Source organism: Geotrypetes seraphini, chromosome 15 (assembly GCF_902459505.1).
Source record: "Geotrypetes seraphini chromosome 15, aGeoSer1.1, whole genome shotgun sequence".
Taxonomy (NCBI): Eukaryota; Metazoa; Chordata; class Amphibia; order Gymnophiona; family Dermophiidae; genus Geotrypetes; species Geotrypetes seraphini.
Window position 1 is genome coordinate 27,171,294 of NC_047098.1, and position 433,545 is coordinate 27,604,838.

Below are 433,545 nucleotides of genomic sequence, written 5' to 3' on the forward strand. Positions count from 1 at the left end.
TCTTGCCTCTAGACCGTTCCATGCGTGGTACCCTGAACACCCGAAGTATCGATCTAAATTGAACACAATTTTGCTGGCAGCTAGAGACAATCGGACATTACAGGGGTTATGATCCAACAGTCTACTTCTCGGAACTTCAGTTGGAAGAAAGATGGGAGCAGCGATTTCCTCTGTGCAACGCCGGGAGCAGTGACATAAATTTGGGGGGGAACAAAAAATTGCGAATAATCAAAACCACGGTTAACGAAACCGCGAATACTGAGGGGGAAGTGTATTATCTTGAGCTCATTTGCGTTGTATTTGAGTTACCCATTTTGTTATGTCTCAAACCCTATGAAAAGAGATCCAGAACGATAGGCTTTGAGAAGTTTTGAACGTTTAGCAGAGTTTTGTTTTCAAAGTTTACCCTGTTGATTAGACTTTAAGTTGGATGTTCACTCTTAAGTTTCCAAGGGTCATAAAATAAAGACCCTTGCAAGGGGGAAAAACAGATCTGTTTTCTAGAATCCTCTGCTTGGTTACTGAAGCTAAGTTTTTTCCTGCCTTCCAAGGAGAGATCACCACCACCACCACCACCGTATCCAAGTTCCCTCTCCCCAACCCAGCAAACTGGCTAAATTACTAACCTTGACTAACATTGATTTTTGAATATTTATAATTGAGATGGATGTGAAGATATCATTATTCAAAATAGATAGGATATTAATGATAATATATGTTGATAATTTTTTGGGTGAAGGGGTGGGTGGGGAAAAGGAAAATGGATGATTATGAACATGAGAAAGATGAATGTGCTTTTATTGTTTTACTAAGAGTTGCATTGGTTGTATTGCACTGTTGTAGTTTTGAAAATTATTAAAGAATTAAAAAATAAATAAATAAATTACTAACCTTGACCACATTCCCTGGTAGCAAATTCCATGGTTTATGTAATCAATTGATTGAGAAGTTCCTAGAAATTAAGTCTAATAATTGTCAAGAGGTTTCTTGTAACTACAAATGAAAAGAGTTAACAGAAAACACCAGCAGCTAAATACCCTATAGCAGTGGTCTCAAACTCAAACCCTTTGCAGGGCCACATTTTGGATTTGTAGGTACTTGGAGAAAATAGTTAATGTCTTATTTAAAAAATAACAATTTTGAATGAGGTAAAACTCTTTATAGTTTATAAATCTTTCCTTTTGGCTAACTCTTAATAATAATACTGTAATTTATAGCTAGAGAGACATATGATCAAGAAACTATTTTATGTTACTTTTGTGATTATGATAAACACACCGAGGGCCTCAAAATACTACCTGATGGGCCGCATGTTTGAGACCACTGCCCTATAGCCTACTCAGGTTGTCTAGCTGCCCGTACACATCAACTGCTAAGCTCTACTATCCCTTCCTCTCCCTCAGAACTTCATAGATTTATACATTGAGATATTTGCAGATAAAGTCACTAGAAACGTGGAAAACTTTTGCTGAAAGGCTATATAAGTTGTTTCTTTCTTTTTATTGTGGTTAATGTTTTTTTCATTATTATTGTTGCAATTTTGTTGTTTTGACCTAGTTCCAATTAGTCTTTAATTAATTTGATTGATCCTTTGTTTGCCCATTTATTCTATATTTTTCATTTTTTGTGTTGGGCAGGATTTTTCTAAAACCCATTTGATATACAGTGTATCTTTAGAGACAGAATCTCCTGCCCACTGTCTGATCCACAGCATCCACTGAGTGGAGATCGCATAAGCTGACACCTTGCTCATAACTTTGGATGTGATCATACAGAGCATCCGCTATATAATACATCCCAGCTAGGAGCATTTGGTGATCCTTGTCGTCCTCCGGGACTGATGCTCGAGGCAGACCTGTATAGCAAACCCGTGCCACAAAGGAAATCGCTGCCTTAATCCCTAAGGCTAAAGCTTCAAATTGTCGCTTGAGGAGCAAGTCCACTTTACAGTCCTGCGAATCCTTTATCATACCACCCTCCCTAGGCAGGGAGGTGTGTTTGGTGACCTACACCACCAGCGAATCCACCTTCGGCTCAACAAATAGCTGCTGGAAATCCGAAGCCACTGGTTAAAGCTTGGCTATTGCCTTAGCTACCCACATGAACCCCTGTGGAGACTCTTAGTGGTCCATGACCAGCTTAGTGATACCTGGATGCGAGTGAAAGCAAGCTGACTAAGCAACAGAGCTGCTCATAACTGAGCCCTGAGACAAAGGAGCTGGAGGAACTTCCATCTTCAGTTCTGTCAGCAAGGCAGAAATAATGCTGGCAGTGAAACTTTATACTGGGATAATAGTGGCATGGAATTGGACTTTCCATCCTCCCAGTCTGTGTCAGACTGAACCTCCTGGTCCAAGCCTGCATCCTCGACTGGATGGGGTGCCCACTGAGTGGGGGAGCCTGTAACACCGCCTCTGGTGCAGATGCTGAGGACCCTCAGCAGCTCAAATAGGTTTCCCACATGAGGCTCACAAAATCCAGGGTGAAGCCTTGTACTGGGGGTCTTGAGGACCCTGGCAGGGACCCCCTCCATTCCTCCTGGGTTTTGCAGCCCCCATGCATCTGTGCTAGGCCAAAACACCTTTGAAGGGCTCTGGAAAAGGGTTTCTTCCCCTGGGAAAGCACCTCCTGCAGATCCCCAGCCATGGTAGACTTAGAGGAGGCTGAGCCCGAGGCTCCTTGCCCTCACCTGCACACTGCTTTGTACGCAAGACATGGACGCTCCTCGGCTAGCAAGCCTTCGCAAACCTAGCATGATATAGGGAAAAAAAAGACCTGAGGAGTCCATCCCTGTTGATTTTAAGCAAAATCGAGGGGTTTTGAGGCAGATGGAGGATTTAGAAAAAAAGATTGTTTAAATTTCAAGATGGCGGCCACCAGGAAAATCACACCAAAAACAGCCCGTGGAGACCTTCCTGATGGACATAAACAAAGTGGAAGGGGATTTAGAGGAGGGGGACATAAGCTCTGGTTGCAGAAATCTTTAAAATCAACTCCTGGAGACCCTCCTGATTTTCCCCATAGGCTATAATAGCCCTATTCACTGTGCCATGTGGTGCCTGCCTGCTTCAGCATAGGAACTCAACTGGAACAAATGGAGAAGAGATCTGCCTCACAGATTCACTGGACGAACCTGGTCTTTGGGCTGTCAGTTCGACCGAGGTCTGAATGAGTCTCAACCCCCAATAAATCTCATCAAACAGGGGGGAGGACCACAAAGCCAGCCCACTATTAATCTTAGCCAAGTTGAGAAGGAGCCCAAACTAGCGCTCAAGTTCCTGACTAAATCAGGGATGCAAACAGGCATTCAAGGGATGGCCCCTGAGCTATAAACTCCCTCCCCCCAAAAAAAAAAACCCAACAACCAGCAGGCAGGCTAGCTCGGTGTCCCCAAGAGGCTGACCCTGCTAGCAGCGTGAGTATGCATCTTCTCCCAGGCAGGTTCCAACAAGTGGAAATCTCTGGGCACTGAAGTTCCAAACAAATACTGAGAAAAAATACCCTATAATAATAAAACCGCGGAACAGATCAGAAATACTTCTGAGCAACTTGCTTGCAGAAAACAAACTGAGGGGCAGGATCAGCAACCAGGGAAGGAAGTGGCATTGAAAACATGATTGACAGTTTTCTGCAAGTAACTTGAGGGTTCGGATACAAGACCCTACAGTTCAGGACCACTAGACACATTGCACTAGAAACCTCTCTGTTGTAGGCAAGAGTTTTCGAGTTGCTCAGATGAGTAATCTGGTGAGGTAGAAGGGGGCAGCAAAGATAGGTAAGAAAAAAATTGTCACTTCTAGCATTTGTTTCAAACCATTTCACAGTGTGTTTGGTGAAGTGCTCACTTGCGACAGTCACAGAATCTAGACAGACTACCAATTAACTGCATGGAGAACTCTGGAGCCCCATATCCCTTGAAATGGGAACTAAAGAAAACTCCAAAAGCACTTCTGATGATGCAGAGATTATGAATAAAAAGTGGGGAAAAAATGTCTACCTCAAACAAACAGATCACGGGTAGAGGCAGCACATTAATAAGAGACTCCTTTTTAACCTAATGGTTTCCTGCTGCTAATAGAAACTGGCAAATTCTGATGAGGGATTGAGAAACTACATATATTTTAATTTCTTACATGCCTTTTCTGTCACATTTAGGGTACTGGGCAAGACAGATTAGTTTAGCTGTTCAAATTATCTCCCTTCTCATCTATTCAGAGAAAGGTTTGGACAAGTTCCTGGAGGAAAAGTCCATAGTCTGTTATTGAGAAAGACATGGGGGAAGCCACTGCTTGCCCTGGATCGGTAGCATGGAATATTGCTACTCCTTGGGTTTTGGCCAGATACTAGTGATATGGAAAGGCCACCGTGAGAACAGGCTACTGGGCTCGATGGACCATTGGTCTGATCCAGTAAGGCTATTCTTATATTCTTAACTGCTAAAAGAAATGGAATCATAAACAAAGAACTCCTAGAAACTAAGAGTGAGCTATGGAGGATTTTTATACTCTTATATGACACTTTTCCTGATAGAGGAACAAGAGAAGTCTGACATTCTGCCCAAGGCAGGCATACATTAAAATGTACTGTATTACACAACCCCAGTCTTATCCCCATACTAAGAGTTGGGTTCTGGTTTGTCTAAAATTAGAACTTCAGTGATTACATCTGTGAGCTTTTTAGTCCAGACCTGAGAATCCAGACTCATCCAGTGCCTATGACCAGAGTTAACATACACAAAGGCAGCCTCATCCTCCACAATCAGGAAGGAAATGAAACCCAAGCACACTCTCAGCAATTCCTATCACCATAAAACCCAGCTGATCATTCTTGACACCCAACTGGCTAGAATCATTGCCACTTAAAACTGATTCCTTGTATTACAAGAATGAAACGCATCTCACCTCTTTAAACCCAGGGTAGGGTGTGTGTGAAATATATCACGGGGGGGAGAAAAAATATTCGTACTGTCATTTCCAGAGCAGCTACAGTATCCCAACATGCAACATCTCCAAATGAGACTCGTGCATTTCAGAAACAAAAATAACTGGCATAAAGTTAGGGGCATAAAACCTGCAAGTAGTCACCTCTCGCTTCCCTTGCTCAAGCTTGACCGTTGACGATCCTCTGCATCAGAGCTGGTATTCCCTCTAGGCTACAGAAGCAGGTAAGATATAAATCCAATCTGGTAAAAAAATGTTTTTTGGGAGGTAGATGAAAGAGAAAGATGCACTCTTGGTCCTAAGAAGGCTTTTATAATTTCTAACCCATGCCCGACCCCCTCTCAATTTCTTGCCATTCTCCATGCCTAGCCTTCTCTTTGCCTTTGTTGGCAGACGAAGGGTTAAGTTCCATGCCACTGGATTTCGGCTGAAAGGTCACATTGCACTGTCAGAGGCACTGAAGGTCCAATGGAAAGAAATCGGGTTTTTCAGTACATCATACATCACTGAGGACCTGCAAAGAGCAAGAAGAACATGAAAGGCAAGCACTGACCCAAAGTGTCCCAAACCCCTGCCAGACGCACAATTTTTAAATAATGTTGGGAGAATCCCACAGAAAATGCAGTCTTACTTTCTCAACCACCGGCATTTGAAATTTTGGACAATGCATAGTGGGAGATATTCCAGAATCAACTGGGCTTTTCTCTTCCTCATAAAGCTTTCGCCAGAGTCAAGATGGAGAAGCAGATTTCACATGACAGAGCAAAGGGAGAGAGAAAGCAGCAACTTTGTGGCTCTAGCGGAGGTTAAAGGATGCCCACGAGCTAAACCATAAGCCACTGATCTACTAACCAAAAGTGGTGCGCAACAGTAGCTCCCAAATCTGCCCCAACGATCCCATGATTAATGAGATTATAGGATATTTACTGGGTCTCCTCTGTATGCAAACAAATCAAATTCATATTCATGGCAGGGGTTTCTGTGGTTTAGCAGGTCGTTTGGTTATTGTTATAGCTACTCTCTGCTGTTAGTTGTCAGCGTCCGACATAATGTGCTTGTTTTCCTTTTGCATGCTACATGGCAGCACAGAGTGTTAAATGCTGGGTTGGGGGGGGGGTTGCTCATCATGCTTCTATGTGAATTATGTCTAAAACTTTAATAAAGCTTTAAATCAGGGGTGTCCAACCTTTTGGCTCAAAAAAATGTTTCTGGGGCCGCGCAAACACTGCAGCAAGACAGAGGAGGGAGCTGGCAAGACGGTAAACACCAGGGGGCAGCAGAGGAATACACTGCATTGCCCTCGACCGGGGCCGCACAAAATACTTCACTGGGCCGCAGGTTGGACACCCCTGCTTTAAATTAAAAAAAAAAAAATTATATTCATTGTAGCTATCCTGAAAACCTGCGACATGGGAGGACAGGTGCAAGAACAAGTGGCGTCATATACTGATGCTGCTGGCTCCCTTTTATCCTCTGAAAAGAAGATGTATGCAAAATGACAGCATGTACACACTGTGTTAACAGGAAGGGATGTGCAGACTCACTTTGCGTGCAAATTCTGGCAGTACAAATGCTGCTCGGTGAATGTTGGAATTGTAATATTTAAGTTTCATTTTATCCACTTGCTCTTGTGACAGCTCTTGCACTGGCTCATGGAAATTTGTAGTCTGGAAACATAAAACCAAACCAAAAGTTTCAGTTTTCTGGAAGCTCCTAAATAGTAAGCTGCATCCATGCCTGCCCCTGAGGGCTCATGCAGGTGGTACAACCTCAGGCTCCTAGTGAGAATACCACTGTGTTAAAATTGAAGCTGTTTGTTCTAAGGTAAAAAAAAAAAAAAAACACACAACTGCATGCCATCATTTAAGAAAAGCATAAATAAAGTTAGGAATGGATATGTTATTCAGATCAGGGTATCTTAAATCCTTGTTTAAAAATAATCTGAATCTGTCCAACTATTGAATAGGCACTGAATGGCTTCAGCTCAATTCTTCAATTTAGCCTCTTGAAGAGGGGTGCAACCAAGAGAAGAATGCAATCTATTTAATCCCCCCTCCCCAGTCCCACCTATTACCATTTTTTATTTTATAAAAAAGGGCACCTTTTAGCCAGTAAGACACAAAAATTCTGTAAAGGTTCTGCTATACAAAAGCCATCATCTGAAGAGGCATATAGGTATATTATCAGATTGATATTATAAACTATTCAGTTTTCTCCAGTATCAATACAACTATTACAGCTCTGATTATCTGATACTCACTGGGGTCTTGCTGCACAACATGAAGCCAATCTGGCCACTGGGGTAGGTGGGGATCGTGCAATAAGCATATTCCACCACTGGGAACAGAGACTTGCAAAACCGCCTCATCTCTTTAATTAGCTGTAGGTGCAGCCACTGACATTCACCTGTTCAGGAAAGGAGCAAGAAAACACAAGAGTATAAAAAGTTACGCAAGTGTCACACTGTACACTGATGTCTGCAGGAAACAGGGAAGAAATGCAAGCTCTCTCAGGGTCTCCCTCAGTAAGCTTTTCCCCCAAGGTAGAGAATAAAAATGCCTTAACGATGCGAGTTCCTTTATGCGCCGTGTTTGTGACGCGTCACTGAGTACACCGTTAAAAGCGTGGCGGACAAAGCTGCGCTGACAAAAACACGCCGGACATATGCACGTCGCTGGTTCACCCTATTTAAAACCTTATCTTTTACACTCTGAGGGGGGTTGAGTGTGGGGGGGAACCCGACTATAGTTAGAAGTGCTGGCACTCCCGTTGGGGGGGGGGGGAACCATCTCAACTACACTGAAAACTTCTGTTTTTCCCTGTTCGGGAGTTTTCAGTGTAGTTGGGGGGGAGTGTAGTTGGGTGGGGTCCCCCCACACTCCCTCCCAACGGGAGCGCCAGGACTTCTAACATAAAAGATAAGGCTTTAAATAGAGTGAATTGGCGACGTGCATATATCCTGCACATTTTGTCGGCGCGGCTTTGTCCGCCACGCTTTTGATGCGTCACCGAGTTCCTTAAACTCTCTATGCTTCTACAGGAGTAGTAAAACTAAGCTCACTGCATTCACAGTGCATTGTAAAAGTCCACACCCTTAAAATGTTCTTCACTCATTGCTGTCAAAAAATACATTCCATGTTGAAAATGTAATGTTATATAGATAATGAAACCAACTCCTATTTTATGTATTTTGAATAGTATTTTGGACAGCAGAACGTGAAAAACTTACAAAGATTTTGCATTCCACCACTGCTCAATGGGGTGGAATTACCTCAAGCTCCAACTATGTAGAGTTTGGGGGTTGCTGGAGGTGACTGACTGGAAGCTCAAAATTCTGTAACTTCCAGAAATACTTCTCTTCAAATTTAAATATATCACATTCAAAAGTCTTTAACACACAATCTGCTTGGACCTTGACAAGTCGTGTTTTTGTAATTTCCAGACTACACCAGCTCTTACAATGGTTCACCCCATAGGAGACACAGGCATAATTAGTCCAAAATACAGCTGCTCTTGCTCCGTCTTTAGAGATCTTATATTTACATTGGCTTTCAATTGCAGATTATTCCTTTTAGTTTTTAAACCATTACGTAATTTGACCCTATTTAAAAGATTATTTTATCTACATACACCTTGCTCAACTTAAAATCTGTCCAGGAGGCATTTTTTTTAATATGCGGTCATTAAATTGATTAATTGGGATGAGTAATCAGACTCTTATGCTGTTCCATATCTCTGGAACTTAGTCTCCACCTAAAGCTGGTTGTCTTGCTTTTGATCACTTGCAATTTCTGATATGTATGTTAATAAATTTAAAAGCTTTTCCGTACAGTTAATGCTAGGAAAGTGTTTTAATCGCAGTAAGAACTTGCATGACAGCCTATTTTTAGCTGCTACGTGTTTTGATTATGGGGGGGTTTTTTTCGTTTTAAACCTGCGATAACTGTTTGTTTGATTTTTGCCTTTAAAACCTTTTGGTTAAAATGCAGCCCATTTTCCTTTTCTTGCTTGTTGTTAATGCTTATTTTATTCCTGCTCCTGATGATGAGGTTTCTCTTGTGCTTTTAGATGTTATCGTTTATTTTAAATCTGATTGCCTTGATTTGTTTTTCCATTTCACTTAATTATTACAGTCTTGAGTTTATTTGTAAATGTGGCTCTAAAAGTTGGCCAAACATGTAGCATTTAGCCCTCTATACATCTTCCTTCTAGTTTAGACAGTGGGAAGGCTGTTCTAGTCCCAGGAAGAGGGTAGGGAGATCTGCAAATGTTATGTTGGGAGAGTGAGCTCTATATGAGGCAGGGCCACTGTTTTTGAGAAGGGTTTGCTGCCGAAAACTGAGAAAAAATACAGCAGGCAGAAAATGCAAAAGTTTTCCATGATGGAGGGTACAGTTGTTTGGGGAGGGGAGGGGGAAAGAGCGCTGACTGAATGAGCACACAGGCAGTAGCACATATGCCAAAAGAGAGACCATGTATGTGTCTGTCTGCAGAGTGAATGAATGCATGTATGTATCTGAAAAGCAAGATTGTGGGCGAGTGGGTGTGTGAGTGCACAGATGCATGTGTGTGTGTCTTTAGAGAAGTGCATGCATTTCAAGTGAGTAATGAAGAGTGAGAAGGCACACACTGTGTCTCTGATGGGGTCAATCTTGGTTTCCCTTTAAAGTTATGGGTTGGAGTGGAGAAGTCAACTGGTGCAAATGTACTTGGGTGCATACTAAGCGAAGGAAATTTCTCAGCCCAGCTAAACTAGGTTACCTAGATAAATTCCTTTGAAAGCTGTCCTAATATCTTCTTTTGCTTCTTCCATTTGTGAAGCTCTTGCATGTAAAACTTTGTAAATGTAAACCTCAGACATATTGCCCATGGATCTCATTCATTGGGGCAGTTCACTGTGGACTCTCTAGTTTATAGATGCAAAAAAGGGAGTAAATTAAAAAGAAAAAAAAAGAAGAGAGAGAGTACTTATATTGTGATAGTAAATTATGTTGCATATTACACTTAAAAATATTTTTAAAAAGTGATACGATGTGCTCAAAGTGTGTACCAGAGAGATAATGGAAAGTAAAAAGACTTGCCCAGCTTCCCTGGCTCTCAGATCACTGTTCCAGAGCTGCCCAGTTCCGGGAGGGATATTTACATCCCAATTTGGGACGTAGTTAGCAACAAGGGCTACAATTAAGACAGGTTCTTTTACTACTAACTCATGCTATTTTAGCCCCCTCTCCTCCTGTCTTATCCTTCTCCGTTCTCTTTTTCTTAATCTAATTGTAGTTCACCACTCTCCCTCTTGTATCTCGTTAGTCTGTCCTGTCTTTGTAATAAGTTGCTTTGCTGTCATTGCCCCCATCTCCCCCCACCCCCGATTTTATTATATTATGTACAATCGCTTAGAATTAAGATAGGCAATATGTTTCAAGTTTAATGAACATTTGATATAAGTCCCATTTATGCAATGAAACCTAGTTACTAATAACAAGGCTCAATGTCTACAGTAGCCCACATTGATAACTTCCATTCTTAAGGCGTAATCTGTAGTCCCTTTTTCTACCCATTGAAGTAGCACTGCAGCTCCCATAATACATCAGAACAAAGTCAGAAATCCAGAACTGCCCTATAATCTCACTCCTGCAACTGTCAGCTCTCCTGCCTTAACCATTAAGCCATTCCGTTGAAGTATGTGCTTACTCATACCCACAGCTAGGCTCTGAACATTTTCCTGTTACTTCTGAAAAAGTGAAATGGGAAGGGTGTAGGCCAGGGTATGCAGGGAAAGTGAATATGTGTGTGGGAGGGGGGCAAGAAAGGTGTAGGGGAGGGGGATAGATTAGTACAGGACTCTATGGAAATCATCTCCCAAAACACTTTGTGCTTTATCATATCACAAATTTCATGAGACAAAAATGATCCCTTTTCTAAAAGGTTCATGTACCGAGAAACACTAAGGCCCTTATTCTATAAAAGACATAGAAACATGATAGCAGATAAAGGCCAAATAGCCCATCCAGTCTGCCCATAAGCAGTAATCATTATCTTTTCCTCTCTAAGAGATACCACATACCTATCCCAGGCTTTCTTGAATTCAGACAGTCTCTGTCTCCACCACCTCTTCTGGGAGACTGTTCCATGCATCTATCACCCTTTCTGTAAAAAGGTATTTTCTTAGATTACTCCTGAGCCCATCACCTCTTAACCTCATCCTATGTCCTCTCATTCCAGAGCTTCCTTTCAAATGAAAAGCTCGACTCGTGTACATTTACATCACATAGGTATATAAACATCTCTATCATATCTCCCCTCTCCCGTCTTTCCCCCAAAGTATACAGATTGAGATCTTTAAGTCTGTCCCCACACGCCTTATGCCGAAGACCACGCAAGTTTCAAGTTTATTAAAATTTTTGATTAATCGCTTTGTCTTATTTTCAAAGCGATGAACATACATATATATAAATTGAAATAGTTAATATTACCATTTTAGTAGCCTTCCTCTGGACCGACTCCATCCTTTTTATATCTTTTTGAAAGTACGGCCACCAGAATTGTACACAATATTCTAAATGAGGTCTCACCAAAGTCTTATACAGGGTCATCAATACCTCCTTTTTCCTATTGGTCATATCTAACCCTATGCACCCTAGCATTGCCATCACCTTTTCAACCAGTTTGGCCAGCTTAAGATCATCACATACAATCACACCCAAGTCCCACTCTTCTGTTGTGCATAAGAACATAAGAGATTAGAGAAACTAGGCCTCTTCTCCCTTGAAAAGAGAAGATTGAGAGGGGACATGATCGAAACATTCAAGATAATGAAGGGAATAGACTTAGTAAACATAGAAACATAGAATTTGACTGCAGAAAAGGGCCGAAGGCCCAACAAGTCTGCCCAATCATGATCCCTTCTACCCTCGAGAAACTATCCCCTATCATACCTCTGTAGCAACCCCACATGTTTGTCCCATTGTCTCTTGAAGTCGAGCGTGCTACTAGCCTCGACTACCTGACGTGGAAGACCATTCCATCTATCAATCACCCTCTCAGTAAAGAAGTATTTCCTGGTGTCCCCATGAAATCTACCTCCCCTAAGTTTTAGCGGATGTCCTCTTGTCACCGTGGGACCCGTAAGAGTGAAGGTTTCCTCCTCCTCCTCGATGCGGCCCGTTATGTATTTGAAAGTTTCTATTATGTCCCCCCTTTCTCTGCGCTCCTCGAGTGAGTATAAGCGCAGACTGCTCAGACGATCTTCATATGAAAGATCTTTAAGTCCTGAGATCATCCTTGTGGCCATTCTCTGAACTGACTCAATTCTCTTCACATCCTTGTGGTAATGTGGCCTCCAAAACTGGACACAGTATTCCAGATGCGGTCTCACCATAGATCTGTATAATGGCATTATAACTTCGGGTTTTCGGCTGCTAAAGCTTCTTCTGATGCAGCCAAGCATTTGTCTAGCCTTTTTTGAGGCTTTCTCCACCTGATTTGCAGCCTTCATGTCTTCACGGATGATTACTCCCAAGTCTCTTTCTACTTCAGTTTTTGTTAAGTTTTCTCCATTTAAGGTATATGTAGTGCAAGGATTCCCGCTGCCAAGATGCATCACCTTACATTTTTTGGCATTAAAGTTTAGTTGCCAAGTACTGGACCATTGTTCAAGCAAAAGTAGGTCTTGTTCCATAGTGTTTTGCGCGGTTGCACTGTTGGGTTTAGTTGCCCTGCCCACAACGTTGCATAGTTTAGCATCGTCGGCAAATAACGACAGGTTGTTCACCCTCTCCAAGGTAGAGAGAACGAGACAGCATGCTCTAAGGTTAAAAGGGGATAGATTCCGTATAAAAGTAAGGAAGTTCTTCTTCACCCAGAGAGTGGTAGAAAACTGGAACGCTCTTCTGGAGACTGTTATAGGGGAAAACACCCTCCAGGAATTTAAGACAAAGTTAGACAAGTTCCTGCTGAACCAGAACGTACCCAGGTAAAGCTAGTCTCAGTATTTATCTCTTATTCTTTATTTTCTTTGTTAAACAGAAAATGAATAAAAAATATATATATATTTCTTTCTTTCATTGCCGTCTGCAGGTTTTGGCCGGTGGGGCCTTTGGTTCAGTCTCAGCCATCGAATTTAATTTGGCTGAGGCAGTGTTCCTGTTGATGTCACGCCCGCTGATGGGATTTAAAAAGTGCGGTCGGTGTTCTCGCACTATTTCATTAACGGACCTTCATAGCTGGTGCCTGCAGTGTTTGAGTCCCAAACACAGTGTTCAAATTTGAAGACGCTGCTCTTCCTTACAAAAACGTACCATCAAGAATCGTATTCTTCAACAGGAGAAACTCTTCGGTGTCAGCATGGAGGGAGATGCACTTTCCTCTTATATCACGCAAATTAACAACATATAAAAATGCATATTCCCAAAGTTGATATATTCCAAATCACTTAACTGATAATAAAATGCACTTGTCTACCTTTGTTGTCCAGACATTTTAAATTTTATGTACTTATTCAGCTTTACATACTTTCTAAATCTTCACTCTTCTGATTAATGCTTCAGTGCCTGCTTGCATCCCCTTATTACATTACATTACATTACATTAGTGATTTCTATTCCGCTTGTGCCTTGCGGTTCTAAGCGGATTACATTTGAAGATGGCTGGTCATTTCCAGGCGATGACAATACAATTATATGTATAACTTTACAAACTTTGCATATCTAACTTTACATAACTTTTCTTACATAACTTTACATAACTTTGCGTGGAGTTACTTTGTGTTACTTTACATTATCCTTACCGTGCTTGCTTAATTTGCATTAAGTTTACATAATTTATCTTACAAAATTTATCTTACATAACTTTACACGACTTTACTTAGAGTTAATTTATGTTATTTTACCTTATTATTCCAGTACATTGCATAACTTACATTACATGATATTACAAAGCATAGCCTTATGTTATATTACAACGCATAACCTTATGTTACATTACATAATATTACAAAGCCTAATCTTATGTTACCAAAAAAATCGTCTGTTCCTAGGTTGTAATATCTGATTTTTCGGTATTTGGGGAAACTGTGTTTCTAGGTATGATTTGGCATTTCGCCCGATGCAACTAGATTGGATGTTGCCTATGGGGACGAAATTGCAGTTGGTTGTGAGTTGCAGGAGGTTATGAAGGGAGAGAAGATGTTGGTAGATTATAATATTGGGATGTGTTTTTTGAATAGTATGGTTTTTATATCTTTTCGAAACGCTTTGTAGTCCGTAGTTGTGGTCAGCAGCTTGGATATGATGGGGTCAATTTTCGCAGCCTGTGTAGCAAGTAGGTTGTCATATAGCTTTTTGCGTTTTGTGCCTTTGAGTGAGGGGTATGTGAATGGGGTCTGGGTTCTCCTTACTCTAGTTGAGAGGTTTCGGGTTAGGCGGCTGTTTAGGTAGAGTGGTGCTGTTCCGTTTAGTGCTTTGAATAATAGACAGTATAGTTTGAATTGAGTTCTTGCTTGTATCGGTAGCCAGTGTGAGTCGAGATAGGCATTAGTGATGTGATCGTATTTTCCTAGCGAGTAGATAAGTCTGAGAGCTGTGTTCTGTACTGTCTGTAATTGTTTGGTCATGTAAGCGGGGCAGGGTAGATAAAGGCTGTTGCAGTAGTCTACAAGTCCTAGTACAAGTGATTGGACTAAGATCCTGTATTGTATTTTGTCAAAGAATTTTCTTATTTTTCGCAGGTTGCGCATGGTGTAGAAGGCTTTTTGGATGGTTTTGTTAGTATGGGTCTGCATTGTGCATCTCCTGTCTATTGTTACTCCCAGGATTTTGAGTGCTGGCTGTATTGGGTATGTGATTGTATTTGTCATCAGATCAGTTAAGGTAGGTTCTTTGTTTTTTTCTAGCAGCAGGAATTTGGTTTTATCCGTGTTCAGTTTCAGTTTGTGGTTGGTCATCCATGTTTCTACCGTTTCCAGAGTTTTATTCAGTCGTCCTGATGAGTTGGGGTCTTGGGTATTGAAGGGGAGAAGGATTGTTATATCGTCTGCGTAGCTGAATGAGACTATATTTAGGGAGTCTAGAGTGGTGCCCAATGAGGATACGTAGAGGTTGAAAAGTATGGGTGATAATGGAGATCCTTGTGGTACTCCACAGGGGTTTGACCAAGGGTCAGATATGTGGTCTTTTGTCTTTACTTTATAAGTTCTAGTTTTAAGGAAACCTTGGAACCAGTTGAGTACCAAACCTGTGATCCCTATGGCGTCTAGTATCTGGAGTAGTATGTTGTGATCCACTAGGTCGAAGGCTGCTGAAAGATCTAGTTGGATAAGTAGTATCCTGTTTCCTTTGCTGAGGTGTTGGTGGGCTATATCCATTAGAGATACAAGTAGTGTCTCTGTGCTGTGGTTTTTTCTGAATCCTGATTGTGATGGGTGTAGTATGTTGTGGTCTTCTAAGTAGTTGGTGAGGTATTGTGCTACAAGTCCTTCTTGTAGTTTGATATATAATGGGATTGAAGCGATGGGTCTGTGGTTGGCTGGATTATTGTTTGGAGCTTTGGGATCTTTCGGTATGGGGGTGATAATAATCTCTCCTAGTTCTGGTGGGAAGTGACCATCTGTGAGCGTGGATTGTAGCCAGTTCATGAGGTTAGCTTTGAACTTGATGGATGCGTTTGTTAGCAGGTACGATGGGCAGCTGTTTAGGTCACAAGAAGTTTTACTATATTTGTTGTATAGTCGAGTCATGTCGTTCCATTGTACTTTGGGGAAGTTAGTCCACGTTCTGTCAGCTACTAAGGCTTCATCTGTTGTTGGTGTTGTTATAATCTCATCGAGAAGGGTTAATGAATTGTTGAATGTGGATCTGATATTGGTGATTTTGTGCTTGAAGTAGTCTGCTAATTGGTGGGCTGAAGGAGATTGGTTTCCTTGAGTAGCTAGGAAAGGTTTGGTGTCCGTGAGTTTTCTTACAATATTGAAGAGTATTTTTGAGTCTGGGTTTTCAGTGCCTATTAGTTTGGAGTAGTATGCTTTCCTTTTTTCTTTTAGTTTGATGTTATATTGTTTGATTTGGGTTCTCCATGCTACTTTTGTTTGGTCTTGTTTCTGTTTTTTCCATATTCTTTCGAGGTGTCTGCATTGTCTTTTTAAATGGAGAAGTTCAGCGTCGAACCATTTGTCTGAAGGTCTACAGATTTTGTTTTTTGTTTTTATTGGTGCTAGCTCGTTCAAAGTAGCTTCGCTAAGGGTACGCCAGTGAGTTACAAATTCTTTGGGGTTGATGTGGTCGAATGCTGGATCTACCTTCTCCCAAAATGTAGTTGGATTAATTTTCTGTCGTGTGTTGATGTGGATTTTTTGGGGTGCGGGTTTGTGGTTGTTTTGAGCCCAATTTATAGTGAAAGTGTATTTGTAGTGGTCTGACCAGAGGGAGGGGTGCCATGTACCGTTGGATGTGTGTATGTTTTGAGTGTCAAGGTTATAAGACGTGAATGCTGCAATGTCCAGTTGGTGGCCTTTTTCGTGTGTGGGTTCGGGGTTGAGTATCTGATAGGATAGGGTATCGAGATATGAAAGTATTCCCTCTACTTGTTTGGAGGAGTGGTCTTCTAGATGGAGATTTAAGTCTCCGAGGAGTAAGTTGTGGGTGGAAGTTAGTGAATTCTGGAGAATGAATTCTTCGAGTTCTTGTTTTGATGTGGACCATTTCCCTGGTGTGACATAGCATAGAATGCAGGTCAGGTTTCCGGAGAGAGTGTTATCGGAGAGTTGACAGGCTAGAAGGTCCAGGTGAGGGGATGTGTTCTTGGCTAGGACTTTTAAGTTAAAGTTGTTTTTTACTATGATGGCTAACCCTCCCCCTCGTTTGTTTTCTCGACAGACAAGCTCTAATTTATATCCTTTTGGGCAGAGATCTATTATGCTTGGGTCGGAATCTGAAGTGATCCAGGTTTCAGCTAGGAATAGGCATCCTAGATGATCTTTGATTAGCCAATCTTTGATTAATTCCACCTTTGGATTGATTGATCTTATGTTCATGTAAGCACATTTTATTGGTGTGAAATTTGTGAAGGAGAATTGTGAACTGATTGAGTTGAGGAAGATTCTTGGGGGTGACAAGTGTTTATGGCTGTTTGTCTTGGGTTTTGGCGGGGGTCGTTTACCCCAGAATGTTGGGATGCTTTCTAGGCTGGAGTTGGGACATGGTGTCAGAGTTCTGAAGGAGTGGAGTTTCCTGGTTGGTGGAGTTTGCCTGAGGTCTGTTGTAATGATTGGGATGGAGTAAGTATGGTAGCCTGCTGTTTTCCAGTTGGATATGAGGAGGGCGAGCAACAGAAGGACAAGCAGGGTTTTAGGAAGGCGGGTTGCCATTGCTAGGGCGTTAGTTGCTAAATGTACGATGTGAGTGATCTGACTGATAGGATTATCTCTTAGCTGTTGCTTTATCCTATTTTGGGGAGCTGGTGAGCTGCTTGTTTCTAGTTTGCTTCACTACTGCCGCTTCACGAAGGCGCTCACTAAGGTGCATGTGCCTTTGTCGTGCGCCTTCGTCAGCGCGCCGAACGGCTGCTCGCCGTGGGCAGTCCAAATTTCAACCGATCTGTCCCTCGCTGGTCACGGGTGATGGGCGGAGCGGAGCTCGCACGCTCTCCTCTCCTCGAATCTCCGGGGCTCTGCTGGTGGCTGAGACGGTCCTGCAAACTGCTGCGCGCCGTGGGCAGTCCAAATTTCAACCGATCTGTCCCTCGCTGGTCACGGGAGAGGGGCGGAGCGGAGCTCGCACGCTCTCCTCTCCTCGAATCTCCGGGGCTCTGCTGGTGGCTGAGACAGTCCTGCAAATGGCTGCGCGCCGTGGGCAGTCCAAATTTCAACCGATCTGTCCCTCGCTGGTCACGGGAGAGGGGCGGAGCGGAGCTCGCACGCTCTCCTCTCCTCGAATCTCCGGGGCTCTGCTGGTGGCTGTGACGGCTCAAGAAGAAAGTAAAATAAAGGAAAAAAAAAAGAAAAAGTTTTCTCTCCCGGCTGGCAATGGGAGGAGGCGGATCGGGGCTTGAATGGCCTGTGTGCAGGTCCTACGGTCTCCTACTCTGGCGGCGTGGGCTGGTTCCTGCCGCTGGAGCTCAAGCAGAAAGTAAAATAAAGGAAAAAAAAAAGAAAAAGTTTTCTCTCCCGGCTGGCAATGGGAGGAGGCGGATCGGGGCTTGAATGGCCTGTGTGCAGGTCCTACGGTCTCCTACTCTGGCGGCGTGGGCTGGTTCCTGCCGCTGGAGCTCAAGCAGAAAGTAAAATAAAGGAAAAAAAAAGAAAAAGTTTTCTCTCCCGGCTGGCAATGGGAGGAGGCGGATCGGGGCTTGAATGGCCTGTGTGCAGGTCCGACGGTCTCCTACTCTGGCGGCGTGGGCTGGTTCCTGCCGCTGGAGCTCAAGCAGAAAGTAAAATAAAGGAAAAAAAAAGAAAAAGTTTTCTCTCCCGGCTGGCAATGGGAGGAGCTCTTTTTCCACCCAATTTCTTACTTTTTCACTACCTCCCTTTAGTCCATTCTTGATCTTGTCCCATCAACCAAATCCTTTTCCCAGGCATCTATATTCCCATCCTCAAGCCCTGCTTTCTCCTCCCCACCTGGGCCATTTCCCCCTCCCATAATCTTCCTAGTCTCTCTCCCCTGCAACAGTTCTTACTGTTTCTTATTCCACACTTCTTTCCAAAATTCCAAAGATCACAAGGAGCAGCACTCCTCCTTGCTAAAACAACCCTTTCCCAGCATTTAGTTCCCGATATCCTTCACTCCCTATAGTTTATCCCTAGATCCTGAGTTTCCCTGTTCCTTACTCCCCACTTCCTAACCAATCCTCTATTCCTCTCCCCATTACCTGGTAAGATGCAAAAAGCTCCTTTCTGATCATTTTTCTAAATGCAGTGCAGGTCTTACCACACATCTGCACTTGCAACACTTTTTCTTTCCTGGATTCCTCGCACCTTTGCTTAGTCTCTTCTACTTTACGTGCTTAAAGCAAGCAAGGCTGTTTTTTACCTAGGCCCCCTTCCCCATTAAGCATCTGCACTTTTTGTCCATGAGTAAAAAGCTGCCCTGCAGTAGTCAAAGAGAAACAGAGCAAAGAAAATTCTTCTTACAAATTCTTCTTTATTCATTATCACTAAATAAATCAAACCCCCAGCCTTTTACACAAATAGGAACCGTGACTGTATCCTGCCCCTTTCCCTGACCTGCTAAACCCACAATGGATTCTCATGAGCACAACTTCCTCACCTCTCATTCATTAGGAAAGAAAGTTATTTTGGAAAACTGCCTGTCCTGGTTCCTGAGGTCCTCACCTTGACAGCAAAGGATTCCATTCTCCCGTAGTGCTGCCTTCATGAGTTGGTAGTAAGATTCCTTGAACAAACTCTCTGCAGGACCTGCAAAGGAGCCACAGATTGCTCTAAGCATTACAAGGTATCTAGAGAGAGAAGGGTTCTGAATGAATGTAAGATGCACACACTATTCCAACATTGTGATAGATAAGGAGAGATTTCAAAATACAGTCAAAACAGTCTGAAATATGAGGCTGAAGGAGATCAATGAGCAACAAAGTTATGAAGCAGGAAAGGCAAAAATGTCACGTGATGAGATAGGTGGTTGTATCTGGAATACATTTTGTCTAAGGGACAGTTCTAAAGTAAAATACTTGCACTATTCAGTGGGTGACTTTTTAAGAAAATTTCCATAAAAACAAATCAACACACAGGAAAATAATAGTAAGAAAAAATAAATAAATAAAAAAAATTATAAGATATAGATAGATAAAAGCATTTCCCTTTCCAAGATCAGCAGATGATATCCCTCTTCCAGAGCGATGGGCGTCTCCCCTATACCCAGTCTATGGGAGCCTCCTCTCCTTCAGGCCTGCAAGCATCCAAGAGCAGTCTACAGGCACCTGGCTTGCCAGTACCCTCTGCTGTTAATCTAATCTTGTAACAAAACGGAGGGAAATATCAGCACAAGAGTATATGAACAGCAGGATTTTGGCTGGTATTTTGGCAAATGAATGCCTGCCTCAGGGGTTAAATAGTAGCCTCTCATTCAGAAAACTGTAGATCATCATAATTAGCCCAATTCAAAAATTGTCTGCATTTGTCTCTTTCAGACGTTAAAAAAAAAAAAAAAAAATCCCACAAAAAACTTACACCAGCCTCAGGTTCTACTTTATCTCCTGCGCTTCATTCCTGCTGTTAATCTGCTTTTGACAGCAGCATTTCTCAAAGGTGCCATTTCTTACCTACGGGGTCTGAGGAGTCGGTAATGATCACATCAAAAGCTTCCTGGTTCTGTTTCATGAACTCAAACCCATCCCCAACATGGAGAGTGAGCTTGGGGCTGGAGTATCCCACAGCCATGCTCGGGAGGAACTTCTTGGATACACTGATCACCTCCTAGAATGTACAGACATCATGTGAATTGGTCTCTCTCTCTGCTGGTACCTTCTTCTGATCTACTTACCATCGGAAGCATCCCAAGCTGGAATTGAACATATACAACACATCCCATAATGCTCTCACACTGCCCAATGCATCGTGACTAAGCAGGGATGAGGTGACGAATTTTGGTGCCCCTGCCTCCATTTGTGGCATATGGCTTAGCACAATTTTCTAATTAGTTTCACTAAGGACACCAATAACAGATTAGTGCTTTCAAGACGGTTCACAGGTCTTGGCAGTGTGAGTTTCCTATGTTCTAGCACCAAATATTCTCTTCTCAACCCAATTCTTAACCCCAGCATATCCCCGATTCATCACATCTTAACTTATGACACAGCACAATCCTCCATCTTTTTAGTAATTGCACCTCAACACCAATCCATATAAGTGAAGAATCCCAATTAGACTGCTTCAAATCAATGTTAAAAACTTTCTTATTCAGAGATGTTTTTTGACATATGAACATCATTTTCAAAGCTCCTTCACAAACAGGACTGCCTTTGCCTTTTGTACTAGCCTTAAATATTTTATTTTTTTTAAATACTTAATGGAGTTCTCTCTCTCCTAACCTCCTGTTTCATGTACATCAGTCAAGGTCAACAAGTATGTATTACCCCAAATTTTTAAATCTATGTACTCCGCTTAGAATTAAAACAGACGGAATAACAAATTTTAAATAAACTTGGATATTACCTCATCAATTTCACACTGCACCACAGACTCTACAGATTGGTGTTTCACTACTTCTCTCAATACTCCTCCATCACCACCACCAATGATCAGCACCTGGTAGAACACAAGAAAAAAGAAAGCTTCAGAGATTCAGATTACAGCTTTATTAAAAACTTAATATACTGCCTAATAGCCAAGGTGGCAAAACCAGCGATGTACAATAAAAACCAATATAAAATCTAATTCTGATGATCACAGGCCCATACAGGCTGTGTAGACTCTGTGGGGGTTTGATAACACCACAGGGGCTCTATTTGTTACAAAGAGTGGTGACCCTTTGGATCGCAGATTTTGGATATTATGATATTGAAAAAATTTGAGTAGTTTATATATGGTGTGACAGTTGGCAGAAATTATGTTGTTGCAGGAACTCCACTATAAATTCTTGTAGCATATATATATATATATATATATATTCACCCCTCCAGGGTAAAAAAGATGGGTCTACCTTCAGATAGGGCCTGTCTGAAATGTGGTGTAATAGAAGTGTCTTACAAACATTACATATGGAACTGCAAACATATTGAACAGCTCTGGACTGCTGTATGGGTTTGAGTGGTCTGTATAGTACAGCTTGGACTCCAAATCCTAATATTTGTCTATTGGATGATACTACCAATATCTATGACAGCACCAGGGCCTCTGACTTTTTCTTGCGTAAAGCTGCTCTTATTGCAACAGTGGATATATATTATCTCACCATATTAACTCAGTGGAAGAATCGTATACATGAACATTTATGTATGAAGAAGCAATCAGTAATGTTTCAGGCATGACTAGTGCAGCATAGATTTCTGAAATTATGGTCACCTTTTGCTAATGCACTGTTGAGACTTCGATCTGCAATACTAAATGATTTAGAGGTATAACTCTTAATATTATCATTCACCATCTATGTATATTATAAAAGTAGATTTAATTTGGTCAGGAAATCGAGGGTGGGGAGGGTCTGATTGAGAAGTGAAACAATGTTAGGAATTAATAAGAAAAGAATGGAAAACAAAGATGAAAACGTTATAATGCCCTTGTATCGCTCTATGATAAGGCCGCAACTTGAATACTGTGCACAGTTCTGGTCTTAAAAAAGATATAGAGGAATTAGAAAAGATACAGAGAAGGGCAACAAAAATGATAAAATGTTTGGGACGATTTCCCTATGAGGAAAGGCTAAAGCAGCTAGGGCTCTTCAGCTTGGAGAAGAGATGACTCAGGGGTGATATGATAAGAGTTCTATAAAATACTGAGTGGAGTGGAAAGGGTAGACGTGAAACACTTGTTCACTCTTTCCAAAAATACTAGGACTAGGAGGCATGCGATGAAGCTACTAAGTAGAAGACTTTTTACCAACCAGAGAAGATATTTCTTCCCATAGCATGCAATGAAACTTTGAATTTGTTGACGGAGAATGTGGTGAAATCAGTTAGCTTAGCAGGGTTTTTAAAAAAAGGCTTGGATAATTTCCTAAAAGAGAAGTCCATAGGCCATTATTTTTTTTATTATTAGGTGGTTATCTAATCGGTTTTACAATCAGGTACTCAAGTATCTTCCCTATCTGTCCTGTTGGGCTCACAATCTATCTAACATACCTGGGGCTATGGAGGACTGAGTGACTTGCCCAGGGTCACAAGGAGCAGTGTGGGGTTTGAACCCACAACCCCAGGATGCTAGGGCTATAACTCCAACCAGTGCGCCACACACTCCTCCAATGGCTATGGAAATCCACTGCTTATTCCTAGGATAAGCAGCATAAAATCTGTTTTACTACTTGGGACCTAGGTTGACCACTGCTGGAAACAGCAGGATACTGGGCTTGATGGACCTTCGGTCTGTCCCAGTATGGCAATTCTTATTTATTTATTTTTATGCGGGTAGGGGTTCTGATTGGGGGGGGAGGGTGGAATTGGATTAAGATTGCAGCACATGTTCTAGATGCTTTGTTGTTGATATGGATAAAGTATCCTTCAAATACTATATGCTGAAGTCAAAATCAATAGATACTTTCAAATAAAACTAAAAGTAAAAGCAGAAAAGAACTACACTGTCAATAGGATAGGCCCCCAAAAAGTACCTGTCCAGAAAACAAATCTCAAATTTATTACAATTTACTTATACATTCTCTGTACTCCATAGCATCCCAGATCTTACCGTCCACCCTCAGGCAATAAAACTCCAAATGCTTGCTAAAAAAGTGAGCTTTCAAGGATTTCCTAAAACACACCAAAGATGGTTCTCTAAGCTTTTTCAGTGCATGAAAATCAATTTGGTTTATCAAGGAACTGCATTTTACTGAACAGTTTGCTCTGTGTATGTCTTCAAAATGCTGATGTTACATAGCTCAAGCAGAGTTTGGGCAGCCCTGGGCTCAGACCTTCAGGTGCAGAATCCAAGATGTCATGTGCGTTTGCCTTGCATGGGTCTGGATGTCTGCAAGAGCCTATATTATGAACTTGGGCTTTTGGATACCTTACCTTGCGTGGATTTGGATGACAGCAGAGTGGTAGGTGAGCAATCATCTCTTGGTAAGAGAATTCATCTCTCTCAGTGCACTGGATAACACCATCAAGCACCAACACATTTCCATAAGTCTTACTGCAAATGTCAGAAACACAAAAACATTACACCGATCAAGGACAAAAGCTAAGAGTTACAGTTCAGAATCTGAGAATGTTACCCAGGAAGTGTATGTATATATATAAACATAACTTTGAAGCAGGGATTCCAAAATTCACTACCTTGAACAGTATGGATTTTGAAGGTTAATGAAGAGACCTAGATGGGGCCCAGAGGAAACAGGAAGAGAGAGTGAAGTTACTTACCTGCAACAGGGGTTCTTTGTGGACAGCAGGATAAATCAGGCACCACCATTCATGGAGCTGTCTAACGACATCACCCATGTGTGGCTGACTCATCCTGCTTGTCCATAATAAAAAGAAAAACAGAAGGTTGCACTAGAGTGAGTGGGAGAAGATTATGAGAGAGGACCACCTATGGGCAAATGGGCAAGAGTTAATGAGGCAATATACATAATTAGATTTTGTGGGTGAGGAGAGCAAGGGAGAGGAGGAGTAGAGAAACATAACAAGTACATTTCATCCTAGCAAGTAGGGATATATTTCAAGCAAGTTATTAAATTTTTAATTAAAGATTCTTTTACGCATGCCTTTCTGTGGTACAATTGCATATACTGTATATGGGTACCGTCTCTGTCCCTAGTGGACTCACAATCTAAGTTTTGTATCTGGGGCAAGAGGGTTAGGCAACATGCCCAGGGACCCACCTCAGTAATCAAAACCACTTGCCCAGGTTCCCAGCCTCCTGCACTAAGCATTAACCTAGGAACACAGTGAATCTGTATTTTGGTCTAACCTCACTCTGCCTATGCTCGATTAACAATGAGAAACCAATTCAAATGCTGTTTACTGTACAAGAGTTCTCACCCAGTGAAAGATTCATAATCATAACCCTAAAAGAGAGATGCACAGTGGGGACCCGGGAGGTGCACCAATTACATAGGAACAGCATACTTACTGCTTGAATAAGAGGCCTTGAATGAGGTATACAAGGGCGACATAATTACTTCTTAATTAAGAGGTCCTAGCTAGAAGAAAATATAGGGATTGTATAGTCATCTCTTAGCAAGAAACCCGAGATGGCATGCATGGGTTTGATAATTACCTCTTAAATAATAAGATATCCTGGAAGGCAGACTTCTTCTGGTACAGAATCTCCTCCACCTGCAAAGACATAGCCTGTCCTGGCCACAAGCTGCATGTCTCCCGGAACCAGCCCTCCTGGATCAGAGAGTCCATAGCTGCTTGGGCCCGGAACCGGAACCGGTGGCGACAAAGCGCTGCCGACAGCTGGATTTGCTTTTGCTGCTCACCCTAACCGAATACGTATGCACGCTGACTGACAGTCTTTCAACCAACGAGGCGCAAGAGCCACACAAATGTAACTAATGAGAACGTCCTGCCGGGGGGAGGCGGGCACAGCAGAAACCTTCATGGTTGATGTGTATGAAGCACAGGACGAACTCACACGTGGGCTGAAAGTGAGAAAAATCCGAGGGAGGTGACAAGGGGGAGGAGAGCCCACAGGGAGAAATAGGGGAGGAAACGGGGATAAAGTGGGTGGAAGACGCCGAGACTAGCCTGCAGGGGAGCACAAGATGTGCCTTGCTTGAGCAGTCAGAGATTGGCAGCATGGTGGTTTCATAAAAATCATCCCTCCCTCTCTTGCTGCTCAGAAATTATTATTTATGTGAGCAATATTTTCTTAATTTTTGCAGATTCAGAGTGAGAGCATGTTTTTAAATCCTTGCATTTCTTAACAGAGGAGTATCTCAAAATCTCAAGAAATTTTGAGTTTGGGTTCTTATAATAACCTCCTGGCAATGCAGTTAAAGATGGTTAAAGTATCCTGAAACAATGTGTCCGGCAAAAGAGAGAGAAAAAAAAAGTGTTATTTAAAGAGAAAGCTCATCTATTCTATACAGACACAAATCTTGATCGGGATTAACCATCGAGTGCGCCCAGAACAAGCAAGAATGTTGCTTGCCTTTGTCCTATGACACCATCGTCGTAAGTTAAGTCTTAAATCTCCCCAAAATAGGGTCTTGTCAAACGGTGATTGCAGAGGAAAACAACTTTGACCTAGAGATCTTTGATTGAAAACAAATATATATATATTATCCCTAGGGATGTCACATATACTGTATATAGTGCAAAGTGTTTGATGTTTTGTGGCCTATAATATTTTTTACTTTTGGCAGTTTTGGAAGGACAGACCTCTAGGATGTAGAGTGGCTCTGGTTTATCTTCCTGTAAGGAGCTGATTCATAAAAGCAAAAAAATTAAAAAAAATCTGCCTTATGAATTTTTGCAATAATACTGATACATCTGAGAGAATACCCTCAAACGTTTGGGTCCGGGACGTGTGCCTGGTTCACTTGTGTCTTATTCCTGCTCTGAGCTCGACAGTATCTGCCATCATTGTTTACACTTTCACTTTACCAGGAAAACTAAGATTTCTGAGTTGCACTATACCCGAGTAGATTCAAATCGACTTACAATGCAATTTAAATAGATACAATTTAGTATATAGTACAGGATGTTCTTAGTGGTACATTATAATACAGTTTTGAGGGGGGCACAATATAACAGAGGAGAGCTAGGAAAGCACGGGATAGAAAACAAAATAAATAAATCTGTTTGAGAGGGATGTTATGAGGTAGAGGTTTTCTTACAGTGCTATTCAAGGATGCTAAAAGAGGCACATTGAATGATACCATGAGGTAGAGATTGTTTAGTGGTTGAACTGCACATATGGTTCAGTAGAGGTTATAGGATGATTTGTGGGCACATTGGTCAGTTTTCTTGGGTGAGGATGGTGTCTTCAGCTTCTTTTGCAATTTGAAGTAGTTTGGTTTGGATCTGATGGTTGTAAGGCGGTTGGTTGTTCCAAATCTTTGTGCCCATATATGTGAACATGGTGTTGTAGGTACATTTGTGTTTAAGGCATTTTGTTGAGAGAGTTCAATTGAAATTTACTAAGATTTCTGTTCCAGGTGGGTCATGAGGGACAGAGTTTTCATGAAAGATGCGGAAGAATAGACATGATATCTTGAAGTTTATTCATGACCCTACACTAGTATTAACGGGTAGCCAATGTAGATGAGTGATATATTGCCAACTATTACAAAAAGGTTCCAGTTCCAGGATACCAAGTCTTCTTCATAAGAATTATGTCATACTCAGTTGAAGATTTTCATACACTGCCAGTGTTGGATACAGGAAAGTCCAGTCTAGAGATGGAGAAAGGGCTCCAAGATCTACCTGCAGTCTATGCAACCATCAGTAGGCATGAATGCCCAGGACAATAGTGAGGAGAAGCAAAGGGCCAAAGAGTGCTATAACCAAAATGTTTTTCAAAAAATATAAATAAATACAATAATTATTATTATGTAGGGAGAATCCTCAGTCTTCACAACTTATACCCGGTTACACCTAAAAGGCACAGTTGTCACTCTGTATACCCAAAGTGCAAATTCAAGTGAAAAATATAATGTGCAATAATGTCCCCAAAATAAGGATCTCAAAACCTATACTTTATACACATTTTAGCAGCTACCATTCCACACAAACAGCATTCTAAATTCAATGTTCAAGCCTTTGAAATGCTTTTGATAGTAAACAGCTAGAAACAGGCAAAGAGCTACCACAGTACTTATCTTCGTATTCTGTAGACCAAGAACTTTGCCAAGTACTCCGCATGCTTCTCTGCATTCAACAGACTCCTTTTTGGAGGAAAAAATCCCTTCCTCGGGAATTATAGCACTGCTTGTAGTGACTCCAAAAATGCCAATCCAGCAGTCTGTAGACATCTGCTATCATGTTTCTATGGTTTGGGTGGCCTAGTGGTAGAGTGAATCCCAGCACTGCTCCTTGTGACCCTGGTAAAGTCAATCCTCCATTGCCCCAGCGTTCAAAATAAGTACCCACTTTGAATGTGTAACCATAAGGCTTTTGAAAGACACTTTGGTATTTAAGACAGCTTTAAGGAGAAATTAGGTCCTTACCTGCTAATTTTCTTTCTTTCAGTCCCTCCAGACCGGCACAGAAATGGATGGGTTTATGCTCCTCTGCCATCAGGTGGAGTCTGAGACATTGACTTTTGGCAATAATACAAGTAGGCTGTGCAGTCCTATTACACTCAGTCTTAATGAATAGCCAAGCAGAAAACCGCTGAAAACAATAACATCCCAACTCCACATGTACATGGAGAAGACAAAGGAAAACACTTGGATACTAATCAGAACAGGAACCTTTCAGAAACGTCCCCCAGTTCACCAGCTAAACCAGCCGAACCAAATACTCTTTAAACTCCCCAAAACAACCAACAAATCTTCTGATTTTTCAGTTGCCAGAGGTAGTAGAATGAGGTGGAGATATGATCAGAGAGTGATATTGGAATTGAGGGTCACTCCTAGGCTACGTAACCTTATATTTTGCAGTTAAAGTGGTGGATTTCTAGGAGATTGAAGGATGGGTGAATGTGGGGTTATCTTTCCGCAAATCCCGCAGGAAAAAACCTGAACCCTTCGCAAAAACACCAAACAAAATGACAGGGTGTTTGTGCCAGTCTGGAGGGACTAAAAGAAAAAATTAGCACAGAAATGGATGGGATGTACCAAAGCAAGACCCATCATGGGTGGGAACCCTGAAGGGCTGCCACAATACCATGCTCACCGAACACTGCATTCCGATGCATCCCTCCTGCCCGTAATGTAGTGCGGGGTGGGGGTAGGGGGTCGCCGTGGTCAGGAGGGTTTGGGCTCCCTCCTGGCCCAATATTGTCGGGGGGTTGGGGAATCGGCGGGGCAAGAGGGCTTGGGCTCCTTTTTGCCCCGATCGTGTTGGCGTGTTGGGGAATCGGCGGGGCAAGAGGGCTTGGGCTCCTTTTTGCCCCGATCGTGTTGGGAGTCGGGGAGTCGGCGGTCCTTCGGGGTGGGGGTGCAGGTGCGTGCGAGCGGTCCTGCTTGGGGTGAATCGGACGTCGGGGGGGGGGGGGGGGGGGAAACTATGTAAAAAAAAATGCACAGCAGAAGCTGCCAGTTCCTGGCATAAAGTGTAGGCATAAAAATCGCAACAGAATCTGCTATCTGTACCCAGCCAGGCATTTATTGACTGACTTTTTCATTCTAACGCAGATTTCCAATAAACTACATCTTTTACTGCCAATATTGATCCCAAAATGTCCAGGAAAAGAAAAGTTGACGGTGAAGGCAGACAATTTAATGACAAATGGGAAAATGAATACATTTTTGTGCTTAGTGAGGGCAAACCAGTGTGTATATTGTGTTATGAGACAGTGTCGGTGATGAAAGAGTACAATATATGTTGTCATTTTGACACCAAACATAATGTTAAGTATGGCAAATATACTTTGGAAGAAAAGCATAAAATTGTTAAAGAACTAAAAGGCAAACTACAATCACAGCAGCAAATGTTTACAAAGGCTACAGCGAAAAATGATGCTGCAGTGAAAGCAAGCTTTATAGTGGCTGAAGAAATTGCCCGTACTTCAAGGTGTTTTTCAGAGGGTGACTTTTTGAAGCAATGCATGCTAAAAGTGTGTGAGAAAGTATGCCCAGACCAGATACAGAGTTTTCAAACTGTCAATTTGTCAAGAAACACCATTGCAGACAGAGTTCAAGAACTCTCAGGAAATCTATCATCACAGCTGGCCGAACAGGCATGCAGTTATCTCGCTTTTTCACTTGCTATCGATGAAAGCACAGACAACACTGATACAGCGCAGCTGTCCATCTTTATACGTGCTACGAAGACAGACCTCTCTGTCACTGAGGAACTTTTGGATGTAGCTGCCATGCATGGGACGACGACTGGTAGAGATATATTTGAGGCTGTGGAGAAATCTATAAATAATTTTAAATTACCCTGGGAAAAGTTGGTGGGGCTAACTACCGATGGCGCACCTTCAATGTGCGGAGAAAAGAAAGGCTTGGTTGGACTAATGAAGGAAAGAATGCAAAAAAGTCACTGCCACACACCCTTGATTACTTATCATTGCATTATCCACCAAGAGGCTATGTGTGGAAAAGTTCTGGACATGAATGACATAATGACCACAGTCATTAAAACTATTAACTTTATAAGGGCACGTGGCCTGAATCATCGCCAGTTCCAGCAGTTTTTACAGGAGGTGGGTGCAGAGCATGGAGACGTGCCATACCACACAGAAGTAAGATGGATGATCAAGAGCGCAGTCCTCAAAAGATTTTTTGAGCTCAGAGAACAAATTGCTCTTTTCATGGAAAGTAAAGGAAAGCCCTTGCCTGAACTGTCGGATCCCGCCTGGCTATGTGATTTTGCTATGATGTGTGACATATGCGAGCATCTCGCCCAACTGAATCTGAAGCTGCAGAGACGCAAACAAGTCATCACGAAGATGTCTGACATGATCACAGCATTCCAGCGTAAACTTCAACTATGGAAGTCCCAACTGGAACAGGACAATCTTGCCCACTTCCCCGTTTGTTTGAGTATCTCAACCACTATTTCTGGTACTTTTCCTTGCAGTCGGCTGGCTACCAAAGTTAGCCGTTTACTAAGTGAATTTGAGCGGCGCTTCTCTGACTTTAGAACACAGCACTCAGGCTTTGACATCTTTGCCAATCCTTTTACAGTTGATATCAACAATGTGCCCCATCACCTTCAGATGGAGATAATCGAGCTTCAGTCTTTGACATCTTTGCCAATCCTTTTACAGTTGATGTCAACAATGTGCCCCATCACCTTCAGATGGAGATAATCGAGCTTCAGTCTGACAGTGGCCTGAAATCAAGGTTTCAGGATGTTGAAATTGAGGACTTCTACCCTCTACTGCCCCCTGACTCAATGCCAGAGCTCCGACTTCATGCTGCCCGTATTCTATCCATGTTCGGGAGCACCTATCTTTGTGAACAGATGTTTTCAATAATGAATCTGAACAAAAACAAGCACAGATCACGCATTACCGATGACAACCTCCATGCTGTTTTGCGGGTTGCTACAGCCCAAGAAATAAAACCGAACATTGACTCATTGATACGGGGAAAACGGTGTCAAACATCTAGCCAGAAAACAAAACAATGAGCATTTTAGGTACATTCCAATATTACTGTTTTGCTTGATAGCATGTGAGTTGGTTAACAGCACTGTTAAGGAAAAGATTGTTCCACTCATTTTAAATTCACATTTCTGGTTAACATTGTCAGTTTATGACTGTTCAGTAAACCATTCGGCCCGCGATTTAGGCTGGATTTTAGATTTTGGCCCCTTCTCTGATTGAGTTCGACACCCCTGTTCTAAACTGTAGTCAGTGCCGATATAGGTGGCAAGGCTCCTCTAAAGCCAGAAAACCTGGGGAGGTGGGGGAAATGGGGGGAGGGACTCAACCCTTCCGAGTGTGATACCCCCGAGGTCAGTAGGACTCTCAAGAGGGACCCCCAAGCTCAGTCCGGACAGCAAAAGGGACAAGAAAGATTCACTAACCAGATCCAACAGGCCCAAAGAAACCTCAGCATAGACTGCACAACTTACCACTCCACCTGCTGGAGACTGAGAAAAGTCTGAGTGTAATAGGGACACCACAGCCTACTTGTACTATAGCCAAAAGTCAATGTCTCAGTCTCCACCTGCTGGCAGAGAAGTGCAAACCCATCCATATCTGTGTCAGTCTGGAGGGACGCTAAATGTCATTTGTTTAAAGCAGCATATGGGGGCAACACTTGTACAGGACCTAAATTTTGAGGTAGTTTGCTCTAATTGGACAATTTCCTTGGAGTTTCTTTTGCTGTATATTTGTATTTAGTTTGTGCATTGTTTTTGCATGTTTTATTGTACCTTAGCTTTGGTAAAGGTGGGCTATAAGTAATAAATCTTTAAAATTCCCTTACATATTTCATCTCCCCCTTGTCCAGGGCTGTGTGACCATGGTCTTTGAGGGCCACATCCCAGTTGGGTATTCAAGATTTCCACAATGAATATGCATGAAATCTATTTGCATATAATGGAAGCAGTACATGCAAATACATAATCTCTCTTACCTACATCTGAAAGTACATATGCTGTAGAACATGTATACTTTTAGCACTGAATAGAGGATAGATAGTTTTCATCCAAGGAAATTTACCCAGCTAACTGCTTAGTTGCCTGGGCATATTCCTTAGAAAACTGGCCTAATGCCGCTCCACTGTCTGTATTCTTTTAAAGAAATCAAGGAGGGAACCAGACAGGCCTGCTTTTTGAGACCTATTTTATATTGCTTCTTTCATTGTGAGAAATGGTGTGGCAACTGTGCTAGTCCATTCTTAAAGATAATATGTAGAAATAAAAAGAAATAAAGGAAAACAAAAAGAATCCAAGTGATACCCTTTTTATTGGACTAACTAGAGTATGGTTACCTTCAAAAGCTAATCTAACTATGCTCTAGTTAGTCCAATTAAAAAAAAAGATATCACTTGGATTCTTTTTGCTTTGTATCTTTTTATTTCTTTCATTGGCAAATGACCTTCTTTGGGACAATCTACTTGTGGCATCAATGAAATCCTGCTAAGAAAGAATTGGACTTCCTTCAAATAATTATCATCTGCCATAACTAAGTTCAGCAGAATGTCAAGTTATCACTAAAGTTGTTGACAGAATGTGTTTAGACAGACTTACAAACTGTAAACTGAAATGTACTCAGTTGCTCACTGACAGGTCACTAGATGACACCCACTCCCTATGTGTTTATTAGCGATTGACCAGGTGAGATCCTTCTCTCCAAGTACTCATCCACAGGGTACCAGGTGAGAATTCTTCTCCCTCCTCGTTTTTCTTATTGGCAGGTCATCAGATATGAATTTCCCCCACAACCCAATGTGCTATCATAAGAGAAAAAAACTTCCTTCCATATGCTTGTCAATGAATCACCAGGCAGTTCTATGCCTGTACTATGTCCACATTAAATTTTGAGAACAGAACTAGAAAGTTTTCATGTAGTCTGAAAATTGACAAAGTACTTGAAATAAGGAAAGTTCCTTCTCTTAAGGTGCAATACTTATCTGTAACTGGAATCTGGAAATGCCAGAAGTGTCTGAATTTTTGCTTTGACCTAGTGTTACACAGACTATCAGAGTAGGAGATGCAGTTGGGTTTCTTGGACCCTTATCAACAAACAAAAAAGGAGGAGTCAAGGTTTCCTTAAACAAGCGTTTAATTAAAAACAAAATTCTGTACAAAATTGAAGCATCACATGATCTAATGCTGTTCTGACAAGAGTCATGTGGTGGTAGCATACTGTAATGTTTATCACTGCTATTGCCTTCATGTTAGCTTCCAGACCTTCATCTCTTTGGCCAGCTATGCTTAAAACCCCTGCAAAAAAAGAGAACAAATAAGAAGACTCAGAGAAGGCATCAGGTTTTGGATTCTTCTAAGCTACTCAGAAACGAGAGAGAGAGAGATTTAGAAATGCTTAGCTCATTAGAATTTCCTGTCATGGTACCTGCTGCTTTCCAGCTCCAGAGGAGAGAGAGTTCTTAACTTTTCCACAAAACAAAAATCAATAGAGAATTTTCACCCCCCAGGAAGGACCAAAGACCTCAGGAGAGACTGCACAGGCTTGTCAAGTTTTCCATTTACTAAGACTGAGAACAGACTGGCTTCCAGGGAATTGCACAGCCCACTTATAAGTTAAGACAAAGTAGAGAATGACACTGGGACAAATTTTTCCCTGTCCCCATGAGTTCTTTTCCTGTCCCATTCCTGCAAGCTATCCTCATCTGCACATGCCTCAAACACTTTAAAATCAAGTGTTCGAGGTTTGTGTGATTAAGGCAGAGCATACAGGAATGGGGCAGGATGGGGAAATTGAGTTCCTGTGGGGAAGGGGACAAATTTGTCCCAGTGTCATTCTCTAAGTCAAAGCTCAGTGTTTCTCGGTCTCCATCTGCTGGTAGGAGTGCATCTGTGCCGGTCTAGAGGGACGCTATGGAACTGTCCTTACCTGCTAGATTTCTCAGTGAGAAATGACATGCTTTTATTCCCAGTTGAAGGGTGCAGTTTTTTGGCAGATGAGATTTTCTGCAGAAGAAAAGAACCAAGAATAAGCGTCCTAGCACTTATAAATTCTAACACATAGATGATTTAATCAATTACCCACTGTTCTGTGCTAAAAGCTTATGCAACAAGCTTCAAACCTGGCACAAATTTTACAGACTACCTGCTTATATCCTCCTGTTCCCATATGGATTTGTTAATGGTCACTTCTGGGGAAAAGGAACTTTGTCTTTGTGATGGGAACCTGTTTGGAGATCAAACCCATTGATAGATATTACACACCCAACAGAAAGCTGAGGGCAAAATTTCAACTTTCTTCTCCCAGGTCACAAAATCCTTTGCAGGCCTGTGATGAAGTAAGAGGTCTCTATCACCTAGTGTCTTTGTTGGAAGAGGAGTCAGTTAAGATTGATTGTCCACCTTTACGAAGAATTTCACTCAAGATGGTGTACAACAGATATAGCTTGGCAAACAACATTGTAGTAACTAGTAACAACAGAACAGAAAAAGGCAAGAGAGATGTCCTAATCAACTAATATATAACTTTATTGTTAAAAAGTCCCAACAAAGATCCTAGTTTCGGCATTAAGAAGAGGATAAGCACTGTAAAAATGCTAGAGCAAGCTTGGTCCCTTTTTAAGGACACAGTCACCAAGGCGCAAAATCTATATATACCATGTATCAAGTTTCAAGTTTATTTAAATTTGATAATTCGCTTATTACAATCTAAGCGAGTAACATTAAAAGAAAAAAAATATAAAACTTACAACATTAAAATATATATTGTACTACATTAAAAGGGGGTATTCGACAGACTGACATTACGGACTGACTAAGATACGTTGGGAAAGAACAAAAGGGGATAAAAGTTACAAAGTGTTGTTTCCAGGAGGGAAGAGAAAAAGTATCAGGAGGGGGGGAAAAACATTTGGATTAGGGTTTGATAAATAAAAAGAACTGTTTTTGGATGTTAAAAGTAAAAGAATAGTAAATAAAAGAGGTATTTTAGAGATTAAAATGGGTTTTAAAAAGAAAAGTTTTTAGATTGGTTTTAAATAAATTAAGGTCTTTAATTTCTCTAATATATAAGGGAAGAGTATTCCAGGTGAGGGGGGCCATGACTGAAAAGATGTCATGACGTCTGGTCCCTATAATTTTTAGAGAAGGGACCATTAGCAGCCCTTGTGTATCCGACCGCAGGGAACGATTCGAAGTATATGGAACTAGAAGCCGATCTATGAATTGTGGTTCATTGGTAATTAATGTTTTAAATACTAATAGTGCTATTTTATATGTTATTCGTTGGTTAATGGGCAGCCAGTGTGATTCTATTAAAAAAGGTGTTACATGATCATATTTCTTTCCATTATGAATTATTTTAATTGCAATATTTTGGATTATTTGTAGACTTTTTTTTCCTTTTGAGTGATATTTAACAGAAGTGAATTGCAATAGTCTAGTTTGGATATAACGAGGGAGTGTATTAAGATATTTAAGGATTGCGGTTCTAAGTACTTAGACATTGAACGGATTAGACGTAGACGATAAAAACAGCATTTAACTAAGTTGCTGACGTGTTCTTGGTAAGAAAATTTGTCGTCGATAATTACTCCTAATAACTTAAGTGAAGTAACTAATTCAATAATTGTATTGTCTATTAAAAAAGGAGTTGATAATTTTAATCCCTGTTTTGATGGGAAGAGTAGAGCCTTAGTCTTTGATATATTTAAAGCTAATTTGTTTTGTGTGAGCCAGTTTTTGATTTTTTCTAATTTTTGATTGATTTGAATTATTTCGTTAGGGATCCAAGAGGAAAAAGAACAAAGAACCGGCGTGGCTCACTCTAGAGGTGAAGGAAGCGATCAGAGACAAGAAAACTTCATTTAAGGAATGGAAAAGGTCAAAAACGGATGAAAACTGGAACAAGCACAAACATCAACGCAGGTGCCATAAGGTGGTAAAAGGGGCCAAAAGAGACTACGAGGAAAAAATAGCCAAGGAGGCGAAGAACTTCAAGCCTTTCTTTCGATATATTAAGGGGAAACGACCCGCAAAGGAAGTGGTGGGACCGTTGGATGACCATGGAATGAAGGGAGCGCTAAAGGAGGACAAAGCAATCGCTGACAAACTGAACACATTTTTTGCATCTGTATTTACCGAAGAAGATGTACACAGCATACCGGAACCCATCAGGCTATATGCTGGAAACGAAGACGGAAAGCTGACAGGATTGACAGTCAGTCTAGAGGAGGTATGTAGGCAGATTGATAGGCTTAAGAGTGATAAATCCCCGGGACCGAATGGCATCCATCCGAGGGTCATCAAGGAACTGAAAGGGACCATAGATGAACTGCTTCAACTAATAGCCAATCTGTCGATCAAATCGGGAAAGATTCCGGAAGACTGGAAGGTGGCGAATGTTACACCGATGTTCAAGAAAGGTTTGAGGGGAGATCCGGGGAACTACAGACCGGCGAGTCTGACCTCGGTAACGGGAAAGATGGTAGAGTCACTGATAAAGGACAGCATCATTGATCACCTTGACGGACACGGGCTGATGAGGACCATTCAGCACGGTTTTAGCAAAGGCAGATCGTGTTTGACGAACTTGCTACACTTCTTTGAGGAAGTAAACAGACAGATAGATCTGGTCAACATTGTATATCTGGATTTTCAGAAGGCGTTCGACAAGGTTCCGCATGAACGACTACTTCAGAAAATTGCAAGCCATGGAATTGAAGGTGAAATACTCACGTGGATTAAAAACTAGCTGGAGCACAGGAAACAGAGAGTGGGGGTAAATGGACAATACTCGGACTGGAAGAGCATCACCAGTGGGGTGCCGCAGGGCTCGGTGCTTGGACCCGTGCTTTTTAACATCTTTATAAATGATCTGGACATAGGTACGATAAGCGAGGTGATTAAATTTACGGATGATACGAAGTTATTCAGAGTAGTAAAGACGCAGGGGGATTGCGAAGATCTGCAACGTGGCATAATCAAGCTCGAGGAATGATGAGGTTCAACGTGGATAAGTGTAAAGTGATGCATGTCAGTAATAAAATTCTCATGCACGAATACAGGATATCCGGGATGATATTTGGAGAGACCTCCCAGGAAAGGGACTTGGGAGTTCTGATCGACAAGTCGATGAAGCCGTCCACGCAATGTGCGGCAGTGGTGAAAAGGGCAAACAGAATGCTAGGAATGTTAAAGAAGGGGATCACGAACAGATCAGAGAAGGTTATCATGCCGCTGTACTGGGCCATGGTACACCCTCACCTGGAGTACTGCGTCCAGCACTGGTCTCCGTACATGAAGAAGGACACGATACTACTCGAAAGGGTCCAGAGAACAGCTAAGATGGTTAAGGGGCTGGAGGAGCTGCCGTACAGCGAAAGATTAGAGAAACTGGGCCTCTTCTCCCTCGAACAGAGGAGATTGAGAGGGGACATGATCGAAATATTCAAGGTACTGAAGGGGATAGACTTAGTAGATAAGGACAGGTTGTTCACCCCCTCCAAGGTAGGGAGAACAAGAGGGCACTCTCTAAAGTTGAAAGGGGATAGATTCCGTGCAAACGTAAGGAAGTTCTTCTTCACCCAGAGAGTGGTAGAAAGCTGGAACGCTCTTCCAGAGAAGGATTCAAGACAAAGTTAAACAAGTTTCTGCTGAACAGGAACGCGCGCTGGTAGGGCTAGTCTCAGTTAGGGTGCTGGTCTTGGACCAGAGGGCTGCCGCGTGAGCGGACTACTGGGCATGATGGACCACTGGTCTGACTCAGCAGTGGCAATTCTTATGTTCTTTCATCAGGGGATACTAAAAACATAAAATAAATAAACATATGTATCTGAATATATCTATCTATCTAAATAGGACACAAAGGATAAAATATAAAAATTGTATGAATATATAAAAATCCATACATATACAAATATGTTAAACAACATAACATAATAAAACATAACATAATAAAGAATATAAAAAACATATCATAATAAAAATCTAAAACAATGGTCCATGAGTATGTGCAAACATAAAGAAAGATTATCAAAGCAGGGTGTGAAGACATCTTGAATTATGGATACATGTCAAATAGGCTTGCATGTTTTAAAAAAAATAAACCCAAAACACCCAGAGGCAAGTTGCCTACATCGTAGGTGTCTTCGCAAGACTAGGAAGGCACGTAGGGCTACCTAAGCTCGCCCAAATAACAAGAGGGAGGGGAAAACACTGGGACTCACTGGAATGCGAGTCTAAAATGATTGTAAGACATCCTTAAAAGGACTATCATACACCATAGGCATCCTCAAACAAGAAAGTTTTTAATTTGGATTTGAATTTATTTAGAGATGTTTCCTTTCTCAAATGTTTTGATGCTGAATTCCAAAGTGTGGGGAGCGGTGACTGAGAAAATATTTGTCCACACAGTATTGATATATCTTAAGGAAGTAATCGAAAGTAAATTCTAAGCAAATCTATATTATATGAGGTGGGTAAGGTAAAGCTTTTGATATACCGGCTCTCTGTGGAACAACCAAAGCATTATGAATGAGGTGTGTTTTAACTGTGTTTGTTCTAAACAGTGCATGGAGTAGAAGACCGGAAGTGCCTGGGGACAAATGTGTGACAGGTAATAACTGCTCGGCCCGATCACAGCCAACTCTTTTACCTTTATTTTCTCCACCACTAGTTTGGAGAACATATTGGTTTCCCTTTTCTTTTGTTTTATTTTCCTCACATTAAAGTCTGAAGCCTTTTTTATTGGTCCTTTCAGCTTAGACCACTGTTTTTCCATTTCCCTTATCCCTCCCATCCTATTAGCTCTTTCTTCAGATATTCCCCATGCTACTAAAGTCTGCACGTTTGAAATCCAGGACTTTGAATTTTGTATGGCCGCCCTCTACTTTAGCCGTTATATCATGATCACTACCACACAGGTGGGCACCCACTTGGACATTAGAGACACTTTCCCCATTTGTGAGCACCAGATGCAGTATCACTTTTTCCCTCATCAGTTCCATCACCATTTGTCTGAGCACAGCCCCTGAGAAGGGCATTCGCCATTTCTCTACTTCTTTCCGATTCAGCAGACAGAAGTTTCCAATCCACATCCAGCATGTTGAAATCACCCAGCAACAGGACATAAGAATATAAGAACTTTTCCTTTCTTCTCTAGCTTTCGGATATCTGCAACAAGATCTTTATCGAATTGCTGCTTTGGTTTTTCCACAGACATCCAGTATATCAAAAGCTTTATCCTTACCCCACCTCATATAATATAGATATGCTTAGGGTTACCAGATGTCTGGGAAAACCTGGACATGTCCTCTTTTTAGAGGACTGTCCAGGTGCCCTGTCGGACTTTCCAAAACCTGGCAGTTTGTCTGCATTTTGGAAAGCCCCAATGAGCTCTGGCTGCATCTAGAGGGCCTCCTGAGCATGTGCAGATGATATCACACACATCTGTGCATGCTCCAGGTCCTCCAGACACGGTCAGAGCTCATCGGGGAAGAAGAGAGGTGGCTTTGTGGGGGCGGGGCCCAAAATATGGTAACCCTAGATATGCTGCTACAGTGTCACACAAAGCATTTAAACCTTTTAAATAGGCAGCACAGAGGACAAGTGCAGTTGGGACAAACTGACAGACAAGACTCTGGGTAAATTATATATACAGCTGAATAAGGTATGTGTGAGGTATTTTCACTCTTCAGGCTCTGCTTACCTTGTTAGTGGCAGTTTGTTGACTGGGATCAAATTGGGACTGCTGTTTGGTCTTAATATCCCCTGAGAAACAGACAGACCAAAAATTATGCAATGCCTGGGATCTTATACTACTAAAGCAAGACTAGCACACTATATTACAACAGTATCTGGTTCTTGTACTGCAATGTATGTGCTACACTGCCACAGCCTGCCAATATGACTATATCCATCTATATACCATGTGCTCTCTATAATGCTTATAAAACTAAAGCCTGCTAATAATAAAGTGTATCTTTTTTATTTTAAATGTATTAATAGGTTTTAAATATAAAAAGTATAGCATAACAGGTGCATCATATGAGCAATATATAACAAACAATATGGAGAGGTATATGTCATTACAAATACATACATCTATAATTGAAAAGGTAATAGAAATTAACATATTTGTTAAGGATTAAGAAATAAGGTGAAACGTCAGTGATGGGATTAAATCTGTTTGATAGGAGACCATATTCTATCAATAGTTTTTTATCTATTGGAAAATTAATGAATCATTGATATGGTAGAGTGCCAAAATATAATGTTGAGATATGAAGCAGATTTCCAATTTGCTAGAATAAGGAGAAATTAGGTTCTTACCTGCTAATTTACTTTCTTTTAGCTTCTCCAGACCAGTAGAGGTTAACTTTACGATTGGGTATATATCTAATCATGACCAGCAGGTGGAGACTGAAAACAAAACTTTGGGACAGTATATCCTAGCCCCTCCTCTCTATTTCCCTCAGTCTGCCGAATAGCCAAGCAGAACCAAGAACTGGAAACAACAGAGAGAAAAAACAATACTCCGAAAGGAGTAACCAATAACATACCCAAAAAATGCTGTTGGAAAATGCAGAGGAGAAATTCCCGAAGGAAGAAGGTCCCCACAGCTCGCCAGCTAAGCCAGCCGAGCCACAGCCGCTGTTCTTCAATTCTCCCCGGCCCTAGAAAAATACTAGAACCCGCAGCAAAAAACAAAAACTGCCCGCGCAACAGCCCCAACAACAACAACAACAGACAGGGTGGGGACCTCTACTGGTCTGGAGAAGCTAAAAGAAAGTAAATTAGCAGGTAAGAACCTAATTTCTCCTTCTTTAGCACTCTCCAGACCAGTAGAGGTTAACTTTACGATTGGGACGTACCAAAGCAGTCCCTCTCACGGGCGGGACCCCCGAAGGGCCGATACCAGAACACGCTCACCGAACACCGCGTCCCGACGCGCCTGAACATCTACCCGATAATGCCGAACAAATGAATGCAAGGAGGACCAAACCGCAGCCTTACAAATATCCACCGGAGGCACGAGCGACGACTCAGCCCAAGAAGCCGCCTGACCCCTAGTGGAATGAGCCCTGAGAAACTCCGGAACCGGCTTCTGACTCAGAAGATAAGCGGAAGCGATCGTCTCCTTGATCCAGCGCGCAATAGTAGCCTTAGAAGCGCCAGCCCCCCGACGAGGACCCGCCAGAAGCACAAAGAGATGATCGGAGCTCCGAAAATCCCGGGTCCGCTGCACATAAGCATGGAGGACCCGACCGACATCCAACTTGCGCAGCTGTCGTTGCTCAGAAGAACCCTCCCGACTACCCAAGACCGGGAGGACCACCGATTGATTGACATGAAAAGGAGAAACTACCTTCGGCAGAAAGGAAGGAACAGGCCGCAAAACAACCCGCTCCTTTGAAAACTCCAGGAAGGGAGCCCTACAAGAGAAAGCCTGTAGCTCCGACACCCGTCTAGCGGAAGTAATGGCCACCAAAAAGACCGACTTCAGCGTAAGGTCCTTCAACGAACAGCCATCCAACGGCTCGAAAGGAGGGCGCACTAGAACAGAGAGAACCAGATTGAGATCCCAAGAGGGAATCGAGGGCCTTATGGGAGGCCTGAGCAACTTGGCCGCCCTAAGAAAGCGAATCACATCAGGAATGGCTGACAAACGCTGACCTGTCACCAGCCCCCGAAAAGCCGACAGGGCCGCCAGATGAACCCGAAGAGAAGACCAGGCCAGGCCCCTATCCAGGCCATCCTGCAAAAACTCTAGAATGTTAGGCAGAGAAGCGCGAAAGGAGACCACTCCCCGCGCTCGGCACCATTCCTCAAACAGACGCCAAACCCGTACATAAGCCCGAGAGGTAGAAAGCCTCCGGGACCCCAAAAGTGTAGAGATCACCTTGTCGGAATATCCCTTCTTACTCAGGCGGCCCCTTTCAAGAGCCAAGCCGTAAGACAAAAGGGAGACGGGTCGAACATGGGAATGGGACCCTGCGTCAGAAGATCGCACTCGAGAGGCAGAGGAAGAGGATCCGCCACCAGATGCCTCACCAGATCCGCATACCACGGACGACGAGGCCAATCCGGAGCCACCAAGACCACCAGCCCCGGATGGCGAACAATGCGAAGCAGTACTCTGCCTACTAATGGCCAAGGAGGGAACACATACAACAGCCCCTCCGTTGGCCACGGTTGGACCAGAGCATCCAGACCCTCGGCCAGACCGTCCCTGCGACGACTGAAGAAGCGGGGTACTTTGGCGTTGCCACTTGTAGCCATCAGATCCATCAGGGGCTGCCCCCAAGCACGCACTAGCAACTGAAACGCCTCGGCGCCGAGACACCACTCTCCCGGATCCAAGAAGTGACGACTGAGGAAGTCCGCCTGAACGTTTTCTACCCCGGCAATGTGAGAGGCCGAGAGGTCCAGAAGATGCGACTCCGCCCAAACCATGAGCCGAGCCGCCTCCTGCGCCACCAGAGTGCTCTTGGTGCCCCCCTGACGATTGACATAAGCCACTGCCGTGGCATTGTCCGACAGGACTCTGACCGACTTGCCCAACAAAAGGGAGTGGAAAGCCAACAGCGCCAGCCGGACCGCCCTGGTCTCCAACACGTTGATCGACCAGGAGGCCTCCTCCGTGGACCAGGTTCCCTGAGCAGAGTGACCCAGACACTGGGCCCCCCAACCCAGGAGACTCGCATCCGTAAGGAGCACCGTCCACTGCGGAAGATCCAGACCCACCCCCTGAACTAGGTGAGGGGTCCGGAGCCACCAACGCAGACTGCAGCGCGCCAAGCCTCGCAGGGGAACCGGAACATCCATCCCGTGCCTCTGGGGAGACCACCTCCGGAGCAGAGCATACTGAAGAGGACGCATGTGGGCCCGCGCCCACCTCACCACGTCCAGGGACGCCGCCATCGACCCCAGGACCTGGAGGAAATCTCGCGCCCGAGGACACCGGGACGCCAAAAGCAGGCGAATCTGAGACTGCAATTTGCTCACCCGGGCCTCTGGGAGGAAGACCTTCCCCAAGGAGGTGTCGAACAGCACCCCGAGGTACTCCAGACGCTGAGCCGGAACCAACCGACTCTTGGAAAGGTTGACCACCCAGCCCAGCGACCGGAGAAACTCCACCACCCGAGCCGTAACCCGGTAGCTTTCCTGCAACGACTTGGCCCGAATTAACCAGTCGTCCAGGTAGGGGTGTACCAGAATGCCCTCCGACCGCAAGGCTGCCGCGACGACCACCATCACCTTGGTGAACGTCCGGGGAGCCGTGGCCAGCCCAAAGGGAAGCGCACAGAACTGATAGTGCCGACCCAAGATCGCAAAGCGCAGGAAACGCTGATGAGAGGTCCGAATAGGAACATGCAAGTAGGCCTCCGTCAGATCGAGAGAAGTGAGAAACTCCCCCGGCTGAACCGCCAGAATGACCGACCGCAGCGTTTCCATACGGAAAGAGGGAACCTTGAGAGCCCTGTTGACCCCTTTCAAATCGAGGATGGGCCGAAAAGTCCCCTCCTTCTTGGGCACCACAAAGTAAATGGAGTACCTGCCCGTGCCCCACTCCGGGGGGGGCACCGGAACTACTGCCCTGAGATCTAGCAAGCGCTGAAGGGTCTGGCGAAAAGCCTGCTTCTTCCCCGGAGTCTGACACGGAGAAGCGAGGAAAAAATCCGGCAGAGAGCGGGCGAACTCCAGGGCATAACCGTCCCGCACCACCTCGAGGACCCACTGATCGGACGTGATCTCGGCCCATTTGGGAAAAAAGTCGCGCAGCCGGGCCCCCACCGGAACCAAGGGGGGCGCCGGCAAGGCGTCATTGTGCAGGACGGGAAGCGGGGGAACCGGCGGAGGGGTTCCCTGCCCCCCGACGGGCCCCCCGAAAGGGCTGCATGCGCTGGAAGAACCGACCCCGGGAAAACCCCGGAGACTGGAAAGAAGCAGCCCCACGCCCAGGGCGATACTTGCGAAATTCCCGCAAACGCCCCCGGGCCGCACCCCCCCGAGACGCCAGGCGGGCACGGTCCTCCGGCAAACGGGGAACTTTCGAGTCCGACAGAGTCTGAATTAACTTATCCAAGTCCTCTCCAAATAAAAACGACCCCCGAAAGGGAAATTTAGTAAGCTTAGCTTTGGACGCAGCATCCGCCGCCCAAGCGCGCAGCCACAACACACGCCTTGCGGCCACGCCAAAAGCCATGGACTTAGCCGAGATCCGCACCAAGTCATACAGAGCATCCGAGAGGAATGAGGCAGCCATCTCAATCTTTGCTACCTCCTGATCCACCAGAGACCAGTCGTCAGACTCTCGATCCAAGACCCGCTCCGCCCACCGAAACACGGCGCGAGCGACCAGTCCCCCACAAATAGCCGCCTGGACCCCAAAAGCAGAGACTTGAAAATTTTGCTTAAGGATGTTCTCCAATTTGCGCTCCTCAGAGTCCCGCAAGGCAGAACCGCCCTCAACAGGCACGGTATGCCGCTTGGAAATAGCCGAGACCACCGCATCCACGACTGGCGAAGCTAACGTAGCCCGATCCCCTTCAGGAATGGGATACAGGCGAGCCATGCTGCGCGCCAGCCGAAACGGCGTCTCCGGCGTTTTCCACTGCTCAAGAATAATATCCCGAATATCCTGATGCATAGGAAAAGAGCGGGAAACGGAACGGATCCCTCGTAACAGAGGGTCCCCCACACGCGGAGTCTCCGGCGGCGCGTCCTCAAAACGCAAAGCCGAAGAAACCTGTTGAATAAGGTCAGGCAGCTCATCTCTCTGAAAAAGGCGCACCACGGACGCCTCGTCACTGGAGAACGGGAAACCCGACAACCCGCCGCCAGCTTCCGTCCCCTCCAGAGGGTCCTGGAATTCCTCAGAAGGGTCCAGGTCCTCCTCCATACCGACACGTTCCTCCGACCACAAATCCTCGTCCCACGACACCCGCGGACGCTTGGACAAGAGAGGCGGCGGAGGGGACGTCACGTCAGACGAGAGAGGCAAAGCCGCAGGGAGCGCGGAGGAAACCCCACCCCCCGAGACCCCCTGGGCGCAACCGGGACCCCCAGCCGCCTGAAAATAGGCTTTGCATAATGAAAAGAAAAAATCAGGGGAAAAACCCCCCGAGGGTCCCAAGGGACTCCCTGCCACAGCAGGGGACCCAGCAGAAACCTGCCCCTGCTTAGACAAAACAGGGGGAAGGTCACCTGAGGTGGAAGACAAAATGGAGGGGCCAGACAGAGAAGATGGCGTCTTTCCCGCCAAAACAGCTCCCTCCACAGCCTGAAGCGGCTGAGAGACCTGAATAGTCTCAGCCGCTAAAACAGGCAAGCCGGCATCAGCTGTCAAAATATCAGCTGAGAGGGAATCCTCTAAAACCCGACCGTCGGCGGCTCGGGGAATCCCTCCGTGGGCGGACGGAGAAGACCGGGCTTCTCCACCGTTCCCTGCCGACTCGCGAGGCACCATCGGCGGGGAGCTCTGGGCGCCTGCAGCCGCTGCCGACGGAGCTCCTCCACCGCACCGGCCTGATCACCGCTTGCACAGGCCGGCCGCGAGTGCCTCGCGTCTGGAGCACAATGAGCACTTTTTCCCTTTAGAAGTGCTCATTGCTCCATACGCGACCTAGCTGTAAAAAAGTGCCGGTTAGTTGAAAAAATACAGTAAAATACAGTTTTCTTAAAGGGATACAACCCTCCAGACCAGCACTACCTCAGGATTTTTTTTTTTTTTTTTTTTTTTTACAGAACAGACTCCACAGGCTCTCGAAGCAATATGCCTTGCTTGATTTAGGGGGCAAGGCTTACTGCTGAGGCTCCTCTAAAAAAATATGGGGAGGTGGAGGAAGTGGGGGGAGGGACCCCGCTCGTGACCCGCCGGGTTTGACACCCCCGAGGTCGGACGAACCCCCAAACAGAGTCCGTCCAAGCTCCGTCCGGCTAAAAACAGGGACAATAAACCTCTAAACAAATTCCAACAGCCCTACCAAGGGAGATGGGTACAGATCACTCAACACCTGCTGGAGACTGAAAGAAGACTGAGGGAAATAGAGAGGAGGGGCTAGGATATACTGTCCCAAAGTTTTGTTTTCAGTCTCCACCTGCTGGTCATGATTAGATATATACCCAATCGTAAAGTTAACCTCTACTGGTCTGGAGAGTGCTAAAGAATGTAATTTTTGCTGCCATTGGTCAAGTGAGTCAATAATAGCCATTATCTTTATTATATCACAGTCTATGAATCTTGCCAGGATACAGACCGTAGAAATCTGCTTGGCACTGGTCCTACTTCCTTCAGTAGCTAGGATGTAGGACCAGTTCCAGGCCAGTGCACAGGAGTGGGGAATATGTAGCATCCATAATACTACATGAATTCCAAGTTAAACTAAAACAGGCTACATCATTTTGAAGGGAAGTCGCTCATACCAGCAAACATTTTGTAGTCAGATTTGTTGTAGTCATAGGGAGTAAACTGTTTTTGTGTTGCCTGTCCTTCTAGCTGCTGCTTGCTGGTTCGTTTCTTCCCAAGTTTTGGAGTTTCTCCCCTGAGATTGCTAGTCATTCGCCTCTTGGCAGATTCCTCCTGTAAGGGTGAATGATCCAAAATTAGATGCACAGATTGAACTGTGACAATGTCAGTTTGTGCTCTGCCCACAAAAGGTATCATCTGAATATTGAGACAAGAGCATAAAGCATATGCACACATATAAAACATCTCTATCACTAACAGTATACACTAAGCATTAAACTACAAAAACCTGTCAAATCAAAAACAATTCTAAACAAGATAAAAAAAAGAGATTTGTAAAAAAACCCTTAAGTCTACAAAGTATTTATTTTTACCAGAACAGAAATTAACCCATGATAATTAATCCATGATAAACTGTATGAAATGATAGTATTAGTCAATAATTTTTGGTTGACAAATTCCTAAAACAGTCACATTCAATGGGCGTTGCTTTTGCAACCTAATAAAAGGGAATGGCATTCGTAAGCTATTCACTTGGACAAAAAGGGTCCTCTGAATACTACCCACTCTTTCCACAAAATGTTTACTGTTGGCTGTAATAGGAGATGGCGCTTCTGGAGGCATGTTTAGCTTAGGTGAGAAAACAACAGGTACTGTATTTTCAAAGCTACACAAGGTTTTTCAAAGAAAAAGCATCCAAAGAAAAGCAGATGCAAACTTTGAAAACTACTGCGTAGCCTATGAGTAAAATGTACATATGAACAATGAACACTACAACACATGGTTTGATTATTGTCTTTCAAGTGTAATAAAACAGGAATGGACCGTCTCTAGTTAAAACTACTTGAGTCAAACAAAGGTGACTCTTATAACTTATTTGTTACTTAATCTTCCCTTGAGACTTACCAGCCCAGACAAGTTGGTTATGCTCCTCCTCCCATCAGCAGATGGAGATGAAGATAAAGATAGAAAGCGGTCTCTCCCACCCTATAATGCTGGTGCCTTAACTCACCCTATTCATTGCAGTCTAAGCAAGCCCCTTCATACAGAGCTTTGGACTTTCAGGCAATAGTAATAGCAAGAATACAAAAATATGCATTTGCCCACCCTGAACCCAGTGCTCAGGCTGGCTAGTAGACTATGAGAACCAAGCAAACCAAAAACTAAAACCCAGAATGCTGTCTCTTCTGAATCTTCAGAACCCCATACACATTACATCATGCAGAAGCTTCATTTTACTGAGCTAGGTACCACCCAGAAAGGGAGGGCCCTGAACCAGTTTAGGAAAACTCAAGAAACTGAAATTAACAGGTTAGTTTAAATTTTACCATACTTGTCATCTTTACTAGATTAGTCCAGACCAATGGGATGTACCTAAGCCCTTCATTACAGCAAGGGTGGCTCTGATAACAAAGTTGCTTTCCAGTAATGTGGGTTCTCAGTAAACAGCAAGGGAATGTAGCCACACTTATTGTTGAAGTCCTCGACTGATCCTGTGTGTCAGTGCTCTCCCCTAGTTACAGTAAGCTTTTCGCTTACTGAGCATGTGCAGAGACTCGTCTCCATAGCCCCACCCTGTTAGTTTTGTCTCTAACTGAAGGTGGTTTAACCTTGTCAGTATGTCTGAGGTTGGGATGGTGGGAGGGTAAATGTGTCTGCATTCCCCTGCTGTCTACAGAGAACCTGCGTTACAGGTAAGCAATTCTCAGGAGACAAGCACACTTGTTGATGAGTCCCAAGCTCCAATATGTATGAGGGTGGTGGTGGTGGAAGATTAAGAAGCAAACAAGTTTTGAAGTTGAAGAACAGACTGTCCAAAACAAATGTCTTGTGCTGTGCTAAGGTCTAAACCAGGGGTGTCCAACTTTTTGGCTTCCCTGGGCCGCATTGGCCGAAAAAAATGTTTCTGGGGCCGCGCAAACGCTGCAGCAAGACAGAGGAAGGAGGCGGTAAACACCCGGGGGCAGCAGAGGAAAACACTGCATTGCCCTCGACCAGGGCCACACAAAATAATTCACTGGGCCACAGGTTGGACACCCCTGGCCTAAACAGTAATGCTTAGAAAAGGTATGACCTGACAATTAAGTGGTAGTTCAGCAAATGTCCTGTATCAGAATTGATCGAGATCTTGCCACCGAAGAAGCTGTTGCACTTTACCTGTGGGCTCCAATCCTTCCAGGATTCGGTTGACATGCTTTAGTGAAGCAGAAATCGATGCAAAGGGAAATCCACATAGTAATAGTATGTTTAGAAGCTGTTTGACCCAGATTGGCTGGGTTGTAGGTAATGAACAGCTGATTAGTTTTGTGTTACTGGCCTGTAATTCCCCACTTCTTCCTTACTTCCACTTTTGTTTTACCATCAGCTATTTTTTTCTTCCATTTGTATCTTTTCTTTCCTGTATACTCAATCAGCCTCTCTTAACTTTTACAGATATTTTTGCCCGTCTTCCTCTTTCTGCTATATTTTGTGGTTTATGAAAGCTAACGTTTTATTCCTTACCCTCTCAGCTACTACTTTTGAGAACCAAAGAGGCCTTCTTTTCCTCTTACTATGCAGTGCCTAACCCATTATTAACCCCCCAAATTACAGAACCTGGAATTGTAAGTGTGAAAACCCCTTTTTTTACTTGCATCTCAGAAGCACAGAGTAGTAATCTAAGCTGGCACCCATGGGCTTTCATTGCCCAACCCATTAGACAAACCAGTAACTGTCAGCACCTTAGGATACTTTTAGTTATGGACCAACATTTACATTTTTTTTCATCGTGCCATTCACAAAACAAGGTATCTCTCACAGCTCTAAAAATTTCTTGAGCTTTCTAAAATCTAGGTCCTGTAGTTTGAGACAAGTCAGGGCCTGACTGCAGAATGTGCATATTTGAGCTCAGTGGATGTAGGAGAAAGGCATCTCAACAGGTTGGGATTAGTGCTTACTGCAGCCTGCTGACGAATTGTGGTGACAGTGTCTGTTGTAGCTCTAAGCTTCTCCCAGGCCTGCTTCCGAGCAACTGAAACAAGCAAAGAGATGTGACAAGTCATGATGCAGAGAATCATAAGGTAAACTAGCATTCATGCAAACGAGCGAGTGCATACACATACCTATATGGAACATGTGCAGTTAATTTATTCAGATTTATAAACAAAACTGTCTAAACAGTGTTAAGTAAATATCACTGAATACATAATATACTGAAAATCTGATAGCCAGGGAGGCAAGCCAAAGGGCAATGGCTTGGCTTTAGGAACTAAACATAAGCTGAGCCAATTTAACGAGCACAGAAAAGGTTTGGAAGTTCTAGTCCTAGAGACTATGCACAAAGTCAGCAGTAAGGGAAGCTCTACATTCTTTTCTGTAGCAACTTTCTGAAGGCACTGTAGCTCCTAGACACCAATAAGATCTGAGAACACATCAGTTCCATTGGCTGCCAAAGGAGGCCCTGCAAGTTCTGATCAGTGCAAGGACTATGCCAGTTGCAATGCTTGACTGTTTCCACTATGCTTACTATAGTTAAAGCATTACAAAATCAGGCTCTGCAAAAAACATAGTCCTGATGATAACTGGCGTTCACAGTGCCCTATTTGGCATCCTACTGTTGTTCGTTAATTGCTGACTGTTCAATGTTTTAAGATGACCTTAGGTTAGAGAGTTGTGATAGGCGAACCACAAATATTCTTATATAAATAAATAAAACCGCTGAGATGGCTGTGAACTTATCATGAGGCTTATTTTTCTTCTCAGAAATAAATGCTTAAAAATCATATAAACTCTCCTCTATGGACAAGCATGGTATCAGTGTCTAGAAGTGTCCCGATGAACGTGAGGGAGCGAGTTGGAGTCAGCTTGGACTTTTGGTAGTTGATGATAAATCCCAGAGACTGTAGTGTCAGGACTGTAGTTTGAATGGTCAGAAGTAACTGGTCTTTGGAATGGGCTACTAGAAGCCAGTTGTCTAGGTAGGGAAAAATCATATGATGCTGTTTTCACAGGTGCACTACTACTATAGCCAGGCACTTTGTGAAAATCCTTGGTGCTGATGAAAGGCCAAATGGTAGTACCTTGTATTGGAAATGCTGACTCAGGAATGTGAAGTGAAGGAAATGCCAGTGGGAAGGATGAATTAGAATGTGAGTATATGCATCCTTGAGGTCCAGGGTGGCTAACCAATCATATTGCTTCAGCAACAGCAAAATTGTCAGAAGGGAGCCATTCTGAATTTTTCCTTCTTGAGGCAAGCATTGAGTGGTCTGAGGTTGAGAATGGGACGGAGACACACATTGTGTGTTCATGGGGATGAGGAAGAACTTGGTTCGCCTGAGTATGAGAAACCTCCTTGATGGCATTGTTGCGAAGTAGAAGGGAGACTTCTGCTGCAAGTTGTGGAATGTGATGATGTGGAATCATAGAAGGAGGCAGAAGTTGGGAGGGTGTGAAATTGAGAAGGAAATTAAGGAAATATCCTTGAGAAACTATGCAGAGGACCCAATGGTCCATAGTGATAGCCTGCCACGGTGGAAGGAAGTGTGTTAGCTGCCCCCCCCCTACATGCAAATGGTCAAAAACTAGAAGTAGATTTAAGTGCAGACATTGAGATGTAGATGGTTGCTTCATGTCTCTAGTACATTGCTTTGGGTTGAAAGTGAGATAGATGACAGGAGCCTATGGGAGACTTTTACAGGTTGTGAGACCTATTCCTGCATTTTGCTGGAGTTGCTGAAGTCACGGGCTTATACAAACTGGTTTCAGTTCAGATGCTGAGATGCTAATGTGTTTAGATTCTTGCTGTCAAGTTTCTTAAGGACACAAACCAGTACTAGAAAGACAATGAGCTATTTGACAGTGCTGAAAGCAAATGCAAGTCAGCAGGACACTCCATCCGGGAACCTAAGAACTGATAAAGTGATGCCAGGCTAATGCACTGGTATTGATGTACCCGTGTGAAGAATGGAAACTACAAGAAGAAGAAGAAAGTTCCAGAAGCTATGCCTGTCCAGGGCCCCCCAGGGAAGAATGGAGGCGTGGACTAGGAGAGGGTTAGATAGGCAGCTTGTCTGCTCCAATAAGGTGATACATATTCACAGCCAGGGGAATGGTATAAAACCCCCATGCTTTGGCAGAGTTTCTTTAGAGAAGCTGCGCCATACTTACAGAAATATGCTGGCACTGTTTGTATGAGGGATTTTTTTCCTCTCCATTGTATACGTCCAAACTGATTTATTTCTGATTTGCCAAATTCTGCTATAATACTTATTACTAGAATAAAAAGTTATTTGCTTTGGAATATACAATGCAATCTTGTGGGTTTTATTTTTGTTTTTTCCTTCATGACGCAGCCTTTTAATTCAAAAGGAAGACTGTGATCTTTGTAGGGAAGGACGACTGTACAGAGTAAATCTTCACCGTGAATAATATTGCTGAAAAAATTGTTGATGATAAGCTTTTCTATAAGAGAAAGGGCATTGAAATTGTTGAGATTGCTCAGAAGTGTGTGCTGATAGTTCTTTAATGGTCGAGGAATCCTCCTTCAGCTGAGAGACTATAGCTTGTACTTTTTCACCAAAGAGTCTGTCTCCGAAGCAGGGAGTACCGCCAGTCTGACATACAAGTCTTCTCTAAGATCAGACACCCTAAGCCAAGCTGAATGCCTAGCAGCTATGGCCACTACTGCTGTGTGAGACGTTATGTCTTAGGCATCAAAATTGGTCTTAATAAGATGGTAGGTAGATTTCTGAAAAGCCACAAGAAGGTTAGGAATGGATTCTGGAGAAGTTGCTTCTAGCTTTTGCAGAACCAAATGTTGAAAATGGAGAATTTGAAGCTGATGAGCAATGATTTTGAATGAACCATAGCACCTTGATAAACCTTGCGACTCATGGAATCAAGAAGACAATGTTCCTCTCCAGGGGGTGCACAACGAAGATTTTGTAGTCTTTGCCTTTTTAATAGTAGACTACGAAACCATTGATTGGTGAGGTAGCTGTTGAAGGTCGTGACCAGGCACTTTTTGGATTTTATATTTCATTTCTAAGCTCTTAGAAGCTGTGGACACTGATAGGGGTTTTTGCCAATTAGTTAACTGGAGGTCCTGGAGAACTTGATGTACTGGAAGAGCAACCAGTTCCTTCAAAGGGGCCTTGGAAATCCTTACTACCTGTAGGTGCTGCCCCTTGACTAAGATTAAGTAGGGACAAAACCTTCTGTAAAAATTTTGGATAAGAATACTCTTCTGTTGGAACCAGCTGCATAGAAAGAGACAACTGAGGAGGTTGATCCAGTTCCAGATTAGGAACTGCCTCTGGTTGTGACCAATCTGGGAGGGAAGAAGCACCCTGAGTTGGAGAGGAACAGATAGGAGTGCAGGGACCTCAGTTGGTGGCACTAAAGGACCTGCATGAATAAGGTCCTCTGCAGGATTTTGTTCTGAACAACCTGAACACTGCTGGGTCTCTAGGAGTGGAAGAGTAGATGGAGGATGTTGAAGCAAAGCAGCACTGTCCTAAAAAAAATGTAAAAGGATGAAAAAATTTGAAACTGATTGAATCGGCTCTGAACCTGGAAAAGTAGGGGCTGACTGAGGACCTTGGGGGAGGGGGAGGGGGAGAGAGAGAGAGAGGTTTAGAAGGAACAATAACTTATATGGGAGAAGCTGCTCTTTTTTATTTTGAATTCACTTTAGCTTGGTTTTTACTTGAAGAAGTATTAGTCTTCTGAATGAGGTCAGGAGAGGACCACGAGGGCGAGACTAAGCCCACGAGAGCCTTTGCTGAAACCTCTGTCGCTTCCACTTCAAAAATGCTCCATCGCGATGAAGGAGTGCTATAGCTATCAATTACAGGAGCTTTCTTCCATTGGGCTGCTGAGTCTGCTGGCTTTTTATTTTCTGATAGCTTCAGCAATACTTTGCTTCCCTCCCCTTACAGGGAGGGCCCTATGGGGAGGGAGCTAGCGGCATATTAGGTGGTTTCGTTCTGGTGCGAAGAACCGCTGTTTTCTTACCACTGTCCATCGCCATACTTCTGCTAGTGAAGTAGGCGTCCTCCAGGTCCTAGCGCCAGTTATATAAAAAAATACTGGCGCCACTACTGAGCAGAGATTGTTGGTTAAAAGGTCCAACTGTGAAAAACATGCACTGTCTCCTCTCTGGTCTTTTTTACCCCTTTTCTTTTTTTGGGAGGAAAAATAACTGCTGGTTAGTAATCTTATTTTCCTTTTTACTAAGGAGAAAAAACTAAATTTTTTTTAAATCTCTATCCTTTTTTTTCTGTGAGGAAGAGAGGGAAGAGCTGCGACCTGTCAGGAGCAGCCGAAGAAAAAACTGACAGGCTGAGGGGAGGGGCTATAAATATAGGGACTCTTGCATATGCTCAGTAAGCTCAAAAGATTACCTAGTTAGGGAAGAGCACCAGCAGTCAGGCTCAGTCAGAGGACTTCACCTTCAAGTGTGCCTGCATATATCCTGCTCGTCTCTGGAGAACTGATAATGCCTTCCCAAAATCGTAAAGCAAAGGACCTGATGATGAGATTTCCGAATAATGATGTGAAATTACGCCTCTGTCAGGTCAAAGGACGTGAGAAACTCCCCAGGTTGAACTGCTAGGATCACAGACTTTAGGGTCTCCATATGAAAGGAACGAACCCGAAGCACCTGGTTCACCTCCTTGAGATCCAAAATGGGACGAAAAGATCTCTCTTCCTTGGGAAGCATGACATAAATTGAGTACCTCCCAGTGCAGATTTCATGGGGGACGAGATCCATCAACTTCTGGATTGTCTTACGAAATGTCCATTTCTTCTAGGCTGACCGACAAGGAGAGGTGAGAAAAAGATCTAGCAAGGGCTGATCAAATTCAAGAGCATACCCGTCATGGATCACCTCCAGGACCCACTGATCTGCTGTAATCCTTGTTCACTCCCAGTAAACGTTCCACAATCTGGTTCCTACCAGAACAAGGGGAAGGATCCGAACACCATCATTGCACTGGACGAGAAGAGGAAGAGACCCCGGAAGAGTCTCTACTTCCCCAGAATGCGCCCCAAAAGGACTGCATCCACTGGAAAAAACCAACCTTTGGAGGAAGAAGACACTCTGCCAGGGTGATACCGACAGAACTCATGAAGACGTCCTTGGCCCAAACCTCCTTTACCAGACTGCTGAGGTTTGTACTCCGGTAACCGAGGGACCTTGGAGTCCCCTAAACTCGGAACCAACTTATCCAATTTCTCTCCAAAGAGAAAAGATCCCTTAAAAGGAAACAGACTGAGTTTGGACTTAGAGGCCGAGTCTACCGACCAACCACAGAGCCACAAAGTCTGTCTAGTAGAAACCCCCAAGGCCATAATCTTAGCCGAAGTTTGCCACAAATCAAATGGCGTCTGAAAGATAAGATCCTATCTTCATCTTCGTCACTTACTGATTCACAAGCAACCAATCATCGAACTCCCTATCCAACACATGTTCAGCCCAACAGAAGCAGGCTCTGGCCACCAGATTGTCACACATCATAGCTTGGACCACCAAGGCTACCACATCAAAACTTTGCTTCAGAAGAGACTTCATCCACCGGTCCTGGGGGTCCCTCAGTGCCGAACCCCTCTCCACTGGACCCATGTGCTGTTTAAGCAATAGCTGAAAATACCTCATTCACCTATGGTGAATGCAAGAAGTCACTATCGGCATTCAGAACAGGATACAGCCGGGTCATATAACGAGCCAGCCGAAAGGGTCTTTCATTGTTCGTACACAATATCATGGATATCCTGATGCATGGGAAAAGAACGCGAGGCCTCACAAATCCCTCTAACAAGGGGATCAACCACCTGAGGAGGCCTCCTTAGAATCTTCCTCAAAATGCAGAACCGAGGAAACCTGCTCCTGTCGCTCTTCTCAGTGAAAAATATGCACTGTCAAAGTGTCCTCACCCAAGGGCAGCTCCGACACCCAGTCACCCACATCATCCGTCACCACCCCCCCCACCCCCCCCCCGGAGAGACCCAGATCCTCATCAGGAGACAAATCAAGAAATGCAGTCTCTTAGGTGAAAGGGGGGGGGGGAAGCAAAGGAATATGAGACTACCAGAGAATGTGCATGGACGCCAGCCGAGAACATGCAGTAAACTTAGTACATGGCAAGAACAAAATCCGGGGGGAACCCCACAGCTGGAAGGCAGCTCAGCAGCTCACCAGAGGACTCAGTCAAGGTGGTGGAGTTTCCTGCCAAAGAATAAAGAACTGCCAAAAAGGTCACGAGCACTGAAGAGGCCTGAAAACTCAAAGCTGTGGTAAGGGAATCGCCAGCAAGCCCCAAAGTAATGGCTGGGGAATCCCAATGCACTTGTTCATCATGACTTGACCTTTAGCCATTTCAGTTTGATTTTTCCTTTCATTTTTATAAATGCATATGTACAATGAGATTTCTGTTTACTGTTTTAAGTTTGAATTTCACCAAAAAATTTTGTTTCCTAACACATATTTCATTATTTCCTGTCTACTCATGTTTAATTAATATGTCTACATATGCATTATGAACAGCCCATGGTTCCCATGCTTTTAGTTCAAATTTTATTGGTTTGGGTTTCAACAAAATTATTGTGCCTTCATTATGTTGTTTTTACCATGTTGCTTCTATCATGCATTCTTTTATTTATTAACCGTTCTTATTATGTTGTTTTTATTGGTGGTTTTATCATGTTGCCCTTATTTACTTATTCAGTGTATAGTCTATTGTCATTTTTAAATTTATTTTTGTTTGCAATATAGTTCATTTTGATCTTAATAGCATGGTTTTGGTTTTAACAATGCAATACTCATTATGTATATTTATGGTTTTAACGCGTCCACTTGCTTATATCGTGTTGTCTACCAATAAAGAACATTTTGTATAAGTCCATTGCGACTCCTTCATTTTGTTTGTTCGCTTTTGAATCCATCCTTGTCTTAACATCACCCAGAATGGTTCCTCCATTACTTGGATTGGTTTCTGAACTGTTTTTCAACTTTTATCCCCTCCTGATGATCCTCAATTCTTCCTTGTTCATTTTCTTCTTTAGGTCCCCACCAAAATTGAGTTTCCCAACATAGAACATGATACATTTTGCTTTGCTGTAGTTCCTCATCACTGTGCTCCCTCTCACATACATGGCACTGGTCGCCTGCTGAAATGCTGGATTGGTGGCTACTACAGGGCATACAGCACTGACCATGTTTGCCTACTCTTAGCATGCTGCAAGACATATGTGTCTAACATTCCCAACTCTTCTTGCCTGGAGGCTCACCACACTACCTAAGGCTGCTGTAGCTTTACAATCAATCTTTTTGTATAACATTGTGTCTTTATGTCCTGCTCTCAGTCCATCTACTCAAGGATCCTCTTCCAATAATAAGGGAGGAAAAAGTAGCAAGAAAAACTCCATAAGAAGCATTTCCAATAGGAAGAGAGGGGAGTACCTAAATGAAGGCTCTAACTTACATAATTTCCCCTAGTACTTACATTATCTTTAACACTGGTTGGCCAAACAATAATGGGACCCAAACTAATGAAGAGATTCAAACTGAACATTCAACTAGAATCATTTATACAGAAAAAAATTAGTGATGGCTGAGATACAATTTCATACAGTCAAAAATCTAGCTTTGCTAACAAGATAAAAGACCTTAATGATTTGCCACCTAGATTTTGATGGGCAATTTCTAAATTTCTGCAAAGCAACTTAACTCAGACATCACTTCTAGACTGAATTGAAATTAGCACAAAATACACTGACCTCTCTGTTGGTGTTTCAACTGTTTTGCCTCTTCTTTTTCCTTCACATTCTTCTGCACCTGTACTTGGTTCTGCAATTTCCATCGATTACTGATCTAAGTTACGAGATATAAGAAAAGATCAGTTGTCTCTCTGCCATATACACGAGATCTACCACTTATGGCCTACAGTACTAGGGACTGATACAGAATACAGGCCTGACAGAACACTGAGATCCTGTGTGTAATTCTGAAAGTGAAAGAAATATTCTTTCAACACTGAAGAAAGCTAGATTTCTACCAAAAAATGCAATAAAGAAGGGAACAATTTAAAATAATTATAATATATAAACAAAAATAAACAGAATATACCGTACTCCATTCCAAAGCCTCAACAGTCTCATCTTTAATAAGATCAACAGATTTATACATCCAAAAACCAAGCTTCATCCCATCATTGTGCTAGTGATCTAGGAACATAGGGCACATCAGAAAGGCTTTAAATCTGTATGGGAGGAAGGAGTCAGGCTACTACTTCATTGTTTCCTGTTTGAAGGTCTGCCTTTCAATCAGCATCCGGATTAGGAGAGATTTATTTATTTAAAATATTTATATCCCGCACAGATCTATGCGGGTTACAATAAAACATGCACAATAATCCAGCTAAATAATATAGAACAAATATTAACATACTAAAATATACAGCAGAAGAAACAAACAAAAAAAAATCCCACTACTCTCTCCTACTACCTTAACAAAAAGCCCTCTAAAACAGACATGTCTTTAAACTTCTGAAAAAGTGTACAAGGGAGGAAGACTGCCGAATTGATAAAGGAAGGTCATTCCACTTCTGTGGACCTGCAACCAAGAACACTCGCAATTGAATCTGTGCCTTATAGACTGGCCGCACTGACAACACAGTCAACAACTGCTGAATTTGTGAGATAACGGAAGACAAATCTTGCAGCAAGGACACAGCCCTATGTAGCTGTTGGGCTGACATGATGCCCGAAATCTGTTATTTTGGATTTCTGCACCAATCTACAAAATCTGGTCAGAAAACACCTCCCATTCAAGCACCTGGACAAGCAAGCAAGATCCCAAATTCTTAGCCGATTGTACCATTATCAATCGTTGCACCCAGAAAACTACAGTCCAGTAAAACAAGACAGGTACAACAAGGCCATGCTGACCTATCAAACCACCTTTATTTTTTCTAGTAGTTGGCCAAATTTGAAAGTTACAGATATCGCAAAGTATTAACAGAAATGTGGGCACATTTTTGATCAGCCACAGAGGCAATGGTAGCAAGCATCCTCATGTACAGAAAAGTAACTACAAAAGGTTTCAATATGCTATGTTTCAATGCCTTTCATGGTCTCTGTTTCTAACAATAATTTCTGCTACTAAGATCTTTCTAGAATTATTTTTTTATTAGCTCAAATTTCTTTTTCAGGTATGTAACAAATACTACTGTACAAACAAAATGAAACAGCAAATATAATGAAGCTGAGCATTACAACGGTTGGATGACAATATGCATTTTATACTAGGCTATAGTGTTAGAGGTAAAATTGTCCATAGGTAGTCAGATCCTCTATTGTTGGGTCAATAATATAGAAACATAATGACAGATAAAGGACAAATGGTCCTTCCAGTCTGCCCATCCGCAGTAACCATTATTTCTCCATAGACAAACAGGGGAAATGCAGGCACACTCGTAGGTGAAATCTGTCGACTGAGCCTACGTGCTGGAGTTCTCCCCTAGCTAATAAAGCTTTAAAAAACTTACTGAGCATTAGCAGGAGTCCCTATACTCTCAGATCCTCCCCCCTTAGCCTGTCAGTTTTTTTTCTTACCACTCCTAACAGGTCATGAGCTCTCCCCTCTCTTCTCACAGAGATATTTCTCTCAGGGAACTTCTATTTCAAGGCTTTAAATTTTTTTTGTTAAAAAAAAAAGAAAGTGACACGGAGAACTCAGTCTACAAGACAATGGAGCTTCCATATGTTAAAGTTTACTAGTGCTACAATTTTCTCTCTGGAGCGCTTTTTCTGCAAAGGTAGGCGCTTGGACCGGGAAGTAACTTTTTCAGCACTGCCAAAAAAAAGCCATGATGGATGGTGATTCCCACGCTGGCACTTCTCAGCCGTAGTGCTAAAGAAAACTACAAAGCACTCAATGTCGCTTGCTCCCTCCCCCAGGGCCCAGTTTCAGCACCCGCAAGGGGAGGGAAGCCAACTGCCCCTGATGCCGCGTGATAATAAGAAAACGGCAGATTCTGGAGGCCACTGTAAAAAAGCCCCAGCAATATAAAAGTGTTCTACTCCCTCGTCGTCACTGATACTGGGGCAAGAAGTGAAATTTCATTCAGTGGCTGCAGTGATGGCTCCTGCGGGCTCAGTCTCGGCCTCACAGTCCTCTCCTGGTCACAAGTAGAAGATTATATTTCTTCAAGTAATTCTTCCAAAACTGGGAATTCTTCTGCAAAGTCCAAACGGGAGGCTTCTCTACCATCTCCTCAAGAAAATCCTTCTGCCAAGCGTCCATCTCCACAGGATATTCAGCAGGACCATAATTCTGGTCCAGAGGTTTTAAATTTTTTCCTTCTTCTGCAGTGTCTGGTGCAAGACAGTTCAACCTTGTTGCAGTTTCTTCCTCATTATCCTCCTGTTCTGCAACCTCAGTAGTGCTACGCCTGTGTGGACCAATTTTTTTTAAAGAGAATCCTTTTCCACAGTCTCCACATCTGGCCTGGGGGCCTTATACCCCTATCTATTCTTCACCAACACAGGAAGCACCTTCCCCTCCTGACTGATCAGCTCCAGATGTCCTGCCTGTTTCAGATTCTAATCAGCCACTCCATCCAGACCAGCCTCCACTTCCAACTGAAGAATACTCCTATCACAAGTTTCTAAGAAGGTGTCCTCACTACTAAGTCTTAATCAAGCAGCGCTGCCCACAAGCAGTAAGGATTTTCAAGCTATTCTCCAATGCTGTAAAGGACCTGATTGCTTTACCAGTACATCAGATTTTACTAGACCTCCAGTTAGCTGATTGGCAAAAACTTTTATCCATCTCTACGTCTTTCAAGCATTTGGAATTGAAGTATAAGGTCCAGAAGGCACCTGGTCTCAATCTTTAAGAGCTACTTCATCACTCAATGGTATCGGAATTGGCTAAGAAGGCTAGGATGTCTAAATCTCTGTTAAGTGCTTCTCCTGAGAAGGATCACCGTTTCCTAGACTCCATAGGTTGCAAAGTATATCAAGGATCTATGCTTTTGGCTCGGATTATCAAACACCAGTTACATTCTATTCTGCAACAGATGGAAACCGCTTCTCCAGAAACTATGACTGCCCTTCTCATTGCTCTTTAGGAATCCACTTATCTTATTAAGACAAACTATGATGCTTATGACATGACATCTCACACAGCAGGAGTGGCTACATTTCTTGCAGCTAGACATTCGTCTACTAGAAAGTCTCACCAATCCAAATGGAAACGTTTTTCTATCTGGTCTCAGAAGCTCCAGCAGAATCCTCTTATTTGTCCAATCGATTATGTTTTATCATATCGTCTCCATTTGTCGGACTCTGGTCTAAAATCTAACTCAGTTCTCTTTCATCTAGCAGCTATCTCAGCGTTCCAGACCTATTTGTATAGTAAACCAATTTTGCATCATCCACTGGTGACTCGTTTTATCAGAGGGCTCAATAATCTTCGTCCTCCAGTGCAAACTCCTTCACCAGCATGGGACATGAACTTAGTCCTGGATGTTTTGATGTACGACCCTTTTGAACCACTGGGATCTGCTTCACTTTTTTCCTTTCTTGGAAAACAGTTTTTCTTACAGCTCTAACATCAGCTAGAAGAGTTTGTGAACTCTCAGTACTGGTCACATATTATCCGTATCTCTAGTTCTTCCTAATAGAATACAGTTACAAACTCATCCAAAATTTCCCCCTAAAGTTGTCACAGATTTTCATCTCAATCAGGCAATTACTTTACCTTCGTTTTTCCCTCCTCCACATTCCTCTTCAGCAGAGCAAGCAATTCATATCTTGGACTGCAGGAGAGCTTTACTTTTTTTTATCTTAAGGCAACTGCTCCCTTGTGTGTCATACAAATCAACTATTTCATATAACTCAGCTACTCAAGGAAAACCAGCATCTAAAAGAGCTCTATCCTCTTGGATTGCAAAGTGCATCCAATTTTGCTACACAAAAGCACATCTTCAATCGCCTGGTGCTATTGGAGCTCATAGGTTCAAGGCAACAGCTTCTTCAATAGCCAACTTGAAATCCATTCCTATTCAAGATATTTGCAAAGTTGCAACTTGGTACTCAGTACATACATTTACAAAACATTACTGTCTGGATCAGAGTTTTGCTCAAGATGTGCGCTTTGGCCAATCAGTCTTAAGAAACCTATTCGCACTGGAAAATTATTTTCCTCCACCCAGAATCTAATTTCAGCTTGGGACTCACCTACAAATGTGCCTGCATTTTCCTTGTTTGTCTACAGAGAAAGCAAAGTTGCTTATAAGTAACAGGCATTCTCCATACAGAGCATGGGAATTCAGCCACACTTCCGGCCCTCCTTCCCCTCGTTTTTCTTTTCCTTCAAGGCTAGAGACAAAAATGACAGGCTAAGGGGAGGGGCTGAAAGTGTAGGGACTCCTACACATGCCCAGTAAGTTTTTTAAAGCTTTATAAGCTAGGGGAGAGCTCCAGCACCTAGACTCAGTTGGTGGACTTCATCTACAAGTGTGGCTGCATTCCCTTGCTGTCTACGGAGAACACCTGTTACAGGTAAGCAACCTTGCTCTCTTCCTCTAAGAGATCCCACGTGCCTATTCCAGGCTTTCTTGAATTCAGACACAGTTTCTGTTTCCACCACCTCTACTGGGAGACTGTTCCATGTATCTACCATCCTTTCTGTAAAAAAGTATTTCCTTAGATTACTCCTGAGCCTATCACCTCTTAACTTCATCCTATGCTCTCTTATTCCAGAGTTTCCTTTCAAATGAAAGAGACTTGACTCATGCGCATTTACATGACATAAGTATTTAAATGTCTCTATCATATCTTCCCTCTCCTTCCTTTCCTCCAAAGTATACAGATTGAGATCTTTAAGTCTGCTCCATAAACCTTATGAAGAAGGCTATGCACCATTTTAGTAGCCTTCCTCTGGACCAACTACATCCTTTTCATATCTTTTGAAGGTGCGGCCTCCAGAAATGTACACAATATTCTAAATGAGGTCTATAGCTCCAAGACTCTTCTCGCTAAGGTAATAGCCACAAGAAAAACCATCTTGAGTGTCAAATCTATTAAGAATGCTTTACGCTCTTGAGTCCTAAAACAAGAGATACCTGCCACTTGGACTCTGAGAGATGCCAAAGTAAGACCCTTCTCAAGGCCAGCCTGGAGGAAAGCTACCACCACTGATATTGGAGCAGAGAATGACTCCTCGTTCTCCTTAATGCACCAGAGCTGAAATGTTTCCCATGCTTTAAGAGTAAGCAGGCTTTTTGACTCTGAGAAGAGTAGCAATGACTACCTCTGAATATGCCATGCGCAGTAATGCCATGTGCTAAGAGCCATGCCATAAGACCAAAGCGATCCGGATCTTCTTTGACCACTGGTCTCATTTTTCTCAATGGAGGAGGGCAAATAGTGGAGTGCTGTAGGGATCACTAGGACTGGTGCTATTTAACTTATTTATAAATGATCTGTAATTGGAACGAGTGGGGTGATTAAATTTGCAGATAACACTGAACTGTTCAAAGTAGTAAAAATGCATGCAGATTGTGAAAAATTACAGGGAGACCTTAGGAAATTGGAAAACTGGGCATCCAAGTGGCAGATGAAATCTAATGTGGACAAATGCAAAGTGATGCACATTGGGAAGAACAACCCAAATCATGGTTACCAGATGCTAGAGTCCACCTTTGGGGTTAGCACCCAAGAAAAAGATCTGGGTATCATTGTAGACAATACGATGAAACCTTTCGCCCAATCTGCAGTGATAGCCATAAAAGCAAACAAGATGCTAGGAATTATTAAAAAAGGGATTGTTAACAAGACTAAGAATGTTATAATTCTTCTGTATCACTCCATGGTGCAATCTCATCAAGAGTATTACATTTAATACTGGTCGCCTTATCTCAAGAAAGATATAGCAGAACTAGAAAAGGTTCAAAGAAGAGTGACTAAAATGATAAAGAGGATGGAACATCTCTTGTATGAGGAAAGACTAAAAAGGTTATGGCTCTTCAGCTTGGAAAAGAGAAGGCTGAGAGGAGATATGATTGAAGTCTACTAAATCCTGAGTGATGTAGAATGGGTACAAGTGGATTGATTTTTTTTCTCTGTAAAAATTACAAAGACTAGGGAACACTTGATGAAGTTACAGGGAAATACTCTTAAAACCAATAGGAGGAAATATGTTTTCACTCAGAGAATAGTTAATTTCCAGAGGCTGTAGTAAGAGTAGTTAATGTAGCTGGTTTTAAGAAAAGTTTGGAAAATTTTCTGTAGGAGAAGTCCATAGTTTGTTATTGAGATAGATATGGGGGAAGCCACTGATCGCTCTGGATCAGTAGCATGGAATGTTGTTACTTTTTGGTGTTTTGCCAGGTACTAGTTACCTGGATTGGCCACCATGAGGGTAGGGAACTGGACATAAGAACATAAGAATTGCCGCTGCTGGGTCAGACCGGTGGTCCATCGTGCCCAGCTGTCCGCTCATGCGGCAGTCCTCTGGTCAAAGACCAGCGCCCTAACTGAGTCTAGCCCTACCTGCGTACGTTCTGATTCAGCATAAACTTGTCTAACTTTGTCTTGAATCCCTGGAGGGTGTTTTCCCCTATGACAGACTCCGGAAGAGCGTTCCAGTTTTCTACCACTCTCTGGGTGAAGAAGAACTTCCTTACCTTTGTACAGAATCTATCCCCTTTCAACTTTAGAGAGTGCCCTCTCGTTCTCCCTACCTTGGAGAGGGTGAACAACCTGTCCTTATCTACCAAGTCTATTCCCTTCAGTACCTTGAATGTTTCGATCATGTCCCCTCTCAATCTCCTCTGTTCGAGGGAGAAAAGGGCAACTCCTCCAGTCCCTTAACCATCTTAGTCGCTCTTCTCTGGACCCTTTCGAGTAGTACCGTGTCCTTCTTCATGTACGGCGACCAGTGCTGGACGCAGTACTCCAGATGAGAACGCACCATAGCCCAGTATAGCAGCATGATAACCTTCTCCAATCTGTTCATGATCCCCTTCTTTATCATTCCTAGCATTCTGTTCGCCCTTTTCGCCGCCGCCACCGCACATTGCGTGAACGGCTTCATCGACTTGTCGATCAGAACTCCCAAGTCTCGTTCCTGGGAGGTCTCTCCAAGTACCGCCATGGACATCCTGTATTCGTGCATGAGATTTTTGTTACCTACATGCATCACTTTACACTTATCCACTTTGAACCTCATCTGCCATGTCGATGCCCATTCCTCGAGCCTGATTATGTCATGTTGCAGATCTTCACAATCCCCCTACGTCTTCACTACTCTGAATAATTTCTTATCGTCTGCAAATTTAATCACCTCACTCGTCGTACCAATGTCTAGATCATTTATAAAGATTTTGAAGAGCACGGATCCAAGCACCAAGCCCTGCAGCACCCCACTGGTGACGCTCCTCCAGTCCGAGTATTGTCCATTTACTCCCACTTTGTTTCCTATGATTCAGCCAGTTTTTAATCCATGTGAGTATTTCACCCTTGATTCCATGGCTCACAATTTTCCGAAGTAGTCGTTCATGCGGAACCTTGTCAAACGCCTTCTGAAAATCCAGATATACGTCGACCGGGTCGCCTTTGTCTATCTGCCTGTTTACTCCTTCAAAGAAGTGCAGCAAGTTCGTCAAACACAATCTGCCTTTGTTAAAACCGTGTTGACTGGTCCTCATCAGCTGTTAGGTGATTACTTTTATAAATTATAGAGACAACAGCTGTGCACATCCAATGAAACCTATACATAATTGGGTAATTATTAAAAGTGGTTATTAAACCTTGGAAATAAATGCTCACATGGTAACATTCCAAACGTGGAGTTCAAAAAAATCTAACTGTCCACGTTAGTGTGGTTACGCTCACTGACCTTCAAATGTTACTATAAACATTCTCCATCAACATTCAAGAAATGTTGTGCATACATAGCCTATACAGTCCTCTCCATACATATAGCAGTTTGCTTATCTCCTTGTGTGTAATATATTCTGCCCTTGCCCAATAGCCCCATGTCCAGCTTTCAGGCGCTATCAGTTCTCTTGAACTGTATACCACATATCATCATGCAATCACTCCAAAGCCATGCCCAAAATTTCACCCCATGTTTTAACTACTACACTATTATATTTACTGATTAACATATTGTGCTACCCATTTCTTCTGTGCATGCGCAGATGTGTCAGTCTCACCCATCTGACTTGCCACCATTCAGTTCCATAGTTATTTTATTGGGTCTCAAAGAAATATGCGCAAAGCACTCAGAGAAATTGAAAGGGGACAGGTTTAGAACAAACGCTAGGAAGTTCTTTTTCACCCAGAGGGTGGTGGATACATGGACCGCGCTTCCGGAGACTGTGATAAGCAGGAGCACGTTACAGGGCTTCAAAGAAGGTTTGGATAGGTTCCTAGAGGACAAAGGGATTGAGGGGTACAGGTAGAGGTAGGTTATAGGGATAGGAGTAGAGGTAGGTTATAGAAATAGTCGGGGACCACTGCTCAGGCAATAGGCCTGATGGGCCGCCGTGGGAGCAGACCGCTGGGCGAGATGGACCTCTAGTCTGACTCAGCAGAGGCAACTTCTTATGTTCTTAACAATTGTGAATATTGATAGTCAACCCTTCTACACATGCACGCTTCACATTCATATATATGCGATTCACATTAGTATCATAAGGAGCAATAAGCCAGCGCATGCATACTTTGGACATCATCTGCGCATGCGCAGTTCGGTCCCCCTGCGTTGACACCTATGTATTCCGAGTTCTCAGTAAACTATGTTTTTGGAAGACAAACAAAGAAATTGCACGCATTTGATGTTTAACCCGTCAATTGGGAAAATCTGTCAATTGCGCGCAAAACAACGATAACTTTAAAATGAGGACAGATGTCATCACTATGCACAATGGTTGCATGGTGATGTCATCACGCGATTCATAGTCAAGACGTATGCGCGCCACGCTGATGCAAATTCTGTTTTGCTAAAGTAAGACAAAACAATATATGCTTCACAATTCACACATGCTCAATTAACATGCCCATTTCACTATTCGAATGCGTGCTTTCAACATAATATAATCTGTGCTTGACCTTTCAAATCAATGTTTGACGATTAACCATATAACATGTGTTATAGATAACCAATAGCAGTGCAGGAAGGGGAACTCTCACGATATTCACTCCCAGTCATGTGAGTGGTATATAAGCTGCGCAAAAATGTCATATATGCACAGTGAATATAATATAATAATAATAATAACTTTATTTTTCTATACCGCCATAGTCAGGCGACTTCTAGGCGGTTTACAATGTAAGAAGGCTGGACATTCAGCGAATAACAAAGGTCTTAGTACAGTACAATGCTAATACAATACAATAAGTCCACATATAATACAATACAGTAAGTCTAAATACAATACTATACAATAAGTTTAAATACAGTACCGAACAAAGAGTCTAGATGCCGTACAATAGTCTAAATGGTAAACTTACATATTAATTGGAGATCTAAGGGTAATGAGTGTCTGAAAGATTTAGAACATCCATGAGGGGGGTCTTAGTGGGGGAGGGGACCGTTTTAGTCAATGAATTTAGCGAATAGGGTGGTTTTGATCGATTTGCGGAATGTATTATAAGTCATATTTGGTTCGTTTATGTGGTTTTTCAGCCAGGTTTGCTGTCTGTTCGCTTGGAACTTAAAGGTTCTGTCCAAGAAGGATTTGTATCTGCAGCCTGTGGTCTTTGGGTATGCAAAGATGTTTTTGTTTCTGGTCGTTCTTGTGGGGTTGTGTAGGGTGAAGTGAGTTTGTAGGTATGAAGGTGCTAGTCCCCAGGCTTGTTTGAAACAGGTGCAAGCGAATTTGAATAGAATTCGCGCTTCTATTGGAAGCCAGTGCAGCTTTTTGTAGTAGGGGCTGATGTGGTCGTTTTTTCTAAGTCCGAAAATTAGGCGAACGGCGGTGTTTTGTATTAATCTTAGTTTTTTTATTGTTTTTTGTGGGATGCCTAGGTAGATGATGTTGCAGTAGTCAAGAAGGGATAGGATCAGTGCCTGTACCAGCAACCTGAATGATGAAGGGTCAAAGAATTTTTTTATGGTTCTTAGTTTCCATAGCGTATAAAAGCATTTTTTCACAAGTGAGTTTGTGTGGTCAGTCATAGTTAGGTGAGTGTCAAGAGTGATACCCAGTATTTTTATGTTTTTGGAAATTGGGTATTCGTGGTTGTTTATTTTTATCGATGTTTTCGTAATTTTGTCATTGGGACTAGCCAGAAAGACTTTTGTTTTCTCTGCGTTTAGTTTTAGTTTGAAATTAGTGGTCCATTTATCGATTGCGGTCATTGTGTTTGAGAGATTATCTACAGTTTCTTTTGTGATTTCGTTTAAGGGTATAAGGATGGATATGTCGTCCGCATAGATGTAGTATATTAAATTTAGTTTTTGTAGTAGTAGTATGGCTTCTGAAGCACGAGAGTGAAAGCCCGATTTCACTGAGAAGAAAGTACTCCGTTTAATGGAGTACTTCTCTCGAAATGAGAAACACTTTTGTTTTCCATAAGGGGCAAGCACAGGAACATCGTGCAAATGGACAGGGTGTGAAGGAAACTTCACTGCCTGTTCAACATCAGTGCCCTGACACCGCGCTCTGTAAGTACCTATTAAATACATACGCGGTTTATATATATTTATAATCAGCATTTTTTTTGCGCAGAAGCCAATAATATGTATGCATATTTCATCCACATTCCATGAAATCGCGCACTGCATATTCATCTACCCGCAGGAAAATTGCGCAGTTCATAATTGTGCACCAACATTTCACTTGCGCGCAAAATATCATAAACAGCTCAAATAAAATTTTATTATGAAAATACAATGTTGTAAAATAGTTTATGCGCATGTGTAATGTGACACTACTGTGAAACATGTGATGCACACCTTATGTCCTCCACGCACAACGGCAGATCGGGAGGAAGTTCAGTGAGGTTAGGAGAGGGTGTGTGTCCCTGTATGTCTTACTTCTGTGACTTTAATATAATTTTCAACATATCCCATATATATATATCATGCCTCACTCATTTCTGTCCATTATATAATAGTGGAGGATTTGAAAAAAAAGGCGAGGAAGCTCAGGCTCCATCACCCAGCCTGGGTGCGGTCCGTCTGGATGAATCTAGATAACACTCCAGGTATGTTATAGTAACCTAAAGGTGGGGTGTAAGGTGTGTAGTCATAATATCTCTGTGTGGACTAATAATTTTTTTTAAGCATTAACAGTTCTTGATTCCATACATATATTTCAGATACTACATGCATTTATTTATTTCTCCAGATGACAGTGAGAAGGAAGCTGCTGCCCCTACCCCTGAGCGCCCTTTCATTCTCTCCCGAAGACGCCCCACTTCCCAACCCCCTTCCACCTCCGCCCAGTCCCATCCCTCTTCCCAACCCCCTTCCACCTCCACCCAGTCCCATCCCTCTTCCCAACCACCTTCCACCTCCACCCAGTCCCGTCCCTTTTCCCATCCCAGTACCTCCACCCTTAGTCCAATCCACCGACACCCTTGCCCACCCTCATCCAAGATCCCCCTACAAAAATGCCCCAAACCCAGCCCTGCCCCTTCATTCCCAATGCCCGGTTCTCCCTCCTTCACACGCCCTACCCCCCATTTTACCATAGAAAATTTCCCCCACAACACTCCTTCCTCTATTAGCCCTCCCTCATCCCCAATTCTGCAGCGCTTCAGAGACCTCTCTGTGGAGAGTGGCAAGTGTTCAGATATTTTGACTATGTAATTGTATTTTCAATTTCAAACTGCTTATAATGAATGCTCTTTGTCATTGCAGCAAATCTATTGCCATCCACCTCCTCTCCCACCCTACCCTGTTTCAAACCCCCCCTCCCCATTCAAAGCCCCACCCGGTGTCCAACATGTTCTTCCCCCCTCCGCCGCTCCACCCTTGACTTTGGGACCAACCCCTCACCACCAACTACCCCTGTTGCAGTGACCACTATTGTGGCTCATGCTGCCACAAACACAGATCCTCTGCCCATTTCAGTAACAGCGGAGGACATTCATAGGGTGGTGGGAATCCTGAATACGGGTGTGGGAAGCATTCAGGACCTGTCCCAGGAGGCGGTCCGAACCATCACAGGGGCACTACAGACCATCATGCACAAACTTGGTGGTGCCCCAACCACCCCTTGAATGTCTCCCGCTGTTACCGAGGGAACTGCACCCTCTTCCCCCTTCCTAGAAAAAATACAAAAAAAAGAGAAAAAAAAAACCAAAACCCACCCCTCCTCTCCTGCCCTTACCCCTCCTAGAAAAAATACAAAAAAAAAGAAAAAAACTCCCACCCCTCCCCTTCCACACTCCCTCCCCTCCTGCCCTTCCCCCTCCTAGAAAAAATACAAAAAAACCCCAACTCCCACCCTTCCTCCCCTTTCACACTCCCCCCTCCTGCCCTTACCCCTCCTAGAAAAAATACAAAAAAAGAAAAAAAAAACAAACCAACTCCCATCCCTCCTCCCTTCCCCTTCCACACTCTCCCCTCTTCACCCACCCCCTCCACATCCGTTCCCCACTTACCCATCCTTTCACACATAAAGCCATCTGGTCTCCAGCCTCCAGCATCAGGACTCGCCTGCGTCCCACCATCTCATCTGGACTCCAATCCTCCTTTGAGTGGCTCTCTTGCTTTTCCTGTTCTTGCGCCTCTCTCTCTCTCGGTCCCAGACTGGTGCTTCCTAGCCCTCACAACTGTGCTTTTTTCCCCCTACAGCCTCCTGTGTTGCAGCAGCACTCAAGCCGCCACTCACTACTAACTGCAGCAGCCATCTGCCCTCCAGCATCAGGACTCGCCTGCGTCCCACCGTCTCATTTCCCATATCTGGACTCCACATGTCAGCTCTCCTTTGATTATCAGAAAAATTGACATCATGTCTATGATACTTTTAAAAAGACATTTTAATATAGTTTTTTTTAAAAAAAAAGGAGCCACAACTGTGTACAGGATAAATGCAAAACCTTATCAAACATAAGTGTTAAGTTTACATGGCTGTGTCATGCCCAGAGACAACAGCACAGCTCCCGTGTACAGAACTAGGTAGTGAGCAATGCTGTTACAAGTGTTGAAATATAAACGTGGCGTCTTTCTAAAGCCGTTTCACGGTTCACTGCCGCTTCTTCAGGGCTTGCTGACACCCCGCTTCTTCACACTGTTTACGCTACTTGCCACCGCGACAGGACGCGGAGGAGATCGCGTAGCAAGTAACACATTTGTCCGCGCGCTGTCTTGCGCGCATCTGACTATGAACCGTGACTAGAGCAAAAAAACGCAAAACTATTACAAAATAAACAAAGAAATAAGCTGAGCAGATCAGAAGATACATTTCATGCTCATTTGCACAAAGAGAAATTGAAGGGAGCAGCAGACCTCTGGGAGAAGGAGGAGGTTTCAAAAGCTGTGATTGACATCTTTCTGCAGTTTGCTCGTGAGAATCAACAGAGTACCCTAAGGTTCAGCATACCATTCCTAGTGCACTGGAAATGATATTAATTACATACCACTTTTTCGTAGGATTCAAAGAGATCTGGAAGGTTGGGAGAGTTTGTATCTCTCGTGGATAGGCCATACTGAAGTGGTAAAAATGCAGATTCTACCCCAATTGTTATTTTTGTTCCAGACCTTCATGATCTGGGTGGGCTGTCTGGTTCTGGAGGGTCTGCAGTGGAGACTTTTTTGCTTTATTTGTGTAAATCAGTGTCCCTGAGTGGAAAGATATAGGGGAGATGGGGGTTTACAGTTGGTAGTGACCAAAGTGCGGGTGTGGAAGGGGACCAAGGGATTATTATTAGAAGGCAGAAGATATTCCTGGTTTGCTCATTTGTGGTTTAATTCAGAGTTTGCTCTGGGGAGGGGTGAGAGAGTATTTTCTTACTGGGAAACAAAGGGACTGGTTTATGCAGGACAAATGTGTGATACATCACAGGGGAGGGTATGATCATTTCCTGAGCTCCAAGAATGTTATGGATTGGCTCCATGAGACCTATTTCTTTTCTTGCAATTCCAGCATTATATTCAGTCATCAGGGTTCCTACAAGAGCTGCTTGGGGGTAAGACTGCATTTGAGAGTTTATTGGGCCCTTAACTGCAGAAGGGAGCCACATAGGCCATATATAATGTCTAAACACCTGATGAGGTGAGTCCTTAAAGTATATGCAGGCTTGGGAAACAGACTTAGGGAGGTGTTAGGTAGCGTAGAGTGGGAAAACAGATGGTGTAGTGTTAGGACATTGGGAGTAGCAACATTGTTGCTTGGAGTATCCCTATTGCAGAGTCTTCTAGAAGTAGGGAGATCCTGGATTAACTACAAGGAAAACTGTTCCAGCAATTGGTAATGGAACCCATATGGGAAGGAGTCATACTTGACTTAGTGCTTGGTACGATTTAATATTAAGATGGGTATAAAGAGAGCTCATTCAAAATCAAAGGTTCTAGACTTTTTGTTCGGATGGGGGATTACATCAAGGAATTGTTGACTGGATGGGAACATCTGGAAGGAGTGGAAATGCAGTGGGCAAAACTGAAAGGAGTAATTGTAAGAGCGACAAACCTTTTGGTGAAGCAAGTAAGTAAAAATAAGAGGAAAAGAAGGCCACATTGGTTCTCAAAAGTAGTAGCTGAGAAGGTAAGGAATAAGAGGTTAGTTTTCATAAACTACAAAAGATCGCAGAAAGAGGAAGATAGGCAAAATATCTGGGAAAGTTAAGAGAGGCTGGTCGTGTAGTCAGGAAAGCAAACATGCAAATGGAAGAAAAAATAGCTGACACAGTAAAATGGGGAGACAAGACTTTTTTTAGATATATTAGTGATAGGAAGAAATACAAAAGTGGCACTGTGAGACTCAAAAGTGAAGGGGAAAAATATGTAGAAGCTGATAAAGAAAAGGCTGAATTGCTTAACAAATATTTCTGTTTTGTGTTCACAGCTGAAGTGCCGCGAGCAGGACTGCAGAAGACAAACATGAATAGGGATGGAGGAGTGGTAGACCCTGATTAATGTTCAGAAGGTTGTGTTCCTGAGGAGCTAGCTAAAATAAAAGTAGACAAAGCGATGGGGCCAGATGGTGTATATCCAAAGGTGCTGAAGGAACTTAGGGAAGTTCTGGTGGCTCCGCTGACTGACCTTTTTAATGAGTCTCTAGAGTTGGGATTGGTACCAGAGGACTGGAGAAGGGCAGATGTGGTCCCTCTCCACAAAAGTGGAAGTAAGGAAGAAGTAGGGAATTACAGGCTAGTAAGTCTGACTTCTGCGGTAAGCAAATTAATGGAAATGCTTTTAAAACAGAGAAAGTTTCTGGAATCCTGTGGATTACAGGACTGGAGGCAACATGGATTCACTAGAGGTAGGTTTTGTCAGACATCTGATCAATTTCTTTGACTGGGTGACCAGAGAATTGGATAGAGGAAGTGCGCTAGATGTGGTGTATTTAGATTTTAGCAAAGCCTTTGAGTGTTCCACACAAATGCCTAATAAATAAACTGAGCACCCTCGGGATGATTCCCAAAGTGACGGACTGGGTCAAGAATTGGTTTGATCAATGGAGATCATTCTGAGGAAAGGGATGTTACCAGTGGTGTGCCTCAAGGTTCTGTTCTTAGGCCTGTTCTTTTTACCATTTTTAAAAACGATATTGCTGAAGGGTTGTTGGGTAAGATTTGCCTCTTTGCAGATACCAAAATTTGCAATAGAGTAGACACGCCGAATGATGTGAATAACATGAAGAAAGACCTGGCGAAGCTTGAAGAATGGTCTGAAATTTGGCAGCTAAAATTTAATGCTAAGAAATGTGTTTGGGCTGCAAAAACCCGAAGGAATAGTACATTTAGGGGGTGAAGAATTTATGTGCACGACAGAAGAGTGGGACTTGTATACTTTGGAAGAAAGGCGGGACATGGGAGATATGATAGAGACGTTTAAATACCTACGTAATGTAAATGCGCATGAGTTGAGTCTGTTTTATTTGAAAGAAAACTGCAATGAGAGGGCATAGGATGAAGTTAAGAAGTGATAAGCTCCGGTGTAATCTAAGGAAATACTATTTTACAGAAAGCATGGTAGATGCGTGGAACAGTCTCCCGGAAGAGGTTGTGGAGACAGAGACTGTGTCTGAATTCAAGAGAGCCTGGGATAGGCATGTGGGATCTCTCAGAGAGAGAAAGAGATAATGGTTACTGCGGATGGGCAGACTAGATGGGCCATTTGGCTTTTATCTGCCATCATGTTTCTATGTGATTGTATGTGATGATCTTAAGGTGGCCAGTTGTAAAGGTGACGGCAAAAGCTAGAAGGATGCTAGGGTGCTTATGGAGAGGTATGCGTGGAACAGTTTCCCAGTAGAGGTGGTGGAGACAGACTGTGTGTGATTTCCAGAAAGCCTGGGATAGGCACATAGGATCTCTTAGAGAAAGGAAGAGTGGGTGGGCAGACTGGATGGGCCATTTGGCCTATATCTGCCATCATGTTTCTTTGTTAAGAGATGGTACTACATGCCTGTGCATTTCGCAAGAATGGGCTGTGGAGGTGATTGGAAATGTTGGAGGGGCTTTGGAGAATGGGATACTTACATATGTGGTGGGCATGTGTCTGGGTGCAAGGGTCTTGGGTACTGTATTTCAGGGAACTTTCACATATTTTAGGCAAAATGGTATCAGCAGCATAGGCGGTAGCTTTACTTCATTATTAGTTTCTTTAGGTTGATGCTTATAGCTGCCAGATTAGTATTAGCTGCCAGCTGGAAGTGGCCTGCGAGGTCTGACTTAAAGCAGGTATAAGCTGACTGCACTGACACATGGAAAACTTCACAACTTTGATAGAATTTGGAGGAGATTTGAGCAGTGGAAAAAGAACTATCGGTAGTGGGAGATCAAGTAGACATTTGGGAGTGAGACTTGTGCTTATTCTGTTACCTCCGAGCGGCACTCCTTGGCACCTTTGTCTGATCCAGACTAGTTTTTTAGATGTTGATCCGCTAGATCAGGGGTAGGGAACTCTGGTCCTCAAGAGCCGTATTCCAGTTGGGTTTTCAGGATTTCCCCAATGAATATGCATTTAAAGCAGTGCAAGCAAATAGATCTCATGCATATTCATTGGGGAAATCCTGAAAACCCGACTGGAATACGGCTCTCGAGAACCAGAGTTCCCTACCCCTGCGCTAGATGTCTTTCTTCATTTTTAATTTTTAGTTTGGCAGCTTCCTACATTCATTCTGTAAGGCTTTATTTTTATTTAATATCTTTATTGATTTTCCAATTCAACAACAGTGCAATAAACAATTAGATATACATAGAATAACACAAGAAAAAGCATATTTATCTTTCAGAAAAACATGAACAATCCTTTTTTCCCCCTTCCCACCCACCCACTTCAGTGAACAAGAGAACATAAGTATTTCTAAGATATCCCCACCCATCCACCCCTTGGATGTGTAATTTACAACCAAAAGTATATTAATAAATCATTCAACTATTATTAATAAAATTAGCCAGCGGATCCCATGTTAATTGACATATCTTAGTAATTCCCATTTGATCATTTATCATTTTTTCATCCTGTAACAAAGGCATAATGAGTGCCACCAAAACCTAAAATTCAAGTGATCAAAATTTTTCCAATTTCTTGTGACCTATTTTTATATTTATCAATTACCTCCGGTAGAAGTATATAGGTCTTTAGGGTACTCGGCCCATAATTATATTAAGAACATAAGAATTGACGCTGCTGGGTCAGACCAGTGGTCCATCGTGCCCAGCAGTCCGCTCACGCGGCGGCCCTCTGGTCAAAGACCAGTGCCCTATCTGAGACTAGCCATACCTGTGTAAGTTCTGGTTCAGCAGGAATTTGTCTAACTTTGTTTTGAATCCCTGGAGGGTGTTTTCCCCTATGACAGACTCCGGAAGAGCGTTCCAGTTTTCTACCACTCTCTGGGTATAGCATCTATCCCCTTTCAACTTTAGAGAGTGCCCTCTCATTCTCCCTACCTTCTAGAGGGTGAACAACCTGCCCTTATCTACTAAGTCTATTCCCTTCAGTGCCTTGAATGTTTCGATCATATCCCCTCTTAATCTCCTCTGTTCGATGGAGAAGAGGTCCAGTTTCTCTAATCTTTCACTGTACGGCAGCTCCTCCAACTCCTTAACCATCTTAGTCGCTCTTCTCTGGACCCTTTCTAGTAGTACCGTGTCCTTCTTCTAGTATGGCGACCAATGCTGGGCGCAGTACTCCAGGTGAGGGCGTACCATGGCCCGGTACAGCAGCATGATGACCTTCTCCGATCTGTTCATGATCCCCTTCTTTATCATTCCTAGCATTCTGTTTGCCCTTTTCACCACTGCCGCACATTGCATGGACGGCTTCATCGACTTGTCGATCAGAACTCCCAAGTCCTTTTCCTCCAAGTACCGCCCCAGACATCCTGTATTCATGCATGAGATTTTTGTTAACAGCATGCATCACTTTACACTTATCCACGTTGAACCTCATCTGCCATGTCCATGCCCATTCCTCGAGCCTGATTATGTCACGTTGCAGATCATCGCAATCCCCCTGCATCTTCACTACTCTGAATAACTTCGTATCGCCTGCAAATTTAATCACCTCACTCGTCGTACCTATGTCCAGATTTTTTATAAAGATGTTAAAGAGCACGGGTTCATGCACCAAGCCCTGTGGCACCCCACTGGTGACGCTCTTCCAGTCCAAGTATTGTCCATTTCCCCCCTCTCTCTGTTTCCTATGCTCCAGCCAGTTTTTAATCCATATATTTCACCCTCGATTCCATGGCTTGCAATTTTCCGAAATAGAAGATGGAATATAGGTACTGATTTGACACCTCTCATGCTTCCATTTTTGTCTTCATTTGACAGTAGCATCATATACAATTAGCATATGGAATTTGTGCTCCATTCACTCGAGCTCAAGCGCCTTAATCTTATGCTGTTGTATTCTAATTTCATTTAATTTCATTATTTTTTTTCATCTTGATACCATGTATTTCTATGTTCCCTTATACCCTTGTCCTTTTATGCTCTTTTAAAGTTTGTCAAGCCATTTATGTTATTCCACATTTGCAAAAGGTTGTGTATTCAATATCGGTAGGTACATATTACCCTTCTCTCACATACCGTATATACTCGAATATAAGTCAATCCGAATATAAATTGAGACCCCCATGTCCCCCCCCCCCCAAAAGGAGGAAAAATAGTTGACTCGAATATAAGTTGGGCAGCTTAATATTCAAGTGTCCTGCCCTGCCAGGTTCTGCACTCAGCCCCCTTCCCTCCCTGCCCTGCACTCAGTCCCATTTCTTACCAGGCTGTGAACCAAGTCCCCCTCCCTGACAGGCTCTGAATTCTGTCCCACCTTCCTTCCCTGTACCCTCTTCCCCCTAAAAAGAGCCAACCTCATCAGTGATGTCACAATGGCTTGATTGTCCGGTACTCCCCTCTGCTCTCTAACCCAGCCAGCAGATTAACCATTCCCCTTAACTTAAACCACCTAGTGGTAGGCCAGGACAGGAGGGATCCCTCCCATCTGTTGCCCCGGCCGACACTAAAAATTACCACCCTCCCTCCTTCGTGTACCTGTTCCCTGGTGGTCTAGTGTGTATCCCTTGCTGAAATCCTTTAGATTATAACGGTAGCAGCCAGTGGTGCACCCGGGCTGGCACGCAGGAGCAAGTTTTTCATGCTCCCAGCCATCCCTGCACCACTCCTTGATAGGCTACCACAAGAACTTGCGGTAGCCTATCAAGAAGTGGTGCAGGGCTGGCCGGGAGCACGAAAAACTCGCTCCTGCGTGCAGGCTCGGGTGCGCTGCTGGCTACTACCTTTACAAAGGATTTCAGCGCAGGATACAGGATGGACCACCAGGGAACAGGTACGTGAGGGAGGGTGGTAATTATTAGTGTCGGCCGGGGCAGGAGACGGGAGGGATCCCTCCTGTCCCGGCCTAAGGCAGGCCTGCAGGAAGTCTGGGAGGTAACTGGGGGATGACCCGAATATAAACCAGGACCCTGGTTTATATTCGAGTATATACGGTACTTGCAATTTTTATAAGTCACTTTGTTCTTTCACAATTTGCATGCATAGTCTTTATACTGTGCTCTATCACTTCGCATGCATTTCACTTCTTCACCAGCACAATTGCTGTGATTCACTCAACAGCATTTTATAATGCACATCATTCTAATACAAAACAAAGAAAAATTCAACAATCTGCAGTGAAGGGAGAACACCAAAAACAAAAAGAAACTGTAGAAAGGAATGTACAAGGTACAGGAATTTTTATTAAAAGTCACTAAAAAAGTTATATTCCAAAGAATGGCTCTCATACACATGGAGATTGGACCCAATACGGTCCATGTTTTGGAGAAAAACTCCTTCAGGGGTCCAAGTTGTGCTGTGCTTCACAAATAGAGAACCATGTGGAGTGCAGCGATGTTGTACAAAATCCTTAAAATTTGTGGATATAAGGCAATACTTCTGTGAAACTGACACGCATTCCTGAGGAAGAAAACACGGCCCGTGTTGGGTCCCTTCAATGACAAATGTGGACATTGTATTTTAAAGGATTAATTAAATAAAAGAAGCATAAAGAACATTGGATTTCCACAGTTTCATTTGTTTGGGTTGTCCTTTTTCTCTTTTGGAAATTTGGGTCTTCTCTTCTTGTTGTGACTTGGATAATAGAAGAAACTATGTACATGTACTCATCCGGTGATATCAAGATTGATAACTTGTGCGTCTAGTTGTATATACTTATATTGCATTTGATAATAAAAGTTATTTGTTAAAATATTTTTTTGAAAAAGGTGGTTCTAGATGAAGAGATGGGGGAAGGTTGTTCCAGTGTTTTGGGGCAATGAAGCAGAAAGCTGAGTTTCTAGTGGACCCAAATTGCGCCTTCTTCAGACCTGGAAGAACCAAGTGGTTTGTATCCAGGGAATAGAGGGCTTCCTCATTTTGCTAAAGTAGTGTGACTATTCCTAAGAGGTGTACTTGTATTTCGGTTGCTGTAACATGACTGCTGGAGAAAATCCAATTATTTCAAATCACGTGGTAGATAGTTTTTTAGATTCCTTATCATTTAAATGTGTTTCTTGTCCCTATAAAATTTAAGATCCCCTACTTCAGTGATCTCCAAAGAGTGGCTCCAGGACCACAGGCAGCCCCCAAAGTCCTCTACTGTGGCCCTCAAACAGCTGGCTGATATGCTCTTCAAATCCTTTAAATGCGTTAATGTCAATCTTGCTTACTTGATATAGTAACTGCAAACAATCTCTTAAATGTGTTACTCAGGTGTCTCATTTATAGAATTTGTTACTGTTGACAATCCAAAATAAAATGATAAAAAAAAATATATATCCTTGAAGTCTTATAGAATCAAAATTAGTATTAATTTTTAAGGGTTGGTATCCCATCTGAATAAGCAGGTCAAGGTGAAAAAGGATTGAGTCAACTGTTCTACTTGATCTTGTTACAACATGATCTTCCTTTTATAAACAGGGATTTTTGAATTGCTTCACATCGAGATAGAAGATTTTCCAGATGGAACCCATTTTTGAAAATATAAATTTATCGCCTCTGGTGAGGGCTTAGCCAGAGTTAGGTTATCAGGTTGTACTTTCTGAAATTTCATTCCTCCCAGCTACTTTCACTGGGAATTACTCCCCATTCTTTTTGCACAGGAGTGCCTCTTTCCAAGATTCTTTAATCTACCTCCTTTCAGTCACATGACTTGTCATATTTAGGGATCATTACAATTTAATATAACAAACTATACCTGACTTTTTAGACATTTACTTCTATAGAAGGGGAGGACAGAATTAAAAACATAAGATCATAAGTTATAAAATATTTAAAAATATTTGTTAAAATGTTAACAATTGTATTTTACTTATTTGTCACAATTTGATAGACTGCCATTGATTAACAAACATCAGAGTGGTGTACAATCCATCTTCAAAACAGAACTCGAAACAGAGGACAACACACCAAATAAACAAACAAACAAAAAATAAAGACAGTACAAAGATGTTGTAGAATGCCATCAGTTATCTGGGAGACATGATACTGTGAAGAAAAAAAGATAAACAGAAGGAAAAATTAGGTTTTTACCTGCTAATTTTCTTTCTTTCAGACTCTCCAGACTGGCACAGTTCACTGACCAGCAGCTGGAGACCGAGACAAATCTTTGGCTTTAATACTAATAGCTTTGTTTCCCTCTAATCTAAAAGCACAAGAAGAAAAGCACAAAACCAGCCTCGATAAATTCAACAACAAAGCACAAAAGAGAGGCAAGTGAGATGTCTGAAAACAACAAAATATGACACATTTATTAGTCCAACATAGAGAAACACTCATCTGTTGTGGTCCCAACTAGGATCCCAGTCTCTGCCCACACCATGAGCAGAGCAGCCTCCTGTGCCATCAGACAACTCCTGGTTCCCCCCTGATTGACATAAGCCACCACCGTGGCATTGTCCAAGAGAACCCGAACAGACTTGCCCATCAACAATGGATGGCTCTGATTTCCAGAACATTGATCGACCAAGACGCCTCCTCTGGAGACCAGCTGCCTTGAGCCGAGCGACTGAGATACTGAGCTCCCCAACAAACGAGACTGGCGTCCATGATAAGAACTGTTCACTGGAGCTGATCCAGACTCACTTCCTGCACCAGATTTGAAGATTGTAGCCACCAACGAAGAATGCAACAAACTAAACCACGAAGAGGAACGGGAGAGTCCAAATCCTGCACCTGGGGTGACCACTGCTGAAGCGGGTGCATGTGAGCCTGGGCCCACTGAACCACGTCCAGGAAAGTCGCCATCAACCCCAAGACCTGAAGAAAAACCTGTGCCCGAGGAAACCAGGAAGCCATCAGAAGACGAATCTGCGACTGCAACTTGATCAATCGGGCCTCTGGCAAGAAGACCTTCCCCAAGCTGGTGTTGAAAAGAACCCCAAGGTACTCCAAGCGCTGAGACGGAGCTAACCGGCTCTTGGACAGGTTGACTAACCATCCCTGCGAGTGCAGGAATGCCACAACCTGAGCCGTAACTTGGGAACTCTCCTGAAAAGACTTTGCTTGGATTAACTAGTCCAGATAGGGGTGAACCAGAATGCCCTCCTTGTGCAAGGCCGCCACCATAATCTTGGTGAATGTCCGTGGAGCCGTGTCTAGACCAAATGGAAGCGCACAAAACTGATAATGCAGTCCCAAGATCGCAAAGCAAGGAACTGCTGATGGAAGATGCGAATCAGAACATGCAAGTAAGCCTCCGTCAGATGAAGAGAGGTCAGAAATTCCCCTGGCTGAACTGCCAGAATGACAGATCTCAGGGTCTCCATGCAAAAAGACAGAACTCGCAGAGCCCTGTTGACCTCTTTCAGATCCAAGATGGGTTGAAAAGCCCTCTCTTTCTTGGGCACCACGAAGTAAATCGAATACTGGCCGATGCCACACTCCAGCAGTTGGTTGAATCCCTGTGTGGGTGAAAGAAGCCCAGGCTTCCCCACTGTTGGCTGCTGGCATGCAAGACACTCGGGAAGGGGATCCCTAGACGCAGGCACCCTAAGCCAACAAGGATTCCTCTTTGCGGTGGCCAGAACACTGCGAACACAGGCCAGCCACATCGACCTTATGTCTGGAGCACAATGAGCACTTTTTCCCTTTAAAAGTGCTCATTGCGCAATACGCAACCTAGCTAAGGGAAAAAGTGCCGGTTAGCAATAAAAAGCAATAAAAATGACCTGAAGGCTCCCTTCAGACTGGAACTGCCTCAGGAATATTTTTTTTCTGTCAGAACAGACCCCACTGGCTCTCTAAGCCTTGCTGGCATTGGTGACAATGCTTACAGCAAGAAAAATTTGGGGATATGGAGGAAATGGGGGGAGGGACTCAACTCATGACCCATCAAGTGTGACACTCCCAAGGTCGGACGGACCCCCCAAAAGAGTCCCTCCAAGCTCAGTTCGGCACCAAATGGGGATAAGAAGGCCACTAAACAACTTCCAACAGGTCTACACTAAAACAAGGGAAGACTGGAACATTTTACCACACCTGCTGAGACTGAGAACAGACTGGTTAGACTAGAGGGAAGGCACAGCTATTAGTATTACAGCCAAAGTTTTGTCTCAGACTCCACCTTCTGGTCATGGTGAGCTATTAACTATCAGTGAACTGTACCAGTCTGGAGAGATGCTAAAGAACATGTTCTTACTTCGATAATCTGGGTTCTGTTAGGACACACAGGAGTCCGTACCTGAGCTTTTGATTCCTATTTCCCACAAACTACAGAAGGGTATCACTTTAAGGACCTGAAACTCCTCCCCTTCTGTAGTGGAGTACAGAATCCTCCTCAGATGGTACCAAAGCAACTGAACTCCCCTGAAACTTAAGAGAAGGAGAACTCACCTAGCAATAAACATTCTGCTCTTCTCTGAAACTCAGAAATGGAACAATGATTAATAACCAATTAATGAGTATACAGTGAACAATAAATCACGTACATAAGTAACTAAGAGTCAATCTGCTAAGTGTAACAAGCAGGAGTAAAGGACCCTTTCAAAATGAAAGAGAAAAGGAAACTCCAAGGACCTGAAACATTTTTTCTGAAATCTCAGATTCAGTACAATAGGTCCCGAGATGAACACTAGCACTGTCTGAGGCAGAAATCAGGTGAATCACAACAAATCCGCAAAGGGAGAGTATTATAGACTCCTGTGTATCATAACAGAACCCAGATTATCGAGGTAAGAAACTAATCTGTCGTTCTGTTGCAGATATACAGGAGTCCGTACTTGAGCTGATGTACCAAAGCAGGGCCATACGTATAGGGAGGGACAGATGAGTCTGCCCGCAGCACTGAGAACCCAAAGGTGGCATCCTCTTGAGCTGCCACATCCACTCTGTAGAACTTTGTAACAGTCTGAAAAGTAGCCCAAGTGGCTGCTCTACAGGTTTCATCAGATGAAATAAGCCGAGATTCTGCCCAGGAGATCACTATACCTCTCATAAAATGTGATGCAAGAAAAATAGGAGGCTGTTTCCCAGCGGAAATGTAGGAAGATGGAATCACCATCCTAGAGACCTCAAGGATCCATTTGCAATGGAAGCTTTGAAAGCTGACCTGCCCTGTCTTGAGTGACTGGTCAGCATAAAAAGATGATCAGAAAGCCTGGAGTCATTAGTCCTCTCCAGGTAAATGAGCAGGACCCTGTGCATATCCAGCTTGCGCAAAAGTTTATCCTTTTTGCCGAACCTGAATGTTGGACGGCAGGTAGATGAAGTTCCTGATTAACATGGAAAGCAGAAACCACCTTTGGAAGAAAGGAAGGAACCATGCGCAGAGAAACCCCCGACTCTGTGAAATGAAGAAATGGCTCCCTGCAGGATAGGGCCTGCAAATCTGAGATCCTTCTTGCTAAGATTATGGCAACCAGAAACATTGCCTTGACTGTAAGATCTAGCAGGATAGTCTCTGAAAGAGATTCATATGGAGCATGGGGTGGGCTCTTCAAGACCACATTGAGGTCCTAAGACAGGAACGGTCTGTGTAATGGGGATCTCAGCCTGAGAGCCCCTCCAAAAACCGAGTGATGTCCAGGTGAGAAGCCAAAGACTGAAGGCTGCTCCAAGCCCTAAAGCACGAGATATTGGCTAGCTACACTTTGAAGGATGAGATCACTAGGCTCTTTTTGAGATCAGCTTACAGGAAGGCAAGGATAACTGGAAAGGGAACCCTCTCTGGCTCTACCCGCTCCTTGGCACACCCTAACTGAAAGGTCTTCCAGGTCTTACCTGCAACCGTCGCAGGCTTCTTAGCCCTAAGGAGGATCGTAACCACAACCTCTGAATAACCCTTCCGAATCAAGGCCGCACGCTCAAGAGCCATTCCGTAAGATCAAAACATTCCGGTTTCTCTATCAGAGCTGGGCCTTGACTGAGGAATACTGGATGCATAGCAGTTTCAGGGTTCTATCTCTCTGCAGATGCACCAGGTCTGAGTACCAATGTCTTTGGGGCCAATCCGGAGCCATTAGGATTACCAGTGCCTGATGGGTCGCTATCCTGTGATGATCCAACCCATCGTGTCCCACAGTGGAAATACAAAGAGAAGGAGATCTGTGGGCCAGGTCTGAACCAGGACATCCAGCCCTGGTGCTGCCCTGCTCAACTCTGCAACTGTAGAAGTGGGCTGCTTTCACATTCTTCGCCATGAGATCCATGCCCAGTTTGCCACAAGTCAGAACTATGAGGGAATATGCTTTCTGAGACAGAGACCAGTCTCCGGAATCCAAAGTCTGCTGGCTGAGAAAGTTGGTTTAGATGTTCTCTACTCCTGCCACGTGGGCAGCCGAGAGCTTGCAAGTGAATTTCTGCCCACTGGAATAACATCCAGGTTTCCAAGTGAAGAAAAGAGCTTCTGGTGCCACCTTGTCTGTTTATGTAAGATATCGCGATGGCATTGTCCAAAAACACTCTGACTGCTTACTCAGGGACCACAAAGCCTGCACTCAAGCCTCTGATAAAATCAGCAGGCACGCTGCTCTTAGAGGGACAGACTCTGAGCTCCTGAAGGGACCCAAAGCATGCTGGCTCCACAGACATTCTATGAAATTGGCCTAGGAGTAGCAGTCCTTCCACATGGGACTATGTTCTTTCTCCGGCAGAGTATGCCCCAGCAGGGAACCTCTGAGTACCAAAGTCACAAAAGGATTACAACAATCATATGGAAAAAATATCCCAAAATAATAAAGAAAAACAGAGCAGAGCAAAAGATACCTTCTGAGTTCACTTGCAGAAGGAAAACTGAGGAGGGTGCTGTGCTCCACTGCAGAAGGGGAGGAGTTTCGAGTTCTTAAAGTGATACCCTTCTGCAGTTCGCGGGAAATGGGAATCAACAGTTCAAGTAGAGACGCCTATGTATCTGCAAAAGAACTGTACATAGAGCATGCCATTAGAAAAAAGGCAGGGAGCTGCAGGATCATTTTCACAATCCTAGGAACCAGAACTGTGCAAAATATTTTCTTCTAATATAGGGATCCTCAATCCAGTCCTCAGGACACACCAAACCAGTCAGGATTTCAGGATCTCCACAATGCATATACAGGGCTAATTGAAAAGTAATGAGATTGTCTCTGGTTTTCTTTCCAAGTAGATGTGGCAATGTTGTGCTGGTTCTTGTGAAGCTCATACATTGACATTTCTGAACCTGCAGCTGGACTGCTGCAGTCTTCATTGTTGGGTCACTGCGAGAGGAAGAACTTCACACGTTTTGACATGGCAGATGAGGAAGATGTGTCTGTGAGAGTACTCTAGATGTGATTAAATTTTGTGTTAAACTTGGAAATAGTGGTAATGAAGCTCTTGAAATGTTTCCCCAAACATAAGATGGTGAAACAATTAGCCATGCAGTGCACTCTCACAGACACGTCTTCCTCATAGAACATAGAGTATGATGGCAGAAAAGGGCCGACGGCCCAACAAGTCTGCCTACTCAAGAACCCTCCCTCCTTCAAGAATCGATCTTTTAAGCATTCCTCTGGAGCGACCCTATCTATCTGTCCCATCATCCCTTGAAGTCGAGCGTGGTACTGGCCTCGACTACCTGACGTGGAAGACCATTCCATCGATCAATTACCCTTTCGGTGAAGAAATACTTCCTGGTGTCCCCATGAAATCTTCCCCCCCTGAGTTTTAGCGGATGCCCTCTTGTCGCCGTGGGACCCGTAAGACAAAAGATTTTTCTCCACATCAATGCGGCCCGTGATATATTTGAATGTTTCTATCATGTCCCCCCTTTCTCTGCGCTCTTCGCGAGAATATAAGAGCAGCCTGCTCAAACGTTCTTCATATGGGAGATTTTTTAGTCCTGAGATCATCCTATTGGCCATTCGCTGAATCGACTCCATTCTCTTCACATCCTTTTGATAATGTGGCCTCCAAAACTGAACACAGTACTCCAGGTGAGGTCTCACTACTGATCTGAACGGCAGTATAACTTCAGGCTTTCGACTGATAAAGCTCCTTCTGATGCAGCCTAGCATTTGTCTAGCTTTTGCTGTAGCTTTCTCCACCTGATTCGCAGCTTTCATATCTTCCCAGATGATTACTCCCAAGTCCCATTCTGCTACAGTTCTGGTTAGGTTTTCACCATTCAGGGTGTATGTTCTGCATGGATTTCTGCTACCAAGGTATATTACCTTAAATTTTTTGGCATTAAAATTTAGTTGCCAAGTACTGGACCATTGTTCTAGTAAAAGTAGATCCTGCTCCATAGTGCTGGGCATGGTTGCGCTATCAGGTTCTGCTGCGCTGCCCACAAGGTTGCATAGTTTAGCGTCATCGGCGAATAATGTAATTTTACTTCGAAGTCCCTGAGGCAGGTTCCTTACAAAGATATTGAATAGTATCGGGCCCAAGACCGAGCCCTGCAGTACTCCACTGGTGACTTCCGACGTTTTTGAGGGAATACCGTTTACCATTACCCTTTGAAGTCTACTGCTAAGCCAGTCTTCTATCCATGCAGTTTCTCCTAGGCCCATCGCGTTCATCTTGTTCAATAACCTACGGTGTGGGACTCTATCAAAAGCCTTACAGAAGTCTAAATACACTGTCATGACAAAATGTATGATGTTCTTCCTTTTGATATGCCCCAACAATGAAGACTACGACAGTCCAACTGAAGGTTCAGAAACATTGATGTATGAGCTTCACAAAAACCAGCATAGTGTTGCCACATCTAGTTTTTGGAAAGAAAAACATAGGCTGTCATTACTTTTCAATCAACCCTCTTAGAAGAGAAAAATTTACATGCAATGCCTCCATTATATGCAAGTCTATCTCATGCATAGATAGTCATTGTGGATATTCTGAAAACCTGGTGTGTTCCAAGGACTGGGTTAAAAACCCGTGTTCATAATACAGAAGCCACATACTGCAGGGCTCTCCTACAAAGAAGAGAGTAAGATGCAGCTTTCCACAGAACTATCTCTGGGATTGCTCTTTGGCTATCTATAGCCATATGGGGTTTGATGTGTTATTGGCAATCATGATCAGCAGAACAAGAGGCAAGAAATGAAGTCAGCTCTTCTACATGATGCTAACCATTTTCCACATGTTCCAATTACCTCATAGATTTTGGTTGAAGAGTCAAACTTAGCTGCCTGAGAGATGCGAGTGTTGCTTTCTTCAGAAGATAGATACTGTAGAGAAGAAAAATATGCAAACATATTTTGCTTTTGTCTAATTTTTTTAACACATTTTGCGGATACAAAATCGTCTGGAAACAATGGATAATTGCAGGTATACGAACACTGAATGATGTTATTTCAGAAGGAACAATGCTTAGTTTTTCACAATTGCAACATAAATTTGGATTAAATAAAACACAATATTTTAAATGGTTGCAATTGAAGCAAGCTATTCAGGCAGGGTTCCCTGAATGGAAAGCTCTTAATACTCAATATAGTCTGCAGGTTCTATGTTTCCAGGCGGATTTTTTGGGTCACCAAGCCGCAAAATGGTATAAATTGTTAAATGGATTTTTAAACAAAAAAAAGAAAACTGGACTTAGGGATATTTGGAGTATTGAGATTGGTCAGACAATTTCTGAATCTCAATGGCCAAAATTTTGGTCCTGGAGATTAAGATCTACAAAGTCAGCATCTATGAGTCAAACTTGGTTGTTTTTGTTACATAGAACTTTATGGACCCCTACGCGTTTACAAAGGAGAAATTAGGTTCTTACCTGCTAATTTACTTTCTTTTAGCTTCTCCAGACCAGTAGAGGTTAACTTTACGATTGGGTATATATCTAATCATGACCAGCAGGTGGAGACTGAAAACAAAACTTTGGGACAGTATATCCTAGCCCCTCCTCTCTATTTCCCTCAGTCTGCCGAATAGCCAAGCAGAACCAAGAACTGGAAACAACAGAGAGAAAAAACAATACTCCGAAAGGAGTAACCAATAACATACCCAAAAAATGCTGTTGGAAAATGCAGAGGAGAAATTCCCGAAGGAAGAAGGTCCCCACAGCTCGCCAGCTAAGCCAGCCGAGCCACAGCCGCTGTTCTTCAATTCTCCCCGGCCCTAGAAAAATACTAGAACCCGCAGCAAAAACCAAAAACTGCCCGCGCAACAGCCCCAACAACAACAACAACAGACAGGGTGGGGACCTCTACTGGTCTGGAGAAGCTAAAAGAAAGTAAATTAGCAGGTAAGAACCTAATTTCTCCTTCTTTAGCACTCTCCAGACCAGTAGAGGTTAACTTTACGATTGGGACGTACCAAAGCAGTCCCTCTCACGGGCGGGACCCCCGAAGGGCCGATACCAGAACACGCTCACCGAACACCGCGTCCCGACGCGCCTGAACATCTACCCGATAATGCCGAACAAATGAATGCAAGGAGGACCAAACCGCAGCCTTACAAATATCCACCGGAGGCACGAGCGACGACTCAGCCCAAGAAGCCGCCTGACCCCTAGTGGAATGAGCCTTGAGAAACTCCGGAACCGGCTTCTGACTCAGAAGATAAGCGGAAGCGATCGTCTCCTTGATCCAGCGCGCAATAGTAGCCTTAGAAGCGCCAGCCCCCCCCGACGAGGACCCGCCAGAAGCACAAAGAGATGATCGGAGCTCCGAAAATCCCGGGTCCGCTGCACATAAGCATGGAGGACCCGACCGACATCCAACTTGCGCAGCTGTCGTTGCTCAGAAGAACCCTCCCGACTACCCAAGACCGGGAGGACCACCGATTGATTGACATGAAAAGGAGAAACTACCTTCGGCAGAAAGGAAGGAACAGGCCGCAAAACAACCCGCTCCTTTGAAAACTCCAGGAAGGGAGCCCTACAAGAGAAAGCCTGTAGCTCCGACACCCGTCTAGCGGAAGTAATGGCCACCAAAAAGACCGACTTCAGCGTAAGGTCCTTCAACGAACAGCCATCCAACGGCTCGAAAGGAGGGCGCACTAGAACAGAGAGAACCAGATTGAGATCCCAAGAGGGAATCGAGGGCCTTATGGGAGGCCTGAGCAACTTGGCCGCCCTAAGAAAGCGAATCACATCAGGAATGGCTGACAAACGCTGACCTGTCACCAGCCCCCGAAAAGCCGACAGGGCCGCCAGATGAACCCGAAGAGAAGACCAGGCCAGGCCCCTATCCAGGCCATCCTGCAAAAACTCTAGAATGTTAGGCAGAGAAGCGCGAAAGGAGACCACTCCCCGCGCTCGGCACCAATCCTCAAAAAGACGCCAAACCCGTACATAAGCCCGAGAGGTAGAAAGCCTCCGGGACCCCAAAAGTGTAGAGATCACCTTGTCGGAATATCCCTTCTTACTCAGGCGGCCCCTTTCAAGAGCCAAGCCGTAAGACAAAAGGGAGACGGGTCGAACATGGGAATGGGACCCTGCGTCAGAAGATCGCACTCGAGAGGCAGAGGAAGAGGATCCGCCACCAGATGCCTCACCAGATCCGCATACCACGGACGACGAGGCCAATCCGGAGCCACCAAGACCACCAGCCCCGGATGGCGAACAATGCGAAGCAGTACTCTGCCTACTAATGGCCAAGGAGGGAACACATACAACAGCCCCTCCGTTGGCCACGGTTGGACCAGAGCATCCAGACCCTCGGCCAGACCGTCCCTGCGACGACTGAAGAAGCGGGGTACTTTGGCGTTGCCACTTGTAGCCATCAGATCCATCAGGGGCTGCCCCCAAGCACGCACTAGCAACTGAAACGCCTCGGCGCCGAGACACCACTCTCCCGGATCCAAGAAGTGACGACTGAGGAAGTCCGCCTGAACGTTTTCTACCCCGGCAATGTGAGAGGCCGAGAGGTCCAGAAGATGCGACTCCGCCCAAACCATGAGCCGAGCCGCCTCCTGCGCCACCAGAGTGCTCTTGGTGCCCCCCTGACGATTGACATAAGCCACCGCCGTGGCATTGTCCGACAGGACTCTGACCGACTTGCCCAACAAAAGGGAGTGGAAAGCCAACAGCGCCAGCCGGACCGCCCTGGTCTCCAACACGTTGATCGACCAGGAGGCCTCCTCCGTGGACCAGGTTCCCTGAGCAGAGTGACCCAGACACTGGGCCCCCCAACCCAGGAGACTCGCATCCGTAAGGAGCACCGTCCACTGCGGAAGATCCAGACCCACCCCCTGAACTAGGTGAGGGGTCCGGAGCCACCAACGCAGACTGCAGCGCGCCAAGCCTCGCAGGGGAACCGGAACATCCATCCCGTGCCTCTGGGGAGACCACCTCCGGAGCAGAGCATACTGAAGAGGACGCATGTGGGCCCGCGCCCACCTCACCACGTCCAGGGACGCCGCCATCGACCCCAGGACCTGGAGGAAATCTCGCGCCCGAGGACACCGGGACGCCAAAAGCAGGCGAATCTGAGACTGCAATTTGCTCACCCGGGCCTCTGGGAGGAAGACCTTCCCCAAGGAGGTGTCGAACAGCACCCCGAGGTACTCCAGACGCTGAGCCGGAACCAACCGACTCTTGGAAAGGTTGACCACCCAGCCCAGCGACCGGAGAAACTCCACCACCCGAGCCGTAACCCGGTAGCTTTCCTGCAACGACTTGGCCCGAATTAACCAGTCGTCCAGGTAGGGGTGTACCAGAATGCCCTCCGACCGCAAGGCTGCCGCGACGACCACCATCACCTTGGTGAACGTCCGGGGAGCCGTGGCCAGCCCAAAGGGAAGCGCACAGAACTGATAGTGCCGACCCAAGATCGCAAAGCGCAGGAAACGCTGATGAGAGGTCCGAATAGGAACATGCAAGTAGGCCTCCGTCAGATCGAGAGAAGTGAGAAACTCCCCCGGCTGAACCGCCAGAATGACCGACCGCAGCGTTTCCATACGGAAAGAGGGAACCTTGAGAGCCCTGTTGACCCCTTTCAAATCGAGGATGGGCCGAAAAGTCCCCTCCTTCTTGGGCACCACAAAGTAAATGGAGTACCTGCCCGTGCCCCACTCCGGGGGGGGCACCGGAACTACTGCCCTGAGATCTAGCAAGCGCTGAAGGGTCTGGCGAAAAGCCTGCTTCTTCCCCGGAGTCTGACACGGAGAAGCGAGGAAAAAATCCGGCAGAGAGCGGGCGAACTCCAGGGCATAACCGTCCCGCACCACCTCCAGGACCCACTGATCGGACGTGATCTCGGCCCATTTGGGAAAAAAGTCGCGCAGCCGGGCCCCCACCGGAACCAAGGGGGGCGCCGGCAAGGCGTCATTGTGCAGGACGGGAAGCGGGGGAACCGGCGGAGGGGTTCCCTGCCCCCCGACGGGCCCCCCGAAAGGGCTGCATGCGCTGGAAGAACCGACCCCGGGAAAACCCCGGAGACTGGAAAGAAGCAGCCCCACGCCCAGGGCGATACTTGCGAAATTCCCGCAAACGCCCCCGGGCCGCACCCCCCCGAGACGCCGGGCGGGGCACGGTCCTCCGGCAAACGGGGAACTTTCGAGTCCGACAGAGTCTGAATTAACTTATCCAAGTCCTCTCCAAATAAAAACGACCCCCGAAAGGGAAATTTAGTAAGCTTAGCTTTGGACGCAGCATCCGCCGCCCAAGCGCGCAGCCACAACACACGCCTTGCGGCCACGCCAAAAGCCATGGACTTAGCCGAGATCCGCACCAAGTCATACAGAGCATCCGAGAGGAATGAGGCAGCCATCTCAATCTTTGCTACCTCCTGATCCACCAGAGACCAGTCGTCAGACTCTCGATCCAAGACCCGCTCCGCCCACCGAAACACGGCGCGAGCGACCAGTCCCCCACAAATAGCCGCCTGGACCCCAAAAGCAGAGACTTGAAAATTTTGCTTAAGGATGGTCTCCAATTTGCGCTCCTCAGAGTCCCGCAAGGCAGAACCGCCCTCAACAGGCACGGTATGCCGCTTGGAAATAGCCGAGACCACCGCATCCACGACTGGCGAAGCTAACGTAGCCCGATCCCCTTCAGGAATGGGATACAGGCGAGCCATGCTGCGCGCCAGCCGAAACGGCGTCTCCGGCGTTTTCCACTGCTCAAGAATAATATCCCGAATATCCTGATGCATAGGAAAAGAGCGGGAAACGGAACGGATCCCTCGTAACAGAGGGTCCCCCACACGCGGAGTCTCCGGCGGCGCGTCCTCAAAACGCAAAGCCGAAGAAACCTGTTGAATAAGGTCAGGCAGCTCATCTCTCTGAAAAAGGCGCACCACGGACGCCTCGTCACTGGAGAACGGGAAACCCGACAACCCGCCGCCAGCTTCCGTCCCCTCCAGAGGGTCCTGGAATTCCTCAGAAGGGTCCAGGTCCTCCTCCATACCGACACGTTCCTCCGACCACAAATCCTCGTCCCACGACACCCGCGGACGCTTGGACAAGAGAGGCGGCGGAGGGGACGTCACGTCAGACGAGAGAGGCAAAGCCGCAGGGAGCGCGGAGGAAACCCCACCCCCCGAGACCCCCTGGGCGCAACCGGGACCCCCAGCCGCCTGAAAATAGGCTTTGCATAATGAAAAGAAAAAATCAGGGGAAAAACCCCCCGAGGGTCCCAAGGGACTCCCTGCCACAGCAGGGGACCCAGCAGAAACCTGCCCCTGCTTAGACAAAACAGGGGGAAGGTCACCTGAGGTGGAAGACAAAATGGAGGGGCCAGACAGAGAAGATGGCGTCTTTCCCGCCAAAACAGCTCCCTCCACAGCCTGAAGCGGCTGAGAGACCTGAATAGTCTCAGCCGCTAAAACAGGCAAGCCGGCATCAGCTGTCAAAATATCAGCTGAGAGGGAATCCTCTAAAACCCGACCGTCGGCGGCTAGGGGAATCCCTCCGTGGGCGGACGGAGAAGACCGGGCTTCTCCACCGTTCCCTGCCGACTCGCGAGGCACCATCGGCGGGGAGCTCTGGGCGCCTGCAGCCGCTGCCGACGGAGCTCCTCCACCGCACCGGCCTGAACACCGCTTGCACAGGCCGGCCGCGAGTGCCTCGCGTCTGGAGCACAATGAGCACTTTTTCCCTTTAGAAGTGCTCATTGCTCCATACGCGACCTAGCTGTAAAAAAGTGCCGGTTAGTTGAAAAAATACAGTAAAATACAGTTTTCTTAAAGGGATACAACCCTCCAGACCAGCACTACCTCAGGATTTTTTTTTTTTTTTTTTTTTTTACAGAACAGACTCCACAGGCTCTCGAAGCAATATGCCTTGCTTGATTTAGGGGGCAAGGCTTACTGCTGAGGCTCCTCTAAAAAAATATGGGGAGGTGGAGGAAGTGGGGGGAGGGACCCCGCTCGTGACCCGCCGGGTTTGACACCCCCGAGGTCGGACGAACCCCCAAACAGAGTCCGTCCAAGCTCCGTCCGGCTAAAAACAGGGACAATAAACCTCTAAACAAATTCCAACAGCCCTACCAAGGGAGATGGGTACAGATCACTCAACACCTGCTGGAGACTGAAAGAAGACTGAGGGAAATAGAGAGGAGGGGCTAGGATATACTGTCCCAAAGTTTTGTTTTCAGTCTCCACCTGCTGGTCATGATTAGATATATACCCAATCGTAAAGTTAACCTCTACTGGTCTGGAGAGTGCTAAAGAAAAATAGATAGTACTAGATCTAATAGATGCTGGCATTGCAGAGTAGAAGTCGGGACATTAGATCATTTAATTTTTTTTTTGTCCCTGTATAAATGCATTTTGGAAACTAATTTGGTCCCAAATTAATGAACTACTAGAAAATCATGTAGGACTCTCATATGATACTATACTATTTGGTACAGCAATGAGAACTCAGAGTCCGATTTCAGCAAACAATAACAAACTATTATTAATATTGACAGGGGTCGCCATGCAACAAATAACTCAAAATTGGAAGGACTACACCAAATTAAATTTTACATTTTGGAGGAATTCAGTCTGTCATATATACAAAATGGAAAAAACAATAGCATTACAACAGGGAAATATTCATAATTTTAAGAAAATTTGGGAACCACTGACGCGATATTCCAATGATCAGGTTTCATAGCACATTAGTAATGGATATATTAGATTGGGGAAGGGTGGGAATGTATATTATATGGATTTAAGAAATGAAGAAAGGGGAGGGTTATATTTTATGTGATAAGATGAATTACTTGTAATCACAATTTTTCATGTATTAATTGAAGTTTATGTAAAATTAAATTATTGTAAGAATGAAAAATTTATAAATAAAATATTTTTTAAAAAACCACATTTTTCTCATGAAGATGCTAGATTGATAGTATTAGGAACTAAAGGCTTCTGTTTAGCAACAGATGAGGTACATTACAGGGTACAACTGTACTACTACTATTTATAATTGCTATAGTGCCAAGAGGTGTATGCAGCGCTGTATGTTTAACATTCAATAGACGGCCCCTGCTCAGAAGAGCTTCCAAGATAATTTGGACAGAGAGAGGACATCTCGGGGTTGGGGAGTTTCTAGCAGAAGGAATGATACGATGGGTATAGATATCTGACAGTGAATGGAGTTAAGAGATGAAAGCAGCTTAAAAAAATGCGCTTTTAGCTTGGATTTGAATACTGCTAGAGACAGAGCATGACAGGGTGCAACAGAACAGCAAACTTTACCCAAGGTGCCCCATGTCTGCTCTGGAGGCACTAGTTCTAAGGCTCAGAACAATATGGCTGTGCAGTTGCTGGCTTTTCTGCTGAGGTGATCAGTAATGCTAAACTGTTAATTTTGGATGTTGTTAATGAGACCACCAACTCATTTCACAAACAGTTTTAAGATGGATAGTATTTTTGGTCATTGCTGACTTAAACTGTTTTTGAACTGACAGAGGCGACAGCCTCTGTACCCTTATACATATCTCCCTGACAATCCCAATCCTACAGGCAACAGGCTCTGTATCTCAGCACCACCTAGGTCTTAGAAGTGATGTGCTCTGTACCCCTGTACCTACTTCTCTAAGACTACCCAAAATTAAATGACAGGCTCTATACCACCCTCTCAGACAACCAGTTCTAGAGATGACAGGTTCTGAACCTCTGCACAAATTTAGAACCATGCCCCCCAGTCCTAGAGGTGACAAGCTCTATATCCCTCTACCCTTCACCTGAAGCCTCTTAATGATGATCACTTTTGTACCCCTGTTGCCCAGTCCTCTTTCTCCGTGTCCAGTCCCATGTGTGTGAGAGTGTTTATTTCTTACCATCACACAAAAGAATTTGTACTAAAACCTAATATTTACCATTCTAAAAGGGTTTTCAAAAGACTCCATTATTCTTCTGGCCTTCTGTTGTGCAACTGTGAGATTTTTTTCTTCCCCACTTTCTGTTTCAGGATCCTTTAAGACCAAAAATAAAAGAATCAGTAATTATTATCCAGCAAAGAACCATTGAAAGTGGCCAGGAAAAGTGGAATCAACCCTAACCCAATTCTCTCCAGCACACTTACATCAAAGAGATTGATACAGGCTCTGGCAACCAGGTAGCTGGAGTTTGGAAATTCATGTGCTTTCTGATCTACCTCTTCTTCTCCTTCATGGAAAAGGCTGCCTTGCTTCAGCTCCATGGCACATGCTGAGAAAAACAGACATGTCTCGTCATTCTCGTTCACATGACATTTGTCCCGATATTCCCTCCATCTACTATTAAGAAAGCAAAATCATATGTATCTTTATATATGATTACCTGTGCTTGAGACATACTGAGCCCCTTCAAGGGTGGTGTGAGAGCTGTCATGGGGTCCAAAGAGCAGATTCTCAGTCCTCTGCAAAAAAATGAATAGCATGTAAAGGGAATAAACAAAAAGAAGCATATGTGCCCCACCAAAGCAAATACTGTAACAGCAAACAAAAAAGAAATTGGGATGTTAGCAGTATCTGGATGTAAAAAGTTTATTTAACAATCCTAAATATAGAGAAGAATGTACATGGCTCCTTGTGCCTTCCTCAGGAGTCCTTAAGAAAGAATATATATATACAAAGTACATACAGATGTAAGCCAACAATATTGAACTGATACAAACAATTTATAATACAAATGAGATTAAAAATAGTAATGATAAAATGAAACAATGGAGAATGTGAGATGTGTATTATCTACAACTTGATGTGGAGATTGACGTAGGCCCGCTGTCTGGGCCTACGTTCAATTAGAGACCTCACACTCAATAAACTGTTATCAATCAATAAGTATATTTATTAACAAATCAGTAACAGCTTACAAGAGCAAATCATTCAGCATATAGAGTAACAGAATGTGATCTTCAGGCCTGAGGATCCACTGATGACTGTTCTAGTTACTTCCTCTAAAAGGCCTGTTTTTATACATTTTTAGGTGGCCAGCACCACGTTGGTCTAAATCACATGATCAGTCTTTATTGGTTATTTCTTACACGTCATTATACTTGTTAATGCACTAATTGGTTTATAATATTTGTGTCATGCTATACGTGTGTCCTGTTTACCAAAAATCTATGCCATTTTAAAATATCATAATCAGCAATCTCGAGTCCTGGCCAGTAACCCCTGTTTGTCACAAGGTATTCTTGCAAAATAATGTACTTTTATATTCTATTCTTGATCAGGATGCTGATCAGGATGTGTCTTAATCCTTTTATGATATCATAACAGATGTGGAGCTTGTTGGCATGCAAACTGAGTGAGTTTCGCTTGTTTTTTCCTAATCATAAGTTTTGCTTATCTCAGCAGGTTATTTCCCAAATACTGTATGACAGCTGACCATTGTAGTAAGAATGTCTCATGAATCATCTTTAGGCCTTTAATACAAAGGTCTATTATAGCAGGGGTGGAGGAAGGGAATTCTTCCATTTTGATGTCTGTTCTTCCATTTTCTTCACCTTTAGTTCTATCTAAAGGGCTTATTTTGCTTCACCTGTATGATACAAGGACTTACTGCTCTTCCCCCTCCTCTCAAGATATATAAACTCAAAAATGTATATCAATGTAGAGCATCACCTGAAAACCTAGCTATATTAAGTGATGCTCTCATCTAAAAGTCTAAGCCTAGTAATATCAGAATTGCATAATTTTCACAAGCAATCCAAGCTGACTTGCTGGTTGCCAGGAAGCTCTTATCAGTAATTATCAGCAGAGCCTACTGTGTCTGCCAGAGTCTGTGAGAAGCCAAATTCCTTACTGAGAACTGATTATTCAGACAGAACATCTGCTCTTACTGCTTGGGAACTTTTGCATACTGATAACAGCAAATATATGACTTGTTTCTCTAATATCTGGTGTTTGTTCATTCTGTAACCTTATATTTTGAAATTTGCAATATCCTCACATTCTAGGGACATGTACTATCATTTGTCATCCTAGAAGGTAAACATTGCATGCAAGTACTATTATAAAAGGAAGCTTCTTTATAATGGTAAGTGAAGCTCAGTTGTGGAACAGACGCGTTGTCACAGCAACCTATCCTATGGGAGATCTCCTGACCGTTGTTGATGGGCTTCCCTTCAGTTTGTGTGAGGTGGTGATGCAGTTACCCACAGTGAAGTTAATTTTTCTTTATAAATAAATACTATATTCATTCTTAAAACATACTAGTAAAAGGTGAAAGATTTATTCGATTTGAAGAGAAACCAGAGATTTCTGCATCTCAATGGCCACGAATTTGGTCTTGGAGGATGAGATGTACAGTGTCAGCATCTATGAGACAAACTTGGTTCTTTTTGTTGCATAGAGTGTTTTGGACCCCTGTTAGATTACAAAAGTTGGATAGCTCTAAGTCTAATAAATGCTGGCATTGTAATCTGGAACCAGGGACATTAGATCATCTACTTTATTACTGTCCCTTCATTAAGTCATTTTGGGATTCAATCTGGACTCAAGTAAACTCTTTATTGGAAAACCATGTTGCGCTCTCCTATGATACCGTTTTATTTGGAATGGCTATGAGAAAAAAGAGTCAAATATCATCACATAATAAAAAACTGTTATTAGTTATGACAGGGGTAGCCATTCAACATATTACCAATAATTGGAAAAGTCATAAGAATCTTAATTACACATTCTGGTGGAATTCGTAGTGCCATATTTTTAAGATGGAAAGAGTAATAGCAGTACAAAAAGGGACATATAATAACTTTATAAAGATATGGGGGCCATTGGAAAAATATTGTGATGAATAGACATCATTTCTTTTCTGTTCCTTTTCTTTCTTAGTTTTATCTAGCACACTCAAGGGGGGAGGGGGATTTGGGATGATATTAAATACGAGATGTTATAATATGTTGTATAACATTGCATATTCTATTTTAATTGAGAATGGGATGAAGGGGGGAGGGGGGGAGCTTTACACTATTATAGTTCATATGTTAGATAATATAGTGCTATATTGTAATTATTTTTATGATATATTTCTATGCACTTATTGTTTGATTTGAAAATGAATAAAGATTTAACCCCCCCCCCCCACTAGTGTGAGCTATTCTGTTTTTACTATAGAAATCAGTTGGCTGATAAACTGTTTGGTCCTAGCCTGTTGTAACCTTTACAGTTAGGTTCTTACCGCGATAATCCTCTTTCCAGTAGAAAAGCACATGAGTTCTGAACCTGTGGGTAGTGCATCTTCACCTGCACGGATTGCAGAAGGCATCTATCTACATTTTCAATTCCGCCTCCCTGCCATCACTGGGCACGGCCCTTTCTCCTCAGTTTGTACCAAAGCAGATAAAATCCCTGAAAGAAAAAAATATAACAAGGAGGGGCATGGAGAACTCCCTGATCACATACTTTTGATCTGTTCTGCAAGAAAACACGACTTATTAACAACTGCAACATAGCATCAACAAGGTAGAATGAAAACAACCATATTCTTTAGTGCAACCAGCACTAACACTAGTTCAGCTCTGACCTTGTCAAGAACAATCTGTATAGACACTACTGTATGCTCTAGGCGCATGTAGTTAACTATCCAGGAGAGACTTAGGATGCTTATCCATTACACTGGTCATAAGGTCATCCAGCCCTTTGCTAGAAAGCATCTGCCCCTTAAAGGGTAGCTTGCTAAACATGTCTTTAGAAGCTGTCCACTGTCTGATCCAAAGCATCCTGTGGGTGGAAATAGAGAAAACAGACACTTTGCTCATTACTCAAAACAAATGGTGTCTATGAAATAATCCACCACTGACAGTACCGTCTGTGGATATGCGCATGCCTCTGAAGTCGGAGCCTAGCGTAGCATTTTATGGCAGGCCCATATCATGAAGGAAGCCGCTGCCTTAAGACCTAAAGCCAAGGCCTTAAATTGCCTTTTGAGAATCAGATCCAGTTTGCAGTCCTGAATATCCTTCAGGACAACTCCACCTTCATTGGGAAGAGAAGCACGCTTTGTAACCTATGCCACCAAAGAATCCACCTTAGATGGTGTAAACAGTTACTGGAAATTGGGAGCCATGAGTTATAGCTTTGTCATCGCCCTAACCCCTCACAAAGGCACTTCTGGCATTTCCCAATGCTCCGTTAGCATCATAATTGATCTCAGGATGCGAAGGAAACAATGTGGACTGGGTCTTGGAGCTGCTCAATAGCGAGTGCTGTGTAGAAGCAGTTTGTGGAACCTCTAAATATAGTTCCCACATAGAGACTGCAATGACTTCATTTAAGTTGGCCAGCTTAAAAAGTTTGCACAGGGTCGGATCCTCTCCATGGTCTAGGGTGGCTAAAACCTCCTGGCTAGACTTGCCCCCATGAGAACCTGCATTCCCTACTAAGGAAGCACTTCTGGAGAGAAAAGGCATTGATTCAGACCCCAATCGTCCCAGTCCTTTTCTGACTGGACCTCAGGCTCTTGGAGACCTTTATCTTGTGAAGGAGCCAGGTTCTGCATGCATAAACCCTCCTGCATGCTAACCGGCAGTCTTAGCTGGACCTAGGGACTGTTAGTACATCATACAGAGTAAAAAACCTGACCTGAGTCCCCAGAGGGCCTCTTTAGGACTCCCTCAAGTGTCCTCCCTGTAGTATTGTCGTCCATGTATTTTCACTTTGCTGGCAGCACAAGATCACAAGTATAGAGCTCTAGGCAGGATTTATACTCCATTTCCCGAGTTTCTGTGTCTCTGGAAGGTCCCAGGGAGGGGAGGGACTACAGCCCACTGTTCCCAAACCCCTTTGTGTGCCACAGCACACGAGTACTCCTCAGGCACCCACCCAGCACAAAATTGGCATAATATAGTGGTTAAACCACCTGTGGAGTCTATCCTGACTGGTTTTAGACCCAAATGAAGTGTTTTGAGGCGGGAGGGGCTTTTAAAATAAAATCGAGAAAAGACACCTTCTCAACTCACTTGCAAAAAGAAAAACTAAAGAGAATGGGCAGTGCCCAGTGATACAGGGAGGCAAAGTTGAAAATGTAGATGATACCTTCTGCAGGTCTCACAGGTGAAGATGCACTATCCACAGGTTCAGGACTCGTGTGCTTTTTGCACTGGAATACATTGAATATGAAAATCAGTGAACAAGAGTACAGGTGTACAATGAAATCGGAGTAAAAGCGAAACAATGGTAGGTGGCCACAAAGATCTGCGCAGTGATGGATCATGTACAATGGACTAAAGGGGTGAAGAGAATATAAAATATATTGGAATAAGAAAAATGGTGTGAATGGAAATGTGGAAATTGAATAGAGATAGTAGGGAACTACTAATTCAGAAGTGTTCACATCCCATTTCACAAAGAACGCCCACTTCCAGTGCACAGCATGGCCTGTTATGTACACTAAAGAAATTTCCAAGGAATGTTCCAGTTCCTGCTGTGAAGTACTAGTTATGCTTTGTGAGTGCAGGGAATGTTATTATTTTAAGTATCTGTATATGTTATGCACATCCATGTTACAGGATTTTTCACTGTGCAGCAACATAAGCTGTAAGGATAATATTCATACCTCTGAAGTCAGCCTCCGTTTTTTCTTCTTTGCCTTGGCTGGAGTTTCTGGCTATAGAATTGAAAAAGTAAGAAGCGATTAGGTTCAGATGTTTGAGATGAGCTTATAATACAAAGTTTATTCCAGCTGTACTGTTAGAAAAGTCATCAGTGGTCAGCAAGTTTTCAGCAAACTCAAAGCAGCAGTAAGGAGAAATTAGGTTCTTACCTGCTAATTTACTTTCTTTTAGCTTCTCCAGACCAGTAGAGGTTAACTTTACGAATGGGTATATATCTAATCATGACCAGCAGGTGGAGACTGAAAACAAAACTTTGGGACAGTATATCCTAGCCCCTCCTCTCTATTTCCCTCAGTCTGCCGAATAGCCAAGCAGAACCAAGAACTGGAAAACAACAGAGAGAAAAAAACAATACTCCGAAAGAAGTAACAAATAACATACCCAAAATGCTGTTGGAAAATGCAGAGGAGAAATTCCCGAAGGAAGAATGTCCCCACAGCTCGCCAGCTAAGCCAGCCGAGCCACAGCCGCTGTTCTTCAATTCTCCCCGGCCCTAGAAAAATACTAGAACCCGCAGCAAAAACCAAAAACTGCCCGCGCAACAGCCCCAACAACAACAACAACAGAAATGGGTGGGGACCTCTACTGGTCTGGAGAAGCTAAAAGAAAGTAAATTAGCAGGTAAGAACCTAATTTCTCCTTCTTTAGCACTCTCCAGACCAGTAGAGGTTAACTTTACGAATGGGACGTACCAAAGCAGTCCCTCTCACGGGCGGGACCCCCGAAGGGCCGATACCAGTACATCGCTCACCGAACACCGCGTCCCGACGCGCCTGAACATCTACCCGATAATGTCTAACAAATGAATGCAAGGAGGACCAAACCGCAGCCTTACAAATATCCACTGGAGGCACGAGCGACGACTCAGCCCAAGAAGCCGCCTGACCCCGAGTGGAATGAGCCTTGAGAAACTCCGGAACAGGCTGCTGTTTCAGAAGATAAGCGGAAGCAATCGTCTCCTTGATCCAGCGCGCAATAGTAGCCTTAGAAGCGCCAGCTCCCCGACGAGGACCCGCCAGGAGGACAAAGAGATGATCGGACTTCCGGAATTCCTGGGTCCGCTGCACATAAGAGCGAAGGACCCGACCGACATCCAACTTGCGCAGCTGCCATTGCTCAGAAGAGCCCTCCCGACCGCCCAAGACCGGGAGAACCACCGATTGATTGACATGAAACGGAGAAACAACCTTCGGCAGAAAGGAAGGAACAGGCCGCAAGACGACCCGCTCCCTAGAAAACTCCAAGAAGGGGAGCCCTACAAAGAGAAAGCCTGCAGCTCAGAAACACGCCTAGCAGAAGTAATGGCCACCAAAAAGACCGCCTTCAAAGTAAGGTCCTTCAAAGAACAGTCGTCCAAGGGCTCGAAAGGCGGACGCACCAAAACAGAGAGAACCAGATTAAGATCCCAAGAGGGAACCGAGGGCCGTAGGGGAGGCCTAAGCAACTTGGCCGCCCGCAAAAACCGAATCACATCAGGAAGAGCCGATAAACGCTGACCTGACACCAACCCTCGAAAAGCCGACAGGGCCGCAAGATGAACCGGAGAGAAGACCAAGCCAGGCCTCTATCCAGGCCATCCTGCAAGAACTCCAGAATGTTAGGCAGAGAAGCGCGAAAAGAAGTCACTCCCCGCGCCCGACACCATTCCTCAAAGAGACGCCAAACCCGCACATAAGCCCGAGAGGTAGAAAGCCTCCGGGACCCCAACAGTGTAGAGATCACCTTGTCAGAATATCCCTTCTTGCTAAGGCGACCCCTTTCAAGAGCCACGCCGTAAGACAGAAGGGAGACGGGTTCGAACATGGGAATGGGACCCTGCATCAGAAGGTCGTCCGAGAGAGGCAGAGGAAGAGGATCCGCTACCAGGTGCCTCACCAGATCCGCATACCACGGACGGCGAGGCCAATCCGGCGCCACCAGCACCACCAAACCAGGATGATGAACAATGCGAAGAAGCACTCTGCCCACCAGCGGCCAAGGAGGGAACACATACAACAGCCCCTCCGTTGGCCACTGCTGGACCAGAGCATCCAGACCCTCGGCCAGACCGTCCCTGCGACGACTGAAGAAGCGGGGCACTTTGGCGTTGCCTCCCGTGGCCATCAGGTCCATCAGGGGCTGCCCCCAAGCCTGCACTATCAACTGAAACGCCTCGGCGCCGAGACACCACTCTCCTGGATCTAGGAAGTGACGACTGAGGAAGTCTGCCTGAACATTTTCTACTCCGGCTATATGAGAGGCCGAGAGGTCCAGCAGATGGGATTCCGCCCAAACCATGAGCAGAGCCGCCTCCTGCGCCACCTGAGTGCTCTTGGTGCCCCCCTGACGATTGACATAAGCCACCGCCGTGGCATTGTCCGACAGCACTCTGACCGACTTGCCCAGCAACAGGGAGTGGAAAGCCAACAGCGCCAGACGGACCGCTCTGGTCTCCAACACGTTGATCGACCAGGCGGCCTCCTCCGCGGACCAGGTGCCCTGAGCTGAGTGACCCAAACACTGAGCCCCCCAACCCAGGAGACTCGCATCCGTCAAGAGCACCGTCCACTGCGGGAGATCCAGACCCACCCCCTGAACTAGGTGAGGGGTCTGGAGCCACCAACGCAGACTGCAGAGCGCCAAGCCTCGCAGGGGAACCGGAACATCCATCCCGTGCCTCTGGGGAGACCACCTCCGGAGCAGAGCATACTGGAGAGACGCATGTGGGCCCGCGCCCACCTCACCACGTCCAGGGACGCCGCCATCGACCCCAAGACCTGGAGGAAATCTCGCGCCCGAGGACACCGGGACGCCAAAAGCAGGCGAATCTGAGATTGTAATTTGCACACCCGGCCCTCTGGGAGGAAGACCTTCCCCAAGGAGGTGTCGAACAGCACCCCTAGGTACTCCAGACGCTGAGCCGGGACCAACCGACTCTTGGAAAGGTTGACCACCCAGCCCAGCGACCGGAGAAACTCCACCACCCGAGCAGTAACACCGGGAGCTTTCCTGCAACGACTTTGCCCGAATTAACCAGTCGTCCAGGTAGGGGTGTACTAGGATGCCCTCCGACCGCAAAGCCGCCGCGACGACCACCATCACCTTGGTGAACGTCCGAGGAGCCGTGGCCAGCCCAAAGGGAAGCGCACAGAACTGAAAGTGCCGACCCAAGATCGCAAAGCGCAGGAAACGCTGATGAGAGGCCCGAATGGGAACATGCAAGTAGGCCTCCGTCAGATCGAGAGAAGTGAGAAACTCCCCCGGCTGAACCGCCAGAATGACCGACCGCAGAGTTTCCATACGGAAAGAGGGAATCTTGAGAGCCCTGTTGACCCCTTTCAAATCGAGGATGGGCCGAAAGGTCCCCTCCTTCTTGGGCACCCTAAAGTAAATGGAGTACCTGCCCGTGCCCCACCCAGAGGGGGCACCGGAACAACTGCCCTGAGATCTAGCAAGCGCTGAAGGGTCCTGGCGAAAAGCCTGCGTCTTCCCCGGAGTCTGACATGGAGAAGCGAGGAAAAAATCCGGCAGAGAGCGGGCGAACTCCAGGGCATAACCGTCCCGCACCACCTCCAGGACCCACTGATCGGACGTGATCTCGGCCCATTTGGGGAAAAATTCGCGCAGCCGGGCCCCCACCGGAACCAAAGGGGGCGCCGGCAAGGCGTCATTGTGCAGGACGGGAAGCGGGGGAACCGGCGGAGGGATTCCCTGCCCCCCGACGGGCCCCCCGAAAAGGGCTGCATGCGCTGGAAGAACCGACCCCGGGAAAATCCCGGAGACTGGAAAGAAGCAGCCCCACGCCCAGGGCGATACTTGCGAAAGTCCCGCAAACGCCCCCGGGCCGCACCCCCCGAGACGCCGGGCGGGCATCGGTCCTCCGGCAGACGGGGAACTTTCGAGTCCGACAGAGTCTGAACCAACTTATCCAAGTCCTCTCCAAACAAAAACGACCCCCGAAAGGGAAATTTAGTAAGCTTAGCTTTGGACGCAGCATCCGCCGCCCAAGCGCGCAGCCACAACACACGCCTTGCGGCCACGCCAAAAGCCATAGACTTAGCCGAGATCCGCACCAAGTCATATAGAGCATCTGAGAGGAATGAGGCCGCCATCTCAATCTTCGCTACCTCCTGATCCACCAGAGACCAGTCGTCAGACTCTCGATCCAAGACCCGCTCCGCCCACCGAAACACGGCGCGAGCGACCAGTCCCCCACAAATAGCTGCCTGGACCCCAAAGGCAGAGACCTGAAAATTTTGCTTAAGGATGCTCTCCAATTTGCGCTCCTCAGGGTCCCGCAAGGCAGAACCGCCCTCAACAGGCACGGTATGCCGCTTGGAAATTGCCGAGACCACCGCATCCACGACAGGCGAAGCTAACGTAGCCCGTCCCCTTCAGGAATGGGATACAGGCGAGCCATGCTGCGCGCCAGCCGAAACGGCGTCTCCGGCGTTTTCCACTGCTCCAGAATAATATCCCGAATATCCTGATGCATAGGAAAAGAGCGGGAAACGGAACGGATCCCCCGTAACAGGGGGTCCCCCACACGCGGAGTCTCCGGCGGTGCGTCCTCAAAACGCAAAACCGAAGAAACCTGCTGAATAAGGTCAGGCAGCTCATCTTTCTGAAAAAAGGCGCACCACGGACGCCTCGTCACTGGAGAACGGGAAATCCGACAACCCGCCGCCAGCTTCCGTCCCCTCCAGAGAGTCCTGGAACTCCTCAGAAGGGTCCAGGTCCTCCTCCAGACCGACCCGTTCCTCCGACCACAAATTCTCGTCCCACGACACCCGCGGACGCTTGGACAAGGGAGGCGGCGGAGGGGACGTCACGCCAGACGAAAGAGGCAAAGCCGCAGGGAGCGCGGAGGAAAACCCACCCCCCGAAACCCCCTGGGCGCAACCGGGACCCCCCAGCCGCCTGAAAATAGGCTCTGCATAAAGAAAAGAAAAATTCAGGAGAAAAACCCCCCGAGGGTCCCAAGGGACTCCCTGCCACAGCAGGGGACCCAGCAGAACCTTGCCCCTGCATAGTCAAAACAGGGGGAAGGTCACCTGAGGTGGAAGACAAAATGGAGGGGCCAGACAGAGAAGATGGCGGTTTTCCCGCCAAAAAAGCTCCCTCCATAGCCTGTAAGCGGCTGAGAGACCTGAATAGTCTCAGCCGCTAAAGCAGGCAAGCCGGCATCAGCTGTTAAAAAATCAGCTGAGAGGGAATCCTCTAAAACCCGACGTCGGCGGTTTGGGGAATCCCTCCGTGGGCGGACGGAGAAGACCGGGCTTCCCCACCGTTCCCTGCCGACTCGCGAGGCACCATCGGCGGGGAGCTCTGGGCGCCTGCAGCCGCTGCCGACGGAGCTCCTCCACCGCACCGGCCTGAACACCGCTTGCACAGGCCGGCCGCGAGTGCCTCGCGTCTGGAGCACAATGAGCACTTTTTCCCTTTAGAAGTGCTCATTGCTCCATACGCGACCTAGCTGCAAAAAAAGTGCCGGTTAGTTGAAAAAATACAGTAAAATACAGTTTTCTTAAAGGGATACAACCCTCCAGACCAGCACTACCTCAGGATTTTTTTTTTTTTTTTTTTTTTTTACAGAACAGACTCCACAGGCTCTCGAAGCAATATGCCTTGCTTGATTTAGGGGGCAAGGCTTACTGCTGAGGCTCCTCTAAAAAAATATGGGGAGGTGGAGGAAGTGGGGGGAGGGACCCCGCTCGTGACCCGCCGGGTTTGACACCCCCGAGGTCGGACGAACCCCCAAACAGAGTCCGCCCAAGCTCCGTCCGGCTAAAAACAGGGACAATAAACCCCCTAAACAAATTCCAACAGCCCTACCAAGGGAGATGGGTACAGATCACTCAACACCTGCTGGAGACTGAAAGAAGACTGAGGGAAATAGAGAGGAGGGGCTAGGATATACTGTCCCCAAAGTTTTGTTTTCAGTCTCCACCTGCTGGTCATGATTAGATATATACCCATTCGTAAAGTTAACCTCTACTGGTCTGGAGAGTGCTAAAGAAAGTACAATTTAATCAGGCTCCTGTCTGGTTAAATTATGCTGAGTAGGTGGGGAAGTGATATTCAGAGGCACTTAACTAGTTAGTGCCAGGGCAGCCCTGGGTGGAGGCAGAAGTTACGCAGGCACTGTGGATGAATAGTAGTGATAACTTTGTCCAGTTAACTATGTGGGTATGACACTGAAAATGTGGGTCTAGTTTAGCTGGCAGGAATCAGCATTTTAAAAATTTCTCATCATTGTTGGATAATTATTTGACTCAAGTTCAAATAGGCATTCCTGCATTACATGTATTTTGGACTGTTATAATAACAAGATGAAAAGTTGATAAGGAGAGCATGCTGAAGACAATATGGTGGGCAAGAAGTCACAGAGATGACAATACAAGGACTGCAGATCAGTTCTAAATACCGAGTCCCAACTTACCTTAAACAGTGGTACCTCTCTGGCTTGCTGGATGAGGAGGTGAAGTTCATTGATTTGCTGCCGCACAAGTGGTGGAACTGGGTTACAACAAGCAATTATCCCCTGTGGTTCTCTGTAAACAAACATGCTTTTCTTATTGAGAATATAAGGGAGTCATGAGCAAAATGAATATCCCACAACAGAAGGAGATCACAATGAAGAACATTGTTAGCAAAGCTGCTTTGGAGGAGGCCTGCAGTCTCATTCTCAGCATATTGATGTATGATGATAAGTTTGTATTGTTATTATTATGTATGCATTGTTGTAATCCGCTTTGAATAAAAGTGGAATATAAGCAATAAACTATAACCATCTGAGCTGTCCTTAAATCCATAACCACATGCAGGTTCAGATTGATATTTGTTAACAACTGATCTGATTCTTACTTTGGAAGTTCTTCAACTATTTTCAGAAGCATGTGGTTGGGTAGCACATATCTGAAACAAAATGAGAAACACTCAGTCAAAGTAGGTCATACAAACACCCAATCTGTGAGCAACCACCATCCAAAAACATCAAGGCTAAAGCCTTGAAAAGTCAGCTACCCACTGAGTTCCTACTACAGTGCACACTGCCAGGAGGGAGTTTGCCCAGCTATTATATTATACTAGTCTTTAAGCCCGTTACATTAACGGGTGCTAGAATAGAGTGTCTGTCTGTCTGTGTTTCTTTCTCTCTCTCTCCTTGGCTGCTGTCTGTGTCCTTCTGTCTCCCCTCCCCCCCGAGCAAAGCTGTCTGCCCCCAGCACACACCTCACACCCAAAGCAGCCCCCTTTCCCTCTCCCTGTCTCTTTACCCTCTCCCTGTCTCTCCATGGCCCCTTCTGTCTGCCCCCAGAGCAAAACTGTCTGTCCCCAGCACACCTCCCCCCCAAAGCAGCCCCTTTTCCCTCTCCCTATCTCTCCATGGCCCCTTCTGTCTCCCCCTAGCACACCCCTCTCCCAAAGCAGCCCCCTTTCCCTCTCCCTGTCTCTCCATGGCCCCTTCTGTCTGCCCCCAGAGAAAAACTGTCTGTCCCCAGCACACCTCCCCCCAAAGCAGACCCTTTTCCCTCTCCCTATCTCTCCATGGGCCCTTCTGTCTTCCCCCCAGAGTAAAACTGTCTGTCCCCAGCACACCTCCCCCCCAACGAAGCCCCCTTTCTCTCTCCCTATCTCTCCATGGCCCCTTTCCCTCTGGCCCCCTGAATTAATCCCCCTGCTTACCTGGCCTGCTCCTCTTCAAAGCAGGCCGCGATCGTGGTGGCCGGCCCCAGCGAACTTCGCAGGCCGCTCCCAACCCGGAAGCACGCTCCCGTACGTCAGAGGGAACGTGCCACCGAGGCCGGAAAGTGGTCCGCGAGGCCCGCCAAAGCCGGCCACGATCGCAGGCTGGCCCGAAGAGGATCAGCAGCAGCAACAGCAGCAGTGAGCAAGGGCGGGAGGTATGGTTCCAGCTTGGTGAGGTGAGGGCGGGAGGTCTGCTGAGCTTCCTTAGGGTTGGTGAGGGCGGGAGGAGGGGCGTGGCCAGAGTGATCATTGGCCGGGTTCTAAAATGGAACACGGCCACGGATCACACACCACGGCCGCAGTAATCATGCTTTTTTAAAAGCGCATGCGCTACTAACCTTTTATTATATAGGATAAGAACTTAAGAATAGCCATACTGGGTCAGACCAATGGTCATCTAGTCAAGAATCCTGTTTCCAAGTGGTCACTCCAGGTCACAAGTACCTGGCAGAAAACCAAATAGTAGCAACATTCCATGCAACTGATCCTAGGGCAAGCACTAACTTCCCCCATGTATGTCTCAATAGTAGACTATGGACTTTTCCTTCAGGAACTTGTCCAACCCTTTTTTTAACCCATCTACATTAATCGCTGTTACCACATCATCTGGCAATACGTTTCAGAGCTTAACTATTCTTTGAGTGAAAAATATTTCCTCTTATTGGTTTTAAAAGTATTTCCCTGTATCTTCATCGAGTGTCTGCCTAGTACCCGTTCTACACCACTCAGGTTTTTGTAGACTTCAATCAAGTTTCAAGTTTATTAGGTTTTTATATACCGCCTATCAAGATTATTTAAGCGGTTTTACAATCAGGTACTCAATCATATCTCCCCTTATTTTCTTTTCCAAGCTGAAGAGCACTACCCTTTTTAGTTTATCCTCTTACGAGAGAAGTTCCAACCTCTTTATTGTTTTGGTTGCTCTTCTTTGTACATTTTCAAATTCCACTATATCTTTTTTGAGTTAGTGCAACCAATTGATTGCAATACTCAAGGTGAGATCGCACCAGAAAAGTGATGTGGTGTCTGCTAAGTTCTGTACTATCCTATCCTTTTTGAAGTAATTCACCCTCTCTCAACGCTTCAATATGCTCTTGTTCTTTGTACTCAAACTCTCAAACTGCTCTTTTCTCAACTTTCCAGCACTATGATTTGTTCTCTCCATTCTTATCCTCCACCCATGCTCTTGTCCTGCACTCTACTCTTTTCTGAAGTATTCTTATCATATACTGTCTTACCCCAAACTTTCATCCTCTTGACGTGCCATCTTGTCCCTCCAAGCATACAGCAGACGGGTGGCTGCGAGCTGTTGTGTGTTGAAATGCTTCTTATGCTTCCTGCTTAGCTCCAGGTAGGAGTCCTCAGTGAAAATTGGTTTAATGTATTTCTACAAAATAGTTATGGAAATATGAATGAAAGCTTATTAAAGGGAGAAAGAGAGAGAGAAAGAAAGAAAGAAAGAAAAAAAAAGAGAAAGAAAGAAAGAAAGAAAGAAAGAAAAAGAGAAAGAAAGAAAGAAAGAAAAAGAGAAAGAAAGAAAAAGAGAAAGAAAGAAAGAAAGAAAAAGAGAAAGAGAAAGAAAGAAAGAAAGAGAGAAAGAGAAAGAAAGAAAGAAAGAAAGAAAGAAAAAGAGAAAGAGAAAGAAAGAAAGAAAAAAGAAAAAGAGAAAGAGAAAGAAAGAAATAGAAAGAGACAGCAGACCAAGAAAGTGAAGGCAATTCTCCCCCTTCAGACTGATCTATGAATTACTTTTAGGCAGATGTCTCTGCTCTTCTGCCACACCATCTGCAACAGGTTATTCTGTCCTTTCCCCTCTTCCAGCAGTGCCACACGCATCTTATCATAAATGTAGAGCAGGAAGTGAGTGTCTGTCTGTGCATATGCCATCATTTCTTCCGGCAGTGGGCTAAAAACAAGATTACATTTTTAGACTTAACCTGAGTGCTAGAGTTAGTGTCTCTTGCTAAAATTTTTCATTCCTCAGTTTTGTATTATTTCATATACTACAAATCAATAAAGCTTGTAAGTGGTTTACAAATTAATTGGGGAAATCATAAGAGAAAAACCATGCCAAGTATAAAAGCACAACTAACAATATCAGGAGCAGACAAAAAGCACAGTTACTTATCTGTAACGGGTGTTATCCAGGGACAGTAGGCTTATATTCTCACATGTGGGTGACGTCATTCATGGAGCCCAGTACAGTCAGTGCAAAAGTATATTGTCACTTTAAACTTTTCAATTTTTTTTTTTTTTTAAATTCTTTATTCAGTTTTTAACTCTTGCAACAAATGTACAATATTCAATCAGATAATTCGTACAAATCACTTGACATTCTAACAATTATTGTCAAATGCATATAAACACCCCCCCACCCAATTTTGAGATGCCTGTACTGTGTATGCGCCAGTATTTTCCTGCCTGACGTCAGCTAGATCGGGCGTCCGTTGCAGTGAAACCCCCCAGCCAAACAAGCTGGCACAATTTCCCACAAGGCTATTCTGAGGGGCATACCCCTTGATAACACCTGCAGGTGGAGCCACCAGTCCATACTGGCTTGGTCTTCTGTAGTCCTTAGGACAGACATCCCTAGGGAGTCCGACTGAAGTGACCACCATGATAACAATACGCTCTGGTGAGGATGCATGTGAGCCTTCACCCATGGGACCACAAAAGGGAGGCGGTGAAATGCAGCCGGCACCCTGCAGAGCCCCCTATGGATGCCTGACAGACTGCACTCAAGCCCCTGCGACACAGTAGGCAAGCAAGGCAACCAGGGTAACGGATCCCGATTTCCAGAAAAGTTTCTGTAGGCTAGTTAACAGGTACCATAGAAAGATTGGCCCATCAGCTGCAGACTTCATTCTGCTTCTCCTTCACGCATGCAGAGCTGAACCCTCGATGAGGGAAGCTCTGAACACCGAAAGCCATCAAAAATTTGTGAAAAAGACTGAGAGGAAAGACAAGAGCATTCATATAGAAAGCTAAGAAAGAATATGAAGAGAAACTTGCCAAAGAGGCAAAAACTCATAGTAACTATTATTTTAGGTACATCAAAAGCAGAAACCTTGTGAGGGAATCCGTGGGCCCTTTGGATGATCAAGGAGCAAAAGGGGCACTCAGGGAGGATAAGACCATAGCAGAGAGACTGAATGAATTCTTTGCTTAGGTCTTTATGGAAGAAGATGTAAGAGATCTACCTGAACTGGAAATGGTTTAAGGGTGATGATGATGAGGAACTGAAAGAAATCTTTGTGAATCTGAAAGACGTACTAAGCCAAATTGACAAGTTAAGAAATGATAAATCACCTAGACTGGATGGTACAAATCCCAGGGAACTAAAAGAACTCAAACATGAAATTGCTGATCTGCTGTTAGTCGCTAAAATTGTCTGTAGTAACTGAAGATTGGAGTGTGGCCAATATTACGCCGATTTTTAAAAAGGGTTCCAGGGGAGATCCGGGAAATTACAGACCAGTAAGCCTGACTTCAGTGCCAGACAAAATGGTGGAAACAATTATAAAAAATAAAATTGTGGAACACATAGACAAACATATTTAATGGGACAAGAGAGATCTTGCCTCACCAATTTGCTCGATTTCTTCGAAGGTGTGAATATACATGTGGATAAAGGTGAGCCACTTGATATAGTGTATCTAGATTTTCAGAAAGCTTTTGACAAGGTTCCTCATGAGAGGCTCCTGAGAAAACTAGAGAGTCATGGGATAGGAGGCACTGTTCAGCTGTGGATTAGGAATCAGTTATCAGATAGAAAACAGACCATTTTTCTCAATAGAGGAGGGTAAATAGTGGAGTGCCACATGGATCTGTATTGGGACTGGTGCTATTTAACGTCTTTATAAATGATCTGGAAATTGGAATGACAAGTGAGATGATTAAATTTGCAGATGACACTAAACTGTTCAAAGTTGTTAAAACGCATGCAGATTGTGAAAGAGCAGGTAGACCTTAGGAAATGGGAAGATGAAATGGCAGATGAAATTTAATGTGAACAAATGAAAAGTGATGCACATTGGGACGAATAATCCTAATCATAGTTATTAGATGCTACGGTCAACCTTGGGAGTTAGCACCCAAGAAAAAAATCTGGGTGGCATTGTAGACAATATGATGCAACCTTCTACCCAGTGTGTGACAGCGGCCAAAAAAGCAAACAAGATGCTAGGAATTATTAAAAAAGGGATGGTAAACAAGACTAAGAATGTTATAATGTTTTATGTATATGTGTATATATCTAATATAATAAAATGGTAGGCCGTGCATGCGCACTAAAAAAAACGTGTTCCCTGATCCATCGCGAAAACACTATTGCGCATGCGCGGGTTTTACGTCACCACTTGCTCGCGGCGGCTTTCAAATAAAAATAAAAAATTACACAGCTGCAGCGGCCTTCCTCACCCCCGCCTCTCACTGTCAATGGTACCGGCTCCTCTCTCGAACTGCACCAGGATCGAGAGAGGAGCTGCAGCGCCGGCTTTCAACTTAAAACAAAAAAAATAAAAAAACCCCAACTGGAGATCGCCGCTCTCACCCGGCTCCCACTGTGCAAACCCCCCCCCAACTGGAGATCGCCGCTCTCAACCCCCTCCCCCCCCCAACTGGAGATTGCCGCTCTCACCCGCTCCCACTGTGCAAACCCCCCCCAACTGGAGATCGCCGCTCTCAACCCCCTCCCCCCCCAACTGGAGATCGCCGCTCTCCCCCCTTCCCCCCCAACTGGAGATCGCCGCTCTCACCCGCTCACACTGTGCAACCCCCCCCCCATGGGAGGATGCGCCGCAGCAAAGTGCTGCACAGGTACTGGAGGGGGAGAGACATATCGCTTCTGCACCGGTACAAACATCCCTCCAGCGTTGGCACTCGCTGCACGTTAAACAGGCTACTTCGGCCTTTCTCCTGCAGTTGAGTCCCTTTGCCGCTTCACTGATTACGTCATCAATGACGCAACAGAGAGCCTCAACGGCAGAAGAAAGCAGAAGCAGCCTGTTTAACGTGCAGCAACTGCCAACGCTGGAGGGAGGTTTGATATTAAAGTCATCTTGCTGGGAGGGTCGCAGAGTCAGCGGGGGTTGGGCTGGGAGGGTAGAGAAGCGTCTGCCTCGGGTGTTTCAGGCAGCAGCAGCGTTTACAATTCGCTGCTGTTGCTGGCTTCAGGCCTTCCTCTCTGGCCGGTCCTGCCTACTTCCTGTTTTCATGAAGACAGGACCAGCCAGAGAGAAAGACCTGAAGCCAGCAACAGCAATGAATTGTGAATGCTGCTGCTGACCAATGAAGTAGTTAAATGAGGAAAGGGAGCAGAGGGGGAGAGAATGCCTTGGAGGGAAGGAGGAAGGTATGCCAGACCAAGGCAAAAGGAAGGAGGAGATGGAGAGAGGCCATATGGGAGAGAAAGAGAGAGATAGAAAGAGAAGAGAGGGCAGTGAATGGAAGGGGCAACATAGAGGGTGAACAGTATTCTAGCACCCGTTAATGTAACGGGCTTAAAGACTAGTATATATATATATATATATATATATATATATATGTGTGTGTGTGCGTGCCTACATAAAGAAGGTGTAGGCTTTAGACATAGAAAAAGTTTTATAAAATTTCTCTCTACATATCCAGTATTGATAAAAGCCATGCAAGAGCATGTTTACAAAGAAGATAAATTGCAGCATTTTATTTCGGTCTGCTCAATTCACTTCACTAGTGATTGTATTTATCATTCAGTACAATTAATGGATATATCACATTTCCTACCGAATTCGCCAGTCAGCTAGTTGGTAACGTTTATCAGATTCCACCCCACAGTACAATTTCAGAAGATGGTCCAGTGAGTGACGACCCAAGTTCAGGGCACGGGCAGCCTGATGTGTGTCAAAAATGTTTACCAGGTATAGTCCAAAGTCTTTCTGTAGCCACTCTATGTCAGAATCAGCACCATGCAAAACCTGTGAGAAACAATGGCAGCAAATATAACCAAGGTACACACCATGTTATAGGCATATTGTCCTCAGAAGCAGAGAATAAGAGAGATGGCACTGGAAGACTATCTGCAATGAAATTCACACTAAACATCAACAAGGATATCACAGGCAAGGCTAGGAGACTGAGGAGGATTCCATATATATTACCGAGCTTACCTTCACCACATTTGGGTCTGTGAAACACTCATTCAGGATGTACATATCACTGCGCAGAGCCAATGTGTCAATAATGAAGTCCTCTGTCCTTGTAGAGACTTGCATGAGGCAGGTGAGACCCAGGAAGCTGCGATAGGAATGGTGCTGTGGAACATAAAAAGAGAAGTTTAGTCACAGACAAAACTTAGAGAAATGAAAGACAATCAGATGAAAAGACTCACCTCCACATCAATGGCAAATTCTGGACACTTGCAGAGCTTTTCATTCATTTCTACCAGCTCATCCAAGGAAGAGACAAAATAACAGGGGGTTTCTTGAAGGGGCAAGTACATCTGAAAAGAAAATAACCACCTCTGAAGACAGGTACCTCAGCCACCTTTCTCCACCTTAGCTTCTAGCTTTGTTCCTGTTTTTTTCATAGATCTCCTCCAAACATCCTACCATGCTCCACTAAACTCTTCACGCTTACCATTTCCTCAAGATCTTACATTATCATCATTTACTCCCCATATCTTATGTTATCATCTACCCCATAATGCTGAAGAGGGACAACACATTTTCCAATGGCATAGCATTACAACAGGGAAATATTCATAATTTTAAGAAAATTTGGGAACCATTGACTCGTTATTCCAATGATCAGATTTCATAGTACATTAGTAATGATTATATTAGAATGGGGAGGGGAATGTATATTATATGGATTTAAGAAATGAAAAAAGGGAAGGGTTATATTTTATGTGATAAGATGAATTATTTGTAATCACAATTTTTCATGTATTAATTGAAGCTTTATGTACAATTAAATTATTGTAAGAATGAAAAATTTATAAATAAAATATTTAAAAAAAAAACAAAAAAAAAACAATGGCAGTACCCCATCCTAATCCATAATCCCTGAATCATAGCTTCCATCTCCAATCTTAACCTCAACTCTCAACATCAGTTGTAACTTTCAGCCACAATGCCCAAACCCAACCTTCAACCCAACATAATCTCAATTCCATCCCTAATAGCAACCTTACCAACAGAAACAGCAATCACTATAACTCAAACCAAACTCCACTCCCCCAAACACAACTACTTACCCAATACAAAAAAAATTTAAATCCCAGCTTTTTAAAAAATTTATAGCTTTATTGAAATAACTTGAAAAACACAGCAATGAACAATGCAATACAGCAACAACTTAAGACTCCCAAAGGGAGATGTACAGATTCCTTTGAAACACCTCCCACCTTACATACAATGAAACTCTCCACCACCCTCTCCTCCCTAATTCCTCTCCTCATAGCACTTGAGAACATTTCCAATCTGTACATTTATGCCATTTGAGAGCTATACTCCCCATTCTGTGGTATTTTAGAGCAGTCAATTAATTTAACACATTCCAATCCTCCAATTTCTGCATTACCGAGTCCCTGGCCGGTGCCATCAGTAGCTGCCAAAGCCACTCTGGCCACAATAAATATTTTACAGAAGGCCACTTCTCCCTCAATCATATCAAGGTGATATTGATGCAAAAAAACAAAGTTCCATCTTTAGCTCCACATATTTCCTCATAATCTGAGAGCATCCCAAATATTTCATCCCAGAACCCCTGGACAACCATATAGCTCCACCACATATGCATGTACGTCCTTCCTCCTCCACACCTCCGCCAACAATAGCCCATGCTTTCTCCCTTCATCTTTGCTAACCTCACCATCTTAAAAGGGTTTTATATCCATTTTCTATTTGAAGAGTTGCCATACCCAGGGATTTAGTATGACCCCCCCCCCCATACCAGCTTCCGTTTTTGCTGTATCAAAGATTGCCTCAGATCAATTTCCCAGGCCATTATATATGCCAAGGATTCACCTCTTGAATATAAGCATTCTTGAATTTAAGCATTTATAGATGGCTGAGATAGGGAGTGAGGGTCCCAGCAATATCTCAAAATCAGTTCCCCCCCCAGTAACTCCTGTAGGATCCCAGAAAAGTGCATATAACGTTTAACCTGTAAATATGGAAAAAGATCTCGGGGCGGTCACTACACATCTAAACTTAGTGTATTTAAAAAGAAGAAAAAAATTTGAGTATGGAGTCACCTTTAATGAAAAAATACCATGACTCCTTGGAGGAAGGAGTAGCCTAGTTGTTAAGAGCTACTGTCACAGCACCTGAGGTTGTGGGTTCAAACCCTACACTGCTCCTTGTGACCCTGGGCAAGTCACTCAATCCTCCATTGCCCCAGGTACATTAGATAAGACTGTGAGACCACCAGGACAGATAGGGAAAATGCTTGAGTACCTGATTGTAAACCACTTAGATAACCTTGATAGACCGTATATAAATACCTAATAAAATAAATAAATAAAATAAATTGTTGTCCCGTACTCACTGAGCCAGAGGATCAATTGCCAAAGCAAACAAATCAGTGAGAGGACACACCCCAACCGTGTTCCTTAAAAAAGTTGAAATAGGGAAGAATAGTTGCCATTCACTTTGATACATCCCATTGATTTATTATATAGGATCCAGATCCAGCTCAAAAAACGAGGGCCCAGACCTATTTACTCCAATAGCCAATTGCATAAAGCAGGGCATTTGACTCATCTCGTCCCATGAATTAAATAGGTGCAATGATGGCTGAAAGAGTAGGTCCCCAAACCTCTGATAGAACTTTACAGTAAAGCTGTCAAGGCCCGGAAAGCTCCTCAGCTTCACTGAACGGAGTGCGCATCAGGCCTCTATTAATTTAATGGGTCTATCCAGCCGAACTGCAGCCCCTGCTTCGATTACTCCCAGTTGAACCAAGTCAAGATACCTACTTTGCTCATTCTTAGTTGTATCCCCTTCCACCGAATATAGGGCCTTATAATATTGCACAAAGCAATCCTGGATTTCTCTGTACGTCCTTACCAAGTCTCCAAATCCCTTTCAAACAGCTACATTATTATTATGCGTGCGACTAAGTTTTAACTTATGAGCTACCAAGTGACTTGCATTATTATGAACATAACATAAAAGTTTATTTATATATCATAAAACATTACAGTTTGATGCAGTTAACAATAAAAGAAAAACTGTACAAACACCCCCCCTCTTTTACGAACGCATAGCGCAGATTTTAGCGCCGACAGCAGCGCTAACTGCTCTGACACTCATAGAATTCCTATGAGCATTGGAGCAGTTACCGCTGCTGCCACTGCTAAAACCTTCGCTATGCGTTCGTAAAAGAGGGGGACAATGATATACAAACTTAAGCTGACAAAAAATTTTTAAACAGGAAAGTCTTAAGCAATTTCCTAAAATGTTAGTATGAAATAGAGTTGGTTATCAAAATACTAAATTCCTTATCCCAAGTCGCAGCCTGAAAAGACAATAATTTATGAAAATATCTTTTATGTGAACAACCTTTTACAGATGGAAAAGAGAACAAAGTAAAATTTTGTAGTGAATGTCTAGAGTCTACAAACATGAAATGGACAAAAGGATAATCACATCCTCTTCCAGATCCTAACTGTATTCCAAACTCAAACTATTATTTCGAAGACCCATCTTCAGCCAACTTCCAGTTCAAAACAAACCCCAACCTTAGACCTAGATGTAACCCGTGTTCTTCTATAGCTGGCATATTGAACATGCACCTTTTCTATAGGACAGAGGTTGTAGAAAGCATTGTTAATGGCATTATGGAAATAACGAGAGTAAGTGCCTTTCAGAATAAAATCTGAATGTTTATTTGTTTGCCCAGGGATATTGTTGATATCTTAAAAAGAATATTACACTGTAGCAGTGGAAAGATTTGTGTGTTGCCATATATTTTATGCTGCTGTTTTCTATATTGTATTGCAAACTGCTTAGATCTCTTGAAGAATAATTAATAAATGTATTAAACAAATATAATACAGAGAGAGAATAGAAAGCACAGTTACTTACCGTAACGGGTGTTATCCAGGGACAGCAGGCATATATTCTCACATGTGGGTGACGTCATCTACGGAGCCCCGATGCAGAAGCATTTTCAAGCAAACTTGATTGAAGATTTAAGTTTGCTCTGCTGCTCCACGCATGCGTGCCTTCCTGCTCCACTAGGGGGCGCATCCCCTCGTGGTCTCCAGTTCATTTAACTAGCAAAGAAGCCAACCTCGGGGAGGTGGGCGGGTTGTGAGAATATATGCCTGCTGTCCCTGGATAACACCCGTTACGGTAAGTAACTGTGCTTTATCCCAGGACAAGCAGGCATGATATTCTCACATGTGGGTGACCTCCAAGCTAACTGAAAAGGGATGGAGGGAAGTTGGCAATTTAGGCAAATAGATTTCGCAAAACCGATTGGCCGAACCGGCCATCGCTCCTGGACAGAGAGTCCAGACAGTAATGGGAGGTGAAAGTATGAACCGAAGACCACATGGCAGCCTTGCAGATTTCCTCAATAGGTGTGGACCTGAGGAACTCTACGGAGGCTGCCATCGCTCGGACCTTGTGTCCCGTTACTCGACCATGCAGTGCGAGACCAGCCTGAGCGTAGCAGAAGGAGATGCAATCGGCCAACCAGTTGGACAAGGTGCGCTTGGAGACTGGGTGACCTAACCGGTTTGGGTCGAAGGACAAAAACAATTGTGGGACTTTCCGGTGTGGTTGAGTGCGTTGGAGGTAGAAGGCCAACGCTCTCTTACAGTCAAGAGTGTGGAGCGCCACCTCTCTGGGATGAGAGTGGGGCTTGGGAAAAAACACAGGTAAGACAATGGACTGATTGAGATGAAAATCAGACACTACTTTAGGTAAGAACTTTGGATGAGTGCGGAGTACCACCTTGTCGTGGTGGAATACCGTGAAGGGTGGGTCCGCCACTAGAGCTTGTAGCTCACTAACCCGCCGAGCGGAAGTGAGCGCAAGCAGGAAAATCACCTTCCAAGTGAGGAATTTTGGATGGCATTTGTCTAGGGGCTCAAATGGAGGTTTCATTAGTTGAGCCAGAACCACGTTAAGGTCCCAAACCACCGGAGGAGGTTTGAGAGGAGGGTGGACATTCAGAAGACCCTTCATGAAGCGAGAGACTAGGGGGTGGAGCGAGAGGGCTTTCCCTTCCAGGGGCTGATGGAAGGCTGCAATCGCACTGAGGTGTACTCGAATGGAGTTGGTCTTTAGGTCGGAATGAGATAATTGAAGTAAATAGTCAAGGACCAGGGGGATGGGGACCAACACCGGGTCCTGGCTGTGAGAGGAGCACCAGGCTGAGAATCTGGTCCACTTTTGGGAGTAGCAGGTTCTCGTTGAGGTCTTTCTAGAAGCCTCCAATATCTCCTTGACTGATTGAGACACGGGGAGAGAAGTCAGGGGGAAAGAAATCAAGCATTCAGATGAAGAGATTGAAGATTGGGATGTAACAGCGAACCCTGACCCTGTGATAGTAGAGAGGGAAACCGAGGTAGAGGCAGTGGATCTCTGACACTGAGTTGAAGTAGAAGGGAAAACCAAGGCTGGCGTGGCCAGCGAGGAGCAATCAGGATCAGGGTGGCTTGTACTGTTTTCAGGTGGACAAGCGTCCGCAGTATCAGAGGAAACGGCGGGAACACGTACAGGAACCTTCCCTCCCAGTCGAGGAGGAAGGTGTCGGCCTCGAGCCGGTCCGGGGAATACATCCGGGAGCAGAAGAGAGGCAGTTTGTGATTGTGGGGGGATGCGAACAGATCTATTTGAGGTGTCCCCCACTGTTTGAACACCTGTCGTAGGGTTTGAGAGTGCAGTGACCACTCGTGTGGCTGGAGGAGGCGGCTGAGTCTGTCCGCCAGACAGTTTTGTTCTCCTTGTATGTACACCGCTAGAAGGAAGGTGTTGTTGGAGATTGCCCATTTCCGGAGGCGCAGGGCTTCCCGACAGAGGGGCCAAGACCCTGTTCCTCCTTGTTTGTTTACATAGTACATTGCTACCTGGTTGTCGGTTCGGATGAGGACCACCCGGTCGTGGAGCAGGTGTTGAAAGGCTACAGCTGCGAGATAGATGGCCCGGAGCTCTAGCACGTTGATGTGACAGCGGCGGTCTTCTGCTGACCACATCCCCTGTGTGCGTAGGCCGTCCAGATGGGCTCCCCAAGCGTACTCTGACGAGTCCGTGGTGAGAACCTTGCTGTGATGAGGGGCGAGGAAGAGTAAACCTTTGGAAATATTTGAAGAGTCGGCCCACCAGCGGAGCGATCTTTGCAAGGAAGGAGTCACTGTCACGGGACGGTCGATCGGGTCCCGGTCTTGACGCCATTGAGAGGCCAGGGTCCATTGAGAGATTCTCAGATGGAGACGGGCGAAGGGTGTGACATGGACGGTGGAGGCCATGTGGCCCAGGAGAGTCATCATCTGTCGAGCTGATACCGAGGTCATCAGTGAGATCCTTCGGCTCAGACTTACTAACGCCTCTAGACGCGGAGGGGGGAGGAAGGAACGGAGGCGAACCGTATCCAGCGTGGCCCCGATGAACTGTAGGGACTGCGAGGGGCGTAGTTGGGATTTTGGGAAGTTTATTTCGAACCCCAGACTTTGTAGGTAGGTAATAGTCTGTTGGGTCGCTGAGATAACCCCTTCCCTGGACGGGGCTTTGATTAGCCAGTCGTCCAGGTAGGGGAATACCTGGAGGCCCTGGGAACGTAAGGTTGCTGCGACCACCACGAGGCACTTGCTGAAGACCCGAGGTGATGATGCTAGGCCGAAGGGGAGGACTCGGTATTGTAGGTGCCAGTCCCCTACCTGAAAACGCAAGAACTTGCGGTGAGCGGGGTGTACTGGGACATGTGTGTACGCCTCCTTCAGATCGAGGGAGCAGAGCCAGTCGCCCTCATCGATCAGGGGGTAGAGGGTCGGTAGGGAAAGCATCCAAAATTTTTCCCGTACTAGAAGTTTGTTGAGGCGTCTCAAGTCTAGTATTGGGCGTAGGTCTCCCGTTTTTTTCGGTACCAGGAAGTTACGGGAGTAGAAGCCCTTCCCCCGTTGGTCGGGGGGAACCTCCTCCACTGCCCTGAGGCGAAGCAGGTCTCGAGCCTCGGAGAGGAGTAGGGGTAGCTGCGTCCGGTTGGGAGGGCAATTCCTTGGGGGGTTGTCTGGGGGAATGGCCCGAAAGTTGAGAGAGTATCCTGATGAGATCACGCCAAGGACCCATGCGTCCGACGTGACTTGTTCCCAGCGAGGGTAGAAGGCTTTGAGGCGGCCCCCGATGGGAAGGAGGCCTGGGACTATGGCGAATCCCGTCCCCTTCCGCGAATCCCGTCAAAAGGACGGGGATGGTTTGGAAGTCGCAGGCGGTTGGGACTTGGGCATGGCCCGGTGGTGGGCTTGCGGACGCCTGGGTGGGGGCCGCGAGAAGGGAGGGGTGGATTTTTGTGAGTAGCGGCGTGGAGGGGCCCTGAACGGCCTGGGGGCGGGCGGTTTAGGTTTTTGCCGGACGAGGGAGGCAAAAGAGCGTTCGTGTTCGGAGAGGCGTTTTGTAGCCGCCTCGATCGTGTCGTCGAACAGTTCTTTTCCCACGCAGGGTAGGTTAGCCAACCGGTCCTGTAAGTTGGGGTCCATGTCGACCAGGCGCAGCCAAGCTAGTCGGCGCATGGCGATAGCAAAGGCTGCCTCTCTGGAGGAGAGTTCGAAGCCATCGTAGGCCACGTGGAATAGATGGAGGTGCAGGTTGGAGAGGGACTCTAAAAGCAGGTCAAACGCTCCTTGGCGGGAGGCCGGTAGGTCAGTCTCAAAGGCTCTCAATAGTCCAATGAGGTGTTTGAGGTAGGATGTGAAGGTGAAAGTGTAGCTTTGCACCCTAGAGGCCATCATGGCATTTTGATATAGTCTCCTGCTGAACTTGTCTAGGGTTCGGCCTTCTCGGCCTGGGGGGACCGCGGCTGAGACCCGAGATGGGTGGGCCTTTTTCAAGGAGGATTCTACTAGCAGCGACTGGTGGGAGAGCTGTGGTTGTTCGAATCCCGGGTAGGGTACTGTGCGGTACTTGGCCTCCATTTTGGAGGGTACGGCTGTGACCATGTAGGGGGTCTCCAGGTTCCTGAAGAAGGCCTGTTGGAGTACCGGGTTAGGCGGTAAGCGGAGGGACTCCCTGGGCAGTGATGGCATATCCAGCTCCGCTAGGTATTCCTTAGAGTATCTGGAGTCGGACTGGAGGTCTAAGTCCAAAGCGTGGCCCATGTCCTGGACAAAGCGAGTGAAGGATGGGCGAGATGTTCCCGAGGCCCCGTGCGGGGTCGGTGAACGAGACCTCCGTCGGGTGGAGAAGGATGGGGAGGCTTCCCTCGAGTATCGAGGTTCCTGCTCCGATCCACGCTCCGAGACCGGGGATGTACTGTGAAAGTGTTCTGGGGTCGCAGATCTCCGACGTCTCGAGAAGCCCCTCGGAGACAATGTCGGGGTTCGAGGTACCGATCGGTGTCGAATCGGTGACCTCGACCCGGACTCCCTCGGTGAAGACCTACAACCTCGGGTCGGAGTTCCGGTCCGAGGGGGAGTTCGGAGGATGCGCGGGTTGGAGAGTGATAACTCAGCCACCCTTAGCGGTCCCGTACGAGGTGTAGGTGAACGGCCTCGTAGAGTGGGGGAACCCCGGGCCTTCTTGGAGGTATGGCGATTCGAGGTTTCTGTCGTTTTAGCACGACGTTTTGCACCGCGGCGGTCTGTGGAGGGAGAGCGCCTCGGGTGCCTCGGTGAGGAGTCCGAGGAGGATGGAATGCGGCGAAGCTTGCGCGCTTTTCTTCGAGGTGGCTCGACGCGAGACTCAGGCTGGTCTGGCACATGCGGGGTCGGGGTCGAGGTCGAGGCCGGTTGCAAATGGGCCATTGCAGCGGACAGCTACGACGAGATCATCGCTCGGAGTAGGTCCTGGAAAACGGGCACGGACAGCATCGAGGGCATGTCCACTGCCTCGGTGCACTCCACCGGGGGCGACCTCGTATCAGAGTATTCCCGTGTGGTGGAGGCACGGCCCGAAGGCTTGGAGGGCTTCGCCGGGGCTGTAAGCATGGGACTTCCGCCATGCGTCGCCGGTGTCCCCGAGGCCAGTTTCTTTGCTGATACAGAACCTGAAGAGGGAAGAGGGGACTTACCCGGAGCCAAGGTTTTCTGTTGTCCCGAGGACTTCGGGTTCGAGTCTCGAGGCGATGCCGAGGTATTCGGGGCCGAGGTCAAGGACGGGGCCGAGGCTGGGGCCGACCTCGAGGCCGAGGTAGAGGGTTGGTCCGGAGCGAAAAGATCCGCCTTGCGGGCTTTCCTTCGACGGAGGGCCCGGTTCTGGAAAGTAGCGCACTGGGGGCAGGAGTCGGTTGGATGAGCGGCCCCCAGGCAGAGGATGCACCGGCGATGCGGGTCTGTGATGGAAAGAAGCCGCTCGCACCGGGAGCACTTTTTAAAGCCGGTCAAAGGCCGGGACATAGAATCGAAACTGGCCGCGGCTCGAATAGCCACGCGGCCACGGGGACCCGGAAGCCTCCAGGTCGGTGAAAAACGAAGCAGGAACAGTTGAAACAAGAAAAAAACTCGCGCACAGCAACTAAATCGAGAAAAACAAGAAAAAATTGCGGTGCTAGAAGGCAGTTGGGGCAGAGCCTGAAAAAACACGACTTCTAGGCTCAGCGGAAAATTTTGAACTGGAGACCACGAGGGGATGCGCCCCCTAGTGGAGCAGGAAGGCACGCATGCGTGGAGCAGCAGAGCAAACTTAAATCTTCAATCAAGTTTGCTTGAAAATGCTTCCGCATCGGGGCTCCGTAGATGACGTCACCCACATGTGAGAATATCATGCCTGCTTGTCCTGGGATAAATGATGACTAAAAAAAATTATACATACTGAACCTAAGTCATAACCATCAATTCTAAACCCATTTTTCTCCAATCTACTTAAATCTTCAATGTAAAGCTATTAAATATTTTAAGAAGTCTCTTTAATCATAAATTTTAATGTCTTCCTAATCAGTGCTTATCAATGACTAACGAAGAAAAGACACAAACCTGGACTTGGGGCTTCTGAAGAACAGCTACAGGAGGAATAAAGTGATCTAGTTCAAACTTATATGGGTGAACAAACCTGAAGACAGAAAAGAATATCCACCTACATTATTCAAATCCCACAACCCACATCAGAAGAAACAAGAGGTAATTAAACCAACTGCATGCACAATGGCACTAAGAGTAGGAAAGGTACTCTTATGAATGGAACACTTGCCTACTTTGGGTAAAAGGTGGAAAATTCTGCTGCAGTTCTAATCTGTTCCAGGCAGCAATGATTGTGTGATGTGCTGCCTGGATGTCTCATCACCAAAAAGGTCAAATCTGAACTTACCTTTTTCCCTAAACCCTACTCTCCTTTTTCCCATTTTCTCTTTCTGTGGATAATGGAAAAATTATGTTTCTTACTTGATCATTTTCTTTCCTTTAGTTATTCTTGACCAGTCGAGAATGAATGGGTTATGTTCATCTACCAGCAGATGAAGACAGAGAAAAAAATGTCACACCTATCTTCAAGAAGGGATCGAGGGGTGACCCCGGGAACTACAGGCCGGTGAGCCTGACTTCAATTATAGGGAAGATGGTGGAAGCTATGATCAAGGATGGTATTTGCGAGCACATCGAGAGAAATGGCCTACTGAGAACAAGCCAGCACGGATTCTGTAAGAGAAGGTCATGCTTAACGAACCTTCTGTACTTCTTTGAGGGAATAAGCAGTCGGGTGGACAATGGGGAACCCATAGACATCATTTACCTCGATTTTCAAAAGGCTTTCGACAAGGTGCCACATGAAAGGCTGCTTAGGAAGCTGTGGAACCACGGGGTGGGAGGGGATGTGCACAGATGGATCAAGCACTGGTTGTCGGGTAGACTGCAGAGGGTCGGAGTAAAGGGACAATATTCTGACTGGCGGGGAGTCACGAGCGGTGTGCCACAGGGATCGGTGCTGGGGCCGTTACTCTTCAACATATTTATCAATGACCTGGAAAAGGAGGCAAAGTGCGAGGTTATAAAATTTGCAGACGATACCAAACTGTGCGGCAGAGTTAGATCCAGGGAGGAGTGTGAGGACCTGCAAAGGGACCTGGACAAGCTGGAAGACTGGGCAAACAAATGGCAAATGCGCTTTAACGTGGAAAAATGCAAGGTCATGCATATAGGGAAAAAGAACCCGTTGTTCAACTACAAATTGGGGGGGGCATTGCTGGGAGACAGCAGTCTAGAGAGAGACTTGGGTGTGCTGGTGGATGCATCACTGAAGCCATCTGCGCAGTGCGCAGCAGCCTCGAAAAAAGCCAACAGGATGCTGGGCATCATAAAGAGGGGCATAACAACCAGGACGCGGGAAGTCATCATGCCATTGTATCGAGCGATGGTGCGTCCACATCTGGAATACTGCGTTCAATATTGGTCGCCGTACCTCAAGAAGGACATGGCAGTACTTGAGAGAGTTCAAAGGAGAGCAACGAAACTGGTAAGAGGGCTGGAACACTGCCCATACGCCGAGAGGTTAGATAGGCTGGGGCTCTTCTCTCTGGAAAAAAAGAGGCTCAGGGGAGATATGATAGAGACCTTCAAGATCATGAGGGGCATAGAGAGGGTGGATAGGGACAGATTCTTCAGGCTGAAGAGGACAACAGGTACGAGGGGGCATTCGGAGAAACTGAAGGGAGATAGGTTCAAAACAAATGCAAGGAAGTTTTTTTTCACCCAAAGGGTCTTGGACACCTGGAATGCGCTACCGGAGGAAGTGATCAGGCAGAGTACGGTACAGGGATTCAAACAGGGATTGGACGGATTCCTGAGGGATAAAGGGATCGTGGGATACTGAGAGAGGTGCTGGGATGTAACACAGGTATAGAAAGCTAACCAGGTAATAAGTATAGAAACCCAACCAGGTAGTGCATGTGCAAGACCGGAGGGTTAGGACTTCGATGGGAAGATAGGACTCAATGGGAAACCAAGGTGGCAAGGGGGCCCCTTCTGGTGATTCAGACAGGTCGTGACCTGTTTGGGCCGCCGCGGGAGCAGACTGCTGGGCAGGATGGACCTATGGTCTGACCCGGCGGAGGCACTGCTTATGTTCTTATGTTCTTAATTTATGGTTAGCTAAATGACTTACAATGTAATATTTAAGATGATTATTATATTTAGGAGAGTTGTTATGAATTTGGCCTGGGGGGAGTTTCTCATTTACTTGAGCTATGTATGTACGCTTCGAAGTTGACAATGTTATATTGGGGGGAGGGGTGGGAAAAGGTGGGGTGTAATGGGAGAGTATTTGGGAGTGGGTTGGGGATTGAATTAAATTTTCAATGTGGGGGAAATGATTATATTGTAATTATAATGCAGAAATATGTAATTATTATGTTTCATTTTGTTTAAATGGATTTTAAAATTTTTTCTTTAAACGTTAATGGCCTTAATCATCCCATAAAAAGAAAGAAGACGCTATTATATTTAAAACAGCAGAATGCGGATGTCTGTTTTATACAGGAGACTCACCTTACTGGAGATGAATCAAAGAAACTAATTGGTAATTGGGTGAAGGATTGCTTCTTTGCTCCTGCGGTTGGGAAAAAGCAGGTGTAGCTATTCTGATTAATAAAAAATGCACTGCAGTGTTTAACTTGGTGGCTGCAGATCAATTAGGAAGGTGGATACATGTGAACATGAGTATGGGCAGTACTACTGTAGGGCTTTTTAATGTGTATGGCCCTAATTCGAATCAAATTGAATTTTTTAAAACTCTGCAACAAATAGTTCTACCACTGGCTGCTAGTAATTTGATAGTAGCAGGAGATTTCAATGCTGTTATGGATCCTTTATTAGATTAAAAAACTAGTAAAATTTTAAAATCATTAGGGTTAGATAATTTTGCAAATTCCTGTAATTTAAAAGATATCTGGCGCATTCTTCATTTTAATGATCGAGAATTTTCATTTTGTTCACATGTCCATAAATCTTTCTCTAGAATTGATTATGTTTTGGTTTCAGATAAGTTAGTACAAAATGTCACTCAAGCTACTATAGATCCAATAATTTTATCTGATCATGGTGGTGTCTGGATAAATTTAAATTTTGTTGATCAAGATAATGATAGGCCTGTGTGGAGATTTGATAATGCATTGCTTGCATACCCAAAATTTTGTGAAGAATTTCAGATAAAGATAAATGAATATTTTCAAATTAATAATACGGAAGAAGTCTCGTTAGAAATCTTGTGGGATGCTTTTAAGGTAATTATGAGAGGACAAATAATATCATTTTCAGCTTATTCTAAAAAACAATTAAAAAAGCAATTTGTTAAGTTAGAGTAAGAGATTAAGATTTTAGAGGCAAAATTGATAGAAAAATGGGAAAATTCCACGTTACAAGATCTTTTAAAAGTTAAATATAAATATAATGAGGCTTCTTCTAAATTGGTTAAGAAAGGTATTCTTTGTCAGCAAGCTTTGTATTATGGTAATTCGAATAAGGCGGGAAGATTACTGGCTAATTATCTTAAAGTTAAAAAAAGAAGGTCTAAAATAAGTGCAATTAAAGATGAAAAAGGAGATACTCAGTCTCAAAATGGACCTATATTAAAACAATTTTTAAATTTTTATAAAAACCTGTATTCTTCCGAGTCTTATTCAGATAAAGAAAAGGATGGAATAGAGTTTTTAAAATTTATTAAAGGACCGAAGGTTCCAGATCATATAAAAAGAAGTTTGGAAGAACCGATATCATTAAAAGAATTGCAAACTGCATTGAAATCTCTTAGCGTAGGGACCGCTCCAGGTGGTGACGGTTTTACGGTAGAGTTTTATAAAACGTTTCAAAGTACCCTATTACCTTATTTATTAAATTTATATCAGAATCAACTAAATAAAGGTTGTATTTCAGGCACTATGGCAGAATCGTTGACCATTGTTTTGCCAAAGCCAAATAAAGAACCCATGCTGGTTTCAAACTACAGGCCTATTTCTTTGATTAATGTTGATGGTAAGTTATTAGCCAAGCTTCTGGCCATGCGTTTGGCAAAGGCTCTTCCTCATATAGTTGGTATGCACCAGACTGGTTTTGTTGCTCAGAGACACTCTTCTAATAATACTAGATTGACTTTGCAGATCTTATACCTAACAAAAGAAATAGGAGATCCAGCTTTCTCTGTATCTTTGGATGCAGAGAAGGCTTTTGATCGGGTGGAATGGACGTTTATGTATCAGGCTATGGAATGGTTTGGCATTGGTTCGGGATTTATACAAATGATTAAAACCTTGTATAGCTCTCCTGTTGCTAGATTATATATAAATAATAATCTTTCTGATTGTTTTAAATTGCAAAGGGGGGTTAGGCAGGGTTGTCCTTTATCTCCTTTGCTTTTTGATATAGTGCTTGAACCCTTATTATTAGCTATTCAACAAGTGGAGATACAGGGTATTCCACGTTCTAGAAAGGAGTATAAAGTATCTGCTTATGCGGATGATATATTGCTTCATTTGAGAAATCCTGAAACAACCTTTCCATGTTTACTTGAGTTGATTGAGAAATTTGGAAAATTCTCAGGATATAAAATAAATTGGTCCAAATCAGAAGTTCTTCCTATGTTGGTTCTGGGAGCTGCAAAAGGGCTGAAACAGCAGCCAGAGAACTCTTGCTTCATACAAGCCAAGACATCCGGATAGCTTGCTTCTTCAGACTGACATCAGTCCAACTAGCCACACCGAGACCTCAAACCCCACTGGAACTCATGTGTGAAGAATATGGGGGAGGAAATGGAATTGGCACCCAATCTTGGTGAAAAAACACAACAGGGCCACTCAGCCTGCACTCAGGCTCTCTGTGGACAAAACATGGGAACATGGCTCGCTCCAAGGGAATGGTCCCCGAGCTCCCAGACTACTGCCCTCAGAGTCTGTGTTCTCTGTAGCCAGAGATGTTCCCTTAATTTGGAGCTTCTGCAGAACTGAAAAGCTTCACGAATGGATAAGAAAAAAACCCTGAAATAAATTTAAAATAAACACAAGCAGGACAGACTGGCTCCTACCATCTCGCAGAGCAGAAAAATGTAAATGAGGCTCTCTACACAGGATCTTGCGACAAGGGATTCACTACCCAAGTGCTCCAGAATGATGTGCCTATTGCACTAGAAAAAGGAGTTAAAGAGTTGAAGTGGAATTTGAAACCAGGTCATTGTACTAACTATTAAGCTACTCCTCAGACTTTCTGTCCTTGCACAGCATAAAGCATGGTGCCAGCATGTAACCTGAAAGATGACTGAGTCTATGTAGCTAAAATAAATCTAATATTATGCATATGAGGAAGATGGAATATTACAGCCAGATTTTATGCCTTAGGAGACAAGACACCACAGGCAGCCCACGCAGGTAATACCCATGCGGGATCTCTGCGATGCAAGCCACAAGCCCACACAGGACAACATAGTCCTGTAGCACTAGTCAAAGGCAGCAAGACAAACGCAGAGCATCTAAATCTCTGCCTAGTTCAGCTGAAAAGCCCTAAGAATGTTAGTGCTAATGAAAATAGGAGAAGGAACAGCTATGCACAACAGAAAAGGGCTTAGCATTAACTGGAGAGTGTGTGGCGCAGTGGTTAAAGCTACAGCCTCAGTATCCTGGGGTTGTGGGTTCAAACCCTTGTGACCCTGGGCAAGTAACTTAATCCCCCCATTACCCCAGGTACATTAGATTGTGAGCCCACCAGGATAGACAGGGAAAATGCTTGAATACCTGAATAAATTCAAGTAAACCATTCTGAGCTCCATTGGGAGAAAACTGAATAAATAAATAAACTAAGAACATAAGTATAGCCTTACTGGGTCAGACCAATGGTCCATCAAGCCCAGTAGCCCGTTCTCACGGTGGCCAATACAGGTCACTAGTATCTGGCCAAAACCCAAGGAGTAGCAATATTCCATGCTACCGATATAGGGCAAGCAGTAGCTTTCCCCATGTCTTTCTCAATAACAGACTATGGACTTTTCCTCCAGGAACTTGTCCAAACCTTTCTTAAAACCAGCTATGCTATCCGCTCTTACCACATCCTCTGGCAATGCATTCCAGAACTTAACCATTCTCTGAGTGAAAAAAATTAAGGAGAGAATTAGCAAATGTAGCTGAGCACCACTGGCTAACAAAACAGCAAGGAAAACATGCTCAATAAGACTTTTTTTTTTTAAGATATTAGAAATAAGCCAGTACCAAACAAACAGCAAAATCATGTTCATCACAGTCTGAGAGGCGACCAACTGCTAATCCAAAAAGTAAACCCCCAACACTCTGAGGCAACAAAAATAAAATCAGCCCTCCTAAAAACAAACACCTGGGAGGAGAAAATAAAAACCAAAATACTGGAAAGGCAGCAACAACATAATTATTTCTGGTTGCTGATGATTAAAAACTCAAAACACAATTAAATTATAGCCACAGAATCTTCATGTCCACCAGCAAGCAAGAAAAAAACCCCATAGGAACTTATCTCAGTGAAGCAGCCCCTCATCCTGCGTAAGAAAAACTTTCTCCTGGGCCATATCAAATAGGACTCCCAGATACTCCAACGACTGCAATGGGAACAAATAACTCTTTTGAAAATTGATGATCCCCTAGTCTCTGGATTCATCTGCTGCCATTGCTAAGGAAGGAAAATTTATGTTCTTACCTGTTAATTTTCTTTCCTTTAGGCAGATGAATCCAGAACTCCACCCAGTCTTGATATCTGCTATTGCTCCCCTTGCAGGTTTGTTTGTTTCTTCAAGTTTGTTATATTCATTTTACATATGGGAAAGAAGGAGAAATTAGGTTCTTACCTGCTAATTTACTTTCTTTTAGCTTCTCCAGACCAGTAGAGGTTAACTTTACGAATGGGTATATATCTAATCATGACCAGCAGGTGGAGACTGAAAACAAAACTTTGGGACAGTATATCCTAGCCCCTCCTCTCTATTTCCCTCAGTCTGCCGAATAGCCAAGCAGAACCAAGAACTGGAAAACAACAGAGAGAAAAAACAATACTCCAAAAGGAGTAACAAATAACATACCCAAAATGCTGTTGGAAAATGCAGAGGAGAAATTCCCGAAGGAAGAATGTCCCCACAGCTCGCCAGCTAAGCCAGCCGAGCCACAGCCGCTGTTCTTCAATTCTCCCCGGCCCTAGAAAAATACTAGAACCCGCAGCAAAAACCAAAAACTGCCCGCGCAACAGCCCCAACAACAACAACAACAGACAGGGTGGGGACCTCTACTGGTCTGGAGAAGCTAAAAGAAAGTAAATTAGCAGGTAAGAACCTAATTTCTCCTTCTTTAGCACTCTCCAGACCAGTAGAGGTTAACTTTACGAATGGGACGTACCAAAGCAGTCCCTCTCACGGGCGGGACCCCCGAAGGGCCGATACCAGTACACGCTCACCGAACACCGCGTCCCGACGCGCCTGCACATCAACCCGATAATGACGAACAAAGGAATGCAAGGAGGACCAAACCGCAGCCTTACAAATATCCACTGGAGGCACGAGCGACGACTCAGCCCAAGAAGCCGCCTGACCCCGAGTGGAATGAGCCTTGAGAAACTCCGGAACAGGCTGCTGTTTCAGAAGATAAGCGGAAGCAATCGTCTCCTTGATCCAGCGCGCAATAGTAGCCTTAGAAGCGCCCGCTCCCCGACGAGGACCCGCCAGGAGGACAAAGAGATGATCGGACTTCCGGAATTCCTGGGTCCGCTGCACATAAGAGCGAAGGACCCGACCGACATCCAACTTGCGCAGCTGCCGTTGCTCAGAAGAGCCCTCCCGACCACCCAAGACCGGGAGAACCACCGATTGATTGACATGAAAAGGAGAAACAACCTTCGGCAGAAAGGAAGGAACAGGCCGCAAGACGACCCGCTCCCTAGAAAACTCCAAGAAGGGAGCCCTACAAGAGAAAGCCTGCAGCTCAGAAACACGCCTAGCAGAAGTAATGGCCACCAAAAAGACCGCCTTCAAAGTAAGGTCCTTCAAAGAACAGTCGTCCAAGGGCTCGAAAGGCGGACGCACCAAAACAGAGAGAACCAGATTAAGATCCCAAGAGGGAACCGAGGGCCGTAGGGGAGGCCTAAGCAACTTGGCCGCCCGCAAAAACCGAATCACATCAGGAAGAGCCGATAAACGCTGACCTGACACCAACCCTCGAAAGGCCGACAGGGCCGCAATATGAACCCGGAGAGAAGACCAAGCCAGGCCTCTATCCAGGCCATCCTGCAAGAACTCCAGAATGTTAGGCAGATAAGCGCGAAAAGAGGTCACTCCCCGCGCCCGACACCATTCCTCAAAGAGACGCCAAACCCGCACATAAGCCCGAGAGGTAGAAAGCCTCCGGGACCCCAACAGTGTAGAGATCACCTTGTCTGAATATCCCTTCTTGCTAAGGCGACCCCTTTCAAGAGCCACGCCGTAAGACAGAAGGGAGACGGGTCGAACATGGGAATGGGACCCTGCATCAGAAGGTCGTCCGAGAGAGGCAGAGGAAGAGGATCCGCTACCAGGTGCCTCACCAGATCCGCATACCACGGACGGCGAGGCCAATCCGGCGCCACCAGCACCACCAAACCCGGATGGTGAACAATGCGAAGAAGCACTCTGCCCACCAGCGGCCAAGGAGGGAACACATACAACAGCCCCTCCGTTGGCCACTGCTGGACCAGAGCATCCAGACCCTCGGCCAGACCGTCCCTGCGACGACTGAAGAAGCGGGGCACTTTGGCGTTGCCACCCGTGGCCATCAGGTCCATCAGGGGCTGCCCCCAAGCCTGCACTATCAACTGAAACGCCTCGGCGCCGAGACACCACTCTCCTGGATCTAGAAAGTGACGACTGAGGAAGTCTGCCTGAACATTTTCTACTCCGGCTATATGAGAGGCCGAGAGGTCCAGCAGATGGGATTCCGCCCAAACCATGAGCAGAGCCGCCTCCTGCGCCACCTGAGTGCTCTTGGTGCCCCCCTGACGATTGACATAAGCCACCGCCGTGGCATTGTCCGACAGCACTCTGACCGACTTGCCCAGCAACAGGGAGTGGAAAACCAACAGCGCCAGACGGACCGCTCTGGTCTCCAACACGTTGATCGACCAGGCGGCCTCCTCCGCGGACCAGGTGCCCTGAGCTGAGTGACCCAAACACTGAGCCCCCCAACCCAGGAGACTCGCATCCGTCAGGAGCACCGTCCACTGCGGGAGATCCAGACCCACCCCCTGAACTAGGTGAGGGGTCTGGAGCCACCAACGCAGACTGCAGCGCGCCAAGCCTCGCAGGGGGACCGGAACATCCATCCCGTACCTCTGGGGAGACCACCTCCGGAGCAGAGCATACTGGAGAGGACGCATGTGGGCCCGCGCCCACCTCACCACGTCCAGGGACGCCGCCATCGACCCCAAGACCTGGAGGAAATCTCGCGCCCGAGGACACCGGGACGCCAAAAGCAGGCGAATCTGAGATTGCAATTTGCTCACCCGGCCCTCTGGGAGGAAGACCCTCCCCAAGGAGGTGTCGAACAGCACCCCTAGGTACTCCAGACGCTGAGCCGGGACCAACCGACTCTTGGAAAGGTTGACCACCCAGCCCAGCGACCGGAGAAACTCCACCACCCGAGCAGTAACCCGGGAGCTTTCCTGCAACGACTTTGCCCGAATTAACCAGTCGTCCAGGTAGGGGTGTACCAGGATGCCCTCCGACCGCAAGGCTGCCGCGACGACCACCATCACCTTGGTGAACGTCCGAGGAGCCGTGGCCAGCCCAAAGGGAAGCGCACAGAACTGAAAGTGCCGACCCAAGATCGCAAAGCGCAGGAAACGCTGATGAGAGGCCCGAATGGGAACATGCAAGTAGGCCTCCGTCAGATCGAGAGAAGTGAGAAACTCCCCCGGCTGAACCGCCAGAATGACCGACCGCAGAGTTTCCATACGGAAAGAGGGAATCTTGAGAGCCCTGTTGACCCCTTTCAAATCGAGGATGGGCCGAAAGGTCCCCTCCTTCTTGGGCACCACAAAGTAAATGGAGTACCTGCCCGTGCCCCACTCCGGAGGGGGCACCGGAACAACTGCCCTGAGATCTAGCAAGCGCTGAAGGGTCTGGCGAAAAGCCTGCGTCTTCCCCGGAGTCTGACATGGAGAAGCGAGGAAAAAATCCGGCAGAGAGCGGGCGAACTCCAGGGCATAACCGTCCCGCACCACCTCCAGGCCCCACTGATCGGACGTGATCTCGGCCCATTTGGGGAAAAATTCGCGCAGCCGGGCCCCCACCGGAACCAAAGGGGGCGCCGGCAAGGCGTCATTGTGCAGGACGGGAAGCGGGGGAACCGGCGGAGGGATTCCCTGCCCCCCGACGGGCCCCCCGAAAGGGCTGCATGCGCTGGAAGAACCGACCCCGGGAAAATCCCGGAGACTGGAAAGAAGCAGCCCCACGCCCAGGGCGATACTTGCGAAAATCCCGCAAACGCCCCCGGGCCGCACCCCCCCGAGACGCCGGACGGGCACGGTCCTCCGGCAGACGGGGAACTTTCGAGTCCGACAAAGTCTGAATCAACTTATCCAAGTCCTCTCCAAACAAAAACGACCCCCGAAAGGGAAATTTAGTAAGCTTAGCTTTGGACGCAGCATCCGCCGCCCAAGCGCGCAGCCACAACACACGCCTTGCGGCCACGCCAAAAGCCATAGACTTAGCCGAGATCCGCACCGTCATATAGAGCATCTGAGAGGAATGAGGCCGCCATCTCAATCTTCGCTACCTCCTGATCCACCAGAGACCAGTCGTCAGACTCTCGATCCAAGACCCGCTCCGCCCACCGAAACACGGCGCGAGCGACCAGTCCCCCACAAATAGCCGCCTGGACCCCAAAGGCAGAGACCTGAAAATTTTGCTTAAGGATGCTCTCCAATTTGCGCTCCTCAGAGTCCCGCAAGGCAGAACCGCCCTCAACAGGCACGGTATGCCGCTTGGAAATTGCCGAGACCACCGCATCCACGACTGGCGAAGCTAACGTAGCCCGATCCCCTTCCGGAATGGGATACAGGCGAGCCATGCTGCGCGCCAGCCGAAACGGCGTCTCCGGCGTTTTCCACTGCTCCAGAATAATATCCCGAATATCCTGATGCATAGGAAAAGAGCGGGAAACGGAACGGATCCCCCGTAACAGGGGGTCCCCCACACGCGGAGTCTCCGGCGGCGCGTCCTCAAAACGCAAAACCGAAGAAACCTGCTGAATAAGGTCAGGCAGCTCATCTTTCTGAAAAAGGCGCACCACGGACGCCTCGTCACTGGAGAACGGGAAATCCGACAACCCGCCGCCAGCTTCCGTCCCCTCCAGAGAGTCCTGGAACTCCTCAGAAGGGTCCAGGTCCTCCTCCAGACCGACCCGTTCCTCCGACCACAAATTCTCGTCCCACGACACCCGCGGACGCTTGGACAAGGGAGGCGGCGGAGGGGACGTCACGCCAGACGAAAGAGGCAAAGCCGCAGGGAGCGCGGAGGAAAACCCACCCCCCGAAACCCCCTGGGCGCAACCGGGACCCCCAGCCGCCTGAAAATAGGCTCTGCATAAAGAAAAGAAAAATTCAGGAGAAAAACCCCCCAAGGGTCCCAAGGGACTCCCTGCCACAGCAGGGGACCCAGCAGAACCTTGCCCCTGCATAGTCAAAACAGGGGGAAGGTCACCTGAGGTGGAAGACAAAATGGAGGGGCCAGACAGAGAAGATGGCGGTTTTCCCGCCAAAAAAGCTCCCTCCATAGCCTGAAGCGGCTGAGAAACCTGAATAGTCTCAGCCGCTAAAGCAGGCAAGCCGGCATCAGCTGTCAAAAAATCAGCTGAGAGGGAATCCTTCGGGGAATCCCTCCGTGGGCGGTTGTGGAAGACCGGGCTTCCCCACTGCTCCAAGCCGACTCACGAGGCACCATCGGCGGGGAGCTCTGGGCGCCTGCAGCCGCTGCCGACGGAGCTCCACCACCTCACCGACCCAAACCGCCGAGTTCAGGCCGGCCGCGAGTGCCTCGCGGCTGGACTAAAATTGTGTCCTACTCCCCCGGAGAAGGGCACAATTGCTCCATACGCGACCTAGCTATAAAAAAGTGCTGGTTACATGAAAAAATACAGTAAAATACAGTTTTCTTAAAGGGAAACAACCCTTCAGACCAGCACTACCTCAGGATTTTTTTTTTTTTTTTTTTTTTTTACAGAACAGACTCCACAGGCTCTCGAAGCAATATGCCTTGCTTGACTTAGGGGGCAAGGCTTACTGCTGAGGCTCCTCTAAAAAAATGTGGGGAGGTGGAGGAAGTGGGGGGAGGGACCCCGCTCGTGACCCGCCGGGTTTAACACCCCCGAGGTCGGACGAACCCCCAAACAGAGTCCGCCCAAGCTCCGTCCGGCTAAAAACAGGGACAATAAACCCCCTAAACAAATTCCAACAGCCCTACCAAGGGAGATGGGTACAGATCACTCAACACCTGCTGGAGACTGAAAGAAGACTGAGGGAAATAGAGAGGAGGGGCTAGGATATACTGTCCCAAAGTTTTGTTTTCAGTCTCCACCTGCTGGTCATGATTAGATATATACCCATTCGTAAAGTTAACCTCTACTGGTCTGGAGAGTGCTAAAGAAGTTTTTGTTATGCATTTGCATTGTTCCGGATGCTTTGGCAAAGAGCGATACTAATTGGCCAGGAGATGTTCCATCCAAGAGGACACCTGCAAATCAGTTCTTTATCTTCACCTGCTGGTAGATATGTGCTAAGCAGGAAGAATAAATACAGTTGCTCTGCAGGAGATTACCACACACTGAAGTTCCAATAAACTTTTGCCTCATTTCACACTCCAAATTCATCTCAGAGGTCAAGAGTGGATCTGGAGGGGAAGGACCCAACGCCACCAGGTGTCACCTCAGGGTGTTATCCAAGCTTAATGAGAAAGTTCAGACTATAACCTGAGCAAAGATGACTAGCACCAAGAAGGAGCTGCACAATCCATCCACAATTCGTTTAGAAACAGAGACAAATACTGAATATTCCAGGTTGCAGGATACCCTTAAAGGATGAAGCTCTTGGGACTGTTTTTTCTTTGTCTCCATCTGCTGGTAGATGGACAATGACATAACCCATTCATTTCGGACTGGTCTGCTGGCATAGATGTAATGGAAACACATTCTCCCTGTGTCTTCAGTTCATAAGCTTGGGAGTCACCTTTGACTTTTCTTTCTCTGCGCAATTCTAACAATCTGCTAAAACTTGTCATTTCATTCATTCCTTCCTTTCTGAGCACACTCACTTATTCACACCCATCACCTCCCACTTAGACTATTGCATCTTGCTCTTCACAGGTCTCCTACTAAATCATTTCTCCCACTTTTGATCTGTTCAAAATTCTATGACCTATCTTCCACCAGTGTCGCCACTCATATATCCTTTCTCCTCAAGTCATTTCATTGGCTCCTGATCTATTTTTCGTTCTGTAGCATCTCAGGGTCTCTTATCTCTCCCTGGGAAATCCATTCATTAGTTAAGTTGCTCTTTACTGTAACCTTCCCCTTCACCTCAAATTCTAAATTGTTCCTTTTATCTCGCTGTGCCATATGCCTAAAATAGACTTCTTGAGTTGCCACATCATGATCTGCATCTGGCGCTATTCAAATCCAGGCTAAAAGCCCACCTATTTGGAAGCTACTTTTCATTTCTCAACCTTTATTCGTCCATTCAATACCCATGTTGTTGTAATCATTCCCATAAAAAATGAAGTTTCCTAATTCCTTATGTGTCCTATTTGTCTCTCCTGAATAGCTTGTAAGCCCTGTTGAGCAGGAACGGTCTCTTATGTATTTGTGTATAGTGCTGCACACATCTAGCTGCACTATAGATATAAACTAGTAATAGTAGTGCAGCCTGGCAGGATAATTAGCATAGAATATTTTTTTCTGGGAGTATCAGCCTGGTAATTTTTTCTGGTGTGCAGACTTATTCTTCTGAATCTCAGAATGTAGAATTTGAAGCTCTGAGTAAGTAACGTGATTTTAGGAACCTTCTGAATCGTGGAAAAATAGATTAGTGGTTGGAGCAGCTGCCTCAGCACCCTGAGGTTGTGAGTTTGATTTCCACTGCAGCTCCTTGTGACTCTGAGCAAGTCACTTAACACACTGCCCCAGGTACAAAATAAGTACCTATCTAAAATATGTAAACCACATAGAAAAAAAAAGTGGTCTACAAGTCAGAGAGAAGAGAGACAGAGAAAATGATTTCTTACATGTCCTGCTGGTCTTGCTGTGTCCTCTGCTGGTGAATAAAGTCAGTGAGAGCTTGTGGGACATCTAGATCCTGGGGATACTCCTGTCGGTATCTTCTATCTGCCAGCACTACAGGACATAAAGAGGGAGAGAAGGATGTTGTCAGAGACAATATTGTGAGACAGATAGAGCTCTCAAAAAAAAGGACAAAGCCTTAATCACAGACAGTAAAATGAAGGTTTTTGGCTTACCCTGTTCAACACCTCTTTTATTATTTGTCTCTGTAGTCTGGGTAGAGGACGGTATCTTTATAGGGTCAAGCTAGTGCTTAATTAGAAGATACGTAGAATGAACATGAAGTAGCACCTGGCCTGCCTCCAGTTCTGCTGTTCCCCAAATGAGAACTTTCACTATGTTTACATACTAAAATAAGGCTAAGCATACAACAAAGACCTGCCTCAAAGTGATTAAACATATTACAACACTTAATAGAACCCCAAAAGCTTCAATATAATTATTTCTGTTTCAAAGTGATTAAAAACACTGGGAAAACATGTGTGTTAAACACATTATTAATCCACTTCCCATTATTCTGGGTCCAGATTCTGCAGGGTCATGCATTTGGACTACAAAAAAAACCTAAGGGAATAGTACAGTTTAGGAGGTGAAGAACTTTTGTGCACAAAAGAGTAGGACTTAGGTGTGATTAAATGTGATGATCTCAAGGTGGCCAAACGGGTACAAAAGGCGATGGCAAAAGCTAGAAGGATGCTTAGGTACAAAGGGAGAGGAATAGCCAGTAGGAAAAAGGAGGTAATAATGTCTCTGTATAAGACTTCATTTAGAATACTGTGTAAAATTCTAGAGACCACCCCTTCAAAAAAAGTATAAAGTTCAAGTTCAATTTATTTAATATACTGCAAATATAAAACCAAAGTTAAAATCTAAGCAGTTTACAATGAATATAAATTGGGGAGATATAAATTGGGGAGGTAAAACAATACAAAAACAAACTCCATTACATTTAAAGGAAAAAAAATTAGTTTGAGTAAGTCCAGAGGATGGATACTAAAATGGTCTGTGGTGTGCATCATAAAGTGTATGGATAAAGATGTAAAGATCTCAAAATGTATACTTCGGAGAAAAGGGAAGATATGATAGAGACCTTTAAATACCTATATGGCATAAATGCATGAGGTGAGTCTTTTTCAACTGAAAGGAAACTCTGGAATGAGGAGGAATATGGATGAAGGTGAAAGGGGAGAGACAGATGTAACCTCAGAAAATTATTTTTCATGGAAAGGATGGTAAATGTGTGGAACGGCCTCTCGGTGGAGGTTGTAGAGATGAAGACTGTATCTGAAATCAAGAAAGCTTGGGGCAAATACATTGGATCTCTATGGGAGAGGAAGGGTTAGTAGATGGCATGGATATGCAGACTGGATAGGCCTTCATTTTTCTCCATTTCTATTCTTGGGTAAAAACACTCTTCTCTAGTGGGTATTGAATAGAGCTCCCAAATATTTCAAGCATCGTGATGGCTCCAATTTGCTCGTGTTGAAATTGATTATCCATCTTAAACATTAAAGTAACTGAGTTACCTGGGATGTCTTTTTCTGTCTTTGCCCGTATGAGCCAGTTGTCCAAATACAGGTAAACTACGAGACCCTTTCTTCATAAAGTTGCTATCATTACCATCATGACTTTGGAAAATTTTCAAGCAGCCATAGCCAGTCTAAAGGAAAGAGCCTGAATCAGATAGTGATGCCCAGCATAATGCAGATACTTCTGATGTGGACACCAAACTGGAATGTGCAAATATGCCTCCCTGAGGTTTAAAGCTTTGAGAAATTCTTCTACCGCCACTGCTGCGATGACCGAACATAAGGTTTCTATCCTGAAATGAGAGATCTTGAGTGCCTGATTTACCGCCTTCAAATAGAGAATTGAATAAAAGTAGCCTTCTTTAAATGGAGTATCTTCCTTGGCCTAGTTCCTAATTGGGCACTGGAAACAGTGCTGTGGAGTCAGAGACAATTTTGGGTACTGGAGTCATGGGTACCAGAAACTGAAGCGTTGGAATTGAAGGATTTATCTACCGACTCCACAGCCCTGGTTAGAACAAGCAAGCTCTGAAAGGTGGGCTCGACCACTGGCTTTTTGGCAGGGGTGCAACAAGAGTGACAAGATACTCATTGGTGGGGAGTAGAGCACTAATCTGTACTATTTTTCTCATAAAAAACATAAGAATAGCCTTACTGGGTCAGACCAATGGTCCATCTAGCCCAGTAGCTTGTCTTCAGAGGCCAATCCAGGTCACTAGTACCTGGCAAAAACCCCCCAAATAGTAGCAACATTCCACGCTACCAATCCAAGACAAGCATTGGTTTCCCCCATGTATGACTCAATAACAGACTATGGACTTTTCCTCCGGGAAATTATCCAAACCTTTCTTAAAACCTATGTTAACCGCTCTTACCACAACCTCTGGTAATGCGTTCCAGAGCTTAACTATTCTCCAAGTGAAAAAGTATTGCCTCCTTTTGGTTTTAAAAGTGATTTACCTGTAACTTCATCAAGTGTCCCTTAGTCTTTATTTTTGAAGGAGTTTAAAAAAAAAAAAAAAAAAATCAATCCACTTGAACCCGTTCTATACCACTCAGGATTTTGTAGACTTCAATCATATCTCCCCTCAGTCTTCTCACTAGTTCCAGAGCCCACCGGTCGCATATGATTTGGGTCCACGCCTCAAGAAATGTAGACAGTCAATTTTCTATCTGTTCTTATGAGGCATGGGTCCCTTGCCATTCATTGTGGATGGAAGGATGGAAATTTCAGAAATTTGTTAAATATGATTAAAACTGTTTGGAGCACATAAATTTGAGGTAAATATTCAGGAAGTTTTATTAATAATAATAACTTTATTCTTCTATGCAGCCATAGTCAGATGACTTCTAAGAGGTTCACATCGAAGAGGGCTGGACAATCACCAAATTACAGAATGCAAGAAGTGAGGGTACAACTTATTACACAAGAAATAGTTAAAAGGAAAATATGAAACTTAAGTAAGAAATATGCAACCCAGGGAATAGAAGCTGGACAATCAACGAGTTGCAGAATGTGGAAAATGAGGGAACAATATATTACACAAGAAATAGACAGAGGGAAAATAAAACTTAGGAAGTTTAGTGAGGCTTACATTACATTAGTGATTTCTATTCTGCCATTATCTTGAAATGAATCTGTCAAACAGTACAGTTTTAATTTCTCTCCAAAAAGCACCATAGGTTAGCCTGGCTCCATTGATGAAATTACCAAGCTAGGACTCCTGTTTGCTTGCTTTGAACATGAAGGCTACATGAGGAGTTTATTTAAGGCTACATGAGGAGTTTATTTGAACATTGGCAGGATAGTATTAGCTCAATTATTATTATTTGTTATATATAATGTAAACTGTTTACCCAAAGCAGAACACACAGGTCTACTTATACTACCTTCTTGCCTATCTTCTATGCCCCCACTTACCTGGACTTCAGAAAAAAACTCAAAACTCACTTATTCCATAGACAGAATCCCTAACTCTCCCACTCGCTCCTTCTACTCCCTTCAATACACATGAACCTCCACCTTCCCCCCCTAATGTACCCTCCAAACCAACTAACTTCACTGACCGGTTTTTTTCCCTCCTATTGTACACTCTTGTATTTTCCTATTGTACTCCATTGGATATTCTGTCAACTTCATTGACCTGTACACCCCAAAAAATGTTAATTCTTGTCAACTTAAATGACATGTTCATTCCAAAAAATGTTAATTCCCAATGGTATCTTCTTTTGTAACATTATTAATTGCTGTGAACCGCCTAGAACTCTCTGGGTATGGCGGTATACAAAATAAAGTTATTATTATCTCAACTACCTTCTTGCCTATCCCAACTAGCTCGTCAGGCCTTGCTTTCCAGAAATTGCATTTCACAGCACAAACATAGAACATGCCAGCAAATAAGAACCATTTGATCCACACTATCTGCCTATATAAAAGGGAAGCACTGATTCTAAATGTTTCCAGATGTGATTACTGTCTTTAATCTTATGTTTATACTGCAATTCTATAAAATATTCAGAATTTATACATATAAAATATGTGATATAAAGTATAAAATGAAAAACCTCTAAAGTGAATAATCCCAGCTACATTAACCAGTCCATGGAGAAGTTAAGGCATCATACTAGCATTAGCATTTTTAGCAATTTACTCTACTCAACTGAGCCATCCTGCCCTGAAACAGATAGGGAAAATGCTTGAGTATCTGATTATAAACCGCTTAGATAATCTTGATAGGCACAGCGATATATAAATACCTAAAATAAATAAATAAAAAATAAATCCTGATGCCCATCACTGCATATACAGTGGCCCTTCTATATCTGTAAATGTACTCCCTCAAGTTACCTGGGGGCAGCGGTTTCTGAGCATTGGGCTTGATGAAAAGCTTTGGGATGAATGGCGTATTAGAGTTGTCAATCTTCTCTCGGAACTTGAGTTGAGGTCTTACAATGTTCTTGGCATGAAGCAATTGAAAAGTTTTTGACTTTGACCATTTTTTTGAATCTCCACCCTAAGGAAAATATGTCAAACAAATTTTGATATAGTATTCCACAGACTTTAAATATTAAATTACAGGCAGTCCCCGTTTTATGAACAAACGACTTATGTCGGATTCGCACTTACGAATGGGGGTCCTGTTCTACCTTCGGTGTCCCAACGCACCCCTCTCCCTCCCAAGTCCAAACACACCCCTCTCTCTCTTCCCCCCTCCTCCATTCTCTTCACAAAGCCACAGGTAAGCGGCTCCTACGCGTGTCCTGCGGCTAAGCCAGAAGCCTTCTCACTGACGTTAGAGGAAGCTCCTCCCACATCTGAGGGAAGGCTTCCGACTCAGCCATATGACATGCTTAGGAGCTGTTGCGAAAAGAAATGATTGTGGCTGGAAGGAAAAGGGAGTCAGCCAGAAGATAAACACCCGCCGGAGGGAGGCACATACTTGAGGCACAGAATGGAGGGAGGGAGGGAGAAAGAGGGCCATGCTGGGACTCGGGAGCACAAACTTTGGACAAATGATGGAAGGAAGAAGGGAGGGTGCATGAACTTGGCACAAAGAATAGAGGGAGGGAGGGAGGGAGGAAGGGAAGCATGAGCCATAGGATGGAAGAATGGAGGGAGTGAGCGAAAAAGATGCCGAGGTGAGGGAGGGAATAGAAAGGGAGAATTGGGTGTCTTGAGTGAGAGGGAAAGAGATGGTGCAGATGGAGAGATGAAGAAAGAAGATAATTGTTGGGCTTATGGTGGGAGAGAGAATTATTGGACATGGTAGTGGGAGAGGAGAGAGGTAGGGGAGATGCATGGGGAAGAGAGAGATGAGAAGGAGTAATGTTGGATGTGGTAGAGAGGAACAGTAGGATGGCTGGAAAGAGATGCAAGAATGGCTTAAAGGAGGAGGAGAAGGTGGGAAGAATACTAGGATCTGAGTTATATACAAAATCAACTTAAGAACGGTTTAAAAAATGGAACTCGTTCTTAATCCAGGGATTGCCTATATATACCGTATTTCCCCACATAGAGGCCGCCCCTCTGCATAAGCCGCAGAAAAGAGCGGCCTATGTTTAAAAACTGGAAGATAAGCCATGGCTTATCTTCCGGTACCTCCCCTGCCTTTTTCATTCATCTCCCCTACCCCCAGTACCTTTTTGGAAGCCCCCTCACTGGCACACGGTGTAGGGCAGCCGCGATCTCTTTGGCATCCGGCCTGCCCTCGCACCACCCACTGAATGGCCAATGTGAGCTCTCGTGAGAACTGACCTCAGCCACTCAGCAAGTGGTGTGGGGGCAGGCCGGATGCCGAAGAGATCGCAGCTGCCCTGGACCGCTGGAGACCCAAGCCGCGCTAGCAAGGGGGCTTCCGAAAAAGGTACCAGGGGTGGGGGGGATGACTTAAAATTTTTATTTAGGCTGCCCATATAACTAGGCCACACCCCATACACGGGGTTTGTAAAACCCATGTATAGGCCGTGGCCTACATATGTGGAAATACAGTAATCAATATGAACAAAATAACCAGAAAATAATCTTAAACAAACGTAGAGCATTTGTGTTATATCTCTGTCTAGCAATTTGGAGAGATGTTTTTGGTCCACCTAGTTGCCCTGCCTAGTGGTTATTTCCCTTCCTTGCCACTTTTCTCTATATCTGCCCTAAGCAAGCTTATAATCTGTCATTGTTCTAATTGCTACCATCTCTGCTGGCAAGCAATCCCAGGAAATTACCACCCTCTAAGTAAAAGCCTCCTATCTGTTAACAAACTCTTATATAGAAAAACACAAACCTTTTGTACCTTATGAAAGCCTACCAAATATATGTATGTTTTTTTCATATCCAGAAGAAAAAAGTGTCAAGTCAGTGATACTTATATGAAGAGCCTTGGGGGTCCTGTTAAAGGAGTTCCCGATTAGTGTGTAAGAGAAGAATTAAGAACCTTTCGGTTCCAGCTGGACACGATGGTCTTTGGAGGCTGCAGTCCAGCTGGAAGAATTGGCTGTTGATTTCTGTGCACCCCCGATGCCTCATCTAATAAAATGTCCTGAAATGAAGGAAACAAATTAAACATTTTGCAGCCTGGTGTTAATTTAAGAAGTAGAAGGATGATAATACCCATCACTCACTCCATTCCTACTCTATCCAATTAGGTCTGTGTAAGTGATAGGATAAGAATATAAGCTATTTCATGTTGGGTCAGACCAAGGATCCAATGAGCTCAGTGGCTTATCTTCAATATTGGCCAATCTGGGTCACTAGGAAGTACATCGAAGATCCAAACAGTAAATCTAGTCCTCTGACCTCATGTTATGCGATTAAGTGGTGGCTTTCCAAATCTACTTAGCTATTAATTATTTGTTGACACTTCTTCAAGGAATTTATCCAGGATAATGAATTCTTAATTTCACTAGAGCTGAAATTGCTAAATAGGTTGTGAAAATAAACAAAAATGAACTGTCTGGTCTTATCTGCTAATCTTCTTTCCTCAAGTCCTACAAGACCAATCCATAATGCATGGGTTATGCCCCCCTGCCAGTAGATGAAGACAACACTCAGCTCTTTGGTATTCATGCAACAAAGCAAATATTGCCAAAAATCTCCCTCCCAAAAATGGTTCAAGGAAGGAGGAAATACAGAATCTTTATAAAAATAAAAAAAGCTATTATTAAATATCCTCAAGAACCTCCAAGGATTCCATCAAATGCTAAATCAAACTAAATAACTATATAAAGAGACAGTTGATTGGTCAGATTCGACTCAAGGAAAGAAAATTAACAGATAAGATCAAATGTTTCCTTTGTTTTCATCCACCAGACAAGTCCAGAACACATGATATGTAGCAAAGCAATTCTTACATTGGGCGGGATGACGAAACTCCTGCTGCAAGGACTCCAACACAAAGGCAGCATCTTCTCTTGCATGCACCATCCAGCTTCAAGTTTATTTAAAATTTCTTATACCACCCAATACCGCCCAAAATTTCTTATACTGCCTTCTAGGCAGTGTACAAATTCGTAAAAAACAGAAAACAAACTTTAGCTCATCTTGAAAGAGCTGACTGAAAATAATCTGTCTCTGAGAACCATGGTATCTTCCAGGATAATGTTTCCGGGCTTGTGCTCTAGCAGATGCGGAATCCTACAGTAGATTCTTCTAAACTCTTAGACCAGCTTTTCTATGTCTTCTCCGAACAGCAGTTTACTTTAAAAGTGAAGCCTACTTAACCTTGCCTTAGATATTAAGCCCACTGACTATTAAACAACAAAGAACCTGTGCACCATCACCAAAGGCACCATTTACTTCACCACAGCTCTAATAAGATCATACAAGCATCCCCATCTCTACCTTATTCACCTCCTGGGCCACCCATCACTGGGGTTTTCCCAGGATCATCCAACACCTGCTTTGCCCACCACAAACATGCTCAACTCCCATAAACCACAGCCTGAAGAGCTACAAGTAGGGCCAAAATATCAAGCACCTGCTTAAAAAGAGTGCCTCCATTAGACTGGTAGCCTTCTTGGTTACAGCAAAAATCATTGCATCTACCTTAAGAAGCTTCAGGGTTCCTTCTCAAGTCTTCCCATGGAACAGCTAATCTTAAACTCTGTCTCCAAAGTGTCCCATTCCAGTAAAATCATCTCTTTAACCACATGGGGAAGGTCCAGAAGGCTTGTGGACCCCTGCATCAAGTTGCCGATGCTTAGGGCTTTTTCTAAGAACTTCAGGACGTCCACCAACTGAGATATGAAGTCCTGTAGCTCATCACTTTTGGAAGGAGTGGCCTAGTGGTTAGAGCTACAGCCTCAACACCCTGAGGTTGTGGATTCAAATCCCGAGCTGCTCCTTGTGATCCTGGGCAAGTAACTTAATCCTCCATTGCCCAAGGTATGTTAGATGGATTGTGAGCCCAATGGGACAGATAGGGAAAATGTTTGCATACCTGATTGTAAACCACCTAGATAACCTTCTCTGTCATAATTAGATTATAAGCTCTTTCGAACAGGGACCCTCTCTTGCATATTTAATGTACAGTGCTGCGTGCATCTGGTAGTGCTATAGAAATAACAGTAGTATTATTGCAACACTGTAGTTCTCTATAGCACTGAAAAGAGTATGCAGCACTGTACATTTAACATGTAAGAGACGGTCCCTTCTCAGAAGAGCTTACAATCTAATTTGGACAGATAGAACATATAGGGATTGAGGAGTTTCTTGCAGAGAGAATAATAGGATGGACACAGGTAATTTTATGGTGAGTAGGAGTTAGGAGTTGAAAGTAGCCTCAAAAAGTGAGCTTTTAGGTTGGATTTGAATACTGCTAGAGATGGTGCCTGACATAATGACTCAGGCAGTCTGTTCCATGCATTTGGTGCAGCAAGATAGAAGGGACGGGGTCTGGAGTTGGCAGTGGAGGAGAAGGGTATGGATAGAAGGGACTTGCCCGATGAACTGAGTTTACGGAGGAAGCATAGGAGGAGACAAGTGAGGAGAGATATTGAGGGGCTACAGAGTGAATGTGCTTTAAGTAGGTCAGTAAGATGAGTTTTGAATTCTATTCGAAAATAGATGGAGAGCCAATGAAATGACTTGAGAGGGGTAATGTAAGTTTGGCGGCTCTCGTGGAATATAAGTCGTGTAGCAGAAATTTGCATGGATTGAAAGGGAGAGAGATGGTTGAGCGAAAGACATGAGAGAAGCAAGTTGCAGTAATCTAAGCGAGAGGTGATGCGAGTGTGGCCAAGGGTTTTGGTGGTGGCAAGTCAAATGCACGCAAGACAAAAGCGCACGGACAAATGCACGAAAACAAGTAAGTTTCCTAATTAAAGATTGGATCATCAGCAAGCAAATAGCCTGCCTTTTTCTAACCGAAACATGGCTATTGTCTGAAGACGATCCAATAATAATCGATCTCCTACCAGATAACTTTAAAATCCTTAAGCTAAACCGCGAGGGTAAAAAAGGAGGAGGATTAGCAATTATTCTTAAAGAAGGATTTGAGTTTGAACTATTGGATTCCAAAGTGACCAACCAACTAAACATTTTAGCCTGTAAAATCAGTAACAATCAACTAGAAGAATCCCTATCTTGCATATTATTCTATGCCCCACCAAAAAGCTGGCCAAAAGCCAAAGAGGACTTCTGTGAATTTGTCCTACATAATACAATTGGTCCTTCCTACAATATCATCGCAGGAGACATAAACATACACCTAGATGAAGAGGACAACACAGACACGAAAGAATTTAAAAACTTTCTATCCCTACACCTCCCTGTACCCACACAAACACATGAAAAAGGCCATCATTTAGATATGGTAGCCATGTCCACAAAGGAAATCCTAGACCCTATCATCTCTCTATCTCAAGGCACCTGGTGTCACGATATCTGGTCTGACCATTTTACCTATTATTTCAAGTTAGTCTGTGGTCTCATCAAAAATCTAAAACACGTCCGATGATAAAAAGAGAACATCACACAAGAGGTTATATTAGTCCAGAAGAATACTGGTCACAATATGAACTGCAAGTGGAGATAGATGAAGGAGTCGATTTCTGGGATCACTGGACAACAACCAGCACATCCATCTTAGACAAAATTGCCCCTAAACGTAATCGCAAACACCAGTGCAAATAAATATAACAAATGGTTTGACACTGAACTCCTAAAAATTAAACAACAAGCTAGACGACTGGAAAGAATTTGGAAAAAAACAGGAGAATTGGCAGACCGTAACAAATGGAGAGCCAACATAAAAAGCTACAAACTACTGATAAAAGACAAACGTAAAGTATTCTACTCTACTAAAATCAACTTATCTTGCAATGGTTCACAAGGAATTAATACAAAAGAGCTGTTCAACTTGATCACAAACTTATTTGACACCACTTGCTACACTACCCGTACACAACATTAAGTTACCCTCTGCGAATGATTTAGCACTGCATTTCGACTCAAAAATTAAAAACCTAAGAAACAACTGTTCAACTAATGACCCCAATGATCATCAAATAGCTAACATACAAGGAAATGAAATACCAGCAGATATGATCTGGAGTTCCTTTCAAGACTTAGAATGGAATAATTATACCAAACTATATAACAAATACTCTAAATCATATTGCGTTCTGGACTCATGTCCCCTGGAAATTATGAAAGCGGCACCATTAGAATTTAAGCTATCGCTGATGCACTACTTAGCCCATAACCTAAAAAATGGAAAGTTCCTCACTAACAACGGTCACATAATAATAACCCCAATCCTAAAAAATAGTAAAGAATCATCAGTCCTAGTAACCAACTACAGACCAGTAGCATCCATTCCATTTATTGTAAAAATCATGGAGGGATTGGTACACACCCAATTGATGGAATATCTTAACCAGTTCTCTCTCCTACATGAAACTCAATCCAGTTTTAGACCTTTATTTAGTACGGAGACAGTAATTGTGGCTATCTTAGATAATTTGCGTCTATTGTTTAGCAAGGGCCTCAATGCCCTGATCATGCAATTTGATATGAGCTCTGCCTTTGATCTAGTAGACCATGGGAAAATGCTACAATGCCTAGACGCTATTGGTATCAGGGATGAGGTGTTGAACTGGTTTTGTGGCTTCCTTATGTCCCATACCTATCAGGTACGTTTCAATTATGATCTCTCCGATACTTGGAGTAATCCATCCGGTGTGCCGCAAGGGTTGCCGCTATCCCCATTACTCTTCAATGTCTACATGTCCTCACTGGGCGTGCAATTAACCCAGCTGGGGATAAAATTATTCAGTTACGCAGACGACTTTACGATCATCATCCCATTTGCTAACTCTATTTTGGAAACCATTCCAAAGCATTAGAAGCTATAAATTTGATGGAGCAATAGATGACTGACTTCAAGCTCAAACTTAATTCAGAAAAAACAAAATTTTTCTGACACCAATACACCACTATGCATCAATAAACTTAGTTACTCCATTCATTTTACCATGAAGATACTGGGTGTAACTCTGGATCAATGCCTAATCATGAAAGACCAGGTGGACTCCTTAATCAGAAAGGGTTTTTTCACTCTCTGGAAACTTAGATCCATCAAATCATATTTTGATACATCAGCATTCAGAATCCTGGTACAATCCCTCGTACTGAGTCAACTTGATTACTTAACATCGCCTATTTAGCAATTTCCCAAAAGAATATGTGACATTTACAATTAATGCAAAATGCAGCGGTCAGACTAATCTTCGGGCTAAAGAAATTTGATCATATGACACCTTACTACCGGCAGTTGCACTAGCTAACAATGGAAGCATGCGTAAAGTTTAAGTTCACCTGCCTCTGCTTTAAAGTACTATACGGACTAACCCCTAAATACATAACTGACCTTTTCTCCTTCTCAGCCAACAGACACAAAAGAAGCTCACATTCGAACTTCGTTTCCCCCCCCGCCCCCAGTTAGAGGATGTAAACTGAAAAAACACCATGAACACCTTCTCTCACATCAGGCAGTATTATGGGGTAAAGATCTAGAACAATTGCTTTCGCCCACTACTTATGAGGAATTCAGGAAGCGCCTAAAAACATATCTGTTCCTAAAGTATCTAGACAGCTGATCCATACATCTCTTTCTCCTAATAACGGTTCTTTTAACCTATTAACCACTTTCTTTCACCTCTTTTAAGTTCAATCAATTTGTACCTTCCTTTAGTCTTTTGTAAACCGCATAGAACTTCACGGTACTGCAGTATATAAACTGTTATTATTATTATTATACATTTAAAACAAATCAAAAAATATTTTTTTTCTCTCAGTGCACAATAGAAGATATGGTCAATAAAGTTAACAGAACTTGGTTTTAAAAAAATGTAGGTAAGTTCCTGAAGATGTCCAAAAGCTATTGTTAGTCAAACAGATTAGAAAAAGCCACCATTTATCTCTAGAGTTAACAACAAATGAGATCTTGTGTGAACTTGTGACCTGGATTAGCCATAGTCAGATAGTGTACTGGGCTTGATGGACCTTTGTCCTGATCCATAATTGCATTTTCTTTTTGTACTTATGAGATGGATACCACATTGTACCCATACCATCTAGTAATTTAAGTCCAGAGAACAGTGGGCCTCCACACCTACGAAAACATTTCATCATCGCTCTTAAACCTCTAGTTCCTTACTTTTCAAATACTTAAAACATATTTTTTTTATTTATTTACTTCATTTATAACTCATCTATCAACTAGACAGGGAACAAGAAAAAACACATAATAAAAATACAAAAATATTAAATGTAAAAATCCAAAATAGCATATTACAGATCATATATCCAAAACTAAGAACAAAGACAAATGCAATACTCACCTCTGTTTTTATAGATTCTTATATACAGTAGACAACAACACGAAAACCAGTCCCAGGCCCTCTTATTCAATAAAAGTCTGAACAAACAATTCCACCCCTGTACATGCCTACCAGCAAAGTATGCACCTTCATGACATGCATGCAAGTTTACACTAGGAGGCCACTAGGGGACACAGAGTAAATATAAAGACCCCATACCTGCAAAAAAAACTTTGACTGGCGCAAAGAATGACGCACTCGACCCCTCTCAAGCAGCATCAGAGCATGCAAGCGATTACGCCAAGCCCAATAAGAAGGAGCCCGATCCGAAACCCATTCTCCCAGGCAATGTTACTTTCTTAGACTGTCCCAAATCAATACTAAAAAACAAACAAACCTTCAAACCCTTCAAAACACAGCTATAAGACTAAGGGCTCCTTTTACGAAGGTGCACTAAGGTTTTTAGCGCACGCACAAAATTACCACGCACTATAGCGCGCGGTAGCCAAAAATCTACCGCCTCCTAAAAAGGAGGCGGTAGTAGCTAGCGAACTCGGGAATTTAATGCACACTACTGCGTGCGTTAAGGCCCTAGCGCACCTTTGTAAAAGGAGCCCTAATTTTCAAATTGAAAAAGAGTGATAGGATCACACTTTATCTTATGGAGTTGCATTGGCTACTGGTGGAAGCTAGGATTCTTTATAAATTCTATTGTATATTGTTCAAAACACGCTTTGTGGACACACCAGATTATATTCCACATCGTTTTAAGTTCTCTAATAAATCAACTTTGAATTTAAGGCAAAACCATACCTTGTTTTCCTGAAATTAAAAAGTTAAAATACACCAGAATTTTCAACTCAATCTGGGCTTACCAAGCAGCCAAATGGAAAACTCTGCCTATTATGAATAATAAAAAAATTAACTTTAAGAGTTTCAAAAAAGAGCTTAAGACCTATCTGTTTGAAGAATTTGTACTTAAAAAGATAACTATATAATAACCAATTTATAATGTTGTAATAGCTCATTTATTTTTAAGCAAACCACCATGAACTTCCATGAGGTTGGTGGTATATAAATAAAGATTATATTGTATTGCATCACTGAGGGTATTTGCTGTGGAGAGAGAGGTCTCTGGTGCTGATCATGCAAAATATGCCTCACTTACCACTCGTTCCAGAATGACATCATTAGAATCAACCAACAAATCAAATTTGTCCTCCAGCTCTGTGACTTTGCTGCTATCTTTGATGTGGCTGCGACAACCGTGATACTGCATAATTCTGCTCATGCTATGGAGAAAGAACATTAGCAGAAAATTTGAGAAAGTTCATATCCAGTGTACCTGGCTTAGAATGAGGCTCAACCAAAACAAATAGCCTCAGGGAAGGAGAGGACAGCTGTGAAGGACATCCCCCCTTCAATGCTTAATTCCTTACGAATAAAACCAGCCCAAATGAAGAGATATAAACCCAAACACAACTTCTTGCTATCTGGAGGAACAGTCTGCTATTGAGACAGACATGGAAGAAGCCACTGCTTTCCCTGAAAGCACTAGCATGGAATGTTGCTATTATTTCAGTTTCTGCCAGGTACTGCTGGGCTAGATGGACCATTGGGCCTGACCCAGTATGGCTATTCTTATGTTCTTATAAGTGCTGCTATAAGAAGGTGACTTGAGTGCAAACAAGTAAACTGCCATTTTATTTTGCTCAAATATGGGAAATTAAGTTTATGAACACAACCTTCAGCTGCTTGAACATTACACTTTATGAAAGGGCATTTCTTTAACTGGGAACTCGGGGCCAGATTCACAAAACTTTAACGCAGTTGCTAAACTGGTTTCCGATGGTTTAGCCTGCATGCATTTTAATGGCAGATATCAAAACAGATTATCTCAGTCTTTAGTGAGTTTTTTAGCAGTCTCCAACATTGCCTTGCACATGGGCTCTTCAACGTTGAAATGAGCACTCCAGTGGATTCTTAAAAATCGCCAAGCCATTCTCCAAGAGCGGCGTCGGCTTTTGGCAACAAAAATAAGTGACTGGTCCGAGGGTGCCAGCACTGTTAAAAGTGCATCTTGTGGCCTGTGTTTTGACAGTGGCTAATGAAAAAAAAAAAAAAATTACATATATTTTTTATTTTAGGGGAGTGGTAAAAGCACGCTTCTTGAGCACATGTATGATACCCATGTCTTATATATTTCTGGCTGTGGTTCATGATAATATTCTACATTAAAACAAATTACAAGATTTACCTGAATTATAGCAGTTTTTGGGAGAGAAAGGCTCATTTTATGTGTACTTGTTAAAAGCAAACATTTGTGAGCAGCTCATGTTTTGTGTTACAATAAGGATGGTGGTTCATATCTTCGCGCTTCGTGGCTCATATCTTCCACACAGAAATGCTGGGCTTCTGTTTTTGCGACAAGCAGCTTTTGCGACAAACTGCTATAGCCACGTGTGTCGCATACATATGACGTAAGGATTTATTTATTTAAAAATTTATTACTCATGCAATCCTCTAGTTCTGTGCAAGTTACAGAATAACAGTCATTGTTAAAACACAAACAATAAAATATCACACATATTGTACGACAGCAGTATAAAATAACTGCTTGCTAAATAACCTTCTTACTATGCTAAAATAAGGCATGTGTTTCTTGCGTTACTTTTCCCCGACATGTGCACATTCACCCTTCTTTCCTTGTGTATTCTGTGCATGTGCCAATCACTATCACCAGCAACTCAACACGTGTAAATTTAGCGAATCTTCGCTACTGTCTGCTGTCCTCATTTGTATGTGTGATTTTTTGAAAATGACTCGCGTTTTTGAAATCGCTACCAAAACGCCTGCGATATCGCCATCAGTTTTTAATGTGGATTTTTGAGAATCCGGCCCTCAGTTATCAGTTAAGTGCCAGCTGTATGCATGAATATGCAGAGTACTGTCACTTTCATGGATAAGTGCACCCTTACATGATCAAGTGGCAGCAAAAGACTTAAGCACTACTCTGTAAGGGTGCATGTAATTGGCATTATGCATAGGTGCAAAGAAGGGGGGGGGGGGGTCACATGGACAGTGTACCCACAGAATACTGTTATTTGCATCCTGGCCACCCACAGTTATGTCAGATTTATGACTGATATAACTGCAACACCTAGACTTTAGGTGTACAGAGACTGAGCACCCAGATACCATTGTAGAAAAGGCTCTCATTTTGTAGTATCAGGGTGCCTACTTAAGAGAATTGTCCCCAAAATACCAGATTCATCTGTCCTGTACTATGACAGGAAAACAAAAAACTTCTGTGTTCCTACCTGTGCAGCAGTCGCTCGCCCTGTGTTTCACAGAAGGCCCGAAATCCAGGAAAACTGCGATAGAAATCATATTCGTCACCGCACTGAGGGAGTCCAGTGGAGGCTTTTGTAGCAGCAACCACTGATCCAAGAGAGTACTGTCAAAAGTCAAGCACAAGAAGTATAAGTTGTGATTTCTTCTTGCTGTTTTCTTTATGATGAGCTCTTTAATTTCTATTTGTTAGTAGAATTATGTTTCTGCATATTCTGAATAATAAAAATAATAGACTGAATAGAATGAAAACAGTATAATTGAATGCTAGTCTTGTTCAGCTCGTATTTGCCATGATAGGCCTTCTCTTCCAACTCTAGTGGCAAAGCTTTAAACTAACTATGACTGTCACTACTACAGTTCTTAAGAAATAAGTAGCTATGAATATACTCTGCCACTATGAACAGAAAGGCTGATTTGTATAATTTACAGATTTAGATCTCTTTAGTCGAGGCTATATTGTATGTTTACTTTTCATGCATTAACCAGCTATTGTTTTGGGATTATTTGAGACCAGTGAAATCTAAATTTCCTCATGAGGCAGTGACTTGTGTTAATTTGGGGGGTTGGAGAGGGATCCAGTAAAGTGCCATTACAATTTGACCTATCCAGTATATTGGATGTAGTTAACCACCAACTGCTACTACTGATACTCAATAAGGATCTGCGGCAAGTTGAACTCTGATTTCTGACTAGCAGATCAAATGAATGAATGAAGAATTTTCTGAAGAATGGTCAGCTTCAAGCAGTGTACCTCAAGAATCACCACGAAGCCATGACAGAGGAATGGGCAGACAACATAAAACTAAAATTAAACAAAAGAAAAAAAACAAATATCTATTGCTAAGTCCAACTACTAAATAATACTCCATTGAAACAAACTAGAAATGAGAATTTAGGGATCATACTTGATGGACACTTATCCTGGAAAGTGCAAGTAAGAGCGTTAGCTAAGAAAATATTTCTGACTAAAAAAGATGGGTTTGTCATTGTTTTGAAAGAGAAAACTTATCAACTTCTAATCCAATCACTAGTATTATCCCAGTTGCACTACTGCAAAATATTCTACATGAGATGCAAAGTAGATATACACAAAAAACTACAAACCCTCCAGAATGTAGCAGTGAGACAAATATTCTCAGCACCAAGATATGAGAAAGTATCTCATCAGTACCTCAAACTACACTGGCTCTCCACTGAAGCTAGATGTCTCTTCAAACTATATAGAATGATCTTCCTGACCCTTCATGGTGAATCCCATGACTACTTGATGAACCTAGTAAAACTATACCCGAAGCAGCAGCCAGTCAGCAGGAGGGAGCAAAAAAAAATAAGTGAAACCTTTTGGGAGGCTCACTTAAATTTATTGACTAGTCTCTGTGTTATCCATGCTCCTTTGTAATCAGCTTTTATAGTAGATAGCACAGACTATAAATTTTATACGCAAAAAAAAAATCAATCCCCTGCCTCAAGTCAGAGCAGCACAGCACATAACTTAGGACCCTGGTTACCCATATGAGAAAGACATTCATTAAAAAGAGATCCTACTTATTATACTCCCTCCTTTGATATACTGTAAAATATTTAACACAAAATGTGCAGAAGGATGTTACACTGGCGAATCAGACCAACTGTTGATGCCGAGAATCAATTCACACTGATAGATCATCACAAAACAGAACATGGTGATACCTCAGTAGGGGAGCTATATTTTGTTTGTGATCTGTTATATATTTTCTTTTTTCATCCTCTTTTCTATTTATTTTTTTACAATCTAGATAACTCCTTAAGACCTTTCCTTTTAATAACTATCTTAAAGCTCCCAATCACATTTTTGTTGGTAGAAAGAGAAAGCATGCAGCTATTCAAAATTTGGAAATATATTAGCTTCTTCTGGAAAATAAGTCTAGTGCAGTAACATTCTCTTGGATTGCCACTTCATATCAAATCATCCTAAAATGCTGTTATAGTCCTGTTTTAACTTACAATATTATGCAAGGATCTGTAGTTCTGATTTCCTTAGAGATATCAATGATAAAACCACAACTATAAACCCAAGGATTCGACGAAGCAAACCAGAACTGGATCCTCCTGCCTAAATGACGCCAGATAATACAACCACCTTAATTCTCACCCTTACGTGGTCTTCGTGTTTATATTTTGCGTTCATCACTATTCTACCGGTCTGTTTTTCGTTGCTAAACGCACGGGCCACTCCATATCCCTCCCATACCAGCCCCCAGCCTTCCTGCAACTCGCCGGCCCGGTAACAACGAGGCTGCCAGCTTCGGCACACACCTTCACGAATGAATCCGCGTCTTTGAAGCCCGGAAGCAACTGTTCCTCACTGCCAGCACGCTCCATCTTCCACTGCAGGCCTCCTGCTCGGCTACTAAGCGCCGCCATCTTCGCTCAGACGCCAACCAAAGTCTCGCAAGTGCAGAGCGCATGCGCAGCATTGTCTCGTTGGACGGGCGAGAATTGGGCGCTGACAGGTTTTCAGTCAGGCCCCGGTTTATTTTAGCTTTGTACAAGGGCAGCAACACGCGTTCCAATGGGACAGTAACGGTGGGGCACGACTTCAGCACCATATGGCTTCTTGCAAAGCGATCCAATGAGGCCTCTCCTCATATCCGAGGGCGAAAGCAACCTAAGTAGTGAAAAGGTGGGTCGTGTGGAAGGGGTAAGGAGATAACAGGCGTTGGAAGTTAAAAACGTGCCCAATTTGTGGTTCACTTATGTTTCTTCTGGAGAGAGTATGCGAGACCTCATCATCCACTCACCCAGTCTGCACCAACAACAGAGCCGCATGCAATTACCCCCTAGTTCAAGAAGAGAGATTTTGGCCGGTGATGGATTTCTAACAGTCCTATACCAAGCAACATTCTGGGACCAGCAGCACTGATTTCAATAGGTAAAACGAGGAATTAAACAAACAAACCACCAAACACTACCAAAACCCTTATCCACGCTCTCATCACCTCTGCTTAAGACTCGTGCAACCTACTTCTCTCAGGCCATCCACCTCTCTCTCTCTCCTTCAATCTGTTGAAAATATTGTTGCAAAAACAAAACAAAAAAAAGACCCCAAAATATCCACAGAGAAGAAAATCCAGAAGAAACCAAAAGAAACTCTGTGGAATGACAATGTTCCTTAATGGACTTTATTTGAAAATTTCAAAGTTCCAAAGGTACACTAAAATCATCCACATAAAAGTAAAGTAATCCACATAAAAGCCTTAAAGGACCTAATCTGCTAGGGATGCAGGACCCAACATGGTCTGCGTTTCGACAAAATGTCTTCTTCAGGGGTCCTAATATGTGGTGCTTGCATTTGCAATGGATAGGAAAATATTGTTGCACAACTGAGTCATCACGTTCACAGTACTCCTCTCCTCAAGTCACTTTATTGGCTCCCCATCTGTTTCCGAATACAATTTAAACAACTCTTACTGACTTAAAAGTGCATTCACTCTGTAGCCCCTCAATATCTCTCCTCACTTATACCCCCCCCCCCCCGTGAACTCTATTTATCGGGTACGTCCCTTTTATCTGTGCCCTTCTCCACTGCCAACTCCAGCTCTGTCCCTTCTTTCTTGCCATGTTGTATGCCTGGAACAGGCTGCCAGAGTCAATACATCATGCTCCTCTAGCAGTATTCACTTTTTTGAAGCTGCTTTCAACTCTTAACCCCCACTCACTGTCAGATACCTATATCCATTGTATCATTCTGCCAAAAACTCCCCAACCCTGATATGTCCCGTCTTTCTGTCCAAATTAGATTGTAAGCTCTTCTGTCAGAGACCGTCATTGAATGTTAAATGTACAGCATTAAGTATGATAAATAGTAGTAGTATTGACTGGCTGGGCCAAAATTTAGTACTAGTGCTTACATCCAAAAGGTTGCCATCTGCTTCAATGGCCTGCAAATGTATTTCAAAAGATAGTGTGCTTGATCTGCATGCTCTGTGTATGCTCAAAGGTGCTCCATCCCCTCCTGTGCATGTGATAGGAGGCAGCAGAGTAGAGGGCCAGTGATGGATGATTTTCTCAAGTTTTGTGGAAAAATACTCTGCTGATGGGGAAAACTTTCTTTGGTTTCAAGTCTCAGGTTTATGCATTTGTGTCTTCTGACACATTTTTAGGCAGAAAGAAATGACATTTGTATTTATTATCTGGATTATTTACCTAGGCAGTATAGAGAGCAACAGAACTCTGAGGAGTGAAGTCAGTTCTGAGTTTTTTTTGCCATTTTTAATCCACTTGTCTGGTATAGATAATTAGAAATCTGAGGGCCCCCTTTTATTAAAACTTACCCCCTATGAGCGTCAGGAGCAGCACAGGCCATTCAGCGCGGCTCTCTGTGCTAGAAATTGCTAACGCAGTTTGATAGAAGATAGATAGAAGAGGCCCTTAGCATGCGCTAAATGCTAAGAAGCCTATTTTATACCTATGGGCATCTTAGCATTTAGAATGCACTGCTACTACTACTACTATTAATTATTCTATAGCGCTACCAGACGTACGCAGCGCTATACAGATTCGGAAGAACATAATAGCCTTACTAGGTCAGACCAATGGTCCATCTAGCCCAGTAGCCTGTCCTCTTGGTGGCCAATCCAGGTCACTAGTACCTGGCAAAAACCCAGAGAGTAGCAGCATTCCATGCTACCAATCCAGGGCAAGCAGTGCCTTCCTCCATGTCTGTCTCAATAACAGATTATGGATTTTTTCTCCAGGAAATTATCCAAACCTTTCTTAAAACCAGCTGCGCTATCTGCTTTTACCACAACCTTTGGCAACACGTTCCAGGGCTTAACTATTCTCTGAATGAAAAAATATTTTCTCCTATTGGTTTTAAAATTATTTCCCTGTTACTTCATCAAATGTTCCTTAGTCTTTGTAATTGTTGATGGAGTAAAAAAAAAAAAACAAACTGATCCACTTGTACCCATTCTACACCACTCAGGATTTTGTAGACTTCAATCATATCTCCCCCAGCTGTCTCTTTTCCAAACTGAAGAAGCCTACCCTTTTTAGTCTTTCCTCATACAAAAGGAGTTCTATCCCTTTTATCATCTTGGTTGCTCTTCTTTGAACCTTTTATAGTTCCACTATATCTTAAGATAGGGAGACCAGAATTGAATGCAATACTCCAAGTGAAGTCACACCATAAGAACATAAGAATAGCCAGCCCAGTAGTCTGTTCTCAAGGGGGCCAATCCAGGTCACTAGTACCTGGCCAAAACCCAAGGAGTAGCAATATTCCATGCTACCGATCCAAGGCAAGCAGTGGCTTCCCCCATGTCTTTCTCAATAACAGACTATGGACTTTCCTCCAGGAACTTGTCCAAACCTTTCTTAAAACCAGCTATGCTATCTGCTCTTACCACGACCTCTGGCAATGCATTCCAGAGCTTAACTTCTCTGAGTGAAAAAATATTTCCTCCTATTGGTTTTAAAAGTATTTCCCTGTAACTTCGAGTGTCCCCTAGTCTTTGTAATTTTTGATGGAGTGAATGGAGCGATATAGGGGCATTATAACATTTTTAGTCTTTTTAGTCCTTTTTCTAATAATCCTTAGCATCTTGTTTGCTTTTTTAGCCGCTGCCGCACATTGGGCAGAAGGTTTCATTGTATTGTCTACAATGACACCCAGATCTTTTTCTTGGACGCTAACCCCCATTGACCCAAGCATCTGGTAACTATGCTTTGAATTACGGTATTCTTCTCAATATATGTCACTTTGCATTTGTCCACATTAAATTTAATCTGCCACATGGATGCCCATTCTTCCAGTTTCCTAAGGTCTGCCTGCAATTTGTCACAATCTTCCATGTGTTTTAACAACTTTGAACAGTTTAGTGTCATCTGCAAGTTTAATCACCTCACTTGTCTTTCCAATTTCAAGATAATTTCTAAATAAGTTAAATAGCACCGGTCCCAGTACAGATCCCTGTGACACTCAACTATTTACTCTCCATCATTGAGAAAAATCGCCATTCCTCTGTTTTCTATCTGATAACCAATTCCTAATCTACAATTGAACTTTCTCAGGAGCCTCTCATGAGGAACTTTGTCAAAAGCTTTCTGAAAATCTAGATACACTACATCAACTGACTCACCTTTATCCACATATTTATTCACACCTTCAAAGAAGTCAAGCAAATTGGTGAGGCCAGATGTCTCTTAGCTGAACCCATACTGACTCTGGTCCATTAAATCATGTTTGTCTATGTGTTTCCACTGTTTTGCCGCTATAGGAGGGGCCTTAGGCGCTTGGGCCAATCAGGCCCTAGGATCCTGTGGGTTGGGGAGGGGCTAGCCCGCCTCATTTGGACAGAGGCGGGCCTGCTGGCCTGACGGTGTGAGGGACCGTCCGGCCAACTTGCAGGTAAACCTGAGAGGGGGTTCCGGAGTGGAGGGTTTTGTTTGGGGGTGGGGGTCCGGCAGGAGGGGTTGGGCACCCTCCTGCCGGTGATCTTCAGGGGCAGGTTCTGTCAGTAGGAGGGGTTGGGCACCCTCCTGTGATCTTTGGGGGCAGGTTCTGTCGGCAGGAGGGGTTGGGCACCCTCCTGCCGCAATCGTCAGGGGTGGGGTGGAGGGCCTACCGGCAGGAAGGGTTGAGCACCTTCCTGCTGGCAATCGCGGGTTTTATTGGCAGGATGGCCGCGATAGTCGGGGGGGGGGGGGGGAGTTGGGGAGGGGAAACTGGTGGCCGTAGCCACGAACCTATACTATTCGCGGTAGGGAGATCCCTTGCCACGATTAAGTATAGCGGCCGCGTCTACTTACCACATTGTAAGCGTCTCCCTCACTACTAAGGAGATGCGTAGGTTCGCATAAGGGTACTGCCTAGCCTTAGGCGAGCTTAAGCAGGCTTCTAGGCTCCAGTGCTTTCAATATAGGCGACCTGCCTGGGGAGCATTTTTTTTTTTTTTTTTTTTTTAGAAAACGTGCCTCCCGATTGGCGAATTAGACAGCTGTAGGACGCCTACAGCTGCCTACAATCGGGACGCACTTTGCAGAGTCGGGGCCTTAATGTCCAAGCCCAATGCTTAAGCACTTGGGGAAGAGAAAGGTTTGCAGCTGCCAGCTCTGCCAGCGACGAAGATAAGAGCGAAATTCCACGTCTTCCGTTCAAAAGCTCACCGGCCGCCGTACGACGTCAGAGGCCACGTGACCTGTCTGCTTCCGCCATCTTTCTTTTCTCTGCCCAGTATCTGAGGAGCGCCTAGAAGGTAAGTGATCCCGTGGAGGGGAAGGTTGACTGCTCAACAATCCCTTCTGTATCGTCGCCATCGTTGCCTTCACGACCTTGGGCGCCCCAGCCGGTGTCCGTTCCACGCCCGCTGAGACCGCCCCGGGCGGATTGGTTGTGGGTATGGCTGGTAGATTGATGGGGCGAGAGCTCTGTCTTTGGCTCTCCCCGTGAGGAGGGAGAGGGCTTGGTACGCTTTTTTCTTGGCTGAAGGGTGGGTTGCTAACGGCGCATTTTTATTCCACCCCCCCCCCTCAATTCAGTTCAGAATCTCCACCGCGGTGCGAAGGGAAGAGGAGCTCTGCTGACTTCAGAGCTTTCTCTTTAAGGCCTGGAGCTGGTCGTTTAGGCCCGCTGGTCGGGTGAGGTGCATGCTGACTTTTCTCTTGGCTAAGAGTGGTAACTTGTGTGCGGCCTTTTGTTTTCCCTATCGCGCCGGGCCTGGTGGAGGGGAAGGCTCCCGTTCCCATACTTCTCTACCGGGATAGAGCCTGGAAACTCATCTGGTGAGGTTCTGCCGCCTTCTCTTTCTCCTCCGTCTGTTGACTGCAAAAGGAGAGTTTATTAGGGTAGATTCTGAGCTAAGGATGGATTTCTATAAAGCAATCTTACTATTAAAGAATCATGTTAGCACGTGTGTTAATTGACATAGTAGTGTCAGGGGTCTATACACAGCTTCTTAGTCTGCAGCTGGAAAAGTAGTGGAATAAAATTGCTTAGGATGGTTAGAAGCTAAAGTAATGAAGATTCCTTAAGGGTGGTTTATATCAGGGCTGTGGAGTCGGTAGATAAATGTTCGGACTCAGACTCCTCAGTTTTTTGTACTTCAGACTCCGACTCCAGGTACCCGAAATTTCCTCCGACTCCACAGCACTGGTTAATTTTCAGATCGTTAAAATGGAATGTCAATCTAATCTAATCTAATCTAAACCTTAAGTTTATATACCGCATCATCTCCATGAGAATGGAGCTCGACACGGTTTACAAGAACTTAAAATAGTGGGTAGAGAAGAAGAAAAAGGATTACATGAACTTATGTGTAGTAGGGGGGAAGGATAGAGCTACAATTTGCTGAAAAGCCAGGTTTTCAGTTGTTTGCGGAATAACTGAAGGGAGCTCAGGTTCCGCAGTGGGGTGGTGAGGTCGTTCCAAAGACCTGTGATTTTGAAGAGAAGGGATTTTCCCAGTTTGCCTGAATAGTGGATGCCGCGTGGCGAGGGGAAGGCTAGTTTAAGCCTTTGGGCAGTTCTGGAGGAGTCGGGACTGGAGGAGTTGAAAGACAGTGGGATAAGAGGAGGCAGGATTCCGTGAATGATCTTGAAAGCAAGGCAGGAACATTTAAAATGAGCATTTTCGACACCACCTTCTTTTTGCTTTTAATCAAGGTTCTAAGGCCGCAGAAGCTGCTCGCAACATTTGTGCTGTGTATATAGTGGGTGCTATAGCTGAAAGAATCGCTTGTGATTGGTATGCCAAGTTCAAAAATGGAGTCGGTAGATAAATGTTCCGACTCCTCAGTTTTTTGTACTTCTGACTCCGACTCCAGATACCCGAAATTGCCTCCGACTCCACAGCCCTGTTTTATATACCATAGCTTGCAAGTTGGATTGCAGAAGATGTCAATCATTTTTCTCAGCTCTGTCGTCTTGTCTCCCTGGGCATTGCCCTCTCCTGTCTTCTGCAAGTGAGTTGAGAATTTATCTTTTCATCTGCTCTGCATTGGATTTCTTATTTTCAAGGGTTTCTGGGGTTGTCCTAAGGGTCTTCCACCTCTAAAACCCTATTTCTAGTGCAATAGGTGTCATTCTAGACATGTGGGTTATCTCCCTATGGCCGTGAACCATCAAAAGAAGGAATCTACTCTGGATTTTTTTCTGGGTCCTTCCTAGAGAGTTGCACAGAAACAGAAATCAAACCTGTCTTCACCCATCCCCATAAATGTCAGAAATGGTTATTTCATTTAATTATGCTACTGAATTAAAGACTCTGTTAGAGACCCATTTACAAATAAGGAAAGACACTTTATTTAATTTGAAAATATTAATTGTAAATGGGTATCTGTTAGAGTCTCTAATGTAAATAAAAATAATCCAGCTGATGAGTTACACTTGATTGAGGGAAATTCTGGCTGCCTATGGAGGAGGTCCTCAGCTGAGGATGCTTGGGGATCCCCCAAGGTCAGCAAGTACTTAAATACTGGAGAAATAAAACCAGACATGCATGCCCTTTTCTTTTAAACACAGTACAAAGACATCTGCTATATACATTTCCCAAAGCTAGCATATTTCATTCAATAAATTCCCTTTTTCTTTTTTTCATTTGTTGTCTGGAGATTTAATTTTCCATCAAGTTGTTTCCAGTTTCTCTTTTTTCTGCTTTCCTCTCTTCTGAAAATTCTAAAAGTGGTTGCTCTCTATCGGTTCCTCTTATGATGGTCCAGCATTTCTCTCTTCCCTCCCTCCCATTGTACAGCGTCCTCCCTCCCTTCTATCCTGGATCAATCTCCGTCTTTTTCCCCTCTCCACTCCTGCACAGCAATTCTTTCTCTTCTCCACCCCTATGTGTAACGCATCTCCTTCTCATTTCCTCCCTTGCTAGAGAGGGAGGGATTTAGGGTGCATCTTTCTCACCCTCTCTACAGCCACATTCAAATTTTCTCCCTCTTTCATCCTCTGGCCCTTGGTCAGTATTTTTGCCCCTCCTCACCAATCCCATGCCCAACATTTCTTCTTATCGCACCTCTCCAGCACCATGCCATGTTTCATCCTTCATTTCCTCCACCAGGTTCAACATTCCTCCTTGCATCCCTTTCCATCTGTCCCACCCTTCTCACTCCACTAGAACATCCAATATTTATCCCTTCCTCCTCTCCATCATGTCCAACAATTCTCCCAAGATTTACAAAGAGCTGCAATGGTAGAGAAAGGAGTTTGAGATATTCTAGTTCTCTCACTCTTTTCTCTTCCCAAGGTCTAGCTTGTCTCCTCTCTTCTCCCCTCCAACCCCTTGCAGGTCTCTACCCATCTCATCCCTTCCTCCCTCCCCTTTCCAGACCCTGACCTTTTTTTGTCTCAACCCACAATTTCCCCTCCCCCCAGGCCTACCTGGATACTGGATCAAGCAGGGGGATCTTGGGGGCAGGAGTATGGCCCTCTCACAGCATCTGAACCCTGCAGTACCCCCACCCCATCCTCTCTGCCATAATTAGGTAACACTCCCCTCCCCGACCTACCAAGGTACTTTGTGGTCGAGCAGGGGTGTTAGAAACATAGAAAAGTGACGGCAGAAAAGGGCCAAGGCCCATCAAGTCTGCCCACTCTATTGACCCACCCTCCTAGCTACCCTTTGAGAGATCGCACTCTGATGTTCCATTCCCTCTTAGAGATCCGACATGAGCATCCCATCTGTTCTTAAAATCTGGCACACTACTGGCCTCGATCACCTGTGCTGGAAGCTCATTCCAATTGTCAACCACTCTTTCGGTGAAGAAGTACTTCCTGATGTCGCCATGAAACTTCCTGCCCTTTATTTTCAGCGGGTGCCCTCTTGTGGCCGAGGGTCCTCTAAGAAAGAAAATATCATCTTCTACCTCAATACGACCAGTGATGTACTTAAACGTCTCAATCATGTCTCCCCTCTCCCTACGTTCTTCGAGAGAGTATAGCCGCAATTTGTTTAGCCTTCATACGATAGATCCTTGAGTCCCGAGACCATCCTGGTGGCCATTCGCTGAACCGACTCAACCCTCAGCACATCCTTACAGTAATGTGGCCCTTTTGCTCTTGCCTCCTTATATAGAATTCCTATGAGCATCGGAGCTGTTACTGCCGCAGCTGGTGCTAAAAAACATGCTAAACATATTTGTCTTAATTGTAGAAGAAACAGAAATATAAGAAAGTTTGCTATCTCTCCCTTGACGTGGGCTTGTAGGTCTGTTATTTTGCGATATGAGAATGTTGATTATTATTCTAGTTTACTTTGTAACTAGTCTTTATTTCTAATTGTATGAATGTATATAAAAGAACAACAAGGGTGAATTTGTACATGCTGCTCGGGGAATTACAAGGGGGACTGATGAGGTGGATAGAGTAGGGGACTATAGAGGGGATGACAAACAGATATGGGTGGTTTATAGTCTGGTAGGGTAAGGACTTAAACATGTACTACATCCAGCACTGGTCGCCATACATAAAGAAGGACATGGTACTACTTGAAAGGGTCCAGAGAAGAGCGACTAAAATGGTTAAAGGGCTGGAGGAGTTGCTGTACAGCGAAAGATTAGAGAAACTGGGCCTCTTCTCCCTTGAACAGAGGAGATTGAGAGGGGACATGATCAAAACATTCAAGATACTGAAGGGAATAGACTTGGTAGATAAGGACAGGTTGTTCACCCTCTCCAAGGTAGGGAGAACGAGAGGGCACTCTCTAAAGTTAAAAGGGGATAGATTCCGTACAAATGTAAGAAAGTTCTTCAGCCAGAGAGACTGGTAGAAAAATGGAACACTCTTCCGGAGTCTGTCATGGGGGAAAACACCCTCCAGGGATTCAAGACGAAGTTAGACAAGTTCCTGCTGAACCGGAACATACGCAGGTAGGGCCAGTCTCAGTTATGGTGCTGGTCTTTGACCAGAGGGCCACCGCATGAGCGGACTGCTGGGCACGATGGACCACTGGTCTGACCCAGCAGCGGCAATTCTTATATTCTTATGTTATAGCTTCAAAAAAAGTGGGCTTTCAGCATGAATTTGAATACTGCCAGAGATGGAGCCTGATTGTTGGATGTTTTTCACAAAACATCTAAACTCATACTGAAAATGCCCCTCCACTTGTCTTTACAAAACAAATTAATAAAGTGTCTGTGCTTATTTGTAAATGGGTCTCTACCAGAGCCTTTAATTTAGTAGAATAATTAAATGAAATAATTACTTCTGAAGTTTATAAGGATGGTGGGCAGGGACAGGTTTGATTTCTGTCCCCGTGCTACTCTCTCTCTACTCTAAAGAGCATCACTTGGTCTCTTGGAGAGTGGACGAATGTGACAGTTAAAATATTGGAAAGGCAAAAAGATAAATTTCTACATTAATTCAACTTTGGTGTACTAGATGTTTTTTTGTGTACAATGTCTCTTTTTTTTAATCTTATTACTTGCAACTTTTTAGTGAGGCCACCAGAGATATATAAAATGTCTATTAAAAAAAGTCATTAATCTTTCACGCAAAAGTAGATGGAAATCAAAGCAAATTTAACCCATCAGAAGCAGAAACAATCGCGTATAAGCTAAGTAGACTGGAATGATCCATCTCCTCGCTTTTCAGGGCTCGTTGATTGTATTTTAATTCCATCTTTGTTCACAGCAATGTGGAGATCAGTTTACAAACGGCAGTTATAGATTCAGTGCGGCAAACATATAAATCTTTAAAAAAGGGAGGTGAAATGCTGGACATAGAATCCACTATAAGCCGGCATTATAGTCAAAAAGGTTAAGTCGATGGGTGTTCACCAACGGGTATGCTCTATATCTACTATGCATACGAGGGGCTGCTGAAAAGCTCTCAGTCTAACCAACAAAGATGGGGCAATCTTCATCGAGGGCTATACACGGAGTTCAGTGATTATCCACTTTTTTTTGTTCCGTCAGAAAAATATGGAACAAAAAAGTTGAAAATTAGCGCTCAGTTATCCTGCTAATTGGTTTATGTATTTAAATCGTATGTACAAATTGGGAGTGGACAATTTTGAACACTATGTATAGAATTAAGAGGAACATGAACATGGATTGTTTTTAGGAGTGAGGGGGCAGAAGAATAAACCCCAAACCTTAAGTATTGAATATTATACTTCAAGTCCATTGTTCCAACTATAATAAAGTGATATCAGTAACTGATATTCCCCCCCCCCAATCTTATTTTAATTATAGTTTGCAACCGCTTTTTTTTTTTTTTAGTCCTATCAGTTGAAATGAATTGGAATTTATACTTACAGTTCTCTCTTTTCCCTCTGTTCCTCTGTGATTCAGGGCTAAGCGCTTTTCAGAGATCCTGTCTCATAGCAGTTCAGACACCAAACAAATAGCTAAAACTTGACTGCCTGCAGAGAACCATTCTATACTTAATTTAAGCAACTTCTGTATTCCTTTCTCCCCCTTTCCTCTTTACTTCCCCTTTTGCCCATTCTACCTTTTCCATTTCGAGTCACCTAGAGCCTGTTTAGGTTTGTACGACTCACAAATACTAGATTAGATTAAGTGTGTGATCATTACCTGCTCATCAATAAAGCCCTTGCAGGTTCTCTCCTTTCAGAACAGCATGACTACCGAATGTTCAGGAATTCTTATTCCAAACTGGTGGGCACTCAAAGACCCAGGCTTCTCTAGTCCTGGTTTCCAGACAGCTCTCCCAACGTCAGAGCTGCACTTCTTTGTTGGGCAGCAGGCCCTGCATGCTGCACGTGGCTGACATGAAGCCTTCCTCCGATGTCATCCGGGTCAGCTACATGTGGCGCTGCAGGAGGGCAGGAAAAGAAGATGAGCCACTCAGCTTGAGCTGCCTCTAACCCCCTGTGACCCAAGGGGGTGTCCCCACGGGATCCCTGCAACCCGAAGGGGGAACCCAAGGGAATCCCGTTGTTCCCGTGCAGCTCTCTAGTAATGAGGAGGCTGTTTCCGCTCTCCAAGTTACCACGTGACACTATAATCGGTAAAAAGGCCGTTTCCGGTTCGTTCTTTTTCTCCATGTCTGGGTTGTTGAAAGGTGGGGGGTCGTTAGTGCTGTTGTGATGGGGGACAGGCGGTGAAAGGCACGAGGAAGCTTAGGGTTGGGGCTTGGAGTGGTGTCGGGGGAGGGGCTGAGATGGGCTTGGAAGAACCGGTAAAGGTGGGCTCTGCTGCCACCACGTGCACTGAACTTAGGTGCTTGGCAGCTTCTAAAATAATGGAAGTAGGAAAGCTTGTTATGAGCAACTAGTAACTCATTTCTCTTTTCTAGGTAACCCGTTGGTGTTACGATGCAGATCTTTGTGAAGACCCTTACAGGGAAGACTATAACCCTTGAGGTTGAGTGTAGTGACACCATCGAGAATGTGAAAGCCAAAATCCAAGATAAGGAAGGTAATAGATTGCTTGAGGTGGCGTTTTTAACTAACTTATATTTAATCCACTGCAGAAAATGTATTTCTTGGAAATATTTGTTTGCCTGCTCTTTTGATCAGTTTGTCTTATTGTAACTTAATATTGTTTGGGACTTTTGTGCTGTAGGAAGGAGTTCTTCTTACATTTCTCGTTTCAATATATTTTCTTTTATCCCATTTCTATAGCTGCTACTAGACATATGCAGCGCTGTACACATTCTTTGCAGGTACTTCTAAGGAAACCTGGTTGCCTTTTCCTTAGGTACAATACAGTACAACTTCTTATATTACACAGTTTTCAACACGGAATCATTGTGGCTTACAGCAAGATGAGTTATAGTTGTGATATAGTGTTATTGATAAGCAAATTTTATATTGCTAGGTTAGTTTTAAGGATGGCAGTTTGTGTGATAACGAGGGCTGGGAAGAATGAGTGTACTGGGGTAAGAGAGATGTCTTTAATCTTTTCCTGAACAGGCAATGTGTGGGTAATCACTGCAGGTAGACTGTTCCAGATATGTGGTCCTAGGAACTCAAAGGTAGAGTTAAACATCCTCTTCTGATGTACTCCCTAAGAAGATGAAAACAGTATCTTAAATCGCTGTGTACACTTCTCCCTCAGTAGACGGTAGTTAGGGGCAGAGCCGGCTCGCGAATATTAAAAAACCCGTAAATAATATTTGGGCTGGTAATGCCCCTAACCCCCGCTTCCCCCCGGCTATTTTAAGCCCCCCCTTAAGCCTTACCTGGTGGTCTAGCTGGTTTTCGGGCAGAAGTGATCTTCCACGCTCCTGCCCCTTGTAGATCACTCACAGGAAATGGCTGCCTTGAACTCCCGTTGTCTCTCGAGACTACGATGGGAGCTCAAGGTAGTGTGGGAAGACGCTCCTGCCCCGAAAACCCGCTAGACCACCAGGTAAGGCTTAAGGGGGGGCTTACAGGGCTTAAAATAGCCCGAAAAAAGAAAAAGGCATTTTTGATTTAAAATCGCAAATAGTTGAATCCGTAGATACGGAAACCACGAATACGAAGGGGGAAGTGTAGTCCTTGAATTAAGGAATGTGTGTTGAGACTGGAATGCTGGCCACTAGTCTGCTGGAGTTTTCTCCATAGATGGGCTTGTGAATCATACAGCATAACTTATAGTGATTAAGGAGGATTCTAGCTCACTAGTTGTTGCTTTTTTTTGTTATTGTTTGTTTGTTTTTGTAATATAAAATGTGAAGTTTTGTGTTTTTTTTTTTTTTTTTTTAAACCTTAGGCTCAGTTTTGATGGTAATAATTTACTAAAAATCAGAAGAAATCATTTTGGAGAAAAATTTATATTTTTATGTACATCATAAAGTGTAGAGTCACTGTGTAAGTATGACTTATTTTCCTCAGGTATTCCTCCTGACCAGCAGCGCCTTATTTTTGCTGGCAAACAGCTGGAAGATGGTCGTACCCTGAGTGACTACAACATCCAGAAAGGTGTGCTCACTTAAAACCTATTTCGTTTAATTTTGAGAGCATAAATGTTAAATAAATGCATATTTAGAGACAAGTTGAAATTGAATTACTTTTCATTTTTGGGTATGCCTATTTCACATCCTCCCTTTTTTTACTAAACCGCGATAGTGGTTTTTAGTGAAGGGAGCTGTGCTGAATGCACCATGCTGCTCCCGCCGCTCATAGAGTTACTATGAGCGTCAAGAGCAAAGCAGAGCATTCAGTGCGGCTCCCTGCGTTAATAACCCCTATTGTAGTTTAGTAAAAGGGAGGGATAGTGAGGCTTTAATTAAACTTCAAAATAGCATATTGTAGTCATATGGATGACTTGTTTTTGCTATAGAATTCAGAATAATGCTTAATATAGCTAACTTTAACTGCTAACGCAGGCAAATTAATATTTTAAAATGTGAGTAAATACTGTTTTTCTGTGTAGAAATAAGAAAGAAAAAATATGAAAGATCATTATAAAGACAAATGAACACCTCTGCCTGAATTACAGTTCATAGAAAGCTTGGAGAAAACATTTAGGCTCATGGTAAAAATAATACCATGATGAGAGCGATTTTCCTTTTATCAACACAATAGCATACACATTATATGCATGCTATTCATGTAGAGCAGGGGTGTCCAACCTTTTGGCTTCCCTGGGCCGCATTGGCCGAAAAAAATTTTCTGAGGCCGCGCAAACGCTGCAGCAAGACAGAGGAGGGAGCCAGCAAAATGGTAAACACCCAGGGGCAGCAGAGGAAAACACTGCATCGCCCTCGACCGGGGCCGCACAAAATACTTCACGTGGCCGCAGGTTGGACACCCCTGATGTTGAACATTTTTTTTTTCCAAAGTCTTTATTCATTTTTCATCTTACATCAAGTACACAATATTACATCATTTAAATTTATACACAACACTTGAATTTCTTTCTATTATTATTTTAAATACATAAATTTATTCCCTCCCCACCCACCCTTCCCACAAATATTTTAATCATAAATTTCGTATAAATATTACATTGTTATCTAGTGATTAAACCTTAAATAGAACTTTATACCACCCCCCTCCCCCATATAAATGTACTTTCAATGGAAAATGGCGTCTAATCATTGCAATAAGTTGTTAATGGCTCCCAAATCTTTTTAAAATTATTATAATTTCCTTTTTGATGTAGAGCATTGATGGTAAAAGGAGGAGGAAATGTCTGGCGCTTGCTCGGAAGAGCAATTGCTAGCACAGCTTCTCCTGCCTGTCCTGTCAAAAAAAAAAAAAGAGAAATCCTTCTCTCCCTGTCTGTCAGTTCAGCTGATTGGGGCAGGGGAATCCAGAATCAGCTGAGCTGGTAGTTATCTTAGGGAGTCCTGCCATGCTCAGCTGAACTGGCAAGCAGGAAGACCACGGTCTGCTTTTTTTTAATGGGCGCAGCTGTTGTGCATGTATACATGCACAACATCTGTACCCATTTAAAAAAAAAAAAAAGTCACAGGACCTCTGTGCTGGTACCCTACTCTCCCAACCCTTGTACTTAATAAAACAAAACAAAAAAACAATTGGCAGGGGGGATGCCCACTTTTTCCTGTGCCTAAGGTCCTGATTGACTCAGGCCCCTGGGAGAAGCCTTAGGTGCCTGAGCTAATCAGGGCCTTAGGCCCCTCCCTGATACATCCCAGGATGTACTGGGAAGGGGAAGGCCCATCATTTTGAAGAGGCAGCCCTGCTGGCAGGAGGGAGTGTGCATTCCTCTTGCTAGATTTTCAACAAAAAGGTTTGAGGTTATGGAAGGGGGGGTTGTCGGGGCTCCTGAGCTGGTGGGGAGGTCCTTCTGGCAGTAGGGGGGTGGAGTCTCTCCGTCAGAAGGGAGTGGGCATTCCTCCTGCCGATCTGTAATTTAAAACCATACAAACAACACAGATCACTTTTTGAAATTATCCAACCCACTGCAATAAATTAGCAAAAAAGGAGGGGGTTTCTTTTGGAATAATAAATATCATTCAGATCACTATTATTGCACATATAGTGTCACAAGCTTAATGTACTTGAATGCCAAACATCACTAATATATTATTTGAGCTGGTCGTACAGCAACCCATCTCATAACTTTTCCCAAGTAAAAGACAAACTAGGAAGATGAAGAATCATACAGTGACCTCGAACTCAGTGCATAGAACCTCTTATAACATATATGTTATTTCAGGTCCTTATTCTGGATTTATGCAGTGCCATATAATCATCTACGTACGTCAATCCTCCATCCCACCCTTAATTTTCCATAGCTTTATTTCTAACTAAGATTAAATTTTTTTAATTTATTTATTTACCAAACTCTAAAACTATATGAATGAATTGCATAAATGAAAAAATGAAAACAGCAACACTTATCTAGATGGCTAACTGCCAAAACCATGTTTTCTAATCCATATGTTAACTTTCCAGAGTCCACTTTGCATCTGGTGCTTCGTCTGCGTGGTGGTATCATTGAGCCATCCCTTCGCCAGCTTGCTCAAAAGTACAACTGTGACAAAATGATTTGCCGCAAGTATGTATTTTGTTTTGGGTTTTGTTTTTTGTTTGTTTTGTTGTTGTTGTTTAATTTGCAGTTGGTACTAAAGGAGTGTATTGCTGACAATTGTAAATAGGTCAGTTTGAATAGATTTAGCTGTTGCTTGCTGTCTAATAAAAATGGGAATAAGATTGTTCAGTGAGAGTATATTAAGTTGTTCATCCACATAGTTTCCCTCGGATGAACTCTGCAGGGTCCATGTGAAAGCGAGAAGGGTTGGGATCTGAGTTTGAATTAAAGGAGGAGATAACAAGTAGGACTGTTGGCTTCTGCTGAATGAGGTGAATTGCTTGCAGACATGGCTTCTGTAAATAGTGTAGTGAAGGTGTCTAGTCATCTATTTACTTTTTTCTTTAGCCAGATGTTAATGACAAATTTCTACTGTGTTAGCTTCTCCAGAGGATCCCAGACAGATAAAACTCATAAAATCTGTAGCCAGTATAGATAGTCCCCGGGTTAAGAACGTGTTCCGTTGTTTTGTGTTTTTTTTAAACCGTTCTTAAATTGAATTTATATGTAACTCAGATCCTAGTATTCTTTCCACCTTCTATACCTCCTTAAGGCCCCTCTTGCATCCTTTTCCATCCATCCCACTGTTCCCTCTCCACCGCCACATCCAACATTACTCCCTCTCATCTCTTTCTTCCCCCTTCATCTCTATCTCACTCCTCTCCCACCACCATGTCCAATAATTATCGCTCCCTACCTATGCCTAACAATTCTGCACTTTCTTCATCTCCCCATGTGCACCATCTCTTTCCCTCTTTGACGCCTAGTTCTCCCTTTATTCCCTCCCTCTTTCCCTCACTCCCTCCATTCTTCCATCCGATGGCTCATGCTCCCCTCCCTCCTTTCCTTAATTCTGTGTCCCAAGTTCATGCCCTTCCCTTCTTCCTTCATCACTTCTCCAAAATCTCTCTGTCTGTGTCTCTCTCTGTCTCTGTAAAAAGGGGGGTTGGTGTTAAATCTCATGACCCTTAAGAGTACCGGGGCAGAGGAGGATTAAGTGACTTGTCCAGGGTCGCAATGTTTCAATTATTCAATATGAACTGCTCGAACACTCATGCATGTAAAAATTACAGCCCAACATTTGTTGCTGGGCCCTCCACCTGTTGTGCATCATGTTACGATTGACCAGGGTCCAAAGATGTCTAGACCCACCTAAGTGAATGGTGGTTCTGTGCTGAGTCAATCTTCTGCCAAATCTGTCATTCTTTGTTCTTGAAGCTTGCCCCTTAATCTGTGACATGCTGCATTGTGTTCCCACAATCCTGCTGCTCTCATGGCTCCTTCCATGAAGTGTCTGCCTTGGTGTTTAACATATTCATGATAGTGTCGCAAGAGCAAAGTTGCATCATGGTGTCGACCTGGAACAATAAGTGGACTCTTCTCACCCCTTTCCAGTTCTGCTTGGGTGAGGTGCCCTCCAACTCTCGGGAGGCCTTATTTGTCAATGAAATGAGCTCAGCTTCAGAAATGGGCTGTCTTTTTGGAAGATTCATACCCTTCCTGATGCATTTGAACTCGTTTGCCTAGGTGTCTTGTACACAATGTAAGTTGGTACTTTTTGCTTGAATGATCTCATTCACTGATAAGAGCTTTTGTGCAGATGTGCCAGTGGTGGACAAACATCCAGATTTTTTTTAGCAGTTGGTCAATGATATGAAGTTGCAATATGGTTCAGATGTGCTATGATCATGACTTCAGTTAATACAGAATACTGCAGCTAAGCTCATTTTGGGGAAACAAAAGTATGATCATGATTCCCCTTTGTTGATAAAGCTTCACTGGCTCCCAGTTCACTTTAGGATCTAGTTTAAATGCGCATGCATAATCTTCAAGCTTCTCTATGGAATATTGGATCCTTCTGTCCCCTTATGTTGGAATACCCTTAGACTTTGCCATTTGAGAAACACACAAAGATATGTTAGCCTTCCCTTCCTTTAAGGGAATTTATTTAATCTGCTGGGAAGCTCAGTTGATCTTTTATTTTCAAGTTTGCAGAGATCTGGAATGAACTTCCTGACTTCATTAGAACTGCCATCTCTGGATCAGACCTTTGGTCCATCAAGTCCGTTTATCCGCACACGTGGAGGCCCAGCCAGGTGTACACCTGGTGTAATTTTAGTCACCCATATTCCTCTATGCCTCTCGTAAGGAGATGTGCATCTAGTTTGCTTTTTAAATCCTAGAACGGTGGATTCCGCAATAACCTCCTCTGGGAGGGCATTCCAGGTGTCCACCACTCGTTGCGTGAAGCAGAACTTCCTGATATTTGTCCTGGACTTGCCCCCCCTTAGCTTCAGTCCATGTCCTCTTGTCCGTGTCACATTGGACATTGTAAATAATTTTTTTTCCTGCTCTATTTTGTCAATTCCTTTCAGTATTTTGAAAGTCTTGATCATATCCCCTCGCAGTCTCCTTTTCTTAAGGGAGATAAATCCCAGTCTCAAGTCGTTCCTCGTATTCCAAGTTCTCCATACCTTTTGTTAGCTTCGTTGCTCGTCTCTGAATCCTCTCCAGCAGTTTTATATCCTTCTTTAGGTTGGGAGACCAATGTTGGACACAGTATTCCAAGTGTGGTCTGACCATTGCTCTATAAAGCAGCATTATAACTTTCTCCGATCGACTCGTGATTCCTTTCTTTATCATGCCTAACATTCTATTTGCTTTCTTTGCCGTTGCCACACATTGTGCCATCAGTTTCAGGGTCCTATCTATCAGTACATGCATTTGTATCTCTCAGTGCATGCATGTATCAGTACATGCAGAATATGTATTTGTTCAAAAGTCTTTAGAGAATTTTTCCATTTCTCCCATTCTTGTCTTATTTCTGATGATGGTGGACCATCCCACTCAGTACTTTGAGAAAGTTTTCTTAGTAGGGATCTCCCTTGAATAGTTCCTGGATCATACAGACTATTAACTGTCGATAAGACACCTCTGCATGTGTGTGGTTTTTCTTGTGTAGATACTTGAAATGTGTAAATGCCTTTCTTTAGGTCTCAATGCAGGCCAATACTTCTTTGAAGTGGTGGGGTGTCTACTCTGAGATCTAGATCATTTAAATCCTTGATACAATCCTCTGCAGCAAATGCTGCCATTACTTCTGGACTGTTAGAAGTGATTTTGTGAAGTCTGAGGTTGGCCTCTGACAACATTGCTTGTGCTAATTTTAGCAGATCAGTTGCTTCTCCGGCTATAGGCAAAGACTTCAAGCTGTCAAGCATATGTGCCATACTCTTTCTCCTTCTTGGGCTCCTAAGCCCATATATTGCCACTGTAGGTGATGGACTATTGACAAAGATGTGAACGTTCATTCTATATTCCTCAATCTCTTGATTGAGATCATGGTTAAGGTACCACAGGAATCTCAAGTAGTTTCTGTAGTCTGGATGCACTAAAAAGCAGTAGAACATTTACTTGATGCCTGCTGTTATGGTGATAGGTTTTTTCCTGAAGTGAATCAAAGCTCCTAGTAAGCTGTTGATCATGCCAGGCCCAGAAAGCAGCACATAAGGGAGACGCACTGGAATTGAGCAATGGAGTCAAAACACAATCCTGATCTGGCCTTGCTTTTGTGGATGGTACACGCCAAAGATAAGTACTAGCATTCTTCATTGTCTTTCAGTTGTGGAGCTGGTTCTGTATGAATGTTATGAAGTGTTGTTTCATCTCTGGTTTCTTACGCAGTGAAGTAAGTCGAGATAGAGCTTGCTCCCTGTTGGGAAGTCATGTTCTGGGTGTTCAAAAGAATAGAGGAGCCACCCAACTGTTGGACTTGCCTCCGAAGAATTCCTTGTCCATGATTTTCAGGAACTCTCTTATCAACTGAAAGAGTTGATGTGTCATAATCCTTAGTGACTTGGAACACTGTATTGCCCAGATGGTCTTCTGGATCTGAATTATGTAGCTTCATACAATTTGTGTGAGAACAGATTTGATCCAAACATACAGGCAGTTTCATTGACTTGTTCCAAGTTTTATTAAAAATTTGATTAATCGCCTAGACAAAGTTTCAAGGCGAACAATAAAAAACAACCAATAGGTTTAAATTTTTGTTTATTACAAAGACCAACACTTAAAGACTTATAAACAGAGACTGGAGACTTACTGATACAGTAGGGTAGAAAGGGGAAGAACTACAATATAAAAACAGAAGGAGCAAACAGTGTCCAAAGTTTTTGCTAAAAAAAGCTTGACAATTACTAGTCATACGATGTCCTGAAAAGGACGCTCAAACATTAAATGCATCTCTGAATAAAAAAGCTTTTAATTTAGATCTGAACCGAACCAGTGATGATTCTTCTCTTAGATCCAAGGGAGCAGCATTCCAAAGAGACAGGGCAGTGATTTAGATGTATGTAATGTGTATATATATATATATATATTTGAGGGAACGGATAGAAGGTGATTTGAAGATGAACCTAGGGCTCTTGAGGGATTGTAAGGAATCAGTAATCTGTATGAATTTGGGACAGTTAGTGGTACACATTTTAAATGGCAAAAGAAGAATTTTATATGTTATCCTGTGTCCAATTGGTAACCAGTATGCCCTTTTCAATAATGGAGTAAGATGATCATATTTTTTTTTTTGGAGTTGATGATTTTTATTGACATGTTTTGAATGATTTGGAGACGGTGAAGTTCTTTCTGTATAATGCCCTTGTAGAAAGCATTACAGTAGTCAAGACTGGAGATTACAAGTGAGTATATTAGTATATTAATAACTGTAGAGTCTAGAATTTTTGACAGTGAGCGGCTCATCCTATAGAAAAAGTTCTGTATTCCCTTCAAGTTTCAACAGACTTTGTAGAGAATGACACGGGTACTGAATTTGTCCAATAACCCCAGATTTCAGCAGTGTCATTCTTTAGCTAATAACAGCAATGCTTAATTTATAGTTTTCCTTACCAGAGATGGAAAACCAACAGCTATCTGCAAGGCACTGTTCTGTTTTATCTAGTTTTTTTTCCACTGTAACTGGCTGTCTCCCAGAGGATCCCAGTCAATATAAACTCATTGAATGTATAGTCTCTAATATTATCAGGCTGGACTCTGGTTTCTTGAACAAGTACTTTAATATCAAATGTAAGAAATAAACAGTTCAGTTATTCTTAAGGATTTCTTCTTCTATAGAATCTACACTCATCCAGCACCTCCTATAGTTAGGCAAGCTGATAATGTATATCATACACTTTGTGAAGTAGTAATACTGTGCTCAAGCTTCTCTCACTAAACTGTATTTAGCCTAGCAGATTTATAGCTAATAACTGCAAGACTAGCAGATTCAAAGGTATAAACTAAATGGGAACAATGCTTTTCCTATTTCCCTATGCTAGCTGGCGTCTGCTAACACAGATTGTACAAGAGAAAATAAGCAAGAAGCAATACAGCAGTGCAGTTTGGGAGCTTGTATTAAAGCCGTAAACCTTATTTACACATTCAGTTCACCCTGGCTGTGGGAGCAAAACATCTACTACAGATTATACTACAATATAGAGAACATATATGAGCAAATTGAATCTAGAGCATGTAACAACTATTGTCACTTACCATCACCATAACAGGAAGCATTCCTCTTCCACAGAGCCCATTTGACCAGGACAAACATGCTAAAGACCTCTTGTTGATTCATCTGTCTTAGGGGATAATTTTTCTCCTGTTTATCTTTTCTATAGCTTTGCATGCATGATTTTGCTTCTACTTCTGCTGGTCCTAGATATCAATATATCCTTTCCATTACAGGTGTTATGCCCGCCTTCATCCTCGTGCAGTAAATTGTCGCAAGAAGAAGTGTGGCCATACCAATAACCTGCGGCCCAAGAAGAAGGTCAAATAAACACCTCAAGCTTTATACTTATGTCTTTGTCAGCATAACTCTAAAATAGGTGTCCTTTTTAATGTTATGCAGAATTGCTATGGTGAATAATGAACTTGTTCAATAAAATACCAGAGCTGTTAGAGCTGTTAAGTGTATATGGTTTTTATTTGGGTTAAGTGGGAATAAAACATGTGACAACTATTTGCAGTATTTCTTCTTGTGAAATTAGTAAAATAATTTCATTGTTAAGATCTCACAATGTTGTGATTTTTCTCGGTGAGTAGAAGGTTGGGGTCTGACCAGTTTGCAGAGGCAGGGCATAGTATGTAGGTTATTCATGCTTCATATACTGCTATGGAACATAAGAATTGCCATACTAGGACAGACCAAAGGTCCTCCAAGCCCTGCATTCTGTTTCCAACAGTAGCCACCCCAGGTCCCAAGTACCTAATGTAACCAAGGTTATAAATAAAATTTAAAAAATGGTATTCCTGTTGCTTTAAGAATTTTGAGCTGTACGTGTCACTTTTAGAATTCTGGACAGCACAGCTTTCTCCAGGAAGTGAACAGTGCTGGAAAGGGTTCTAAACTTGCCAGGGAGAGCAGTTGGGTGGTTAGCAGTTGACAGGACAGGTTGGTTTTAGTTGCTAGTGGCCAGAAAAGAACTTAAATTCACTTTAAAATCTTTTTAGAGTTCAATTTTAATCTGTATTTGATTTTTATCATAAAGAAATTTTGTATCATTTCTAGGTGGAAGTACAGAGCTCATGTGTCATTAAAATAGTAACAAAAATTATTATTTTTTTGTTCTGGCTGATGCTAGGAAAAAGGATAAAGTATTTTTTTGGCAGTGTAAGAAGAAATATTTATTGATGTGTTCTGGTGATTCAAGGGATTCAGTGATACATTGGAGTATGTTTTTATTTGAGTAAAAGTTTGGTTTAAATAATTTTGATTTTTAAACCTTAGATTTAAACCTAAAAGTTGCTAAATTGTGGGTGGGTTAAGTATAGGAAATTTCAATTATCCTTTCATTTATTTGGGTAGGTAGTGTTCACAGTGTTTGTTGTTTTTTTCATCAAATAGGATTGTAGGGTTTTGCTTCCTTCGAGGGGTGGTTTTTATTTTTATTTTTTAAGTTAGGGAGTAGGTTTCCTTGAAGAAGCTGTTCTGGCCAACGAGAAGAATGGGAAAAGGTACCCAACAGATCCCAACGAAAGAAGAAGAATCCTAACGGAGTTTAGCGGTATATAAGAAATAAATTACATTACATTACATTACATTACTAGATACTCACTTGTTTGTCTGAAGAAATCCTATCTGGCAGATATTTGTAAGAGAAAATTTTGGAAAAGAATCAAATTCTTTTAGAACTGTTCATCTGATAGTGTTGATTTCTTTTAATGCCTAGACTAATAAGAATATAATATTTTATGTATGAAAAAATAAACAACTTGTTACCATTTACTTTATTTCACCTGTTATATTTGTCTATTTAGCTGTAGGTTTATTTTAAATGTACATCTGTTTCCTGGCTATAGGGAGAAATACTCAGCTAAACGATTACCAATAAGATATTTAATGTAAGAGTCTCTCAGATGGGGAGAGGGTTACACTAGCTAAATCCCAAGTAGCAAAACAGATATTGGGAAGACTGCCTTAGCAGTTTACAGTACAATAGTAATAAGAAATAAAAATACATTAGTCTAGACATGCACTGAATTCTTTCAGATTTCATGGGTAAGTGATGTGCTATAAGTTTATGCTAGTGGAAGTATTCATATAAATGTGATTTGACAGTCATAAGGCAATGTACTCTGCACTAAGGGTGATGACCAACTGAAGCAGGGGAGCTGCATTTTGAATACAAATAAAATGCCTTACTATTTTACTGAGTTTAGGTGTGGGTAGTAGTTGGTGTCACATCCTGTTCACTTAAATCTATAAGTGGAAGGAATTGATTTGGTGGACTGCTGTAGCCCATTCCAAACACATAAGTTAGTATTCACTGATAGTGTTTGATTTACAAGATGGCTCTTCGCCCTCTGCTGGCTTTTAATACAGGCAAGATCTATACAGTGCAGCTACTACAATCCATTAAAAAAAGAACACAATCGATCCAAGATGGTGACTGGGATGGACATATAACGCTGGGCTCTGCGTTAGTGCCGTTCTTACCCTCTCCCTGCGGCTAGATTTCCTGGCATTGCTCGGAGGTTTTTGGAGCAGGGCGTTACTGGATTGTATCCAATTTCTTAGCGGTGTTTGCAATGGCCATGCCAACTTTGCTGTGAGAAGATGGGGAAGAGGAAGGGAGCTCTGCAGCCAGGACCTCCAGCTGCAAGCTTCAAACAGCTGACATAGATGATGCTGGATGCTAAACTGCAGCGGCAACCATTGGGGACCCCCCCCCCCCCCAGGCTTCAGGAGGGATGCCGATTGAAGCGGCAGACCTTAGTGGTAATCAGGCTTTATTGAGCCTGATCCAGAGGCAGCCCCCTTACCAGCCTGCAAGTTTGATTACTTGTTTGGAGGAGGCGAGACAACCAACCCAGCCAGGGGTTTAGTTGTTGAGCCCCAGAGGAGAAGAGGGAGTAGATGAGATGGAGATCTGCTCACAATGAAGCCCTATCAACAGTATCCATTGCAGTCATGGGTGAGAACTTTTCCACTTCATTAGAGCAGTTTGGGGAGATTATTAAGCCTGATAAAGTCTGTATGGACGACCTGCGGAAGGCCATAGCCACTGTGGACTCCAACCTCAAAAAAGCCGTAGCTATGGTATGTTCAGATTGTGCTGCTATAAGCTCCCAGGTAAATGCACAAGGAGTTATTCTAAGTGAACAAACTGAGCATATTAAAAGGCATGAAGAGCAAATTGCCTAAATAAAATCCTTGGAGTCAGAGATAATTATGGAAAGAGCATTTATTTAAAAAAAGCTAGAATATATGGAAAATAGGCAAAGAACAAACAACCTGAGATTGCTAAATTTTCCTAAGTCTCTAAAAATCTCCCCTCTGGAAATGGTGCAAAAATATTTCAGAGATTTTTTAGTTTAAATCTGTTTTTTATTAACAAGAACCACACAGGTAAAATGACAGGCAATAACATTTTTGAGTGTTATAAGAAAGGCTTCCCCCCCCCCCCAAGAGGACTGTACTCTGATGTCCTGGGTTACAAAATGCTCCTTCCCCCCAAAAAAACAAAACACCCCCTTCCCTCCAAATCCAATAGCAAAGAAGAAACCAAGGTCAGACAGGTGGGGTAGGAAACAACTGCATCTGTTCAAGATGCGACTACGACTCCCTGGAGATAAAATGTCCAAATAAGGAGACCAAGGGCTCCTTTTACAAAGCCGCACTAAGGCCTTACTGCACGAAATAGCGCACGCTAGATTGCCGCACATGCTAGCCACTACCGCCTCCTTTTGAGCAGGTGGTAGATTTACGGCTAGCGCATGCTAATCCGTTGCGTGTGAAAAAACTGCTAGCATGGCTTTGTAAAAACTGCTAGCATGGCAAGAGGTGTAAGCCATTCATGCCTCCCATCCCATTAGTTTGTGTAATTTAAAGAGATTTTAATACCTGAAGAATCTCTGCCACCTATAACGAGAGTTCAGAGTATTGCAGCAGGTATCAAGAAACAAATGGTTTCCACCCCAAGAGTAGTAATTACAGAAAGAACTACCCTTATAGTGACTTCGCCTTGGAGTTCAACAGAGATTTAATCTTCCAAACTTATTTTAGGCACATGAAAGATAATTTTCAGAGTTCGTTGGTAAGAATTTATCCAGATATATCTGAAGAGAAAAGATTTCCTTTCTTATAGACCAAGATTCTTGGCCCTTGATGCATCCTTTGTATTGAAATTTCCTGTGAAATGCTGTGTCTCTTATAAGGGGAAAAAAATTTTGTTTTTTGAATCCAAACAACTTGAGTTTGTAATGCCTAGAGAATGGGGAGGGGTGATTATTGGCACATTGTCTCCTACCACAGTTTAACGAACCAGCTGCCTGGATGAATTAGCAATTGCTCCTATTCCGTATATTATTTAAATTCCACTTGATATTTTCTTTGTTCTTGGTTCAGATTATAGTGACTAAATATTTTTATTAATTCCTGTATTTGTTTAATAAGATGTTATTCTTGAATTCTTATGCAAGTTGTGTTTATCATACTAAAAATTTGAATAAAGATAAAGGGGGGAAAAAAACCCCCAAAAACCCAATCAGCTATGGGGAACCATGGTAATCACTTGGAGCAGTACTGTTGATTGATCACAAGGTGATGTCTCGTTGTGAGACTGTCAGTAGAGGGAAGGGGGAGAGAGGGTAAAAGAATTGCATAACCATCTATGTTTACATAGGTTTGGTGGTTTGTTTGTTTTTCTTATGGTGCCATGAGGAACAGGGAGAGAAGTGTTAGCAGTGGCATACAGTCCATAAGCCACCTTAGATGTGAATAGAAAGCACAAAGATGTGGAACGTAGAAGGATTATTACAAGTATTAACATAGTCACTGAAATAAGGCCGGGATATTCCAGTGAAGGGTCATGGGTCAAGCATGGGTGTGATATAAGAAAGGTCAGAGGCAAACACATACCAACTCTTCTTTTGGAAATCTAAACATTTGGGCTCAAAGAAAAGATCATTCTTACTTTGGTAGGAAACAAAACATTTAACTGATATAGCTGCAAGGCCAAGAACTCCTTCCTTTGCTTCTGGGGTTTCTGAGCCAGATCTGGGAAAATTCTACAAGAGCCCAAAAACTTGTCATTAATGTGACGGAAATACAAATGCATGATATATTCCCTATCACTTTCCAAAGCTAGTGTCAACAATAAAGAAGTTCTAACTGTTATCACCTCAAGGGTACTTTCCAAAATAAAGACAAATTCATGTCCACAACAATCTCTATAGGTTTTTCAATAGGAGTAGATTCCCCCTGAGATCTCTTGATATCCAAATAGTAAGCTCTAACAAATGGTGGAAGATTTTCCAGTGGAATGGCAAGAACTTTAAAATATTTTCTTGCCATTTCTACAGGTGAGATGACGGGGCTTTTAGGAAAATGCAGAAATCTTAAATTATTTTTTTTTTCAGTGAATTTTCAAAATTCTCCAGCTTACGGGAAATAAATGATTTTTCTTTAACCATTTCCATTTGAACAGTCTTTATTTCACTTAAATTTTCCTCTTCTTTCTCCAATTTCTCATTTAAATTAGATAGTCGCACCCCTTGCTGCTCCACCTGGAATCAGTTTTGATAGTTGAAAGATTCAATTTAAGGTTAGCATCCATGATAGATATGGCCTGCCAGAGTACTTCCATATCTGTTTTCTCTGGTCTTTTTAGCTCCCCAAAACTGATGATATTCCCTCCTGAAACGCCTCCCACCTCTCCTTCAATGGTGCTGGGGGATAGCTGGCAAAAATCACCAACACAGCCTCCTAGGGTTCCAGTGCTTTTTTTTATTTATAAGTTTTCCAGTCATTACATTACAAACATAATGAGTAAAGAAAAAAGGAAGTTAATACTGTAAGATGAAGGAAAACACATTTCAAAATTTCCTTTCAAGCCCACATTAATGAGGAGCCACATTGAAATTCCTGGAAAAATAATAGGTAAAAAAATTGACTGAAATCCAAGTCCATAAAAATAGACCCAGATTCAATCCTCTAAAGTCTGTTATAGGTAAACAGTAATTAATAATAATTTTGTTTCTCTAGCAAGCAGAAATTGTTGCAATTGAGTTGGGTCCCAGAACACAAATTCCGTATCATGCAATTTAACTAGACATTTACATGGAAATTTTAAGTAGAAAAATGCCTCCAGAGCAATCACCCTAAATTTTAATTTCAAAAATTATTTTCTTTTTAATTGGGTGGCTCTGGAGACATCAGAAAACATTCTCACCAAGTCTCCACAAAACTTTGTCAATCTATTTTTAAAGTATAATTTCATCTCACTCATGCAGGTTATTACCAGGGTGGACCGAGTCTGGATCATATCTTGACTATCTAAGAATTCTGTCAAATTTATTTCAGATGATACCAGTTGGTCAACATCCTGTTAGACTGATTTTTTTTTCTGAGGAATATAGTAATAATTATTAATAGGAAAGGTCTCCGCATTGAGCAGACCCAGTATCTCCTTAAAAATTTTTTTAACAATATATCAGGTGAAAGCAAATGAGTTACTGGGAAATTAACCAAGCAGAGATTCCTTGCTCTATAATAGTTCTCCATTATTTCTAACCTGGAATGCATAACACATGAATACTTAAAACCGCTGAGGTGGAAACAGTTTGCAAAGTGGTAACTTGTGATTCCACAATACTTATCCTCATATCCAAAACTAAATTGGAGTCTACATTCTCTAATTTATAAACAACTGCTTACGAAAAGTCCACTGTCTGTTTTACTGTTGATCTCAGAAGCCCCTCCACTCTAGTTATTACTAACCACAAGTCTTTAAGTGCACCTCCGGATCACTTGATAATTCAAGTGCCTTAGGAATTTCACTATAAACAAATTTGTTAGCATCACCAGAGAGAGCTTTCGATCCAGTAGGATTAGTAGGGCCTAATTGAGACCCACCTATACTCGATATTGGTGGAGGAAGAGGATTTCGATCGAGAGGGCTTAAAGAAACTCCAGAGATTGAAGATGAATCCATAGAGAGAGCTGCTACTGAAGTATTGTCAGTTTTTAAATGCTTATCCATTGGGCCTGAAGTTGCACTTTTAAAATTTAGTTTTAATTTTTATTTTGTCCATAATTTATCAAAAGTTACTTTAAAATTCAAATATGTACCTGTTTTAAGATCTTATGAGCTCCTCTGCTCCTCATGGCTACAAGGGGCCTGATGTACCCCTTTGGCCACGCCCTGTGGCCTCTCCACAGCTGCAATAACCTTTTTATGCTGGGAGAGATGGATCTGATGATGTCAGTGGTCCATCTCTCCAAGCGCCTGCCCAAAAGTCTACACCAGTCCCAGCTGGAAATTCAGAAACGGCAAGTTTTTAGAAGCTGCAGGAAGCTCCGGGACTCAGAATAAGTGCTCTCAAGTACCCTGCGATAGAGTACAGCTCCCCCTGAGGCTCCAGTGCTGGCATCCCTCCACTGCTGGAGTGTAGCCTTCTCTCAACGGGCAGCTGAACTTCTGTGCCTCCCTGCACCAGAGCACTTCCGGGTTGGGGAGAGACCGACCTCTGCGACGCCCGGGCAGCTCCTGCGTCGAGTTCTCCCAAAGACTCCAGTCTCACCCCCAAGGTAGGGTAGGTCTCCTCATTTGAGCAGGCAAAAGCGCCTATAATGGTAGTTTGAACCAGATGCTGAGGGGTCCCAAGCGTTGGAGGATTAGGGTGTGAGGTTCTTTTTCTCTTTCCCATTTAAGAATGGGGAAGAGTCAATCCTAAACCTTGGCTCACTCCCAGTGTCCCGCTGTGCTGAACACCTTTTGCTCAAATCTCGCACATGTGCTGACTTTCTTCACTTTAAATTTATGATGACCTCCTTTAATTCTTCACTTACATGGGTCAAGCAAGACTACTACATCCAACTAACTCCCTTTCTTCTAACCCTCGTTGTCTCTTTACCATGTTTAACTCCCACCTCAAGGTGCCCCCACTTCTGACCCCCTCCTTCTCTCTCTCCCCAGATTATGGCTGATTACTTCCATGACAAGGTCCGCAAGATTGCCCTTGAGTTCACTACAAAGTCACATCCTTCTTCCCTACCTACCATCCATTCTCCTGAACTTCAACTTTGCACCTCCCCTTCATCCTTCACCGAAACAGCTCAGGAAGCTTCTCCTGTCTGGCCCTGCCCACTTGTCCCTCCGTCAACTACTGCTGACTTTTCTGCCTTCTTTGTAATCACAGAGGAAGAAACTACACAACTTCTGTCTTCAGCCAAGCCTACTACATGCCCCTCAGACCATATTCCCACCCCTCTACTTGACCCTATCTCACATACTGTTATCCTTCCCCTATGCCATATTCTCAATCTATCTGTTTCCACTGCAACTGTCCCTGCTGCCTTCAAACATGCGGTGATTAAGCCGCTTTTCAAAAAACCCTCGCTGTACCCCTCCTGTCCGTCCAACTATTGCCCTGTTTCCCTTCCGTTCCTATCCAAGGTACTCGAGCATGCTATTCTCTGTCGTTGCCTGGACTTCCTTTCAACTCGACAGATTCTTGATCCTCTACAATCTGTTTTGTGCCCCCAACACTCCAGAGACTGCCCCCACTAAGGTCTGCAGTGACTTGTTCATGGCCAGATCTAAGGGCCTTTACTCTATCCTTATCCTTCTTAACCTGTCTGCTGCCTTTGATACTGTAAATCACAGCTTACTCCTTGATATGCTGTCCTCGTTTGGATTCTGTGATTTTGTCCTCTCCTGGTTTGCCTCCTACCTATCCTTACGCACCTTTAGTGTATGTGTTGGGTCCTTTTCTGCTGCTAACCCACTAGCAGTTGGTGTACCGCAGGGTTCTGTTTTAGGACTTCTTCTCTTCTCTCTCTACATCTCTTCCCTCAGTGCCCTGATCTCCTCCCATGGCTTCCAGTATAATCTTTATGCTGATGATTCCCAGATCGACCTCTCTACACATTAAATTTTACCTAAAGTCCAATAAAAAGTCTGCTTGTTTGGCTGACATTGCTGCCTGAATGTCCTGCCTTCATCTGAAACTAAATATGTCCAAGACTGAGCTGCTCCTCTCTGCTCCTGCTCCTCCTTTCTCCATCTCTGTAAATAATACTGTCATTGTTCTAGTCTCCTCTGCTCGCAACCTTGGAGTGGTCTTCGATTCTGACCTCTCATTTTCTACCTATAACCAACAAGCTGCTAAGACTTTGTCATTTCTATCTCTTCAATATCACCCAAATTCGCCCCTTCCTCTTTGAGCACACTGCTGCCCAAGGTCTTGTAACCTCATGCTTAGATTACTGCAATCTACTCCTAATTGGTATCCCTCAGTGTCGCCTCTCCCCCTTGCAATCTGTGCAAAACTCTGCAATGCGACTCATATTCTACCAGCCTCGCTATGCTCATTCACCCCTCTCTTTAAGTCACTTCACTGGCTTCCTATCTGCCATCGCATACAGTTCAAGATCCCATTGCTGACCAACAACTGTGTTCATTCTGCTGCCCCTCAATGTCTGTCCTCACTTTTCTATCCTTATACACCTCCCAGAGAACTGTGTTCCTCAGATGTCACTCTTAAAGTTACTCTTCTCCTCCACTGCCAATTCCAGATTTCGTTCCTTTCATCTAGTTGCCCCCTATGCCTGGAATAAATTATCCGAGTTTGTCCATTAAGCCCCTTCCCTTATTTAAAAGCAGACTGAAAACCCACCATTTGATATAGCTTTCAATTCTTAACCCTACTCCTTGGACCGCCAACCCAGCCAGCTGATTAACCGTTCCCCTTAACTGTATCCATGACATCCTGTTTGTCTGTCTTGCCGGTTTAGATTGTAAGCTCTTTCGAGTAGGGACTGTTTTCTTACTCTTTGTGACTCTGTACAGCGCTGCGTGCGTCTGGTGGCACTATAAAAATAATTAATAGTAATTAACAGTAGTAGTAAAAGAGGAATCCATAGGCAGTTATTGAGATGACGTGAGGAAATCCACTGCTTATTCCTAGGATAAACAGCTTAAAATATTACTACTTGGGATCTGGGTTGAACACTTTTGAGGAAACAGGATTCTGCTGTCCCAGTATGGCAATTCTTGTTCTTACTCCTTCAGCTACAGAAAGAGCATAGAAGCTAATGACACAAAAGTCATCTTGTACTGTGTGAGGAAGGGCTGCACCAAATGTCCAAGCCCAATCCTTAAGCACTCAGGGAAGAGAAAAGTTTGCAGCTGCCAGCCTTGCCAGCGACGAAGATAAGAGCGAAATTCCACGTCTTCCGTTCAAAAGCTTACCGGCCGCCATACGACGTCAGAGGCCATGTGACCTGTCTGCTTCCGCCATCTTTCTTTTCTCTGTTCCCAGTATCTGAGGAGCGCCTAGAAGGTAAGCGATCCCGTGGAGGGGAAGGTTGACTGCTCAACAATCCATTCTGTATCGTCGCCATCGCTGCCTTCACGACCCTGGGCGCCCCAGCCAGTGTCCGTTTTACGCCCGCTGAGACCGCCCCGGGCGGATTGGTTGTGGGTATGGCTGGTAGATTGATGGGACGAGAGCTCTGCCTTTGGCTCTCCCCGTGAGGAGGGAGAGGGCTTGGTGCGCTTTTTTCTTGGCTGAAGGGTGGGTTGCTAACGGCGCATTTTTATTCCACCCTCCCCCCCTCAATTCAGTTCAGAATCTCCACCGCGGTGCGAAGGGAAGAGGAGCTCTGCTGACTTCAGAGCTTTCTCCTTAAGGCCTGGAGCTGGTCGTTTAGGCCCGCTGGTCGGGTGAGGTGCATGCTGACTTTTCTCTTGGCTAAGAGTGGTAACTTGTGTGCGGCCTTTTGTTTTCCCTATCGCGCCGGGCCTGGTGGAGGGGAAGGCTCCCGTTCCCATACTTCTCTACCGGGATAGAGCCTGGAAACTCATCTGGTGAGGTTCTGCCGCCTTCTCTTTCTCCTCCGTCTGTTGACTGCAAAAGGAGAGTTTATTAGGGTAGATTCTGAGCTAAGGATGGATTTCTATAAAGCAATCTTACTATTAAAGAATCATGTTAGCACGTGTGTTAATTGACATAGTAGTGTGAGGGGTCTATACACAGCTTCTTAGTCTGCAGCTGGGAAAGTAGTGGAATAAAATTACTTAGGATGGTTAGAAGCTAAAGTAATGAAGATTCATTAATGGTGGTTTATATATCATAGCTTACAAGTTGGATTGCAGAAGATGTCAATCATTTTTCTCATCTCTGTCTTCTTGTCTCCCTGGGCATTGCCCTCTCCTGTCTTATGCAAATGAGTTGAGAATTTGTCTTTTCATCTGCTCTGCATTGGATTTCTTATTTTCAAGGGTTTCTGGGGTTGTCCTAAGGGTCTCCCACCTCTAAAATCCTATTTTCAGTGCAATAGATGTGTCATTCTAGACATGTGGGTTATCTCCCTATGGCCACGAACCATCTGCAGAAGGAATCTACTCTGGATTTTTTTCTGGGTCCCTCCTAGAGAGTTGCGCAGAAACAGAAATCAAACCTGTCTTTGCCCATCCCCATAAATGTCAGAAATGGTTATTTCATTTAATTATGCTACTGAAATATAGGCTCTGTTAGAGACCCATTTACAAATAAGGAAAGACACTTTATTAATTTGGAAATATTAATTGTAAATGGGTCTTTGCTAGAGTCTCAAATATAAATACACTTCCCCCTCCGAATCCACGTTTTCAGCATCTGCGGATTCAGTTATTTGCAATTTTAAAACAAACAAAAAAAATTTAATTTTTTGGGCTATTTTAAGCCCTGTAAGCCCCCCTTAAGCTTTACCTGATGGTCTAGTGGTTTTTTAGGGCAGGAGCGAACTTCCCACGCTCCTGCCCCAAGCAGATCACTCATAGGAAATGGCTGCCTTGAGCCCCAAAAACCCGCTTGACCACAGGTAAAGCTTAAGGGGGGTTACAGGGCTTAAAATAGCTGGGGGGAAGTGCGGGATAGGGGTTGAACCGGCCCAAATATTATTTGTGGTTTTTTAATATTTGCGAGCCAGCTCTGCCCCTAACCTCTATGGATACAGAGGGAGAAGTGTACTCCAGCCGATGAGGACCCTCAAGTTATGTCAGATGAGGACTTATCTGAAGGTTGTCAGGTTCCTTTTGCCGAAGTTGGCAGGCAGCAGCATCCCTGAGTCACAGATTCTGACACCCCAGTGGCTCAGGGATACTGCCCGCAACTGTTACACTTGATGGAGGGAAATTCTGGCCACCTATGAAGAAGGTCCTCTGCTGAGGATGCTTGGGGATCACCACCAGCCACAGCAAGGGTCAGCAAGTACTTCAACACTGGAGAAACAAAACCAGAAATGCATGCCCTTTTCTGTTAAACACAATACAAAGACATTTCCTATATGCATTTCCCAAAGCTAGCATATTTCATTCAATAAATTCCTTTTTTTAAATTTGTTGTCTGGAGATTTATTTTTCCATCAAGTTGGTTCCAGTTTCTCTTTTTTTCTGCTTTCCTCTCTTCTGCAAATTCTAAAAGTGGTTGCACTCTATCAGTTCCTCCTACAATGGTCCAGCATTTCTCTCTTCCCTCCCTCCCATTGTACAGCATCCTTTCTCCCTTCTATCTTGGATCATTCTCTGTCTTTTCCCCCTCTCCACTTCTGCACAGCAGTTCTTCCTCTTTCCTCCATCCCTATGTGCAACACATCTCCCTCTCATTTCCTCCCTTGCTGGAAAGGGAGTGAGAAAGGAGAGAGGGAGGGATCCAGGGTGCATCTCTTTCACCCCCTCTACAGCCACATTCAAAATTTCTCCGTCTTTCATCCCCTGGCCCTTGGTCAGTATTTTTGCCCCTCCTCACCAATCCCATGCCCAACATTTCTCCTTATCACACCTCTCCAGCGTCATTCCATGTTTCTTCCTTCATTCCCTCCACCAGGTCCAACATTCCTCCTTGCATCCCTTTCCATCTGTTGCACACTTCTCTCTCCACCACAGCATCCAATATTTCTCCCTTCCTCCTCGCCATCACCATGTCCAACAATTTTCCCAAGATTTACAAAGAGCTGCAACGGGTAGAGAAAGGGGTTTGAGATATTCCAGGTCTTTCTCTCTCTTCTCTTTCCAAGGTCTAGCTTCTCTTCCCTATTTCTCCCCTCCAACCCCTTGCAGGTCTCTGTACCTCTCATCTCTTCCTCCCAACCCATAACCAAGGCTCTCCCCTCTCCAGGTTCTGACCCTTTTTTGTCTCAACCCACAATTTCCCCTCCCCGAGCCTACCTGGATACTGGATCCAGTGGGGGGGGGGGGAAATCTTGGGGGCAGGAGTATGACCCTCTCACAGCAGCTCAACACTACAGTACCCTCACCCCTTCCTCTCTGCCATATTTGGGTAATCCCCCGGCCTACCAAGGTACCTGGTGGTCAAGCAGGGGTCTTCTTGGCAGAAGCATGTTCTGGAAAATCATTACCAGTTTTCAGCTTTGCATTTTGGCCTGGCAACAGCTCCTCATACCTTCTCCAAGGTGATGGTGGTCGTGACAGCCCACATGCACAAGATGGGACTGCAGGTACACCCCTATTTGGATGACTGGCTGCTCAGAACCCTCTTGTTCTCTGTGGGTCAGTATGGTAGATCAGGTGATCCAGGTCCTGGAGGAGCTGGGTTGGATTGTGAATTACGTGAAAAGCAATTTGCCGCTGACGCAGTCCCTGGAATTTCTGGGTACTTTCAGATTTCTTGTTTCCTGGATAAGCCAGCTCCATCAGTATAGGACTGTCTTCAAGTATTGGGGTCCATGGCAGCTATGATAAGATGTGCTGCCTTGAGCGAGGGTGCACATGTGTCCACTCCAGCATGCATGGCTCTCGTGCTGGGCTCCTCAGCTGGATGTGTTGGACAACTCTTCCCTGGAATCTGGAGGCCTGGGCTAGCATGGATTGGTGGCTCCTTCTGCTGTCTCTTTTAAGGGGCATGCTTCTTGGGTGGTTGTGACAACAGATTAGTCTCCTGGGCTGGGGGGCCCATTGAACCATCCCATTCAAGGGCATTGGACACCCTCCCAAAAGAAATGGTCAATTAAACGGTTGGAACTGAAAGTTGCAGAGGACTCTAGGGCCAAGGGGTCAAAGTCTTCTCCAACAATGTGACAGCGGTGGCATATGTCAGTCGCCAGGGAGAAATTTAGAGTGTGTCTCTGGCTGAGGAAGCCTGCCTGCTCTTTCACTGGGCGGAGTGGCCTCCTCAAGTGATCTTGGCAGCGCATGTGGCGAGAGTCGACTGTTCCAGCAGACTTCCTCAGCAGACAAACTTTGGATCCGGGCAAGTGGGTACTCTCCTCAGCAGTGTACCAAGCCATTGTGTGGCATTGGAGTTGGCCTCACTTTGACCTAATGGCAGCAGTATTCGAAAGCAGCCCGATTCTTCAGTTGAAGATCCGAGTCCAGAAGTTAGGGGCTAGATGCTCTAGTATGGCTGTGGCCACAGGGAGTTCTGCAGTATGTTTTTCTTCCTTGGCCTCTGATAGGTTGGGTCCTTCTCCAAATTGCGACTCATCAGGGAAGGTCATTCTGGTGGCTCCAGATTGGCCTCACAGACCGTGGTATGCAGATCTGAAGCGCCTTCACATGGGTTGCAGCCTTTGGTTGTGGGCTTTTCCAGACCTCCTCTCTTGGGCTCCAGTCTGCATGGAAGATCCCAATCGCTTTGCTCTTTTGGCATGGCTATTGAGCACAAAGCATTAGAGTGCAAAGGTTATTCAGATGTAGTAATTTCTACTCTTCTTAAATCTAAAACATCGTTTACTGTGTCTGCCTACACTAAGGAATGGAATACTTTCTAACATTGGTGTGACTAGGAACGTGTGGAGCCTTATTCTGCTCCGGTTTCAATGGTGTTAGCCTTTCTTCAAGCAGGCCTTGATAAGGGCCTTAACCTGGCTCCAAGTCGCTGGGCTGTCTTGTTTCAGAGCCCAGGATCGTTATCTTTTACTTGCGTCTCACCCTGACGTGGCCAGATTTCTGAGAGGTGCTCTTCGCCTTAGACCACCAATCAAACTTGTCATTCCCTTCATGGGTCCTTAACTTGGTTCTGTCTGTCTTCACCTAAACCTCTATTTGAACCTCTGAAGGACGTTTCCCTCTTGGACCTAATGTTAAAGACAATTTTTCTGGTCACCATTACCTCGGTGAGATGTGTCTTGGAGTTCCAGGCTCTGTTTTGCAGAGAGCCTTTTGTGAGGATCTCTGAGACTGGGATCTCTGTCCACAAGGTTCCTTCGTTTCTGCTGGAGGTGGTGTTGGCATTCCATGTTAATCAGAATGCGCATTTGCCTGTTTCTCAGCCTATTGGTTCTAGGAAGCAGGATCACATTTTGAATTAGTTGGATGTGCTCAGAGTTCTTCTGCGTTATCTAGAGATCACAAATGAGTTTCGCCTCTCTTAACAGATATTCCTCTAAGCAGGGCGCTCCCGCTTCCAAGGCCACAATTTCCTGTAAAGCCATTTTGTCTGCCTACATTCTTTGCGGTAAACAGTCTCCTGTTTCTGTTAAGGTGCATTTGACCAGGAGTATGGCCCCATGGGCTGAGGTTAGGGCAATTTCCCCTGAGGAGATGTAGAGCGGTTACTTGGTCAATTCTGTACACATTTGCCAAATTTATAGAGTGGATGTAGCATTAAGACAGGACTCTGCCTTTAGGTCCTCGGTCTTGAGAGTTGGCGCAGGTGGCCCGCCCTAAGAGTTTGCAACAGATTTTGTACATCCCATATGTCTTGAATGACACACCTATTGAACTGGAAAAAAGAGATTATGTCCTTACCTTGATAATATATTTTCCAGTAGATAGGTGTCCCATTCTAGACTCCCGCCCTGCCTTCCTACGCCTGCCTACTGTCTCATTCTGTTTATGCTTCTCCAAGTTGGATTCTTGGATGCCAGTCAGCCCTTTGGGCTTTGGAGAATGCTGTATATAAGTTCAAATTGCATACAGGGGTTGTTCCTGAGCTCCTTTGACGCTTCTGTTGGCTGTTTTAAACTTTTATGTTTTGAGGTTACTTTAGTAATGGACCAAAAGAAAAGCCAAGAGAGATGTCCTTCCAAGCAAACAATGTTTATTCTTTAAAATACATGTATTCAGCATGAAAGTATGCCGCCTTTAGGGGACACTAAAAGTATAATAAATCCTATTTATACTGTTGATTAAAAACATAAAAAAACCAAATGTAATTATAACAAAATGAATATAAATATTGCATAAATATGTTAAAAGCATATATAAAAGAAGACTTTAAAATTCAACATAATAAAAAATACAAATTAAAATATCAGGAATGTGGTGTCAACAAACAAACCAAAATCTGTATATATGCATGAATAACGTCATAGAACCAAATAAATAAAAGAACAAGATAGTTCGACTGAAACACGTAGCTACATGAACTTAGTAGTCCTATTCAGAACCTTATATACTCAAAAAGGAACAGGGCACTGAGAAGGTGTCATGAGAAACAAGACCATAGAACGAGGGAACCAAAGAAAAGCAAACTAATGTAGAGAAATAATAATAAAACAAATTTACCTCGGTTTATATCTGTATCATTCTCTAATGGAAAGCATGATATCAGGGAAAGTTCAATCCCACTATGATGGGAGATTATTGTTGGTTCTTGCAAAGAGAGACAAATGTACAGTACAAGTGTAAAAGCAAGTGTCCTCAAACATTACTTTTGTGTGAGTTAAGAGGCGTAAATATATGCTGTAACATATCTCCTTATTGTCTTCATGTTTGTTTTCAGAGTAAACTCCTTAACACAAGTTTGGTGGGACACAGTTCATACTCGCAATATTGTGCCGATGTGGCAAATTCTCTAAAAAATCAGTAACGTGTATCTCAGAAACCTGACATGCTAGCTGAATTTTTAAATTACAGATCCGAAATCAGCGTCATTAAATTAACTAAGAACACTTCTTAAGTTCTCAGTAGCAAAGAAAAACTTTTTTTGTTGACCAGTATAATAATGAATGCTAACAATTGTACATCTCAGAATAGAAAGGTTGGTTTGTTTTAGGACTGACTTGACGTTGTATCATTTATTTATGCAGATGGCTGGTGAGCAGAAGCCTGGTGAGCAGAAGCCTGGTGAGCAGAAGCCTGGTGAGAAGAAGGCTGGTGAGAAGAAGGCTGGTGAGCAGAAGGCTGGTGAGCAGAAGGCTGGTGAGCAGAAGGCTGGTGAGCAGAAGCCTAGTGAGAAGAAGGCTGGTGAGAAGAAGGCTGGTGAGCAGAAGGCCAGGAAGGTTAAAAAGCATCATGCCAGCCGTAATCCTGTGTTGGCTAAAGGAATAGGGAAATACTCCCGTTCTGCAATGTATGCTAGAAAAGCTCTGTACAAGCGCAAGTACAAGGCTCCCAAAACCAAGGTAAAGCAGCTCCAAAGATTTCTCAGCTTACTACCTTATCCTGCATTTAGCACTTTGAAAGCTGCATGTCCCTTTCTTTTGATGGCTTCTAGATTGAAAAGAAGAAAGAGAAAGTACCTGCCACTATAACAAAACCAGTTGGTGGTGATAAAAATGGAGGCAATCGTGTGGTTAAACTTCGTAAAATGGTAAGAGAACTAGGCCTATCCCTTTTCTGGGGAGTTTTATTGAGGTCACATTCAAGGGGAGGAGTTAGCCTAGTTGTTAGAGCTGCTGATTGGGTTCAACCCCAGCTTGCTCTGCATGACTCTGGGCAAGTCACTTAACCTTCCATTGCCCCAGATACCACAGTTAGACTGTGAGCCCGCTGGACCAAAAGAGGAAATGCTTGAGAGTACCCGATTACTATTCAATGTATTGTAAACCACTTTCGGTGAATCTCTTCATGAAGAGACAGTTAAGGTTCATTTGTTAACAGTGCTTCTGTAACACAAGATTAGATACAATGTATACAGTACTTTTTTTTTAGGAGAAAGTGCCTTGTATCTGTGTCTTTTAGGTGGAATAAAGCCAGAAGTGACAGTACATTGACAGGGTGGGTGTTCTAGCTATGTAGATTTTCAGGGGAACCTCCACTGCTTTGAGCCTGAGAATTCTGTTCACTCGGGGGGGGGGGGTGGGGGGGGGGGAGAGAGGGGAATGTTTTAAAGTATTAAAATGTTTTAAAGTATTAAAGCTGAAACTGATAATTTTGTGGTATAGGTACCTAATAAAACTCAAAAAATAATATCCTAGGCTAACAGCTTGAAGAATAAAATTTATTTTGGCAAAAATTGGTTAGTACATGTGACTTTTTGTTATTCTGGATATCTGTAAAATGATGAAATATACTTTTTTTGCCATTAAGCTGCAGGGATGAATAATTTTGCTATTTTTCAGCCACGCTACTATCCAACAGAAGATGTTCCTCGTAAACTGCTGAGTCATGGCAAAAAGCCCTTTAGCCAACATAAGCGGAGACTGCGTGGTTCTATCACCCCTGGAACAGTTCTGATCCTCCTCACTGGTCGTCACAGGGGAAAGGTAAGGGCCATCACTATGAACTTGTTGCCAAGCTTGGAAATATCCTTTATGAATACAGCCAGTCCTCAGGTTAAGAACGCGGTCCGTTTTTTAAAACTCTTCTTAAGTTGGATTTGTATGTAACTCGGATCCTAGTATTCTTTCCACCTTCTCCACCTCCTAGAGGCCCCTCTTGCATCCCTTTTCATCCATCCCACTGTTCCCTCTCCTCCACCACATCCAACATTATTCCCTCTCATCTCTACCTCATTCCTCTCCCATCACAATGTCCAATAATTCTCTTTCTTCATCTCCCCATGTGCACCATCTCTTTCCCTCTCTTGACACCCAATTCTCCCTTTCTGTTCCCTCCCTCCCTCACGTCTTTCCCTCCCTCCCTCCCTCTAGTCTTCCATCCTATGGCTCATGCTCCTATCCCTCCTTCCCTCCATTCTGTGTCCCAAGATCAAGCCCCCTCCCTTCTTCCATCCATCATTTGTACGAAGTTTGTGCTCCATCCCTCCTGAGTCCCAGTGCGCCCCTCTTGCTCCCTCTCTCCATTCTCCTCTGACATCAGAGGGAAGGCTTCCAGCTCAGCCACGGGATGCACGTAGGAGCCGCTACCCACAGCTTTGTGCAGAGAAATGACTGCAGCAGGAAGGACGAGGGAGCCGGCCAGAAGATAAACACCCTCCGGAGGAAGATACATACTTGAGGCACAGAAAGGAGGGAGGGAGGGATAGGAGCGTGTTGGGACACCAAAGGTAGAATAGGATCACCATTCATAAAAATGAGCATGTCGTAAGTCGGATGTTTGTAAAACAGGGACTGCTTGTATTGCATTTTGGCATCAAAGAAGTTGTATGTATGAATGACAGCAGACCAAGACGGGAATGATGTAGAGCCATGAAACTTACAAGTTATTCCATATATTCACCCCTAAGTTCAACACATTTGGTATATCGTGTCTGAAGTTTCTGCAACTGTTCCATAAAATTTTCTGATGTCTGATCACTGAAATACTGCTCCGCTTCTGCAATCGCCTCCGAATCACTCAGAAATAATCACCCTTTCAAACTCTTTAAGGTTTGGAAACAGAAAATAGATGGAGCAAGATCTGGTGCATCAAAACATCCATCATTTTGCTAGTCTTGTGAGCAGGTGCATTGTTTTGCAAAAAGAGAACTTTCCTTCTCTTTTTTATTTTTTCCCTTCCAATGCTTTTTATTTTTCCTTCCAATCCTTTAATCAGCAAAGCAGGTTACAGTAGTATTCTGCATTAACTGATTGGCCGCTTGGAAGATAGTCATTACAACACCTTCCTAATCACAAAACACTGTGGCCATGACCTTTCCTGTTGACTTTTGGATCCTGAATCTCCTTGGCCTTGGAGAACCTGAGTGCTGTAATTGCATGGACTGTTGTTTTGTCTCGGAATCATAGTGGTGTAACTGTTTCATCAACAATAACTAGTTATTTGAAAAAGTTGGATTCAAACATTTGGGCACCCACTTGGTTGACTGTTTCTGCATATCCAGCGGCTCATGGATTATATACCCAACATGTTCCCTGGATATCTATAGTGTCTCAGAAATTGTTTTAGCCGATATTCATCAATCTGCCCAAATCAGGTCATTGACATAGTCAGAAATTGACATCATTTGAGGCCTCCCAGACTTTGCTGCATCTTCGGTCTCAAAATTTTAATGCTGAAAGTTTGCACATCACTTCTTCATTGTGGAGCATGATGGGTATTTGTCACTCAATGTTTGCATCATACATTCATGGATTTCCTTTGGACTTTTCTTCTGCAGGAAGAGGAACTTCATGGTGGCTTGGAGTTCTACACTTGAAAATTCTACACTTTTGATTGACAATGTTCAATCAGTGATATAAAACAATGTCAAAACATAGCATTACAATTCTGTAAATTGGCACTTTGCAAAATAAAATAATACATTCTTCAGCTACAGTGGCAAAATAACACTCAGAAGTTGGTTGGGCTGAGACCTTTTCCGTACTCCTTTGTATTTGGGCTCAGTTCTACATAAGACTATGAGATTTTTAACCTGTTTTTGTCCTTGATCTGCATATGTTTTGTCATGAAACAATGAATCAAAGATACTGTTTTCCTTAGCTGCAAGCTACAAAAACACATGGTTATCTTTTTGTAATAAATTGGTAATAAAAAGAGCTTTGGTTTTCTTCCCCCTTTAACAGCATGTGGTCTTCTTGAAACAGCTTCCAACTGGCTTGCTTCTCGTAACAGGTAAGAAGTTTGTACAGCTCTTTGAATGTGAATCTTTTTTGTCCCTTTCTGTTATGGCAGTCTGTCTACCTGTGCCCTGAGGCACTTTCTCTGTTGATAAAAATAGGTTACCCAGTTTCCACTTGGCACACAGCAAGAAATGGAGCACAGAGTTAGAGGGTCCTAGCTTAGGTAAGTTTTCAGGATATCCATTTGTCACATGCATATTCATTGTGGATATCCTGGAAATCCAACTGGCCAGGTGGTCTCCCAAGGACTATATTGGGAAGAGCAACTTTATGAAGTGTTTTGTTTTCTGGGGTTTCCTCTCGAACTTTCATTGTGTATATACAATTTAGAATTTTAAGCAGCAGTTGAGAAAAACTTGAGAGGCTTGGAAAATTTTATTTGATAAAAGCACATCTAGGTAGTGCACATACATTATCAGTATTATAAATGCCTTTTACCACTAAACAAACACCGGATTATGGAGTTTTATGTTGAGTTGTGCCTTATGCTTCCAGTACATATGGAGTCATGTTCATGTGCATACATTTGGCTTTCAAAGACTCACTGGATCTTTTACTAAGGTACGCTAGCCGATTTAGCGCGTGCTGAATGCTAACGTGCCCATAGACTATAATGGTGGTGTTAGCATTTAGCGCGTGCTGAATGCTAACGTGTCCACAGAATATTATGGTTGTGTTAGCATTTAGCGTGCACTAAATGCTAACGTGTCCATAGAATATAATGGTTGTGTTAGCATTTAGCGCGCGCTAAATGCTAACGTGTCCATAGAATATAATGGTTGTGTTAGCATTTAGCGCGCGCTGAATGCTAACGTGCCCATAGACTATAATGGTGGTGTTAGCATTTAGCACGTGCTGAATGCTAACGTGCCCACAGAATATAATGGTGGTGTTAGCATTTAGCGCGTGCTGAATGCTAACGTGCCCATAGACTATAATGGTGGTGTTAGCATTTAGCGCGCGCTGAATGCTAACGTGTCCACAGAATATTATGGTTGTGTTAGCATTTAGCGCGCACTAAATGCTAACGTGTCCATAGAATATAATGGTGGTGTTAGCATTTAGCGCGCGCTGAATGCTAACGTGCCCATAGACTATAATGGTGGTGTTAGCATTTAGCGCGCGCTGAATGCTAACGTGCCCACAGACTATAATGGTGGTGTTAGCATTTAGCGCGCGCTGAATGCTAACGTGCCCACAGACTATAATGGTGGTGTTAGCATTTAGCGCGCGCTGAATGCTAACGTGCCCACAGACTATAATGGTGGTGTTAGCATTTAGCGCACGCTGAATGCTAACGTGCCCACAGACTATAATGGTGGTGTTAGCATTTAGCGCGCGCTGAATGCTAACGTGCCCACAGACTATAATGGTGGTGTTAGCATTTAGCGCGCGCTGAATGCTAACGTGCCCACAGACTATAATGGTGGTGTTAGCATTTAGCGCGCGCTGAATGCTAACGTGCCCACAGAATATAATGGTGGTGGTAGCATTTAGCGCGCGCTGAATGCTAACGTGCCCACAATATAATGGTGGTGTTAGCATTTAGCGCGCGCTGAATGCTAACGTGCCCACAATATAATGGTGGTGTTAGCATTTAGCGTGCGCTGAATGCTAACGTGCCCACAGAATATAATGGTTGTGTTAGCGTTATATTGGCTAGTGCACCTTAGTAAAAGACCCCCTCAGTGAGGTGTGTTGTGCTGGAGGAAGCAAAACACTATCTTTTCCAATTACTGGTACTAAAGTCTCCCACTGGCTAGATAAAAAAAAACCAACAACCTCCTAATATTCAGATGTGAGCTGTCTTTGTCCACATATGGTGTAGATTTGTTTTTACTTCAAAGGTGTGAATCGTTTTTGGATCAGCATCTTTGTTTAATTATCTTTTATTTTCAGTGGTGTTAGTCATCTTGTATGCAGTGAAACTGGTAACATCTGAAAAGAAGGCAGTGCAAGGGTTACATAGTTACTTGGACAGAAATGTCAGCTATCATCTACTTGTGAATCAGAGGCAGTAAAAAAAAATAAAAAATATTAAATAAATAAATAATAAATCTCTGGTGTATCCTTGTAGTTGGGGGTATGAAATACTAAATGGTTAGTATGTTTGACTGTACAGCCCCTAATACTAGACCTATTAGACTACTGTAATATCCTCTACCTTCCCTGCAACAATAACAAAACAACTACAAACAATCCAAAACACAGCATTAAGACTCATCTACTCATTGAAGAAACATGACCACATTTCAGAAGCATATCTCAAATCGCACTGGCTTCCAATCCCAGCAAGAATACAATTCAAATTCTACTGTCTACTATTTAAGACTTTATACAGAGACAGTCCAAGCTACCTGAACAACCGCCTCATCCACAACACCTCAGCCAGACATAGGAAAACTCACACCCCATTCTCATACCCCCCCAATTAAGGAGATCAAACAGAAAAAAACTATATGATGGCCTCCTAGCCACTCAAGCAGCCAAACTAGACAACCAAATCACCAATCTACTGACAACATCCCTAGACTATAAAACTTTTAGAAAATAAATAAAGACCATACTCTTCAAGAAATCCCTGAAAAAGAAATAATACCGCAGGTTTCAAATACCGCCTTTCACTAAAGCCACCTACCCAAAACAACTAACCATACTCATTTCTTACTCTCTTTGAAAATGACCAAATCTTTTTTTGGTAAGATCTTTATTAAAAATCTTTATTCATTTTCAAAAACTACAAGTGTACAATAACCATCCAAAAATATATTAACTAATCACTTGACAATCTTATTTGTATACCTCCAAATATATATATAGAAAAGAATCCCACCCCTCCCACCCATATCTTAATAATTAACAGTTATCTATTATTATCATTCATATTCCCACCCCCCTTATCTTATCCAATACTGAAGTGTTTAAGATGTCTGATCATTAGAATAAGATCTTTGATAATTCTTTTGTAATCCACCTTGAACTGCAAGGTAATGGTGGAATAGAAATCCCTAATATAATGTAATGTAATAATAAGTGCCGAGATGAGGGAGTGAATCTGCATGTGGTTGTTTTTGTTGGCTGCTCAGTTCTCATGGGTCAGGATAGATTATTGTAGCCAGTTCATGCAGTGAGCATGACTGAAGAAGGCATTGGGAGCCTAACTGCCAATTTAACTTTTAAATGGTTTAAGGGCTCCTTTTACAAAGCCGCGTTAGCAGTTTAACGTGCATAATAGTGCACGCTAATTTGCCAGCCGCGCTAGCCGCTACCGCCTCCTCTGGAGCAGGCGGTAATTTTTCGGCTAGTGCGGGGGTTAGCACACACTAAAAAGTTGCGTGCGATAAAGCTGCTAACGCGGCTTCGTAAAAGGAGCCCTAAATGTTAATGACTGAAATGTATAATATGTTAAATTATATTAAGTCTCTATTTGCAGCATAGATAGGAATAATTGTGGAATGGATGAGCCACTTGGCTTTTTTATTTTTTTTCTTCTGTCATCTACTATGTTCTGTGAAAATTAGCTTTTTAGTACATATTTAGTAGTATAAAGCTTTATGCAGATATTGCTGAATCCTTTACTTTGCACTGTTATAGAACACTAGAGCAGTGTTCTCCCCAGAAATTTTTTCCAACCGGGTGGCATGAAAAAGTAGCCGGGTGGGGCGGGATGAGGAAATTTGGTGGTGGGGAAAATTAACCCCCTCTTTTACTAAGGTGTGCTAGCTCAAACCCCTGTGCTACGTGGGAAAACTAGCGCCAACTCAATGTTGGCGTTAGCATCTAGCACACATGGCAATTCCTCTGCGCACTAAGCGCACACTAAAACCACTATCGTAACTTAGTAAAAGGAGCCCTAAATGTATACTATTTTTATTAGTTAATTATTATTATTTTCCAATGCTCAATATGACTTCCTTTTTTAAGGTTTGACACTTGTGCCAGAATATTTTTACTAAATTTAAGAAGTATTTGCCCTCTTTCAAATGGTATAGAGGTTTAAAAAAGGGAAAGGCATTAATAAAGTCATTAGGTTCAATCTAGCCATTTATTTCTGTATGAATTTAAACAACTAAAGAAAAAGATAAATATAGCTCATCCAATCATACATGAAATGGCTCTACAGCAGGGGTGCCCACACTTTTTGGGCTTGCGAGCTACTTTTAAAATGACCAAGTCAAAATGATCTACCAACAATAAAAAATTTTAAAAAACACAAAGCACACTGTACGCAGAGAAAATGTTAATTATCATTTATATTCCGCGGGTTTTCAAAGAGGTCAAGGCAGACGATTCTATGCAATGTCACCTCAGGAACAACTATACAAAAATAGACAAATATACCCCCTCCCTTTTTACTAAATCGCAATACTGGTTTTTAGAGTAGGGAGATGCACTGAATGCCCTGCGCTGCTCTCGATGCTCATAGGCTCCCTGCGCTAAAAACCGCTATTACGGTTTAGTAAAAGGGGGCCATAGTGCAAAATATAGACAGCAGATATAAATTCTTAAAACAGACACATTTTGATCACTAAACTGAAAATAAAATCAGTTTTCCTTTTTGTCTGGTGATTTCATGAGTCTCTGTTTGCACTTCCTTCTTCTGACTATAAATCCAATATTTTTTTCTTTCTGCCCCTCCCCTTTTCTTTCTGTCTCTCTTTCTTTCTCTCTCCCCCTGCCCCCCAAGCCATCGCGCCAATTTCTCCACTTCCCCGATTCTTTCCCTACCCCCTAATGCCGATTTTTCCCTGCTTCCACGAGCCAGACCAGGAATGTACAAGCGCCGGACTCTGATGTCAATTCTTACGTTGGAGAGGAAGTTCCAGGCCAGCCAGGCAGCGATTGGCTGGCCCAGAACTTCCTCTCTGACATCAGAATTGACATCGGAGGTGAAGTCTTGTGAGTCCGGCGCTTGTACGCGCCTGGCCTGGCTTAGGGAGGCAGGAAGAAAAAGATTGCCAAGGAAACGCGATCGACTCACATTGCCTTTGCGATCTACTGGTCGATCGCGCTCGACCATTTGGGCACCCCTGCTGTTATGGTATCCTGTCCTGACCTGACCTGAGGAAATGGGTTTAGTCCCCAAAAAACTGCCTTATTTATATTTCCTATTTATAAATTTTAATCAATAGATACAATACTACTTGATTCTACGTAAAGCAACAAAAAAATTTTTTTCTACCTTTTGTCATTTCTGCTTTAATCATCTTGTCTTCACTCTTCTTTCTAGCCAGCATCTGTCCGCTCTGTCTTCCATGCAGCATCAGCCCCTTCCATCCACTGTCCACCCTCTCCCCGTTCCATATGGCATCTTCCCTCTTTTTATGCTCCTTCAATAAACTGTCTATCCTGTGCCCCTTCTCTTCTCCTTTGTACATGATTGATTTCAGCTCTGCCACCTCTCCATTTTTCTCTCTCTGTCAACACCCTGTCCCCTATGCTCTGGCAACTCTCTCTTCTCCTTTCTTTCATTCACACCCCACAGTCTGGTATCTTCCCTTCCCTGATTTTCTGGCATCTCACGTCTTTCCTCTTCTTCCATCTCTCCCTCCCCCTCCATGCTCTGACATCTTCTCCTTCCTTTCCCCCTTCCTTTTCCCTTGGTCTGGCATACTTTCCTCCTTCCCTCCAATCCCTGGCATTTCGTTTCATTCCTTCCCTCATCTTCTTTCTCCCTCCAGTTGGGTGCAGCAAGTCTCTTCCCCCTCTGCTCCCTTTCCTCCTTCTGTCACCCAAGGCCTGGTGTCATGAACTTCTTCAGGCAGCAGCATTCACAATTCGCTGCTGTTGCCAACTTCGGGCCTTCTTCTCTGTCGGGTCCTGCCTTCATAGAAACAGAAGTAGGCAGGATCCGGCAGAGAAGAAGGCCTGAAGCTGGCAACAGCAATGAATTGTAAATGCTGTTGCTAGCCGAAGAAGTTCATGACGCCAGGCCGAGCACCCGGGGCAAACTGCTACTCTTCCCCCCCCCCACGACCCTCCTGTCTCTCCCTCCCTACTATCATGAGACTCAACAGCCCTGCTCTACTCTAAACAGGCTGCTTCAGGGCTTTCTCCTGCCGTGATTCCCTCTGGCACGTCATCGATGAGGGAAGGAAGGAGAGATAGGAGGGTCGGATCGGGTTTTGGGGGGGCGCCCGGGATGATGATGAGGCTGCTGCTGCTGCCAGCGAATCCAGCAAGGGTGAGGCCCCAAAGCACAGCACTGGCGGGCCCCCTCTGACCATTTCAGGCCCTAGGCCTATGCCTACTGGGCCTATCCTTTAATCCGGCCCTGCTTCCCCCCCCAATATGCCCTGACATCTCTCTCTTCCACTCCATGGTATGGTATCTCCTTTCCCTCCCTCCCATGGTCTTTGCATCTCTTTCCTCCTTTTCCTGATCTTCCTTCCCTCTCTCTCCCCAATTGGGTGCAGCAGCATTTCTCTTCCCCTCCCTCCATTGGGTACAGCAGTATCATCAGCATTTCTCTTCCCCTCCCTCCATTGGGTACAGCAGTATCATCAGCATTTCTCTTTCCTCCCCCCAATTTGGTACAACAGAAGCAACATTTCTCTTCACCCTCCCCCCTAATTGGGTGCAGCAGCATGACTCTTCCCCCTCCCCCTATTGGGTACAGTAGCAGCATTTCTCTTAACCCCCCTCCCCCCAATTGGGTACAGCAGAAGCACCAGCATTTCTCTTCCCCCTCCCCCTCTAATTGGGTACAGCAGCATTTCTCCTCCCATTCATTCCCCCCCCCGGTCTCACTCCCGGCAGATTCGCTACAGACAAAGGCAAGTTGCAAGTTTCCCTTCGTCGCTGACCTATCTCCCAAACGTCAGCGACAGAGGGAAGCTTACAACTTGCTGCTCTTGCTTACTTCGGGCCTTTCTCTTTGAGGGGTCCTGCCTTCGTGGAAACAGAAAGTAGGCAGGACCCGGCAGCGAGAAAGGCCCGAAGTAAGCAAGAGCAAGTAAGCTTCCCTCCGTGGCTGGCCTATCTCCCGCATGCTCCAGGGCTCTAATGGTCCGTGCCGGCTTCTCTTACCTACCCCCCCCCCCCCCCCGACGTAACTTCCGGTTTCGGAGGGAAGCCGGGTTCGAGTCGCTTGCTGGGTTTTGTTTTGTTTAAAGTCTGGCGGGAGTGTTTCGGCGGCTCTTCAGGCTCGCGTTAAGCAGTGATGGCAACAGATTTCGGCAGATGACAGCCGGGCGGTAATGTAAATTTGCTGGGCGGAGCGCCCGGCTGAAAAGCACTGGGGAGAACACTGTAGAGGATTTGCACAGAATCATCAAATAGGAGATGTAAATTGAGAGGTGTGGGACAGAAATATCAACTTGGAGGTTGTGCACTTAGGATAATTATCCCTTTTCTTCTTCCCCAAATACAGGGAATTAGCAATCACATTATTGTCTATGTGATAAGACTTCAGTGTTTGGGGGCTGGAGATCGGACCACTTGTTAAATGATATGAATCAGATTATGGGGCTGGTTTTCCTACCTTTATTTATTTTTCTTAAAGTGAGAATTCTACTTCAAATAAATTCACTTTTTATTTTGTTATCAGGGCCTCTGGCTCTCAATCGTGTCCCCTTACGCAGAGCACATCAGAAATTTGTCATTGCAACATCTACCAAACTTGACGTGTCTAGTATAAAAATCCCAAAGCATCTGACAGATTCCTATTTTAAGAAGAAGAAGCTACGCAAACCCAAACACCAAGAGGGAGAAATCTTTGATACAGAGAAGGAAGTAAGTATAATAATCTTAGTTTTCTTTAGATCATTATTTTGCTTGTCTTAGCAGGGGGGAGGGGGAGGAAGATCGCATATACTGTTTGGTGACATGTTCGTACTGTTTTATTGTTGTTGTATTGATATCCGGTCATCAATAAAAAAAAAAGTTAAACTTTAAAATGTCATGAAACAGTAAAATGAAGACTTAACACTAGGGGAAATATTAAGCAAATAAAATGATGTGCACAAATGAAATGCTTTGGACAGACCTCTAGGACAGTGCTTTTCAACTAGTTATTTTCTTTGGGAAATTCCTTACTGTGCTGCAATACTGGCACTACCAGAATGATCTGTTCTTCTGAATCCATGCCTTACTCTGTTGGATGGCATCTGAAATCTCAGTCCTTCCCTTCTGTTCTCTCAACAACTGGGCAAAGTTGCAGAGGACAGGATGGAAGAATGAAGCTCAACAGTAGTAATTAAAGAGCAGAAAAACCCTCTGCTCCTTGGTTCATCCACCTTTCCTGTCCTTAACTTCTTCTGGTGTGGCGCTGAGGAAGACCAGAAATGGATCTCATGGCCTTGACCAAGAGCGCAAAAGCATATTGCTTCTACAGTTGAACAGCCAAACCGTTTCAGAGCCAAACAGAAATGTAGTTTGTGTCTGGGGAAGTTCCCTGTGCCCCTCTTTCTGTTACAGTGGAGTTCAATTGCTTTGGTACTAACTGAAGAGGGAGCTATTCTCCACTGGTGAAGGGGAGGAGTTGAAAGATTTGAGTGACATTATTCTGCAAATTTTACAACTAACAGAGGACAACAGCTTCAGTACAGAATATGTCCCAATCATCCATTCCAAAGCAAAACAAAAATATAGCATGTATATATAAATTAATCCACCTAAAGCAAGCAACCCCTCCACCCCCAATGTTATACTACTCTGTATAAAACATAATAATTATTTCCCAAATTCCGGATAAGAATCTTGGGTGGCATAAGAGATTACACCAGTAAATGATTGCAGACTTCTGTAAATGGTACAAACCAGATCTCAGTTCATATGTTAAGTCTATCTGGTTTTTAGACAAATTGCAAATATAGCTGTTCAATCCGATTTTATAAGTTACATTTAGCATAATGGGTTATGGAATTTTTTTATCAGGGGAAGGTGACAGTTTTACTTTTAAATAGGTGAGCTCTTCTTTGGCTTTTGAAGCGCAGTATTTTTCGTAACTACTAATCAAAGGATGTGGGTACATTTTGTTAAATAATGGACTAATTCCATTTTTCTTTTCTACAGAAATATGAGGTAACTGCACAGCGCAAGGCAGACCAGAAGGCTGTGGACTCTCAACTCCTGCCTCTCATCAAGAAAGTGACCCAGCTTCGTGGTTACCTGCGTTCTTCATTCTCCCTTTCCAATGGAGTTTATCCTCATAAACTAGTGTTCTAAAAAGTTAATAGCAAATTTATTAAAAATGTTTGGAGCCATATTTTCTTATCTTGTCCCTCTTATTTAGCAAAAATATATAATCTGATAAGAACATAAGAATACTTTTACTGGGTCAGAACAATGGTCCATCTAGCCCAGTATCCTGTCTTCATGGTGACTAATCCAGGTAACTGTGTACCTGGTAAAAGCCCAAATAGTAGCAACATCCCATGTTAATGATCCAGGGGAAGCAGTGGCTTCCCTCATTTCTGTCTCTAAAGCAGACTGTGGACTTTTTCTCCAGGAACTTCTCCAAACCTTTTTTTTAAACCAGCTACATTAACCGATTTTGCCACATCTCTGGCAGTGTGTTCCAGAGCTTAACTATTCTCTGAGTGAAAAAATGTGGATTAATTAAATTTTCTCACATGCACTGAGTGAAAATTGAGGCCATAATCTACCTTTTCATGCAAGAAAATAGACTGGTGTGTGTGTTTATTTTTATTGTAAAATTTCATTTTTATTGTTTTGTTTTCAGAACATTAACAGTCAATAAACCAGAAGGAAATATACAGTTCAACCAAATGACACAAAAGATCACTGTGTTGCTGCATAATGGGGGCCCAGAGATGAATAACAAATAAGAGCAATTCATATGTCTCCTCAACCACAAGGAGCTCCATTATGATGCATTCAAAATAAGAATACATCTTTGTTGTTAACCGCCTGGAACTTCGTGGATGGGCAGTATACAAGAATAAATTTTTTATTATTATTATTATTATACTATTCCACCTTTTGGCTTGTGCACGTTGCATGAGCGTTTTGGGGTTTTTTTTTGAGGGGGGGAGCTTAGTGACTACATGCTGGCCTAACTCTACTTCCCTCCGCTTTCAATACTGGATTCTAGTGAGGCAACTCCTGTTGCCAATGGAGCTGCCCTGTATTTAGGTTTGGTGCCTTTAGGCTTCTGTTAATGGAAGTATGTAGCAGGAGTGTCGGGGCAGAATGACTCTCTCATGGTGGCTCGACTCACTCCCCTCCTCTGTTGATGCTGAATCTTTGTGGTGATGGAGCTGCTCTGGGTGGGTGAGGGGCTGCTCAGATGTTCTGCCTGCTTCCTGGTTACAAATGGCCCAAAAGAAACCGTTTTAACTCCCTTTATGCTGACTTCTGTATGCAGAAGCTTTTTCTTCTCTATAAATTTCTACATGAATCTACCGATTTCAAAACCAGATATATGAAAGTGTGGGAATTGGATATGGGCCATCCTCTCACTGAAGAAGAATGGAGTTTTATTTGTTAAAGATCATTTCATGTGTCTTATGCCCCTCAGATCTTGGAAAATGCAATTAAGATATTGACACGTTGGTATAGGATGCCTTTGCTGATTAGTGATATGGAGGGAATGGGGATACACACTTGGAGGGGCTGTGGGGAGACAGGTACCTTTAAACATGTGGTGTGTCCTGTTTTGAAGGGTTTTTGGATACAGGTCTGTGTGCAACGAGTGGTGGGAAGGAACATAAGAACTGCCATCTCCGGATCAGACCGGTTCATCAAGCCGGCGATCTGCACACGCGGAAGCCCAGCCAGGTGTACACCTGGTGTAATTTTAGTCACCCATATCCCTCTATGCCTCTCGTAAGGAGATTGCATCTAGTTTGCTTTTAAATCCTAGAACGGTGGATTCTGCAATAACCTCCTCTGGGAGAGCATTCCAGGTGTCCACCACTCGTTGCGTGAAGCAGAACTTCTTGATATTTGTCCTGGACTTGTCCCCCCTTAGCTTCAGTCCATGTCCTCTTATCCGTGTCACATTGGGCATTGGAAATAATTTTTTTTCCTGCTGTATTTTGTCGATTCAGTATTTTGAAAGTCTCGATCATATCCCCTAGCAGTCTCCATTTCTCAAAGGAGAACAATCCCAGTCTCTTAAGTCGTTACTCGTATTCCAAGTTCTCCATACCTTTTATTAGCTTCGTTGCTCGTCTCTGCACCCTCTCCAGCAGTTTTATATCCTTTAGGTTGGGAGACCAATGTTGGACAAAGTATTCCAAGTGTGATCTGACCATTGCCCTATAAAGCGGCATTATAACTTTCTCCGATCTTTCTTTATCATGCCTAACATTCTATTTGCTTTATTTGCCGCTGCCACGCATTGTGCTGACGGTTTCAGGGTCCTATCTATCAGTACACCCAGGTCCTTTTCTTGTTCGCTCTTACCCAGAGTTGCACCTGACATTCTATACTCGTGTTCCTTGTTCTTTCTGCCTAAATGCATTACTTTGCACTTTTCCACATTAAACTTCATCTGCCATTTCTCCGCCCATTTCTCTAACTGACACAAGTCACTCTGGAGTTCCTCGCTATCCTTCTGCGATCTGATTGCCCTGTTACTATGAAGATGGCATTTTTGGGCTCTTAAGGGAGATTCTTTAGCAACTCTCCAAATTGGCCCAGTTCACGGATGGGTAATAGCTCACCATGACCAGCAACTATGCTTCCCCCTAATATATCCAGTCTGTTCTCAGTCTCCAAGCAAGAGAGGGTGATCAATGGAGATCACTCTGAGGAAAGAGATGTTACCAGTGGTGTGCCTCAAGGTTCTGTTCTTGGGCCTGCTCTTTAACATTTTTATAAATGATATTGCTGAAGGGCTGTTGGGTAAGATTTGCCTTTTTGCAGATGATATGAAAATCTGCACTAGAGTATACTGCCTGGATGGTGTGAATAATATGAAGAAAGACCTAGTGAAGCTTGAAGAATGGTCTGAAATTTGGCAGCTAAAATTTAATGCTAAGAAATGCAAGGTCATTCATTTGGGCTGCAAAAACCCAAGGGAACGGTACAGTTTAGGGGGTGAAGAACTTATGTGCACGACAGAAGAGTGGGACTTGAGTGTGATATATGATGATCTTAAGGTGGCCAAACAGGTTAAAAAGGTGATGGTGAAAGCTAGAATGCATAGGGAGAGGTATGGCCAGTAGGAAAAAAGATGTATTGATGCCCCGGTATAAGACTGGTAAGACCTCATTTAGAATATTGTGTACAATTTCGGAGACCGCACCTTTAAAAAGATATAAAAAGGATGGAGTCGGTCCAGAAGAAGGCTACTAAAATGGTTCATGGTTTTCATCATAAGGTATATGGGGATAGACTTAAAAGATGTCAATATATATATTTTAGAGGAAAGGCAGGAGAGGGAAGATGTGATGGAGATGTCTAAATACCTATATGGTGTAAATACGCATGAGTCAAGTCTCTTTCATTTGAAAGGAAACTGGAATGAGAGGGCATAGGATGAAGTTAAGAGGTGATAGGCTCAGGTGTAATCTAAAGAAATACTTTTTTTTATAGAAAGGGTGGTAAAAGTGTGACACAGCGATGGCAAGAGATTGAGAATTTTGTTTTCATGTTCCCACTAGGTTTGAAAAGCCTATGGAGAGATCCTCTAGGTTGATAGAGTTGTTATTGTATATCTTATGTTGGAGTTGCTTCCTGGTTGACGGTTGATTCATTGTGTAGGTGTGGTTGAATGTGATCGGACCATGGTACTTGTTTGATGGTATAAACTAGCGTTTGTGTGGTGAGTAAAGTGTCTTTTTGAATAAAGATTAGGTCTAGGATGTGGCCCGCAGAGGGGACCGTTTGCTGGAAGCCTAGGTCCCATAGTGAAGTGATGAAGTCCCAACGGGGCTCCAGTTTCATTTGGGTAGCTTGCTAAGTTAAAGTCTCTAAGTATGATTACTTGGTTGTATGTGATGACCAGTATGCTAAGGATGTATCGATAGTAGGTTATCTAAGACAGTCATAAGCACATAAGCACATAAGCATGGCCTCTGCCGAGTCAGACCATAGGTCCATCATGCCCAGCAGTCCGCTCCCGCGGCGGCCCCCCAGGTCAATGACCTGTAGTGATCTATTACTCCAGAGCATTTTGTCTTGTATAGTAACCCTCTAATTGTACCCCTGGATTCCCTTACCCCTCAGGAATTCGTCCAATCCCTTTTTGAAACCCAAAACCGTACTTTGCTCAACCACCCCCTCTGGAAGCGCATTCCAGGTGTCCACCACCCTCTGGGTAAAGAAGAACTTCCTAGCATTTGTTCTAAAACTATCTCCCTTCAATTTTTTTGAGTGTCCTCTAGTTCTTGTTGCCCCCGCCAGTCTGAAAAATCTGTCTCTCTCTACCTTCACTATACCCTTCATGATCTTATAAGTTTCTATCATATCCCCTCTAAGTCTCCTCTTTTCTAGGGAAAAGAGCCCCAACTTCTCCAGCCTCTCAGCATACGAGAGGTTTTCCATGCCCTTTATCATTTTTGTCGCTCTTCTCTGGACCCTCTCGAGTATCGCCATATCTTTCTTTAGGTACGGCGACCAGTACTGGACGCAGTACTCCAGATGCGGTCGCACCATTGCCCTGTACAGCGGGAGGATAACTTCCTTGGTTCTGGTAGTGATACCTTTTTGGAGTCTTTGGAGAGAGTGTGGTGTTCTGTATATATCAAGGTTAAGTCTCTGTTGTGATCCATCAAAAAGGTGAGGCATTCTAGTGTATTGGTGTCTATCAGTCTTAGGTTGAGGTTGGACTTAATGATGGCAGCTACATCTTCACCTCTAGTGATGATGCGTGAGCAGGCTATTGCTTGGTATCCTGGTGGGCAAAGCATACCCAAGGTAGCTCTGTAATTGTCTTTGAGCCAGGTTTCGGTAATTAGGAAGATGTCCCAGTTATTGTCTGCAGGGAGGTCATTTAGTAGTTTCTTTGTTGCTTATAGACCTTGCATTTGCCAATGCCATTTAGAGGTTATTGGATGAGGGTGAGGGGGGAGTGATAGGGCTAAGCCTAAGGTCTGTGTGGTAAGGATTTCCTTTGGGGAAAGTGACAGAGGTCACCATATCTACTCTGGCCTGTGATGGGGGAATACATGCTTGCAAGGTGAGTAATTATATTAAAATAGAACACAGACTGTGGCATTGGTATTATGAAGGTAGTGTAATTTTGAATGAGTGTTGTGGCTAGGTTAGGGATACAGAGATTTGGTTGGGTAACAGGTAGAGTGTGTTGGGGGATGATTGTGGGTGGGTCAATATATGTAATGTGAACCTAGGGATGGGTAGTGGGTTCAGGTTTTCAGTGTGGGTGTGGAGACTAATCATGAAGCTGCTACCATGCCCATGAAAATCAGTAATAGTACCCTTTTGAGAGGAAGTTATTAATGTGGGCTACCTTTAACATGTATTATTTCACCATCCTGGTTACTAATATCTGGTGTTAACAGTTAAGACATGTTTTAACAGTAGCCCACATTGATAAGTTCCCCTCTCTGTTACAGAACTGCAAATGTGGGGGTTTCACTTTCAAGAAGATCTGATTGAATAGTATTCACTTTTAAAGTTTTATTGAGAGATTTATTTACATGACTGCTTTTTTAATCATCTAGATAACTCCCTAAAACTTTCCTTTTAATAAAACAGCTTAGTGTTCCGAGATACCTTTTTATTGGTAGAAAAAGCAAGCATACTGCTAATCAAGTAAAATTTAAATGTGTTTTGGAACTTGGATATTTGTTAGCTTCTTCTGGACAATGTCTAGTGCAGTGACACTCTGGGGTGCCACATTATCCATAAAAAGCTCAATATTAAATGGCAGTAATTTTCTAATTCAGCCTGTTCCTTCAACTTCTATAATAATATCAATAGGTGCTGGATTTACTGAGTGTTAATGTATTTCTTCCGATTCAAAAGGACTCCTCAGCCCCACCACTGTAATAGTTTTATACTGTGGGAAGCATGTTGTGGCGCTTCATCATTGGCTGTCAATTTGATTTCTTTTTTGTTCGTTAGTTTTTCATTTTATACTGTTATTTAAATATATATTTTTTGTATCTCTTCAATGAATAAGTGTAAAATGTATTCAATACTTATCTCAGCCAAACCCGGGAGTCAGACCCGACATGTTTCGCACGAAAAGGTGCTTTATCAAGGGTCTCCCAAGGTCGCCGCTGTCATTCGACTCCAACTGAATTGTGAGCAAAGATCTGCCAAACTGCAACCTTACACGTCGAGCTGTTCCCTTTGCTCAGAAAATGAGAAATGGCTCAGCAAACACCTTCCCCCCCCCCCCCCCGGAAGATCCTTCCTATTGGAAACAGCACACAAGCACTTCTCTACCCACTCCCCCCCCCCAAACTATGGAACTTGCTGCCCATGCAGATCAGGTCTCTGGATAGCCTGATGGATTCTAGAGAAGCAGTAAAAACCTTACTCTTCCAATGACCTAGCCACAGACCTAGTACTCTATAGGTGGACTGACTCATCATACATGAATTCCTCATGATCATTCATTGTATGCCACCATTGCTCTGCTCCTATGTGTTGTAGATAGTTTCACTAAACAGTGGAGAACCTATGTATGTTATCCTGTAACCCTTCCTGAGCTTTTTGGGAGGATGGGATATAAATTGAAATAAATAAATATGGTCCTAATTTTACCCAAATATATAAAGATTTGATTTCCTTAGAGATATCAGTAAAACCAAAAATGTTACTTTTTTAATATTTTGGATTTATTAGAAATTACCTTCATTATTGTAAATGAAAGTCCAGAGATTTGCCACTATACCACAATGAAAAGCGAGTCCACTTGAAGCGGTAGTAGCGCCATATGGAAGGCTTTCTAGATGCTTCAATGATAACTCGACACTTGTGCAGACAGCAAAAGAGTATCTACTGGCTGGGAGAGAGAGAGACCACGCTGTGAGAGCTAAAAAACGTAGATTGGGATGCAGTAGAGAGCTCTCGTTCTGTGTCAGCAGTGTTGGAAAGATTTGCAGAGTAATTGGTTCCTGTTTACTCATTTGTAGGAGGAGAGGGAACCAAGGTTGAGATGGCCACCAAGGCGCAATGAGTATCATGGTGGCTGGTTCCTGGCAAACCTTGAGCAGTGTCATCTAGAGGGATTGGAGGAAATACATAGAGGAACCTGCCTTGTCAGTCGAGGAGAAATCATTCATTTTCAGGCAATTTGGGAGCATGGAGCAGAAAACAGGGGTCTTGTGATTGTTGGGGGAAGCAACTAGGTCCACTTCTGGGGTCCCCCAAGTCACAAATATCTGTCATAAGATGAAGGTGTTGAGCGACCATTCATGTGGTTGCAGAATTCTGCTCAATTTGTCAATACATTATGTTTTCCTGCTAGATATATTGCTTTCAGGAAAATGTTGCGAGCAATGGTCCAAGACCAGATTTGGATGGCCTCTTGGCAGAGGCGGTGAGATCCAGTTTCACCCTGCTTGTTCATGTAGTACAAGGCTATTTGGTTGTCTATCCGAATCAATACTACTTGATTGAGGAGACGATTCTGGAACATGAAGAAGGCATTGCGAATTTTGTGTGTGTGTATTTATTTATATACCACTTATAGCCTAAGTGTTTTACATTCAGGTCCTCAAGCACTTTTCCCTATCCTGGTAGGTATACACTCTAATGTTCCTGGGGGATTGAGTGACTTGCCCAGGGTCACAAGGAGCAGCCTGGCATTTGAACCCATAATCTCAGGGTGCTGAGGCTGTGGTTCTAACCACTGCGCCACACACTCAAAGTTCTAGGAGGTTGATGTGAAGATATGTCTCCACAGAACTGTGAGATCCCTGGGTGTGGAGACCATCTAAGTGAACTCTCCATCCTAACATGGAAGCATCAGTCATCAAAATCTTTTGATGAGGTGGTATCTGAAAAAGATCTCTGGAGAGATCCACCATAGAAAGGAGCATCTGAGCTGCATGGTCACTGACACGCACTGGGATAGAAGACTGGTTGCTTGAGATCACTGGGAGGATAAAGCCCACTGAAGATGTCCAAGGTGAATATGGGCAAATGGGACCACATATACTGTGGAAGCCACATGACCCAGAAGTCATAACATGTGACGTGCCATCAGGTGTCGACGAGAAGAGACTTCTTGGCAGAGCTGAAGTAGTGTAGTGAGTCTCTGCTTAGGGAGGAAAGTGCATGTCCGATTTGTGTCTAGAAGAGCTCCAATAAATTCCAAAGTCTTGAGTGGGCTCCAGGTGAGATTAGGGATAATTGACTACCAAGCCCAGGAGCTCGAGAAGCTGAATGGTGGCATGCAAAACCTGCTGAGCATGTTGGGGTGTGGAGACGTTGATCAACTAGTCGTGCAAGTAGGGAATAGTCATGGAAGCTGTATGAAAGAAGTATCGCTGCCACTAATACCAAGCACTTAGTGAACACTCTGGGTGTTGATGCTAGCCAAAATGGAAGGGCTTTGTACTGGAAGTGGTGTGTTTCCAGACGAAAGTGAAGATATTTTCTGTGAGCAGGGGGAATAGAAATATGTGTGTATGCTTCTTTGAGATTTAGAGTGCATAGCCAGTCATTCTTCTCTAAAAGAGGTAATGTTAGGTGTGAATCTGCGCCTAAGCGAGATTCTATACAGTGCCTGTGTGCTTAGCACCAATTTTAGTGGGGATATAATTTTGCACACTATTTTCTGAATTCCCTCAGAAATATTTCTTGAACATCAGTTTTAGTGCTCATTATTAATAATTAAATACAAACATTTCAAAATATTTTCAATTCATCAAGTTTATTAGCAACAACAACAACAAAAAATCAAATATATGACACACTTGGTCAATTGTTCTCTCTTACATTACATTTATTTTCAGTATTTCATTTGTTCATATATATATCCAGCATAATTTCTGGGATCTCTTCTGTCCAGGCTCATTTATGGCCAATAGCCACACTCGCAAACCTTTTTTATCCTAGTGTTTCCAATCCTCTCCTGGAGGTACATCTAAAGTAGTTGAGTTTTTGGGACACGCACAGTGAATATGCACAAGGTGGGTTTTCAAGACAGCCATAGAGAGATTTCCATACTTTGGAGATCTAACATACAAAAATCCAATTGGTTAGGTAAGTCTCCAGAACAGGATGGGGAAATACCATTTTATCCAATGGATTTGAAAGCTGAACATTTCTACCTCTTGACAAAGCAAACAAACATTCTTGCAATGGTAATACGACAATCCTCACTGTCCAAGGATCCCTTCATCCTCTTCTATGCCTGTTGTTAAATCATCCATCTACTTATGCATTAGGACTACTAACATGCCTTTACTGAAAATTAATTCAAGAAATACCAAGCCTAATCATTCTAGTATTCAAAATCTGATTATTAACCAGGTCTCTTATCCTCAAATACAACTGTAATGATGGGCAGCATTGACACAAACAGACATTCAGGAGTTCTTTTGATTCACAGACTGATAGAGGTATACTGAATGTGGGGCCTGATCTCTTCAGAAGTCATTTACAGTAGATTTCAGTCTGTTAGTCCGAGGTCAGAACTTAACACTATTTAGCAATGGTGCTACTTTAATCCAAACTAGCCTCTCACTTCCTTATGTTTACACTGAAAAGAATCTTCCAGGATCTATATTTCAGTCCATATTCAGGCTATAGAGGTTGTTTAGATATAGTATAAAATCTTCAAGTAAAGCTAGGAATTTCAAAATCTTCTAAATTACCAAAAAGGACACCTAAATAGGAAAAAGAAAAGTACCGATTATTAAAAAAACAAACAAAAAAACATCTATCTTGACAACTGTAAAACAATAAAAATGAAGTACTGCTGGGTGATATCTTAAGCTGCAGGGGCAACTGGTCTCAATGCTCATTATGTTACTATGTTACACGACTATACAACTGGTTTGAAAACAGATTAAACAAGCTTACTGTATTTTCACGCATATAACGCGCGCGTTAAACACGGTTTTTACAAATCGTGCATAACCTTGCGCGTTATACCTGTGAGCGCGTCTTACAAATTTTTTTTACATAGTTCCCCTCCCCCCCGACGTCCGATTCACCCCCCCCCCCCCCGCAGGACCGCTCGCACCCCCACCCCGAAGGTGGTGGCTTGCACGTACCCCCACCCCGAAGGACTGCTTGCACGCACTCCCACCCGCACCCCCACCCTGAAGGACCGCTCGCACCCCCACAGCCTCCCGACCCCCCCCCCCCCCCGCTCATCATGTAGAAGCTCCTACCAGTGTCCTGCTGCTTCCTCTTGGCGGTCCCGGCCCTTCTGTAAGCCTGCGTCTGCGCTGCTTCGTCTTCCGGCGGTCCCGCCCTTTCTGTGGGGGTGCGAGCGGTCCTTCAGGGTGGGGGTGCGGGTGGGAGTGCGTGCGAGCGGTCCTTCGGGGTGAGGGTGCGTGCGGTCCTGCGGGGGGGGGGGGGGCATCAGGCTTTCAGGGTGGGGACAGGACTTCAAGGGAGAGAGGAGTGTTGGGGCGGGGGAAAGGAGAGTCGGGGTGGCCAGAGGCGACGGGAGAGTCGGATCAGCATGCGTGGTATACGGGTGTGCGCGGTATATAAAATTCTTTTTACATATATGTCGGTTTCCCACGCGCTATACCCCTGTGCGCGTTTTACACGGGTGCGCGTTATCTACGTGAAAATACGGTACAGATAATGAGCCCTCATAGACTATTAAACCTGTCAAGAATGTTGTCTTTTAATGTAGCCTTAAATCATAAGCACTAGAAACTGGATGAACGTGACAGCAGATGGACATTACCCTATTTCCTAAAAATTTGTCTCTTGCATAGTGTTGGAGACAGGATACTGGGTTAGACCAATCTTTGGTCTGACCCAATTTCTTATGTTCAAAACAAGGCAGGAACAACCTCAAACACTGGTGGGAGATTTTGAAGCTACTGAAAAAGTCATTAGACTAAATCAGGGGTTCTCAAACCCCGATCTCGGGACACACCCAGTCAGGATTTTAGGATCTCCACAATGAATATGCATGAGATAGATTTACATATAATGGAAGTAGTGCATGCAGACTTCTCATGCATATTCAATGTGGAGATCCTGAAAATATATGACAGGCTAGGTGTGTTCCAAGGACTGGTTTGAGAACCCCTGGACTAAAGGGAAGCATTTCGGGGACACATTTTTATAAACCATATACCAACTTTATTTATTTATATAATTTTTATATATCATATTACCAGTCAATGGCAGTTCTAAGTTGTTTATAGGCAGAAAGCAATAACATACAAAAGAGAAATTCTGAGCTATTGGGTTGGGCTAATTTCTGGGATTAGAACTACTTTGGTGCTACAACTGAAATAGTTCATAATAGGAAGTACTCACCATCCAATGTAACATTGACACAAGTTCTCATGGGATGTTGCTTGTTTAATTAACAGTTCCACTTGTGTAGGAACATCCAAAGTTTCATCATGGGAGAAATCTCGTCCTTTAAAAGTTAAATTGAGAAAACCCATAAGGGAGATAGCATCTTTAACCAGTCTAAACTTTATTGTTGGAAGCACTGAAACTAGCAAAATATTGACTCTTCTTTCATCCTGTTACTTTTGCTACAAAATCAAATTATTTAACACACAATAATGCAAGGGCCACTTAAAAATAATTACAACATACTTTATTTGAATTCTTAAAATGGGGCCCAGTCTTGTGGATTAAAGGCAGTTTACTGCTTTCTGGAAGATAAGGGTTAGAATCCAGAGTTAGATATTCTATGCAACTAATATAGTAGAGTTCAAAATAGGTTTTGCAAAATCTCGTAGAAGTAAAGTCCATAAAAAATGAGTAGCCAGGTAGACTTGGGAGAGCCATTGCCCATTGCTGGAAATGAGCTCAGAACTAAATCTAAATTTTGGGATTCGCTGACTATTTGTGACTTGGACTAGCCAAGAGATCAATTGACATAGGTCTGACTTATTTAACAGCATTTATATGTCAATGTACACCAAATGCTCCTCTAATAACCATCAAAATCTTCCTGCTTTCCAAAGTTCACTTTGCACAATATTCCACACCCTCCAGGGATTCAAGACAAAGTTAGACAAGTTCCTGTTGAACCAGAGCGTATGCAGGTAGGGCTGGTCTCAGGGCACTGGTCTTTGACCTGGGGGCCACCGCGAGAGCGGACTGCTGGGCACGATGGACCACTGGTCTGACCCAGCAGCGGAAAATTCTTAAGTTCTAAAAAAATACAATTCACTGCTTTCATCCTCTGGTGTTTCTGACTTGTAAACAGTTGCGGGCAGCATTTTTTTGTCTACTATTGGCACTAAAACTGGAAATTCAACACTGGGCCTTATGCAGGCTCTATTTTTTATAATATGGCTAGTACATGCCCAGTTAAGTCAATATTCAGACTAACCAGCTAAGGACTAGTGCATAAAGATAGGATAGCTATTTATGTAGTCCTATTTATGTGCTAAACAGGCTAGTTAGCATCTGAAATTCCCCCGATATATCCGACTTCCACTTTAGTACTAACCAGTCATTTTCAGTGTCACTAACTGGTTAAGTGCTGCTGAAAATGAACAGATAGCCGCGCACAAGTAAGTTGACCAGTTGACCATTCCCGGCCAATTAACTCACTTTTTTTTTCTTTTTTATTATTAAGCAATCCCTACCTTGTCAGATCCTACTGTTTTTATCCATTTATGTTCTCTTTCCTCACAAACTGTAGTTATTCCTTCTTTTTCCTCTTGTTTACTTGTCCTCTCCCCATTCAAGTTTGTCTGTCTCATAAGGATTATGTTTATTATTTGTAGTCCGTTCCCTAATTAATATTTAAAAACTTTTATTGTACAACGCTTTGAATTTTATGTAAAGCGTTTAATCAGATTTTAATAAACTATGAAGCTATTTTAAGATGACAACTTCTTTCATGCAAGTCTTATAAACCATAAGTCACAGCCACAGGGCAAAACAAAAACCTAGAATCTGGATTTAGAGCCTATGACTGCACTGTGCTGGAAAGAGCCCTGGTATATAATCCTCAGCAAATAGTTATCGTTATAAGGATTAGGCTAAAATACATTTGGGGGGAGGGGGATAAAATTAGAGGGGTGGATTCCTAGGTAGTTGTGATTGAAGATTCATTGTACCAGATCCCAGCCCTGGTTCTGAATCAGCTGATGTTCAAAAAGCAGGAGGATATTGCTGAGCTAAAATAAAAAAGAATTCAAATGGACTTGTCACCTCAACCCCTCCTAATCTCTTCTGATGAACTGTGTGCCAACTTCATGAGCACAGACAACAAATCAAATTTATCTAAATATATATAAAAGATTTTAATTGTTCTCATGCCATTTTTATTTTTAGTCTACATTTTGAATCTCGTATAGTGATCCATACCTGAAAAGCAAATAAACTAAATAAATAATTGGGGAGAGTGTGATGCAGTGGTTAAAGCTACAGCCTCAGCACTCCTTGTGACCCTGGGCAAGTCACTTAATCCCCCCATTGCCCCAGGTACATTAGATCAGTGATTCCCAACCCTGTCCTGGAGGAACACCAGGCCAATCGGGTTTTCAGGCTAACCCTAATGAATATGCATGAGAGAGATTTGCATATGATGGAAGTGATAGGCATGCAAATTTGCTTCATGCATATTCATTAGGGCTAGCCTGAAAACCCAATTGGCCTGGTGTTCCTCCAGGACAGGGTTGGGAACCACTGCATTAGATAGATTGTAAGCCCGCCAGGACAGACAGGGAAAATGCTTGAGTACCTGAATAAACTCATGTAAACCGTTCTGAGCTCTCCTGGGAGAACGGTATAGAAAATTGAATAAATAAATCATTAAAGCCTAAGTCTTGGGACTCAGCCTTCTCTTATCTGCATATGTACAGATGGAAAGAGCTGAGAGAGCTGTCTGATAGGATCAGTAGACAGTGATGTAGTTATTCTTGCAAATGTTTTACTCACCCGTGAGTTTATCTCGAACTCTATTAATAATCTGAATAGCCTTCTTATTTAGAGCTTCTGGTTGTACTAAGCCATCACCAACTACAAGACAGAGAAATAATAACATTTTTAATGTACCTTGAAGCAATATGTAAGCTGCTTTAATTGTAGCATAGAAAGGTGGTATATAAAGAGTGTTTTTCATCCCATAATGGGGCTCTTTCTCTCTTTGCTTCCTAGTTCCGTACATAAGGCTCCATGACATCAACAATAGAGTAACATGAAGTTATCAAAATAGGCCCTTACTGAATGAATGGATGGATTCAGGCACTGTAGTTCCAGGCTTCTTGTGGGTAGTCTCACCTAGTTCCACGGTGTCTATTATTTCTAATGGGAAAAATGAAAAACGGTAGCACAGTCTAAGAGCAATCCCAATGCATAAAGAAAGCAGAGGCATAAAAATATCACATTAAGGCAAAAAGACAAACTTGGAAGATACACAAAAGCAGACCTTAATGAGAAACAAGCTCCCAGGTATAAAACACTGTTGCCCGACTTAGCCATGTTTCGCCCGTCAGCTGCGTTAAGCAATAAATACTACAATAAATACTGAAAAAACATCTTATTAACTTCTATGCTGCTTCAGGGGATAGTTGGAACCCAAACTGTAATTCACTGAACAACACTCCAAAATGGCTTCCAATGCTTAATCCATCTGAATCATGAAAGCAGCCGCCACACCTCTACATTGCAGGTCAGGACTTTCCTTTCTTATAAGTGACCAGCCCCAGTGTGTTCCTTCTTCAGCTTCCTGCACCCAGTGACGTAAATCCTTTCCCTCGTCGCTTTCACTCCCTGATATGCAAGTTTCTGTTTCCCCCTCCCCCCATCTTAGACTTTCTTTCTTCTTTCAGGAATTCAAAGCAGACCTTAAGACCTTCCTTTTCTATTATGCTTTTGCCTGATACCCTTATTGCTGGAGATGCAAACAGCAGCCTCATTTGCACCCCCACCCTTTCCTGTCAGGAATTGTAGTTCATACCCTGTATCCATTCTCTTTGTCATTCTATTATTCTTTCTAACTCTTTAAAATTGTTAAGCCACCTAGACATCTTGTTTGATAGATGGGGGTAAACCCTAAATAAACATTGAACTTGAAAATTGCTCTACATAAGAGAAAACAAAAATATTTATATTGGAGGTGTCCAAAGATACAGATGTGCTGAAATGTTTCAAAACTCTATTCATTCAATGACTCAACACACAGGTGTTTCGGCTCAAACGGCCTGCATCAGAAGTCATGCTCTCAGGTATATATGGCTGTTTAGTAACTCTCTCATTGCATTCGATGTAAATATTTTTTATTGGGTACACTATTTTAGTTGGAAGAAAGTCAAGCTAAAAAATGATACAGAAGGAGGAATCTTCAGCATTCTCACACTAAGCCCTCTGCTGGGGAGCTAGTCCAGCTTGCCATTTCTCCCTCCATTGTTTGTTTGCTTGGTATTGACTCGTGGAAGTGATTCTCTTGTTTATTATGGCAAAAAAAAAAATAAAAAAAATATATATATATATATATATATATATACTACCTTTTGCTAGAATAAAATGAGAAGTTGGCAGAGGGAAACAAGAGAGAACTGGGTTTGATTCCCATTGTAGGTACGAAATAAGTACCCGTGTATAATTTGCAGACAATATATCAAATTCTATCCCCTTTTCCTTTCCCGTGGTGCTCTACCAAGAAATGCAGCTTACAGACTGTTGCCCCAGGAGCAACAGACTGAATGCTGCTTCACCAGGAAAATATTCAAAGCCCAAAGCTATGAGAGCCTAATCATTCTTGCTACAGCAGTCTGCTATCTGCTAGACACAAAGTATATAGCTAAGTACCACTTCATAAGAACAGTGATGACGTCATGAAAATTTTTTCTCAATTTGCTGGCAAAAATACTGTTATCATTTTATGTTCCGAAAAAGACCAATTCTTTCTTTAAATATATTATTTAGATGTAATTCCAATCAAGTTCAAAATAAAGATTTTTAGCACATGACCATTCTCAAATTTTCTCTTCTTCTGATTTCCTTGTCTGCTTTGATTGTAATGCTGAAACAATCTCTCCAATGAAGATCTTATTTTTTTCCTTTGGACTCACTTTTCCATCTGCTCTTCTGGGTTTTCAGTTCAATTGGAACTGCAGCTGAGATCCGACAAACACCTTCATTTGTAATACCCAGGGGTTTTCCTCATTTTAGAAGCCAGACACCCCTTCCTCATTTAGTCCAGTCATCACAGCCCTAGCTAATGAGCAGGGCTCACAGATGCACACACCCTGATTCAGGCCTATGCATCTGCTCTGATGGCTCAGACTTTTTCCAGGGGGTGTAAACCTTGCCTCCGAAGCATCCCCAGCTGACTGAATTAGCCAAAGTATTTCAGAACAGCTGTTGGGTTGACCCAAGGACATTTATGATATAATAAAAGGTATGGCTGCACTTACCCACTGACTGGCCAGCTGAATAGGAATCTGTTCGTGTTCGTGAACGCTTAGTCCCTTTTGTGTTTGCTGAAAAATATTAATTTGTATTGAATCTTTTTAACAATGAACTCTTTTTATGAATACTGCCAATGCTCTCCACACTGTCAATCATCTACATGTAGCAGGATGTTAGGTATTTTGACATTTCTGAAATATGGAACATGGAAATAGTCCATGTTTTCATATGTGCAGCAACCACCAATGACTATATTTAGCCTATCTTTTAAAACATCCCTGGCTTGGAACCAAACTCTTGCATCAATTTACCCTAAATCTAAAATAAAAGAATAGGTGCTAAGACTTTGTAAATATGAGCCAATACAAGTTATATAAACTGTGTTAACTGTATAGCTATATTCCCAGCTTTACAATGGCAGAGAGCTGTTTCATGTATTCTTTAGGTTGAAGATCTCTATGAACATATATCTGTCTTCAAACTTAAAGGAGAATTTTATAAAGCATTTTCTACATGTAAAGCATGTTTCTAGTGCAATTGGCACATCATTCTGGAACTGATGGGTAGTCAATCCCTGGTTGCGAGAACCTGTGTAAAAGCCTCACTTACATTTTTCCGCTCCGCTCTGCTTCCCTTCATGCTGGGCTGTCCTGCACGTGCTCAGTTTCACTCTCTACATCCAAGATGGTAGGAGTCTGTCTCATCTGCTCGTGTTATTTTTCTTTACTTTTGGGTTATCTGGTTGCAAGGATTTTTAGTGCTGCAGAGGCTCCTGGTTTCAGGACATCTCTGGCTGCGTAAGGATGCAGGCTATAAGAGTAGAAGTCTGCAGCCAAGGAGGATCCTGCATTATCAGTCCAGAAACTCAGAGATCATTTCCTTGGGAGTAAAGCTCGCTTAAGATTTTGTTCAGAGAGCTTGAGCGTAGGCTGAGTAGCTCCATAGATGATTTTTATGCCAGGATAAAGGACTGCTTTTTCTTCCCCCCTTTGTATGCACACCTGTTCCAGTGGGGGTTGAGGTCCCAGTACGGTCAGGAAACTGAAGCAATCCGAAGAAATAAGCTATCCGCATTCCAGGCTTGTCTGCAGTTCCAGCACAAGCAAAACCTATAAGACAAAATCGGGGGGTCTCTAAAATGGATTTTTGGTGGTTTCTGTGGTTAGGGACAGGGCCCCCTCACCCCTATAATCCTAATTTCAGAATATTCTGGGTCCCCGTTTAGCTCCCATGGGCCATTTTTAGTACCAAAAATCACTGCCACAGCAGCCATCTTGGATTTCCTGATTTTGAAATAAAAACCTCTGTCCATCTCAAATCAACTTAATTTGGCACAAAATTTGGCTAGATGGACTCCTCAGGTCAGAATGTGTTAGATTCATGCCAGATTTGCACTGGATGACGCGTCGAGGACCATCCATGCTCCACATGCTGCACAGCACATGAGGGGGGTGGGAGCCACTGGCTTAGCCCCTCTGAGGGTATGGGATCCCAGATGGCTTGAGTGCCAGGTCTGAAATCCCAGTTGGAGCTAGGAAATGGAGAAAGTGCGTCTCTGGCGCGCAGCTGCACATCTGCCGGCGGATCACAAGAGTGCCTGCAGTGATCCTATGGGCGGCCTGGACAAGGTTATGCTCCAGAATTTGTCAGTATGATGTATGAGGCATACTTGACCTACAACAGCTGCAGGGACTCCTTGGGAGTGGCGGTGCTAGTTGCACCAAGGGCTTCTCCCACTAAAATGCTTTTGTCCCTCAGCACAAGAGTTGGGGGACCAATCAAAGGAGGACTGAGATGAAGTGGATTCTGTCCCAGTCTGGATCTTCAGTCATCAAGGATTCTGCTGCTTGCCTGGAAGGCTCGGATCCCAAAAAGGTGACTTCTATACGTGTTCCCTTCCTGGCCCATGATAGGAAGAGTGCCGAGAATAATAACATCACACCCAGAGCTGGTAGTTCTTGTGGCTCCGGACTGGTTCAGACAACCGTGGTATGCAGACCTGGTCCATCTACAGATGGACCAAGGTCCCAGACTACCCTGTCATCTGGGGCTGCCCATATAGGGTCCAGGATCCAGAGAACTTTGGCCTAACAGCATAGCTCTTGAATGAGCAGCTCTAGTGTAAAAAGATTCAAAAGTAGGCATTGCCACTCCCCTGAGGTCCAACATGCAGTCCACATTGGTCACCTATGCGAAGGCCTGGAGTTGCTTCCAGGTCTGTATGCACAGAAGGGGACAGATCCAGTCACGGCCCCAATTTTTCTGGTTCTAGCATTCCTTCAAGTTGGGCTTGCAAATGGCCTGGTGGTTGGCACCCTCAAAGTACAGATTGTGAGTCTGTCATGGTTCAAAACTCAGCTAACAAAAGACATTGGCCTCTCATCCAGACGTTTCAAGATTTTTGAAGGGAGCATTACGCCTGTATCTGCCAGTATGTCCACCGTTCCCTAAGTGGAGTCTTAATCTAGTCCTTTAGGCCCTCGCTAGGACTCTGTCAGATATTCATAAGCCTGCTTTCTGTCCCAGACATGTCTGCTTACAAGATATCTTGTTTGTATCCAACAATGATAAGGATAGAGAAGAACATTGCTATCGAGAAGGAATCAAGAAGTATTTTTAGAGCTCCTGGACTATTAGTGCAGATTACACTCAGGTGGGTGGCTTGTTCGTTCCACCTTGTTTAAATGGCTATGGTTAATTAGAGTTAAATGTTTTGATATGAGTAGAACAGACTTGTTTCTTGGGGAGTATTCCTGTACCCCTCCCTGTTATGTTTCCTTTCTAGGGTTGACCACCTGCTTTGATATGAACTGAGCACTTGCAGGACAGCCCAGAGTAAAGGGAGGCAGAGCAGAAAAATATAAGTGAGGCTCTCTACACAGGATCTTGTGACCAGGGATTGACTACCCATCAGTTCCAGCATGATGTGCCTATTTATTAGAAAGATTATCAAGGTAAGAACCTAATCTTTTCTTTGCACACAAAAAAATGGCTATTATATAACTCTGCAATAGGCACGCAGCAACACTGCCTACTTTTATGTGATATACTGTATTTATAGATATTCTTTTGGGCTAAGTTCAGTCAGACATATGGTGACATAAGAATATAAGATTTGCCGCTGCTGGGTCAGACCAGTGGTCCATCGTGCCCAGCAGTCTGCTCACGCGGCGGCCCTTAGGTCAAAGACCAGTGCCCTATTTGAGTCTAGCCTTACTTGGGTATGTCTGTTCCAGTAGGAACTTATCCAACCTTGTCTTGAATCCCTTGAATCCCTATAACAGCCTCCGGAAGAACATTCCAGGTTTCTACCACTCTCTGAGTGAAGAAAAACTTCCTTGTTTGTATGGAATCTTTTCCCTTCTAACTTTAGCGAGTGCCCTCTCGTTCTCTTCACCTTGGAGAGGGTGAACAATCTCTCTTTCTCTATTAAGTCAATTCCCTTCAATATCTTGACTGTTTCGATCATTCTCTCAGTCTTCTCTTTTCAAGGCAGAAGAGGCCCAGTTTCTCTAGCCTCTCATTGTACAGCAACTCCCCCAGTCCCTTAACCATTTTCGTTGCTCTTCTCTGGACCCTTTCGAGTAGTACTATGTCCTTTTTCATGTACGGCAACCAGTGTTGGATGCAGTATTCCAGGTGGGGGCATACCATGGCCCGGTATAACAGCATGATAACTTTTTCAGATCTGTTTGTGATCCCCTTCTTAATCATTCCTAGCATTCTATTTGCCCTTTCCGCCACTGCCGCACATTGCGCGGACGGTTTCAGTGACTTGTCTACAAGTACTCCCAAGTCTCTTTCCTGGGGGTTCTCTCTGAGTATAGTACCAGACATCCTGTATCCATGCATATGATTTTTGTTACCCACATGCATCACCTTGCACTTATCCACGTTGAACCTCATTTGCCATTTCGCGGTCCATTCCTCGTGCGTATTTATGTCTCTTTGTAGGTCTTTGCAATCCTTCTGTGTCCTCACTACTCTGAATAACTTTGTATCGTCCGCAAATTTAATCACCTCACTCATCATGCCAATTTCTAGGTCGTTTATAAATATGTTGAAGAGCACAGGACCGAGCACCGAACCTTGCGGCACTCCACTCGTATTGCTTTTCCAGTCCGAGTATTGTTCATTCACCCCCACTCTCTGTTTCCTATCCGCCAACCAATTTTTAATCCACGTGAGTATATCACCCTCGATTCCATGGCTCACAATTTTTCAAAGTAGATGCTCATGCGGAACCTTGTTGAACGCCTTCTGAAAATCTAGATAGATGATGTCGACTGGGTCACCCTTGTCTATGTGCCCATTTACTCCTTCGAAGAAGTGCAGCAAGTTTCCAAATATAACCACACACTTTTAGAAAATGTGTCTGTGTACATGCAGTTGCAAATCTGTGTACTGCTTGGGATAGTTCTAGAAGCCTATGTTATCTTCAAAAGACACAACCTGGAAATTTTTTTTTTTTTAGAGATACCCTATTATAAAATGACCCCCTTAGAGGGGATAATTTTCATTCTTAGAAATTTTGTGTATCATGAAACTGACCTAGAATATTCTTCCACCCAGATTACAGAACACCATCATCCAAATCAGAGTCTACAGCAGATACTGCTTATATTTTTCATTTCATGCGATGCAATCATGCAGTGAACTACATTTTCTAGGCCTAAAATATTGTTTGAATTCTCTCTATTGGAACCTTGACTTGGGATTATATTTTATGGTTTAGCCAGATAAAACCACAATGCTGACTTCCTTGTAAGACAAGAAGGTTCTCGTTCTTTTTTTTAATCTGAGCCTCTGTATTCATTATTTTGGCAGATCACTATGTAATCTTAATTTTAGTTCCTTTTCTCCTGGTACTTACTGTCCATCAGTCTCCAGTTCAATAAAGGATCATAGACAAAGGCTTCCAGAACAGCCATCACACTGTCTCTGTGTTCCCGGAGCACTTCCATCACGGTGTGACATGTAATCCTGTAGTTACCATCTAGACCAGTTACCTTCAGAAACCAAAAAGAACCTGATCATTACAGGTATTATTGTTCGCTAAAAGAATCCTCTAGAGTTGGATGCCACTTAGAATATCTATACACACAGAAAAGGCTCGGAAAATCATAGGCCAAGGATTAGAGATATTGTTCTTAGGCTCTGTTATAGTATGTAATCAGGAGCACATATGTAGCATAAAAACACATGGGAGGGCAGCAGGGGAAAAAATAATGTAATTTTCTTACACAATTCCCAAAGAAAATTCATTCTTACCTTTCCTCACATCTAAGCAGATTTGTGTAATTTGTGCTCTGCAGCACAGGACGTGAAGGGGGGGGGGGGGAGTCGCAAGAGAGATAGTTAAAGTGTGCTACTGGATAATTCACAATTACCTCCATAGCATTTGTCAGCATTCTTGTCAGTCGAAATGGAATTTTCTCAGGGAATTTCTCTCTCGTCATGGCAACCTATAATGTAGCCAGAAATCCCATAACTATGAGGCATGGAAAGAGTTTTGTGTGCATGTATATCATTTAAAAAAAAAAAAAAAAATTAAATCTTTATTGATTTTCAAACTTCGACAGTGCAATACAATTAATTGAACATAAAATACTGCATAAAATGCACTATTAATTACACAAATAATACATAAAACAATCATTTTCTCCCATCCTCCCAATTATTAATACAATAAGACATATGATGTGATTACAATATTAGAATTACGTAATTTAAATCCTCAAAATACATTTCCCTCCTCCTACCCACCCATTCTGGATGTGCATGTATATCATTAATTTCTTTGAGTATTCAGACTTTATATTTTCAGCCAGTATAATTATACAGGCAGTCCCTGAGTTATAGGCACCTGACTTAAGTACAACCCGTACTTAAGAATGCGGTTACGATTAGTTGGCTACCTGGAAGGCAAGGAATGCCAGGGGGTTACAGAAGCGGAAGCATCTGGGAACCCTATTTGCAGTCCTTGCATCCCAAGGGCCGTAGTGCAATACTTATGTGGCTGTCCTAATTTAGGCTGGGGGGTAGGGGGAATAGATCTGGTCCGTTTGAAATTTGGCTACGCGACAGCGCTATTTGGGTAGGGAAGGGGGTGGGGGGTGTTCTCTGTTCTGGGGGGCTTCTTTTTGTACATTATTCATCTGATATAACAGTTTACCAGTCAGAGTGGGGGGAAGGATGATGGATGGCCCACTCCAGGGCTCATAAGTGTCCAGGGCCCTTGTGTGCTTTGTTTTGCTTAGGGACCTAGGTCTGTTAGTGGGGAATAGTTGGATAGGTGATTTTTGCTTTTTATGTATAAAACTGATGATGACTGTTTCTCTTTGCTGCTGCTGATGTTCCATTGTTTCTTACTCGACTTTGAAATTCGCTGTTTTCATAAATAAAATTGTTTGAACATAAGAATGCGGTTACGGCTTCATTTGATTTCACCGAGCAGTATTTCTAGTGGCATAGACTCCTACACTTCTCCTGCAGCAGATTCAGGAATGAAGCCTGGCCACATTAAGAACAGTGTGTGGCTGTGCATGCTGTACCTTAGAGGGAACACTGGTAGGGACAGTTGGCCCTTTTGTCAGCTGAGAGCAGAGGTAAGCAGCAAGAATCTTAAAATCTACAAGTTCTGAGTTATATACAAATCTGACATAAGAACAGCTTTAAAAACGTAACTCATTCTTAACCCGGGGGCTGCCTGTATTCAAAGCCAAACAAAACTAGCTAACACCAAAACAAATGGCCAATTTCTATATAACAGATTACCTCAAAGCAGTCACCGAAGTCAATATGAAGAATCTTCCCACTTAGTCTGTCCAGCATCAAATTGGATGGGTGTCTTTAGGGGGAAGAGATGCCACAAAGGCAGTTTATCAATAAAATATATATCTCCTCTCTGTAACTTCATATAATCTAGCAAAGCTTTATTTCATAAGAATCATCACCTGATTATTTCTGCAAATCTAGGCCAAAGTTATATTTTGTCAGCCTCGCTGTATAAAATTCTTCAGGAAAATCATATTTTTGTATTGCTATCTTCAATCCTGAATTATTGTCCTATTTCAATAGTGATTTTTTTTCTTTTCTTTTTAATTTATTCAGTTTGTCAAATTTCAAACAAGCAAATTAAATACTTGCATACAGATTTATAAAAGTTATTAACAGAAAAGTTATAAACCTAATTCCACTTAACCCAGTGATTTTAGGTTAATTCCTTATTTTTTAAATCAGCATATTTAGTCCACCATATTGAGAGAGACTTAGGAAAAAAAAATTAATGGAAAAAGAAAAAATCTTATTCAAACTTGGAAGCGGCACTTATCTGCAGATCCTACAGCCGGTTATGACAAGTTATACATTTTCAGCTACGGGCACTACTTGCTCTTTTGATTCTATAAATCCTAACAGTTGTTTAGCTTCAAAAAAATAGATAATTCTTATTCTGGTAGTTAACAAAACATTTTACAAGAAATTTCAACAAAAAATTTGCTCCCAGGGCTAGGATTCTTGGCCTCAATGCCAAAAATTCCTTTCTCTGCCTCTGAGATCTTAAAGACATGTCTGGAAATATTCGTACATTAGAACCTAAAAACTAATCATTTATATGACGAAAATACAACCATAAGACGTATTCTCTATCACTTTCCAAAGCAAGAGTTATTAACAAGGTTTTCCTTTCCGTTATAGCTTCTAAAGAGTTTTCTAGAAAAGTTGTTAAATTAGTATCCACTTCATTTGCTCCTTGAATCTCATTTGGAGTAGACACTTCCACAGGTTTCTTTATTTGAAAATAATTTGCTCTAACCATAGGTGACAAACTTTCTGTTGAAATAAGCAGAATTTCTTTAAAGTACTTTCTTGCCATCTCCATTGGTGAAATTAAGGGACATTTAGGAAAATTAAGAAGTCTCAAATTATTTTTCCTTAATTGGTTTTCAAAGCTTTCCATTTTCCTGGCAATAAATGTTCTTTCCTTAACTAATTCCAAATACAAAGCCTTCATTTCACAAATTTTTGTCTCCTGTTTTTCTATCTTTTCACTTATATCTTTAAGGGCCAAACCCTATTGCTCCACTTTGGAGTGGATAGTTCCATATGACAATTTGAGGTTTGCGTCCATAACTGAAATGGCCTGCCATAAAGCCTCCATGTCTATTTTTCCAGCTTCTCTAACGCAACTGATAGGAGCAGCTGAAGAAAAAACTGACAGGGTGAAAAGAGGGATCACAGCAGGCACTAGCCCTTGCACGTGCTCAGTAAGCCAAAAAGCTTGCTATAGCTAGGGAGAGCACCAACCCACAGGCTCAGTCTGAGGACTTCACTAGCAAGTGTAACTGCATATCACCTGCTTGTCTTCAGAGAAATAAACTTCCCCCTAAATCCTTTCGGAAGGGAAAATCCATGGTATCTAACCTGAAAACAACCACAACTTGTACAGACTACATCTTGGTGCAACTCTGGGCTCTGTAAAGAGAGCTGCTTTGCCTCAGGATTATTATACCAGAAAATCTTCTCTTAAGCTTTTCTTTTTTTTTTTTGGGGGGGAAGGCAGGCAAAGATAAGTGCATCATCTGCCACAGCAGAAACTTGGAGTCCTTCCCCAGACAATCTGGAGAACCAGTTTTCCAGCTGAGCCCAGGAGCAGCACCAACCAGACCTGATCAAAGCCAGATGCACAAAATGTCCATCACTATCTGCTGAAGACAGCGAATATTGGTGAGCATGATGCATGGTGTCCTTTAGAGGGTAAGATTCATAAGTTGTCATTCCCAGTCTCCATGTAATGGCTAATGGACATAAGTTTATTTCAAGTTTCAAGTTTATTTATGGCTTGATATACAGACCATCACATGGACGGTTTACAATATTAAAAAATTAGAAAAATCTAATAAAATTTAAGAACTGAGACAGGAATGCAGGACTGGAAGTGTAACAGTGATGGGGGACTTCAACTACCCGGGAATAGACTGGAGTACGGGTCACTCCAACTGCACTAGGGAAACAGGATTTGTAGAAGCTGTGAGGGACTGCTTCATGGAGCAACTAGTCAAAGAACCGACGCGAGGGGGTGCTACTCTTGACCTCATCCTAAACGGATTAGGGGGGCCTGCAAGAGGGGTAGAAGTGGGAGGACCACTAGGCAACAGTGATCACAACGCGATCAGATTCACATTAGAAAGGGGGACACCCATAGTAAGGAGGACCGCAACAACTGCGCTCAACTTCAAGAAAGGGAACTATATTGCTATGAGGGAAATGGTGGGGAGAAAGCTCAGAAACATCTTTAGGATGGAGACTGTGGGAAGCGCCTGGACCCTATTCAGGGACACCCTGCAGGAAGCACAAAGAATGTACGTCCCCAGTTTCAGGAAAGGCTGCAAGAACAAGCGATCAAAGGACCCGGTTTGGATGTCAACTGAAGTAAAGAGGGCAATAAATGACAAAAAAAGTATCCTTCCGGAGATGGAAAAAGGACCCAACGGAGGAAAATCACCAGGCGCACAGGAAATGCCAAAAGGAATGCCACCGAGAGGTTAGAAAAGCGAAAGGGAAATACGAAGAGGGGCTGGCCAGGGTGGCGAAAAACTTCAAGGCATTCTTCAGTTACGTAAAGGGGAAGCAACCAGTGAGAGAGGAGGTGGGGCCGTTGGACGATGGGGATAGGAAGGGAGTGATTAAGGAGGATAAAGAGGTAGCTGAGAGGTTGAACACGTTCTTCTCGTCGGTTTTCACGAGCGAAGACACATCTAATATACCAGACTCAGAGGAGCTCATGAGTGGGGAACAGGCCAAAAAATTGGAGCACATAGAGGTAAGTAAGGAGGATGTCCTCAAACAGATAGACAGGTTAAAATGCGGTAAATCACCGGGCCCGGACGGGATCCACCCAAGGGTTCTGAAGGAACTAAGACAAGAAATAGCGGGCACAATCCAGCATGTTTGCAACCTATCCTTGAAAACTGGTGAGGTACCAGAGGACTGGAAATTGGCGAATGTCACACCTATCTTCAAGAAGGGATTGAGGGGTGACCCCGGGAACTACAGGCCGGTGAGCCTGACTTCAATTATAGGGAAGATGGTGGAAGCTATGATCAAGGACGGCATTTGCGAGCACATCGAGAGGAATGGCCTACTGAGAACAAGCCAGCACGGATTCTGTAAGGGAAGGTCGTGCCTAACGAACCTTCTGTACTTCTTTGAGGGAATAAGCAGTCGGGTGGACAATGGGGAACCCATAGACATCATTTACCTCGATTTTCAAAAGGCTTTCGACAAGGTGCCACATGAAAGGCTGCTTAGGAAGCTGTGGAACCACGGGGTGGGAGGGGATGTGCACAGATGGATCAAGCACTGGTTGTCGGGTAGACTGCAGAGGGTCGGAGTGAAGGGCCAATATTCTGACTGGCGGGGAGTCACAAGCGGTGTGCCACAGGGATCGGTGCTGGGGCCGTTACTCTTCAACATATTTATCAATGACCTGGAAAAGGAGGCAAAGTGCGAGGTTATAAAATTTGCAGACGATACCAAACTGTGCGGCAGAGTTAGGTCCAGGGAGGAGTGTGAGGACCTGCAAAGGGACCTGGACAAGCTGGAAGACTGGGCAAACAAATGGCAAATGCGCTTTAACGTGGAAAAATGCAAGGTCATGCATATAGGGAAAAAGAACCCGTTGTTCAACTACAAATTGGGGGGGGCATTGTTGGGAGACAGCAGACTTGAGAGAGACTTGGGTGTGCTGGTGGATGCATCACTGAAGCCATCTGCACAGTGCGCAGCAGCCTCGAAAAAAGCCAACAGGATGCTGGGCATCATAAAGAGGGGCATAACAACCAGGACGCGGGAAGTCATCATGCCATTGTATCGCGCGATGGTGCGTCCACATCTGGAATACTGCGTTCAGTATTGGTCACCGCACCTCAAGAAGGACATGGCGGTACTTGAGAGAGTCCAAAGGAGAGCAACGAAACTGGTAAAAGGGCTGGAACACTGCCCATACGCTGAGAGGTTGGATAGGCTGGGGCTCTTCTCTCTGGAAAAAAGGAGGCTCAGGGGAGATATGATAGAGACCTTCAAGATCATGAGGGGCATAGAGAGGGTGGATAGGGACAGATTCTTCAGACTGAAGGGGACAACAAGTACGAGGGGGCATTCGGAGAAACTGAAGGGAGATAGGTTCAAAACAAATGCAAGCAAGTTTTTTTTCACCCAAAGGGTCGTGGACACTTGGAATGCGCTACCGGAGGAAGTGATCAGGCAGAGTACGGTACAGGGATTCAAACAGGGATTGGACGGATTCCTGAGGGATAAAGGGATCGTGGGATACTGAGGGAGGAGCTGGGATGTAACACAAGTATAGAAAGCTAACCAGGTAATAAGTATAGAAACCCAACAGGTCGTGCATGTGCAAGACTTGAGGGTTAGGACTTCGATGGGAAGATAGGACTTCAATGAGAAACCAAGGTGGCAAGGGAGCCCTTTCTGGTGATTCAGACAGGTCGTGACCTGTTTGGGCCGTCGCGGGAGCGGACTGCCGGGCAGGATGGACCTATGGTCTGACCCGGCGGAGGCACTGCTTATGTTCTTAAGATTTAATTGAAATAAAATAAGAGGAGGGAAAAACTAAAACTATATCAAATTAAGATTTATTAGAGATGAAAGGTACTAGTTGATAGGGAAGTTTTAATTTTAATGTGTAAATAAAAATAAAAAGGAAGGATAGAGGGATAGGGAATAACGAGAGGGAGACAATTTACAGTTTGTTTAAAATTTGATATACCACCTGGCCCAACAGGAAATAGGCAGTTCACAATTTAACCCCCCCCCAAACAATTTTATAAACAGAAAAGAACACCATATATAAAATAGTAAAAGATCCATTAGTTCTGGACTGGTTTGGTGGATGATTAGGAAACACATTTGCAATATAGTATGTACCTATGGTTATAGGTTTGAAGAGACATACTTGAAGGTAAATGTGAGATTAAGGGAATGGTTTCTGATTCCTGAGAAGATCTGTTGGTTATCTTTAAAGAAAATAAGCTCATTTCTCTTACCTGTCACCTAGGCCTAAGATGTACCCAACCATGGACATCACAGCTAAAGAGCGAGTATAATTTGTTCTTCTGTCAAACCAAACCTAAATGCAGATAAAAAATGACATTAGTCAAAATCTTAAACCATTTTCTTCATTCTCCTTTCAGCTGATTTAAATGAACAGCTTTCCCAGTGCAAAGACTACTGCAGGCAAAGAAACAACTCCAGAAACTGCTAGATTGGAAATTTTAATCACTAAAAATTTAAAGATAATGACAAGAATATATGACAGAAAAGTGTCCTGAAGCAATAATTCTTAATTTAAGTCACCATATTGCAAGATAGCATTAAATTCCAATGATACTCAGTTTCTCATCTCTTAAAAAGTATAACCCCCAGTATCTGTCTGCAAGCACCATTGGTAAAGCTAGACATACCTCAGAGCTAGGACTCTTCAACCATAGCAGTTTAGCCAGGTCATCACCAGCTGTGTTATTAACAGCATGCTCAAAGACCTCTACTTTCTGCATTAAAGTGAGGTGGTCATAGTCAGGAGCCATCTGCAAAAAGGCAAGGAAAAACTGTTCAAATTTAACAAATTTCAAGTAACAATCTCACTAAAGCCACAAAAGGGGTTGCTCGCAAATATCTACTAACCAAAGTAAAAAGTGCCTTGCCTATTTCATTTTTAAGTTATTGTGAAGGAAAAATTTGATCTGCTAATTTTCTTAAGTTCAACCAGACCAGTTTAGAATGAAGGATGGGTATGCCTCTTAGTCAACAGATAAAGGCAGAGACTTCAGATATGAGCCTTGCTCTATAAAAGGCACCATGTAGCCACTAGTTCTTCAGTATACTTTTAACAAAGCAAATGTTAACAAGAAGCACTCCTGGTGCCTCCTTGCCTCTTGACAAAGGCCATTGAAGTGGCATTGTCAGAGAAGACTGACTGCTTTGCCCTCTAGTAAAGACTGCAGTCACTGCAGTGCCAGACAAACTGCTTGGAGTTCCAACCTACTGACAGACCACTTCCACTGTGACAGAGTCCATTGGCCTTTGAACTGGGTGACCGTTGCAATACGCCCCCTCAGCCGATTGAGCAGGATTCCTTTTATTAATGAACAGAGCCACCAGCTCATGCTGCGTTTGGCTGCTGCTGTACAGGGGAATTGAACTTGCAGGGAGTCTCTCTGAGGCAACCAGTGAGACAACAATGCATTCTGGAGAGGGTGCATGTATGTCTTTGTCCAGGGCATTACCTCTATCGTGGCCACTATTGGATTGGCTAAAAGGTTTTTAATCTGACCACAAAGCTTCTGTTTATGTGCTTCTGGAAGAAAGACTCTGCCTTCTGCCGTGTTGAGTAAGACCACCAGATATTCCAGGGACTGTGTCGAAACCAGGTGGCTCTTGGGTCACAACTTCTGCTACTGCCTTTTCTCCTTCCACTCAGGATGGTGCTCTGATGAGCCAAGTACAGGTGCACCCGCCATCCCCTCCCTGCGGAGATGAGCGGCTACCACCACAATCTTGGTGAAAGTTCAATGCGCTGTTGCCAGCTCAAAGCGAAGCGCTGAGAATTGATAGTGATTCTCCAACAAGTGGAACCTAAGGAACTTCCTGTGTTCTGGGAAAATGGGAATGTGAAGGCAAGCTTTCGTCAAATCTAGGTGCTTGCAAGCACAGATGGATAACCCAATGGTTCAGGTTACCATCCCTATTGCACTGGAATGCATGTTTTTGGGTTGTTGTTTTTTAGTAAGACATGTTTGAAATAGACTGAAAAAAAAAAAATGCCCCTAAAAATCTGAAATTTAACTAACAATATTTTGCTTGCTATTTACATCCCTGGTTCTCTTTAATTTGGATAAATATTGACGAAAAGGGCAGCTGGAATTCTAACACACAAATGTTGATGTCTATGTGCCAATTATGTTAGGTGTGATTCTGGCACCTTGAAATTTTATTTAAGTACCATTTTAAACGGCATTTTCCTCTTAACTTTGTTGCCTAAGTTAAGGCACCGTTTATAGAACTCCCCCTATGTGCTTTAATTTAGGACAGCTCTTTGAAAATTGCAGCTATATGTAAAGCTACTATTGGTCAGTGATCTACATATATATTTAATTCCACTGACTATATGTGTAACACCATGGCCATTTTTTTTTTCACTTTTGGAATTTGCAGGTCTCATCTTCTGATGTGAGATTGTGTTACTAAACTAAACTAAACCTTAGGTTTGTATACCGCGCCATCTCCGCAAGCGTAGAGCTCGGCACGGTTTACAGAGTTAGGATAGAAAGGAACTCCAATGAAGGGTTAAAGGAAAGGAGCTAAAAAGATAGAGAGGGACAAGGGTACCAGAGAGTGGGAGATGTTAGATTTTTGAAAAGAGCCAGGTTTTCAGGTGTTTGCGGAAGAGTTGGAGGAGCTTGAATTTCTGAGCGGGGATGTGAGGTTGTTCCAGAGTTCTGTGATTCTAAAGGGTAGGGATGTTCTTAGTTTTCCTGCGCAGGATATACCTTTTGTAGAGGGGAATGAGTTTCAGTTTTTGGGAGGATCTGGTGGAGTTGGGGTTTGGAATAACAGGAGGAAGGATGCCATGTAGGATCTTGAAAGCTAAGCAGGCACATTTAAAGAGGACTCTGGAGTGTACTGAAAGCCAGTGAAGCTTGGACAGGAGTGGAGAGACATGGTCGAACTTGCCTTTTGCAAAAATAAGATTAGCCGCAGCATTCTGAATTAGCTATGAAGTCTATGAAGGTTTTTCTTAGTTAGGCTTATATAGATGTTGCAAAAAGGAAACTGTGGGGGCATGATCCCCGTGTGTAATTTGACTAGCTCTGTTCAATATTTCTCCAAAACTTACAAGTTTGCTAAAGTATTAATTTCAAGAATAGATTTAACCAGTCTTTTCTCAGTGATGATAAATATATTAATTTCTTACTCTCAGCATAATCCGATGCTCAATGTTGAGAAGGATTTTCTTCTTCTCCCGATAGTCTCTGATCAAAGCATGCAGCGTGTCACAATGTGGGACCCAACCAATCAAACCAGAATTTGTGGAAAGTGGTATTACAGCATATCTCTGGATACTAAATGGGGAAAAAATGTTAATCCATATTATGGTCCTAAACAAAGCAAGTAAGTTGAATTTTAAACTGAAAACAAAGAGCTACTATAAGCGTAATCATTGTACTTGTACCAGTTGTAGTGAAAATGATGGCACGTAAAAATTATATGGCCCATTCAGTTTGCCAACCCATTATCAACTACTAGTCTCTACTATCCCTTCCTTGCTTTCTTGAATTCAGATAGTTCTCGTTTCCATCAACTCCACTGGGAGGTGGTCCATATATCTACCACTCTTTCTGTAAAGCAGTATTTCCCTAGATTACTCTTGAATCCTGTTTATTTCATCTTCATCCTAAGCTCGCTTGTTCCAGAGCTTCCTTTTAACTGAGGTCTCCTTTTAACAAGGAACAGTAGAATGTTTTAGTGCTGGCTGGCAAAGTAAATGCTCCAATGCTCATAGGAATTGAATGAGCATCGGAGCATTTATCTTGCCGGCCAGCACTGAAACGATCTACCGCGGCTTAATAAAATGGGGCTTGAATGAGGTCTTCCTCCTGTGCATTTATGTTATAGAGCAGGGGTCTCAAAGTTCCTCCTTGAGGGCCGCAATCCAGTCGGGTTTTCAGGATTTCCCCAATGAATATGCATTGAAAGCAGTGCATGCACATAGATCTCATGCATATTCATTGGGGAAATCCTGAAAACCCAACTGGATAGCGGCCCTCAAGGAGGGACTTTGAGATCCCTGTTATAGAGGTATTTAAATATTTCTATCATATCTCTCCTCTCCTGCCTTTCTTCCAAAGTATATACAATATGGAGAAATTAGGTCTTACCTGTTTTCTTTCTTTTAGTCCCTCCAGACCAGCACAGATGGATGAGTTTACACTTCTCTGCAAGCAGGTGGAGACTGAGAACACACTGAATTCTAGCAATTGTACAAATGGGCTGTGCAATCCCTCTAGGATCAGTCAACGAATAGCCAAGTAGGAACACTATTAACCTAAGAACTGGTAAAAAAAAAAAACCAAAACAACAACCCTAGAACAAAATAAAAACCCAATAACTCTAATTTTGGAAAGATCAACTGTTGGAGAAAAGAATTGAATAGGTAGCCAACCCTGTCCCCACAGTTCGCCAGCTGAACGAGATGCCACTGCTCCTGAAGTAATAACACTTCCCAATAATCAGAAAAGAACAAAGAAAAAACAATCAACACTTCGCATCACTGAGAAAAAAACCCAACACTTTGTAGCATCTAGAAAAAAAAAACAAGATTAAAAGAATTAAAAGAAAGAAAATTAGCAGGTAAGACCTAATTTCTCCTTCTTTATCATTCCTTCAGATTGGCACAGATGAATGGGACATACCAAAGCAGTGCCCATCATGGGTAGGATCCAACTTCGCCGCTCTCAAGAAATGGACCGCACTGGGTTGAGAAGACAACTGTCGTCCACGAAAGAGATCGCTAAAGGACACCAAGACCGCTACCTGAACTCATAAAGAGGACCAGGCAAGGCCCCTCTTAAGTCCATCCTGTAAAAAATCCAAGACGCGAGGCAAGGACACGTGAAGGGGAGCCACCTACTGAGCGGAACACCACTCCTTAAAGAGGCGCCAGATGTGCACATAAGCACGAGAGGTCAAGAACCTCCTAGATCCCAAGAGAGTAGAGATCATCGTATCTGAATAGCCTTTCTTGCTTAGGCATTCCCTTTCAAAAGCCAAGCCCGTAAAACAAAAGGGTCCTGGATCGAACATGGGACTGGGACCCTGAGTCAGAAGGTCATCTGACAGAGGCAGAGGCAAAGGTTGTGCAACAAGGAGACAAACCAGTTCCCTGTACCATAGGTGTCTTGGTCAATCCAAATCCACCAGGATCACACAGCCTGTGTGACGCGCAATGTGAAGAACAACTCTGCCTACCAAAGATCACAGAGGAAAGACTGCACCAGAGCATCCAGTCCCTCGGCTTGACAATCTCTGCACCCTGGAGTTGAAATGCGATCTGATAGTTCAGCCAACCCCATGACCGAACTATCAGTTTGAAGGCCTCCATCCCCAGACACCACTCATTGGGATCCAGCATATGCTGACTGAGGAAATCTGCCTGGATATTGTTCACTCCTGCTATATGGGACCCCAAGATCTCGAGCAGATGCTGTCTCCTGTACTACCAGACAACTCTTGGTTCCTCCCTGCTGACTGATGTATGCCACCACTGTGGCATTGTTGGAGAGGACCTGTACCGCTTTGCCCGCCAGAAGGGACCAGAAAGCTGACAGCGCCAATCGAATGGCTCTGTGACCAACCTAGAGGTCTCCTCCGGAGAACAACTGCCCTGAGCCGAATGACCAAGATACTGGGCTCCCCAGCTGAAGAGAGTGGCATCCGTGAGAAGAACTGTCCATTGAGTCTGATCCAGACTCACTCCCTGGACCAGATTGTGGGACTGTAGCCACTGACGCAAACTGTGGGAGCTAACCCGAGAAAAGGAACTGGCATGTCCAAATCGTGAGACTGTGGAAACCACCTCTGAAGGAGTGCATATGAGCTTGTGCCCATCAAACAACCTCCAAGGAGGCCACCATCGAATCTAATCCTGCGCCTGGGGGCAATGAGTCCTGCACCTGGGGGCAATGATAGCCCAAAATAAAGTGACCTCAAGAATAGTCCAAGACTAATACAATAAATGGAGAGGAAAAGATCTCAGAATCGTTCCATTCAGGATAAACTTAGTCTGCATATAATTGGGTTCCAGTCTCTTTCATAAATCAAAAAACCTCGCCGTTTTACCACATCTTTTTTCTTTTTTATATTTATAATGGTGGTCTTATATGAATATATCAATCTTCATGACCAAATATTCAAAATGGTGCAAAATAGAAAGTAAAAAATCAGACCTATTTTAAACACGCCAGTTTACAACTCCTGCAGCTCAGTGAACCAGTTAGCTGTTCACTGCATCCTCAACGGGACCCGTTTTGCCACTCAGTAGGGCTTTGTCAAGGGTCTAATTATCGTCGCAGGAAAAATCTATGAAACAACAAATTCAGACATCGTAAACAGGCATCAATGCTCAAATAAGCACACTACCTATGCATTAGTCTGAAACTTACTGTTTGTGTGAATACCATCTACAGAATGCCAGCGTACACACTCTCTCGGAAGGGGGCTATGCTCCACCACCAAGAAAGAAACCTGTAAGACCTGTTCCTGCCTTTCTAGCCTGGGCAGGAGTTCAGCAGAAGACTCAACCAATATTGGCGGAGTTTCCCGCTATGGAAGAAAAACATGCTAAGAAAGGTTCCCCCAAGCACTGAAGAGGCCTGAAAACCCAAAGCTGCTGTAAGGGAATCCCCAGCATGCTCCAATGCGACGGATGGGGAATCCCCAGTGCCTGCAGCAGTAAGGGAACCCAGGGTCTCCCCACCACCTGCAGTGGTAAGGAAACCCCAGGCATCCCTGTTGCCATTGGCCGACTTTTCCTTCGCGGCTGCCAGGGAATCTATCTTCCAAAACGTGAAGCCACAAACAAAAACCACAGACACCGGCTCCTTTGAGGCTTTGGCAGGAGCACATAGAGCACTTCTTCGGCTGAGGAATACTTATTGTGAACCGCCACATGGAAAGCCCAGATCAACTGCCTAGCTAGAGAAGGGAAATACAAATTTAAAAGCTCCCTTCAGACTGGAACCAATTATTTTTTCAAACTCCTCCATCTAAATTACATTCTGGAAATGCCTATATCAGGTACTTGCACTTATATATACACATCAACACTGTGGCTGAGTGCAAGATCAGCTGGTACTGACCCTTGCCCTCAAAATAGCCCAGCCAAGCGGATACTGGAGTGGCCTGTGAGATTATAAACTCAAAATAAATGAGTCCAAAAGGGATCAAAGTGCTTCACTCTGTACATGTATGCAGTATGACATCAGCTCTTCAAAGATAAGGCAAAATCATAGAACCAAAATATTCCATGGTTTGTCCTCAAACCCAATCAGGTTTCCAAAAGGCAATTCCTTTTCAAAAAGATTCTTTAATAGCACTATGCTTATGTGGCTTACCAGCTGTATTAATGACAAATAGTCCCAGCACAATTGCTGTCACGTGTTGCACTTTAGGATTGCAATGTAGCTTAACACTGCTACTGTCCAATGTAAAGGCACTTTAGCTTTAGTTAACTTCTCCAGCACAAGAGATTCTCACTATAAATTCCACCTTAAATGCTGTTTAACTTTTGAGGCTTTTAAACAGGCAAGGCTAACGGTAGGAAGCTTTAATGGAAAGGCTAATGTGTTTTCCTTCCCTCTGCTCTCCATTACTGCTTCACTGAGTGTGGTTTAAAACATCCTGAATAAGTTTCATACACACTCCCCCTTCACACAGCTACTGGGGAATTACTTCACTCTGTTCCCAGAGCATATTTTCATCAGGAACAAAATTATCACCTTCATTCTCACACACGCTCAAATCCCTCTCCATCAGACAGATTCTCCAGGCTGCTATTAGCTAAGTCTAATCTCTGATAATGATTAACTGGCTAAGCTAGCCTGGATGATCTCCTAGCACAGGGGTAGGCAATTCCAGTCCTCGAGAGCTGGAGCCAGGTCAGGTTTTCAGATATCCACAATAAATATGCATGAGATAGATTTGCAACTCAAGAAGGCAGTGCATGCAAATCCATCTCATACATATTCATTGTGGACATCCTGAAAACCTGACCTGGCTCCGGCTCTCGAGGACCGGAATTGCCTACTCCTGTCCTAGCAGAATGTTTAACGCCAGGTTTCTTGTCTGTGGTGTGGTGTTGCAGCATGTCAGCTTTGCAGTCCCTTGTAGAACTGTGTCGTTTGTTGCTAGGAAGCCTGGCATGCCTTTCTTTGCATTCGTCCTGCCTGTGCCATTCCTCATGTCCATTTCTCCTGTCTTGCCTGTTCTCCCTTGTTCTTGCCTCTGCTTCCCTTGCTTATCCAACAGTGAAAACACACCTGGCTTATCCTGCAGAGCAGGCTCTCTCATTGGCTGATTAGCTGATTGCCTAATGAGTTTCTCTGCTCTGTGTTGCTTGAGGTTTACCCCACCCCCCTCTGCACGCAGTGAACTCTGGGGTGGGTGTAAAACCTGTCCCTGCTTGCTGCTCATCAGGGTGCTTGTTTAAGGGCAAATAAATCAGTTCTAGGACTATCCCTGTCCCCTGGAATTTCCTGCCTATGCTCATGGTCTCTTCTGATAGTTTTCTGAAGAGTGGCAAGGCTGGCCTTTGCTGCCAATCTATAGATACCAGAGCTTGGCAGCTTTTCCCTGCCACAACACCTATGCAGTTTTATGAGATGAACCAATTTCTGCAAGTAAAACATGCTTTACATATGGAAAATGCTTTATAAAATGACTCATATTGAAGTTATTTTCTTTATAAACTGTGTAAGAAATGGGCTCACCCCCCAAAAAAAAAAAAATCCAGTTCAATTTACTTAGTGTTACATAAATATATAATGCCTAAGGTTTACTTAGTGTTACATAAATATATATTACCTAAGGTTCTTTCGAAGAGATGCTGGGTCATTGGCCAACAGAGTGTTGACCAGTCCAAAGAGCTGCATCACCCTTTCATCCTGACGCAGGTCTTCATGGCCTTTCAGCAGGAACATGAACTCATGCCCATTGCTTCCTGTTAACAGAAAAGCTTGCAGGTTTTAGGGGTCTAATTTTATAACAGGACATCTATGTGAGGTGTCCAAAAAAGAACTATTTTAAGCTTATTTTATAAAGGCACTTCAAACCAGCTTTCGTAGCATGCTCTAAGATTAGTGTCAATGTGTATTTTGTGGGGGAAATTTTACAAAGGATTATTCATGCATACAAAAGTTTTATAAAATTACTTCAGTGGCTACACATGTAGACGTGTGCTCAATGGCAAGAAGGCACATCTCATAATAAACAGTATTTCAAAAGTTTCTTCATTCAGTTTTTTACTTTTAAGGTTTTCAGAAGTGCCAGTATTAGCCAAGTGTTTTCAATGGCTAAGATACTGTTTAGGCACGGGCCTCCTCATTAGACCCGTTATTAAAGTGCTCTTAGTGATTTATAATAATATCTTAAATATCTTAAAAGTGAAAAACTTTAAACTTATCTTTCATTGTTAGTTTTAACTCTGTCACTGATGTCACTGAATCAGCAATCAAATTTAACTACACGAAGATTGACCACTGCTCAGCGAGATATTTTACAACTTGGATTAAGTTTTATCCCAACGTCATCTTATGATCCTTTTCGGATCAGAGCAGCATTTTTTAAATTCATTCACAAATTACAATTGAAAGTGTATTTCATAAACAATCCTCCTTATGTGGACATTTCCATAAAAAACCTATAAGCAATTGGTTACCACCGGGAATGATCCACCCTGTTATTATTACCTTTCAAGAATTGGTGTTAGGGATCTTAAGAAGGATGAACAGGATGTTTCCACCAGATACACTCCAAGCAATTTGACTAAGGAACGACGAGAGGCATTGAAGGAGCTTATTGAGTGGAAAGATACCTTAGTCTTAAAAGCTGACAAAAGTGGCGCTATAGTTCTACAGTCAAGGAAGCGATATAATAGAGAAGCCTTTAGACAGCTATCAGATCAGCAAGCTTACCAAAGATTAGAGAGAGATCCGAAACTCCAATTCCAGACGGAAATTATTAGTTGAACCAGCTTTGAAATGTGGTATGCTTACTAAAAAAGAAGTGGCTTTTCCAGTAGAAAAATATCCAAATACCCCGAAGATTTATTTTGTACCTAAGGTATATAAAAATTTTAGAGAACCTCCATAAAGACCTATTGTTTCCACTAAATGATCAGTCTTGGAAACTCTCTCAGTTTTTAGATCATTTTCTCCAACCACTAATATCTAAGATCTCTTCTTTTATCAAAGACTCCTCCCATTTTATCATCATCTTACAAGAACTAGAGATATCGGATGAGCCCATCATATTGGCTAGTTTAGATGTAACTTCTCTGTACACTATGATACCTCAACAGGCGGCCTTGGATATTATAAAATACCATCTTGACAACAGAGAAAGAGAATCACGAATTAAGGTGGAATTTTTGGTTAACTTGGGAGAAATGGTGATTCGATCGAATTATTTTTGGTTCACAGGAACATACTATATACACACACAGGGAGTGGCTATGGGAGCAACTCTGTCCCCCTCAGTGCTATCTGGCAAGAATGGAGGAGACTTTGATATGTGTGTTGGAAAATTTTAAGAAAGTGCTGGTTTGTAAACGCTTTCTAGATGATATCTTTTTTTTATGGAAAGATACTGAAGAATCCCTGAAGGTTTTTGTGCAGGAGTTAAACACTTTGGATCCTCAAATAAAGTTTACACTCACATATAATGACCACACATTACATTTTTTGGACCTCACCATCATTCGAGAACCAAGAACTCTTAAAGCCTCACCACTGTATTCAACTTATATGTACTTGATGTTCCTACATTGTAACTTTTTTATTCTGTCTCTCTCCCTCCCTACAAATAATCATGTATTCAAAGTCTTCATTGTTATTTTTTCGCTGACTGTCCAGCTCTTCTTATTGTAAACCACCTCGAACTAGTATGGCTTTGGCGGTATATAAAAATAAAATTATTATTATTATTAAAAACAACTTTATATCGAAAACCTGTTGAAAGAAATACATTGCTTCAATTTCACAGCCATCATCCCTATAGGCTAAAATTTAACTTACCAGTGGGACAGTTTTTGAGATTGAGAATGAATTTTTGAATCAATCAAGACTTTTGGAGATGCACATTCGTCAGAGGGGGTACCCTAGAAAATCTATTCGAAAAGCTTTTTTGAGGTCAAAATATGCAAATCGAGACTTATTATTAGCTCAAAGAGCAAAGCCCCAAGCAGAACAATCCCCTCGAGATGAAGATAGACTAGTATGTGTGATACAATTCTATGATAGAAACACTGGCATATATTACAGATTATTCCCGACTTGTTTGTAGAATTTTCAATCATAGCATATACCAGAGGCAATAACTTGTGTGAACAACTAGCAAGATATAGATATGATGGTGATGTGGAACGACAAAGAGCAGGACATAGAAAAAATCCATATCAAATGTGGTAACTGCCAGTGGTGTGATACCACAATAGAAGGAAATGAATGGCAGACTCTGGGTCGAGATATTATAATCTGTTCAAAAACTAGGACATCCTGCAAATCTTATAATGTGATATATAGTATTATATGTCCCTGCAGACTGATATATATAGGAAGAACAAAACGACCAGTTCATGTTAGGCTGAATGAACACAAATCTCGTATTATAAATATGACTGAAGCGCCTCTTGTACAACATTGGCAAGCAAATAAACATGGAATACAAGATAAAAGAAGGGTGGTGACTATCAACGAAAATTAAATTTTTGTGAACAAAACTGGATTTTTAGGTTAAATACGGTGGACCCATGGGGTTTAAACCAGGAAATAGAATGGCCGTCTCTTGTCTGATTCCTGATTCGCCACCAATGCCTCTGACGTCATAGAATGGTAGGTTTAAATAGTGGATAAAAAAATGCCGAAGCCATCTTTGTCAAAAAGCTATCATTGATTGGGATGGTCTGGAGTTAAAACAGAAGGGGTAATTATTTGACAAATAAATATTTTGGTTAAATGACTAGGAAATCAATATAAGTGTATGAATGATTTCTGAATTGAATTCATAGTAAATTATATACTTTTTCATTGTAGGGGACTTTTTCTTGATACAGCCTTCGGGCGAAACATGTCGGAATGACAGGTCCCTTCCCGATATCAGTGACAAAGTTAAAACTAACAATGAAAGATAAGTTTAAAGTTTTTCACATTTAAGATATTATAAATCACTAAGAGCACTTTAATAATGGGTCTAATGAGGAGGCCAGTGCCTAAACAGTATCTTAGCCATTGAAAACACTTGGCTAATACTGGCACTTCTGAAGACCTTAAAAGTAAAAAAAAAATGAATGAAGAAACTTTTGAAATACTGTTTATTATGATATACCGACCATCACATGTATCTGGACAGTTTACAATATTAAAAATTAATTGCATCTGCTAATTTTAAAATTTAATTAAAATAAAATAAGAAGGGTAAAACTAATACTATGACATATTAAGACTTATTAGAGACGAGAGGTACTGGAGGATAGGGAAGTTTTAACTACAATATATAAATAAAAATAAAAGGAAGGATACAAGGGTAGGGAATAACGAGAGGAAAATAGGGATGGCATTTCTTAAAAAGCACAGTTACTTACCGTAACAGGTGTTATCCAGGGACAGCAGGCAGATATTCTTAACACATGGGTGACGTCACCGACGGAGCCCTCGGTACGGACCTTTTTAACTAGAAGTTTCTAGTTGGCCGCACCGCGCGTGCGCGAGTGCCTTCCCGCCCGACGGAGGAGTGCGTGGTCCCCAGTTAGGATAAGCCAGCTAAGAAGCCAACCCGGGGAGGTGGGTGGGACGTAAGAATATCTGCCTGCTGTCCCTGGATAACACCTGTTACGGTAAGTAACTGTGCTTTATCCCAGGACAAGCAGGCAGCATATTCTTAACACATGGGTGACCTCCAAGCTAACAAAGAGGGAGGGGGGATAGTTGGCCATCATGAAAATAAATTCTGTAACACCGATTGGCCGAAGTGACCATCCCGTCTGGAAAAGGCATCCAGACAGTAGTGAGTAGTGAACGTGTGAACTGAGGACCAAGTGGCAGCCTTGCAGATTTCCTCGATGGGCGTGGAACGGAGGAAAGCAACAGAAGCAGCCATAGCTCGGACTCTGTGGGCCGTGACAGCACCTTCCAGTGAGAGACCGGCCCGAGCATAGCAGAATGCAATACAGGCAGCAAGCCAATTTGAAAGTGTCCGTTTGGAGACAGGACGACCCAAACGGTTGGGATCGAAAGACAAAAATAGCTGAGGGGATGTACGGTGAGCTCTGGTACGATCAAGGTAGTAAGCAAGGGCACGCTTACAGTCCAGCGTGTGCAACGCCTGTTCCCCAGGTTGCGAGTGCGGCTTCGGGAAGAAGACGGGCAGCACAATGGACTGGTTAAGGTGAAAAGCCGAGACCACCTTGGGAAGGAATTTAGGGTGGGTACGCAGAACAACCTTGTCATGGTGAAAAACAGTGAACGGTGGGTCGGCAACCAGTGCATGCAGTTCACTGACCCTCCTGGCAGAGGTGATGGCAATTAGGAAGAGCACCTTCCAGGTAAGGAGCCTGAGCGAAGTTGTGGCAAGAGGCTCAAATGGAGGTTTCATGAGTGCTGAGAGAACCACATTCAGGTCCCAGACGACAGGAGGAGGCTTGAGAGGCGGTTTGATATTGAAGAGCCCTCTCATGAATCTGGAAACCAGAGGATGAGCCGTGAGGGGTTTTCCGAAAATAGGCTCATGAAACGCAGTGATGGCACTGAGGTGGACTCTGATAGAGGTAGTTTTGAGGCCAGCATTGGACAGCGAGAGTAAATATTCCAATACAGTTTCCACCGCTAAGGAGGTGGGTTCCTGATGATGCCGGAGACACCACGAGGAGAATCTGGTCCACTTCTGATGGTAACATTGGAGGGTGGCCGGTTTCCTGGAGGCGTTCAATATGAGGCGGACCGGTTGAGATAGATTCTCTGGAGAGGTCAGCCCGAGAGAAACCAAGCTGTCAGGTGGAGCGAAGACAGATTGGGATGCAGTAGAGACTGATGCCGCTGCGTAAGTAGAGTAGGAAACACAGGAAGAGGGATGGGCTCCCTGGAGCTGAGTTGGAGCAGGAGGGAGAACCAGTGTTGGCGAGGCCACCGAGGAGCGATGAGAATCATGGTGGCGTTGTCCTTGCGGAGTTTGGACAAGGTCCGCAACATCAGAGGAAGAGGAGGGAATGCATACAGGAACCGATCCCTCCAATCGAGCAGGAATGCATCCGGGGCCAGACGGTGAGGAGAGAAGAGTCTGGAGCAGAAGAGGGGCAGTTGATGATTGTGAGGTGCTGCAAAGAGGTCCACCTGCGGAGTGCCCCATCGAGCAAAGATGGAGAGCAGAGTCGGAGGGTCCAACGTCCACTCGTGAGGTTGAAGAATGCGGCTGAGATTGTCGGCCAGGGAGTTCTGTTCGCCCTGGATATAGACCGCCCTGAGAAAGAGATTGCGGTCCGTGGCCCAGGTCCAGATGCGCAGAGCCTCCAGACAAAGGGGGCGAGATCCGGTGCCGCCCTGCTTGTTGATGTAGTACATGGCGACCTGATTGTCTGTGCACAGGAGGAGAACCTGAGGGCAGAGAAGATGCTGGAAAGCCTTGAGGGCGTAGAACATGGCCCTGAGTTCCAGGAAATTTATGTGATGACGACGCTCCTGTGGGGTCCAAAGTCCCTGGGTGCGTAGATCTCCCAGGTGAGCTCCCCACGCATAGGGGGAGGCGTCCGTGGTGATGGTCATAGAGTGAGGGGGTAGATGAAAAAGAAGACCCCTGGAAAGATTGGAGGAGTTTAACCACCATTGGAGAGATTGCTGAAGAGATGATGTCACAGAGATGGGATGAGAAAGAAGATCCGTAGTCTGTGACCACTGGTTGGCGAGAGTCCACTGAGGTGTGCGAAGGTGGAGACGTGCCAGAGGAAGGACATGCACCGTCGAGGCCATGTGACCCAGGAGGACCATCATCTGTCGGGCAGGAATGACGATCGGAGGGGAGAAAAGCCCTCATTAATGTGGTGTCCAGAATGGCTCCAATGAATTGAAGTCGCTGGGTGGGAAGCAGATGCGACTTGGGGTAATTGATCTCGAACCCCAGGAGGTGGAGGAGAGAGATGGTGTGATGAGTAGCCTGTAGCACAAGTTGAGACGTAGGTGCTTTCACCAACCAATCGTCCAAGTAGGGGAACACCTGGAAGTTGTGAGACCTGAGGAAGGCCGCTACCACAATGAGGCACTTGGTGAAGACCCTGGGTGAGGAAGCGAGGCCGAACGGTAGCACCTTGTACTGATAGTGGTGGTGCAGCACCTGGAACCGCAGGTAGCGGCGAGAATTCTGATTGATGGAGATGTGAGTGTAGGCCTCTTTGAGGTCCAGGGAACATAGCCAGTCGTGTTGAGAAAGAAGAGGGTAGAGCGTGGCAAGGGAGAGCATTCTGAACTTCTCCTTGACCAGACACTTGTTGAGGTCCCTGAGATCGAGAATGGGACGGAGGTCTCCCGTCTTTTTGGGTACCAGGAAGTAGCGGGAGTAGAATCCCTGGCCCCTTTGATCTGGAGGTACTTCTTCGATGGCATTGAGAAGGAGGAGGGATTGAACCTCCCTCAGGAGGAGGGGGGTTTGAGATGAGTGTGAAGCAGACTCTACGGGAGGGTTGTCTGATGGAAGAGTCTGGAAGTTGAGAGAATAGCCGTGGCGGATGATGTTGAGGACCCACTGGTCCGATGTGATGACCTCCCAACGGCTGGAGAATATGGTGAGACGACCTCCGATTGGTTGTGGAAGAGGTAGCGAAGGTGGATGACTGGCTATGCCCTGGAGAGAAGAGTCAAAAGGGCTGGGATTGCTTAGCAGGCTGGAGAGGCTTGGAGGGTTGAGTGGCCTGAGAACGAGCCTGGGTATGGTGCTGTTGTTGACGGGGCCGCCGAGGTTGTTGAGGAGGCGGATTGAGTGGCCTGGCTGAGAACCTGCGTTGGTAAGACGACTGAGGTCGATAAGGACGGGCAGGCGGAGCCTTCTTCTTAGGTTTTATCAGGGTGTCCCACCTGGTTTCATGGGCGGAGAGTTTCTGGGTGGTGGAATCCAGTGACTCTCCAAAAAGTTCATCCCCGAGACAGGGGGCGTTGGCTAGACGATCCTGGTGGTTGATGTCCAGGTCGGAGACTCTCAGCCAGGCCAGGCGGCGCATGGCTACAGCCATGGCAGAGGCACGAGAGGTGAGCTCGAATGAGTCGTATATCGAGCGGACCATAAATTTGCGCAATTGAAGAAGGCCAGAGATGTGCTGTTGGAACAGTGGAACCTTGCGCTCTGGAAGGTATTTATGAAGGGCGGACAGCTGCTGAACCAAATGTTTCATGTAAAATGAAAAATGGAATGAATAATTATTTGCCCTGTTGGCCAGCATGGCATTCTGGTAGAGCCTCTTGCCAAACTTGTCCATGGTCTTACCCTCTCTGCCAGGAGGGGTAGAGGCATAGACACTGGAGCCCTGAGTCTTTTTCAAGGTGGATTCGACAAGAAGGGACTCATGGGGCAATTGAGACTTGTCGAATCCTGGAATAGGTATTACTCGATAGAGATTGTCCAGTTTACGGGGGGCCCCCGGTACCGTAAGGGGGTTCTCCCAATTTTTGTAAAAAGTCTCCCGTAGGATGTCATGTACGGGGAGCTTGAGGAACTCCTTAGGAGGTTGTTCAAAATCTAAAGCCTCCAGGAAGGCTTGAGATTTTTTAGAGTCTGATTCCAGAGGAAGGGACAAGGCTGCAGACATCTCCCTGAGGAATTTCGAAAATGAGGACTGCTCCGGTTTGGAGGTGGCATCGGGTGCCGACGGGTCCTCATCCGATGAGGAGGGATCCTCCTCGGTACCGAGAGGGGATTCCTCCCATAAGTCAGGGTCTCGGACTTCTGGTGCATGTCGAGACACTGGGGTGGAAGGTGCGGTATGGCGGGTCTTGGATAAAGATTTCCCAGAGCGCACCGAGACGGTACCAGGAGAGGAAGACCGGCGTCGATCCCGGTCCCGGGAAGAATGACGCACTGCCTGGTGCCGAGGAGGATCCGATGTGGTATGGGAGTGAACCACTGGATGGGTGTGAAGCTGCTCAGCCGAAAGAACCGGCATGGAGGTGTTGATAGGTACCGAAGGAGTGGATACTGGTGGTTCGGTACGGGGCTCGGGCCGGTCTGGTACCGGAAGGAGCGGTGCCAGGATAGTGGGCAACAGGTGCTCGAGTTGTTGCTGTAACTGTTCCTGGAGCTGAACTTTTAAGATGGCCGAGATACGGTCATCGAGGGGTGGCATCGGAACCGCTTTCTTTTTCTTCGGTTCCTTAGATGCCGCTCCACGCCCCGGCGATGAGGAGGCCGATGACGAGGCACTCACCGAGATCGGGGTGGAGCGCTTGCGGGATCGGTGCGATGCCGGTAAGGTCAGCGTCGCCACCGTAGTTGGAGGGCGCTCGAGGGAAGAGGAAGGCTTCTTAGCCGGCTTACCTGGCGCCAGAGACGCCGATGTGGGGTCGGGCGGTGTCGAAGTAGACGGTGCCGATTTCTGTGGTAACGCTGTCGATGTCGAGGAGTCCATCACCGACCCGGAGCCGAAGAGAAGAGTTTGTTGAATTCTTCGGTTTTTAAGAGTTCTCTTTTGAAGAGTGGCACAGCGGGTGCAGGAGTCCGCCCGATGCTCCGGACCCAGACACTGTAAACACCAATTGTGTGGGTCAGTGATGGAGATCGGGCGTGCACACCGCTGGCACTTTTTAAAACCGACCTGCGGGGGCATGAAGGGGAAAATGGCCTCCGCAAAATCGAACCCCGAGGCCTGTATAATGGCAACAGGCCCCGCCGGGGCAAAATCGAAAAAAGTCGAAAAAAAGCAAGTTTTTTTTTTTTTTTTTTTTTTTACAAAGCAAAAGAAAAAGATACCCGAAGGCAAAATAAGAAAAATTAAGGAAAAAAGCGCGAGCGGGAAGGCAAAAAAGTGGTTTCAAACGGCCGTTGAAAAAACACACGCGTCTTCTTCGCTCCGCGGAAACGAAGAAACTGGGGACCACGCACTCCTCCGTCGGGCGGGAAGGCACTCGCGCACGCGCGGTGCGGCCAACTAGAAACTTCTAGTTAAAAAGGTCCGTACCGAGGGCTCCGTCGGTGACGTCACCCATGTGTTAAGAATATGCTGCCTGCTTGTCCTGGGATAAAAGAAAATTTTTGTTTTCCCTGCTTATTGATAGGCATCTCTAAAAAGAAATGTTTTAAGATTCATTTTAAATTTATTTAGGGAGTTTTCATTGCGGAGATAGAGAGGCATTGAATTCCAGAGCGAGGGTGCGACTACAGAAAAGATGGAATTTCAGCCAGATGGAAAATGGTCACACTGTCCGATACAAAAGGTTTTTGTAATAGACTAGGTACCAGGAGTGTTCTGAGCTGGAAATGCACCCTGTATGATATGCTCCTAGTGCTCCTGCCTATTCCACTGCATTGCCAAGGAATGGATGCTGCACAATTTTAGCAGATTCCCTTCTGTGTCATCAGCAGCAGATGAATCCAGATGCGTAGATTAAGTCCATCCGCCAGCAGGCGGCTGCACCACGTGCAAATAACTTGCTAAGGCCATGATAGGTACATTATATAAGTTGAGTAAGCTAATTGTGCTGCATATGGGGACACTGGAGGACATAAAGGTTGAGGTGATCTATGAGAAATACTGAGCTGAGTGCAGCATAGTAAAGTGAACATTATCAGAAGGAATACGGGGAAGGATGGAACAACACTCAAGATGAACATCAAACAATCTAAAAGGGTGGAGGGGAGAGTAAATGAGAGATAAATTAATGGGGTGGGAGGAATGGATTAATTAAGCAGGAGTATTTTGATAGTTACAGGAAATAAATGACAATAGCCAACTGTCTGAAACTGTTCCTCCTTGTTTTCACTTCTAACCAGGACTTTTAGAGCAGCTAAAAAGTGTGCTCTGGTTTACAAAAGCAGACTTTCAGTCATACTAATTAAAGGGCATTTCATTGAGTAGTTTAGTTTAGAGGAATAAAACACACTGTGTATTTGGCATCTTTAAAAGGTACACAAGCAATTTTCTGTCCTTCCCAGTAAAAACAGCAGGTGCGAAGTATGCAGAAGTCCAGCCTCTATAGTCGGTTCCTCAAAATGGAATAACTTCAGTCTAGGAAACTACTCAAAAACAAGTTATACCTAGAAAAGAAGTCATGTAACTTCCTGTTTATACTGTTTGTTCTAGAGCACTTGCTGAGTGTCAACATTACAGTACAAATCATTAATGAACATAATAGAAATTTATTTTTTCTCTATAAGGCAAACAACATCCAAAATATAAAAGGCAAAGCCTTCTTACCCATAAGTGTCAGTTTCCTGGGTCTTTGTTTTGAAGTGATGACTTGTAAAGAAGGTGCTATGGACTGGATGCGTATGATTGGTTGATTAGGGTCATATGTTCCTGGCACAGCTAATTCTAGGTCCCGGCACATAAGAAGTTTGGGCGACACATACTGCAACTCTAGGGATGTGAGCTGTGAGCAAAAAATACCAACAATTATCTAAACAAAAATTATTTAAATAATTAAAACAATGAATTACTAAAGCTACTGAGAAAAAGACTAAGATCTCAATATAACTGACTCAGTAATCAAACTGAAAGTGCTATTTTGGCAGGTAAATATCACATCTAATGCAGCATGGTCTGAGAAGACCAAGCGCTGCTGGCAGACTGGACTGCGCAAAACACTAGTCCACTCATCAATACTTATTTACAGTGCTGTTGCTCAGCCCTACTACTAAGGTTCCTCTGTGTATGGCCAGAGGAGGTTTCACACTGGTCTCTGTTCTGGTTCTTATCACCTTCACTGACGTTTGTTCCATTATTCTCTCAATAAAATATATTTTTGTGCATTCTTTGTTTCCCTCTATCCTTCTAACTTCAAAAGCAAAATTTGGACTTACTTGTAAATTTCCTTTCCTTGAGTCCTGCCAGACCATTGTGTTATGTCTCCTGCCAGCAGAGGGGTGGGTGGGGGAGCTCAGAACCGATTTCACTCTCCCTATAGGAGGTTGGTAAGGCCTTCAACTCTTCATTATCCTACACCAAAGTTGAGATTGTCTTGTCTGCCACTCTGGCGAGAGATCCCAAGAACAATGGCCATAAACACTGTGGTCCTATCTTGAATTAGTCTGGACCAGGATTCAAACAAAGGAGCTACTAGTATTATTTACTTCCCATCATGTAAAACTCACCACTATTAATTCGCCCAGAACCCATTAGGTCTTGCATAGGGATTTCAAGATTCTCCCTTTCTCTGCATACTGTTTCTGGCAGGAAGATTATCATGGTCCTATTTAGGGGACGTTGAACCCAACACGAGGACTTAAGTCATGGAACCCATCATACACAGCTGCCTAGTAAAGAAGAGACTATAGAGAAAAGAATGAATAGACATTCAAATCTTTCTAACACGGAGAGTCCTTCCGTGCATTCCCCAGTGCATTCCTCCACTTGTGGTTTTATAAAATAAGGACAACTTCCCTATTCTCTTCACCCTCAGTTTGAACTACCTTAGGCTACAATCAGGTGTCTCAACCTGAGGAGATCTTATCTCCAGCTATCAGATGTAGCAGGACGCATTTGGGAGTTAGAGGAAGGGAGCTACAACCACCCATGAATGCAGGCTCCCCCTATATAACATAACAAAACATCATAATTTATTTATATACCACATAAGCCTTGCAGTTCAACCCGGTTACCAACCAAAAAGAAGCAGGAAGTACAATTCAATCAAACTGCAGCACACAATAGTAAACTAACAAACTTGATGAAACCTGCCAAATAGATAAGTTTTCAAACAACACTTAAAATGCATATAACACAGGGAACCCAAAATCATAGCAAGATAGCAGTCTCTCAAACTGTTTCTTATGGCCCGACCAAGAGCTACTTGGACATCATGCCTTTGAAAATAAGGGTCACCGGTTTCTCTCCCAAATAACCTCCCCACTAGGGTCACCGGTTTCTCTCTCCCCCAAATAACCTCCCCACTGAGGCATTGTTCCCTTCTGAGAAGACAAGCTTCCTCTGTCTGCTGAACCAACTATCTCTTCTTCTTCATCCCTGTCAGTGAAATGCTCTAGCATTTCAAGCATTGCCAAGGCCAATCTGTCATTTCTTTCATGCAAGGACGCCGATTTGAAGATGATGTCAAAGTGGGCCCACACAATTTTTCTTTTTTAAAATTATTCTCTGGCTATAGCTGTTTTTCATGCATCATAAGCTTAACCTGGTCTTAAAGGCACTTTGGAAAGCTTTATTATGTAGAGGGACAGAGAGCTGTTCTGCAGGCTAATTCCATCATTGCTCTGCTAACTGGGATGGAGGGATATTTATTTATTTCTTCCAATTGTGCGTTGCACATACCTTTACAAACTCTTGGCGACATTACAGAGAAAGGGGTTAGAAGAGGGTAGGGAGGACAATGGAGGGCAGGAAGATACAGGAGGAGAAGAGGATACAAGTGATTAGGTGTCAAATAGACGAGTTTCCAATTTCTTCCGGAATTTGGTATGGTTAGGTTCCGTCCTGGTCATTTCAGTAAGGTGATTGCAAGTTTTTACACCTAGAAAGGGGAGCATGGAGTGGAAAACATGTTTGTATTGCAGATTTGATATGAGAGAGGTGCTTCAATATTAATGTGTGGTATGTGCTGAAATATTAACTTAGTAGAGACCTGGAGCTGCATAGGCTCTGCCATGTCTGAGGGTAGATAGAAACAGAAAAATTAAGGCAGATAAAGACCATATGGTCTATCTAGTGTGCCTATCCATGCCATCTACTTCCTCTTCCTTAGATATCTAACGTCCCTATTCCAGGCCCCCTTGAATTCAGATATATTTTTCATTTCCTTAACCTTCACCACCTTTTCTTTGAAAAAATATTTTCTGAGGTTACTTCTTAGTCTATCCGCTATCACCTTCATCCTGTTCCCCTTCATTCCAGAACTTCCTTTCAACTGAGACGCGCCTCATGTGCATTTATGCCACGTAGGTAAACATCTCTACATTATCTCCCCCTCTCCTATCTTTCCTCCAAAGTATACATATTGAAATCTTTAAGCCTGTCCTTATATACTTTATGACGACGACCACTGACCATTTTAGTAGCTTTCACAAACTTTTCCATTTGTCTATTAGAAGGAAAGTGAGAAATAAAATACTTGGCATGCTTCAGTTATGTATATTTGGTGACAAGAAGCAGTAATATGATTGCTGATCCTATCACAACAGTCTGGGAAGAGGCTGTGCTATGAGAAGCTCCTGCTATTGGACTCACCAAGGGTAAAATAACAACAGGCACCACTCAGTACTAGACCCACTGGTGTGGGAACTCAGACCTTAACTGAGCCTGTTTCTAAGGAGGGTGGGGGGGAAATCAGCCCCAAAAATGTATTGTCCACAGTATCCCCAAGTTTTGAGAAATGCTTAGTTGGGAATCTACGCCTACAGCCTGTTCCAGAGAGGACTATTTATAGTTGTTGCACCAGGCCATGTTTCTACACCATTTGCTGGATCCAGAGGAATATAGAGGAGCTGATTGCAGCACATGACACCTTTAAAGGAAGTGACATCAGATCTGAGCTTTCTGTCTCTGACTCCATCTGCTGGCAGGGAAACATTACCCACTAGCCTGGCATGGACAAAAAGGAATGGCCCTTTGTTCTTGGAGTTTCTCATTCAATAACTCTCCTGATCACACACAACATTCATAGATGTTCTGGGGGGTAACCTCTTGAGTACTGAATCCTGAACAGCAAAAACTCAGGGCACCCGGATTTCAATGTGGTAGATCCAACCCTGACAATGTTCTTTCTGTTTCTTGCACCTGAGGTAGCTGCTTTGAGATCCGCCGGAATACATGATAATAGAGATCCCAGGCCTGAGTCAAGTCCTTTACATTCCCAGACTTCATATATTTCCTGCACCATTCTTGAGCTTCCATTAAATCTCGCCCATATGCCTAAAGAAGGAGAAACAGAATGGTCACTAAGAGAAGATTATGTTCTTACCTCGACAATCTTCTTTCCAGTATAAAAACACATGAGTCCTGACAAGTGGGTTCCTTTCCCAAGCCCGCAAGGAAATGCAGAAGTATCATCTACTTTTTTAGCTCCTCCTACTTATGTCACTAGGCAGTGTCCCATCTCTTCAACCCATACCCAAGCAGTGGAAAACTCCTAAAGGAGGAGAAATAACAAGGAGGGGCAAGGGGAACTTTTGATCTGCTCTGCAACAAAAAAACAAATAATTAATTCATGCAACATAGCATTAACAAGGTGAATCAGAAAAATGTCACCTGAGTGCAACCAGCACCAACACTTGTTGAGCTCTGAACCTCTACCAAGAGCTGGTTTACTTTAAATTTATTATTTTCTGCTGGACTGAGGCAGTATCTTAGGTTTTGGCTGCCTCCAGACAAGCCTCTATAGAGACCTACCTGTCTGAGACCAAAAGCAGGATATACTGAAAACTGACAGGGTGGGGCATCAGGACTCATGTGCTTCAAACAAACTGGAGAAAACATTTCTTCACTCAACGTGTAATTAAACTCTGGAATTAGTTGCCAGAGAGTGTAGTAAAAGCAGTTAGCACAGCAGCATTGAAAAAGGTTTGGATAATTTCCTAAAAGAAAAGTTCATAAGCCATTAAGATGGACTTGAGAAAATCCACCGCTTATTCCTAGGATAAGCAGCATAAAATCTGTTTTATTATTTGGGATCTTGCCAGGTACTTGTGACCTGGGTTAGCCAATGTTGGAAACAGGATAATGGGCTGGATGGACCTTTGGTCTGTCCCACTATGGAAACCCTTATGTTCTTATGTAGGTGACAAACGAGCAGAGAAGAATACCCTGCCTTAAAAGACCAAACAATCCAATAGAAGGCAAGGTAGACGTCTGTCTATTCAAACAATGGGTAAATTTTATTAATGAAAAAAGCATTTATTCCTATAACTAGGAATAAAAGCTTTTTTCATTAATAAAATTTGCCCATTGGTTGAATAGATGTCTACCTTGCCTTCTACTGGATTCTTATGTAGGTGAAACACTTGATATCTTCTGTATTTGTTCAATTACATTTTTTATGTCAGATTTATCCGTTTCTTTCTATGATTAATCTACAAAAGTTAGTGCTAGACTTTATTTAATTTAGGCTTGATTATTGTAATTTTTTTCTTTTTGGGTATATCACATTCGCTACTGCCTCTTTTATAGTTTTACAGAACACAACTGTTAAGGTACTAGTAGTTTTTGGTAAAATGAAAGAGTAGGATTTTACTTTGATAATCTTCTCACTCGTAGATATGTCTAGTGGTCCTGAATGCTAGGGTTATGTATCTGAACTGACAAGTTGCTTGCAGAATGCTGTCAATCATCTTTTGAACTCCACCTACTTCCCAGGGAGCTGTCCCTGCCCCCTCAGTTTGTACCAAAGCAATCAAATAGCACTATAATGACAGACATAACCGGAAGGAGGGAAACGGAGAAAAATCCCCGACACTACAATTCTGTTCTGCTTTGTAACAAACATATCCATTAACATTATAACATTCAAGTAACTGAACAAAACAGATACAAAAACTGTATGCAACCAGCACTAATTTTATATAGAGCTCAGAGCTACTCACATGTCCTGCTATCAAGCAGAGACTTAAACCAGACTTTACATTCAAGTGTTTCCTCTAATTTTTTATTCTCTCAGTTCATCTGAAAGACAGAGAATTTTCCAAATTCGGACTGATCTTAAGACAGAAAGCAGGTGAAGCCCATGGGCAGGGAGAGGTTTCAGGACCACCAGACAAATCTACAAGAAAGAAGATTATTGAGGTAAGAACTTTATCTTTCCTTCTAGTGCAGAGTATATACATAAGCATAGATTAATGAGACAAAGCCAACATGAATTTAGTCAAGGGAAATCTTGCCTCACAAATCCACTTTGAAGGGGTGAATGAACATGTGGATAAAGGTGAGCCTGTCTGTATTGTATATCTAGATTTTCAAAGGCATTTGACAAAGTACGAGGGTCATTTCATAAATAATGCACAGGTTGGCAACATTAGGAAGTGGATGATGCAATTGCAGTAAACCTTGTTTCACTTTCACTTCAGTGCTTGAAGCAGCAGGATGTGTGCTTAGGAGCTCTGTAGTGTGCATAGTGTGGCTTGACAAGTGTGGGAAATGGAAGGCTGCAGGTGAATCGGGTACTGTGTGTTGACAATCAGAGGTCATACATTAAGATTGAAACTCTATGTGGCAAAAACCCGACAGAAATCCACAGTGCGTTACGTGAAGTTTGTGCTGAGTTAACAGTGGACTATAGTACAGTTTCTCAGTGGGCAACTCATTTTCAGAGTGGTCGTATGAGCATAGACGATGATGCAAGACCAGGAAGACCAAAATCAACAACTGATGAACGATGTGTGAAACTTGTGGCTGATGCTCTTGGACAAGATCATACACAGAAAAGATGATTGACAGCATTCTGCAAGCAACTTGCCGGTTCAAATACATAACCCTAGCATATTGAATTCTGACAAATGATTTAAAAAAGAGAAAAATTTCTGCGTGATGGGTCCACCACTTCTTGACTGCTGAATAGCAGCAGAGACGCCTGGACAATGCAATTGTGCTGAAACAAAGATTCGACGTTGAAGATCAGGCATTCTTGAATCACATTGTTGCTATTGATGAAACATGGGTCAGAGACCTTGAGCCGGAGATAAAATCACTGTCCGAGCGGAGAGCTCCATCTTCCCCACAACCAAAAAAAGTTTGACGAGCTCAATCAAAAGTTAAACAATTGATGATTTTTGCTTATGATCATGAAAGCATCATCATCACAGACAGTTCCATTTGGAAGAAGTGTCACAGTAGTGTATTATCGTGATTTTTTGTGAAAAATGCACAAAACCCAACTTCAGTTGCTCTTGGCTGGGCCACTCATTCTTCACAACAACGCTCTGCCAACACTTAGGGAATGTTGTCATTGAAAAACTATGTGAACACAGCTGGGAGGTATTACCCTCATGCTCCCTACAGTCCAGACACGAGTCCACCAGACTTCGACCTTTTTCTAAAGATGAAACAACCTATGTTTCATCTCTGGAAGAGCTTTCTTCTGCCATTACCCGAGCCATTCAGCAACTGAACAAAAACAGTGTCTTGGATAGAATAATGAAGCTTCCTGGACATTGGGACTCAGTCATTGCAAAGCAGGGAGATTATATTGAAGGATTGTAAAGAAATACTTGAAAAAAACAAACAAGTAAATTAAAAAAAAAAAAAAATAGTGTGCATTATTTATGAAATGACCCTTGTATCTCATGAAAGACTTCTGATTCAGGGATTCCCTTAAATCGTAAATTACCACGATGAGATCTGTTTTTGAGGTCTTCCACTTGATTTTGTAATGCTTGAATTGTGGAAGCCGCGTGTTCTTTCTCTGAGCACACATCCGCGATTTCCTGAGTAAGCTCTGCCACATGGCCCTCTATAGCTGCTACATGGCCTCCAAGATCTGCCACTTCCATATGAAACTCCGCCATCACCGCCTTAACATCTTTTCGAACTCTCACCATCTCCTCCTTTAATTCATGAAACCAGGACTTCAAAGTCGTACCTGTGGGCTCCACATCTCCTACAGAATCTGTAGTCGGGTCTTCGGAGGGTGCTGGTGCCATCTTTTTTTTCCCAAGCAGGTGTCCACTACTCTACCCCATCAATTTTTCCTCATTAACTGCAGAAAAATGAAACTTCTTTAGTTTCTTTCGAGTCGTCATCACTAGCGGAAGAAAGTGGTATAATGCGTTCTTTTAGGAACGCTGTTTCACTCGTATAACTCAGTCTCTACGGAGCTTACAATTCAGGCAGCCATTCTGTGGTGTGACGTCACTTCCTCTCTCATTAAAGACTTTTAAAGAAATTAGAAAGTCATGGGATAGGAGGTAACATTCTATTAAGGATTAAGAACTGGTCGAAACATAGAAAACAGAATAGAGTTAAATGTTCAATATTCTCAATGGAGAAGGGTAAATAGGGGTCTGTGCTGGGAACGCTGCTTTTTAACATATTTATCAATGATCTTGAGATAGCAATAACTAGTGAGATACTTACATTTGCTGATGACAAAGTTGTTCAATCGCAAGAGAACCTTGGGAGATGGGATCAAAATGGCAGATGACATTTAATGTGAGCATGTGAGAAGAGGAACCTGAACTATAGTTGCGTGATGTGATGCAGGGTTCCACATTAGGAGTCACCGCCCAGGAAAAGGATCTAGGTGTCATTGTTGAGGATACATTGAAACCCTCAGCTCAGTGTGTGGCGGCGGCTAAGAAAGCAAATAGAATATTAGGAATTATTAGGAAAGGAATGGAAAACAAAGAGGACAATGTTATCAAGCCTTTGTATCGCTCAAATGTGTGTTCAGCTCTGGTTGACGCATCTCAAAAAAGATATAACGGAATTAGAAAAGGTACAGAGGTTGATGCAAACAATAAAAGGGATGGAACGACTTCCTTATGAAGAAAGGCTAAAACGGCTAAGGCTCTTTAGCTTGAAGAAGAGACAGCTACAGCTCTGGGGAGATATGATAGAGGTCTATAAAATACTGAGTGGAGTGGAATGAGTAGATATGAATCACTTGTTTACTGTTTTCAAAAATACTAGGACTAGGGGGCAAGCGATGAAAACTATTAAGTAGTAGATTTAAAACAAACTGGAGAAAATCATTTCTTCACTGAACTAGTAATTAAGCTCTGGAATTTGTTGCTGAAAAATGTAGTGAAAGCGGTTAGCTTAGGGTTTAAAAAAGATTTGGATAATTTCCTAAAAGAGAAGTCCATAAGCCATTATTAAGATGGTTTGGGGAAATCCAGTGCTTACTCCTAGGATACGCAGGTTAAAATCTGTTTTTCTATTTGGGATCTTGCCAAGTACTTGTGATCTAGGTTGGCCACTGTTGGAAACAGGATACTGGGCTTGATGGATCTTCGGTTTGTTCCAGTATGGCAGCTCTTATGTTCTTATGTCTAGTGGCCCTGAACGCTAGGGACGTACCAAAGCAGTCCCCAGAGTTTAGGGTGGGCCCGCTGAGCCTGCCTTCAAAACGAAGGACCCAAAAGTGACATCGTTCCTGGCTGTTATGTCCACCCTATAGAACCTGGTAAAGGTATAAGGGTTAGACAAGTAGCTGTTATATAGATTTCCTCAGGTGAAACTGCCTGTGTGTTTGACCATGAGGTAGCGATTCCTCTAGTGGAGTACGCTTTCAATGTGACCAGCGGCTGCTTACTGCTGCCTACATACGCGGAGGAAATGACCATTTTAATCCATCTGGAAATTGAGGCTTTAAACGCCGGCTTCCCTTTCTTGGCATGACTGGTCAGAACAAAAAGGTGATCCGATAAGAGAAACTGATTGGTAACTTCGAGGTACCGAAAAAGCACTGACTTGACTTGACCCTGTAGGGTGAAAAGTAGGCAAATGGACTTCCTGATTGATGTGGAAAGCCAAGACTACTTTCAGTAAGAAGGACAAAACCGTGAAAAAGGACAGTCCTGCTTCCCTAAACTTAAGAAACAATTTCCTGAAGGGCAGAGCTTGTAATTCTGAAACTCATTTCACCGACATAATTGCCACCAGAAATACTATCTTGACTGTAAGATCAAAAAGGGAAGCTTCCCTCATACAGAGCTCTACTGAGACCTTGTAATACGATGTTAAGATTTCAAGAAGGGAAAAGGAGACACATCGGAGGCTAGCTAGGTGTTCCCAAGGGCTGATCCTGCTAAAAGTAGACTTCCATAGCACGAGTCTGCGTCTTCTCCCAGGCAGAGTTCCCAACAAGTGGAAACATCTGGGCACTGAGCTTCCGACTGAGCACTTAGAAAAAAATACCTGAAAATAATAAAACTGCAGAGCAGAGCCACCTCTGAGTAACTTGCTTTCAGAAAATAAAACCTGAAGGAGCAAGAGAAGCTCCTTGGGAAGGAAGCAGAGTTCAAAAGATGACTGACAGCATTCTGGCAAGCAACTTGTGGGCTCAGATGCATAACCCTAGCGTTCAGGACCACAGGCTCTCTCCTTTGTTGTATGAACTTCATTGGCTACCAATCTCAGCAAGGGTTATTTCATGGTTCTTTGTTTGCCTTTTAAAATTTCATATAGAGAATCTTCTTTTATATTTGTCAAAATTATTGAACATCCGACCCCGTTTGTTTTTTACTCAGTCGATTCATATAAACAAGTTTGAGTTGTCTTTACCCTCATCTGTTAGAATATTTTCCTTTTTCAAAAAAACCATTTTAATTATGCAATTCCATCAATGTGGAATACACTACCGCTATCTTGGCTGTTTGAAAAATACTTAAACAACTGATAATGTCTTAGGTTCAATTAATCTATTTGAAATTATTATTTTTTTTATTTATAATTTTCAAACATTTGACAACAATATCAGTCAAAAAGAAAAAATACAATGAACTGAAATCAGTTTTCATCGTAAAGTGTCAAGAACACATGATCCCTACTTTTAGGGTAATAACAACATATCAAAGTATTGTTAGTCCACAATTACAGAGAACGGAGCTAGAAAATTGACTGAGAAACATCATAAGGAACTAAAGAGAGAGAGGAAAATAAAGACTCAGCTTGATAGTCCCAGAACCATTTATCATTGAGCAGAACTATTGGATCTAATCCTCACGGTGATGATGTTATCTGACCTATTTGAAATTATTATGTTATTTTCATATTTTATTGTAAACTGATCTTGAGCTTTGAGTATAGATGGTTCATAAATACTTTGTTACTGTTGCTGTCTTTGATGATTATACCTGATTAAAGGAAGTTTCTTTCAAAGTCTGAGGTCCTCGTTCCATCATAGCATGAAGTGGCTCCAATACTGCAAACATTCCTTTTACATTCCTCTCTCCAAAGTACAAACGGGAAGCTTCCTCTAGGCCTTCATGCCACATTTCATGCCACAAGATAGCCACACGGATCAACTCTTCACTCACCTAGGTCAAAATGAATTTCTAATAAAAGAAATATTCAGGTACCTATGCTGGATGTTAGTGAAAAATCAAAACCCTGTTTTAGATACGGTACTTGGATTTACCACAGAAACAGCAGAATCACAAAAACACAATCATTCAATTGGTATTTAGAGAGTAAATCTCAAAGTATCACAGTTTCAACATATTTCAGTAAGTAGACACTTACATTGGTCAACAAACTGAAAATAAATCTCCAAGAAGCCTACTGTTGAAGAAGATTATCTCCAAAGTCAAGAAATAATGATTGTGATATGGTATAACCAAAATAAATCAAAACCCCCAAGTCAAAAACCATATCATATCAGGACATCTAGGTAGAAAAGATACTTAGGTGTACATGTTGCATCTATTATATGGTAGAACTACTACTATTAATCATTTTTATAGTGCTACTAGGCCTACGTAGCACGTACACATTATATGCAGGTACTATCTTTGTCCCTAGCGGGTTCACAATCTTGTTTTTTGGGCAAATGGAGTGTCAAGGTCACAAAGAGGCTATAATGCATGCTTTAGGTTGAGGGGCTTTTAGTCTGGACTTGAATATTGCCAGAGACTGAGCTTGACATACCGACTCAGGCAGCAATATACGTGCCTATGCTTTCATAAAGGAGTCCACTGGGCAAATGCCACTTTATAGTGCACATGCCGGTAATTATTGGTGCTTATGTGTGTATTTTATAACATCAAAAAAACAAGATGATCTCAGAACTATTCATCACATTTATGCATAGCTAACTGATATACAGGTAGTTAACGAGGTAAAAAATGCTTTTATTGGCTCTCAGCTTCAAGTATAATTAAGTAATTTAAGAAATGCATTGATTATTCCTCTGCTGCTATTATTAACTGATTTTAATGGACATCAGCATTGTGGATGATGTTGTATTCACAGTCATCATCTGGCAGAACATTTGTGACCAAAGATGGTCAGTCTATTACCTTGAATTTTTTTAAGTACTTGTGCAACTGTGAGATTGGTGCATTTAATCAGCTGTTTGTAGAAAAACCAAGCAGGCATTGAAGACCAAAATAATTGAGCACTGAAGTTGTATTCGCACTACGGAAATAGAGGCACTGTTATTAACTCAATGAGCCTGATATTTAGCACTATTTAGACAGCTGGGAATGGCTCCTGGCCATCTAAATGGCACATAGCTGGCTATCTACCTATATTCAGTAGGGAATATTGCCATCTGCTAAGTTCAGCAGCCAAAGACAACCATCTAAAAGGGTGGTATATCTTTGGCCATTGAGACTTAACCAGCTAGCTGTTGAATATAAGCATAGACGGCTATGTCTTGGCCTGCAAAAAAATAAACTGGAAATTCAATGCTGGTCGCCGAATATGGTGCCAGCACTGAATTTCCGGTATTGTTGTGGACCGCTGGAGGTCGCTGGCGATCTCCTGCAATCTGAATATGAGCCTGAATGTGTTCAAATCCAATATTCATTTGAAGATTTAAAGATTAGTGAAACCTGATTTATCTATACTTGAGTAGATCTGAACTCATTACTTTTTCAAATTTAATAATGATGGCTTTATCCTCTGAACATGGCGTGAGCAATGAAATTGATTGGTTAGTGTTTTGAAACTGGAAGATCATTTTGATTGGACCTTTAAACAGCACCTGCTCAGAAGCCTATTGACTGGTATGTTGAAGTGTTTGATCTACCAGTAGGCTGCTGATACATCTCATAAAAAAAAAAAAGCTATTAGAACAAGTTTACATTTTTTTCTAAAAATAATTTATTTGGTTTTGCTCCCTAGGTATTTTGTACTGAGTATTTTGAGCAAGCCATTATATGCCCCTGACATAGGCATTTGTTTGCCAAAATGCAGGTGTCAGGGACAGTATATGAAAAGCCCCAACACTTTGTCTTAAAATGCATAGTTTGAAAATTACCCTCAATATAACTAGCATCACTGCCCTTAGACACACAGACAAGCTGTATGTACCTAATGTAGAACAAAGCATGAATTAAATAAACCAGACAAGTAAGATGCAGGAAATACTAGAAGAAAAACATTTTCATTTTCTCTATTACTTAGGCCCAGATTCTGTAGCTGGCGCCGTTGTTGGTGGCCACCTTAAAAGCAGTCGCCAATCACATGTCAATCATGCAACAGCGCCGGATACAGAATTGTGCCTCCAGCAAAGGAAGGCACCGGAAATGTAGACCATGGTTTTCCTGACCTATATTTACAGCGCCTACCTATGATGTGACTTGTTCCTCCGTAGGCGTTTTAAGCTGCCTAACGCCTCTTCCAGCATTAGCCACGCCCACAGTGACATTAGGCAGCCTAAAGCACCTATAGAGGTATGATTCTGGCGCTGACTGGTGCCTTAAAACGCAGTTAAAAACGTTGTTTCAACTGCGATTTTGGGGTTTTTTTTGTTTTTTTACTGAGTTTGGGCACCTTTTGGCACCTATAAAACCGACGCTGTTTAGAGAATATGGACCTTAATGTATACACAATAGAAAATAAGCATATTTATATGACTTCTATTAAAACATAGCATTGTTGTTTCAGCTCACCATCATAGCCTGCTGTACTAGTGTGTTACAATGCTCACACATATTCTTCAGAATCTTGTTGGCCGCATTGTGGCGGGCAGTGGTGGTAGATTTGGAAGCTACTGTTAATGGGTATATTAAAGCCTAATAATTAAAAAAAAAAAAAAAAACCACAGTAAATGAGTGCAAACATACATGGCATAGGTCAGCTACACATATCTTTCCACCAGGACAGTACAGTGCCAGAACAAAAGACTATAGTTCTATCAGGTTCGATAAGAAGAGTTGGTCTGGAAATACCTGTTTTAATACTGTGATTTTTGAGGGTTACCATTTTCTATGTAAGTGTATGTTCAATTCTAGTGTCAGAAAATCCAGTGTGTGAGCCAGGAATTTAGATTTTGAAGCATATTTTTGCTGCATCAGTGAACAAGAATAAGAGATGCGGCATCATCTCTCCCTTACCCCCATCCATACCTTACAATAATCAAATCAATGGGGAAAGTAGAGAAAGGGAGTTAAAGCTACAAGAAATAAATGTCTGACTAGATGGGTCAGGGACAAGACCTGGACAGCAGCTCTTCCCTTCACTTTCCATAACTGCCTCTCAGAAAACTCTATAAAGATTAGTTGGAAGAAGAAAAAATATGGTCTTAACCTGTTTTCTTTCCCTGAGTCAACCAAATTTAAGGGAAACCTTAAAAGATTCCTTTTTAAAGACGCATATGAATGCTAAATGATCTCTAGGTCCACACTACCGATTTCTGTAGTAATCACAATCAACATTGATATGATTTCTCCCATTGCCCTCTTGTTTTTAAACTTAATTGTATTCTTTTCTTTTTAAAATTGTATTTCCCCCTACTATCTTTTTGTTTTCATGTAAGTTACGTCTTGTCATTAACAAGTATGTTAATTGTTCCCCTTTTTAATTTTTTTATTGTTAAACGCTTAGAATTTTGATTAGCGTTTGATCAAATTTTAATAAACTTGAACTTGAACCATACTAGTCCAGAAGAAATGGGTTATGCCCCTCAGACAGACTTAAGAGTTATAGGTCTTTCCCTATAAGAGGCACCATGCAACCACTTTGCTTTGTTACAGAAATAATGAAGAGCCTGTCAACCAAATACCCCATCTGAAGGGGGGATCCAGAGTCCTGAACCATAAACAATCACACACTAGAGAGGACACAGAAAACCTTTTGACATAGCCCCTCATCTTGAACTGCAAGAGAAATTATAAATTACCACCAAACTAAAAAAATAAAAATCCAGTTTGGCACTCTGAACAGGTCTGGTTGGATGCAAAGAAAAAAAAAATGAGCAGGTAAGACTATATTTTTTTCTTCCTCTTCATTTACCAGACCAGTACATAATGAATAGGATATAACAATGTACCCCTTACACTGGGTGGGATGATAAAACACCAGCTTACGGTGTCCTGACACCATAAGCAGCATCTTCTCTAGCGTAGATATCCAAACAGGATACTGGGCTAGCTGTACCATTGGTCTGACCCAGTATAGCTATTTTTATGATATGTTCTTATGAATGAAGCACAAAGCCACTCTAACGTCACAGTATCAAAGGCACAGATTACTCTTCCAATGCCAATAAATTAATTTAAGGCTTTAGCTGCATCTCTTCATTTGAATTTTTTTATTCATTTTCTTATGTTACAACAAGTAAATTACATATTCTTTATATAAACTTATATATACACACTTGATATGCTTACATATTGATAAATTGATAAAACTTTTTTTTTTATATAGATGCAATTAATATATCAGAATTTTAAAGTTATATATTTCTTATTAATTATAATAATAATATCCCATCCCTCCCCCTCCCTTTCAATCAAAATTCCATTTTTTTTTTATATTTAGATTTTTATTTATTTTATATTATTTAAAAACATGTTTCCCCCTTTCCCTTCTAATCAAATTCTATACCTGGGAAAATTATTGTTCTTTACAAAATTCTGTTAATGGTCTCCATATTTTTTGAAATTTATTAATATATCCTTTTTGTGTTGCTATGGTGAGTTCCATTTTGTATATATGGCAAACAGAATTCCACCAGAAAGTGTAATTTAATCTGTCATGCCTTTTCCAATTAAATGTGATTTGTTGTATTGCTATTCCAGTTAAAATAAATAGAAGTTTGTTATTACTTGATGAAATTTGATTTCTTGCTCTCATTGTTGTTCCAAATAATATAGTATCATATGTCAAGGCTACTGGATTTTCTAACATCCTATTAATTTGGGGCCAGATTGATTTCCAGAATGTTAAGATAAATGGACAAAAGAATAAAAGATGGTCTAATGTCCCAATTTCAACATGACAGTGCCAGCATCTATTAGATTTAGAGCTATCAATTCTATGCAAACGTGTAGGGGTCCATAAAGCTCTATGCAAAAGAAAAAACCAAGTTTGTCTCATAGATGCTGACACAGTACATTTTAACCTCCAAGACCAAAGTCGTGGCCATTGAGATGCATTAATATGATGTTTTATCTCAATGCTCCAAATGTCTCTAAGTCCATTTTTTGGTTTTTTATTTATATATCCAGATATTAATTTATACCACTGTGCGGCTTCATGTCCTATTGAATTTATCTGGAAACACAAGAATTCCAAACTGTGATAATTAGTAAGATTTTTCCATTCAGGGAACCCTACCTGAACGGATTGCTTCAATTGCAACCATCTAAAATATTGTGTTTTATTAAGATCAAATTTATGTTGCAATTGTGAAAACTCCAGCATTTTACCATTTTTTATTATATCATCTAAAGTACGAATACCTGCTGTCATCCAGTCTTTCCAGATTATTTTGAAACCGCCTATTTTAGCTGCATCTCTTGATTTTAGTTGAATATGTTGAAATTAGAGGCCCTCAATATCAATCTAGATGTGCAAGTACTTTCACAGTATAAGGCTAACTTTCTCTTTAAATGATTTAAGCAGAGAGTTAAATATCTGGGAGTGCTATAGCCCCCCCCCCCCCCCAAGCATGTTGATCTTTTTTGGCTTAATTATACACCTGTTCTGTCCTTGAACAGAGACCTAAAACAATGGCTTCAATTACATAGATCTTGGATATGATGCAGAATACAAGGCCCACAAAAAATGCTGTTTCCCAAGTAATCATTTAATTTACTATAACATAACCCACTCCTCTGTTCTTAAGAGCTCTAGTACACTAAGGTTCATAAGCCTGTACCAAATATGATGGACGCAAGCCAAGAAAACCTTAAAAACAAGTAAGATACGTAGGAAAAGGGCCTATGTATCTAAATATGTATGTTTTATTGTTATCCGCTTAGTTTTTAAGTGGGGAAGACATTTTTTAAATAAATAAATAAAAACAAGTAACGTTTTAAAACAAATTCTATAATAAACCAGAAGCTAATGTAATGACATTAAAACTAAAGTGATGTGCTCAATCTACTGTTCCCAACAATCAATCTAGCAGCAGCATTCTGTATCATCTGTGATACTTTACATTGTGTCATTGTTACTCCTGCACAAAACAGAATTACAATAGCCTAGTTTAGACAACTCTTTTCTCTTTTTTAAATTACTCCTCCAGATATTCCCCAGGAGTGTGGCCACTCCTGACAAAAACTCTAGAAACCCATCCAAATGCCAAGGCTCAGCCTGGGCCCAGAAGAAGTCTCACCCAAACCAGACTTTTGCTGCATAGGATGCCTGCCACCCTCTGCTGGAGACAAAGAATACTGCAGATATGGCTGCACAGTGCCTCTTATCGCGCAGGACCCACAGCTTTTAAATCTGTACCTCCATTTGCTGGCTGAGAGACATAATCCATTCATTAGGACTGGTCTAGTATAAAAAAAAATTAAAAAAAGGAAAAGGTGGTCTACCTGTGGATGATATCTGCCAATGTCTGTGAGAAGCTGATGGATGAGCCGCCCTACTAAAGCTCGGGGAGTATCAATTCTTGCAATGAGTTGAGGAATAACCTGAAATGAAAGTTGATATAATAAAAACAATGGTAGTCATTCAATTGATGAGATCCACTGGCAAGACCTACCGAATTCACAGCCCTTTCTTTAGAAAGGATCAAAAATGAAGAGGATATATTCAAAATGTCTTATTTTACATGCAAGTCAAAGAGAATTACCTCAAAAACAAATACAATTTAGTAGAAACTGAATCTTTAATAGCTTCCTAAATATTCACTTTGAGAACTGTACATTGCACAAAATGCAACTGATTGATTAATTTTAAGGGTTTCCCGCCATGAACATATTTCTCTGGTATTAATACAATTATACTGGCTTCACATTTTATGGAGGATACATTTTGAAATTAGGACTTTGACTTTTAAAGCTCTTCCTGATAATCTTCAAGTTGGTTGCAATAAAAAAAAACCCCAAAAAAACAAGAGTTTCAATACACTAATGCAAACTTTGCATTCGGCAGATAAATGCCTATTTGATGTCTCTTCTTTTTTAGACATAATCTTGATTCACTGTTGTATTTTGTCTTTTTATGTATAGTCCTAATTATGTATGTTCTTGTACGCCACCTAGATTTGTGGATACTGCAGGATAAATGAATGTTTAAAATAATGCCTCACTTTCAAGATCCTACACGGTATCCTCCCTCCCTTCATTCCTCTTTCTTGGAACTCCTGAAAGTTTCATTTCCCTCTCTAAAAGGCGTTTCACTTGTAGGAAAACTAAGTTCTTCCCTCCCTTTCAGAATCACTCAGCTCTGGAACAACCTTACCTCCCCTCTTAGGAATCTGAGCTCCCTCCAACTCTTCTGTAAACATCTTAAAACCTGGTTATTCTCAAAAATGTAACTCCTCCTCCCTCTCTGGTTATTCTAGTCCTCTAAATTTTCTCTTCATTTTGCCTCTTCCCTCCACTGGAGTTCCTTTCTACCCTAACTCTTGTTAACCGTGTTGAGCGTTACGAATGTAGAGATGATGCGGTATACAAACCTAAGGTTTAGATTAGATTAGATAATAAATACTCTTGCAATAAATTTTAAATAAATATTCTTGCAATAAATTTTATTAGGTTCTTTAATGACCCAGATTCTTAAAACATGAGCACATATTTTAGTCTTATGTCATCTTACCTGTAGCCAGGTGTCAATCTGGATTGTTTTGATTCCTTCCACTAGAGCCTCATTTACATCTGGCCAATGACCATAATCAAACCACAAGGTAAGGACTCTGCAGAAGTAAAAAAGTCTCACTTTTACTATACCTATAAACTGATGTGGTCAAGCTAGTAATGTAGTTAGACAGAAAAGTTCTGGACAAGTCTCTGGAGGACTAATCCCGTAACAATTCCTAACATGGTATACTTGAGGATCCCCACTAGTTCTGGGAGTGAACGAAAGGGGATGGATCTTCCTAGTAATATCCACCAAGTCATTTCCAAATATTCTAGGTATGTCACTGTCACCACATGGTTAAAGGGATTAATACCTTGATGTAGCATTTAAAGGCATTGGTGTTCCTCTGACTCCCTCCTGACACAGCTACAAATGATCTTTTGGAGTTTATTACATTGTTTAGATAAGACAATCAGTCCAATAAAAGGCAGGGTAGACATCTATTCAACCAATGAGAAGATCTATTCATAAATATAGTCCCAACTAGGATCCAAGTTTTGGCGTAATCAAAACGTCTTCATCAGGGGACACTTGTATAAAGCTCGTTGAACACTTCGAGGAGCTGATGCGCTCAGCCAGTTGCTACGGGCATTTGTTTTCCCAAAGCCTGCCTCTGCCTATGTCTAGGGAAAACTTGAGAATTCCTCTTTCTCCCTCGGAAGTTTTAAAGAAGTTTTTTCTGTCTCAGTTTTAGCAGACATCTTTCTGCTTCTTTATTATATTTGGTGGATTCTTTGTATGTTTGGGCTTCAAGAATACATGTCAATGCTTATTCCATTATTACCAACATGATTGAGCATGTGGCAATGGGCACACAGATAGAATCACACTGTATGCCTACTGGTTATTAGATTTTCACAATCCCCATTATGAGTGAGAAATAATCTTTGTATTTTCTATCCTTTCAAGTATGCCCCTTACCTGAGCGTGTCCTGAAGGTTGTTGCCCCGGGACAGAGAGATGGAGCGGAAAAAACCCTGGACAGCAGGAACTGTGTACAGTAAGAGAGTTTTGGACAAATCCTGCTGGGATCAAATTGTCAGTGTTAAGAACATAATAATCAATATATTTCTCCATCAGAACAAACAAAAGTAAACAAGCCACAATAAGGAAATAGTTTATAAAACACTGAAGGTTCTGAGGGGCATGAAAATGGTATTTGTGTAAGAAAAAATATTGTGATCATATTATTTCTAAATAAACTCCCTAGTAAGAAAAGAAAATTTTGGTCACGTCAATATTAAATGGAAAGATCAAAGAAGAGGATGAAATGTTAGGAGAAAGGAGAAGACAATATTTATTGAATAATGGCAGACTATGAAGTGTGCAGAAATATGATAGCAGGAAGCATTTATAACAGATAGATAAAACTAGTAGAAAATATGAATGTTAAATTTCATAAGTAGTTTGTTTCTTGGAATAAATTAAATTATGCATATATCTTTGAAATGTACTGGACTCAACTACATATCAAATTTGTATTGAGAAAATTAAATTCATGAAAAGGCTAGAAGAACAAAAAACTATGCTTCAGAATATATTTAACTTTAAAACCAAATGAAATGTTTTCTTATTTTGTTGCTTCCTTATTTTTTTCTCTCTCCTTTTCCTCCCATTAATGTGGACCATATCAAATTTGTTTTCCTTTATTATTGAGTGAAGAAGTACCTGTCGTAATCTTTCTGATATTCATGATTCACTATTTTGTGATGTATATATTTTCAAAATAATAAAAAAACAATAAATAAAACCAAAGGAAAAATGTTTTTTTCTGTCAGATAAAAAGGATTTAAGGTTAAAATATTAGGTGAAAAATTTTAAAAAGCAATTTCTGAATGTAAAGCAGAGCTTTATGTATTGTAATAGGTGCTTATAAAACTGTATGTCCTATATACATGTAAAGTTATATACACATATCTTATATATGTATAACTTTACTCAAACTGAGTGGAGACATTCTTGAGGTGGTGGGGTTGTTTTTGAAAATATGCATAACCCCACCCCCCAATAAAAGTGTGTGCGATAAAGGGCAAGTGGAAAATGTCAGCACTTTTCCCAGTTTAAGGGCCCTGCTCATCATTAGACTAAACCCAAATACTCTTGAACAGGGTGATACGCTGTCCCTGAGATAAGGAAGACATCTGCTGTGCAGAAGGATTTATTCTGAAGAAAATCAGTCCTGGGGAAGGGTGATATAGCCATTTGCTGTTATGCATCACACAGCTAGTGCACCAGTTTTAAAGAATGGCACCTAGGCACATAAATGCTAATTTGTGACATCATTCATGTACAATAAGTGTGTGTATTCTATAAACTAGTGCGCATACTTGATGGCTAAATTTAGGTGCTCTTTATAGTCTCGCCCTTCACTAATGACCCTAGCCCCGCTAGCGTGACACATCTTCTTCTAAATCCTTCTGGCATAACTCTAAAGGCACTCAATCAAAATTAGTAATAATATTCAAACTCCTAATATGAGCCAACAATGAAACTAAAAAGTAGAACGGGCATATACATAGAGACGAAGACTAAATACCTCAAGTTCCCAAGGTCTGCGGCCAGAACTTATCATGGCCGTTAGACCCACAACTGAGCTATCATCGGATACTGTCTTATTTTCTCTATATGCCTTTTTGTTTTTAGGTTTTATGTAAAGTTCGCAAAGCAGTTGCTTACCCGAGCTAAGTACCACACATCAGCATTTAACCAGAGTGATAACTAATTTATGATAAAATTAACATCTATATAAAATATTTACATAAAACCTAAAAACAAAAAGGCATATAGAGAAAATAAGACAGTATCCGATGATAGCTCAGTTGTGGGTCTAACGGCCATGATAAGTTCTGGCCGCTGACCTTGGAAACTTGAGGTATTTAGTCTTCGTCTCTATGTATATGCCCGTTCTACTTTTTAGTTTCATTGTTGGCTCATATTAGGAGTTTGAGTATTATAACTCTAAAGGCCGCAGGAGTCTTCCTTATCTCAGGGACCAGCTTATCACCCTGTTCAAGAGTATGTGGTCGATGCTGAAAAACATGGGTTGCTCCAGAGGTATTCCCAGAGAAGGCTTGTGACAAACCAGATGGCAGTACTGCTGGCTGGCTATGTTTAGAGGGACCTGGACCTGAGCCTGACTGCATAAAAAACTCAAGCTGGATGGAGTTCAGAAAAGTTTAAATGGTCTTTGGATCACCAGATAAATTAGGAACTCCCAGTCTCATCGGTCAAGTCAGGAACAATTCATTCTTTGGAAGAATGTCATACAGCTCATTATCAACACGCAAAATTGGCTACTTTCTCTCGCTGCACCATTGATGTGGAATAGGCTTCAAGGTGTATTAAGTTTTTTGTGTCTCCACAAATGGTTTTAAGACACTATTGAAGATACATTTGCTTGTACACGCATTCTAAATAATTTGAATTTGCTGCTATTTTTAAAGGAGGGGGGGGGTAGGTTTATTCTCTTTATCACAAAATATAAATAAATTATCATAATAGTTGTTACATTGTATGCAATTAACAAAATAAGGGGAGGGAAAGGGATTCATAATTGAATAATAGTTGATAAAATTATTAAATTTTATATGATGTCTAAAATTATAGTAAGGATTATATAAGATATGTTGTATGTACAATATGTTATGGAGATATCAAGTGAATACTTAAGGTAATTGTATGAATCTTTATGACACACTTGTTATATGAAAAAATTAATAAAAAATGTTAAATCGAATTTGCTGCTATTTTGTCAATGTCAGTTTTTTTAAAAAAAAAAGAGGTTATGTATGGGAGGAATGGAGGGAGGTATAGTACAAAGATTCAAAAATATCACTCCAAAACAAAAGCACCACACAAGCCAAGAAAGCTAGCTTATTACGTAAGCGAAAGAAAAGCCTCAGACAAACGGAGAGGTGTACCCACGCTCTTCCATCAAAGCATCATAGGCAAAAAACTTTCGCACAAGTTTAAAGTTAGTAGGTGGGAGCAAAAAATAGCCGAGAATGATTAATGGTAAAAACCTGTTTGTGTTCAGTGGTTTGTACCACTAATCATTCTTGGCTATTTTTTGCTCCCACCTGCTAACTTTAAACTTGTGCGAAAGTTTTTTGCCTTTGATGCTTTGGTGGAAGAGCGTGGGTCCACCTCTGAGGCTTTTCTTTCGCTTAAGTAATAAGCTAGCTTTCTTGGCTTGTGTGGTACTTTTGTTTTGGAGTGATATTTTTGAATCTTTGTTTTTAATGCACTCCACACAGGTATATGCAGACTATAACATTTTAAATTAAGTCAATCAAGCCATCCCTTTGTATTTATGAGCATCTATTTTGCTGCAATCACTCTCAAACCAGCCCTTTCTAGGGCTTACGCTGCTGCTCCTGCCACATAGAATAAACTTCCTCCAGTAAGAAAGGCAATCTGTACCTCCGTGACCTTTTTCTGTACAGGAGAGGGTACTGGGCTGTTCTCTACACTGTCTCCTTCACTTTCACTGTTACTGCCCTCGGTGTTGGCACTGGTGACACTAGCCCCGCTAGCGTGACGTATCTTCTTCTTATCATCTCTGGTTTGATTCTGATGTTTGTAATGAAGTGCAGCCTCAAAGTTCATCACTGCCCAAGCATGCCAGGCCTACAGAAGCAAAGCCATAAACACCATTTTATGAAGCAATTTGATTCCAAATTTATTAGATGTGCATAGGCATAAAAAATCAAGAAAAAGCAAAAAGTTAAAACACAAGCTCTGGAGATGCCAAAGTAGTTTAAAATTTATTTCAGTCAATTAAAAATAGGTTTAATAAACCTTTATCCCTAATACGTTTTCATTGAAGCTTCCCCTGGGGGCTACCAGAAAAGGAAATGGGAATCCCAAAAAGAGAATCTGGATTAGACCAGTTGGAGTTGCTACAACAGTATAAACATAAATGTAACCAACAGGCAGTGTTATTGCAGTGTACTTCCCCTATTAATGGAAAGTGTTTTACAGGGCATAACCCTCCCCCTCAAAGTGGGGAGAGTTACTGAAGTTCAAACACTCTCCTACAATACTGCCGCACATAAACACCCCCTGACCAATGGGAAATGGCTATATCTAGGAGGACATCTTTAGCCGAGTTGAGGGTTAAAATAACGGAGGCAGAACATCAGCATCAGACCCCCCAGGGCTGTTCAAACTACTGGAGCTTCATCAGCTTAAATGTGAATACAATACTCCGGCCAGGCAACAAACGTAGACCTTATTGCTCTCAACCAAGATAATTATGATGTGCTAAATAAGGCAGACTTAAAGCTACAAAATGTGGCAGAAAATTATTACTATATAGTATATCCAGTCAAATCTTTAATGATGTAAAAATAGTAATTGTCTGGATAAAAATAGAGTTCTCTTTTCTTTTCAAAAAGACGCCTCAGCCCCACCACTCCACCGCTTAAAGTATTTCATATCGCGGGAAGCATATTGTCGTGCTTCATCATTGGCTGTCAATTTTTGAAAAAAGTTTTATAAATTTTTCTTTCAATTTTAATTAGTTTATCAATGAATAAATATTTCAAGCTAGTTTTACTTTATGGTATCCGCTTATATCCTTTGGAAAGTAAATAGTACTTAGTACTTATCTCAGCCAAAGACCCAGGGAGTCAGACCCAACATGTTTCACACGTCCTGGTGTTTTATCAAGGGTCTTATTCTCATAACTATAGGAGTCGGATGACAGCAGCACCCTTGGGAGACCCTTGATAAAACACCAGGACGTGTGAAACATGTCGGGTCTGACTTCCTGGGTCTTTGGCTGAGATAAGTACTAAGTACTATTTACTTTCCAAAGGATATAAGCGGATACCATAAAGTAAAACTAGCTTGAAATATTTATTCATTGATAAACTAATTAAAATTGAAAGAAAAAAGAAAACTTTATAAAACTTTTTTCAAAAATTGACAACCAATGATGAAGCACCACAATATGCTTCCCGCGATATGAAATACTTTAAGCGGTGGAGTGGTGGGGCTGAGGCGTCTTTTTGAAAAGAAAAGAGAACTCTATTTTTATCCAGACAATTACTATTTTTACTAAATAAGGCAGAGCCATCTTCTGGCAACGGTTTGGGGGGGGCATTCACAGGAGAAGGGCGCGGGTACAGCTGACATTTAAGCACATAACATAATACTGTAAGTAACCTGCGTAAATGTTGCATTTACACTAGCCATTAACCCAGTGTAAATGGTTAGGCGCCGAGTTATGCGTAAAAGTGTTTTTATAGGTTAAGCCTGCATAAATAAATTGCAGCATGCTGTTTTATAATTGCCTCCTGTTTGGATTGGCAGTAGATGAGAAAGGCCTGGAAAAAGAAAGATCTGCTCAAATCTGGTGGCCTCAGGATCAATTTGATATAAGCAGTCACAGTCAATTGTAATGTGCAAGGTGCGTTCATTTATTACGTTCTTCCTGGAACCGTTATATTATTGTTTTAAGTGCAAGAAATATTTCAGAACAAAAACTAAGAGGAAAGTAATAACCTCTTCCTCTTTCTTACCAAGCCTCTACATATGAATGGCACCTGCTCCTTTGCCTCTTCAAAGGTGAAAAGCACAACCTCTGTTTCATTCACTTAGGAAGAGAAGGCCGATGAAAAAAGCTCCTTAACACTAACCCAAAAGTTCCCAGCTTTCCCATTTAGGACCAAATTTTGAGCTACAACAAAATCACAGGACCAAAAACAAAACAACTTAAAAATAAATCAAAGTGTGATTTGTTTTCAGTTTTAATATACTATGCTTCATATTTAGACTCCTTTGCAGACCAGCCATCTCCCTTCAATTTCTTTTGCTTTTTGAGTACGGTTACCAGATTTTATATATGTAAAATCCGGATCCCTAGACCCGCCCCCCAGGCCTGCCCAGTTCCACCTATTAGAGAATGACACGGTGACAAAATTCATCACCGTCCCCGTCCCCGTGGATAACCGCGGGAAATAATCCCATGTCATTTTCTAGTGTCTATTTCAACCTCAGTCCTTCTACACCAGCATTCTTCAAAGCAAAGCTTGTGGGTCAGTGGTTGTGGCCATTCATACTCTGATTCTTATGGGAGCCAAGGATAATGAAGCCATTGTGACATCACTGATGTGATTGGCTCTTAGGCACTGGTGGAATGAGGCATTATGACATCACAATATCTGCTCTGGATACCAGAGACTGTCATTCTGTAGTGTCTGTTTCAACCTCAGTCCTTCTACACCAGCATTCTTCAAAGCAAAGCTTGCGGGTCAGTGGTTGTGGCCATTCATACTCTGATTCTTATGGGAGCCAAGGATAATGAAGCCATTGTGACATCACTGATGTGATTGGCTCTTAGGCACTGGTGGAATGAGGCATTATGACATCACAATATCTGCTCTGGATACCAGAGACTGTCATTCTGTAGTGTCTGTTTCAACCTCAGTCCTTCTACACCAGCATTCTTCAAAGCAAAGCTTGCGAGTCAGTGGTTGTGGCCATTCATACTCTGATTCTTATGGGAGCCAAGGATAATGAAGCCATTGTGACATCACTGATGTGATTGGCTCTTAGGCACTGGTGGAATGAGGCATTATGACATAACAATATCTGCTCTGGATACCAGAGACTGTCATTCTGTAGTGTCTGTCTCAACATAAGTCCTTCTACACCAGCATTCTTCAAAGCAAAGCTTGTGGGTCAGTGGTTGTGGCCATTCATACTCTGATTCTTCCCTCTCTCCTTAAAGAATGACATGAAGATGGTTTCCCGCGGTTATCCGCGGGGACGGGAATGGTGATGAATTTTGTCACCGTGTCATTCTCTACCACATATCTCCACCCCGATACGCCCATACCATGCCCCTAGCCCCACCCCCTCAGCCTGCTCATCTCGGTCGGGAGGGCATCTACGCAAAGTGCCGGGTTTTGAAAAGCCATCCGGACATTCCCTCTGAAAAGAGGACATATCTAGGTAAATCCGGACGTCTGGTAATCCTACTTTTGAGTTTAATACAGTAGCTGTATATTCCTTGTTGGGCTTCATCAAGTGACACACCCGCAAGTCTCTCTGGACCTACTACTGGGTCCAAATTCAGTCTGGACTCGTTACCTTGTACCAGTTGCGGTCATGCTCTGTGGCAGCACTGTAGTACTGTAACACTTGGGGGATGGTGCTTTCATTGATGCCCTGCAGGTTCAGCTGCCACTCCCCAAGTTTTAGAAAACATCTAAAACAAAAAGAAAATGGGGAAGAATTGAAACTGGAAGAGATATAGATAATGATATGTAACAGAGAATTCCAGTGAAGTTGGGATCCAGGTAACCTTTCTGGTGAAAATCTTCTCTAAAAGATTAAACTCAGTTTTCAAGACGTTTTGATGATATTTTGACTCTTATTTATTTATTTTTAAAATTTCCATTCCGCTTATCGACTAAGCAGATTACAATCTTCACATACATAATTAAAAATGACATACATGAAATGTATGACCCTTAATGACAAACTGATAGAAGAAGGCATAGAGAAGGTAGAAAGTTGTGATTGGCCCAGGCTCGTAGGCACCTGGGCCAATCAGGCTTTAGGATTAGTGGGGATGGGCGGACCCGCTAAGCCTAAGGCCTGGGGGGGGGTCCGGCTTTCCGGCAGGAGGGGATGGGCACCCTCCTGCCGGCGATTGGGAGTTTGGGGGGGGCAGCGTTCCGGCAGGAGGGGTTTGGCACCCTCTTGCTAGCGATTGGGAGTTTGGGGGGGGGGGGGGGGCGGCGTTCCGGCAGGAGGGGTTTGGCACCCTCCTGCTAGCGATCGGACAGGCGGCCGCTATACTTATCCCTTGCCGCGATAAGTGTAGCGGCCGCGTCTAATCTAACCCAATTCTCTAACCGGCGTCTGTAACTTGGACGCCGGTTACAGAATCGGAGTTAGTGTAGGCCCAATTCTGTATAGGACACCTCTCCCGAGCGTCCTATACAGAATCAGGGCCTAAAAGTACAAGGGACAATTTTTTTTTTACAGTATTTCTGTGCCCATCTTCTTGGGTTACTTGCCAGGAATGCCGGGTTGCTCTGTTCATATTTGAATTGATATGGCTTGTGTACTGTCAGTTTAATTTCCATCCTATAAGTTCACATAGAATTTTTCTTTTTTCAACCATCTTTATTTTCTCTTCTTTATTAGTTTCCAGGTACTTTAGTTAGATTGTGAGCCTTCGGGACAGTAAGGGAATTTTTTAAGTACCTTCTTACTTCTCATTTATAATCTTAATGTATATTTTCTTCAAACCGCTTAGAACCTAACGGATGTAGCGGTATATAAGAAATAAATTACATTACATTAACATTACTTACCGTGCCATAAGTTTGTGGAGCTCCTGCTTGTGCTGCTGGTCCTCAGCCGCGATGGCATGCTGGGCCTGCTGTTGCATAGTTTGCACAAAGTGCTGCATGTGCTGGAATGCTTCAATCTAAAAATTCAACAAGAGTTAATCAGGAAGCAAATACAGCGAGTTGGCTTGTTCAAATAAATCAAAACTTGCTAGAATAGTCTTGCAGTCAAACTGGGTTCATAGACAACGGCGCGAAAGACAAAAGCGCGCGCCGACAATTGAGCGCAGCGCGCGCCGCCGCGCTGCTCTAAATGACAGTTTTTAGGGGCTCCGACGGGGGGGTTTTGTTGGGGAACCCCCCCAGTTTACTTAATAGACATCGCGCCGGCGTTAGGGAGGGTTTGGGGGGTTGTAACCCTCCACATTTTACTGTAAACTGAACTTTTTCCCTAAAAACAGGGAAAAAGTGAAGTTTTCAGTAAAATGGGGGGGGGTTACAACCCCCCCCCCACAACGCGGCGCAATGTCTATTAAGTAAAGTGGGGGGTTCCCCCCCCACGCCCCCCGTCAGAGCACTAAAAACAGTAATTTAGAGCGGCGCGCACGGCGCTCAATTGTCTGGGCGCGCCTTTGTCCCGGCGCGCTTTTGACCTGACACCGTCAAACTGACTTCATATCCTCTCATAGGAGGCTGGTCCAACTCTCAACAGGAACTGTTACACAAGAGTACGGTGACACTTTTGGTACTGCAATGGAATTAAAGCTATGAAGCAGGCATTACTTTCAGTGCTCTACACAGACTTTTTTTTCATAAAGGGTCAGATGAACTTCTGGCACTTTTCTTAGGTAAACAGAACCTCCCTAGGTCCTCCAAGGGAAGACAATATAGTCTAGTTCAAGTCCTGCCAATCCAGGGACTCAAAAAACAAACTGCAGGCGACTATGTACGAGATGCAGGCAATGTTTATTATACCAAATATTTCATTTATGCAGTTAAAAATACCAGCTTATAACAAACCAAAGGACCTGACAAGGGCCACGTTTCGGAAAACACTCCTTCCTCAGAGGTCCATGGTTGCTAAGGTATAAAATAAACCGCAATGAAAGGTATGCAGCTTATTTTATACTTTAGCAACCATGGACCTCTGAGGAAGGAGTGTTTTCCGAAACACGGACATGTCAAGTCCTTTGGTTTGTTATAAGGTGGTATTTTTAACTGGCTTTTGCTTGACTATTTTTGTGTCACACATTCCAAGTGAAGAAGGATTATAGATAGGTGGTTGTTTTATACCTTTCATTGCAGTTTATTTTATACCTTAGCAACCATGGAAGGAGGAAGGAGTGTTTTCCAAAACTCGGACCGTCAGGTCCTTTGGTTTGTTATAAGGTGGTATTTTTAACTGCATAAATGAAATATTTGGCATAATAAACATTGCCTGCATCTCTTACATAGTCGCCTGCAGTTTGGTTTTTGTTTTTGCTTTGGCTGGCGGTACTGCAGTTTTCGTTGGATTTTGTTTTTGTGTTGTAATCCAGGGACTCAACCATTTCCTAAGCTGTTCATTTAATGGAAAATTCCTAGGAGGCTTAAAAATCCCCTTCAAAAGAAAAATCTCCTATCCTAGGCATCTTTTTTTTTTTTTCTTCCAAGTTCTTTATTCATTTTTCCATCTTACATCAAGTTCACAATAATATATCAGTTAAAACTTAAATACATCACTTGAATTTTCTTATATCATCATAAATACATAAATTTATACCCCCACCCACCCTACCTTCAAATATTTTAATCAAAAAAATCATATAAATATTATATTCTTATTTATTGATTAAACCTTTAATAGAACTTTATACCATCCCCCCTTCCCCCATGTATAAATGTACTTTCAGAGGAAAATGGTATCTAATCATTGCAATAACTTATCAATGGCCCCCAAATCTTTTTAAAATTATTATAGTTCCCTTTTTGTATGGCAATTGTTCTTTCCATTTTGTAAATGTGACACAACGAATTCCACCAGAACGTATAGTTAAGTCTACTGTAATTTTTCCAATTACTGGTGATATGTTGTATGGCGACTCCAATCATAATCAATAAAAGTTTATTGTTGCTTGATTAAATTTGACTCTTTGTTCTCATTGACATACCAAACATAATTGTATCATATGATAATGCTACATGGTTTTCTAGTAAACAATTAATTTGAGACCAAATTGATTTCCAAAAGGCCATGATACAGGGACAATAGAATATTAAGTGATCAAAGTCCTTGCTTCCAGATTACAATGCCAGCATCTATTAGACTTAGAGCTATCTAACTTTTGTAATCTAACTGGGGTCCAAAATGCTCTATGTAAAAGTAAAAACCAAGTGTGTCTCATAGATGCGGACACTGTACATTTCATTCTCCAAGACCAAATTTGTGGCCATTGAGACGCAGTAATTTGATGCTTTATCTCAATGCTCCAAATGTTCCTAAGTCCATTTTTAAGTTTTTTGTTTACAAATCCGTTTATCAATTTATACCACTGTGCGGCCTGGTGTCCTAGGCATCCTAAAGAGAATCAGGCCCTTTGTGTGTAGCACAGTCTTGTAAGAATCAGTTGAAAGGGACAAGGCCTGAAATGGCCTACCAGTGGAATCAACGGAACCCAGCATTTATCAAAAAATGTAGAGGTCTTTTTATTAAAACTTAAAATTGCAACAAGATAATAAATAAGTCAAATAAACAGTCAAATTTTTGTCATGCCTAGGACAGATAGGGAGTGCAGGAGTGGGCAAAAAGAGTTGTGAGATGAGATAAAAGACAAGATGGAGGAAGAGTTGGGTTAGAGTAGCATTGTATAAGAATTCCCATATGCTCTTCTATTTGAAGTAGATGAATATCAACAAAGTAAACTGGACAAACCAACTTGGTCTTTAAATACCATCATCTGCTATTTCTATGACTTAAGATCAATACCAGCTGGTTCTGTTTCCAGAGGGAGCCACGTTTACTATAATGGTCTGGTTGAATTGGAAAGGAGATAAAAAAGAGAGTGTTGGGGAGAGCAGAATACTCAAGGAAGCTGTAAATAAGGGTTTATGGCACCATAATCCAACACAGCCCAGTTCCAAATGAGTTGAAAGCCTACAGAAGCAGAAGAAAACTGCCAGATCAAAAAAGAAAAATAGAAACCTGTGAATTAGTAATTTTATTACCCAAGTTTGTAACAAGTCATACCAGATAAGAATTATAGTTAATTCTACAACAAATAGATTTGCACTTAAGAACCTAGTAAAGGGGGGAAAATGCTTTTAAGAAGCGACATCCCCATCTCCCTTCTGTTACTTTTTATCCCTCTATCCTTCCCCAGCTCCCTTCTGTTACTTTCTATCCCTCTATCCTTCCCCATCTCCCTTCGGTTACTTTCTATCCCTCTATCCTTCCTTTTATTTTTATTTACATATTGTAATTAAAACTTCCCTATTCCCCAGTTCCTTTTGTTTCTAATAAGTCTAATTTTGTCTTAGCCCTAGTTTCACCCCTTTTTATTTTAACCAAATTTCTATATTAAATTTTTCCAATTTTTAATATTGTAAACTATCCAGATACATGTGATGCTCGGTATATCAAGCCATAAATAAACTTGAATTTTATTACTAGTAGCTGCAAATAGAAAATACTGAAAATAAGAGTAATTCCAGGCTGTTGCTAAGGATGATCTGACATTGAACAATGATATCAATATAAAGGGTGGCTTTCTACAGCCTTAAGTCTTTTAGAGAGGTCTGTAGACCTCTAATACTGTTTACTTTTCTTAATCTTTCCTGCAAAGTGTCTCATTTATTCTAAATAAAATGATTATCATACAATTCTCTCTCTGCTCTCTACAACAAAATCTTCTAGTTTTCCCTACAATCAAATAGTACCTATATCCACTAGGGATCGCTCTTTCACAGTCGCTGGTCCACAACTTTGGAACGCCCTTCCAAACTATATCCGAAAAGAACACAATCTCAAAAGTTTCAAAACATTGTTAAAAACCTTTCTGTTCAACAATGTTTGCGATCATTGATTTATAGACAAAGAGACTAGGCGGAAACAAAACTGAAATAGAGACACAAATCAGTTTTCTTAATGTTAGTTTACTTTCTTCTTTGCTTTTACTAATGACATTGTAGTTCTTTTTCTTTTTATCATTTAATTTTATTAATTTGTTGTAAACCATATAGATGTTGCTCCATTGCGTTATATCAAGCGATAAATAAACTTGGATTCTCCCACTAATTTTCTCTGTTTATCTTACAAATATAAGAGAACAAACTTCTGTGGCTGACAATGAGATGCATTTGTTTGCAGTTATCTGGCTGTTTCATACATCAGCCTTGGGGTGCCTTAGACTTAAAGCAGGAGCCTGAGTTATCTATGGATTCAACAGTCTCGAACCCTACTGGATTGTATGTTAACTAATATTCTATTACCTTGCGGGCACTCTTCCACATATACTTCATATATGCATAGGTGACTTGAGGATGAACTGTTGGCAATGGGTGATCAAGCTGCCGAGAAGGATCGACTCCCAGAAGCAGGACAAGAGTCTTGTGAGACAAAGCCTTGAAAGAAGAGCAATAACAAAAACAGGTTACAATACCAGCTGGTTTTGTTTCCTCAATCCACAGTCTGAGAGGTAATGATGCTGAGGCACATCTCTAACTGGCCATCCCAGGTCTAAAGAAATTGAGAAAAGGATCAAGAGACACATCTAGTGTTATTTTTCCTTTGCACCTCAAAACAGCCAACCCTATCTGATTTTTGGCTTTATTCTTTCTCCCTGCAAATTACGGGATAACTTTGGGGGCAATAATTAAAAGTACTTATATAACTGAGGTTAGTACCAATGGTATTACTGTCTTGTTAAAAAAAAAGCCAAATTCATTTATTTAACAAGGGACATAGTAAACTAAAGGGCTTCCAGGGCTGGCCAAAAGGTTATTTGTTTAAGTGGTGATGCACTGGAAGTAGTCTAAGGCTCCGATTGGCCATATCCCTTAGGCCACTCCTATGGGAGAGGCCTTAGGCACCTGGGCCAGTCAGGCCCATCCCCAGTGCATCCCAGGATGTACCAGGAAGGGGAAGGCCCGCCATTCTGTGGAGGCAGGCCTGCCAGCCGGAGGGAGTAAGCATCATGAAGCCTTGAAACACTGAAAACGCTTCCTTAGGAGCGATCCCCACCGTAATGTATTACCACTCCCCATTTACCTCCTTTTTTAAAATTAATTTTACTTCGATGTACAGTATTTAAAAACTTCCCCTCTCCAACTTCCCTTTTGTTCCATGTACGTCAATGTGAACCCGTCTAGTATTTTTAATATTTGATAAGATATTGCTTTTATTCACCTTTTTATTTCTTTTTTTAATCTCATTATATTGTACACCATTTATACACTTGAAGGTAAAGAATTATAAAAGTATCTGAACTAATATCATGGATTGAGACAGACATTCCCAAAATAGCCAAGTTCTGGGGATATTACTACTTTTTGCAAGTCACACTGAGACCCGAGGATTCACTTGGTACTGAGAATAGCCAATCATCATTGAAACATTTTACATGTAGGGGGACAGACGATAGAAAATCAGGAGAACTCACCAAGCGGCCACTTTTCCCACATAGACTGGCATATTTAAGCCAAGTCCTCATGTCCTCATGAGGGTTGACAACCAATGACTGAACCATAAGTATTCTCTGCCAGTCCTCCACAATCCTCTGGCAGCCCTAAGAATGGAAAAACAAATATCTTTTTGTAGCAGATTTTATATACTTTGCTAGTATTCAGCATAAGAACTAATCAGATTATTTTTTCCTTAAGAAGAAGATTACTCTTACCTGTTTTCATTTCCATTTCTTGAAGTCCAGCTAGATTAGTCTAGATCAGTGGTTCCAAAACCTGTCCTGGGGGACCCCCAGCCAGTCAGGTTTTCAAGATATCCCTAATGAATATGCATAAGAGAGATTTGCATACCTGTCACTTCCATTATATGCAAATCTCTCTCATGCATATTCATTAGGGATATCTTGAAAACCTGACTGGCTGGGGGTCCCCCAGGACAGGTTTGGGAACTACTGGTCTAGATCCAGGTGTGTAGTTTTAAACTGCCCAGTCTCCAGTTGAAGACAGACAACTTTCCATTGAAATCATCCTCACTGGAGGAGCGGCCTAGTAGTTAGAGCAGCTGTCTTGAGGTTGTCAGTTCAATTCCCACTACAGTTCCTTGTGACTCTGGGCAAAGCACTTAACACTCCATTACTCCAGGCACAAAATAAGTACAGTACCTGACTAAAAAAATAGCAACTCCCCACCCCCCCCTAGGAAGTGAAAGTGGACCAGCAAAACCCACCTAAAGATACAGAACATCAAGATAACATAGGATGGGATGTCTCAGACCAAGTAATATAAAGAGACCAAGTAGGAAAGTGTGAAAGTCTATTTTGTCGTAACGTAGTTAACTTAGAAAGGATAACTGTATTTTACATGTCTTTAAATGAGCCTTTAAGATTGGTTTACGAGTACAGCCATGATTTGTCCATGACTTTTTCTGTGTTTACAGGTGGATTTAAATTGTTTATATTTATTATTTTTACTATACCTTACCTGGCACAACCATCAGCTGTTAAAGCAAATAATAAATGCAACAAAATATATAACATCTCAACACAAATGCATTCTCGTAACAAAGCATTGTCACAACTTTTATTGTAACTGCTTGGATCTATTGCCAGTTAAAGCAGAATATTAAAGTTTTAATAAACAGAAACAAAAAGTTCCAAAGTGCTTATCATGTGCACACTACGCTTAACAATGGGCTTTGGTGGTGGGAATGAAAAGCAGGTCTAGTGTAAGTGGAAGCTTTTATTGTATATACTCGAATATAAACTGAGATTTTTGGAACTCAAAAATGGGGGCGCTTTTTATATTTGAGTCTACTACCGTAGTTTAGAAAAATATCCAAATTTAAGCCTACCGGGCTGTAGGGAATGGAGTCGCGGGTTGGGGCAGGCCCGACATGCGAGGCAGGCAGCTGATTCCTCTCGCCGGTGGCCGCAGCAGTCCTCCATGCTGTTTGATGGCTGTCTAGAGAAGGAGGAACTCAGGATTCAGCAGTGCATCCGGACTGTGAGCAGCCCTGCGTGTCCTGTCTCTGTCCTGCTAAACCATCTGTGGGGGGTCTTTCTTCTTGCCAAATTGTTAAAGGATCTGCCGGTTTCTGAAGTTACTTCCTGATTTTGAGGGCCGGGATCGAGATCAGCAGAGCCTATAGAGATTTAGCAAGAGGTAAGGCCCCTGCAGCGTCTGGCTTCGTTATTGCCAGTCGGTTTAGCGGAACCAGGACAGGATCGAAGGTAGGGCTGCTTACAATCCAGATATGTCGCTGACTTCTCACTCCCCCCCATCCTCCTCCCAGCAGCCAGCAAACAGCATGAAGGAACGCCGTGGCTACCGCCGGGTGGAATCAGCTGCCTGCCTTGCATGTCGGTTCTGCCCCTGACCCGCGATTCTGTTGGAAGAAGCAAAGGGTAAAAGGTGATTGGGGAGAGATCTTGGATGTAGGTGGAAGGAAATAGATAGATGAGGTGTTGGAGGAAAAAGGGGAAAGGATATGCTGGATGGAGGGGGCAAGACAGTAGATACTGGTTAGAAGAGTAAAAATAAAGGGGGAAAGAGAGAAAAAGAGAGGATGCTGGAAGGGGAAGAGAGGGAAGAGTTAGCCAAAAATCAAAACAAACCTGGCGAAATAGAAGCAGATAGAGATGCAGAAATATATATGGAAGAAAACATAAAGGAAAAGGTTAAAGTCAGCGATAGATGTAGGAGAGGAGGTGAAGACAGGAATGAGAGAAGAGGCAGATAGACTGCAGACCCTGGAAAGAAAAGACAGAAGAAAGCAAAAATTGGGATTAACATGAATACAATGGCCAGACAACAAAGGTAGAAAAAAATAATTTTATTTTTAATTTCATGAACAGAAAATGCAGTTTTTCTGTAAATTTGCACCGCTTTCTTTTTATATTCCATAGTGTTGAGTGCTGTTTCTCTTTCTCTGGTGTTGAACTGCATATGGCTTCTCGAGGTTTAAGTTTGATTTTTGTCTATATTTATTTAAGTTTGTGGTTGTTTGTAGTTGCGTTTTTCTATGTAGGGGCCTTGTCATGAATATGTTAGCTTTGGGATATACGCAACCTTGACAGTTGTTTCCTGACGTACTCTACATTGTGCTTTTTTGGCTCAGATTTGCGCATTAACAAGGGAGTTGTTTTGGTCCGTGGATCCCATATCACAGAGACCCCTGCAGGCGCTTATTCTTTTTGATCTGTTTTGATTTGAAATTTGTTTTTACATTGTACAGCACTGTTATTGTTTTAAGGAACTACAGTACATCAAATAGACTAAGCATTTTTTAAATGTTTCTACTGTATCCTCTTTTTCTCTTCTTGCCTTCATAGTCTTAAACTTCTTGTCAAAGAGTTTGTATAGAGCAGTGGTTCCCAACCCTGTCCTGGAGGACCCCCAGGCCAGTCAGGTTTCCAGGATAGCCCTAATGAATATGCATGAGAGAGATCTGCATATAATGATAGGTGCCAGGCATGTAAATCTGCTCCATGCATATTCATTAGGGCTATCCTGAAAACCCGACTGGCCTGGGGGTCCTCCAGGACAGGGCTGGGAACCACCGGTATAGAGGACCCTGAATTCTTTTTTTCTAAACTACACGCATCCTCTCAATGTCTTCAGAACAGAGAAATGTGCAGTCTGAGTAGCAACATATACAAGTGTGGTAACGTTGGTATAAGGCAGGGGTAGGGAACTCCGGTCCTTGAGAGCCGTATTCCAGTCGGGTTTTCAGGATTTCCCCAATGAATATGCATTGAAAGCAGTGCATGCAAAAAGATCTCATGCATATTCATTGGGGAAATCCTGAAAACCCGCCTGGAATACGGCTCTCGAGGACCGGAGTTCCCTACCCCTGGTATAAGGTATAGAAAAATAAACCCAAATATAACATTACTTTTCAGGACACAGAGAACATAAGCTCACCTGCAATCTCTCCCACCACGTCTGACGGATTATTTCCCTTCGTTCTGGAACAAGTTTATACTGAATAACTTCTTCCAGCTCTGACAGCATCTGGCAGGATACCATAGCCTAAAGAGAAAAGGAATTACATTTCATGCTGTGTCACCACACTTCAATTTGCATCTAATCCAGAATGGAAGCACCTAACATCAGAGCTTTCATTTACATACAGAGCACTGCTGCTTATGTCTGGCCTTTCTTTACACTGCTCAAACCCTGTCCTGGCTAAGAAGGGAAGGGATTTGTGCATGTTTCTACAAATCTTGTTCCTCATGACTTACAGAATAAATATATACATTCTTTAGTTCCTTCCATTTCCTTAAAAAGTTTATTCTTTTTAACACAAGACACTTCTGCCCTCCAAACCTCCTCCGGCAGAGGGCTAATGAGAAACCACCTCCTCTTAGGCTGATTATTACATATAGTTGTTTTGATCAAAAGAAGATCAGAACGGAGAACAGTGTTCTGGATTGCCTAACAGACCCCACTCCCCGCTTTCCATCTATGGCCAATTCTACCACACAGAAAAATTCTTCCTGGCCCTAAATTTCTGGATAAATACTTTTCTACACATATAAATAACAGTGTATCACCCATTAATATTCTTCTCTAACAACTTTGTCCAATTGCATTTAAATACATATAAAGGTCTAGTTATTAAACTGCATTAATACAGGGTAATTTATTAAGCTATTTCTGTAGATAAAATACTAAACATTAAGGCCCTGTGTCTCTTTTATTTACTTACTCCCTCTTCTACAAAGCCGCGTGGTAAACGGCCCCCGAAGCCCATAGAGATTTAAAGGGCTTCGGGTCTGTTGCCGCACGGCTTTGTAGAAGAGGGGGTTAGTGGATCCTTTTTTAAAAATATTCTTTGAATAGTCTTTCTGGAACTGGGTATCCAAAACTGGATCTCCCAGATTTCAAGTGTGTCTGACAAATAACTTATATATCTTTATTCACTGCTTCATCCCCTGCACCATGCATGCTAGATTTGGCTACGTAGGATAGCTTGCAACCATCTCTCTTTTATCCTTTTCCCTCTTGACAAAAACCCATCACATTTTCTTATAAAAACAACTAGATCTGTCCAGACCAGAATATTAAATGTTTACACTATTGCTGCCTCAATACATGGTTGTGAAAAAATACATCGCTTCATGACAGCTTCCATCTGACTGATCTATACCTTCAAAGAGTAACTGGATTTATCCTGTTGTTTCACCAACATAGATATGGTCCAGTTCACAAAATGATAACTAAAGAATGAATGATAAGGGGGAAAAAACAAAATTTCTATTGATTGGCAATAGTATTAAATTTGGCAATGATTTTACCTTTCTAATAAAAAAAAACATAACATATAAATTAGAAAAATTGATCAAAACAGGAATACTTACTAATTCCTTAACCATGGAAGAACAAATTAACTACTTAATTGAAAATTGTTTATGGATAACTAGGAAATTAAGGATATGTAAATATCTTCATCAAGATCAATTAGATTAGTAGCTCAATCATTTGTCTTAAACAAATTAGACTACTGCAATAGATCATATTTGGGTATATCCAAGAATTTACAAAAATTGTTACAGACAATTCAAAATACAGCCAATTAATTTTTGCATCGAAAATCTGATCATAGCTCGTCTTTTTATATACAGTACTTTTGCACTGGCTCCTAGTTGAGACCCAAATTGTATTTAAATTAAGAAGTTTAATGTTTAAGATCTTGTTTGGTCGGATTTCTCTATAAATGCTTCCTTTAAGTTGTAGGCCTGTTTCTGTAAGAGATTGTCTTATACACAATTTAGACTTATCTTTACCAAACCCTAAAAATATACGATACTGGAAACTATTTGAGTCTTCATTTCCTTATCAAGCGGCCAGTTTTTGGTCAATTTTACCAAGGAATATCAGGTCCTTACTGAATTCTGATTCATATAAAAGTGCAGTTAAAACTCAGCTGTTTCAGAAATATGTTTTGGGCAAATGACAAAGATTATTTAGCTTAACTGTAAGGATTTGGAAGACCAATTATCTTGGAATATATGATTGAGAAACATTAATTAATAACAGGATGTCAACTCTTAGATAGTTTGATCTATCTATCTTTATGTAATCTGCTTAGTAACTGCAGACAAGAAGGTAGGCAAAGTGTCAGACTTACCCCATAAGCTCGACTATAACTCTCTCCTGCCATAGCAGTCAGCTCAGCATCTAGTAGATCTCTGGCTTTGTCAATGCACTTAAACAAAAAGAAGAAATTGAGTTTCAGCATTTTTCTTAAAATTCATCCTCCCCATACAAAACTGCAAGTTACCAGGCAAGGCATTCCATAGTTCTACGCCAGCCACAGATATCATTGATGCTCCAATCCTAGCATGCACAGTCGACATTCTACCCTCCAAACTTAATTTCATCCCATTTACGTCTCTAAGCTCTCTTCTCGGTTTATAGATCTCAAAAAATTCTTGTAAGATCTTTGGGGAAGCATGATATAATCACAACAATCTTAAACTGCACTCTTTGTTGCATAGGTAACCAGTGTAGTTTCTTTAACACAGGAGTTATAGGGGTACTCCTTGGAACCCCTGTGATTAATCTTGCAGCGGGAAAACTATGCACAAAAAATGGTGTATAAAAAACAGCTGCCTCAGGCCCTTTTATTTTCTCTTGTCTTTGGTATTTTCCTTTTTTAATTAACTCACAGTTCACAGCTTTAGGACTGATAGAGTAGACCCCACTGGCTCTCCAAACTGTAGTCTGTGCCTAAAAAGTGGCCATGTGTACAGTTGAGGCTCCTCTAAAGAAATAAAATGGGGGGAGGTGGGGGAAATGGGGGGAGGGACTCGACCCTTTTGAGTGTGGCATCCCCGAGGTTGGTAGGACCCCTGAGAGGGTCCCCTAAGTTCTGTTCAGACAGCAAAACGGGACAAGAGAAAGGTTACTAATCAGATCCAAAAGGCCCTAATTAACCAAAGGAAAGACTGCACAAGCTAAGCTTACCACTCTATCTGTTGGGAGACTGAGAACAGACTGATTGTAGATGGGACTGCACAGCCCACTTGTATGCAGCCAAAAGTCAACATCTCAGTCTCCACCTACTAGCAGAGGAGCGTTCTGTATCAGTCTGGAGGGACACTAAAGAATGACAATATTCTGATGGGTGATGTATACCATTGGTCATACAAAAATTGAAGTTTAATTCACCCTATATGTCTTTGATATCCATCCTTGTGCCATACGCTATCCATAGCCTTACTTTGCCACCCAAGTATGTATATTTCAATCATTTGTCAGGGGAAAAATAGTTTTGGTTGGAGGGGCCAATCTCTTGTTATGAACCTATGGTCCCTAGTTGCCTGTGCTGTGTTAGGCAAAATATTGGTTGGGCCATGGCCCCAATGGTCCATGCCATTATGCTGCCTATGCATCTGCTCTTATACACCAAATCTGACAATAGCAGATTCTTGATCCCCTTCCACTTGAATGATGATAATTCCTATAGCAGTAGTCACAGGAAGCTTTGAGAGCTGGGGGAGAAGAATTCTTAGACAGACTCCTAGAATGCTATCAAATGTACTCTCCATGCCATGTCCTTTTTATGATTAGGGATCCAATCCTGAGGGAAAGAAGAAAAACATAAATTTCCCTCTAACTCTATAAGCTTGTCTGGGTCACTTCTAAGGGACAGGCTGATGGAGCATTACAAGAAGAACCTATGGAGGTGGAAACAGTTTTGGGATCAGTTATAACCGAATAGTTCAACCCAATAGAAGGCTTAGGATAGCAGCAAATACTTGTCAAAAAGAATGATACTCTAAAGCAGTGGTTTTCAACCTGTGTGTCACCAACAGCTGGGAGGTATGTCACAAAAAATTTGACAGACAGTTGGTTTTGCTTTTTTAAACAACTGTATGTTTCACAGGTTGGGGAGAGTTGAGAAACAGAAGTCAGGTACCTGAAATCTCTTAACTGGTCCTTACTTCTGTCTGAAATGGTGACGGCACTGGGATAAGAGTTGAGTCAGGTCTCACAGATGAGGACAACTATGCAAATAGAGGAGTCATGAGACAAAAGATGTCCCATACTCAGCGATGGGTAATCCAAGGTATTCTTTATTGGTAGACAATACAGTGTAAATGGACGGACTCGACACTGGCACTGTTTCAGCAAACATGATTTTGTTGAGAGTCTCTATATGTTGCGTTGTAGACCCATATAACGATTTTTACCCAGAGGGGTATTTTGTTGAAAATTAATAGTGTAGAAATTTTCTTGTGGCTATGGAGATCTCCAAGTCACAGTTGAAAAGGACTCTTGACAAAGGCACGTTTGCTGAAACACTGCCAGCATCGAGTCCATCCGTTTACACCATATTGTCTACTAATAAAGAATACCTTGGATTACCCATCGCTGAGTACGGGACATCTTTTGTCTCACGACTCCTCTGTTTGCATTGCCTTACTTCTGTCACCAGTCCCAGATGAAAATGCTGCAGCTCACCCCTCTCTTCCACCCTGGCAAATAGCACCCCTGTGTCTGTAATTCTCTTACATCAATGTTAGCAACAATTAAATGATATATAGGGGTTTTTCCTTTGTTCAGCAGCAAATTGTAGTGTTTAGTGTGTCACACTCACATATGTTGTCTGTCAGGTGTGTCGTAATATTAGAAAGGTTGAGAACCACTGCTTTAAAGGACTGCACAAACAGTTGTGGGGTGGAGCATAGTATATGAGTTTTATCTTGCTTTTGACTAACTTGAGGGAGAGGAGCTGTAGATGGCTGGGCTTCCTAAAGCTGCATTTGAGACAAGGCCATCCAGCCTTTAAGCACTAGATACATGATTATTTTAAGAACTGTGTAAGAATGTGACTGAACATTACAGAAGGAAGTCTGGTGAATCTTGACCTGCAAGACTTCCTTTAATGGACTTGAGTTGCTCATATGCTGTAAAGAACATAGATGTTCAAAAATACGTCTGGATCAATGTACGATTTTAATCGCTTATACTATCTTTTCTCTTATTTTTCTTATTCATCTTTTCTCACTTAGATACGGAGTCGGATGACAGCGGCAGCCTTGGGAGACCCTTGATAAAACACTTGGTTGTGTGAAACATGTCGGGTCAGACTCCCTAGGTGTTGGCTGAGATAAGTATTACTTACTTTTTAAACTATACACTATGACACGGAGAATGTTTAGTGTGAAGGAAATATTTATTTCTTAAACCATTGATATAAAAACTAATAAATAAAAAATATATATATATATAAAAAATAACTAAAAACAGCTGTGAAATAACAAAAAGTGATAGCCAATGATGAAGCACCACAATATACTTCCCGCTATAGAAAACATTATATGCGGTGGAGCGGTGGGGCTGAGGTGTCCTTTTTGAATTTAGTATAAGCGATTAAAATCGTACATTGATCCAGACGTATTTTTGAACATTTATTGATAGTGCTTTTTGGACTGGACAAAATATTTACTTCAACCATATTGCCATTGTTTAAGTAAGCTTTAAGTAAAGAACATAGAGGCAGTATAATGAGCCATTAGAACATCAATTGCCAAAGCCCAAGGTAGCCAGTATAACTAATTTGCATTTGTGCTTACTTATTCTAATCTGCCTTATTTCTGTTCCTATTTATGAGGGAAAAGCGACTCAAGGTATTAAGATGTGAGAAATACCTTGAATCATCTCAGCATCTTACTTTTCTGTTCTACATTAGTTTATATCAAACTGAATTTGAGAAGGGAGTACAATTAAAGAACACCACAGCCAAAAAGAATGTCTTTGTGGATTCCTCTGGCTGTCTGCTTGGGAGCTGAGTCTTCTCCCAGGGCACTCAGAATGGGTCCTAAAGTGACTGACTGGATTAGGACCTGCTTGAATAGTAGCAGTGGTAGTAAATGGAGCTCATTCTGAGGAAAGGGATGTTATGCCGTAATGTTCAGTTCTTAGGCCAATTCTTTTTAACATTTTTGTAAGTAATAATGTCAAAAGGCTGTCTGGCAAGGTTTGCCTCTGTTGATACCAAAATCTGCAAAAAGATTGATACCCCTGATTATATAGATAACATGAAGAGGGACATGTTGAAGCTTGATGAATAGTCTTGAATTTGACAACTAGAATTTAATGCTAAAAAAATACAGGGCCATGCATTTAGGCTGCAGAAACCCAAGTAAGGCTGCAGAAACCCAAGTAAGTGGTATAGTGTAGGGGGGATGTACTTTTGTACATGAATGAAGAGTGGAATTTGGAAGTGGTCATAAAAAAAAATTAGGTTCTTACCTCGGTAATCTTCTTTCTCATAGATGTGTCTGGTGATCCTGAATGCTAGAGTTCTGTCAATCATGTTTTCAACTCCACCTCCTTTCCAGGAAGCTGCTCCTGCTCCCTCAGTTCGTACAAACGCAATCAAGTAGCACTGTAATAAAAGTCATAACTGGAAGGAGGGAAGCGGGGAAAAATCCCCGACACTACAATTCAGTTCTGCTTTTTACAAAAGAACGGAATAGATTTTTAGTGCCACCTGGTGTGTTGAATAGTCTCTGCTGCTCCGATGCTCATAGGAATTCTTTGATAGTCGGAGCAGCACAGAGCATTCATTGCTCCAGCTGGCGCTAAAAACCTCTTCTGCGTTTTTGTAAAAGGGGGTGGGGGTAATAATCAACATTTTAACATCCAAACTTATGCAACCAGCACTAACCATACACAGAGTTCGTGGGACAAGGACATTCCTTAGCCGGCCATCCAGTGCAATTTTGACATGATACAGGGATCAAAAGACCTGAGGAGTCCATCCCTGTTGATTTTAAGCAAAATCAAGGGATTTTGAGGCAAATGGAGGCTACAGAAAAAAAATCATTTGCAGTGCCTACCTGCTTCAGCATAGCATTTCAGCTGGAATCAATGGGAAGAAATCTGCCTCACAGATTCGCTGGACAAACCTGGTCTGGCTGCCAGTCGGACCGAGATCAGACTAAGCCTCAACCCCCAGAAAACCACACTGCGAAAGGAAGGCGGACCACACAGCCAGCCCACTGTTAGTTCCGGCTAAGCCGAGAAGGAGCCAAACAGCCTGCACTCAAGCTCCTGATTAATTAGGGATGTGTGCAGCTATGCAAGAGATGGCCCCTGAGCTCACAAAATATAAAAGAAAGCTGGCTAGCTAGGTGTCCTCAAGGGCTGATCCTGATAGCAGCAGACTTCTGCCATGTGAGCCTACATCTTCTCCTAGGCAGAGGTCCAAATACGTGGGCACTGAGCCTCCAAAGAACACTTAGAAAAATACCTGAAAACAATAAAACCATAGAGCAGAGCAGAAACACTTCTGAGCAACTTGCTTGCAGAAAACAAACTGAGGAGGCAGGAGCAGCTCCCTGGGAAGGAGGTGGAGTTGAAACCATGATTGACAGTTTTCTGTAAGCAACTTCCAAGTTAGGATACAGAACCCTAGCATTCAGGACCACTAGACCCATTGCACTAGAACAGATGATCTTAAGCTGACCAAAAGAGTATAAAAGGCAATGGTAATAGCCAGAAGGATGCTTGGGTGCATAAGGAGAGGAATGGTTAGCAGGAAAACGGTGATAATACCTCTTGTATTACATTTCTGGAGACTGCACCATCAAAAAGATATAAAACAGGATGAAGTTGGTCCAGAATGATCAGTGGTTTTCATCATAAAGCGTATGGGGACAGACTTAAGGATCTAGTTATCTAAATGTTGGAAGAAATGCAGAAGAGGGGAGATATCATAGATACATTTAAATACCTCCATACAATAAATGCACAGGAGGCAAGTCTCTTTCAATTCAAAGGAAAATCTGGATTGGGGTGGGGCATAGGATGAAGGTGAAAGTGGAGAGACTCAGGAGTAACCTGAGGAAATACTTTTTCAAGGAAAGAGTGGTAAACTCCTGAAATGGCCTCCCAGTGGAGGTGGTGGAGATGAAGACTGTATCTAAATTCAAGAAAGCTTGGGACAGGCATTCAAGATCTCTAAGGGAAAGGAAGAGATAGTAGATTGCATGGGATAGGAAGAATGGATAGGCCAAACAATCTTTATCTGGCTTCATTTTTCTCTGTTTCTAAGTAGACTGTATAGGCCTACCTCACCTATGATTGGAATGGTGAATATATCAGACCAGTTATGGTGATATTTTATGATGTAAAATCATAGCATCTGCATGTACCTGTTGAGCCAATGAGAAGAGATCTTGATGCAATGCTAGCACTGCCCTGTAAAATGCTCCATCGTGGGTATCTCTTGGGATCATGCAAGTATACTCCTCCATGCTGTCCCACTGACCTGTGAAAGAAGTCCATTAATGTACACTGCATGATATGACTGACAAATTCCAAGACACATTATGTAACGTACTGTATTACACAAACTCTCTTTAAATCCCCACAGGTCTAGACTCTACAGCAACAATTCTCAAACTGGGTTCCACAAGCTCTTTTCAGGGGTTCTGCAAGTAAGAAAGTCAGTGGCATGTTTTAGCTGCTGATATCGGCACTCTCACATATGTTCAATTCAGCAGCATGAATTGAATACTTTTGGGAGAGCTGGTGTCAGTGGCTGAAGCACGTTGCTGACTTTCTTGCTGCTCAGGCAATATGGGCATGGACCTCTTTGGCTAAACCAAAGCAAAAAGTAGGCCCCCTCCAAAGTAGTACAAAGTAGTTGGAGGAGGGGGAAGATGTTGGATCAAAGGTGCAGTGGGGGGGGTCTGAGAGAGAAGGGGAGATACATAATCGATGGTAGGAGGGAAGAGAGTTAGGAAAACATAGGACTTGGAAAGGAAGGGAAGGGGAGAGAGAGACATGAGATGATAGACTATGGGGGGGGAGAAGGGAAGAAAGATGAGATTGGGGGTAGGGGAGCAGAAGCTGCTTGAGATTGGGGGAGGGGATCATTAAAATCACAAAAATATTTTAAGGTTTCCACCAATGTAAAAAGTCTGGGAGTTACTGCTCTACAGTGCACTCACTTGACTGACTTGTAGATGATGTAGAAAGAGAGAGCTTACAACCTCTCTGTGGCAAGAATTGTTTGCTCCCCAAAATGGCTAGGATTAAGTTTTAAAATTCTCTTATTAGTATTAAGAGCTGTGAGAGATAATGGTTCTCTATACCAGAATAGTCATCTAACCTGGAATCAGCCTGTGAAAGCACCTAGGTCGTCATGTAGCTTTGCATGCCATTCCTAAATTCAGAAAAAAAGCACCTACTTGCACCTACTTTGCATAATAGGCTACCAAGAGAGGTGAAGTAGTAGCAGATGTATGATCTTTTTCAGAAAACTGTAAAGATTTGGCGTTTTAGCCAGCTATAAGTTTCTAGTCAAAGAAATGTTTTGTTATTATTTACATGTAGGAATTATTATATTTTTTGCTCTATTCTTAGGAGTCCCTTATTATCTCCAGATAGAACCATTGTGTTCTTTGACATTTTGATGGTAAATTGATGTGCCTTATTTTCTGTAATATATTTTTTTAAATTTGTATGTATGATATTTTTATATGTGACCTTTGGTTGATGTGCTGACTTAGGTGGTCTTTTGGATGTTTCAGAGTTTTGAAAATATCCCTATATGTCACTTTGTAAGCCTCAGAGCTTTGAGAATATGTCTCATTGTCCTAGTTTACTTAATTTGTATGTTTTTTTAAAATGCATTTTAGACCTCTGATGTAGGCTAGAAGCCAAAACTTGGCCACCTTGGTTCTCATCTCAATAAAATTGTTTTTTGATCTTCTGGTGTTTCCTTCTTCCTTTGACCACCTTTGTTGTTTTGGACTGCTGAAGCACCAGAAGCTCTTGAGAGAACTCCAGATGCTAAAAAGGGAGAAGAAAACAGCCTCTACCACCTAAACCTAAACAAGAGACCCTTTATACAAGCAGACTGCACATGTACCTACCGTCTCCTGAGACTGGGAAAATACTGGCCAGTGAGAGGCTGCACAGGGTACTTACAGACTCTTTGAGGATAGTGTTTTCTCAGTCTCCTAGAATGACATGGTGACAAAATTCATCACCGTCCCCGTGGATAACTGCGGGAAATAATCCCATGTCATTTTCTAGTGTCTATTTCAACCTCAGTACTTCTACACCAGCATTCTTCAAAGCAAAGCTTGTGGGTCAGTGGTTGTGGCCATTCATACTTTGATTCTTCCCTCTCTCCTTAAAGAATGACATGAAGATGGTTTCCCGCGATTATCCGCGGGGACGGGAACGGTGATGAATTTTGTCACCGTGTCATCTCCATCTGCTGGAAGGCATGCAGTACCCACTCTTCTGAACTAGTGCTGCCTGATTCAGGGGAAACATTTTCGATTTGATTCAGCCTACTGAATCAATTTGATTCACTTTTCTTGCCATTAGGCGGTTTTTTTTTTTTTTTAATTCTTTATTCATTTTTCATCTTACAACAAATACAAATATATTAAACATTCACCAATAAATACACCATTGAAATTCTATCATCTATGAAACTAATAGATAAAAATTATATCCCATCCCTCCCTCCCTTTCAGTCTTACATTCAATCAAATATATCACATTGATAATTCTTCATAGTGATCTAATCATCTAATAAATTCAAATTCCCCATTCCCATCCCTTCTATCTTAAATTGTATTTATAATATAAAATGATGTCTATTCATTGCGATATTTTGTCAATGGCCACCATATCTCATTAAATTTATTAAAATTCCCTTTTTGCACAGCTATTGTTCTCTCCATTTTATAAATATGACATATCAAATTCCACCAGAAATTATAATTAAGTCTGTTCCAATTTTTCCAATTACTTGTGATCTGTTTTATGGTGACTCCTGTCATTATCATTAAAAGTTTATTATTCTTTGATGAAATTTGGCTCTTTGTTCTCATTGCCATACCAAATAAAATCGTATCATAGGATAATGCCACATGATTTTCCAAAAAACAATTAATTTGGGGTCAAATTGATTTCCAAAAAGCCATAATAAAGGGACAATAGAATAGTAAATGATCTAAAGTCCCTGTTTCAAGATTACAGTGCCAGCATCTATTAGACTTAGAGCTATCTAACTTTTGTAATTGAACTGGGGTCCAAAACGCTCTATGCAACAAAAAGAACCAAGTTTGTCTCAAAGATGCGGACACTGTACATCTCATTCTCCAAGACCAAATTCGTGGCCATTGAGATGCATTAATTTGATGCTTAATCTTAATGCTCCAAATGTCTCTAAGACCTGTCTTTGGTTTTTTATTCATGTATCCAGATATCAATTTATACCACTGTGCGGCCTGGTTTCCCAGAAAGTCCGCCTGAAAGCACAAGAATTCCAAACTATACTGATTATTAAGATTTTTCCATTCAGGGAACCCCTCCTGAATAGCCTGCTTCAGTTGCAACCATCTAAAACTTTGGTTTTTGAAATGTCCTGGTGAGTTTATTTTGTAGCCTCTTCACCCCCCTCCTTTGCCCTCTCCAACCCCACACCTGTGCTGTGGCGTAAACAAAATAAATAAAAAGGACTTTTCCTCTCTCTGTTAGGTCCTAGCTCACGCTCGCTAACACCAGCACTGGGAGGATACACCATTTATGTCTTCTTCTCCTATCACAGTTTCAGTATGTCATTAATGTCTTCTGGTTTTAATATCAGCCCCTTGTTTTTAATAGTTATCATATTGTACACCGCTCAGACAGTTTTTTAAGCGGTATATCAAATTTTAAATAAAACTTGAAAACTTGATTTCAAATCTGACATATTGTAATCACAAAATAGAAAATAAAATTATTTTTCTACCTGTTGTTGTCTGGTCAATTTATTATTCAAATCATGTTGGTCCCAGGATTGGTTTCTGTTTGTCTTCTGTTAACTCACTCACCAGGGTATCCTGCCCATTTGATGTTTTCTTCTTTCTCCATGCTCACCATCCATCTTCCATCTCTGAACCTTCCCTTCCACTGCCAAATCCAATATTTCTTTCTCAGTCTACCATCTCTCTCCCTGCCTTGTGCCCTGGGTCAAACCTCTCTATTCCCCTCCTTGCAGCATCTCCCCTTCCTCTCCTCCATTATCATGTGCAACATTTATTTCTCTGTCCCCATGCACCATCTCTCCCTGCCCTCCACCCTATATCCAATATTTCCCCCTCTCTCTTCTCCATGCAAGTCCTCCTCCCCTCCACCATATGCAGGATTTATCCCTCTCACCCCTTTTTACCTCTTTTTTTTGCATCTCTCCCATACTCTCCTCCACCCCATGCCCAACAATTCTTCCTCTCTCCCTCCCTATGCAGCAACTTTCCATCTCTTCCTCCCAGCCCCCTGTACAACAGCTTTCCATGCCTCCCAATCCCCTATGTGGCACTTCCCGACCAACCTCCCCACCGTGAGGTCTGACAAATTGTCGGGCCTTCTAAAGCAGCAGCAGCAGTGATGACTGGTATGCAGAGGCAGTGCTCTCAACAGGCTAATCGCAGCCTGCCCACCAGAGCTTCCCTCTGCCACATCATCAGTGATATCATCAATGACACGGCAGAGGGAAGGCCCTGGCAGTACAGGCCACGAGTAGCCTGCTCAGAGTGTTGCATTGCCCACTAGTCATTGCCGCTGCTGCTGCTGCTTTAGGAGGCCCTGGAGGTATGTCAGCCTTCACCGGGGGGAGGGTTGGTTACTGAATCAGTGAGTCCAATTCATGGGGAAAATGAATCAATTCACCTAAGTGAATCGGTGAAAAGATTTGAATCAGCAAATCGGGCAGCACTAGTCTAGAGGAATAATGAGGAATTGGAAGTTTGTTATTTATATTCTCAAGATTTTGTTCCTATATTTCTTTTCCAGTTGCAGATGACTGATTTTAAAAATGCAGCTAGTCAGATTTTCAGGATCCTCGCAATGAATATCCATGAGATATATTTTCATGCACTACCTCAATCCGCGGGGGTTCCGTTCCAGGAACCCCTGCGAATGTTGAAAAACTGAGAATACGGTTTTTAGAGGGGGAGATAGGAGAGGGCAGCCGGAAAGGCAGGCGAGAGCAGCCGGAGCGCCGGCGAGTGAAGGAAATTACTCACGGTATGCTCCGACCACCTCTTCCTGCACTAAAGTCAGGCCTCACCAATCAAGAGCTGCGTGTCAAAGCAGCTCCTGATTGGTGAGGCCCGACTTTAGTGCAGGAAGAGGTGGTTGAAGCATACCGTGAGTGATTTCCTTCACTCACCGGCGCTCCAGCTGCTCTCTCCTCCCGCTCCGGCTGCCCTCTCCTGCCCGGTCATTCGTGGTCGGAAAATACCGCAAATGACCGGGACCACGAATCGCCGACCGTGAATGATCAGGGGAGCACTGTATATGCAAATATATCTCATGCGTATTCATTGTGGATATCGTGAAAATCTACTTGGGTGTGTCCCGAGGACTGGGTTGAGAACCACTAGTCTTGAACGAGAATAAATTCTTAACCTTATGAATAACCACGTGTGTAGGCATGCTTGTCTGTATGTACCTTGTGTATATATCTAAATGTTATTGTGCTTTTGTAAATGGAATTTTCTTCTAATTTGTGGGCTTATGATCCTTGAATTGCTTGCACCCCCCTTCCTGCACTGCCTGCTATAGCAAGCTCTCATAAAGCCATATATTACCTAAACCCCAAGCAGCTGCAGCAGCCATGCGAGCCATCTTGGCTTGCGTCTCTTCATTAACTTGAGTCCACTTTTCACAGCACTGTTGGTGAAGCTGCCCCCTGAAAAGAAGATGAAAATTTAGGATAGTAGTGTGAACTCTGCTACATTAATGTTCTATGAATTAGGTTTTAACAATGTCCAGCCAGAATCCAGGACTTTGGCTCTGTAACACTAAGCAAAGTCCCAGATTTTGACACTATTGCTGGCTCTGTAGAGCCTGCATCCTGGAATCAGTATCAGTTAACATACGACGTTGGTTCTGCCCTGACTTTGTTAACCCCAGAGCTCAAGAAATATCATCCACTGAGGAGAATCTCTTCCACTGTGCAGTGTGTGAGCCTCACAGGAATAATACTATTTGATTACTGAAAAGGCTTGAATAAACCATCTTGGAGCTGTTCTCTTATGGATGGAATCGGAATTTGGCAGACATGCTGAGCCCCAATGTTTTAACACCTGTGCTCACTGAAGAGACCCCTCGGGGTACTGTAGGACACCGCAAATGTGGGACGTGTTCCATGTTCCCCATGATGATGGAAGGGAGTGTTTTTGTTCATCCTGTGACTGGACAGGTTTATAACTTGCGAAGCTCCACTTCCTGTACATTAGTGGGAGTTATATATATTGTGATGTGCCCCTGCTCTCTGTGGGGCAGACTTTGCGTTGTTTTATGACACGGTTGTTGGAACATAAATCATGACTGAATAACTCGTCACATGGAAGAGCCTTTAGTGGCACATTGTGTGGAAGTGAAGCATGATTTTGGGGCGTAACGATGTACTGTCGCTGAACATCTTCCTTATCCTGTGAGACGTGGGGATTGGAGGCATCAGCTGAGACAGCGTGAACAACGGTGGATTTTTACTTTAGGATCTGTTCACCCAGCTGGTTTGAATGGGCAGATTGAGTGGGTGGCCTTCTGTGGTTGAAGAAGATGGCTGATTGGCTGCTCCTCTCTGAGGGGGTGGAGCTTGGTGGAGTTTAAAGGCTGTGAGTGTCAGTGTTCCCTGTGTACCAGAAAAAAATTTTGTGTGTGGTCTGAACAGATGGTCCCAACTTCTTATCTGGATAGCACAAAGACTGTAACCCCTAAAGCAGGGGTGTGAAATGGAAATTTCCCCGTCGGGTTGACTGCCTGCGGTGTCTGGAGGGTGGAGTTCCGAGTGAAGTGCTTTTTGAAATACCCACATCATATCGGCAATTAAGTTTCTCTGTCTTTTTCTGCTTTGGGATTTTTTGTAGAAGTTGCTGATGACTTTTGTTTTTGTACAGATCCTGGTCACACAATTTGCTTTTTGATTTGGGTGGTCCCTCTGAGGGCTGCTACAGTGCTGGCTTTCTCATCTATAAGTATCACCACATGTGTGCAAGTATTTTCAACCCTTGAGTGTTTTCAACAAAGTGGAGTTTTTTGCTAGATGAAGCTGAACTGAGGCTTTTTCTTCACTTTTTTGTGTTTTTTTTTGTTTTGGAATACTTGGGGTGTGTATGTGTGAGCCCGTGTGTGTGGAGGTGAGGAGTGTGGTTTTGCAATGTCTCTGAGGTCTCCTGTGTTTCCATTTGAGATATAGATGCTAGTAGGAGTGATTGAATGTGTCCTTATCCTTAGTATAAGTGCGGTTCAACAAATATTATTCCCCATTCCAATCTTGGTAATTTACAACTTTGATCTCCTCTGACTTCCTAAGAGTACCAAACAAACTTACAATCTCTCACAGACTGCTCTTGATTAGGAAACAATATCTAGCAAAAGATTCCTGAAACCAGGGTTAGGAATTGTGGTCCCGACTGTGATATTTATAGATGTGGTCATTGATGTGTATTTCTCATCCTCCCTTCTAATATCCCCCAGCTGACCATCTCACCACTCGCCCAGGGCTTCCAAGCAACGCATGCGTCCCAACATCAGCTCAGAGTCATCTTTGTTGGCATCCATCTTCTTGTCATAAGACACAAGTGCATCTTCCCACTCGTGTAACTTCTCATACCAAGTAGCCTGGATCTCCTACAGCACAGGAAAGAGAAATTGATTCCACACTTATTCCTTGGGCTAGTATGAGAACAATACCACATGCCAGTATGATTCACATTGTCAGCTTATCTCAATCTGCCCAGTTACTCTCTGAAACTCTCCTTTTCCAAGACCGTTTTAACAGGCCTACACGTAGAATCCATATGTTTGCTTACCCAACTGTAAATGCTTGTTGTTTTAAAAGATTTCTGGATAGAACTCTTGCTTTTTGGGCAGGAAAAATGAATGACTGGCTGGGTAATATTACTATGCGTGCTCCATCAGATCGACAAGTTGATGAAGCCGTCCACACAATGAGAGGGCACTCTCTAAAGTTGAAAGGGGATAGATTCTGTACAAACGTAAGGAAGTTCTTCTTCACCCAGAGAGTGGTAGAAAGCTGGAACGCTCTTCCAGAGGCTGTTACAGGGGAAAACACCCTCCAGGGATTCAAGACAAAGTTAGACAAGTTCCTGTTGAACAAGAACGTGCGCCGTTAGGGCTAGTCTCGGTTAGGGTGCTGGTCTTTGACCAGAGGGCCGCTGCGTGAGCGAGCTGCTGGGCACGATGGACCAATGGTCTGGCCCAGCAGCGGCAATTCTTATGTTCTTATTTTTAGAAAATTAGTAAAAACACAGTTGTTTGATCGATTTGTAACCTAATGATTCACTGTTTTAATTTTTTTATCTTTTTATCTTGTATGTATTTCTGATGATTTGTATTATATATTTTTCACTGTAAACCGCCTCAAACTATTATGGCTTTGGTGGTATACAAGAATAAATAATAATAATAATTATTATTATTATTGAAACATCAATAAGGAGCAGCAGGGTCGATTAAAGTTTTCCTCAATGCCACTTTAAAAAGATGAACAACTGTACTTTCTTAAAAATAAAATGCTTGAAGAGAAAGGAAGTGCAATGTACTATGTCCTTCAAAGCAGAAGCTGGTATATCATGCGGACTCTTTAACAGTACTGGATAAGTACTTTTCTGTTGCTAAGAATATAAGAATTGCCATACTGGCACAGACCGAAGGTCCATCAAGCTCAGTATCCTGTTTCCAGCAGTGGTCAACCCAGGTCATAAGTACCTAGCTAGATCCCAAGTAGTAAAACAGATTTTATGCTGCTTATCCTAGGAATGCTTGAGTACCTGATTGTAAAAACCGCTTAGATAACCTTGATAGGCGGTATATAAAATCCTAATAAACTTGAAACTTGAACTTGAATGAGCAGTGGATTTCCCCAAGCCATCTCAATAATGGCCTATGGACTTCTCTTTTAGGAAATTATCAAAACCTTTTATAAACCCTGCTAAGCTAACTGATTTCACCACATTCTCCAGCAACAAATTCCAGAGTTTAATTACATGTTGTGTGCTAGTTTGCTTTCCTTTACAAATGATATCATGCTTCTTTCCACTAGTTTGTCTACAATGTGAGCTGGATGACTCATACATCACATCTGAATCTCACTACAGTTAGTGGTTCTATTCTGTACCTCACTAATGCTGGGGGGGGGGGGGGTTTCATGCCCTCATGCTATATTTTCTGGGTTTTGTTTTGGGGAGTTGCTCTTTTTATTTTCATCCTTCTTTTACAATTTGAATTACAGTTACTGAAATTTTGATATTTCATCATCATCAGAATTTTATTTTAAACAACCTCTTTGATTGAACCTTTACTGCACCAACTTGTCTTTTGATAGCTTCTATTCTGTTCATAGTTAGATAAACAAAGGACCCAATGGTCTAAAAGTTTGTTTCTCTCTACTTTTAACAGATTGGACATTCTTCTTCTCTAATCATCTCACATATTGACTACTGCAACTCACGGAATAACCCAACAAGAAACTCGCCGAATACAACTAATTCAAAATACAGCAATTAAACTCATCTACAAAAAGAAAAGATATGACCATGTTACTCCCTTGTTTCAAGAATCCCATTGGTTACCAGTTTCTTACAGAACAACTTTCAAAATTCTTCTCTTAGCCTTTAAGATCAAGACTTCTCATCAGCCAGCCTTCCTAGATAAATATCTTACTCCACATACTCCATCCAGGGCCCTCAGGTCCACTAACCAGAATCTACTAACAGTCCCCCCCCCTATTGAGGATATCTACTATACTAGAAATACGATTTTCTCTGTTGTTGTGCCCGTCCTTTGGAATGCAATGCCATCAAACCTTCGATCTGAAAATTCCTTAAATAAGTTTAAGGCACTCCTTAAGACATTCCTGTTCAAAGAAGCTTATCAAAACTCCAACTGAATCCCCAAATAAACATGGGAAAACAAAAACGCTTCTAGGAAGCGATACCCTGTCCTTTCCTTCCGTTTTACCCTTCCCTTATTTTTATTTCTACAATGTAATTTACAAATCTTCTCCTCCCCTCTTCTTCCTTTGTTTCATATCCTTTGTAATCAAGTCTTTATCTCTTCCCCCTACTTCCATAGAGATTTTATTTTCTCCTATACTTAGAATTAACTTTTATTAAATTTTTTTTTTTTAATTTTCTATTTTTATCTTTTTACTATTATAAACTGAACAGATACATGTGATGGTCGGTATATCAAAATACTAATAAATTTGAAACTTTTTATTATTGGTGCAGCTGAAAACAATCACTGAATAATCCAATTCTTACAATGGAATCTGTACTCTGTGTGTATATCACTATTGCTCAACATGTTGGTATATCACACATACAGTTCACAGAAAAATGTTTAACTCAAACTGTTTGAGATTCCTTTCTTTTACTTATTTGGCTGGTTGTTTGTTCCATGGCATCCATGGTCTGAAGCTACTGCTTCCAGGGCTGATATAAAGGCAGCCTCGAAAGACATACGTGTTCTTGCCAGAGAGCAAACACATTCTCCTTTGGACGGAATCCATGACCTGCAATGCTAATTCCATGGTTTCCATGGATAGCTCTAAAACCAAAACCAAAATGCATGCTTGTCCTGCTTAGGTGGCATCCATGGGCTGTGGTGTTGCTTACAAGGCTGCCTAGATGCAACACTAATCAGACTGTCTCTGGGTATGGTTGGGGCACCAGGCCCCTTCTCTGGGTGAGATCGGGACACATTAGGACACCAGGCCTTTTAAAAAAAAATTCTTGTTGATCACCAGAATTTACCACTGACCTTATAACATCTGTGTTAAAAAAATGTATTTCACTTCAGGGAGTTAAAATAAAAGTGATGCAATTTAGGGTTCTTTTGTTAGGTCAGAATTATTTCTATATGCATCACATTACCATACATTTCCATGCACAATGCTTTATTTCCTGTTTAGCAAAGATTTTCTGTATACTCAAACCCTTGCTGCACTGGAAGTTCTATCAGACAGCTCTGCATCCTTATGACAGAGACCAAACATGGTACACCAACACAAAACCTATCTTTTGTTGGGTTATATGGAAGAAGCCAATTACCTGCAGGACTTCAGTTAAATTAGATGACGCTTGTTCAGATTCAGGATACAAGCTACAGCTAAATCATTCACCTATCACATAAACTCACCAGTTCTCCAAAATGTTTCATGGCATATTCCAGAACCCCTGCTGCTGCCTCCGGCTGCTGAAGCTTATTGTTAATGCTAAGAGAGAAAGAAAAGAAAATAGTAAAGTTATTCAATCACATCTCTCTAATTGGTATACACCAGGCTATCCTATAATTAGACGACACCAAACTCTTATATTTCCTAGGGTCTGTAAACCTGTCTTTGAAGTGAACCCATCTCTAAGCCTGTATTTATTAAAAAGCATTTTTTTGTACCAACAAACAGAAATTATCAGCAGTAAACCAAATGAAAGAAAATATGCTAAACCTTAGAGAGGGCGCGAGTTTTAACAGGTACCAAAATTTCATGTTAGCACTAAGGCCCAGATTCTATAAAGCAGTGGTCCCCAACCCTGTCCTGGAAGACCACCAGGCCAATTGGGTTTTCAGGATAGCCCTAATGTATATGCATGGAGCAGATTTGCATGCCTGTCACTTCCATTATATGCAAATCTCTTTCATGCATATTCATTAGGGCTAGTCTGAAAACCCGATTGGCCTGGTGGTCCTCCAGGATAGGGCTGGGGGACCACTGCTATAAAGGACACCTAACTTAGGCCCCCTTTTACTAAGCTGTGATAGAAGTTTCAATTGCGGCCCAGGGCACTAAATGCTCCAATGTTTATAGGAATTCTATGAGTGTCGGAGCAGCGTTGGAGCATTTAGCACTCTGGGCCACGGTAGAAATATCTACTATGGCTTACTTAGTAAAATGAGGGGGTTAATTTTCTTAATCAGCACTGATAATTGAAATTGACATTGAAAAACAATTTAGAAAATTAATTAGCCACTAGGCGTCTATACCAAAGCATCTACCAGCAAGTAGGTGTGGTTAGGGACAGATTCCTCTCAGAAAGATAAGTTGTTGAAGCTTTACAAGAGTGATGATCAGAAATTAATGAAAACCAGAAAAACATTGTATAGGACGAAATATTTAGATCGTGTGCTGATTGAGTAGGTTCAGCAAAGAAGGTGTGAACGCATGCCATTGACTGACTTGATGGTAATGAAGCAAGCCAAAAAATACCATGAAGAACTGAACACTGACGGTGAGTATGAATGTTCAGAAGGTTGGTTGCAGAAATTTAAGAAGTTCCATGGTGTTATATATCTTAAAATCTGTGGTGAAAAAGCTTCTGTTGATTACGAGGCAGCTGAAAGTTATATAGAAACATAGAAACTGACGGCAGAAAAGGGCCACGGCCCATCCAGTCTGCCCACACTAATGACCCACCCCTACCTTCCTCTATGAAGAGATCCCACGTGCCAATCCCATTTTATCTTAAAGTCTGGCACGCTGCTGGCCCCAATTACCTGTAGTGGAAGATTATTCCAGCGATCAACCACCTTTTCGGTGAAGAAGTACTTTCTGGCATCGCCATGAAATTTCCCACCCCTGAGTTTCAGTGGATGCCCTCTCGTTGCCGCGGGACCTTTGAGAAAGAAGATATCTTCTTCCACCTCGATACGGCCTGTGACATAATTGAATGTCTCGATCATGTCACCCCTCTCTCTGCGTTCCTCGAGTGAGTATAGCTGCAATTTATTCAGCCGTTCTTCATACAGTAGATCCCTGAGACCCGAGACCATCCGAGTGGCCATTCGTTGAACCGACTCAACTCTCAGCACATCTTTGTGGTAATGTGGCCTCCAGAATTGTACACAGTATTCCAGATGGGGTCTCACCATGGATCTGTACAACGGCATTATGACCTCGGGCTTGCGGCTGACGAAACTTCTTCGGATACAACCGATGATTTCTCTAGCCTTGGACGAAGCTTTCTCCACATGTCTTCACTAATGATCACCCCCAAGTCACGTTCTGCTACAGTCCTTGCTAGGGCCTCACAATTAAGGGTGTAAGTCCTACATGGGTTTCTGCTGCCAAGGTGCATGATCTTGCATTTTTTGGCATTGAAACTTAGTTGCCATGTCCTGGATCAATGCCCCAGTAGGAGTAGGTCATGTGTCATATTGTCGGGCACTGAGCTTTTGTTAGGCACTGTGCTTTTGTCTGTTGTGCTCTTGTCTACTATATTGCATAGTTTGGCATCATCGGTAAATTTGTCAAGAGGATATCTGATGGTCCAAACAAATTTACAATGCTAATGAAACAGCTCTCTACTGGCGCTGTGTCCCTACAAAAATACTGACATCAGCTGATGATGATGAACGAGTACCATCTGGTTTTAAGGACACAGTGGTCATGGCAACTGTTCTTGCATACACCAATGTTGCAAGCGTACACAAATTAAAGTTGGCAGTGATTGGAAAAAGTCATCACCACCAATGTTTGAAGGGTGTATGTCATCTATCTGTACTGTAGACTATTATGCTAACAAGAAAGCACAGGTAACCAGAGAAACATTTAGTGATTGGCTCCATAACCACTTTGTGCCAGCAGCAATAACTCATTGTAGAGAAGCTGGACTGGAAGAGAACTGTGAAGTTTTAAGTGCTCTACACATCTAACTCAAGAACTTATTGTGAAAAACGTTTCTGCCATTTACCTCCCACCCAATGTCACATCCTTATTACAGCCTTATGACCAAGGAATTTTATGTTCCAAGAAGACCAAGTATAAAGACAGTTTTCAAAATTACATGCTCAATGCAATTAACGCAGCCGGAAATCTACTGCCTGCTCAAGGAATTCAGTCTTAAGAATGCCATTTATGCACTTGCCAATGCCTGGAAAGATGTAACTAAATCAGCATTACAAAATGCTTGGCTTAAACTTTGTCCATCAACAATGTTCAATGAAAATGAACCTGTAGAGGAAGGCTGAAGGTTTGCAAGTCAGTGATGAAACTGACGATATCAAACCTTGTTGCTTATGCCAAAAGTCTATCGTCTGAAAAGTTAGAGACAGCTGATATTAATGAAGTGCTGAATTTTGACAAAGATAAACCTGTTGTGCATTCCTTAATGATGATTAGATTGTTGAAATGGTGTTAAATAAAGAAAAGCTTGAGGATAGTAATGATGATGAAGACCTTGTAAACATCGGAGAAAAATTCCCTATAGAAGAGAGTACAGCACTATAAACCTTCAAAATGGCCAATTTCAGACCTATCTCAATGTCTCCCATAAAGCAGCAATGCCTGCATCATCTCTCACTGCAGCTGGAATGTGGAGAAGGATTTCTGCCTCAGACAAGCAAGAAGGGGCTCCAGAAGCTTGTCTCTTTAGGCTGCCTTTTATTCAGGCTCAAAGAGCCTGAAACCCTCAACCCCACTTGCTCCCATATGATTCTTCAGGGGTGGGAGAGACACACAGCCGGAACCCGCCAAGCCTCCTTGGCCAGTTACGGAGCCAAATCAGCCTGCACTCAAGCACCTGGACTACACAGGGTCAAGCAACACTCACAGGGGACCTACCTACCCCCAAGCTTTAAAGTGTTAAGGCAGGCCAGTCAGGCAAGTTCACTCTCAAAAGGGTGGCCCTCCCAGCAAAGACCTCAAGATCTGAATCCTCTCCCAGGCAGAGCTGCCCCAGGACTACCAGGGACCTCTGTAGCACAGGGAAGCCTAATTGGATTAAAGAGAAAACCTGAAAATAGGAACTCAAAAGCAGAGCAGATTAGAAGACACCTTCTCAACTCGTTTGCAGAAGGTAAAACTGAGGAGATGGACAACTGCCTAGTGAAACAGGGAGGTGGAGCTGAGAAAAAAAATTGATGCCTTCTGCAAAAAACTCATAGGTAAAGGTACACTACCCAGCTGTCAGGAATCGAATGCTGTGTGCACAATAATTTAGTTTTATTTGAAGACGTTTACATGTTGCAATTTGGATGACGGTATGAAAATATCAAGTGCTACTGTTTATTGTATATGTTGACCTGTAACCCTTCCTGGGCTCTTTGGGGAGGGCGGGATAGAAAATGAAATAAATAAATAGTGATTTCACAATTTGACCATTGTAATGGTCTGTTTTTGAGCCTTTCATTAACTGTATTGCAATCATTGCAGCTTATACAAAATTCTGCTGCATGAGCCCTGAGAGAGGCTAGCTGTTTTAAGCAAGTAACACTGGTCTTGCATGCTCTGGTTTTGTCAATTGTTTGGAGAATAAAATTTAAGATTCTCACTTTGGTATGTAAAGCTTTGAGAAATGAGGCTCCAAGTAGCTGTTGCCACACTTCTAAAGCTTTATCAACCATCCTGGGCACTTAGTAGAGGTTGACCAAATTTTGGCTTTGGTTTCAACATCAAAACTGATCTGAAATCTAGGTTTGGGTTTTGGTTGAAACCAAACTCCACCACACCAACCCTTACTGATGCCACTGTACACAGCTTCTCTTCCCTTTCCCCTCACTGCCCTCTCAACTGCAGCTGCACGCAGCCTTCCTTCTCCACTTCTGGACTCTTTTGTCAGCCAACTCCCCTCCTCAGGGTCTACCTCAGGTGCCCTGATGATCTAGTGGCCTAACTGGGGCAAGAGTGATTCACAGTTACTCTCGTCTTAGCAAACTCCACAGCCAAAATAGTCCCCCAGACCTTCCTTAGATTACTATTGAATCTCCCTCTTCTCACCCCCATTCAATGGGCCCTCATATAAGAACCTCCTTTCATTGTGTTTTTCATAATCAGAGGCACTTTATCTAGCCAACCATCCTATGTGTTTAATGCTTTTTAATTACAAAAAAAAATGATATTGCATTACCTCAGTAAAATAACTCAAATCTTTAGCATGTTCTTAAAACAATTTACTCTCTTTCACTTAGCCCTATATGCAGCTTCCTGGGTCAATCCTACAGAAGAATATCTCCCTCACAGTTCACCAATCTCTATAGAATCTTGCACCCCCTCCCAAAGCAAAATTCCTAACAGTGTCCTTCTCCTCCAAAGCACCAATTTCCATACTGTCCTACAGAACAGCACCCCTTCTCTTGAACACTACCTCACAGTGTGTTGTTTCCTGTTCACATACATACTATCTCTCAGGCACATGGATACCATCACTACTAAGAAATAGTCACATGAAAACAATAAGCCAGTGGGCATTATGTTAGTCTTTCATAATCCTACCTGATAAGAGACTCAAGAATGGCAGGGGTAGGGCCCTTCTGGAACTCAAGCTCCTTGTAGTGTAGGGCCTTGGCATACGCTCGGCACTTAGCAGCTCTCTCTCCCAATAGCACCACGCCATTATCATCCCTCAGTGGAAGAGGGCCCTGTTCAAAAGCATACAGAGTTACAGAACTCATAACTGCACTCTGCAATTTTCCCCAATCATATATCTTCTATGGGAAAAGGTGAATGTGGACATCTTTTACCTTGTCACTGTGTTCCATGAACTCGGCAAGATTCAGCAGTGTCTGTGTTACTTCAGCAATGTCCTGGGAAATCAATGCTTGCTCAATACTCTGGATCAGTTCATCCTGCTGATCTTCATTCAGCTCTGACCAGCAGGAAAGGAAGGCCGCATTAAAGAGATCTCTGAGGATCCAAGACAGAAGATAGAAAAAAAAAAAATGAAAACTGCCTTTTTTGATCTTAATTGACTTCTGATCAGCAGAAAATAAAGACCATAAGAGAGAATATCAGGGACCTGAGAGACAGAGAACGCAAAACTGTTTACAAGTCATATACAGTATGTTCCCAGATGACAGCAGTGCATCTAACTACACAAAAAGGTCATATGACAGATGACATTTTCTAGAGCTTTCTGGGAATGCTTTTGTGAGGGTGTGTCATCAAGTCTGCTGCTGCTGCTACTCAATTCACTATATAATTAAGCTATTAAGAATAACCATATAGATCTCCCAGTAGGGAACCATCCCTTACTGCACTGTTGTCATCAAAATCTAAGGGAGGTCCTCCATATTGATAGCGCTGTCCTTGGAAGATGGATTTTAGGAACTACCCATGAATTAAGGGCTCCTTTTACAAAGCCATGCTCGCGATTTTAGCACACGCACCAGATTAGCACGCAGCCAGAAATCTACTGCCTGCTCAAAAGGAGGTGGTAGCAGCTAGCACGTGTGGCAATTTAGCGCGCATTATTCCGTGCGTTAAGGCCCTAGTGCAACTTTGTAAAAGGAGCCCTAAGTGTATGAGCATGTTGATTTAAGCATCTTTTACATCCAGGGTAACTAACCAGTCACTCTGATGTTGAAAAGCCAGGATACTGCAGAGAGAATTCATTTTGAATTTTTCCTTCTTTAATGTCTTAAAACAGAGCTAGGATGGAAATCCCTGATTTCTTGGGTATGAAGAAGTAGTTAAAAGTCTTTTTTTTTTTAAACTTGTGATATCAGGGGGCAAATTCATCATAAAGATCTTATACTGCATCATCTGTTTCAAGGGGATACTGGCCCTAACCCAAGTAGTGAGCAAAGATCCTCCTCAATTTGGAGTACCTAGCCACTAGGTAGTGTTCAAAGAGTTCTAATCTCCATCCAGGTAGGACGAATGGTTCTGTGAGTGGAACAGACATGAGGCAGGTGACATGCTAGATGATTCTGAAGCCTCTAGAGGGCAAAGCAGGTGAACAAAAACACTACCTCTGAAATTTTATTTAGATTTAAATCATACCTTTTAGTAGTAACTCACACAGTAACATTCGGTACACTAGGTCCTTGAAGAGACTAAATCTGTGCCTGAAGCAGTAGAGTTAAGTAACTTTCCCAAGATCACAAGGAACAGCAGTTGGATTTGAACCAGACTTCTCTAGTAGTCAGCCAGTGCTCTAACCACCAAGCTACTCCTCCATTCTTAAAGGGTGTAATGGTAGACTGAGTGTGTGTGGGAGGGGGGCAGATTTCAGTTTGTATTGTAGGAGCCTCTGAAGAAACTGAATGCTCACCTCTCTGTTTTTCAATAGCGTAAGAATGCATCAGTCAGGAGGGAATGCTATATTGATAACTGATCTACAATATTTGATACTGACAAAGCTGCTGCAGGACGTCTGCGTGCTTGTACGTGGTGAGCGTGTTGTCGGGGCAGCGGCTGACTTAGGAGAGGAGAGAGGTGAAGTCGCATATGCTCATTCAGGATGGAGGCCGGTTTAGATGGGAGCCGGGAGAGCGCTGACGGATGGCAGAGGCATCGCCGAAGCAGGAGGGCAGCCGCATGGGGACCCCGAGGCAAGGAAGGCACCACTTTCGAATCGCTGTGAAGCACCCGCAGGCAGGTACTCACCCCTGGGCCACCATTGCAAACTTCGGTTGTGGAACGAATCTTCTGAGTTTGCATTAAAGCCTATGGGGAACTTTGCTTTGCAAAACGAGCATTTTGGATTACGAGCATGATCCTGGAACGGATTATGCTCGTAAACCAAGGTACCACTGTATATTCATTGACTAAAGATACTGTTCTGTCTTTTACATTTATTTAGTTTTTAGCTCATGCCTTTTCAGTAGTAGATGAATTACATTCAAGTACTCTCCTGTAGATATTTCCCCATCCCCAAAAGGCTTACAATCTAATTTTGTACCTGAAACAACAGAGGGCTAAGTGACTTGTCAAAGATCACAAGGCTGGCAATGGGATTCGAACCCTGGCTTCCCTGATTGTCAGCCCACTGCTCTAACCAGAAGGCTACTTCTTCACTCCATTCATAATTGTTGTAATCTTGTTCGAACAGATTGGATTGAAAGGTCAACATTTATTCTTTTTTCAATGCTCCTGTTATGAAAGAATCAATACCTTGCCAGGGGGTTATATGCCTGTGCCAGAGACCAACAGGAACGCAGTGACGGTGATGAGGAGTCCTTCAGAAGCTCAACGCTCAGTCGTCTCAACCATTCCAACCAATCATCCTTTGATACTCTCCTGGCAGCACCCCAAGCCTGAGAAATAGCAAGATGCAACTTCATAACGAATGTATCTTAGCCTCTACTCCCTTTCACAACCAAACACCTTATCACCAATTTTGCCCTCATGTTCCCTCCCCCCTGCCTCCCCCATCTTGGACAATACTCTACAATCAGCAGGAGTCCTTCACTCTAAGATTTTCCAAATCTTAAGATGCCACAAGATGTTCAGTATCTTACCTTCTGTAAATTGCTGGTGCTGACATGCAATTTCTTCATAGGTCCAGGATCTCCTGGGCCACTGGCTAATGCATCTCCCAAATTCCCTTTCATTACTCGGTGCTGATAGATCAAGGGATCCTCTTCTTCATCAGCAAGAGTGTATCCCTATGAACAAGGACCACCAGGATGATGCAACAATATACACAAAGAAAACTTCATATGATGGGATTGGGAAGTCAGCCCTCCCCCCACCTCACAGGCGCTCTCTTTGTACTGCAAAGCTCACCTTCACAATCCTACAAATGAGAATATCATAACGCTGGTGATTTATTCTATGACGCACCAAAACTTTGTTTACCATTGGTATAAAAATCTGGTACTGTAAAAAAACAACAACAAAAAAAAGCATTATTAGCATGAAAGATATAAAGGGGGCAATGTTGTAAGTAACACCCAGGATCATACGCACAAACTAAATGAAAAAAATCTCTTCCCTTTCCATCCCCTATGTGTATATTGTATAAAAGCAGATGCTGTTTTCTGAGCTCCTATTTTCTTGTAAATCAGGGGTGTCCAACCTTTTGGCTTCCCTGGGCAGCATTGGCTAAAAAAAATGTTTCTGGGGCTGCCCAAACGTGCAAACGCTGCAGCAAGACAGAGGGAGCCGGCAAGACGGTAAACACCTGGGGGCAGCAGAGAAAAACAATGCATCGCCCTTGACCGGGGCCGCACAAAATACTTCACGGGGCCACATGCGGCCCTTGGGCCGCAGGTTGGCCACCCCTGTTGTAAATCAAAGTGGGCTAAATTCAGATACAGAAGAGTAGTTAGTGCAGAGGGCTGAAAACTTGGAGAACCAGAATCACTTCCCACTTTTGTTCCATGTGACCCTGTAAATAATCCTCCACTATCCCAGACAGGGATAGAGAAAGTCCCCACATATAATATTTATTTGGATTTATATCCCGTCCTCTCAGAATAGGTTACAAGTTTACATAAATAATAAACACTATATGGTATAGTAAAGTAGAACAGGACAGTACATTTTAGATGATGGCATGATAAGACTTTATATAGGAGAGCATGATAGTGCTCAAAAGCATGGCATTACTTAATAGGATACAACAGGAAAAGACCTCATATAGCATGAGGTGGTGATGTTATGAGTTTGATTTGACACTGTGGTAACTACCGTGTTTCCCCGAAAATAAGATAGTGTCTCATATTAATTTTGGGTCCAAAAAACACATTAGGGCTTATTTTCGGGGGATGTCTTATTTTTTTTCATGTTCAACAATCATCTCTCCCTTCCTCTTCTTCACCCCATTTCTTCCTCTTTATTCCCCCCCACCAGGTGCAGCATCTTTCCTTCCCTCTCACCCATCCCCTTGTGCAGCATCTTTCTATCCCTCCCTCTCATCCCCCTGTGCAGAAGAACCCCACCGACCCTCCCACCGTGAGACTGACATACCTTCGCTCCGAGGTCTCCTAAAGTAGCAGGGGTGGGTGGAGGTTGCTGAATCGATGAGGCCAATTTTTTCAGCAAATCAGGCAGCACTAGTGTTAGGGATAGAGTCAAGGAGTGTCGGGGACATTCGGGGGTTGATATTAACTAGGGCTTATTTTTGGGATAGGTCTTATTTTCGGGGAAACAGGATAATAGAGCTTGACAGTACATTATAGTGCCTGACAGCATGAAACGTGGTAAGGCAGTACATAACAGAGCATGGCAGTGCATTATGATGCAGGACAGTGCATGGTATGGCAGACAGTACATAACTGTGAATGGTAATATATGCTAGGTATGGTATAGCATGGAATGTATGGCAAAGTGTGGAAGTGTCAGCAATGAAAGTACATGATAATATGTGTTAGCTATGATATGGTATGGAATATACGGTAGGGCATGGTAGTATCAGTGATGGTTAAGCTTGTTGCTTAGAAGGTGGTATTTAGACTGGGGCTATTTCATATATATGTAAATTGCTTTCATTACATCACAGAAGGGTGGTATATCAAATCCATAACCCTTTACTTTCCTGTCCCTGGAGGTCTTGCTATCTAAGTCTGTACCTGAGGCAATGGAGGGTTACGTGACTTGCCTGAGGTCACAAGGAGTGGCAGGAGGGTCTGAACTCTGAATTCCTTAGTTCTTAGACCACTAAGTTACTCCTCCTTGTCACAGGCATCCCCAAGGGAGGAAAATGATTGACATGGGGGTGGGGTCCATACTTACGTACAAACACTTACACACACGTTACTCCTGTCACACAGCAAGTACTAACTTTGTGCAGAAACTTTCTAGTACAGTGGTGCCTCGCATAACGAACGCCTCACACAACGAACGCTGCACACAACGAACTTCATGTCTTGATTCACACAACGAACTTCGTTTCACACAACGAACTTCACACAACGAACTTCGTTTCACACAACGAACTTCGTTTCACACAACGAACTTTGTTTCACACAACGAACTTTGTTTCACACAACGAAGTCGCCCGAGCTGCCGATGTATTGCATCCTTCCGCGCAGGCACTGCAGGCAGTCGTTAGTCACTGCGCTTAACTGCCCTCTCTCACTGTATACAGTCGTCCTTTTAAGATAAACTCAATATTTTTTATATATCATGGCTTCTAAAAAAAGCAGGAAGGTGATTTCTGTTGAAATGAAACGGGAAATAATTAGAAGGAGTGAATGTGGGGTAAAACAGTGTGACCTCGTCAAAGAGTTTGGCCTCAGCAAGACCACCATTTTCACCATTTTGACAAATTTATCTTTTTTTATGTCATCTTAGCATATTTTATGCTGCAGAACGAATTATTTTTTTTAACATGTATTGTTATGGGAAAACGCGTTTCACATAACGAACTTTTCGCATAACAAACTTGCTCCTGGAACGAATTAAGTTCGTTGTGTGAGGCACCACTGTATGTTATAAAAGATATACAGGCTCACTACTGCCTTTATAAAGCAGACAAAACATATGTATACAACTGCCTTTCCTGCACAGACACCTTGCTACTTTCTGAGGATAATTTAAAAAAAGAATATTTCCACCATTAAAACAGTACTTTACCTGCAGAAAAATGTCTTTTTAAATCTATTTGACTGATAAACAGGTAAATTTATTCACTTACATCTTTTTGTGCTAAGTTTTCTCTGACTGAACACAGGCATTCCTGGGATAGGATCATGGAGCGGTTTGCATTTACGCACAAACTTTTGAAAATTTAATCGTACGTCCATAAATTAATCCTGAAAATTTGTACACACCAAGCAGGTGATATTGGGCAGATTATAAATGTAATTAATTAAACAAATAAAATCAAGTTACCTGCAGCAAGCTCCATAGGCAGCAAGTCCTCACAGCATGTTTAAATTTATTTTTGCTGACTTATGTATGTTATGATTGTAATCTACCTTCAATCATGTGGGATATAAATAAATAATCCAAAGAGAGCCAAAATTGAAGAAAAACTACAACAAGCGTCCTATGTAGAACAATTTGATAAGATTGCATCCACAATTACAGGAGGAAAAAGACCTCAAACACTCCTCAAAATGTAGTGTCTAATATTTTACACCACTCAAATGTGGTTAATTTCAAACGTAGGTCAAGAAAAAAACCCTCCTGAAAAATCAGCCCAAGAAGAGAATGATGTGGAGCCATGAAACTTACAAGTTATTCCACATTTTTCTTTACACTTTTCATTTAAGTGATATGAAATGAAATTAAAAATGTCCAGTAAAGTGTGGAATAACTTTTAAGTTTCAAGGTTCCACACCATTCTCTTTTTGGTTGCACCGAGTTTTTCAGCCATCCCCCATAAAGTTCTAATATATTGTACAGGCAGTCCCCGAGTTACAGATGACCCAACTTAAGTACAACTAGTACTTAAAAGCGCAGTTGTGACTTCATTTGATTTCACTGAGCAGTATTTCCAGTGGCAGAGACCCCTATAAGACTCCTACACTTCTGTAGCAGATTCAAGAATAATGCATGGCCGCATTAAGAACAGTGTGTGGTTGTGTGTGCTGTACTTTAGAGGGAACCCTGGTAAAGACAGTTGGCCCTTTTGTCAGCTGAGAGCAGAGGTAAGCAGCAAGAATCTTAAAATCTACAAATTCTGAGATACATACATAATCTGATTTAAGAACAGCTTTAAAAACGTAACTCATTCTTAATCTGGGGACTGCCTGTACTTAAATATATTTTAAAAGACAGGAACACAAAGGAGAAATTACCTGCTAATTTACTTTCTTTTAGCTTCTCCAGACCAGTAGAGGTTAACTTTACGAATGGGTATATATCTAATCATGACCAGCAGGTGGAGACTGAAAACAAAACTGTGGGACAGTATATCCTATCCCCTCTTCTCTATTTCCCTCAGTCTGCCGAATAGCCAAGCAGAACCAAGAACTGGAAAACAGAAAGAAAACAATACTCCGAACAGGAGTAACAAATAACATACCCAAATGCTGTTGGAAAATGCAGAGGAGAAATACCCGAAGGAAAATGTCCCCACAGCTCGCCAGCTAAGCCAGCCGAACCACAGCCGCTGTTCTTTAAGTCTCCCCGGCCCTAGAAAAATACTAGAACCCGCAGCAAAAAACAAAAACTGCCCGCGAAACAGCCCCAAGAACAACAACAACAGACAGGGTGGGGACCTCTACTGGTCTGGAGAAGCTAAAAGAAAGTAAATTAGCAGGTAAGAACCTAATTTCTCCTTCTTTAGCACTCTCCAGACCAGTAGAGGTTAACTTTACGAATGGGACGTACCAAAGCAGTCCCTCTCACGGGCGGGACCCCCGAAGGGCCGATACCAGTACACGCTCACCGAACACCGCGTCCCGACGCGCCTGCACATCAACCCGATAATGACGAACAAAAGAATGCAAGGAGGACCAAACTGCAGCCTTACAAATATCCACTGGAGGCACGAGCGACGACTCAGCCCAAGAAGCCGCCTGACCCCGAGTGGAATGAGCCTTGAGAAACTCCGGAACCGGCTGCTGTTTCAGAAGATAAGCGGAAGCAATCGTCTCCTTGATCCAGCGCGCAATAGTAGCCTTAGAAGCGCCAGCTCCCCGACGAGGACCCGCCAGGAGGACAAAGAGATGATCGGACTTCCGAAATTCCTGGGTCCGCTGCACATAAGAGCGAAGGACCCGACCGACATCCAACTTGCGCAGCTGCCGTTGCTCAGAAGTGCCCTCCCGACCACCCAAGACCGGGAGAACCACCGATTGATTGACATGAAAAGGAGAAACAACCTTCGGCAGAAAGGAAGGAACAGGCCGCAAGACGACCCGCTCCCTAGAAAACTCCAAGAAGGGAGCCCTACAAGAGAAAGCCTGCAGCTCAGAAACACGCCTAAGAAGACTGAGGGAAATAGAGAAGAGGGGATAGGATATACTGTCCCACAGTTTTGTTTTCAGTCTCCACCTGCTGGTCATGATTAGATATATACCCATTCGTAAAGTTAACCTCTACTGGTCTGGAGAGTGCTAAAGAAGTGGCACTTATATCTTCCAAGATCTCTCAAAGGATGCCATCGGCAAATGCATGTGAAATACAGTAGTAGTAACCACAATCTCCTGAGTCATTTGAGGAGTATCAAATGTCACATTGTGGGTCCTTGGAGGCTACTGCAAACTCTTGTAATCTTCCCTTAGATTTATCTTAGTCGTTCGTCTTGTTCTTGGTTCCTTTTCTTTAGTACCCGATTCGCTTCCCAGAGGCAGTAGGGTTTGTAGCACAATACTACAACAAAGAGGTGTACAGCTCTTAGAACAGAAAGTTGTTACAGAGCTGCTTTTGTGGATGGGTCTCAGTATCTGCCTGCTCCTATGATTCTGTGTGTTTGAGTGAATGTGTGTCAGTCCTTCTGAAGGTGTTTATGTGTGTGTGATGACTGCCTGGGTATGAATGTCTGTACAGTATATGAATGTGCCTGTCTGAGTGTATGTAGCTCTGTGTTTATATACCTGCATTCTCTTTTTTACAGCACCGTCTTGTGTCATAATTTGGTTTGATTGACCTGATGTCACCGGATCAGCAAAGATGTGTGAATTCCTTTGAAGGCCCAGTTTTCAAGACAGCCTGTCTGGTTTACATTGAGCACTGGTCCTATAACATACAAACCAATCCCATTAGGCAACCTCGGATACCAAGGAGGATGAGTGGTCCTCATGTCAGGGCATTTTGAGGACCTTGGTGATACAGTGCTCTCAAGGCTAGGCTCTGATGAGGTACAATGTCAATTAATCAGCCTTTGCCTAACGTTTGTCATTATGAGCTCTCGACATTGATGAAACTGAATGAATTCTTCCACATCTTCAGGCGGGACTTAAAGGATGACTGGTCTCAGTGGTCTCTACCAATATTCAGGGCCAAAGAGGAACGGTGCATTCTTGTTGCCAACGCATCCCCAGCCTCAGGGACCCATGGAGACATGCTTCTGAAGACAAAGTTGATGGACCAGACTTATTGCCGACAAAACTTCATTCCTACTGCACCTCATGACCATGAAAACGTCTCTTAAAACATGTTGTTATCCATAAAGGATATGGTCCTGTTGCACCGGGTGCACTCCTTGAAGGCTTCTGTTGGTTTGTTTTTTTTCCCTGCAACAGGTCTTCCAGAGAAATAGCCAGGAGTCAGAGATCCTCAGCTGAGGCTTACACCAGGCCGAGTATGAAAAATAAAGGAATAATAGGAAAAAAAACCTAAGGCATGACAGCAATAGATCTAACTGGAAGAAACTTACAAAAGTCTAACTTAAAATAAAAAAAAAAACCCAAACATATTTTGACATGAGCTTCAGGACTGTGTGACCAACTGGCTCTGTGAAAAGACAAAGACTGAGGTAGACAACAGCAGATGGGAAATGGGACACAGGTGTAGTGAGGAAGTGCAGAACTTTTTAGTATGACTAGGTTGGAGTAGCTTCCCATATGGGCTCCATCAGTGATGTCACTATGCTCCGTGGACTTGCTATCCTGCTTGTCCTTGGAGAAAATAATTTTCCAGGGTAATTTTATTTATTTAATAATGCATGCATTTAACTGTTCAACTGATACATGACCATTCTGTGCAGTATAAAACAAAACACAATTTAATAAATAAAATAATTTTCAAAGTAGATATGCATTTTCATTTTGAAACTTTTGGCAGAGCACATACACATAAAAAAAAAAGTACAAGCACGCTTTTATACCTGTGCATACAGGTAAATAACCATTAAAAAGCTCGCTCTCTCATTCTGGTGCTCAGACCTGTATTTATCATCTAGTCAGAATAAATTATTCCTATCATGCAGTGATACTTCCAAACCAAGAAAAACATCACCTTCTTCCCAAGCTGAAAGACCAGAGAAGATAGCGTATCCATAGCTATGGACCGGAGCTCAGGACTTGCATCCAGTGTCCTCACAATTGGATGAATTATCCTGGAGGCATAATCGGTGAAATCAAGGGACTCTGTCAAGCGATCTACAGTTTCTAGAGCAGCCCTACAATCAAAAAGTAAAAAGAAACAAGTTGCCACAATTTGTGTTACCTATACTTGCTTTTTGCAACTGCTCGTACCATCTACAAGCATTAGACCAACTCCATCTGCTGCCTTTCTGATCCTAAAGTTGCAACCTGGCTTGGGGAAGCTCCATGGTGCAGCAATAAGCCTCGCCCCAGCTTGTGACATTATCAGTACACGCCAAGGTGGGACTTTAAAAAGTACGCAAATTCTTAGGTGTGCTGCCGAAGGGGCAAGCTTAAGGGCTGTGTGGGCAATACAGTAGGTTCTAAGGGACTTTCAAAAAAATAATTTTCTTTGTTATCAGGTTGAATCAAATTAAATAAGGGGAATAAGGGATAGGGACTTGTATACCGCCTTTTTGTAGTCATACAATCATATTTAAAGTGGTTACTGTCCCGGTGGGCTCACACTCTATCTAAAGTATCTGGGGAAGTGAAGGATTAAGTGGCTTGCCCAGGGTCACAAGGAGCAGCAAGTATAGTATGTGATGTTTATTGTTCTTGCATGTTGGACTGTTGGGATACAACATTATTAGCTCAGCTGTTATATCAGAGCACTTCAGTAATCTTTACACTAAACCAAAGACCTAAAGTGTATCATGAAAAATATTTTTAAGGCAGACAATATTGAAATGGTCTATGGCAATAAACATTATACTAAGAGACTTAAACCTAAATATATCAGAGGAAAATCTTTTAATTCAAACTTACCTCTTCTAAAAACTTTGGCGTCACCTTCATATTCTTTCATCCCCGTTTCATATTGTTACGCACTGATCTCACATTACATAAAAATAGCTTTCTCTTAAGATATGATTGGCGATTCCAAAGTAGGATTGACATTTTGTGTAGAACAATGGCTTACAGTTAAATAGTCCAATTTTACTAGATTTTTGTCCCCCTGGCTACAATGTTATACATAATCCAAGTTTACATTAAAAGGGGGGAAAACTATCTATAGTTTATAAAAAAAAAATTTTCACCTTGAAAATTATAGATTCAGTTGTTACAGTAATCTAACTGGGTAATGACAAATAAGTGGATAAATACACGGAGTGCTTTATTAGTGAAAGGTGATGAACAGAGGAAATCAATTTGAGTTCATGAAAGCGACACTGGACAGTGGAAGAGATATGGTTGGTTTATAGATCTATTGGTTTATAGACCTTCTGGAAATTAGCCAGATACACAACATCATTTGAGTTTATTTCAACTGCTTCTATTTTATTTCCTTGCTTGCTGCTTTTAGGTGATTTAAACTTGCATTTGGAATATAAAACTGATGCCAATACAATTGGTTTTCTTTCCTTTATATAGTAATTAGATATTTATTATACCATGGAGCCAGACCGTGGGTTCTCCTGGAGCAGTTTTAAGTTGGTCCAGGGGAGGGTTAAGAGAGATGGGAAAATGCAGACCAGAGGTGGGGACAACGACCAGAAAAACAAATTATGAAAGAGGGGTAGGAGAGAGAGAGATGATGGACAACGGGAAGGAGGGATTACAAGGGCGAGACAGCCCTCAAATTTGGAGGGGGTCAGGGGTAGACTGTGGTGTCAACACATTCTTCGTCCACCTCCTCCTCCTGGACATGCATTTTTTTCCTCTCCCACATCCTATGATCTGCTATTTCTATCCTTTCCCCATAATCTGGTGTGTTCTTCCCTTTCTTCATGGTCTGGCATCGTATAAAAAGAAAGCTTCGGGATCAGCAAGAGAAGCCAGACTGTGGGGAAGAGAGAAAGGAGAGAGATACTGGACTGCATAATCTTATATGTGGGTTGGGGAAATGCTAGACAGTATATGCACTGCCACTGGGGGAGATTTAACCAAGAATTGGGGGGTAGGCCACACTTGATCACAATGCAGGCAAAGAACTCTGGGTGTAGACGCCATTCTCCCAGATCCAGAAGATTTCTGCCGAGATAGTCCGCTTGAACGTTTTCCAACCTGGCTTTTCTGATGCAGATAAGCCTTTTATTTGTTAACTTTTGAAATTTCAATGGATTTTCTTGCATTGCACAGAGCACCGATTTAATTTGTATATGAGGTGTGTTTTTTTATGCCTATGAGGTTTTTACCCTGCTATATCTGTCACCTGTCTCTATAGGAAGGAGGTTGGGATCTCAGGCTTTTTCCTCCTCATTTTTCATTTTATTGGTTGTTCTCCTTCTCTGGGCACTTGTAGTGCCCCTGTATTAGTGTTTGTGACACACATACAGTATTGGTTTACAACAAGAAATTAGACTGGGCATTCCCAGGGAGATTACAAGGTTGATAGCTATAGTATGCTTCAGGATCTGGGAAAGGTCAATATGGTTTGGTTAGATTATTTGACAAATTTCTTGGAGTATGTACCTGTTTTGTTTTTATGACAAGTAGAAGTGTGCCAGTATTTTTCTTCATTCTTTTGTTTTGGTTTCTATTAAGTTTAATTTTGTTTCATCATTTGCCTGTGGAAATCATACATTTGCTAAACCCTTAAGTTTCCATCTTTCAAGTGAGTTTGATTTAAAATTATTCCAGAAACAACTTTTATATTCCAAACTGTGCAAATTTGGAATAATCTTCCTATTGCTATGAAACAAATCTCATCTTAAACACGCTTTCATAAAAATTTGAAAATGTATTTGCTTCAGAAATATTTGTGCAAAAATAGATGCTAATGATTCTTGTGATTTATTCCTATTGCATATCTTTCCTATGTAATTTGTAAACCACTTTAGTCCTCATTGGGAGGAAACAGTCAATAAGTATTAAGATTAGATCAGGAGAGGAGAGGGAACTAGATTCCTCTAGCTATCTTACAGAGTGCGGCCATTCCTGCTGGACCCTGGATTTCCCTTGTCCAAAGAAGCTCAACTAGAAGCAAAGTTCTCAAACTGACCAAGCAGCACCACCAACCCAGTCTAGAATTCTGCTATACAGACCATCTGCCATAAACAAGGAAATACTGATAAGCAGAAATTGTACAGTGCCCTATATAGGGTAGAGCTCAGAAGTCATTGTTCTCTATCTCCATCTGCTGGTTGACAGGTATAACCCATTGTTTCTGGACTGGTCTGGTTGAAGATTTAAAAAACAAACAAACAAAAAATCCCAGTGGTTTTTTTTCAATTTCTTGGCACTATGGGGGATTGGGGCCTTTGTGGCACTAACATTATAAGTTCCCCACTCATCTTCCCTACTACCTCACTCACTTCAACTTCTGCTGCATTTATCCATTCAAACAGATTTGTATGCAGAAACAAACCTATGTGTAAGGACAGATGAACAGACAATGCCTGGGGAGTGTCTATCTACCCCATAAATGAAATGAACCTAAAAAAAAGGATGCCAGGGCTTATTGCTGTCAACTAAAAGCAAAAAAGAATCCCTGATTATAATTATTGATAACATCTTAGCACCAATGAACAAGAAACAAGCACTATAGACCCTTGAAGCACTATCCATAAAGTAATGGAGGAAAAATACTCACTTGCGAGCTTGCAGTGGAGCATCGAGAGCATCAAACAGTTTCACAATCGGGGGTAAAATTAAATGCAAATAATCATCCAGGTTAGCTCCGAATAGTTGAATGGCATTCAGCAACTATGGCACAATCAGAAAACAATCCATTAGAGCACAAAATGCTGAGTGCAGGAGGTGTGGTTTCTCTGCTCTAAGGAATCGGATGGTTCTGCAGAAAGGGCTCCTGAACTCCCCGGTACTCCCCTCCTTGTGATCTGGGCAAGTAACTTAACCCTCCATTGCCCCAAGTACAAAAACTTAGATTGTGAGCCACTACGGCCAAAGAATACCTGCATATGTATTAGCAATGCAAACCACTTTGATTATACCAACGGTCTCAAACACGCGGCCCCCCAGGGACTATTTTGCGGCCCGCAATCTGTCCTCGACTAAAGCAGGGGTCTCCAATCTACTTCCCTTCCAACTGCCCTCCCCCAAGCCACCGCAATCGGGGAACAGGCCAGAGCCCGAGGTCTTACCTCTCCCTGCTTATCTTCCCCAGCTCAGAGCCGACCAATTCTATCCACCCGACATCAATTCTAACGTTGGGGAGGAAGTTCTGGGTCAGCCAATCGCTGCCTGGCTGGCCTGGAAGTTCCTCCCCGACATTAGAATTGACGTTGGGTAGCAAGAATTGGTTGGCCCCAAGCTGGGGAAGATAGCAGGGAGAGTTAAGACCTTGGCGCGACCTGTTCCCCGACTGCGGGGGTGGCGGTCTGTTCCCCGATGGTAGTGGCTTGGGGGAGGGCAGGGAGAAGTAAAGAAAGAAACGGGGGACAGGGAGACAGAAAGAAAGAAGGGAGACGGGACACAGAAAGAAAGGGGCCATGGAGAGAGAGAGAAAGAAAGAAGGGGGCAGGGTGAAAGAAATAAAAAGTTGTGGGAGGGACGGAGACAGATGCCAGTCTAGGGGAAAGGAAGGAAGGAGGGAGAGAAAGGAAAGAAAGAGATGTCAGACCATGGAAATAGGGACAGAAGAAGAGAGAGATAGAAAGAAAGGTAAGACATGGAAACGTAGATTTTGAAAAGAAAGCAGAAAAATTGAATATTAAGTTAATGCCAAAGATGGATGCAAGGCAGAAAGTGAAGATGGAGAGAAAACCAGTCAAAGGACAAGAAGACCCTGGAAACATAGTTAAATGCACAGAAAAATAAAGTCACCAAACAAAGGTAGGGAAAATGATTTTATTTTCAATATAGTGATTGAAATATGTCAGTTTTGAGAAAGGAAAGATATTAAACTTTAAATGTGAGGGCTGCAGAAAAACTAGGGTACTTAGAGGGCCGCAGAAAAAATAGTTAATGTCTTATTAAAGAAATGACAACTTTGCATAAAGTAAAACTCTTTATAGTTTATAAATCTTCCCTTTAACTGTTAAAGGAAAGATTTATATACTATAAAGAGTTTTACCTCATGCAAAGTTGTCATTTCTTTAATAAGACATTAACTATTTTTTCTGCAGCCCTCCAAGTACCTACAAATCCAAAATGTGGCCCCACTAAGGGTTCGAGTTTGAGACCACTGGATTATACCAAAGAAAGGCAGTATATCATATCCAAGATCTTTTCCTCTCACCTTGACGGTGACTGCACGGCCAGTGCTGCTGTCATGCATAAACACTCGCAGCATATGTGGAATAAGCTGGGGCAGGTACAGTTTAAATTCACCCCCAAGAGCAAGCACAATCTGCTCAATCAGGAGGATGATAGTGCTCTGGATTGGGTTATTCATGGTCCAGTAATCCTGTATCTATTGGAAAAAAATAAAAAAGGTTACAAAACATTGGTGACCAATTCATTGGAGCCACAAGACCAGAAAAAAAGAGAAAGGGGGAAGAGAGAAAGGGATATGTACACTATACCCCCCCACCCCTTGGGCACAGCAACACACATACCAGTGTCATCCATATTCAACCTCAAGGAATACAGAAATACATAAAGAAACATAAAACAGACAGAAGCGCAAGAAATGCACAGAGCAGCGCAAGGTCCTACACAGATAATGCAGAATGAAGACTGGCACAGCCACACAGGATAAGCAAGCACACAGTTTGGGCAGGTAGTCGCAATAAAAGCAGGGAGAGCAGTATAGGCAGGACAGAGCAGACAAGCATGTCAAAATAAAGACCGCACAGACAAGACGGGAAAAAAACACTAAACATACACACAGACACAGAGTCACGCAGACAGTCAAGACAACTGTATATCTAGGAATTCTAGGAATGTAAAGGCATTGTAGATTTTGTTGAGTTCTAACCTGAAAGTTTCTCCAGTTGTATTGTGTCCATACGGTGCCTGCATATTACATCCGATTGAGTTTGTAGCTCTGATGAAGGCATTTTTTGCTGAAACATGGTACTATGTTGGGTTTTAAGTGAACTAATAAATATTATCTTTGGGCACTACATCCAAGAAGAAGAGTCATCTATTTGATCATACCTTTTGTTTTTTGGTCCTGATATACACATTGGGTCTTTGTTCTCTTTTTTGGGAGTCTATAATAATGTGAAATCTAGCATTGTGCTTCTATAAATGTAGGTTATTCTTCACAATGTGCATCACTTTAGACTTGTCCATATTTAATTTTATCTGCTATCTGGATGCCCCATCTTCAGTCTTCCAAGATCCTCTTGCAATATTTCACAGTCTGTAGGCGATTTGAGTAATTTTGTATCTTCTGCAAATTTAATCACTTCACTCGTCACTCTCATTTCCAGATCACTATAAATGGAGAGGGGCCATTCAAAAGTGTTCAGATAGGGAACTACATCAAATAATTGCTATCTGGATGGCATCTGGAAGAGGTAGAGGATATGATTGAGATCTACAAAATCCTGAATAGATCCTTTTCCTGGGCAGTGACTCTTAACACAAAAACCAGGGTGATGTAGCTATAGCTTGGGTTCCTCTTTCCCACATGCATCACTTTGTACATGCTCACATTAAACATCATCTGCCATTCTGATGCCCAGTCTCACAAGGTTCTCAGTACAGATTCCTGTGGTACTCCACTATGCATCTTCCTCCATTGAGAGAACTGGCTATTTATCCCTACTCTGTTTCCTATCTTGGAACCAGTTCGCAATCCACAAAAGGGCATTTTACTCTTATTCCACAGGTTTTTTAAAAAAATTTCCTCATGAGTATCTCATGAGGGACTTTGCAAAAGCTTTCTGAAAATCTAGATATACTATACTGACTGATTTACACTTATGCCTTCAAAAAATATAGCAGACTGGTTAGGCAAGATTTCCCTTTGGTAGCATGGAATGTTGCTACTATTTGGGTTTTAGCCAGGTACCTGTGACCTGAATTGGCCATTGTGGAAACTGGATACTGGGATAGATGGACCATTGGTCTGACCCAGTATGGCTATTCTTATGTTGACTCTGTTCCATTAAACTATATTTGTCTATAGGTTCAGTATTTTTTTTTTCTTTAAATAGAAGTTACTTTGGCCATTTTCCAATCTTTGGGTATCATGGACAATTTTAATGATGGATTACACAGATCAGTAATAGGAGATCTGCAATTTCATTTTGAGTTCTTTCAGTACTCTGGGGTGCATACCATCCACTGCAGGTGAATTGCTGTTCTTTAGTTTGTCGATTTGGCCTATTACATCTTCCAAATTCACAAAGATTTGATTCAGTTCCTCCATATCTTTACTTTTAAATACCATTTCTGGCATGGGTGGCTCCTTTACATCCTCTTTAGTAAAAGAAAACATAAAGCAAGAACACACAAAGCAAATAATTTGTTTTCAAAGCACTTAGATTTACAAAGTAGTGACTAACCTCGGCCACATCCTCATCACACCCATCGTGAAAAACTACAAAGATCCCATATCATCAATCACCAACCACAGATCCATAGCCAACAATCTCCTTCTTCACCAAATTGATGGAAGGGTTGATCAACACCGATCTAACAAACTACCTGAAAAATTCTTAATATTGCATGAATATCAATCAGGATTCCGTGCACACTACAGCAGCGAAACAGACATAACCTCCATTGTGGACTACATCACCTGTGTATTCAGTTTAGGGAATCATGCACTAGTCCTCCAATTCAACCTAAGCAGTGCATTCGACCTGGTAGACCACGACACACTACTAAGCTGTCTAGATGCCATAGGCATCTCCGTATATATATTAAATTGGTTCAAAGGCTTCCTTAAAAACCGATCCTACCAGGTCATCAGTGAACAAGTCTACTCCCAGTTATGGACCTGCAAGGCTCCCCACTATCACCTACCTTGTTCAATCTATACCTGTCTTCACTAGGTCATGAACTATCCAAACTAAATCTCCAATCGTATATATATGCTGATGACATCACAATCATCATCCCCTTCTCTACATTATCGACCGAAACCAGACACTTCATTTCATCCGTCATCGATCAGGTAGAACAGGGGTAGGGAACTCCAGTCCTCGAGAGCCTTATTCCAGTCGGGTTTTCAGGATTTCCAGTGCATGCAAATAGATCTCATGCATATTCATTGGGGAAATCCTGAAAACCCGACTGGAATACGGCTCTCAAGGACCGGAGTTCCCTACCCCTGAGGTAGAACAATGGACAAAGAACTTCAAACTAAAACGAAACCCTGAAAAAACTAAAATATTTATGGCCACCCCAATGAACAAATACAAAGAACCATCAATCAGCTTACAAGGGAGAAACTTTCCCATCAACCCCACTATAAAAATCCTTGCAGTGACCTTAGATCAGGAAGTGACATTTGACGTCCACACTGACATCTTAGTAAAAAAAATGCTTCTACCTACTATGGAAACCATGTACGATAAAACCATACTTCAACTTCGCATCATTTAGACTACTAGTACAATCACTAATCCTAAGCTCACTGGACTACTACAACATCATTAACCTAGATTCCTACAAAAAAACTACCAAAAGATTGAGAACAATCCAAAACACAGGCATTCGACTGATTTTTAACCTGAAAAAATCTGACCACATCACTCCTTATTTCAAAAAAACTGCACTGGCTACCAGTTGAGGACAGAATAATTTTCAGATTTGGTTGCCTATGCTTCAACACACTATTCGGCACTTCATCCACCTACCTTCTGAATCACTTTGTTCTCCAAAACAAACTCCGCTTCTCATGCAGAACATTACTATTTGTCTTTCCAACTCCCAAAGATGCAAATTCAAAAGATTCCTCAACAAGACACTTTCCTTCCAAGCAGGAATCTGGAACAATACTCAAGTGACTTACTCCTTAGCCATCTGTCATACCAATCATACAGAAGATCATTGAAAACCCATTTATTAGACAAATTTGTTTAACTTCCTTAATTGTTTTAACTCTACGTCTTCCACCATGCTCCTGCTGTATATAACTACGTTACACGCCTGTCTGTTTCCTCCTACTTCATGTAACTTAGCTACATTCATGCAGTCTCTCTTGTTGTAAACCGTCTTGAACTGATGACAGGATATAAATAAAGCTATTATTATGATTATTACTTTGAAAATACACCTCTAAGTTTCTCTACTATGGCACTGTCCTCTGCAAGTGTACCTTTTACTCATTATCCAATAGTTCAGCTGACTCCAATAGGCTTTCTGCTTCTCATACACCTGAAAAGGTTCTTTAATGAGCTTCTGCCTCTATGGTAAATTTTTCAAATGAATTTTTAGCCTTCCTTATCAATGCTTTGCCAGTTCTTATGCTATTTCCTATTTTCTTCTTTTGGATCCTTTTTCCCTTTTTTTTGTCTCTTTCATCCAATTCTTTAACCCTTTAATTGGCAGAAGGTGAAAAAGGCTGCTTTACGTAACTTGAACAAGAGCAACAGTTCTGAGTAACAGGCATTAGAAACATAGAAGATGACGGCAGAAAAGGGCCATAGCCCATCAAGTCTGCCCACTCTAATGACCCACCCCCTTGATTTTACCCCTAGAGATACTTTTACCCCCCTAGAGATTTCCTTTTTACCCCCCTAGAAATCCCACATGTGTATTCCATTTCCTTTTAAAATCTGGCATGCTTCTGGCCTCAATCACCTGAAGTGGAAGTGCATTCCAATGATCGACCACCCTTTCGGTGAAGAAGAACTTCCTGGTGTTGCCATGAAATTTCCCACCCCTGATTTTCAGTGGATGCCCTCTTGTGGCTGAGGGACCTTTAAGAAAGAAGATATCATCCTCCACCTCAATACGGCCCGTGATATATTTAAACATCTCTATCATGTCTCCTCTCTCTCTGCGTTCCTCGAGTGAGTATAGCTGCAATTTATTCAGCCTTTCCTCATACGGGAGATCTTTGAGTCCTGAGACCATCCTGGTGGCCATTCGTTGAACCGACTCAACTCTCAGCACATCTTTTTGGAAATGTGGCCTCCTGAATTGTACACAATATTCCAGATGAGACCTCACCATGGATCTGTACAACGGCATTATAACTTCAGGCTTTCGGCTGATAAAACTTCTACGGATACAACCCATCATTTATCTTGCCTTTGATGAAGCCTTCTCCACTTGATTGGCAGTCTTCATGTCTTCGCTAATGATCACCCCCAAATCACGTTCTGCCTTGGTCCTAGCTAAGGTTTCATCATTTAGTGTGTAAGTTCTGCATGGATTCCTGCTGCCAAGGTGCATGACCTTACATTTTCTAGCATTGAAGCTTAGCTGCCAAGTCGAGGACCAGTGTTCCAATAGAAGTAGGTCCTGCGTCATACTGTCTGGCAAAGTGTTCTCACTTACTATGTTGCATAGTTTGGCGTCATCGGTGAATAATGTGATTTTACCCTGAAGCCCCTGAGTCAGATCGGGCCCAAGAGGATCGGGCCCAAGACCGAGCCCTGCAGCACCCCACTGATCATTCTGACGTTTTTGAAGAGGCACCGTTCACCACCACTCTCTGAAGTCTACCGTTTAGCTAATCACTGACCCATGCAGTTAATGTTTCTCCCAGTCCCATTGATTTCATCTTGCTCAATAGTCTGCGGTGTGGGATGCTATCAAAAGCTTTACTAAAGTCCAAGTACACGACGTCTAGGGCCTCCCCCACATCCAGTTTCCTTGTTATCCAGTTTCCTTGTTATCCAGTCAAAGAAACTAATTAGATTGGATTGGCAGGATCTGCTCTTGGTAAATCCATGTTGGCGGGGATCCCGTAGATTCTTCTCGTCCAGGATCTTATCTAATTTATGCTTAATTAGTGTTTCCATGAGTTTATTCACTACGGATGTGAGACTCACCGGTCTGTAATTCTCAGCCTCTATCCTGCAGCCCTTTTTGTGGGATGGGATTACATTGGCTGTTTTCCAGTCCAAGGGAACTCTTCCCGTCCTCAAGGAAAGATTGAAGAGCACGGATAACAGCTCTGCCAGGACATCACACAGCTCTCTAAGCACTCTGGGGTGTAGATTGTCCGGTCCCATGGCTTTGTTCACTTGGAGTCTTGATAGTTCACAGTAGACGCTGCTGGAAGTAAACTCGAAATTCCAGAACTGGTCTTCTGATCTTTGCCTTGCTTGCAACTGTGGACCGGACCCCGGCACCTCGCAGGTAAAGACTGAGCAGAAGTATTCATTTAGTAGTTCGGCTATATCGGAATCTGATTCTGCATAGGTCCCGTCTGCTTTCCTAAGGCATACTATCCCATCTGTGTTTCTTTTCCTATCACTGATGTACCTGAAGAAGGATTTATCCCCTTTCTTAATGTCCTTTGCTAGATTCTCTTCTATTCGAAGCTTGGCCTCTCTGACTGCCGTTTTGACAGCTCTGGACCTGGTCCGATAGTCTTCTTTTACCTCTCCTCTTCCTGATTGTTTGTAGGAAACAAATGCTTTTTTCTTTTTCTTAACGAGGTCCGAGATTTCTGTAGTGAACCACTGAGGTCTGTTATTTCTCCATCGTTTGTTTACTGTTTTTATATAGCGATTCGTTGCTTCATGTAGGGTAGATTTCAGGTTTGACCACATAGCCTCTACATTATTGGTTTCAGCATGGTCTTGCAGTGCCCGACGGATGAAATCTCCCATGCGTTTGAAGTCAGTGCCCCAAAAATTAAGGACCTTTGTTGTTGTGGTCGATCTGGTGAAACCTTTCCTAAGGATGAACCAAACCATGTTATGGTCGCTGGAGGCCAGCGTATCACCTACCGAAACTTCCGATACGCTTTCTCCGTTGGTGAGTACCAGGTCTAGTATCGCCCTAGTGGGCTCCAATACCAATTGTTTGAGCCGTGCACCCTTTATGGAGGTTAACAACCTTCTTCTGCCGCTGGTTTTTGCGGAAAGTGCTTTCCAATCTGCATCGGGCATTTTGAAGTCCCCTAACAGTACTGTGTCCCCACGCAAGGTGATGTTTTCAATGTCTTCGATTATTTCCATATCCTTGACTACCTGTTGTCTTGGAGGTCTGTATATCACACCAAGATACAGGCATTTTTTGTTTCCTCTAGCCAGGTTCACCCAGAGGGATTCCCCGGTGTACTTGACATCTGTGATCATGGTAGTTTTGATGTCTTCTCTAGTGAATAGAGTTACCCCTCCTCCTAACTTGCCCTCCCTGTCTCGACGAAGTAAATTGTAACCCGGTATAGCCATATCCCACCCATAAGAGCCACAAAAATACACGCTGTTTCTGAGCAACAATGCCAAATAAAGGGTTAACCATGCCAGCTATCATTTGGCCTATTTTCCATGTTGCATACATTTGGCCTGGGTTTCCAAGATATTTTTTTACAACACCCATGCCTCATTTAAACCCTTAACCTTTGCAGCTGCTCCTTTTATTTTATTTTTTAAAATTATTTTCTCATTTTATTATAGTTGCCCCATTTAACTCAAATCTGATCATGTTATGAAAACTACTATTAAGTGAGCCCAGCAAGTTAACTCTCACACCAATTCCTCAATTCAACTTAGGATCAGATTTAAAATGTCTCCCCTTCTTCTCAGTTTCTGAATTTGTTTCAGGAGCAACTGTCAGTCATTTACTGGGCCCTCTTTCACTAAACCATGGTAGAGATTTCTACCGCAGCCGAGTGCCAAATGCTCTGATGCTGCTCAGATGTTCATACGAATTCTATGAGCGTCGGATCATTTAGTGCTCCGGGCCGCAGTAGAAACCTCTACTGCAGCTTAGTAAAAGAAGAGGGATTTTCCCTCCCAAGCATTTCCTGGTATAATTGAAAAATATAAAATTGAATTAATAAGCAGCATAGCTATTCTATATTTTTTTAAAATAAATTTATGGAGAAAAAGACCTCAGCAACACCCATTAACACAGGAGCCTTATTAATCTCCTAAAAATGGATTAATGTATTATCATTGGTTAGAAAAACTCCAGAAAAACATGTAAAAAAAACAAATTATAAAATCTGCAAAATTATAAAGCCTTATAGTCTGGTTGTTGAAAGAAGCAAGAGTCAAATGCCGAATCCCAGAATTTTTTTATTTTTTTTAAATAAAATAACCAATGGTGCAAAATTTATCTGCCATATTTTATTTATGAAGAATCATTTTTAAAGACCAATAATCCACTTCTAAATCCAACTTTATATCACGGATCTTAATGCAGTCCAAATATAACAGAGATCCCTGTTTCATTACAAAAACTACTCCAGAAAATAATTTCACTGACTTGATTGAGCCAGTTGTTTTGGGTAGTTGGTTGTATCTGCTGATTTCACTAAAATTAGTTTGTTAAAACATAAGTAAAATCACTCATTATTATAGGTTTGACAAGCTTTTAGCTTCTCTAATATTAGTTAACATTTCATCATCTATCTTTAATGTATTGTTACTGATGTTTTGTATGTTTATTTTAATCCACCTAGGACTAGGCAGGCTAGAAATGTTTTAAATAAATAAATTCTGTATAGGCTAGCCACATCAGCATTCTCTCTTCCTTCACACATGGGTTTTCTATACATAAAGATTCTATAATAATAATAATAATAACAGCTTATATACCGCAATACCGTGAAGTTCTATGCGGTTTACAAAGATTAAGCAAAGGTACAAATTGATTGACTTTAAGAGGGGAGGAAGAAAGAGGGTTAATAGGACAGGAAATCCATTTTTTGAGGAGAGAGTCCATTTCCTGCAATTTTATTCCCTATTTAACATAAAGCACCACTTCCTCCGTTTTGATCCACATATCAATATGAAATTATTTGCACCTTGGTATTCACAGTTTCCCATTCAAGTTTATTAAAAAAATTTTTATACCACTTAATCAAATTTCTAATTGGTGTACATTGGTTATTTTCCTTCCTCCGGGTCTCTGAGATGCCTATTTTATCTCTCTTAATTTAGTGCTATATAAACATCAACTCTATACTTTATTTTTTAAGCTTTTAGCATTTGTATAAAGACATTTCAAAATGTGTTTTATTTTTGTTTATACTGTATCTATAACCAGCTTAACTGTTAACAGGAATAATTTGCAATCTGCTGTTCTTTCTTTAAAGGCACCTGGCTTACTTGTACCTTTTTTGCAGCCTCTCTATTAGGATGCCCTAACTTCTCTCTGTTTTGATAGCATCCTTCAAAGATACCTTACACTTAATTATGCACTTTTGAGCAACTGTCAGCTTTCTTCATATTTTAATTTAAAAACCACGCAGACAGACAGATAAGACCCACATAGACGGACAGGACTCACGCAGACAAACAGATGGAGGGAGCTCCTTCTCCTGACTAGTTACCAGGAGAGGAGGCCCATTGGTCCTACCCCCAGTACATACTCTCCCAGAGATGCTGGGGGAACCTTCACTCCCCCTTTCCCCCCTGGATTTCATTTCCTCACACGAATGTTCCATTTCCCACTGCTGTCTGGGAAGCCAAGCTCTTTTCAGTTCAAATAGCTCCAGATCAGCACAGCAAGCACACAGCTCGTAATTGGCATCCAAAGCTTCCTGGTTTCGAGAGGTATATTCCGTTCGCGTCATGGCGTCCCGCATTTCACTTGCAGTTAATTCTCTCTGACAAGAAAAACACTCAAGGCTTGAAATCACACTAGTGCCCAGCTCTCACCTGCCGGTGTTAACACTGCAAGCAGGCTACCAGCATAGGCCAAAAGGCATGCGCTAGTGAAAGAAAGAGATTCAAAGAAATTTTTTAAACTTCTTCCACCACATTGCTCCAGTATTAGAAAAAAAAAAAAAGGGGGGGGGGGTAGAAGGCTCAACTGCACTTTTACACTGATAATATGAAAGTTATAAAATAGAAAGGCTGTACCTGCTTACAAATAAACAGCACTCGCATCTCTGCATGCTTTCATCCTTCTCCAAGATATGTGAATAAACTTCCCAGTGTGACAAGAGCAGCAGATCGTCCCCATGCGCAGGAATAGTTCCTCACTAGTCCATGCTACCCAATGTTTAACATAACTTTGTTCTGTGTGTCCCCCCTCCCCTCAACATGCCATCAGCCCCTTTGCAAGCCCATAATATAGTTTTAGTTGCATGCTGAAAAAGGATGCTCATATTTTTGGGAGGGTGGGGGACAGAGAGGGGGAGTAGGGGACAGAACATACACACTCCACTATGGTATGCAGTGCAGGGATAATCGTCTCCTTGAACCTCACAGGATTAAAACATTTTCCCTTTCCCTCCACCATATGGTACAGTTAATACTCTATTCCCTCCACCATCATGGCACAGGTCTGTTATCTATACCTCCCACTACACACACAGTACAAGATGAAAAACTTTGGTTGTACCTGCTAATTTTTGTTCCTTAAGTCCTACTAAACCAGTCCTGAACCAATGGATTATGCCCATCAACCTGCAGATGCACTGTGTAGCACCTGTTTCGGAGTATTTCTTTAACAAAGCAAAAGAGAAAAACCTTTCCCTAAACCCTCCCTGAAGGAGGTAGGGGGAATGTTTCAGGGTTCCAATAGAAAAACCACCATGAACCCCCTAGAGAACCCAAACTAATTCTCAGAGCATTATCTTTCCCAGATTCAAATACAAAAAGGAATTCTCAACACACCAAGGTGGGACTCTAGACTGGTCTGATCTGATCAGATTCAAGGTAAAAAAAACTAGCAGGTAAGACCATATTTTCACTTCCTTATCATTCACCAGACTAGTCCAAAACAAGAAACGTAATGAACCATTCTTAAATTGTGTGGGATCCAAAACTCTTGCTCAGTGCAACGCTGCACCAAAAGCTGCATCTTTCCGGTGAAAATCTCTCACCTATAGTGCCTAGAAAAGATAAAAAGGTACCAAAACTGCTGCTCTGCAAAGCTCAAGACAGCAAGACTATGTGTGATTTCACCCACGAGCGTCTGCAGTCAGGGCCTTCAAGGGATCCAGTAAATCCCAGCCCTGTTGCTACACCATGATTTGTTTTTGTAAAGTTTGCAGCACCGCTATCCCTCTGGTTTTTTTTTTCTCTCTCTATCCTACCCACCCTGCAAGTACAGTGTCTTTCCCTTTCCTTTCCCCAAATGCCTGCAATCCTTCACACTTTTAATACATGCTGCTTGCCACTAGCTACACAGCCTTCCCTCAGCCAAATCCAGCACCTGTAGAAACAAAATCTATATCACAGGAGTGGAAGGCTAAAGAGCATGTAACAGGCAGCAAGTGTTAAGTGCTGCTGTTGCTGGCAAAGCCAGATTTGAAGGATCACAGGAAGGTGTCAGGAAAAGGAAGAAGGAGAGACCCTGAACCTGTGAAAGGAGGGGGGGGGGGAATCAGAGAGACACTAGACCACAAGGGAGGAACCAGGTACAGAAGAGGGGAAATGCTGGCCCTAGAGCAGTAGCATGGAATGTTGCTACTGTTTGGGTTTTTACCAGGTACTTGTGATCTGGATTGGCCACTGTGAAGACAGAATAGTAGCTAGATGGACTACTGGTCTGACCCAGTATGGCTATTATGTTCTTATGAAATACGGGAGGAAATTAAAAGAGAGATGCTGAACTGCAGATTTTGGAGGGATGAAAGGGGGGGGACACCATGTAGAGGGAGGATATGACAGATGCTGGATCATTTAGGGGTATGAAAGAAGCTGGGTACGAGGAGAAAGAGAAAATTAGACTTTACCTGCTAATTTACCGTACTTTCCTTTAGTCCCTCTAAACCAGCACAGATGGGTATTAAGCACTCCACCAGCAAATGGAGACCGAGAACCACCGAGCTTCAACTTAGCCTATAAGTGGGCTGTGCAGTCCCCTGAAGCCATTTAACGAATAGCTAAGCAGATGTCAATAGGAAGGAAGAAAGAAAACACCAAGGCTGCTGCTGCCTGACCTGGCCAATATCAGCATAAACCAAGCAACTCCCAATACAGCAACTACTTACAGCCATGCCCCTAGGATGTGCTACACATTGAGAACCCAATGGTGAGCCTCCTCAAAAATGCCCATGGCCAAATCATAAATCTTTTATTCTGTAAGAATTTTTTTTAATAGCAGTAACAGATCAGAATGGAACAGTATGGGTGGGTTTTGTGTCGGTCTAGATGGACTAAAGGAAAGTAAATTAGCAAGCAAGGTCTAATTTTCCCTTCCATAGTATCCCTCTAGACTGACACAGGTGAGCAGTACCAAAGCAGTGACCATCAAGGGTGGGAACCTCACAAATCTGCCTCCAACACTCGAGCCTTGAAGCAGCATCCAGGCAAGTGAAAACATCCAGCCTGTAATGCCGAGAAAATGAACGAATGGAGGACCAAACTGCCGCCTTACAGATGTCCAGAGGAGAAACTAAGGAATACTCAGTCAAAAAAAATCACTTGAGCTCTGGTGAAACGGGCCTTCAAGAGCTGTAGAACTGTCTTACTGCACAGTAAATAAGCGGACGCAACTGTCTCCTTAATCCAACGAGCAACAATAGTCTTGGAAACTGCTTCACCCTTCCAAGGACCTTTTATCAACACAACCAACTGGTCCATCTGCCTAAATTCTTGAGTCACGGTCAAGTAACAGCAAATGCTTTCATTCCACTGGCTTACAATGATTGCCCAGGACTGGAAAGAAAATTACCTTATTCATATGAAAAGCCACCTTGGGGAGAAACGAGGGGACCAGGTGAAGAGGTACCTTGTCTCAAGAAAAGAACAAGAAAGGCTCCCTATACGAAAGAGCCTGCAATTCTGAGATGTGACAGGCTGAGGACAAGGCCATAAGAAAAGCAATCTTCAGGGTAAGATCTTTAAGCATGCAACTCGATAGATTCAAAATGAGCCCCTACCAGGACTGACAAGAACAAATTGAAGTCCCAAGGCAGAATAGGACTGAGTGAGGATGAAGAGATGGACCCTGTGACAGAAACAGACAACGTCTAGAAGAGAAGTTATAGAACACCCTTGAATCAAGCCCCGAAACATGATAAGGCTGCCAGCTGAACCTTTAGAGAAGAAAGGAATAAGCCCTTATCTAAACCGTCCTGCAAAAAATTAAGTATGTCCAGGAGCAAAGACTTAAGAGGAACCATGTGACAGTCAGCACACCAAGCCTCAAGGATGCACCCTTTTTACTTAACCACGCCCTCTCAAGTGAAAACCAAGCTAGATTCTCCTTTCACACCAGGACCTGAGTCAGCAGATCTTCACAAAGCAGTAGCCAAAGAGGATCCTCCACTAGAAGATACATGAGATCCCTGTAGCATGGTCTGCGTGGCCAATCAGGCGTTGTCAATTCCACTAGGCAGGCATGCCGCTTGATTCGCTGAATGACCCTGCCTATTACAGAACATGGAAGAAATGTATACAACAGCCCCTGAGACAGCCAAAGTTGAACCAGCGCATTCAGGCCCTCTGCTTGAGAGTCTTTTCTTTCGCTGAAGAGCCGAGGAACCTGGGAATTGGTCGAAATTGCCATGAGTTCCATAAATGGCAGGTCCCACTTGCGTATGATTCGGGCGAAGATCTCTGGGTATAGAAGCCATTCCCCCGGATGCAACAGATGTCTGCTGAGATAGTCCACTTGAATGCTGTCTACATCTGTATTGTGGAGAGGTCTGAGAGATGAACCTCTGCCTAAGGCATTAAAAGTGTCCCTTGGTGATTCATGTAGGACACAGCCTTGGCATTGTCTGACAATACCCGAACTGCCTTGCTTTGAAAGATATCCAGGAAGGAGAGCAGTGCCAAGCGTATCGCTTTGGTTTCCAGTACGTTGATTGACCAGAGGGCTTCCTCACTCGACCAGCATCCCTAAAACTACTCACTCCACACAATGGGCCCCGAGCTGGAAACACTGACATCCAAGGTGACCAGGATCCACTGTGGGGGTTGTAAACTCATATCACTTAACAGATGACTCTCCAGCAGCCACCACTGAAGACTTCAGCTCCTTAGGGGAATTCTGTCTTCCAACTCTTGCATGTGTGGTGACCATGTGGACAGGAGAGTGGACTGTAGTGGCATCATGTGAGCTCTGGCCCACTGCACCACCTTCAAGACCTGCAAGTACTCCCTCCTGTGGATTCTGCAACCGAAACAAGGACAGAATCTGAAATTGCAGCTTCTGAACTTGTGTTCGTGGAAGAAACACTCTGCCCATGCAGGTGTCGAACACTATTCCCAAATATTCCAGAGACTGCGATGGCTGAAGATGACTCTAGGCTAGACTGCTTACCTAGTCTAATGACTACAGGGGCTTGTACCACTCTGTCTATAGCTCTGATGCTTTCCTGAAATGACTTGGCTCGAATAAGCCAGTTGTCCAGATAAGGGTGCACTAAAATACCCTCCTTGTGAAGAGCCTTTGCCGCCACCACCATTCCCTTGGAAAAGGTATGGGGGAAGCAGTAGCCAATCCAAAGGGGAATGCACAAAACTGATCATGTCTACCTAAAACTGCAAAATGAAGGAAACTCTGATGAGCCTGCCAAATGGGAATATGTAAATAGGTCTCCATCAGATCCAGAAGAGAGAGGAATTCCTCCAGCTGCACATGAAAATAATTAACCACAAGGTCTTCACACGAAAAGACAGTACCCAAAGTGCACGGTTAATGCCTTTCAACTCTAGAATAGGAGGGAAAGTACCCACTTTTTGGGGGAATTATGAAATAGATGGAATAACAACCAGGTCCCCACTCCTCTAGCAGAAGTAGTACCACTTCTTTCAAATCCTGAAGTATTTTCAGAGTATCCCTGACCGCTTTGATTTTCCAGCGAGCTTGATGGGGAGAAATAAAAAAGGTGTCTGTCAGAGGATAAGCAAACTCCAGAGTGTAGCTGTCACAAAACACCTCTAATACCTATTGATCTAAGGTAATTTGGGTCCACAATGATAAAATTCTTGCAATCTTGCTCCCACGGGAATCAGAGGTTGGACCCCTCCACACCTTCATTGCAACTGCAGAGGGACCAGAACCCCGGCTTCCTTGACAATCGTCCCAAAAGGACTGCATCCACTGAAAGAAAAGACTACAAATCAGAGCACCTCCTTTACCCAGCCTATACCATCTAGCTCTCCCAACCTCCATGGCAGCACTCTCCAAGTCCCCATGAGAAGAAACTGGTGGATTCACTGTCTCTGAGGCTGCAGGATGTCTCTCCGAAGAGTCCCTGCTGGCATGGAATGAGCAGTTCTCAGTCATAGAAACATAGAAAATGACGGCAGAAAAGGGCCTCGGCCCATCAAGTCTGCCCACTCTAATGACCCACCCCCTTAACTTCACCCCCCAAGAGATCCCACATGCCTATCCCATTTTTTTCTTAAAATCTGGCACGCTGCTGGCCTCAATCACCTGCAGTGGAAGTTCATTCCAATGATCAACTACCCTTTCAGTGAAGAAATACTTCCTGGTATCACCATGAAATTTCCCACCCCTGATTTCCCACCCCTCTTGTGGCCGTGGGCCCTTTAAGAAAGAAGATATCATCTTCCACCTCGATACGGCCCATGATATATTTAAATATCTCAATCATGTCTCCTCTCTCTACGTTCCTCAAGTGAGTATAGTTGCAATTTACTCAGCCTTTCCTCATATGGGAGGTCCTTGAGTCCCGAGACCATCCTGGTGGCCATTTGTTGAACTGACTCAACTCTCATCACATCTTTTTGGTAATGTGGCCTCCAGAATTGCACACAATATTCCAGATGAGGTCTCACCATGGATCTGTACAACGGCATTATGACTTCAGGCTTCCGGCTGACGAAACATCTGCGGATACAACCCAACATTTGTCTAGCCTTGGAAGAAGCCTTCTCCACTTGATTGACAGTTTTCATATCTTCACTTATGATCACTCCTAGATCACGTTCTGCTGTAGTCCTAGCAAAGGTCTCCCCATTTAGGGTGTAAGTTCTGCATGGATTTCTGCTGCCAAGGTGCATGTCCTTACATTTTTTAGCATTGAAGCTTAGCTGACAAGTTGAGGACCAATGTTCCAGTAAGTGTAGGTCCTGCGTCATACTGTCAGGCAAAGTGCCTTTACCTACTATGTTGCATAGTTTGGCGTCATCGGCGAATAATGTTATTTTACCTTGAAGTCCCTGAGTCAGGTCTCCTATGAATATGTTAAAGAGGATTAGTCCCAAGACCGAGCCCTGTGGCACTCCACTGGTTACCTTTGACGATTCGGAGAGGATACTGTTAACCACCACCCTCTGAAGTCTTCCGCTTAGCCAATCATTGACCCATGCAGTTAATGTTTCTCCTAATCCCAGGCACTGCATACTAGAGAATGAAAAGGGTACAGAATTTGTCCCCATCCTCGCAGATAACAGTCCCTGTCCTTGCGGATAACCGTGAGAAACCATCCCGTGTCATTCTTTAGTGTATCTCAACCTCAGTCCTTCTACACCAGCATTCTTCAATGCAAGGTTTAAGGATCAGTGGTTCTGCCCATTCATACTCTGATTCTTCCCTCTCTCCTTAAAGATTGACATGGGGATGGTTTCCCATTGGGACGAGGACAAATTCTGTCCCCATGTCAGTCTTTACTGCATACTCATTGCACCCCCTCCTCCTCAAATGGGAACCCTAAAGCTAAAGACCGAGGCAACAGTAAGAGGCACACAGGAACAGGGAAAGACCTCAAGAGCAGTTAGAAGCAGGCTGAAAACTGATTCCCTGAATTTTGTTCTTGCTTGGTTTTTTTTTTTTTAAATAACTTGAGTCAGGCAGACCTCTCTATATCTGCGACTGATCGTCTATTAGCAGACAAAGCATGCCAGCTGAGATTGCAAATAGTCAATTAATCTTTTTAAAAATATATTCTAGTTCCCAATAAGGGAAACTAGAAGGGGGGAGGAACCCAGCCTCCCAGGTGTGACGTCCCCAGAGCAGAGAAGACCTCCGTTGGCCTCAAGCTCCAGTCCAGCAGCCAAAAATAGAGAGGAAGTTCAAAGTACTCAGGATAGCAAAGACACCCTGAAAAAAACCCCACAACTTCAAAGAGACTGCACAGGCTTACCACTCTACCATCTTCTAATTGGAACTATACCAAAGCTTACCTCCCAAGTATAGGAGAGGATAGAGGGAACAGCAACAACCCCCACCTCTCCATAAATAGGAGGAAGTGGGGAGTGACCTGGTCCCACCAGATTCAGCACCCATAAGTCTCCATTTTCTTTTTAAATCAGGCCCACACTGCTCACAATATCTTCCCAAGGAGCAAGATCAAAGATCGGCGTTCATGAGAACTATTTCAGACTATATCCAGACAGGCCTACCTTACCTACCATCTGTTGGAGAACTGCTAGGTGGTTGAGAACTGCACATGACTCTATAAACAGTAATGTCATGAAACGAGTGGTTCCCAGTCTCCATTTACTGGTAAGAAAGCACAAACCCACATGCTAGACTGGTCTGGAAGAATAAAGAGGTAGTGAATTTGCCTCATTCCACCTCCTCCAATGACCTGGCATGGAAAAATTCTATCTTTGTGCTCTCCTACCCTAGCAAATTGAACAAGGATGCTCTTTTTCCTAAGTTGCAACCCCTAAATTAATATATGGGTTGCCTATTTTCCCCAACACCCCGTACAATACATCAGTATTAGAATTCTCTCTATCAGTGCAGGGATCAGAAATACTTCCCATAGCTTCTCTACCTACTCTTCAGAAGTGAGGTAGCCAACTTACTCTCATAAGGGAGAAAATCTCTTCCATGTAGGGTCTGATATGACTCCTGACAAAAGATACGAGCATGCCAAGTTGCTGAAACATGAACTGTAAGACAAAAATGAAAGAGTGGTTACAATGAGACTTGAAGCGTCTCCAACCTTATAGCATAGATTCAAGCCAAACATAGAACCAAAGGATTTGAAGGAATGCTGCCAACAGCAGGTATTCACACTGTCTAAAGCTTATATAAGTAATACATAAAAATACAACTGTGAACAAGAGGAGTGTATGGCGCAGTGGTTGGATCTACAGCCTCAGCACCCTGGGGTTGTGGGTTCAAACCCCGCGCTGCTCCTTGTGACCCTGGGCAAGTCACTTAATTCTCCATAGCCCCAGGTACGTTAGATAGATTGTGAGCCCACCAGGACAGAGAGGGAAAATGCTTGAGTACCTGATTGTAAAAACCGCTTAGATAACCTTGATAGGCGGTATATAAAATCCTAAAACTTAAACTTAAACAAAGAGAAAATAAAGCACAGTTAGTGCGGAAACCAAAATTAGATGGGAGATTTGTTTATAGTCCTCTAGGATACAAGAGAAAGAATCAATGAGGGGCATAATCAAAGGAAATGTTTGTCCCCTTTTGGCCTAAGTCCCTAGGCGTAGAAAGTAGGCAGCAGGGAAATGTCCATTCCCACAAAAAAAGTCCAAAATTAAGGTTTTTTTGAGAATGGCCTACTTCTACATTCAGCAGTTTAATCGCCCAGACCGCCACTACGTGTATCTTTACAAAACATTCCCGACTATAAAAAATCACTCAAGTCTAACAGATTCAACCCCCCACCCCCGAACCCCTGCCGGACCATGCACCCAACTCCCGGACCCCTCCCCCTAACCTGGGGAGATGGACACATGGATCCTCCCTCCGTCCGATAGGCCCACCTTCCTCTAAATTTCGGACCTGCCCATAGGAGGAGCCTTAGGGACCTGGGCCAATTCTGGTAGGGCGGAGCCCTAGACACTTGGGCCAACCTAAGATTCCGATTGGGTCATGTGCCTAAGGCCCCGCCCATAGGAATTGGCCCAGGTGTCTAAGGCCCCAGACGCCTGGGCCAATTAGGCCCTAGGCCCTGCCCTGGTGCACTGGGAAGGGGCAGGCCCGCCATTCAGAGAAAGGCGGGCCTGTTGGTCGGCCAGATGACTCATCCGTCCGGCTATTTCCCCAGGTTAGAGGGGGGGTTGTGTCCGGCAGGAGGGATTAGGCACCCTCCTGTTGGTGATTGTGCGGGTGTTTGGGGGTCAAGTCTGGTAGAGGGGTTGGGTACCCTCCTGCCGATGATTGCATTGGTATTCGGGGTTGTGTCCGGCAGGAAGGATTGGGCACCCTCCTACTGGTGATCGCGCAGGTGTTCGGGGTTGTGTCCGGCAGGAGGGATTGGGCACCCTCCTACCGGTGATCATTCAGGGGTGGGGTTGTGTCCGGCAGGAGGTATTGGGCACCCTCCTGCGGGTGTTCGGGGATGTTGTGTCCGGCAGGAGTAATTGGGCATCTCTCCTGCCGGTGAAGATTTTGGGGGTCACAGGGGATAGGGCTTCTCTCCTACTGGGGAAGATTAAGGGGGGGGGTCGCAGGAGGTGAGACTGGGCATCTCTCCTGCAGCGTTCATTACCGGTGTGAGGGCACGGGTTGCCTGGGCTGCTGAGCTGATCGCGATAACTGCGATTAGCTCAGCAGCCCTATTCAGAACTTATACCTGTTTTGACTTGGTCTAAGTCAAAACATATAAGTTCTGTCTGGCAAACTGCCAAACTTTTTTGATTATGGCTGCCAGACGACTAAGTCTAGGTTGGCCCACCTCCCGCGATTGTTACCGATGCGAGGGGACGGGTTGCCTGGGCTGCTGAGCTGATCGCGACAGCTGCGATTAGCTCAGCAGCCCTATTCAGAACTTATACCTGTTTTGACTTGGTCTAAGTCAAAACATATAAGTTCTGTCTGGCAAACTGCCAAACTTTTTTGATTATGGCTGCCAGACGACTAAATCTAGGTTGGCCCACCTCTCACCCTATCCACTCCTCCAAAACCGCCCCTTTTCACTCTGGGCGTACAGAGGCAGTGAAAAGGCCTAAGCTGATTTTAGTACTTGGACGATCTGTCTTTTTGATCGTTCACATACTGACTTAAGCTGCTTTTTGGACGGTTTTTAAAAATTTTTTTATTATGAGCCCCAATGTGCACAAATACATCTCTGCATTATCTAGCAAAGCTTTCCTAGTTGAAATCCATCAAATAAATCATCTGCATTGTAAGAGTCCAAAATTTATATAAACCAAGGGGTGACTAAATATCAAAACCCAAATCAACCCAGCATGACACAAATTCATACAACATTTACTTAAACTGCTCTTAAACTGATCACTGTGATCAGTTTAAGAGCAATTTAAGTAAACCAAGTAAATCATCAGCATAACGGCAGATGGCAAGCAGCTTGCTTGTTGAAACGAGAGACAAGGAACTTGGTCATCAGGGTTCAACTCTTCCTTCTGCCTTGGATACGTCAGAAGCCTTGGGGCTCATTTTCAAACAGAAAAATGTCCAAAAACCAGCAGATGGATGTTTTTTTCTCTAAAATGTCCAGATCACTATTTTCGAAGCCCATTTTTAGACAGTTTTCAATGCTTTTCGGCTGACGTGTCTAAATCTCAAGAGGGCACACTGAAAGCATGGTTTGAGCAGGACTATGACAGGCTTATAATCTGGATGTTTTTCTGCAACAATGGAACATTGTAGAAAACATGCAGGGCAAAAATAGGACGTTTGAGGTTTCAATAACAAATAAGTACCAAAAAGGTGACCACTGAAGGGATTAAGGTATGACCCCCCCTTACACCTCCAATGGTCAATGACCCCCTCCTACCCCAAAGATGTAAAAGATACAGCACAGCACAGACTGTATGACAGCTTCAGATGTTATGGCCAGTCCTATCAAAGCAACAAGCAGGTCCCTGGAGTAGCCTAGTGGTCAGTTAAGCATACTATAGAGAAGGGGACCCAGGTCCATATACCACTCTAACTAGTACACTTGTAGTGGAATGTATGAACCCCCCAAACCCTACCAAAAACCTACAGTACCAACTGTATACCAGAATAGCCCTTATGCCTGCAGGTGTTACCTATATATAGGTACAGTAGGTTTATGGTGGGGTTTGGAGGGTTCCCAATACACTGTAAGAGGGTAATGGTGAGATGTGTACCTGGAATATTTTATGTGAAGTACACTGCAGTGCCCCCTAGGATGCCCTACTGCAAGGATATGTGTGTGGTCAGTCTACTAAGAATTCTTGCCCCCTATACATACTAATGGCTTGTTTCTGTGCTTTTTTTCTTCATAAATGATCCCCTTCAGGGATTCAAGACAAGGTTGGATAAGTTCCTACTGGAACAGAACATATGCAAGTAAGGCTAAACTCTAATAGGGCACTGGTCTTTGACCTAAGACCACTTATCTGACCCAGAAGCGGCAATTCTTATGTTCTTAAAACATAGACACACTGAGCTCAAACACATCTAGAAAATGGCCATTTTTGAAACAAAACTTTGGACATATTTCTGGTTTGAAAATGGCCCATTTTCTCTATTGGATTTTTGGACGGATTTAGACGTCATATTGAAAATGCCCCTCTTTATCTGCCAGTAGCTCAGGTTCCAGCTTGGAGGTGCTAAACTTGTTGGAAATTGGGCTTATTGCATCTGTAGGTAATTTCCTGTCACTTAAATAGGATTCTTGATAGTGCTGGGGAGGAGCCAGCTGTCTTGGTATATGTAGGTACCAATGACATAGGAAAATGTGGGAGGGAGGTTCTGGAAGCCAATTTAGGCTCTTAGGTAGAAAGCTATCCAGATCCTCCAAGGTAGCATATTTTCAGAAATGTTCCATCACAGTACCCAAGAGGCAGGCAGAGCTCCAAAGTCTCAATGCATGATTGAGATGATGGTGCAGGGTTGAGGGATTTAGATTTGTTAGGAACTGGGCAACCTTCTGGGAAAGAGGGAGCCTATTCCAAAAGGATGGAAACCATCTTAACTGGGATGGAACCAGGCTGCTAGTGCTAACGTTAAAAAGAAGATAGAGCAGCTTTTCAACTAAGATGGGGGAGGGGGAAGCCGACAGTTGTCCAGGAGTGGATGGTTCAGCATGGCATATCCTTGAAGGATACTATTGAAACAGGATATTTAACAAGTCCCAATAAAGAGGTTTCAATAATGGTGACAAAAAGCCAGGAGTGTTTAAGAGGAAGGTAGAGTAAAGGACTTAAATTATCCCTGTCATTTTCTCAGCAGCCTGTAGATACAAAGAAAAATCACAAATTTGAAGTGCCTGTATACAAATGCTAGAAGCCTAAAAAATAAAATAGGAGAGTTAGAGTATATACCACTGAATGATGAGGTAGATATAACAGGCATCTCAGAGACCTGGTGGAAGGAGGACAAACAATGGGACACTGTGTTACCTGTACAAATTATATTGCAAGGATAGAGCAGATCAAATTGGAAGGGGGGGCGGGGGTTGCGCTATATGTTAAAGAGGGACTTGAATCAAACAAAATAAACATTCTGCATGATATAGATAGCAGACTTGAATCCATAAGGTTAGAAATTCCATGTGTGAAAGGAAGGAATATACAGCTAGGGTTATACTACCATCCTCTGGGACAAAATGATCAGACAGACGAAAAATGTTTTCAGTGATTAGGAAAGCTGGCAAATTGAGCAACAGTATAATAATGGGTGATTTCAATTACCACAAAAAAGTGAAGATGGATAAGGTTTCAATACCACAAAAACTCAATAACTTATCCACATTCAATCCAGGAGATCAATCAACTAAGAATGCTTGCCCCCACATGGTTTTTGACTGATCTCCTGAATTGAATGTGGATAAGTTTTTGTGATTTCAATTACTCCAACACTGACTGGATAAATGTTACATCAGGGAGAGCTAGGGAGGTAAAATTCCTAGATGATATAAATGACTGCTTCTTGGAGCAACTGGTCAAGGAACTGACAAGAGAGGGAACTATATTAGATTTGGTCCTTAGTGGAATGCAAGGCATAGTATAGGAGTTAACTGTGTTGGGTTTGCTGGGAAACAGTGATCATAACTTGATCAAACTTGAGCTAATATCTGGAGTGACATCACTAAAGAAATCTCCTGAAGTGGCATTTAATTTTCAAAAAGGGAGACTATGATAAAATGAAGAAAATGGTTAAAAAGAGGCTAAAAGGATTGGTGGCAAAAGTTAGGACTGTAAATCAGGCGTGGATGTTATTTAAAAATACCATCGTAGAAACCCAGATGAGATGTATTCCACATATTATCAATGATGGAAAGAGAAAATGACAACTGGCATGGTTATAACATGAAGTGAAAGGACTATTAGATTAAAAAAAAATAATATCCTTTAAAGAATGGAAAAAGGATCCAAATGAAGAAAATAAGAAGGGACATAAGCACTGGCAAGTCAGATGCAAAGCACTGATAAAGCTAAAATAGAATCTGAAGAGAAACTTGCCAAAGAGGCAAAAACTCATAGTAACAACTTTTTTAGGTATATCAGAAGCAGAAAACCTGTGAGGGAATCTATGGGACCGTTGAACGATCAAGGAGCAAAAGGGGTGATTGGGGAAGATAAGGAGATAGCGGATAGACAGAATGCATTCTTTGTCTCGGTCTTTATGGAAGAAGATGTAAGAGATCTAACTGAACAGGAATTAGTTTTCAAGGGTGATGATGCGGAGGAACTGAAAGAAATCTCGGTGAACTGGAAGACATACTAAGCCAAATTGACAAGTTAGAGAACTTGCTGATCTGCTGTTAGTACCTAAAGATTGGAGGATGGCCAGTGTTATGCCAATTTTAAAAAGGGTTCCAGGGGAGATTCGGGAAATTAGAAACTGGGAAGTCGGACTTCAGTACCGGACAAAATAGTGAAAAAATTATAAAAAATAAAATTGTGGAACATATAGACAAACATAATTTAATGGGACAGAGACAACATGGGTTCAGCCAAGGAGGTATTGCCTTATCAATCTGCTTAACTTCTTTGAAGGTATGAATAAACATGTGGATAAAGCTGAGCAGGTTGATGTAGTGTATCTAGATTTTCAGAAAGCTCTTAACAAATTTCCTCATGAGAGGTTCCTGAGAAAATTAGAGAGTTATGGGATAGGAGGCAATGTTCAGTTGTGGATTAGGAATTGGTTAAATGGACATTTTTCTCAATGGAGGAAGTGGTATAGTGTGTGGTGTGCCGTAGGGAATTGTAATGGGGCCGGTGATATTTAACTTATTTATAAATGATCTGGAAATTGGAATGACAAGCAAGGCGATTAAATTTGCAGATGACACTAAACTGTTCAAAACTGTTAAAAACGCATGCAGACTATGAAAAATTGCAGGCAGACCTTAGGAATCTGGAAGACTAGGCATTCAAATGGCAGATATCACTTAATGTGTACAAATGCAAAGAATAATCCAAATCATAGTTATCAGATGCTAGGGTTCACCTTGGGAGTTAACACCCAAGAAAATGATCTGGGAGTAATTGTAGACAATACACTTCTCCCTCCAAATCCGTGGTTTCAGCATCTGTGGATTTGGTTATTTGCAATTTTTTTTATTTTTAAACTAAAGCTGTATTCTGGACCTTCCCCTCTCTCCCGTTTTCCCCCGGAATCCTTTAAGTCTTATCTGGTGGTCTAGCGGGTTTTCGGGGCAGGAGCGATCTTCCTAAGGTTCTGCCCCACGCAGAACACTCATAGGAAATGGCTGCCGTGAGCTCCCATCATAGTCTCGAGAGACTACGGGAGCTCACGGCAGCCATTTCCTATGAGTGATCTGCATGGGGCAGGAGCATAGGAAGATCGCTCCTGCCCTGTAAAACCCGCTAGACCAGGTAAGGCTTAAGGGATTCCGGGGGAAAGCGGGATGGAGGCAGGGAAGGTCCAGAATACAGCTTTAATTCCGGGGGAAAGCGGGGGTGGGTCAGAACTGGCCCAAATATTATTTGCGTTTTTTTAATATTCACGGGCCGGCACTGCCCCTAACCCCTGCAAATATTGAGGGAAAAGTGTATAATGAAAATTTCCGCTCAATGAGCTGCAGTAGCCAAAAAAGCAAACAAGATGCTAGGAATTATTAAAAAAGGGATGATAAACAAGTCTAAGACTATTATAATGCCTCTGTATTGCTCCATAGTGCGACCTCATCTCAAGTATTGCGTTCAATTCCGATTGTTTTCTCTCAAATAAAAAATACAGCAGAACTAGAAAAGGTTAAAAGAAGAGCGACCAAGATGATAAGGGAATGGAATTCTTCTCATATGAGGAAAGACTAAAGAGGTTAGAGCTATTCAGTTTGGAAAAGAGAAGGCTTAGGGGAGAGACTGAAGTCAAGAAAATCCTGAGTGGTGTAGAACAGATACAAGTGGATCATTTTTTTTACTCCATCAAAAATGACAAAGAATAGGGAGACACTCGACCTGAGGTTGCAGGGAAATACTTTTAAAACCAATAAGAGGAATTATATTTTCACTCAGAGAATAGTTAAGCTCTAGAACACACTACCAAAGGATATGGTAAGAAAAGATAACATAGCTGGAGGAAAGTCCATAGTCTGCTATTGAGACAGACATGGGGGAAGCCACTGTTTGAACTGGATTGGTTGCATGGAATGTTGCTACTATTTGGGTTTTTGCCAGGTACTTGTGACTTGGATTGGCCATTGTGAAAACGGGATAGTGGGCTAGATGAACCATTGGTCTGAACCAGTAAGGCTATTCTTATATTCTTATATTCTTCTGTGTCTTCTGTGTGCTATATGAATTAATACACAAAAAGCACTGCCATAACTCTTACAGAGAAACTGGTTGCATCAACTGTTACTTTCTTTTTTGCTGTGTGTCCCCATTATTGACATTTTCTTTTTACAGTGGACAGTGCTTAAATCACGCTTGTTCATGTTTTACTGGCTAAATCAAACTTAATTTTAGTCAAAAACACTATCTGAAGGGAAGGTATGTTGGAAAATTAGTCAACCATGACCATCTCATTGTCCTATCATATATTCTAGTTCTCTTTCTTACCTAATCTTATAGCCCTGTTTTCCTTCCCACTATAGCTACTATCATAGACATTGTAAACTGCTCAGAAGTTTGTACAGTCGGCGGTATATCAAATATAAATAAACTTAGACTTTAGGACAAGGATTCCAATTGGCTCTGACCCAGTGATGTCACCCACTAGTGTGGCTGCAGTGATCCTGCTTTTCTCTGGAGACAAGCAGGGGAAATGCAGGCACACTTGCTGGTGAAGTCCCTGACTGAGCCTGCATGCCGGTGTTCTCCCCTAGATTCAGTAGATTTTTTTTTCTACTAAGCATGTGCGGACTACCTTGCCCCTGGTATTCTGCACGTCATCTGTCAGTTTTTTCTTAGACCGGGCTCCTAGCAGGTCGCAGCTTTCACCTTCTCCTTGCCACTTAAAAAAAAAAAAGGAACAGAGACAGGAAATTTTATTTTTAGAAAAACTTTTCTCTTTAATAATTTTTACTTAAAAAAAACCAAACCAAACAAAAACCACCCCCCAAAATGTTTCCCTCAACTTTAGTTCCTCAGTATAAAAAAAAAACCAAACCAAACAAACCTTCCATTTACAGCGGCAACAGGAGCACTGCCAGATCCAAGATGGCCATTGACTAGATGTGCAGAGCTTCGCTCCGGTTTACAGAAGTAATTTTCTTCAATGGTAATTTTTTTACCTGGTAATGCCGAAAAGAAGAGGCCGGAGTGCTGCTGGTGCCTCGCGGCGCACCAGAGTGCCTACTTTAGGCAATATTGAGGAGCTCATGAGGCGGATGCAGGGAGTTTCGATGGCGTCAGAGATTAGCCTGCTGAGGATGCTGGGAACTGACAAAACCGCGGCTGTTCCTCTTGGGCCCGATACTACTCAGACCTGACATAAGAGCACCACCCCCACAGCCTCAGATTACCAGCTTTCCAGAAGGTGGGGTGTTCCCTCTCTCCAGAGGCAAGCGCAGATACATCAGAGAGCTTGGAAATGGGAACTCCTATGCAGGGAAGCCCCATTGAAGAAACTGGAACTTATTCATCTGCGGGGACTGGACTGGCCCACAGAGAGAAACGCCAAGAGAATCTTCAGGATAGTGAGCATTTCTACACTAAACATCAACAAATCTTTTTGGATAGGCCCTCCGAGGTGAATCGAGTCATTATGGGATCTTGTGGCTAACCTTGGGAAGTCCATAAATCCCAATGTCCAATATATAGAGGGGAAACTGGTTGAGCATTCAAAAGAACTAAATGATTTAAAAATGGATGTGACTGTCTCCAAATCTGTGTAGAAACTTGAACAGGAACTTACATATTCTAAACAAGTTCAAGAGACCCTGATAAAGGACAATACTAATCTCAGAAGGAAAACAGAATCACTTGAGAATAATTCTCGTAACAATAACCTGAGATTGATCAATTTTCCTAGGCTTACTTTGGTAACTCCTAGGTAAAATGCTAAAAAGATACCTATTGGAAATATTAGAGGTCCCAGAGGACACTTTACCTCCATTTTCACAAGTCCAGTATATTATTTGCCTAATAGAAATCAACCTCCGCAACAAAAGAGTGCTGTTCAAGATTGAATGTTACAAATCTATTGGAGACGTCGGATAAAGAGGTGGTAAATACCTGCTACATTAATTCTTAACGTAACTCTTTCAATAGATAAAGTTTGGATTCTGAGACTTTTCTTCAAAAACAAAGAATTTCTAGGATTTAAAGTACAGATGTTTCCTGACCTTTCACGAGAGATGCAAAAGCGTCAACATGAATTTCTTCTTTTGAAACCAGAGGTCATAGCTTTGGAGGCCACATTTTACTTAAGGCATCCTTGTAAATGTATTGTATGTCACCGCATTGTTAAATATGTTTTCTTTGAGCCCTATCAATTGACTGTGTTTATGGGGCTATCTTGTCTGGAGGGAGAGAAATCTTGAGCTCTTTTGATTTGAATATGACACTCTCAGTTCTATAGCCTTTAGCATATCTTCACTACATAGTTTTGTATTTCTTTAGTTTCTTGCTATTTGAATTTCTTGGATCCTTACTGAGGTCTTGAGCTAGTTAAGCTAATGTTATTTTCTTTGTTTAATTGCTGTTGAAGTTATATACTTTAATTATAATGTATAGTGCTTATGCTAAACTGCTTTCTGTACAAGTGGTAATACTTGGTATTTAAGTTAAAAATCAATCAATAAATAATTAAAAAACAAACAAACCAGGAGCACTGCTGACACTGTTTTTGTTAACGACAACTTTTTTCCTTTTAGATGGCAATCTTTAGGACCGTGAAGACTGTCTTCTTTTTCTTATCATGGACGGCGGCTATAATCCGGGCATCACTTCACGCCAATGGCGCTGCAAGCTCGTCGAAGTTGCTAACGTCCTTGACTCCTCATCCTCCTCCTCAGGGCCTAGGAAAGGTTCCACCGGGGGGGCAGGCAATTCTTCCTCACCGCAGCCATTAGAAAAACAGAAAACGGCTCAGGCGGTGAGTAATAAACAGAAGCAGCCGGTGAGGAACTTATCCAGCACTCCTCCAACTCTAGCAAAAACAGTTTACAGCTCACAGAAATAGCCCACAACTGCCTCACTACAGAAGATAAAAATCTGTGAGGCCTCCTGCGGGCACTGTTCCTGCCTCGCAGACCTCCCATGACACAATGTTGAATTCTCCTGAACTTCTTTGTCTATACCTAAAACTGTCTGTGCCACAAACAGGTCTATGTCTCCTTCTGCTATTTCTCAGGACTTGCCACCCCTAAACAGGCTGTTATGCTTCAGCTAATGCCAGTAGCAACTCCACAACCTCGGCCATTCTTAAGTCCAAATCCTCAAAGACCCAATTCAATTCACCTCTGGGGAAGGATTACCGATGCCTGGATTCGACTGGACATAAGATTTATCAAGGATCTTGGCTCACGTCAAAAATCTTAGCATCATTTGCAGATTCTGCATTTTCAACACTCCCATTTTACAGCAATTGGACACTGCCTCGCTTGCAGAAATTCAAAATCTCTATCTGGCATTAAAAGAGTCCATTTTTCTAATTTAAACTAACTATGATGCCTACTACATGAGTTCCAAAATAGCAGCATTTGCCATTGTGGCTCGCCGTTCAACCTGGCTCAAAGCTTCGGACCTTAGAACAGATCTTCATGACAGATTAGCAGATGACTAAGGTTACCTCACCATTTGAAGTGACTCTCGCAAGTGTTCAGAATATGACACTCTCTTCTCAGCTCTACAGCTTTAGCATATCTTTAGCTCTATAGCTTTTAGCATATCTTTACTACATATTTGAATATCTTGGATCCTTATTAAGGACTTGAGAGCTATTTAAGCTAATGTTATTTTCTTTGTCATCACACCAGAAGAGGAAATGCATCAGAAAATTGGGAGTAATTTCACCACTGAGGGGGTTCTCTGAAGCAGCCCGTTCAGGGCAAAACGCGTCAGAACCCGCTAGAGTTCTACATCTTCACTCACTGGCAAACGTGGTGCTTTTTGAAACTATTGAAGATAAGTAATATTTAAAATATCATTGGATTTTATAACATTTGATTATCACGGTTTTTTGATCACTTTATATTCATCACATTTAAAAAGACTTGCAGCAGTGCCATGAAAGACTAAGGAGGCCACATTTAGGGGCTCGCCCCAGGTCTGTGGTTCTTAGCATTTGAGGTTCTTAGCACTTGCAAGAGTTACTTCAAATGGTGAGGTACCCTTATGCATGTAAGGCCATTTAGGTTTAATTTGGGACTTATTTGAGTTTATTGATCTAGCACAGTATCGTTTGATATTAGCAGATGCTCCATGTTTGGGAGATAGTCTTTTTGGTCAAAAGGTAAAAGCTACGGTCTTGCAGCTCAAAGAGGATTTTATAGCCATGCGAGAGCTCTCAGAACATCCTCAAGATCAGGTTCAACCCTTTCACAGGTCTTCCTCTGCTTTCACATATCATAGATCATATCACCAACAATTTTTTCAACAATACTACTTTCAAAGGCGTTTTGGCTCCTTATGCTAGAGCTCCTCCTTTAAGATGTCAATCTTTTTCATTACCTCAACAACAATGCTCACAGGACCATAAGCAACAACCAGCTACTCCTAGTTTTTGACCCATTACCAATAGGGGAGCGGCTAACCCATTTTTTCTCAGTATGGCAGGGAATCACCACGGACAATTGGGTCCTAACAATCACTTCTCAGGGCTATTCCCTCAACTTACTTCCTCACCATCCCTACTTATCTTCCCCCACCATCCAACATCCCACATCATCACATTCCCCAGCTGACAGAGAAAATCTCCCTATTACTATTACAACCAGCTACTCCTAGTTTTTGACCCATTACCAATAGGGGAGCGGCTAACCCATTTTTTCTCAGTATGGCAGGGAATCACCACGGACAATTGGGTCCTAACAATCACTTCTCAGGGCTATTCCCTCAACTTACTTCCTCACCATCCCTACTTATCTTCCCCCACCATCCAACATCCCACATCATCACATTCCCCAGCTGACAGAGAAAATCTCCCTATTACTACAGAACAATGTGATCAAGGAAGTTCCCAAACAACAATAGTTCCAGGGATTCTATTCCAGGTTCTTTTTCATCCCTAAGAAGACACAGGGTCTTCAACCTATCCTTGACCTTCATCACTTAAACAATTTTCTCACACCAGAAAAATTTTTCAGATGATTTCTCTTCCAGTAATTCTTCCACTTCCTAGACAAAATGATTGGTTACCCACTTTGGATCTCAAAGATGCGTATACTCACATCCCTATTTATCCTGCCCACTGGAAACTCCTCAGATTCAAATGTCTCAACAAACATTACCATACATGTATGTTCACAAAGTGTTTGGCAGTGGTAGCAGCCGACTTCAGGGAAAGACATCACATGATATTTCCTTACCTGCCACAGTGCACTCTCTCCAAATGCAAGGCTCTCTCATCAATTTTTGACAACTCAAACCTCCAGCCAGTGCGTTGCCTCACGTATATACAGGCATGCAGCTCGACACTGCCGCTGCAAGGGCTTATCTTCCAGAAGAGTGTCATCATGCAATCATTACTCTGGCAAAACGGATGAACCACTCTTCCGCTCTCCCAGCACATGAGGTGTTGCATCTCTTAGGTTGCATACCTGCATCCCCTCCTCTAGTGCCACATGCCAGACTACATATGCGACCTCTGTAATGGCATCTCAAGCTAAACTGGAATCAGTGTACTCAATCTCTAGCCACCTTAGTTCCTCTCTCAGCCAAAGTCAAGGCTTCCCTATCCTGGTGGCTCTACTCTCCGGCCCTCAAACAAAGGCCAGTATCCACCTCCTCTTCTCACCATTACTACAGATGCCTCAAACAAAGACTGGGGAGCACATCTAAATTACCTTCAAATTCACGCTCAATGGTCAGCAAGAGAACTCTATTTTCAAATTAATCTAATGAAACTTCAAGCAATTAATTTTGTGCTTCGAGCATTCAACCAGTGGGATCATAACACATGGCTTCTTATTCAAACACACAACCAGGTAGCGATGTTCTATATAAACAAGGTTGGGGGGAGTGGAAGCGAGGACAGGTTTTAGAGAGGCATGGTTGACTTTGCGAGGGTTTTTGTAGGATGGGTGGTGTTTGGGGCGAATGAGCGTGGGAATTCTGAGGCCAGGGCAGATATTGCGAGCATTTGTAGAGTCGAGGAGGTTGGGGGCAGAGGGTGTCAGGCAGGGGAAGAGTTTGAGAGAAGAGCAGAGTAGGAGAAGAAGGAGCCATGAAGGTGGCTTCATGATGAGAGATTAGATATCTATGGGTTAGATGGCCTGTTTGAGGCGAGTGAGAGTAGGTTAAGGATGGAGGAGCGACTAGGTAATAACGTACTAGGTATCAGTACAAACGATATTGGACAGATCTAGTAAAGCGTTTCTGAATTGGAGTTATTCTGAAAATGATCTTGTGGAATGGGGATGAAGATAATCTGGAAAAAATTTTGTTCTACGTTTATACCTTTCAAGTATTTGAATGTCTGAATCATATCTCCCCTGTCCCTCCTTTCCTCTAAGATATACATATTCAGGGCTTCCAGTTTCTCCTCATACGTCTTTTGTCACAAACCTCCTATCATTTTCGTTGCCCACCTCTGGACCGCTTCAAGCCTTTTTGTGTCCTTCACCAGATACGGTCTCCAAAACTGAACACAATACTCCAAGTGGGGCCTCACCAACGACCTGTACAGGGGCATCAACACCTTCGTTCTTCTACTGGTTATGCCTCTGTAGTATCTCGATTTTTGCGAGGTCTCAACAATCTCCAACCTCCACCTTAGCCGGGACCTCAATATTGTTTTGGACCAGTTGAGGAAAGATCTCTTTGAACCCTTGGGATCTGCTACACTACAATCCTTAACAGGGGAAATAGCTTTTTTCATGGCCCTTACTTCATGGCCCGATGCAAGCGCAAGTCAGCTATACCCCATATCTTCAATGTTTTCCCAATAAAGTACTTCTTCATACTTATCTAAAGTTTCTTCCAACAGTTGTGATGGATTTTCAGTCCATAACATTACCACCTATTTCCCCCTCCACATGATTCTTCAGCGGAACAGAGTCTACACACATTAGACTGTAAGAAGGCATTATTTTTCTACCTAGACAGAACTGCGGCTATCCGAACTGCTAATCAGCTTTTTGTTTCCTTCAATGCAGCTACTCAAGGAACTGCAGTATCTAACTGGCTATATCTTCGTGGATTGCTCATTGCATTTCTTTTTGCTATACTAGGGCTTGCTTATCTCCTCCAAGGCAGATTGGAGCACATCAAGTATGAGCTGCAACTTCCTCAATTGCAAACTTAAGATCAGTCCCAATTCTGGATATCTGCAAAGCAGCGACTTGGACCTCTGTTCATATTTTCACAAAGCACATTTGTTTGGGTTACAGTTCAGTGCAGGATACGCAGTTTGGACAGCCGTCCTCCAAAATTTATTTACATTATAAAAGTTTTTCCTCCACCCATTTCAATTTTAAGCTAGGGACTCACCAGCAAGTGTGCCTGCATTTCTCTTGCTTGTCTCCAGAGAAAGCAAAGTTCCTTACCCGTAACAGGTCCCTGTGGACAGCAGGGGAATGCAGCCACACTTGCCACTCCCGCCATCTCCTCTTACCAGATAGTTCTATAAGCTTGCGACATAACTGACAGCTGAAAGGCGGAGTCTCACACATGCTCAGTAGAAAAAAAAAAATCTACTGAATCTAGTGAAGAGCAACCGGCATGCAGGCTCAGTCAGAGACTTCACCAGCATGTGTGGCTGCATTCCCCTGCTATCTACGGAGAACACCTGTTACAGGTAAGCAACTTTGCTGTCTATGAAGAACTCTCCTTGACTAGCAGTACTACAAGCAGGGGAAGATGGCTATGTGCAATTCTCGTTACCCCAGCAGCATATAACGTAATCAGAAAAATAGTATATAATACTGCAGACACGGTCCCAAAGAGGACAGCGATTTCCCTGAAAAGGGCGTCGTTGGATATAAAGATCGTTAATCTATCAAAGCATCAAGTAACCCCTGAAGAATACAGTCTATTGGCGAAAGGTTTATCATTCGTACCCACTACTCCTGTGGATGTTTTTCAAAATAGGATCGATTTGGAGAAATTCTATCGGACTCTGAGGATTAAATCATTTTTTTCCACTGAAGTTGTTTCTGAACAGCCGGACACTAATTCTTTGGTGACCCCTAAATCCACTTGGGTTCCTCCTGGTCCGGTTGATCTGCTGATTACTGCATTCCATAAATTGGTTGAAGCAGACATTCTAAAGAACAAGAGTAGTTTTGAAGAAAGACCTTACTATAATATCAGTAAGGCTGAGAAAAATGCTATTAAATCTTTGACTGCTGATGAAAATCTGATTATAAGGAAAGCGGATAAAGGCGGGACAATTGTTCTTTTGAGCAAAGAGTCTTATCTGAATGAGGCTCATAGACAATTGTTCAGCTCCGACTATGATGTTCTCTCCGATGATCCTACTGAACACCTTCAACTGAAAATTAATTCTTTGACCAAGAAAGCGCTGGATGATGGATATCTGACTAAAAGAGAATTTAGATTTTTGAATGTACGCCACCCTAAGATTCCTATTTTTTATCTACTCCCAAAGATTCACAAGTCCTCCACCTCTCCCCCAGGTAGACCAATTGTGTCAAATCGTGGTGCTCTACTTGAAGCCACGTCCATCTATATTGATAAATTTCTCCAGAAGTTTGTATGCCAAACTCTTGCCTTCACTCAGGACACAACCCAGTTTCTAAAAAAACTGGATCTAATTAAACCTGCCCCTGACTCTATCCTAGTGACTATAGATGTCTGCTCTCGGTATACAATTATACCCCAAACTGAAGCACTACAAATAATTCATGATACTTTAGAAAAAAGACTGGATCTTTCAGTTCCAACTAAGTTTATTTGTTCTTTAGCTAATATAGTGTTATGTGAGAGCTTTTTTATGTTTGAGGGTCAGCTTTTTCATCAGAAATCTGGTATTGCTATGGGGATCACGATGGCCCCCGCTGTTGCGAACCTGTTTATGGATAGGTTTGAGTGTGACTGGGTGTATGACTGTGAACTTTTTAAATATGTGGCTTTCTGGACCAGATACATTGATGACATCTTTTTAATCTGGAATGGGAGTCAGGTTGATTTGGAACGATTCTTTATTTATCTTGATACCTGTCACCCTAAGGTACGCTTTACCCATGCTTATAGTACGAACCAGATTTCCTTTCTGGATGTGTCTGTTGAGATTAGGGATGGTGATTTTTACACTACAGTATTTATTAAACCTACTGACTGCAACTCAACCCTCCACTACTCCAGTGCCCACTCTAGCTCACTGAAAAAGAGTTTACCTTATTCCCAGTTTTTACGTATGCGTAGGATTTGTTCCTCGAAAACAGATTTCAAACGTCAGGATGATGTCCTTAAACAAAGATTTTTGGCTCGGGGCTACCCCTTTAAAGTTGTGTCTTCAGCTTATAAAAGAGCATTGTATTGTGATAGGGAGGCTCTGTTTGCTCTGAAGAGCTTGAATATCCAGAAATCAGGGGAGCAGGTCATGACTTGTGTTGTAACGTACTCGAGCCAGTGTCACCGTACGGTGTGCTCGCTAAAAAGACATTGGGCGATTTTGCAAACTTCTGGCACTTTTAAAGCTTACGATTTGAGGATAGCTTTTCGGAGAACTAGAAACTTGAAAGAAATTCTGTGCCCCTCTATGCTTTCTAGTGCTGAATCTAGGTGTGATACAGTATGGATGGGTCACAGAGCCTGTGGGACGTGTCAGATGTGTGGCCTTATGATGTGTACCAATAAGTTTTGTAATCCTAAAGACAAGAAAGAGTACATCCTAAGACATACGTCTGACTGTAAATCTTGCGGTGTAGTATATATTATAAAATGCCCCTGTGATTTAATCTATGTGGGGCAGACATCCAGAAAATTCACTACACGACTTACAGAGCACAAAAGTAACATCAAGAATAAGGTAGTTGGGGCTCCATTAGCGAGACATTGCATCGATAAAGACCATGATTTTGGATCTTTACGGGCTTTAATTTTGGAGATGGTTGTTCCGGGTAGGAGAGGGGGGGACTTTAGGAGATATTTGGCTCAAAGAGAACAGCGTTGGATTAATAGGCTGGATACATTGTGGCCAATGGACCTTAATAGATCGTTTGAATGGCAACATTTTTATTAGAGTATATTTTGATGAATGAACTGTGACGTGGGTGCGTGGTGTTACGTTATGACGTCACGAGTACGCTATAAAACTGCTGTTGCTGCCATCTTGATACGGTTTGAAAATCTGTGATCGAGTGAATTGATGTGAGTGTTAGTTTACTGTTATTTGTTTTGGTGGGTTGTGGAAGTGTGAATGTTCTAATTCTTTTTCTGATCTTCTAGTGAGCCTGTGATTTTGAATGTCCTGGTGGCCCTGACGCAGCGGATGTTAAAAATTCCCGCGAAACGTGGCCGCGTTGGCAAATAGACACTGGTGACTGAACGTGTTATAAAGACAAGTCAAGTTCTGAGATAAGTCTTTCTGGTCTCACATTTTTTCAAATCCTGGCTACTACATATGCATAATATCCCTCTAAAGTTGAAAGGGTTTTAGCTTTATTAAATTGCTTTAAAAAATTTTTTTCAAAAAATATTTAACTACTGGCCAATGATTGGAGCAGGAGCTGTATAAACTACGCGGATCTTCTCAGTTTGTGATTCACTGCTGTGCGTAGGCTCTGATTCTGAGGCCAGAGCCCTTCTAGTTTGTTGGGCCTCTAATACTGATATGTATTGTCCAGTATGAGCAGTATTATATACTATTTTTCTGATTATGTGCAATTCTCTGCATACCATTGAGGCACCCAGCTGTACTGAGCGACATTCAACCTACTGTGCCCAAGGAGAAGGGACAAGCAATCAGCTATATTTAGGTTACACATTGCAGCCCAGAATTGACAGTTTTCTTGCAGTATCAAAATCACATTACAGCAAACATGGAATGAAATAACAGATTTATTGTTGAAACTTACTTGGGGAGAAGGCTGGTGGGACTAGAGAAGCAACAAAGAAAGAAAGAAAAAAAAAGAAAAGTTAAATCACTCTAAGAACGATACACCTTTTTCTTTCTGCATGTTCACAGACATAAGATTAACTACAAAAATACTATTACTCCAAAATTTAATAAATATTAATAAACAGAAGAGGAGGAACTGAAGTCAAGAAACTCAAGAGCTCTGGTTTGGGAATATACAAATGAGTGCTTGGTGAGTTGATAATCTCCTTCCCACCTCACCTCTTTCTGTAATTTTAAAACTCTTTTGCTATGTAATTTTACTGCTTTTTTCTAGCACTGCAGAGGAGAAAGCTAAGCAGCCTCTGAGCCTTGACTTTCTGGACAGTGCTAAGTTGGAGTGGGAGAAATGAGTCTGCCAGCATGAACAGCAAAGTCATGCAAAATGAGCATATAGGTTCAGCCTTAATTGTAACACCAGATGGATGTTGATTACTTCCATGCAATGCAGAATATACTTTTCACCAGATCATACACTCTGTATTTTAATTTAATGAACTGATTAATGCAGTCAATTAATTTACTTCACAATAGGGGACAGGACCTCAGAAAACCGGACTGCAGATTTTAATAAAGCATACAACTGTCAGTTTTCATCGGTTCCATTCTCATTCATTGGTCCAAAAAACCCCTATAATTTATCTTTTACTTATTTTTTTCTTCAAATATTTGTTTTTGTTCATTCAAACATATTTAGCTTAAAAAAAATATTCAGCATTTCAATGTTGCAATTATATGAAATGTACTTAACGTTAGGTCTGGAATTATAAAGCTAAGTACATTTCATATACAGTAATTGCAACATTGAAATTCTGAATATTTTTTTGAAGCTAAATACGTTTAAATGAACAAGAAAAAATATTGAAGTAAAAAAAAAGAAAAAAAAGAAGTAAAAAAGAAAAAAAATAGAGGTTTTAGAACCAAATCATAATAGGGGAAAGGGCCTCATGAGGCCCTTTCCCCTATTGTGAAGTAAATTAATTGCCTGCATGAGTATAGATTTTGCCCCCTCAGAACAGTTGTACAATGGTTCTACTCTCAGTGACTGGCTGCACAGTGAAATGTGTAAGTTCAGCTCCCTGACTATATCCTGGACTGTGTCACTGTATTAAAAGTACCTAGAATAATAAGAACCTCACCTCTCGGACATTGGTATCGCAGAGGCGGATGACAGTAAGAAAGATAGGCATGACCTGCGGTAGAAACTGCACACACTTGAGGCCAAGGGATTTGAAGATAAAGGTGATGGCTTGTACAACCATGGTGTGGTGATGAGATAAAGACTGATCCCGAAGAATTCGCATCAGCGTCACCACAGAGACGGCTGGATAGAATTCATCCAAGGGCAGGTTTCCCATGTTCACCAGCATTTCACTAGTGCTGAAATCAGCTGCAGGTAATTAGAAAAGTATTATATATAGGAAAAACAAATGGATGTATTCAAAACCACATTGTCTCCAAAAATTACAATTAAACAATCTGAACATGCATGACACAAGCTCAGGGAAGAAGTAACATAGTAAATAACATAGAAACATAGAATATGACGGCAGAAAAAGGGCCTTCGGCCCAACAAGTCTGCTCACTCAAAGAACCCTCCCCCCTAGGCTCTTCTTTAAAATGAACCCACATATTGATCCCATTTGTTCTTAAAGTCAGTCAAGTTATTGGCCTCAACTACCTGAAGTGGAAGATAATTCCAACAGTCAACCACCCTTTCGGTGAAGAAGTACTTCCTAGTGTCACCATGAAATCTCCCGCCCCTGATTTTTAGTGGATGCCCTCTTGTCGCCGTAGGTCCTGTAAGGAAAAAGATGTCTTCTTCCACCTCAATACGGCCAGTAACGTATTTGAACGTCTCTATCATGTCACCCCTCTCTCTGCGTTCCTTGAGAGAGTATAGCTGCAACTTACCTAGACGTTCTTCATATGGGATATCCTTGAGTCCTGAAACCATCCTGGTGGCCAACCGTTGGACCGATTCTATTCTCAGCACATCTTTCTGATAATGTGGCCTCCAAAATTGTACACAGTATTCCAGATGTGATCTCACCATGGACATGTATAGCAGCATTACCACTTCGGGCTTTCGGCTGACAAAACTTCTCCGGATGCAACCCAGCATCTGTCTAGCCTTGGATGAGGCTTTCTCCACTTGATTGGCTGTCTTCATATTTCACTAATGATTACTCCCAGGTCCCATTCTGCAACAATTCTAGTTAAGGTCTCGCCATTCAGAGTATAGGTTCTGCATGGGCTTCTGCTTCCAAGGTGCATAACTTTACACTTCTTGGCATTAAAATTCAGCTGCCAAATAGTAGACCAGTGCTGCACTAAAAGTATGTGTCGGGCACGGTACCTCCGCCCACTATGTTGCATAATTTAGCACCATCAGCAAATAATGCAATTTTACCCCGAAGTCCCTGAGGCAGATCTCGTATGAAGATATTAAATAGGATTGGACCAGGACCGAGCCCTGCGGTACTCCACTGTGCACTTCCGACTTTTCAGAGGGAGAACCATTTACCACCACCCTTTGATGTCTGCCACTGAGCCAGTCTTTAACCCATGCAGTTAATATTTCTCCTAGCCCCAACAAACTCATCTTGTTCAAAAGTCTACGGCAGGGGTGCCCAACACGTCGATCGCGATCGACCGGTCGATCGGGAAGGCAACGCCAGTCGATCTCGTGTTGCCGTTCCAATCGGCCGGCCGATCAGCCTTCCTCTCCCCAAGGTTCCCCACCGGAATCTCCCCAAGGTTCCCCATGCACACTCATTCTTGCTGCGCCCTTCCTGCCCGACTGCCAGAACCCGTCGTCCGACTGGGGGATGATGTCACTTCCTTCGGGAGAAGGCGGGAGGGAGGTCTAGGGAAGTCACGACCCTTGAGAGCTGAGCGCCGGCTGCCCCTGGCGGAATTGACAAGCCAGACTGGAGAAAGGCGGTCGGGAGCAGGAGGTGCTCTGCCCAAAAATGCCGGAGCTGCTGCTGCTGCTCTGACGTCTTGAGCCTGAAAATGGGAAGTTGAGTGTCGTGCTAAAAAGAGACTGGAACGGCTCTCATGGAAGACTGGCTTTTTTTCTTTTCTTTTCCTCGGCCCTGGGGATCCAGAGATTTGGGCCTGCAGAAGCCTCATGCTGACCAGCATTCCTCTCCCCGACATCAATTCTTACATCGGAGAGGAATTTCTGGGCCAGCCAATCGCTGCCTGGCTGGCCCGGAACTTCCTCTCCGACATCAGAATTGAAGGGGAGCAGAATGCTGGTCAGTGCAAGGCTTCTGCATGCAGAGCTTGGTGGGCGGTGGCTTGGAGGCCTGTTCCCCGGTGGCGACAGCAAACCTAGTGGCTTGGAGGAGGGCAGGGAGAAAGAAACAAAGGGGGCAAGCAGGGAGACAAAAAGAAAGTGGGCATGGAGAGAGAGAGAGAAAGAAAGAACAGGAGGCAGGGAGAAAGAAAGAAAAAGTTGGGGGAGAGAATGAGGTATGGAAGAGAGAAAGCATATAGGAGGCTGAAAGAAGGAGTGGGCTGAAATCAGAAGATGTCAGAAGAAGTGCAGCCAGAGTGAAGTGAGAAGAAGTCAGAAGAAGAAAGTGCAACCAGAGACTCATGAAATCACCAAACAAAAGTAGGAAAAATGATTTTATTTTCAATTTAGTGATCAAAATGTGTCTGTTTTGAGAATTTATATCTGCTGTCTATATTTTGCACTATGGCTCCCTTTTACTAAACTACAATAGCGGTTTTTAGCGCAGGGAGCCTATGAGCGTCGAGAGCAGCGTGGGGCATTCAGCGCAACTCCCTGCGCTAAAAACTGCTATGTGGTTTAGTAAAAAGGGAGGGGCTGTATTTGTCTATTTTTGTATGGTTGTTATTGAGATGACATTGCATAGAGTCATCTGCCTTGACCTCTTTGAAAAAAACCCAGAATATGAATGATAATTAACATTTTCTCTGCCTTTCAGTGTGCTTTGTGGGTTTTTAAAATTTTTTTTATTGTTGGTAGATCATTTTGACTTGGTCATTTTAAAAGTAGCTCGCAAGCCCAAAAAGTGTGGGCACCCCTGGTCTACGGTGTGGGACGCTATTAAAAGCCTTACTGAAGTCCAGTTACACTACATCTAGGGACTCTCCCTTATCTAGTTTTTTTGTTACCCGGTCAAAGAAGCTGATCAGGTTGGATTGGCAGGATCTCCCCCTTGTAAATCCATGCTGGTGGGGATCCCTCAATCTCTCATCGTCCAGAACCGTATCTAATTGGCGTTTAATCAATGTTTTCATAAGTTTACACAATATTGACGTGAGACTTATCGGTCTATAATTTGCAGTCTCTAACCTGCATCCCTTTTTGTGGAACGGAATGACGTTAGCTGTTTTCCAGTCTAATGGAACTTTTCCCTTGCTCAGAGAAAGATTGAAGAGTGTGGCTACGGCTCTGCCAGGACATCTCTCAATTCCCTAAGCACTCTGGGGTGCAATTTATCCGGTCCCATGGCTTTATTCACTTTGAGCCTTGACAATTCTTGGTAGATGCTGCTGGTGGAAAATTCAAAATTCCTGAAATGGTCTTCTGAGCTCTCCCTTGTTTGCAGCTGTGGACCGGATCCCGGTGCCTCACAGGTAAAGACTGAGCAGAAGTATTTGTTCAGTAGTTCGGCTTTATCGGAGTCCGATTCTGCAAAGTTGCTGTCGGGTTTCCTCAGGCGCACTATCCCGTCTGTACTCCTCTATCTTATGGTCCATCCATGCTGCCCATTAGTTATTCTCATTAAAAATACATGATTAAATTAACTTGTCTCTTCTTTGATATTTTTGGCCCATAGACTAAACTCCACCTGTATTGCCCTAGGTTTCAACTGCTGAAGTTGCTATCTAAGCTCACTCCGACCTATCTAACCATCCTGTTGTTTGCAGGATATCTACTGTAAAGTCTGGCCAGTAACATCCCCATTTTTCAAGTTCCCATTGATGTCCTCCCCAGCCCATCCTACACCGAATCCCCATATATGGGACACAAACTGTAAAAGTCTGTCCAATACCGGCCTTAGTACTTTAATTCATACAATTTTTTTGTTTTCTAATTAGAGATCCTCTGTGCTTATCCCACGCTTTTTTGAATTCCATCATTGTGTTTCTCGCCAGCACCTCCTTCAGGGGGACATTTAGGCATCCACCACCCTCTCCGAGAAAAATAATTTCCTAACTTTACTCCTAAGTCTTCCTCCCTGCAACCTCAAGTTATGCCCTCTAGTTTTACCTTCTCTGGAAAAGATTTGGTTTTATATTAATACCTTTCAAATACTAAAGTCTGCACATTTGAAATCCAGGACTTTTGAGTCACAGCTGAAAACTTGACACGTCAGAATAAAAGGAAATGTGAAAACAATTTTTAAAGCAAAGTCAGTAATAGCCGGATCAGCTCAAGACCACTTGGTACAAAACAACAAACAATAGAGTGAGGAAGGGAAGGCATTGAGAGGTTGATATTTAAAATCAATTATGGAGTAACAGATTGCACTAAGGTAATTTTATAAAAGGTTTTCTCACATGAATAGCCTGTTTAAAATGTAGAAAAAAAGCCATTATAAAAAAAAAACAAAAACCTGCCATAAATATACAGGACCTGACAAAATGTTGCATATTTATACACAGGTAAATGTTTGTGGTAGAATGGGTTGGGCAGAGTTGCGATTTATGTAAATATTTTATAAAATAGGAGTAAAACAATGCATGCATTTACACTTTCTTGAAGCAGATGTAAAGTTTTGCAAAGGATTTGTGCGCTACTAAGGATCACTGTAGGAATCCATTTTATAGAAGCTCATAGGTGACTATATTGCCTTGTAAAATACAGAAGCTACATAAATCCCCACCTTAATATACCGTAACAGTTGTTATCCAGGGACAGCAGGCAGCTATTCTCACTAGTGGGTGATGTCATCCGACAGAGCCCCGATACGGACGTCTCACAAGCACGTTTTGCTTGAAGAAACTCAGAAGTTTCGAGATGCCCGCACCGCGCATGCGCCAATGCCTTCCCGCCCAATGGTCCGGGCGTGTCTCCTCAGTTCAGGTAGCTAGCAGAGAAGCCAACCCAGGGGAGGTGGGTGGGACGCGAGAATAGCTGCCTGCTGTCCCTGGATAACAACTGTTACGGTAAGTAACATTGCTTTATCCCAGGACAAGCAGGCAGGTATTCTCACTAGTGGGTGACCTCCAAGCTAACCTCAATGGGATGGTGGGAGAGTTGGCAACTTAGGAGAATAAATTTTGTATCACTGTTTGGCCAAACTGTCCATCCCTTCTGGAGAAAGTATCCAGACAATAATGAGAGGTGAATGTATGAACCAAGGACCAAGTGGCAGCCTTACAAATCTCCTCAATCGGTGTCGATCTGAGGAAGGCTACAGAGGCTGCTATTGCTCTGACCTTATGGGCTGTGACCTTACAGGGAAGGGGTAATCCAGCCTGGGCATAGCAGAAAGAGATAAAAGCCGCCATCCAGTTGGAGATGGTGCGCTTCGAGACAGGGCGTCCCAACTTGTTTGGATCAAAGGAGACGAATAGTTGAGGAGCAGTTCTGTGTGGTTTGGTGCGATCCAGGTAGAAAGCCAAAGCACGTTTACAGTCCAGAGTATGAAGAGCTGATTCTCCAGGATGAGAATGAGGCTTCGGAAAAAACACTGGAAGTACAATCGATTGGTTGAGATGAAATTCAGAGACCACCTTAGGCAGGAATTTCGGATGAATGCGGAGGACCACTTTGTCATGATGGAATACTGTGAAAGGTGGATCCACCACCAAGGCCTGAAGCTCACTGACCCTGCGAGCAGACGTGAGGGCCACCAGAAAACCACTTTCCAGGTGAGATACTTAAGTGGAGTCCGGTTGAGAGGCTCAAAAGGAGGCTTCATAAGCTGAGAAAGGACAACATTGAGATCCCAAACCACTGGAGGGGGTTTGAGAGGAGGATTGACATGGAAAAGTCCTTTCATAAATCTGGAAACCACAGGATGAGCAGAGAGAGGTTTTCCTTGTAGAGGCTGATGGAAAGCCGCAATAGCACTCAGGTGGACTCGTATAGATGTAGACTTGAGACCAGACTGAGACAGGTGTAGAAGATAGTCCAATACAGAGGATAGAGAGGCTCGTTGAGGCTCCTTGGAATTGGAAACACACCAAGAAGAAAATCTAGTCCACTTCTGGGAGTAGCATTGACGAGTAGCAGGCTTCCTGGAAGCCTCCAAGACATCCCTTACCGCTGTGAAAACTGGTGAGGGGTTACGTTGAGAGGAACCAAGCTGTTAGGTGGAGAGACTGCAGGTTGGGATGAAGCAGTGAACCTTGATGTTGAGTAAGTAGTGAAGGAAACACTGGAAGAAGCACCGGCTCCCTGCTGCTGAGTTGAAGTAGAAGGGAGAACCAAGGTTACCTGGGCCACCGAGGAGCGATCAGAATCATGGTGGCATGGTCGGATCTCAACTTGACCAGAGTCTTTTGAATGAGAGGAAATGGAGGAAACGCATACAGGAAGCGATTCCCCCAATCCAGTAGAAAGGCATCTGCCTCGAGGCGGAGAGGAGTGTAGATCCTGGAGCAAAACTGAGGCAGTTTGAAGTTGTGGGGAGCCGCAAAGAGGTCTATCTGAGGCGTCCCCCATTGTGCAAAGATCTGATGAAGGGGGTTGGAATGGAGAGTCCATTCGTGAGGCTGGAGGAGACGACTCAAGTTGTCCGCTAGGACATTGTCCTTCCCCTGAATATAGACAGCTTTGAGGAAGGTGTTGTGGCAAACCGCACAATCCCAGACTCTGAGAGCTTCCTGGCAGAGGGAGGCCGATCCCGTGCCCCCTTGCTTGTTTACATAATACATGGCGACCTGATTGTCTGTGCGAATGAGGACCACCATGTCGTGCAGCAGATGTTGAAAAGCTTGAAGAGCATAGAAGATGGCTCTGAGCTCCAGAAGATTGATTTGATGGAGTCGGTCCGCACTGGTCCAGAATCCCTGAGTGCGAAGTCCATCCAGATGAGCCCCCCAGGCATAGTTCGAGGAATCTGTCGTGAGAACCTTCTGGTGGGGAGGAGAGTGAAATAGCAAACCTCTGGATAGATTCGAAGAGGTCATCCACCAAAGTAGAGACTGCCGAAGAGCAGGAGTGACCATGATGTGTCGAGTCAACGGGTCTGACACCTGAGTCCATTGAGAAGCCAGGGTCCACTGAGGAATTCTGAGATGGAGTCTGGCAAAAGGCGTCACATGAACTGTAGAGGCCATGTGTCCCAGGAGGACTATCATGTGTTTCGCCGAGATGGACTGGCGAGAAGACACAGATTGGCAGAGATGAAGAAGAGCATCCATGCGCTGAGGAGGAAGGAATGCTCGGAGTCGAATGGTATCCAGGACTGCCCCGATGAAGGGGAGAGACTGGGTGGGCTGGAGATGAGATTTGGGGAAGTTGATCTCGAAGCCCAAACTCTGCAGGAAGCAAATTGTCGCCAGGGTCGCCGAAATGACCTCTGGAGCAGAGGGGGCCTTGATGAGCCAGTCGTCGAGGTAGGGAAACACCTGAAGACCCTTGTTCCGGAGTGCAGCGGCCACTACCACCAGACACTTTGTGAAGACTCTGGGAGACGAGGACAGGCCGAATGGAAGCACTCGATACTGCAGATGCAGATGTCCCACCCGAAACCTGAGGAACTTGCGGGAGGCCGGATGAATAGGAATGCGAGTGTAGGCCTCCTTGAGATCCAGAGAGCATAACCAGTCATTCTGCTCGAGGAGGGGGTAGAGAGAAGCAAGGGTCAGCATGCGAAACTTCTCTTTGACCAAGAACTTGTTGAGGACCCGAAGGTCCAGAATGGGTCGCAGATCGCACGTCTTCTTCGGGACAAGGAAGTACCGGGAGTAAAAACCCCGGTCGTGCTGGTCCACCGGGACTGGCTCGACGGCCCGAAGCCGGAGCAAAGCCTGAGCTTCCTGAAGGAGGAGGGCGGTCTGCGTCAAGTTCGAAGGATACTTTCTTGGAGGGTGGTCCGGGGGGACCCAATGGAATTGAAGAGAGTACCCTTCTTTTACGATGGAAAGGACCCAGAGGTCGGTGGTAATCGCCTCCCATCGATGGAAAAAATGGTGGAGGTGACCCCCGATTGGAAAAACAGGAGAATGCAGAACGAGGTCGGTTATGCTCCCTGGAATGGAGTCAAAAAGGCTGAGTAGCCTTGGGTGCAGCCGGCGGTTGAGGTTTCTGTTGAGCCTTCTGAGGAGGCTACCGCTTCGCTGGCTGCCTTGCAGCCGGAGCCTGCCTCGGAGTGTAGCGCGGCTGATAAATCAAGGGTGGTCTAGAAGGCCGAGACTGTTGAGGCTTAGGCTTAGGTCGAAGGATAGATTGAAAAGACTTCTCATGGTCTGAAAGCTTCTTCGTCACCGTCTCGATGGACTCGTCAAACAGATCCGCTCCCGCACAAGGCACATTGGCAAACCTGTCCTGGAGGTTCGGTCCATGTCAATGGTCCGAAGCTATGCCAACCGACGCATGGCCACGGAACAGGCAGCAGCACGTGCCGATAGCTCAAAGACATCGTACGAGGATTGCATAAGTTGCAGACGAAGCTGGGAAAGCGAGGCCACCACTTCCTCAAACTCAAATTGAGCCTGAGAATCGATGAAGGGAGTAAATTTCCGAAGCACAGGCAAGAAGAACTCCAAATAAGAAGCAAAGTAGAAATTATAATTAAGAACTCGGGAAGCCATCATCGAGTTCTGGTAGATTCTCCTCCCAAACTTATCCATCGTCCTGCCCTCGCGACCCGGTGGTACCGAGGCATACACCTGAGAGGGATGAGAACGTTTGAGGGAGGATTCGACCAGCAGGGATTGGTGAGAGAGTTGAGAGCCCTCGAACCCTTTGTGATGGACTATGCGGTATCGGGCATCCAATTTGCCCGGGACTGCAGGAATAGAATAAGGTGTCTCAAAACATCTCATAAATGTCTGGTCAAGCAATTTATGGAGAGGCAATCGAAGAGACTCCGCAGGAGGATGAGGCAAGTGCATGGTGTCGAGATACTCCTTAGAATATCGAGACCCGGTGTCCAAAGTAACATCCAAGTCATCAGCCATCTGTCGGAGAAAAGAAGAAAAAGACAACTGGTCGGCCAGTACAGGTCTCCGAGACGGACTGGACGAAGTCGAGGCCTCAGGATCCAGAGAGACTTGGGATCGACAGGGAGAAAAAGAGGTCGATGGTTCCTCGTACTCCGGACCCTCCGGGGGAGACATGTCAGAGGAAGAGTACCCCAGACGTGGTAGCTTCTTCTGTGGCGACACCTCAGAATGGCGCGAGGAGTGCCGTGATGAATGCCTGGACCGATGCCCCTCACGGTGCCTGGAGGGGGGATCGAGAATAACGATACTTCGCATGATCCCCCGAAGCTTCCAGCGAGTGAATGGGACTCGAAGCTGTAGATCGCAGAGGTGGAGCCGACGATGCGTCATACGACGCAGCCCAGGCCTGGTATGGGGTGCGGAAGAACTCTTCCTGAGACTTGCTATGCCCAGGGCTTCGATCACCCCCAGGAGGATTCCGGCCCTGTTGGCGTGGAGGCGTAATGGGCTCCAAAGGAGGCTTATCGCTGAAGGAAGCCCGCCTCGAGAAACCGGCCGCCCTACGTCGCTCCTCCTCGCCAAGTAGCGAGACCGACCGGCGAGGAGGAGGAGGAGGGGGCGGTCCGCCCCCCGGAATCGGGACCGGGAGGTCACCCTGGATGGAGGCAATTAACCTGGGTCCCATAGTGTGCATGAGCTCGACGAACTGAGCTTCCAAGAGGGACCGCAACGAAGCCGATATGGAGGGATCCGCACCGAAAGCTCGTGGTCGAGTGCTTCTGCTTGAAAGCTTTCGGCACCTTAATGACTACGGGCGGAATGGTGGAAGACAGTACCTGAGCCGAGGAGACGGGGACAGGCACCGGCGCCGAAGCCGGAGTCAACGAAGCTGGCTTCAGAAGGCCCGGAGTAGCAGGAGTAGCAGCTGGCTTCGCATGGACAGGCGAAGCGGCTGATGAAGTCGAAGCCGAAGGTTCCTTAGCAGCCTCCATCTTGAACATCGACTCCCACAAGAGACAGCGCCGCTTAAACGCCCGCGCTGTAAGAGTGGAACAAGGCCGGCACGATTTCGGGAAATGTTCTGGACCAAGACACTGCAGACAGCGTCGATGCGGGTCCGTCAGCGAAATCGCGCGCTGGCACTTGCTACACTTTTTAAAACCGGTGATTGGCCGGGACATAGGCCGAAAAAGCTCCGCCGCAAGATCGAAGACGCGGGGCCTGAGCCACGTGGCCGACCTGGCCGACTCGCTGGAAGAAAAAAATTTTTTAAAAAAAAAAAAGAATAAAAACAAAGAAAACACACGATAAAGAGTAAAATAAACCCAAAATCACGGCAAAAAGAAGGCAAAAACGGGAATTCAGTCAGCGCAGAATTGAAGTAAAACTTCTTAGCTCCGCGGAAAGAAAAGAACTGAGGAGACACGCCCGGACCATCGGGCGGGAAGGCACTGGCGCATGCGCGGTGCGGGCATCTCGAAACTTCTGAGTTTCTTCAAGCAAGACATGCTTGTGAGACGTCCTTATCGGGGCTCTGTCGGATGACATCACCCACTAGTGAGAATACCTGCCTGCTTGTCCTGGGATAAAATCCCATACAAAATTTTTAAAATCACACAAGTACAGGACAGGAATAGCCATCCATATGATCACAAGGAACTGGAAATGTTATGACAGACTTAACTACACATTCTGGTGGGCAAGTGTGTGTAATACATATAAATATGAAAGAATGAATGCGGAATGCTTGGGTCTTAGCAATACATTTAATAAAGTATGGAGCCCATTGACTGCATTTGTTAACATACAATAATAGTGATATATCTTTTATTTCTTAGATTTCCTTACACATCCAGGGTGGGGGGAAGGGGAGGGGAAAGTATTCGGAAGAGTTTAAAAATATTTAAATATAATATTGTAATAAATAATATGATTTAATAGATTAATAATTGGAAGGAGGGGGAAAATGGATGTTTTATTTAATAATGTGTGTAATATGGTGTATTTTATACAATCTGTTAAAGTTATATTAGTTGTAATACACTGTCAAAGCTTGAAAATTAATAAAGAATTAAAAAAAATATATATATATCACACAAGTACATTTGAATTGAATTCTCCAAAACACAGGAAGCCAATGAAGTGCCCTAAGTACAGGGGGGTCACATGATCGTATTTGTGCTTACCAATTATCAATTTTGCTGCAGTATTCTGAATAACTTGCAATCTTTTCAGATTACATTTATTCAGACAGACATAGAGGAAATTAGCATAATCCAATTGTGATAACAAACAATTGCAATGTTACTATGTTTCTATAAACAGAATGTGACCCAGACTCGGACCAGAGGTCATGGCCTGAAGCTGAGAGGGGACACGGCCAGGACAAATGTCAGAAAGTTCTGCTTCACACAGCGAGTGGTGAACGCCTGGAACTCTCTCCCGAAAGAGATGGTGGAAGAAACTACCATTCTAGGATTTAAGGGAAAATTGGACGCACATCTTCTTGCAGGACACATTGAGGGATACGAGTGACTAATGTATGCGTCAGGGTACGCCTGGCTGAGCCTCCGCATGTGCGGATCACCGGACTGGATGGACCTCAGGTCTGATCCGGTGCAGGCATTTCTTATGTTCTTATGTTAAATGTCACATGCCATTTAGACATATAAGCCGTTACCTTTAACCCCCTAATCCCCTCCCTAGTCCTCAAAGAGTTTCATTCTCTCCACCTACTGAGCCTTCCCCTTTCACCCCTCACCAGTGGAGCTCTCCTCTACCATTCTCTCATTCCAACTTTCAAGCATTTACCCTTCCCCACCCGAGGGTTCAATTCCTTCTTGCCACAATGGATTTATTCTCACTCTCCTACTGACCTCCCCTCCCCTACCATCATAAGGTTTAACCCTTTCCCGGATGAACTCATTACCTGAGTCCTGGCTAGACTTGGATTCAGAAAGACTGACTGCTGAAGCATCTCTGGACTGATCAATCATTCCAATATTGACTTTGTGTTTGTAAGGATCCAGAGCTCCCAGTAGCCCCAGGACACGAATAGCCTGAAGAGACAAAGAGTTTTGAAGAGCTGACTCATGTAGGTATGTGCCCAATGGAGAACTATATATGCTTTGCAAACCAAGATTGGTTCTATGTCTCCTAATATGGTAGCATTTCATTTCTACCATTCTTCTCTGTGCACTCTGTGTAGCCCCTAAGCTGCAGTGCTACTTTCCTGTTCCAAGAGGAACCTCATAGGTCTATGCTGCTATCTTTACCACTTTCAATGCAGATGAACTATCTTTATGGAAGGTGAAGTTTATCACTACCCACCAAAATGGCCTTTCAACCTAATCGTTTGGTTATAATCTGCCTTGTTTAAAGGCGGAATATAAACAATAAACTATCTTCCCCTCATCTTTCCACATCTTCCCATCTCTCTTCCCCCCAAATCCCATATAATGTTTTACCTCTCTGCGGATTCCCTGGTTCTGCTCAGTCTTCAGAAAATTTAGCAGGACCTCCAGAAGTGTTGGATATTTCCGATATGGCTCTACTACATAACCTGTGCTGGCCACCAGTTGTCCTAAGGTCCACAATGCCACCTGAAGGAGGAAGCACCAGAACTAGGTCAAAGAATGCAGGTTAGTTGATCAACTGAAAAAGAGGTAGGATACTGACCTGCCGCTTAGCCAGAAGAGAAGAGTCCTGTAGCATATCCATGATTATAGGAAAAAGTTCATCCATCCACTTTCTCATCTCTAGCCCACTAACCTAGAAAGATAGGAAGGAATCAAGGAACAAATAATTACTGCATAGAGTTGTAAAGTTATAGCGGAATATAAATAAATTGTTATGTTATTGCATAACTGTGCTGTTCGAGGGTTTTTTAAATTAAAGAAATTGTCCACTAACCTGGGCCAGCTCCCCAATTGTAGCCAAGACACTGGTGATGACCCCAGGGTTTGGATCTGGATCCTTCAACTTTACAATTAGCGCCTTTAGATAGAAAAAGAATGTCAGGGGAACGTGAAAGGGGATAAATAATGCCAGCACAGATAACCCCCATCCCCATCCCCCTCAGAACAGCAATCACCGATACGGACTTCATCTCAGTCACGAGACTCAAAACGGCGCAGTGGTTAAACCTAAAGCCTCAGCACTTAATCCCACCATTGCCCCAGGTACATTGGATAGATTGTGAGCCCATTGGGACAGACAGGGAAAAATGCTTGAGCACCTGAATAAATGCATGTAAACTGTTCTGAGCTCCCCTGGGAGAATGGTATAGAAAACTGAGTAAATAAATAGTGTGAAAAGTTTCAGCCTCTGATAACCAGACCAGAGCCGGTATTGTGACATCATAATGCCTCATTCCACCAATGCCTAAGAGCCAACCTCATCAGTGATGTCACAATGGCTTGATTGTCCTATACTTGGCTCACTTTTACTACATTTTGATTTCTAGAGTGGCGCAGTGGTTAAAGCTACAGCCTCAGCATCCCGAGGTCGTGGGTTCAAACCCACGCTGCTCCTTGTGACCCTGGCAAGTCACTTAATCGCCGCATTGCCTCAGGTACATTAGACAGATTGTGAGCCCGCTGGGACAGACAGGGAAAAATGCTTGAGCACCTGAAAAAATGCATATAAATCCTTCTGAGCTCCCCTGGGAGAACGGTATAGAAAACTGAATAAATAAAATAATACTAAAAAGTTGCACGTTGGCTTCTGCTCTCAATTTAATTTTGGAAACACTAGGATGGTAAGAAGAGACTATGTATCCACTTTTGCTAGAATAAACAGGAACCTTAACTATTAGCCTACCTTTAGAATGGGTTCCATATAAGGGCGAATGAGGCGAGGGGCATTGGAAACCAAGTGGCCCAGCATCCTAGCACTTTGTTCTTTATTCCGACCAACTCCACTGTGTTCCAGCTCCGTCAAAATCTGCAAAAAAAGAAACAGTTGGTGCTTCTTTTCCTGAACAGGAGTCGTAATTGCTGCCTCTGGCACTGCACCAACCTACCTGGATTAACATCTTGCGCAGGAATGGCATGACAAAAGCAGGGTTCATGCTGCTGAGTCTACCAATTGTACAGATTGCAAGCTCTCGGATCTCAAACACCTCATCATTTAGCGCCACAAACAGAGCCTGTAAATTCTCTGCCTGGGCCAGGTGTGTGTCAAAGCGTTCGTCCAAAGAAGCCAGAACGCAATATCGAATGTCTGGGTCTGCAAGAAGAAATTCTGTTGTCAGTACATACTGTAGAAACATAGAAAAATGAAGATAGATAAATACATATGGCCTTTCTAGTCTACCTAAACATGCCATCTACTATCCTTTCCTATTGAATTCAGATACGCTTTTTGGCCCGGTTTCTGCAAGGTGCGTCCCGATTTTAGGCAGCTGTAGGCGTCCTACAGCTGTTTAATCAGCCAATTGGGACGCATGTTTTTTTAAAAAAATGCTCCCCAGGCAGGCCACCTATATTGAAGCCACCTCCGGGAGCCTAGGGAGGCCTGCAAGACTGCCTAAGTTCACTTAGGCAAACCTAGGCGGCCCTACGCGTCTCCCTAGTAGAGCAAGAGATGCTTACTATGTAGGTCAGCAAAATTCTGGCCTACATTGTAAGTAGAAGTGGCCGCTATACTTACCATGGCAAGGGATCTCCCTGCCGCGATAAGTATTACGGAGCCTGTGTCGTCCCCCCACCCCCCCCACGATCGCCTGCAGGAGGATGCCCAACCCCTCCTGCCGGAGGATGCCCCCCTAACCCCCCCTCCACTAACCTCTAATTGTTGGGCCGGCCGGGTCTTGCTACCATCTGTCCGGGAGGCCTGCCTCATCGAAATGAGGCAGGCCTGCCCCTTTCCGGCCCATCCCTGCCTAGCGGGGATGGGCCGGAAAGGGGCGTGCCTGCCTCATTTCGACGAGGCGGGCTGGCCAGTCAGCTGGTAGCAAGACCTGTCCAGCTGGCCAACAATTAGAGGTTAGTGGGGGGGAAGGGGGAGTTTAGAGGGGGTACGTGGGGGGGGGGGTTTAGCACGGGGGGCATTCTCCGGTAGGAGGGGTTGGGCACCCTTCTGCCGGTGATCGTGTGGGTAGGTGGCCTTCCGGCAGAAAGGGGTGGGGAGAGTGTGGTGCAGTGGTTAAAGCTACAGCCTTAGCACTCTGAGGTTGTTAGTTCAAACCCACGCTACTCCTTGTGACCCTGGGCAAGTCACTTAATCCCTCCATTGCCCCAGGTACATTAGATAGATTGTGAGCCCACCAGGACAACCAGGGAAAAAATGCTCGAGTACCTCAATAACATCAAGTACACAATATTACATCATTTGAACTTGTACACATCATTTGAATTTCTTTCTATTATCATCTTAAATACATAAATTTACTCCCTCCACCACCCACCCTTCCCACAAATATTGTAATCAAAAAATATCACATAAACATTACATTCATATTTATAGATTAAACCTTTAATATAACTATATACCACCCCCCTCCCCATAATTATAAATGTACTTTCGGTGTAAAATGATGTCTAATCATTACAATAAGTTATCAATGGCCCCCAAATATTTTAAAAATTATTATAACTCCCTTTTTGTATGGCAATTGTTCTTTCCATTTTGTATATATGGCACAACAAATTACACCAGAAGGTGTAATTAAGTCTAGTGTAGTCCAATTCCTGGTGATATGTTGAATGGCGAATTTCTTTTAATAATCGAACAGTGGATGACCAAATTTAAATTAAAGCAATCAGGAAAAGACTAAATTATTTTATACATTCTCCTTGTCAAACCTGTAATGAAACATTGTTGACAGTGAATGCTGTGACTTACCAAATCCATTCTACAATTAAGATCTCAGGTATAATTTTGGACCAGAATTTGACTATGAAAAATCAGGTAGATGCCTTGGTGCGGAAAGGCTTCTATACTTTAAAGAAACTGCGTACCATAAAAGCATATTTTGACAGCTCTTCATTTAGACTACTGGTACAATCTCTGATTTTGAGTCAATTGGATTATTGTAACTTCGTATATTTGGCTGGTATTCAAAAAAAATCTTTATAGATTGCGCATCATTCAGAATGCGGCAATTCAACTGATTTTTGGGTTGAAAAAATTTGATCATATCACGCCTTTTGTACACGAATTACATTGGCTGCCGGTTGGAGGCACGTATGATGTTTAAGTTCGGCTATATATGCTTTAAAGCAGTGGTTCCCAACCTTGTCCTGGAGGACCACCAGGCCAATCGGGTTTTCAGGCTAGCCCTAATGAATATGAAAGGAGCAGATTTGCATGCCTCTCACTTCCATTCTATGCAAATCTCTCTCATGCATATTCATTAGGGCTAGCCTGAAAACCCGATTGGCCTGGTGGTCCTCCAGGACAGGGTTGGGAACCACTGCTTTAAAGTGTTAGCTGATCTCATTTAAAATATGTATGGGTAATTGTAACGACGGTGAAACTAAAGTAGATAGAATAGAATTGCTAATCAATGCTTGTGCTTGTTTATGAGTGAAAATTAACGCAAAACATGGCTCGAGAGTTGACAAGAAAAACCCGCATTTCATTATCCTCCATCTGTGGCCATTCTCTTTTTTTCTCTTTAATTTCTATCAGAGCTGAAAATCCAACTTTGCAGACTGCTGCACTGGTTACTAATGGAGGCACGAATAATGTTCAAGTTCTCTTGTATTTGTTTTAAGTCGGTTTGGGGAATGGCCCCTACCTATCTCTTACCTCATTTCGTGCTATACGTCCCCGCTAGGATAACCAGAAATTATAATCTTTTTGCCTATCCAAGGATCACTGGTTGTAAATTCAGGTCCTTTCTGGATAGAACTTTCATGTTTCAAGCAAGCAAACAGCAGTCTTAGTTAGGCAATTACATAAATGGAGCCAGGTTGACTTATGACGCATTTCGGAAAGAAATTAGGACTGCAGTGTTTGACAGATTTATCTCCTAAATAGAAATCATTTTAAAATTAATAATTCTATGATGATTATTATTGAGAAACATGTACTTTTACTATTTGTATTCTGTAATTCGCTGATTGTCCAGTTCTCTTCAGTGTAAACCGCCTAGAAGTCTTAAGATTGTGGCGGTATAGAAAAATAAAGTTATTATTATACCAGGATACCTCATGGACTCCTTTACTTTTGTTAGTGCAAAACATTCAAGATGGTTATATACTCTTTTTTCTTTTCCATCCGTCAAGGGATATAAATTAAAGAAATATCACCAACGTCTTTTAGCTTACCAAGCAGCCTCCTGGAACCTTGATTTTGAATGCTAGTACGTATCAACAGTTTAGAAAACATCTAAAAACATATCTGTTTACCAGATTTCTGGGCAATTAATATGTTCCTGATACAAGCAGTAGTGTGATAGAGTAAAGACAAGATTGAACATATCTGTGAAAGAAATCACTCTTACCTGGGTCTGTTATCCCAACCACAAGTAATTTACTGAGCACATCAGCCACCACCTGCACTGCAGTTTGGCTCACCACGTGTCCATGGCCAGTAATTAAGTGGATTGAGGGGGTCAAAAGGCGGGAGCAGGTTCGTGCAGCTTCCATCCGAATCTCTTTATGCTCGCTGTTCAAGAAATGGTCAGCACAGTGCCGGACAAACTGCGTTAAAGAATGACCTACAGTCGGATAAAGAGACAATTTTTTCTTTCACATTTAAAGCTTTAAACTTCTACACAATCAATCCCAGTGCCATAAATGAGAATTCAAATAATAGCTGATAATAAAGACTTTCCTATGAGTAAACAGTATTTGCTACAAACAAAAAACATCACTATTAGCCAATCACCTGTAGCACTGAAGAACTCAATATTAGAACATTACAACTTATCAGAGACCATCTTGAAAAAAAAAAAAGGGAGGCAGAGGATTTTTGCTCAGTGCTGTATTATGTTCCATATTGTTAAACATCTCTTATCATGTTACCTTCAAATTCAAAGCTGCCCAGAGTGCGAAGAGCAAGAGTTATGCTGCCCACATCGCTTGCCTCTGGGATGCTGCTGAGACTCGGAGAAGCCAGCTGATGTGCCAAGCCCTTGGGCATTCCAGGGTGCCGCAGAGGTTTGTGCATGAGAACAAAGGACAACATCTTCAGCAGGCCGTCATGGATGTCCTTCTTCAACTGGGGAATCTGACGGTTCAAGTCGTACAGAACAGCTGTCAGAGCAGGGCTAGGGGCAAGAAGCAGCAACTGATAAAGCAATGTATTACCATAAAAAAATAAATCAAAACAAGAGAATAAGCAAAGCATTTAATTTTCACTTCTCCTGAGAAGTATGGAGATAGCAGATGATGATCGATAGCAAACAATAATTAACTGTTCTCTCCTACAAAGTCTAATCTATAAACAGCTTGCAAACTCTCCACGCACCTCATGCTTGTTGCATCTCTGTCCCAACCTGAACTATCGTTGACAAAGGCAGTTAATTCTGCTTCATTGCCCTCGAGTGCACTGGCTACACTTTTGCTAGAGGATATTAGGGAGATAGTTCTGTGTCTGAAATCAAGAAAACGTGGGACAGACATGTGGGATCTCTTAGAGCAGGGGTAGGGAACTCCGGTCCTCGAGAGCCATATTCCAGTCGGGTTTTCAGGATTTCCCCAATGAATATGCATGAGATCTATTTGCATGCACTGCTTTCAATGCATATTTATTGGGGAAATCCTGAAAACCTGACAGGAATACGGCTCTTGAGGACCAGAGTTCCCTATTCCTGTCTTAGAGAGAGGAGAAGATAGTGGATGCTGCAGTTGGGCAGCATTTGGCCTTTATCTGCCATCATGTTTCTATGTTGAAGATATTTTATAAGTAAGGAGAAATTATGTGTCTTACCTGATAATTTTCTTTCCATTAGCCCTTCACACTATTCCAGGCCAGTGGAATAGTTACTGTATGTCCATCAACCAGCAGGTTGAGATAGAACTCACATGAAGAGCTTTGAGATATAGGTCCTATCTCCCTCTCAGCTCCTTGGTATTAATGTAGACAAGCAGAGGGAAAGGAGAAACAAGAATCTAGCAACTCCTTTAACCATCTCCCAATCAGCTCCCCCTAACAGAACAGTCATCCCTTAAGTTATAAGTAAGAATCACTTCCCCGTGAAGGTAGACAGGGGCAGTCACAAGAGACTAAGGACTCCACTGTACTGCTGTCCCTCAGCTGCAAACTTAAGAGCCAGAAAAGGGAGGACCTCTGGAATAATGTGAAGGACTAATGGAAAAAAAATGATCAGGTAAGACATAATTTCTCCTTCCATAGCATCCTTCCCACTATTCCACACCAGTAGGATGTTCAAAAGCAGACCCCGTTAAGGAAGGGACACTGGAGAATTAGTTTGCAACACTGACGACCAAAACCTGGCGTCTGAGGGATGACCCAAGTAGCTGCCCTGCAAATGTCCTTTGGCGCCAAGAGAACTGCCTGCACCCTCAATGCCGAAAAGACATCAGGCAGAATGAGCTCACAGGCAGCCCAGTGGTTGCTTTCCCACCAGCAAATAGGAAGATCAAGTTTCAAGTTTATTAAATTTTGATTTTACGCAATATCCAATATTTCAATGCGTATTACATAATTATAAAGATGCCACCACCTCCTTCAACCATTGCGCTATCGAGGGCTTAGATGCTGCCAACCCTCACCACTAACTGCCCCATAAGAAGAACTGATCTGAACTATAAAACATATTGGAAATCTCCAAAGAAAATCGCCCGACGCACAGCCAGTAGCTACAGGCTTTAACTGATCACCACAGTCCTCTCGTCGAAGGGTGGGCAGCTCCACTGGCTGATGAAAGTGGAATTCTGAAACCACTTTGGGCAGAGAGGGGAGAACCACCCGCACAAACAGGACTTGCCAAGACAAGGCATAGAGTCCAAAATCCTACACGCAGACGAAATTGCCCCTAAGAAATAAAAATTGTCTCCAAAGTGAGAACTTTCACTGTAGCACTGTTCAAAGGTTCAAACAGAGTATTTTGTAAGGCGTGGAGCACTAAATTGAGGTTCCAACCTGGACAAGCAGGCCTGAGAGGTAGCATCAGATGACTCACTTCCTTCAAGGACCAGACAACATCTGGATGAGCTGCCAAAGATGTCCCTTGAATCTGCCCTTTGAAACAGGCTAAAGCTGCCACCTAGGGAACCCAGTGCCAACCCCTTATCCGGGCCCTTCTGGAGAAACCCCAAAATCTGAGCAATCGATACTAATAGCAGAGACACCACTGCCTCCACAGACCAAGCCTCAAAGGTCCTCCACACTTAAACAGCAGACATAGAATGCTTTTGGGTCTGCAGCAATGTGGCAATGACCATTTTTGAGTAGCCCTTGTGCTTCAACTTTGATCTTTCAAGGACCTAGTCATAATAAAAAAGTGGGAGGGATCCTCCATCGGTACTGAACATTGGCCAAGCAACCCCCGGCTGGCAGTAGGACAATGGCTGACCATCCATCAGTCGCATTAGGTCTGCATATCATGGCCTTCGGGCCAAACCAAAACCACTAGATGAGAGGCAATCCTTTGAATGATGTGGCTCTCCATTGGCCATGAAGGGAAACTGTATAGCAAGGCTTCTACCGGCCAGGGCAGGAGGACTGAATCCAGGCCCAAATTGCCCAGCTTCTTTTAGTGGCTGAAGTGTAGGGATGGAGATCTGATAAGTTCTGATCCAGGGCATCAGAACACAGGCAGAGTGAGCACACAGGCGGTTCTGAATGCAGGCCAGGTCGGCACACCGACCTAGGGCCTGTGTGTGGATCTAGGCCTGGGTTTGGTTCTGAGGCCCTGTTTCTCATTTCCTCTCCCTCTCCCTCCTGCCACGTATACATTCTAAGCAAGGACAAGGGTTGCACCTTGAGCAGAAGGCTGAGGCATTCCCCCCTCCCCGACTCTTGCCACTTATTAACCTGACACAGGTTTATCCCTATCTTATCTCTTATCTTGTTTAAGCATCCCTTATATGGGCAACAATCAGACTTTGCCTGAGCAAGGCTAATCAAGAGAGCTTAAGAAGCATGCATTATAACTTTTGGACTGTCACATGCCATAGTAAGATTTGAGACATATCGAAATGTACACATTGGGAATCACTTTATTGCAACTGTTATTATGTATTTATATGTCATGTGAGATAGTAGCTTTAAGACGCACATGATATAGATAAACAATGTATTGCCTTGGTTTAATCCTCACTGTAAATGCATTATGAAATTATAACCTTGTAGAGCATTAACTAAGTAATTAATGGAGATATGATTCTCAATAAAAAGAGGGAGAGACCATTCATTTGGAGCGCCTCCTCCCGATTCTAAGATTGCATGTGTGTTTCATTTGTGGCATTCCTACACTGAAGAAGGCGGGAACTTTGGCGTTTTGTTTGGTAGCTATCAGGCTGTAGCCCAGAAGACCCCCAACAAAGCACAACCATGCTTCCACTGATAGCTCCCATTCTCCTGGTTCCAGAGTGCTGCGACTAAGAAAATCCACTAACACATTCAACGATCCCGCCACAGAGCTGCCAATAAGCACAAAAGGTGCTGCTCTACCTAGGCCATTGGGAGAGCTGGTTTGGATGCCAGTTGCTTCCTGTGGGTTCTGCCTTGCCTGTGGACATACACCACCACTGTGGCACTGTCCAAAACACCCAGACTGGAGAGAAACCGAAAAACAGTACAAACTCCAGTAAGGCCAATCAAATTACCCTTAGTTGTAAAGGCTGATGGGCCAAGAAACCTTTATCGTCGACCACTCTCCCTGGGCGAAAAGAGATATGCCCCTCAACCTGAGAGGCTGGCCTCTGTTGTCACTACCTCCCAGTGCTGAACTGGGAACGGAACTCCCTTCATCAGGTTGGGCACCGATAGCTACCAACCCATGCTCTTCCAAATCTCCACTGACCAAGGGAGGTAAATATTGTAGACCTGGGTCACAGGAGACCAACACCTGAGGACAGATCACTGCAGCAGGTGCAAGTGAGCCTGTGCCCATAGAACCTCCTCCATCACCACTATCATGGAGCCCAACAGCTGAACATAGTTCCATACCCATAGACTCCACAGCCGCAGGAGGACCCAGGTCTGAAGCTGCAATTTCTTCCTCCTGTGCTCCGAAAGAAAAAACCCTCTCCTGGTGAGTATCAAAAAGGACACCCAGAAACTCCAGCTGTTGAGAGGGTACCAGGCTGCTCTTCTGAAAGTTTACCAGTCAGCCCAAAGACAAGAGATGAAGAATCATTTCTGCCGTAGCCGCATGTCCCTCTTCAAAGGACGAGGTAAGGATACACTCTCATCGGCTGCTATCACTATAACTTTGGAAAAAGTTCTTAATGCCACAACCAGACCAAAGGGTATAGCCCTGAACTGGAAATGTCCACCCAACACTGTGAACCACAGAACTGCTGATGGTCCAGCCACCCTTGAGATCCAGTACTATCCGGAATATGCCCTCTGTTATGGGAACCACAAAGAAAATGGAAGAGAGGCCCAGCCCCTGCTCTTCCAGGGGCATCAGGCAGACAGCCCGAAGAGACAACAGGGAATCCACGTTCTATCGAATGGTGGCTTCTTTGATGCCCCTTCGCACCTGAGACCCCAAGGAGCGACCAGGCAGGAGAGCTCTAGCCGATAGCCTTCCTGAGGATGTTCAAGACCCATTGGTCTGATATGATGGCAGTCCACTCTGTCATGAAATGTTGAAGCTGACCTCCCCACTGGAAGGGGAGTGGAGTAAACCAGCCTTATCTCATCGGGTGGGGTGGGCTGGGCCAAATGGCTTACCTGCCTGCAACCCTGGCTTTCTGTTGGACCGAAAAGAGAACTGCTTGTTAAGCAAGAGGGTCCTCTGGCCAAATTTCTGCTGGTCTATCCTATAATGCCCAGTCTCCTGAAACCTAGATCGGGCCGAGCTAGAGCTGAAGCGAGAGCCCCCCCACCACTCGGCTTGTACTCAGGTAAACACTGTGGATTGGTCTCCCCCAGCTCCTTGATCAAGGTGGTCAGGACCACCCCAAACATAGACCAACCCCTAAAGAAAAGCCTCACAAGCCTAGCTTTGGAGACTGCATCCACAGTCCAGTTGCGTAACCAGAGCTGTCATCAAGCTACCACTGCCAGTGAAACTCCTCTCAAAACACACGAAGCATGTCATATACTCTATCAGCCAGGTGGCTAGACCAGCCTCCATCCACATAGCCAGACATAGCTACATAGTCCTGCTCCAATGACTGCTGATACCTTTCTAAGCAAGCCTGAGCCACATAGGACAAACAGACTGAGGCCTACAGACTAGTGCTGCCCGATTTACGATTTGAATCGGTTCGTTTTTGTTAAAAACCGGACTTGCTGATTCAGCTGCAAGACGAGTTCGGGATATTTCACGCTGCTGGCCGCCGGACTCTACCCATCTAATGTAACTTCTGGTTTTGCGAAACCGGAAGTTACATCAGAAGAAATGAAAGGAGTGGGAGAGTCAATCGGCGAGCGATCAGACCTCATGCAGCAGACCTCGGCAGCAACAAATACTATTTTTGGCTGGCTCTTTCCCCGCATTTCTTCTCTCTTCCCCGCGATTTAATATCCAGTCCAGTAAGTAAATGAATCGGCAAGGGGGCTGGTGAGTCTTGGGGCCTGGGGATGGAAGCTGAATCAGCAGGGGGGTTGGGGATGGAAGCTGAAATCGGCAGGGGGGCTGGTGAGTCTTGGGGCCTGGGGATGGAAGCTGAAATCGGCAGGGGGGTTGGGGATGGAAGCTGAAATCGGCAGGGGGGCTGGGGATGGAAACTGAGAATCGGAATGGGGGCTGGTGAGTCTTGGGGGCTGGGAATAGAAGCTGAGAATCATTTCTGTAGGCTATCAGAAATTTGCTTAATTATCTACTCACACAGAAAAGTAGTAAAAGTCAATAGGTTCTCTGAGTGGGAACAACCTGTTGATCTTGCACTCATGTGATTGACCAATTGTATATCACTGTTTAATTTATCACATTGATTAATTTGAGCACACGTGAGGTGTCCTATGATGGTGTGCACTGCAGGCAGAGGGTGATTAACCTGTGCCTTATTGTGTAAAGCGCTGGAGAATTCTCTCCCCTCGCTTACCTCTCATGCTAAGGGCACCCTGCTTCAGTATAATCATTTATATGATTTATCTTATAAACATTATTACGTGGTCTTTTCCTCAAGTGCTGAGACATCAGGTTGTTCCCACTCGGAGAACCTATTCACTTTTACAGTGAATAGAATCGAATTGAAAAATCGATTCAACAGGGTGAATCGAATCGAAATATTTTTCTCTGAATCAGGCAGTGCTACTACAGACCCACAGCTGCCACCTCAAAGGCATGCTTCAGGGCATACTCAGTCATCCTGCACAAAGAACAATGCCACCTTCCACCGGAAGTCATCTTCGTCACTGCTGACACCAAAGGGTTCACCTTAGCCAGCTGGAATCTCTCCTGGACAAGCTCCTAATGCACTTCATCAGGAAAGGCTTCTGTGTACTTGCCGCTATGGCAGCCAGATCCTCAATGGAGAACAAATTTTTTTCCAAGGAAAGGTCTTAAAACACTAAGGTCATCCTGCTATTTAGGTGGAAATTTCCTGTCCTCTAAAGTCTCTCTAACAGACACCACCTCCGAGCAAAATGAGGCCTGGGCCTATTTAATCTGGTACATTTCAGCGCTGGAGAAACTGTGTGGCTATCCATCGGGAGAGACCACAGCCCAGCCTGGATCTTATTCAAAGAAATGTCTGGTGCAGCACCAGGACAAACTCTGGGGAGAACATCGATTCCCTCTGAAGATCCATATCCAAAGACAATGAGGCAGGAAATCCCAAAGACCTGGAAAGCTGGGAAGAGGCTGAAGGTTCACCACCTCATGGCGCCAAAATGGCCACCATTCTCATGTCTCCTAGGGTCTGCCGAGTCATTGCTACTTCCCACAAACCTGAGGGCTGCACTGCTGGCTGGAGTGGCTCATGCTCAGAAACATGGATTCACGTTTGGTCTTGCTTGGTACATACTTTACCCGCCTTAAAGGGACACCTTCCTGAGGCCTTCTGGTGAGCCTCACACGTGGAAGCAGTGCTAGGCAGACTTCGCCAGAGCCGACATTGCGAGGGTGCAAGCTAGACCAGCTGCTGAGCCGATCAATGAAATCTCTCCATCGAATTGAGGTTTCTCTTAACTGCCTGGCAAGGGAATCCCCGAGGCTAGGCAGCAAAGATACTAAAAAAAGAGAGTGGCAGAAATGGGAAATCCTTCCTCTCGGGTATGGGGAAATTTCCCTCCCCCCCCCCAAAGGGAGATTAAGGCTTGAACCTCTGGCTCAGAACCTTCACCTGCCAGACAGGAAACCTCCCCTCCCCCCATCGACCCATGCGGTCTGGGCTGAATGGGCACCCCACTGTTGATTCCCACCTCTGCCTGCTTGTAAATTGTCTCCGACAGCCACTATCCTGCCTTCCTTCCTCAATTTTTCCTTTCAAACTGCAGTATAAATAAGCTGCTCTTCACTGCTGTGCTCTTTTCTTCTTTTGCTTTACACAAAGCAGGCTGAAGAGGCTGCAAAGTCTAGGAAAGGAGGGAACCGAAGGGCAGGAGGTACTGGGAAGGAGACAGCGGCTGGTACCACCAAGCATGCACTGCACAGGGCCACCCTAGGGAGCTCAACTGGAAGCCAGTCATCGACTGGACCAGAAGCAGCCTATTCAGTCACAGAGCTGAAAGCTATGTCCACCCACCTGTTTGGAGTTAGAAAATGATGAGAAAAGGTTTAAGACATATTCACAGCTCTTCAAGTGAGTTCTACCTTCACCTGTAGGTTGATGGACATAACTATCCCACTGGTCTGGAAGAGTGGGAAGGGCACTATGGAAATATTATTTAACATTGTTTCTGAAAAATACCTGAGTCCCACTGCCAGCATGGGCTCCAGCAGTTCTTTGACGTCCTGTTGGATGCAGGGTCCCATTGCTCGGGCCAGCATGCTGATACAGGTGAACACTGTAGCATCTACTTGCACAGATTTCTGTCTCCTGAAAGAAGCATACAAAAGAAGTTAGTCAACTATGTTCTGAGATGAAATCAAATTCCATTCTCCCCCCCCCCCCCCCCCCCCACACACACGTGTGTGTCCTCTCAATCAAATACTCTATGAATCATTTTCCCCTCTTTCCTGGTAGTATTTTATTCATTTTTGTTTTGTTGTTACTGTACATATCTGATAAATAAAAATGCATTAAAATCTGCCATGTCTCTGTGGATTTCACATTCTGTGATTGTACGAGTAAAGAAACCTCAACTCCCTAAACATGCCCCAAAGAAAATGCAATACAAAGTTATGGGTTGTTTTATAACACATTTTTCATATGTAAATCAGAGTATGCACCCACTTTTATACCTTCTTCAAAACAAGTGTAAATCTGTGTAAGAGAATTGATGCCCTATTAGGGCTAATTCTGAAAGCCTTTTTTCTTTTATAAAGGCATAGAAACACCTATGCTGCCCCTATAACAGGGTTTCCCAGGTTGGTTCTGGAGTACCCCCTTGACAGTCAGGTTTCCAGGCTATCAAATAATGAATATATATGAAATTGATTTGCATACTCTGCCTCCATTATATGCAAATTTTTCTTGTATATTCATTGTGGATCTCCTGAAAACCTGACTGGCAAGGGGGTACTCCAGGACCAACTTGAGACACACTCCTCTATAAAACAGGACCCTGTTGACACAGGTGCATAATAACGAAATTACCATCCACTCGCCCAGACGAATATTATCCATATGGATTCTCAATGAAAGGTCTATGCAAGGAAGAAGCAGCAATGTTATGATTATGATGGCCAAGCTATAGAAAGCTCTTGAACTCACTTGTGGGTAAAGTCTTTGGGTGGAAGAGCACTTTTGATATGTTCAAGGATTTTGTGCAGATAAATTCTGATCTCAGTCCTCACAGCTATAGATATCAGGCCAAGGGCTTGAAATGCTACCATACGCTCCTTTTCCTTCTTCACACAGCTTAGCAAGTGATTCATGGTGTCCGGGAGGTATTGATCTGCTAAAGGGCCAAAAAGGAAAAGCTTCAGAAATTGCTGTACCCGAGTTACTTAAGAACAAGAGTCCAGTGAGGTGGTAACATCACTGTTGCATGAACAGATAAGGGCACAGATCAAAAGTCCACACCTGTGAATGCAGATGGCCTGAAAGCAGCCAGTCGTGGCAACACATTTAGGATCGTCATCTGGATCAAGGGGCTCTTGCTAGATCGGCACTTCAGAACCCAACGGCACACCTGAAAAGAATGGAAAGGTCAAATACAAAAAGTAGGACAAGCATGTTTCATGCAGGACTTCAATGCACAGTAACAGGGTAGGGAAGTATGTATAGAGAATACAATGGAGAAAGGGAAAAAGAAAATAAAGAAGAGATGCAGATGAAAAGGGTAAAGACTGGTGGAAGAAAATGGAAGAAGAAAATAGATAATAAAGAACATATATATTCATTGTGATTATCCTGAAAACCTGACTGGTTGGGTGTGTCCCAAGGACTAGGTTAGAACTGCTGCTTTAAAAGCAACTGTTACATCCTAAACTAAACTAAACTAAACCTTAAGTTTATATGCCGCATCATTTCCACGGATGTTGTGGAGCTCGGCACGGTTTACAAGAACTTAAAATATAGGAAGAGAAGAAAAAAAAAAAAAGGTTTACATGAACTTATATATAGAAGAGAATGTAATGTAATGTAATGTAATTTATTTCTTATATACCGCTACATCCGTTAGGTTCTAAGCGGTTTACAGAAAATATACATTAAGATTAGAAATAAAAAAGATAATTGAAAAATTCCCTTACTGTCCCGAAGAGTAAGGGGGGATAGAATTACATTTTAGTGAAAAGCCAGGTTTTCAGTTGCTTGCGGAATAATTGGAGGGAGCCCAGGTTCCGCAGCGGGGTAGTAAGGTCGTTCCAAAGACCTGTGATTCTGAAGAGAAGGGATTTTCCCAGTTTGCCTGCATAGTGAATACCGTGTAGAGAGGGGAAGGATAATTTATACATCCTCAAAGCCATTTCCAACAAGTTTCAAAAGCAAAGTAGATGGGATATCATCACCCCCGAGGCCAAGTTCTCTACCATTCCCTGGATTAAATTATACAAGGCATTGTTCAAATATGCAAATATTCAAAGCCCACTTCCAGGCATGTCACTTCCTACCAGTACATTCTGGCAACTGCAGAATCTGCAATAAGCAGGCACAAGCCACCATAATCGTAACGACTGCTTCAATACTGCTTTCATCCGTCAATTCTGAGGATCCTTCAGAGCTGCCCTTCCTTCAACTGGAATTGTAATTGTTGTTTTGGTCACAGCCAAAGGCATTCAACTTGGCAAGACACAATTTTTCCATTTCCTCAGTAGAGATCAGATAGAATCAGGCTATAGATCTGTCTGTATTCCACTCCACTCTGCTACAATCATGTCTGATCACTCTATGGATAGGGAAGGATTTGGTCAGGTTCCTGATCTCTTCAAGCAAGGGATCTTCTGAGACTGCCCTTTCCTCAGGGAATTCCTAAGGTATCCTGAATATCAAAAACAGCTGTGAAATTGAGGTGGTTAACTCTTCTCTTTGAAAAATGTGGACTACGGTTGCAAATTCACCTGGAGGGACTTCCCATCCTCAAGGGGAGCAACAAAAAAGACCCCTGATGCCAATCCAATCCTTAGTCTTATATACCGGGTCATTCCCAAATGGGACTCGAACCGGTTAACAAAGTTAACTCAAAGTACATAGGAAAACAATAATTGGACAACAATTATATATACTAGTCTCTTAATTGTCAACTAAAAATTTATCAAACAAATACGTCTTCAGAGTTCTTCTAAAACATGTCAAAGAGGAAAGGAGTCTAATTTCTGAAGGGAGGTCATTCCAAATTTTTACCAAGGCAAATGCCATAGAATGTGAAAGTCTACCCAAAGCTTGAATACCTCTAATTGAAGGAAATATTAATTTAAATTTATGTATTCCTCTAGTTGAAAGAGGTTGCTGAGAATTAAGCCTCATTAAGCCACCCTAGGAAGTCCCCTGAATCCAGCAAATAGGAATCTTTGAGATCTTCACTTGGGACCAGCTTAGGTCTCTTTGTGGCCGAAAGACCCTCCCTCGGTTGTAAGTCGACTTGCTTTTTTATTTTTCTTTAAAGTAAATTAGTTCAAGATGAGTCCTTCCCTCTCCCTGGAAGGATGGACTTGGCTTGGAGGCCACTGAAAATTTTTACCAATTCTAGACTGCACTGTCCTACATCACCATCACCTGCTGGAGACTGAGATATACTGGCTAGCTGTATATAGGGTGATGTCATCAAAACCAGTGGTTTCCAGTCTCCCTCTACAAACAGAAGAGCGTAAACCAGTTTGGAGAGATGAAAGGAATGGCATATATGTACAAAAATAAAATTATCCCCTATATGATAGAATTCAATAAAATGCCAAAATGTCAAATATCTTCTGCTAATAATAAGCTTTTAATGATCGTTACGGGTGTTGCTATTCAGCAGATAACGTTTAATTGGAAGTATTGTACAAGACTGAATTATAATTTCTGGTGGAATTCAGTATGTCATTTATACAAAATGGAAAGAATGTTAGCAGTGCAAAAAGGGTATTTGAATAAGTTTAAGGATGTGTGGGGGCCATTAATAAGTTATTATAATGAATAATTGTTACTTTTCCTTTTGGTTTATCAATGTTGAGTTGGGTGGGGGGTGGGTCCTGATATTGTATTATTAACTGTGGAATAGGTTATTACATTCTATATTGCATGATATATAGGGTAGGTTGGGTGGGAGGGGGATAAAACTTATTTTGGAAATTGTTGTAGAATTTCAAGTGATGCGATATTCTATTTGTGAAAAGTTTTATGTACACTTGTTGTTGAGTATAAAATGAATAAAGATTTAAAAAAAAAAAAAAGAATTCAATAAAATGTTATTAGTGATCCTTGATATTATCACCAACACAAACTATAAATCACAAAGTGATAAAATCTGTAAAACTTATTAGTTATGAGTGGTCGAGATGAAAGAAACAAACAAAAGACAATTACCTGATCAAATTTTTCTTCCATTAGCTCTCTGCAGCTGCGACTCTCCACCAGGGTGGACTTGGCTGGGACTGGTGAGGTACCATAAGAGAGAATCCCTTGCTGATTACCATAACCCAGAAGACCCAGCAAAGCATTGGAGGGCTGGGGCTGTACCGATTGAAAATTGGTGAAGGGTGTAATGTGTCGAGGTTTTGTTCCAAAACCCATCAGATCCTTGCAGTGTTTGTCATGTACCAGCTGCTGTTGGGTGATCTCATCCATCTCCTCTCTGAGACGCTACATACAAAATCCAAAAACATCTATGAAAACCCCCCCCGCAGTCATATCATACCAAAGGATCCCAGCAACCAGAAACTTTTGCAACTGTAATGGTGTGCAAACATGAAGGTAAACACCCCAGCGCTGAAACAGGGTAAGAGAGGGAGAGAACTGACCACCATATTAAAGCTGAAGCACAAGAGGGGGGAAACAGAATTCTACAGAAACTCCATAGAAAAGGGAAGCATGTTGTTATAACAGTGGCATATGGGGGGGGGGTTAGCACAATTTTATTTTTTATTTCAATTTCTATACCATTCTCCCAGGGGAGCTCAGAACGGTTTTACATGAACTTATTCAGTTACTCAAGCATTTTTCCCTGTCTGTCCCGGCGGGCTCACAATCTATCTAATGTACCTGGGGCAATGGGGGGGGATTAAGTGACTTGCCCAGGGTCACAAGGAGCAGCGTGGGTTTGAACCCACAACCTCAGGGTGCTGAGGCTGTAGCTTCAACCACTGTGCCACTCTAGAAATCAACATGTAGTAAAAGTGAGCCATAGGACAATGAAGCCATTGTGACATCACTGGTGAGGTTGGCTCTTAGGAATTGGTGAATTGAGGCATTATGATGTCACAATACCAGCTCTGGTTATCAGAGGCTGAAACTTTACACACTATTCATTTATTCAATTTTCTATACTGTTCTCTCAGAGAAGCTCAGAACAGTTTACATTAATTTATTCCGGTATGGAAGCATTTTTCCCTTTCTGTCTGGGTGGGCTCACAATCTATCTAATGTACCTGGGGCAATGGGGGATTAAGTGACTTGCCCAGGGTCACAAGGAGCAGCTTGGGTTTGAACCCACAACCTCAGGGTGCAGAGGCTGTAGCTTTAACCACTCTCCCACACAATGTCATAATGGCACAGACGGGAAGAAAAATATGCCATTGCAGTAGCATAGAAGATGAAAAAATGGCATCATGGTGGAGGAAGGGTAGTAGTGACATGGAAGGGAGGAGCAGGTGACTCACAACACATGAGGGTATGGGAGATTTAGGGAACAGAATATTACCTCTCCTTCCATACTGCTGATCCTCACTAGCTCATTGATAATGAGCAAAGCACCATGGATGCGGTCATCACGGTTCATGCCCTTCTCTCTGGAGAATGTCTCATCAAAACCCCTCTCGGCCTCGTCATAGGTTTGCTGCAGGTAAGATACATAAGTACATAAATATGGCCATCCATCAAGCCCTGTATCCTGTTTCTAACAGTAGCCAATTCAGGTCACAAGTACCTGACAGATTCCCAAAGGAGTAAAATAAATTTCTCACTGCTTATCGTAGGAATAAGCAGTGGATTTCACCCCAGTCCACTTTAATAAAGGCTTCTGGTCTTCTCTTTTAAGAACTTGTATAAATCTTTTTTGAATCCTACTCTAACTGCTTTTACCACATTCTCTGGCAACAAGTTCCAGAGTTGAATTATACATTTGATGAAGAATTGGTTCTAAATGTACTACTTTTTAACTTCATTGTGTGTCCCCTAGTCCATAAAGGGTAAATAAAGCAATTCATGTCTACCTATTCTACTTCATTCATGATTTTATAGACCTCTTTCATATCACCCCTCATCCTTTTTTTTCCAAACCTTTCCTCAAAGGGAAGTTGTCCTTTCCCCTTTATCATTTTGGTCACCTTTCTCTGTTCCTTTTCTAATTCCATTGTATACCACTAGCAAAGCAGAAGAGGAAGCATCCAATTCTGCAATCTTCTTCCTCATGAAAACAATGCAGAAAAAAGCAATGAACAAATTCCCAACAATCTTGACAGAGAACCAGGCAGGGAGGGATTTCTGGATTCATCTGTTCTGATTAAGGAAAGAAAATTATAAGGCAAGACATAATTTTACCTTCTATTACATCTGGAACAGATGAATGCATAAATTGTGGGACCCAGACAATGAGGCTGAGACAGCTGACACCCCAAAAGAAATATCCCGCCTAACCGAGACATCCAAGAAATAATACAAAGACGCAAAGATGACCAAGTGGCACAAGACTTTGCCCAAGAAGTAGCTAGCACCTTAGTGCAATAAGTCCTCAGCGACAATGGCAGGGTCTTGAATACCAGAACATAAGTCAAATTAATGGTTTCCTTGAGCTATTGAGAAATCATAACCTTAGAAGCTACCCCAATTTGAGCCTGAGAATAAGATAAAAAGGTGATCCAACCATAAAACTCATTGTTAACTTTCAGATAATGCAAGAGGACAAGGCAAACATGTAGGGTCTACGAGAAGCGAAAGAGCTGGCCAAAGTATTCTCTAGCAAAGAAAGGCAAAAATAATGGCTGGTTTAAATGAAAGGAAGATCTACTTTGGGCAGAAAGAAGGGTACCGGCCCGACTGTGACCCCCATGTCTGAGAAATAGAGAAAGGGGTCCCTGCAATTTTGAAATCCTTCTGCCGGAAACAACTGCAACTGTAAAAAAATGACATAAGGGTGACATCCTTAAGAAAGGCATGCCAACGATACCCCAGATCCTGCAGTGACTTCAGAACCAAGTTGAGATCCCATTCTAGACATGGAGAATGAAGAGGGGTCTTAAGATGAGTTAACTCTTTCAAAGAACAAACATCATTCAGATGAGCTTCCAGAAAAGAATGGCAGAACCAGCCCTGAAAATAAATCAAAGTCACAACCCATACTCACACAGTGTTGTAGGCAAGGCTCTTCTTCAAACCCTCCTGAAGGAAGGCTAGCATGTGATACAAGGACGCTTAAAGTGGGAAAATAACTCACTCAGAGCACCAGGCTTCAAAAACTTGCCAGACTCTTACTAAACAGAAGATGTAGAGTGCTTCCTGGCACAAAGTAAGGTAGTAATGATGTCTAGCAAATAATTGTTCTTCCTCAGTTTTGACCGCTTAAGAGCCAGGCTGTTAAACCAAAGAGTGAGGGATCCTCTATGAGAATTGAGCCTGAACGAGGAGACCCAAGATCAGAAGAAGATGCAAGGGATGGTCCACCAGAAGAAAGCCCAAGTATGCAAATCACAGCCTCTGAGACCAATCTAGGCCACCAGAACCACCCATGATGTACTGCAGCACTCTGATAATTGTCGGCTGGGGAACAGACAAGTACAGCAGGTTGGACTCCGGCCATGGCTTCGTTAACACATCCAGACCTCAGGAACTGAGCTCTCTTTTCCTGTTGAAGGATTGCTGCAACTATACATTATGCCGAGATGCCATCAGATTCAACATACGAGTTCCCCCATTTCTCGATGATCAAGAAAAACATCTCATTTGAAAGCTTCCATTCACCAAGCTCCAGAGATTTCCAGCTTAGAAAGTCCACCTGGACATTCAGCATCCCTGTAATGTGAGCTGCTGAAAGCAGAGTGACATTATCTTACCTGTAATGTCACTCCACCCATTGAAAACGCAAGCTGGCTTCCAGAACCAGAGAAGCACTCCGCATCCCTCCTGATTTAAGCCACAACAAACAGTCATGTTGTTCAACATGATCCTCACTGGATGCCCTTGCAGGGATGTCTGGAAGGCCAGTGGGGCTAGACAAACCACCCTCAGTTCCAGGCAACTGAGCTTCAGTCTGGGACCACAAGTCCTGCACAATGAGATGGAGGCAAAGGACCCCCCAGCTGGACATCACCATCCAGGAGGGGAATGCCAACGGGAAGCTCCTGTGCAGACTGTCCATCCACAACCACCAAGACAAGCTGAGGCATGCCCTATGAGACATTGGAATGCACTAGTCATTCTCCTGTGATGCAGGAGACCAGCAGAACAGAAGGGAATGCTGGAGGGGTTGAGTGTAGGCCCTCACCCATGGAATCACCTCCTGAGTGGCTGCCAAAGATCCCAGTACCTGAATGTAATCCCAGGCCCTCAGGCATCTGGAAGGAAACCTTTCCCCAATGGTCATCAAACCAAACTCTCAGACATTCCAGGTCCTGAGAAGGAATCAACTGACTCTTTAGAGAGTTGATGACCCAGCCCAAAGACTGCTGTAGCTTGATCACTCCAGCTGTCACTCAAGTACTCTCCTGAATGGAGGAGACTCAGATTAGCCAGTCGACCAGATACAGATGAACCAGTATGCCTTCACAATGCAAGTAGGCCGCCCCTAGCCAGTTTAAAGGGCATTGCCCAGAACTGAAGTGATAACCAAGGACCATAAAAAAAAAAAGCAAAAAGCACTGAAGATTAAGGATATTGAATGGCTGGTCTATAAATGTCAGAGCTCAGCTCAGTGTCCTCTATCTCTACCTGCTGGTAGATGGACATAACTCACAATTTATGAATTTGTCTGTGCATGATAGAAATGATTCCAAAAGGATGCAAATACATGGCACTGGCTGACAAGGGCATCTGATGATGCCACCTTCTGTTCCATATGGGCCGGTGTAGCAGCTGCGATTAACTACTCATCTATTGCTTGTGTAGATCTGATTAATGTAAACCTGACTGGGCCCTCCTGAACCTTTGGATTTAGGTATGCACCTAGTTTGCCTATGCCAGTGTCTCGCAAACCTTTTTAAGCCCGGCACACTAAACTCGGGGCCACATCTAGAGGGCCTCCGAGCATGCATGGACTTTGGCTGATGACATCACACACGTGTGTGATGCCATCACATTGACATCCATACATGCTCAGAGGCCCTCCAGATGCAGCCCTGAGCTCGGAAGCCTTCTAAAACCCAGACAAAGTGCCGGATTTGGAAATTCCTCCAACTGGTAACTCTAAAATTCCATTTATAGAGGTACACCAGGGGGCAGATAGGAGGATAGGTGTCGGTAATGACAGGCTCGCATACACGACTATCTCTCGTGTCACACCTAGAATCTTGGCATGGCACACTATTGTGCCGCAGCACACAGTTTGCAATACACTGGCCTATGCCTTAATTTGCCATGTATACCTTCCCATTATTACCTTTTGCTGTATGATCCCATCGATTCACACTGGCACCATTCGCTTCTGCTAGGTATCAAGGCACTTGTCAAAAAATATTAAACATAGTTGGGATAAGGTATACTTCTTTGAATATGTTTCTATCTCCTCAGCTTCTAATTGCTCAAAAGTAACAATGGTTTAGATGAATAAAGACACAAGCAAAAACAGGGCATGGTGAATGGGAATGGAAAGAGCTGTGTATGAAGTGGGAGTAGGAGATCTGGGCTTAGGTGTGACTATTGACTCTGGAAGAAGCAAGTTGGAAGAAGCAAGATTTAAGACAGCCTACTAATGGAGGTGATGGATGCTATCGCTGTGGCAGATTTGAGGTTAGATTTAGAGGCTAGTGGAAGGAAACTGGGCTGAAAAATCAGGTAAATGACATGCACGTGTTGTGCCAACTCCCAACAGTGGTTCAAAGCAGATAACTAAAGAATAAAATAGAATATTCAGCAAATATGTCAGCACCGACATCAAATAATTAGGAGAAGAATCTATTAAATAAGTAAGTTCTGACATTTTTACGGAAGGAAAGCTATGAAGACAAAAGCTCATAACGCAGATGGAAGAGAAAGCCAAAAAATGAACTGCTTGATACTGGAAAGAGTCTGTTAATGTTGTGTTGCATGTGAAAATTATATACAAAACTAGCCAAAGTAGATAAAACCTAACTAAGCAGTCTGAATGGACCATTTTAGTTTTTTTCTGTCATCAGTTAGTCAGACACTTTAGTTTATAAATCAGGAATGTAACTAAGCCTCAGTTTTGTACACCCTTCATGATAGCACTAATTTTTTTTTAAATACCAGGACTCTCTAAGGCAGTATGCACCCAACAATGTAGCACTAGGCCTCTCAATAGCTGACTCAGTGGAACACACAGCAGATCACGCTGATCTTGCAGTGGTATTGGGCACTAACTGAGTGACTATTAGTGAAGGAGTCCTTACTTTGTACCACTGAGGCTTCTGCATCTCCTTTGGCTCCCGTTGAGTGGTGAGGATCAAACACGCTCTCAGGGCTGCCACAGCTCCTTCACGGATTGCCTGCTTGGAATCCCACACGGCATAGAAAATGTTATCAAAGAAGGGCTGCACTTGCTGAAAGAAGAAGGTGGGAGCGCTGATTGCCAGCTCTCGCAGCACCAGTACCTGTCAGGAGAGAGATATAAAAACTTAAAAACCGTACGCACACCCAGAGTTGCATTCTCCTCCTAATCGTCTATCAAACTACTCCAGTTCCAAGCAACACATAATCTTGCCAAGTGACCTTCAGGTACATGGTCACTCTTTTCTCCCACAACACACTCCTAGGATTATCTAAAATATTTTCATCTCCTAAAATTAAGAGAAAATGAGAATTGGTTTTGTGTATGTGCAAGCAACAGAGTATGCCAGTCACTTACAGCAGCATGCCTTCGACCCTCGTTTCTGTCTGGGCCCAACCATTCCAATGCACGTTTCACCTCAAACTCCACATACTCAGCAGTGAAAGTATCGCCGGCCATGGCAAGGCGCCCCATAGCCTTGGATGCCATTTCCATGACAACAGTGTCGCTGGAAGGTAGCAGGTTCCTTAAGTAGTTGGCAAATCTGCCAATGCGTGTTGCATTGCCTCCTTCCACACCAATCAAGCACACTGTGGGAAGACAGATTGAAAGGTAAACCACATTGTTGCGCATCATCACTTCCCAATCTCTGCTCACAACAGTGCCTATACTCAGTAGTCTTTCTCTCTCTCCCACCCTGCTTGTAATTCTCTAAACATACTTCCTTGGCACACTACAATCCAAGAGTGGCTCCCATTCTCCTTACTTCTCCAGACCAGAAAGTGGTATAGCTTACCTGTAATGTGGGGCTCTCTGTAGACAGGAGAATGCAACCACAAAACTGGGTTATGTCATCCTGCAGCTCCCACATCTAAACTAAACGAAACCTTAAGTTTATATACCGCATCATCTCCACAGATGTGGAGCTCGGCACGGTTTACAAGAACTTAAAATATAGGAAGAGAAGGAAAAAAAAGGTTTACATGAACTTAAAATATAGGAAGAGAAGGAAAAAAAAGGTTTACATGAACTTAAAATATAGGAAGAGAAGGAAAAAAAAGGTTTACAAGAACTTAAAATATAGGAAGAGAAGGAAAAAAAAGGTTTACATGAACTTAAAATATAGGAAGAGAAGGAAAAAAAAGGTTTACAAGAACTTAAAATATAGGAAGAGAAGGAAAAAAAAGGTTTACATGAACTTAAAATATAGGAAGAGAAGGGAAAAAAAAGGTTTACATGAACTTAAAATATAGGAAGAGAAGGGAAAAAAAAGGTTTACATGAACTTAAAATATAGGGAAGAGAAGGGAAAAAAAAGGTTTACATGAACTTAAAATATAGGAAGAGAAGGGAAAAAAAAGGTTTACATGAACTTAAAATATAGGAAGAGAAGGAAAAAAAAAGTTTACAAGAACTTAAAATATAGGAAGAGAAGGAAAAAAAAGGTTTACATGAACTTAAAATATAGGAAGAGAAGGAAAAAAAAGGTTTACATGAACTTAAAATATAGGAAGAGAAGGAAAAAAAAAGGTTTACAAGAACTTAAAATATAGGAAGAGAAGGAATAAAAAGGTTTACAAGAACTTAAAATATAGGAAGAGAAGGAAAAAAAAGGTTTACAAGAACTTAAAATATAGGAAGAGAAGGAAAAAAAAGGTTTACATGAACTTAAAATATAGGAAGAGAAGGAAAAAAAAAAGGTTTACAAGAACTTAAAATATAGGAAGAGAAGGAAAAAAAAGGTTTACATGAACTTAAAATATAGGAAGAGAAGGAAAAAAAAGGTTTACATGAACTTAAAATATAGGAAGAGAAGGAAAAAAAAAGGTTTACATGAACTTAAAATATAGGAAGAGAAGGAAAAAAAAGGTTTACAAGAACTTAAAATATAGGAAGAGAAGGAAAAAAAAGGTTTACATGAACTTAAAATATAGGAAGAGAAGGAAAAAAAAAAGGTTTACAAGAACTTAAAATATAGGAAGAGAAGGAAAAAAAAGGTTTACATGAACTTAAAATATAGGAAGAGAAGGAAAAAAAAGGTTTACATGAACTTAAAATATAGGAAGAGAAGGAAAAAAAAGGTTTACATGAACTTAAAATATAGGAAGAGAAGGAAAAAAAAGGTTTACATGAACTTAAAATATAGGAAGAGAAGGAAAAAAAAGGTTTACATGAACTTAAAATATAGGAAGAGAAGGAAAAAAAAGGTTTACATGAACTTAATATAGGAAGAGAAGGAAAAAAAGGTTTACATGAACTTAAAATATAGGAAGAGAAGGGAAAAAAAAGGTTTACATGAACTTATATATAGAGGAGAAGAGTAAGGGGGGATAGAATTACATTTTAGTGAAAAGCCAGGTTTTCAGTTGCTTGCGTAATAATTGGAGGGAGCCCAGGTTCCGCAGCGGGGGAGTAAGGTCGTTCCAAAGACCTGTGATTCTGAAGAGAAGGGATTTTCCCAGTTTGCCTGCATAGCAAATACCGTGTAGAGAGGGGAAGGATACATCTGAAATATGCTCTCCTAAAGCTCAAGAAAGTCCCTATCCCAGGTCTTTCCGAGTATGCATGAGGGTTAAGAACATAAGAATTGCCATACTGGGATAGACCGAAGGTCCATCAAGCCCAGTATCTTGTTTCCAAAAATGGCCAACCCAGGTCCTAAGTACCTAGCTAGCTCTGAAGCAGCGGACAAAGTAATGCTCCGCGAAATGCTGGCCGGGTCGGCTCCGGTTTTGATTCTGGTACTTTGATATGACACATATGAGAAAAAAAAGAGTGTTAAAGATAAGTAATTACCTGTTGGTTCTTTTCAAATCGTTGGGATGGTCTAATATACAAGTTTATAAATTAATTGAACTTTAAAACAAGGTCTTTAATCAGTGGTCTCAAACTCGCGGCCCAGGGGCCACATGCGGCCCACCAGGTACTATTTTGAGCCCTTGGTATGTTTATCATAATCACAAAAGTAAAATAAAACAGTTTCTTGATCATATGTCTCTTTAGCTATAAATTACAATAGTATTATTAAGACTTAGCCAAAAGGAAAGATTTATAAAGTTTACCTCATGCAAAATTGTCATTTCTTTAATAAGACATTAACTATCTTTTTCTGAGGCCCTCCAAGTACTTACAAATCCAAAATGTGGCCCTGCAAAGGGTTTGAGTTTGAGACCACTGTCTTAAATGAATAGGATAAGAATAGTTTTGTTAATTGATTGAAAGTTATAAAATAAAAAATACACAAAAAAAGTAAATATAGAGAATCAGGTTTTTTGGCCAATGATTGAATTATGGAGCAATCGTATGGATTCTAACTACACTGACAGTGCTAGTCTATGATAAGCCTTAGTGTAGAACTCCAAAGCTCTGAGGCCTTTTTCCTAAATCAAAAATATTGATATATGAAGAAATAGACAAACACGCTATATCAGTGTCTATCCTAACACCCCCCCCCCCCCAGTAGAGAGGATTATTTGATATTGGAGTTATATTTGCTTACTTTTATGCACATATATTCCCATGAAACTATTACTTCTTCATTAAGCATATGAAAAACTGTTCTGTATGCTGAAGTCCCTTATAAAATTACCCCAATATGTCTTGTGTATATAACTTGATGAGACATTTTTGCTTTTGTAATAGATCACTTTAAGTCTTGTTTGAGTGATATAATAAATAAATCCTATTCAACAGTGCTCAGCAGAGCTCATGTGGTACAAATATTAGCAATGATGCAGTAATGGGAAAGCACAGCGAAGCCCTCTGGGGTGTGAGGCTACTTTGCAAATACATACCAATAGCAAGAATGCCGCCTTTCCTCTCACTCACATCTGAACTGGAAACTAGCTCAAAGATATGGTGATTCAACTCATCGTAGAACTGGGTGGCTTCTTCCTGGCTCACCTGAAAGAAGGGACAAAGCGTCACAGAGATCAGGAACAGGAAACCCTCTTATAAAGAAACATGTCATGTTCTAGGCACAGAGGTGATAAACTCTAGGACAAGATACAAAACTTGGCAGAGTATGAGCTTTCAGAATATTTATGGTTTATGCTTTATTTACACTTGCTATACCATCTTTAGCCAGACACATCAAAGAAGTTTACAACATTTAGGTAAGCTGAGTGAGAAGGAACAGATTCAATAACAAGGAGTAGGGGAGTGGGTGGCACAGTGGTTAGAGCTATGGCCTCAGCACCCTGAGGTTGGGGGTTCAAATCCCATGCTGCGGCCTGGGACCCTGGGCAAGTCACTAAAATAAATAAATAAAAATAAAGACATAACAAGGGAACTCCAATTCAAACAGGAAAGTATCTTACAAAGATGCAACCAACAAGACAGAGTTTATTTTCATTTGTTGGCAGTCGTTTTAATGGCATGTCTAGTGGGTATATTTTGTTTTGCTTGTTTTATGTATATGAATGTTTCATTCTACTCTGCTTAGCTTGTAAGTGGATAATAAATGACACAATAAGTAAGAGAAAAGGCAGGCGCCATATGTGGTTCATCACAACCCACAATGGCACCAGACTCAATTCAAATCTACATAAGCTTTAAAAAAAGAAATGGGCTTTTAAGAGCAGCTTTAAATCTCAGTCAACATTGTTCTGCATAAAGCTCATGGGACAAAGAATTCCAAAGGTAGGGAGCCAAGAAAAAGAACGCCAAGTGATGTGTAGAGTTTAAATGAGCCTTTGATAACGTTGGGAAGGAGAGAAGAAGCTCTTAGGATGAATAACGATGGCAAGAAGGCCTATAGAGAACTAACGGGGATGACAAATACAATGGAGTGCAGGAAAACTTTGAACTTAATACAATAGCTTATAGAGGGGACATGTGATCCCGCAGACGTGCTCGGCATAAAATTCTGATAGACTATGAAGCGACAGCAGACATTTCAGAGTAGTGTATTCGCTCTGCAGCTCCTCAATATCTCTCCCTACACTCCCCCAAGGCACTTCCACTCTTTGGGTAAGTCTCTCTTATCTGTACCCTTCTCTTCTACAGCCAACTCTAGACTCCGTTTCTTCTACTTTGATGCACCGTATGCCTGGAACAAACTGCATGACTTGGTACGTCAATCTCCATCTCTGGTAGTATTCAAATCCAGACTCAAAGCCCACTTCTTTGAAGATGCTTTCAATCCCAAACTCCAACCCAGCTTCCAAGCACAATATCTATCTTATCATTCCCTCTGTAATTCCCCTACCTGAGCACAGTGCATAGATGCACCTTGTTGTCCAGTTTGTCTGTCTTGACTAGACTGTACGCTCTAGAGCAGGGACAGTCTCTTCTATGTTTTGATGTACAGTGCTATGTATGTCTAGTAACACTATAGAAATGAGTAGTAGTAATGGAGTAATCCCACTAACACCACATTACAGTAATCCAGCTGTTACGTAAGAAAGACATGGATCACTGTCCTTTGATCTTGTTCTGCGAGACGTGATCAAAATGGCACAAAGCAAAAAAGCAGCATTTGACAACTGAGGAAACGAGAGAACATAAGAACATAAGAATTGCCATCTCCGGATCAGACCCATGGTCCATCGAGTCCGGCGATCCGCACACGCGGAGGCCCCAGTCAGGTATACACCTGATTGTTCTAATCACCCATATCCCTCTATGCCTCTCATAAGGAGATGTGCATCTAATTTGCCTTTGAATCCTAGCACAGTGGATTCCTTAATAACCTCCTGTGGAAGAGCATTCCATGCGTCCACCACTCGCTGCGTAAAGCAGAACTTCCTGACATTTGTCCTGGACTTGTCACCCCTTAGCTTCAAACCATGTCCTCTTGTCCGTGTCACATTGGACAATGTAAATAATTTGTTTTTCTGCTCTATTTTATCGATGTCTTTCAGTATTTTGAACGTCTCTATCATGTCCCCTCGCAGCCTCCTCTTCTCAAGGGAGAACAATCCTAGTTTCTTGAGTCGTTCCTCATATTCCAATTTCTCCATACCTCTTATTAGTTTCGTTGCTCGTCTCTGCACCCTCTCCAGCAGTTTTATATCCTTCTTTAGGTTGGGAGACCAATGTTGTACACAGTACTCCAAGTGTGGTCTGACCATTGCTCTATAAAGCGGCATTATGACTTTCTCCGATCTACTCGTGATTCCTTTCTTTATCATGCCCAACATTCTGTTTGCTTTCTTTGCCGCTGCCGCACATTGTGCCGACGGCTTCAGGGTCCTATCTATCAGTACACCCAGGTCCTTTTCTTGTTCGCTCTTACCCAGAGTTGCTCCTGACATTCTATACTCGTGTTCCTTATTCTTACTACCTAAATGCATTACTTTGCATTTCTCCACGTTGAACTTCATCTGCCATTGCTCTGCCCATTTCTCTAGCTGATACAAGTCGCTCTGGAGTTCCTCGCTATCTTCCTGCGATCTGATTTCCCGGCATAGCTTTGTGTCGTCTGCAAACTTAATGATCTCACTGGATATTCCGCCTTCCAGGTCATTGATATATATATTAAATAGAATCGGCCCAAGTACCGAGCCCTGGGGCACACCACTAGTCACTTTCTCCCAGTCTGAGAACTTCCCATTTATGCCCACTCTCTGCTTCCTGTTTTCCAGCCATTTGCCTATCCACCTTTGTATATCTCCCTCTATTCCATGGCTTTGTAGTTTCCTGAGAAGTCTTTCATGCGGAACTTTGTCGAATGCTTTCTGGAAGTCCAAATAAATTACGTCCACCGGCATTCCACTATCAATTTGCTTGTTCACGGTCTCAAAAAATTGAAGCAAATTCGTTAAACATGATTTCCCTTTCCTGAACCCATGTTGACTGGGTTTCAGCAAGTCGTGTGTATCTAAGTGCCGGACTATGCTATCCTTGATCAGTGCTTCAACCATCTTTCCAGGGACAGACGTAAGGCTCACTGGTCTGTAGTTGCCCGGTTCTCCTCTCGATCCTTTCTTGAAAATTGGCGTGACATTCGCTATCTTCCAGTCATCTGGTATCTGTCCAGTTCTGATTGTCAGATTGGTGAGTTTTTGCAATAACTCTCCGATTTCAATCTTCAATTCTTTTAAGACTCTCGGATGAATTCCATCCGGTCCAGGGGATTTGTCACTTTTAAGTTTGTCGATCTGGTAGTATATCTGGTCCAACTCCACTTCAACTGTGGTGAGGCTGTCTTCTATTACTCCATTAAACACTTTCATTGCCTCTGGTATTTTTGCAGTATCCTCCTCCGTAAAGACAGACGCAAAGAAGGAATTTAGTTTGTCCGCAATTTGTTTATCTTCCTTAATGTACCCTTTTCTTCCCTGGTCGTCCAGGGGTCCCACCGCCTCTTTTGCGGGTTTTTTCCCTTTCACGTATCTAAAGAAGGGCTTGAAGTTCTTGGCCTCTTGCGCTATTTTTTCTTCATAGTCCTTTTTGGCATCCCTCACCGCCTTGTGACATTTCTTCTGTTCGTCTTTATGTTTTTTCCATGCTTCGGTCGTTTTGATGTGTTTCCATTTTTTGAAGGAGTCCTTCTTTTCTTTTATGGCTTCCTTCACCTGTCTGGTAAGCCATGCCGGTTCTCCCTTACCTTTTGTTCTCCCTTCCTTGGAGATCCTCGGAATGTGTAGGTTTTGTGCTTCTGTGATAGTACTTTTCAGTAGGGACCATGCCTGGTCTACTGTTTCAATTTTATCCACCTTTTTCTTGAGTCGTTGTTTCACCATGGCTCTCATGCGATCGTATTTGCCCTTTTTAAAGTTAAAGGTTTTGGTTAAGGTTTTGGCACTTTTTCTATTCCCGATGTCAAGCTTAAAGATGATCACATTGTGATCGCTCGTCCCCAGCGGTACCGTAACTTCTACTTCTTTTGTCGGTCCCGTGAGGCCATTTAGCACCAAGTCCAGGGTGACGTTGCCTCTTGTCGGCTCTTTCACCATTTGTTCCAGGAAGCAATCCCCTAGCGCCTCCAGGAACTTGGCCTCCTTGCCGCAGTTGCAGCTGCTAACGATTATTTATTTATTTCTGTAGTTTATATACCGTGCTGAAATATTAGGCAGTATACAAATGAACATACATACATAATTAAATCATAGGTCTACTAACCCTCAAATCTTGCATTGAAGAATGCTGGTGTAAAAGGACTGAGGCTGAAATAAGGCACTAAAGAGGGACACAGGATGGTTTCCCGCGGTTATCCACTGGGACGGAGACAGTGACAAATTATGTCACTGTGGAACAAACAAACCAAAACTGCAGATATGTACAACGATGTAGGCAAAATTTATTGTGACAACCAAAGTATATTAAAACCTTTTTACCAAACAAGGGACCCAACACGGTCCGTGTTTCGGACAACCTTCATCAGGGGTCCATTGGAAAAAGGAAAAAACATATGTCACAAAAAATGTTGAGAAATACAATAGAAACAGATGAATCACTAAAAACGGTAAAAATCGCGCTTTTTTCCTTTTTCCACCATGGACCCCTGATAAAGGTTGTCCGAAACACGGACCGTGTTGGGTCCCTTGTTTGGTAAAAAGGTTTTAATATACTTTGGTTGTCACAATAAATTTTGCCTACATTGTTGTACATGTCAAATTCGCTCTCTTTCACAATATCTTTGTTTTAAATCACTAAATATCTTGATCCACTCTTTAGTAATCTCTAGAATCGATTACTGCAATGCCCTTTATAAAGGAATTGCACAGAATGAAATAAGACGGCTTCAAATAATACAAAATACTTCCATTAAACTAATAACAAAGACAAAAAAATTTGATCATGTAACACCACTTCTCAAGAACGCTCATTGGCTTCCAGTATCCCATAGAATAACATATAAACTAAGCCTACTCACTTTTAAAGCAATGTTTTTTAAAACACCTGCATTTATTTTTAAAACACTAATCCCTTACTCCACAAATAGAATATTGCGATCCAACGAACAGCATTTATTAACAATTCCATCTCTCAAAATCATTAATACTAGAAGACAATTTATCTTCTCTGTCACTGCTCCACAAATTTGGAATTCCCTGCCAATCTACTTAAGGAAAGAACATGATATCGATAAATTCAAGATTAACTTAAAAACATTCCTTTTTAAAGATGCTTTTGATTATCAAGTTTTTCCCTAGAATTCAATATTGCTGTTTTTCGACAATTCTTTTGAATTCCCATCCTTATGTTTTTCCCGACCTTCTTTTCTATTATAAATTGTAGTTCATTTCCCCTTTTCCTCTTTACTCATGTTTGTTAGTTCATATATAGTTCTTTTTATTTTAATGGTTAAATATATATTAATGTTTTATTTTTAATTTTAAAATTGTAATTTTATTTTAAAATTGTAATTTAAATATTTTCTTTTATGTATGTACATCGCTTAGAAGCAAGATTAAGCGATTAATCAAAAATTTTAATAAACTTGAAACTACATATCTGCAGTTTTGGTTTGTTTGTTCCTGGTTAGTGTTTTCACTGCAGACAAGGTTGGACCCCTCTTCCTTTTGGTTCTGTTCCTTCAAATTCTATCACTATGTCATCCTCTTTCTTAACTAATGCAACTGTAACATAATTAAAAGTGGTCCAAGAGTGGACCAAGGGACCCAAAGCATGGGCCCCTCAGTAATTGAAAGAGCTCTCTCAGCTGATGTCACAGGTAAAACTGGAAAACAATTTGAGGAAAGCATACTTGCTACAAATGAAGAGCGCAGAGAAGAAACTTTTTGTTATCCCCTCCCCCCCCTAAAACCAACCAAACAAAACAAAAAACAAGCAAGATCTTTAGCCGAGGATGCATGGGATATATCCTCCAAATGTCTATTCATAATCAGGGTGAACGGAGGCCAAATATATAATACAGCTATAGTAAGGGCTCCTTTTACAAAGGCGCGCTGGCAGTTTAACGCGTGTAATACTGCACGCTAAAACGCCGGCTGCGCAAGCCGCTATCGCTTCCTCTTGAGGAGGCGGTAGTTTTTAGGCCAGCACGGGGGAGTTAACGCGTGATGAAAAGTCACGCGTGTTAACCCCGCTAACGCAGCTTGAAAAAAGGAGCCCTAAGATAGCTTTGTTGATATCCAAGGCTACTGATATCCAAGGCTACACTTTATGCAAAATGTGAATGTCATGCTCCTTCTCAGAGATATGTAGCACAAAGAAATTGAATGCAGTCTACTGAAGATCCACATGACTAAATCTAAGGCAGTGGTCTCAAACTCAAACCCTTTGCAGAGCCACATTTGGATTTGCAGGTACTTGGAGCACCTCAGAAAAAAAAAAAGAGTTAATGTCTTATTAAAGAAATTATAATTTTGCAAGAGGTAAAACTCTTTATAGTTTATAAATCTTTCCTTTTGGCCAAGTCTTAATAATAATATTGCAATTTATAGCTAAAGAGATATATGATCAAGAAACTGTTTTATTTTACTTTTGCGATTATGATAAATATACCGAGGGCCTCAAAATAGTGCCTGGCATGTGGCCCCCGGGTCACGAGTTTGAGACCACTGGTCTAAGGTATGCTCTACTACATGTATAGAAAAAGGAATATATTTTTCTAATATCATGAGCAACATCACAAAGAGATGACACAGAGCAAATCTATTTTGTCAGATAAGGAGAAGAGGAATTCAGTTTCATGCTCAATATCTTTGCTACATACAACAGTGACACAAATCAACAAACATTGGTAGACACTTTGTACAAGAAAAGAGGAAAGAAACAGAAGTCCATCAGACTGACTACATGCATGCAAGATGTACGACACTCTAGGGTTGTCCAGAAAAACCTGAAGTTGGAAAAACTGCGAATTGAAATTTTCCCCATGAATTTGATTGTGGTTGATCAGAAAATCATTTTTAAAAATCCTGGAGTCGCTCAAAGCTCAATTTTTCTTAAAATTTGCTATAACACTTCTCCCTCCGTATCCGCGGATTCGCGATTTATCGGCTACTGACTCCACCCCCCCTAATTTTCATCACTGAACCCGGCGTTTCACATTGGAAATCGCTGCTCCCGGTGGTTCCTGATGGAAATCGCTGCTCCTGGCGTTGTATGGAGCAAATCACAGGTCGGGTTATTCACGGTTTATTATCATTTTCAGGTCTATTTTACCCAAAAAACGTGAACATGAAAAAAGTTATTCGCAGTTTTTCGGTATTCACGGCTATATTCTGCCCGCATCCCCCGCGAATACGGAGAGAGAAGTGTATTGCTTAATGGAGCAAATATTTTGGTATTGTAGCTATAAGTTTTATGTTTTCACACTCAGTAATTATACATTGATAAAAAGACATTTTATGCAAAAACTCTAGCAGTACTTTATTAAATGAATCTTCAATACCTGCACTTTATTGTGGAAAATAACAGAAATTTAACATACTTCATTAACCCCCCCCCCCCTTTTACTAAACCATAGCATGGTTTTTAGTGCTGGCTGCAGTGGTAATAACTCAGCTCAAGCAAGTAAGGGACATGATCTGGGAGAAAGGAGGGGGGAGGAGCACATTGGAACATAGGAGGGGCATGATTTTGCGACAAAGACTAGAAGGCAGGGGGGAGCACAAATTCAGGACACTGAAGGGAGGGAGGAAGCGGGGTACTAACTTGGGACATGGGAGAGAGGGAATAGAAAGAGCATGAGTAAGAGGGAAAGAGATGGGGAATATGGGGAAAGCAAGAAAGAGGAAAATTGGGCAGAGAGAGAGAGGAGTGAGGCAGAGATGCACTGGGAATAGAAGGATGAGAAGGAGAAATATTGGATATGGTGCTGGAGAGGGAACAGAGGGACAAATTGAAGAGGATGCAAGGGGGAGGAATGTTGGACATAGTGATGGAAGGAGAAAAGTGATATTGTGCTGGAGAGGGGTGATAGAAGGAGAAATGGGCATGGGGCTGGTGGGCAATGGTGAAAAATGCTGCGCATGATCCGGAGTATGAGAAAGGGAGAAATGTTGGATGTGGCAGTAGAGGGAGTGGGAGAGGTGCACCCTGAATCTCTCTCTCTCTCTTTCCCCACTCCCTTTGTAGGAGGGAATGAAAGAAGGACACTGAGAGAGGGAGACATGTTGCCAAAGGGAGTGGAGGAGAGAAGAAGAAAAGCTGGACTCATGGAAGGACAAAGAGAGAGAGATGTTGGTTGGAGAATGAGGTCTGGAGGAGAGGAAGTGTGAAGGAGGCAGAAAGAATGAAATATTGGATGCACAGTCAGAAGGAAGTGCAACCAGAGACTCATGAAATCACCAGACAACAAAGGCAGGAAAAATGATTTTATTCTCAATTTAGTGATCAAAATGTTTTGAGAATTTATATCTGTTGTCTATATTTTGTACTACATTTGTATATTTTTCTATAGTTGTTACTGAGGTGACATTGTATATTTTAAAGTCATCTGCCTTGACTTCTTTGGAAAAAAAATGAATCTATATGATAATTAACATTTTCTCTGCATACAGTGTGCTTTGTATTTTTTAAATTTTGTGGTTACTATTATGCATTAATAAGATTATATTGTGTGTATATGAAAAATGGGGTGGGGTCAGGAGCAGAGCTTGTGCATGCCTGGGGTGGAGCCTGGGCAGGGGTGCTCATAAAAAAAACAGTTGATTAAGATTAATACAAAACACAGCAATTCGTCTGATTTCTAATTTTAAAAAACACGATCACATTAGTTCATATTATCAAAAACTTCACTGGTTGCAGTTAGAGGCCAGAGTGTTATTTAAATTTGGATGCATTTGTTATAAAGTTTTATTTGGGTTAGCACCATCTTATCTTGTTACTCATTTTAGATTTTTTACATTAAAAAAATATACTAGATCTAGTTGGTTTTATTTTCCCGCAGCGAAAGCTTGCCACTTTAAGAAATTCTTGGATAGGACTCTAGCTTTTTAAGCAGGAGTAATGAATCCATATTTGAATGCTCTTATTTCTCCATCCTTTACTTATTCGAACTTCACGGTATAGCAGTATATAAGAAATAAATTATTATTATTATTATAATCAATTTCGGAAAGATCTTAAAACTTATTTATTTAAACAATACAAAATTTAATCGATTTTAAAATTATCATGAGAAGTGGATTTCTATTATTTTATAGAATAATTTTCATAGTTTCTTACCTATTTTAGTATAAATAATTTGTATTGTGCATATATTACTCTGAATAAGTTAGGGTTGCATTTTGTTGCATTGTGTTACTTTCTTTTATAAGACACTATTATTTGGATCTGTATTTTAATTACTATTGTGTAAGTTGCCAAGAACTGATGGTTTGGCGGTATATAAAAATAAACTATTATTATTATTACTTGGTCGATATTAGACTTAGGGGGTACTTGGCTTGAAGAAGTTGAGAAACTCTGGTCTACCGGCACCATTAGTCCTGCACAATATCATCACTACTGCTTCACCACTGCAGTATAATAACATGCCTCTTTTCTATCTCATATGCTGTACCAGTACCCCTATCCTACCCCCTATACAGTAGCACTACCCCCCTGCACAGTAACACCACTACCCTTCCAATCCCTGTGCAATGCTCTTTGCTAAAATCGATGCGTTTATTAGTTGCGTCTATGAAGTTGTAGATACTGTGTGGTTTGTTTTTGTGCATCTTTTTTTATTGTTTTTGTTTATTGTGGTTTGTTTTTGTGCATCTTATTTTATTTTATACTGCATGCAATTTGCAACTGAACTTAACCCACCAGTCACCCAGGTTCCCTACCTCCCGGAGTTCAGTGGTCACATAGTGCTGCAGGTCCCTGGCTGCTTTGTTGCGTGTCTCCTCGTTGCGGCTTCTCAGTCCGCTGGCGAGCTGCTGGAGCATCGTCATTATGCTCGACATGATCACACCAACTCCAAAAACTGCAGCCAAAGCCGCCGCCACGCGACCAGACTCGAACCCAGGCCTGCCCCGGAGAGAAGCACCTCATCGACCAACGAACAGCCGCATATCGTAACAAGCATCCACCGCAACCAATGGCAATCGAGATCTAGGCAAGCCAGCCCTCCTTCCTTAGCATCTTCGCTGACCCGGACAATGGACCGATAAAAGAGCAAATTTCGGTTACCGACAATCAGATAGCCCGCAGGAATAGGTGCTTTGCTCAAGGGCCAGAAAGCGGCACTTCCGGATGTTAATTCCTGCCCACGAGTGCGCAGGATGTGCTCGCAGATCGGAGGCAGGACTTCCGGAAGCGGTGTGCGGCGCTAAAAGGCGTCCTCTAAACTCTTTAGGAGGAGGCGGGAAGAAATTGAAGGAGAGAGTTGTTTTCTGTTTGTTGTGTGACGCAGTCGTGGTTCAGCTAGGCCTATCTCCCAAGGGAAAGTCCACCGAATCGCCTCTTGGGAGCTGCAGGCGAGACGTGAGCCACAGAAGCGATTCCAGCACGGGCGCTTTTCGCTGTGGGACACGGAAGATGGTGATGCTCGGGAGACACGTTGGAAAGAGAGGACAGCTGTTCTGGGTTTGGCGTGGCCTTAGTTATTGACGCTGAAGCGGGAAGGAGTCGAAGTTCATGTCTTGCTCTAAGTCCCACAAAGGTTAGGTTATGTTTGATGTATTATATAGAAACAAAAACATAAATGAAATGCGATACCCTTTTATTGGACAAGCATAATGCTTATTTTATTTAGCTCTCGAAGGTAACTTTTCTTTAGATTAAAAAAAAAATAATAATCTGTATGTTCTGTACTAAAATTTGTCCAAATCGTGAATTAAAAGAACGCAATAGTATTAGGCTTGGGAGTGTGAACGACACTGTGCTGATAAAAATTTCTGATCCAGCACCACTTCCCAGTCCTAATATTGCTGTGAGAAGGAAGTAAACACAATTCCGTTATACACAGCAAACTGCCGAAAACTCTGCCTTTTTTAAAACTAGGCTAGGCTATATAGAGAAATGAGGACGAAGCCACTGTCTTTAAACATCCCTCTGTTTAAAAATCTCTCTGGTGATGAATCAAAATAAACTTAATATTACTGCTTTTACATTTTGCTATAGTTTCCTCTTTTGATGTTGCAGGTTGCTTCTCACATGCATTTTGTGGTGGTACATAGGACTCAGGAAAATCATGAAGTCTGAAGATTACATGAACAAAATTAACACTACTGCTGAGAGCCTCCCTGAAATAGGGCTGAGAGACAACGAGGTGAAAGCCAGTCAGTTCATCAGTGGGCTAGATCAGCAGATTACTGATACATTAGGCCCGGCATCCAACAGCTGGAGGCAAAAATGTGCTGCTTATGTATTTGCACTTCGTCCCTGGAGCTTCAGTACTTCCTTGACCCCTGTAGCTTTGGGCAGTGCCTTAGCTTACCGATCTGATGGTACATTGGACTTCTTGTTGCTTCTGGTCTGTGCTGTGGCAGTGCTGTCGGTACATGGAGCTGGGAATTTGGTGAATACTTACTATGACTTTTCCAAAGGGATTGATCACAAAAAGAGCGATGACCGGACACTAGTAGACCAGATCCTGAAGCCTCAGGATGTGGTGTGGTTTGGTGTCTTTTTATACACATTGGGCTGTATCTGTGCTGCTTGCCTATTCTGCCTTTCAACATTAAAGCTGGAACATTTAGCCCTTATATATTTTGGGGGCCTTTCCAGTTCTTTCTTGTATACTGGAGGTAAGAGAATAATGATTCTGCAGTCAATGGAGCTAGTCAGTAGTATATCTTGTTATCATGATAGTGCTGAGATGATGCAGAAGTGGTGCATAAGAGAGCACCCCAATGACATAGTACTTGCTATTTATTATCTATTTATTTAGAGTGCAGTATTTATGTATATTTTTACTTTTTAGTGTCATGCTTACTTTCCTCTTCCTTTTGTTGTTACAGGGATTGGATTTAAATATGTGGCTCTTGGTGATCTGGTGATTCTTATTACATTTGGACCCCTGGCTGTAATGTTTGCTCATGCCGTCCAGGTTGGGTACCTGTCCACGTTACCACTGCTTTATGCAATTCCGCTTGCTCTTAGTACTGAAGCAATTCTACACAGCAATAACACGCGGGACATGGAGTCTGACCAGCAAGCAGGAATTATCACTTTGGCGATTCTCATCGGGCCAACCCTCTCCTATGTTTTGTATAACTCGCTGCTCTTCCTGCCATACCTGATATTCTGTGTCCTGGCCACACAATATACAATTAGCATGGCACTACCCCTGCTCACCATTCCCATGGCCTTCTCATTGGAAAGACAATTCAGAAAGCAACAATTTAGCAAAATTCCTTATCAGACTGCCAAACTGAATCTTTTCCTGGGGCTCTTTTATGTGTTTGGTATTCTTCTGGCACCAGCTGGCATGCTTCCCAAATTAAAGCTGCCAGTGCACAATAGTGCAGGCTCTCTGTAAGGATTAATAATCAGTCATGTTTGTGTTAGACAGCACCTTAGGGAGAATGGTGTTCTACTAGTAGCAAAAGATGAAATAGCCAAAGGATCTTCTTGAGCTGAGTTTTGTGTTGTGGAACTTATGGAATGCTTGTAGTTTGGTGTTAATTCTTGTGATGAGATATTTAAACTCTGCAATGCACTATGTTTCTTTTTCATTTCTTGACATGAGCCAAATTGATAAGAGGTAGACTTCAGTCCTGTCTATGCGGGAATTCTATTCCACAAGAAATGGAATTCTGTGAATTTGAATTCTCCCCATGCATCTTAAATATAATCCCTAAATGTCATTTGCTGCTTCATCTCAAAATTACATTTGTGTTAATTGGTAATGGGAATATGATCAGCATTTTAGTGCTACAGTGAAGAGTGCTTCTGATTTATACATTGGGCAGTTCTCCAAGAATCCTTATTTTCACTTGTATTTCACTCCCAGCCAAAATCTGTCATTAGGAAGTAAGGCTACATCTAGAGTTGGAACATTCTGTGCCTTCTGTTACCTGACAGACCTGCCTCTAAGGATCTGGCAAAGAACTGGTTGCTATATTACAGCAGATGTAAAGTTGTTAAGAACACATGGCGGGGCGGGGTGGGGGATGCTTGCAAACATACAAAAGCACAGAAAAGGATTATGTGATAATTAGATACTTAGTATTTCCCTTTTGCATGCCTTAGCATGAAAGAGACTTGCAGCTTAGGAATTGCAAATGTTGACATCAGACTGCTTGAAATGAGTTTGCATGAGGCGGGCATGCCAAAATGCTGAGATATAATGGTTAAGATAACTTGCAGTGCTTCAGAATAATAAAGGCTGCACATCTAGGATGAATTTCATTTTTTTCCCATTAACTGTAATAGGTTACCTAGACATTAGAAATTTTTATGTTTAAAACAAATTTACCATGACATATTCCAGGAGACAAGAAACAAGAAAAATGTTAAAAGATCAAATGCAATATTTTTGGGCATTTTGAATATAGGATATATCGAGCAAAGAACTAAGATGACAAGGGAGGATTTGCACTGATCTTTGACTTTTTAAAATATTAAATACCAGATGCAGGATAAAGCTGCACACAAAAAGATTTCCAAAGGTGAGGTTAAAAATAAAACGCAACAAGGGAAGAAAGTACTGTATATCAGACAAAGGGTCAGATGGACTTAGTATTTTTCCCAGACAATTAAAGTAAACATTTAAAACATCTGGCAGTAGAAGACACACCACCAAATAGTTTTCCAGAAATGTTATAAGGTTGAATGTTTTCTTTCAGCATTAGAAGAAAGGGGATATAAGAGAGGAGAACAAAAACTGTGGAAGTTTAGATGTAAAGATGTAGGTTGTTTTTGTTATTTAACAGCAAGCTATCTTAGTTTCTTTTATGTATATGAGTAGTTTCACATTTTCTTGGAATGAGAGCAGTGTAGAAATGTTCTACCCTTCTGGTTCCTTAAGAAAACAATGTGAAATTCCCTTTTTAAGTATAAGAAAACTGAGCAAGAAGTTGTCAGCATCAGTTGTGAACAGCGGGTACAGATCTGCTCTGCTGTTCTGTTTTAAGCTTTTCAATCGCAATGTCCGATTTTGTTTAATATTCTTCTACTTCTGCAAGAGAACTTTTTTATATAGAGAAATTAAAGCTGATTGCTGGATGGCTGCATTCAAACTTATTATTTTCATAGGTGCTACTTCCTCTGTGGGATAATGTGCAATGATTTATTGGTAAAATCTTATTGCTACAGCTGAGGAAACAGTGCAGCTGCAGATGATGAAATAAATTCCCCTTTTTATTATTATTTCCCTGAATACAGCTATCTTTAATAATAAGAGAAGTTTTTCAGCTCAGTAAAACGAAACCACTGCCTTCTTGAACTTGTTAGAAGGTCAGTTGGAGAATGTATTCTTTTGTTCTTCCTTACATTGGTAAAAGTTATTTTGTGAAAAAGAATTCAAATTTTTCTTAGGACATACTTATAGCAGAAGACAAGATGAAGCAGACCAGCAGATAATAGCAATACACCATTCAAAACAGATACCCGATGTGGCCACGTTTCACCTTTACAGGCTGCATCAGGAGAAGGGCAACAGGGGAATCTAAACAGTTTTCCCCAGAATCCAAATTCAGTCCTTAAGGCAAAATATATAGACTCTAAGCAGAGCAACAGCACTCCTCTCAGCCAGCAATTCAGAATCTAGATGTGCATTCCATATTTCAAATAAGGAATCCAAAACTGTAGAAGAATACCTAGACGTCAGAATTTAGACCTGTTCCCAGACACAGCTAAGTTCTTGCATTAAATTCCAAGGTCTGGGGTCCCATGATCCCACTACTCCATCCCTTCTCCACACACAGTATGACATCTCATCAGAAAGGCTGACCCTTCCTCCAGTGGAGAATGCCCCATGTGTAGGCAGGAGCCCAATATGTGGCATCCTGCTGAAGGCCTCTGCAGGAGCCCTACAGGGTGCAAGATGCCCTAGCCTTTTCCTGACCCAGTTCTTGGACTTAACCAGGGGCCTCTCATGGCTAGTGGGGTGGGAGTGATGGCCACTCATTTCTGCCTTGTGACCTCCAATTAAATATGGTTGCTGAGACCTCTAGCAGTAATTCTGTGATATTACTGCTAGGAGTCAGCCATCCATATATTGATGCCTGACCTCTGGTGGTAATATCACAGTATTACAGCTAAAAGTCTTGGTCATTTTGGATGTCGGGAGCAAGTGGGCATCACTCCCATTCCATTAGCCACCAGCGCCTCCAGTAAGTCCAAGCACTGAGTTGGGGCAAGTACGGGTCTTGTCCCCAGCAGGACTAATAGAGCCTTAAGCTCAGGGAGGTGCCATGGGAGGCTGCCACATTTTGGCCTCCTCACACAGGGGGAGTGGGTTTTGGGGTGTCACTACTGGTGACTGCAGGTGCAGGATTGGGCTGTATGCAGTGGAGTGGGCCTGACTGGCTAGATGACAGTCAATTGCTACTCCAGATGTACAGTGTTCAGCACTGCACAATCGGTGCCAAACTGGATACGTCCAGGTTCTGTGTAGTCTGTATTTTTGCCATTTGAATTTGTGAAATAGGTGCTTCTCTCGCATGTGTCGCTGCAGGTATTTTTACATGCAGGTATTTGTTTTAGAAAAGGATCTCCTTTGGTAGATCCTTTTCCAAAATACTTGCTTGTAGACGCCCTGACCTGGACATCTATAATCAGGCTTGTTTGTCCTTTCTAAAGTGCTGCTCTAAATTATCTGATAACAGAGTGAACAAGGTAAAAATAGTTTGTTTCACAGTTTTGTCTTGGGACTAATTGGGAAGACAGTATGAATGCAAAACTGAGTAGAACTGAACTGTAAGATGTGCAATAGGGATAAGTGGAAACTGCGAGCATAGATTTTACTTATGCAGTAATTGGGCAGATTCCTTTCATTTTCTACTTATCTGCTATGCTCAATTTAAGAACCTGATTCTTGAAAAGGAGGTTTGCAATCTGAAACGGATGCTGTAGTTGCAAGATAATCTTTATTATAGTAGGGAGATGGTCAGGGCTAGTGGTTGACATTGTATATTTTTTTTGTCAGAGATAGAAGATACATACAGCTTCTTGGAGAAATGAATAGATAATATTTTTACTGAACTCCTATGAGCTTCATCTTACTTGTGTTAATGGGTTTCTGTCTCAGCCTAGTTTTCATCAAGTCAACAGCTGTTGGAAATAATTTATACTGCACCAGAACAGAGATGCAGGCAGTAGGCTGCCTTAGTCTTTCTGACTGCAGCTGTAGGCTATAATAAGTGAGTAGCAGGAAGACAACGGTTGATAATGGCCACAGGTGGGAGTATTATTTGAGAGAGTTTGGACATGCTGGTGATGCTGAGAGATGTATTCTGTGTGTTCTCAGTTTCAGAGTGAGGTCATGCAAGGTCTACACAGAGTTGTAAATTGTCTTGGTACACTTGCAGGGACATGCACTTGCTATTCATTTCAGTCAGCTTTAACTTTCTTGGTTCCTCATGCCTTCGCTTTGTTTCAAAAGGGAGTTTGATATTAAAACACCAGTGGGATGGAAGATTTTCAAGCGGAAAAAGTTTACAGTTCAGACCCAGTCTTGTCTTACTCAATCTAGTGGTTCTCTGAAATGCTCAAGAACATTTCTTTCAGAAATCAAAAGCTTTATTTTCCCTTCATAAGCTATAACTACTAAGTATGTCTTTTAGATATGTAAAATAAAGGGGTTTTTATCAGAGTATATTCTGCTGAATTTGATGCAGAAATTTATATATACAATTTTTATGCTGTTTTGAAAATGTGCAATTTCTTCATGTAATTTAATGATTTGTTAATAAAGAGTTGGTTTTCTCATCTTCTGCTTTTCCGGAGGGTAGTACAGCTGGGCACTACTCTGACCTTTGTAATTATTTGCCTTATCCATGCTTGGAATAACTGGTGTACTTTTAGATATGTTAGAAGTTGTACCTACATAAAATTTTAAAAAAACAAAAAAAAAAACTTGTATTGATAGCTTACATCTATCTATCTGTAAGGAAAAAAAAGGAATCTGAAGTGAGAGAAGTTGATTATACATCGGCTAGTGTTTAAACTACAGGAGGGGAATTAGCAGACAAATGTTAATTGATTCAGGTTGTCATCCTCCAACAAGCAAATGAAGATGATAGAGTAAAACATTAAAATGCTCTTATAAGGTTTCTCTTGAGTACCAGGGAGGGGAGGTATAAAGCTGGCAGGCAAAGTAAGAGATAACTAAAAGCCTAAAACTAGCAGGATTTTGATATGTTTTTAGTAGATGGGTCCATCTACTGCTTTCGCCCACTACCTATGGGGAATTTAGGAAGCGCCTAAAAACATACCTTTCCTGAAATACCTAAACAATTGACCCGCTCTCCCCTCTCTCTCCCCAATAACAGTGCCCCTACCTCCTACCCCTCCCCCTCCCCCCTCCTTAGTCCACTTGAATTTCACGGTACTGTGATACATATAAACTGTTATCTTTATCATATCGCAATTTTTCGCTGTATTTTCTGAAACATGCGGCTTATTCCAAACAGGTCCTCTCGGACATTACCTACCAAACTGTATATCTTGTACTCTCGCTCAGCAAATTGTATTTCTACATTCTTGCTTTCTTGAAGTCTCTGCTCTCTGTATTTCCTCTGAATATCTGCATACTGTAATTCGCTGAATGTCCAGCTCTCTTGATTGTAAACCGCCTAGAAGTCGCAAGATTGTGGCGGTATAGAAGAATAAAGTTGTTATTATTATTATTATCATTTACTAGCTGAATGGGTATTTTGATTGCCACATCCTACATCTGGTAATAAGCAACAAAGAATGGATCTTGCTATTAAAATCTGGCAGGTATTTCCAAGTGATCCAGCTTGTCTACCATGAAAGACAGGATGCCCAGCTTGGTCCCCTTATGTACATTAATAATAATCATAATAGCTTTATTTATATCCTGTCATATCTTTCAGTTCAAGATGGTTTACAACAAGAGAGGCTGCAGGAATGCAGCAAAGCTACATCAACAGCATGAAATAGGAGTAAACAAATAGGCATGTAACATAATTACATATACAGTTTCAGAAGGCAGGAGCATGCAAGTAGACGTAGAGGAAATTGTTTGAGGAAGTTTAAATGAATTTATCAAGTAAATGGGTTCTTGGTGATCTTCTGAATGATTGGTATGATGATGAGTTAAGGAGTAAGTCACTTAGAGTTTTGTTCCACCTTCCTGTTGAAGGACAGTGTCTTGTCGAGGAATCTTTTGAATTGGCATCCTTTGGAATTCGGAAGGGTGAATAATAGTGTTCTGCGTGAGAGGCAATAAAATTCCAGATATTCAAGACCCAATGATAAAAGAAAACCTAGATATTATTGCTATCCTGGAGATCTGCTTTTAAGATTCCCTTGAATCATATATGTCCAGAAAGTACCTGCGGAGTTCCACAAGGATCACCTCTCTCACCTACGCTCTTCAACCTCTTTATCTCCTCCCTAGGAGCCACTTTAGATACCCTAGATGTCACATCTTTCAGCTATGCTGATGACATCACCATAATCCTCCCATTCGACCCATCAGAGACCACCACCACAACAAAGCTAGAAACAACCTTAGACACAGTAGAAAAATGGATGATGGATCACAAACTAAAACTAAATTCTGAAAAAACAAAATTCCTTTTGCTCGAAAAAGCCCAAACTCCTACCATCACTGAACTGAAAATCAAAAATACCCAATACAACCCGAACTAAAACTCCTAGGAGTTACGATAGACAGATGTTGCACAATGCATCCCCAGATCAACAAAACAACCCAGAAAGCTTTTCTAACCATGAGAAATCTCCGTAAAATCAGAAAATTCTTTGACCAAGCACAATTTAGACTAATCGTCCAATCCCTAGTCTTAGGTCTGCTGGATTATTGCAACTCCCTATATCTTCCTTGTCCAGCCACTATGATAAAACAACTCCAGACCATACCAAACACCGCCCTCAGATTGATCTACTCACTCAAAAAATATGATCACATAACAACTGCCTTCTTAGACTCTCACTGGCTACCCATACAAGCACGAATCCAATTCAAATTCTACTGCCTGATATTCAAAGCATTACACGGCTCTTCCCCCTCCTATCTAAATAACCGCTTAAACCAAATCTCCACCTCAAGACACAGAAGAACCTCGAACCCTTTCGCCTTCCCCCCACTCAAAGGCACACAACGCAAGAAAATGTTTGACAACCTTCTAGCAACACAAGCAGCAAAAATCAACCATTCCATCTCCAATCTTATGACAATATCAGACAACTTCAAAACATTCAGAAAAGAAATCAAAACCTTGCTTTTCAAAAAATTCATCCAAATATCTTAACCCCTCCTCTTTTACCTCCAGAAGATTCACCTACCTTCAGATAACCTTCCCCCAAATTACCCACCTTAACACCTTCCAATTAAACAAATACCATAAATAGATTGTAACCTACCCTCTCTAACTGAATTCCATATGTATTTTTCATACAGTTCTTCACTGTCAGTTTAATTTCCATCCTATAAATTCACATAGAATTTTTCTTTTTTCAACCATCTTTATTTTCTCTTCTTTATTAATTTCCAGGTACTTTAGTTAGATTGTGAGCCTTCGGGACAGTAAGGGAATTTTTTAAGTACCTTCTTACTTCTCATTTATAATCTTAATGTATATTTTCTTCAAACCGCTTAGAACCTAACGGATGTAGCGGTATATAAGAAATAAATTACATTACATTACATTACTATCGGCTCAGAAAGAATAGGGAACTCAGAACTGTGTTTCTTTGTAATAAGTACAGTAAACTCTCAGTTAACTGGCATACATGGGGATTGATAGATGCCGGATAAATGTAGTTTCTGGTTGCTTGAGAGTTACTATTAAAAATAGGTCTAACTAATACTATACCCCATACTATGCCATATCATAAACTGTTCCAGACAAACTGTCAGTCATGTGTTGGCCGGCCACACCCGAGTACACCCAGGCTTTGCCTAAGTTTATATTTAAAATCAATTTGTGGTGGAAATTATTTTCCTTTTTATTTTAAGTATTACAGTATTTCTTAGATTTTTTTTCTGGTTAATTGAATTCCGGTTAACAGAGAGTCTACTGTTCTAAGTTTTGATAAAATGGGTAAATGCATCAAGAAGGGTACAGATGACATGGAAGAACAGTAAACTAGATTAAAAGGAGCTATAGAAATCTTTGTGTTGAAAAATATATAAAATTAAGAGGAAAGAGATTAATTTTTCAGAAGATGCTAGTAAGGGTAAACAACATTCAAGACATACAAGGGATCTTGGGAAAAATAAAAACCAAGGGATAAATATCTGGTTAAGCTGAAAGAGGAAAAGAAGTTTAGATGTTCAAGGCATGACTGGAAGGTAAATTGCTAAACAGGGAAAACAAAGAGCTGACCTTTTTGATTTATTAGTGCTTGATATTCAACCTTTTCCATCAAATGGGTCAATTCGGTTTATAATAATAAAATCAATAAGGAAAGGAGCTCCAATTAAAACATGAGAGGACAGCTTCACCTTCACACCAGACAAAGATAAAAGCATCCTGTGTGCTGTCTGAATTCCCAACAGGTCAGGAACAGTTTAGGAAATGGATCAAGTGATCTCTAAATTAAAGGCCTTACAGAAAAAGTAGGATTCAGTAAAACCTTAATTTTGGAAAGGGTTGGTTTTGAGCGGAGATACAGGGGAAGATCGTTCCAAAGTTTCAGGGTAACAAAGTAAAAGGTTGATGTTCTAGTGCAGTGGTTCTAACCCTATCCTAGGGGACCCCCAGCCAGTTGGGTTTTCAGGATGTCCCTAAGGAATATGCATGAGAGAGATTTGCATATAATGGAGGAGACAGGCATGCAAATATGTCTTATGCATATTCATTAGGGATATCTTGAAAACCCAACTGGATGGGGATCCCCCAGGACAGGGTTGAGAACCACTGTTCTACTGGATTCATAGTGAGCCTGTATTGGATCTGGAAGGACCAAATGGTCCCCAGCGAGAGAGCGAAGGGCTCGGGAAGAGGTGTAAGGAATGATCAAAGATGATAAATAGGGAGGTTGATCAGAGTCGAGTGTGTTATGATTCAAAATGAATTTTAAAAGGAATATGGAAACAAACAGGCAAGTGTAAGAAAAGTGGGATGAGATGGAGGGACTGTACTCGTAAGGAGCTGCTGGCAGCAGAAGAGGAGCCATTAGGCTCACCCAAATAAATAATATCTGAGAGAAAGATTAGGGCCAGCCAGTGGAAGATCCCAAAGGCATACAAAGTAATGGGAGGAGTGAGAGAGTGAAGGAAAGAAAAAGGTTGAGAGGGAAGGGGTTAAGAGTGTGAAGAAAAAGGAAGGGAGGACAGGGAAGGAAATGGAGAAAATGGAAGAGAAGACAGTAAATGAGAGCTAGGATAGGATAAGGTGGGGGGAGGGAGAAGGACTGCAATTCCCCCCCTACTTATACACACACACAATCTTATACTTCAGGTGATAAGCAAAAGAAGGAAAGACAGGAGGCCAAGTCACCCAATTTCCTTAAAATCCAGAAATCTTAATTAAGGATACCCTGTCTGTCATATCTCTGGCTTCTGCTTTTCCCTTTTACCAGCATTTGAAATAGTTGGACCAGATGTGTAATTTCTGCTCAGCAAACTCTGAGGGGAACCCTTGCCCCAGCCCTCTCAGCCATTTGAAATGTCTTATGTCATCCTTCAAGTTTATTTAAAATTTTTTAGACCGCCTAATCAGACTTCTAGGCGGTGTACAAAATCATAAAAATATACATTAGCTAAAATTTAGGGGACATGTGCACTGTAGAGATGATTGGAGAAGGACCGCTGATTATTGGTAAGTGTACATATGGTAGTGGGGTAGATGCCAAGCTTTACATAGGACATTGTGTGGGACCAGAAAAACTGAAAGTGAAAAATCTATGGGCTTGGACTGGATACTTTTGGGAGGTCTGCTGAAGGATCTGCTCAATAGAACAAAAAACTTTGAGGACAGGACTGGATTCATGAGGCTGAAAAAGATCAGTTGTCCCTCTCCATAAAAGTGGTTATAGGGAGGAGTTTGGACATAATAGACCAGTTCCTCAAGCTTTAGTGATAGAAAAATTGACGGAGACTCTTCAGCAGGAAAGGCTGGTGCAGCATCTTGAGTTTAATGAGCTGCAGGATCCAAGACAGCAGGTTTTTACCAGACATTATGTGACAAAAGTCTGAGCCATTTTTCTTTTTTTTCGGGGGAGACACCAGAGCATTAGATCAGGGGGCCCCTTTTACAAAACTGCAGTAGCAAGTTCCAGCATGCCAATTATGATGCAGCCCATAGGAATTGCGCTTGCAGTGTTGCATTTGCCACACGGAAATCACTACCGTGGCTTTGTAAAAGGAGCCCATAGTGTGGTAGTAAATAATTCACTGGGGGGGGGGGGGGGGGGGAAAGACGATGAGTGGAATGCTACAAAGATTGACCCTAGGGACCAGTTCTATGCAATAATTTACAAATATTTTTATTTTGTCTCTCTAATGCCATACTAAACATTTAGGCCTTGACTCTACAAAGTGTGTCTCGATTTTAGGCAGCTGTAGGCGTCCTACAGCTGCCTAATCAGCCAATTGGGATGCACGTTTTTAAAAAAAATGCTCTCCAGGCAGGCCGCCTATATTGAAGGCACCTCCGGGAGCCTAGGGAGGCCCGTAAAACGCCTAAGCTCCCCTAAGGTCCTTAGGCGGACCTAGGCGGCCCTACACATCTCCCTAGTAGAGGAAGAGACGCTACATTGTAAGTAGACGCGGCCGTTATACTTATTGCGGCAAGAGATCTCCCTGCTTCTACAAAGGTGCCTAGCCTGGGCCAATCAGGCCTTAGGATTAGTGGGGATGGGCGGACCCACTATGCCTAAGGCCTGATTGGTCCAGGCTTCAAAAGCCTGGGACAATCAGGCCTTAGATTTAGCGGGGATGGGCCGGGAAGAGGCGGGCCCGTCTCATTTCCACGAGGTGGGCCTGTCGGCTGGACGGCAGCAAGACCCGTCCAGCAGACCAACATTTAAAGATTAGTTGGGGGAGGGAGGTTAGTTGGGGGGGGTCATCGTTAGCATGGGGAGGGGTCCGTGGGGTTCCGGCAGGAGGAGTTGGGCATCCTCCTGCCAGCGGTTACCAGTTTGGGGGG

The 433,545-nt window shown here is 43.0% G+C and overlaps 6 protein-coding genes across 18 annotated transcripts; 3 read left to right on the forward strand and 3 right to left on the reverse strand.

The window, feature by feature from the left end:
- Window positions 1-4,481: 4,481 nt before the first annotated feature.
- On the reverse strand, window positions 4,482-25,135 carry SRM (spermidine synthase). Its single transcript, XM_033922220.1, has 8 exons — window positions 24,811-25,135; window positions 23,604-23,724; window positions 21,097-21,189; window positions 20,205-20,358; window positions 19,261-19,344; window positions 7,201-7,346; window positions 6,485-6,607; window positions 4,482-5,454 (listed from the first exon to the last, which is right to left on the reverse strand). Exons 1-8 carry the CDS (start codon window positions 24,942-24,944, stop codon window positions 5,437-5,439), a joined length of 873 nt encoding a protein of 290 aa, XP_033778111.1. The 5' UTR covers window positions 24,945-25,135; the 3' UTR covers window positions 4,482-5,436.
- Window positions 25,136-32,882: 7,747 nt separating this feature from the next.
- EXOSC10 (exosome component 10) lies at window positions 32,883-160,813 on the reverse strand. 4 transcript variants are annotated; one of them, XM_033921975.1, is made up of 25 exons: window positions 160,754-160,813; window positions 154,598-154,734; window positions 152,446-152,569; window positions 144,890-144,994; window positions 142,810-142,975; window positions 138,378-138,486; window positions 124,121-124,196; window positions 114,371-114,481; window positions 114,150-114,293; window positions 113,767-113,957; window positions 109,753-109,909; window positions 109,242-109,390; window positions 107,122-107,172; window positions 106,697-106,808; window positions 100,218-100,268; window positions 94,995-95,073; window positions 94,759-94,883; window positions 94,553-94,648; window positions 86,451-86,525; window positions 56,989-57,082; window positions 49,164-49,237; window positions 46,185-46,341; window positions 39,466-39,527; window positions 33,688-33,764; window positions 32,883-33,056 (listed from the first exon to the last, which is right to left on the reverse strand). In XM_033921975.1, the coding sequence occupies exons 1-25, from the start codon at window positions 160,763-160,765 to the stop codon at window positions 33,026-33,028; spliced, it is 2,565 nt and encodes an 854-aa protein (XP_033777866.1). In that variant the 5' UTR covers window positions 160,766-160,813; the 3' UTR covers window positions 32,883-33,025. The 4 variants fall into 4 exon arrangements, with proteins under 4 accessions (XP_033777866.1, XP_033777864.1, XP_033777865.1 ...); XM_033921973.1 differs by lacking the exon at window positions 160,754-160,813 and adding an exon at window positions 156,927-157,283; XM_033921974.1 differs by lacking the exon at window positions 160,754-160,813 and adding an exon at window positions 156,763-156,863.
- A 185-nt stretch (window positions 160,814-160,998) lies between these two features.
- On the forward strand, window positions 160,999-180,347 carry UBA52 (ubiquitin A-52 residue ribosomal protein fusion product 1). 2 transcript variants are annotated; one of them, XM_033921978.1, is made up of 5 exons: window positions 160,999-161,022; window positions 168,873-168,994; window positions 170,398-170,484; window positions 172,930-173,032; window positions 178,805-180,347. In XM_033921978.1, the coding sequence occupies exons 2-5, from the start codon at window positions 168,892-168,894 to the stop codon at window positions 178,896-178,898; spliced, it is 387 nt and encodes a 128-aa protein (XP_033777869.1). In that variant the 5' UTR covers window positions 160,999-161,022; window positions 168,873-168,891; the 3' UTR covers window positions 178,899-180,347. The 2 variants fall into 2 exon arrangements, with proteins under 2 accessions (XP_033777869.1, XP_033777868.1); XM_033921977.1 differs by lacking the exon at window positions 160,999-161,022 and adding an exon at window positions 161,719-161,869.
- An 8,516-nt stretch (window positions 180,348-188,863) lies between these two features.
- On the forward strand, window positions 188,864-208,461 carry RPL6 (ribosomal protein L6). 3 transcript variants are annotated; one of them, XM_033922584.1, is made up of 8 exons: window positions 188,891-188,908; window positions 195,600-195,722; window positions 195,783-195,914; window positions 196,007-196,102; window positions 196,854-196,997; window positions 199,197-199,245; window positions 206,803-206,987; window positions 208,269-208,461. In XM_033922584.1, exons 2-8 carry the CDS (start codon window positions 195,600-195,602, stop codon window positions 208,419-208,421), a joined length of 882 nt encoding a protein of 293 aa, XP_033778475.1. In that variant the 5' UTR covers window positions 188,891-188,908; the 3' UTR covers window positions 208,422-208,461. The 3 variants fall into 3 exon arrangements, with proteins under 3 accessions (XP_033778473.1, XP_033778475.1, XP_033778474.1); XM_033922582.1 differs by having other exon boundaries at window positions 188,864-188,908; window positions 195,600-195,914; XM_033922583.1 differs by lacking the exon at window positions 188,891-188,908 and adding an exon at window positions 188,915-189,049 and having other exon boundaries at window positions 195,600-195,914.
- An 8,537-nt stretch (window positions 208,462-216,998) lies between these two features.
- On the reverse strand, window positions 216,999-420,529 carry MTOR (mechanistic target of rapamycin kinase). Of its 7 annotated transcripts, XM_033922774.1 has the most exons (60): window positions 420,139-420,519; window positions 410,242-410,350; window positions 406,806-407,038; window positions 406,351-406,551; window positions 401,493-401,627; window positions 400,160-400,435; window positions 397,235-397,343; window positions 396,923-397,109; window positions 395,957-396,085; window positions 387,983-388,227; window positions 387,460-387,675; window positions 384,031-384,236; window positions 383,829-383,951; window positions 382,920-383,003; window positions 382,686-382,778; window positions 382,475-382,609; window positions 381,937-382,066; window positions 370,040-370,290; window positions 368,860-368,880; window positions 358,581-358,667; window positions 350,147-350,233; window positions 341,833-342,069; window positions 332,668-332,841; window positions 331,060-331,172; window positions 327,397-327,559; window positions 320,329-320,421; window positions 320,061-320,207; window positions 319,714-319,856; window positions 317,340-317,502; window positions 317,092-317,237; window positions 312,024-312,099; window positions 308,350-308,489; window positions 306,443-306,543; window positions 300,998-301,113; window positions 294,958-295,035; window positions 292,749-292,856; window positions 289,304-289,429; window positions 288,135-288,266; window positions 283,692-283,807; window positions 282,457-282,574; window positions 278,779-278,985; window positions 275,278-275,378; window positions 274,315-274,411; window positions 273,087-273,185; window positions 269,211-269,333; window positions 266,448-266,630; window positions 259,438-259,572; window positions 255,907-256,081; window positions 245,328-245,463; window positions 239,662-239,809; window positions 237,152-237,274; window positions 236,735-236,817; window positions 231,447-231,519; window positions 230,060-230,134; window positions 229,543-229,678; window positions 224,675-224,740; window positions 222,480-222,560; window positions 222,195-222,275; window positions 219,600-219,705; window positions 216,999-217,975 (listed from the first exon to the last, which is right to left on the reverse strand). In XM_033922774.1, exons 1-60 carry the CDS (start codon window positions 420,256-420,258, stop codon window positions 217,960-217,962), a joined length of 7,911 nt encoding a protein of 2,636 aa, XP_033778665.1. In that variant the 5' UTR covers window positions 420,259-420,519; the 3' UTR covers window positions 216,999-217,959. The 7 variants fall into 7 exon arrangements, 6 of the variants coding, with proteins under 6 accessions (XP_033778665.1, XP_033778666.1, XP_033778667.1 ...); XM_033922775.1 differs by lacking the exon at window positions 224,675-224,740 and having other exon boundaries at window positions 420,139-420,520; XM_033922776.1 differs by lacking the exon at window positions 358,581-358,667.
- Window positions 420,530-420,554: 25 nt separating this feature from the next.
- Window positions 420,555-427,172, forward strand: UBIAD1 (UbiA prenyltransferase domain containing 1). The gene is made up of 3 exons (XM_033922780.1): window positions 420,555-420,956; window positions 421,439-422,043; window positions 422,257-427,172. The coding sequence occupies exons 2-3, from the start codon at window positions 421,488-421,490 to the stop codon at window positions 422,775-422,777; spliced, it is 1,077 nt and encodes a 358-aa protein (XP_033778671.1). The 5' UTR covers window positions 420,555-420,956; window positions 421,439-421,487; the 3' UTR covers window positions 422,778-427,172.
- The last annotated feature ends 6,373 nt before the right edge of the window (window positions 427,173-433,545 follow it).

Excerpts from the sequence above, each read along its gene's own strand:
- EXOSC10 (XM_033921973.1), bottom strand. The coding sequence starts at position 157,034 with ATGGCGGCGCTTAGTAGCCGAGCAGGAGGCCTGCAGTGGAAGATGGAG. Across the intron at positions 57,083-86,450 it reads CTTCAACCAAAATCTATGAG|ATCAGTAATCGATGGAAATT; the intron begins GTAATTGGAACA and ends CTCGTAACTTAG. Across the intron at positions 39,528-46,184 it reads TGACTACAAAATGTTTGCTG|GGGATATTAAGACCAAACAG; the intron begins GTATGAGCGACT and ends TCTGTTTCTCAG.
- SRM (XM_033922220.1), bottom strand. The coding sequence starts at position 24,944 with ATGGACTCTCTGATCCAGGAGGGCTGGTTCCGGGAGACATGCAGCTTG. Across the intron at positions 19,345-20,204 it reads CGACTCCTCAGACCCCGTAG|GTCCTGCAGAGAGTTTGTTC; the intron begins GTAAGAAATGGC and ends GCTCCTTTGCAG. Across the intron at positions 6,608-7,200 it reads TGTTGTGCAGCAAGACCCCA|ACTACAAATTTCCATGAGCC; the intron begins GTGAGTATCAGA and ends TTATGTTTCCAG.
- UBIAD1 (XM_033922780.1), top strand. The coding sequence starts at position 421,488 with ATGAAGTCTGAAGATTACATGAACAAAATTAACACTACTGCTGAGAGC. Across the intron at positions 422,044-422,256 it reads TTCTTTCTTGTATACTGGAG|GGATTGGATTTAAATATGTG; the intron begins GTAAGAGAATAA and ends TTGTTGTTACAG.
- UBA52 (XM_033921978.1), top strand. The coding sequence starts at position 168,892 with ATGCAGATCTTTGTGAAGACCCTTACAGGGAAGACTATAACCCTTGAG. Across the intron at positions 168,995-170,397 it reads CAAAATCCAAGATAAGGAAG|GTATTCCTCCTGACCAGCAG; the intron begins GTAATAGATTGC and ends TATTTTCCTCAG. Across the intron at positions 170,485-172,929 it reads TGACTACAACATCCAGAAAG|AGTCCACTTTGCATCTGGTG; the intron begins GTGTGCTCACTT and ends TTAACTTTCCAG.
- MTOR (XM_033922774.1), bottom strand. The coding sequence starts at position 420,258 with ATGTCGAGCATAATGACGATGCTCCAGCAGCTCGCCAGCGGACTGAGA. Across the intron at positions 382,067-382,474 it reads ACCAGGGAATCCGCAGAGAG|GCTATTCGTGTCCTGGGGCT; the intron begins GTAAAACATTAT and ends TTGTCTCTTCAG. Across the intron at positions 236,818-237,151 it reads TGAAGAGTCCTAGCTCTGAG|GTTTGGTTTGACAGAAGAAC; the intron begins GTATGTCTAGCT and ends ATCTGCATTTAG.
- RPL6 (XM_033922582.1), top strand. The coding sequence starts at position 195,600 with ATGGCTGGTGAGCAGAAGCCTGGTGAGCAGAAGCCTGGTGAGCAGAAG. Across the intron at positions 195,915-196,006 it reads ACAAGGCTCCCAAAACCAAG|ATTGAAAAGAAGAAAGAGAA; the intron begins GTAAAGCAGCTC and ends GATGGCTTCTAG. Across the intron at positions 196,103-196,853 it reads TGGTTAAACTTCGTAAAATG|CCACGCTACTATCCAACAGA; the intron begins GTAAGAGAACTA and ends GCTATTTTTCAG.